A 487,587-nucleotide genomic window follows, 5' to 3' on the forward strand; every position below is an offset into this window, starting at 1 on the left:
TTAGATGCAGAAGTACCTCTCACTGATGAATACAATCAGGAGAACGTAAAACAAATCAATCTGCAACTAGGAGTGTATTTCCCTACTGTTGTCAAATGGAATAAAATTTTCTCCATAAGACAAAAGGAAGGTGAAATGGCATCCTAATATTTCCATCGAGCACTGCAGGAAATGGCTAGATAGACTGGGATCGAGGACATAAAAGATAATGCACATCACAGGGAGGTAGCTGTTACTGTATTAATGGACGGGTTAAAGGAGGCATTAAGAACAAGAGTGCAAACCTCTCTACCTAACTGGAGAGGTATCTCGGTGGCTGCATTGAGAGAGTCCGCTATTGAGCACGACCGGAATATCAGTAAGCACAGGGAGTCTCAGGGGGATAAGCTGATGACAGTAAGTATAAATGCTCTTACAACAAAACCACATCAGCTAAAACTCCAGACCCCTGATGGTAAGTCACAGTCAATAATATGCTTCTATTGTAAAAAGGAAGGACATTTTGCAAGGGACTGTAGGAATAAAGGTACACATAACGATTACCGACCCCCTAGACCAGAATACGAACCACACTACAATTTACATAATTGGGATCAGGGGCCATATAGAAGAGATTATGAGCCACATAGAGGGGAAACAAGGAGGTACCCACCAGGGAGAGATTGGCAGACCTCCAGTAGTAGTAGTACAAGTAAAAGATGGTATGATAGCTCCAAAAATCCCTCAGTATCCTCTGAAGCCAGAGGTAGAATTAGGAGTGTACCCCGTCATAGAGCGGCTGCTACAGCAGGGCATCCTAGTCAGGACGTCCAGCACCGCCAATAGTCCCATCTTCCCTGTGAAAAAGAGTGGGGGGAGGGGTTACAGGCTAGTGCAGGATCTAAGGGTGATAAACAAGATAGTTGAGAGCCAATTCCCCGAAGTGCCCAATCCAGCTGTCATCCTCATGCAAATTCCCTCTACTGCAAAATTATTCACTGTCATTGACCTCTGTTCTGCTTTCTTTTCTGTCCCTCGTCACCCTGACAGCCAATACCTTTTTGCTTTTACATACAGGGGAGTACAGTACACCTGGACTCATCTCCCCCAAGGTTTCATTGACAGCCCAAGTATTTTCTCCCAGGCTTTGCATGACTGTTTACAATCCTTTCAACCTGAGAGTGGATCAATACTAATACAGTATGTTGATGACTTATTGTTGTGTTCTGACTCACTCAAATCGTCCTTGAAAGACACGAAACAGCTTCTGTTTCATCTTTCCCAAACAGGACACAAGGGGGTAAATTTACTAAAATTCGTATTAGTACCGATTTGGAGGGAGATTCATCACGAATGACATCAAATGTGTGAATTTGCAACTTTTTGAAAATTTTACGCCTCATTTACTAAGCTGTCGTATTTGTATTTTTCGTGTTTTCCGATGTTGATGTCATTCGTGGTTTTGTAAGGTAGAATGCGGCCGATTTAGTGGTTTTGCGGCCGTGTTATGAGGTTTTTTACGACTGCGTCACATTTCTGTTACGGCAGTGTTTAACCGTTCCCTGACACGTTTTTTTTCTAAGTTTCGTTTTTGTCACTCGTCCGTGATTGGTTTGATTCGTGATGGAGGAGTGTCTGTGCACATTACTATAAAAACGCCCCAAACCGTCCGAACCTCGTGGGTTTAGCTAGTGGAGAGTTGAGAGGAAGGTGTGTTAGGAGTTGGTGAGTTTTTTGGCGTTTGTGGAGGATTTGCGGAGGTTATATTCGATTGTTGAGTGCTGTACTGTGTGTGTAAGTAGTCTTGTCATACTTGTTGTGTAGTTATTTAAAAGTCTGTCTAGTTTTTTGTCATTGGTTTTTTTTAACGTCTATTGTCATTGTTTGTGAGTGAGTGTGTGTGTGTGTGTGTGTGTGTGTGTGTGTGTGTGTGTGTGTGTGTGTGTGTGTGTGTGTTTGGTGTGTGGTGTGTAGTGGTAGTGGAGGAGTGTGTTTACTGTTTTTTTCTCTCAGTGTTATTTGTTGTTTGTCCTGATTATGTCCCAGTCAGAGGTGAGTGTGGTGGAGGAGGTGAGTGAGAGGGAGGAGGTGAGTGAGAGGGAGGAGGTGAGTGAGGTGGAGGAGGTGAGTGAGGTGGAGGAGGTTAGTGAGGTGGAGGAGGCTAGTGAGGAGGAGGGGGAGGTTGCTGCTGCGGCCTCCAGTAATAGTGATAGTGATGGTGCTGTGGCTCCGCAGCCACGCACCACTACAAAGACGGGCCGCAATGTTAAATTCAGCTACGCTGAGAATATGGCTTTGGTGCGGGAGCTGATAAGGGATCATCAGCAGTTGTTTGGCCATGATGCTGCAAAGGTGTCATCACGCAGGAAGACTGTTCTGTGGGGGAAGGTCGTTGCGGCTGCTAATAGTGAGGGTGTGGTGAGGCGGACCGAGGACACGTGTCGTAAGCGTTTCTACGACATAAAGCGCCATGTCAAGGCGAAGATGGCCAAGGAGGCTAAATCAGCCCGCCAAACCGGGGGTGGACACCCCTTCCGAGCGTCTTATCGGGATTGGGAGGAGCCTGTGCGTACTCTGATTCCGCCAGAAGTGGTTGGTGCGACTCATGTCCGGGATTCGGATCGGCCAAGGCAGGATGGTGAGTTATTTGTCTTGTTGTTTAAAATGTATACATCTGTGCTTTGTCCTTAGTTGTCTGAAATGTCTTCTAGCTAATTGTGATTGTAAGTTGGTTCATTCTTCTAATATGTTGGTGATGTAGTGCAGGCCTGGCCAACCTGTGGCTCTCCAGCTGTTGTAAAACTACAAGTCCCATCATGCCTTGCCACAGTTTTGCTATTAGGTAATGCTAAAACTGTGGCAGGGCATGCTGGGATGTGTAGTTTCACTACATCTGGAGAGCCACAGGTTGGGCAGGCCTGATGTAGTGTTATTCTCAATTATGTATGTTTTTATCCTTTGTATAGTTTTTTTTCTGGTTGCCTTGGCCTTTTTCTGGTGTTTTATGTCAAAAGTAAATGTTTGTTGGTGTATTTTAAAGAAGTGTGATGAATCTGTTTTATGCAAAAACATTTTTTTTTTACAATTTCATAGGATTTTATGTTTATTGTGTGTTATTCTGGGTTGTCCTTTGTGTGCTTGATGTGATTTTTCATGTATCTTTGGTTTTGATGTTTACATTTTTTTGCAGATATTTGTGGCTAGTGTTTTCTTGTTAGCATCAAAAATTGGTACCTTAGCGTGCAGTATTGTGGTTTTGTCAAGCTACAACGTTTGGGTTTTAAGTAGTATAATATTGTGCATTATGCGCCTTTGTGTATGGATTATTTTGGGAAATTGTTTCTTATTTAAAGTATACACACCCAATGAATTCAGGCAGAAAAGCATAAGCATCGTTTAGTTTACTTCTCATCAGGTTCCACATATGTTTACATCACAATAAGGATTTTGCATAAACATATCAACAAAATAGTATGTTCATAAGGACATTCTTCATATTTATACAGTACGAAAGAGAAGCAGCACAGCCAGGCCACATCCCACACTGCCAAGAGATGCAGATGGTGGCAATGAAGGTAAGATTTTACTGTAAACACATATTCTGCAAACACATAGAAATACAAAATGTTAATGTTTATCTTATCACATAGGTTCTTCTTCAGCAAACCCCCCTCCACTAAGGCGCCCATCACAGGGCTCGGTTACTGTGGCTAGTAGGCCAACCAAGAGACGCCGGCTTGAGGCTGAATCTCCAGCACCAGCCTCACCACCCCAACGGCGCATCTCTGCAGTGTCGGCCCTGCCACCACTAGCTCTTTTGGCCAGCCCACAAAGTGAGGATCCACAATCACCTCTTTGGTGAGTAAACATAACAATTACCTGTAAATAAGTTAAAAAACAGTGCGGTAGATTTATTAACCTGGAGAAGGCATAAGGAAGTGAAAAAGCAGTGATATGTGCAAGGTGATAAAGGCAGCAGCACAAAATAAACACAACTGTTAATTTACATATTGGAGCTGTTTGCCTTGTGCCTTTATCACCTAGCACATATCACTGGTTTTTCACTTCCTTATGCCTTCTCCAGGTTTATACATCTGCACCACTGTTTGTGCACAGCATAAAAAAACAAAACAAATGACCAGTCATCCTTGTAATAATCACCAACAACAAGCACATGGTGGTAAGGTTTTTTTAGATGGTTAATTGACAGATGTGATGTTGGCCATATCAACAAATATTTATATTTTTAATTTTTGCTAAAAACACCTACATAAATGTTCAGTCTCATCCAATTGTTTTGCATGGCCAACATCACATGTTCGAAACATAGGGCACCTTAATACTTTTTCACCCATTGTTAATGTGTACATTTTAGACCACTATATTTGTTAACATTTGGGAAGACCACTGACTACCTTGAACAATGTATGAGTGTATTGGTCAACACATTTATTGTATTGTGTGTGTTATTCCAAAGGAAGCTTCATACCCAATATGTAAATGTAGTAATTTGTATTTGTTAGAGTTCTTCGTGTTCACACATTAATTATGGCTCAGAGTCCAAAAATTCTCTCAAACTTATTACAACTGAGTAGTGAACGTTAGAAGCCACATACTTATACAATAAGGTGAACAACATAGTTAAGTTTAGGCCACAATCTATTTATCAATTCCAACATGAATATTAAGAAGTAATGCATGTTGACGTAAAGCTATAGTAAAACCAATGCTAAATAATTACTAAATAGTGGCTGTCTTCAACCCCATACAGAACTAGCCATCATGACCGAGGATGCCCAGCAGGAAAGTGACCAGCAGGAAACCTACACACTACACCTGCAGCCCATCGGTCCTACCCAGCCAACCACGCCGCAGGACATACCCCAACCACCCCAAACATCCCACAGCCCCCAATTGAGCACAACACCACCCCAGACACAAATGGGCCCTGAGTTTTGGAGCCGTTGGGCCTCACAACAGGACCAAAACTATGCGTGCCTCAACACCCACAGCCAATACCTGGCAAGTCTGCCCCATCATCTGCCTAGACTGAGTCGAAACTCAGGCAGACTTATAGTTCAGGTGGGCAGAATTGCCAATTCAATGGAGCAGATGAGGGCAGACAACTCCCAAATGCAAGCCAATCTCCAACGCATCATGGATGAACAACAGCGGCAGCACCAATCCCTAATTCAGCTAATCCAACACAACCAAATTGTAAACGACAACCTGTCCAGAATAATAGCAAGCAACACTGCCGCTAATACGCAACTGACTGCAAGCCTCAATATACTAAGTCAAAGCCTTAATGTGTTGGCATCACACCAAGTCAGCTCTAGCTCGGGAACAACTACACCAAGCCAGACCCCAGTTCAATCCCCAGTTAGTTGCTCCAGTAGATCCCGGACCAACGAGCCAGCCCAATCCTCGGCACCCAGCACACACAAAAAAGTAAAATAATCATGCCTGCTGATAATAGTTTGTACATTAAAAAATTATGTTTATTTGTTTGAACAAAAATGCCTGTCTCAACTTAATAAATTGTTAACACGGAATATGTATATTGTTTAATTAGCTACATAAACCACCTGCACATTAGTGTCTTGGGCCAGATGTCTATTGGTATAAATATATTGCCTGCCCCTAGGTGGCCTCAGCTCAACGTGTGTGTAATCTATGGCACCCAGCACATTGGGCATGGCCGCAAAATCAGATAAAGCTACCCTGACTGCATGCCACTGCGACTCCTGGGTAGGGAAGCAGAGAGAGGCATCTATGTGGCCATCCAAGACATCCAAAACCTGAGTGGACATTCCTAAATTAAAGGTGAGTGTCATGACCTGTAATCAATACAATACTGTGTTATATTACATTACAGAAGCAACACTTAGACATAGACGTGTATGTATGTTTTAACTCACCTGAATTAAATATTTAGAAAAGGTGGCCTGTGAGATACTAATGACATCGCCAGTCACAGGCTGGAAGCTGCCAGTAGACATAAAGTGCAACACAGCCAGGAGTTTGTGCAGGCCTGAGACAGAGCGAGAGCGTGCTGTCTCAGGGTCTAGGTTCAGTTTGTCAAGGTCATATAGACGGAAAATGTTATTTACATTTAGTCAGACCATCTGTATAACATGGTCATCAGCCAATTTGTTATCATTTAAACGCCCACTAAAAAAACAAGCCATGTCCAGCCTACGCGGAACCTGTACAACCTGCTGACCATGTTGATTTTCCTGGCCTGGGTTTATTGTAGCCTCATGGAGCAGTGTCAGGTATCCCCCAGCAAACAAGACAGCAGTAATACACACAGTAGCAGCCATTTCAGAGTGAGAGAGGAGAAAAATGTGTTTGGGCCCCTTTTAAAGGTCCAAAAAGTCAGGTGTGAGTAATGTAGAATTGGCAACACATGTAAACACGCTTCTCAAAAGCAGGTCTATTTTTTTTTAGGCTTTTTGTACGATTAGTATTTTTTCATGGCCGCACATGCATTTTCACGGTAGAGATTTCAAATACGAATGGTTAGTAAATGACCGTGTTCAATACCTAAACAGCCGCGTTTGACCGATGGTGTATTCATTCGTATTTTTACTACACAGCCGTAATAAAAATACAAATGCCCTCATCACTGCCGTGATTTGAGTTTAGTAAATTCCCGAAATGACACTTTGAAGAAAAAACACCATCTCGGTCAAAATCGGGAGCTTAGAAAATATACCCCAAGGTTTCAAAGGATAAGTTGCAGTTGTGCCGGACCAGGGTCAAATATTTGGGACATTGCTTGACTCAAGGATTTAGACACCTCACTGCTGATAGAATACAGGCGATTCGCGACATGACTCTGCCACAAACGAAACAACAGATCCGTACTTTCCTTGGAATGTGTGGTTACTGTCGGAACTGGATTCCAGGGTTCTCTATACTGGCTTTACCCTTGCAAGAAATGGTCTCTTCGAACAAACCAGAACGGATCTCACACACAGATGAGTCCGAACTGGCATTTGAGAGACTCAAACAGTGCCAATCACAGGCACCTGCATTAGTTATGCCAGATTATGAGAAGCCCTCTGAATTGTACGGTACAGAAAGTGCAGGGTGCGCGGCAGGGGTTTTAACTCAGAGACATGGTGATGCCAGCAGACCGGTAGCTTACTACAGTGCACAGTTGGACACTGTAGCACGGTCTCTCCCCACTTGCTTGCGAAGTGTTGCAGCGATAGCTTTGCTAGTAAGTAAAAGTGAGGACATAGTGTTAGGACATGACCTGACCATTCATACACCTCATGCAGTATCAGCCTTACTAAACTCAGCCCAAACCAGACATGTCTCATCTGCTCGGTTTACAAAGTGGGAATTATCACTGATGGCCCCAGTAAACATCACCATTAAGAGATGCAGCTCACTAAATCCTGCAACTTACTTGCCAAGTGTGCCTGGACAGGCACAAAGGGTGGAGGATGAGAATGTTGGTGAAGGAGGATTTAGCGCAGATACTGATACGCATGATTGTATGGAATACCTGAATCAGACTTTCACAGCGAGACCTGACATCAGTAACAACCCACTGGAAGGAGTAGACTTCACCTTCTACACTGACGGTAGTTGCCACAGACAGACAGAATCGGGAGACTTGTGCACTGGATATGCAGTTGTAGATAATGAAGGTATCATAGAAGCTGAACCCCTGGGCCCACCGCACTCAGCACAAGTTGCTGAGCTGGTCGCCCTAACCAGAGCATGTGAATTGGCCAAGGGTAAGTCAGCTAATATATACACAGATTCTAGGTATGCCTTTGGAGTGGTGCATGATTTCGGGGCCCTATGGCGCCTCAGAAATTTCATGACGGCAGCTGGCACACCTGTAGCGCATGCTTCCCACATCAAAAGGCTTTTGACAGCAATACAGGAACCAGACAGAGTGGCTGTTATCAAGTGCAAAGCACACACTTACAACCAAGACCCAATTTCACTTGGTAACAGCCGGGCAGATGAAGCTGCTAAATCAGCAGCAAGCACCCCCATACAAACGAACATCACATCACTGATGACATTTAACACGATCAACACACAACAATTAATTGAAATGCAAAATTTGTGTTCCCTACAGGAAAAGGCAGTCTGGAGGGCAAAGGGGTATGGCCAGGAGTCCTCAGGACTGTGGACAGGTGGACATGGTAAGCCAGTGGCCCCCAGAGCATATCTTCCAAGCCTAGCTGAGGCGGCACACGGTCTGACTCATCTGGGCAAAGAGGGTTTGTGCAAGTTGGTAAAAGCCTACTGGTGTGCGCCAGGATTCTCTTCTCATGCAGGTAAGAGAGCAATGACATGCTTTACTTGCTTGAGGAAGATTATTGGAAAGACAATACCAACAGAGCCATCCCATATCCCTCCTACAGACGGACCTTTCCAGGTAATACAAATCGACTTCATACAGTTACCACCCTGTAGGAATTTGAAATATGTGTTAGTTTGTATTGATGTATTTTCCAACTGGGTAGAAGCGTTCCCTGCTGCCACAAATACTGCTACGTTCACTGCAAAGAAAATTGTGCAGGAATTTGTGTGTAGTTATGGTATCCCTAGAATAATTGAAAGTGACAGGGGTACCCATTTTACAGGTGAAGTCTTTCAGGTCATGTGCAAACTGATGGGAATTAATAGCAAGCTGCATACTACGTACCGTCCACAGGCAAGTGCAAAGGTAGAAAGAGTGAACAGCACTATTAAGAACAAGCTGAGCAAATTAATGGCTGAGACTGGATTGCTGTGGCCAGAAGCTTTACCACTAGTGTTGTACAGCATCAGAACCACTCCCAGGTCTCTACTTAACTTATCACCCTTTGAAATTATTTTTGGCCGACAACCGCATGTAATGATAGATCCCCAGGATGATTTTAAATGCAATAATGAAGTGACTGTGAAATATTTGGTTGGGATGAGCCAGCAGCTGAAAAATCAACAAAGAAATTTAAAGCTGGTGATCCCTGACCTACCGAACAGTAATTGTCATGACATTGAGCCTGGGGATTATGTGATGATTTGAAATTTCTTACAGTCAGGTTGCCTCATAGGCAGGTGGGAAGGACCATACCAAGTCTTGTTAACCAGTACGACAGCATTAAAGGTCGCCGAAAGAGAGACTTGGGTCCACTCATCCCACTGCAAGAAGGTCGCTGACCCGGAGAGAACTCGTGACAAAAAGCAGAGTACAGAGAATCTCGTATCACTGGAGTGTTTGTTCCGGGAAAGTTGAGAGGCAGGACTATTGAAGGGCATCTGAGCACAGAGAGTAACAAGATCTAGAACGGTTGTCGCACCATTTTTCTTTTTTCACCTCCCCCTGCATTTTCCTTTCTTTTCTCCTTCTTATTTTCCTCCTTTCCCTTAACGAAATGGATCGATCACAAGAGACTGCGTTTCGGGTTCTGTTACTAATTGTGGTTTTGATCAGGACAGGTTGTTTTGGTGAGGGTCCCAGAGAGGTCGAGCAGGGATCTGGAATGGGTTCTGATGGCGAGTATGAATTTGTAGGATCTCAGGAGCAGCACATCACTTTAGTAAAGGCTGGCATCAGTAAGCGCTCTGGTAGTCAGGGAGCTCGGAAGCACTGTGAGGGGTTATTGTCTGATGAATATTGTATTTGTAGGAATTGTGAGAATATAGTACAGAGTTGTCAGTCCAACCTTAATATCAACATGGACCGGCATCCGTTGAGTGATTACCACTCACTAGTGGGTAAGGTCTTAAACCAGACAGAATGTTGGGTGTGCTCACAAGTACCTCAAGGTCAGAGAAAGTCAGGATTAGTACCATACCCTTTATCAATAGATGAGGTACTCGAATTGCGGGGTGGGAGACCGGTGGACAAGATATTCAATATCTCTAGGCCCCCTAGTTTGAGGCTCCACCAGTATCATGTAGACAGGTCCTTATTGTGTTTTAATATTTCCAATTACCGAAAACCGGGAAATTGGGAAGTGACGTGGAATAACCAGACAATGACCTTTTCATACAGAGCTGATAGGATACCCATAGACTCTGAACTTGTACGCCAAATAGCCAACAGTGGGAGGTATTTCCGGTATAGGTATACTTGTGGAAGCAAGACCATGTGGGTTAGAAAAGTATTGTCAGGGTATTGTGCTCATATCATCCAGTCCGATACTTGTACTGAGCAGATGGGAGAACTAGGGATTGGTTTCTTTACTTGGAAAATTTGTAATATGGTGATGTTATATTTTGTCCCCTATGTTCTCCCAGATGATGGCGATTTCATATGTGGGAGGAAGGCGTACAAGTGGCTTGCCCCGAGCTCAGAGGGATTGTGTTATATTGGGAGAGTACTACCAGAGGTCATGATCATAACCCGTGATAAAATGAAAGACGTTCACCGCAGTGCTCAGGCTCCTTATACTCATACTCACTATGAACACATCATCAAGAGACACCTCATAGATAGGGCAGAGCACGCAGCCTCTGATTTGATCCACGAATCCATCGGGATTCAGTTCCTTCTCGCATTAGACATTACCCGTACTGCCAGAGGAACTATAAATTATAGGTATATCCATGCGCTAGCGAACTTGATAGATAATATCACTGAGATGTATGACGACACCTTCAGGTATACAGGAAGGGAGTTACAAGCTTACAAGGAACTGATTCAGCACAGGATGGTCCTTAATTATGTCACAGCCGTGACAGGTGGGTACTCTGGCAACTCAATATGGTGACGACCCAACGGAGATTATCGATCAAAAGATGGACGATATCTTGCAGTTGAAGTGGGAGTTCAGGAGGAAGCACAACCTTACCTTAGCGACTGTGAGTAATGAACTGACCGGCTGGGTCTCATGGTTGAACCCACGCAAATGGTTCTCAGGTTTAGGAGAGTGGGCTCAGAATGTCATTATGAGTGTGGGGAAGTTTCTCCTTTGTATCCTGGGAGTCGTCATAATTATTGGTTCGATATTTAGGTGTGTTCAAATTCTAACGTGTCACAAACACGTCACAAATTTGATGAGTCTAAGGAGCGAGGGCGCTGTTATAGCAGCATATTTAATTTATGACCGATCCATAGACACAGTGTAATGATAAGGATTGCAAATGAATTTCATGGCCTGTTTCTTTCACCCGTTTTTCTTTTGTCTCCCCCTCTGCCCAGATACATCCATCCGGAAAAGACGTCAGCCCTACCCAAAATGTTTATGTGAATGTATTTTTATATATGTGTCTTATCTTCATCTCTGCAACCTCCAGCTAATGGCACACATAGTCGACAGGTGATATCCACATATACTAGCACTAGCATATGTTTCCCCCTCCATGTATCATCAACTAAATGTGCACCCCATTTGTTGGAACAAGAAGCCGAAAAGAGCTCGGTAGTGTTTGTTGGCCCATTTACAGACCCTTAATACGGGATGAGAAGGATTTAATGTATACTTCGCAATACCTCGAAGCTTATGTAGAACATATACGGCACGATGATACATGCCCCTCAGACATGGATTCATACATACATGCTTTTACTATACCACTAGGTCATATATTTCCCTCCTACAACTCTCCCCCGACCATCCAAGCTTCTGTAGATATTGTATAGATATTTTTCTGTTTATTGATTTAGGTAGTGACAGTTATTGGTGACTGCCAAAGAGTGGACTGTCGAAGTTGAAAAATATTGCAGTACACACATCACGTACAAACTACACACAGATGGCCTCCGTGCATGTACTTGTTCTGCCGTGTGTGCGCATATTCGCAATTTGCGTATGGTTGCTCCAGCGGTCCTGCGCATTAGCACGTGGTATGAGTATTTACGGTAGGGTTTGTGGACGCATGGAAAAGCTACCAAAACACATTACATATTTAATCCAAATAATGCACAACGTACACATAGTCTCCCTGCATCACACCAGCAAGTTACAACAGTTTAAATGGTATCAGAACAAAGGGATTCACCTTTAAAGGATAGGAGGGGACAGAACAAGGTTATAAGGTGGTGTTTGGTATCCAGCTGTAGGGTATTTTAAGGGTAATATTCCGGTGTTGGTTTGCAGAAGATCGCACGTTCCTGCGAATAGTTATGTGCAGGAGCAGAATATAGATATAAACTGTATTTACTGTACATTAGGTATGCGGTGGGAACCCAGAGGAGACCACCCACAAGTGCATCTTGAACAGACATCGCCCACCTATTCAAACCAACCTATGACCTCTCCTGTACTGTAAATGACACTCCCTGTGTCTAATGGACAAAGAGATTACAGTATCCACTGTGTTAAGTTTTGGAAGATTGTATAAAAGGAGCCAGCTGCAGGCCTGGTCTCTCTCTCTCTCTCTCTCAAGACTCACAAAGTTATCTATCTAGATGACCGAGGACCAGACTGGGTAGCGCGGCAAAATTCAAACAAGTATGTACCATTGACTGTAGCAATTATTCTTTTGTATTGTATTGCTTTGTGATTGTAACCCCCTTTCAGTAATAATATGCTGTGGTGTCGGAACCCAGCAGTTTAAATACAAATCTGGTGTCGTGTTTTCCTTTCCCTGCTAAGGTTTAAAGTGTATTACTATCGCATGCATATCTGTTAAGGGTTCACTGTGTAACTTTGGGTGTGTACGTGCTGTGTGTACTGTGTACAGCCAGCGCGGCATGTGTACGCAAAGTCCGTACACGGTACGGGACTCTATACGCTAATGGTGTAATAAGTACGTAGGTTCTGGATTAAGTATAGCGGCCGCAGCGGCTTCATTTAAAGTGTATGAAATGTCTTTTTAAAGTGTTGCTTTTAGTCCTGTATGTAAATCAGCATTTACACCCTGCTCTCCAGCTTCAGGCTGCCTCTGCCCGTTTGCTCAGCCGCTCATCCGCTCATCTGCTCAAAACAGCTGCGCTCGCTGAGGGTCCACCGTTTTGTCTGTTTAACTGCCAGTGGAGCTGCTTCTTATATCCCCCCCTCCTGTGCCTCGCGGTCTCCTGCTCTCTCCACTCACCACGCGTGGTGGCTCTTTTCCATCACACGGGGACTCTCTCAAAATTTCTGTGGTCCCCCTCTGGTGCCTTGTTACCTCTATGCCACCACACAAATTACATTATATACTAAATACAAATATTACATCTATATTATATATATATTTAAATATCCATCTATACATCTGATAAAGACTAAGCAGGGATACACTCTCCCCCTGGTGATCAGAGCAAATTAATTTGAGCCGATCACCAAAAATAAATGCAATCTCTATATCTCTACCTAGCATCATTGACCCAATAACTTTCAAAGTAGGGCCAGGTGAGTATAGCATTGGGGTGCACAGTCCTAGGGACTGTCTGTGGTGATCCCAAATGGTCATATGTAAGTATTAAAGGGGGACGACCCTGTCTCTGAGGTCTACCCACAGATTCCCCCCGTATACTTTCTTCCCAACAGGGAAGGTAGAGACCAGAATCCTCCTGCAGACTACTGTTCCCATTACTCAAAATACTACTATCACTGCCCGCAGGATCCATATAGGTACAGTAGCTCCTTGAAAAGACTCGAACTCTGACTGAAACCCCGGGGGCTCCCCGGTATCCCCAGTATCTCTCATTCCATTTCCTCTAAGCTCTGTATCTTGATCTTTATAATAATATCCCCAACTTTCATCTTCCTCAGCATATCTTTCTGCGCAGTCAGACACCAACTGTCTAGTTGTTTCATCAGCTAGTCCTCTTTCGACTGTCCTGACCCCTCCTTCCTCTACAGGACTCTCCAAATGTACCTCTCTATCTATTGGGAGCAAGTTCTGTCTATGATGCATTAAAATGTCCATTTTCTAATTTTATCCTATACACAGGCAAATTTTTCAATTATCACATACGGTTCTTCTCTCCGAGTAGCAAGCTTGAATTAATTAGGTGTTCCCAATCGCTTTAGTAGCACTCTATCTCTGGGAGATAACACTCGATCACGTACTTTCTGATCATAATAAACTTTGTTCTTTATTCCTGATTTAAAATCGGCCTGCTCAGCTAGAGTATAAGCCTCTTCCAGCTCCTTCCTCAATCTTTCTACATATTTTATATGCGTACTAAAAGGACATCCATCAGAAGAGGTTCCCATGCATACATATATAGGGAGTTTAGCCTCTCTCCCGAACATCAGATAGTAGGGTGAAAATCTCGTTGACTCATTACGGGTGCAATTGTAAGCATGTACCAGGCGGTTAATGTGCCTCTTCCAGTGTTGCTTGTCCAATGGGTTTAGAGTTCCCAACATGTCCAACAAGGTCCGGTTAAATCTTTCAGGTTGTGGGTCACCCTGTGGGTGGTAGGGAGTAGTCCTGGATTTAGTCATTCCACAACTCCGACATAGCTCTTTTATCAACCGGCTTTTAAAGTCTCTCCCTTGATCTGTATGTAACCTATTAGGTAAGCCGTAGTGGATAAAAAATGTATCCCACAGGGTGTTCGCAACAGTGGATGATTTCTGGTTCGGGGTGACATACGCTTGTGCGTATCTCGTAAAGTGGTCAGTTACTATTAATATATTGCATTTTCTCCCTGGTTCTACTTCCATCATGAGATAATCCATGCAAACTAAATCCATGGGTCCGTCACGTTTAAACATCTCTAAAGGGGCAGTTCTGGTGGATAATGTCTTCCGTACAACGCAACTCCCACATGTTTGACAATATTTCTGTATCTCTCTCCTCATACTGGGCAAGTAAAATCTATCAACTATCAAATTCAGAGTCTTCTCAAACCCCAAATGACCATGTTCGCCGTGTAACGCATGCATCACAGAGGAGCGATATTTCCTTGGCAACACCAATTGGTATCATTGTTGTCCATTCCTCTGCTTTGTACAGCGGTACAAGATTCCCTTTTTGAAGATCAAATTTCTCTCTTGCCTTTTCAATAGTGTAACTTCCTACTGCAACTCAGGCGCAATGGTTTGCTTCACGTTTCCCTGAATCACATATTTTATCTCAGGGTCATGTTGTTGCTCTTGCCAAAGTTGGCTCCATTTTACCTTGGGAAGACCTTCCAATTCCACGTGGCTGATCCAACAGTAGGACAAAGGTAATGCAGTGGATGTCATTCCCAATGCACCAACCTGTTTACTCCCAGTAATAACATCTGCAAATACGTTATGACACATACTCTTAACTTCTCCAGCCGGCACTTCGATCCATGCATCTTCATCTTCACCTTCTCCTGTTCGTTGTTGACTAGAAATCCTGGAGAGTGAGTCGGCATCTATGTTATTAACACCCGGTCGATACTTTAAGAAGAAATTGTACAATGCTAGAGCGGCTAACCAGCGATGTCCAGTTGCGTCTAGCTTGGCCGTTGTTTGTACATATGTTATCGGATTGTTATCCGTATGTACTTCGAAAGTCGTCCCATACAGGTAGTCGTGGAATTTATCAACTACACTCCATTTTAGAGCGAGAAATTCCAATTTATGAGTTGGATATCGTCTCTCGCTACTAGTGAATCCTCGGCTGATAAATGATACTGGCTTCAACTCTGGTGCATTTGGTATAAAACTCCACAGAGCCCATCTAGTGAAGCATCTATGTGTAGGAAGTAAGGCAATTCCGGATTGATGTAAGCTAAAACAGGAGCAGTAGTCAGTTTCTGCTTCAATGCCACAAAAGCGGTCTCACACTCAGGGGTCCATCACTCTCCAAAGGGTTCACTAGGTTTATATTTCGGCCCTTCTTGCCTCTGTTCTGTACTTCTCTTCCTGTTTGTAAGAGGATATCCTTTCATTAGGTCTGTCAAAGGTTTGGCAATATTAGAATAATTTGGGGCAAATCGGCGGTAATACCCACAAAATCCCAAGAAAGATCTCAAATCCTTGAGTTTAACCGGACGAGGCCAATTCTTAACTGCCTCCACTTTATCAGGATCAGTAGCCACTCCTTAGCTACTAACTATATGACCAAGATACTTCACCGTAGACTGGCATAAATGACACTTTTCCAGAGACAGTTTCAACCCTGCTTCCATCAACCTCTCCAGGACTTTGAGGAGTCGATCATTGTGTTCTTGTAACGTGGCCCCGAAAACAATGATATCGTCTAAGTACATGATGACCTCACGATAATTCATGTCCCCTACGGTTTTTTCAATTGCCCTCTGGAAAGTAGCAGAGGCTCCTTTTACCCACTGTGGCATCTGCATGAACTCGAAAAATCCAAGATAAAAGCAGTTTTTTCTCGATCCACTGGTCTCATAGGTATCTGATAAAATCCACTTCTTAGGTCCAGCACTGAGAACCACGAGCTCCCTTGCAAACAATCCAGCGCTTCGTCCACTTTTGGCACCGTGTACTGGTCCGACACAGTCCTCTGGTTTAATGTCCGATAGTCTACACACATTCTTCTAGTTCCATTTTTCTTTCGAGCAACCACTATAGGGGAGGCATAAGGGCTTCTAGATTCTATAGTTACTTGGTTCTCGAGCAGACCCTTAAGGTGTTGCCTCACATCCTCAAAGTCAGCTGGAGCAATTCTTCGGGATCGCTCGCGGAAAGGCGTCTCATCTGTCAATCTAATGCTATGCTCTACCCCCTTTGCCATTCCAAGGTCCCACTCTCCACTGGATAAAGCCCGGCTTCTAGATTCCAACTCTGCAATGAGTATAGACCTCTCCTCTCAGGCGATATCACTCCCTTGGAAACACGAATCAAATTTGCTAGTCGACCCAACTGAACTCCTTTCTGTTCCTTCAGATGATACGTGGTAAGTCGCAGCTGAATGTCCATCTTCTTCCTTGTGCCATTCAGTGAGGATGTGATAAATCCTGGTGTTTGTCCCAATTATCACAGGGGGTTCATCTCTCCCTTCAGGAATCTCGGGACACACTAAAGCAAGGATGTGATAAATCCTGGTGTTTGTCCCAATTATCACAGGGGGTTCATCTCTCCCTTCAGGAATCTCGGGACACACTAAAGCAAGGAGAGGCACTTGTAATCTTGCTCCATCATGGGCATATTTATTAACCTCAAGGGTAACCTGTACATATCCTAAATATGGGTATTTTTCCACACTTAAACCCCATATTACTAGACCGCTCAACGGTTAAATGGGTACATCAGAGATGTTTTCATTGTACCAATTCTCGAATATGATAGAGACTTGAGAACCGCTGTCTACTAAAATTTTGCAGTGACACCCATTTATATTTGCTATTAATAACGGAGCAGGTCCTATCAATCCTTCAGGTAATCTACCATTCCACCAGAATTCCCCATGGCACAACAACTGACTTCTAGGGGGCCTGTGCGGGGTCCACAGACCGCCCCCAACTGTTTCCTGGCCCTTGACTCTCTCTGTCTTGACTGTCATTCGGGGTTCTGGGATTACTCCGGTTCGTATTCCTTGCTGCGTTACACTCAAAAGCCCGGTGTCCGGTTCTTCTGCATCTAAAACATCCTCGTCCATAGTTACTATTCCTTCGACCTAAACCCCTCACTAGGGTGCTATCACTAGACATTTGTGAGGAAGCAGTAGCACTGGCATTTTGTGCTGCGATAAACTGTTCGATTTTTTTATTCTGTTCATCCATCATCTTCAGTATTTAATCTTCAAAAGTGTTACTTTCTGCCACCGGTTGGACCACTTTGACCTTTCTCACGACTTTCTCTCTCATGTCTATTAACACTTCATCCTGTTTTATCTCTTTCAGTAATTCATTAAAAGTGGGAGGGGTCTCTCTAGCTCCTGAACATCTCAATTTCTGGGCAACCGAATCCATGGTGGAAGCACCCCACAGTAGTTGTTTCATCCTGCTTTTATCGACATCTTCCTTGGTTATACCCCCTTTATCTACTGTTTTATATAGTAATTTATCCAGCCTAAATAAAAATGTACTTAATCTCTCCCCTGGTTCTTGAAATGTATGATGTAGTCTAGAGGTAAGATCTCCTACATCTTCAAGCGTCCCATAAGCATAGTCTAATGACTCAAAGTAGGTCTCCAAGGTGGCATTGGGATTACTACGCCTAGCTGCCTGTATGATTCCCATAGCAGGTCCTCTCAGGCTTTCCACTACCCTTTGCCTTTTAATGCAATCTGGGCACTGCCATTCTTCTGTTTGCTGAACCATGGCTTCCTTCCAAGCCTCATACGTCTCTTCTCCCAATGGTACGGGGGTAATTCCAGAGAATATCCGCAACCGTCGGTAACTTCCCTCGAAATGCCACCTTTCTAGTTGGGTGAACACCCTATCCATGACGGCTTCAAACTGGTTGTCGCTTGTATTGGTACTACTATTATGAGTATCACCTTCTTCACCACCCCCCTTTGCCTCTATCAGGGTTGCTTGAAGCAGAGACTGATATAGGTGCACTAGTCACTTCCTTATCCTGCGTATTGGGCCACATAATACTCCATCTTCTTCCCATCTCCTCATTAGCTACTACTACTGAAGGTATCACCTCGACATCCAATTCTCTGTCTGTTTCTATTAATACCGCTGCTATCCTTCCTAGCCCCCCTATCCACTTGTCTACAGTCCGGGGTCTAATTATATACCATACAATCTTGCCAATTTCTCTATTATCTCATCAGAAAAATCTGTAAAATTTCCTCCTACACTCAAACATTTTTTGGGATCTCTCCCTTTCCTACGACACCAAGCACTTATATCTACCTCAGTAAATCTCTCCATGTTATTTCCCGAGTAGTGAGATCTCAGGATCTCAGCAGTGCCTCCAAATGTAACCCTTCTTTGGCTACTATAGTATGATGCTACAATGTCGCTTTACATGCCTCCACCCAAGTTACAGTACTTTACTTTATTGGCTTGCTTGGGACAAGCCGTTACCAATTAACTAGAGATGAGCGGGTTCGGTTCCTCGAGATCCGAACCCCCCCGAACTTCATGTGGTTTACACGGGTCCGAGCCAGCCTCGGATCTTCCCGCCTTGCTCGGTTAACACGAACGCGCCCGAAAGTCATCATCCCGCTGTCGTATTCTTGCGAGATTTGTATTGCATATAAAGAGCCACGCGTCGCTGCCATTTTCACTCGTGCATTGGAGATGATAGCGAGAGGAAGTGGCTGCGTTCTCTCAGTTTCTGTGTTCAGTGTGCTGCAAATATCTGTGCTCAGTGTGCTGCAAATATCTACGTTCTCTGCCTGAAAACGCTCCATATCTGTGCTGCATTGTAGTTGTGCGCAGTATATAGTAGGAGGACAGTGCAGAATTTTGCTGACCACCAGTATATATATAGCAGTACGGTACAGTAGTCCATTGCTCTACCTCTGTGTCGTCAAGTATACTATCCATATCTGTGCTGCATTGTAGTTGTGCGCAGTATATAGTAGGGGGACAGTGTAGAATTTTGCTGACCACCAGTATATATATATATATATAGCAGTACGGTACAGTAGTCCATTGCTCTACCTCTGTGTCGTCAAGTATACTATCCATATCTGTGCTGCATTGTAGTTGTGCGCAGTATATAGGAGGACAGTGCAGAATTTTGCTGACCACCAGTATATATATATATATATATATATATATATAGCAGTACGGTAAAGTAGTCCATTGCTCTACCTCTGTGTTGTCAAGTATACTATCCATATCTGTGCTGCATTGTAGTTGTGCGCAGTATATAGTAGGAGGACAGTGCAGAATTTTGCTGACCACCAGTATATATATAGCAGTACGGTACAGTAGTCCATTGCTCTACCTCTGTGTCGTCAAGTATACTATCCATATCTGTGCTGCATTGTAGTTGTGCGCAGTATATAGTAGGAGGACAGTGCAGAATTTTGCTGCACACCAGTATATATATATATATATATATATATATATAGGTATTGTTTGCAGGCGGCACTCACGGACTTAACTCAAATGAATGACCCGGACACTCCTGGGTATGATACAACGTTTCGGTTTTTATAAACCTTCGTCATACCTGACGAAGGTTTAAAAAACCGAAACGTTGTATCATACCCAGGAGTGTCCGGGTCATACATTTGAGTTAAGTCCGTGAGTGCCGCCTGCAAACAATACCTATACTTCACACAGAAGGAGGGCACCGGGCAAGATGCTGCAATTGTAATAGCGGAGTGCCGAGTATATCTGCTACTTTATATATATATATATATATATATATATAGCAGTACGGTACAGTAGGCCATTGCTATTGATATATTACTGGCATATAATTCCACACATTAAAGGATGGAGAACAAAAATGTGGAGGGTAAAATAGGGAAAGATCAAGATCCACTTCCACCTCGTGCTGAAGCTGCTGCCACTAGTCATGGCCGAGACGATGAAATGCCATCAACGTCGTCTGCCAAGGCCGATGCCCAATGTCATAGTAGAGAGCATGTAAAATCCAAAAAACAAAAGTTCAGTAAAATGACCCAAAAATCTAAATTAAAAGCGTCTGAGGAGAAGCGTAAACTTGCCAATATGCCATTTACGACACGGAGTGGCAAGAAACGGCTGAGGCCCTGGCCTATGTTCATGGCTAGTGGTTCAGCTTCACATGAGGATGGAAGCACTCATCCTCACGCTAGAAAAATGAAAAGACTTAAGCTGGCAAAAGCACAGCAAAGAACTGTGCGTTCTTCTAAATCACAAATCCCCAAGGAGAGTCCAATTGTGTCGGTTGCGATGCCTGACCTTTCCAACACTGGACGGGGAGAGGTGGCGCCTTCCACCACTTGCATGCCCCCTGCAAGTGCTGGAAGGAGCACCCACAGTCCAGTTCCTGATATTGAAATTGAAGATGTCACTGTTGAAGTACATCAGGATGAGGATATGGGTGTTGCTGGCGCTGAGGAGGAAACTGACAAGGAGGAATCTGATGGTGAGGTGGTTTGTTTAAGTCAGGCACCCGGGGAGACACCTGTTATCCATGGGATGAATATGGCCATTGACATGCCTGGTCAAATTACAAAAAAAATCACCTCTTCGGTGTGGAATTATTTTAACAGAAATGCGGACAACAGGTGTCAAGCCATGTGTTGCCTTTGTCACGCTGTAATAAGTAGGGGTAAGGACGTTAACTACCTAGGAACATCCTCCCTTAAACGTCACCTGGAGCGCATTCATCAGAAGTCATTGACAGGTTTAAAAACTTTGGTTGACAGCGGAAGCAGTCCACTGACAACTAAATCCCTTCTTCCTCTTGTACCCAAGCTCCTGCAAACCACACCACCAACTCCCTCAATGTCAATTTCCCCCTTAGACAGGAACGCCAATAGTCCTGCAGGCCATGTCACTGGCAAGTCTGACGAGTCCTCTCCTGACTGGGATTCCTCTGATGGATCCTTGAGTGTAACGCCTACTGCTGCTGGCGCTGCTGTTGTTGCTGCTGGGAGTCGATCGTCATCCCAGAGGGGAAGTCGGAAGACCACTTGTACTACTTCCAGTAAGCAATTGACTGTCCAACAGTCCTTTGCGAGGAAGATGAAATATCACAGCAGTCATCCTGTTGCAAAGCGGATAACTCAGGCCTTGGCAGCTGTGTTGGTGTTAGACGTGCGTCCGGTATCTGCCGTTAGTTCACAGGCAATTAGAGAATTTCTTAAAGTAGTGTGTCCCCGGTACCAAATACCATCTAGGTTCCACTTCTCTAGGCAGGCGATACCGAGAATGTACACAGACGTCAGAAAAAGACTCACCAGTGTCCTAAAACATGCAGTTGTACCCACTGTCCACTTAACCACGGACATGTGGACAAGTGGAGCAGGGCAGACTCAGGACTATATGACTGTGACAGCCCACTTGGTAGATGTATTGCCTCCCGCAGCAAGAACAGCAGCAGCGGCACCAGTAGCAGCATCTTGCAAACGCCAACTCGTTCCTAGGCAGGCTACGCTTTGTATCACCGCTTTCCATAAGAGGCACACAGCTGACAACCTCTTACCGAAACTGATGAACATCATCGCAGATTGGCTTACCCCAATTGGACTCTCCTGGGGATTTGTGACATCGGACAACGCCACTAATATTGTGCGTGCATTACAATTGGTCAAATTCCAGCACGTCCCATGTTTAGCACATACATTGAATTTGGTGGTGCAGAATTATTTAAAAAACGACAGGGGTTATGCAAGAGATGCTATCGGTGGCCAGGAGAATTGTGGGCCACTTTCGGTATTCAGCCACTGCGTGCCGAAGACTGGAGCAGCAGTAAAAACTCCTGAACCTGCCCCGCCATCAGCAGAAGCAAGAGGTGGTAACGAGGTGGAATTCAACCCTCTATATGCTTCAGAGGATGGAGGAGCAGCAAAAGGCCTTTCAAGCCTATACATCTGACTCAAGCGCAGTGGAGAATGATTTCAACGTTGTGCAAGGTTCTGCAACCCTTTGAACTTGCCATACGTGAAGTCAGTTCAGACACTGCCAGCCTGAGTCAGGTCATTCCCCTCATCAGGCTTTTGCAGAAGCAGCTGGAGAGATTGAAGGAGGAGCTAAAACGGAGCGATTCCGCTAGGCATGTGGGACTTGTGGATGGAGCCCTTCATTCGCTTAACCAGGATTCATAGGTGGTCAATCTGTTGAAATCAGAGCACTACATTTTGGCCACCGTGCTCGATCCTAGGTTTAAAGCCTACATTGTATCTCTCTTTCCTGCAGACACAAGTCTGCAGATGTTCAAAGACCTGCTGGTGAGACACTTGTTAAGTCAAGCGGAACGTGACCCGCCAACAGCTCCTCCTTCATTTTCTCCCGCCACTGGAGCTGCCAGGAAAAGGATCAGATTTCCAAAATCACCCGCTGGCGGTGATGCAGGGCAGTCAGGAGCAAGTGCTGACATCTGGTCCGGACTGAAAGACCTGCCAACGATTACTGACATGTCGTCTGCTGTCACTGCATATGATTCTGTCACCATTGAAAGAATGGTGGAGGATTATGTGAGTGACAGCATCCAAGTAGGCACGTCAGACAGTCCGTACGTATACTGGCAGGAAAAAGAGGCAATTTGGAGGCCCTTGCACATACTGGCTTTATTTTACCTAAGTTGCCGCCCCCCCCCCCCCTCCAGTGTGTACTCCGAAAGAGTGTTTAGTGCAGCCGGTAACCTTGTCAGCGATCGGTATACGAGTTTACTTCCACAAAATGTGGAGAAGTTGATGTTCATCAAAATGAATTATAATCAATTCCTCCGTGGATACATTCACCAGCAATTGCCTCCAGAAAGTACACAGGGACCTGAGATGGTGGATTCCAGTGGGGACGAATTAATACTCTGTGAGGAGGGGGATGTACACAGTGAAAAGGGTGATGAATCGGAGGATGAGGAGGAGATGGACATCTTGCCTCTGTAGAGCCAGTTTGTGCAAGGAGAGATTGATTGCTTCTTTTTTGGTGGGGGCCCAAACCAACCAGTCATTTCAGCCACAGTCGTGTGGCAGACCCTGTCGCTGAAATGATGGGTTTGTTAAAGTGTGCATGTCCTGTTTATACAACATAAGGGTGGGTGGGAGGGCCCAAGGACAATTCCATCTTGCACCTCTTTTTTTTATTTATTTATCTTTGCATCATGTGATGTTTGGGGCTAATGTTTTTAAGTGCCATCCTGTCTGACACTGCAGTGCCACTCCTAGATGGGCCAGGTGTTTGTGCCGGCCACTTGGGTCGCTTAGCTTAGTCATCCAGCGTCCTTGGTGCAAATTTTAGGACTAAAAATAATATTGTGAGGTGTGAGGTGTTCAGAATAGACTGGAAATGAGTGGAAATTGTGGTTATTGAGGTTAATAATACTATGGGATCAAAATTACCCCCAAATTTTATGATTTAAGCTGTTTTTGAGGGTGTTTTGTAAAAAAAACACCTGAATCCAAAACACACCCGAATCCGACAAAAAATTTTTAGGGAGGTTTTGCCAAAACGTGTCCGAATCCAAAACACGGCCGCGTAACCGAATCCAAAACCAAAACACAAAACCAGAAAAATTTCCAGTGCACAGCTATACAATTAACCTTAATATATTTTCCTAGGGTTAACAATGTTATCAATATTTACATAACACCCCTCATCAACTGTTATTTACCTTTCTCTTTCTCCAGGGTGCCAAAGTCCAGATTAAGACAAGACCACAACAGGTAAGTTATATTTTTTTATATATACGTTAGAATTATAACTCTTATCAGTTCTTACATTTAATAATTTCCTATATTTCAACTTTAAGACCCAAACCTCCCTTCCCGGTCAATATCTATACAATTTCCCTTGCATGCAATACAAAAAAGCTCTTGTCCGAGAAAATAATTTCTTGTAACAACCTTATAGAATAACCCGGGTTCTCATATAGTTCATAGTTCTCATATATTTTATACGTGCACAGTTGGGGCCCTTGATGACGTGACAACTAGCAGTTATTTGGCAATCTCCCGATGTCGCTATTAAGACTATTGCAGCAGTTATGAATATACGCTATCTCTACCGTCACTCCTTTAAACTATAGACAGTATCCTGTATCCTTGTAAATAAGCTCTCCTTTTGGTCTGATAGGATTTTAAAAGTTATAAGTCTCCACTTTATATTCCCTGTCTGCGCTGCTTCTTAATATGAGCTGATATTTGTCTTTGTCACATATTATTAGCTCGGCATAACTGTATGAACTGTATGCCTTTACAGATCACCTGGTCATCTAACCGGTTGGGGTTTTAGCATAAGCTACAAACCCAATTTGCCATAAATACTGAGCGTAGCAGTCATCATGGCATAAAACACTATCAGATACCTCCCAACTGTCCCGATTTTCGCGGGACAGTCACGGTTTTTGAGGACTGTCCCGCTGTCCCACCCGTGGGCCGCGGTGGGGGGGGGGGGGGGGGGCAGTCGGGAGGCTCCTGTCATCGCTGCCCTGCTTAGCAGAGCAGCGGTGAATAGACGCTGTGCGAGTGCGGCGCGCACAGCGTCTATTCACTGGAGACAGGAGGAGAGGAGGCATGCCAGCAGCTCACGGAGCGCTGGGCATGCCCCCTCAGTGACCAAAACGGGCGCGTGTCTCACGATCGCAGGTCCTCCCGCGAAGCCACGCCCTATTTCCAATAAGCCACGCCCCTTTTCGGGAGCGCCAACTTCCTGATTTTCGCGGGACAGTCCCGGTTTTTGAGGACTGTCCCGCTGTCCCACCCGCGGGCCGCAGTGTCCCGCTATGGGGGGGCAGTCGGGAGGCTCCTGTCATCGCTGCCCTGCTTAGCAGAGCAGCGGGGAATAGACGCTGTGCGTGTGCGCATAGCGTCTATTCACTGGAGACAGGAGGAAAGGGGGCATGCCAGCAGCTCACGGAGCGCTGGGCATGCCCCCTCAGTGACCAAAACGGGCGCGTGGCTCGCGATCGCGGGTCCTCCGCGAAGCCACACCCCCTTTTCAATAAACCACGCCCCTTTCCGGGAGCGCCAACTGTCCTGATTTTCGCGGGACAGTCCCGGTTTTTGAGGACTGTCCCGCTGTCCCACCCGCGGGCCGCAGTGTTCCGCTATGGGGGGGGGCAGTCGGGAGGCTCCTGTCATCGCTGCCCTGCTGCTGCACAGCGTCTATTCACTGGAGACAGGAGGAGAGGGGGCATGCCAGCAGCTCACGGAGCGCTGGGCATGCCCCCTCAGTGACCAAAACGGGCGCATGGCTCGCGGGTCCCCTGTGAAGCCACGCCCCCTTTTCAATAAGCCATGCCCCTTTTCGGGAGCGCGTGCCGCTTTGCCGCGCATGCGTCACTCTTTCAATATTTAGAAAGTTGGGAGGTATGCTATCATACTGATGAGTATCGGCTATTCCTGTGGTTTGTTTGTGAGATTAGCTTACTTTATACAGACTCAGTGGCGGATTTAGGGGGGGGCACAAAGGCACGTGCCCCCCCCCCCCTGTCATTTTTAATAGATTTTTGCTTCTTTTTTTTTTTCGTGTGGCGCGGCCACTCACCCGACATGATGAGGTTGCTCCTGCTCAAGGTCCAGGATTGGCTGGCTCCCTTGAGAAACGTGACATGCATTCAGTCAGTGCGTGCATGTCACGTTTCTGTCTGTGCAGAGGAGCCGAGCAGGAGGAGGAACCAGCTTCAGCCCGCCGCCGCAGCCGCTGACCCAGCCAGAGCCAGTCACACAGCGCTGTGCACCGGACAGCAGCCAGCTCACCGTTCGAGGGGAAGACACCTGCCCAGTGCCTGGCCCTGTTTTCTTGTAAGTAATTTTTCTGAATGGATGCGGGGTGGGGGTGGGGAGGTGGGGGGGCAGCGTGAGCTTCCCAGTGCCTGGCCCTGCTTATTTATTTCTTTGTCCTGGGGGTGCGGGGGGGGGGGGGAGGTTAGAGAGGGCTGCCCAGTGCCTGGCCCTGCTTCTTTGTTTCTTTGTCCTGGGGTGCGGGGGGGGGGGGAGAGAGAGCTGCCCAGTGCCTGCCTGGCCCTGCTTCTTTATTTCTTTGACCTGGGAGTGCGGGGGTAGGGGGGGAGAGAGAGCTGCCCAGTGCCTGGCCCTGCTTTTTTATTTCCTTGTCCCTGGGGGGGGGGGGGGAGCTGCCCAGTGCCTGGCCCTACTTTATTTTTTCCTTTGTCCTGAAGTAGATGCTAGAATCAAGTGGGCTAAGGGACCTTTTCCGTCTGGGGGAGGAGCCACGACACAAGGGGGAGGAGCTAGGCCAGCGGGATAGTTCCTCTACTATCCACGCCACCAACTATTACCTTTACTAGTCAGGTGGCAAGCGGAGCGGAGCGAGCCACCGAGCCCAAAGCGTGGCGAGCGAAGCGAGCCCGCGAGGGTATTTTCGGGTACCCTGTTCGCCCGTAGCTCCTCCCCCTGGTGACGTGTCTCCTCCCCTAGATACGTCAGAAGGTCCCTTCTCCCACTCCGATATAGAATCAACCTTTGTCCTGAGGGGGGGGGGAGGGGGAGAGCTGTCCAGTGCCTGGCCCTGCTTTCTGCTGGTGAGTCTTTTCTTGGTGCTGAGGGGGGAGTGGACAGAGCAGAGGCCTGGGGGTCACATGTGGTGCAGTGGACAGAGCGGAGGCATGGGTGGGTCACATGTGGTGGAGTGGACAGAGCAGAGGCCTGGGTGGGGGGTTGCATGTGGTGGAGTGGACAGAGCGGAGGCCTGGGGGGGTCGCATGTGGTGGAGTGGACAGAGCAGAGGCCTGGGTGGGGGGTTGCATGTGGTGGAGTGGACAGAGCGGAGGCCTGGGGGGGGTCGCATGTGGTGGAGTGGACAGAGCAGAGGCATGGGGGGGTCGCATGTGGTGGAGTGGACAGAGCGGAGGCCTGGGGGGGTCGCATGTGGTGGAGTGGACAGAGCAGAGGCCTGGGTGGGGGGTTGCATGTGATGGAGTGGACAGAGCGGAGGCCTGGGGGGGGGTCGCATGTGGTGGAGTGGACAGAGCAGAGGCATGGGGGGTCGCATGTGGTGGAGTGGACAGAGCGGAGGCCTGGGGGGTCGCATGTGGTGGAGTGGACAGAGCAGAGGCATGGGGGGGGGGTCGCAGAGAGAGAGGGGTGAGCAGAGACCACTGGATTGTTTCTAAGTATAACTTATATATATATATTTTTTTTACAGGTACTATTGGATTCTACATGGACAAGTGGACGATCGTCGTGGAATGTAGGTAAGTAATCTCTCTCTCTTGTTTTTTCCCCCTTTGTAAGTATTTATTTTAATTTTTGCAGGTGCCGGGTGCCCCTATTGGATTCTACTGGACAAGTGGACGTGATCGGCATGGGATGTAGGTAAGTAATCTCTCTCTCATTTTTACAGGTGCCCCTATTGGATTCTACTGGACAAGTGGACGTGATTCTCAGCGTGGGATGTAGGTAAGTATGTGTGAGTGTGTAAGTGTGTTTTAATAAAGTTTTACTTTCACGGTGTGTGTGTTGTGTTTTTATTTGGGTATTTTTGTTGTTGTAGAACTACAGGTACCAGCGGGCCCGTTATTTCCCTACATGCTGGTACTTGAGGTTCACCAAGTACCAGCAAGTGGGGGAGGCTTGCTGAGCCTTGTAGTTCCACAACAAAAAACAATATTCTTTTTTTACACACTTATGGCTATCAGCCCGGCACCCACCGCCCAGGGGTGCTGGGGACAGCCTCGGGCTTAACCTCTGGCCCTTGGGTGCCTGGAGGGGGGACCCCTTGATTTAAGGGTCCCCACTCCTCCAGGGAACCCCGGCCAGTGGTGACTAGTTGGGGGGGTAATGCCACGGCCACAGGGACCTCCATAAATGTGTCCCCCGGCTGTGGCATAATGTCCCTGGCTAGTGGAGCCCGGTGCTGGTTTTAAAAATACGTGGGACCCCTACATTGTCCCCCGTAATTATGGAACCAGGACTGGACTAAGAGCCCGATGCTGGTTGTCTAAATACGGGGAACCCCTGTCCAATTTTTTTCCCAGTATTTAAACAACCAGGACCGGCTCAAAGAGCCCAAGGCTGGTTACACTTAGGAGGGGGGACCTCACGCATTTTTTTTTTAACCCATTCAGACCCTTTTCCATTAAGTTAATGGAAGCCCTGGACAACAAAATTGCATTCATGTCCTCCTCCCACTCCCTTCCCAGTCCCAAACACTATTTTTTTTTTCTATACAAATGTACAATATATCACAAGTATGATGAGCAGGCAGCGGGCATTGGCGGCATCGGACTGAGATGCAAATTAGTGATGGAGGGCTGGGTCAGTTGATGGTGGGCGAGTTTGTAAGCCAGTGGCAGCGGACATCGGCTCAGGGGCAGTAGCGGGCATTGGCTCAGGGTTTGGATCATCGCCAGGATTCGGTGGACATTATGGCTATAGTGCTTCACCAGCCACTGACCTCACCACACGCCACTGGTGTACATCAGAGCCGTAACTACATGTGTGCCAGGTGTGCCTGGCACACAGCGCAGTCGCCCTGAGGGCGCAACGGCCAGCATTCTATGTCAGCAGCTTGTAATGAGTCAAATTGACTCATTACAAGCCGCCTGTGTTGTGTGCGCCGCCGGAGGAGAAGAGCAGCATCAGGGGAGGACCCAGAGGAGGAGGAGGGAGGGGGACTGGAGCCGCAGCAGTGCTATGTAATTGGTAGCGGCGCCACTGCAGCAGTCCCTCTCCTTCCGCATTGGCTGGCCAGCACTGCTGTGAATGCTGGGATGCGCTTCCCTCATCCCAGCATTCACAGCGGCGGCGGGCAGCCAATGTGGAAGCAGAGGGACAGCTGCAGCGGCGCCTCTACCAATTACATAGCGCTGCTGCGGCTCCAGTCCCCCTCCCTCCTCCTCCTTCTCCCCTGCCCGGGATCTGCCAGCACAGAGGAGCCTGACTGCCTGAGCCAGCGGGGAGAGATGGTAAGTATCTATCTATTTGTCTGTCTATCTATTCTGTCTGCCGTAATGTGTAAAAAGGGGGACGCTGTCTGCCATAATGTGTAAAACGGCCTCTACCTGGTGTAGTGGCGCTACTGTGTGGCGTAATTTGAATAATGAATACTGTGCACCGTAGTATGAATTGGTATTATTTTGTGGCCACACCACTTCCCATGAAGCCACGCCCCTAAATAAATTGCGCTCGCCTATGGCGCGCACTGCCCATATTTTACATAAGGGGGGGGCGCCAATGCCATTTCTTGCACACAGCGCTAAAATGCCTAATTACGGCACTGGTGTACATGTTCTTGTATGTTTTTCCTTTATTTTTTTCCACAGTGGATGTTAATTTGTTATCTCTTTTCCAGACACATCTGCCAGTTTCCTGCACTTACATATCCGCCAGCTTCCTGCGTTTAGGCAAGCACTGATGGTACATAGAAAAAAAGCTGCAGCAAGTTAGAAAGACACCAAAATCAGATAGGACATAATGGGATTTCACCATGTTTATTTGATGTACCTGTTCTTGTATCTTTTATGTTTTTCTTTTTTTTTTTCCTTTTTTTTTTTTTTTTCCTCGCTGCTGTATGGATTTGTGGGAAGGAGAAACTAGTATGTACACTTCTCCACGTGGGTGCCGTACGGTATGCCGGCGCTCGGGCTCCCGGCGACCAGCATACCGGCGCCGGGAGCCCGACTGCCGGCATACCGACAGTGTGGCGAGCGCAAAGGAGCCCCTTGCGGGCACGGTGGCCCGCTGCGCGCGCCACACTATTTTATTCTCCCTCCAGGGGGGTCGTGGACCCCCACGAGGGAGAATAGCTGTTGGTATGCCGGGTGTCGGGATTCCGGCGACGGTATACTGTGCGCCGGGATCCCAACATTCGGCATACTGAAGACCACCCCTCCACGTATTGCTTATCAAACCCACTGTAGTCTATGTAATGCACCCATGATGGCTGCCATGTCTGTTCATTGTTCAGTGGGTTTGATTGACAATACGTGGACATGCTGCTGGGTATCTTGTTGACCAGGCCATGTATTTAGAATTGTGTATGTGTCAAAAATGTCTGCCTCCCTTTCAAATATGCTGTTTTGCAATCGGAAAGATTTTTTTTTTTAATCTTTTGTGTGCATTGTTTACTTGCAAGTAAATTAGAGGGATGCCCAACTGCTATATTTTAGAGTAAGGTAAAAAAAAATATTTTTAACATTGCAGATAGGCAGTTATGGACAAAAGGCGACCAGACAAACAGCCTACTCTCATGAAGTTTTTTAAGAAACTTAAAAGTAATGAGAGCACCGCCAAAAGCACTGAAAACGAAAGCACGTGTGATGATCTGGAAAATACAGCATGTGCTTCGACACCAAACCCTATAGAAGAAAGTTCACCTTCAAATGTTTTTCAGTATTCTAGAGACATTGGCTGCTATGTTAGTTGTACGCAGACAATAGTTGATGAAGAACGTTATAAAGTATTGCGTGATTCTTAGTGTCCAGAAGAAAATTACCAATTTCCTTCTGTTGCACAGGGTAAAAAAAATAGATCTTTTAAATTGCACTGGATAAAGGAGTTTCCTTGGTTGTCTTACAGTCATAAATTTAATGGATGTTTTTGCAGAATATGTGTCTTATTTGAAGGAGAGGAAGGAGGTCGTAGTCATGTAAAGCTAGGAAAGCTGGTATTAGAACCTTTATGTTCGTATAAAGATGCCAAGAATGATTTTAGAGTTCATGAGAAAAATGAATATCATAAGAACAACTTGTTGAGGTCTCAGAATTTTATTGACATCATGGATGGTAAAATATCAAGTATTGAGGCTTTAGCTGACAGTGCGATTAGACGTAGAATCGAAAGCAATAGACAAAAATTAATTCCAATCATTAAAACTATACTATTTTGTGGCATGAACAATATCCCTTTAAGGGGTCACAGAGATGATGGATCTATCTTCACAGAAGACAGTGACGATAAATCGGTAACAAAAGGTAATTTTAAAGCATTGTTAAGATTTCGGATTGATGCTGGTGACAAGATCCTTGAAAGCCATTTGCAGACTGCTGGAAAAAATTCAACTTTTATTAGCAAAACTACGCAGAATGATTTAATCACATGCTGTGGTGAAATTTTGCAAACTAAAATTGTTGACAAAATGAAGATGTCAAAATTTTACAGTATATTAGCTGATGAAACAACATATATTAGCATTTCAGAACAGCTTCCATTCTGTGTTCGGTACCTTGACACAGGTAACTGCTGTGTAGAAGAAAGATTTCTTGGTTTTACCAAAGTAGTAAATATGACTGGTGAAGCTTTGAGTGACTCTATCATTGAGTCTTTGAAAAGTGCAAATCTGGATATTGCATACCTCCGTGGACAAGGCTACGATGGTGGTGCAAACATGAGTGGATTGCTGAAAGGAGTACAAGCACAAATTTTGAGAATGCAGCCTCTTGCTATTTACACTAATTGTGCTAATCACAGGTTAAATTTAGCTTTAAATAAGGCAAGTACTGTTACAAGTATTCGCATTACGGTTGGCATAATAGCAAACATTAACAATTTTCTACGAGATTCTGCATTTAGAATGCATTTGTTGAGTGACAAAATTAATGAAATGTTGCCTTCTCAGAAAGCTGTAAAGGCCAAGAAGCTTTGTGAAACTCGCTGGGTTGAGAGGCATGATGGTATTTTACATTTTTTAGAAATACTACCTGCAGTTGTTGGTGTACTAGAAGATATTGGTAACAGTACAAGTACAAATGCAGCAAGCAATGCCCAGTCACTGTTGGCAGTAATTTGCAAATTTGAGTTTTTGGTAAGCTTAAAAATTTTGAGTAAAATTTTAGCCATAACTCTACCACTTTCTGTCCAACTGCAAACTGTGAACGTAGACTTTGGAAAGTCTGTTGAAATGGTAGAATTTGTGAAATCTGCATTACGTAGAATCAGACAACATTCAGAGGATGAATTTAAAATTCTATTTGGGCAGACAAAGGTTGTTGCAGACAATCTAGATGTGGAAGTAAAACTTCCAAAAGTCAGAAATGTGCACCAACACCGAGCTAATTTGACAGAAATGGAAGACTATTTTCGTGTTAACACATTCTTGCCTTATCTGGACTATCTGATTTCTGAGTTAGAATCCAGATTTTCACAAGATAACACCTCACATATGGCAAAACTCCAAAAAATAATTGCAAAATATTATTTTGAGTCAGACACATCAGATGCAGACATACTGGAGGCAGCCAAAAAATATGAGTCAGATTTACCATCCACTGTACAGGTACTTGAAGGAGAACTGAAATTATGGAGGGAGTTTTGGGCAATGAAGTCTGAAAAAGTTGATACAGCAATGGAAGCTTATAAATTAGCATCTATGTTTCCTAACATCAGGACCCTATTGATAATTCTGTGTGTGATACCTGTTACCACTGCAACAGCTGAACGATCTTTTAGCTCATTGAAAAGAATTAAAACATACTTAATATCAACAATGGGTCAGGAAAGACTCAATGGTTTGGCCATGCTAAATATACATAACGATATTGAATTAGCCCCAGAAGAGGTTCTAGATGTATTTGCTGTAAAACATTCACGAAAACTTCAATTGCAGTTCATTTAAGAAAAATAAACCAGCGACTGTGAACCTAGGAAAAATCCTAAAAACGAAAGAGACCACTTAAGTTTCCCTGAACTGCATTGAACATAAGCACGCTGTGTCTATAAATACTTTGCATCATTAATAAAAGTTGCATTTTTTTCAGTCAGTCTGCACCACATGGTAGTATATGTTATTTTATTACTATACAACAACAAAAGGTTGTCTTTGGTTATATCAAAGCTGGTTACTGGCTTGTTACATGTATGTATATTGTTCATCAGTGAATTCAGTGATACGGTTATCACTTTCCTAGATTCACGTGAACACTGTAATCTGTTTTTTTTTAATTGTATGTTCTGCTGCTGTGTTTATAAATACTGTTCTTGAAGTAGCATTTTTTATATACAATCAGCATATGTTGGAATTTTCTGTTTTTTTTGTCATAATGTATAAAACTATTGTTCTTTTGCAAAAAAAATTATATATATTTTTTTTTATAAACTGTTTAAAAGCAAATGTTTCTCATTTGTATTCATTATAAATCCAAAATATATTATTGGGTAAACATAAAAAACATTCATTTTCATGTTCTTTGAAATGTAAACTTAGAGTAAGTCTTACAATTTCCTTTTTATAAGCTAGAGCTTATACTTTTTTTTTTTCAATTAGTTTTTTTAGATTTGTTCATAGGCCCATATAGAAATAAACAAATGTTAACAGATATACGGGGGTCATTCCGAGTTGATCGCATGTACAACGTTTTGCTGCCCGTGCGATCAACTAGACACCGCCTATGGGGGAGTGTATTTTTGCATAGCAAGGCTGCGAACGCTTGTGCAGCCATGCTATGCAAAAACATTTTGTGTAGTTTCTAAGTAGGTCTGCCGGTATTCACCCGCTGCGATGTCTTCAGCGTGTCTTGTCCCGGAATTGATGTCAGACACCCGCCCTGCAAACGCCTGGACACGCCTGCGTTGGACTCACCGAAAACGGTGAGTTGCCGCCCCAGAACGCCATCCTGCTGTCAATCTTCATGCGATCGCTGCTGCGATCGCTTTCTTTGGTGTTCTTGTCGTTGCCCAGCAACGGCCGTCGCTGGGCAATAACGCGCCTGCACATTGCGTCCGCCGCATATGCGCAGTTCTGACCCATTCGCATGGCTGCGAAAACCAGCAGCGTGCGAACGGGTTGGGATGACCTCCATAAGGTATAAGAACTAACTGTGGACCTGTACCCCCTCCAGCAGTGCATTTCGACCACAGACACACTCGATACTCACATTGAGCACTTGACCACACCCCTCACACAATTGGTCACACCCACTGAAACTTGATCACGCCCACTCCACTTCTAACTCCACCCCTCCTTGATAGCGCAACCACTTATGGTGCCCCCCCTGTAATTTTTTTCTGGATCCGCCCCTGTACTGACTAATCACTTTAATCGCTTGAAATAAATGAACAGATGTAGGATGCAGTCTCTCTCTCACTCTCTCTCTCTCTCTAATAGTTTGCCTGCTCTACTTTACTTTCTGGGTAGTATCAGGGAAGATTGATCTATGCATGAAAGAATATATCACTCTCTTAAGCTTACTTTCATCTATGTTTCATACTCAGTCTAGTAGAAATAAGTAGGGTGCCTGAGATCAATGCAATGGTCTGTATGAATGATGGCTTTGTCACGCCTCCTCCTCTGACCTCGCCCCTATAGCGCGTAACGACAGGTTTCCACTCCCCTGACTCCTCCTTACTGTAGTTTTAATTGGTCAGGCTGCTGTGTCCCTGCCTCTCCACCACACCACTTCAGTACAGAAAGAGTGACTCCCAGATGCGCACACTGCAGGTTATTTTACTTGCCCCTTAGCGCTGCTAGCGGGATCCAGTCGCCTCCTGAATCCAGCACCGTTAGGACGACAGGTGAGGCGCCGCTCCAGCCCCTCTTCACTGCAGCACAGCCTCGGGCCTCTCCGGTCGTCTCTCTCGCCGTCCTCTTTACTGGCGGTAGGAAGCTTCCGCCACTAGCCGCACCTCTCTCTCCGGCGGGCGCTTCAGACTGCGGCTCTGCTCGCCGGTCTCAGGCTGTACCCCTGCTCTCCGGCTTCAGGCTGCCTCTGCCCGTTCGCTCAGCCGCACATCTGCTCAAAACAGCTGCGCTTGCTGAGGGTCCACCGTTTTGTCTGTTTAACTGCCGGTGGAGCTGCTTCTTATATCTCCCCCTCCTGTGCCTCGCGGTCTCCTGCTCTCTCCACTCACCACACGCGGCGGCTCTTTTCCATCACACGGGGACTCCCTCGAAATTTCTGTGGTCCCCCTCTGGTGCCTTGTTACCTCTATGCCACCACACAATTGACATTATATACTAAATACAAATATTACATTTATATTATATATATATTTAAATATACATCTGATAAAGACTAAGCAGAGCTACACATGGAACTACAGGCTCCAGCCATCCAGCTCTGTTACAACTATTTCCACAGTCAGCTTCCACCTCTGCATGTAATAAAAGACTCTCTCCAGGTGCTACTTACCATTCTCACCTGTGTGTTGTTTATCTGCGTTCAGCACTGTGCTATTCCATCTTGCTCTTAAAACAACCAGCTTGCAATTTACAAACAGTATCCTGCACTTTGGCCTTGCTTGGCTTTGTGGACTTGTGCTTATATACACACTGGGGTATATTTACTAAGCTCCCGATTTTGACCGAGATGGTGTTTTTTCTTCAAAGTGTCATCTCGGGAATTTACTAAACTCAAATCACGGCAGTGATGAGGGCATTCGTATTTTTATTACGGCTGTGTAGTAAAAATACGAATGAATACACCATCGGTCAAACGCGGCTGTTTAGGTATTGAACTCGTCATTTACTAAGCATTCGTATTTGAAATCTCTACCGTGAAAATGCATGTGCGGCCGTGATAAAATACTAATCGTACAAAAAGCCTAAAAAAAAATAGACCTGCTTTTGAGAAGCGTGTTTACATGTGTTGCCAATTCTACATTACTCACACCTGACTTTTTGGACCTTTAAAAGGGGCCCAAACACATTTTTCTCCTCTCTCACTCTGAAATGGCTGCTACCGTGTGTATTACTGCTTTCTTGTTTGCTGGGGGATACCTGACACTGCTCCATGAGGCTACAATAAACCAAGGCCAGGAAAATGAACGGTCCGACTAAATGTAAATAACATTTTCCGTCTGTATGACCTTGACAAACTGAACCTAGACCCTGAGACAGCACGCTCTCGCTTTGTCTCAGGCCTGCACAAACTCCTGGCTGTGTTGCACTTTATGTCTACTGGCAGCTTCCAGCCTGTGACTGGCGATGTCATTAGTATCTCACAGGTCACCTTTTCTAAATATTTAATTCAGGTGAGTTAAAACATACATACACATCTATGTCTAATTGGTGCTTCTGTAATGTAATATAACACAGTATTGTATTGATTACAGGTCATGACACTCACCTTAAATTTAGGAATGTCCACTCAGGTTTTGGATGTCTTGGATGACCACATAGATGCCTCTCTCTGCTTCACTACCCAGGAGTCGCAGTGGCATGCAGTCAGGGTAGCTTTCTCTGAGCTTGCGGCCATGCCCAATGTGCTGGGTGCCATAGATTACACACACGTTGAGCTGAGGCCACCTAGGGGCAGGCAAAATATTTATACCAATAGACATCTGGGCCAAGACACTAATGTGCTGGTGGTTTCTGTAGCTAATGAAACAATACACATATTCCGTGTGAACAATTTATTACCTTGAACACAGGCATTTTTGCTGTAACATATCAACATAATTTTTAAATTAACAAACTATTAGCTGCAGGCCTGATTATTTTATTTTTTTGGTGTGTTCTGGGTGCCGAGGATTGGGATGGCTCGTTGGTCCGGGTTCTACTGGAGCGTCTAACTGGGGATTGAACTGGGGTCTGGCTTGGTGTAGTTGTCCCCGAGCTAGAGCTGACTTGGTGTGATGCCAACACATTAAGGCTTTGACTTAGTATATTGAGGCTTGCAGTCAGTTGCGTATTAGCGGCAGTGTTGCTTGCTATTATTCTGGACAGGTTGTCGTTTACAATTTGGTTGTGTTGGATTAGCTGAATTAGGGATTGGTGCTGCCGCTGTTGTTCATTCATGATGCGTTGGAGATTGGCTTGCATTTGGGAGTTGTCTGCCCTCATCTGCTCCATTGAACTGACAATTCTGCCCACCTGAACTATAAGTCTGCCTGAGTTTTGACTCAGTCTCGGCAGATGATGGGGCAGACTTGCCAGGTATTGGCTGTGGGTGTTGAGGCACGCATAGTTTTGATCCTGTTGTGTGGCCCAATGGCTCCAAAACTCAGGGCCCATTTGTGTCTGGGGTGGTGTTGTGCTCAATTGGGGGCTGTGGGATGTTTGGGGTGGTTGGGGTATGTCCTGCGGCGTGGTTGTCTGGGTAGGATCGATGGGCTGCAGGTGTAGTGTGTAGGTATCCTGCTGGTCACTTTCCTGCTGGGCATCCTCGGTCATGATGGCTGGTTCTGTATGGGGTTGAAGACAGCCACTATTTAGTAAATATTTAGCATTGGTCTTACTATAGCTTTACGTCAACATGCATTACTTCTTAATATTCATGTTGGAATTGATAAATAGATTGTGGCCTAAACTTAACTATGTTGTTCACCTTTTTGTATAAATATGTGGCTTCTAACGTTCACTACTCAGTTGTAATAAGTTTGAGGGAATTGTTGGACTCTGAGCCATAATTAATGTGCGAACACGAAGAACTCTAACAAATACAAATTACTACATTTACATATTGTGTATGAAGCTTCCTTTGGAACAACACACACAATACAATAAATGTGTTGACCAATACACTCATACATTGTTCAAGGCAGTCAGTGGTCTTCCCAAACGTTAACAAATATAGTGGTCAAAAATGTAAACATTTACAATGGGTGAAAAAGTCTTAAGGTGCCCTATGTTTAGAACTGGTGATGTTGGCCATGCAAAACAATTGGATGGACTTAACATTTATGTAGGTGTTTTTAGCAAAGATTAAAAGTATAAATATTTGTTGATATGGCCAACATCACATCTGACAATTAACCATCTAAAAAAACCTTACCACCATGTGCTTGCTGTTGGTGATTATTACAAGGATGACTGTTCATGTGTTTTTATTTTTATGCTGTGCACAAACAGTGGTGCAGATGTATAAACCTGGAGAAGGCATAAGGAAGTGATAAACCAGTGATATGTGCAAGGTGATAAAGGCACAAGGCAAACAGCTCGAATATGTAAATTAACAGGGGTTTTTTTGTGCTGCTGCCTTTATCACCTTGCACATATCACTGGTTTTTCACTTCCTTATGCCTTCTCCAGGTTAATACATCTAACCCACTGTTATTTTACCTGCTTTACAGGTAATTATGTTTACTCACCAGACAACTGCGGGGATTGTGGATCCTCACTTTGTGGGCTAGCCAAAATAGCTTGTGGTGGCAGGGCCGACACTGCGGAGATGCGCCGTTGGGGTGGTGATGATGGTGCTGGTGATTCAGCCTCAAGACGGCGTCTCTTGGTTGGCCTACTAGCCACAGTAACCGAGCCCTGTTATGGGTGCCTTAGTGGAGGGGGGTTTGCTGAAGAAGAACCTATGTGATAAGATAAACATTAACATTTTGTTTTTTTATGTGTTTGCAGAATACGTGTTTACAATAAAATCTTACCTGCATTGCCACCATCTGCATCTCTTGGCAGTGTTGGATGTGGCCTGGCTGTGCTGCTTCTCTTTCGTACTGTAGAAATATGAAGAATTTCCTCATGAACATACTATTTTGTTGATATGTTTATGCAAAATCCTTATTGTGATGTAAACATATGTGGTACCTGATGAGAAGTAAACTATACGATGCTTATGCTTTTCTGCCTGACTTCATTGGGTGTGTATACTTTAAATAAGAAACAATTTCACCAAACAATACATACACAAAGGCGCATAATGAACAATATTATACTACTTAAAACCCAAACGTCGTAGCTTGACACAACCACAATATTGCACGCTAAGTTACCAATTTTTGATGCTAACAAGAAAACACTACACACAAATATCTGCACAAAATTGAAAACATCAAAACCAAATATGCATGAAAAATCACATCAAGCACACAAAGGACAACCCAGAATAAAACACAATAAACATAAATCCTATGAAATTGTAAAAAAAAAAAATTTGCATAAAACAGATTCATCACACTTCTTTAAAATACACCTACAAACATTTACTTTTGAAATAAAACACCAGAAAAAGGCCAAGGCAACCAGAAAAATTGACAATACAAAGGATAAAAACATACATAATTGATATTAACACTACATCAGGCCTGGCCAACCTGTGGCTCTCCAGATGTAGTGAAACTACACATCCCAGCATGCCCTGCGACAGTTTTAGCATTCCCTAATAGCAAAACTGTGGCAAGGCATGATGGGACTTGTAGTTTTACAACAGCTGGAGAGCCACAGGTTGGCCAGGCCTGCACTACATCACCAACACATTAGAAGAATGAACCAACTTACAATCACAATTAGCTAGAAGACATTTCAGACAACTAAGGACAAAGCACAGATGTTTAAATAAAAAAAAAATAAAAAAACTCACCATCCTGCCTTGGCCGATCCGAATCCCGGACATGAGTCGCACCAACCACTTCTGGCGGAATCAGAGTACGCACAGGCTCCTCCCAATCCCGATAAGATGCTCGGAAGGGGTATCCACCCCCGGTTTGGCGGGCTGATTTAGCCTCATTCGACATCTTAGCCTTGACACGGCGCTTGATGTCGTAGAATCGCTTACGACACATGTCCTCGGTCCGCCTCACCACACCCTCACTATTAACAGCCGCAACGACCTTCCCTCACAGAACAGTCTTCCTGCGTGACGACACCTTTGCAGCATTATGGCCAAACAACTGTCGATGATGCCTCATCAGCTCCCGCACCAATGCCATATTCTCAGCGTAGCTGAATTTAACATTGCGGCCCGTCTTTGTAGTGGTGCGTGGCTGCGGAGCCACAACACCATCACGATCACTATTACTGGAGGCCGCAGCAGCAACCTCCCCCTCCTCCTCACTAACCTCCTCCACCTCACTCACCTCCTCGATCTCACTCACCTCCTCCACCACACTCACCTCTGACTGGGACATAATCAGGACAAACCACAAATAACACTGAGAAAAAAAACAGTAAACACACTCCTCCACTACCACTACACACCACACACCAAACACACACACACTCACTCACTCACTCACTCACTCACAAACAATGACAAGAGATGTTAAAGAAAAAAACAATGACAAAAAACTCGACAGACTTTTAAATAACTACACAACAAGTATGACAAGACTACTTACACACACAGTACAGCACTCAACAATCGAAAATAACCTCCGCAAATCCTCCACAAACTCCAAAAAACTCACCAACTCCTAACACACCTTCCTCTCACCTCTCCACTAGCTAAACCCACGAGGTGCGGCCGATTTGGGGCGTTTTTATAGTAATGAGCACAGACACTCCTCCATCACGAATCAAACCAATCACGGACGAGTGACAAAAACGAAACTTAGAAAAAAAACGCGGCCGGGAACGGATAAACACTGTCGTAACAGAAATGTGACGCAGTCGTAAAAAAATAATCAAAACACGGCCGCAAAACCACTAAATCGGCCGCATTCTACCTTACAAAGCCACGAATAACATTGACATCGGAAAACACGAAAAATACAAATACGACAGCTTAGTAAATGAGGCGTAACATTTTCAAAAAGTTGCAAATACACACATTCTATGTCATTCGTGATGAATCTCCCTCCAAATCGGTACAAATACGAATTTTAGTAAATTTACCCCACTGTGTGAATTTATTGCTGTTGGTTTCCAGACCAATCACCGGAGTTACTATTGCCTATGTTTACTGTCATTAGTTACATTACCATCATCTGCATATTTGATCCAGTTACCATCGACTTCCAAGTCGACCATCGATGTTTGCCATCGGCTTCCAGGCCGGTCATCACTTTTGTTTATCCCACTAGTTTACAGATCATCACCTGTGACTGTTGATATACCCCTGTCAGCTTCCTTGCTTAAACCATCAGTATTGTTATTGTGCTTCAGTGACTGTCATAAGTGTCGGACTGGGGCATGTAGGGCCCACCGGGGAAATGCAGTGTTAGGGGCTCATGTTTAGGGGTGTGGCTAGTCCACAGAGGGGGTGTGGCCTGCCACATCATTGGTTTGACTAACCATTAGAGAGTGCAACATCTGGGCCCCTTCATAAATATATACTGAAAATTCAGCTGCTGCATGCATGATAATGTACCAGATTAATAACAGATTAATAACAGCAAAGCACTGTAGAAAATACACCATAGTCCAGTATAAGGTAACATATGTATGATGTATAATTCAAGTGCACAGTCTGGAACCTGATCCTTAGAGCAGGAGGTGGGCCCCCAGGCAGGGCAGCCATCAGATATTGTGGGGCCCAGGACTGACAAAATAGACAGGACCCCTCCTTCCCCCCAAAAAAATTCTGCTGCTCTGCTCCACCCCTATGTGATGTCATACATTGTGATGTTACATATAGGTGGAGTGTCTTGTGGACCTACAGGAACGGATCACAGAGAGCTGATGCGCAAATAAGGCTTGTTTTAAGAAGTCCTCCCTGTGCATCAGCCTGCTGCTGATTCACAGACTGGTGCAGCTGTACAGGTATTGGCGGTAGGAGCCAGGGGTGTGCCTCCTCTCTGTATGGGCCAGGGACACCAGTCCCCTGATGGCTGCCCTGACCCCAGGCAGTGGGGCCTACCGGTGGTTTCCCCTGTACCCCTGTGGGCCAGTCCAAGCCTGTGTATATCTGCAGATATAGGGTTAAGCCCCCAGGCCGAACGGCAAGGTGTCACTGGGGTCCCTAATACTAGGTGTCGGTCCAGGGTGCGGGGCCCCATCATGTCGGCACAGGTCGGCTACCCCAAGGCAGCACACAGGTGAAAATTAGTAAGGGTTAATAAGAAGCACATAAGTGCTATGTAAGTGAGGTGTGATTAAAATAATACAATGTGACAGGGAAAAACATAAGTGTTAATAAAGTGTTAGGGTGTACCAACCTGAAGCAGCCTAGCCATACCGACACAGGGGCCACCGTACCCCATACCCACCCCATAAATAATTACACATGTCTGGGTCTAATAGCCCAGTGTAAGGCCACATGATAATGGCTCCTACAGCATCTGAGAGCCAGCTTACCTGGAGACACCCCTAGCTTCTCCAATGGCAGTCTGGAGTCAGCAATCCCTCCTAATGCTGACCCATCCATGCCTCTCTAAAATACAATGCACATTTATTGGCAAGCTGCTCAATCAGATTGTGATGTCACTCAGGTGCTAAAAGGGAGGGGTAATACTAGGTAAGAGAAAAACATTGGTGCTAAAAGGGAGGGGTAATACTAGGTAAGAGAAAAACATTTTGCTATCCTTAATGCACACTTAGTGAGAAATAACACCCCCAGTGACAGAGACGCCTTGCCGTTCGGCCTGGGGGCTTAACCCTATATCTGCAGATATACGCAACTAAGATCTCTGTATTATCTGATTATTATGTAGTGTTATTTCTCACTCAGTGTGCTTTAGGGAAAGCAAAATGTTTTTCTCTTACCCAGTATTACCCCTCCCTTTTAGCCATGCCGTAACTAGACATTTTAGCGCTGCCCCCCGCCCCTTCCCATATACAAAACAGGGTTAGTGCGCACCCTCAAAAATATCGGAGAGTGGCACAGTAGCGCCCAATAGTCGCATTACACCGCACTGTAGCACCCGATAGTCACATTACACAGCACAGTAGCGTCTGCTAGTCACATTACACTGCACAGTAGCACCCGATAGTCACATTACACAGCACAGTAGCGTCTGCTAGTCACATTACACTGCACAGTAGCACCCGATAGTCACATTACACAGCACAGTAGCACCCGATAGTCACATTACACAGCACAGTAGCGACCATCAGTTACATTACACCGCATAGTAGCGCCCGATAGTCACATTACACCGCACAGTAGCGCCCGATAGTCAAATTACACTGCACAGTAGCGACCATCAGTCACATTACACAGCATAGTAGCGCCCGATAGTCACATTACACAGCACAGTAGCATCTGCTAGTCACATTACACAGCATAGTAGCGCCCGATAGTCACATTACACAGCATAGTAGCGACCATCAGTCACATTACACAGCATAGTAGCGACCATCAGTCACATTACACAGCATAGTAGCGCCCGATAGTCACATTACACCGCACAGTAGCGCCCGATAGTCACATTACACTGCACAGTAGCCTCCGCTAGTGACATTACACTGCACAGTAGCGCCCGATAGTCACATTACACCGCACAGTAGTAATATATATATATACATATATATATATATATGTACACGCACACACAGAATATTTACAAACAATAATAAATAAGTATTACGTTTTCAATCTCAGTGGATATTGGGTTAAGGTGCAGGTTGATGGGTTTTTTTTCTTAACAAACTCTCTACACACAGTAAGTTATCTAAAATGTTACTGAGAGAGACAGTTTAAAATTACCAACCACAAGGCTAGTCAAATTATTCACAGCCTGGTACTACATACCACCATAAGCAGCCTTTTCATGTGAGTATGGATGAGGGAGGGGAGGGAGGGAGAAACTTCACTCGTGCTGAGAGCAGCAGCCGTCTCCTCTCCAGGACCCGGAAGGTACAGTGCAGAGAGAGCAGGAGGAGGGGGGGCAGATCAGAGCACGGGGAAGAGATAGAGACTTGTCTCACAGTCCCAGACTGTACAGCCACAGCGCTGCCTGCGGTGCATGTAATGTATATTAGCAGCGCTGCCTCCGGCAGAGAAGGAGCCGGGTGCGGCGCTACTAATATATATTAGATGCACAGCAGGCAGCACTGCAGCTTAAGTGGCCAATCAGTGTGGATGCGGATGGGGCGACCACATAGACACTGCGCTGTGTGCAATGCCCCATCCGCCTACACCTAGTTACGGCTCTGCCTTTTAGCATCTGAGTGTCATCACAATCTGATTGAGCAGCTTACCAATAAATGTGCATTGTATTTCAGAGAGGCATGGATGGGTCAGCATTAGGAGGGATTGCTAACTCCAGAGTGCCATTGGAGAAGTTAGGGGTATCTCCAGGTAAGCTGGCTCTCAGATGCTGTAGGAGCCATTATCATGTGGCCTTACACTGGGCTATTACACCCAGACATATTTGTCATTATTTATGGGGTGGGTGTGGGGTGCGATTTTCCCTGTGTTGGTATGGCTAGGCTGCTTCAGGTTGGTACACCCTTACCCTTTATTAACACTTATGTTTCTCTTACGTCCTAGATGATGCTGGGGTCCACATTAGTACCATGGGGTATAGACGGGTCACCCCTCCCTTTTGTCACTCAGGTGCTAAAAGGGAGGGATAATACTGGCTAAGAGAAAAAAAATTTGCTATCCCTATTGCACACTGAGTGAGAAATAACACTACATAATAATCAGATAATACAGAGATCTTCGTTACGTATATCTGCAGATATAGGGTTAAACCCCCTGGCCGAACGGCAAGGCGTCTCTGTCACAGGGGGTCCCTAATACTAGGTGTGGGTCCGGTGTGCGGTACCCCATCGTGTCGGCACAGGTCGGCTACCCCAGGGCAGCACATAGGTGAAAATTAGTAAGGGTTAATAAGAAGCACATAAGTGCTATGTAAGTGAGGTGTGATTAAAATAATACAATATACACAATATGACAGGGGAAAAAATAGGATTTTGGTTACCTACCGGTAAATCCTTTTCTCGTAGTCCGTACAGGATGCTGGGGTCCACATTAGTACCATGGGGTATAGACGGGTCCACCAGGAGCCATTGGCACTTTAAGAGTTTGAGAGTGTGGGCTGGCTCCTCCCTCTATGCCCCTCCTACCAGACTCAGTTTAGAAAATGTGCCCGGAGGAGCCGGTCACAGCTAGGGGAGCTCTACAGAGCTTCTTTAGTAAAGTTTTTATTTTTAGCGTTTATTATTTTACAGGGAGGCTGCTGGCAACAGCCTCCCTGCTTCGTGTGACTAAGGGGGGGAGTAGTGTCCACCCTGCGGGGTCTGAGCCACTATCTCCGCTGACAGGACACTGAGCTCCTGAGGGGATAGATCGTTCCCCGCCACAGGGGATCGCTCATCCCAGCAGCATGCCACCACCCCCTTACCCCCTTACAGAGCTGAAGATCAGTGGTGAGTGAGTCACCGACCCCCCTAGCAAGCCGTGTGAAGATGGCGGCAACAGGGTAGGAGTGCAGTACTAACTGCGCTCCGCAGGCTCAGCGGTACTTAGTGCGGCGCCGTGAGAGGCGTCCTGAGCCAGCGCCTGAACCCTGCACTGGTCAGCAAGCCTGTTGGGGTCCATGGATCTCAGCCAGCATTTTATCTCAGGCCAGTATAATCCTTGTGAAGAGCGGGAAGACAGCGCCATTTTGGGGGCGGAGCTTCTCCTCAGAGCAGACCCAGCAGCGTTCAGCGACATTTTCCTGCCTGCACAGTGCTGTCCAGGAAGAGCAAGTCCCTCCACAGCAACTCCAGGGGCTTGCGAAGGGGGAGAGGCTGCATTAAGACTGTGTAACCTATTAAGGTGCACAGTCAGGGCTAGTAGGGGCCTCCCTTTACATTAAAAGCGCTGTGTGTGGGTTGGCTCCAATCTCTGTGTCTCTCTTGCCATTCTTGGGGGTGAAACTCTGTGTGTGTGTGTGTGTGTGTGTGTGTGTGTGTGTGTGTGTGTGTGTGTGTGTGTGTGTGTGTGTGTGTGTGTGTGTGTGTCCAGGGACTCTTTGTCATATGCTGCAGAGGATATGTCCTCTCAGGATGATCCCATTCCATGTAATCAGGATTGCGCTGGTTTAGCACAGATACCAGCAAGGGAGCCTGAGTGGTTATCCTCTATCAAATCTAGGATTTCTCAGATTTCAAATAGGGTTGCACAAAATGAATCTGCACCTCAGGCTTCACAGAACTCTATGGCAATCTGGCCCAGTTCCGGTACTTCAGGGCTCCCCGCTGTATATTCACATAAACGTGCTCTTGCGCAGATCATGCAGGATGATATGGATACTGATTCTGACACTGCAGACAGTGACAGGGATGTGTTGCGGGGGGCAGCATCTCTTGCTAAAGGGGTGCAGTTGAGGCTATTAGAGATGTGTTGAATATTGCTGATACAACACCTGAGCAGGTTGAGGAGGCTTACTTCACTGAAAATAAGAAAGCCTCGCTAATCTTCCCTGCGTCAAAGGAATTAAATGCTATTTTTGAAAAGGCTTGGGAAAACCCGGATAAAAAATTCCAGATACCTAAAAGGGTTCTGGTAGAGGATAGGAAAAAATGGGAAAACCTGCCTATTGTTGACGTGTCAGTATCCAGACTCTCAAAAAAGGTGGTTTTACCTGTTCCAGGATCTACGCTCAAATCCATGTACACGGCTTCTGGGGCAATACTACATCCAACTATTGCCAGTGCTTGGATTGCCAAAGCTATAGTAAAGTGGTTAGGCACATTACTTGAAGACTTGGATACTATGGAGAAATGTTACGTTGAAATGTTTTAACGTAACATTCAGGATTTGGCAGGATTTCTGGTAGAATCCATTAAAGACCTGGGTTCCATGGCTGTGGGAATTTCTTCCATGTCTGTATCAGCTCGTCGAGGACTGTGGTTGCGCCAATGGTCTGCCGACGCGGAATCCAGGAGAAGTGTGGAGACCCTACCCTACACAGGTCAGGCTCTCTTTGGGGAAGCGTTAGATGCAGGAATTTCCACGGCTACGGCTGGTAAGTCACCTTTTCTTCCCTCGGCTACACCTGCTCCGAAGAAACCCTTTTCTTCAGCTACATCACAGCCCTTTCGGTCTACCAAGCCCAGAAAAGCCAAGCCGTCCAACACCTTCTTTCGGGGAGGTCGGCCCAAGTCCAAGAAACCTGCGGCTGCAGGTTCCCAGGAACAGTAACCTGCTTCAGTTACACCAAAGTCCTCCGCATGGCGGAGGACTGCACACCTTGGAGGTGGGGTCGGTGGGAGCGAGACTCAGGCATTTCAGTCACGTCTGGGTGTCATCTGGCGTGGACCCCTGGGTGCAAGATATTGTGTCTCAGGGGTACAGGCTGGAGTTTCAAAATCTCCCTCACCGATTTTTCAAATCAGGCTTGCCAGCTCTGCTGGCAGACAAGACTGTCCTGCAAGAAGCTGTCCAAAAGTTGGTGGAGGCACAGGTCATTGTGCCAGTACCACCTCATATGCAAAACAAAGGTTACTATTCAAACCTTTTCGTGGTACCGAAACCGGATGGTTCGGTCAGGCCCATTCTGAACTTAAGTTCACTAAACCCCTTTCTGAGGGAGTTCAAGTTCAAAATGGAGTCTCTAAGGGCAGTGATATCAGGTCTGGAGGAGGGGGAATTCCTGGTATCCCTGGATATCAAGGATGCGTATCTCCACATTCCGATTTGGCTGCCGCCTCAAGCTTATCTTCGATTCGCACTGTTGGACTGTCATTTTCAGTTCCAGGCCCTGCCATTCGGCCTCTCCACAGCACCAAGGGTATTCACCAAGGTGATGGCAGAAATGATGATTCTCCTCCACAGACAGGGGGTGAACATAATTCCATATCTGGACGATCTGCTGATAAAAGCATCATCCAAGGAGAAGCTGTTACGGTCCATAACTCTCACGACCCAGCTTCTCAGGGAACATGGCTGGATACTGAATCTTCCAAAATCACATTTGGAACCAACCAAGAGGTTGTCATTTCTGGGAATGATCCTCGACAGGGAAGTGCAGAGGGTGTTTCTTCCAGAGGGAAAAGCATTGGTGCTACAAACAATGGTCCGGGATGTCCTGAAACCAACCCGGGTGTCGGTTCATCAGTGCATTCATCTTCTGGGAAAGATGGTGGCCTCTGACGAGGCCCTGCAGTACGGGAGGTTTCACGCTTGGTCCTTCCAACTGTATCTCCTAGACAAGTGGTCGGGATCTCATCTACACATGCACCAGACCATCTCTCACCAAAGGCCAGGATTTCACTCCCCTGATGGCTGCAACTACCTCATCTTCTAGATGGCCGCAGGTTCAGGATTCAGGACTGGATCCTTCTAACCACGGATGCAAGTATCCGGGGCTGGGGCACAGTCACTCAAAGGGAAACCTTCCAAGGAAGGTGGTCAAGTCTGGACGCTGGCCTGCCGATAAACATTCTGGAACTAAGAGCCGTCTACAACGGTCTTCTTCAAGCGGCCTATCTTCTGAGAAATCGGGCCGTTCAAGTGCAGTCAGACAATGTGACAACAGCGGCTTACATAAACCAACAGGGCGGAACGAAGAGCAGAGCTGCAATGTCAGAGGTAACAAGAATCATCCTCTGGGCAGAAAAACACGCGTTGGCGCTGTCGGAAATCTTCATTCCAGGAGTAGACAACTGGGAAGCAGACTTCCTCAGCAGACACAATCTCCATCCAGGGGAGTGGGGTCTCCATCCGGAGGTGTTCAAGGAGGTAACAGATCTTTGGGGCATACCCCAGATCGACATGATGGCCTCTCGTCTCAACAAGAAGCTTTGGCTGTATTGTTCCAGGTCAAGGGACCCGCAAGCAGTGGCGGTGGATGCCCTAATAACTCCATGGGTGTTCCAGTTGGTGTACATGTTTCCTTCACTTCCACTCATCCCAAGAGTTCTAAAGCTCATAAGGAGAACAAGGGTTCAAGCGATCCTCATTGCTCCAGACTGGCCAAGAAGGGCTTGGTACTTGGATCTTCTGGATTTACTGCAAGAAGAGCCGAGGACTCTACCTCTTCGGGAGGACCTGCTGCAACAGGGGGCGTTCGCTTATCAAGACTTACAGCGGGTACGTTAGACGGCATGGAGGTTGAACGCCTGACACTAGCTCGGAAGAGCATTCCGAACAAGGTTATTCCTACCCTGATACAGGCTAGGAAAGGAGTAACGTCTAAACATTACCATCGAATTTGGACAAAATATGTATCTTGGTGTGAGTCCAAGAAATTTCCTGCAGTGGAGTTTCAACTGGGATGGTTTCTCCTCTTCCTACAAGCCGGTGTAGATATGGGCATGAGGTTGGGATCTGTGAAGGTCCAGATTTCGGCCCTATCCATTTTCTTCCCGAAACAATTGGCTGACCTCCCTGAGGTTCAGACCTTTTTGAAGGGAGTTCTGCACATCCAACCTCCCTTTGTACCGCCTACGGCGCCTTGGGACCTTAATGTGGTGTTGCAGTTCCTCCAATCGGACTGGTTCGAGCCTCTACAGGAGATTGAGGTCAAATTTCTTACATGGAAGGCTGTCACGTTGTTGGCCTTAGCTTCTGTTAGATGTGTATCGGAGTTGGCGGCTTTGTCCTGTAAAAGCCCATACTTGATCTTCCATGAAAATAGAGCTGCGCTCCGGATATGTCAGCAGTTTCTTCCGAAGGTTGTGTCGGCATTTCATATCAACCAACCTATTGTGGTGCCAGCGGCTACTGACTCCTCAATTTCCTCAAAGTCCTTGGCTGTTGTAAGGGCTCTGAAAATCTATGTGACGAGGACAGCTCATCACAGAAAATCTGACTCTCTGTTTGTCCTGTATGATCCCAAGAAAATTATGTGTCCTGCTTCTAAGCAGACGATCTCTCACTGGTTCAGGTTTCACTATCCAGCATGCGTATTCTACGGCAGGATTTCCGTGTCCTACGACTGTCAAGGCCCACTCTACTCGTAAGGTGGGATCTTCCTGGGCGGCTGCCTGGGGTGTCTCGGCTTTACAACTTTGCCGAGCTGCAACTTGGTCTGGATTGAACACGTTTGTAAAGTTCTACAAGTTCAATACTTTGGTATTTGATGATCTGAAGTTCAGTCAATCAGTTCTGCAGGAGCCTCCGTGCTCTCCCTCCCATTCTGGGAGCTTTGGTACATCCCCATGGTACTAATGTGGACCCTCTAGGACGTAAGAGAAAAAAGGATTTTGGTTACCTACCGGTAAATCCTTTTCTTGTAGTCCGTAGAGGATGCTGGGCGCCCGCCCAGCGCTTCGTTTTCCTGCTATCGCTATTTGGTTCAGTACAACTTCATTTTAGTTAAGTACTGCATTGTTACTTGGTAAGCAATGTTTGCTGAGTTTTCAAGCTAAGCTAGCTTGATGTGCCTTGTATGTGTGAGCTGGTATGAATCTCGCCACTGTGTTAAATCCTTCTGTCGAAGATGTTCGTCTCCTCGGGCACAGTTTCTAGACTGAGTCTGGTAGGAGGGGCATAGAGGGAGGAGCCAGCCCACGCTCTCAAACTCTTAAAGTGCCAATGGCTCCTGGTGGACCCGTCTATACCCCATGGTACTAATGTGGACCCCAGCATCCTCTACGGACTACGAGAAAAGGATTTACCGGTAGGTAACCAAAATCCTATTTTTTTCCCCTGTCACATTGTGTATATATTGTATTATTTTAATCACACCTCACTTACATAGCACTTATGTGCTTCTTATTAACCCTTACTAATTTTCACCTGTGTGCTGCCCTGGGGTAGCCGTCCTGTGCTGACATGATGGGGTACCGCACCTCGGACCCACACCTAGTATTAGGGACCCCCAGTGACAGAGACGCCTTGCCGTTCGGCCAGGGGGTTTAACCCTATATCTGCAGATATACGTAACGAAGATCTCTGTATTATCTGATTATTATATGGTGTTATTTCTCACTCAGTGTGCATTAGGGATAGCAAAATGATTTTCTCTTAGCCAGTATTACCCCTCCCTTTTAGCACCTGAGTGACATCACAATCTGATTGAGCAACTTACCAATAAATGTGCATAATATGAGCTGCAGAGAGAAAATGAGCTGCTGGATCCCTGCATAGTGAAGCCCCGCCCCTTGTAATGGCGCGTGGCTTTCTGCATTTTTTATACTGGTCCTGAGGTAAAAAGTGTGCCTAACCAGGTGAACAAACTCCTGTTAGGTTGTGCACATACTTGCCTACTTTTGAAAACTAGTTTGAGGGAGATTTTAGCTAGTAGTAGAATGCACCGCACGGATGAGAGGGTGTGGAATGCTCCGCCCAAAGGGCGTATATAGCTCCACCCATGGGCGTATCTAGTGCCACTAAGGGGTGTGTCCTGCAGTGGCAGGTGAAATCTAAAGTACTAAATGCAGTGCAGCATGCTGCCCGAGGGGGTTTGTGTATGGGTGTCTCTCCAGACATGAGATTCAGACATCAGACAAATTGATGTAGCTGAGGTCCGGAACACTCTGGGCCTGATTTGAAGGTGGACCTTCCCAGTGCAATCCTTTTTGTTTAGGACCCCACACACTGTATGCAAATTAAGCATTCATTTTATTTTAACAATGTATTTCTTAGCAGGAGGTCCAGAGCCCAACATTTACCTTTCTTCCTGTAGCACTAAACGTTTCAAAGATAATTCTTCTGCCTCTCATGCTGCCCATTCTCCTGTGACCAGTGGTGGAAGTGGACATTTTTAAGTGAGGGTGCGGAAAAGTAAAGGCCGCATTGGAAAAGGGGATGTGGCCTCTCAAACGGGAGCATGTCCTTAAGTGTACCGTACCACGCCGTATACCCATACTAGTAGGACCCCTTATACTATCTAGTACTGGTGCCACTTTCACATTACGTAACACAGTATGAGCTAAACTTCACATTACGCCACACAGAATGAGCCAAAATTCAAATTACGCCACACATGAGCCAAAATTCACATTACGCCACACAGTATGAGCCAAAAATAAGATTTTAAACCTACCGGTAAATCTTTTTCTCCTAGTCCGTAGAGGATGCTGGGGACTCCATAAGGACCATGGGGTATAGACGGGCTCCGCAGGAGACATGGGCACTATAAAGAACTTTTAGTATGGGTGTGCACTGGCTCCTCCCTCTATGCCCCTCCTCCAGACCTCAGTTAGAGAACTGTGCCCAGAGAAGATGGACAATGGCCCTCATTCCGAGTTGTTCGCTCGCAAGCTGCTTTTAGCAGCTTTGCACACGCTAAGCCGCCGCCTACTGGGAGTGAATCTTAGCTTATCAAAATTGCGAACGAAAGATTAGCAGAATTGCGAATAGACACTTCTTAGCAGTTTCTGAGTAGCTCCACACTTACTCGGCATCTGCGATCAGTTCAGGGCTTGTCGTTCCTGGTTTGACGTCACAAACACACCCAGCGTTCACCCAGACACTCCTCCGTTTCTTCAGCCACTACCGCGTTTTTCCCAGAAACGGTAGCGTTTTTTCGCACACACCCATAAAACGGCCTGTTTCCGACCAGAAACACCCACTTCCTGTCAATCACATTACGATCACCAGAACGAAGAAAAAACCTTGTAATGCCGTGAGTAAAATACCTAACTGCATAGCAAATTTACTTGGCGCAGTCGCACTGCGGACATTGCGCACGCGCATTAGCGACTAATCGCTCCGTTGCGAGAAAAAAATACAGAGCGAACAACTCGGAATGACCACCAATATGAGGAAAGGATTTTGTTAATCTAAGGGCAAGATTCATACCAGCCCTCACCAATCATACCATATAACCTGGAATATACACAACCAGTCAACAGTATGAACAAAAAAAAACAGCATCAGTCAAAGACCGATTCCAACTGCAACATAACCCTTATGAAAGCAACAACTATATACAAGTCTTGCAAATTTAGTCCGCACTGGGACGGGCGCCCAGCATCCTCTACGGACTAGGAGAAAAAGATTTACCGGTAGGTTTAAAATCTTTTTTTCTCTTACGTCCTAGAGGATGCTGGGGACTCCGTAAGGACCTAGGGGATCATACCAAAGCTCCAGACCGGGCGGGAGAGTGCGGATGACTCTGCAGCACCAACTGAGCAAACGCAAGGTCCTCCTCAGCCAGGGTATCAAACTTGTAGAATTTAGCAAAAGTGTTTGAACCCGACCAAGTTGCTGCTCGGCAAAGCTGTAATGCCGAGATGCCTTGGCCCGCCGCCCAAGAAAAGCCAACCTTCCTAGTGGAATGGGCCTTTACCGAATTTGGTAATGGCAATCCAGCGGTAGAATGAGCCTGCTGAATCGTGTTACAGATCCAGCGAGCAATAGTCTGCTTAGAAGCAGGAGCGCCAACCTTGTTGGCCGCATACAGGACAAACAGAGCCTCTGTTTTCCTAATCATAGCCGTCCTGGCTACATAAATCTTTAAGGCTCTGACCACATCCAGGGACTTGGAGTCCTCCCAGTCCCCCGTAGCCACAGGCACCACAATAGGTTGGTTCATGTGAAAAGAAGAAACCACCTTAGGCAAAAATTGAGGACGTGTCCTCAACTCAGCTCTATCCACATGGAAAATCAAATAGGGGCTCTTGTGGGACAAAGCCGCCAATTCAGGCACCCGCCTTGCAGATTCCAAGGCCAATAACATGACCACCTTCCACATGAGAAATTTTAATTCAACTGTTTGAAGAGGTTCAAACCAGTGAGACTTCAGAAAGTTTAAGACCACGTTAAGGTCCCACGGTGCCACTGGGGGCACAAAGGGGGGCTGGATGTGCAGCACTCCCTTCACAAACGTTTGGACTTCTGGGAGAGAAGCTAATTCCCTCTGAAAGAAGATAGATAAGGCCGAAATCTGTACCTTAATGGAGCCTAACTTCAGGCCCATATCCACTCCTGTCTGTAAAAAGTGGAGAAATTGGCCCAGATGGAAATCTTCCGTAGGAGCATTCTTGGCTTCACACCAAGAAACATATTTCCTCCAAATACGGTGATAATGCTTTGCCGTCACCTCTTTTCTTGCCTTTAGTAGAGTAGGGATGACTTCCTCCGGAATAACTTTTTCAGCTAGGATTCGGTGCTCAACCGCCATGTCGTCAAACGTAACCGCGGTAAGTCTTGGAACACACATGGCCCCTGCTGTAACAGGTCCTCTCTGAGAGGAAGAGGCCACGGATCTTCTGTGAGCATTTCTTGAAGATCTGAGTACAAGGCCCTTCGAGGCCAATCTGGAACAATGAATATTGCCTGCACTCTCCTTTGCCTTATGAGTCTCAACATTTTTTAGATGAGAGGAAGAGGAGGAAACACATAGACCGACCAAAACACCCATGGTGTCACTAGGGCGTCTACTGCTACTGCCTGAGGGTCCTGTGACCTGGCGCAATACCGTTGAAGTTTCTTGTTGAGGCGTGATGCCATCATGTCTATTTGAGGAATTCCCCAAAAACTTGTTATCTCTGCAAAAACTTCTTGATGAAGTCCCCACTCTCCTGGATGGAGATCGTGTCTGCTGAGGAAATCTGCTTCCCAGTTGTCCACTCCCGGAATGAAGACAGCTGACAGAGCGCTTACGTGATTTTCCGCCCAGCGAAGAATCCTGGTGGCTTCCGCCATTGCCACTCTGCTCCTTGTCCCGCCTTGGTGGTTTACATGAGCCACGGCTGTGACGTTGTCTGATTGAATCAGAAACGGGAGGCCCCGAAGAAGATTCTCCGCTTGTCGTAGGCCGTTGTATATGGCCCTCAACTCCAGAATGTTGATGTGTAGACAAGCCTCCTGGTTTGACCATAGTCCCTGAAAATGTCTTCCTTGTGTGACTGCTCCCCATCCTCGGAGGCTCGCGTCCGTGGTCACCAGGACCCAGTCTTCAATTCCGAACCTGTGGCCCTCTAGGAGGTGAGCACTCTGCAGCCACCACAGAAGAGACACCCTGGCCCTGGGGGACAGGCTTATTTTCTGATGAATTTGAAGATGGGACCCGGACCACTTGTCCAGAAGGTCCCACTGAAATGTCCTCGCATGAAACCTGCCGAAGGGGATGGCCTCGTAGGTTGCCACCATTTTTCCCAGTACTCGAGTGCATTGATGGACTGACACTCTTTTCGGTTTTAACAGGTCTCTGACCATGTTCTGGAGTTCCTGGGCTTTTGCCATTGGGAGAAAAACCCTCTTTTGTTCCGTGTCCAGAATCATGCCTAGGAACGATAGCCGAGTCGTTGGAACCAATTGTGACTTTGGCAGATTGAGAATCCAACCGTGCTGTTGGAGCACTTTCAAGGAGAGCGACACACTCTCCAGCAGTTTGTCTCTCAATCTCGCCTTTATCAGGAGATCGTCCAAGTATGGGATAATTGTGACTCCCTGCCTGCGCAGGAGCACCATCATCTCTGCCATTACCTTGGTGAAAATCCTCGGGGCCGTGGAAAGCCCAAACGGCAACGTCTGAAACTGGTAATGACAGTCCTGTACAGCGAATCTCAGGTACTCCTGATGAGGAGGGTATATGGGGACATGAAGGTATGCATCCTTTATGTCTAGTGACACCATAAAATCCCCCCCTTCCAGGCTGGATATGACCGCTCGGAGCGATTCCATCTTGAATTTGAACTTTTTTAAGAACAGGTTTAGGGATTTTAGATTTAAAATGGGTCTGACCGAACCATCCGGCTTTGGGACCACAAACAGGGTTGAATAATACCCTCTTCCCTGTTGAACCAGGGGAACCTTGACCACCACTTGCTGTTGACACAGCTTTTGAATTGCAGCTAACACTACCTCCCTTTCCGGTGGCGAAGCTGGCAAGGCAGACTTGAAAAATCGGCGGGGGGGGGGGCACCTCTTCGAATTCTAGCTTGTAGCCCTGGGAAACAATTTCAATTGCCCAAGGATCCACTTCTGAAAGAACCCAGATTCGGCTGAAAAGTCGAAGACGTGCCCCCGCCGGTGCGGACTCCCTTAGGGGAGCCCCAGTGTCATGCGGTGGATTTTGTAGAAGCCGAGGAGGACTTTTGCTCCTGGGAGCAAGCCAACGCAGGTGTTCTTTTTCCTTTACCCTTACCTCTGGCAAGGAAAGAGGATCCCCGACCTCTTCTGGCCTTATGCGACCGAAAGGAATGCTTCTGATACTGTGGAGTTTTCTTTTGCTGTTGGGGAACAAAAGGTAAAAAGGTAGATTTACCCGCGGTAGCTGTGGCTACCAGGTCTGCGAGCCGCTCCCCAAACAACACTTCACCCTTGTAAGGTAAAACCTCCATATGTTTCTTGGAGTCTGCGTCACCCGTCCATTGGCGGGTCCATAGAGCTCATCTCGCAGAAATAGCCATGGCATTGGCTCTGGAACCCAGCAGCCCAACGTCTCTTTGAGCGTCCCTCATAAATAAGACTGCGCATTTAATGTGAGCTAATGTTAATAAAATGGTATCCCTGTCTAGGGTATCAAGGCCATCTGACAAGGTATCCGTCCATGCTACAACTGCGCTACATACCCATGCCGATGCTATTGCCGGTCTGAGCAAAACACCTGTATGCGCATAAATAGACTTTAAAGTAGTTTCCTGTCTGCGATCAGCAGGATCCTTGAGGGCTGCCGTGTCCGGAGACTGTAGCGCCACCTTCTTGGACAGGCGCGTCAACGCCTTGTCCACCCTGGGAGAGGATTCCCAACGCACCCTGTCCTGAGCAGGGAAAGGATACACCATAAGAATCCTTTTGAGAATCTGCAGTTTTTAATCTGGAGTTTCCCAAGCTTTTTCTAACAACTCGTTCAGCTCATGAGAAGTGGGAAAGGTGACCTCAGGTTTCTTCTCCTTATACATGCGCACCCTCGTGTCAGGGACAGAGGGGTCATCTGTGATATGCAAAACCTCTTTCATTGCAATAATCATACACTGAATACCTTTAGCCACCCTTGGGTGCAATCTTGCATCATCGTAGTCGACACTGGAATCAGAATCCGTGTCGGTATCAGTGTCAGCTATTTGGGATAGGGGACGTTTTTGAGACCCAGACGGGCTCTGTGATCTAGACCAATCCGTGTATTGACTCCCAGCTTTTTCCCTGGACTCTGCCAGGTCCAGTCTCTTATGTAATGAGGCCACACTTGCATTTAACATATTTCACATGTCCATCCATTCATGTGTCGGCGTTGCCGACGGAGACACACCACTCATTCGCTCCACCTCCTCCTTGGACGAGCCTTCCGCCTCAGACATGCCGACACGCACGCACCGACACCCCCACACACACAGGGATATATCTTTAAGGGGACAATTCCCCAACGCGGCCCTTTGGAGAGACAGAGAGAGAGTATGCCAGCACACACCCAGCGCCTAGTAAATACTGGAAAATCACCCAGATAGCGCTTTTTATTCACCAACAATGTGTAAAACAATCACTGCACCTAGAAAATGCCCCTCCCCTCTTTTTAAGCCCTCTGTCACCGAGTTCAGCAGGGGAGAGTCCGGGGAGCCAGCTTCTCTGCAGCGTTCTGTGTAGAAAATGGTGCTGTTAGTGCTGAGGGATCAAGCTCCGCCCCCTCCAGCGGCGGGCTTCGGTCCCGCTTCAATATGTAAAAAATGGCAGGGGATCTTTACATTTACTGACTCCGCAGCCTAATGTACCCAGAAAAGCCATACCCAAGGTTTATTGCTGCCCAGGGCGCCCCCCCTGCGCCCTGCACCCATCAGTGCCTGTTCCGTGTGTGTCTTGTGTGGGAGCAATGGCACGCAGCATTACCGCTGCGCGCTTACCTCAGTGAAGATCTGAAGTCTTCTGCCGCCTTGAAGTCTTCTTTTCTTCTTATACTCACCCGGCTTCTATCTTCTGGCTCTGCGAGGAGGACGGCGGCGCGGCTCTGGGACGAACTGCGGGGTGAGACCAGCGTTCCGACTCCCTCTGGAGCTAATGGTGTCCAGTAGCCTAAGAAGCAGAGCCTATCATCTAAGTAGGTCTGCTTCTCTCTCCTCAGTCCCACGATGCAGGGAGCCTGTTGCCAGCAGTGCTCCCTGAAAATAAAAAACCTAACAAAATTCTTTATTTAGAGAAACTCTGGAGAGCTCCTCTGTGATGCACCCTATCTCCTCTGGGCACAAAATCTGAGGTCTGGAGGAGGGGCATAGAGGGAGGAGCCAGTGCACACCCATACTAAAAGTTCTTTATAGTGCCCATGTCTCCTGCGGAGCCCGTCTATACCCCATGTTCCTTACGGAGTCCCCAGCATCCTCAGGGACGTAAGAGAAATTCACATTACCCCACACAGTATGATCCAAAATTCATATTAGGCCACACAGAATGAGCCACAATTCACATTACGCCACATGGAATGAGCCAAAATTCACATTAGGCCACACGGAATGAGCCAAAATTCACATTACGCCACACAGTATGAGCCAAAATTGAGTGAGAGCAGGGACAGGGAGAGTGACAGCAGGAACAGTGAGAGTGACAGAGAGAGGGACAGGAAGGACATACAGTAGGGAGAGAGAAAGGCAGCAGGTTAAGATGACCTAATGGGCAGTGGTGTGGAGAAGAAGGAGGCTGTGATCGTCGGTGGCGGAACCAAGGAGGAGGCTGTGGTCAGCTGCAGTGGCGGTGTGGAGGAGGAGGCGGTTGTGGTTGTCGTCGGTGGCAGCGGTACAGAGGAGGAGGCTGTGGTCGGCGGCGACGGCTGCTGTGGCCTTTAGTGTGACTCTGGTGCCTCCCTCTGCGTCCAGTCCGCCTATTATTTCAAATCAGTTGCTGACCAGCAGCCAATCAGGAGCTCCTCATTGGCTGCCGGTTCGAGAGTTCCAACTGGCTCTTGAATAGCGCTAAATTTGAAATGATAGCGGCGGCAGGGGTCTTCAGCGGTCAGTGCTCGAAGTGTCGGTATGCCTTACCAGTGTATACCGGCCCACTTCAAGCATTGCCTGTGACTGTGTGTGCTGCTGTCATGGGGTGGGGACACAGAGTCACAGAGAGGGGCACCCAGGAATGGAGACAGCTGCTGCACAGACCAATAACCAGGGCAGTGCATATGGGGATTCTGTCTATGATCTGTTTTTTTAGAACTAAGTAAAGAAACTGCCAGCAGAAAGTAGCAGCAATAGGAGGAGGGAAAGCACCTCTCAAAGAGGGGGCACCACAGAACATGCCCATGAGCTCCCCTCCTCAAGCCAGCTCAGCCTTACAAGTGTTATTCAGTGAGCTTCAGACTCACATTGCAGACTGACAGCTGTGCAGTGAAAGGAGGTGGGGCTTCAGGTGGGCACATGAAAACACAGAGGACTCAGTTACAGGAGTTTAAAGTGAAAGACAGCAGCAGCAGCATGAAGTAAGAGGAGGGGGGGGGAGGAGGGAGGTCCACAGCTCTGCTGGGTCCCGACTCCCTAGACCGAGTCCCTGCACCTAGTTACCCATGCCACCACATAAATCAGGTGCCCATAGCTGTCCTCACTCCTCAGCTTCCTGTGCACATCTGGGCAACCACACACACACACATACCTCTAACCGTTTTCCCTGTAAGAGTTTCTCTGCTCCTCCACCAGTCACGGCTGGGCTCCATCGCTGCTGTGCCTGATCCACCTAAGGTACCGCACCCCCCAGCCTCAGCTCTCTCATCCCAAGACCAGCTGCTGCCGGCGTCAGCTCCAGCCCGCCTCCTCTCGTTGTACAGAATACAGGGAGGAGCTTGAAGTACAGGCACAGCGTTAAAGCAGGGGAGTACGACTTCCAGCAAAGCCACAGCAAACCTTAACTCCGCGGTGGCTAGACCCGACCGACGTCAGGAGAATGCGGACTGCACATGTGTAAGTCCGGAATGACTGGGGCGGGACCTGCACGGGCGGCGTCTGATGTGGGCGTCATGTTATTTAAATGAGAGCCACCGCATGGTTGTGGGTATGGGCGGCCGGCATTTAAATAATGACTTCCACTTCATGATGTTGCCGCGCAGGTCCGCCCCCTGGCAATCCGGACTCGCGCATGCGCAGTCCGCACTTACAGCGAGTAGGATGAAAAACCGGGAGGAGCCGGAGCTTTTGCGGGGCAGCGGGAGGCTCATGTTAAAAACGGGAGCCTCCCGCTGAATGCGGGAGGGTAGGCAACCCTGGTTGTGCAGCCAGTGTGGGTATCATAGGTGGCTCAGCGCGCGCCCCTCACAGCGTGACCCGCCGCTGCGTGTGTCCATCTGAGCCTCCCCAGAGCGCAGCCCGCACTCAGAGCTGTGCTCCTATCCTAGTGCTGCCATTTCCGCCGGTGACCTGCTATCCGGGATGCCAGCGCCATGCTCACCACTCTTCTGTCTTCAGGCTCTGTTAGGGGGCGGCGGCTTGCTGCTGGTGGGTACACTGCAACATGGTGTGGCTTGCGAATGGCTCCATCAGGAGCTCAGTGTCCTGTCAGCAGAGAAATGGGACCATTAACTCTAAGGAAGTTGGGCCGTTCTCCCCCCTAAGTCCCACGAAGCAGTCAGGCTGTTGCCTAAACAGTCCTGACTGAAAATAAACATTTAAAATAAAAATAGAAAACTCTTCAGGAGCTCTCCAAAGCGTGACCGGCTCCTCCAGGCACATTTTCTAAACTGAGTCTGGTAGGAGGGGCACAGAGGGAGGAGCCAACCCACACTATTGATTTCTTAAAGTGCCGATGACTCCTAGTGGACCCATCTATACCCCATGGTACTAATGTGGACCCGAGTATCCTCTAGGATAGGGGTGGGCAAAATACGGCCCGCGGGCCGGATGCGGGCCGCAAACCGATCCTGCCTCCCACCAGCGAGCAATGACAAGCGGCCCGACTGGCTGAACTGCTTGTCATTGCTCTGCACTGCAGTACCTCCAAGCTGCCGATGGCGCCTCTTTCCCCTGCTGCTGCTGCTGCGTTGTAGCAGCCTCCTTCTCCCGCCTCCAGAGTCCCCAGTGACAACGGCTGTGTTCAGCCAAAAGGGGGGCGGGGCTACATGACGGTGAGGGGCGTGGCTACACTGGACCTCAGGGGGTGGAGCTACACGGGACAAGAGCCAGACTGCTACAGATCCATCCTTCCTGCCACTGCCAGCCAGATCAGTAAATAAATGGGAAAAGTGAGAGAAAGAAAGTGTGTGTGTGAGAGAGTGTGTGTGATAGTGTCCGTATATTTGTGTGTGCGGGCAGTGGCGTCAGACTGTCTTTAGGTTTGGGGGAGAGATCTTTAGCTCTCGCTGTACCAACCGCTCCCGTGTTATGTCACCATATCACCCCCGTGTTCTGTCACGTGTAACCCCCCCCCCCCCGTGTTCTGTCACTGTCACCCCCCCGTGTTCTGTCACTGTCACCCCCCCCGTGTTGTCACTATGTCACCCCCCCCCCCCCCGTGTTCTGTCACTGTGTCACCCCCACGTGTTCTGTCACCGTGTCACTCACCCGTGTTCTGTCACCGTGTCATCCCCACCGTGTTCTGTCACTGTGTCACACACCCCGTGTTCTGTCACGTGTAACCCCCCGTGTTCTGTCACCATGTCACCCCCACCGTGTTCTGTCACTGTGTCACACCCACCGTGTTCTGTCACTGTGTCACACACCCCGTGTTCTGTCATGTGTAACCCCCCGTGTTCTGTCACCATGTCACCCCCACCGTGTTCTGTCACTGTGTCACACCCCCGTGTTCTGTCACCGTGTCACCCCCACCGTGTTCTGTCACTGTGTCACCCCCCCGTGTTCTGTCACTGTCACCCCCCTGTGTTGTCACTATGTCACACCCCCCGTGCTCTGTCACCGCCGTGTCACACCCCCCGTGTTCTGTCACTGTGTCACACACCCCGTGTTCTGTCATGTGTAACCCCCCGTGTTCTGTCACCATGTCACCCCCACCGTGTTCTGTCACTGTGTCACACCCCCGTGTTCTGTCACCGTGTCACCCCCACCGTGTTCTGTCACTGTGTCACCCCCCCGTGTTCTGTCACTGTCACCCCCCTGTGTTGTCACTATGTCACACCCCCCGTGCTCTGTCACCGCCGTGTCACACCCCCCGTGTTCTGTCACTGTGTCACCCCCACCGTGTTCTGTCACTGTGTCACACACCCAGTGTTCTGTCACTGTGTCACACACCCCGTGTTCTGTCACGTGTAACCCCCCGTGTTCTGTCACCGTGTCACCCCCACCGTGTTCTGTCACCGTGTCACCCCCACCGCGTTCTGTCACCGTGTCACACCCCCCGTGTACTGTTACCGTGTCACCCCCCCCCGTGTTCTGTCACCGTGTCACCCCCACCGTGTTCTGTCACCATGTCACCCCCACCGTGTTCTGTCACTGTGTCACACCCACCGTGTTCTGTCACTGTGTCACACACCCTGTGTTCTGTCACGTGTAACTCCCCATGTTCTGTCACCATGTCACCCCCACCGTGTTCTGTCACTGTGTCACACCCCCGTGTTCTGTCACTGTGTCACACCCCCGTGTTCTGTCACTGTGTCACACCCCCGTGTTCTGTCACCGTGTCACCCCCACCGTGTTCTGTCACTGTGTCACACCCCCCGTGTTCTGTCACTGTCACCCCCCTGTGTTGTGACTATGTCACACCCCCCGTGTTCTGTCACCGTGTCACCCCCCCATGTTCTGTCACTGTGTCACCCTCAATGTGTTCTGTCTAGTGATGAGCGGGTTCGGTTTCGCGGAAACCGAACCCCCCGAACTTCACCCATTTTACACGGGTCCGAGGCATACTCGGATTCTCCCGTATGGCTCGGCTAACCCGAGCGCGCCCGAACGTCATCATCCCGCTGTCGGATTCTCGCGAGATTCGGATTCTATATAAGCAGCCGCGCGTCGCCGCCATTTTCACTCGTGCATTGGAGATGATAGGGAGAGGACGTGGCTGGCGTCCTCTCCGTTTATATATAGAAGACACTGACAGTTGATTTGATTGGTTGTTTATTGCTAATTGTGGGGAGGATTTGGGAGCAGCTGTTAGGAGTACAGTGCAGAGTTTTGCTGATAATATAATAAGTGACCACCAGTTTATCCGTTCTCTGCCTGAAAAAAACGCTCCATACCATATCTGTGCTCAGTGTGCTGCATGATATATCTGTTTCTGAGTGCTCACACTGCTTAATTGTGGGGACTGGGGAGCAGCTATAGCAGGAGTACAGTGCAGAGTTTTGCTGACAGTGACCACCAGTATACGTTTGTCTGCCTGAAAAACACTCCATATCTGTGCTCACACTGCCTCACAGTGTGCTGCTTTATTGTGGGGACTGGGGACCACCAGTATAATTAATATTATATAGGAGGAGTACAGTGCAGAGTGCACTGCTGTACCTACCTCTGTGTCATCATCCATTAAGTATACTATCCATCTACATTCCTATACCTGTGGTGCATTTTAGTTTAGCAGTTTGCTGACAGTGTCCACCAGGTCCAGTATACTATATATAGCAGTACGGTAGGCCACTGCTGTACCTACCTCTGTGTCGTCACTCGTCATCCATTAAGTATACTATCCATCCATCTACATTGTATACCTGTGGTGCCTTTTTTTAGACTAGTTTAGCAGTTTGCTGACAGTGTCCACCAGGTCCAATATACTATATATAGCAGTACGGTAGGCCACTGCTGTACCTACCTCTGTGTCGTCACTCGTCATCCATTAAGTATACTATCCATCCATCTACATTGTATACCTGTGGTGCCTTTTTTTTAGACTAGTTTAGCAGTTTGCTGACAGTGTCCACCAGGTCCAGTATACTATATATAGCAGTACGGTAGGCCACTGCTGTACCTACCTCTGTGTCGTCACTCGTCATCCATTAAGTATACTATCCATCCATCTACATTGTATACCTGTGGTGCCTTTTTTTTTTAGACTAGTTTAGCAGTTTGCTGACAGTGTCCACCAAGGTCCAGTATAATATATATAGCAGTACGGTAGGCCATTGCTGTACCTACCTCTGTGTCGTCACTCGTCATCCATTAAGTATACTATCCATCCATCTACATTGTATACCTGTGGTGCCTTTTTTTAGACTAGTTTAGCAGTTTGCTGACAGTGTCCACCAGGTCCAGTATACTATATATAGCAGAACGGTAGGCCACTGCTGTACCTACCTCTGTGTCGTCACTCGTCATCCATTAAGTATACTATCCATCCATCTACATTGTATACCTGTGGTGCCTTTTTTTTAGACTAGTTTAGCAGTTTGCTGACAGTGTCCACCAGGTCCAGTATACTATATATAGCAGTACGGTAGGCCACTGCTGTACCTACCTCTGTGTCGTCACTCGTCATCCATTAAGTATACTATCCATCCATCTACATTGTATACCTGTGGTGCCTTTTTTTAGACTAGTTTAGCAGTTTGCTGACAGTGTCCGCCAGGTCCAATATACTATATATAGCAGTACGGTAGGCCACTGCTGTACCTACCTCTGTGTCGTCACTCGTCATCCATTAAGTATACTATCCATCCATCTACATTGTATACCTGTGGTGCCTTTTTTTTAGACTAGTTTAGCAGTTTGCTGACAGTGTCCACCAGGTCCAGTATACTATATATAGCAGTACGGTAGGCCACTGCTGTACCTACCTCTGTGTCGTCACTCGTCATCCATTAAGTATACTATCCATCCATCTACATTGTATACCTGTGGTGCCTTTTTTTTTTAGACTAGTTTAGCAGTTTGCTGACAGTGTCCACCAAGGTCCAGTATAATATATATAGCAGTACGGTAGGCCATTGCTGTACCTACCTCTGTGTCGTCACTCGTCATCCATTAAGTATACTATCCATCCATCTACATTGTATACCTGTGGTGCCTTTTTTTTAGACTAGTTTAGCAGTTTGCTGACAGTGTCCACCAGGTCCAGTATACTATATATAGCAGTACGGTAGGCCACTGCTGTACCTACCTCTGTGTCGTCACTCGTCATCCATTAAGTATACTATCCATCCATCTACATTGTATACCTGTGGTGCCTTTTTTTTAGACTAGTTTAGCAGTTTGCTGACAGTGTCCACCAGGTCCAGTATACTATATATAGCAGTACGGTAGGCCACTGCTGTACCTACCTCTGTGTCGTCACTTGTCATCCATTAAGTATACTATCCATCCATCTACATTGTATACCTGTGGTGCCTTTTTTTAGACTAGTTTAGCAGTTTGCTGACAGTGTCCACCAGGTCCAGTATACTATATATAGCAGTACGGTAGGCCACTGCTGTACCTACCTCTGTGTCGTCACTCGTCATCCATTAAGTATACTATCCATCCATCTACATTGTATACCTGTGGTGCATTTTAGTTGTGCGCAGTATATATAGTAGTAGGCCATTGCTATTGATACTGGCATATAATTCCACACATTAAAATATGGAGAACAAAAATGTGGAGGTTAAAAAAATAGGGAAAGATCAAGATCCAATTCCACCTCGTGCTGAAGCTGCTGCCACTAGTCATGGCCGAGACGATAAAATGCCATCAACGTCGTCTGCCAAGGCCGATGCCCAATGTCATAGTAGAGAGCATGTAAAATCCAAAACACAAAAGTTCAGTAAAATGACCCAAAAATCAAAATTAAAAGCGTCTGAGGAGAAGCGTAAACTTGCCAATATGCCATTTACGACACGGAGTGGCAAGGAACGGCTGAGGCCCTGGCCTATGTTCATGGCTAGTGGTTCAGCTTCACATGAGGATGGAAGCACTCATCCTCTCGCTAGAAAAAAGAAAAGACTTAAGCTTGCAAAAGCACAGCAAAGAACTGTGCATTCTTCGAAATCACAAATCCCCAAGGAGAGTCCAATTGTGTCGGTTGCGATGCCTGACCTTCCCAACACTGGACGGGAAGAGCTTGCGCCTTCCACCATTTGCACGCCCCCTGCAAGTGCTGGAAGGAGCACCCGCAGTCCAGTTCCTGATAGTCAAATTGAAGATGTCAGTGTTGAAGTACACCAGGATGAGGATATGGGTGTTGCTGGCGCTGGGGAGGAAATTGACAAGGAGGATTCTGATGGTGAGGTGGTTTGTTTAAGTCAGGCACCCGGGGAGACACCTGTTGTCCGTGGGAGGAATATGGCCATTGACATGCCTGGTCAAAATACAAAAAAAAATCAGCTCTTCGGTGTGGAATTATTTCAACACAAATGCGGACAACAGGTGTCAAGCCGTGTGTTGCCTTTGTCAAGCTGTAATAAGTAGGGGTAAGGACGTTAACCACCTTGGAACATCCTCCCTTATACGTCACCTGCAGCGCATTCATCATAAGTCAGTGACAAGTTCAAAAACTTTGGGTGACAGCGGAAGCAGTACACTGACCACTAAATCCCTTCCTCTTGTAAAAGCTCCTGCAAACCACACCACCAACTCCCTCAGTGTCAATTTCCTCCTTACCCAGGAAAGCCAATAGTCCTGCAGGCCATGTCACTGGCAAGTCTGACGAGTCCTCTCCTGCCTGGGATTCCTCCGATGCATCCTTGAGTGTAACACCTACTGCTGCTGGCGCTGCTGTTGTTGCTGCTGGGAGTCGATCGTCATCCCAGAGGGGAAGTCGGAAGACCACTTGTACTACTTCCAGTAAGCAATTGACTGTCCAACAGTCCTTTGCGAGGAAGATGAAATATCACAGCAGTCATCCTGCTGCAAAGCGGATAACTGAGGCCTTGGCAGCCTGGGCGGTAAGAAACGTGGTTCCGGTATCCATCGTTAATTCAGAGCCAACTATAGACTTGATTGAGGTACTGTGTCCCCGGTACCAAATACCATCTAGGTTCCATTTCTCTAGGCAGGCGATACCGAAAATGTACACAGACCTCAGAAAAAGAGTCACCAGTGTCCTAAAAAATGCAGTTGTACCCAATGTCCACTTAACCACGGACATGTGGACAAGTGGAGCAGGGCAGACTCAGGACTATATGACTGTGACAGCCCACTGGGTAGATGTATTGCCTCCCGCTGCAAGAAAAGCAGCGGCGGCACCAGTAGCAGCATCTCGCAAACGCCAACTCGTTCCTAGGCAGGCTACGCTTTGTATCACCGCTTTCCAGAATAGGCACACAGCTGAAAACCTCTTACGGCAACTGAGGAAGATCATCGCAGAATGGCTTACCCCAATTGGGCTCTTCTGGGGATTTGTGACATCGGACAACGCCAGCAATATTGTGCGTGCATTATTCCAGCACGTCCCATGTTTTGCACATACCTTGAATTTGGTGGTGCAGAATTATTTAAAAAACGACAGGGGCGTGCAAGAGATGCTGTCGGTGGCCCGAAGAATTGCGGCCCACTTTCGGCGTTCAGGCACCGCGTACAGAAGACTGGAGCACCACCAAACATCCCTGAACCTGCCCTGCCATCATCTGAAGCAAGAGGTGGTAACGAGGTGGAATTCAACCCTCTATATGCTTCAGAGGATGGAGGAGCAGCAAAAGGCCATTCAAGCCTATACATCTGGCCACGATATAGGCAAAGGAGGTGGAATGCACCTGACTCAAGCGCAGTGGAGAATGATTTCAACGTTGTGCAAGGTTCTTCAACCCTTTGAACTTGCCACACGTGAAGTCAGTTCAGACACTGCCAGCCTGAGTCAGGTCATTCCCCTCATCAGGCTTTTGCAGAAGAAGCTGGAGACATTGAAGGAGGAGCTAAAATAGAGCGATTCCGCTAGGCATGTGGGACTTGTGGATGGAGCCCTTAATTCGCTTAACCAGGATTCACGGGTGGTCAATCTGTTGAAATCAGAGCACTACATTTTGGCCACCGTGCTCGATCCTAGATTTAAAACCTACGTTGGATCTCTCTTTCCGGCAGACACAAGTCTGCAGAGGTTCAAAGACCTGCTGGTGAGAAAATTGTCAAGTCAAGCGGAACGTGACCTGTCAACAGCTCCTCCTTCACATTCTCCCGCAACTGGAGGTGCGAGGAAAAGGCTAAGAATTCCGAGCCCACCCGCTGGCGGTGATGCAGGGCAGTCTGGAGCGAGTGCTGACATCTGGTCCGGACTGAAGGACCTGCCAACGATTACTGACATGTCGTCTACTGTCACTGCATATGATTCTCTCACCATTGAAAGAATGGTGGAGGATTATATGAGTGACCGTATCCAAGTAGGCACGTCAGACAGTCCGTACGTATACTGGCAGGAAAAAGAGGCAATTTGGAGGCCCTTGCACAAACTGGCTTTATTCTACCTAAGTTGCCCTCCCTCCTTGTCAGCAATCGGCGTACGAGGTTACTTCCAGAAAATGTGGAGAAGATGATGTTCATTAAAATTAATTATAATCAATTCCTCCGTGGAGACATTCACCAGCAGCAATTGCCTCCAGAAAGTACACGGGGACCTGAGATGGTGGATTCCAGTGGGGACGAATTAATAATCTGTGAGGAGGGGGATGTACACAGTGAAAGGGGTGAGGAATCGGACGATGAGGAGGAGGTGGACATCTTGCCTCTGTAGAGCCAGTTTGTGCAAGGAGAGATTGATTGCTTCTTTTTTGGTGGGGGCCCAAACCAACCAGTCATTTCAGTCACAGTCGTGTGGCAGACCCTGTCACTGAAATGATGGGTTCGTTAAAGTGTGCATGTCCTGTTTATACAACATAAGGGTGGGTGGGAGGGCCCAAGGACAATTCCATCTTGCACCTCTTTTTTCTTTCATTTTTCTTTGCATCATGTGCTGTTTGGGGACTATTTTTTTCAAGTGCCATCCTGTCTGACACTGCAGTGCCACTCCTAGATGGGCCAGGTGTTTGTGTCGGCCACTTGGGTCGCTTAGCTTAGTCACACAGCTACCTCATTGCGCCTCTTTTTTTCTTTGCATCATGTGCTGTTTGGGGACTATTTTTTTGAAGTGCCATCCTGCCTGACACTGCAGTGCCACTCCTAGATGGGCCAGGTGTTTGTGTCGGCCACTTGGGTCGCTTAGCTTAGTCACACAGCTACCTCATTGCGCTTTTTTTTTTTCTTTGCATCATGTGCTGTTTGGGGACTATTTTTTTGAAGTGCCATCCTGCCTGACACTGCAGTGCCACTCCTAGCTGGGCCAGGTGTTTGTGTCGGCCACTTGGGTCGCTTAGCTTAGTCACACAGCTACCTCATTGCGCCTCTTTTTTTCTTTGCATCATGTGCTGTTTGGGGACTATTTTTTTGAAGTGCCATCCTGCCTGACACTGCAGTGCCACTCCTAAATGGGCCAGGTGTTTGTGTCGGCCACATGGGTCGCTTAGCTTAGTCACACAGCTACCTCATTGCGCCTCTTTTTTTCTTTGCATCATGTGCTGTTTGGGGACTATTATTTTGAAGTGCCATCCTGCCTGACACTGCAGTGCCACTCCTAGATGGGCCAGGTGTTTGTGTCGGCAACTTGGGTCGCTTAGCTTAGTCACACAGCTACCTCATTGCGCCTCTTTTTTTCTTTGCATCATGTGCTGTTTGGGGACTATTTTTTTGAAGTGCCATCCTGCCTGACACTGCAGTGCCACTCCTAGATGGGCCAGGTGTTTGTGTCGGCCACTTGTGTCGCTTAGCTTAGCCATCCAGCGACCTCGGTGCAAATTTTAGGACTAAAAATAATATTGTGAGGTGTGAGGTGTTCAGAATAGACTGAAAATAAGTGGAAATTATGGTTATTGAGGTTAATAATACTTTGGGATCAAAATGACCCCCAAATTCTATGATTTAAGCTGTTTTTTAGGGTTTTTTGAAAAAAAACACCCGAATCCAAAACACACCCGAATCCGACAAAAATTTTTCGGTGAGGTTTTGCCAAAACGCGTCCGAATCCAAAACACGGCCGCGGAACCGAACCCAAAACCAAAACACAAAACCCGAAAAATTTCCGGTGCACATCACTAGTTCTGTCACTGTGTCACACACCCCGTGTTCTGTCACTGTGTCACCCCCCCGTGTTCTGTCACCGTGTCACATCCCCCGTGTTCTGTCACCGTGTCACCCCCACCGTGTTCTGTCACCGTGTCACCCCCCACCAAGTTCTGTCACTGTGTCACACGCTCCCCGTGTTCTGTCACTGTCACCCCCACTCCCCATGTTCTGTCACTGTGTCACACCCCCCGTGTTCTGTCACTGTGTCACCCCCCCCCCCCGTGTTCTGTCACTGTCACCCCCCCTACCCGTGTTCTGTCGCTGTGTCACACCTTTCCCCAGGGGCCATAAGACACTGGATAATTTGCTTGCTGCACAATAATTATTCTAAATAAAATGTGAATGTGTAAAAGTGGACTCTACCTGCCGTAAGGTGTAAAAGGGGGCTCTACCTTCCATACTGTGTAAAAGGGGGCTCTACCTGCCGTAATGTGTGTAAAAGAGGCTCTACCTGGTGTAATGTGTGTAAGTGGCGCTGTGTGGCGCAATTTGAATAATGGAGACTATTGTGCAGCCTAATATGAATTATGTATTATTTTTTGCCCACACTACTTCCACATGAAGCCACGTCCCTATATTTTTGGCAAGTGGGTGGGAGCTGCTATTTTGTATGTGGCCCTCGGATACTGACAGGAAATGTCAAGAGGCCCCTCAGCTGAAATAATTGCCCTCTCCTGCTCTAGGACGTAAGAGAAAAATATATGTACATCATTCATTCTCATAGAACATTTAGCATTGAACAAGGGGCGGTCATTCCGAGTTGATCGCACACTGCAATTTTTTGCTGCCCGTGCAATCAGATAGTCACCGCCTATAGGGGAGTGTATTTTAGCTTATCAAGTGCGCGAATGCATGTGCAGGGGAGCTGTCTCAAAAAGTTTTGTGCAGTTTCTGAGTAGCTCTGAAATTACTCAGCCAATGCGATCACGATCTTTGTTAGTTTCATCGCTGCCCGGCCTCCCCTGTCGCCGGGCAGCGACGCACCTGTGCATTGCGGCCGCAGCGCATGTGCAGTTCGGACCCGATTGCACAGCTGCGAAAGACTGCAGTATGCGATCGGATCGGAATGACCCGCAATATGCAATATATTCACAGGGACATGGCAGGCTACTTGAAGTAGAGGAGAGGGGGTGAAGGGGACCTATCCCCTATTATGACCTTTTCCACCCTTGTAACATCTGGGAGAGCCTACCTCCTCTACTGCTGTGTTCTGGACTGCAGTGTGGCCAGGGAGGCACTTAAATATTCTGTTCTGTATTTTATTCTAAGAGGGAAAACCACGCCTCCTGAAAAGTACCTGGGCCCAGCCAGGCACTCTACTGCCCTGGATCTATAAATCCAGGGGCCCACTAAGGATTTTCCTGACACCCCAGCATCCCAGCCTGAGCCTGACCTCAGGGCGGAACCACACATTACTCAGTCTAATGCTGTAGCAGTTATAGCCATAATATAGATACTGACAAATGGGGAGATGTACTTAGCCTTGGAGAGAGATAACACATCAGCCATTCAGCTGGATCCTTATTTTTGTATTCTCATTCTAGGGCGGGATGTAGTAATGTACATCGCTGCCCATCGCCGCCCTGCGCCACGATGCTGATCGCATATGTACTAACATATGCGATCAGCATTGCGGAGGACAGCTCTTCCGATAAGAGCTGCCCTCCGCGATGCACAGCGGCAGCCTGACTTCCGGGATTCAGCCCCAGAAGTCAGTCTGCGCATGCGCGGGGCGACGGGGGCGGCCGCAGGGCATGCTGGGAGGGATTTGATCGGATCCCTCACACAGCGCCGCGGAGAGAAGCCCATAGGCTTCTATGGACTATCGCCAGCTAAAGCTGGCGAACCCCGCCGCGGCGCTGACCTGGCGGCCGGGGGATAGTACATCAGGAAAATGCGGTAAACAGGGGGTTTACCGCATTTTCCGCTTAGTACATCTCGCCCTCTAGTACCCTATTATCTGTGTCCCCATAAAGTCCTCTATGCTGTTTTTAACATAAATGTGTGTGTATAGGGATGGACTGGGGCCACAAATTAATCCTGCCATGTGACTGTGTTCACACATGTAACAAAGGGGGCATAGCTCTCAGCGACATGCCACAAGTCAGGGGGGCTTGGCACACCCCCATCTATCTATATCCAGACAAAGGTGGGCGAGATAGAGTGATAGGTTGATCCAGCTGCCCCAGGGGTATCGACACGCAGCGATTTAGGGACACCAAAATAAAATGTAATTTGCCCCCCCACAAGCCCAGGTGTGTGTGTGTATGTGTGTGTGTGTGTGTATGTATGTATTAGTGATGAGCGCCGGAAATTTTTCGGGTTTTGTGTTTTGGTTTTGGGTTCGGTTCCGCGGCCGTGTTTTGGGTTCGACCGCGTTTTGGCAAAACCTCACCGGGTTTTTTTTGTCGGATTCGGGTGTGTTTTGGATTCGGGTGTTTTTTTCAAAAAACACTAAAAAACAGCTTAAATCATAGAATTTGGGGGTAATTTTAATCCCAAAGTATTATTAACCTCAAAAAACATAATTTCCACTCATTTTCAGCCTATTCTGAACACCTCACACCTCACAATATTATTTTTAGTCCTAAAATTTGCACCGAGGTCGCTGTGTGAGTAAGATAAGCGACCCTAGTGGCCGACACAAACACCGTGCCCATCTAGGAGTGGCACTGCAGTGTCACGCAGGATGTCCCTTCCAAAAAACCCTCCCCAAACAGCACATGACGCAAAGAAAAAAAGAGGCACAATGAGGTAGCTGACTGTGTGTGTGAGAAAGATAAGCGACCCTAGTGGCCGACACAAACACCGTGCCCATCTAGGAGTGGCACTGCAGTGTCACGCAGGATGTCCCTTCCAAAAAACCCTCCCCAAACAGCACATGACGCAAAGAAAAAAAGAGGCGCAATGAGGTAGCTGACTGTGTGAGAAAGATAAGCGACCCTAGTGGCCGACACAAACACCGGGCCCATCTAGGAGTGGCACTGCAGTGTCACGCAGGATGTCCCTTCCAAAAAACCCTCCCCAAACAGCACATGACGCAAAGAAAAAAAGAGGCACAATGAGGTAGCTGACTGTGTGTGTGAGAAAGATAAGCGACCCTAGTGGCCGACACAAACACCGGGCCCATCTAGGAGTGGCACTGCAGTGTCACGCAGGATGTCCCTTCCAAAAAACCCTCCCCAAACAGCACATGACGCAAAGAAAAAAAGAGGCGCAATGAGGTAGCTGACTGTGTGAGAAAGATAAGCGACCCTAGTGGCCGACACAAACACCGGGCCCATCTAGGAGTGGCACTGCAGTGTCACGCAGGATGTCCCTTCCAAAAAACCCTCCCCAAACAGCACATGACGCAAAGAAAAAAAGAGGCACAATGAGGTAGCTGACTGTGTGTGTGAGAAAGATAAGCGACCCTAGTGGCCGACACAAACACCGGGCCCATCTAGGAGTGGCACTGCAGTGTCACGCAGGATGTCCCTTCCAAAAAACCCTCCCCAAACAGCACATGACGCAAAGAAAAAAAGAGGCACAATGAGGTAGCTGACTGTGTGTGTGAGAAAGATAAGCGACCCTAGTGGCCGACACAAACACCGGGCCCATCTAGGAGTGGCACTGCAGTGTCACGCAGGATGTCCCTTCCAAAAAACCCTCCCCAAACAGCACATGACGCAAAGAAAAAAAGAGGCGCAATGAGGTAGCTGACTGTGTGAGAAAGATAAGCGACCCTAGTGGCCGACACAAACACCGGGCCCATCTAGGAGTGGCACTGCAGTGTCACGCAGGATGTCCCTTCCAAAAAACCCTCCCCAAACAGCACATGACGCAAAGAAAAAAAGAGGCACAATGAGGTAGCTGACTGTGTGTGTGAGAAAGATAAGCGACCCTAGTGGCCGACACAAACACCGGGCCCATCTAGGAGTGGCACTGCAGTGTCACGCAGGATGTCCCTTCCAAAAAACCCTCCCCAAACAGCACATGACGCAAAGAAAAAAAGAGGCGCAATGAGGTAGCTGACTGTGTGAGAAAGATAAGCGACCCTAGTGGCCGACACAAACACCGGGCCCATCTAGGAGTGGCACTGCAGTGTCACGCAGGATGTCCCTTCCAAAAAACCCTCCCCAAACAGCACATGACGCAAAGAAAAAAAGAGGCACAATGAGGTAGCTGACTGTGTGTGTGAGAAAGATAAGCGACCCTAGTGGCCGACACAAACACCGGGCCCATCTAGGAGTGGCACTGCAGTGTCACGCAGGATGTCCCTTCCAAAAAACCCTCCCCAAACAGCACATGACGCAAAGAAAAAAAGAGGCACAATGAGGTAGCTGACTGTGTGTGTGAGAAAGATAAGCGACCCTAGTGGCCGACACAAACACCGTGCCCATCTAGGAGTGGCACTGCAGTGTCACGCAGGATGTCCCTTCCAAAAAACCCTCCCCAAACAGCACATGACGCAAAGAAAAAAAGAGGCACAATGAGGTAGCTGACTGTGTGTGTGAGAAAGATAAGCGACCCTAGTGGCCGACACAAACACCGGGCCCATCTAGGAGTGGCACTGCAGTGTCACGCAGGATGTCCCTTCCAAAAAACCCTCCCCAAACAGCACATGACGCAAAGAAAAAAAGAGGCGCAATGAGGTAGCTGACTGTGTGAGAAAGATAAGCGACCCTAGTGGCCGACACAAACACCGGGCCCATCTAGGAGTGGCACTGCAGTGTCACGCAGGATGTCCCTTCCAAAAAACCCTCCCCAAACAGCACATGACGCAAAGAAAAATAAAAGAAAAAAGAGGTGCAAGATGGAATTGTCCTTGGGCCCTTCCCACCCACCCTTATGTTGTAACTATAAACAAAACAGGACATGCACACTTTAACCAACCCATCATTTCAGTGACAGGGTCTGCCACACGACTGTGACTGAAATGACGGGTTGGTTTGGACCCCCACCCAAAAAGAAGCAATTAATCTCTCCTTGCACAAACTGGCTCTACAGAGGCAAGATGTCCACCTCATCATCATCCTCCGATATATCACCGTGTACATCCCCCTCCTCACAGATTATCAATTCGTCCCCACTGGAATCCACCATGTCAGCTCCCTGTGTACTTTGTGGAGGCAATTGCTGCTGGTCAATGTCTCCGCGGAGGAATTGATTATAATTCATTTTAATGAACATCATCTTCTCCACATTTTCTGGATGTAACCTCGTACGCCGATTGCTGACAAGGTGAGCGGCGGCACTAAACACTCTTTCGGAGTACACACTTGTGGGAGGGCAACTTAGGTAGAATAAAGCCAGTTTGTGCAAGGGCCTCCAAATTGCCTCTTTTTCCTGCCAGTATAAGTACGGACTGTGTGACGTGCCTACTTGGATGCGGTCACTCATATAATCCTCCACCATTCTATCAATGGTGATAGAATCATATGCAGTGACAGTAGACGACATGTCCGTAATGGTTGTCAGGTCCTTCAGTCCGGACCAGATGTCAGCATCAGCAGTCGCTCCAGACTGCCCTGCATCACCGCCAGCGGGTGGGCTCGGAATTCTGAGCCTTTTCCTCGCACCCCCAGTTGCGGGAGAATGTGAAGGAGGAGATGTTGACAGGTCGCGTTCCGCTTGACTTGACAATTTTCTCACCAGCAGGTCTTTTAAACCCAGCAGACTTGTGTGCGCCGGAAAGAGAGATCCAAGGTAGGTTTTAAATCTAGGATCGAGCACGGTGGCCAAAATGTAGTGCTCTGATTTCAACAGATTGACCACCCGTGAATCCTTGTTAAGCGAATTAAGGGCTCCATCCACAAGTCCCACATGCCTAGCGGAATCGCTCTGTCTTAGCTCCTCCTTCAATGTCTCCAGCTTCTTCTGCAAAAGCCTGATGAGGGGAATGACCTGACTCAGGCTGGCAGTGTCTGAACTGACTTCACGTGTGGCAAGTTCAAAGGGCATCAGAACTTTGCACAACGTTGAAATCATTCTCCACTGCGCTTGAGACAGGTGCATTCCACCTCCTATATCGTGGTCAGTTGTATAGGCTTGAATGGCCTTTTGCTGCTCCTCCAACCTCTGAAGCATATAGAGGGTTGAATTCCACCTCGTTACCACCTCCTGCTTCAGATGATGGCAGGGCAGGTTCAGGCGTTTTTGGTGGTGCTCCAGTCTTCTGTACGTGCTGCCTGTACGCCGAAAGTGTCCCGCAATTTTTCTGGCCACCGCCAGCATCTCTTGCACGCCCCTGTCGTTTTTTAAAAAATTCTGCACCACCAAATTCAAGGTATGTGCAAAACATGGGACGTGCTGGAATTTGCCCAGATGTAATGCACGCACAATATTGCTGGCGTTGTCCGATGCCACAAATCCACAGGAGAGTCCAATTGGGGTAAGCCATTCCGCGATGATCTTCCTCAGTTGCCGTAAGAGGTTTTCAGCTGTGTGCGTATTCTGGAAACCGGTGATACAAAGCGTAGCCTGCCTAGGAACGAGTTGGCGTTTGCGAGATGCTGCTACTGGTGCCGCCGCTGCTGTTCTTGCGGCGGGAGTCCATACATCTACCCAGTGGGCTGTCACAGTCATATAGTCCTGACCCTGCCCTGCTCCACTTGTCCACATGTCCGTGGTTAAGTGGACATTGGGTACAGCTGCATTTTTTAGGACACTGGTGACTCTTTTTCTGAGGTCTGTGTACATTTTCGGTATCGCAACCCTAGAGAAATGGAACCTAGATGGTATTTGGTACCGGGGACACAGTACCTCCAACAAGTCTCTAGTTGGCTCTGCAGTAATGATGGATACCGGAACCACGTTTCTCACCACCCAGGATGTCAAGGCCTCAGTTATCCGCTTTGCAGTAGGATGACTGCTGTGATATTTAATCTTCCTCGCAAATGACTGTTGGACAGTCAATTGCTTGGTGGAAGTAGTAAAAGTGGTCTTACGACTTCCCCTCTGGGATGACCATCGACTCCCAGCAGCAACAACAGCAGCGCCAGCAGCAGTAGGCGTTACACGCAAGGATGCATCGGAGGAATCCCAGGCAGGAGAGGACTCGTCAGAATTGCCAGTGACATGGCCTGCAGGACTATTGGCATTCCTGGGGAAGGAGGAAATTGACACTGAGGGAGTTGGTGGGGTGGTTTGCGTGAGCTTGGTTACAAGAGGAAGGGATTTACTGGTCAGTGGAGTGCTTCCGCTGTCACCCAAAGTTTTTGAACTTGTCACTGACTTATTATGAATGCGCTGCAGGTGACGTATAAGGGAGGATGTTCCGAGGTGGTTAACGTCCTTACCCCTACTTATTACAGCTTGACAAAGGGAGCACACGGCTTGACACCTGTTGTCCGCATTTCTGGTGAAATACCTCCACACCGAAGAGCTGATTTTTTTGGTATTTTCTCCTGGCATGTCAACGGCCATATTCCTCCCACGGACAACAGGTGTCTCCCCGGGTGCCTGACTTAAACAAACCACCTCACCATCAGAATCCTCCTGGTCAATTTCCTCCCCAGCGCCAGCAACACCCATATCCTCCGCATCCTGGTGGACTTCAACACTGACATCTTCAATCTCACTATCAGGAACTGGACTGCGGGTGCTCCTTCCAGCACTTGCAGGGGGCGTGCAAATGGTGGAAGGCGCATGCTCTTCACATCCAGTGTTGGGAAGGTCAGGCATCGCAACCGACACAATTGGACTCTCCTTGTGGATTTGGGATTTCGAAGAACGCACAGTTCTTTGCTGTGCTTTTGCCAGCTTGAGTCGTTTCATTTTTCTAGCGAGAGGCTGAGTGCTTCCATCCTCATGTGAAGCTGAACCACTAGCCATGAACATAGGCCAGGGCCTCAGCCGTTCCTTGCCACTCCGTGTGGTAAATGGCATATTGGCAAGTTTACGCTTCTCCTCCGACAATTTTATTTTAGGTTTTGGAGTCTTTTTTTTTCTGATATTTGGTGTTTTGGATTTGACATGCTCTGTACTATGACATTGGGCATCGGCCTTGGCAGACGACGTTGCTGGCATTTCATCGTCTCGGCCATGACTAGTGGCAGCAGCTTCAGCACGAGGTGGAAGTGGATCTTGATCTTTCCCTAATTTTGGAACCTCAACTTTTTTGTTCTCCATATTTTATAGGCAGAACTAAAAGGCACCTCAGGTAAACAATGGAGATGGATGGATTGGATACTAGTATACTATATATACAATTATGGACGGACTGCCACGGTTAGGTGGTATAAAAAAACCACGGTATAAAAAAACCACGGCATAAAAAAACCACGGTATAAAAACCACGGTATAAAAAAACCACGGTATAAAAAAACCACGGTATAAAAAAACCACGGTATAAAAAAACCACGGTATAAAAAAACCGCACTGTACACTGGTTGATAAAGAGATAGTAGTATACTCGTAACAATTAGGATGACACTATGACGGTATAAAGAATGAAAAAAAAACCACGGTTAGGTGGTAGGTATATAATAATAAATAATACAATTCTGGTCGGACGGACTGCCTGCCGTGTGCCGACACAGAGGTAGCCACAGCCGTGAACTACCGCACTGTACACTGGTTGATAAAGAGATAGTAGTATACTCGTAACAATTAGGATGACACTATGACGGTATAAAGAATGAAAAAAAAACCACGGTTAGGTGGTAGGTATATAATAATAAATAATACAATTCTGGTCGGACGGACTGCCTGCCGTGTGCCGACACAGAGGTAGCCACAGCCGTGAACTACCGCACTGTACACTGGTTGATAAAGAGATAGTAGTATACTCGTAACAATTAGGATGACACTATGACGGTATAAAGAATGAAAAAAAAACCACGGTTAGGTGGTAGGTATATAATAATAAATAATACAATTCTGGTCGGACGGACTGCCTGCCGTGTGCCGACACAGAGGTAGCCACAGCCGTGAACTACCGCACTGTACTGTGTCTGCTGCTAATATAGACTGGTTGATATTTAAAGAGATATTAGTAGTATACAACAATACTATACTGGTGGTCAGGCACTGGTCACCACTCCTGCAGCAAAAGTGTGCACTGTTAATTAATATAATTGTACTCCTGGCTCCTGCTAACAACCTGCAGTGCTCCCCAGTCTCCCCCACAATTAATTATAAGCTTTTAATTTATACATTGATGACTGTGCAGCACACTGGGCTGAGCTGAGTGCACACAGACTGAGTCACACTGTGTGACTGACTGTGCTGTGTATCGTTTTTTTTTTCAGGCAGAGAACGGATATAGCAGAGAGAAGTGAACGGATATATTATATTAAATAAAAGTTAACTAGCAACTGCACTGGTCACTGACTGTGGTAAACTAACTCTGTCTGCGACTCTGCACAATCTCTCTCTATCTAATCTATCTATCTCTATTCTAATGGAGAGGACGCCAGACACGTCCTCTCCCTATCAATCTCAATGCACGAGTGAAAATGGCGGCGACGCGCGGCTCCTTATATAGAATCCGAGTCTCGCGAGAATCCGACAGCGTCATGATGACGTTCGGGCGCGCTCGGGTTAACCGAGCAAGGCGGGAAGATCCGAGTCGCTCGGACCCGTGGAAAAAAAAGTGAAGTTCGTGCGGGTTCGGATTCAAAGAAACCGAACCCGCTCATCTCTAGTATGTATATATATATATATATATATATATATATATATATACAGAACACAGTCATCTGAAATTTTGAGGCCCTTTGCAAGACAGAGGCGTAAAAATTTCCCCCTAGACCCCTCTCTAGTAGGGCCAGCCTGTCATCCCCCCCCCTTCCCAAACTAAAAACATTGTGGTGCCCCCGACAAGTACACAACAAAAAACACATGCAGGAAAGGTGGAGCAGGCAGGTACCTCCAGGGGCGGATTGACCATAGGGCTCACCAGGAAGATTGCTGGCAGGGTGACGTGTTTGTGGGGCCTGTTTTGTGTGTTGTCCTGTGGCCCCACCCCCCATATGACAGGGAGCCCACTGCACGCAGGGGGTGATTCAGAGGTGATTGTAGATGTGCTAAAAATAGCACATCTACAATCACAATCTCTGACATGCGTGGGGACGCCTAGCAGAGGCGGAGGCAGGCGGCTACCCATCATGTTTTGGGTCGCAGCAGCTGCATGTGACATGACGCAGCCATCGCGGCCTGCCCCAGCAACAATGTCCAGACCACCCCCTCCCCCAACGGCATTCACATGCCGCTGGCAAGCCCCCACCCGCCCCGCCACCGCCTCTGCCTGTCAATCAGGCAGAGGCGATCGCACCAGTGAGATGCTCTTGCATCTCACAGTGTGCGCATGTGCAGTGCGGCCGCTGCATGTGTGCACACCACATAAGGTTTCAGGCTGCAATTGCTGCCGTTGCAGCGATCAGGTCTGAATTAGGCCCTCAGTACACTGCATTGTCCCCATTCATTCTATTATTCCATTTCTGCAGTACAGCAACTCTGGCATCCAGTGATCCTGCCAAGGCTACACAGAATGTTATACCTCAGAGCCACTCTTAGATCCCAATCCGTCCTTGGTCTCAAATACAACAGCAGCAAAATATACAAGGAAGGCTGCAATTGTGAACAATCAGGCCTTATGAGGAGGGATCCCACCCCCTGAACAAACTCCACCCCCTCAATAGAACACCCCCCCCATTAGGGCTGCATTCATACTAGTGATGAGCGGGTTCGGTTCGTCGGAATCCGAACCCCCCCGAACTTCACCCATTTTACACGGGTCCGAGGCAGACTCGGATCCTCCCGCCTTGCTCGGTTAACCCGAGCGCGCCCGAACATCATCATCCCGCGGTCGGATTCTCACGAGATTTGGATTCTATATAAGGAGCCGCGCGTCGCCGCCATTTTTCACTCGTGCATTGGAAATGATAGTGAGAGGACGTGGCTGGCGTCCTCTCAGTTTTGTTCAGGGGGCTGCAAATATCTGTGCTCACACTGCTTTATTGTGGGGACTGGGGACCAGCAGTATTATATAGGAGGAGTACAGTGCAGAGTTTTGCTGACCAGTGACCACCAGTATTATACGTTCTCTGCCTGAAAAACGCTCCATATCTGTGCTCAGTGTGCTGCATATATCTGTGCTCACACTGCTTTATTGTGGGGACTGGGGACCAGCAGTATTATATAGGAGGAGTACAGTGCAGAGTTTTGCTGACCAGTGACCACCAGTATTATACGTTCTCTGCCTGAAAAACGCTCCATATCTGTGCTCAGTGTGCTGCATATATCTGTGCTCACACTGCTTTATTGTGGGGATGGGGGACCAGCAGTATTATATAGGAGGAGTACAGTGCAGAGTTTTGCTGACCAGTGACCACCAGTATTATACGTTCTCTGCCTGAAAAACGCTCCATATCTATGCTGCATTGTAGTATATAGTAGGAGTACAGTGCATAATTTTGCTGACCACCAGTATATAATATATAGCAGTACGGTACAGAAGGCCACTGCTCTACCTACCTCTGTGTCATCAATTATACTATCCATCCATACCTGTGGTGCATTTCAGTTTTGCACAGTTTGCTGACCACCAGTATATAATATATAGCAGTATGGTACAGAAGGCCACTGCTCTACCTACCTCTGTGTCATCAATTATACTATCCATCCATACCTGTGGTGCATTTCAGTTTTGCACAGTTTGCTGACCACCAGTATATAATATATAGCAGTACGGTACAGAAGGCCACTGCTCTACCTACCTCTGTGTCATCAATTATACTATCCATCCATACCTGTGGTGCATTTCAGTTTTGCACAGTTTGCTGACCACCAGTATATAATATATAGCAGTACGGTACAGTAGGCCACTGCTCTACCTACCTCTGCGTTGTCAATTATACTATCCATCCATACCTGTGGTGCATTTCAGTTTTGCATAGTTTGCTGACCACCAGTATATAATATATAGCAGTACGGTACAGAAGGCCACTGCTCTACCTACCTCTGTGTAGTCAAGTATACTATCCATCCATACCTGTAGTGCATTTAAGTTGTGCGCAGTATATATATAGTAGGAGGACAGTGCATAATTTTGCTGACCACCAGTATATAATATATAGCAGTAAGGTACAGTAGTCCACTGCTCTACCTACCTCTGTGTCGTCAAGTATACTATTCATCCATACCTGTGGTGCATTTAAGTTGTGCGCAGTATATATAGTAGTAGGTCATTGCTATTGATATATTACTGGCATATAATTCCACACATTAAAATATGGAGAACAAAAATGTGGAGGGTAAAATAGGGAAAGATCAAGATCCACTTCCACCTCGTGCTGAAGCTGCTGCCACTAGTCATGGCCGAGACGATGAAATGCCATCAACGTCGTCTGCCAAGGCCGATGCCCAATGTCATAGTAGAGAGCATGTAAAATCCAAAAAACAAAAGTTAAGTAAAATGACCCAAAAATCAAAATGGAAAGCGTCTGATGAGAAGCGTAAACTTGCCAATATGCCATTTACGACACGGAGTGACAAGGAACGGCTGAGGCCCTGGCCTATGTTCATGGCTAGTGGTTCAGATTCACATGAGAATGGAAGCACTCATCCTCTCGCTAGAAAAGTGCAGTGCCACTCGGAGGCGTATCTAGGGTAGGGCGGTTGGGGCACGTGCCCTGGGTGCCCTGGCAGGCCCAGGAGAGGGGGGCGCCGCCGGCGTCCAGGGCATCATGCCCCACTCGCCCCCGTTAACCCTAAATGTGAGGGGAGGAGAGAGCACAGCGTCTCTCCCTCCCCTTACCGCCGCTGCGAGCACTAGCAGCGCTGCCAGCAGCGCTGCCTTGTCCGGTCTCCGGCGCTAGCCAATCAGAGCTTGCGGACCGGCTCCTGATTGGCTGCTGGTCCGCGAGCTCTGATTGGCTAGCGAACCGGCGCCAGACAGCCGCCGGAGACCTGGAGCGGTGAGGGGAAGGAGAGGAGAGGCGCTGCGCTGCGCTCTCCTCCCCTCACAACAAGAAGCCAGCGGCCGGTGAGTGACGGGGGGGAGGGGGTCCGGCGGCACAGTGGGGCATGTAACTGGCACTGTGGGGCATGTAACTGGCACTGTGGGGCAATGTAACTGGCACTGTGGGGCAATGTAACTGGCACTGTGGGGCAATGTATCTGGCACTGTGGGGCAATGTATCTGGCACTGTGGGGCATTGTATCCGGCACTGTGGGGCATTGTATCCGGCACTGTGGGGCAATGTAACTGGCACTGTGGGTGGCATGTATCTGGCACTGTGGGGCAATGTATCTGGCACTGTGGGGCATGTATCCGGCACTGTGGGGCATGTATCCGGCACTGTGGGGCATGTATCCGGCACTGTGGGGCATGTATCTGGCACTGTGGGGCATGGACACGGCACTGTGGGGCAATGTAACTGGCACTGTGGGGCAATGTAACTGGCACTGTGGGGCAATGTATCTGGCACTGAGTGGGGCATGTATCTGGCACTGTGGGGCAATGTATCCGGCACTGTGGGGCAATGTAACTGGCACTGTGGGGAATGTAACGGGCACTGTGGGGCAATGTATCTGGCACTGAGTGGGGCAATGTATCTGGCACTGAGTGGGGCAATGTATCTGGCACTGAGTGGGGCAATGTATCTGGCACTGAGTGGGGCATGTATCTGGCACCGTGGGGCATGTATCTGGCACTGTGGGGCAATGTATCCGGCACCGTGGGGCATGTATCCGGCACTGTGGGGCATGTATCCGGCACTGTGGGGCAATGTAACTGGCACTGTGGGCCATTTTCCGTGGCCACACCCATTCTGGAGCGTAGCCACACCCCTTCTGGTGTGTGGCCACGCCCATTTTTCGGAGGCGCGCGCACATGCTTCTTTTGGTGTGTTTTTTTTTTGTTGGGGGGCGCCATTTTCCATCTTGCCCTGGGCTCCGAAAACCGTAGTTACACCTCTGGTGCCACTCCTGGATGGGCCAGGTGTTTGTGTCAGCCATTTACAGTAGGTCGCTTAGCTTAGCAATCCAGCGACCTTGGTGCACCTATTTTTTTTTTCTTTGCATCATGTGCTGTTAGGGGACTATTTTTTAAATCTGCCATCCTGTCTGACACTGCAGTGCCACTCCTAGATGGGCCAGGTGTTGGGTGTCGGCCACTTGGGTCGCTTAGCTTAGTCACACAGCGACCTGCAAATTTTAGGACTAAAAATAATATTGTGAGGTGTGAGGTATTCAGAATAGACTGGAAATGAGTGGAAATTATGGTTATTGAGGTTAATAATACTATGGGATCAAAATGACCCCCAAATTCTATGATTTAAGCTGTTTTTGAGGGTTTTTTATAAAAAACACCCGAATCCAAAACGCACCCGAATCCGACAAAAAAATTTCAAGGAGGTTTTGCCAAAACGCGTCCGAACCCAAAACACGTCCGCGGAACCGAATCCAAAACCAAAACACAAAACCCGAAAAATGTCCGGTGCACATCACTAATTCATACATTTCCTGGGCTGGTTTTCCATCCCAATCCACCCCTGGATATCTCTACTGTACAGGATGGACATCAATAGTCAATGGTATACTGTACATCTGGGATCAGTACGAGATCCCGGCGGTCAGAAGACTGACGCCTGGAGCCCGACAGCCAGGATTCCAGCGGCAGCGCAGCTGTGCTCTCCATGCTTCGGGCCCAGTGGTGATCTTTGCCACAGGTTCTATTACTCTCCGGGTGGTGGCGTGGACCACCACCCAAGAGGGGTAACTAGCAGGCGGTGGGGACTCAGCTAGTGTCAGGATTGTGGCGTTGGTATCCTGACCGCCGGGGGACTGAGAGGCGGTAAATTGACTGCCTCCCATACATCTACAGTACTGTGTGTTTTATTTATGATGTTAGTGTTTTTCCTACCATGATTTATATATTTATCTGATATTTTCAAGTTTTAATTTACTTGCTAATATTTCCATAAAAATATTAATAAAGTAGCATTTTTACGGTTAAACATTTTCAAGATTTCAATGTATACTTATTTACAAGTAACCTTTCAAATCTTTTAAAATGCATATGCTGCTCTGTCCCTTTAATAGGGGAGGAGGAAAGGAGAGGAGACTGTAACCAGTATAACCATAGGTGTACCTTTACCCTACTGTAGCTCTGCAGAGACTGCAGTCTGTGTGGTGATCACATTGTAACGCTCACCATGGCAGACATGAAGATTTGCAGTGTCCTTGTAACTGGATCTAACCGTGGCATCGGGCTGGAGCTGATTAAGAAATTCACAAGCCAGTCAAAACCTCCAGAGAAAATCTTTGCAACATGCAGAGACCCAGATAGTTCCCGGGCAGAGGTAAAGAGAGTTGTCAGTGTATTAGATTCAGCGTGTGTAAAACTGTGAGCACATCATCATCTTGGCAAGCAGTGAATTGTATAATAAATGTGGCTTTTATTTTCCACCTTATCGTGTTATAGTTCGTTACCAGGTAGAGTGACTGATTCCCAGATCTAGAACTTTAAACTTTGGGTCATATATTATAGAAGAGACAGTTTTATAACATTAGTTATGGGAGGGGTTTAACTGAGAGCTTGCTTGACTGCTGCTTGCTGGAACTCTGTAGGATTTCTCTCAGCCAGGTGCATGCTTGCCGACTTTTCAAAATGCATTTCAGGGAGATTGTGAAAGTAACACCTATCAGTGCGGACGTGTACTGCTACATCTGAGAGGCGTGTCATGAAAATGACTTACATCCAAATGTAAATGAGCCCCAAAGTTAGTAAGATCTACTTGTTGAAGAAAAGACACTGATATTTTGCAGAATTTGTTTGTGTATTGTGTTTTACAAGAGCTTCCATATACTGTAAATGGCCACGAGAAACTTTATTTAAAATCCATGTAGCCATAGGGATCATTGTGTCTTATACCCAGTACAGGGAAATGGCACTGATGTTTAGAGATGGCTACTGACTCACTGTCTCAACACAGTGACTCGAATCATCAGGAAGTGTGAATGATTCGAGTCACTCACTGTTTAATGAGTTGAGACAGCTGCAGCAGTAGCCTCTCTCAGCCAGAGGGAGGAAACTCAGTGTGTCCTTCAGTCAGTGTCTTCTGCTGTGTGTCTTTAGCTGTGATTGGCCAGAGGCAGCCTGGAGGGTGTTATACCAAGTGACACCCAGTAGGAGGGGGGAGGGAGCAGTCACGACTCACCAGTCAGTGAGTGCTGTGCTGCTGTGCCTGAGTCATGTCATGAATCATGATTCATCCTGAGTCTGCCAGTGAGTTGAGACAGTTGTACACTGTGTAGACTCAGTGACTCAGTGGATGGATCTGATTCATGCAGCATAAGCCTGCAGGAGGTGGAGCCCCTGTGGTACAGTGTTCTCAGCTCAGTGTTGTCAACTCACTATTCCTGCTCAATGTGATTGTGGGGGGCAAACTCCCTGGAGGCTAGATAGTGGATAATATAATAAATCCAAGCCCACCTAAAAAAAAGCCCACCTAAAATCATCCAATTAGCAAAGTATGCAAAGTTAAAAAAAAATGTTTTTATTTGGTTTAGTGACAGACGGAATGATGTGTTTCATGGCTGTTAAGCTTTCTCTCCTCAGCCAGAAGTAATGTGCATATTCTGTAACTAGTATGCAATAAGTGCTTATTAATAATATATCAACATAACAGTGAATCTATGTTAATATATTATTAACAATTAGTGCATAAGCAGCTGCCTCCCCCAGATACACTGCACAATCACTGCAGCTGAATAACTCCGAGTCCAGCACTGATCTGCCAGCACTGGCAACTCACTGATTCATGTGCAGTCTCTGCAATACATTCCAATACAAATGAGTCATGACTCATGTGCCGAGACACTGACTCGAGACACTTTACTGAACTGAGTCATGTGTCTCAGCTCAGTTCAGTGAATCACTTTGCCCATGACTACTGATGTTCCCATTTGAATGTATGTATCTGTGATTTATTTCCCCCCAAGAATGTAACAACTGCACAATGGGGTTAAGGTGCAATCAAGATAGATTGCTGGACTATTCAGGGAGTCAGGGAGATTTGTTTCTATTTCAGGGAGTCTCCTGCAGAATGAGAGAGCGTAGGCAAGTATGCTGGGCCAGGTGTGATGATCTATACTTGCAGGTGTAAGCACACTGTGGCACCTCAGTTGCTTGTAGAACTATGCATCTCAGCATGCCCTGCAACAGTTTTTCTGTGAGGGCATGTTATAAAACTGTGGCAGAGCATGGTGGATGTTTTATTCAACAGCAGTTGGAGTGCCACCAGGGCCGCAACTAGGATTTTCGGCACCCAGGGCAAGGCAATAATTTAGCCCCCCCCCCCCCACACACACACACCAAAAAGAAATAAAAATAAAATAGATAATAAAATAAATAAAAAATAACAATAATCAAAAAAATTCAAACTACGCCACACAGTGGTGCAAGTTTATTCTCATTACGCTGCACAGTAGTCATACTTGCCTACCTGACCCTCTCCATGAGGAAGAAAATGCTCTGTTCCTGGACTTTTCTGGTAATTTATGATTGCCATCACCTGTGGTGAGCTAGTTAATTGATAAGAAAGGTGTTTCACCACAGGTGATGGCAATCATACATTACCAGGAAAGTCCAGGAACAGAGCATTTTCTCCCTCATGGAGAGGGTCAGGTAGGCAAGTATGACAGTAGTACCCCCCACAGGGGAGAGAGGGGGAGGGGTGACAGAAATGGGAGAGAGGAAAGAAATGGATGAGGGCAAAGAGACAGAAAATATTACAAACATCCTTCAGACTGCCAGTAATATACACACAGTATATATATATATATATATATATATAACACATATTGCCCACTTGCCTCAGCCCCACAGTGAGAGATAAGATGATTTTGTTGCCGGCTGTCTTCTCCCTCTTCTCTACAGATGCTGCATGCCACTGGCTGTCTGCTGTACAGGAAGGCGCTGGAAAGGCAGCCAGGCAGGTGGATTGACAGTAGAGGTTGCCGGACTGTCAGGCAGGGGGAGGCTTTGCCGGGTGGACAGGGAGAGAGAGGCTCAGGCGGGCAGTCAGGGAAAGGGAGGCTCTGGCGGGCGGTCAGGGAGAGAGAAGCTTTGCCACGTGGACAGTGAGATGGAGGCTCTGGTGGGAGGTCAAACAGATGGAGGCGCTGGAGGTGACAGGTGCTGATGTGCAGCGGCGCGGGACTGTGACGGCGCTGTTAACATGACTGCCCAACGCGCGGCTCCATAACTATTTAATAGGCCAGTTGCCTTGACTACGAGAGATCGCGGCGGGAGTAGTAGAGTAGCAGCTGGTCGAGGGAGCTGGACACGGTTCTCGGCGCCCCCTCAAACCCAGCGCCTGGGGCACGTGACCCCTTAGCGCCCCCCCCCCTAGTTACGGCCATGGTGCCACATGGTTGACACTCCCGGCCCCCCGGAAGAGCAGGCAAGTCTCCCGATTTCAGGGGTCCCCCCTGCCCGTCCCCCCACTTAGTGTGTAAAGTGGGCGGCCCGGGCAGTCGATGACGCAATTCTTGCTGAATCGCGTAATCATAGCCACTCCCCCTGCAGTGTAATGCCGGTGATCGTGGCATTACAGAGCGGGGGGCATGGCTTAAAGTATGTGACACTATAACCCTGTCCCGCCCCCATCCCGCCTCCGGTCCACCCCCTCCTCACGTCACAGCCCTCCCCTGCCCCCCTGCTGAGTCGACCTGGCTGCTCTCTCCCGCAGAGAGCAGCCAGAATGTCGGTAAGTATGCTCTATCATAGCATGGAGGTTGTAATATTTGCTCATGTAATTATGAAAACAGCATATCTCCCAACATGACCCTCTCCAGGAGGGACAAAATGCTCTGCTCCTGGACTTTTCTCTTAATCTGTGATTGCCGGCACCTGTGTTGAACAGGTTAATGGATAAGAAAGGTGTTTCAGCACAGGTGATGGCAATCATAAATTAAGAGGGAAGTCCGGGAGCAGAGCATTCTGGCCATCCTGGAGAGGGTCATGTTGAGAGATACTGTATGAAAAAGCTGTTTTTAACAATTAAATGTATATAGATGTAAGTGCAATAGTAATGACTAAACCTCAACCTGTGGAATAGCTGGTTGCTTCCAAATTAAGCACTGACTCTTTGTTGAGAGTTCAAATAATGAATCTGAAACATGCCTTGTTGTGTTCTGGAGCAAATTATTAACTTTATAGGTGACAACCTAATGGGTTGCCTATGGAACAAACCGCATTTTTTTTCTCTCTACTACTTTTTTTCTCTGTTTGTGCAATTGCAGTGGCTTAACTCTAGGTAAGCACTACCTGCAAAATAATACGCTCTTAAACTACTAGGAATCTTGAAATTCCAAAATATGAATTCAAGAACATACATGTTTTTTTTCAGGGCTGAGTGGGTTTGATTCCCAAGGAAACTACCCCCCCCAGCTCAGGATTTCCCGCTTACTGGGATCCCAAAACAAGGCAAAGTCCTCATCCCACTGTCGGATTCTCGTGGATTTTGGATTCTATATAAGTCCCCGATCAGCGCCATCTTCGTGTGCATCTCCAGTACTGTGTCTGGCATGGCGTGGGGCGGGTGCTCTGTCTGCTATATCTGAAAGGGATGCTTCTGTATCTGAAAGGTGTGCTCTCTCTGTGCTGTATCTGAAAAAGGGGTGTGCTGTCTGCCTGCTGTATCTGAAAGGGGTGATCTGTCTGTCCATCCAGGGGCTCTGCCCCAGTGTAAAATTAAAATAAAAGCTAAAAAGAAAAAGCCTATAATTATAAGAAGAAAAAAAAAATCTGTTTGTACTGTACCCCAGTGTACTATACAATTTTTATTTTATTTTAATAAGTACTGTGACACTGCCAGGCAGACCACAGTATATTATTTCCTGTTCATAAACATATTGTGCAATGCTGTCTGTGAAGTCACCCGCAGTGTGTAATTATTAGAGATGTGCGGTGGGCACTTTTCGTGTTATTGTTTTGGTTCTGGTTCTATGCTTGTGTTTTGGATCTGGATTGGTTTTGCCAAAACCACCCTTTCGTGTTTTGTTTTTGGATTTGGATATGGATGATTTTTGAAAAAAACATAAAAACAGCTAAAATCACGGATTTGGGGGTAATTTTGATCCTACGGTATTATCAGAGGCGTCGCCGGGTGTGGGGTGACACCCGGTGCGCACCCCTGATCTCCTGCCAAGATCGCAGCAACAAGGGGGCGTGGTCCTACACTTAGGGAGCGTGGCTTCACGGGGATCCTGAAATCGTCACTCTGGGGGCGTGCCCAGCATTTCCGGAGACGCTGGGCTTCCCTCAAAGACAGTCTCCGTGCGCTGTCGGCTCCTCTTCTATGACAGGAGCCGGGTGCTGTAGGAGACTTTCTCACTGCAGCACCTGGTTCCTGTCACTGCGGAGGAGCTGACATTTGGTGTCACCACCTCCAGGTGTCACGACCGGGTGCGGGCCGCACCCGCCTTGTGATGCCACTGAGTATTATTAACCTCAATAACATTCATTTCCAGTCTATTCTGGACACCTCACAATATTGTTTTTAGGCCAAAAGGTTGCACTGAGGTGGCTGGATGATTAAGCTAAGCAACACAAGTGTTCGGCACAAACACCTGGCCCGGCACAAACACCTGGCCCATCTAGGAGTGGAACTGCAGTGGCAGATAGGGGGGCAGATTTAAAAGATAGGCCCCAGGCAGCACATCATGCAAAGAAGATAAAGAGGTGCAATGAGGTAGCTGTATGACTAAGCTAAGCGACACAAGTGTGCGGCACAAACAACAAGGGGCGTGCTGGAATTTGCCCAGATGTAATACACGTACAATATTGGTGGCACAGGAGAGCATACCACTAAACCACACACACACACGGCAAAGCCTGTAAAGTTAACTTGGATAATAATAACTCTTTTATTTGGCGCTATTATAATAATATGCAGCACAGGCGAGCGTACCCCAAATTACAGTATTTGCAGCTGCGTTTAGCCCTTATTCCAGTGGTTTAAACCTTTGTACAGCACGTGGTGCATATTTAACCACCATTGTCTCCACAAGTAGCACCATGGTATCTTAATCTGGTCCTATCATGTCATCCCCATATTTTTTAAACCAAGGGGTATATTTACTAAAGGTTGATTTTGGTCAATGTTGGTAGATTTCAGATCAATTTTAAGATCGATTTTAATCGATGTTAAAACACACATATACTAGAAGATGATTTTTGACATTAATTTTGAAATGGTAGTAAATTTGTGTTTTAACACTGGAGGTCTACAATTGATTAAGATCGATCATAAAATGATCTAAAATCCATCAAAATTAATCAAAATCAATGTTTAGTAAATTTACCCCAGGGCCAGTCCAAGAGCCCAGAGCTGGTTCTTAGAATACAGGGGGACCTCAAACATGTTTTTTCCCGTGTACATTTTTAACCAGGACTGGCTTAAAGAGCACAGGACTGGTTATGCTTGTGGGTGGAGGGGACCCCATGCCTCTTTTTTTTTTTTTTTCTATTTTCTTTTATACTTTAAACACATTTTAACAGAGAAACACTGCACTGATCTCACTGATCTGTGCATGCTTCTCTGAATTTGCTACTGAGGGGGATGTTTATTTGAAAAGTGCATTTTGATCCAAATTTTAACAATTTTCAGGTACAGTATGTTTGCAGAAATGAGTATAGGTAAATTCCCATGTTTCATTGTTGCCTATGGAAATTTACATCCAAATTTGGCTGATGGTGTATTTGATGGTAGTTCCATTTCCACCTGTGTTTTAGATTTCTATTTGAACTACTCCCATGTTTGTTCTTTAGTAAATTTCTGTGATTGAATAAATTCCCAAACACTCCTGCGTTTGCCAACTCGGCAGACACGGACTTTAGTAAATGTTCCCCCTACACAGCATTTATTAATAAAATAAAGACAACTTGAAGCAAAATATATTTTAAAAATGTATTAAGTTTCTATCAAGTAAAATTTAGCTCTGCATAACCCAGTCACCCTTTTTGTCACCCTAAATCTGGGAAATTACATTTTTCCCAGCCGGTGAAGAACGTACTTGTACTTTGATGCTGTGTGTACATTCATGATAAGAGACAGAAAAAACGGAAGACAGAAAAAGAGTGGGCGTTAGCAACAGGAAGACAGGGAGAGAATAGAGTGAAACAAAAGGAAAGGAGGGTTAAAGACAAATGGAACAATATATAACAACAAGCAGCAGCGCTGCACACCAAGCCAAAGGATATCAAAAAATCAATGATTAAAACATCCAGTGACCAATGTCAGTATAAAATTATATGTTTTAATCATAGTTGCCGTCATTCTGGCTGCTCTCCCTGGGAGAGAGCGTCAAGGTCGGATCAGCGCGCGGGGGTGGGGGGGTGGGGGTGGACGACTGCAGAGCTATGACGTGTCAAGGGGGTGGAGTGGAGGTGGAATGGGGGCATGGTTACCACAAACGCATCATTATAGCAACGCCCTCCATTCTGTAATGCAGATATTACCTCAGATTTTCGGGAGCCTCCCTGCAATTCCGGGAGAGTAGGCAAGTATGATTTTAATTATCCCTGTAGGCCGAGTTATTCAGTAAAAACAATTGTACAAAATATAAAGTAATAAGCAAAAAAATATTCATGCATATAAAATCTGTGAAACTGCACAATAGTAATTACAAAAAGAAATGTTATCATTTCACACTAACCATAAATTGTAATAAAAAGTCCCACACTTGGGCAACAATAATATGATGTAGGTAAGCCAACAAATCTGCTAGTCACTAATGAAGACCAAATAATTAGAGTTGATGAATTTGCCGTATAGAAAGTGCCCATACTGCAACAGTTCCAATTAGTGATGAGCGGGTTCGGTTCCTCGGAAACCGAACTCCCCCGAACTTCACACTTTTTACACGGGTCCGAGGCATACTCGGATTCTCCCGTATGGCTCGGTTAACCCGAGCGCGCACGAACTTCATCATCCCGCTGTCGGATTCTCGCGAGATTCGGATTCTATATAAGCAGCCGCGCGTCGCCGCCATTTTCACTCGTGCATTGGAAATGTTAGGGAGAGGACGTGGCTGGCGTCCTCTCCGTTTATTCATTGTTGATGCAAATATTTGTGCTTGCTTAAGTTATATCTTAATTGTGGGGACTGGGGAGCAGCTGTATATTAATATAGGAGGAGTACAGTGCAGAGTTTTGCTGACAGTGACCACCAGTTTTATCCGTTCTCTGCCTGAAAAAAATGCTCCTTATCTGTGCTCAGTGTGCTGCATATATCTTTGCTCACACTGCTTAATTGTGGGGACTGGGGAGCAGCTGTATTATATAGCAGGAGTACAGTGCAGAGTTTTGCTGACAGTGACCACCAGTATACGTTGTCTGCCTGAAAAACACTCCATATCTGTGCTCAGTGTGCTGCTTTATTGTGGGGACTGGGGACCACCAGTATAATATTGTATAGGAGGAGTACAGTGCAGAGTTATGCTGACCAGTGACCACCAGTATACGTTGTCTGCCTGAAAAACACTCCATATCTGTGCTGCATTGTAGACAGTATATAGTAGGAGTACAGTGCATAATTTTGCTGACCACCAGTATATAATATATAGGAGTACGGTACAGAAGGCCACTGCTGTACCTACCTCTGTGTCGTCAAGTATACTATCCATCCATACCTGTGGTGCATTTAAGTTTTGCCCAGTTTGCTGACCACCAGTATATAATATATAGCAGTACGGTACAGTAGGCCACTGCTGTACCTACCTCTGTGTCGTCAAGTATACTATCCATCCATACCTGTGGTGCATTTAAGTTTTGCACAGTTTGCTGACCACCAGTATATAATATATAGCAGTACGGTACAGTAGGCCACTGCTGTACCTACTTCTGTGTCGTCAAGTATACTATCCATCCATACCTGCGGTGCATTTAAGTTTTGCCCAGTTTGCTGACCACCAGTATATAATATATAGCAGTACGGTACAGTAGGCCACTGCTGTACCTACCTCTGTGTCGTCAAGTATACTATCCATCCATACCTGTGGTGCATTTAAGTTTTGCACAGTTTGCTGACCACCAGTATATAATATATAGCAGTACGGTACAGTAGGCCACTGCTGTACCTACCTCTGTGTCGTCAAGTATACTATCCATCCATACCTGTGGTGCATTTAAGTTTTGCACAGTTTGCTGACCACCAGTATATAATATATAGCAGTACGGTACAGTAGGCCACTGCTGTACCTACCTCTGTGTCATCAAGTATACTATCCATCCATACCTGTGGTGCATTTCAGTTTTGCACAGTTTGCTGACCACCAGTATATAATATATAGCATTACGGTACAGTAGGCCACTGCTGTACCTACCTCTGTGTCTTCAAGTATACTATCCATCCATACCTGTGGTGCATTTCAGTTTTGCATAGTTTGCTGACCACCAGTATATAATATATAGCATTACGGTACAGTAGGCCACTGCTGTACCTACCTCTGTGTCGTCAAGTATACTATCCATCCATACCTGTGGTGCATTTCAGTTTTGCACAGTTTGCTGACCACCAGTATATAATATATAGCATTACGGTACAGTAGGCCACTGCTGTACCTCCCTCTGTGTCGTCAAGTATACTATCCATCCATACCTGTGGTGCATTTCAGTTGTGCGCAGTATATATAGTAGTAGGCCATTGCTATTGATACTGGCATATAATTCCACACATTAAGAAATGGGAAAGATCAAGATCCACTTCCACCTCGTGCTGAAGCTGCTGCCACTAGTCATGGCCGAGACTATGAAATGCCATCAACGTCGTCTGCCAAGGCCGATGCCCAATGTCATAGTAGAGAGCATGTAAAATCCAAAAAACAAAAGTTCAGTAAAATGACCCAAAAATCAAAATTGAAAGCGTCTGATGAGAAGCGTAAACTTGCCAATATGCCATTTACGACACGGAGTGGCAAGGAACGACTGAGGCCCTGGCCTATGTTCATGGCTAGTGGTTCAGATTCACATGAGGATGGAAGCACTCATCCTCTCGCTAAAAAAAATGAAAAGACTTAAGCTGGCAAAAGCACAGCAAAGAACTGTGCGTTCTTCTAAATCACAAATCCCCAAGGAGAGTCCAATTGTGTCGGTTGCGATGCCTGACCTTCCCAACACTGGATGGGAAGAGCTTGCGCCTTCCACCATTTGCACGCCCCCTGCAAGTGCTGGAAGGAGCACCCGCAGTCCAGTTCCTGGTAGTCAAATTGAAGATGTCACTGTTGAAGTACACCAGGTTGAGGATATGGGTGTTGCTGGCGCTGAGGAGGAAATTGACAAGGAGGATTCTGATGGTGAGGTGGTTTGTTTAAGTCAGGCACCCGGGGAGACACCTGTTGTCCGTGGGAGGAATATGGCCATTGACATGCCTGGTCAAAATACAAAAAAAAATCAGCTCTTCGGTGTGGAATTATTTCAACACAAATGCGGACAACAGGTGTCATCTCCAGAGAAGAACGTAAATTCCTACTCCCCACATTCCCAGTCACACCCACTTTTTACTTTCTTCCCAAGATTCACAAATCCCTCACTTCACCCCCAGGGAGACCTATTATTTCAGGAATTAATTCACTTACCTCTAATCTTTCATACTACATAGATCATTTTTTGCAACCACGGGTTTCCACACTGAGGTCGCATCTGAGGGACACGACGGATTTTCTTAATAAAATCCAAAAGATACCTTGGAAACAAAGCTATGCTTTCCTGACACTGGATGTCAAAGCACTTTATACACACATCCCACATTGCAAGGGTGTTGAAACCATTTGTCGATCTTTATCCTTGGATGAAGACCTCAGTGTGGAACATAAACAATTTTTACTGGATTGTATCTCCTTCATTCTTCATCACAATTATTTTTTATTTATGGACACTTATTATTTACAGACCATGGGGACGGCCATGGGGACCAGGTTCGCGCCCAGTTACGCAAATCTCTACATGGGCGATTTTGAGGATCGCCACTTGTGGAGTGGCGGATGGGGCGGGAGCCTGGTCTTCTATGGCCGTTATATAGACGACCTTTTTATTATTTGGGATGGGGATTTATCTTCAGCACAAGATTTAGTATCATCACTAAATTCTAATTCTTATAATTTATCATTCACTTTCACATATAGTCAGGAACACGTTGATTTTCTGGACGTGACCCTCAGAGCAGTGGAGGACAAAATAATTACCTCAAATTATGTCAAATTGGTCAATACCAATTCTTATCTACATTACAAAAGTGCCCATTATGCACCCTGGAAAAGGAACATACCCAAGGGGCAGCTAATGAGGCTACGACGTAACTGCACGGAGATAGAGACTTTCCGTGCACAAGCAACTGATATGATGGATTCCTTTAGATCAAGAGAGTACCCTGATAATATTTTAGAACAAGCTTTAGAAGAAGTATTAAATATGGATAGAAGAGACCTTTTAGAAAAAAATGTTCATCTTAAAGCCTCTAAAGATTCTGCTCAAAAAATAGAAGAAAGACAGTGTGCCTTTATCAGTAAATTCAATAGATGCTCGGGTCAAATTAAAACAATTATTTCTCGTAATTATAAAGTATTGAAACAAGATACAATCCTTGGAAAACTACTACCTAATAAAATTCAAGTAATCTACAAGAAAAATAGGACTCTTAAAACTATTTTAGCACCAAGCCACCTTAAAGCGAATAAAATGAATACCAAACCTACTGGCCAAGGGTGGTTAGTACAAAAACCATGTGGCTTCTTTAGATGTGGCAAGACAAGATGCACTATGTGTTCCTATATACCTAGAAAAATAACATCAATACAATTACCCCAGAATAATGAAGAGTTCATTTTAAAATCCTTTATGAACTGCGACTCCAAATTTGTTGTATATCTCTTGAGCTGTGGGTGTGGTTTACGTTACGTAGGAAGGACTACGAGATCTCTCCATACCCGATTTATGGAACATCGACGAAATATTATAAAAAATTGTACCACACACAGCGTATCACGTCATTTCAATGAAATACATTCTAATGATCCAAGTAGTCTAACCATAGTCTCATTAGAATCAATTGCCCCCACAGCCAGAGGTGGTGATCGTTACAACAAACTGTGCACAAGAGAGGTATATTGGATGTTAAAATGCAATTCACTATACCCTGATGGCCTAAATGAGGCGATTGAATTGAACTCAGTAATTTAGATGAAACTACCTCTGTCTAACTAAATGCGATGTATTCCTTCTCAATTCCTCTTCCCTCCCCCTTCCTCTACATTATACCTTTATCTATGTGGTATTTCATAAATATTATTATTCCAAGATATTTATCCTGTTTTTATTGCTTATTATTATTTTTTATTACTTATACTTTTTATTATATTCTATTTATTCTCTAATATAAAATTTCTCCTTTTAATATAGACTATACTATTCTCAACATATAAAGGAGGAAATATGTCTGTATTAATTTGTTTTTTAATACCTTCCTTTAGTGTATTAACCTGATTGAATGTACCTCTGTGAAAATACACTATGTAGATGGGACCACTTAGATGATCTCTTCTATCGTGGGCTCTGGGGCTGAGGCGCATGCGCCGACCGGAGCTCAACCGCGCCGTTGCTATGCCACAAGCCGCGTTGCCATGGTGTGACGTCCACGGGCCGATCACGTGATATACACATATCGGCGCCGCAGGTGGAGTGCACGTCACATCAGGACGCCGGTCATGCGTCAAATGACGCGGATCGACGCCACACACCACGTGTCAAGGGGCGCGGCTGTGGGTGTATGCATATGACGCTGTCTTTGCCTGGTGCTGGCGCCGGCGCTTCCGCCCTACCTACCCAGACTCCAAATCGAATGGTCATCTGACCTATCTATCCCAATGAGCTGTAGGAACACGGTCATGTGATAAATAGAAATCACATGATCGGATATATGCGGTTTATATCAGAATAAATATAGTAGATTATTACATCTCTCAGTTCTCGTTTTTGACTAAATATGTAAGCATCCACATGTGAGACCAAACCATAGGCTAATGTGCTATAGATTTTTATATTTCTTTTGGACGGTTAGGTAGTTGGATTAATTAATTCACAGATGTCTGTAATTTTACTAATTGTCTAAGGTATATAAAGAGCCTTGGGTCAGGCTCTATCATTCACTCCTGAGGAAGCTGGCAGTTAACACCAGCGAAACGCGTTGAGACGACATTATTGACATTTTCACTAAACTTCCCCTTTCCAAAAATTGGTGAACTTTTCTTTACAACTTACCCGGACGGCACTAATTGGACTCTCCACCTTGGACCCTAACATCTATGGTGAGACTGGAAAAATCCCTATCTGCACGAGAAAGCTTGCACGGTGTGCTTAAAAAAGGGACTTAGCAAAGCTGCTACTCACCTACAACTATATCTGTGGACCATAATTGGAGAGAATCCTAGCCTGGGGTATGATATACTTCTCCTAAGGGGACTAGTGAATGTCTTGTGACCCATAAATTAAGATGATGATTTTTTATACCAGACAACTTATATGTTTTTAGATAAAAATTCTATTAAATTTGTATATTAATTCAACCTAAAACCTACCGTCCTTTTATATTTATTTATTTATTAATATTTTCTAACTCTTAGATTATTACTGGAGGGATATACCCTTGTTTACAACAGAGCGCAGGTGTTTTTCTGTTTTTTTCTGTGACCCGGGGAGACACCTGTTGTCCGTGGGACGAATATGGCCATTGACATGCCTGGTCAAAATACAAAAAAAATCAGCTCTTCGGTGTGGAATGATTTCAACACAAATGCGGACAACAGGTGTCAATCCGTGTGTTGCCTTTGTCAAGCAGTAATAAGTAGGGGTAAGGACGTTAACCACCTAGGAACATCCTCCCTTGTACGTCACCTGGACCGCATTCATCAGAAGTCAGTGACAAGTTCAAAAACTTTGGGTGACAGTGGAAGGAGTACATTGACAACTAAATCCCTTCCTCTTGTAACCAAGCTCCTGCAAACCACACCTCCAACTTCCTCAGTGTCAATTTCCTCCTTACCCAGGAAAGCCAATAGTCCTGCAGGCCATGTCACTGGCAAGTCTGACGAGTCCTCTCCTGCCTGGGATTCCTCCGATGCATCCTTGAGTGTAACGCCTACTGCTGCTGGCGCTGCTGTTGTTGCTGCTGGGAGTCGATCGGCATCCGAGAGGGGAAGTCGGAAGACCACTTGTACTACTTCCAGTAAGCAATTGACTGTCCAACAGTCCTTTGTGAGGAAGATGAAATATCACAGCAGTCATCCTGCTGCAAAGCGGATAACTCAGGCCTTGACAGCCTGGGCGGTGAGAAACGTGGTTCCGGTATCCACCGTTAATTCAGAGGCAACTAGAGACTGGATTGAGGTACTGTGTCCCCGGTACCAAATACCATCTAGGTTCCTTTTCTCTAGGCAGGCGATACCGAAAATGTACACAGACCTCAGAAAAAGAGTCACCAGTGTCCTAAAAAATGCAGTTGTACCCAATGTCCACTTAACCACGGACATGTGGACAAGTGGAGCAGGGCAGACTCAGGACTATATGACTGTGACAGCCCACTGGGTAGATGTATTGCCTCCTGCAGCAAGAACAGCAGCGGCAGCACCAGTAGCAGCATCTCGCAAACGCCAACTCGTTCCTAGGCAGGCTACGCTTTGTATCACCGCTTTCCAGAAGAGGCACACAGCTGACAACCTCTTACGGAAACTGAGGAACATCATCGCAGAATGGCTTACCCCAATTGGACTCTCCTGGGGATTTGTGACATCGGACAATGCCACCAATATTGTGCGTGCATTACATCTGGGCAAATTCCAGCACGTCCCATGTTTTGCACATACATTGAATTTGGTGGTGCAGAATTATTTAAAAAACGACAGGAGCGTGCAAGAGATGCTGTTGGTGGCCCGAAGAATTGCGGGCCACTTTCGGCATTCAGCCACCGCGTGCCGAAGACTGGAGCACCACCAAACATTCCTGAACCTGCCCTGCCATCATCTGAAGCAAGAGGTGGTAACGAGGTGGAATTCAACCCTCTATATGCTTCAGAGGATGGAGGAGCAGCAAAAGGCCATTCAAGCCTATACATCTGCCCACGATATAGGCAAAGGAGGGGGAATGCACCTGACTCAAGCGCAGTGGAGAATGATTTCAACGTTGTGCAAGGTTCTGCAACCCTTTGAACTTGCCACACGTGAAGTCAGTTCAGACACAGCAAACCTGAGTCAGGTCATTCCCCTCATCAGGCTTTTGCAGAAGAAGCTGGATACATTGAAGGAGGAGCTAAAACAGCGATTCCGCTAGGCGTGTGGGACTTGTGGATGGAACCCTTAATTCGCTTAACCAGGATTCACGGGTGGTCAATCTGTTGAAATCAGAGCACTACATTTTGGCCACCGTGCTCGATCCTAGATTTAAAACCGCTGGCGGTGATGCAGGGCAGTCTGGAGCGAGTGCTGACATCTGTTCTGGACTGAAGGACCTGCCAACGATTACTGACATGTCGTCTACTGTCACTGCATATGATTCTCTCACCATTGAAAGAATGGTGGAAGATTATAGGAGTGACCGCATCCAAGTAGGCACGTCAGACAGTCCGTACGTATACTGGCAGGAAAAAGAGGCAATTTGGAGGCCCTTGCACAAACTGGCTTTATTCTACCTAAGTTGCCCTCCCTCAAGTGTGTACTCCGAAAGAGTGTTTAGTGCAGCCGCTCACCTTGTCAGCAATCGGCGTACGAGGTTACTTCCAGAAAATGGGGAGAAGATGATGTTCATCAAAATGAATTATAATCAATTCCTCCGTGGAGACATTTACCAGCAGCAATTTCCTCCAGAAAGTACACAGGGACCTGAGATGGTGGATTTCAGTGGGGACGAATTAATAATCTGTGAGGAGGGGGATGTACACAGTGAAAGGGGTGAGGAATCGGAGGATGATGATGAGGTGGACATCTTGCCTCTAGAGCCAGTTTGTGCAAGGAGAGATTGATTGCTTTTTTTGGTGGGGGCCCAAACCAACCAGTCATTTCAGTCACAGTCGTGTGGCAGACCCTGTCGCTGAAATGATGGGTTCGTTAAAGTGTGCATGTCCTGTTTACACAACATAAGGGTGGGTGGGAGGGCCCAAGGACAATTCCATCTTGCACCTCTTTTTTCTTTCATTTTTCTTTGCATCATGTGCTGTTTGGGGACAATTTTTTTGAAGTGCCATCCTGCCTGACACTACAGTGCCACTCCTAGATGGGCCAGGTGTTTGTGTCGGCCACTTGTGTCGCTTAGCTTAGTCACACAGCGACCTTGGTGCGCCTCTTTTTTTCTGTGCATCATGTGCTGTTTGGGGACTATTTTTTTGAAGTGCCATCCTGCCAGACACTGCAGTGCCACTCCTAGATGGGCCAGGTGTTTGTGTCGGCCACTTGTGTCGCTTAGCTTAGTCACACAGCGACCTTGGTGCGCCTCTTTTTTTCTTTGCATCATGTGCTGTTTGGGGACTTTTTTTGAAGTGCCATCCTGCCTGACACTGCAGTGCCACTCCTAGATGGGCCAGGTGTTTGTGTCGGCCACTTGTGTCGCTTAGCTCAGCCATCCAGCGACCTCTGTGCAAATTTTAGGACTAAAAATAATATTGTGAGGTGTTCAGAATAGACTGAAAATGAGTGTAAATTATGGTTATTGAGGTTAATAATACTATGGGATCAAAATTACCCCCAAATTCTTTGATTTAAGCTGTTTTTGAGGGTTTTTTGTAAAAAAAAACACCCGAATCCAAAACACACCCGAATCCGACAAAAAAATTTCAGGGAGGTTTTGCCAAAACGCGTCCGAATCCAAAACACGTCCGCGGAACCGAATCCAAAACCAAAACACAAAACCCGAAAAATGTCCGGTACACATCACTAGTTCCAATCAATTGTGCATAAGGGTGAGTACTCACATCTCCAGATCGGTAGTGCATAGGAGTGTTCCTATAAGTGGTAATTTTGAGGATGCTGTTAGTTATACAATAAAGGATATGTCTTAATATCATGCTTGCCTGCACTAGATATAGACTCCGAAAACAGCCTTGAAATAAACCCCTTCAGCTACTTGGTGGAACACACCCCTGATGAAATTTGAATGTGTGAAGAAACATGTTAGGAGTCCCCCCTACCTGAGTGCTGGGGATCCATTAACTGCGAATCACCATACCATTCATTTATTTACACTGCCAGCCCGGTGAATTCTGTTATCTAGTCCTTAAGCACTCCTTAGCCACAACTATCGACCCTCACCTGAGTTGTCCACTGTGTGGTCTACTTTCAGAAGTGTGAATGTGGATCTGCTGTCCAATGGCTAACCTACACTGTATAATTTAACTGTTTCGAGGAGCAGCTTCTTCGGGGATGGTAGCAGGTCTGTCGTATACAGAAGAAATTTGCATTTGAACAGCTTGACCTGGAACAAGATGTGGAAGATGACATGCTGATCGGTCATTACGTCATTTGTTAGACAGCTGTTTTGAGGTAAGTACAGTACTGTTTGTACTTGTGTATGTACTTGCTATTGCAGTTGTTGCTTTGTGACAAGAATGAAAGTCTTGGTGTGGTGAGACTATACCGCTGGACAGGTAAATCATCATATGGTGTGTTTCCTAAGTTAAGCAATGTTACAAAGATCTGTGATTTCATTAGTGATGTGCACCGGAAATCTTTCGGGTTTTGGTTTTGGATTCGGTTCCGCAGCCGTGTTTTGGATTCGGACGCGTTTTGTCAAAACCTCCCTGAAATTTTTTTGTCGGATTCGGGTGTGTTTTGGATTCAGGTGTTTTTTTTTACAAAAAACCCTCAAAAACAGCTTAAATCATAGAATTTGGGGGTCATTTTGATCCCATAGTATTATTAACCTCAATAACCATAATTTACACTCATTTTCAGTCTATTCTGAACACCTCACAATATTATTTTTAGTCCTAAAATTTGCACCGAGGTCGCTGGATGGCTAAGCTAAGCGACACAAGTGTCCGACACAAACACCTGGCCCATCTAGGAGTGGGAAAAGCTTTTTTTGGGACCGCACTAGTCTGCAGTAAATTATTAATGCCCTCTGAAAAACTGATTTATGACGCTAAATTGCTTATGGATACAGCAACCTTGTGCATGTGGATGGATAATCCTTTTGCAAATATACGTTGCTATCAGTGGTGCTCCCAAGAGTCAGAGAGGTATCAACTAAGAAAAACCAACAATAGAAAGTTGGAAAGTAGACTATTGTGTGGGAGCACTCTAGTTCAGAGGAATAGGTGTATATTAATCAATTCTGATAAAATATAACTTTATTTATTCAAAAAAGTGATTATAGGAGTGAATTGTACGTGAATAGTATAGCTACGCGAAAATATAACACTATGTTAAGAATAATTCATGTGGTTTTCAATACCACAATAAGAACTGGAAATCCAAATCTTAGGGCTAGTGGATTTACTATAATCACAGTAACGCCTTTGTGTAATATATGACCATTATTTATTCTACAGCAATCCTATTCAGGATTATTTTGACGTAGAGGATTAAATCATAGGTCATACAGAACCGAATGCCAATTGGTATTATTGGGGATCACTCTAGATCGGGCAGAAGAATTTTATGCAGTACCAGGGTGTTCCAAGGTGCTCTCCCATCCGAGTACTGACCCGGCCCTCCACTGCTTGGCTTCCAAGATCAGACGAGATTGGGCATCGCCAGCGGGGTATGTCCGCAATTATTTAATCTGCCCGTTCAGTCAATCCCAATACCCGTATCGCCCAAATTATATATCCAAAGCGATCTGGATCAATTGTGTGTTCAGTATCTATATTTATCTTATGCCCATGAAAAAGGAGTGAAATTATAGAAAAATCCAAATAATGATAATGGGACAATTATCATGTGCAATAATTATATGCAGGGATGTCCACTGTGCAATTTAACAAAATTACGATAAGGACAATTATCATATGCAAAAAATCCTATGCAAGGGCGTCCACTTGCATAGCCAGGATAAAGTGGTGATATATAGTGAGGCAACAATTATAGCAATCCCGTTGCTGTCATAATTGTGGTGTACTGGTTTATGTGTTCAGCATCAGTAATGCAGTACATATAGCCTCTAATAATTTATATCACACACACCGATCCAAATTCTCACTATATATGAGCCTCTAAAGCCTGAACATACATTTGCAAGAAAATTCTTACAATGTGTCAGAGAGGCTATAATGAGAGAGAGAGCAGATAAACAGCTGAGAGTGTTATTCAATAACCATAGCAGACAGTAATGTACATAAGGATAATCAAATAGCAATCTGCTGCAAAAATGAAAGCTATACCACAGCTTGAGAATTCTTTGTACAATAATCTGCCATTGGGCCTTTGATGCCACTTATGAATATACCAATTTACTCCCAAAACCTGTTGGGTACCACACAGCTCTAGCACCTCTTGGAGCAACCAGAATATGCACATGCACTATACTATTCAGATAGTTATAGGACTTAACCTATCCGTGATAAGCACATAGAGGCATTGTGTGAAAAAAATTACTCACATAATATCAATTTCTCCAGCGAAAAACTGTTAGATGTCTATGTATATATCCCCACACACAGGCAACATCTCAGTGCATTAAATTTAAAGCGGATTAATACCCTAGTATGGCTGTAATAAATATGCTGAGAAGTTTTTAGATGTAAGGTATGTGTTCATACGATACCAATACCAATCCTGCTGTAGGAGCTGTCTGTAGCCGATTACCGCTGGTAAATCCTACTGGTAAATGGCTCCGGAGGTGCAATGGAAATGAAGCCGTATACTGACTTCAGTGTGGAGGGTGTGGAGAAGTTGTCAGCTGTTTCCTTAACGCTGCTGACTCTGATCCGCGTGCAGCCGCTGCTCTCCAAGATAGTGCAGCGTGTAGTCACGGTGTGTCTCCCGGCTCTCGACGGCTTACCGCCGTTGCCTGGGTAACCGTCCCTGAGTTCCGGTTGTTGTGATCACGTGTGCGCACCACGTGACCGCAGGGTAGAGTGACGTACGTTTCGCAGTGTAGCTTGATCACAGAACGTAGTGTGAGCAGTAGGAGTTTCTTATTTATGGACGGTACTGAATGCTCATTGGATGTTGAGTTGTGATGGACACTTTACTGTGCCTATCATTGGATCTATTGAAACATTGGTTGACGTAAAGGGAAAACATAATAATCTGCACGCTAATATGTATCCATTTGATGGCGCATTATTAATACAATGATATTGTTCTTGTATAAGCCTGTTAGATAGTTAATAGGGATTTGAGATTGTTGTAATATTAATTGTAGTAATAAAACCTGGTACACAAATCTCAGTATCCAAAATGAATAAATAAATAAGTAAATAAGTAAATAAATCAGGCCTGGCCAACCTGTGGCTCTCCAGCTGTTGTAAAACTACAAGTGCCATCATGCTTTGCCACAGTTTTGCTATTAAGGAATGCTAAAACCATGGCAGGGCATGCTGGGATGTGTAGTTTTACAACATCTGGAGAGCCACAGGTTGGCCAGGCCTGAAATAAATAAATGGTAGGATTACATTTTAATTAGCATAAGGGTGATATAGAAATAACTATGTGCGTGTCAGTGTGCATATCTATATAATAAAGTGAATGGCAGCGTGGTATATCCTCAACGTGCTTAAATACGAATTAAATAGTTTTTATGGTAATTCTATTAATGGGGAGTGTGATAATGAGATATGAGATTTATGTATTTTTAATAGAACAGTGAGAGGGAAGAAACAATAATAGAAAAGGTGCCTATAGGAATATATGTTTTTTTAGGAAAAAGAGAAAGGAAAAAACATATTATGATGGGGGGGGGGGGGGGGGGTTTGGGGGAGGGGGGGAAAGGAAAGGGGTTATTTTGTTGTTGTTTTTTTTGTGTTTTTTGGAGGGAAAATGGAAAGATAAAAAGAGGGGGGGGGGAAGCGGGAAAAGAAAGGGGGATGGGGTTTGGGGGGGGGGAAAGGAGGATAATAAAAAAAGGGGGTGGGGGGGGGGGTTTGGGGGGGGGAGTGGCACTGCAGTGTCAGACAGGGTGGCACTTCAAAAAAATTGTCCCCAAACAGCACATGATGCAAAGAAAAAAAGAGGCGCACCAAGGTCGCTGTGTGACTAAGCTAAGCGACACAAGTGGCCGACACAAACACCTGGCCCATCTAGGAGTGGCACTGCAGTGTCAGGCAGGATGGTACTTCAAAAAAATAGTCCCCAAACAGCACATGATGCAAAGAAAAAAAGAGGCGCACCAAGGTCGCTGTGTGACTAAGCTAAGCGACACAAGTGGCCGACACAAACACCTGGCCCATCTAGGAGTGGCACTGCAGTTTTCTAGTGAGAGGATGAGTGCTTCCATCCTCATGTGAATCTGAACCACTAGCCATGAACATAGGCCAGGGCCTCAGCCGTTCCTTGCCACTCCGTGTCGTAAATGGCATATTGGCAAGTTTACGCTTCTCATCAGACGCTTTCAATTTTGATTTTTGGGTCATTTTACTGAACTTTTGTTTTTTGGATTTTACATGCTCTCTACTATGACATTGGGCATCGGCCTTGGCAGACGACGTTGATGGCATTTCATCGTCTCGGCCATGACTAGTGGCAGCAGCTTCAGCACGAGGTGGAAGTGGATCTTGATCTTTCCCTATTTTAACCTCCACATTTCTCTGACGTCCTAGTGGATGCTGGGACTCCGTAAGGACCATGGGGATATAGCGGCTCCGCAGGAGACAGGGCACAAAATAAAAGCTTAAGGATCAGGTGGTGTGCACTGGCTCCTCCCCCTATGACCCTCCTCCAAGCCTCAGTTAGATTTTTGTGCCCGGCCGAGAAGGGTGCAATCTAGGTGGCTCTCCTGAGCTGCTTAGAATAAAAGTTTAGTTAGGTTTTTTTATTTTCAGTGAGTCCTGCTGGCAACAGGCTCACTGCATCGTGGGACTAAGGGGAGAAGAAACGGACTCACCTGAGTGCAGAGTGGATCGGGTTTCTTAGGCTACTGGACACTAGCTCCAGAGGGACGATCACAGGTTCAGCCTGGATGGGTCACCGGAGCCGCGCCGCCGTCCCCCTTACAGAGCCAGAAGAGACGAAGAGGTCCGGTGAAATCGGCGGCAGAAGACATCCTGTCTTCAGACTAAGGTAGCGCACAGCACCGCAGCTGTGCGCCATTGCTCTCAGCACACTTCACACTCCGGTCACTGAGGGTGCAGGGCGCTGGGGGGGAGCGCCCTGAGACGCAATATAACAGAATACCTTAGGTGGCAAAACAGAATACATCACATATAGCTCCTGGGCTATATGGATGTATTTTAATCCCCTGCCATTTTACACAAAAAAGCGGGAGATAAGGACGTCGTGAAGGGGCGGAGCCTATCTCCTCAGCACACAAGCGCCATTTTCCCTCACAGCTCCGCTGGAAGGACGGCTCCCTGACTCTCCCTTGCAGTCCTGCTTCAGAATCAGGGTAAAAAAGAGAAGGGGGGGCATTGTTGGCAGCAAATAACAATAATTAACAGCAGCTATAAGGGAATAACACTTATATAAGGTTATCCCTGTATATATATATAGCGCTGGGTGTGTGCTGGCAGACTCTCCCTCTGTCTCTCCAAAGGGCTAAGTGGGGTCCTGTCCTCTATCAGAGCATTCCCGGTGTGTGTGTGCTGTGTGTCGGTACGCGTGTGTCGACATGTATGAGGAGGAAAATTATGTGGAGGCGGAGCAGTTGCCTGCGTTGGTGATGTCACCCCCTAGGGAGTCGACACCTGACTGGATGATTGTATTTAAACAATTAAGTGATAATGTCAGCAATTTGCAAAAAACTGTTGACGACATGAGACAGCCGGCAAATCAGTTAGTGCCTGTCCAGGCGTCTCAGACACCGTCAGGGGCGCTAAAACGCCCGTTACCTCAGTGGGTCGACACAGACCCTGACACAGATACTGAGTCTAGTGTCGACGGTGACGAGACAAACGTAATGTCCAGTAGGGCCACACGTTACATGATCACGGCAATGAAAGAGGCATTGAACCTTTCTGACACTACAAGTACCACAAAGAAGGGTATTATGTGGGGTGAGAAAAAACTACCAATATTTTTTCCTGAGTCAGAGGAAATAAATGAGGTGTGTGAAAAAGCGTGGGTTTCTCCCGATAAAAAACAGCTAATTTCTAAAAAATTATTAGCATTATATCCTTTCCCGCCAGAGGTTAGGGCGCGTTGGGAAACACCCCCTAGGGTAGATAAGGCGCTCACACGTTTATCTAAACAAGTAGCGTTACCGTCTCCTGATACGGCTACCCTCAAAGAACCAGCTGATAGAAGGCTGGAAAATATCCTAAAAAGTATATACACACATACTGGTGTTATACTGCGACCAGCAATCGCCTCAGCCTGGATGTGCAGTGCTGGAGTCGCATGGTCGGATTCCCTGACTGAGAATATTGATACCCTGGATAGGGACAATATTTTGTTAACTATAGAACATTTAAAGGATGCATTATTATATATGCGTGATGCACAGAGGGATATTTCCACCCTGGCATCAAGAGTAAGTGCTATGTCCATCTCTGCCAGAAGAGCGTTGTGGACGCGACAGTGGTCAGGGGATGCGGATTCCAAACGGCACATGGAAGTATTGCCGTATAAAGGGGAGGAGTTATTTGGGGCTGGTCTATCGGACCTGGTGGCCACGGCAACGGCTGGAAAATCCACCTTTTTACCCCAGGTCACTCCACATCAGCAGAAAAAGACACCGTCTTTTCAATCTCAGTCCTTTCGTTCCCATAAGTACAAGCGAGCAAAAGGCCACTCCTTTCTGCCCCGGGGCAGAGGAAGAGGAAAAAGACTGCACCATGCAGCCGCTTCCCAAGAGCAGAAGCCCTCCCCTGCTTCTGCCAAGTCTTCAGCATGACGCTGGGGCTTTACAAGCAGACTCAGATATGGTGGGGGCCCGTCTCAAAAATTTCAACGCGCAGTGGGCTCACTCGCAAGTGGATCCCTGGATTCTACAGGTAGTATCGCAGGGGTACAAACAGGAATTCGAGGCGTTTCCCCCTCATCGTTTCCAGAAGTCTGCTTTACCAAAGTCTCCCTCCGACAGGGAGGCAGTTCTAGAAGCCATTCACAAGCTGTATTCCCAGCAGGTGATAATCAAGGTACCCCTCCTGCAACAAGGAAAGGGGTATTATTCCACGCTGTTTGTGGTACCGAAGCCGGACGGCTCGGTGAGACCAATTTTAAATCTGAAATCCTTGAACACTTACATAAAAAGGTTCAAATTCAAGATGGAGTCACTCAGAGCAGTGATAGCGAACCTGGAAGAAGGGGACTATATGGTGTCTCTGGACATCAAAGATGCTTATCTCCACGTCCCGATATACCCTTCTCACCAAGGGTACCTCAGGTTTGTAGTACTAAACTGTCATTATCAGTTTCAGACGCTGCCGTTTGGATTGTCCACGGCACCTCGGGTCTTTACCAAGGTAATGGCCGAAATGATGATTCTTCTACGAAGAAAAGGCATTTCAATTATCCCTTACTTAGACGATCTCCTGATAAGGGCAAGATCCAGGGAACAGTAAGAAGTCGGAGTAGCACTATCTCAGGTAGTGTTACGTCAGCACGGGTGGATTCTAAATATTCCAAAATCGCAGCTGATTCCAACGACACGTCTACTGTTCCTAGGAATGATTCTGGACACAGTCCAGAAGAAGGTGTTTCTCCCGGAGGAGAAGGCCAGGGAGTTATCCGAGCTAGTCAGGAACCTCCTAAAACCAGGACAGGTCTCAGTGCATCAGTGCACGAGGGTCCTGGGGAAAATGGTGGCTTCTTACGAAGCGATTCCATTCGGAAGATTCCATGCAAGAACATTTCAGTGGGATCTACTGGACAAATGGTCCGGATCGCATCTGCAGATGCATCAGCGGATAACCCTGTCGCCAAGGACAAGGGTGTCTCTCCTGTGGTGGCTGCAGAGTGCTCATCTACTAGAGGGCCGCAGATTTGGCATTCAGGATTGGATCCTGGTAACCACGGATGCCAGCCTGAGAGGCTGGGGAGCAGTCACACAGGGAAGGAATTTCCAGGGCCTGTGGTCAAGCTTGGAAACGTCTCTTCATATAAACATTCTGGAACTAAGGGCCATTTACAATGCCCTAAGTCAAGCAAAACCTCTGCTTCAGGGTCAGGCGGTGTTGATCCAATCGGACAACATCACGTCAGTCGCCCACGTAAACAGACAGGGCGGCACGAGAAGCAGGAGGGCAATGGCAGAAGCTGCAAGGATTCTTCGCTGGGCGGAAAATCATGTGATAGCACTGTCAGCAGTATTCATTCCGGGAGTGGACAACTGGGAAGCAGACTTCCTCAGCAGACACGACCTTCACCCGGGAGAGTGGGGACTTCACCCAGAAGTCTTCCACCTGATTGTAAACCGTTGGGAAAAACCAAAGGTGGACATGATGGCGTCACGTCTAAACAAAAAACTGGACAGATATTGCGCCAGGTCAAGGGACCCTCAGGCAATAGCAGTGGACGCTCTGGTAACGCCGTGGGTGTACCAGTCAGTGTATGTGTTCCCTCCTCTGCCTCTCATACCAAAAGTACTGAGAATCATAAGAAGGAGAGGAGTAAGAACTATACTCGTGGTTCCGGATTGGCCAAGACGGACTTGGTACCCGGAACTTCAAGAGATGCTCACGGACGAACCGTGGCCTCTACCTCTAAGAAAGGACCTGCTACTGCAGGGGCCTTGTCTGTTCCAAGACTTACCGCGGCTGCGTTTGACGGCATGGCGGTTGAACGCCGGATCCTGAGGGAAAAAGGCATTCCAGAAGAAGTCATCCCTACTCTGGTCAAAGCCAGGAAGGACGTAACCGCAAAACATTATCACCGCATTTGGCGTAAATATGTTGCGTGGTGTGAGGCCAAGAAGGCCCCTACAGAGGAATTTCAACTGGGTCGTTTCCTTCATTTCCTGCAAACAGGACTGTCTATGGGCCTAAAATTAGGGTCCATTAAGGTTCAAATTTCGGCCCTGTCGATTTTCTTCCAGAAAGAACTGGCTTCAGTACCTGAAGTTCAGACATTTGTAAAAGGGGTGCTGCACATACAGCCTCCTTTTGTGCCTCCAGTGGCACCTTGGGATCTCAATGTGGTGTTGAGTTTTTCTAAAGTCACATTGGTTTGAACCACTTTCCACTGTGGACTTAAAATATCTCACATGGAAGGTGTCGATGCTGTTAGCCTTGGCTTCAGCCAGGCGTGTGTCAGAATTGGCGGCTTTATCATATAAAAGCCCTTACTTGATATTTCATTCTGACAGGGCGGAATTGAGGACTCGTCCTCAATTTCTACCTAAGGTGGTTTCTGCATTTCACATGAACCAACCTATTGTGGTACCTGCGGCTACCAGGGACTTAGAGGACTCTAAGTTGCTTGACGTTGTCAGGGCCTTGAAAATATATGTTTCCAGGACGGCTGGAGTCAGAAAATCTGACTCGCTGTTTATCCTGTATGCACCCAACAAGCTGGGTGCTCCTGCTTCTAAGCAGACGATTGCTCGTTGGATTTGTAGTACAATTCAGCTTGCACATTCTGTGGCAGGATTGCCACAGCCAAAATCAGTAAAAGCCCATTCCACAAGGAAGGTGGGCTCATCTTGGGCGGCTGCCCGAGGGGTCTCGGCTTTACAACTTTGCCGAGCAGCTACTTGGTCAGGGGCAAACACGTTTGCTAAATTCTACAAATTTGATACCCTGGCTGAGGAGGACCTGGAGTTCTCTCATTCGGTGCTGCAGAGTCATCCGCACTCTCCCGCCCGTTTGGGAGCTTTGGTATAATCCCCATGGTCCTTACGGAGTCCCAGCATCCACTAGGACGTCAGAGAAAATAAGATTTTACTTACCGATAAATCTATTTCTCGTAGTCCGTAGTGGATGCTGGGCGCCCATCCCTAGTGCGGATTGTCTGCAATACTTGTATATAGTTATTGTTACAAAAATTCGGGTTATTATTGTTGTGAGCCATCTTTTCAGAGGCTCCTTTGCGTTTATCATACTGTTAACTGGGTTCAGATCACAAGTTGTACGGTGTGATTGGTGTGGCTGGTATGAGTCTTACCCGGGATTCAATATCCTTCCTTGTTGTGTACGCTCGTCCGGGCACAGTGTCCTAACTGAGGCTTGGAGGAGGGTCATAGGGGGAGGAGCCAGTGCACACCACCTGATCCTTAAGCTTTTATTTTGTGCCCTGTCTCCTGCGGAGCCGCTATATCCCCATGGTCCTTACGGAGTCCCAGCATCCACTACGGACTACGAGAAATAGATTTATCGGTAAGTAAAATCTTATTTTTTGTTCTCCATTTTTTAATATGTGGAATTATATGCCAGTATCAATAGCAATGGCCTACTACTATATATACTGCGCACAACTGAAATGCACCACAGGTATGGATGGATAGTATACTTGATGACCCAGAGGTAGGTAGAGCAGTGGCATTCCGTACCGTACTGCTATATATACTGGTGGTCACTGTCAGCAAACTGCAAAACTAAAATGCACCACAGGTATAGAATCTAGATGGATAGTATACTTGACGACACAGAGGTAGGTAGAGCAGTGGCCTTCCGTACCGTACTGCTATATATACTGGTGGTCACTGTCAGCAAAACTCTGCACTGTACTCCTCCTATATAATACTGCTGGTCCCCAGTCCACACAATAAAGCAGTGTGAGCACAGATATATGCAGCACACTGAGCACAGATATGGAGCGTTTTTCAGGCAGAGAACGGATAAACTGGTGGTCACTGGTCAGCAAAACTCTGCACTATACTCCTCCTATATAATACAGCTGCTCCCCAGTCCCCACAATTAAGCAATAAGCACAAATATTTGCATCAACATTAATAAACGGAGAGGACGCCAGCCACGTCCTCTCCCTAACATTTCCAATGCACGAGTGAAAATGGCGGCGACGCGCGGCTCCTTATATAGAATCCGAATCTCGCGAGAATCCGACAGCGTGATGATGACGTTCGGGCGCGCTCGGGTTAACCGAGCCATACGGGAGAATCCGAGTATGCCTCGGACCCGTGTAAAATGGGTGAAGTTCGGGGAGGTTCGGTTTCCGAGGAACCGAACCCGCTCATCACTAGTTTTCATGTGTGCATTTTTGCAACAGGTGTTTGGTTGAGCAGATAGCTCTTTCTGCTAGCCCATTGGATTGCATATTGCTGGTGGTGTGTGTGAAGTACCATGTCCCAAACTCTTTGAACTCTCTACTTTGAGTTGCATGGCATTGTCCATGATGATTTGTTGTGGGATGCCATGTGAAGAAAAGTGTCTCTCGAGTTTGGCGACAACAGTAGCACTAGTGAGATTAGGCATTTAATCAATCTCAAACCACCCTAAATAGTTGTCCACCAAGATAAAATGTTCCTTTCCTCTCCATGTACTTCATGGTTCCCTGATACCCAGAACAAAGATGTGGAGTCTAAGCAGGGACTTCTGCTAGGATGTTTGGGCTTTGTGGTGCCCAACATGCATTTCATGGCCGTCTGTCTGGGTTCCTATGCACTGGGCTGTTATGCACTGTAGTTGGAACTGATAAGTTGCCAGGAGGTGTATAAACATGGAATCATTAGAATTAATTGGGACTCGAACTGAACAGAGAGGTGGCAAGAACTGGAAACAATACACAGGAGTAACAGGAACCAGGAACAGCACATAGGGTTGACTGGAACTTGGAACAGAACACAGGAGAGTGGCAGGAATCAGGAACAATACACAGGAATGGCAGGAATTGGCAACAGAACAAGAATATAATTAGCACGGGAAAGCACAAGGCTTTAACACTGGAGTTACTTTACAGTAGGCGCAAGAGACTGTACTCTGGCAATGATCAGTGCTCAGGGACTCCCTCTTATATGGAGAAGCTTCAAATTCCTCATCAAATGTGATGTAACTTTTGGCGTACATACCCCTTTAAATTTTAAACAGGACCGCACACACGTCCCTAAAGGAGCAGCAACCACCTGACACACAAAGGAGAAGACAGCCAGAAGGAACATCATCCACCACCGAGTCACCATGGCAGGCACTGACAGATCCCTGACATCAGCAGCCCCAGGAAACCAGTACCGCTGGACTTGGTAAGGGAGCTCTGGATTCTGGCATGCTGTGTCAGGGCATCAGCCACAAACAGTTCTTTGCCACACTTGTGGACAACATTTAGGTGTTATCTCTGCAACTTGAGCCTTATTTTTTGTATGCTGGCAGAAGCATTATGCAGAGGTTTTTCCAAATAGTGATGAGTGGACGTTGGTCAATCTCAACCATAATGTGATGCTTATATTATATATAATGTAATGGAACTTGTAATAGGCAAAAACCAATGCTAAAAGTCCTTTTTCAATCTGTGCATATCGTGATTTAGTCTCGGTCAGTGCCCTACAGTGGAAAGCAATGGGCCTATTCTTCTGGAGGCATACTGCAGCCAGATAATGTTGTGAGTAATCTGCAGAGATCACCACTGATAAATGCACATTAGACTATGAGGGGTGTGCAATAAGTTTCCAGATGGGCAGAGTGCATAGGTATGAGTAGACACAATCTGAATGTCAGAGGATCTGCGCACTAGTAGCGGCTATAGTGCAGTAGGTGCGCGACCCTTCACCACACAATCACATCTCGGAAGGATGTGATCGCATGGTGATTGACAGGCGATGAGCATCCAGTGGCAACGATGCGGCGTTGGGGGGGAGGAGAGCAGGAAATGCAGATGCGTCATGGCAATTTTTACAGGGTCTCGCTTGACCCCCTGATCAGTGAGGTGACCCACGTATGGAACTTCCGACACCTGGAACCTGCATTTGTCTGGGTTGAGCCTTATCTTAAAGCAGGGTTAGGGAACCTTTTTTCTACCAAGGGCCATTTGGATATTTATAATATCCTTCGGGGGCCATACAAAAATTCTCAACTTAAAAATTACCCTGCCCCCCAGTAGGTCTGCCCCTTAGAGGTACTGAGTGCGCGCACAGGAGGCGCGCACGCCAAAAAATGGGTGTGGCCAATTAAAATGGGACGTGATACACATATGCCCCCAATAGTGCAGTGCCAGATCCACAATTTCCCCACAGTGCCAGATCCACAATTGCCCCCACAGTGCCAAATCCACAATTGCCCCCACAGTGCCAGGTATACAAATGCCCCACAGTGCCAGGTATACAAATGCCCTCACAGTGCCAGGTATACAAATGCCCTCACAGTGCCAGGTATACAAATGTCCCCATAGTGTCAGGTATACAAATGCCCCCACAGCGCCAGGTATACAAATGCCCCCACAGTGCCAGGTATACAAATGCCCCTACAGCGCCAGGTATACAAATGCCCCCACAGTGCCAGGTATGCAAATGCCCCCACAGTGCCAGGTATACAAATGCCCCCACAGTGCCCCCCCACCCCACTGTGCCTTAACTCTGTGCCTCCGCAGCTTGTTCTGTGCATCTCCAGTTAATTGGTCCTCTCCGAGTCCTCTGCTGACTCTTGCTGTACGACGCCTGCCAGCGCTTCCGTGTGCAGTCACAGTCGCCCACTCTCCCACCGGTGCCTTCGGATTCCGCAGGATCCTCGTGGTGATTCGCCAGCCTCCAGTTTTCACAGTTCTTCATCCACGTCTTCAAATCATCTAGCACCCAGTTTTCACAGTTCTTTATCCACGTCTTCAAATCATCCAGCATCCAGTTTTCACAGTTCTTCATCCACAGCTTCAAATCATCCAGCATCCAGTTTTCACAGTTCTTCATCCATGTCTTCAAATCATCCAGCATACAGTTTTCACAGTTCTTCATCCACGTCTTCAAATCATCCAGCATCAAGTTTTCACAGTTCTTCATCCACGTCTTCAAATCTTCCAGCATCCATTTTCCACAGTTGTTCATCCACGTCTCAAATCATCCAGCATCCAATTTTCACAGTTCTTCATCCACATCTTCATATCATCCAGCATCCAGTGTTCATCATTCTTCATCCTCGTCTTCATACCCTCCAGCAACCAGTCTTCACAGTTCTTCAGCCTTGCCACCGCATCATTCTACAAACTCGACTTCACAATTCTTCAGTCTCGTCCTTATTTCAACCTACGAACATTCTTCACAGTTATCCAACCTCGGCCTCATATCATTCAGTGACTTGCTTCCCAGCAGTTTTCCAGTCCTGAACTAATTAGCCCCAGCTCCCTGCAGTCTCATTCATATCTGCTGTCCTCAATAAATATATGAAAAGGAATTTCCTTCGTCCTCCTTGTTTCCAGCACTCGGGGGCATCTGCTCCTTCAGTGGGACAGATCCACAAACACCACCTGTCCTGACACAGTGGTATTACAGTCTAACAGATCTTTGAATTTCTTGAGCTCTGGAGTTTCTTGCTGTACCATATGGACTTCAACTCCCAGGAGTATCAAGTATCATGTGTGTCATCTTTACCAGAGTTGAAGGATGAAGAAGACACGGCAACTGCAGCACATGGATGATATTTATCTTTTGGTGAAGGTGGGAGCTATCTCAAGTTGCGCAGTTTTTCTGCCACAATTCCCTTATCCTCCCCATCTCCAAAAGAGTTCATTGGTTGATATTTCTCTAACGTCCTATTGGATACTGGGGAATAGTAGACCATGGGTTATAGATCAGGTTTACTGGAGCCTGGCACTTTAAGAAATTAATAGTTTGTGCTGGCTCCTCCCCTCTGTACTCCTCCTAGCAGACTCAGTTTAGAAAATGTGTCCTAGGAGCCAGGTGCATCATGTTGCTCTCCAGAGTTTTTTTCAGAAATTTCTTTCAGTTTATTTTCAGGCAGTACTGGTTGGCAACATGTCTGCCTGCATCATGGGACTTAGGAGGGGAACCAAACCAACTTCCTTAGAGTTAATGCTTTGTATCCCCGCTGACAGGACACTGAGCTCCTGAGGTGATGTTTCTCATACCCCTCGGGTGTGAGCCCAAGCTGGCAGCATGCCACCAACCCTGACAGATGCCGAAGAGACGCGGTGCGGTGAGTGATACATCGGAGTCCCAGTTAGTGGGTCCCCGGTGTAAATAGCGGCATGAAGGGACAGTGATCACTCGGCTATGGCACGCGGTGCCCACTGAGTACCCACACTGGCATTATGGAAAAAGGGGGTTGCGCACTCTCTTTTTACACAAAAAAATGGAGTAAGCCATTATAAATAAACTGTTGGGACCGAGTGCCATTATGGAGGCAGGGCTTCCCGGAGAGCGGGACCAGAGGCTGCTGCTGATCTGACTAGGCTTCATGCGGTGACTGCTCCTCCACGGGACCCACTGAATCACCACTGTAACTGGTACCAGGGGGTTATAGTGAAGGGGGAGCACATAGTCCAGCGGTTGTACCGCTGAGTGGAAATGTACACATAAGAGACACCCAGTGGGGCACTGCTTGGTCTGTGGTGTAGCATGCTGGTCCCAATCCTCTCTGTGTCACTCCATTCAGGGTAGTCTGGAATAAGTGTGCTATCTCACTAATGCTGCACGATATGTGTGTTTTCTGCTCAAGCATGTCTGCAAATAAGTCTGTGTACTTTATGCAAGCCTAGGTTTATACCTTCCTCACAGGGGTTCCTAATGTGTACCCAATGCTCACTACTTTCACAGGGCAGTAATGTGCAAGAACCTGAGTGGATGGAATCATTTAAAACTATGATTACCAGTATTAATTCAGAGTTAGCTACAACTAAACAAGAAAGACAGACCCTGAAACAAACTATGGACACGTTCATGTTAGCTGCTGCCGACCACAGGCAGGCTCCTCAGCCCCCCCCCCCCCCCCCCTGTTGGTCTCTCATAAATGCTCTCTACCACAATTATTGCAATTTGACTCTGATTCTGAACTACCAGAGTTTGATAAATGAGGTGCTGAGATGGACGAGGATAATTCCCTGTTCCCAGGACTTGAGGCCATCATTTATGCTATTAGAGAGGTACTCAATATCCCAGATAAGGAGGAAGAACAGACAGAGGAGTTGTTTTTTAATGTGAAACCAAAGTCCTCTGCAACCTTCCTGGTTTCTAAAGAATTAGGTTCCCTGGCTAAGGCAGCTTGGATAAATCCTGACAAGAAATTTATTACCCCTAAACGGGTGCTAAATTCATTTCTTTTTCCCTACGGAGTATAGAAAAATCTGGGAAATCCCACTGACAGAGGATACATCTGTGTCCAGTGGATACATTCTTTTCCACGTAAGATTGTTTTACCTGTACCTGGGGCTGTTTCTCTTAAAGACCCAGCTGATCGCAAGATTGAAACCAGTCTTAAATCAATTTACACTGCAGCAGGTGTAGCCCAACGCCCTACCATAGTATGCGGCTGGATTTTTAGAGCCATGGTAAAATGGTCTGATGAGATTCTGAAGAGGCTGCTTACATGTGGTCTTCAGTATGCCGACTGTCGGGATCCCAGCGCACAGTATACCGGCGCCGGAATCCCGACAGCTGACATACCGACACTTTTTCCCCCTCGTAGGGGTCCACAACCCCTCTGGAGGGAGAATAAAATAGCGTGGCGAGCGCAGCAAGCCCACAAGGGGCTCATTTGTGCTCGCCATGCTGTCGGTATGCCGGAGATCAGTCTCCCGGCGCCGGTATGCTGGTCGCCGGGAGCCCGGCCGCCAGCATACCATACTACACTCCTGCTTACACTACCTCAGGAAGAGATAGTTACATTACTACAACATATCCCAGATGCTGCAAACTTTGAGCAAGGCATTTAAGGAACTTAGTATCATTAACGGCCGTACCACTGCTATGGCAGTATCGGCTTGTAGAGCCCTGTGGCTGCAACAATGGTCAGCAGATGCTGATTCTAAAAAAAGTGGTTGAGAACCTTCCTTTTAAAGGTGATGCCTTGTTTGGAGAAGAACTGAAAAAGTGGATATCGCAGGCAACTGCAGGTAAATCTACATATCTGCCGTCTGCCCCGCCGCCTGCTAGACGTCCCTATCCTGGGCCCTCCCTGCAGTCCTTTCGGGTGGCCAGATTCAGAGACAAAAAGCCAAAGGTGCCTTTAATGCTGCTAGAGAAACACGCGGTAAGTCCTGTAAACCAGCGGCTGCTGGACCTGTGGACCACACCTCAGGATCCTTTTCCACGAAGCCCTTCGCAGGATGGTTGGCCCCAGCAGCAAGGCAACTTTCAGGTAGGTGCTCGCCTTCAACACTTTGCCCACATATGGGCAGAGTTTTGCCGGGATCCTTGGGTGAGGACTCCCAAGGATACTGGCTGGAATTCCAGGAACTCCCTCCTCTCAGATTCTTCAGGTCAGTCTTACCAACTTCACCAGTAGCAAGATTTTCCATACAGGAGGCAGTGCAAAAGCTGCTTTCTACAGGAGTTACTGTTCCAGTACTTCCTTAGCTGCACCCAAAGGGGTTTTACTCAAGTTTCTTTGTTGTTCCGAAGCCAGATGGCTCTGTATGACCTATCTTGAACTTCAAATTCCTGAACCCTTATCTTCGAGTGTTCAAATTCAAGATGGGATCTCTAAGAGCAGTGATAGCAAATCTGGAGGAGGGGGAGTTTCTGGTGTCCCTGGATATCAAGGACGCATACCTGCATATCCCAATTTGGCCCCCTCATCAAGCATTCCTCAGGTTCACGGTACTTGACCAGCATTTCCAGTTTCAGGACTTGCCCTTTGGTCTCTCCACAGTCCCAAGGGTATTCACAAAGGTCATGGTGGAAATTATGGCCCTCATTCCGAGTTGATCGGTCGCAAGGCGAATTTAGCAGAGTTACACACGCTAAGCCGCCGCCTACTGGGAGTGTATCTTAGCATCTTAAAATTGCGACCGATGTATTCGCAATATTGCGCTCACAAACTACTTAGCAGTTTTAGAGTAGCTCCAGACTTACTCTGCCTGTGCGATCAGTTCAGTGCTTGTCGTTCCTGGTTTGACGTCACAAACACACCCAGCGTTCGCCCAACCACTCCCCCGTTTCTCCGGCCACTCCTGCGTTTTTTCCGGAAACGGTAGCGTTTTCAGCCACACTCCCATAAAACGGCCTGTTTCCGCCCAGTAACACCCATTTCCTGTCAATCACATTACGATCGCCGGAGCGATGAAAAAGCCGTGAGTAAAAATACTATCTTCATAGCAAAGATACTTGGCGCAGTCGCAGTGCGAATATTGCGCATGCGCACTAAGCGGAATTTCACTGCGATGCGATGAAAAATACCGAGCGAACGACTCGGAATGAGGGCCTATGCTACAATCGCGCATGATGGGTGTCAATATAATCCCGTACCTGGATGATCTCCTGGTAAAGGTGGTGTCCAGGAAACAGCTGCTGCACAGTATCGACTTGACTACTTGTCTGCTTACGGATAACGGATGGATACTGCATTTCCAGAAATCTCACTTGGAACCGTCTCAGAGAATTAATTTCCTGGGGATGATCCTGGATACGGTGTCTCAGAAGGTTTACCTTCCAATGGACAAGGCTTTGGCAGTCTATGGTCCATTTGATGCTGAAACCTTGCGTGGTCTCAATTAATCTTTGCATTTGCTTGCTAGGCAAGATGGTGGCCTCTTACGAGGCGATCCAGTATGGCAGGTTCCATGCATGACCATTTCAACTGGATTTGCTGGACAAATGGTCAGGATCTCACTTACACATGCATCAGCAGATAACCCTGTCACCGAAAGCACGGATATCCCTGCTATGGTGGCTACAAGTCTCCCATCTGGTGGAGGGTCGGTATTTCAACACCCAGTCGTGGACGATGTTGACAACGGATACCAGCCTCCGTGGTTGGGGGCTGGGACTCAGGGGGCACAGTTCCAGGGGACATGGTAGATTCCGGAATCTGCTCTTCCAATCAACATCCTGGAACTCAGAGCAATTTACAATGCTCTAGTACGGCCTTATACCTCCTTCGGAATCAGGCCATTCAAGTGCAGTCGGACAACGCCAAGGCAGTAGCATACATCAATGACAGGGAGGAACAAGAAGCAGGGCTGCAAAGCTAGAAGTGTCAAGAATACTCCTCTGGGCGGATGCCAACACAAGGGCCATCTCAGCCGTTTACATTCCAGGAGTGGACAACTGGGAAGCGGACTTCCTAAGCAGGCATGACCTCCATCTGGGGGAATGGGGCCTCCACCCACAGATGTTTCAACAACTTGTTCACCGGTGGGGTTGTCCACAGATACAGTAGACCTGATGGCTTCTCGTCTCAACAAGAAGCTCCGTTGTTACTGTTCCAGAACGAGGGACCCGCAGGCAGTTGCGGTAGACGCTCTGATGATTCCATGGACTTACCAGTTTGTTTACCTTTTTCCCCCATTTCCTCTCATCTCAAGAGTTCTCAAATAACTCCAAAAAGGAAAGAGTTCAGGCAGTTCTCATTGCCCCGGATTGGCCTCGACGGGCCTGGTATGCAGACTCCTGACCTTGTTGCTGGAGGAACCCTGGCCTCTGCCACTTCTCAAGGACCTTCTTCAACAAGGACCATTCGTCTATCCAGTTTGATGGCCTGGAAGTTGAGAGGGAGATTTTAACCAGAAAGGGTCTTCCATCCAAGGTGGTTTCCACTATGATCTAGGCCCGTCAGATGGTTACTTCCAAACATTACCACCGTATTTGGAAGAAATATGTTTCTTGGTGTGGGGGTAGAAAACGTTCCCCTGTGGAATTTCATCTGCGCCATTTTCTACTGTTCCTGCAAGCAGGCGTGGAGAAGGGCCTACATTTAGGCTCCATCAAGGTTCAGATTTCGGGTCTCTCTATCTTCTTCCAGAAACAACTGGCGATACTTTCTGAAGTACAGACCTTTCTATAGGGGGTTTTACACATTCAATCACCCTTTGTTACTCCCATGGCTCCGTGGGACCTCAATGTTGTCTTTACCTTTCTGCAGTTCGATTGGTTTGAACCCTTACTTAGGGTAGACTTAAAATACCTAACGTGGAAGACTGTTATGTCACTGGCTTTGGCTTCTGCTCGACGGGTGTCAGAATTGGAGGCCTTGTCCTGTAAGAGCCCATACTTGGTATTTCATGAGGTGTTGGCCTTTCATGTAAATCAAACAATTGTGGTTCCAGTTTTATCCAATACTTCCGTTTCTCCAAAGTCCCTGGATGTAGTGAGGGCTTTGAGAATATACATCAAAAGGACTGCTCGACACAAGGAGTCTGACTCGTTTTTCGTCCGTTATGATGCTATAAAAATTGGTTGCCCTGCCTCCAAGCAGTCCATTGCTCATTGGCTCAAATTGACTATTCAACAAGCCTATACTACAACAGCTCTACCACTGCCGAGTTCTGTTTAGGCCTACTCCACAAGGTCGTGGGTTTTTCCTAGGTGGCTGCACTGGGTTTCTCGGCCTTAAAGTTGTGCCAGGCAGCTACATGGTCTGGTTCGAACACGTTCATTAAGTTCTATAGGTTTGACACCTTGGCCAAAAATAACCTTCAGTTTGGTCAGGTGGTTTTGCAGGGGTCTCGGCACTCTTCCACCCATTCTGGGAGCTTTGGGACGTCCCCATGGTAATCTACTTATTCCCCAGTATCCACTAGGATGTTAGAGAAAATAGGAATTTAATACCTACTGGTAATTCCTTTTTTAATAGGTACAGTACCTTTTTTTTTTTTTATGGTCTGTACTAATTGTTGTCTCTCCCAAACTTCCACTGAAAGTATAGGAAAATGTTTACCCATGGCCACACCCCCTTTTCTAATTTGTACCGATTTTTATGTGTAAAATGTTGGAGGGTATGTTATCTCCGTCCACTTTATCTCCATCCAAGGCTTAGTAAATAGACCCCTTAGACCTGATTGCAGCAGCAAATTTGTTCTCTAATGGGCATATCCATGTGCACTGCAGGGGAAGCAGATATAACATGTGCAGAGAGAGTTAGATTTGGGATATTTTGTTTCTGTGCAGGGTAAATACTGGCTGCTTTATTTTTACACTGCAATTTAGATTTCAGTTTGAACACACCCCACCCAAATCTAACTCTCTCTACACATATTATACCTGCCCCCCCAGCAGTGCACATGGTTTTGCACAATGGAGAACAAATTTGCTGCTGCGATCAGGTCTGGATTAGGCCCACAGGCAGAGGTCATACTTGCCTACTTTTGAATACTAGTATACACACACACACACACACACACACACACACACACACACACACACACACGGTCAGTGCAAGACTATATATATATATAGGTATATATATATATATATATATATATTTGTATATATAATATACATGGGTCAGTGCCAGGCTACACACACACACATATACAGGGGTCAGTACCACCCTACACCCACACACACACACAGCAGTCAGTGCCACCCTACACACACACCGGGGTCAGTACCAGCCTACATACACGCAGGGGTGAGTGCCAACCTACAAACACACAAACATAGTGCCCTCCTACTCACACACAGGGAACAGCGGGGGTGGAATTAGGGTGCAGAACACCACATACCTAGATGAGCATCACGTGTCGGGCATCACATCAGCAGTGCAGATTTCAGAGGCCAGTGGGAGAAACATTGATGCACGCATATGTACACAACTCACTGTGCCCTGCTCCATAAATAGTACAGAGCATTGCTGTAGTAGCAATGCTGCCTCATCTCAGTTTACAGTAATAGGCAGCAGAAAAGAGTGACTGCTACTGAGAACCGCTATCATACAGCATGCAGCAGCAGCTCCCATGTGGTACACAAAGGATGAGCTCAGCTCGGCTGCATGTTACATATTTTATGGGCACAGACCAGAACTACATGAGCCCTGGACCAGCGTCACTGAGAGCAGTACAGCCCACTGAAATGATAGGCAGCACAACAGTGTTCTCAGTGTGTGCGGTAATGCAGCAGGAGGCATCTATTACAAGCAGACACCTATGTGTCCTATGATATACTGTAGCATGGAATCACTCACTAACCATTGGGTGGTTTGCGGCACCCATGGTGGCACGCAAGACACCCGTCACAGAGGTCAGGAAATCTCTGTGCAACAACAAACCATTTTTTTTCATGTTGACTTTTTGTATCAGCCTAATCTACAGTATGTTGACCATATGGTGTTGATGGTTTCAGTATGATATGCCAGCTGTCGGGATCCAGGCAGTCAGGAGACCAACACTGGAATACCAACAGCAGGAAATCCGACGGAGAGCGCAGCGTGTCCCCACGCAGGCTTAGTGCCGACCAAAGGGTTATATTCCCCCTAGAGTGGTGGCGTGGACCACCACCCGAGTGGGTATTCCAGCCGGCGGTCAAGATTCAGTCCGCCAATATGTCACCGGGTTCCGGGATTCCAGCATCGGTATCCTGACAGCCTGCAAACTGAATGCCTCCTGGAGTTGATCTATACACTGTCTATCATCCAGATATCATTAGAAATTATTTTATAAAGCAACTAGGAAAGTTTCATAGTTCCCACTACCTCAAAATGACTGCCCTACCCTATAGCCCTTTTGAATTAAGGCTCTGATTCAGCATGGAACGCTGCTGCGGAGGCGTTCGCATGCTGATGCAGTGTGCGCACGTGCAGAAGCCACACTATGTGTGCACAGCTGTGTTGGGGGGGGGGGGGGCGCGGTCCGGACAACGCAGATGTCACACGCAGCCACTGCAAAACAAAAGATAACGGGTTGCTGTCTGCCTTGGCAGCTAGGTCTTTCTGCAATCCGCTCGCATGTTTGCGGAAGGACGGGGGCAGGACCCAGCATGCTTTGCCCTCTGCTGGGCGTCCACCTGCATGTCGGTGTAATAGGTTGTAGGTGTGCGATTTAATGGGTTGTAGATGTGCGAATGTAGGGGACAGAAGGGCTCCATGGGAATGTAGGTAAGTATATGTAAGTGTGAGTGTGCATGTATGTTTTATTAAAGTTATACAGGTTGAGTCTCCCTTATCCAAAATGCTTGGGACCAGAAGTATTTTGGATATCGGATTTTTCCGTATTTTGGAATAATTGCATACCATAATGAGATATCATGGCAATGGGACCCAAGTATAAGCACAGAATGCATTTATGTTTCATATACACCTTATACACACAGCCTGAAGATAATTTTAGCAAATATTTTTAATAACTTTGTGCATTAGACAAAGTGTGTGTACATTCACACAATTTATGTTTAATATACACCTTATACCAGGGACGGCTCCAGGCATGTTCGACTCGAGCGCCCATGCAGGGCGCCACCCTTAAAGGGCGCCGCACACTGGCGCCGCATGTCGGAGCTTGGAGCCGGCCATGTCCTGTAGCTTGCAGCTGCTGTCCGTCCCGTGCCGCCTCCTGTCTGTAAAGTGAACTGTGCGCGCTATGCGGCGCCGGCGTCTGATGTCAAACACCGGCGCCGCACAGCGCGCACAGTTCACTTTCAGGTACTGGCGTGCACAGATCTACAGCAGCACTCCCCCTCCCTCATAGTCGGGACAGCAGGTACTCTGGGGGCATATTTGGCACTGTGGGGGGCATTAATGCATCTGGCACTGTGGGGGCATTTATGCATCTGGCACTGTGGGGGCATTTATGTATCTGGCACTGTGGTGGCATTTATGTATCTGGCACTGTGGGGGCATTTATGTATCTGGCACTGTAGGGGGCATTAATGTATTTGTCACTGTGGGGGCATTAATGTATCTGGCACTGTGGGGGCATTAATGTATCTGGCTCTGGGGGCAGATCTGTCACTGTGGGGTCATTTATCTATCTGGGACTGTGGGGGCATATCTGGCACTGTGGGGGGCATTAATGTATCTGGCACTGTGGGGGCATATCTGGCACTGTGGGGGCATTATTGTATCTGACACTGTGGGTGCATATCTGGCACTGTGGGGGGGCATTTATCTATCTGGCACTATGGGGGGCATTTTTCTATCTGGCACTGTGGGGGGCACTTATCTATCTGGCACTGTGGTTGCATATCTGGCACTGTGGGGGCATATCTGGCATTGTGGGGTCATTTATCTATCTGCGACTGTGGGGGCATATCTGGCACTGTGGGGTGCATTAATGTATCTGGCATTGTGGGGGGCATTATTGTATCTGGCACTGTGGGGGCATATCTGGCACTGTGGGGGGCATTTATCTATCTGGCACTATGGGGGCATTTATCTATCTGGCACTATGGGGGCATTTATCTATCTGGCACTGTAGGGGCATATCTGGCACTGTTGGGGCATATCTGGCACTGTTGGGGCATATCTGGCACTGTTGGGGCATATCTGGCACTGTGGGGACATATCTGGCACTGTGGGGACATATCTGTATCTGGCACTATGGGGGCATTTATGTATCTGGCACTGTGGGGGCATTTATGTATCTGGCACTGTGGAGGGCATTTATGTATCTGGCACTGTGTGGGGCATTTATGTATCTGGCACTGTGGGGGCATGTATCTGGCACTGTGGGGGCATGTATCTGGCACTGTGGGGGCATGTATCTGGCACTGTGGGGGCATGTATCTGGCACTGTGGGGGCATTTATGTATCTGGCACTGTGGGGGCATTTATGTATCTGGCACTGTGGGGGCATGTATCTGGCACTGTGGGGGCATGTATCTGGCACTGTGGGGGCATGTATCTGGCACTGTGGGGGCATGTATCTGGCACTGTGGGGGCATGTATCTGGCACTGTGGGGGCATTTATGTATCTGGCACTGTGGGGGCATTTATGTATCTGGCACTGTGGGGGCATTTATCTGGCACTGTGGGGGCATTTATCTGGCACTGTGGGGGCATTTATGTATCTGGCACTGTGGGGGCATTTATGTATCTGGCACTGTGGGGGCATTTATGTATCTGGCACTGTGGGGGCATTTATGTATCTGGCACTGTGGGGGGCATTTATGTATCTGGCACTGTGGGGGGCATTTATGTATCTGGCACTGTGGGGGCATGTATCTGGCACTGTGGGGGCATTTATCTGGCACTGTGGGGGCATTTATGTATCTGGCACTGTGGGGGCATTTATGTATCTGGCACTGTGGGGGCATTTATGTATCTGGCACTGTGGGGGCATTTATGTATCTGGCACTGTGGGGGCATTTATGTATCTGGCACTGTGGGGGCATTTATGTATCTGGCACTGTGGGGGCATTTATGTATCTGGCACTGTGGGGGCATTTATGTATCTGGCACTGTGGGGGCATTTATGTATCTGGCACTGTGGGGGCATTTATGTATCTGGCACTGTATCTGGCACTGTGGGGGGCATTTATGTATCTGGCACTGTGGGGGGCATTAATGTATCTGGCACTGTGAGGGCATATCTGGCACTGTGGGGGCATTAATGTATCTGGCACTGTGGTGGCATATCTGGCACTGTGGGGGGCATTTATCTATCTGGCACTGTGTGGGCATATCTGGCACTGTGGGGGGCATTAATGTATCTGTCACTGTGGGGGGCATTAATGTATCTGGCACTGTGGGGGCATTTATCTGGCACTGTGGGGGGGCACTAATGTATCTGGCACTGTGGGGGCATATCTGGAACTGTGGGGCGGCATTAATGTATCTGGCACTGTGGGGTCATTTATCTGGCACTGTGGGGGCATTTATCTGGCACTGTGGGGGCATTTATGTATCTGGCACTGTGGGGGCATATCTAGCACTGTGGGGGGCATTAATGTATCTGGCACTGTAGGGGCATTTATCTGGAACTGTGGGGGCATATCTGGCACTGTGGGGGGCATTAATGTATCTGGCACTGTGGTGGCATATCTGGCACTGCGGGGGGCATTTATCTATCTGGCACTGTGGGGGCATATCTGGTACTGTGGGGGCATTAATGTATCTGGCACTGTGGGGGCATATTTGGCACTGTGGGGGGCATTAATGTATCTGGCACTGTGGGGGGCATTAATGTATCTGGCACTGTGGGGGCATTAATGTATCTGGCACTGTGGGGTCATTTATCTATCTGGGACTGTGGGGGCATATCTAGCACTGTGGGGGGCATTAATGTATCTGGCACTGTGGGGGAATATCTGGCACTGTGGGGGCATTAATGTATCTGGCACTGTGGGGGCATATCTGGCACTGTGGGGGGCATTTATCTATCTGGCACTATGGGGGGGCATTTTTCTATCTGGCACTGTGGGGGCATATCTGGCACTGTGGGGCATATCTGGCACTATGTGGGCATATCTGGCACTGTGGGGGCATTTATGTGTCTGGCACTGCTGGGGGGCATGTCATGTGCATCTGGCACTGCTGGGGGGCATGTCATGTGCATCTGGCACTTCTGGGGGGCTTGTCATGTGCATCTGGCACTGCTGGGGGGCATGTCATGTAGTGTTCCCGTGTCTCAGTGCAATACCTGGTGCAATGTGTCGCAGTGCTCTACCTGGCGCAAAGTGTATAATGTGCTCTACCTGGTGCAATGTGTATTAGCTGCACTACTGTGTGGTATAATGCGAATTGCCACTATTATGTGGCCACGCCCCTTCCCCACGAAGCAACGCCCCTAAATTTTTGATGCGCACCTTCGGCGCACATTGTCCATGATTTCGCCTGCGGAGCTCCAAGCATTACGGTATGTACATAATTTTGCCCTTCTAACTTAAAAATGTGCCCTCGCGAATGCAAAATGTGCCCTCCCTGTGATCAGCACCCTGCCCTAAAAAAATCCTACAGTGTACACTATCATGTGTAGCTGGCACTGCTGGGTGGCATGACATGTGTAGCTGGCACTGCTGGGGGGCATGTCATGTCTAGCTGGCACTGCTGGGGGGCATGTCATGTGTAGCTGGCACTACTGCGGGGCATGTCATGTCTATCTGGCACTGCTGGGGGGCATATCATGTCTATCTGACACTGCACTACTGTAGACATTATGTGTATCTGACACTATACTCGAGACATTGTGTATAAGGAACACTACTGTGGCTGTTATGTGTAAGGCTGCTAATTGTGTGCATAGAGGGGGTGTGAAAATATGTTTATTTACAGTTTGATAATATGAAGTTGTAAGGCCCTGCCCACTTTGCCAGAGGCCACGCCCACTTTGCCAGGAGCGTATGGGAGGGGGCGCTTTGAAATTTTCTCGCTTAGGGTGCTAGTAGGCCTGGAGCCGGCCCTGCCTTATATACACAGCCTGAAGGTCATTTAATACAATATTTTTAATAACTTTGTGTATTAAACAAAGTTTGATTACATTGAGCCATCAGAAAACAAAGGTTTCACTATCTCACTCTCACTCAAAAAATTCTGTATTTCGGAATATTCCGTATTTCGGAATATTTGGATATGGGATACTCAACCTGTACAATGTGCAATGTGTATTTCTCTAACGTCCTAGTGGATGCTGGGGACTCCGTAAGGACCATGGGGAATAGACTGGCTCCGCAGGAGACTGGGCACTCTAAAGAAAGATTAGGTACTATCTGGTGTGCACTGGCTCCTCCCTCTATGCCCCTCCTCCAGACCTCAGTTAGAATCTGTGCCCGGCCAGAGCTGGGTGCTCCTAGTAGTTAAAGAAAGTATTTGTTAGGTTTTTTATTTTCAGTGAGCTTCTGCTGGCAACAGACTCACTGCTACGAGGGACCGAGGGGAGAGAAGCAAACGTACCTGTTCACAGCTAGGTTGCGCTTCTTAGGCTACTGGACACCATTAGCTCCAGAGGGTTCGAACACAGGCAGCTGTCCTCGATCGTCCGTTCCCGGAGCCGCGCCGCCGTCCCCCTCGCAGAGCCAGAAGAACAGAAGCTTGAAGACGGCGAAATCGGCGGCTGAAGACTCCTGTCTTCATTTAAGGTAGCGCACAGCACCGCAGCTGTGCGCCATTGCTCCCACAGCACACCACACACTCCGGTCACTGTAGGGTGCAGGGCGCTGGGGGGGGGGGGGGGGGGCGCCCTGGGCAGCAATTGAAGTACCTTTTGGCATAAACTACATATATACAGTCAGGCACCCCGCCATTTTTTCTCACACAGAAGCGGGACAGAAGCCCGCCGCTGAGGGGGCGGGGGCCTTCTTCCTCAGCACACCAGCGCCATTTTCTCTTCACAGCTCAGCTGGAAGGACGCTCCCCAGGCTCTCCCCTGCAGTATCCTGATACAAGAAGGGTAAAAAGAGAGGGGGGGCACATAAATTTAGGCGCAAAAGTCATATAATCGGCAGCTATTGGGTAATCACTTTTTATAGTGTGTATCCCTGGGTTATATAGCGCTGTGGTGTGTGCTGGCATACTCTCTCTCTGTCTCCCCAAAAGCCTTTGTGGGGTCCTGTCCTCAGTCAGAGCATTCCCTGTGTGTGTGCTGTGTGTCGGTACGGCTGTGTCGACATGTTTGATGAGGAGAGTTACGTGGAGGCGGAGCAAGTGCAGATAAATGTGGTGTCGCCGCCGTCGGGGCCGACACCTGATTGGGTGGATATGTGGAAGGTCTTAAATGATAATGTAAACTCATTACATAAAAGGTTTGATGATGTTGCAGCCGGGGGACAGCCGGGCTCTCAACCCGGGCCTGCCCAGGCAGCTTAGAGGCCGTCAGGGTCTCATAAACGCCCACTGTCTCAGATGGTTGACACGGATGCCGACATGGAGTCCGACTCCAGTGTCGACGATGATGAGGCACAATTGCTGCCTAAAATGACCAAGGCCATCCGCTATATGATTATTGCAATGAAAGATGTTTTACACATTTCAGAGGTTAACCCTGTCCCTGACAAGAGGGTACATATGTTTGGGGAGAAAAAGCAGGCAGTGACTTTTCCCCCGTCACATGAATTAAATGAGTTATGTGAAGAAGCGTGGATCTCCCCTGATAAGACACGGTCTTGCTAACCCTGGGCCATATAAAAGACGCCGTCTTATATATGCGGGATGCCCAGAGGGACATTTGCCTGCTAGGTTCTAGAATTAATGCAATTTCCGTTTCTGCCAGGAGGGTCTTATGGACTCGGCAATGGACAGGGGATGCCGACTCTAAAAAACACATGGAGGTGTTGCCTTATAAGGGTGAGGATTTGTTTGGGGACGGTCTCTCGGACCTCGTATCCACAGCGACAACTGGAAAGTCGACTTTCCTGCCTCAGGTTTCCTCACAGACCAAGAAAGCACCGTATTATCAAATGCAGTCCTTTCGTTCTCAGAAAAGCAAGAAGGTCAGAGGTGCTTCCTTTCTTGCCAGAGGCAGGGGGAGAGGAAAGAAGCTGCACCATGCAGCCAGTTCCCAGGAACAAAAGTCCTCCCAGGCTTCCACTAAGTCCACCGCATGACGCTGGGGCTCCACAGGCGGAGCCAGGAGCGGTGGGGGCGCGTCTCCGACATTTCGGCAACCAGTGGGTTCGCTCACGGGTGGATCCTTGGGTTATACAAATTGTATCTAAGGGATACAAGCTGAAATTCGAGGTGACGCCCCCTCACCGTTACCTAAAATTGGCCTTGCCAGCTTCCCCCATGGAAAGGGAGGTGGTACTGGCGGCAATTCACAAGCTATTCCTCCAGCAGGTGATAGTAAAGGTTCCCCTCCTTCAACAAGGAAAGGGTTACTATTCCACTATGTTTGTGGTACCGAAACCGGACGGTTCGGTAAGACCCATTCTGAATTTAAAATCCCTGAACATTTATCTCAAGAGATTCAAGTTCAAAATGGAATCGCTCAGGGCGGTCATTGCAAGCCTGGAAGAGGGGGATTTTATGGTATCTCTGGACATCAAGGATGCGTACTTGCATGTCCCCATTTATCCACCTCACCAGGAGTACCTCAGGTTTGTGGTACAGGACTGTCATTACCAATTCCAGACGTTGCCGTTTGGTCTGTCCACGGCACCGAGAGTATTTACCAAGGTAATGGCGGAAATGATGGTACTCCTTCGGAAGCGAGGAGTTACAGTTATCCCGTACTTGGACGATCTCCTTATAAAGGCGAGGTCCAGGGAGCATTTGTTGATCAGCGTAGCACACTCTCAGGAAGTGTTGCAACAGCACGGCTGGATTCTGAATATTCCAAAGTGGCAGCTGATTCCTACGACGCGTCTGCCCTTCCTGGACACAGACCAGAAGAAGGACACAGACCAGAAGAAGGTGTTTCTCCCGGAGGAGAAGGCTCAGGAGCTCGTGACTCTGGTCAGAGACCTCCTCAAACCAAAACAGGTGTCGGTGCATCACTGCACGCGAGTCCTGGGAAAGATGGTGGCCTCATACGAAGCCATTCCCTTCGGCAGGTTCCATGCAAGGATCTTTCAGTGGGATCTGTTGGACAAGTGGTCCGGATTGCATCTTCAGATGCATCGGCTGATCACCCTTTCCCCGAGGGCCAGGGTGTCTCTTATGTGGTGGCTGCAGAGTGCTCACCTTCTCGAGGGCCGCAGGTTCGGCATACAGGACTGGGTCCTGGTGACCACGGATGCAAGCCTCCGCGGATGGGGGGTAGTCACTCAGGGAAGAAACTTCCAAGGGCTGTGGTCAAGTCAGGAGACTTGTCTGCACATAAATATACTGGAACTAAGGGCCATATACAATGCCCTGAGTCAAGCGGAGCCCCTGCTTCGAGACCAACCAGTGCTGATTCAGTCAGACAACATCACGGCGGTCGCCCATGTAAACCGCCAGGGCGGCACAAGAAGTAGGGTGGCAATGGCGGAAGCCACAAAGATTCTTCGTTGGGCGGAGAATCACGTGCAAGCACTGTCAGCAGTGTTCATTCCGGGAGTGGACAACTGGGAAGCAGACTTCCTCAGCAGACACGACCTCCACCCGGGAGAGTGGGGACTTCATCAAGAAGTCTTCACACAGATAGCAAATCGATGGGAACGGCCACAGGTGGACATGATGGCATCCTGCCTCAACAAAAAGCTAAAAAAAATATTGCGCCAGGTCAAGGGACCCTCAGGCGATAGCTGTGGACGCACTAGTGACACCGTGGGTGTTCCAGTCGGTTTATGTGTTTCCTCCTCTTCCTCTCATACCCAAGGTACTGAGAATAGTAAGAAAGAGAGGAGTGAGAACAATACTCATCGTTTCGGATTGGCCAAGAAGGACTTGGTACCCAGAACTACAAGAGATGATCACAGAGGACCCATGGCCTCTGCCTCTCAGACAGGACCTGTTGCAACAGGGGCCCTGTCTGTTCCAAGACTTACCGCGGCTGCGTTTGACGGCATGGCGGTTGAACTCCGGATCCTAATGGAAAAGGGCATTCCGGATGAAGTGATTCCTACGCTGATAGGAGCTAGGAAGGATGTGACAGCAAAGCATTATCACCGTATATGGCGAAAATATGTTGCTTGGTGTGAGGCCAGGAAGGCCCCTACAGAGGAATTCCAGCTGGGTCGATTTCTGCACTTCCTACGGTCAGGTGTGACTATGGGCCTAAAATTAGGGTACATAAAGGTCCAGATTTCATCCCTATCTATTTTCTTTCAAAAAGAACTTGCTTCACTGCCTGAGGTTCAGACGTTTGTAAAGGGAGTGCTGCATATTCATCCCCCTTTTGTGTCACCAGTGGCACCTTGGGATCTTAACGTTGTGTTGGATTTCCCGAAATCCCACTGGTTTGAGCCACTTAAAACCGTGGAACTAAAGTATCTCACATGGAAAGTGGTCATGCTGTTGGCCTTAGCATCGGCTAGGCGTGTGTCAGAATTGGCGGCTTTGTCATGTAAAAGCTCCTATCTGATCTTCCATATGGACAGGGCAGAATTGCGGACTCGTCCCCAATTTCTCCCAAAGGTGGTATCATCGTTTCATTTGAACCAACCTATTGTGGTGCCTGCGGCTACTCGGGACTTGGAGGACTCCAAGTTGCTGGACGTAGTCCGGGCTTTGAAAATATATGTTTCCAGAATGGCTGGAGTCAGGAAGACTGACTCGCTGTTTATTCTGTATGCACCCAATAAGCTGTGTGCTCCGGCTTCAAAGCAAACTATTGCTCGCTGGATCTGTAGCACGATTCAGCTGGCTCATTCTGCGGCTGGATTGCCGCATCCTAAATCAGTGAAAGCCCATTCCACAAGGAAGGTGGGCTCTTCTTGGGCGGCTGCCCGAGGGGTCTCGGCTTTACAGCTTTGCCGAGCAGCTACTTGGTCGGGGTCAAACACTTTCGCAAAGTTCTACAGGTTTGATACCCTGCCTGAGGAGGACCTTGTGTTTGCTCATTCGGTGCTGCAGAGTCATCCGCACTCTCCCGCCCGTTTGGGAGCTTTGGTATAATCCCCATGGTCCTTACGGAGTCCCCAGCATCCACTAGGACGTTAGAGAAAATAAGAATTTACTCACCGGTAATTCTATTTCTCGTAGTCCGTAGTGGATGCTGGGCGCCCGTCCCTAGTGCGGACTTTCTGCAATACGTGTATATAGTTATTGCTTAATAAGGGTTATTGTTATGAGCCATCCGTTGAGTGAGGCTCAGTTGTTGTTCATACTGTTAACTGGGTAAGGTTATCACAAGTTGTACGGTGTGATTGGTGTGGCTGGTATGAGTCTTACCCTGGATTCCAAAATCCTTTCCTTGTAATGTCCGCTCTTCCGGGCACAGTTTCCTTAACTGAGGTCTGGAGGAGGGGCATAGAGGGAGGAGCCAGTGTACACCAGATAGTACCTAATCTTTCTTTAGAGTGCCCAGTCTCCTGCGGAGCCCGTCTATTCCCCATGGTCCTTACGGAGTCCCCAGCATCCACTACGGACTACGAGAAATAGAATTACCGGTGAGTAAATTCTTATTTTTATTGCAATATTTAGTTTACTGTGGAAACTACAGGTACCAGTGGGACATAGAGAATACAAATCCTTAGTAAATTCTCGTGTTCTATGAGGTGTAGGTGAAAATCCAAGTGTTTGACGGACGGACTATTGATTCGTATTTGTGTGGATGGCTATATATCTCAGTATGAATTGGTTAAAGTCTGGCGTGATTTATGTTTAGTAAATTATGAAAATGCCATCTCGAATTAAATCGGGAGCTTAGTAAATTTCCTTTAATGTGTGTACATGCATCAATTATTATGAATATGGAAACATGGTGGTGAATGTCTATAGTATGCTGTGCAGGTACATCTGCTGTAACACTACACTTGCCAAAGTAACATGACCAGGGTAAATACTGGCTGCTTTATTTTTACACTGCAATTTAGATTTCAATTTGAACACACCCCACCCATATCTCTCCCTGCACATGTTATATCTGCCACCTCTGCAGTGCACATGGTTTTACCCAACTGCTAACAAATGTGCTGCTGCGATCAACTCTGAATTACCCCCCCCCCCCCCCCCCCCCATGTGCACTGCAGGTGTGGCAGATATAGCATTTGCAGAGAGGGTTAGATTTGGGTGGGTTATTTTGTTAGGGTGCAGAGTAAATACTGGCTGCTTTATTTTTACATTGCAATTTAGTTTCAGTTTGAACTAGTGATGAGCGGGTTCGGTTCCTCGGAAACCGAACCCCCCCCGAACTTCACCCATTTTGCACGGGTCCGAGGCATACTCGGATTCTCCCGTATGGCTCGGTTAACCCGAGTGCGCCGATCGTCATCATCCCGCTGTCGGATTCTCGCGAGATTCGGATTCTATATAAGGAGCCGCGCGTCGCCGCTATTTTCACTCGTGCATTGGAAATGTTAGGAGAGGACGTGGCTGGCGTCCTCTCTGTTTATTAATGTTGATGCAAATATTTGTGCTTATTGCTTAATTGTGGGGACTGGGGAGCAGCTGTATTATATAGGAGGAGTACAGTGCAGAGTTTTGCTGATCAGTGACCACCAGTTTTATCCGTTCTCTGCCTGAAAAACGCTCCTTATCTGTGCTCAGTGTGCTGCATATATCTGTGCTCACACTGCTTTATTGTGGGGACTGGGGACCAGCAGTATTATATAGGAGGAGTACAGTGCAGAGTTTTGCTGACAGTGACCACCAGTATATATAACAGTACGGTACGGAAGGCCACTGCTCTACCTACCTCTGTGTCGTCAAGTATACTATCCATCTAGATTCTATACCTGTGGTGCATTTTAGTTTTGCAGTTTGCTGACAGTGACCACCAGTATATATAGCAGTATGGTACGGAAGGCCACTGCTCTACCTACCTCTGTATTGTCAAGTATACTATCCATCTAGATTCTATACCTGTGGTGCATTTTAGTTTTGCAGTTTGCTGACAGTGACCACCAGTTTATATAGCAGTACGGTACGGAAGGCCACTGCCCTACCTACTTCTGTGTCGTCAAGTATACTATCCATCTAGATTCTATACCTGTGGTGCATTTTAGTTTTGCAGTTTGCTGACAGTGACCACCAGTATATATAGCAGTACGGTACGGAAGGCCACTGCTCTACTTACCTCTGTGTCGTCAAGTATACTATCCATCTAGATTCTATACCTGTGGTGCATTTTAGTTTCTCTAACGTCCTAGTGGATGCTGGGGACTCCATAAGGACCATGGGGAATAGACGGGCTCCGCAGGAGACATGGGCACTTTAAGAAAGAATTTAGATTCTGGTGTGCTCTGGCTCCTCCCTCTATGTCCCTCCTCCAGACCCCAGTTTGAATCTGTGCCCGGACAAGCTGGGTGCTGTTCAGTGAGCTCTCCTGAGCTTGCTGTAAGAAAGTATTTTGTTAGGTTTTTTATTTTCAGGGAGCTCTGCTGGCAACAGACTCCCTGCATCGTGGGACAGAGGGGAGAGAAGCAGCCCTACTCTCTGAAGCTAGGTCCTGCTTCTTAGGCTACTGGACACCATTAGCTCCAGAGGGATCGTACACTGGATCTCACCCTCGTCGTCCGATCCCCAGAGTCGCGCCGCCGTCCCCCTCGCAGAGCCGGAAGACAGAAGCCGGGTGAGCATAAGAAGCAAGAAGACTTCGTAATCGGCGGCAGAAGACTCCAGTCTTCACTGAGGTAGCGCACAGCACTGCAGCTGTGCGCCATTGCTCCCACACACACTTCACATACTCCAGTCACTGTAAGGGTGCAGGGCGCAGGGGGAGGGGGGGGCGCCCTAGGCAGCAATTGGAACCTCTTTGGCAAAAGTTTAGCATATATACAGTTGGGCACTGTATATATGTATGAGCCCCCGCCAAGAAAATGTATATTTAAGCGGGACAGAAGCCCGCCGTCGAGGGGGCGGGGCTTCTTTCTCAGCACTCACCAGCGCCATGTTTTTTCTCCACAGCACCGCTGAGAGGAAGCTCCCCAGCCTCTCCCCTGCAGATACACGGTAGAAGAGGGTAAACAGGTGAGGGGGGGGGGGGGCACATAATTAGGCGCAAAATCATTATAAACAGCAGCTACTGGGTGAACATTAAGTTACTGTGTTATTCCTGGGTTAATAGCGCTGGGGTGTGTGCTGGCATACTCTCTCTCTGTCTCTCCAAAGGGCCTTGTGGGGGTATTGTCTTCAGATGAGCATTCCCTGAGTGTGTGGTGTGTCGGTACGTGTGTGTCGACATGTTTGTGGTAAAAGGCTCCCCTAAGGAGGAGATGGAGCAAATATGTGTGTGAGGGGTGTCTCCGTCGACAACGCCGACACCTGTTTGGATATGTGTAATTAAGTGCTAAGGTGAATTTATTGCACAAAAGATTAGAGAACAGACAGGGAATCTACCCATGTCTGTCCCTATGTCGCAGAGACCTTCAGAGTCTCTCAATGCTCACTATCCAAAATAATAGACACTGATATCGACACGGAGTCTGACTCCAGTGTCGACTACGATAATGCAAAGTTACAGCCAAAATGGCAGGAAAGTATTCAATATATGATTATTGTAATAAAAGATGATTTGCATATCACTGATGACTCATCTGTCCCTGACACAAGGGTACACATATTTAAGGGGAAGAAAGCTGAGGTAAATTTCCCTCCTCTCATGATGAAAAAGAGCGGGAATCTCCAGACAAGAGACTGCAGTTTCCCACAAAGAATTCTCAGGGAATATCCTTCCCCTACTAGGGCCAGGATACGATGGGAATCTTCCCCTAGGGTGTCACGTTTGCCCAAAAGGTAGCCCTGACTTAACAGCTATCCTCAGGGATCCTGCGGATAGAGTACAGCTTCTGGTACACTACTCAGACCTGCGATTGTGTCGGCATGGGTTTATAGCGCTGTAGCAGCGTGGACAGGTACCTTATCAGCAGAGATTGAGACCCTAGTATGCATGTGTGTATATATATATATATATATATATATATACAGGATTTGGTAGCGGCACTCAGGACACAGGCACGGTGACAACGAAGTGTAAATCAACGTTTCAAACCTTTATTGGTTTGTCATCAGGATACAGAGATAGATATATATATATATATATATATATATATATATATATTAAAGATGCTGTCTTAAGATATATATATATAAAACATGCCCAAAGAGGCATTAGTCTACTGGGTTCTAGAGTCAATGCTATGTCGATTTCTGCTTGACGTGTCCTGTAGATATGCAATGGACAGGTGATGCCGACTTAAGAGGCATATAGAAGGCTGAGGATTTTGTGGAGAAGGGATCTCGGACCTGGTCTCCACAGCTATGGCTGGTAATTCTGATCTTTTGCCTTATATTCCTGCACAGCCTAGGAAAGCACGACATTATCAAATGCAGCCTTTCGATCACAAAGAAACAAGAAAGTCCGAGGTACGTCCTTTCTTGCCAGAGGCAGGGGCAGAGGAAAGAAGCTGCACAACACAGCTAGTTCCCAGGAACAGAAGTCCTCCCCGGCCTCTACAAAATCCACCGCACGTCGCTGGGGTTTCACAGGCAGAGCTAGGCCCGGTGGGGGCACGTCTTCGTAATTTCAGTCACAAGTGGGTTCACTCCCTGTTGGATCCCTGGGCAATAGATATTGTGTCTCAGGGATACTAGCTGGAATTTGAGGAGATGCCCCCTCACCGACGGCCCTGCCGGCTTCCCCCCACGAGAGGAAAATAGTGTTAACTGCAATTCACAAATTGTATTTTCAACAGGTGGTGGTCAAGGTTCCCCTCCTTCAACAAGTTTACCAATTTCAGACATTGCCGTTTGGTCTCTCCACGGCCCCGAGAATCTTCACCAAGGTAATGGCGGAAATGATGGTGCTCCTGCAGAAGCAAGGTGTCACAATTATCCCGTACTGGGACGATCTCCTCATAAAAGCGAGATCAAAAGAGCAGTTGCTGAACAGTGTATCACTTTCTCTTGAAATGTAACGGTAACACGGCTGGATTCTAAATAATATTCCAAAGTCGCAGTTGGTTCCTACGGCTCATCTGCCTTTCCTAGGCAAGTTTCTAGACACAGACCAGAAATGGGTTTATCTCCCGATAGAGAGAGCTCAGGAGCTCATGACACTGGTCAGGAACCTGTTAAAACCAAAACAGGTGTCAGTGCATCACTGCACTCGAGTCCTGGGAAGGATGGGGGCATCATACGAGGCCATTCCCTTCGGCAGGTTCCATGCGAGGAACTTTTCAATGGGACTTACTGGACAAGTGGTCCGGATCACATCTTCAGATGCATCGGTTAATCACCCTATCCCCCAGGGCCAGGGTGTCTCTCCTGTGGTGGCTGCAGAGTACTCACCTTCTCGAGGGCCGCAGATTCGGCATTCAGGACTGGATCCTGGTGACCACGGATGCAAGTCTCCGAGGGTGGGGAGCATCACACAGGGAAAAAAAGTTCCAAGGTCTGTGGGCAAGTCAGGAGACTTGCCTTCACATCAACATCCTGGAACTAAGGGCCGTATACAACGCCCTACGTCAAGCGGAGACCCTGCTTCGCGACTAACCGGTTCTGATTCAGTCAGAAGCCACCAGAATTCATCGCTGGGCGGAGAATCACGTAAGCGCACTGTCAGCAGTGTTCATCCCGGGAGTGGACAACTGGGAAACAGACTTCCTCAGCACGCACGACCTCCACCCGGGAGAGTGGGGACTTCATCAAGAAGTCTTCACGCAGATTGCAAGTCGGTGGGAACTGCCACAGGTGGACATGATGGCATCCTGCCTCAACAAAAAGCTACATAGGTATTGCGCCAGGTCATGAGACCCTCAGGCGATAGCTGTGGACGCACTGGTGACACCGTGGGTGTTCCAGTCGGTCTATGTATTTCCTCCTCTTCCTCTTGATAATGCTGATATTATCTTAGATCGCAAAGCTATACCCCTTTGTACACTATTACCGTTGAGCCGCTATGGCCGCTAGATTACGTGCACGTGCTACGCACTTTGTACGCTATTTGCGTACAGAGTCCTGCACGTGGTACGCACTTGGCGTACGCACGCTGCGCTGAGTGTGCGGAGTACACACAGCGAGCGAACACACAATTGATAACCTTTAAACCTTGTTGATGATACAATGTAATGATATACTTATACTTTAAACCTTTAACAGCAAAAATACTGTAACGATGTTATACCTTTAAACCTTAAGTAGCACTAGCGATACGAAGTATCCGCAGTGCATACACCTTAACAATGCTTATACACCTTAAACAGGTTAAACCACTTTAAAAGCCCAGGCAGGAAAGTGAAAACACAACACTGATTTGTATTTGAAACCACAGGGTTCTAAGGCCTCCGTGGATTGATTCCAATAAAAGGTAAAAATAGTACACTTTATACACTACAGGCTAACAAGTAAATCTAAACGGAATAATGGCTACAGAGAATGTACGTACGTGAGAATGTTCGCAAGTGCAACCTGGATCCAGTTCTCCGCTCGTCAAGTAGATAGCGTTCAGAGTCTGAGAGCTGGCCAGGCATGACGGTCTTTTTATACACAACATGCATACACAATACAATGGTCACTGTAACCTCATTGTTCATTGGACACAGAGATGTGTCTCTACATTACAGTAAAGGTCATAGGTGGATTTGAAAAGGTGGGCTGTGTCTTTCCCCAACTGCTCTTGTGGGTGGTATCCTCTGGATTCCCGCCGCATACTTAATTTACAGTAAATACAATAAATATCTATATTATACTTTTGTACATAACTATACGCAGGAACATGCGATCCTTCTCTAACCAACACCGGAATGTTACCCTCAAAATACCCTACAGCTGGATACTAGACATCACCTTTCAACCTTTATCTGACCCTTCCTATCATGCAAAGAGGAATCTCTCTGTCCAGGAACTGTTTAAACTAATAATACTCGCTGACATGGTCTAGGGGGAACTATATCTACAGTATACGCTATTTGGGTTAAATATGCTATGTTCTATTAACACACTACACGCTTACAAACTCTACCGTAAATGCTCATACCACGCACGTGATCGCCGGAGCGATCTTACGCAAATTGCGGATATGTGCATGCACGGCAGACTGAGTGCACGAGCAGCGGGCATGTGCATGGGGTTAGTACAAGGCATATGTATTACGATATTTTTCGACTTTGACAGTCCACCCTTTGGCAGTCAACAATAACTGCCACTATCTAAACATTAAACAGAAAAAATAAGAATTTACTTACCGATAATTCTATTTCTCGGAGTCCGTAGTGGATGCTGGGGTTCCTGAAAGGACCATGGGGAATAGCGGCTCCGCAGGAGACAGGGCACAAAAAGTAAAGCTTTAGGATCAGGTGGTGTGCACTGGCTCCTCCCCCTATGACCCTCCTCCAAGCCTCAGTTAGGATACTGTGCCCGGACGAGCGTACACAATAAGGAAGGATTTATGAATCCCGGGTAAGACTCATACCAGCCACACCAATCACACTGTACAACCTGTGATCTGAACCCAGTTAACAGTATGATAACAGCGGAGCCTCTGAAAGATGGCTCACAACAATAATAACCCGATTTTTGTAACTAAGTACAAGTATTGCAGATAATCCGCACTTGGGATGGGCGCCCAGCATCCACTACGGACTCCGAGAAATAGAATTATCGGTAAGTAAATTCTTATTTTCTCTATCGTCCTAGTGGATGCTGGGGTTCCTGAAAGGACCATGGGGATTATACCAAAGCTCCCAAACGGGCGGGAGAGTGCGGATGACTCTGCAGCACCGAATGAGAGAACTCCAGGTCCTCCTTAGCCAGGTTTTCAAATTTGTAGGATTTTACAAACGTGTTTGCCCCTGACTAAATAGCCGCTCTGCAAAGTTGTAAAGCCGAGACCCCTCGGGCAGCCGCCCAAGATGAGCCCACCTTCCTTGTGGAATGGGCATTTACATATTTTGGCTGTGGCAGGCCTGCCACAGAATGTGCAAGCTGAATTGTATTACACATCCAACTAGCAAAAGTCTGCTTAGAAGCAAGAGCACCCAGTTTGTTGGGTGCATACAGGATAACAGCAAGTCAGTTTTCCTGACTCCAGCCGTCCTGGAACCTATATTTTCAGGGCCCTGACCACATCTAGCAACTTGGAGTCCTCCAAGTCCCTAGTAGGCGCAAGACACCACAATAAGCTGGTTCAGGTGAAACACTGACACCACCTTAGGGAGAGAACTGGGGACGAGTCCGCAGCTCTGCCCTGTCCGAATGGACAAACAGATATGGGCTTTTTTGAGAAAAAAAAAACCACCAATTTGACACTCGCCTGGTCCAGGCCAGGTCCAAGAGCATGTTCACTTTTCATGTGAGATGCTTCAAATCCACAGATTTGACTGGTTTTAAACCAATGTGTTTTGAGGAATCCCAGAACTACGTTGAGATCCCACAGTGCCACTGGAGGCACAAAAGGGGGTTGTATATGCAATACTCCCTTGACAAACTTCTGGACTTCAGGAACTGAAGCCAATTCTTTCTGGAAGAAAAATCGACAGGGCCGAAATTTGAACCTTAATGGACCCCAATTTGAGGCCCATAGACACTCCTGTTTGCAGGAAATGCAGGAATCGACCGAGTTGAAATTTCTTCGTGGGGCCTTCCTGGCCTCACACCACGCAACATATTTTCGCCACATGTGGTGATAATGTTGTGCGGTCACCTCCTTTCTGGCTTTGACCAGGGTAGGAATGACCTCTTCCTGAATGCCTTTTCCCTTAGGATCCGGCGTTCCACCGCCATGCCGTCAAACGCAGCTGCGGTAAGTCTTGGAACAGACATGGTACTTGCTGAAACAAGTCCCTTCTTAGCGGCAGAGGCCATAAGTCCTCTGTGAGCATCTCTTGAAGTTCCGGGTACCAAGTCCTTCTTGGCCAATCCGGAGCCATGAGTATAGTTCTTACTCCTCTACGTCTTATAATTCTCAGTACCTTAGGTATGAAAAGCAGAGGATGGAACACATACACCGACTGGTACACCCACGGTGTTACCAGAACGTCCACAGCTATTGCCTGAGGGTCTCTTAACCTGGCGCAATACCTGTCCCGTTTTTTGTTCAGACGGGACGCCATCATGTCCACCTTTGGTAATTCCCAACGGTTTACAATCATGTGGAAAACTTCCCCATGAAGTTCCCACTCTGCCGGGTGGAGGTCGTGCCTACTGAGGAAGTCTGCTTCCCAGTTTCCATTCCCGGAATGAAACACTGCTGACAGTGCTATCACATGATTTTCCGCCCAGAAAGTCCTTGCAGTTTTTGCCACTGCCCTCCTGCTTCTTGTGCCGCCCTGTCTATTTACGTGGGCGACTGCCGTGATGTTTTACTCCCACTGGATCAATACCGGCTGACCTTGAAGCAGAGGTCTTGCTAAGCTTAGAGCATTATAAATTTACCTTAGCTATATTTATGTGGAGAAAAGTCTCCAGACTTGATCACACTCCCTGGAAATTTTTTCCTTGTGTGACTGCTCCCCAGCCTCTCGGGCTGGCCTCCGTGGTCACCAACATCCAAAACTGAATGTCGAATCTGCGGCCCTCTAGAAGATGAGCACTCTGTAACCACCACAGGAGAGACACCCTTGTCCTTGGATATAGGGTTATCCGCTGATGCATCTGAAGATGCGATCCGGACCATTTGTCCAGCAGATCCCACTGAAAAGTTCTTGCATGAAATCTGCCGACTGGAATTGCTTCGAAGGAAGTCACCATTTTTTTTACCATGGCCCTTGTGCAATGATGCACTGATTTTAGGAGGTTCCTGAACTCCCTGGCTTTCTCTCCCGGGAGAAACACATTTTTCTGGACTGTGTCCAGAATCATCCCTAAGCACAGGAGACTTGTTGTCGGGATCAGCTGCGATTTTGGAATATTTAGAATCCACCCCTGCTGTTGTAACAGTATCCGAGATAGTGCTACTCCGACCTCCAACTGTTCCCTGGACTTTGCCCTTATCAGGAGATCGTCCAAGTAAGGGATAATTAAGACGCCTTTTCTTCGAAGAAGAACCATCATTTCGGCCATTACCTTGGTAAAGACCCGGGGTGCCGTGGACAATCCAAACGGCAGCGTCTGAAACTGATAGTGACAGTTCTGTACCACGAACCTGAGGTACCTTAGTGATAAGGGCAAATTTGGGACATGGAGGTAAGCATCCCTGATGTCTCGGGACACCATATAGTCCCCTTCTTCCCGGTTCGTTATCACTGCTCTGAGTGACTCCATCTTGATTTGAACCTTTGTAAGTGTTCAAAATTTTTTTAGATTTAGAATAGGTCTCACCTAGCCTTCTGGCTTCAGTACCACAATATAGTGTGGAATAATACCCCTTTTCTTGTTGTAGGAGGGGTAATTTAATTATCACCTGCTGGGAATACAGCTCGTGGAATTTTTTTTTTTTCCATACTGCCTCCTTGTCGGAGGGAGACCTTGGTAAAGCAGACTTCAGGAGCCTGCGCAGGGGAAACGTCTCGACATTCCAATCTGTACCCCTGGGATCCTACTTGTAGGATCCAGGGTCCTGTACGGTCTCAGCGTCATGCTGAGAGCTTGTCAGAAGCGGTGAGGAACGCTTCTGTTCCTGGAATGGGCTGCCTGCTGCAGTCTTCTTCCCTTTCCTCTATCCCTGGGCAGATATGACTCTTATAGGGACGAAAGGACTGAAGCTGAAAAGACGGTGTCTTTTTCTGCAGAGATGTGACTTAGGGTAAAAAACGGTGGATTTTCCAGCAGTTGCCGTGGCCACCAGGTCCGATGGACCGACCCCAAATAACTCCTATTCCTTTATACGGCAATACACCTTTGTGCCGTTTGGAATCTGCATCACCTGACCACTGTCGTGTCCATAAACATCTTCTGGCAGATATGGACATCGCACTTACTCTTGATGCCAGAGTGCAAATATCCCTCTGTGCATCTCGCATATATAGAAATGCATCCTTTAAATGCTCTATAGTCAATAAAATACTGTCCCTGTCAAGGGTATCAATATTTTTAGTCAGGGAATCCGACCAAGCCACCCCAGCTCTGCACATCCAGGCTGAGGCGATCGCTGGTCGCAGTATAACACCAGTATGTGTGTATATACTTTTTATGATATTTTTCCAGCCTCCTGTCAGCTGGCTCCTTGAGGACGGCCCTATCTATAGACGGTACCGCCACTTGTTCTGATAAGCGTGTGAGCGCCTTATCCACCCTAAGGGGTGTTTCCCAACGCGCCCTAACTTCTGGCGGGAAAGGGTATACCGCCCATGTTTTCTATCGGGGGGAACCCACGCATCATCACACACTTCATTTAATTTATCTGATTCAGGAAAAACTACGGTAGTTTTTTCACATCCCACATAATACCCTCTTTTGTGGTACTTGTAGTATCAGAAATATGTAACACCTCCTTCATTGCCCTTAACGTGTGGCCCTAATAAGGAATAGGTTTGTTTATTCACCGTCGACACTGGATTCAGTGTCCCTGTCTGTGTCTGTGTCGACCGACTAAAGTAAACGGGCGTTTTAAAACCCCTGACGGTGTTCTTGAGACGTCTGGACCGGTACTAATTGTTTGTCGGCCGTCTCATGTCGTCAACCGACCTTGCCGCGTGTTGACATTATCACGTAATTCCCTAAATGAGCCATCCATTCCGGTGTCGACTCCCTAGAGAGTGACATCACCATTACAGGCAATTGCTCCGCCTCCTCACCAACATCGTCCTCATACATGTCGACACACACGTACCGACACACAGCACACACACAGGGAATGCTCTGATAGAGGACAGGACCTACTAGCCCTTTGGAGAGACAGAGGGAGAGTTTGCCAGCACACACCAAAAACGCTATAATTATATAGGGACAACCTTATATAAGTGTTTTCCCTTATAGCATCTTTTTTATATATTTCTAACGCCAAATTAGTGCCCCCCCTCTCTGTTTTAACCCTGTTTCTGTAGTGCAGTGCAGGGGAGAGCCTGGGAGCCTTCCCTCCAGCCTTTCTGTGAGGGAAAATGGCGCTGTGTGCTGAGGAGATAGGCCCCGCCCCTTTTTCGGCGGCCTCGTCTCCCGCTCTTAACGGATTCTGGCAGGGGTTAAATATCTCCATATAGCCCCCGGAGGCTATATGTGAGGTATTTTTAGCCAAATTAGGTTTTCATTTGCCTCCCAGGGCGCCCCCCTCCCAGCGCCCTGCACCCTCAGTGACTGCCGTGTGAAGTGTGCTGAGAGGAAAATGGCGCACAGCTGCAGTGCTGTGCGCTACCTTTAGAAGACTGAGGAGTCTTCTGCCGCCGATTCTGGACCTCTTCTCGTTTCAGCATCTGCAAGGGGGCCGGCGGCGAGGCTCCGGTGACCATCCAGGCTGTACCTGTGATCGTCCCTCTGGAGCTAATGTCCAGTAGCCAAGAAGCCAATCCATCCTGCACGCAGGTGAGTTCACTTCTTCTCCCCTAAGTCCCTCGTTGCAGTGATCCTGTTGCCAGCAGGACTCACTGTAAAATAAAAAACCTAAGCTAAACTTTTCTAAGCAGCTCTTTAGGAGAGCCACCTAGATTGCACCCTTCTCGGCCGGGCACAAAAATCTAACTGAGGCTTGGAGGAGGGTCATAGGGGGAGGAGCCAGTGCACACCACCTGATCCTAAAGCTTTACTTTTTGTGCCCTGTCTCCTGCGGAGCCGCTATTCCCCATGGTCCTTTCAGGAACCCCAGCATCCACTAGGACGATAGAGAAATATACAATACAATACCTAAAAATTATTGGGTGATGGGAGGAGAGGAGTAGGCAGGAAATGTATAACCTAGTGGGATAGTAACAGCATGTATGTATGAACTTCATGTCTGAGGGGCATGTATCATCGTGCCGTACATGTTCTAGATAAGCTTCGAGGTATTGCGAAGTATACATTAAATCCTTCTTATCCCGTATTAAGGGTCTGTAAGTGGGCCAACAAACACTACCGAGCTCTTTTCGGCTTCTTGTTCCAACAAATGGGGTGCACATTTAGTTGATGATACATGGAGGGGGAAAAACATGTGAATGCTAATAAGTGGATATATCATCTGTCGACTATGTGTGTCACTACCTAAAGGTTGTAGAGATGAAGATAAGAAACATATCACAAAAACATTCTCATAATAATGTGTGCAATCGTCCTTGGGTGTTGAATGAAGTCTTGTCCGGATGGGTGTATCCTTGCTGTGGGTGGTAATCAAAGTCTTTCAAGTGTCCATAAAAAGTCTTTAAAAGTCTTTAAAGTGTCTATCAAAGTCTTTAGAATGTCCATCAAAGTCTGTAGAAATGTCCATCAAAGTCTTCTTCCGAATGGATGTATTTTTGCTTGGGTGAAAGAAACGGACCGTGGAATCACGTCTTATCACAACATTATCTCAATTGATGGGTCATAAATTAAACCAGTTTGTGTAACAATGCCCCCCACTCCTCAAACTCATCACTTTAGTACTGCGCTTGCACTGCATTAAAACTGCATTAAAACTCGAACACACCTAAATATCAAACCAATCATTATGACAACTCCCAGGATACAATTTCGGGGATTGGAAATGTTGAAACATACTAAGGATCTATCCACATGATATTGGTGGAGCTTCAAACTAGGGGGCCTAGAAATATTAAATTTCTTGTCCACCGGTCTCCCACCCCTTAATTCAAGTACCTCATCTATTGTTAAGGGATACGGTACTAGTCCTGACTTGCTCTGACCTTGAGGTACTTGTGAGCACACCCAGCATTCTGTTTGGTTTAAAACCTTACCCACTAATGAGTGATAGTCACTCAATGGATGACGGTCCATGTTGATATTAAGGCTGGACTGACATCTCTGGATGCACCCGTCCTCAACTATGTTTTCACAATTTCTACAGATACAATTTTCTTCAGCCAATAACCCTTCACAGTGTCTCCTAGTTTCATGACTACCAGATCGTTTTCTGATACTCGCCTTTGCTCGGTGAATGTGTTGCTCTTGGAATTCTACAAATCCGTCCTTGTCATCAGAACCCGTTCCAGATCCTTTCTCCACCTCTCTGGTACTCTCACCGAAATAGACTGCTCTGGTCAACAACAGGGTCAACAGGAAAACCCGGAATGCAGTCTCTTGGGGTAAGTCCATTTTGCTTGGGGGAGAGAAAAAGGAGCAAGGAAGGGGGGGAAGGAGGGTAATGGGAGATGGAGAAAATAATAAAAAGGAAAAAGAAATTTGGTGCGACAACCGCCTCTGGTCTTGTCGTTCTCTGTGCTCAGGTGCCGTGACAACAGTCCTGCCTCTCAACCTTCCCGGAACAAGCACTCCAGTGATACGATTTCCTCCACACTCTGCTCTTTGTCACGGGCTTTCTCTGGGTCAGCGACCTTCTTACAGTGGGATAAGTGGACCCAAGTCTCTCTCTCGGCAACCTTCAATGCTGTCGTGCTGGTTAGTAAGACTTGGTACGGTCCTTCCCACCGGTCAATAAGGCAACCTGAGCATAGAAAATTTCGAATCATTACATAATCCCCAGGTTCAATGTCATGACAATTACTGTCTGGCAGGTCAGGAATCATCAGCTTTAGATTGCTGTTTTGATTCCTCAACTGCTTGCTCATCTTAACCAAGTACTTTACAGTCACTTCATTATTGCATTTCAAATCATCCTGGGGGTCAATCATTACATGGGGTTGTCGACCAAAGAGAATCTCAAAGGGTGATAGGTTCAGGGGGGACCTGGGAGTGGTTCTGATGCTGTACAATACAAGTGGCAAAGCTTCTGGCCACAACAATCCAGTTTCAGCCATCACTTTGCTCAGCTTGTTCTTAATAGTGCTGTTTACTCTTTCCACTTTCGCACTCGCCTGTGGGCGGTACGGAGTATGCAGCTTACTATTAATTCCCATCAATTTGCACATTACCTGAAAGACTTCACCTGTAAAATGGGTACCCCTATCACTTTCAATTATCATAGGGATACCATATCTGCACACAAATTCCTGCACGATCTTCTTTGCAGTGAACGTAGCAGTATTTGTGGCAGTGGGGAACGCTTCTACCCAATTTTAAAACACATCAATACAAACCAACACATACTTTAAATTTCTGCAGGGTGGCAACTGTATGAAATTAATTTGTATTACCTGAAAAGGGCCGTCTGTTGGCGGGATATGGGATGGTTCTGTTGGTATTGACTTTCCAATGTTCTTCCTCAAGCAGGTAAGGCATGTCATTGCCCTTTTTCCCGCATGAGAAGAGAATCCTGGCGCACACCAGTAGGCTCTTACCAACTTACACATTCCCTCTTTGCCCAGATAAGTCAGACCATGTGCCGCCTCAGCTAAACTTGAAAGATATGCTCTGGGGGCTACTGGCTTACCCTGTCCATCTGTCCAGAGTCATGAGGACTCCTGGCCATACCCTTTTGACCTCCAGACTGCCTTTTCCTGTGGGGAACACAAATTTTGCATTTCACTTAATTTTTGTGTGTTGATGGTATTGAATACCATCAGTTGTGTGATGTTTGTCTGTCTGTCTGGGGGTGCTGGCTGCTGATTTAGCAGCTTCGTCTGCCCGGCTGTTACCAAGTGACACTGGGTCTTGGCTGTAAGTGTGGGCTTTGCACTTGACAACAGCCACTCTGTCAGGTTCCTGTATCGCTGCTAGAAGTCTTTTGATGTGGGTCGCATGCGCCACGGGTGTGCCAGCTGCCGTCATGAAATTTCTGAGGCGCCATAGGGCCCCGAAATCATGCACTACTCCAAAGGCATACCTAGAATCCGTGTAGATATTGGCTGACTTACCCTTGGCCAATTCACACGCTCTGGTTAGGGCTACCAGCTCAGCAACTTGTGCTGAGTGAGGTGGGCCCAGGGGTTCCGCTTCTATGGTACCTTTGTCATCTACGACTGCGTATCCAGTACACAAGTCTCCCGAGTCCGTCTGTCTGTGGCAACTACCGTCAGTGTAAAAAGTAAAATCTACACCTTCCAGTGGGTTGTCACTGATGTCGGGCCTTGCAGTGAAATTTTGGTTCAAATATTCCATACAATCACGTGTGTCAGTGTCTGTACTAAATCCTCCTTCACCATCACTCTCATCCCCCACCCTTTGTGCCTGTCCAGGCACACCTGGGAGATACGTTGCAGGATTTAGTGCGCTGCATCTCCTTATGGTGATGTTTAAGGGGGCCATTAGTGCTAATTCCCACCTTGTAAACCGTGCTGATGAGACGTGTCTGGTTTGGGCAGAATTCAGTAAGGCTGACACTGCATGAGGTGTATGGATGGTCAGGTTGTGTCCTAACACTACATCTTCGCTTTTACTCACTAGCAATGCTATCGCTGCAACACTGCGCAAGCATGTGGGGAGAGATCGTGCTAGGATGTCTAGCTGAGCGCTGTAGTAGGCTACCGTCCTGCTGGCATCACCATGTCTCTGGGTTAAGACACCTGCCGCACACCCAGCACTCTCCGTACCGTATAATTCAAAGGGTTTCCCATAATCTGGCATACCTAATGCAGGTGCCTGTGATAGGCACTGTTTAAGTCTCTCAAATGCCAGTTCGGACTCATCTGTGTACGAGATCCGGTCTGGTTTGTTTGACGAGACCATCTCTTGCAAAGGTAAAGCTAGTATGGAGAACCCTGGGATCCAGTTTCGGCAGTACCCACACATTCCTAGGAAAGTGCTGTTGCTGGGTTTGTGGCAGAGTCATGTCGCGAATCGCCTGTATTCTATCAGCGGTGAGGTGTCTCAGCAATGTCCCAAATATTTTACCTTGGTCTGGCACAACTGTAACTTATCCTTTGAAACCTTGTGTCCCGTATTGGAAAGATTAATCAGAAGCTGTTTCGTGTTTTTCAAGGACGATTCGAGTGAATCAGAACACAGCAGTAAGTCATCTACATACTGTATTAATACCGATCCGCTCTCAGGTTGAAAGGATTGTAAACAGTCATGCAAAGCCTGGGAGAAAATACTTGGGCTGTCAATGAAACCTTGGGGTAAGCGAGTCCAGGTGTACTGTACTCCTCTGTATGTAAATGCAAACAAGTATTGGCTGTCAGGGTGCAAAGGGACCGAAAAGAAAGCGGAGCAGAGGTCAATGACAGTGAAAAACTTTGCAGTAGGAGGAATTTGCATGAGGATGACAGCTGGATTTGGCACTACGGGGAATTGGCTCTCAACTATCTTGTTTATCCCCCTTAGATCCTGCACTAGCCTGTAACCCCTCCCCCCACTCTTTTTCACAGGGAAGATGGGACTATTGGCAGTGCTGGACATCCTAACCAGGATGCCCTGTTGTAGCAAGCGCTCTATGACTGGGAACACTCCTAATTCCACCTCTGGCTTCAGAGGATACTGTGGGATTTTTGGAGCTATCCTACCATCTTTTACTTGAACTACTACAGGAGCTACATTTGCCATCAATCCAGTGTCTTGTCCATCTTTGGTCCAGAGGGATTCCGGTATCTGGGAGATCACCTCCTCTACCTTGGATGGACACCTGTCTATAACAGCAGAGTGTGACATTAACCTTTTGTGGGGTGTCTAATATATCCTGAACTTCCTGAACTTGATTCTCGGGTATATTTAAGAAGACACCCTCAGGAGTACAATATAAGACACACCTCATCTTGCACAATAAATCTCTCCCAAGTAGATTAGTCGGAGCCGATGCAGCTAGCAAAAAGGAATGCTTGGTTTGCAAAGGCCCTATCGTAATCTCTGCTGGTTTACTTAAAGGATAGTGTTGCACTACTCCTGTTACCCCCATTGCTGAAATTGTTTTACCCGTGGTCTTCATACCTACGGTTGAGTTTAACACTGACCTGGCCGCCCCTGTATCTACAAGGAAAGGTAGTGATCTACCAGCTACATCAACTGTAACCTCGGGTTCATTTCCAAGGCTAGCAATTAACTTCACTGGCTGCAAACTACAGGTGTGGCCTGACCCCTATTGTAAGTTGTGACCCTCCCGCAGCACGCTGGCAGCTACAATATGTGAGGGGGCAGCTGAGAATTTCCAGAGGTCTGCCAGTCCTTCTTTGGTGGGTACCTCCTGGTTTCCCCTGCATGTGGCTCATAACTCCTCCTATGTGGTCCCTGATCCCAATTACGTGTGTCATACTGTGAGTCATGTTCTGGTCTAGGGGGTCGATATACCTTATGTGGGTCTCTAAAATTACAGTTTCGTGCGTAATGTCCTTCCCTCTGACATTTAAAACATTTTACCACATACGACTTACCATCAGGGGTCTGGGGTTTAGGCTGATGTGGCTTCGTTGTCAGGGCTTTTATACTTACTGTCATCAGCTTATCCCCCTGTGACTCCCTGTGTCTAATGATGTTCCGATCATGCTCAATAGCGGACTCTCTTAATGCAGCCACCGAGATACCTCTCCAGCTAGGTTGAGTGGTCTGTACCCTTGTTCTCAACGTTTCTTTTAAACCGTCCATTAATACGGACACCGCTACCTCCCTATGATGTACACTTTCCTTAATGTCTTCGACCCCAGTGTATCTAGCCATTTCCTGCAGTGCTCGATGGAAATAGTCAGAAGCAGTTTCACCTTCTTTTTGTCTAATGGAGAAGATTTTATTCCATTTGACAACAGTTGGGAAATATACTCCTAACTGCAGATTGATCTGTTTAACATTCTCCTGATTGTATTCATCAGTGAGAGCCACCTCTGCATCCAATTTACAGTCAGCAATGAATTTCACAGGGTCAATATTAGAGGGCAAACACGCCCGTAGCACTGTCCGCCAATCTTTGTTATTGGGTTCGGCGGCGTTACCTAGTTCTCTAATAAACTTCTGACATGCGGCTAGATCTTTCCTGGGATCGGGAAATTCAGACATAATTGTCCTCAATTCTGTCCGGGACCAGGGGCAATGCATAGCAATGTTCCTGACGGGAGTGACTCCCAGAGCGTCAGTCTTCCCATTGGGGACTGCGATCACCCTGACAGGATTAAGTTCAATTACATCACTCTGGGTTGACTCTACAATGTGAGGTGCAATTGTCTCTGCATAATGTACTGTACCGTACTTACCTGTGGACACGACCTCACCTGTCCCTCCGCTAGGGGCCTTTGCTACTGCTCTTGCTGGTTGGGCCGTGCCCACTTGTGTATCTTGTATGGTGGCTGCTAGAGAGAGTGCCGATATCGTGGTGGGCTCATCTTCTTGGTCGCAGTCCTGAGGGAAGTTTAAGATGGGATACAACTTGCACGGGTTAGTATTAATACATTTATTAAGTGCACTATTATCATATATTAGTACGCCATTCTCTATAGCCACTTTCTCTCCTGTAATGTACGGTGGTGGTGGTGCAGTTGCTATCAGTTTCCTGCTAGGGTTGGAACCAGCTATTTGAGCTAATCCCATCTGCATATCACCCTCATGTTGCCATAAATGTAAACAATCATAATGTCTAATCCTTTGTTTTCTGGATTTTATTAGACATATCCTTCTCCTTAAATTTTGCAACACCTCAGGACTAAAACTGCCTACCTTAGGGAACGGTTCCCTATCTTCCACAGTCATACGTTCCCATTCATTGCATAAAACCTCTGCGTGTGATCCATATTTCTCACACATTATGTACCTCGCCGACCCTTTGGGCCGCGGAATATCAACCTGAACCCTGGTTGATCGTCCCTTACTTGAGCAACTGGCCCCCATTCTTTACAGGTATTGCCTTCTCAGCTAATTCCTACAAAAACCAAATTACTCAGAGGTTAAGGCGACGGTGAAAGTTCTCCGAGCGCTCTCACCCACTCATGCCCACGTCGGCCAATACACCTACACACTGTTCCCAATGCTGGTCGTACCCAACCTAGGGCCCTGCGTAACCTCTATTTACTGAGAGTGTGTGGGAGTGATTTACCCTTCCCAGTAAATATTGGTCGTTGGAGACTTCCTGAGTGACCAGCGAAACTCCCTTAAAATAAAAAAAACTGTTACACAAATCACGTTGCGTGTACAATTAGCGTCTATGATCCCGCGATTTTACGCAAATGGCGTAATGGGTATCAAGTTGAACTAACTATTGCACACACTAACGCGCGGTACAATCGCACGGCGTATAAGTAACTATTACTTATCCGCTATACGACCAATGGAATTGTTTTTCAGGCTGTGAAACCTCAGCCGGAGCTTATCTGAATGGGCCTATATGGGTACTACGCAAACCCCCGGGGCTGCACACTCACCGCTGACCTTTTTTAGGCCACTGTATTCAGAGTTTCGCTTGACTTAGTCAGCGGATTTCTGACTTCGCTGACCTCTTGGTCTGCTGTTATACTAATTGCTCCTTTATACCTTAATCAATGTTAACGTGAGAAAGCCACTCCCACGCCACCAAGTGTCCACTCACCTGATGTGGTCTCCTACGGGATCCCGAATTCTGGGTTCACAAAACCTTTATTTGCACACTCACGCTCGTTCACTCATATACACTTTGATTTTTCTGTACAGAAAATTAACTTTCATTCAGGTAAAACAGCCTAGTCCCAGAGGTGATACAGTAAGAGAAGGTTTCTTTTAAACTAAATATTGGAAACTGAACAAATTTGTGCTATTATCGCGTGGATACCGTATCGCCTAAACTGAAACAATACTATTGTGTGATTTGTATTTAGTGGGCGTATCTGTATGCACGTTGCGTAAACACGCCACGTGTGTAGGTCTTTACGTTGCGTACGCAGTCCCGAACGATGTCTGAGACACGTGTACAAAGGCCGTACGACCACAGTACTACAAATCCCACACTTCTATAAATGTAAGCGATATTTAACTATAATCACTTACTTAACACACACACAGTTTCTACTGTATAAACCTTTACAACTAGGCCAGGCTGCGCGTGTGTCTTACACTTACTCCCTTAAATATCAACTCTATATGTTAACTAAATAGCAACAAATTTTCCAGTACAGGTCAAAATAAACCTAGTAATTATGGCAATGGTGTGAGCAGATATGCAGAGTACAAAATACAGATGTGTGCGAGTGATATGTGCGCAATTGGCGCCAAAACAGAAATTTCACAGATTTTAAAAGAAAAAAATAGATTTTGCGTTCTTACCTTACGGATCCCTCCAGCATCCCTTCAAACCATGCAGGGCAGACGCTTATCTGATCAGCACTTATATCCCCGACCAAGAAAAGGCTACAGGGGATACTCCGCCCTTTGCTGATAGATAAAGTCTGCAAAAACTTTGCTAGGCTGCGGGTATGAGGAAGAACCGGACGATGCCCCCAATTGATAATGTTGATATTATCTTAGACCGCAAAGCTATACCCCTTTGTACACTATTACCGTTGAGCCGCTATGGCGCTAGATTACGTGCACGTGCTACGCACTTTGTACGCTATTTGCGTACAGAGTCCTGCACGTGGTACGCACTTGGCGTACGCACGCTGCGCTGAGTGTACGGAGTACACACAGCGAGCGCACACACAATTGATAACCTTTAAACCTTGTTGATGATGCAATGTAATGATATACTTATACTTTAAACCTTTAACAGCAAAAATACTGTAACGATGTTATACCTTTAAACCTTAAGTAGCACTAGCGATATGAAGTATCCGCAGTACATACACCTTAACAATGCTTATACACCTTAAACAGGTTAAACCACTTTAAAAGCCCAGGCAGGAAAGTGAAAACACAACACTGATTTGTATTTGAAACCACAGGGTTCTAAGGCCTCTGTGGATTGATTCCAATAAAAGGTAAAAACAGTACACTTTATACACTACAGGCTAACAAGTAAATCTAAACAGAATAATGGCTACAGAGAATGTACGTACGTGAGAATGTTCGCAAGCGCAACCTGGATCCAGTTCTCCGCTCGTCAAGTAGATAGCGTTCAAAGTCTGAGAGCTGGCCAGGCCATGACTGTCTTTTTATACACAACATGCATACACAATACAATGGTCACTGTAACCTCATTGTTCATTGGACACAGAGATGTGTCTCTACATTACAGTAAAGGTCATAGGTGGATTTGAAAAGGTGGGCTGTCTTTCCCCAACTGCTCTTGTGGGTGGTATCCTCTGGATTCCCGCCGCATACTTAATTTACAGTAAATACAATAAATATCTATATTATACTTTTGTACATAACTATACGCAGGAACATGCGATCCTTCTCTAACCAACACCGGAATGTTACCCTCAAAATACCATACAGCTGGATACTAGACATCACCTTTCAACCTTTATCTGACCCTTCCTATCATGCAAAGAGGAATCTCTCTGTCCAGGAACTGTTTAAACTAATAATACTCGCTGACATGGTCTAGGGGAACTATATCTACAATATACGCTATTTGGGTTAAATATGCTATGTTCTAATAACACGCTACACGCTCACAAACTCTACCATAAATGCTCATACCACGCACGTGATCGCCGGAGCGATCTTACGCAAATTGCGGATATGTGCACGCACGGCAGACTGAGTGCACGAGCAGCGGGCATGTGCATGGGATTAGTACAAGGCATATGTATTACGATATTTTTTTACTTTGACACTCTCATACCCAAGGTGCTGAGGATAATAAGAAAAAGAGGAGTGAGAACAATCCTCATTGTTCCAGATTTGCCACGAAGGACATGGTATCCAGATCTGCAAGAAATGCTCACAGAGGACCCGTGGCCTCTTCCTCTAAGACAGGACCTGTTGCAACAGTGGCCCTGTCTGTTCCAAGACTTACCGTGGCTGCGTTTGACGGCATGGCGGTTGAACGCCGGATCCTAGCAGAAAAGGGCATTCCGGATGAGGTCATTCCTACGCGGATAAAGGCTAAGAAGGACGTGACCGCTAAACATTATCACCGTATATGGCGAAAATAAGTTTCTTGGTGTGAGGCCAGGAATGCTCCTACAGAGGAATTCCAGCTAGGCCGTTTCCTTCACTTCCTACAGTCAGGAGTGAATTTGGGCCTAAAATTGGGTTCCATTAAGGTCCAGATTTCGGTCCTATCCATTTTCTTTCAAAAAGAGTTGGCTTCTCTACCAGAAGTTCAGACGTTGGTAAAGGGGAGTGCTGCATATTCAACCTCCTTTTGTGCCTCCAGTGGCACCTTGGGATCTTAACGTGATGTTAAGTTTCCTGAAATCACACTGGTTTGAACCACTTAAAGCGGTGGAGTTAAAATATCTCACGTTGAAAGTGGTCGTGCTATTAGCCTTGGCTTCGGCTAGGCGTGTGTCAGAATTAGCGGCTTTGTCACATAAAAGCCCCTATCTGGTTTTCCACATGTATAGAGCAGAATTGCGGACCCGTCTACAAGTTCTGTCAAAAGTGGTGTCATCTTTTCATATGAACCAACCTATTGTGGTGCCTGTGGCTACTCGTGACTTGGAGGATTCCGAGTTACTGGATGTGGTCAGGGCTTTGAAGGTTTATGTAGCCAGAACGGCTAGAGTCAGGAAAACGGAGTCACTGTTTATCCTGTATGCAACCAACAAGCTGGGTGCTCCTGTTTCAAAGCAAACTATTGCTCGCTGGATCTGTAACACGATTCAGCAGGCTCATTCTGCGGCTGGTTTGCCGCTGCCAAAATCAGTTAAAGCCCATTCCACAAGGAAGGTGGGCTCTTCTTGGGCGGCTGCCCGAGGGGTCTCTGCATTACAACTATGCCGAGCTGCTACTTGGTCAGGTTCAAACACTTTTGCAAAGTTCTACAAGTTTGATACCCTGGCTGAGGAGGACCTATTGTTTACTCAATCGGTGCTGCAGAGTCATCCGCACTCTCCCGACCGTTTGAGAGCTTTGGTATAATCCCCATGGTCCTTACGGAGTCCCCAGCATCCACTAGGACGTTAGAGAAAATAAGATGTCATGACTGTGGTTTTTTTGTGAACCCGGCGTGTTAGTGAAGTCTGTGCGGGCGACTGGAGGACTATGTGTATATTAGGCTGGTCTGTATGAATCAGTGAGGAGAAGGAGCAATCCCTGACCGGGGATCAAACCCAGGCCTCGGCAGAGGGAGCCGTATCCTGACCACTGGATCACCAGGGACTTGGTGTTGATAGCAGGATGGTGAGTGTATTGGTGAGATAGAATTGGATCTAATGTCACAGGAGTAGGTGCTTGTGTACTCAAGGTTACTATGAAATAGGTTCTCTGGAGTTGCACAGAACTGGGTGGAGAGCTGAAGATGTTAAACCGGACTGGTTACCGGTGAGACTGGGAAGCTCACTGTGAATTGGGCTGTGTACCGGTATCCTGGAATGCATCTGTAATCCGGGCTGGTACCAGATATAACTTGTAACGCATCTGTAAGTAGAACAATGACTGTGGCTGTGGCTTTAAGATGAGGCTGAAGAATAATGCGGCTGTGGCTTTAAGACGAGACTGTAGAATACTGCAGCTGTGCCTTTAAGACGAGACTGTAGAATACTGCAGCTGTGGCTTTAAGATGAGACTGTAGAATACTGCAGCTGTGGCTTTAAGACGAGACTGTAGAATACTGCAGCTGTGCCTTTAAGACGAGACTGTAGAATACTGCAGCTGTGGCTTTAAGATGAGACTGTAGAATACTGCAGCTGTGGTTTTAAGATGAGACTGTAGAATACTGCAGCTGTGTCTTTAAGACAAGACTTTGAAATACTGCGGCTATGGCTTTAAGAGGAGACAAATACTGGATGTCAATGGTAACACAACTGTGGGGGTAATTCCAAGTTGATCGCAGCAGGATTTTTTATAGCAATTGGGCAAAACCATGTGCACTGCAGGGGAGGCAGATATAACATGTGCAGAGAGAGTTAGATTTGGTTGTGGTGTGTTCAGTCTGCAATCTAAATTGCAGTGTAAAAATAAAGCAGCCAGTATTTACCCTGCACAGAAATAAAATAAACCACCCAAATCTAACTCTCTCTGCAAATGTTATTTCTGCCCCCCCCCCCCTGCAGTGCACATGGTTTTGCCCAATTGCTATCAAAAATCCTGCTGCAATCAACTTGGAATTACCCCCTGTAATCCAGACTGGGTAGCAAAAGAGCAAAGTTTTACAGGAACCAACGTACAAGTGTTACCTTTAGGGAGCTCAGCTTCTAAGCTCACACATTGCAGAGTGTGTGACACAAGGAACTGGCTGAGTCTGCTACTCAAGTCTCCTGACTTATACTTCCTGGTCCTTGGTGATTGGTGAGCAGAGCCAGGTGATTCAGGCTGGCACAGGATTGGACAGCTCCGGGTCAGGTGATCAGACACTGTCATGTGAGTACTCCAGATTAGGCTCTGATGAGGCCTAGCAGGCTGAAAGAACACTGAAGCATGAACTTCTACAAATGAACAGAGGATGCTGGCTTTTAGGCCTAAACTTCAGATTGCTGAATTCAGATTCACACAGAAGGTTAATCACCACAGGAGGAGCTCGGTAACTCTTACCTTCCTGGCAAAGAAACTAGAACTTGGGAAACTCATGGTATTGGCAAGCTGTTTATCCCAGTGAGCAGAAAGACGCAGTATCCAGGACAGAGATGGCAGAGGTAAGTCACCAAATATGAGAACTACAGTGAGGATCGTGACAATATGATTCTGTCACCATTGAAAGAATGGTGGAGGATTATATCGGTGACAGCATCCAAGTAGGCATGTCAGACAGTCCGTATGTATACTGGCAGGATAAAGAGGCAATTTGGAGGCCCTTGCACAAACTGGCTTTATTTTACCTAAGTTGCCCCCTCCTCCAGTGTGTACTCCGAAACAGTGTTTAGTGCAGCCGGTAACCTTGTCAGCGATTGGCGTAGGAGGTTACTTCCACAAAATGTGTAGCAGATGATGTTCATCAAAATGAATAATAAATTCCTCCAGGAAGACCTTTACCAGCAAATGCCTCCAGAAAGTACACAGGGACCTGTGATGGTGGATTCCAGTGAGAACAAATGAATACTCTGTGAGGAGGAGGATGTAGGGATGTTTCTTGCGGCGGGCGAGCCGTGCAACCGCATGGGGCGGCCGCTGCGGCACTTCTTGTGCTCTTTGATTCCCTCCTCCCGAGTACCCAGCTCGGGGGTGGAGTTTTGCGGAATGGAGAGGGTGCGTCGTGACATCATGACGCAATTGCATCATTCCGCGAAACTCAGCCCTCCGAGCTGGGTACTCGGGAGGAGGGGGAGCCAAGCTGCATTAAGGGCCAGCGCCATAAAGACGAGGGAGAGGCGGCCGAAGAGCGGGGAAAAACGCTTCAAACATAAGTCAGCCTCTCTCTCTCCCCCACCCCTCTCTGCCACCTGCCAGAATATGTAAAATGGGGACTTTTGCCTGCCATCATGTGTAAAATGAGGACTCTTGCCTGCCATCATGTGTAAAATGGGGACTCTTGCCTGCCATCATGTGTAAAATGGGGACTCTTGCCTGCCATCATGTGTAAAATAGGAGCTCTTGCCTGCCGTATTGTGTAAAATGGGGACTCTTGCCTGCCGTAATGTGTAAAATAGGGACACTTGCCTGCCGTATTGTGGAAAATGGGGACTCTTGCCTGCCGTAATGTGGAAAATGGGGACACTTGCCTGCCGTAATGTGGAAAATGGGGACACTTGCCTGCCGTGATGTGGAAAATGGGGACACTTGCCTGCCGTAATGTGGAAAGTGGGGACACTTGCCTGCCGTAATGTGGAAAGTGGGGACACTTGTCTGCCTTGATGTGGAAAATGGGGACACTTGCCTGCCGTGATGTGGAAAATGGGGACTCTTGCCTGCCGTATTGTGGAAAATGGGGACACTTGTCTGCCGTGATGTGGAAAATGGGGACACTTGCCTGCCGTGATGTGGAAAATGGAGACTCTTGCCTGCCGTATTGTGGAAAATGGGGACACTTGCCTGCCGTATTGTGGGAAATGGGGACACTTGCCTGCCGTATTGTGGAAAATGGGGACACTTGCCTGCCGTAATGTGGAAAATGGGGACACTTGCCTGCCGTATTGTGGAAAATGGGATTTAATGTATCAAGGACATTGCGGTGTATGGCATAATATATATATTTTAATTTTTTTCCTGCGCTCGCCTTCGGCGCGCGCATAGCCTTTACATTTTTATATCTATGGGGGGGAGCATGTTTTTGTTATGGGGGGAGGGGGGTGCATTTTTAAATCTTGCACTGGGAGCCAAATTGGCTAGAAACAGCACTGGGTGGATGTACACATTGAAAGGGGTGAGGAATCGAAGGATGAGGATGACATCTTTCCTCTGTGGAGTCAGTTTGTGCAAGGAGAGATGAATTGCTTCTTTTTTGGTGGGGGGATTAATTGCTTCTTTTTTTGTGGGGGCCCAAACAAACCAATAATTTTAGCCACACTCATGTGGCAGATCCTGTCACTGAAATGATTGGTTTCTTAAAGTGTGCATGTCCTGTTTATACAACATAAGGGTGGGTGGAGGGCCCAAGGACAATTCCATCTTGCACCTCTATTTCTTCTTTTCATTATGTGCTCTTTGGGGCCTAGTTTTTAAAACTGCCATCCTGTCTGCCACTGCAGTGCCACTCCTAGATGCGCCAGGTGTTTGTGCCTCCCACTTGTGTCGCTTAGCTTAGTCATCCAGCGACCGCGGTGCAACCGTTTCGCCTAAAAACAATATTGTGAGGTGTTCAGAATAGACTGGAAATTACTTTTATTGAGGTTAATAATACCGTAGGATCAAAATTATCTCCAAATTCTGTGATTTTAGCTGTTTTTGTGTTTTTTTTTTTTCAAAAATCCAGATCCAAAACCCGCAAGGGTGGTTTTGGCAAAACCAATCCAAATCCAAAACACGAGTGAGGATCCTGATCCAAGATTAAAACACAAAACACGAAAAAAAAGTGCCCGCCGCACATCTCTAGTTTAAAGGTAGTACATATGTGTTACTGGCGAGATGCCGGCTGTCAGTATCCCAGTAGCGGCATCCTGCCTGCCAGAATGCCGTCAGCATGGCGAGCGCAAAGATTCCCCTTGCATGCTCGCTGTGCTCGCCACAAGTTCTATTCTTACTCTATGGTTGTCATGGACGGAGTGGGAATAGCTCCTGTGAGCCTGGATTCCAGCTGTCTGTATTGTTGGCTCTCGGGATTCCAGCGTCGGTATCCTGAACACCAGGATCCTGACAGCCAGCAAACTGATTGCCTCCAGTTGAAAGGCATATTTCACTATTTACCTCTGGTATTTTCCCCATGCAAGGTTCAATAGACTTTCAGAAAATGTATGGTCGCTAGCACCACCACACAATCTGACTCCCATGTTAGTACAGTAACAACATTTTTACATTATGCCACATACTTGAGCGCATCACACATGCATTCACCTCATCCGCTCTGGCACCCCTTGTGATCACTGGCAGCGTCTGTCGCCTGAAAAAACGAATTGTGACTCAAACTTGAGGAAGTAGCAAACTCAATGGCACTCAATCTCTGCATGCTTCTGACTGTAAAAGTAAAGAAAGAGTTCAATTAAAAAAAAGACTTGAAGGTCCCCCCAAAAGCATAACTAGCCCCGGGCTCTTTGAGCCGGTCCTGGTTGCAAAAATACGGGGGGAAATTGGCTAGGGTTCCCCCATATTTTAACAATCAGCACCGGACTCTCGGACCATTCCTGGTTCCAAAAATTTTTGGGGAAAAAGAAGTAGGAGTTCCCCATATTTTTAAAACCAGCACTGGGCTCCATTAGCCAGGGAGGTACCAAAGAAGACCGATCTACACCGAATATTAGGTGAGTATTTTTTTTCCCACAGGTACCCTGATGGATTCTACTGGAGAAGGGGACGTGAATGGCAGCGTGGGATGCAGGTAAGTATGTGTAAGTGTGTGTTAATAAAATGTTACGGTCACTGTGTGTGTCTGTTTGTTTATTTGAATATTTCTTTTGTTCTGGAACTACAGGTACCAGCAGGCCCTTAAATGCCCCGCATGCTAGTACTTGTGGTTCTCCAAGTACCAGCATGCAGGGAGGCTTGCTGGGACCGGTGGTTCAACAGCAAAAGACAATATATATATATTTTTCAACACATTTTATGCCTATCAGCCTGGCACACACCGCCCATGGGTGCCAGGGACAGCTTTGTGCACCATCCCTAGCCTGTGGGTGCCTGGAGGGGGAGACCTCTTTATTGTAGGGGCCCCCACTCCCCCAGGGGTGACTAGTTGTGGGGGGTGATGCTGCGACCACAGGGACCTATATAAAAGTGCCCTCCCGCTGCGGCATTACCTCCCCAGCTAGTGGAGCGCGGTACTGGTTTCAACAATGCGGGGACCCCTATTTCTTTTCCCCCCTTGTGTTTTTGGAACCAGGACCAGTCCAAGAGCCCGGTGCTGATTGTTAAAATACGGGGTAACCCTAGCCAATTTTTTCCCTGTATCTTTGAAACCAGGACCGGCTCAAAGAGCCCGGGCTGGTTATGCCTTTGGGGGGGGCATTTTTTTTTAAGTCTTTCTTTACTTTTACAGTCAGAAGCATACACAGATCTCTCTAATCTGTGCATGCTTCTGTCAAAATTTGCACCTTGTAATGCAACTCGAATTAAAAGGTGCAAATTTAACCACTAGGTTTCAGGTCTGTGTTTTCGCCAGACCTCGCATGCAGGGTAGAGTTTTTTTTTACTAAAAACTAGCACAGCATTACATTTGCGAGTTGTGCCGCGAACTTGCACCTTCTCAAAGTGCGAGAAGGCGCGAGTTGGAATGTGTCTACAAACTTGCACTGCTTTACATCCTGCCCCATGAGTGAATTCAAGTTTGGAATAAGGAACATTCTAGTTTGACTCTGTTGTAAATAAATCTGCATTTACGTGTTTTGAAGGAATTTGGGAGTATCGTTGATTGTTGGTTGCAAAGATGGAATATTTACCCCTTGATTTTATAGGTAGGCAAAAAGTTCCCTCAGATACAGATATGTCCACAGTCATCTGACTCCCAATTATTCACAATCACAGATCATTTCCACAACCAGTTTCCGTACGCATCCACTTCCTTAGGGAATACATTAGTGCGTACGCACCCATGACCAGGGCTGTTTCTAGCCAATTTGGCTCCCAGTGCGAGATTTCAAAATGCCCCCCCCCCCCCAGCTATAAAAAAAAACAAAAAGCATGAGTGTGCGCTCCCGGCAAGGGGGCATGGCCTCATTAAAATGGGTGTGGTTTCATTAAAGTGGGCGTGGCCTCATCTGATTTCATCACGGACACCACAAGGAAAAATTAAAAAATCAAAAGTCCCCATTTTACACAGTACATCAGGCAGGTGTCCCCATCTTACACATCACAGCAGGCAGGTGTCCCCATTTTACACATTACGGCAGGCAAGTGTCCCCATTTTACACATTACGGCAGGCACATGTCCCCATTTTACACAGTACGGCAGGCAAGTGTCCCCATTTTACACATTACGTCAGGCAGGTGTACCCATTTTGCACAGTACGCCAGGCAAGTGTCCAAATCACACAGTACGCAGGCAGGTGTCCCCTTTTTACACAGTACGCAGGCAGGTGTCCCCGTTTTACACAGTACGCAGGCAGGTGTCCCCATTTTACACAGTACACAGGCAGGTGTCCCCATTTTACACATTACGGCAGGCAAGTGTCCCCATTTTACACATTACGGCAGGCACATGTCCCCATTTTACACATTACGGCAGGCAAGTGTCCCCATTTTACACATTACGGCAGGCAAGTGTCCCCATTTTACACAGTACGGCAGGCAAGTGTCCCCATTTTACACATTACGGCAGGCAGGTGTCCCCATTTTACACAGTACGGCAGGCAGGTGTCCCCATTTTACACAGTACACAGGCAGGTGTCCCCATTTTATACAGTGCGGCAGGCAGGTGTCCCCATTTTACACAGTACACAGGCAGGTGTCCCCATTTTATACAGTGCGGCAGGCAGGTGTCCCCATTTTACACAGTACACAGGCAGGTGTCCCCATTTTATACAGTGCGGCAGGCAGGTGTCAAGTGGGGGGGAAGGAAGGGAGAGGGAGGGGGGAGAGAGAAAGAGAGACTACTCATATATAGAGAACCTTCCCCCTCTTCGGGTCGGGCCGCCTCACCTCCCTCGCGCCGGCCGCCTCTTCCTTCCAGCTTGTCTGCTCCTCCTCCATCATCCCGAATACTCCTGCTCGGGGGGCGTGGTTTCGCGGAATGACTCGATTGCGTCGTGACGTCACGACGCAATCGCGTCATTCCGCAAAACTCCGCCCCCGAGCAGGAGTGCTCAGGAAGAGCTAGGAGCAGCAGACAAGGACACGCAAAGTGCAGCGGCGGGCGCCCCGTGCGGTTGCACAGCTCACCCGCCGCAAGAAACGGCACTGCCCATGACTGTACTTGAATAAGTGTGAATAGCCGCTACCACGATGAGTGCACATTTGCAAATGCATCACAGCAAGAAGGGACCCACCTGTATCTCGTTTGCACCAAATTATGTAAACTGAAACCCAGACTGTATGCTCGTATCGCACAAAGAAAATCTTTAGCTAGTGGATGCTCCCCATTCAACAGTGATTGTAAGGGTTCCCCCGGTGGTGAGTTTGTGGGATGTAGCCAGACTATCTGAGAAACAGTATATTCCCTGTGACTCTCCTTTCCACTGCAGAACATTACAGAATATGCAGACATCATTCATTTCTCCAGTATCTGACTGGCATAATCACTGAGTGGGTTGTAGTTGAAAACACAATCCCTTTTTAGGTTCCAACAATTTTTTTTTATCTGGGATGTTCTGTATCTAAAAGCCCATATAGACGGGCCGATGCAGGAGAGATGTGTGCTGAGCGAACCGCTCAGCACACATCTCTCTCGCCGCTCATGCAGGCCAATCTAGCAGCAGCGATAGCGAATGTCGCTCGGTGAGTACCCCCCTTAAGGCAAATTGTTCCTTTTGCACAGTCTCTAATTCTGAAGATCTTATCAAAACGTGATACTCATTGTCTGGAAGTGGACACATTTCTCGCTTTTCTTCAATTTCTGTAGCTCTTACATTACTCTGCCGAAGACGCAGAATTTCTTCTCTTTTGTTGCTGCCTTTTGGATTATCTGGCTAGTCTTGCTTTTTTCGCCTTCACTGATGTTTTTCCCAAGCTAGTACGTTTATGGGAGGATTGGGGGGGTCATTTCCTATCTCTTGCATTGATGTTGTTAATACATTTTGTAGTTGTTATTGCTCAGCTTCAACTTGACGGATCGATATAAAACAAAGTACAGGTTATTTCTAGGGTTTTCCACTACAAATGCAATTTTCATGAAAATCAGTTCATTAATTTTTGCACCACCTTGGAAAAAACAGACAAAAACATAATTTCTCTGACGTCCTAGTGGATGCTGGGTACTCCGTAAGGACCATGGGGAAGAGACGGGCTCCGCAGGAGACTGGGCACTCTTAAAAGAAAGATTAGGTACTATATCTGGTATGCACTGGCTCCTCCCTCCATGCCCCTCCTCCAGACCTCAGTTAGAATCTGTGCCCGGCCAGAGCTGGATGCACCCTAGGGGCTCTCCTGAGCTTCCTAGAAAAGAAAGTATTTGTTAGGTTTTTTATTTTCAGTGAGATCTGCTGGCAACAGACTCACTACTACGTGGGACTGAGGGGAGAGAAGCGAACCTACCTGCTTGCAGCTAGCTTGGGCTTCTAAGGCTACTGGACACCATTAGCTCCAGAGGGATCGAACACAGGCCCAGTCCTCGGTCGTCCGGTCCTGGAGCCGCGCCGCCGTCCCCCTTGCAGAGCCAGAAGAACCGAAGAGAAGTTGAAAATCGGCGGCTGAAGACTCCGGTCTTCATTAAGGTAGCGCACAGCACTGCAGCTGTGCGCCATTGCTCCCTTAGCACACCACACACTCCGGTCACTGATGGGTGCAGGGCGCTGGGGGGGGGGGCGCCCTGGGCAGCAAATAGATTACCTTACTTGGCGAAAAGCACATAATACAGTCTGATAAACTGTATATATGCATTAACCCCCGCCATTAAAGTACATAAAAGGACAGAAGCCCGCCGCTGAGGGGGCCGGGCCTTCTTCCTCAGCACACCGGCGCCATTTTCTCTTCACAGCTCAGCTGGAAGGAAACTCCCCAGGCTCTCCCCTGCAGTATCCTGGTACACAAAGGGTAAAAAAGAGAGGGGGGGGGCACATAAATTTAGGCGCAAAACTGTGTATATAAGCTGCTATAGGGGAAAAATCACTGAGTATAGTGTACATCCCTGTATTATATAGCGCTGTGGTGTGTGCTGGCATACTCTCTCTCTGTCTCTCCAAAGGGCCTGGTGGGGGAACTGTCTTCAAATAGAGCATCCCCTGTGTGTGTGGTGTGTCGGCACGCGTTTGTCGACATGTCTGAGGTAAAAGGCTCCTCTAAGGAGGTGATAGAGCGGATATGTGTGTGGGAGGGTGTCTCCGTCGACAACGCCGACACCTGTTTGGATATGTGTAAGTGCTGAGGTAAAATTATTGCACAAAAGGTTAGGGAACAGAAAGAAATCTACCCTGGTCTGTCCCTATGTCACAGAGTCCTTCAGAGTCTCTCTATGCTCACTATCCAAAATAACAAACACTGGTATCGACACGGAGTTTAACTCCACTGTCGACTACGATAATGCAAAGTTACAGCCAAGAGGGCTAAAAGATATTCAATATATGATTATTGGAATAAAAGATGATTTGCATATCACTGATGACTCATCTGTCCCTGACACAAGAGTACACATGTTAAGGGGAAGAATGCTGAGATAAATTTCCCTCCTCTCATGAGGAAAAAGAGCGGGAATCTCCAGACAAGAGACGGCAGCTTCCCACAAGAGAATTCTCAGGCTGTATCCTTTCCCCACTAGGGCCAGGATGTGTTGAGAATCTTCCCCTAGGGTGTCCTGTTTGCACTAGCTATTCTCAGGGATCCTGCAGATAGTGTGCACATTCTAGTATACTACCCAGACCGGCGATTGGTGCGGCATGGGTTTATAGCGCTGTGGCAGCGTGGACAGGTTCCTTATCAGCAGAAATTGAGACCCTAGTATGCATATAAATATTTTAAGATGCTGTCTTAAGTGATAGATATATAATTATAAAGCATGCCCAAAGGGACATGAGTATACTGGGTCCTAGAGTCAAAGCTATGTCGATTTCTGCTTGACGTGTCCTGTAGAATATACATTGGACAGATGATGCCGACTTAAGAGGCATATGGAAGGCTGAGGATTGTGTGGAGAAAGGTTCTCGGACCTGGTCTCCACAGCTATAGTTGGTAATTCTGCTAGTTTGCCCTATATTCCTGCACAGCCTAGGAAAGCACGACATTATTAAATGCAGCTTTTCGAATAAAGAAACAAGAAAGTCTGAGGTGCGTCCTTTCTTGTCAGAGCCGGGGGCAGAGGAAAGAAGCTGTACAACACAGCTAGTCCCCAGGAACAGAAGTCCTCCCCGGCCTCTACAAAAATCCACCGCTTGTCGCTGGGGCTCCACAGGCGGAGCTAGGCCCGGTGGGGACATGCCTTCGTAGGTTCAGCCACAAGTGGGTTCACTCCCTGTTAGATCCCTGGGCAATAGAAATTGTGTCACAGGTATACAGGCTGGACTGTGAGAAGATGCCCCATCACCGAGGACCCGGCGGGCTTCCCCCCAAGAGAGGGAGCCAGTGTTAACTGCAATTCGTAAATTGTATCTTCAACAGGTGGTGGTCAAGGGTCTCCTCCTTCAACAAGAGGGTGTTATTATTCGACCATGTTATAATCCCGAAACCAGACGGTTCGGTTAGACCCATATTGAATTAAAATCCCTGAACATATACCTGAAAAGGTTCAGGTTCAAGATGGAATCGCTAAGAGCGGTCATTGCAAGCCTGAAATGAATCGGGACATAAGGGATGCATACCTTCATGTCCCCATTTATCCACCTCATCAGGCGTACCTCAGAATTGCGGTACGGGATTGTCATTACCAATTTCACCAAGGTAATGGCGGATATGATGGTGCTCCTGCGGAAGCAAGGTGTCACTATTATCACATACTTGGATGATCTCCTCATAAAAGCGAGATCAAGAGAGCAGTTGCTGGACAGCGTATCACCTTCTCTGGAAGTGAAACGGCAACACGACTGGATTCTATATATTCCGAAGTCGCAGTTGGTTCCTACAGCTCATCTGCCTCGCCTAGGCATGATCCTAGACACAGACCAGAAAAGGGTTTATGTCCCGATAGAGAGAGCTCAGGAGCTCATGACACTGGTCAGGATTCTATTGAAAACCAAAACAGGTGTCAGTGCATCACTGCACTCGAGTCCTGGGAAGGATGGTGGCATCATACGAGGCCATCCCCTTCGGCTGGTTCCATGCAAGGACAATGGAACTTACTGGACAAGTGGTCCGGATCACATCTTCAGATGCATCGGTTAATCACCCTATCCCCCAGGGCCAGGGTGTCTCTCCTGTGGTGGCTGCGGAGTGCTCACCTTCTCGAGGGCCGCAGATTCGGCATTCAGGACTGGGTCCTGGTGACCACGGATGCAAGCCTCCGAGGGTGGGGGGCAGTTACACAGGGAAGAAAATTCCAAGGTTTATAGTCAAGCCAACAGACTTGCCTTCACATCAATATCCTGGAACTAAGGGCCATATACAACGCCCTAAGTCAAGCGGAGTTCCTGCTTCGCGACCAACCGGTTCTGATCCAGTCAGACCGCAGGGGCTCATGTAAACCGCCAGGGCGGCACAAGGAGCAGGGTGGCGAGATTAGAAGCCACCAGAATTCTTCGCTGGGCGGAGAATCAAGTAAGCGCACTATCAGCAGTGTTCATTCCGGGAGTGGACAACTGGGAAGCAGACTTCCTCAGCAGGCACGACCTCCACCCGGGAAAGTGGTGACTTCATCAGGAAGTCTTCACGCAGTTTTGCAAATTGATGGGAACTGCCTCAGGTGGACTACATGGCGTCCCACCTCAATAAAAAGATAAAAAAGGTTTTACACTGGGTCAAGGGACTCTCAGGCGATAGGTGTGGTCGCACTAGTAACACCGTGGGTGTTCCAGTCGGTCTATATATTCCCTCCTCTTCCTCTCAGACCCAAGGGCTGAGAATTGTAATAAAAGGAGGAGTGTGAACAATATTCTTTGCTCCGGATTGGCCAAGAAGGACTCGGTACCCGGAACTGCAAGAAATGCTCTGAGGACCCATGGCCTCTGCCTCTCAGTCAGGACATGTTGCAACAGGGGCCCTGTCTGTTCCAAGACTTACCGCGGCTGCGTTGGACGGCATGGCGGTTGAACGCCGAATCCTAGCGGAAAAGGGCATTCCGGATGCAGTTATTCCTACGCTGATAAAGGCTAGGAAAGACGTGACAGCAATACTTTTTCACTGTATATGGCGAAAATAGGTTGCTTGGTGTGTGGCCGGGAAGGCCCTACAGAGGAATTCCAGCGGGGTCGATTCCTGCACTTCCTACAGTCAGGAGTGACTATGGGCCTAAAATTAGGATCCATAAAGGCCAAGATTTCGGCCCTATCCCTTTTTCTCTCAAAAAGAACTGGCTTCACTGCCTGAAGTTCGGACGTTGTTACAGGGGTGCTGCATATTCAGCCCCTTTTGTGCCTCCAGTGGCACCTTGGGATCTTAACGTTGTGTTGGATTCCTAAAATCCCACTGGTTTGAGCCACTTAAGACCGTGGAGCTAAAATATCTCACGTGGAAAGTGGTCATGCTTTTGGCCTTAGCTTGGACTAGGCGTGTGTCAGAATTGGCGGCTTTGTCATGTAAAAGCCCATATCTGATCTTCCATATGGAAAGGGCAGAATTGAGGACTCGTCCCCAATTTCTCCCTAAGGTGGTATCATCGTTTCATTTGAACCAACCTATTGTGGTGCCTGCGGCTACTAGGGACTTGGAGGATTCCAAGTTGCTGGACGTAGTCCGGGCCCTGAAACTCTATGTTTCCAGGACGGCTAGAGTCAGAAAAACTGACTCGCTGTTTATCCTGCATGCACCCAACAAGCTGGGTGCTCCTGCTTCAAAGCAGACTATTGCTCGCTGGATCTGTAGCACGATTCAGCTTGCGCATTCTGCAGCTGGACTGCCGCATCCTAAATCAGTGAAAGCCCATTCCACAAGGAAGGTGGGCTCTTCTTGGGCGGCTGCCCGAGGGGTCTCGGCTTTACAACTTTGCCGAGCTGCTACTTGGTCGGGTTCAAACACTTTTGCAAAATTCTACAAGTTTGATACCCTGGCTGAGGAGGACCTTGAGTTTGCTCATTCGGTGCTGCAGAGTCATCCGCACTCTTCCGCCCGTTTGGGAGCTTTGGTATAATCCCCATGGTCCTTACGGAGTACCCAGCATCCACTAGGACGTCAGAGAAAATAAGAATTTACTCACCGGTAATTCTGTTTCTCGTAGTCCGTAGTGGATGCTGGGAGCCCGTCCCAAGTGCGGACTTTCTGCAATACGTGTATATAGTTATTGCTTAACTAAAGGGTTATTGTTATGAGCCATCTATTACATGAGGCTCAGTTGTTATTCATACTGTTAACTGGGTATAGTTATCACAAGTTGTACGGTGTGATTGGTGTGGCTGGTATGAGTCTTACCCTGGATTCCAAATCCTTTCCTAGTAATGTCAGCTCTTCTGGGCACAGTTTCCTTAACTGAGGTCTGGAGGAGGGGCACAGAGGGAGGAGCCAGTGCACACCAGATATAGTACCTAATCTTTCTTTTAAGAGTGCCCAGTCTCCTGTGGAGCCCGTCTATTCCCCATGGCCCTTACGGAGTACCCAGCATCCACTACGGACTACGAGAAATAAAATTACCGGTGAGTAAATTCTTATTTTTTTAGTTTATTAGTGTAAATTAAGTGCAATAATTAACTATTGCTGTTTAGACGAAAAACTATCCAGCATCCTCAATACAAATGCGTATAAGGCCTAATTCAGACCCAATCGCTGCAATGGTAGCGATCGCAGCCTGAAGCCCTTTTGATTGTGTGCTCGTGCAGCGGGCGCAATACGCGTGTGCATCCATTGACAGGCAGACACGGTCACAGGGCGGGAGGAGGCATGCCAATGGCGGTAGAACGAAGTTGGGGGGGGCGCAGTCCGGACAATGCAGGCGTGCCCGGACCATTGCTGATGTCACACGCAGCCACTGCGGCCCAGAATGTGGCGGGTAACTGCCTGCCAGCGCAACTAAGCTGCACAAGCAGGGAGCTACTTGGCGGGTGCGACAGCATCGCCGCCGTGCAATGCATTTGTACATGTGCGGAGGAGGAAGGGTGATAGGGCCTGACATGCGGGGTGGACTAGCCCTGTACTGGGCATCCCCCCGCATGTCGGAGAAACTGATTGCAGATGTGCTAATTGTAGCATATCTAAGATCTGGTCTGAATCACCCCTCATAGGTCTATAGGTAAATGCATTGACTTGCAGGTTTTTTCAAACCATTTAAGCAGTTTTATTAAAGGGAACATTCTCCAGGTGTTGCCTTTTATGCCGTTGCCATATTAAAAACAGATGGCAACATTGCCAAAAATCTGTGATTTTGAAAACCTCCAGCTGAAAATATTTAGCCCTTATTATTGCCACTATATTATATGCCAAGGTACTGCTCATTTAGGTGCATATATAGAAATATATTTGTGGGATGAAAACAGGTGATTTCCAGTGGGGACTAGCAAATATTAAAGATCCCCTGGATGTAAGCAGGAGGGATTGTAGCAATGATCTCCGATAACTGCCATGGTCCCTTCATTTCCAACTGCAACAACAGCTTCCAAAGGTTACTATAGTGGGCTACTTAGTTGTCGGATTAACCTAGCTCCAGAGTGCGAAGCATTCCTGAGGTTGGCACTGGCAGCTAACGCCATCTAAAGATGACGTTAGCTGCCAGTAGCCTATGGACTATTCTATCAGCGATATGATATAGTTATCACTGTTTGCACATGCGCCAATGGACATCGCCTCATACACAGTTCCATAACTCAGGTCCGAAGCACATGTGTGATCACGTTACTTCATGCTGTCACCGGGACCGGCTCTTATTGGAACCCCTGTCTCAGCAACTCAATGGTACATTTAAGCAATTAAAGATTTCTTATTGCCATGAATTGCATTAATAAGGAATCTTTAACTTCACGGGCACACCAAACATATTAATAAATATGCCCTTTTAGCCTTTTTTGTTTGCACAAAACAGGCATTCCGGTTACTGGAACTCCTTTTATAGTATATTAGAGGCACACCACTGGTCGCTTTTTATTGAAAGTTCATATTTATAATCAGGTTTTAGACCTGGTAATTACATTTTCTTATTGCGGTTGAATGTAACAAAATACGCAATCAGGGACAGGGGCTCCAAAATGTTAGAACCCTTCACTTCTTGTACTACTCATGCCGGAAGTGGTTTGTCTAAAACGGTATCTGCTGCAGTTCTTCCATGAAACATTGTGGAGTTATTTAATATTTACATTACTCCCTGAAAATAGGCCATTTAATGAGTGAAAATTACATTTTAAATTGTCTGCTAACAATACCTAGGTACAGATGTAGCCGCGCTCATTGTGGCTACATCTAGGCGTGAATATGCCTTGTCTGCCGCAACCACGTGCATGTCTAGCGTTCCGCATGTGTCTTAGTCACGCGCTTGCCCCATTGAGAATGTATTGAGCAGCTATTGCCGCAGCTAGGCTCGGGTGCGACAAGGTGTTCCCAGTGTGCACTTATTGCCACAGTGAAGCCATGATGAGCGCGGCTGCATCTGTACCTTCTCTAGAAAACAAATAAATGTGTGTATCTGTAAATACAGAAATATATTGTAAATGCAGTCGGAACGATCTGGATTTCAAGAAAAGGATATATTATAAAAAGAAGACACCAAGCATTTTATATTATATCCTTTCATGCAATCCAGACAGTGCCAATCATGACTAAAGTTACATGCGCCAGTTTATTACACATTTACATGTAATAAATGTTGCCCCCCCCCCCAGCGCACGTGGGAGGGGTTCTGAGTACCCAGAAATCCCCCTTGACAGACCAAATGTATTTTTCAGAGACAGCCTTGTCTCCATCTCTGCACCAGCCGCAGCACCCCGCCGGCACGGTCGGAGCTCCTGCAGCCAGACTCAGAGCTCCTCTGATCGACAAAGCTCTCTTCAATACACACAGATGTTCGAGGGAGATGCTGTGCATGTACAGCAGCAGCTCCGCTCACATGGACTCCGGTTCGGCGCCACACTCATCAACAGTAAGTAAATGCCATTTCCATAACAGGCTGCCCATCACGCCCGACCGTCAGTCCAAGCCTCTGCTGTGTGTGAGTGCCCTGCTTTCTGCTCTGCCAGGCTCCTCGTCTTGTTCTGGGACGCAGCAGCCCGCACAGTGTAGTATGTGGTTGGGGATGGGTGTTGCTGGTGGTGCTATTGCATGCGTCTCCTCTCCTCTAGCTATGGGGGTAATTCCAAGTTGATCGCAGCAGGATTTTTGTTAGCAATTGGGCAAAACCATGTGCACTGCAGGGGAGGCAGATATAACATGTGCAGAGAGAGTTAGATTTGGGTGGGGTGTGTTCAATCTGCAATCTAATTTGCAGTGTAAAAATAAAGCAGCCAGTATTTACCCTGCACAGAAATAAAATAACCCACCCAAATCTAACTCTTTCTGCACATGTTATATCTGCCTCCCCTGCTGTGCACGTGGCTTTGCCCAATTGCTATCAAAAATCCTGCTGCGATCAACTTGGAATTACCCCCTATGTGCGGGCTTCTGGGCACTATATATCACTCCATCAGCAGCAGCACCGGGTACACTACCCCAACCCCCAGCCCCTGTGTGTCTGCATCCATTCCAAATACTTGTTGTTTATCTATACTAGCAAGAATCCAGTATATCTACTACAGGTTCTCTGTATGATCTTGAAACTCTCACTGTGTAGCAACTGTAAATGAAAATAACCCAATTTGTCTGGAAATGTGGATTTTAACATACAGATTCATTTTGTAGAAAACACAAGTGATGTTAATATACAGTATGTTTAATTGTCTATCCAGTATCTGTTTAATTAGTATTCTGAGGAATAACGCAACCCCTGCTGTAAAATATTATGACGATTTAGAAGATCTGTGACATGTACAAAACTAATATTTCTACTATCCATATATTTTGGTGGATGGATAGTGTAATGGTTAGCATTACTGTCTCAGTGCTGAGATCATTGATTTGATTTCATGAAATGGCCCCAACTGTGTGTAGTTTGTATAGTCTCCCCGTGCTTGCGCGAGTTTCCTCCCACAATCCAAAAATATAGTGGTAGGTTAATTGGCTCGCAACAAAAAATGATCCCTAGTGTGTATGTGTGTGCATGTATATGTGTTTAGGGCAGACTAGGTGGAACAAGTGGTTATTATCTCCCATCACATTCTATATAAATATATGCTTGATGGCCAGAGCCATGTAAGGGGCATGAGGGACATCTGATGAGCTTATAATGAGGAATGTGGGGGACGGCTTATGGGCATATAAAGGGCATTCCGGTTATATAATGACCATATAAAGAGCATAGTGGGGATATATAATTGGCATATAAGTGGCATATGGTGGACCTCTCATGGTATAATAGAGGTAGGGTGGAAATCTGTGACGTGCATAGATAGATGTAAAACATGTATGGATACCCCCCTCTAAAAATCCTGCGTTTGCCCCGGCCCCCACTCCTTCCCTTATATATCTTATTAACGATTTTGTGTCCCCTCCCTTACCTCTTCCATGATAAATATTTTGTTTTTTGTGCTCAAAGATCCTCCCACCCATTCCTGTGTAGCCATTCACTGTATATTTAGGGACTTGTGCCCCGTTTACTCCATCACTAGTATATTATTTTTAGAATTTTTTTGTATCCCCCCATATAGTTGACATTTATCACCCCACCCTTCTATATTTCACGCTCTTTATCCCCATCATTTACATATTTAATATCCATCACTCCCTCACCTATTATATATTTTATGCCCTTTACCACCCACCCTATCATTTATGCCACCACACTTAAGTTACCTTTATCTTGCTGGGTACAGGTCCCCCAGGATGGCAGTTTTCTTACTTCAGGCAATCCTGGGCAGGAACCACTATGATATCCAGTATATTATCAGTGGTTGTCCAGCAATTCAGCTTTCCGGCGGTGGTGGCAGCTGACCATGGTTGGCGGTCTGACTCTGGGGCATCGGCCACACTGCCCTCCAGTCACTACGGCCCTCCCCATCTGTCCCTACAACCTGAGCAGCTAGTGTTAGACACTCTGCCTGTGTTGGCATTCATGCACTTCTTATAAAAAATATCAGTGTACTTGAATGAAATACCCAATATCAACTATTTATTTTCACACTAGAAACTTTCTCTTATGGTGTGTGGGCAGCAAAGCAGTTGGCCAAACAAATGCAGTGACCACACATGCTGAATTGCATTGTTTCAGTATTCTTATCAAATGGCAGCATCTATGAACAAGTTGGTCACACATGCTTCCATCAAAATTTTCACAGATCAGCTGTTTGGTGGGAGAGTTGAATGATCATTAGCAGTAAACTGAATTCTCACAAATGAAGTGTTATCTTTGATTATACTTAGGCCCTTAAAACTGGATACAGTTATGTGACCGCCGACCCTTGGATTCCACCCGCTCACGATCCCGCCGGTAGGCATGCCGACCAACAGGGACTATTCCCACTCATGGGTGTCCACGACACCGAGCCTGCAGGGTGGCAAGCGCAGTGAGCCCTCAAGGGGCTTGCATTCACCCCCCCCCATCGGCATTCCGCCATCAGGATGTTGACCGGCGGACTCCTGACCACCGGTCACGCAATCCCAAACCCTTTAAACTGGGACACTCATAAATGACAAAGATTCTGTGGCTGAATAAACCAGGTGAAATGCAGGCTTGAAGTCAGCCACCCACAGAACTCGTGTAATCCATGAGTATCCCAGTTTAAAGGGATAGTATGGTAAGCCTAATTATATTTTGTATGTATTGAGTGGTTAAAGGATGTCATGTCATTCTTAAAAAAACATTTTTTTTTCTGTGTTTCCAGGAGCTAAGGAATTTGGCTTTGAAACACAGCAATGTTGTGCTGCTCCAGCTAGGTAAGTACATAGACACCAACCATGCCTTGTACTTGTACCAGTCTTAAAAATATTATAGATTACTTAGTCATGTCCTAAAGTGGTTCACCAGACTATAACGACAACAGTCTAACTACAGTATTTCATATACAACATTCACAATGCTACCACAACCTAATTCTAACATAAACTGTCAACATTGTTCCTGCCGACATTTGAAATATGCAGGTAAAGAGTCTTTACAGAGAGGTAAAGGGCAATAAACTATAGGTCTGTTGTGGGGCACACTTTATAAATTTGCTAAAAAAAAAAAACTTTTAATAGATCATATTAAAATATTAGGCATTATGCAACACACATAGGTTATTACTGATCAATATTGAAAATACAGCAAATATTGATTGCTTCCAGAAGTAGCGAAAATATAAGGTATCCAAAACCTCTCAAAATGTATATTTCTTAATAGATTAGGATAGAGAGCGATGGCTAATCCACTCCGCACCCCATGGTAGGAGTAAGTGTATAGGTTATCACCAGTATATTGTATCAGAATCCATTTGGCACATGCACACAAAACATTAGTTACCTTAGTGTGTGGAGTTTGTATGTTCTCCCCTGTGCAATTATATATACTGTATTAGCACTCAAATTGGCATTTGAGAAAGGCAATGTATATAGAGTAGAGTTCTCATAGGTGTGTCATCCTTTGGTTGTTGACCTAGACTTAAAATAAATTTAGTCTCATGAATAACCATCATATCTGTAGAGACCAGGTTAGGATTGTATGTCTCCACTTTCAATTGGCAACCGAGAAGTAATACAAACTGGTCCTAAATACCAGTTTATCAGAGGCCTCTCTGATAGTATTGTATGATGGATTGGACTTTGGGTCATTAACCCGAAAGTCCTATCATCTCAAAGGACAGCTCTTACCACAAGAGCTGTCCTTTGTGATTTTCTTCAAGCATACACCGTTAGTAAACGCTGTTATGCTTGCGAAGAGTGGCTGGATGCATCGCAAGCAAATAATTTGACACTTGATGCATCCCACTTAAAGCGATATAAAATCTAATAAAACAAAATTTTGGTGGAAAGGTTTATCAGCTAGAAGCGTCAGATTCATTTACGCTGAACTGTAAAGGATCCAATTTAGACAGTTTGAAAAGAAATGCAGCACCTTCCCCATTACTCACGTACAGGTATTCACACAGCCATCCACTTGATTATTGGAGAGGAGGCTGAGGCAGAATGGGGCATTGGGTATATCTCCAGTAAGAAAATAAAGTGAACCTTATGGAATACCTTAAGTAAGGGAGGAGGGAGATGTTGTTTCCAGCATTGAGCCAAAGCAGCTCAAGCTGTGACACAAATATGCTCAAACACATATCTCTGGTGAGGTTGAACTGAAGCTGGAAAAATATGTAGCAAAGCCAGAGAAGGGGACAAAGATGCACCAAACACTTTATAAATTAAAGATAACACTTCAAACCAATAAGTATAGTAAAAGAGGGCAAGACCAAAAAATATGAAGAATATGGCCCACCTCACCACAATTCCTCCAGTAAATTCTAGAGCATGAAGGCCAATAGGTGTGTAATCTATCAGGTGTAAGCATAATCTATTTATTAATTTGACCTGCATTTCTAAATGGTTAAACAGCGGTACATATAAAAACACACAGAATAAAACATCTCCCTTTGGGAGATAGAAATGGGGTGACCCAAGTCCAACTCAGCTGAGCAGCTCATTTAATATAAGGGCAGAACCCAAAAATAAATATATACAAGTAATAAATACTACCTCTGGTCCCATCCGCCGTTACATGAAACAGAAGATCAGTTGAAGTAATCTGCAAGGGTCTACTGACCCGAGTCACACTCTGAGACCAATGGCGTACCTGAATGTAATTAAATATTTCTTTAGAAGGTAGCGAATATCGAACTTCTAAGACTGTATGAAGGTGAAGCAGTGAAGTCAGAGGTTTCGTAACAAAAAGAACATGGTCTGTGAAGAGACATGTTTATGAGTAGTGTTCCCAACCACAGCCCAAGAAAAGTTATCATCTGCTCGCAGTTTAGCAGCCTGGGGCTCAATAGCCAAAACAAATATTAAAGGAGATAGGGGGCACCCCTTGCGTGTATTATTATTCATAGGAAGTGCATCCAACAAAAAGCCATTAATAAACACTTTTGCAGAAGGAGTACTATATATAGCTAAAATTGAGGACAGTATGCAGTCACTAAAATCAAGGGCAGGATGTAATGCCGCCTGAGTTCAGCGGCTGTGCGGTATGCCTGCTGAACCTGGATGTTTTTATAAAAGGGAAATCACATACAAGTCAAAACCATGCCTTGTAAGTGATTGCCCCTTTAAAAAATGTCCGAGTTTGGCCGGCATCCCACACGGCCGCTGAACTCGAGCAGCATTACAGTTCGCCCCTTATCTGGAAAGAACCATTTTGCAGCTGTGCAAACGTGTAGTCGCCGTCCACGGGGGAGTGTATTTTCGCTTTGCAAGTGTGCGATATCATGTGCAGCTGAGCAGTACAAAAACATTTTGTTGAAAACATGACCAGCCCTGTAGTTACTTATCGTGTGTGATAATCCTCGGACAGGGGACCCAGAATTAACGTCAGATATCCACCCTGGAAACGCCTGGACACGCCTGCATTTGCCCTACCACTCCCAGTAAACGGTCAGTTGACAACCATAAACGCCCTCATCCTGTCAATCTCCTTGCGATCGGCTGTGCAAATGGAATCGTCACTAGAAGCATTGCATAGTTACGATGCACTATGTACCCGTACGATGAGCATGCGCATTGCAGTTCATACGCATGCACAGTTTTGCCGTTTATTTACCTGATCGCTGTGCTGCGACAATCTGCAGCGAGCGATCAACTCGGAATGACTCCCCATGTGCATATACAACCAATTCAGCCGGTCGAGAAATCAGAAGCAGCCTAGAATTGGAGGAAGTAACAGAATCAATGAGATCAAACACCCTGCGAGTATTATCTGATGCCTGTCTGATGGACATGAATTTCACCTGATCAGGATGGACTAGAGAAGGAAATAGATGGGAAAGACGAGTCGCAATTAACTTAGCATATAATTTAACAGCTCCAGTCAGCAGTACAATAGGCTGGTCATTTTGATAATAGGCAGGATCTTGCCCTGGTTTATTGAGGGTCATAACTTTTGGCCTCTAGCATCCCTGTAGAAAATAACCCCAAGTCGGCCACCCCATTAAACAGAGATGCCAACGTAGGAACCAAGTGACAAATAAAAAGAGATTGCATAGCACCTCTGCCTCTCGTGTGGTCCACATAGCATTCAGGTCCATCATTTAAGCTACAGTCAGTGAAGGTAAACCAGTATCCAATAGAAAAGATTCAATAGAAGGAATAGAAGGTTGAGGAGTAGAAGAGTTTGAAGACAAATTATTGTTGAGATTAATAATAATAATTTATTACTTTCTTTCAAGTTCTTTAAGCTTAGCATCTAAAATCACCTGCACCTGAATATTCTGTTATTTCAGACTAGTACACGCTTGAATAGCAAAATCCCGAACAACAGCCTTCAGAGCACACCAAAAGTTAAAATAGATGTGAGTAGATATAGTACAACTTTTTATCAAGTTAATTGATTTTGACAGGACCACACGCCCCCCTTTGATAACATTTTGATGGGGTCAAGGGGTCAGTTTCCTGGGTTAGGACTTGAGGCTTTAAGAGCATTTTAAAATATAGACGGACAGCTACTGTAATTAGCAAAGTAATCTATTTGTCTTTGTGAGTGTAGAGGTCAAGATATGAAATTGATACCATAAAGCTCTCATTGTGTGAAACCACATGTAGATTTTTTTTTTAGAAGTATGTGCTATATTGCAAGATTTTGATAAAATGTGTAATTTGATTTAAACATGGGGGTAAATTTACTATGGTGGGAGATTTTTAGAACTGGTGATGTTGCCCATGGCAACCAATCAGATTCTACTTACCATTTATCTAGCTGCTTCTAGCAGATAATAGATATAATCTGATTGGTTGCCATGGGCAACATCACCAGTTCTAAAAATCTCCCACCTTAGTAAATTTACCCCATGGTTCCTATATTTTTTTTTTTTAGTTCATACAAATACATGCGGTGCAATACAAAACTGTTTTTTTACATTTTCATGTCTAATATGTGTTTGTTTTTTGCTATTATTCTGTGTGTACAATTAATTTATTAACAGTTTTTTTTTATATAGCGCAGTAAATTCCATTGCGCCTTACAACTGGACACAATTAGATAACAAAACTGAGTAAAAACAAACAGTCATAGAGCTAGGAGGGCCCTGCTCACAAGCTTGCAATCTATGGGAAAATAGGCATTGATACACAAGGATAGGTGATATTTATTGTATAGTTGTCCACCAGATTATAAAGGTTCTTGGTGGGCTGAGTGATATCACATCACAGCAGTGATAAACCAGGGTCTGGAGGGAGGGAGAGTGAAAAAAGAAAATATGTGGGGGATGTGTTGACTGTAATGTTGGGATATTATTGGATAGGAAAACTATGAAGGTAATGTGAGCGGTTCTGGAATTTGATAAGCTTGTCTGTATAGGTGGGTTTTCAGTGAACGCTTAAAGGTTTGAAGACTATAGGAGAGTCTTATTGTACATGGTAGGGCATTCCACAGAGTGGGTGCAGCCCGAAAAAGTTCTGTAATCGTGCATGGGAGCGAGTAATGAGTGTGAATGAGAGACGTAGATCTTGTGAAGAGCGAAGGGGTCGGGTTGGGAGATATTTTGAGATAAGCAAAGAGATGTATGTTGGTGTAGTATGGTTAATAGCATTGTGTGTAAGTAACAGTATTTTAGATTTAATACGGTAGAATACAGGTAGCCAGTGGAGGGACTGACATAGCGGGTCTGCAGATGATGAACATCTAGCGAGGAATATTAGCCTTGCAGCTGCATTCAGAATAGATTGTAAAGGTGAGAATCTCTTCTTAGTAAGACCAGTAAGAAGACTATTGCAATAATCAATGCGGGAGATAATGAGAGCATGTATTAGGGTTTTAGCAGTGTCTTGTGTAAGATATGATCGTATTTTGGATATGTTTCTTAGATGCATGTAACATGATTTTGAGACAGATTGAATGTGTGGAGCAAAGGACAGTTCTGAGTCAAGTATGACACCTAGGCAGCGAGCTTGTGGTGTAGGGTTGATTGTAGAGTTCTCAACAGTGATAAAAATATCAGGTTGGTAACTGCTATTGGCCAGCAGAAATATAATTAACGCTATTTTGGAAATATTAAGTTTCAGATGGCGATATGACATCCAAGATGAAATGGCAGAGAGGCATTCAGCGACCGGCCCAATAAAGATAGAGACAAATCAGGAGAGGATAGGTAGATTTGAGTATCATCTGCGTACAGGTGATACTGGAATCCAAGAGGGCTGATTAGTTTTCCAAGAGATGAGGTATAGATTGAGAAAAGCAGAGGACCTAGGACTGAGCCCTGCGGTACTCCAACTGAAAGAGGTAGCGAAGAGGAGGTGGATTCACAGAAATGGAATACTGAGAGAGTCATTAGATAGGATAGTAACCAAGAGAGTGCCGTGTCCTGAAGACCTAGGGATTGCAGTGTTTGTATGAGAAGAGAGTGGTCAACAGTGTTAAAAGCAGCAGAAAGATCTAAAAGAATAAGTAGTGAGTAATGGCCTTTAGACTTCACAGTGATCAGATCATTCACTACTTTAGTCAGTGCTGTCTCTGTGGAGTGTTGGGAGCAAAAGCCTGTTTGATGTGGGTCCAATAAGTTGCATGAGGTGAGTGTAGGCAAGTTTCTTAAGTAGATTGGAGAGACATGGGAGCCGAGTTATGGGACAGTAGTTTGAGAGAGAGTTAGGGTCAGAATTTTGTTTTTTCAGAATGGGAGTAATCACTGCTTGCTTGTACATGGAAAGAAAGATACCAGTAGAGAGAGAGAGAGATTACAGATGTTAGTTAAGGTTGGGATGAGCACAGGAGACAAAACTTTACTTATTTGTGAGGGTAAATGATCAAGAGGAGATGTAGTAGAGTAGCAGGATGAGAAGAGTGTTGATACTTCATCTTCATTTCTGGGATCAAATGAAGAGAAAGTGCCAGAGGGTTCAGGTAGGGAATTGAGTAGGTCACTGGTTGAGGAAGAACATAGCATTTCATCTTGGATCTTGACAATCTTGTCCTTGAAGTAGGAAGCAAGATCTTGAGTCTTGATAGTGGCTGATGGGTTGGGTGAAGGAGGGTTAAGAAGTGATTTAAATGTATTAAAAAGTCGTTTGGGGTTAGAGGCTTGAGCAGAAATGAGAGTTTGGAAATATGTTTGTTTGGCAGTGTCCAGAGCATTAATATAAGAGTGGTAGACAGTCTTATATGTGAGAAAGTCACTTGGAATACAAGATTTACGCCACTAGTGTTCAACTTTACGTGACAGTCTTTGTAGGTGTCTTGTAACTTTAGAGTGCCACGGTTGACATCTAGGCCTATGTGGAGTGTGATTGGGGCTGGAGCCACTTCATCAAGGGCTATCTCTAGAGTCTGGTTCAGGTGTAATACAGCCATCTCAGCAGAAGTGAATGCAGAAATAGGTGAAAACAATTGATGCAGTGAGGTGGAAAGTTCTTGAAGATTAATTGCATTAATATTTCTTTGGGTTTGAGGAGGATTGGATGCTGTCAGTGACACTGAGTTTAAAATATTAGAGGAGAGAATGCAGGTGATAAGGTTGTGATCTGAGAGAGGGAAAGGCATGTTAGTGAATTCAGAAACTGAGCATAATCTGGTGAATACTAGACAAAGGCAGTGGCCCTCCTGATGAGTAGAGGAGTCAGTCCATTGTGAGAGGCCAAGAGAGGAGGTTAGAGAGGGTAGATTGGAGGCATGAGCAGCAGATTTTGGACTATCAATAGCAATATTGAAATCTCCCATGATAATAGTGGAGATGTCAGAGGATAAGAAGTGAGGGAGCCAGGCAGAAAAATCATCTAGAATTTGTTTGGGTTGCTCAGGTGGGCAATAGATAGCTGCAACACTCAGAGAAAAAGGATTGTAAATTCTGATAGAATGCACTTCAAATTATGGAAATGTGAGTGATGGAACCTGTTGTAGAACTGTGTACAGTATGTGAAGAATTGGGATAGAAATAATCCAACCCCACTCCCTTTACAGTTACTTTGCCTGGGGGGGGGGGGGGGGGGGGGGGGTGAAATGTAGACCACCACCACCATGTGACAGTGAAAAATTAAAAATATAATGTATATATTATGAAAATGACAAAATTTTTGTTTGACTACTCTACCAAAGTTTACCCAACAGATACAAATGATGTCTTCAACAGCCATGAGGCACTACATACCTCTGTGGCATATCTAGTTAACAAATTGATGGGGTTAATATTAGTTACTGTTTATTACGATTAAAATATATCATTTAGAAGGTTTCTCTGCTGTAACCCTTTTGGTAAATTGGTTTGAACTGGGTTATTCCAGCACAGGGTTATCCCACCTTAATGAATATACATCAAAATGCTTACAGCACTGCACAACCCTCTCAGGATTTCAGTAAGTGTAGAAAAACCTTTAAAACATGCTACATTTTAGAATAAAGCATTATTTAATACATTGATTGTTTCAATTAAATGTTATTTATTCTTGATTTTAATTTTCTTTCCCACTAAACAGAAATGTTGGCTTTTAGCTCCACTGTCAATGCAAGTGGCTAGTATCACTGCGCTGCTTTGGCAAAATGTTTTGGTTAAATTGCATCTCCCCCCATGATTGGGGCAATTTTTTTACAAGTTTTAAAGACCGCAGTTCAGAGTCTTGTCAAGATATTTTCTTGCAAACTTGGTGTTTTATAAAATCTTATTACATTTTCTTTATTATTAAATTGTACCTTTTGGCTGCTTGCAGTATCGGCCATTATCTCTGCTTTGCTAATATTGATAAGAATTCTGCCTTTCTGTTATCTAGGAACTAATGACCTCAATGAGCCATGAGGCACTGCATGCCTCAGTGGCATAACTAGTTAACAAATTGATGGGCCAAATATTAATTTTTATTTATAACAATTAAAACATCATTTAGAGGGTTTCTTAACTTTGGTAAATTGGGTTGAATAGGGGTATTCCTGCTTAGTAAATATATAGCAAAATGCTTACACCAACAATGAAGCAAAACTGTTGCAGGGTATGCTGGTATGTGTAGTTCAATAAGAGGTGGAGGTCTGAAGGTTCCCCACCCCATGTTTTAAAGTTATTTCAATGTATATTGGCAGACACACTGTGTATACACATACATAATATCACTCTCAATATGACAGTTGCTCCGCCCACTTTATATAAACTTTATATTAAGTTTGTATAACGTTAATATAAAGTTTATATAAATGTAATACATTTAATATAAACTTTATATAAACTTAATATAAAGTTTAGATTTTTTTCATTTTGCCTGTTTTTTAATTAGCCAATATAAATGTAATACATTTAATTTAAACTTTATATATACTTAATTTACAGTTTATATATATTTTTTGTGTTTTGTTTTGTTTTTAATTAGCCATGTATGATCTAACAAAAACTGCTTACAAGACATTTGTTGCTTCAGATAAGGACTTTCAGCACCATGGGGGTAATTCCAAGTTGATTGCAGCAGGATTTTTTTTAGCAGTTGGGCAAAACCATGTGCACTGCAGGGGAGGCAGATATAACATGTGCAGAGAGAGTTAGATTTGGGTGGGTTATTTTGTTTCTGTGCAGGGTAAATACTGGCTGCTTTATTTTTACACTGCAATTTAGATTGCAGATTGAACACACCCCACCCAAATCTAAGGGGCCCTACTCATTTGACGATGCGCTGCCGAGGTGCCCGACGGCCGAAACGGCCGACGAGCGACCCGGCGGCGGGGGGCAGGGGGGGCAGTGACGAGATCGTCCATATTGGCCTGCATGCACAGCCGACGGGAGACCAGCGATGAACGAGCGCGGGGCCGCGCATCGTTCATCGCTGGAGTCTCCACACTGAAAGATATGAACGAGTTCTCGTTCATTTATGAACGAGATCGTTCATATCTTTCAGAAAATCGGCCAGTGTGTAGGGCCTATAACTCTCTCTGCACATGTTTAATCTGCCTCCCCTGCAGTGCACATGGTTTTGCCCAACTGCTAAAAAATTTCCTGCTGCGATCAACTTGGAATTACCCCCTATGTTTGATATCAAAATTAATACTAAAACAGTCCAGGAGTCCTTGTGTATATTGTTTTCAAGTTCTGTCACAGGTTTTTAAAAGTACATTGACTGCTAACACAAAAGAATCTTACAAGACAAAGAAGGCATATCTTTTTCAGTTACTTCAACCATTGTGATTAGCAACATTCTTTGAACTTCAAAAGGTAAATTGTCAGAATAAAGTATTCCCACTATATTAGGGATTGGAGTAAAGCTGATTTCAGCAACTATATGATTCTCAAGAATACAATGTACTGCAAAGTCCTATGACAACTTTCCCAGTTACTAAAACACATTTAGTTTAAATAGAAGAACTGGAGTATAGAATGAAATAATCTCATTAGCTAAAGTTTGTATTTAACATATGTTATCTGCAAGCAATAAACATACCTGTCAGCACTTGAAAACCAGATTGTCTTTTCCCTTATATCAATCCTCTAAAATATTGTTTGTGTAAACCACAAGGGAATGTAATATTAACAATGAAACAATGTAAATAGTAGTACAAAAGTAGCCAGCTGCAGCAGAAACTTTTCTGTGTACCAGCAATTCATATACTTGGTTTGAAAAGTCCCAGTATGTTTCAGAGCGCAGTATGAATGAAAGTGGTTTCACAGGGGATGGGGGTGGGGGAGCAAATATAATGTAAATAGCTATTATCATAGTAGGGTACTCAGAAATAGGACTCTTGCACATTCCCAGTTGGTAAAGTACACGGTAGGCTATTAGAATGAATAGATGTATTCACATGCGAGGCAACACAAGTAATGCAATGGTGAAAATTTCACAATAGCCACATGTTATTTGTCTAAAAACAGATGTTAGCTATTCTCTTGCAAACGTTTATAAGTTTTTCAAGCCCATGCAGAATATTTGACAGCAATACTACATAGCCTTTTCTTTTTTTATTACAAATTCAACAGCATTTAGAAAATTCTAATTTATATTATACAACAGTGCATAGTGAATATGTTTAGAAATGGCTCTGGATTTTTTATTGTCTTTGCATTGGCTTAATTTAAACTTCGTCACTGTAAAAGCCAAAACAAATTTCATGTTTAAAATAAGGGCACATTTTTGATTTGTATATGCATACATATACAGTTTGTGCAAAACAAGCTGTACTTTTACATTCTTGCGTGTTTTTTCTTTTGCAAACATGTAGAAACATAGCGTATCTGGTTTTATATTGAACTAAAAAATTTACTGTTGCTGATGGCACTAAAAATAATAATAAAAGAACATGCATCAGAAAAGTATTCATAGTTTCAGAAATAAAGCAAAATTCTGCACAGAGAAAAAAAGAATGTTTTTGTTTTTTTCCCTTACACATCCACAGTTGTTAAAACACATGGCAGTGCTACGTAAAAAAAAATTCACTTTTTCTTGCAAACTTGGTGTTTTTTAATGCTCACTGCAGCAGCTATTTTCTCTGATCTGCCAATATTGATAAGAATTCAGCCTTTCCATTATCTAGGAACTAATTACCTCAATGAGCCATGTGGTATAACTAGTTAACAAATTGATGGGCCGAATATTAGTTCACACACTATAGCTACCACCACGGTGCAAGTGACCAGTGTACATAATGTTTGCTTTGATTATATTTATAGTTTGTCTTGTACTTTTGGGAGACACCTAAATGACCATGTTATTAGGTCTTAAAAAATAAACAGAAGGACCAAATTATGGTAATTAAATAACTTGTTATGCAGTGGTGCAAGTAGAAATATTTTCTTATGGGTACTGAGTGATGGAAAGTGGGCGTGGTCATGTGTTGTGATGGGGCGTGGTCACATGCTGCTAGTGGGGGTGGCTACATGACACTAGCAACATGGCTACATGACACAGACCCTTTTTGGAGGGATTCTGGAGGCACGGCTAAAAATATATAGTAATGTCTCCAGTATAATAGAAATATATAGTAATGCTCCCAACTAAATATATAGTAATGCCTCCATTATAACAGGAAAATACAGCCACTGTCGCACTTCAAGTAGCCCTGACAAAGTGGGAGGAGCAGTCATGCTGCCAAGCACCATGGTCTTGTTGCTTTGTGGCACATTATAATTGTGGCAATGGCAAAGTGTGTGGCAGGTGGTACTGCGTACACACTGCCAAATTCTTATGGGTGCGCCATACCCGCATACTTGCACCACTGTTGTTATTTGAATATTTATACTTTGGCTTGGCCATACTTTCAGTGGCATGTAAAAGTGGAAGGTGGGAGTGATGGGGAACCTGTCAGGGAAATATCAACAGTTGTATTGTTTTGTGAAGCTGATTGCTCCCAGGATATTTAAAGGATTAATAAATGAAGCTTTATGTGCATGTGCAGTATTTCACATGTTATACAGCTATATTAAGTATGTCTGAGGTTTACATTATACCAATATGATATATTAATATCCAATTCCAATGCTCCCCAGCTTGCCTTTATTATTGAATAGATGTTGCCATAATTAAAGACTTTCTGCCATGTTTGTACATCTTCATGTTTGTTTCCCGTAGCAATAGAACATGTGATGTTATGGGCAGGAGCCCATACTATTCCCGAGAAGGGGGGTAGGGCAGGTTGGATAAAGAGGGGTAATGGCTTTGGTCTGCATGCTGGTGCTAATAATAATAATAATAATTTCTCTAACGTCCTAAGTGGATGCTGGGGACTCCGTAAGGACCATGGGGAATAGCGGCTCCGCAGGAGACTGGGCACAAAAGTAAAAGCTTTAGGACTACCTGGTGTGCACTGGCTCCTCCCCCCATGACCCTCCTCCAAGCCTCAGTTAGATTTTTGTGCCCGAACGAGAAGGGTGCACACTAGGTGGCTCTCCTGAGCTGCTTAGTGAAAAGTTTAGTTTTAGGTTTTTTATTTTCAGTGAGACCTGCTGGCAACAGGCTCACTGCACGAGGGACTAAGGGGAGAAGAAGCGAACTCACCTGCGTGCAGAGTGGATTGGGCTTCTTAGGCTACTGGACATTAGCTCCAGAGGGACGATCACAGGCCCAGCCATGGATGGGTCCCAGAGCCGCGCCGCCGGCCCCCTTACAGAGCCAGAAGACTGAAGAGGTCCGGGAAATCGGCGGCAGAAGACGTCCTGTCTTCAATAAGGTAGCGCACAGCACCGCAGCTGTGCGCCATTGCTCTCAGCACACTTCACACTCCGGTCACTGAGGGTGCAGGGCGCTGGGGGGGGGCGCCCTGAGACGCAATAAAAACACCTTAGATGGCTAAAAATACATCACATATAGCTCCTGGGCTATATGGATGCATTTAACCCCTGCCAGTTTTTTCCTTAAAAAAGCGGGAGAAAGGCCGCCGAGAAGGGGGCGGAGCCTATCTCCTCAGCACACAAGCGCCATTTTCCCTCACAGCTCCGTTGGAGGGAAGCTCCCTGGCTCTCCCCTGCAGTCCTGCACTACAGAAACAGGGTAAAACAAGAGAGGGGGGGCACTAAATTTGGCAGATTAATAATACAGCAGCTATATAAGGGAAAAACACTTATATAAGGTTATCCCTGTATATATATAGCGCTCTGGTGTGTGCTGGCAAACTCTCCCTCTGTCTCCCCAAAGGGCTAGTGGGGTCCTGTCCTCTATCAGAGCATTCCCTGTGTGTGTGCTGTGTGTCGGTACGTTGTGTCGACATGTATGAGGAGGAAAATGGTATGGAGGCGGAGCAATTGCCTGTAATAGTGATGTCACCCCCTAGGGAGTCGACACCTGACTGGATGGTCGTATGGAAAGAATTACGTGATAGCGTCAGCACTTTACAAAAGACTGTTGACGACATGAGACAGCCGGAAAAACAGTTAATACCTGTCCAGGCGTCTCAAACACCGTCAGGGGCTCTAAAGCGCCCGTTACCTCAGATGGTCGACACAGACCCAGACACGGACACTGACTCCAGTGTCGACGGTGAGGAAACAAACGTATTTTCCAGTAGGGCCACACGTTACATGATCACGGCAATGAAGAAGGTTTTGAACATTTCTGATACTACAAGTACCACAAAAAAGGGTATTATGTGGGGTGTGAAAAAACTACCCGTAGTTTTTCCTGAATCAGATGAATTAAATGAGGTGTGTGATGAAGCGTGGGTTTCCCCCGATAAAAAACTGCTAATTTCTAAAAAATTATTGGCATTATACCCTTTCCCGCCAGAGGTTAGGGCGCGTTGGGAAACACCCCCTAGGGTAGATAAGGCGCTCACACGCTTATCAAAACAAGTGGCGTTACCGTCTCCGGATACGGCCGCCCTCAAGGAGCCAGCTGATAGGAAGCTGGAAAATATCCTAAAAAGTATATACACACATACTGGTGTTATACTGAGACCAGCAATCGCCTCAGCCTGGATGTGCAGTGCTGGGGTAGCTTGGTCGGATTCCCTGACTGAAAATATTGATACCCTGGACAGGGACAGTATATTATTGACTATAGAGCATTTAAAGGATGCATTTCTATATATGCGAGATGCACAGAGGGATATTTGCACTCTGGCATCAAGAGTAAGTGCGCTGTCCATTTCTGCCAGAAGAGGGTTATGGACGCGACAGTGGTCAGGTGATGCGGATTCCAAACGGCATATGGAAGTATTGCCGTATAAAGGGGAGGAGTTATTTGGGGTCGGTCTATCGGACCTGGTGGCCACGGCAACGGCTGGGAAATCCACCTTTTTACCCCAGGTCACCTCTCAGCAGAAAAAGACACCGTCTTTTCAGGCTCAATCCTTTCGTCCCCATAAGGGCAAGCGGGCAAAAGGCCACTCATATCTGCCCCGGGGCAGAGGAAGGGGAAAAAGACTGCAGCAGGCAGCCTCTTCCCAGGAACAGAAGCCCTCCCCCGCTTCTGCCAAGTCCTCAGCATGACGCTGGGGCCTTACAAGCGGACTCGGGTACGGTGGGGGGTCGTCTCAAGAATTTCAGCGCGCAGTGGGCTCACTCGCAAGTGGACCCCTGGATCCTGCAGGTAGTATCTCAGGGGTACAAATTGGAATTCGAGACGTCTCCCCCTCGCCGGTTCCTGAAGTCTGCTTTACCAACGTCTCCCTCCGACAGGGAGGCGGTATTGGAAGCCATTCACAAGCTGTATTCCCAGCAGGTGATAATCAAGGTACCCCTCCTACAACAGGGAAACGGGTATTATTCCACGCTGTTTGTGGTACCGAAGCCGGACGGCTCGGTGAGACCTATTTTAAATCTGAAATCCTTGAACACTTACATACAAAGGTTCAAATTCAAGATGGAGTCACTCAGAGCAGTGATAGCGAACCTGGAAGAAGGGGACTATATGGTGTCTCTGGACATCAAGGATGCTTACCTCCATGTCCCAATTTGCCCTTCTCACCAAGGGTACCTCAGGTTTGTGGTACAGAACTGTCACTATCAGTTTCAGACGCTGCCGTTTGGATTGTCCACGGCACCCCGGGTCTTTACCAAGGTAATGGCCGAAATGATGATTCTTCTTCGAAGAAAAGGCGTCTTAATTATCCCTTACTTGGACGATCTCCTGATAAGGGCAAGGTCCAGGGAACAGTTAGAGGCCGGAGTAGCACTATCTCAAGTAGTGCTACGACAGCACGGGTGGATTCTAAATATTCCAAAATCGCAGCTGATTCCGACGACACGTCTGCTGTTCCTAGGGATGATTCTGGACACAGTCCAGAAAAAGGTGTTTCTCCCGGAGGAGAAAGCCAGGGAGTTATCCGAGCTAGTCAGGAACCTCCTAAAACCAGGCCAAGTGTCAGTGCATCAATGCACAAGGGTCCTGGGAAAAATGGTGGCTTCTTACGAAGCGATTCCATTCGGCAGATTCCACGCAAGAACTTTTCAGTGGGATCTGCTGGACAAATGGTCCGGATCGCATCTTCAGATGCATCAGCGGATAACCCTGTCTCCAAGGACAAGGGTGTCTCTCCTGTGGTGGTTGCAGAGTGCTCATCTTCTAGAGGGCCGCAGATTCGGCATTCAGGACTGGGTCCTGGTGACCACGGATGCCAGCCTGAGAGGCTGGGGAGCAGTCACACAGGGAAGAAATTTCCAGGGCTTGTGGTCAAGCCTGGAGACATCACTTCACATAAATATCCTGGAGCTAAGAGCCATCTACAATGCTCTGAGCCTAGCAAGACCTCTGCTTCAAGGTCAGCCGGTGCTGATCCAGTCGGACAACATCACGGCAGTCGCCCACGTAAACAGACAGGGCGGCACAAGAAGCAGGAGGGCAATGACAGAAGTTGCAAGGATTCTTCGCTGGGCAGAAAATCATGTGATAGCACTGTCAGCAGTGTTCATTCCGGGTGTGGACAACTGGGAAGCAGACTTCCTCAGCAGACACGACCTCCACCCGGGGGAGTGGGGACTTCACCCAGAAGTCTTCCACATGATTGTGAACCGTTGGGAAAAACCAAAGGTGGACATGATGGCGTCCCGCCTCAACAAAAAACTAGACAGATATTGCGCCAGGTCAAGGGACCCTCAGGCAATAGCTGTGGACGCTCTGGTAACACCATGGGTGTACCAGTCAGTGTATGTGTTCCCTCCTCTGCCTCTCATACCCAAGGTACTGAGGATCATAAGAAGGAGAGGAGTAAGGACTATACTCGTGGCTCCGGATTGGCCAAGAAGGACTTGGTACCCGGAACTTCAAGAGATGCTCACAGAGGACCCGTGGCCTCTACCTCTAAGAAAGGACCTGCTCCAGCAGGGACCCTGTCTCTTCCAAGACTTACCGCGGCTGCGTTTGCCGGCATGGGGGTTGAACGCCGGATCCTGAAGGAAAAAGGCATTCCGGATGAAGTCATCCCTACCCTGATCAAAGCCAGGAAGGATGTAACCGTACAACATTATCACCGTATTTGGCGTAAATATGTTGCGTGGTGCGAGGCCAGTAAGGCCCCTACAGAGGAATTTCAACTGGGTCGTTTCCTGCATTTCCTACAAACAGGACTGTCTATGGGCCTAAAATTAGGGTCCATTAAGGTTCAGATTTCGTCCCTGTCGATTTTCTTCCAAAAAGAACTGGCTTCAGTTCCTGAAGTACAGACGTTTGTCAAGGGGGTACTGCATATACAACCTCCTTTTGTGCCTCCAGTGGCACCTGGGGATCTAAATGTAGTTTTGGGATTCCTAAAATCACATTGGTTTGAACCACTTTCCACTGTGGACTTAAAATATCTCACATGGAAGGTGGTAATGCTGTTAGCCCTGGCTTCAGCCAGGCGTGTCTCAGAATTGGCGGCTTTATCCTATAAAAGCCCTTACCTAATTTTTCATACGGACAGGGCAGAATTGAGGACTCGTCCTCAATTTCTCCCTAAGGTGGTTTCAGCATTTCACTTGAACCAGCCTATTGTGGTGCCTGCGGCTACTAGGGACTTGGAGGACTCCAAGTTGCTGGACGTAGTCAGGGCCCTGAAAATATATGTTTCCAGGACGGCTGGAGTCAGAAAATCTGACTCGCTATTTATCCTGTATGCACCCAACAAGCTGGGTGCTCCTGCTTCTAAGCAGACTATTGCTCGCTGGATTTGTAGTACAATTCAGCTTGCACATTCTGTGGCAGGCCTGCCACAGCCAAAATCTGTAAATGCCCATTCCACAAGGAAGGTGGGCTCATCTTGGGCGGCTGCCCGAGGGGTCTCGGCTTTACAACTTTGCCGAGCAGCTACTTGGTCAGGGGCAAACACGTTTGCTAAATTCTACAAATTTGATACCCTGGCTGAGGAGGACCTTGAGTTCTCTCATTCGGTGCTGCCGAGTCATCCGCACTCTCCCGCCCGTTTGGGAGCTTTAATATAATCCCCATGGTCCTTACGGAGTCCCCAGCATCCACTTAGGACGTTAGAGAAAATAAGAATTTACTTACCGATAATTCTATTTCTCATAGTCCGTAGTGGATGCTGGGCGCCCATCCCAAGTGCGGATTGTCTGCAATACTTGTACATAGTTATTGTTACAAAAATCGGGTTATTATTGTTGTGAGCCATCTTTTCAGAGGCTCCTCTGTTATCATGCTGTTAACTGGGTTCAGATCACAGGTTGTACGGTGTGATTGGTGTGGCTGGTATGAGTCTTACCCGGGATTCAATATCCTTCCTTATTGTGTACGCTCGTCCGGGCACAGTATCCTAACTGAGGCTTGGAGGAGGGTCATGGGGGGAGGAGCCAGTGCACACCAGGTAGTCCTAAAGCTTTTACTTTTGTGCCCAGTCTCCTGCGGAGCCGCTATTCCCCATGGTCCTTACGGAGTCCCCAGCATCCACTACGGACTATGAGAAATAGAATTATCGGTAAGTAAATTCTTATTATTCCATTTCATGCATTGATAAATGCACCACTCTGCATTTGTCAGGAAGGATAAACTGTTCCCTTACCCAGAGGTTTGGTGTCCCCGTCCTACTCTAGGCTGGAGAATAGGCTGCTGGTAGAACATGCCTATTATTGAGTGTCTCAATGCAGGGGAATGGCACAGTCTAGGTATTATTCATGCATCTTAGCATTCCTCTATATACTTTCAAAACACTTAATAAAAATAATAAAGAATTAGGTGTAAAATGAAATATTTGTTGTCTACACAGGGCCGTGGTTTAGCTTTCTGGGATATCAACCAGACATCAACAATTACAATGGATAACATGCAGATATAATTCACAGGAGTTTATAGGTTAACTTAACTTGTGTATTATAATAGTGATAAAAACTCATCTATTTCTCTTTGTATATTTATCTATATTCCCAGAAAGGACCATTGTAGAATAACTTAATTATATGCTGACAAGGCTGACAGATTACACTATTTCATTAAAAGCATTTGTTAATAATAAAAATGTAAAAAAGAAAAATTCCTCAGCAAAGCTCTGCATAACTGAACGCCTGAAATAAAAAAGGAAAAACATTTACACTCTTTAGAAAGTAAAAACTGAACTTTCAGCATCTGCTATAACATTTTCATGAGGCATTGTGTATTCAGGAGGCAATTGCAAAGCTTGTCCCTGCAAAACTCTTCCCCTTTCCCAGCAACCTCATCAGGGAGGTATTATATCATTAAACAGTCCCACTGCATTGTATAACAAGAAGTAATTTTCTGCCCATTCAGATAAACCACTAATGCCGTATGAATTCTGAAAAGGTAGGATTAGAATACAACCCCTATGAACTACATGTCACCAGCTATACCTTTCCAATGCCAGATTTATAGGTAAGCCCGTTACTGCGACAACTGTTATTTTTTTCAATATGGGGTTAGGTGCGCCAGGTGGACAAACTTATAATATTTGAAGGGATGATGTTTGAAATGATACTCAGACTAGTTGTTAAATCTCTCAATGGTGTTTTTTATTTTGATCAGAAAATAGAGGGGAAGGGGTGGTTTTGAATATGGAGGAAAGGGGAGTGAAAGAGCTGGGGGGGGGGGGAAGGAAAAATACAATAAATATGTTGTATATATAGCGATATCCGTATTAGCGGATATGTTGATGTTTTAGTTACTATAGTGTATTGGGGGCACTCAGGTCAGTGGCGTCCCACTTCTGCAGTGCCTAGAGTCTTGTAATGCTGTCCAGAGCCTGTATGTAGTAATTATGTTTGGTCAGAAAAAAGTGGAAGAATTGCAACAAAAATGGTGGGGGTCCCCCCGGAGGGTCGGTGCGGCAAGGGGTCCTGGTGATCGCTAAGGGTTAGGTAGTGAGGGCTCCGGACATACCGTCCGCTCCTGGGCTCTGTCAATACACAGTGTCGCTCTTTTGAGAACACTGTGACTAACTGTGCCAATTGGGGAAGCGGTCACCGTCTTGGAGAGGGAGAAGGACAGCTGCTTCTAGCCCTGCTGGGCTGTCTGCCGTGTCCTTTCCTCTCCTTCAGAGTCCCTTACCTTGTCCTCGTAGCTCCGTCTCGTTCCCTCTTGCCGGCGGCCTTCTCCGTTCTTCTTCGTCGGCGTTGTCCTCTTCCTTCCGGGTTGCTCCGATCACGTGATCAGGGTGCGAGGTCGCAATGTGTTCGGTCCGTGAAGCGGCGGCTCTCTCTCTTCCGTTTTCGTTGTTCTTTTATCTTACGGCTCTGTCTGTCTGGAGGTTAGATTGAATATTTAAGTCGTGGATAAAAGCAAGGTGCTATGTTTCCAACGCGTATCGGCCCTTTCTGGCCTTCGTCAGGGAGTCTTGTTCGGCCATGTTTGTTGTGGGCTATTTAGCCTATCTTGGAAAAAAGTCTCTCTTTTTCATTGGTCCTGATTTGGGGGCGGTCTGGGGAGCAGGTTCAATTAGTTTGAGGACATGTGAATGAAAATATAGGCTGCAGGGGAAGGGTAATTGGGGATACCGGTGTGCATAGGAGTTTGGCAGGAGCATGGAGATAAAAATAAAAATAAAAATAGATATAAGGATAAAAATAAATATAAAAAATGCAAGTGGTCTTATTGGTAAAAGTTTATGATAATTATAGACAATAATATTGAGGGATGAGGAAAGGATTAATAGGATATATTCAATTTGTACATAAATATACATACTATTAGTCATATGTATTGTGGATTACGGAGAACAAATCACTTTGATCTGCAGTTTAAGGGGATTGGGTGCCTAACATGCTCTCTCATTGGTTAGATATTGTTGGTGTTTGTTTACCATCTTATGAGTGGATTGGTTGGATAGATCAAAGATGAAATGGCGATTAATGTGAACATAGATAAAAAACTATAATTGAATCACCTAGTACGTTTGAAGTAAAAATTCAAAATGTTCCAAAAAGTGTTAGTTTATTTCACGGTCAAACCCCCATGATCACAGATCTTACTTCATTATCTATGTTGAGCCCATGTGGTTTCAGTGTTCTCAGTGTGAATATCCATTTAATTTCTTCTTTGTTTATTTTCTTAATGAAGTCTCCTCCCCGCCAGTTCTTTGTTAATGTTTTTATTCCTAGTATTCTCATCCCAGCGGGGTCTTGTTTGTGTTTCTCCCGAAAATGATCCGAGAGACTGTGTGTCTCTACCCCCTTTCTTATATTTCTTATATGTTCAGATATTCTGGTCTTTAGGGGTCTTATTGTTCTTCCTATATACTGTAAACGGCAGGGGCATTCTATTAGATAGATTACACCCTTAGTATGGCATGTAATATGATCCTGAATGGTAAGTGATTCCTGTGTGTTGTTTGATTGGAATTTATATGTGCCTTTTGTCGTGGTATGTATGGACTTGCAGTATTTGCAGCAGTTGCAGTGGAAAAAGCCTTTGTTTAGTTTGTTTCCTGTTAAGGTGGTTTGTGTTATTCCTTTTCTTTCTAGATGGCTATGGGTCACCTTGGATTTTATGTCTGGTGCCTTCCTATATATCATTTTAGGTTGTCTGGGTAATAGGGTCCCTAGTATGTCATCTTCTAGGAGGATGTGCCAATGGTCGCGTATGATCTTCTCTATTTTTCGGTTTTTGCAACTGTACTGAGTTTGGAATGTGATCTTCCAGTCTTTTGGGTCTTTTGTCTGTTCTTTTTTGTTCTTATATGTCAGGAGTGTTTTCCTTTCTATCTCTGCAATCTCTTGTAAATCTTTATCTAAACTCTCCTCTTTATATCCCCTATCCATGAATAATTTTTTCATTACGTTTGCTTGTGAGTGATAGTCTTCTATTCTCGTGCAGTTTCTTCTGACTCTTTTGAATTGGCCTGCTGGTACGTTTTTCAACCAGTTAGGGTGGTGTCCACTATTCGATAGGATATAGCTATTGACATCCACACTTTTCTGGTATATTTTTGTGCAGATTTTGGTCTCCTCTGTAAAGATGGTAATGTCCAAAAAATTGACTGTGGTTCTACTGTAATTTGTGGTAAACACTAAATTATTTTTGTTCAAATTAATGTGTTCAAGGAAACTAAGGAGCTGATCCTCAGTTCCTTTCCATATGAAAATTACGTCATCTATGTAACGCCGCCAGAGGACTAGGTTCTCCCCAAAATGATGTCCATCCCAAATATGGGTGTCCTCCCATCTACTCATGAATAAATTAGCATAACTTGGGGCGAACCTAGTCCCCATGGCGGTGCCGGTGGTTTGTCTGTAATATGCGTCCTGAAACCAGAAATAGTTGTGCTGTAAGATGAAGTTTACACAGTCTAGAATGAAGTCGGTTTGTGTATTTGTCATTGTCAAGTCCTGTTCCAAAAAATATCGTAATGAGTCTAGCCCTTGGGATTGGTCTATGATTGTGTATAATGAGGTCACATCGCTAGTGCCTATCCAGTATTCATCTAGCCATGTGATGTCATCCAGTGTCTTTATGATGTCGGTTGTGTCCTTAATGTAAGATTTCTGTATCTGTACATAGGGTTGTAGAAAGCTGTCGATATACTGGGATAAGTTCGCTGTGAGTGATCCTATCCCAGATATTATGGGGCGTCCTGGTGGGTTGGTTTGGCTTTTGTGTATCTTTGGCAGATAATAAAAGACTGGTGTGATGGGATGTGTATTGTCTAGGTAGGAGTGTTCTTTCTTGGTTAGGATTCCTTGTCCTAAGCCTTGTTTGAGTAAATTTTCTAACTTCTTTTTGTACTTTGTAGTGGGGTCTTCTTTTATAATTTCGTATGTGTTGGTATCGCCTAATATTCTCAGTGATTCTTTTACATAGTCACTTTTGTCTAAGATTACTATCCCCCCTCCCTTATCTGCTGGTTTTACCACTAGGTCCTTGTTCTCTATTAGGTCCTTGAGTGCCTCCTTTTCTTTAAGGCTCAGGTTGAATTTGGTGGTTTTGTTGTCTAGTTTTTCAAGATCTCGTGTCACTAGTTGTTCAAATGTGCCTATTAATGGTCCTCTCATGTGTTGGGGATAGAATGTGGACATCGGTCTTAGGTCTGAATGTTTGAAGCGGTCTCCCGTCTGGTTCTGTACTATTTCCCTCCCGGTGTTGCTGTAATATTTAGCGAGTATGAGTTTGCGAGTGAATTTGTGTAGATTCAGATAGGTTTCGAATTTGTTTAGTTTTTTAGTGGGGGCAAACTTCATACCCTTGTTCAGTAATGCCTCATGTTCTGGTTTTAGAATTGTATGGCTAAGGTTGAAAATCCCTGTCTGACTTACTTCTGTGGGTGGTGCCGTTTTTGTCTGCCTGCCTCCTCTTCCTCTTCCTCCTCGTCTAGTTTTCGTTTGTTGGGTGTTTTTGAGGTCTGGTTGCAGGTTCTCAGTCCTGCTCCCTCTTCTAAAAAAACCCCTGCACATGGTGTTTGTCTTTCTCCTAAATCAAGAGATGGTGTGGCTTCCTCTAGGTTAGTGGAGACCTGAAAACCTTTCTCAAGGGAAACACGAGCTAGGTTTTCATATATGAAATCTTCATCAATACTATAAGTTGAGAAACTGGTTTCTTGTGTCGTGTAGCTGTCACCTACAGATGCTATGTTCCTAGATTCTGTTCCCTCTTCAGACTTTCTTACTTCTTTCTTCTTCTTCCCTTTGTTATGTAATTGTGTCATGTATTGCTGATACGTTAGGTTCAATTTCTTGTATATGGGTATGTTGCTATTTTCTGTACGGTGTGGGGTGTTTTTTAGCAGTGTTTTCTTGTTTGTTCTGGGTTTATTTATGGCCGTTAGTGTCTTTTTCCTATCTTTCCTGTATTTTCCCTCCTTTCCTATCTTGTCTCTCAGTATTTTTGATTTTTTGGTTGCTACAATTTCCTCTTCGATCTTCTGTAGTCTATTTTGTGATATGTTCTCTAGTTGTTGGAATTCTTTATCACCTTTGTATGTCTCCAGTGATGTGTATGCTGTCCTTATCTCTGTCTCTAAGGATTCTAGTTCCTGTTCATGAGTTTCCAGAATTACCTTTATTAGGTTTCTGGAACAGTCATGTAGAACGGAGTCCCATTTTGTCATGAAATTTGTGTTTTCCCTGTTCTGTGTGGGTATTTTCTTGATCTTTAGTCCTCTTGGTACTAAGTTATGTTCTAAATACCACTCCAAAGCTTTCTTGTCCCACCATACTTTTGATTCCCTCGTTATCAATTTTTCTAAATTTAGAAATAAGTCACAAAAACGGTTGATTGTTTCATGTGTTTCTGTAGTGTGAGTGAGTTGTGAAAATATTGCATTGGCCCTCAGGTCCCTATCTGTCCTGTGATCTAAAATACCCATATACAGAGCAAACTGAATGCTAATACTGGTAGCAAATTCAAATGGCTCTATTAACATGGAAGATCCCAGAAGGCTAAACCACAGCGGTGTGTGGGAGCTGCAGATACCACGGCCCTGTGTAGACAACAAATATTTCATTTTACACCTAATTCTTTATTATTTTTATTAAGTGTTTTGAAAATAAATAGGGGAATGCTAAGATGCATGAATAATACCTAGACTGTGCCATTCCCCTGCATTGAGACACTCAATAATAGGCATGTTCTACCAGCAGCCTATTCTCCAGCCTAGAGGAGGACGGGGACACCAACCCTCTGGGAATGAAACAGTTTATCCTTCCTGACAAATGCAGAGTGGTGCATTTATCAATGTATGAAATGGAATATTATTATTATTATTATTATTAGCACCTGCATGCAGAACAAAGCCATTACCCCTCCTTATCCAACCTGCCCTACCCCCCTTCCCGGGAATAGTATGGGCTCCTGCCCATTACATCACATGTTCTATTGCTACAGGAAACAAAAATAAAGATGTACAAACATGGCAGGAAGTCTTTAATTATGGCAACATCTATTCAGTAATAAAGGCAAGCTGGGGAGTATTGGAATTGGATATTACTATATCATATTGGTATAATGTAAGCCTCAGACATACTTAATATAGCTGTATAACATGTGAAATACTGCACATGCAAATAAAGCTTCATTTATTAATCCTTTAAATATCCTGGGAGCAATCAGCTTCACAAAACAATACAACTGTTGATATTTCACTGACAGGTTCCCCATCACTCCCACCTTCCACTTTTACATGCCACTGAATGTATGGCCAAGCCAAAGTCTAAATATTCACATAACAACAGTGGTGCAAGTATGCGAGTACGCTCGGGTACGGAGCACCCTTAAGAATTTGGCAGTGTGTACGCAGTACCACCTGCCACACACTTTGCCATTACCACAATTATAATGTGCCACAAAGCAACAAGACCATGGTGCTTGGCAGCATGACTGCTCCTCCCACTTTGTCAGGGCTACTGGGAGTGTGACAGTGGCTGTATTTTCCTGTTATAATGGAGGCATTACTATATATTGTTATTAAGTTGGGGGCATTACTATATATTTCTATTATACTGGAGGTATCACTATATTTTTCTATTATACTGGAGGCATTACTATATATTTTTAGCCGTGCCTCCAGAATCCCCCCAAAAAGGGGCTGTGTCATATGGCCACGCTGCTAGTGTCATGTAGCCACTCCCAATAGCAGCATGTGGCCACGCCCCATCACAACACATGACCACGCTTACTTTTCATCACTCAGTACCCATAAGAAAATATTTCTACTTGCACCACTGCATAACAAGTTATTTAATTACCATAATTTGGTCCTTCAGTTCATTTTTTAAGGACTAATAACATGGCCCTTTAGGTGTCTCAAAGTACAAGACAAACTCTAAATATAATTAGAGCAAACATTATGTACACTTGGCACTTGCACCATGGTGGTAGCTACAGTGTGTGTTGAACAAATATTCGGCACATCAATTTGTTCACTAGTTATACCATATATGCCTGTAGTGCCTCATGGCTCATTGAGGTCATTAGTTCCTAGATAATGGAAAGGCTGAATTCTTATCAATATTGGCAGATCAGAGAAAATAGCTGCTGCAGTGAGCATTAAAAAACACCAAGTTTGCAAGAAAAAGTGAATTTTTTTTACGTAGCACTGCCATGTCTTTTAACAACTGTGGATGTGTAAGGGAAAAAAACAAAAACATTCTTTTTTTCTCTGTGCAGAATTTTGCTTTATTTCTGAAACTATGAATACTTTTCTGATGCATGTTCTTTTATTATTATTTTTATTGCTATCAGCAACAGCAATTTTTTTTACTTCAATTTAATACCAGATACGCTATGTTTCTACATATGTTTGGAAAAAAAAAAAAAAAAACACAAGCAGACAAACAATTTGGAAGCTGCTCAATCATACCTGGAGATAATTATATATCAGGTGCTGGAGGGGGGAGGGGTCACAGACAAACAACAGACAAAGAGGAAGGGGGGGTGCAAATCCCCACCCCTAAATTCCCTTCCGCACACTGAAAATTACCTGTAACCATCCCTGAACCTATCTGGTAATAAAATTCAGAGAAAGCACGCAAGAATGTAAAAGTACAGCTTGTTTTGCACATACTGTATACTGTATATGTATGTATATTCGAATCATGTCTGAACATGTCCCAATTTGTTTTTACAGCAACAAAGCAAGAATGTGCCCTTATTTTAAACATGTAATTTGTTTTGGCTTTTACAGTGACAAAGTTTAAATTAAGCCAATGCAAAGACATTAAAAAATCCAGAGCCATTTCTAAACATATTCACTATGCACTGTTGTATAATATAAGTAGAATTTTCTAAATGCTGTTTAATTTGTAATAAAAAAAGAAAAGGCTATGTAGTATTGCTGTCAAATATTCTGCATGGGCTTGAAAAACTTATGAACTTTTGCAAGATAATAGTTAACATCTGTTTTTAGACAAATAACATGTGGCTATTGTGAAATTTTCACCATTGCATTACTTGTATTGCCTCACATGTGAAGACATCCATTCATTCTAAAAGCCTACCATGTACTTTACCAACTGGGAATGTGCAAGAGTCCTATTTCTGAGTACCCTACTATGATAATAGTTATTTACATTATATTTGCTCCCCCACCCCCATCCCCTGTGAAACCACTTTCATTCATACTGCGCTCTGAAACATACTGTACTGGGACTTTTCAAACCAAGTATGAATTGCTGGTACACAGAAAAGTTTATGCATGCAGCTGGCTACTTTTGTACTACTATTTACATTGTTTCATTGTTAATATTACATTCCCTTGTGGTTTACACAAACAATATTTTAGAGGATTGATATAAGGGAAAAGACAATCTGGTTTTCAAGTGCTGACAGGTATGTTTATTGCTTGCAGATAACATATGTTAAATACAAACTTTAGCTAATGAGATTATTTCATTCTATACTCCAGTTCTTCTATTTAAACTAAATGTGTTTTAGTAACTGGGAAAGCTGTCAAAGGACTTTGCAGTACATTGTATTCTTGAGAATCACATAGTGGCTGAAATCAGCTTTACTCCAATCCCTAATATAGTGGGAATACTTTATTCTGACAATTTACCTTTTGAAGTTCAAAGAATGTTGCTAATCAGAATGGTTGAAGCAACAGAAAAAGAGATGCCATCTTTGTCTTGTAAGATTCTTTTGTGTCAGCAGTCAATGTACTTTTAAAAACCTGTGACATAACTTGAAAACAATATACACAAGGACTCCTGGACTGTCTAAGGATTAATTTTAATATCAAACTTGGTGCTGAAAGTCCTTATCTGAAGCAACACATGTCTTGTAAGCAGTTTTTGTTTGTTAGATCATACATGGCTAATTAAAAACAAAACAAAACACAAAAAATATATATATAAACTGTAGATTAAGTATATATAAAGTTTAAATTAAATGTATTACATTTATATTGGCTAATTACAAAACAGGCAAAATGAAAAAAATCTAAACTTTATATTAAGTTTAAATAAAGTTTATATTAAATATATTACATTTATATAAACTTTATATTAACTTTATGTAAACTTAGTATAAAGTTTATTTAAAGTGGGCGGAGCAACTGTCATATTGAGAATGATATATATGTGTATACATAGGGGTATATGCAATTGCGGTCGAATTCCCGAAATTGTCGAAAAACTGGCCTTTTTTGCCAAAAATAAATAAATCGACAATGCAATTCAGTACTTTCCGTCAAAAAAACGGACTTTCAAAATTCGACTTTTTGAAATTCGACTTTTGTCAAATTCGACTTTTCTGCAATGGTACAAATGCTGCAATTCGACAAAAGTATATTCAATTGAAGTTTGGAAATTCGACAACAGTGCTTTTAGACAGTAAATTCGTCATTTTCAATCCGCCACACTTTGGTGGGTGAAACTAATAAAAAAAATTAAAACATGTTTTTTTTGGTGTTTTTTTTTTTGGTAATAGCATATCTATTTATATTAGAAGGGATTAGGTACTTGGTTTGTCTGTTTTGGAGGCACAAGTATTATTTATATATTTTTTTAAAATACATTTTTTTTTTTTTTTTTTAGATGGAATGGTAAAATCCCGGAAAAAAATGGCGTGGGGTCCCCCCTCCAAAGCATAACCAGCCTCGGGCTCTTCGAGCTGGTCCTGGTTCTAAAAATCCGGGGGGAAAATGGACAGGGGATCCCCCATATTTTTAAAACCAGCACCGGGCTCTGCGCCTGGTGCAAAAAGCCACCCAAGGGCCAGGGGTGAAGCCCGAGGATGGCCCCCCCATCCAAGGGCTGCGGATGGGGGGCTGATAGCCTTGAGAAAAATGACAGAATATTGTTTTTTCCAGTAGTACTACAAGTCCCAGCAAGCCTCCCCCGCAAGCTGGTACTTGGAGATCCACAAGTACCAGCATGCGGGAGAAAAACGGGCCCGCTGGTACCTGTAGTACTACTGGAAAAAAATACCCCAATAAAAACAGGAGACACACACCTTGATAGTAAAACTTTATTACACAACTGCCGACACACACATACTTACCTATGTTGACCCGCCGACTGCCACAGTCTCCGTCGATCCGGGGTACCTGTGAAAAAAATTAGACTCACCTGATCCAGTGTCCAGAGATAAATCCACGTACTTGGCAAAAAAATAAAACAACAAACCCGGACCAGCGCTGAAAGGGGTCCCATGTTTACACATGGGACCCCTTTCCCCGAATGCAGAGAGACCCCTTCGTGACTGCTGTCACTGAAAGGTCTCTTAAGCCAATCAGCGAGTGCAACATCCTTGCACTCTGCTGATTGGCTGCGCTTCTGAGCTGTCAGACAGCGCATCGCAAAGCCTCTCCATTATATTCAATGGTGGGAACTTTGCGGTTAGCGGTGAGGTCACCCGCGGTCAGCGGCTGACCGCGGGTAACCCCACCGCTGACGGCAAAGTTCCCACCATTGAAAGTAATGGAGGGAGCTGTGCGATGCGCTGTCTGAGCTCAGACGCGCACAGCCAATCAGGTGAGCGCCACGAAGTAGCGCTTCCTGATTGGCTGAAGGGACCTCAGTGACAGGAGTCACGTGGGGTCCCGGCACATTCGGGGAAAGGGATCCCATGTGTAAACATGGGACCCCTTTCAGTCCGGCTTGGTCGGGTGTTCGTGTTATTTTTTTGCCAAGTACGTGGATTTATCTCTGGACACTGGATCAGGTGAGTCTAATTTTTTCACAGGTACCCCGGATCGACGGAGACTGTGGCAGTCGGCGGATCAACATAGGTAAAGTATGTGTGTGTCGGCAGTTGTGTAATAAAGTTTTACTATCAAGGTGTGTGTCTCCTGTTTTTATTTGGGTATTTTTTTCCAGTAGTACTACAGGTACCAGCGGGCCCGTTTATCTCCCGCATGCTGGTACTTGTGGTTCTCCAAGTACCAGCTTGCGGGGGAGGCTTGCTGGGACTTGTAGTACTACTGGAAAAAACAATATTCCGTCATTTTTCTCAAGGCTATCAGCCCCCCATCCGCAGCCCTTGGATGGGGGGGGACAGCCTCTGGCTTCACCCCTGGCCCTTGGGAGGCTGGGGGGGGACCCCTTGATTGAAGGGGTCCCCACTCCCCCAGGGTACCCCGGCCAGGGGTGACTAGTTGGATATTTAATGCCACGGCCGCAGGGCACTGTATAAAAGTGACCCCCGGCTGTGGCATTATCTGTCCAGCTAGTGGAGCCCGATGCTGGTGTAAAAAATACGGGGGACCCCTACTCTTTTTGTCCCCCGTATTTTTTGCACCAGGCGCAGAGCCCGGTGCTGGTTTTAAAAATATGGGGGATCCCCTGTCCATTTTCCCCCCGGATTTTTAGAACCAGGACCAGCTCGAAGAGCCCGAGGCTGGTTATGCTTTGGAGGGGGGACCCCACGCCATTTTTTTCCGGGTTTTTCCCGTTTTTAAAAAAACGGATCAAAATCCGTCAAATCGGCCGTTTTTCGGCCGCGGGACTGTCGAATCCGTTTTTTATTGAATATGGTCCATTTCGGCACCCACTTGCCGAAATTGGACGGTCGAATTGTGTCGAATTTAAAAACGGACGATAATTTGCCGCGATTCGCCGCTAATTGCATATACCCCATAGTGTGTCTGTCAATATACATTGAAATAACTTTAAAATATGGGGTGGGGAAACTTCAGACCTCCACCTCTTGTTGAACTACACATACCAGCATGCCCTGCAAGAGTTTTGCTTCATTGTTGGTGTAAGCATGTTGCTATACATTCACTAAGCAGGAATAACCCTATTCAACCCAATTTACCAAAAGGTAAGAAACCCTCTAAATTATATGTTTTATTCATTATAAACAGAAATTAATATTCGGCCCATCAATTTGTTAACTAGTTATGCCACAAAGGCACGTAGTGCCTCATGGCTCATTGAGGTCATTAGTTCCTAGATAACAGAAAGGCAGAATTGTTATCAATATTGGCAATGCAGAGATAATGGCCGATACAGTGAGCAGCCAAAAGATTCAATTTAATAATAAAGAAAATTTAATAAGCTTTTATAAAACACCAAGTTTACAAGAAAATATCTTAACAAGACTCTAAACTGCAGTCTTTAAAACTTATAACAAAATGGCCCCAATCATGGGGGGAAGATGCAATTTAACCAAAACATTTTGCCAAAGCGGCACAGCGACTCTAGCCTCCTGCATTGAGAGTGGAGCTAAAAGCCAACGTTTATGTTTAGTGGGGAAAAAATTTAAAATAAAGAATAAATAACATTTAATTGAAACAATCAATGAGTTAAACAATGCTTTATTCTAAAATGTTGCATGTTTTTAAGGTTTTTCTACACTTTCTGAAATCCTGAGAGGGTTGCGCGGTGCTACAATCATTTTGATGTATATTCGCTAAGGTGGGATAACCCTGTGCCGGGTTAACACAGTTCAAACCAATTTACCAAAAGGGTTACAGCAGAGAAACCTTCTAAATGATATGTTTTAATCGTAATAAACAGTAACTAATAATCTCCCCATCAATTTGTTATAAACAGTAACTAATATTATCAATTTGTTGTTGTTTTTCAAACATTTCTTTTATTAAAGCAGAAAGATAACATTTGACATATTTTCTCATTTCATACCACAAAGTATTGCGGAAACATTGTATACTGTAATCGCTTCTTTGGTAGGAATGGGTAAAGTGTCAATAAAACTTTCCCAAGTGCCAAAGAACTTTTCCGTATCGGAGTCTTTTTGAAGAGAGGCTTCCAGTCAAACCATGGGGCAGATGAAAAATAATTTTTCCCTAAACATTTCTAGAGTTGGGGTTGTGCTTTGTATCCATAGTTGTAGGATTGATTTCCGGGCTGCCGAGGAAATAGCTAATAAAAGTTTTTTAACTGCTTTGGGGGCTCTAATACCCATGGGCAGTATGCTCAAAATTGCCCATTCAGGTGTAAGAAGAGCATAATTGACTAAATGTTCTATAGAAAACCTCCAGATTTGTAACCAAAACCTCCTGAGCAGTTGACAAGCACATAGACAATGATATAAGTCAACGGAGGGATGACCTAATTTAGGGCAAGAGGAATCTGCTAATATACCAATTGTGTACCCTCTATGAGGAGATATGTATGATCGATGGAATATATTATAATACATTTCGGTATATTTTGCTGCAGGAAATGTAGTGACCAAGATAAGTATTTTCAAGAGGTCTTCTATTGTTAAAGAGGGGAAGTATTCCAACCGATTTTATCAAAGAATAGTCAATGTTTTGGTGCAGAAATTTATAATAGGCAGAGATAGCTCTCTTAGACAAAGGAGGTTTTAATAAGAAATTATCCAGGGTATTATCCCAGTTTGTTATTGGAATCGATTTTTTCTCTATCGTCCTAGTGGATGCTGGGGTTCCTGAAAGGACCATGGGGAATAGCGGCTCCGCAGGAGACAGGGCACAAAAGTAAAGCTTTCCGATCAGGTGGTGTGCACTGGCTCCTCCCCCTATGACCCTCCTCCAAGCCAGTTAGATTTTTGTGCCCGGCCGAGAAGGGTGCAATCTAGGTGGCTCTCCTAAAGAGCTGCTTAGAAAAGTTTAGCTTAGGTTTTTTATTTTACAGTGAGTCCTGCTGGCAACAGGATCACTGCAACGAGGGACTTAGGGGAGAAGAAGTGAACTCACCTGCGTGCAGGATGGATTGGCTTCTTGGCTACTGGACATTAGCTCCAGAGGGACGATCACAGGTACAGCCTGGATGGTCACCGGAGCCTTGCCGCCGGCCCCCTTGCAGATGCTGAAGTAAGAAGAGGTCCAGAATCGGCGGCAGAAGACTCCTCAGTCTTCTAAAGGTAGCGCACAGCACTGCAGCTGTGCGCCATTTTCCTCTCAGCACACTTCACACGGCAGTCACTGAGGGTGCAGGGCGCTGGGAGGGGGGCGCCCTGGGAGGCAAATGAATACCTATTTTGGCTAAAAATACCTCACATATAGCCTCCGGAGGCTATATGGAGATATTTAACCCCTGCCAGAATCCGTTAAGAGCGGGAGACGAGGCCGCCGAAAAAGGGGCGGGGCCTATCTCCTCAGCACACAGCGCCATTTTCCCTCACAGAAAGGCTGGAGGGAAGGCTCCCAGGCTCTCCCCTGCACTGCAGTACAGAAACAGGGTTAAAACAGAGAGGGGGGGCACTAATTTGGCGATATGCTTATATATTAAGATGCTATAAGGGAAAACACTTATATAAGGTTGTCCCTATATAATTATAGCGTTTTTGGTGTGTGCTGGCAAACTCTCCCTCTGTCTCTCCAAAGGGCTAGTGGGTCCTGTCCTCTATCAGAGCATTCCCTGTGTGTGTGCTGTGTGTCGGTACGTGTGTGTCGACATGTAGGAGGACGATGTTGGTGAGGAGGCGGAGCAATTGCCTGTAATGGTGATGTCACTCTCTAGGGAGTCGACACCGGAATGGATGGCTTATTTAGGAAATTACGTGATAATGTCAACACGCTGCAAGGTCGGTTGACGACATGAGACGGCCGACAAACAATTAGTACCGGTCCAGACGTCTCAAAAACACCGTCAGGGGTTTTAAAACGCCCGTTTACTTTAGTCGGTCGACACAGACACAGACAGGGACACTGAATCCAGTGTCGACGGTGAATAAACAAACGTATTCCTTATTAGGGCCACACGTTAAAGGCAATGAAGGAGGTGTTACATATTTCTGATACTACAAGTACCACAAAAGAGGGTATTATGTGGGATGTGAAAAAACTACCATAGTTTTTCCTGAATCAGATAAATTAAATAAAGTGTGTGATGATGCGTGGGTTCCCCCCGATAGAAAATTATGGGCGGTATACCCTTTCCCGCCAGAAGTTAGGGCGCGTTGGGAAACACCCCTTAAGGTGGATAAGGCGCTCACACGCTTATCAAAACAAGTGGCGGTACCGTCTATAGATAGGGCCGTCCTCAAGGACCAGCTGACAGGAGGCTGGAAAATATCATAAAAAGTATATACACACATACTGGTGTTATACTGCGACCAGCGATCGCCTCAGCCTGGATGTGCAGAGCTGGGTTGGCTTGGTCAGATTCCCTGACTAAAAATATTGATACCCTTGACAGGGACAGTGTTTTATTGACTATAGAGCATTTAAAGGATGCATTTCTATATATGCGAGATGCACAGAGGGATATTTGCACTCTGGCATCATGAGTAAATGCGATGTCCATAACTGCCAGAAGATGTTATGGACACGACAGTGGTCAGGTGATGCAGATTCCAAACGGCACAAAGGTGTATTGCCGTATAAAGGAAGAGGAGTTATTTGGGGTCGGTCCATCGGACCTGGTGGCCACGGCAACTGCTGGAAAATCCACCGTTTTTTACCCTAAGTCACATCTCTGCAGAAAAAGACACCGTCTTTTCAGCCTCAGTCCTCTCGTCCCTATAAGATCATATCTGCCCAGGGATAGAGGAAAGGGAAGAAGACTGCAGCAGGCAGCCCATTCCCAGGAACAGAAGCGTTCCACCGCTTCTGACAAGTTCTCAGCATGGCGCTGAGACCGTACAGGACCCCTGGATCCTACAAGTCGTATCCCGGGGGTACAGATTGGAATGTCGAGACGTTTCCCCTTCGCAGGCTCCTGAAGTCTGCTTTACCAAGGTCTCCCTCCGACAAGGAGGCAGTATGGGAAAAAATTCACAAGCTGTATTCCCAGCAGGTGATAATTAAATTACCCCTCCTACTACAAGAAAAGGGGTATTATTCCACACTATATTGTGGTACTGAAGCCAGAAGGCTAGGTGAGACTTATTCTAAAAAAAAAAAAAAATTTTTTTTGAACACTTACAAAGGTTCAAATCAAGATGGAGTCACTCAGAGCAGTGATAACGAACCAGGAAGAAGGGGACTATATAGTGTCCCGGGACATCAGGGATGCTTACCTCTATGTCCCAAATTTGCCCTTCTCACTAAGGGTACCTCAGGTTCGTGGTGCAGAACTGTCACTATCAGTTTCAGACGCTGCCGTTTGGATTGTCCACGGCACCCCGGGTCTTTACCAAGGTAATGGCCGAAATGATGATTCTTCTTCGAAGAAAAGGCGTCTTAATTATCCCTTACTTGGACGATCTCCTGATAAGGGCATAGTCCAGGGAACAGTTGGAGGTCGGAGTAGCACTATCTCGGATACTGCTACAACAGCACGGGTGGATTCTAAATATTCCAAAATCGCAGCTGATCCCGACGACACGTCTGCTGTGCCTAGGGATGATTCTGGACACAGTCCAGAAAAAGGTGTTTCTCCCGGAAGAGAAAGCCAGGGAGTTATCCGAGCTAGTCAGGAACCTCCTAAAAACAGTGCATCATTGCACAAGGGTCCTGGTAAAAATGGTGGCTTCCTACGAAGCAATTCCATTCGGCAGATTTCACGCAAGAACTTTTCAGTGGGATCTGCTGGACAAATGGTCCGGATCGCATCTTCAGATGCATCAGCGGATAACCCTATATCCAAGGACAAGGGTGTCTCTCCTGTGGTGGTTATAGAGTGCTCATCTTCTAGAGGGCCGCAGATTCGGCATTCAGGATTGGATGCTGGTGACCACGGAGCCCAGCCCGAGAGGCTGGGGAGCAGTCACACAAGGAAAAAATTTCCAGGGAGTGTGATCAAGTCTGGAGACATTTCTCCACATAAATATACTGGAGCTAAGGGTAAATTTATAATGCTCTAAGCTTAACAAGACCTCTGCTTCAAGGTCAGCCGGTATTGATCCAGTGGGAAAAACATCACGGCAGTCGCCCACGTAAACAGACAGGGCGACATAAGAAGCAGGAGGGCAATGGCAAAAACTGCAAGGACTTTTCGCTGGGCGGAAAATCATGTGATAGCACTGTCAGCAGTGTTTCATCCCGGGAATGGAAACTGGGAAGCAGACTTCCTCAGCAGGCACGACCTCCACCCGGGAGAGTGGAAACTTCATCGGGAAGTTTTTTCCACATGATTGTAAACCGTTGGGAAATACCAAAGGTGGACATGATGGCGTCCCGTCTGAACAAAAAAACGGGACAGGTATTGCGCCAGGTCAAGAGACCCTCAGGCAATAGCTGTGGACGTTATGGTAACACCGTGGGTGTACCAGTCGGTGTATGTGTTCCCTCCTCTGCTTCTCATACCTAAGGTGCTGAGAATTATAAGACGTAGAGGAGTAAGAACTATACTCATGGCTCCGGATTGGCCAAGAAGGACTTGGTACCCGGAACTTCAAGAGATGCTTACAGAGGTCTTATGGCCTCTGCCGCTAAGAAGGAACTTGCTTCAGCAAGTACCATGTCTGTTCCAAGACTTACCGCAGCTGCGTTTGTCGGCATGGCGGTGGAAAGCCGGATCCTAAGGGAAAAAGGCATTCCGGAAGAGGTCATTCCTACCCTGGTCAAAGCCAGAAAGGAGGTGACCGCACAACATTATCACCAAATGTGGCGAAAATATGTTGCGTGGTGTGAGGCCAGGAAGGCCCCACAAAGAAATTTCAACTCGGTCGTTTCCTGCATTTCCTGCAAACAGGAGTGTCTATGGGCCTCAAATTGGGGTCCATTAAGGTTCAAATTTCGGCCCTGTCGATTTTCTTCCAGAAAGAATTGGCTTCAGTTCCTGAAGTCCAGAAGTTTGTCAAGGGAGTATTGCATATACAACCCTCTTTTGTGCCTCCAGTGGCACTGTGGGATCTCAACGTAGTTCTGGGATTCCTCAAATCACATTGGTTTACAACCAGTCAAATCTGTGGATTTGAAGCATCTCACATGAAAAGTGACCATGCTCTTGGCCCTGGCCTGGACCAGGCGAGTGTCAAATTGGTGTTTTTTTCTCAAAAAAGCCCATATCTGTTTGTCCATTCGGACAGGGCAGAGCTGCGGACTCGTCCCCAGTTCTCTCCCTAAGGTGGTGTCAGTGTTTCACCTGAACCAGCTTATTGTGGTGCCTTGCACCTACTAGGGACTTGGAGGACTCCAAGTTGCTAGATGTTGTCAGGGCCCTGAAAATATGTTCCAGGACGGCTGGAGTCAGGAAAACTGACTTGCTGTTATCCTGTATGCACCCAACAAACTGGGTGCTCTTGCTTCTAAGCAGACTATTGCTAGTTGGATGTGTAATACAATTCAGCTTGCACATTCTGTGGCAGGCCTGCCACAGCCAAAATATGTAAAGGCCCATTCCACAAGGAAGGTGGGCTCATCTTGGGCGGCTGCCCGAGGGGTCTCGGCTTTACAACTTTGCCGAGCAGCTACTTGGTCAGGGGCAAACACGTTTGCTAAATTCTACAAATTTGATACCCTGGCTAAGGAGGACCTGGAGTTCTCTCATTCGGTGCTGCAGAGTCATCCGCACTCTCCCGCCCGTTTGGGAGCTTTGGTATAATCCCCATGGTTCTTTCAGGAACCCCAGCATCCACTAGGACGATAGAGAAAATAAGAATTTACTTACCGATAATTCTATTTCTCGGAGTCCGTAGTGGATGCTGGGCGCCCATCCCAAGTGCGGATTATCTGCAATACTTGTACATAGTTACAAAAATCGGGTTATTATTGTTGTGAGCCATCTTTTCAGAGGCTCCGCTGTTATCATACTGTTAACTGGGTTTAGATCACAAGTTGTACGGTGTGATTGGTGTGGCTGGTATGAGTCTTACCCGGGATTCAAAATTCCTCCCTTATTGTGTACGCTCGTCCGGGCACAGTACCTAACTGGCTTGGAGGAGGGTCATAGGGGGAGGAGCCAGTGCACACCACCTGATCGGAAAGCTTTACTTTTGTGCCCTGTCTCCTGCGGAGCCGCTATTCCCCATGGTCCTTTCAGGAACCCCAGCATCCACTACGGACTCCGAGAAATAGAATTATCGGTAAGTAAATTCTTATTATTACCGTGTTCACAAAATGTTGCGCTTGTAAAAACGCCATCCTGTGGGGAACTATACTCTTAAACTTTGAGGAAGCTTCCGAGTATAAGAGAGGTTTATCGGAATCTGGATTGATCAATTGACCAATATAAAATAGCCCTTTCGAGACCCATCAAGTAAACGGTTGGGCAGCCTTACCAGTGTGGAATTGTGGATTTTTCAAAAGAGGTAGATGGATGGTGTAATGTTGGTGAACCCTATATTTATGTCTAAGTATCAGCCATACTTTGCGTGTGGCCGTTAAAAGAGGGTTGTTTAACAGTTCTGTAGGAACATCAGTGTCTGCTAAGTGTAGAAATGCCACAAGGGATATTGTCGGCGTAAAACCTTGTTCTAAAAATGAGTTGGCATAAATTTGGCTGTTGGTTAACCAATCTTTAAGATACCGAATATGTGCAGCATGGATATATAATAAGACATCTGGAAAGCCAATTCCACCATTAAGTTTTCTTTGGCAAAGTTTAAACAATCCAATTCTAGCGCGTCCATTATTCTAGATAAATTTACGAAAGGTTGATGTGATTTCTTTAAGATCTTTTTGAGACAGTAATACTGGGAGAACTTGTAGGGGATATAAAAGTTTGGGGAAGTGTAACATGTGTAACAGATTCGCCCTACCCAAGTAGGATAAGTGGAGACAGCTTATTCTCTCCACATTGATGTCATATAAATTATTGATATATTTAGGGAGAAGTATGCCTAAATAAGAGATTTGTTTTTTGGCCCATTTCACAGCTAAATGTACTGCCCATGTAGGGTGATAAAATTCTTTTTTTTTAAATAGAATGTCTGTGTTTTATCAAGATTGACCGTGAAGCCAGACACAGAACCCATTTTTGTCGATCAACTCCAAAAGAGGAATCAACGATGATCTTGGGTTGGACAGGTATATTAAAACGTCATCAGAAAACGCTGTGAGTTTTATTTCAGTTGGCCTACGGAAATGCCCTTTAACAGAGGCTAGGCTTCAATTATCCGCAACAAGGGGTCTAAGGATAGATTAAATAAAATAGAAGAAAGGGGACATCCTTGTCAAGTGCCGCGACACATAATTATCGGTTCACTCTTGGTGCCATTGATCAAGAGAGGTGGTCGGAGATTCATAAAATAATTAAATTAAATTAATAAAGTTTAGGCCAAATGCTCGGTGAGATAATATGTTAAATAAAAAGGGCCATGATATTGTGTCGAAGGCTTTTTCGGCATCGAGACTCAAAAGCAAGTTTGGAGTCATCGGGTGATTATTGGCAGCTACAATTGCTGCAATCGCTGTACGAATACCTTTCACCAATTGTCGTCCGTTAATAAATCCTAGTTGATGTGAAGAGAAGATGGGAGTAGATAATGATTACAGTCTAGTGGAAATAATTTTTTATAGAATTTTAAAATCCACATTAAGTACAGTTATAGGATGGTAAGAGCTTAGTAAAATTTGGTCACGGTAAGGTTTTGGAATTAGAGTAGTGAAAGTGTCATTGAATGAAGAGTAAGTAGGATTCCTTTTGTGTATTGAGCGATTGAGTTCTAATAGTGTGGGAAGAATATCAGTCTTTAGTATTTTAAAATATTCCCTTGAGAACCCATCAGGTCCAGGAGTTTTGCAAGTATGTAAAGATGCTATTGCCGAACTTATTTCCAATTCAGTGATGTCTACATCTAATTATTCAATTTGTTCAGATGTTAGTTTAGGCAACTTGGCTTCTTTAAGTAGGGAATCAATGGATAATTGATTCGAGGGCATTGCTGAATATAAATCATTATAGTATCTACAAAATGCCGACGCGATATCTGAAGTTCTTGTCAGGGAAGGGGAATTGTAATCTACCTTAACAGAGACTATGTGATTTCTTCGTCTAGAAGTTTTAATTAGGCCAATAGGCGACCAGTACGTGCTCCCCATCTATAATATCTGTTTTTCGTAAAATCCAAACGCAACTGAGCCTGAGATAATAGAAAATTTTCCAATAAAGATTTCGCTTGTTTATATATGACGAAATTCTCTTCCGAGGGATTAGTTAGATAGGTGGAGAATGAGATTTGTAAGCTAATTTGAAGAGTCATACTGTTTCCTTTGGGTTTTGTTGCAATTGGAGATATATACGAAATTATGTGACCATGCATTACAGACTTAGAGGCCTCCCAAAAAAGGACAGGATTATCTCAGTTGGAGATATTATTGTCTGTATAGTCTTGCCAGTGGTGCTGCAGATATTTACGGAAATGTTCCGACTGGAACAAGTATGTCGGGAATTTCCAGGTGCGATGCTGAAAGCTTGAGACAGGTAATTTAAAAGAGAGCTCAATGGGGGCATGGTCAGATATGATAATATCTCTGATATTAGCTGAGTCTACTTCCGTAACTAAGCTATCGGCCACTAGAAAAAGTCTATTCGTGATTGTGAATGGTGAACTCCTGAGAAAAAGGTAAAGGTCTTCTCTGTTGGATGAAAAAGCCTCCATATGTCAGTGACATGTGAGTGCAACATAAATTTGGTTAGTGCAATCCAGGAAGGGGAATTAAGATTAGATAGGGTCTGGGATTCCCCATCAATTTGTTAACTAGTTATGCCACAGAGCTATGTCGTGCATCATGGCTGTTGAAGCCATCATTTTTATCTGTTGAGTAAACTTTGGTAGAATAGTCAAAATAATTTTGTCATTTTCATAATATGTACATTAAGATTTTTCATTGTACACACACAATAATAGCAAAAAACAAAACACATATTAGACATGAAAATGTAAAAACACAGTTTTGTTTTGCACCGCATGTATTTGTATGAACTAGAAAAAAATATAGGAACCATGTTTTAATCAAATTAACTGTCAATATACTACATACTTCTAAAAAAAAAAAAAATCTATATGTGGTTTCACACAATGAGAGCTTTATGGTATCAATTTCATATATTGACCTCTACACTCACAAAGACGGATAGATTACTTTGCTAATTAGGTGTCCATCTATTTTAAAATGCTCAGATAGCCTCACGTCCTAACCCAGGAAACTGACCCCCTGACCCCATCAAAGTGTTATCAAAGGGAGGGTGTCGACCTGTTAAAATCAATTAACTTGATAAAAGTTGTACTATATCTACTGATGTGTCAGAATGGGAATTAGTGTCTATATATAACATTATACAATAAGCTATGAAATGTTTACTGATGGATTCTATCAAAAGGTGAGGAGATAATCTCCAAGAGCGAGGGAGCATAGTGTTGAGACTCCTCTTAAAACAATAACAGTGGGGTGTGGTCAGACCACGTAATAGGCAAGATATCCAACATTATATAAATCATATTCTGCCAGTAGGGTGCGGAATGCAAGATGTTGGCCAGTATGGTTGGTGGTACTGGAGGGTGGTCGTGATTTATCTAGTTTACGGTCTAGACTCAAATTAAAATCACCCAATAATACAATGGAACCCTGTCAAATTTTCTGAGTAGCTAAGCACACTTTCCAAAGAAACTGGACCTGATTGGAGGGGTTGGGTACAGGATCCCAACGGTCAAAATACCAACGTGGGGATCCCGACCATCAGAATGCTGGCAGGGGGAGGGGGGAGCGGAACGAAGCCCCTTGCGGGCTCGGTGGCTTAACTCACACTCCATGGGTGTTGTGGACATCCAAGAGTGGGAATAGCTGTGGTGGCGCGGTTGGAATCCCAGCATCGGGATTTTGACCACCTGGACTCCGACCACCGGGATCCCGACTACATCCCAATTGGAATTAGTGGCATACAGGTTATAGAGATTAGAGTCACCAATCTATTCTCCAAACGACCCATAAGAATAATATACCACCCAATTTTATCTGCCACTTGTGAATGTAATACAAAAAAGAGCGAATTATACTCACCGATAATTCCATTTCTTCATAGTGACCTCATGGTAGCCCTTACAATGGGATATGCCAAAAGGGTTGGGTCAACAACAACAATAAAAAACATATAATGCAATGATCATTTATTCTGAAATAGCTTCTTGCAAAACATGACCCCCAAAGTGGGCGGCAGAAATAATCAAGGCATAGTTCCTGGGAAAAATGTGAATAAACGACCATGTGGCTGCTTCACATAACTCCTTCACTGAAGCTTGAGCCTTCCTTGCCCATGACGTTGCTATTGCCCTTGTCGAGTGTGCCTTAATTATAGCTTGAACATCTCAGTCTTCATTCTTGTAAATGAACACCATAAATTCCCTGATACACCTGGAAATTGTTTGTTTTGTAGGAGTACATCCCTTCTTAGCTCCTTCAAGAATGACAAATTGCTGCTTGGTTGCTCTTATTTCCTTCATTCTGTCCAGATAAATGGAAATCCCTCTAACAAGATCAAGGGTATACAACTTCTCCTCATCTTTCGGATTAGGAAAAAATCAAGGCAAAATGATGTTCTGATTCATATGAAAATATGTCCTCAAGATGACTTTATCTGGCATAATATTCAAATAGGGCTCCTCTGCCCACAAGGCAGTTGCTCTCTTCACCAGGTACTTGCCACAAGATAAACTATTTTCCAAGACTGAAACTTCAAAGAGGTCTCCTGTAAGGGTTCAAATGGTGTTTCTGTCAATGCATTCAAGACCAGATTCAGATCCCAGGGAACCACCAGAGACCGGATGGATGGATGAATTCTCTTAATTACCTGGCAAAATCTCCTTATTAAGCTTTCATGTGCCAGCTTCCTTGTCCAACAGAACACTTAAGGCTCCAATTTGACTCTTGATTGTCGCAACTGCAAGCCCTTGGGAAGATCAAGTTTGCAAAAATTCAAAACTTGTACCATATTGGACTCCACAATACTTTGATCCGATCCCCTCTAAGAAATGAATGTTATCCACACTGTACTGTATAGTACACCTCTAAAGAAAGTTTCTTCCTTGCCTGCATCAGGATTTCAATTACTTGATCTGACAACCCCTTACACTTCAGTCTATTCCACTCAATCTCCACGCCCTCAAATGCAATGCTTGAGGGTCTGGATGTCATACTGGACCTTGGAGTAACAGATTTAGCTTCACTGGTAAGACCCATGGCTCCTGCACCATCAGCTTTTTGAAGAATCGCGATCACTTATACTTGATCCTCCATTATTTTCTTTAGAACCCTTGTTATCATCAAGAATGGAGGGGAAAAAATACCCCAACCTGCATCTACATTGAACTGACAGTGCATCTAGGGCCTTGGCCTCGGGATGATAGTATCTGAAAAAGAGCTCTTCATCTTTCTGTTGATGCCACCAGATCTATATCGGGTTGCCTGAACTTGTCCACCAGTTGATGAAAAACATAGTTGTTTTATTCCCATTCTCCGGGAAGAATCTCTTTCCGGCTCAAGTAGTCTGCTACTATGTTCTCCTTCCCGGGCACATACAATGCTGTTAAAGATTTTAAGTTCTTTTCAGCCCAACTCATAATCCTTGCTGTTATCCACATTAAGGAGCTGCTACTCGTGCCTCCCTGATGGTTCAAGTGAGCCACTACTATCACATTGTCGGAAAAGAGTCTGAGATGCATTCCACCTACCTGATCTTGGAAATTAACTATCGCTTTCAAAACTGCCATTGCTTCCCTTAAATTTGTAGATATCAGACCTTCTCTTTTAGACCAGCTCTCTTGTTTGACTTCTCCTGCAATATGAGCTCCCCATCTATCGACATCACTATAAACTAGGGTTGATCGAGACATGTTGCTCTGTTTCGCAAATCTTTGCTTGCCCACCAGGCCAAAGAATTTCCTGTCTTTCAATTTAATGTCACTAAGCTTCCCAACTGGGTAGCCTTGCTGGGTATAGCTCAACATGTTCCATTGAAGATCCCTCATTCGCCACTGGGCCTAAGGAACTATATCTATTGTAGATGCCATCATACCCAAAAGACGAAGTCCCTTTCTTAAATGAAACCTTTTCCTTTTCACAGAAGATGCTGATAAACTCTGAATCTTTGTACATCTTTCTTCTGAAATGGAGACATTGTGTTCCTGCATATCTACTGTATCTCCACTCCCAAGAAATTTAATTTTGTTACGGAAATTAGACGAATTTTCTGCCAATTCAGGATCCACCCATGGCTTTGTAGGAACTGAATCATATATTCCAAGCTTGCCTTCACGATCTCTTCTATTTATCCAGAAATCAGAATGTCATCCAAATATGGGCAGATTTCTATGCCCCGTTGTCTTATGCATGCTATCAATGTTACTAGCACCTTGGTACAGTAAATACCCTTGGAGATGATGTCAGTCCGAATGGGAGGCAAGTAAATTGGAAATGACTGCTCTGGATGCAGAATCTTAGATATTTTCTGCTTCCCTGGCTTATAGGAACATGGATCGATCTATTGAAGCCATAAAATCTGCTTTCTTAAGTCCTACCAGGATTGACTTTAATGTCTCCATCCAAAATTTCTTTACCCTGATATGGCTGCTTAAATCCCTGAGGTCCAGGACAGTCCTGAATCCCCATGAACTTTTTTCCACCATGAACAGATGTGGATAAAATCCTTTTCCTGCTCCACAGGCACCGACTCACCTTAACAGTTGCTCCAAACTGGCATCCAGTGCATCAATCTGGTCTTTGGTAGACTTGGCGCCACAAACCTGCTCCTTTCTGGGACTGTCAGAAACTCGAAATGATATCCGTTGTGTATTAAATCCAGCACCCATCTGTCTTTGACCGAAACATTCCATTCTTCGAGTCCGCCTTGCTCCCACCGTGGGAGGGCTGTCGTAGTCATTGCCTTTTATTCTTCTTTTATAACTGGCAAAAGGACTGTCTAGACGTGTATCTCCTGTTATACTGCCTGCCAGGCCTATACGCTTTGGTCTCTCTGTACTGTTGTCCGGAAGAAGGACGTGCAAAGAATCTCTTTTTTGTCTATCATGTGGTAGCCTAACTGAATTTCCACCAGTTAATCTGTGTACCATGCCTTCTAATTTAGCTCCAAACAATAGAGGCCCCTCAAAGGGTAATGATGCTAGCTTGTTCTTAGAGTGCGCGTCTGCTGCCCACGGTCATAGCCACAATGACCTCCTTGCTGTGACTCCTGACGCCATTGACCTGGCTGAAAAAGATACAACAGCCAATGAAGACTCGCACAAAAATTCAGTCGCCTTCTGCACAGGAGTGCAGAAGGAGTGGCTCCGTATTTAAGAGGATTACAGCTCCTGCTCTGGAGAATCCTAACCCTGTCATTGCCATACACCTGGACCTCATACGAAACGACAGGTGAGGGGTAAAAACTATATGGAGCCTTTGAAGTAAAAATTCTATTTAACAACTTGTAGGGAAGTGCTTGCTACACTCGGAATAATTAACTTACCATATTCAATTGAAAGGCGTCCACTGTATTAAGCCTTAATTATCATCGCATTCTAGGTGCAGTGTCGTTTGATATTAACTTTGGAAAAATCTATATCTATTTTTATTAAGAACGTTTTTTATCAACCGCTGTTGAGAGAATTTTTGTCTACCATCAACCAAAGACATTTACCAACAAATCGATTGATTGGTTTATATGGACTTTATCTATCTATCTATCTATCTATCTATCTATCTATCTATCTATCTATCTATCTATCTATCTATCTATCTATCTGTATATGTATGTGTGTGTGTATATATATATATATATATATATATATAATTCCAGCTGAGGGTTGTCCATGTACATTGTGAATGTTTTTATTGTGAACATTTACATATTGGCATACATGCTATATGATTATTAAAATAACTTTTAGTTAATTGCACTTTTGCTCTGTGGAAGGCGCTTCTTTAAATTTCCTCCTGCCTTCTGCATGATCTCAAGATTCCTCATCAAATACTGTTTATAAATGTTTTCCTCCAAATCAGTATGAATAACATTTTCCCATATCCTCAGGGTTCTTGACACTGAAGTAATGGCAACCCCCGCTTTCAGAGATACGGCAGCTGACACATGTACAGTAAGCATTTAAGAGAATTCTCAATTCTTTTATCCATGGTGTCACAGAGAAAAACCCATCCTCCAAAGGTATAGGAACTCTCAGCCACAGCTGCATCAACTCTAAGTAATGTGCACCAATTCAGGAACTGATCATCTCTGATTGGATACATGCGGTCTATGCAAGATAGTTTCCAGTGACGCTTATCCAAATTTTGCCACTCTTTGGTAATCAATTCTTTCATTACCTTATGTATCGGAAAAACTCCCTTTTTTCACTTTGTTTTCAAATAACAGATCCCGTTCTTCTGCTGGCTCTACAGATTCTTTATACTTCATAGTTTTATAAATGTTTTTCACCATACTCTCTACTACTGTAAGTCCGTATTAAATATCATGATTCTTCCTTTATCTCACCAGACTCCTCACTAGAGATATCATACAATTCATCCTGAGATAATTCATCAGATGAAATAGCTTCATCAAGCAAACTTGAGATCTTGCTCTTTTAAACCCCAGCATTTCCAAAAAGTCCTCTTTAGAGACGGACTCCTTCATCCATTCCATCAATTCAGAAAATTGATTAGACTGTTTACATGCAGATGATTGATCCTCTTCACAATTCTTACAGACATTATCATGAGCACCAAAAAATCCTTTATCACATATTGCACATATCAAGCTAAGATGCTTCTTTGTCAGTCTCTTCCTAGATGTTGTAGTACAGTATCTGATTGTACACTGAAAATAACAATAACCGCCTATAACTATCTAAACTCAGAAACTAATAAATAAGTCCATCATAACTAAAGGACTTACCTCCCTAGGGCATTTGTAGGCTTATAGGGGGGAGGTTCCTTCTCCATTTTCAGCAAATTGCTGAAACTGCTGTCATTGCATGCTGCTGACTGGCGGTGCCATGTTTAAATAGGCTTCCTGCTTCAAAAGTGCCTCTGCACATGCGCAAACGTACCAGCACAGCCTCCAGGGCCCATGTGACCTGCTGTGCATCATGGGTCCTCCCTGATCCCAGAAGCGTTATGTAATGACCGGCGGTGCCATGCTTGCAGTTGCTCATTCCAGCTGGCGGGGGCTCCAGGCACACACAGCTGCTGCTATCTTCCGGAAACCGGAAGTGTGGCGCCACATCCCGCTGCCAAACACTTGATCCGGTATGTAGCAGAACAAGGGCAGGATTCCACTAAAGGGCCACACTCCCCATATGACACTAGCATACTTGGGCAGAATTTTTATACAAGGCCACACTCCCATAAGCAGTTAGTTTCCCCCGGCTCCTGTCCTGGAAGCAAGTCCTATAAAAAAACAAACGTCCCTACTCTGTCTAAGCTATGATAGACAGAAGAAAGACCGAGAGGAAGAGGAGGAGTGAGGTAATGTACCCTCAGGTGGGCGGTCCCTGAAAAAATGTCCTGTATAAATTAGGGGGAGGGGATGTAATCCCATTGTTAGGGCTGTCATTGGGGAGTGTATAAGAAGAAACAGTTACCAAATAAAATGGCCACCACTGTCAGGGCTTGGCTTGATGTGTGTACTTGGTATAGGGGCTGATTCAGAGATGGACGCAGCGGGCGCATCCATCTGGTCTGTGCACGTGCACTGGCCGAAGTGCGCGTGCGTGACCTTTTATATTGTGGTCACATCTAGGAAGGATACAGCCGCAGTGTGATTGACAGCGGCGTGCGTTTGCTGGGGTTTGCTGGGTGGCGATGCAACGTTGCATGGGCGGGCCAAATGTGGCCATGCCGTGACCATTTTTGGGGCTGCTACGTGACCTCATGCAAAGCCGATCTGATTAAGAAAATGGCAGCCAAGCGCCTGGCTGCGCTGCCAGGGTCAACCTTAGTTTGATGCGTCTGCAATTAGATTGCAGACGCATTGAGAGGCGGCCTATCACACATGCTGGCGGCTTGCCCTGTGCTTGGCAGACCCCAGCATCTGAGAAGATGGACGCAGATCTGGCTGCATATGTAGCTACCTGCGTACATCTCTGAATCAGGTCCATAGTGTCTAGATCAGGGGACAATTGCTACAGCTGAATGTAACAGGCATGGAGGTTTGCTGTAGTTCCTTTGCATGGGCAAAATGAAGGATGGATAACAATCAGGGGCGCTTTAAGAGAGGATGAGGCCCGTGTTTAGCCTCCTCCATTCAGGCCCCCTCCTCTCTGCCCAGACACTGTAGAGTCTGAGCACTAGAGGGCTCAGATTCTACTGCGCATGCACAGATCTGGCATGGCGCCCATTTTCCCTGAGATTTCTCTACTGCGCATGCGCAGAACTCCGTGAAAATGGCCGCTGTTCTAATAGCGCTGTCGATGCCGGCGCTGGACTTCGGAGGGATGAGTATTTTAAAAATGGATGCAGTTTGTGCGGTGGGGGCCCCCTCTGGACTCAGGGGCCCGTGTGCACCGCACACACTGCACCCATTATAGAAACGCCAATGATAACAATGATATACTGTACTATAACCGATGACTAATAGGCTGAAGACAACATAAGCACAATAACATGCGGCTCTTTGTACAGAGACTATAGGGCCTAATTCAGCAGTTGTAGTTTTGCTAAAAGTAGCAGAACTACAACTCTTTTCGCTAGAATGCGGGGGACACCGAGCCCAGGGCAAGGCCGCCCTGCATGCCTAATCATATACAGCGGGTGCATCACTATATATGATTAGGGTTGCACCCTGCCTACGCACCTTTTGGGTCGCAGCGGTTGTGTGTGATATCACGCAGTGGCTGCAGCCCGCCCCTGTAAACGGTCCAGAAATATTTAGACATTCAGCTCGAGGACCATTCAGGTCTAGGTGAGGGTTGTTTCCCGAGTTGTATTAGGCAGTTTGACAGGAATGTCCCACTCTGAGAGAAGCTTAGCACCAGCTTCCAAATTGGAGGCAACGTAGCATTATCCTTCGTGGCTAATAATCAATTTCACTGGAAATCCCCAACGCACCCCCCCCCCCACACACACACACAAAATGCAGCATCGTTGCCCCCCCCCCCCACTGACTCCTTATAAACAGCGATCACAGTTTAAGATCTCGCGAATGTGCACATTGCCACTCACACATGCGCAGAAGTGTGGAAATCTGCAAGTACCAATTTCCGCACTTCTGCAGGGCTTGCTGAATTAGCCCTATAGTTGGAAGTGATGCTGAGGACAGACTGAGATGAGTTTCTAGCTGAATGTAGTGGAAACACAGGCAGACACTGGCCCTCATTCCGAGTTGATCGCTCGCTAGCTGCTTTTAGTAGCAGTGCAAACGCTAAGCCGCCGCCCTCTGGGAGTGTATCTTAGCTTAGCAGAAGTGCGACCGAAAGGTTAGCAGAACTGCTCGTGAAATTTTTCATGCAGTTTCTGAGCAGCTCCAGACCTACTCCTACCTTGCGATCACTTCAGTCAGTTTAGTTCCTGCTTGGACGTCACAAACACGCCCTGCGTTCGGCCAGCCACTCCCCCGTTTCCCCAGGCACGCCTGCATTTTCACCTGTCACGCCTGCGTTTTTTAGCAAACTCCCAGAAAACGGTCCGTTACCACCCAGAAACACCCCATTCCTGTCAATCATTCACCGATCAGCAGAGCGACAGAAAAGCGTTGCTCGCCCTTGTGTAAAACTGCATAGTTTTATGTGAAAGTACTTTGCGCGTGCGTACTGCGGCCCGTACGCATGCGCAGAATTGCCGATTTTTAGACTGATCGCTGTGCTGCGAACAACGTCAGCTAGCGATCAACTCGGAATGGGGGTCATTGTTGTTTGCAGGAAGGCACAAACTGGACACTGACTGGCTGCAGTAATAACACAGGCTGAATACTGCTGGCTGCAGTGGAAACCCAAACTGGACACTGGCTTGCTGTAGTGATTATCATGCTGAATGCTGCCGGCTGCAGTGAAGGCATGAACTGAACACTGGCTGGCTGCAAGTAGATTGCAGTCTGGCAGTGGCTGAAAATGCTGATTGATTACAGGCTGGCAGTGGCTGAGAATGCAGGCTGAGCACAGGCTCCCTGTGGCTGAGAATGCAGGCTGAAAAAAACCTGGATATGGACCGTAGTAGCAAGTTTCTTACTCACTGTTTTCTGCTAAACCCTTCTCATTGGAGCTGAAGGTAACGGATTGGCCCGAATTGCAGGAAGAGCCTGAGATGCTCCTCACTGACCACTTTCAACATTACGGCACCCACAGTCCCGGCCTGGCGGGGACGCCAGCATGTGGAACGCCAACCCCATCAGCATGGAACAGGAGAGGAGCCTGAACAGAGACAAGTCTCACATAGCATCTTATATATAAAGAAGAAGAAAAGTACAGGCTCCGGCTGAAATTCAAAACACAATATATAAAAAATATAAAATATATCTTTAATACATTTGACTAGGAGATTTTCTATCTCTCAAGGGTAAAACAACAATAAAAATGAACACTGTAGGATACTACAAAGAATTAACCCTTTCAATTTGAATGTCCACAGTTCCTGGCTAGGACACTAATCCACATTTGCCCACAAGTTATTTCGTGTAAAGCTTTTTACCAGACTTGCTTCCGGATAGAGTCCCCTAGGAATCCCATGCAAATGGAGTCCAGATGGCAATTGGGGATAAGTCCGGGTCTATAGAGAAACTTGTGCCGGAATTTAATCCAGTGGATGCTGATTGGTCCAGATAACGCCAGGAGGTGGATATGGGTGCTGGTACTTGTGGTCCTACAAGGAAAATCCCAACGCGTTTCGCTGGTCTAATGGATGCCAGCTTCCTCAGGATGTTATGCTCCTGAGGAAGCTGGCACCCATTAGACCAGCGAAACTTTGGATTTTGGATAATAAGAAAGAATTGGCCTTCATATCCAGATTTAATAATCGATCTAATCAGATTAAAAATACGATTAAACAAAATTACCATATGCTTCTAAATGATCCAATTTTGAATGGTATCCTTCCAGCTAAGCCAGAGTTTATTTTTAAGAAAAACAAATCCCTAAAGAACATACTGGCACCCAGCCAATTAAAGAACCCCATAAGAAATCATTTATCAGATATAGGAACAAAATCTGAAGGGGGGTGGCTATCTACGAAACCTAAGGGTTTCTACAAATGTGGAGCCAACAAATGTACAACATGTTTACATGCATCTAATAAAATCAAAAAGATTAATATGGCTTTGGAGGAGAAATTTATAAATATCTCTACTTTCATTAATTGCAATACGTCATGGGTTATATATCTATTGAAATGTGGATGCAATTTAAAATATGTCGGCAGAACAACTAGAGCGCTGAAATTAAGATTTATGGAACATCGCAGAAATGTCATAAATGGGCTAATGAAACATAGCCTATCGAGACATTTCGTGTACCATCATAATAAAGATCCCAGCTCCTTAAAAGTTATTGGACTGGAATATATTCCACCGACATGTCGATAAGGGGATAGATATACTCGACTTTGTTGACGAGATATTTTGGACACTCTAGTTGAATTCCCTATATCCTTGTGGCTTGAATGAAGCTTTGGAATTAAATGCAGTACTTTAGGTTTCCGGTTTTATTAACTACAACATTCTAAAACCATGGTAGTAATAGCTTGGTCATGGTTTATAATATAGGGAATGTTATTCACATTAGGTATGGTATTTAGAATAGCTATTTATTATGAGAATGTCAGTATTAAATAATTCCACAAGATGACACTATAGAGCTGAGATATTGGAAGATTGCTAATTTTCCAACATGGATAAATATACAATTGGGACCATATAGATTTATATCAAATTAAGTCTGTGTGGGTATTTACAGATAAGATATTTCTAATACAATCTGTTATATATAGGATTGTTGGATATGTTATGTACATATATCTATATTAATGTCTGAGATTTAAAAAGAATCTATTTTAATTTAAAGTTTTTTGTTGTAAACAAAGTTGTTCTATTATATTAGTTTATTATGTTTCTACTAAAGAGATCAATAATCTGGGGTTTTCCTTCTCTAAACATATTACTATTGACTGTTCCCAACTGAGGGCAACTAAGCCCATTGTGGATGCTGGCCGGCGTGTCCGGACTGCCAGTACGTGACGTACTTCCGGGAGTCGCGTCGCGCAAGCGGGTCCGGTCACGTGACCGGGACCTCGATGTGCTTCTTGCGGCTCTCGCGAGTATTGGAGCCGGTCACGTGTACGCAAACAGCATCATGTGATCGGCGTCTCTGATTCTGACAACCTATTACAGTCTGGTATGCGTTCCAGATACAGGAAGCATACACATGCGGTCACATGATCGCGATACTGGAATCGGGAAATGCTTCTATTATTCTATATATTGAATACAAATAATAATAAATAAAAGTGGTTTTTAAGTATATATACACTTGTCTCCATATATTAACAATAAATTAAACTGGATATAGTTTTATTTTTCATGATATTTGATGATTGTAAAATAAGTACAGCTGTTAACAATGGGCAATCAGCACAGCCTTTATAAAGGGCAATTTCACAATGGACACACACACACCTTGACAAAGCTGTTGACACAGCGAAACACGTCGGTTTGCAGAGGCCTCCACTACAGCTAAACATCCTGATCCTGGAATACGCCTAGAAGTCCTTTACGCCCTAAACGGGGAACTTGTTGGTGTCCGAGAGAGGAGTACGAGACCATGCTTTCAATAGGACTACAACTGTCCAAAATCAAGCTCTGAAGGTTCTCCATTCACTCCGTATGGACTACACAATCTCTACAAGTGCTAAATATACCCCCTGGACTGTGGCATCTTTTTTCCAAGGATTCTATACAGGAGACTGTGTTTGGCCTCTATAAGTGGTAATATATCCAATGAAGTGTTGTGCTGTGTTTGCCCTATTTTACAATTTTTATATATATATATATATATTTTAATTTTGTTGTTGCTGCAACTAAATGCTAATTTTGTATAAATAAAAAGCTATATTGTCTATATCCAGTTTTTAGCGCTGTATATCCTTTCCTACAATTATTCTTCAGGGATTAACTATCCCTGTAAACAGCTGCTTTGGGTTAAACATCACATTTTGAAGCGCCGGGCCCATTACTTCGGTAATTTTCCTTTGCAATAAATATCACAATTTTTATATTCAAACAGTTCCCGAAGTTTTAGAAAGGGTCGAAAAATAAAAAATATAAGGGAAAAAAAAACAGGGAAGAAAAAAAAAGCCACAAACGACCCGGTATATTGGGTCAGCATAGTTACTGCAGGGGAAAAAGGATGCAGTAACTGTAAATTGAGGAGAGCAGCCTTAACGCCATCACCCATGTTCTGTAAATAACAGAGTAATACTAATCATTATATTGAAACTAGCAAGTACACTTATATGGAGTAAAAATATACAGGAAATTGTAGAAATGAAACAAACAACTGAATTGCATATTAGCAACACAGCAACTTGCGTATATCAGAGGAAGTCCATAGGTACAGTACCTACAGGGTTCTACCCAAGGGAGAACGTGAAGTCCAGCACTTTACAAGAGAATAGTGTCAAAAAGTGGCAGAAATATTTAGACATTCAGCTAGAGGACCATTCAGGTCTAGGTGAGGGTTGTTTCCCGAGTTGTATTAGGCAGTTTGACAGGAATGTCCCACTCTGAGAGAAGCTTAGCACCAGCTTCCAAATTGGAGGCAACGTAGCATGATCCTTCGTGGCTAATAATCAATTTCACTGGAAATCCCCAACGATATTGAACCTTTTGGGAATGGAGGGCCGAGGTGACGGGTGCCAAGAATTTTTGCTTATAAATAGTCAATGCCCAGAAATCTGGGTGAGCCCTCTTAGGATATCAGATTTCCCGGCTGACCTAGTGGCCTAAAGGATAAGTTGTTTGATTGATTGATTGATTGATTGATTTACAATCTATCTATCAATCAATCCAAGAAGAGTATATCTAGGCAAGGATCCAGAAACCAATCTGAATTCAGTCGTGAGGGTCTTTATCATCCACTTTAGGGAAAAGTTTACAAACGAGTGACTTAGCATAGTCTTCCTATTTAGAGTAGGAGTTCGGTATGCCCTGAATTTTAATATTATTTGTCCTGGAGCGATCCTTCATATCTGCCATTTTATCCTTGAATGCTTCCAACTCAGACTGCTATTGGTCATGTGCAGCGATAAGATCATTATGTGAACCACCAATTCTTCCAGATTGCATTCCAAATGATCATTTTGGGTAACAATGGATGAAAGTTCTGATTTTACCTGTTGAATAGCTATTGTGAGATTTTGGGAAAGATCGCTGTTTAAAGACTATCAACACTTGACAGTCAATGGAGCATTGGAGTCCGGGTCCTCTCAAGAATCCAGCAATATACTACAAAAACCTTTAAAACCAGGGATGGCAGATGAGCTCAGCAATGAGTCACTGGCTTAATGGTCAGAAAAGGCTACTGGAGGAGGGAAAGCAATTTTAGCTTTTTTTCTGAGATTTTTGGGGTATGCACAGAAAACACTTCAATATAAATACAAAATCTAAGGCACTCTGTCATCCCAGACAATCAATGAGAATGACAAGCTGTGTCAGCTAGAAAGGCATGCTTTGACTAGATGATAAAAACATGGGTGTGGAGAGGAAAAGAGAATACAGGTCATACTGTATCTTCCATAGCAAAATCAAGGCCTTGTCACAGTAGGAGTTGTCATCAGGCACAACTCAGGTAAGTGGGAAGCCAGAACTAGCTGACCTCCAGGAAATTGTACTGAGAAGAGGGTAAGACCATCCATTGTAAACCTCCCCAGGCAGCTCCACGATTTGTGATGGAGTACCAAGATGGCCACTGTCTTGCAGGATTATCAACAGGGTTATCAACTGGAGACAGTCTAAATGGCCACTTTGAATGTGAAAGGTCAGGAGGTGACACAATCCCAGACAGGATGGCCAAACACCAGGGAGGTCAGCAACCCTACTGCACCCAAGCTAAAATCTCCTAGAGAAGACAGACTAACTGTCAAACTGCAGCAGTACCAGAGACACCCAGAAGTAATCAGCAGTTAATGAGACTCTTTTGGTAAGCACAAAGGTGAGAGCAGGCACCATCAGGGAAGCAAATATTGGAGTAATGCATGGAGCTCCTTTGAGATGCGACCATTCACTATAGTGGTCAAGCCATGCGCATACTTGTTTGTTCTTTACTTTGTTAGAAATGTGTTTACATTCAGTGGTGTTGCAGAGTAGTGTACACACCAGTGGAATGGTCATGACCCAAAGACCAGACCAGTAACTTAAGCAGTAGTGTGGTTTACTGATAGTTGTAGGTACAATCATATTACTGTGATCACACTGGTTAAGGGCATAAAGCAGAGCTTGTAGCGGAGCAGGGTTGTTTCAGTTTACCAGCTGTTGACTGTATATCAGTTGCAAGTAACAGTGCAGAATGCTGGAACAGTGGTAAATGCTTGTAGCAGGGCAGGTTTCATGGAGCTAAAGGATAGACATCCATTTTTGATTATGCAGCTCTATACAGTAACAAGACAATGCCACTCATGCGCGGTATCTTGTCTGTAAATCTACACTAAAAAAGGTTTACAGTCAATAGGCCAACTACTAATGGTACAGCATACATGTATTAGGTCGACAGGGTCAAAAGCTTGACCAGAGGTTCCCAAACGTGGTCCTCAAGGCACCCCAACAGTCCAGGATTTAGGTATATCCATGGCTCAGCACAGATGGTTAAATCAAATTGACTGTGGCCAAGCATGGATATATTTAAAACCTTGACCGTTGGGGTGCCTTGAGGACCGCATTTGGGAACCTCTGAGCTAGACAATTCAAAAGGTCGATAGGGTCAAAATTTCGACATGACAATGTTCGACAAACAAATAGTTTTCCAAAAGTTTGTTTTTTTCCATCTTTTTTACTTTTTCATATTTTACTATCCACGTGGACAACTATTGGGAATTATTTTTGGTAACTATTGCCCGAAGCTGAGAGGGCACACATAACACTAATGAGGATTATTTGTGGTAGAAAAGTAACAAAACACCCCCAAAACATAGTGTCTACCTTTTTTGTGTCAACCATTTCCATGTTGACTTTTTAACCCTGTCAACCTTTTCTACTGCCTACCTATTCCATGTCAACCTTTTGACACTGTTGACTTGATGCATGTCACCATTAGTGGTCGACCTATTGACTGTAGTCCTTATTAGTGTAGATCTAATATTTCACACCTGCATGCGCAATAATAACTCCGAAGACCATCTTGGTGAAGGTATGAAGCATTGGAGGAGTATGTACAGTAGTTCTCTCTATTCTAAACTCCCCCCTTTCACTTTAAGCTTCTCCATGTTACACAAACACTTAAATGAAGCTCTCATAACAACCTAAGAAAAGGTTAGATTCATATAAGAACATCAACATATAAAGCAACTTGGGCCCTCATTCCGAGTTGTTCGCTCGCAAGGCGAATGTAGCAGAGTTACACACGCTAAGCCGCCGCCTACTGGGAGTGAATCTTAGCTTCTTAAAATTGCGACCGACGTACGCGCAATATTGCGATTACAAACGAGTTAGCAGTTTCTGAGTAGCTTCAGACTTACTCTGCCTGTGCGATCAGTTCAGTGCTTTTCGTTCCTGGCTGACGTCATAAACACACCCAGCGTTCGCCCAGGCACTCCCACCGTTTCTCCGGCCACTCCTGCGTTTTTTCCGGAAACGGTAGCGTTTCCAGCCACACGCCCCTAAAACGCCGTGCATCCGCCCAGTAACACCCATTTCCTGTCAATCACAATGCGAACGTCGGAGCGATGAAAATGCCGTGAGTAAACTTACTTTCATCATAGTAAAGTTACTTGGCGCAGTCGCAGTGCGAACATTGCGCATGCGCACTAAGAGAATTCTCACTGCGATGCGATGAAAATCTCCGAGCGAACAACTCGGAATGAGGGCCTTGGTTTGGTATTCTTGATTAGCAAGACTCCTTTACTGGCAGCATAGGCCATGGCAACAGTCTCTCGACTCATAAAATTTGGACTGCGGTTACTGTCACAACTATTGATGCCTTTTGTACTTTTGATTCCCAAATCTTGCAAAGTCTCTCTTCCTATTTTTTTTACACAAATCAGCCTTTGACTTTAGTTCTCGAATATTTAGAGGTTCACTATATGTAAATGTTTTGTTTCCCATGATGAACATTTCTTTGGCAAAATTAACTCTGTGGCCTCTCTGCTCTAGGACATTGATGGTGATAAGATTTGTTACTATCTCTGGGGAACAAAACAAATTTAATATTTCTGACTTTTGTTCTTGACCCAATTTTCAAACTAGCTTAATTTGTCCCAACTTTTTTGGGTGCTAGCATTTGATTGCAAAATCCTTTGATTGTCATAGGGTTACACTCCGTCAATGTCTTTGTGACCTGTCTTGTCACAATTATAAGAATTGATATCAAACTTTCTGAATGTCTCACTCTTTGTAATGCAGTTACTGTAGCTCAGCATTTGATTCACCAGGTACATGCTCCTGAAAAGGTAGTATCTTTATTCTTACTGTGTCTGTTGTCAATTGTTTGTTTTTAATGCCACAACTGTGAAGTCAAACTCTGGTGTTTTCGGTTTTGCAGCATGGCTGTTGCTACAGTATTTCTTTATAATCTATGAGCTCTCCAAAAGACATTAACTGCTGAGAGACAGACATCACCCTGTCCATATTATCACTCATACTTCCGCATTCATGTAACTTTGGGGCTAATTCAGACATGATCGCTAGGCTGCGTTTTCGTACAGCGGGCGATCAGGTCTAAACTGCACATGCGTATGCACCGCAATGCGCAGGCGCGTCGCACGGATACAAAGCGGATCACCTTTCAGCGATGGGTATGTGCAAAGGATCCATTCGCACAGGCGTTCGCAAGGAGATTGACAGGAAGAAGCCGTTTCTGGGTGTCAACAGACCGTTTTCTGGGAGTGTTTGGGAAAAACGCAGGCGTGTCCAAGCATTTTCAGGGAGGGTTCATGACGTCAATTACACTCCCGGACAGGCTGAAGTGTTCGCAACGGCTGAGTAAGTCCTGGGCTACTCAGAGACTGCACAAAATCTGTTCATACAGCTCTGCTACACATGTGTTCGCACACTTGCAATGCGAAAATACACTCCCTATGGGCGGCGACTATGCGAACACAGGTCTGCAAAAAAACCCTAGCGAGCGAACGGGTCTGAATTAGGCCCTTTGTATTATACAATACACATCTCAAATGTATTCTTATGAGAATCCCAATTTGATAGTCTACTTGCAATGCCATCCAATACCTGTAGCTGACATTTCCCAATTAATTATGGACTATACATGTTGCTCCACACTTAAGCCTATGGGGCCCATGGCCCGCTCTACACCAGGATCTACTGTTACTTTTTCACAGTCTTTCCCGCTACAGTTGCATTTCCATAACAAATTTCCATATTTAGTTTTTAGCACCTTTTATTTTAATAAACCTAATTATATGTGTAGCGCCCCTGAATTGCACTTCTTACAAACATTATCTTGCAGCTTCAGTATTAGAATTTGTCTCTGCTGTGACACCTTTTAGCTTCAAACGCTCTCAGAAGGCTTTACTCTGTGAGCCTGATTCAGAGAAGTATGCTAATGCAGCTGCAAGTGTGATTTTCTCCACAACGTAACTGCAAATATCAGCAAGTGAAGCTGCCAGACAGAAAAGAAAAGAGTCACCCACCGGAGCTACCACAACTCATTCGCAATTGTGTTCACATATGCATCCTATACACAAGAACATCGGGCTGAAGGGTTTACTTATGTGTACATGTGGTGTTGCAGAGTAGTGTAAATACCAGGGGAATGTCCCTAACCCAAAGACCAATTCAGTAACTTAACTAGTAGTGTGGTTTATTGATAGTTTAGTTCATACTTGCCGACTTTTGAAAAAGCATTTCAGGGAGATTGTGAAAGTAACACCTATCAGTGCGGGCGTGTACTGCTACATCTGAGAGGCGTGTCATGAAAATGACTTACATCCAAATGTAAATGAGCCCCAAAGTTAGTAAGATCTACTTGTTGAAGAAAAGACACTGGTATTTTGCAGGATTTGTTTGTGTATTGTGGTTTACAAGAGCTTCCATATACTGTAAGTGGCCATAGGGATCATTGTGCCTTATAACCAATGCAAGGAAATGGCACTAATGATCCCATTTGAATGTATGTAGCTCTGATTTTCTTTTTCTCTCAAGAATGTAATACAGGTAGCTACATATTGGGAGGAGACTACCAAACAGTAGCTGGCGCGCCGCCACCACGGGTGCTCCAGTGCTAGGCCTTAGGGATCATAAGGCACCAGGAATAGTATGAGGCTGTGATCCCTAGGGTTGATGTCAGCGGTGGGGAGTCAGACGCTCTCTTGGTCGCCCCTCCCCCCAGATCATGGCCAGTTTCTGTCGGTCTCCTGCCATGAACTGATTGCCTCACTTCCATTTCAGACGCTACCATGAGGGGCCTCGGTCGCAGCATAGGTCGCTGCGTCTGTGTACACGAGGCGCTACCGCAAGTAGACCGGGTCGCAGTACAGGCGTCTGTATGACCGGTGCGTCTGCATGCATAGTGCGTCTGTGTTCACTAAAAGTTCCCGGAGCGGCAGTGTACACTAGTAGCGTCTGGATCCACTCAGCGTTCGCTAACGTATTGATCGATCCTGGAAGTGGGGTGAGTCTCCCTGTATCCCACTCTACTGAGTACGGGTTATACAGCACTAAATTTCTATCTACTTTTTGTCAGTATTAATAGTTAACTTTAGTGCCTATTGCATATGAGTCTGTGTACATTACTGTGGTTTTCTTCGCAATGCGTCTGAATACATTAAAGAACTGTATAGAACAGAATTCAGTAATATGTACTCCTACATACTTTGAAATGTGTGTGTAGTTGATAATATGCTCATATGACTAATATATAACATGTGACTGACTGCTAGTCTGATTGCTGATTTTATATATATATATATATATATATATATAAAACTTCCAGCAGATCGGCACTTAAAAAATATAAAAAGCAAATACCTCGGTGCACTCAGTCCAAACACGAATCCACATGACAGTGGTTTCAAAGAAAGAGGAAGGCACTCACAGGATTTTGATTATGACGTTTTGTAATCCAAAAAAGTGTCAAAGCATCATCGACGTTTCGGTGTCACAGCACTGTCTTCAGGATGTATAACCATAAATACATGTGACCAAGACAAGTACAAAGAGCCACTTACCAGAGTGACGCGGCACCGCTACCAAGGCAACAGGACGCCTCCACCCCTGTTGCTGAGACACACCACGCATCGCAGCCCAGAGGGGATAGCTAATCCTGCCGTCTATAGCAAGACAGAGACGGAATCCCAAAGTATGAAAACAATGAGAAAAATACATGTAATGAGAATACATGTAGGGAGAGGTTAAAAACGCAATGTGTGTCACACTGCGTACATGATAGGCTGCTGAGCAGACAGTAAAGATTACATATACAACACATGATTACTGCACAAAAGAACAAAATCGAAGAAACAACCAAATACTAATTAACTACTAATCAGCACAAACTGTTCCAACAGATCTTTTCATTTAGCCCACGGGGAGCCACAGTGTCCACACGGACTATCCACCGGGCCTCCATGATCAATAACTTCTGATTCCTATCCCCCCCTCATTTCAATTCGGGGAGGTGATCTATGATCATATATTTCAAACTGGCCAGACTGTGATTCCTGTTGGCAAAGTGTTGGGCTACCGGCTGTTCACTTTTGCCGGAATTTAGAGCAGCCCGGATTTCTGAACGATGTTGGTTGGCATGTTCTTTAAAGGGGCGAATGGTTTTGCCCACGTAGTAAAAGCCGCAAGGGCATCTGATGATATAGACCACATAAGCTGTAGTACATGTAACTGCATGTTTGATGGGTATGTACTTCCCACTATGAGGGTGTCTAAATGATGCCCCTGTGTCCATATGATTACAAGTAGCACAATTAATACAGCGATGGCAACCTGCCTTGCGGGTGATTGTCCCCCTGGAACTGTGACGTCTAAAATTAGAAATGTCCGTACGGACTACCCAGTCTCTGATGTTTCTCCCTCGGCGATAACAAGCCATAGGTGTCCCAGACTGCACTCCACGTAACTCGCTGTCTGTGCTGACAATTGGCCATAATGCCTTGGTTGCCTGTTTGGTAATAGTGCTGCTAGTAGTGTAATCAGTTGTCCACATAATCCTATCAGCATGTTTGTTCTTATTTTTGCGAGATTCAGAATTGAATAGAGTCTCTCTAGGGATCGACAGAACTTTATTTTTGTGCTGTAATAATAATTGTTCTGGATAACCACGACTCAAAATCTTTAATATCATGGCGTCCAACTGTGTTTCCAACATCTTTCTGTCGTTGTTGATCCTAGCGACCCTCAACATTTGAGAATACGGTAACCCGGATTTCAAAGCAGTGGGGTGGTGACTTGAGAATCTCAATAAGGTGTTGCGATCAGTAGGTTTGGAATACACCGAGGAAGTAAGTCGTCCATCCTGGTTAATGAGCTTGACATCTAAATATTCAATTTCATTGAAACTAGTATTGTATGTAAATTTAATTGGACCAGGTAATGTATTGATATGCTCAATGGCATTACTAAATTCTTCTTCAGTGCCTGACCAAAAAATTATGAGATCATCTATATACCGCAAAAACAACTTAACATGCCGAAAAAACTCTGCATTACTGTAAAATAATTTATTTTCCTGAATAAACATAAAAATGTTTGCATATGTAGGTGAAACGTTGGAACCCATTGAACAACCGGCTTTTTGGATGTAATACCGACCATCAAACAAAAAATAATTGCGATGTAAAACTAGTGAAAGCAGACCGAGAGTGAATGATATGCTAGGTCCCTTATAAATGGTACTAAGTTGTAAAAACGTTTCCATAGCCGCAAGGCCTTCATCATGAGGGATAGATGTATATAAGCTTTGTACGTCTAACGTACACATCAAGAGATTAAATGATTTCTCCACAAACAGTTGGATGGCTTTGAGGAATGCAGAAGTATCCTTCAGATATGAACTCTCCTCTACGATGCAAGGCTGTAGCAGAGCATCAAGATATTGTGAAATAGGTTGATACAATGATCCCCGAGCTGACACAATTGGACGTCCCGGAGGACGAACCGGATCTTTGTGGATCTTTGGAATTGAATACAGAACAGGAGTGATAGGATGCTTCTGAATCAAGGCTGTACATACACGGTCAGAGATGGTACCTTCTTGTTTAGCTGTTAATAAGATGGCATCCAATTCCTTCTTGAATTCTGAAGTGGGATCTCTGGGTAATTTTCGATACACCTCAGTATCCCCAAGTTGGCTCATCATTTCGGTACGGTAGTCAAAAGTGTTCATAATGACAATGCCCCCGCCCTTATCCGCTGGGCGGATTACAATGTCGTCTGATTTTCCCAGACCTGTGAGTGCCAATCTCTCTCCCCTGGTAAGATTAAATCTAGTTGTTTTATTCTCTGAATTATATTTCTGTATGGAGTCATCGAGTAACCGCGTGAAACACTTTAACGAGGGATTGTGTATCGGGGGATCAAAGGTGGACTTGATCTTACCCCTGCAGAATTTTTCAACAGCATCAACTTCTCCCGAAGATGCAGTGTTTGCTGCAAAGTACTCGCGTAGTCTAAGGTTTCTGCCAAACCTATGTAAATCCCAACTCCAATCAAAATCAGAATGACTATTGGTGGGAACAAAAGTCAAACCCTTACTCAATACAGAAAGTTCATCAGGAGTGAGGACTCGGTCTGATAAATTGAAAATTACTTGTTCTACTTCCACGGCGGTCTGCCTACCCCTTTTCTTTTGGCCACCTCTCCTCGTGCGCTGTCGCTTGGATCTCCAATGCGTGTGCGTATGCCTAAAGGGACCGGTTGTGATGGTCCAGCTTCTTCTCCCTCCGAGATGACAAAGTCACTATCACTTTGTGACGTAATGGCTTCACTGGGTTGTTTCCACCTGCTTTGTGGTTTGTAATTACGTGTGTATTGTTTCTGATTTCTAAACTGACCACCGTTTGTCCAGTGGTACACACGATTATCTTCATAATCTTGTATCACCTTCAAACGTTTCATTTTTTTAAATTTGATCAAATCTTGTCGGTACTTATTACATTGGGTTTGTAATCTGGTAAGCCACTCATTAGAAGTATCTGTTTGAAGCAAGTTCAGCTTTAAACTCTCAAATTCAGTAATTTTACTTTTCACATTCTTGAGTTCTTTAGACGCCTCCTCAACCACTAAGATCATTAGGTCGAAGGAACATTTGTTAAGGATAGCCACCCACCTACGGCAGAAATCTGGATTTTGTCTGCCGATATCCCCGTGGGATATATTTATCCCGATAATAATCAGAAAGTGTGAGGCCATGTAAGGAATAGTCAATTTCACGTTTTTTCATTCTAAATAAAGCCTGAAAAATCTCCTTACATGAGTCCACCGGGTTGGCATATTGAGGGTCATCAAGAAACAAAATTTTATCAATTTGTTCAGTGGTAAAACTCAGCGTTTCCCCCAATGGTAGTACAGGTGTATGTGGTACATCATGTGACATGGTGACCCAATGTCACAGAAAAAAATATATATAATGAAACGTTTAGAAGACTACTGAAAGCTGCAGCAGCCTAGCAAAAAATGGTGTAGTAAGTCACAGTTCTAAAGTACATGGTGCCATAACATTGATGGTTAAAAAACCAACTTCATAACTTCCAGCAGATCGGCACTCAAAAAATATAAAAAGCAAATACCTCGGTGCACTCAGTCCAAACACGAATCCACGTGACAGTAGTTTCAAAGAAAGAGGACGGCACTCACAGGATTTTGATTATGACGTTTTGTAATCCAAAAAAGTGTCAAAGCATCATCGACGTTTCGGTGTCACAGCACCGTCTTCAGGATGTATAACCATAAATACAAAAAGCACAAAAATAAAGTTCTGTCGATCCATAGAGAGACTCTATTCAATTCTGAATCTCGCAAAAATAAGAACAAACATGCTGATAGGATTATGTGGACAACTGATTACACTACTAGCAGCACTATTACCAAACAGGCAACCAAGGCATTATGGCCAATTGTCAACACAGACAGCGGGTTACGTGGAGTGCAGTCTGGGACACCTATGGCTTGTTATCGCCGAGGGAGAAACATCAGAGACTGGGCAGTCCGTACGGACATTTCTAATTTTAGACGTCACAGTTCCAGGGGGACAATCACCCGCAAGGCAGGTTGCCATCGCTGTATTAATTGTGCTACTTGTAATCATATTGACACAGGGGCATCATTTAGACACCCTCATAGTGGGAAGTACATACCCATCAAACATGCAGTTACATGTACTACAGCTTATGTGGTCTATATCATCAGATGCCCTTGCGGCTTTTACTACGTGGGCAAAACCATTCGCCCCTTTAAAGAACGTGCCAACCAACATCGTTCAGCAATCCGGGCTGCTCTAAATTCCGGCAAAAGTGAACAGCCGGTAGCCCAACACTTTGCCAACAGGAATCACAGTCTGGCCAGTTTGAAATATATGATCATAGATCACCTCCCCGAATTGAAACGAGGGGGGGATAGGAATCAGAAGTTATTGATCATGGAGGCCCTGTGTATAGTCCGTTTGGACACTGTGGCTCCCCGTGGGCTAAATGAAAAGATCTGTTGGAATAGTTTGTGCTGATTAGTAGTTAATTAGTATTTGGTTGTTTCTTCGATTTTGTTCTTTTGTGCAGTAATCATGTGTTGTATATGTAATCTTTACTGTCTGCTCAGCAGCCTATCATGTACGCAGTGTGACACACATTGCGTTTTTAACCTCTCCCTACATGTATTCTCATTACATGTATTTTTCTCATTGTTTTCATACTTTGGGATTCCGTCTCTGTCTTGCTATAGACGGCAGGATTAGCTATCCCCTCTGGGCTGCGATGCGTGGTGTGTCTCAGCAACAGGGGTGGAGGCGTCCTGTTGCCTTGGTAGCGGTGCCGCGTCACTCTGGCGCACCAGTAGGTGACGTCATTGCGGTGCGTCTCACCGCTCCAGCGGACGTGACGGACTCCTGCACAGGTGAGGGTGGTTTCTGGTATTTTGGTCCCTTTATAAGTGTGGTAAGTGGCTCTTTGTACTTGTCTTGGTCACATGTATTTATGGTTATACATCCTGAAGACGGTGCTGTGACACCGAAACGTCGATGATGCTTTGACACTTTTTTGGATTACAAAACGTCATAATCAAAATCCTGTGAATGCCGTCCTCTTTCTTTGAAACTATATATATATATATATATATATATATATGTTTATATATGTTTGTCAGTGGTTTCTTCTGAGCCTCAATGCTCATGGGATGGGGTCAGATTGATATCACTTTAAATATAGTAAAGTGATTGCAGTCACAAATTGTGTAGTACACTGTGAAAAGCTGATTATTTATCATGTCTAAGAGCGCCAAAAGTTACATTAACAGTAACACCAACACCCAATAAAAAATATAGAATTCCAAAAAAATGGGATTCCTATTACTCTTTTCCAGCCGGGGACTGTTTAAAAAGAGAAGGTAGATACGCACGTCATTAGATTAGTGCGAAAATCTATATTGCCTTTACCATCAACATCATTAAATTATGTCACAGACAGAAGAGTGGATGGGTTTTTGAAAACCATATTTTCTCTGTCAGGGGCAGTCATAAGGCCAGCTATAGCTTCAGCTTGGATGGCAAGGGCGGTAGCTGAATGGGCTGACGTACTGGAAGACGGGCTTTCGGCACCTACTAGGGAGCAGGAATCTCATATAGCTCACATGAAGCAGGCTGCGGTATTCTTAGAAGAAGCGGCAATAGATATGGGTACCACTGCTTCCAAAGCGTCAGCCTTAACGGTAGCTGCTCGCAGAGCAATTTGGCTACGTACATGGAAAGCTGATTCAGAATCTAAAAAGGTTCTGGACTCTTTGCCTTTTGTTGGGAATATTCTGTTTGGTAAGGAATTGACAGATATTCTGGAGTCAGAAGCAGAATCCAAGAAGGTCAGGTTTCCTGCCAATTATAACCCCAGGCCTAGGGGTTCGGTTTTTCGGCCATTTCAGTTGCAAGGAAAAACAAAAGGAAAATTGATTCTAAGCAGCCCCAATGCAATAGGTTTGGTAAGGCAAAGAAGCAATGGGCCACCAGAGGGCCAGCTTCCAAACCAGAACATAAGCCATCAGCCTGATGGTGCGGGCCTCTGTCGACAACAGATGTTTGGGTGCAAGAAGCGGTATCTCTGGGTTATGTTTTCCCTTTCAAGAAGCAGCCTCCTCGAAGGTTCTTCTGCACCAGTCTGTCTCGTATAGAGGCGAAGGCCAGAGCCCTACAAGAAGCAGTTCAGAAATTGCTTCAGTCAGGAGTAATTATTCCAGTACCCCCTGCACAACGGGGACAGGGTTTTTACTCCAACCTGTTTTTGGTTCAGAAGCCAAATGGGTCATTTCGGCCAATTCTCAATCTCAAAATGTTAAACAAATATATTTGGGTACCACGGTTCCACATGGAGACGTTACGCTCCATTGTTTTGGCCATGGAACCAGGGGATTACATGGCATCTCTGGATATACAGGATGCTTACCTGCATGTTCCTATAGCATTGTCTCATCGGTGTTACCTCAGGTTCGCCATCCTCCAACAACATTTTCAGTTTCAGGCCTTACCCTTTGGGTTAGCCACAGCCCCCAGAGTATTTACCAACATTATGGTGGTTATAGCAGCTTATTTCTGCAAACAGAGTATAAGAATCTTTCCATACCTCGACGATCTTTTAATCCTGGCACAATCCCAGGAATTGCTCTTGAACCATCTCCAACGGACAATAACTTGTCTGCAGAAGCACGGGTGGCTCATAAATTGGGCAAAGTCATCTCTGATTCCGTCCCAATGGATGATTCACTTGGGGGCTATATTGGATTCAAGTCTGCAGAAAATATTTTTACCTTAGAACAAGATATCCAAGGTGCAGTTAATGACTCAGGAGTTGATACACAGTCAAACAATATCAATTAACGCAGCAATGCAAGTGATAGGTTTGATGGTGTCAACATTCGACATGGTGGAGTATGCACAATTCCACTCAAGACCTCTGCAGTATCTGATTCTGGCCAGATGGAATGGAGTACATCAGACAATAAAGAAACAGATGATGGTACTTCCAGTAAAAGTAAAAAGGTCATTAGCCTGGTGGATGCAGACACCCCATCTAGACAAGGGGAGACCCTTTTGGATATCAGATTGGGAGATCCTGACAATGGATGCCAGTCTTCAGGGATGGGGAGCAGTGTCCGGAAAATGATGGTTCCAAGTACAGTGGACCATAGAAGAAGTTGCCTGCCAATAAACCTGTTGGAACTTCGGACCATATACATGGCACTGATTCAGGCAAAGGTCACTCTGCAAGAAAAACCAGTCCAGATCCACTCGGACAATGCAACGGCAGTAGCGTACCTCAACCATCAGGGAGGAACTCACAGCCAAAAAGCAATGAAGGAGGTAAGTCACATACTAAAGTGGGCAGAACTCCAACTTCCAGCATTGTCCGCAGTGTTCATTCCAGGAGTCCTAAACTGTGAAGCGGATTTTCTCAGTCGACACACCATTCAAGCAAGAGAATGGGCTCTACACCCGGAAGTGGGGGTTGCCGGAGGTAGATCTCATGGCGTCCGGTCTGAACAACAAAGTACCAGCATACGGGTCAAGAACAAAGGATCCTGGAGCGATCCTTGTGGACGCACTGTCAGTGAAATGGGACTTTCATCTGGTGTATCTGTTTCCTCCGATCACCCTGTTACCCAGCGTGGTGAGGAAAATAAAGCAAGCAAGGGGTGCCGTGATTCTAATAGCTCAGACTTGGCCCAGAAGGCATTGGTACATAGATCTGCAGAGGATGTCAATGGATGCTCCAATTCTGCTCCCTCAATGTCCAGATCTACTGATGCAGGGTCCTTGTTATCACAAGCATCTGGATAGACTGTTTTTGACGGCATGGCTACTGAAACCTCTATCCTGAAGTCAAGAGGATTCTCACAACAGGTAATTCAAACTATGCTCAGAGCAAGGAAAACCTCCTCAGCTCGCATTTATCACCGAATATGGCAAACCTATTTTCATTGGTGTTGTGAAAGAGGTATGGACCCAAAATCTTTCAGAGTATCCAGAGTCTTAGATTTCCTTCAGGCAGGAATGGATAAGGTTTGAAGGTGGCCTTCTTGAGAGTACAAGTATCAGCATTGACTGTATGGTTCCAAAAGAAAATTACCAATTTACAGGATGTGCGTACTTTTTTCCAGGGAATGCTGCATATTCAACCGCCTTTTGTTCCTCCTGCAGTGCCTTGGGATTTAAGTCTGTTTCTCAAAGCTCTTCAAGTTGCTCTGTTTGAACCACTTAATAAAGTGGATCTTAAATGGTTGACCGCTAAAGTTCTCTTTCTACTGACTGGCATTACCTAGAAGAGTATCAGATTTAGGAGCGCTTTCATGTAAATCTCCTTTTCTGATTTTTTATCCAGATAAAGCAGTTCTCAGAACTAGGTCTGGTTATCTTCCTAAGGTGGTATCTAAGTTTCACCTTAACGAAGAAATTGTAGTCCCGACTTTTCAGGTATCGGTACTTTCTTTGGGAGAAGCGTCGCTGGACGTAGTCCGTGCATTAAGAATCTACGTGGATCGTTCCAGTGCCATCAGAAAGATAGATTCTCTCTTCATTCTCTATGGATTTCACAAGAGGGGATGGCCTGCTACTAAACAGACGCTAGCAAGATGGCTTTGAATGATGATTTCAGAAGCATATTCTCAAGCTGATCTCCCTGTTCCGGCTAATGTCTCTGCTCACTCTACACGTAAGGTAGGTCCTTCATGGGCAGCACAGCATGGTGCTTCAGCAGAACAGATATGTAAGGCAGCCACATGGTCTTCTATTAACACATTCATTAGACATTATGACTTGGATACTTTTGCCTCTCATGATGCTGAATTCGGGCGTAAGGTTCTCATGTATAATCAGGAGCGTCCCCACCACTAAAAATTGCTTTGGGAAATCCCATTGTTATCCTGTGGATAACCTGTGGACTCTCCCGGAGAAATATACATTATGGTAAGAACTTACCGTTGATAACGATATTTCTCCTATGTCCACAGGTTTCCACAGGGATCTCACCCTGACGCACCTGATTTGAGGATCTTTATACTCACTAAACTCTTCCCTCTTGCATGGAAGGGTGTGCATGTGTGTTCTTCTCGCGTGAATAGGGTTCTACATAATGGTCCTGCCTAAATGCTTTGGAATCCAACTGATTTTCCTGAGCCAGTGGGCGGGGATATATATGGACGGGCCCGTTGCATCCTGGGAGGACTAAAAGCTTGTGATCGTTTGGTGCCAATCCGCTGTCACTCCATCATATCCCATTGTTATCCTGTGGAAACCTGTGGCCATAGGAGAAATACCGTTATCAACTGTAAGTTCTTACCATAATGTATATTTTACCATCGATGTTGGAAATTCAGATGGTTTCCTTCCATCAATAGTAGCAGCGGGCCCAAAGTTTTAATTTTACACTGGAAATACAGACAGTGCTCTGTTGCCAAAAGAAATGCTAAGCTCTGGTGCTGAATACAGGAAAAACATCCAAAGAATTGAAATAATAAATTAAAATACAATACACAAACAATAGCCACAATAATAATAATGTTGAGTTGCCAGGAGTAAAAAATACCTAAATTAAATAATCTACTTAACTATATATATCTTGAACAAGATATATGCGAAAGCTCAAGACAATCCTAGTTAAGATTACCTGTATGTGTTAGGGCAATACATATAGGGGTAAATTTACTAAGGTGGGAGTTTTTTTTAGAACTGGTGATGTTGCCCATAGCAACCAATCAGATTCTATCTATTATCTTCTAGAAGCAGCTAGATAAATGTTAAGTAGAATCTGATAGGTTTCTATAACCAGTTCTAAAAAACTCACACCTTAGTAAATTTACGCCATAAAGAGATAATATACCTCCTAAAACCTCTTCACATTGTCTTCAGATATTGAACAAGATTTATCAAATCGTGGAGAGAAATAAAGTAGCAACCAATTAGCTCCAAACTGTCATTTTACAGACTGTGTTGAAGGGGGAGATGTACTAAACAGTAAAAAGAGTGAAGTGAGCAAGTTGAGAAGTTGCCCATGGCAACCAATCAGCATTGATGTAACATTTATAATTAACATACTACAAAAGTATACAGAGCAGCTGATTGGTTGCCATGGACAACTTCTCCACTGGCCAACTTCTCCACTCTTGTCACGGCTTAGTACATCTCCCCCTAAAAAATTACAGGAACGGATTATCTCTCACCAAGCTTTGATAACTCTCCCCCATAGTAAGCTACCTTTCTTATAGAGTCAACATGATCATTAGCACTAAGATGCATAGCCGTAACCAACACTTCACTAAATCTTTTCTTACCATCCTTCTCTACTTTGCTTACACATTAATTACAACTCTGTACTAGTTATACAGTGTTTACATATACTGTAGATGAAACATGACCGTCTCTGCTGATGGTAAATGTTGATAAAATGACACTCAGATCAACTGATTCAAATAGTATAATACTGTTCTGCTTTCCACATGATTATACATGTGTGGCTATGCGAGAGAGACTTCTGTAAATGTGCATGTGGAGTTTCTAATCAGTTACAGTCGGTTATGAAGTATGATGCAGGATGGCTTGACAATGGAGGCTAAATGCATGTTCAATGTTAAAACATCTTTCTGACCTCTTATCAGTGGTGCAAGTAGAAATATTTTCTTAGTGGTACTGAGTGCCAAAAAATAGGCGTGGTCATGTGTTGTGAGGGGGTATGGCCACATGCTGCTAGTGGCAGTGGCTACATGACACTAGTGGCGTGGCCACATGACAGCCCCCTTTTTATTTAAATCTGGAGGCAAGGCTAAACATATCTAGTAATGCCTCCAGTATAATACAAATATATAGTGATACCTCCAGTATAATAGAAATATATAGTAATGCCCCCGATTTAATAACAATATATATTAATAGTAATGCCTCCATTATACCAGGACAATACAGCCACTATTGCACTCCCAGTAACACTGACAGAGTGGGAGGAGCGTCATGCTGCCAAGCACCGTGGTCTTGTTGCTTTGTGGTGCATTATAATTGTGGTAATGGCAAAGTGTATGGCAGGTGGTACTGAGTACCCGCTGCCAAATTCTTATGGGTACGCCGTACCTGAGCGTACCCGCATACTTGCACCGCTGCCTCTTATGCACTCAGGGTATAAGGGAAGTGCAGCTTTTCTGCAGCCTGATAACCACTTAATAGCCAGATAATTGCTGTATCCTACCTCTTCCAGGACTCTACTCACTTTTCAGTCAGGGATGGGTGTGTCTTTTCTCCTGTGTTTAAAATTGCTGAGGACTGGAGATACAGGAAATTTTTCATTATTGAATAAGAGATCGTCCAGATTCTGATCCTTCACTTGACCCACGCGATATAAAAAGCGGATATGTCCACTTGAAAGGGTACTTGCTCATTTCAAAGGTGTGATTCATTGGTGAAGGTCCTTATTGTTTAGATTAATGCTTACTACACTAGAAGGCGTTGTTTCTCATCCCTATTTTTCAGACTGAACTGTTTGGTACACCGGTTATTCGGAGCATAGCTGCCACCCTTCAACTGGGGAGTGTTGAATGATTCTGTAAAGTTGGACGATATCTAAGTCTAAAGACTCTGAATATTTACTTATAGTTGGTGTAGCGCTCAATACCACCACCATCACAATATATATATATATATATATATATATATATAAAACCGGAAGAATAGGCGGCACTCCAGAGACTTTGTTACCAGTGCTTCTTTTTAATGAAGATGCGTCTTCATTAAAAAGAAGCACTGGTAACAAAGTCTCTGGAGTGCCGCCTATTCTTCCGGTTATTATTGGATCCTGTATCCTAAGGAGGGCACCGGAGCAGATGCTATGATAGCAAGGGGAGTGCCGGCTACGTTGCTGTTTTATATATATATATATATATATATATATATATATATATAAAACAGAAGGAGGTGCGGCACTCAGCTCCAAATGAACATGACTCCGCACTGTCGTTAGGTTTATTAAGAAAGAAAATACAAGCATACCTTTATACCATAGTATCACCCCAGTGAAGAACGCCGATTCCGGAAGCGGGACCACGCACCCGTCCAGTGATAGACATTATGTACACCCCCCCACCACATGACTGTATTGCCATGGCAACTGAAAACAAAGAAGAAACCGGAGATTATGACACATGAGTAGGAACAAATAGCAATGCATCCATGCCTACCTATATCAAATGTATACATAAACCAAAATAATAACAATAACGGTACTGACTATACACTGTGAATAAACGGCAGGTGTACATTACAAAAAACAAGCATAATTAATAGCATCATTAAGGCCTTTGGTGTAATAACATCTAGGCATATTATCCAGCGAGTTTCGCATTGTAACAATTTACGGGCCCTGTCCCCCCCTCTTTTAGACAATGGAACATGATCTATCATGCGGTAACGGAGGCTGTTAAGGGGATATTTATACTCAAAAAAGTGACGTGCCACAGGCTGGTCATTTTTCCCTGATTCTAGGGCATGACGTATAGCGGAGCCGCCATACGTTCTTTGAATTTCCGCTCCGTCTTCCCCACATAACTTAATCCACATGGACATACCAATTGGTATATCACATGTGTGGAGTTACATGTAAGTAAATGGTGGATCTTCATTTTTTTTTTACCAGTAAGGGGATAAGGAACTGGCAGGTCACACACGTACAACAAATACATCCAGTTTTTTGGGGAGCAAGAGATGACTTCATTAAGGGCGCAATGTCAGTTTTAACTAAAAAATCCCTCAGATTACGGCCTCTGGCATAACAAAGCATAAGACTATGATTTTGTTAAGGTAATGATTTATCAAATTCGATGATCGGCCATAATTTCTTAGATATATGATTTATGGTTGGGGATGCTGCATTAAATTTACTAACCCAAGGTAGTTTTAGTCTGTTATTATTATTACTAGTATGTTGCGGATTCAGCAGAAAATCCCGATCCATCCTAAGTACTTTGTCCTTGGTGGACAATAGTTCACTGCGAGAATATCCTCTAACGCCAAATTTCTCAATTAGAGCATCAATCTAAGAAATGGATGCTTCAATCTGATTATTGATCCGATGTATGCGGATCATTTGTGAGTATGGCAAACCCCTAGTTAGAGTTTTGGGGTGACAACTATGCGCTTGCAAAAATTTATTACGGTCCGTGGGTTTATTATAGGCCGTGGTATTCATTTTATTATCTTTAAGAATGATTAAGACATCAAGAAAAGCAACTTGCTCTTGACTATAAGAGTACGAGAATTTAATGGGACATGAACCGCCATTGTGAGATTCAATCACATTGATCAAATCAGTAATGTCACCCCGCCAGATCATCAAAAGGTCGTCTATATAGCGTGTAAATAAGACCAAGTTGGAAGTGACCACAGGATCTTTAAAAAATAAATCGTGTTCAATGGGGAACATTACGATATTAGCGTACACTGGAGCTGCGCAAGAGCCCATCGCGCAGCCCATCACCTGTAAGAAAAATTGATCGTTATATAGAAAGTCATTTTTAGACAAAATCAATTCAAAGAGTGTAAGGAAAAAATTAATTAAATCTGCAAAAAAGCAATCAGAAAATTCTTCAGTAATGTTAAACCAAATTGATGAGGAATGGATGTATAGAAGTTGACTACATCAATGCTAACAAGCCAATAATTCTCGGGAATACTCAAATTAGACAATTTTTGCAGCAAAGTGATGGTGTCAAGCAGAAAAGTGGGTTCTGATTGTACTAAGGGTTGCAAGACCGCATCCAAGTAAGTGGCTACAGGCTGAAACAATGATCCTAAAATGCCCGGTTGCCATTAACTGCTCGAGCACGCACAGGACGGGACCTGCGCGTATGCAGTGCCGCCACTGCCGGGGATATTGCGATTGCATTGATTAACGATATGACCTCAATAGCCCCCAATGTTATGAGACTCCTGCTCCTAATGAAGAAGTATAGCTGCACCTGAGAGACAACCCCCAGGGGGAGTAAAGGTGTTGCCTGTGTTACCTAGGTATTTAAGGTATTTAACTTAACACTATGTAGTCTTTAAGTCATGTCCTGCATAGCTTTGTGTGAGAAGTTCTATTTGAGTTTGGTTTTTATTGCTTAAGAGTGTTATGTTTATGCCTGTTCATCAACTTCAGTGTTACCTCATACAATCCTACCTTCTACCATCCATACATTTCTCCTAGACTCTTACACCCCTTTCAGGATTAAACAGCTTGGCTAAACGTTGGGTTTCTTTGTTAGCCTCCCCAGACTCATGGTTCTTTCTTGGCAGCCACAAGCACCATAACAATAGGTCAGTGGACTAGGTCAGTTTACATGTAATTTTATTTTACATATTTGTTTACTGTTCAATATATTATACTAAATAGTAACAGTACAAACTGTAATTATATTATATAAGTGTAATAGTATAGTGAGACTATGGAAGAAAATAATGTACTCTAAGACAATTTGCTTTTATCTCGTATGCAGAGGTGGATTTAGACCTCATGGGGCCCTAAGCAAGATACAGATCCCCCCCCCCCCCAGCCCAACAATCCACAGCAATATATTTTCCTTCCTGATTATATGCCTCATAAATTATTTGTATTTGTTGTTTTTTATAGCTCTATTACAGTATATTACTTCCCCCTTCACTGAGTGCACCATGTCCACTCACTGACTGCATTTATATCAGCATTTTATAATACCCATTATTACCCTCTTCAGTCAGTGTGACTGTATTGATTATATATCAGTGCCTCAATGATTGTAGCAGGCAGGCCCCCATCGTCAATACACAGTAGTACTTAAAATAGAGTATAATGGCTAGTGCTGTTACTACGTGGGTGCCAGCGTTGCCTGGCACACAGCGCAGTCACCCTGAGGGCGCAACTGCCTGCATCCCCGTTCCAAGGGGCCTAAAGTCAGCGGCATTGTAATGAGTCAAACTGAGCGGGAGCGAGGACAGGAGCAGGAGAGGATGGTGGGGGACTCGGGAGCCGCAGCAGCACACTGTAATTGGTGGTGGCGCCACTTCAACTGTCCCTCTTCTTTCACATTGGCTGGCCGCTGCCGCTGTGAATGCTGAGATGCTCTGGGGGACTCTACCTCCCGTAATGTGTAAAAAGGGGACTCTACGTGCCGCAATGTGTAATAGGAGACTTTGCCTGCCGTAATGTGTAAAAGGGGACTTTGCCTGCCGTAATGTGTAAAAGGGGACTCTACCTGGTGTAGTGGCGCTACTGTGCATCATAAGTTGAATACTGGAGACTACTGTGCACCATAATATGAATTTGTATTGTTTTGTGGCCACACTCCTTCCACGTGAAGCTACGCCCCTATATTTTTGGCATGGCTGGCCCTATTTTAAATAAGGGGGGGCACCGATGTCGTTTCTTGCACACAGCGCTAAAATGTCTAGTTACAGCACTGATAATGGCATATTGATATATCATCAGTCAGTGGAGGTCTTGGTCCACTGGAAATGTCCTCCATACAGCCATTTCAGCGAGCCCTCATAGGAGCCACAGGGCCCTAAGCAGCCACCTTGGTTGCCTTGTGGTAAATCCTCCTCTTCTCTTATGTATTTGGTTTATTGTAAGAGACATATTTATAATATTATATAATATAGATACAGGAATTTCCTAACTTAAAGGTGTTATGATTGTTTTGGACAGAGTTTAGTTTGCCTTTAGAACTACTGATTTAACCCTTTTTAATACTGTCTTATCAGTATTATTAGTGTGTGGCAATGTACGACAATACAAAAGCTTGAGGATGAGTACTTAATCATACATGCCAATTTTACCAAGTCGTGGAGGGCATGGCTGGCATTTTCATAAATGTGACCCAAACCCCTACTATAAAATGCAGTAAATCCTGGTTCTAAACAGCAGGCGTGTGACCACAATTACAAGAATGTCAGCCATGCCCAGCCCCCGCCTGACATGTTATCATGGCTCTGAATCCTGCTGTTTAAAACCGCATATTGTAGTATTGTACAGTAGGAGTCAGAGTTATGATGACATATCCAATGCAAATAGAGTCATCCAACATTCTGGTTGCAAGCTGGCAGCACCTGAAGATTGGCCAACTCTTTCAGGAGGCCAGGAGAGGGCCCCAATTAAAGATTCTCATGGACCTTTCGGGTAGGTTGGCAAGTGTGACCTGACAACAAGAGGTTTAGGTATGGACCGTTATGGTTATATATATCATGGTAGTCTAACCATATTTTCTCTAACGTCCTAGTGGATGCTGGGGACTCCGAAAGGACCATGGGGAATAGCGGCTCCGCAGGAGACTGGGCACAAAAGTAAAAGCTTTAGGACTACCTGGTGTGCACTGGCTCCTCCCCCTATGACCCTCCTCCAAGCCTCAGTTAGATTTTTGTGCCCGAACGAGAAGGGTGCATACTAAGGGGCTCTCCTGAGCTGCTTAGAGTAAAAGTTTAAAGTAGGTTTTTTATTTTCAGTGAGACCTGCTGGCAACAGGCTCACTGCACCGAGGGACTAAGGGGAGAAGAAGCGAACTCACCTGCGTGCAGAGTGGATTGGGCTTCTTAGGCTACTGGACATTAGCTCCAGAGGGACGATCACAGGCCCAGCCATGGATGGGTCCCAGAGCCGCGCCGCCGGCCCCCTTACAGAGCCAGAAGACAGAAGAGGTCCGGAAAATCGGCGGCAGAAGACGTCCTGTCTTCAATAAGGTAGCGCACAGCACCGCAGCTGTGCGCCATTGCTCTCAGCACACTTCACACTCCGGTCACTGAGGGTGCAGGGCGCTGGGGGGGGCGCCCTGAGACGCAATAAAAATACCTTTTTTGGCAAAAAATACATCACATATAGCTCCTGGGCTATATGGATGCATTTAACCCCTGCCAATTTTTCCATAAAAAAGCGGGAGAAAGGCCGCCGAGAAGGGGGCGGAGCCTATCTCCTCAGCACACTGGCGCCATTTTTTCCTCACAGCTCCGTTGGAGGAAGGCTCCCTGACTCTCCCCTGCAGTCCTGCACTACAGAAACAGGGTAAAACAAGAGAGGGGGGGCACTAATTTGGCAGATAAATATATACAGCAGCTATATCAGGGAAAAACACTTATATAAGGTTATCCCTATATATATATAGCGCTCTGGTGTGTGCTGGCAAACTCTCCCTCTGTCTCCCCAAAGGGCTAGTGGGGTCCTGTCCTCTATCAGAGCATTCCCTGTGTGTGTGCTGTGTGTCGGTACGTTGTGTCGACATGTATGAGGAGGAAAATGGTGTGGAGGCGGAGCAATTGCCTGTGTTAGTGATGTCACCCCCTAGGGAGTCGACACCTGACTGGATGGTCTTATGGAAAGAATTACGTGATAGTGTCAGCACTTTACAAAAGACTGTTGAAGACATGAGACAGCCGGCAAATCAGTTAATACCTGTACAGGCGTCTCAAACACCGTCAGGGGCTATAAAACGCCCGTTACCTCAGGTCGATACAGACACTGACACGGACACTGACTCCAGTGTCGACGGTGAGGAAACAAACGTATTTTCCAGTAGGGCCACACGTTACATGATCACGGCAATGAAGGAGGTTTTGAACATTTCTGATACTACAAGTACCACAAAAAAGGGTATTATGTGGGGTGTGAAAAAACTACCTGTAGTTTTTCCTGAATCAGATGAATTAAATGAGGTGTGTGATGAAGCGTGGGTTTCCCCCGATAAAAAACTGCTAATTTCTAAAAAATTATTGGCATTATACCCTTTCCCGCCAGAGGTTAGGGCACGTTGGGAAACACCCCCTAGGGTAGATAAGGCGCTCACACGCTTATCAAAACAAGTGGCGTTACCGTCTCCTGATACGGCCGCTCTCAAGGAACCAGCTGATAGGAAGCTGGAAAATATCCTAAAAAGTATATACACACATACTGGTATTATACTGCGACCAGCAATCGCTTCAGCCTGGATGTGCAGTGCTGGGGTGGCTTGGTCGGATTCCCTGACTGAAAATATTGATACCCTGGACAGGGACAATATATTATTGACTATAGAGCATTTAAAGGATGCATTTCTATATATGCGAGATGCACAGAGGGATATTTGCACTCTGGCATCAAGAGTAAGTGCGATGTCCATTTCTGCCAGAAGAGGGTTATGGACGCGACAGTGGTCAGGTGATGCGGATTCCAAACGGCATATGGAAGTATTGCCGTATAAAGGGGAGGAGTTATTTGGGGTCGGTCTATCGGACCTGGTGGCCACGGCAACGGCTGGGAAATCCACCTTTTTACCCCAGGTCACCTCTCAGCAGAAAAAGATACCGTCTTTTCAGGCTCAGTCCTTTCGTCCCCATAAGGGCAAGCGGGCAAAAGGCCACTCATATCTGCCCCGGGGCAGAGGAAGGGGAAAAAGACTGCAGCAGACAGCCTCTTCCCACGAACAGAAGCCCTCCCCCGCTTCTGCCAAGTCCTCAGCATGACGCTGGGGCCTTACAAGCGGACTCAGGCACGGTGGGGGCCCGTCTCAAGAATTTCAGCGCGCAGTGGGCTCACTCGCAAGTGGACCCCTGGATCCTGCAGGTAGTATCTCAGGGGTACAAATTGGAATTTGAGACGTCTCCCCCTCGCCGGTTCCTGAAGCCTGCTTTACCAACGTCTCCCCCCGACAGGGAGGCGGTATTGGAAGCCATTCACAAGCTGTATTCCCAGCAGGTGATAATCAAGGTACCCCTCCTACAACAGGGAAAGGGGTATTATTCCACGCTGTTTGTGGTACCGAAGCCGGACGGCTCGGTGAGACCCATTTTAAATCTGAAATCCTTGAACACTTACATAAAAAGGTTCAAGTTCAAGATGGAGTCACTCAGAGCAGTGATAGCGAACCTGGAAGAAGGGGACTATATGGTGTCTCTGGACATCAAGGATGCTTACCTCCATGTCCCAATTTGCCCTTCTCACCAAGGGTACCTCAGGTTTGTGGTACAGAACTGTCACTATCAGTTTCAGACGCTGCCGTTTGGATTGTCCACGGCACCCCGGGTCTTTACCAAGGTAATGGCCGAAATGATGATTCTTCTTCGAAGAAAAGGCGTCTTAATTATCCCTTACTTGGACGATCTCCTGATAAGGGCAAGGTCCAGAGAACAGTTAGAGGTCGGAGTAGCACTATCTCAAGTAGTACTACGACAGCACGGATGGATTCTAAATATTCCAAAATCGCAGCTGATTCCGACGACACGTCTGCTGTTCCTAGGGATGATTCTGGACACAGTACAGAAAAAGGTGTTTCTCCCGGAGGAGAAAGCCAGGGAGTTATCCGACCTAGTCAGGAACCTCCTAAGACCAGGCCAAGTGTCAGTGCATCAATGCACAAGGGTCCTGGGAAAGATGGTGGCTTCTTACGAAGCGATTCCATTTGGCAGATTCCACGCAAGAACTTTTCAGTGGGATCTGCTGGACAAATGGTCCGGATCGCATCTTCAAATGCATCAGCGGATAACCCTGTCTCCAAGGACAAGGGTGTCTCTCCTGTGGTGGTTACAGAGTGCTCATCTCCTAGAGGGCCGCAGATTCGGCATTCAGGATTGGGTCCTGGTGACCACGGATGCCAGCCTGAGAGGCTGGGGAGCAGTCACACAGGGAAAAAATTTCCAGGGCTTGTGGTCAAGCATGGAAACGTCACTTCACATAAATATCCTGGAACTAAGGGCCATTTACAATGCCCTAAGTCAGGCAAGGCCTCTGCTTCAGGGTCAGCCGGTGTTGATCCAGTCGGACAACATCACGGCAGTCGCCCACGTAAACAGACAGGGCGGCACAAGAAGCAGGAGGGCAATGACGGAAGTTGCAAGGATTCTTCGCTGGGCGGAAAATCATGTGATAGCACTGTCAGCAGTGTTCATTCCGGGAGTGGACAACTGGGAAGCAGACTTCCTCAGCAGACACGATCTTCACCCGGGGGAGTGGGGACTTCACCCAGAAGTCTTCCACATGATTGTGAACCGTTGGGAAAAACCAAAGGTGGACATGATGGCGTCCCGCCTCAACAAAAAACTGGACAGATATTGCGCCAGGTCAAGGGACCCTCAGGCAATAGCTGTGGACGCTCTGGTAACACCGTGGGTGTACCAGTCAGTATATGTGTTCCCTCCTCTGCCTCTCATACCCAAGGTACTGAGAATCATAAGAAGGAGAGGTGTAAAGACTATACTCGTGGCTCCGGATTGGCCAAGAAGGACTTGGTACCCGGAAATTCAAGAGATGCTCACGGAAGACCCGTGGCCTCTACCTCTAAGAAAGGACCTGCTCCAGCAGGGACCATGTCTGTTCCAAGACTTACCGCGGCTGCGTTTGACGGCATGGCGGTTGAACGCCGGATTCTGAAGGAAAAAGGCATTCCAGATGAAGTCATCCCTACCCTGATCAAAGCCAGGAAGGATGTAACTGTGCAACATTATCACCGTATTTTGCGTAAATATGTTGCGTGGTGTGAGGCCAGGAAGGCCCCTACAGAGGAATTTCAACTGGGTCGATTCCTGCATTTCCTGCAAACAGGACTGTCTATGGGCCTCAAATTAGGGTCCATTAAGGTTCAAATTTCGGCCCTGTCAATATTCTTCCAAAAAGAACTAGCTTCAGTTCCTGAAGTTCAGACGTTTGTCAAGGGGGTACTGCATATACAGCCTCCTTTTGTGCCTCCAGTGGCACCTTGGGATCTCAATGTAGTTTTGGGATTCCTAAAATCACATTGGTTTGAACCACTCACCACTGTGGACTTAAAATATCTCACATGGAAAGTGGTAATGCTGTTAGCCCTGGCTTCAGCCAGGCGTGTATCAGAATTGGCGGCTTTATCCTATAAAAGCCCTTACCTAATTTTTCATACGGACAGGGCAGAATTGAGGACTCGTCCTCAATTTCTCCCGAAGGTGGTTTCAGCATTTCACTTAAACCAGCCTATTGTGGTGCCTGCGGCTACTAGGGACTTGGAGGATTCCAAGTTGCTGGACGTAGTCAGGGCCCTGAAAATATATGTTTCCAGGACGGCTGGAGTCAGAAAATCTGACTCGCTGTTTATCCTGTATGCACCCAACAAGCTGGGTGCTCCTGCTTCTAAGCAGACGATTGCTCGTTGGATTTGTAGTACAATTCAGCTTGCACATTCTGTGGCAGGCCTGCCACAGCCAAAATCTGTAAAAGCCCATTCCACACGGAAAGTGGGTTCATCTTGGGCGGCTGCCCGAGGGGTCTCGGCTTTACAACTTTGCCGAGCAGCTACTTGGTCAGGGGCAAATACGTTTGCAAAATTCTACAAATTTGATACCCTGGCTGAGGAGGACCTGGAGTTCTCTCATTCGGTGCTGCAGAGTCATCCGCACTCTCCCGCCCGTTTGGGAGCTTTGGTATAATCCCCATGGTCCTTTCGGAGTCCCCAGCATCCACTAGGACGTTAGAGAAAATAAGAATTTACTTACCGATAATTCTATTTCTCATAGTCCGTAGTGGATGCTGGGCGCCCATCCCAAGTGCGGATTGTCTGCAATACTTGTACATAGTTATTGTTACAAAAATCGGGTTATTATTGTTGTGAGCCATCTTTTCAGAGGCTCCTCTGTTATCATGCTGTTAACTGGGTTCAAATCACAAGTTGTACGGTGTGATTGGTGTGGCTGGTATGAGTCTTACCCGGGATTCCAAATCCTTCCTTATTGTGTACGCTCGTCCGGGCACAGTATCCTAACTGAGGCTTGGAGGAGGGTCATAGGGGGAGGAGCCAGTGCACACCAGGTAGTCCTAAAGCTTTTACTTTTGTGCCCAGTCTCCTGCGGAGCCGCTATTCCCCATGGTCCTTTCGGAGTCCCCAGCATCCACTACGGACTATGAGAAATAGAATTATCGGTAAGTAAATTCTTATTTTGAGGTCCAAAAAAGACAGAACAGAAAAGAGAAGGCAACACCCTATGTTTGTTCAGTGCCTGCAAATAGGGATAGTATAAAACTATGTCTAGCTTATACTTTAACCTGATTCTAAACATGCAGAAATGATGAAAGTTAGAATCCAGTTGTAGTTATTTTAATATATTGTTTAACTCGATCTTGCAAACGTTTTAATGTATTTATTTACAGATGCCACTAATGCTGACAGTGTAAAAGGAACCGTAACCCAAGTTGAAAAACACCTGAATGGCTCCGGGCTAAATCTGCTAATTAACAATGCTGGAATTATGTCACGTGTAGACCTACAAAACGTGGATTGTGATGACATGATCAATGTTTTCAAAACAAATGTGGTTGGGCCGCTGCAAGTAAGCCAGGTACTAATCTAAATCATAATTGCCTATTATTTTAATGGTGACTCAGAGTGGGAGGTTTAGGGGGGGGTAGGGGGAAAAAAGGGGTAAGGTGTCGCAAATTACGTCAGTGCTGCCTAGCGCTCTGCAATGTATTCCCCTGATAAAGCTATATGTATATCACAGCATATCATTCTTTTTATTATTTTATGTAATATATGTAGGGGTTAATCTTTTTAAAAATAGTACGAAAATAGGCTATATGATCCCATATTTACTTTCACACAGTTTGGTGCTTCAGACCTACTCCCTAAAACATTGTAGGTTGCTTCTCTCAATTATGGCAATAGTAAAATATCCATTAAAAATGATGTGACACTGAACACTTTACCACAAGGGTTGTCACAGCACTTCAAATTATATAAAAATGACAAATCAAAAAGCTACGATTGATATTGAAACAGCGTAATATAGTGTTTGTTGAAATAAAATGAATTTACCATCCAGATATTTTTCAGCATTAGCAGAGAATTGCCAGCTATATGATGTAGTAAGTCCGTGCAGTCTATTTAGCAATGAGAGCCTTGCAATTGTTTGTAGCTGATGGTTGCTTCTTGTACGTATAATACCCCGCTAAAAGGTGAAAGTTTTGTGTGATGTACTCCTCTTTAACCTGAAAAATGCAATGGCGCCCTTATTCTGGTGGAAGCCACCGCTTATTAAAATAATCATAAAATATATATTGAAAACACATTGGGCGCTACCAGTGTTGTATAGAACCAAGAACTCCGTAACTTGTAGAAGTCTTAAAAAAGTACCTTGTATCTTCAATCAGGTAAGTATATCTCTGTATCTCCTAAAATGTGTCTGTTCTCCTACAAAGTACCAACATGCAGAAAATAGACATGTAAAGTCCTAAAAGTCACCTGATTCATCTAAATTCCTTAGGTGTTTCTTTGCTTCTTCAAAGTGTTCATACTGTATGTAATGAGGGCAAATATCTATTGCAGTCATTAATATGAAAAAGAATAAAAAGTACACTATACAATATTTAGTGCAGAGTATAAAATATAACAATTTATTAAAGTCCATAAGTCTTCATAAATGATCAATTTATGAGGTTCCCTGTGCTCGGACGGTAAAAACGAAACAAAGAAAAGTTGTGTTGACCTTTTTGTGTCGACCATTTCCCGTGTCAACCTTTTCACATGTTAACATTTTGTACATGTCGACATTTTCCTGTGTCAACCTCTTGTCAGTGCCTACATTACGACATTTTGTCAGTATCAACCTAATGACTGTCGACCTAAACATTGTAGATCTTCTAAACCACACCCGCCTTAAGGTACCTGAGGCTCAGTTAGGAGTGGGAGATCTGCCTAACAGGAGGCACTTGTGAAATTAGTCTTTTTCCTCAGCAAGTTATTATCCTCCTGGGACTTCAAACAATACACACTTGAAGAAGAATCAATCCTGGGTCTCAGCTATATTATCTGCGTAACACATGGCAGTTGGCCAGTAATTTTGCAGACTATTATCATGGACGGTCTATGGGGGTTATGGTTAGCAAACCAAAAAAGTTAGCAATTGGGCAAAACAATGTTGTACTGCAGGTGGGGCAGATGTAACATGCAGAGAGCATTAGATTTGGGTGGGATGTGCTCAAACTGAAATCTAAATTGCGGTGTAAAAATAAATCAGTGAGTATTTACCATGCAAAGAAACAATATAACCCACCCAAATCTAAATCTCTTTGCACGTTACATCTGCACCACCTGCAGTGCAACAAGGTTTTGCCCAATTGCTAACTTTTTTGGTTTGCTAACAACTCTTAGTGCAAGTTCCTCTTCTATTCACTGAGCAAAGTTTATAACTTTTAATCTGCCCTAATACTGTAGGCTGTGGAAATGGTAATAGCGTAGATAGGTGGTTATTAATTAGAGGGGATTCCTGTACCTCTCCATGTCCCCAGTGCAGCCCACACAAAGGTGTAACTGTGGGAGGCAATGGAGTTGGCTGCTGCTGGGTTCCTGCTCTTTAAGAGGCATTTCTACTCCCATACCATATTTAGCGACACCATTCAATTAAGTTAATTGACAGCCCTAGCTATCTCTTCTGTGGCCAACTCCCCTCCCCTGCACCTTCAAGTCATACCCTCTTTATTATTGATACATATTTTAAAAGTGTCATACCCAGGATTAGAACCTATGACCTATTACACTGGAAGCATGCACCTTACTAATTGATCTATTTTCTCACGTATAGGAAGCATGAGAATTCTAACTATATGAAGTTACTGTACTTCTCTGACAATTACACGTAACTTCATATAGTGAGAATTCTCATGTTTCCCACACAGTATCAAATAGCTCCATCAGTAAGGTGCATGCTTCCAGTGTAATAGGTCATTGGGTTCTAATCCTGGGTATGATACTTGTAAAATAATTGTTAGAGAAATAATCAGCATTGTGAGTTACTGAGCAGCTCTATGTAGTGTGTGGCTGCACACTACATAGATCTGCCTAGTTGCAATGGTTTTGAATAGAAAATTCTAAGTAGCTTCAAATAACTAGAATCTGCAGACTTCCCACGAATGAGCAAACAGCTTGATTAGTAAGGTGTCAGCTCTCCGTAACAGGTCATCAGCTCTAACCCTGTGTATGATTGCTAAGAAATGTGTGATGTAAAATAAATGTAAATCTATATATAATTTTTTTTAAATTATAAATATATATATATATCACCAATACAATAACCCTTTCTGCGCTAATTCAGAGATATTATAATAGGCAGCCTAAAACCACTTTGATCCCCTGTTGGTGCGAATCGTAAGGTAAAATATGGAAACAAAAGCGGTATGACACTCCAATCAGGGTCACAATGTTAGTAGCCCACTCTTTAGTCTTCATATGATAATACAAATACACAATTAAAAGTCCAACATAATTTATTAAAATATTCTTAAAATTTCAAAGGTACAATGATTGTTCTTCCCCTTTGGGGTCACAGTGGACATCACAGAAAAAAACCTGATGCGTTTCGTCTCCTGGGAGACTTCATTAGGGGGGTGTGTCTACAATTCCAGAAATACATACAATAAGTACTTTATATACAAAGACATACATTAAAATGGGCACTTCTAATTACAAATCGTCATATTCCCAAATAGAACAAAAAAGAAGAAAATAGAAGAGCTGGTAATGGAAAATCAATAAGAACGACAATATTCTTATCACAAAATTCATGATGGGAATTGAGCCCCAATCCAGAAACCATATGATCCTTTAGATTTTTTGCATACCTTAATAAACCCTATATGGGTATATGGTAGATGTAGGTAAAATCTGGATAGAGAAATGAAATCACATAACTTTATTCAATATCGTCATCTAATCAGGAGAATGTTCGATCAGAAGGGTACTTGATCAATGTTCAATCCAGAATTTTTTTTTACATAAATTTAGGAAAACATTTTTTTATATAAATATATAGGCCATACAATTCGGTCAAACATTACCCAAAAATTATACATTATTCAAAGATAGAAAAGGGATGACCAGTATAGGTATAATGGAGATCAAAATATTCCACCCAAAGTCACCAACTAATAGGAGGGCCTTTAGCTTTCACCTCTTTTTTAGAATATGAACGTATATACATACCTCAATTAGGGATTTACAACGCATATTCCAGTATTAAATACAGTGCATAAATAATACCTATAAAAACAGGTTTGGAGCAGTCACTATCAGGGAACAAATCACTGATCATATATTTTTAAGAATTACATCAACTATAAGAGAATACATTCCATCCAGGTGAAAACTTCCATTACATTAACTTATTTATTTGGTCAATTGTGGACTATACAAGAGTGTATTCTCAATGGTGAATGTGAAAAATAAAATGCAAAAATACACAACTCCTCAGAGTGCTCACCTCCTCACTGTTGTTCACGTGGATGTCAAACTGGAACGGAGACACTACTCTCAGACTGAGACTATATAGGGGACCAGCGATTACCTCACTTCCTCCAATAATCCTATTGATCTGTTAAAATTAAACTTTATAACATAGTGTAGAGCTCATAAACAGAGATCACACAACCCCAGATGTTTATAAAGGGTCATACCCAAGCTGACTTCATATTAATCACACCATAGGACCAATCAGATCGTAAGGGACATTGTTTTTCCATCTGTGATGATGATAAGATTCATACAAGATTCATACAAGAACTCATTTCAAAGAAACTGATGCAAATAGCTACATCCCCTCAGAGAGATGTCATCATCCCAGATGGAAAACAACGTCCCTTACGCTCAACTGTTACGAATAAGGAAGATTTGTAGCACCATGGAGGCATATAGGGATCAGTCATCCCTACTAACAGAGAAGTTTAGAGAAAGGTTATGCTTTGAAAAAACTGGAAGAGGACCAATTGAGGGCAGCTGAAGTTGAAAGGACCAATCTACTTCAAGTCAAACAAGATTACAAAAACGTAGATAGAAGACCGACTAGACCTTTTATAACCAGATATAATCAGGAAAATTGAAAAATTGTGAAATGCCTGAGGACCAACTGGCATCTTTTATTGAAGGATCCGATTTTGGGACCTCAATTACCCAACAAACCATATGTAGTGTTCAGAAGAGCATAAAACCTTAAGAACATTATAGCTCCAAGTAAACTGAAACAACCAAAAGTTATTAAAACCCAGAATAGCTTTCTATCCATGAGATCAGGTCTTACAACGTGCATTAGGTGCATTTGCTGTAAGTTTATAGATAAAAGTTTTAAAAATTCAGTTAGACCGCATATAGATGGTGTCGTTACGTGCAACACCACGTACGTGATTTATCAAATAAGCTGTGGTTGTAATCTACGATACATAGGGAAGACCAGAAGGTGTATAAAATTGAGGATACAGGAACATCTACGAAATATTAAAAACAAAGTGAAAAATCATAGTCTCCCCAGACGCTATCAGGAACAAACCAAACTCAGATACAACGCTGTATTTTAAATTTGCCGTATTAGAACATGTCAAACTAGATGATAGGGGTGGAGATAGAGATCTGGTTCTCTCTAGAAGAGAGTCATATTGGATCTTTACTTACAACACCCTTATTCCACATGGCCTGAATGAAACCATTGATATGGTGGCTTTTCTATGATGGTACTGATACACTGTATGGTATAAATTAATTGTAAATTAATTGTATTTATGTGAAAGAAGTAATGTAAAAATATTTACATTGTTATTTTCCCTGTATCTATGATAGTAAAGTTATGGACAGTACGGTACTACTTTGTGGTTGTGATTGTAATATTGTGGACTATATTAGAGGCATATATATACATATTTGATAAGGTCTACTTAAAGAGTTGATTATATATTATATTTTTCCTATACTATATTTTCTCTAACGTGCTTGAGGATGCTGGGACTCCGTAAGGACCATGGGGAATAGATGGGCTCTGCAGGAGATAGGGCACTTTAAGAAAGCTTTGGACTCTGGGTGTGCACTGGCTCCTCCCTCTATGCCCCTCCTCCAGACCTCAGTTTTACACTGTGCCCAGAGCAGGATGGGTGCACTGCAGAGAGCTCTCCTGAGTTCTCTGCCTAGAAGCATTTTTGTTTGGATTTTTTTCTACTTTTTTACAGGGAGCACTGCTGGCAACAGGCTCCCTGCATCGAGGGACTGAGGAGAGAGGGGGCAGACCTTCTTGTCTAAGATAGGCTCTGCTTCCTCGGCTACTGGACACCATCAGCTCCAGAGGGGGTGAACACAGGTTCTTACTGGGCGTCCACCCCCAGAGCCGCGCCGCCGTTCTCCTCACAGAGACAGAAGAACCGAAATTCAGAAGACGTCAGGCGGCAGAAGCCTTCAGCTTCACTGAGGTAACGCACAGCACTGCAGCTGTGCGTCATTGCTCCCATACACCTCACATACTCCGGTCACTGTAAGGGTGCATGGCGCGCGGGGGGGGGCGGCGCCCTGGGCAGCAATATAACGCCTCTATTATGGAAAAAGACAATATACATGTACAGGTGGGCACTGTACATGTATATAAAAGAGCCCCCGCCATATTTTAGTAAGTTTGAGCGGGACAGAAGGGGGGGCGGGGCTTCTCCCTCAGCACTCACCAGCGCCATTTTCTCTCCACAGCACCGCTGAGAGGAAGCTCCCCGGACTCTCCCCTGCTTACACACGGTGAAGGGGTGTTTAAAAGAGAGGGTGGGGGGGGTACATAATTGGCGAATAACATATTATACAGCGCGGCTGGGGAAAAACATTTTGTGTTGGTCTCCAGGGTCATTACGCTGGGGTGTGTGCTGGCATACTCTCTCTCTGTCTCTCCAAAGGGCCTTGAAGGGGATACTGTCTTCAGAAAAGAGGTTCCCTGTGTGTGTGAAGTGTGTCGGTACACGTGTGTCGACATGTTTGACGAGGAAGGCTCGCTTAATGTGGAGGGGGAGTGCTTGAATGTCATGTCGCCGTCGGCAACGCCGACACCAGAATGGGTGGATATGCTGAATGTCTTGAATGCAAATGTCAATCTATTGCATAAAAGGTAGACAAGGCTGAAGCTAGGGATCAGTCAGGTAGCCAGTCCATGCCTGTCACTGTGGCGCCAGGCCCTTTGGGGTCTCAGAAGCGCACCATATCCCAGATCGATGACACAGATACCGACACGGATACTGACTCTAGTGTCTACTATGAAGATGCAAAATTACAGCCAAGGGTGGCAAAAGGTATTCGGTACATGATTATTGCCATTAAAGAGGTTTTGCATATTACTGAGAAACCCCCTGTCCCTGACACGAGGGTACACATGTATAAAGGGAAAAAGCCTGAAGTCACCTTTCCGTCCTCATTTGAACTGAGTGAATTGTGCGAGAAGGCTTGGGAATCTCCGGATAGGAGACCACAAGTTCCCAAAAGGATTCTTATGGCGTATCCTTTTCCACAAACGGATAGGATACGATGGGAATCTTCACCTAAAGTAGACAAGGCGCTGACACGCTTGTCCAAAAAGGTGGCACTGCCTTCTCAGGATATGGCTTCCCTCAAGGATCCTGCTGATCGCAGGCAGGAAATTACCATGAAGCACATTTACACTCATTCAGGTACTATTGTTAGACCGGCTATGGCGTCGGCCTGGGTTTGTAGTGCGGTTGTGGCATGGGCAGATTCCTTATCTACGGAGATTGACACCTTAGATAGGGATGCCATTCAAATGACCATAGAGCATATCAGAGATGCTGCCTTGTATATGAGAGATGCTCAGAGAGACATTTGTTTATTAAGCTCCAGAATAAATGCTGTGTCTATTTCTGCTAGGCGGCTCTTGTGGACCCGACAGTGGACAGGAGACGCCGATTCAAAGCGGCATATGGAGTCCTTGCCTTACAAAGGGGAGGAGTTGTTTGGAGACGGCCTCTCGGACCTTGTCTCTACTGCTACGGCTGATAAGTCGAATGTCTTACCTTATGTCTCCCCGCAGCATACAAAAAAGGCACCTCATTATCAAATGCAGTCTTTCTCTGAAGTCCTAGTGGATGCTGGGAACTCCGTAAGGACCATGGGGAATAGCGAACTCCGAAGGAGGCTGGGCACTCTAGAAAGATTTATGACTACCTGGTGTGCACTGGCTCCTCCCACCATGACCCTCCTCCAAGCCTCAGTTAGATTTTGTGCCCGGCCGAGGTTGGATGCACACTAGGGGCTCTCCTGAGCTCTTAGAAAGAAAGATAGACTTAGGTTTTTTATTTTCAGTGAGACCTGCTGGCAACAGGCTCACTGCAGCGAGGGACTAAGGGGAGAAGAAGCGAACTCGCCTGCTTGCAGCCGGATTGGGCTTCTTAGGCTACTGGACACCATTAGCTCCAGAGGGATCGACCGCAGGCCCAGTCCTTGGTGTTCGGTCCCGGAGCCGCGCCGCCGTCCCCCTTACAGAGCCAGAAGCAAGAAGAGGTCCGGAAAATCGGCGGCAGAAGACATCAGTCTTCTCCAAGGTAGCGCACAGCACTGCAGCTGTGCGCCATTGCTCCTCACACACACTTCACACTCCGGTCACTGAGGGTGCAGGGCGCTGGGGGGGGGGCGCCCCGAGAAGCAATTATAACACCTTGGCTGGCAAAAATACCACAATATATAGCCCTAGAGGCTATATATGTGGAAAATACCCCTGCCAGAATCCAGAAAAAAGCGGGAGAATAGGCCGCGGAAAAGGGGCGGAGCTATCTCCTGCAGCACACTGGCGCCATTTCTCCTTCACAGATCCACTGGAAGGAAGCTCCCTGGCTCTCCCCTGCAGTCTACACTACAGAAAAGGGTAAAAAAAAAGAGAGGGGGGGCACTAAATTTAGGTGCTGTATAAAATGTATATAAAAAAGCAGCTATAGGGGACATAACTCAGTTAGTCCCTGCATTATATAGCGCTCTGGTGTGTGCTGGCATACTCTCACTCTGTCCCCCCAAAGGGCTTTTGTGGGTCCTGTCCTCTGTTGGAGCATTCCTTGTGTGTGTGCGGTGTGTCGGTACGGCTGTGTCGACATGTTTGATGAGGATAATGATGTGGAGACGGAGCAGATGCCTTTAGAAGGGATGTCACCCCCTGCGGGGCAGACACCTGAGTGGTTGAGCTTATGGAAAGAAATGAGTGCACGTATAGACTCCTTACATAAGAAATTTGACGACATGCCAAATGTGGGACAGCCGACTTCTCAGCTCGTGCCTGCCCAGGCGTCGCACAGGTCATCAGGGGCTCTAAAACGCCCGCTACCTCAGACCGCAGACCCAGATGTCGACACTGATACTGACACCAGTGTCGACGACGATGAGTCTAATCTGATGCCCACTAAGGCCATTCACTGCATGATTGAGGCAATGAAAGAGGTGTTACACATTTCTGATATAAATACAGGTACCACAAAAAAGGGTATTATGTTTGGGGAGAAAAAACTACCCGTAGTTTTTCCCCCATCAGATGAATTAAATGAAGTGTGTGAAGAAGCGTGGGCTTTCCCTGATAAAAAATTGGTAATTCCTAAGAAGGTACTAATGGCGTTCCCTTTCCCGCCAAAGGATAGGTCACGTTGGGAAACACCTCCTAGGGTGGATAAAGCGCTCACACGTTTGTCAAAAAAGGTGGCACTACCGTCTCCGGATACGGCCGCCCTCAAGGAACCTGCTGATAGAAAGCAGGAGGCGATCCTGAAGTCTGTATATACACACTCAGGCATTATACTTAGGCCAGCTATTGCGTCAGCTTGGATGTGCAGTGCTGCCGCTGCGTGGTCAGATAAACTGTCAGAAAATATTGACACATTAGACAGAGACACGATCCTGTTAACCATAGACCATATAAAAGACTCAGTCTTATATATGAGAGATGCACAGAGGGAAATCTGCCGACTGGCATCTAAAGTTAGTGCATTGTCCATTTCTGCTAGGAGAGGCTTATGGACTCGCCAGTGGACAGGAGATGCAGATTCTAAAAGGCACATGGAAGTGTTGCCATATAAGGGTGAGGAATTATTTGGGGATGGTCTCTCGGACCTAGTTTCCACAGCAACGTCTGGGAAGTCAGCATTTTTACCCCATGTACCCTCACAGCCTAAGAAGGCGCCGTTTTATCAGGTTCAGTCCTTTCTGACCCAGAAAAACAGGTGTGGAAAAGGCGGGTCTTTTCTATCCAGAGGCAGAGGTAGGGGAAAAAGGCTGCAACAAACAGCAGGTTCCCAGGAGCAAAAGTCCTCCCCCGCTTCTTCTGCCAAGTCCGCCGCATGACGGTGGGGCTCCACAGGCGGAGCCTGGTACGGTGGGGGGCCGCCTCAAAAATTTCAGCGATCAGTGGGCTCGCTCACAGGTGGATCCCTGGATCCTTCAAATAGTATCTCAGGGGTACAAACTGGAATTTGAGGCGTCACCACCCCACCGGTTCCTAAAATCTGCCTTGCCGATTGCTCCCTCAGACAGGGAGGCGGTGCTAGCGGCAATTCACAAGCTGTATTCCCAGCAGGTGATAATCAAGGTACCCCTACTTCAACAAGGCCGGGGTTACTATTCCACACTATTTGTGGTACCGAAACCGGACGGTTCGGTGAGACCCATTTTAAATTTGAAATCCTTGAACACATACATAAAAAAATTCAAGTTCAAGATGGAATCGCTCAGGGCGGTTATTGCAAGCCTGGATGAGGGGGATTACATGGTATCCCTGGACATCAAGGATGCTTACCTGCATGTCCCCATTTACCATCCTCACCAGGAGTACCTCAGATTTTTGGTACAGGATTGCCATTACCAATTCCAGATGCTGCCATTTGGACTGTCCACGGCACCGAGGGTATTTACCAAGGTTATGGCGGAAATGATGATACTCCTTCGAAAAAAAGGGAGTTTTAATTATCCCGTACTTGGACGATCTCCTAATAAAAGCGAGGTCCAAGGAACAGTTGTTGGTGGGAGTAGCACTATCTCAGGAGGTGCTGCACCAGCACGGCTGGATTCTGAATATCCCGAAGTCACAGCTGGTTCCGACGACACGACTACTGTTCCTGGGTATGATTCTGGATACAGTCCAGAAAAAAGTGTTTCTCCCGGAGGAGAAAGCCAGGGAGTTGTCATCTCTAGTCAGAGACCTCCTGAAACCAAAACAAGTATCAGTGCATCGCTGCACGCGGGTCCTGGGAAAGATGGTGGCTTCTTACGAAGCAATTCCCTTCGGCAGGTTCCATGCCAGAATCTTTCAGTGGGACCTGTTGGACCAGTGGTCCGGATCGCATCTTCAGATGCATCGCTTGATAACCCTGTCTCCAAGAACCAGGGTGTCTCTACTGTGGTGGCTGCAGAGTGCCCATCTTCTAGAGGGCTGCAGGTTCGGCATACAGGACTGGGTCCTGGTGACCACGGATGCCAGCCTTCGAGGCTGGGGGCAGTCACACAGGGAAGAAACTTCCAAGGACTATGGTCGAGTCAGGAGACTTCCCTTCACATAAATATTCTGGAACTAAGGACCATCTACAATGCCCTAAGTCAAGCAAAATCCCTGCTCCTACACCAGCCGGTGCTGATCCAGTCAGACAACATCACGGCGGTCGCCCATGTAAATCGACAGGGCGGCACAAGAAGCAGGATGGCGATGGCAGAAGCCACAAGAATTCTCCGATGGGCGGAGAATCATGTACTAGCACTGTCACCAGTGTTCATTCCGGGAGTGGACAACTGAGAAGCAGACTTCCTCAGCAGACACGACCTCCACCCGGGAGAGTGGGGACTTCATCCAGAAGTCTTCCAGATGCTGGTAAACCGTTGGGAAAAACCACAGGTGGACATGATGGCGTCCCGCCTCAACAAAAAGTTAAAAAGATATTGCGCCAGGTCAAGGGACCCTCAGGCGGTAGCTGTGGACGCTCTAGTGACACCGTGGGTGTACCAGTCGGTTTATGTGTTCCCTCCTCTGCCTCTCATACCAAAGGTATTGAGAATAATAAGAAAGAGAGGAGTAAACACCATTCTCGTGGTTCCGGATTGGCCAAGACGAGCGTGGTACCCGGAACTTCAAGAGATGCTCTCAGAGGACCCGTGGCCTCTACCGCTCAGACAGGACCTGCTACAGCAGGGGCCCTGTCTGTTCCAAGACTTACCGCGGCTGCGTTTGACGGCATGGCGGTTGAACACCGAATCCTAAAGGAAAAGGGTATTCCGGAAGAAGTCATTCCTACGCTTATTAAGGCCAGGAAAGATGTTACGGCAAAGCATTATCACCGCATATGGCGGAAATATGTTGCATGGTGCGAGGCCAAAAAGGCCCCAACAGAGGAATTTCAACTAGGTCGATTTCTGCATTTCCTGCAAGCAGGAGTGAATATGGGCCTAAAACTAGGTTCCATTAAAGTACAGATCTCGGCTCTGTCGATTTTCTTTCAAAAAGAACTAGCTTCAGTACCTGAAGTTCAGACATTTGTGAAAGGAGTGCTGCATATTCAGCCCCCATTTGTGCCTCCTGTGGCACCTTGGGATCTCAACGTGATGTTGAGCTTCTTAAAATCACATTGGTTTGAGCCACTAAAAACCGTGGATCTGAAATATCTCACGTGGAAAGTGGTCATGTTATTGGCCTTGGCTTCAGCCAGGCGAGTGTCAGAATTGGCGGCTTTATCATGTAAAAGCCCTTATCTGATTTTCCATATGGATAGGGCAGAATTGAGGACTCGTCCCCAATTTCTCCCTAAGGTGGTGTCAGCGTTTCACCTGAACCAGCCTATTGTGGTGCCTGCGACTACTAAGGATTTGGAGGACTCCAAGTTGCTAGACGTTGTCAGGGCCCTGAAAATATATGTTTCCAGGACGGCTGGAGTCAGAAAATCTGACTCGCTGTTTATCCTGTATGCACCCAACAAGCTGGGTGCTCCTGCTTCTAAGCAGTCTATTGCTCGCTGGATTTGTAGTACAATTCAGCTTGCACATTCTGTGGCAGGCCTGCCACAGCCTAAATCTGTAAAGGCCCATTCCACAAGGAAGGTGGGCTCATCTTGGGCGGCTGCCCGAGGGGTCTCGGCTTTGCAACTTTGCCGAGCAGCTACTTGGTCAGGGGCAAACACGTTTGCAAAATTCTACAAATTTGATACCCTGGCTGAGGAGGACCTGGAGTTCTCTCATTCGGTGCTGCAGAGTCATCCGCACTCTCCCGCCCGTTTGGGAGCTTTGGTATAATCCCCATGGTCCTTACGGAGTTACCAGCATCCACTAGGACGTCAGAGAAAATAAGAATTTACTCACCGGTAATTCTATTTCTCGTAGTCCGTAGTGGATGCTGGGCGCCCATCCCAAGTGCGGATTGTCTGCAATACTTGTAAATAGTTATTGTTAACTAAAGGGTTATTGTTGAGCCATCTGTTGAGAGGCTCAGTTGTTTTCATACTGTCAAACTGGATATAGTATCACGAGTTGTACGGTGTGATTGGTGTGGCTGGTAAGAGTCTTACCCGGGATTCTAAATCCTTCCTTATTATGTCAGCTCGTCCGGGCACAGTGTCCTAACTGAGGCTTGGAGGAGGGTCATAGTGGGAGGAGCCAGTGCACACCAGGTAGTCATAAATCTTTCTAGAGTGCCCAGCCTCCTTCGGAGCCCGCTATTCCCCATGGTCCTTACGGAGTTCCCAGCATCCACTACGGACTACGAGAAATAGAATTACCGGTAAGTAAATTCTTATTTTTCGTTCCAATAAAAACAAAAAGGTACGGGGATCGTCCTTTTGCCATAGGGAAAGGCAGGGGAAAGAAGCTGCACACAGCTAGTTCCCAAGAGCAGAAGTCCTCCCCTGCGTCTGCAAAGTCCACCGCATGACGCTGGGGCTTCCCGGGGGGAGGCAGATCTAGTGGGGGCTCGTCTTCGGTTTTTCAGCCACGTCTGGGTTCACTCGCAGGTGGATCCCTGGGCATTAGATATTGTTTCTCAGGGATACAGGCTGGAATTCGAAGACTTTCCTCCTCGCCATTTTTTCAAATCGGCTCTGCCGGCTTCCCCGTCAGAGAGGGAGTTAGTGTTGGTAGCAATCCAAAAATTGTATATTCAACAGGTGATTGTCACAGTTCCACATCTCCAGCAAGGAGAGGGATATTACTCAACCCTGTTTGTGGTCCCGAAATCGGACGGTTTGGTCAGACCCATTTTAAACCTAAAATTCCTGAACCTGTACTTGAAGAGGTTCAAGTTCAAAATTGACTCACTCAGGGCGCTCATCGCCAGCCTGAAGGGGGGGGGATTGGATGGTGTCCCTGGACATAAAGGATGCTTACCTTCATGTTCCGGTCAAAAAACCAAAATCTTAGGGATTCACACAGTGCTGTTTCTTGAATGATTTTGTATACAGGTAGTTCTTATTACCCTGTGCAAATACCCCTTTCCGTTTCCAAAGAGTGCGTTGTCCAGAATATGAATAAAAAGTGTATATTTATTTAAAAGTCATTTAAAAAAGAATCAATCCTTTGCTCATGGACAGAACGACTTTCAGCAGGTATGACGGTTCAGCATAAAGTTTCAACAAATAAGGGTTATCTCACCGGACCTCCCGGACACTGAAATTAAAGCACGGCCTTCCCCCTACTCCGAGAATATAGCTTTTACTCAGAGCTGTGCACTCGGGGGCTTTCCTGCCGCTAATCATCCTCCGGCTTCCCGTGTCGAGACCAAACCCCGTATGTCGCGCTGAATCTCCTGCCCTGCGTCTCGTCCGAAAATTGCACGCTCCTGGCTTCTTCCTTGTGCATCAAAGTGACCAAAACCACCTATTACCGCCGACGCGTTTCTACCCTATCCGGGTCTTTGTCAAGGCATAGGTGGGTTTGGTCTGGTCACTGAATTTATACTGTGTCCGGGAAATCAGGTGTACTAACACCTATACTGTACTTCATTATACAGCTTCCATCCACTATTATACATATGCCGGGGGTTTTTAAAGGTATACCCTCTTTCAATTCCTTAAACGGATCCTTCCTCTTCACAAACATTAAAAACATTTCATTTATATTATTATATCAACATGTAATAAACATTTAAATAGAATCAAACATATTATATGCTTCTATATTGCACTGATCTTAATTTCGTGTTAAATTCAAAGGAATAAACTCCAATATTACGGGAAACATTTCCAGCATCCATAATCTGATTGCCTTTGCCCGGCACAAACTAATTTGTGCCTGAGTACGTAGAATAAGATACTCCAACATTCATGTATTCAGAGGGATAAAGTTTAATGCTAAAGAAAAGGTTATTGGTGTCCATAATGTATGCCAAAAAGACAAATGGAGATTTAGAGAAACCATTTTGTCTCAAAATCTCCATTAAGACCATCTTGCTGTAAGGTTTTTAGCTCATATATCCACCACATCTCCCTTCTCGCTAAACAAGTGGCTACATCTTTCTTCCTCCAGTTACTTTTTACTTGTTCAATAGCTTTAAAATTCACTATGCTATTAGCCGAACAATTATGTTTCTCTTTGCAGTGTGCAGACAGACAATGATTTTCGAATCCCTTTTTTATATTATTTAAATGCTCTCATTCTGACTTTAAACGATCGACTAGTCCTCCCCACATATTGTTTATTACATATGCACTGTATTAAATAAACAATATTGCTACTGTCACATGTCATAAAATGATTGATTTTATATTGTTTCTTAGTTGCGGTTGACACAAATGTTTCCATTTTACTTCCCTCATTCATTTTGATAGACCGGCATGCCATACACAACCCGCACCTGTAAAAACCCTTTGATCTTACTCGTGTTGTCATTGTGGGGACGAGAGTTACGGCACTCTTCACCAAAAAAATCTTCAGGTTAGGGGCTTTTTATATATCACCCTGGGTTTTTCTGGCAAAACTTTCTCTAATATAGAGCCACTCCTAAGGATTCCCCAATGTTTTCGCAGAACTTTCTCTATATTCTGAGTTGTATGTTGTAACAAAAGAGACAGCATAATCTTCCTTTTTCTCTCTACTTTTGGGTTGTAGCAGTGAATCTCTACTAATTTGATCCACACTATCAAGGCTATTTTGTAAACTATCCATGTCATAACCTTTTTGTACAAACTGATTTTTCATTGTCTGAGCCTGCTGTCTGTAGACAGAATCCTCCGTTTTACTCGTCTGAACTGGCTTTCTGGTACACCTTTCAGCCAATTAGGATGATGGCTGCTGTCTTTTCTAATAAAAGAATTACTGTCTGTGGGTTTCGTGTAGTTTTGTGTGCAAATAGTCTGATTTTTAATGTAAACGGTCAAATCCAAACAGTTGATGTTGTGACAACTTTGCATATAGGTAAGTACCACTCCAAATGTGTTATTATTTAATTTCTTCTGAAATTCCAAAAGGGTTTCTTCCCCTCCTCTCCACACAAATATGATGTCATCTATATATCTATAGTAGAGTACGAGACCCGCCCCCATCTCGCCCCACACATGGAACTCCTCCCACGAGTCCATAAATATGTTAGCGAAGCTAGGGGCGAATCTCGTACCCATCGCTGTGCCAAGGCGTTGCATATAGTGGGCATCTTTGAAGAAAAAGTGATTATTAGTCAAAATAAATCTTATAGACTCCAAGATGAAATCTTTCAAATGATCGTCTGTTTTCTCCCTCACAAGGACATTTTCTATAGCTTGAATGCCTCTATTGTGTTCTATTATTGAGTAAAGTGACCCAACATCCGCGGTTACTAAGATGTCCCCTGGCTGCCACTGTACTTCCTTCAATTTATTAATGATGTCAGTAGAGTCCTTTAAATAAGCCCTCCCTTTAAATGCCAAAGGTTGTAAGTATGAATCTGTTAGATGGGAGAGATTTGAGGTGACTGAACCCACCCCTGCCACTATGGGACGCAGTGGAGGATCCTCTACATTTTTGTGGACTTTTGGAAGTCCGTAGATTACTGGAAGGGTGGGGTCGTCCACCAACAGGTAATCTCTTTCCTGTTCCGTAATCACTCCCATCTCATAGTACCTTTTCACCATCTCATTGAGATCCGATAGTATTAACTCCATCGGATTCTTTTTCAGATGTTGATAGGTGTTCCTATCAGACAACATCGCACAAATCTTCTCCTCATACTTCTCTGTGTCCATCACCACCACCCCACCTCCCTTATCCGCTGGTTTGATGGTGATGGACTTTCTTTCCTGGAGGTTCTTTAACACCTCTCTTTCTTTTTTAGAGAAATTATTTCTCTTGTTGCCCTTTTTCTTAGACACACCCACATCACATAATTTTTCTAGATCGTGCATAACCATCTTCCCAAACGTATTTACTGCAGCACCTCTACTTTGTACAGGATTGAATGTGGATTTTTTCTTGAATTTCGACTTCTCTACTTGTTCATTATTTGCCATAGTACCAGAAAAAAAAAAACGTTTCGAAGAAAGTTTTCTCAGAAATGTTTGCATGTCAACAAATAAATCATAGGACTTGGCTGTATTGGTAGGTGCAAATTTTAACCCACGTTGTAACACGTTTTCTTCTAACGGTGCCGTAACTCTCGTCCCCACAATGACAACACGAGTAAGATCAAAGGGTTTTTACAGGTCCGGGTTGTGTATGGCATGCCGGTCTATCAAAATGATTGAGGGAAGTAAAATGGAAACATTTGTGTCAACCGCAACTAAGAAACAATATAAAATCAATCATTTTATGACATGTGACAGTAGCAATATTGTTTATTTAATACAGTGCATATGTAATAAACAATATGTGGGGAAGACTAGTCGATCGTTTAAAGTCAGAATGAGAGAGCATTTAAATAATATAAAAAAGGGATTCGAAAATCATTGTCTGTCTGCACACTGCAAAGAGAAACATAATTGTTCGGCTAATAGCATAGTGAATTTTAAAGCTATTGAACAAGTAAAAAGTAACTGGAGGAAGAAAGATGTAGCCACTTGTTTAGCGAGAAGGGAGATGTGGTGGATATATGAGCTAAAAACCTTACAGCAAGATGGTCTTAATGGAGATTTTGAGACAAAATGGTTTCTCTAAATCTCCATTTGTCTTTTTGGCATACATTATGGACACCAATAACCTTTTCTTTAGCATTAAACTTTATCCCTCTGAATACATGAATGTTGGAGTATCTTATTCTCCGTACTCAGGCACAAATTAGTTTGTGTCGGGCAAAGGCAATCAGATTATGGATGCTGGAAATGTTTCCCGTAATATTGGAGTTTATTCCTTTGAATTTAACACGAAATTAAGATTCTATTTAAATGTATATTACATGTTGATATAATAATATAAATGAAATGTTTTTAATGTTTGTGAAGAGGAAGGATCCGTTTAAGGAATTGAAAGAGGGTATACCTTTTAAAAACTAGAGATGAGCGCCTGAAATTTTTCGGGTTTTGTGTTTTGGTTTTGGGTTCGGTTCCGCGGCCGTGTTTTGGGTTCGACCGCGTTTTGGCAAAACCTCACCGAATTTTTTTTGTCGGATTCGGGTGTGTTTTGGATTCGGGTGTTTTTTTCAAAAAACCCTAAAAAACAGCTTAAATCATAGAATTTGGGGGTCATTTTGATCCCATATTATTATTAACCTCAAAAACCATAATTTCCACTCATTTTCAGTCTATTCTGAATACCTCACACCTCACAATATTATTTTTAGTCCTAAAATTTGCACCGAGGTCGCTGGATGACTAAGCTAAGCGACCCTAGTGGCCGACACAAACACCTGGCCCATCTAGGAGTGGCACTGCAGTGTCACGCAGGATGTCCCTTCCAAAAAACCCTCCCCAAACAGCACATGACGCAAAGAAAAAAAGAGGCGCAATGAGGTAGCTGACTGTGTGAGTAAGATAAGCGACCCTAGTGGCCGACACAAACACCGGGCCCATCTAGGAGTGGCACTGCAGTGTCACGCAGGATGGCCCTTCCAAAAAACCCTCCCCAAACAGCACATGACGCAAAGAAAAAAAGAGGCGCAATGAGGTAGCTGACTGTGTGAGTAAGATAAGCGACCCTAGTGGCCGACACAAACACCGGGCCCATTTAGGAGTGTCACTGCAGTGTCACGCAGGATGTCCCTTCCAAAAAACCCTCCCCAAACAGCACATGACGCAAAGAAAATAAGAGGCGCAATGAGGTAGCTGTGTGAGTAAGATTAGCGACCCTAGTGGCCGACACAAACACCGGGCCCATCTAGGAGTGGCACTGCAGTGTCACGCAGGATGTCCCTTCCAAAAAACCCTCCCCAAACAGCACATGACGCAAAGAAAAAAAGAGGCGCAATGAGGTAGCTGTGTGAGTAAGATTAGCGACCCTAGTGGCCGACACAAACACCGGGCCCATTTAGGAGTGTCACTGCAGTGTCACGCAGGATGTCCCTTCCAAAAAACCCTCCCCAAACAGCACAGGACGAAAAGAAAATAAGAGGCGCAATGAGGTAACTGTGTGAGTAAGATTAGCGACCCTAGTGGCCGACACAAACACCGGGCCCATCTAGGAGTGGCACTGCAGTGTCACGCAGGATGTCCCTTCCAAAAAACCCTCCCCAAACAGCACATGACGCAAAGAAAAAAAGAGGCGCAATGAGGTAGCTGTGTGAGTAAGATTAGCGACCCTAGTGGCCGACACAAACACCGGGCCCATTTAGGAGTGTCACTGCAGTGTCACGCAGGATGTCCCTTCCAAAAAACCCTCCCCAAACAGCACATGACGCAAAGAAAATAAGAGGCGCAATGAGGTAGCTGTGTGAGTAAGATTAGCGACCCTAGTGGCCGACACAAACACCGGGCCCATTTAGGAGTGTCACTGCAGTGTCACGCAGGATGTCCCTTCCAAAAAACCCTCCCCAAACAGCACATGACGCAAAGAAAATAAGAGGCGCAATGAGGTAGCTGTGTGAGTAAGATTAGCGACCCTAGTGGCCGACACAAACACCGGGCCCATTTAGGAGTGGCACTGCAGTGTCACGCAGGATGTCCCTTCCAAAAAACCCTCCCCAAACAGCACATGACGCAAAGAAAATAAGAGGCGCAATGAGGTAGCTGTGTGAGTAAGATTAGCGACCCTAGTGGCCGACACAAACACCGGGCCCATTTAGGAGTGGCACTGCAGTGTCACGCAGGATGTCCCTTCCAAAAAACCCTCCCCAAACAGCACATGACGCAAAGAAAAAAAGAGGCGCAATGAGGTAGCTGTGTGAGTAAGATTAGCGACCCTAGTGGCCAACACAAACACCGGGCCCATCTAGGAGTGGCACTGCAGTGTCACGCAGGATGGCCCTTCCAAAAAACACTCCCCAAACAGCACATGACGCAAAGAAAAAAAGAGGCGCAATGAGGTAGCTGTGTGAGTAAGATTAGCGACCCTAGTGGCCGACACAAACACCGGGCCCATCTAGGAGTGGCACTGCAGTGTTACGCAGGATGGCCCTTCCAAAAAACACTCCCCAAACAGCACATGACGCAAAGAAAAAAAGAGGCGCAATGAGGTAGCTGACTGTGTGAGTAAGATAAGCGACCCTAGTGGCCGACACAAACACCGGGCCCATTTAGGAGTGGCACTGCAGTGTCACGCAGGATGTCCCTTCCAAAAAACCCTCCCCAAACAGCACATGACGCAAAGAAAAATAAAAGAAAAAAGAGGTGCAAGATGGAATTGTCCTTGGGCCCTCCCACCCACCCTTATGTTGTATAAACAAAACAGGACATGCACACTTTAACCAACCCATCATTTCAGTGACAGGGTCTGCCACACGACTGTGACTGATATGACGGGTTGGTTTGGACCCCCCCCAAAAAAGAAGCAATTAATCTCTCCTTGCACAAACTGGCTCTACAGAGGCAAGATGTCCACCTCATCATCATCCTCCGATATATCACCGTGTACATCCCCCTCCTCACAGATTATCAATTCGTCCCCACTGGAATCCACCATCTCAGCTCCCTGTGTACTTTGTGGAGGCAATTGCTGCTGGTCAATGTCTCCGCGGAGGAATTGATTATAATTCATTTTAATGAACATCATCTTCTCCACATTTTCTGGATGTAACCTCGTACGCCGATTGCTGACAAGGTGAGCGGCGGCACTAAACACTCTTTCGGAGTACACACTTGTGGGAGGGCAACTTAGGTAGAATAAAGCCAGTTTGTGCAATGGCCTCCAAATTGCCTCTTTTTCCTGCCAGTATAAGTATGGACTGTGTGACGTGCCTACTTGGATGCGGTCACTCATATAATCCTCCACCATTCTTTCAATGGGGAGAGAATCATATGCAGTGACAGTAGACGACATGTCCGTAATCGTTGTCAGGTCCTTCAGTCCGGACCAGATGTCAGCATCAGCAGTCGCTCCAGACTGCCCTGCATCACCGCCAGCGGGTGGGCTCGGAATTCTGAGCCTTTTCCTCGCACCCCCAGTTGCGGGAGAATGTGAAGGAGGAGATGTTGACAGGTCGCGTTCCGCTTGACTTGACAATTTTCTCACCAGCAGGTCTTTCAACCCCAGCAGACTTGTGTCTGCCGGAAAGAGAGATCCAAGGTAGGCTTTAAATCTAGGATCGAGCACGGTGGCCAAAATGTAGTGCTCTGATTTCAACAGATTGACCACCCGTGAATCCTTGTTAAGCGAATTAAGGGCTCCATCCACAAGTCCCACATGCCTAGCGGAATCGCTCCGTGTTAGCTCCTCCTTCAATGTCTCCAGCTTCTTCTGCAAAAGCCTGATGAGGGGAATGACCTGACTCAGGCTGGCAGTGTCTGAACTGACTTCACGTGTGGCAAGTTCAAAGGGCAGCAGAACCTTGCACAACGTTGAAATCATTCTCCACTGCGCTTGAGACAGGTGCATTCCACCTCCTATATCGTGCTCAATTGTATAGGCTTGAATGGCCTTTTGCTGCTCCTCCAACCTCTGAAGCATATAGAGGGTTGAATTCCACCTCGTTACCACTTCTTGCTTCAGATGATGGCAGGGCAGGTTCAGTAGTTTTTGGTGGTGCTCCAGTCTTCTGTACGTGGTGCCTGTACGCCGAAAGTGTCCCGCAATTCTTCTGGCCACCGACAGCATCTCTTGCACGCCCCTGTCGTTTTTTAAATAATTCTGCACCACCAAATTCAAGGTATGTGCAAAACATGGGACGTGCTGGAATTTGCCCATATTTAATGCACACACAATATTGCTGGCGTTGTCCGATGCCACAAATCCACAGGAGAGTCCAATTGGGGTAAGCCATTCCGCGATAATCTTCCTCAGTTGCCGTAAGAGGTTTTCAGCTGTGTGCGTATTCTGGAAACCGGTGATACAAAGCGTAGCCTGCCTAGGAAAGAGTTGGCGTTTGCGAGATGCTGCTACTGGTGCCGCCGCTGCTGTTCTTGCGGCGGGAGTCCATACATCTACCCAGTGGGCTGTCACAGTCATATAGTCCTGACCCTGCCCTGCTCCACTTGTCCACATGTCCGTGGTTAAGTGGACATTGGGTACAGCTGCATTTTTTAGGACACTGGTGACTCTTTTTCTGAGGTCTGTGTAAATTTTCGGTATCGCCTGCCTAGAGAAATGGAACCTAGATGGTATTTGGTACCGGGGACACAGTACCTCCAACAAGTCTCTAGTTGGCTCTGCAGTAATGATGGATACCGGAACCACGGTTCTCACCACCCAGGATGCCAAGGCCTCAGTTATCCGCTTTGCAGTAGGATGACTGCTGTGATATTTCATCTTCCTCGCAAAGGACTGTTGGACAGTCAATTGCTTGGTGGAAGTAGTAAAAGTGGTCTTACGACTTCCCCTCTGGGATGACCATCGACTCCCAGCAGCAACAACAGCAGCGCCAGCAGCAGTAGGCGTTACACGCAAGGATGCATCGGAGGAATCCCAGGCAGGAGAGGAATCGTCAGAATTGCCAGTGACATGGCCTGCAGGACTATTGGCATTCCTGGGGAAGGAGGAAATTGACACTGAGGGAGTTGGTGGGGTGGTTTGCGTGAGCTTGGTTACAAGAGGAAGGGATTTACTGGTCAGTGGACTGCTTCCGCTGTCACCCAAAGTTTTTGAACTTGTCACTGACTTATTATGAATGCGCTGCAGGTGACGTATAAGGGAGGATGTTCCGAGGTGGTTAACGTCCTTACCCCTACTTATTACAGCTTGACAAAGGGAACACACGGCTTGACACCTGTTGTCCGCATTTCTGTTGAAATACCTCCACACCGAAGAGCTGATTTTTTTGGTATTTTCACCAGGCATGTCAACGGCCATATTCCTCCCACGGACAACAGGTGTCTCCCCGGGTGCCTGACTTAAACAAACCACCTCACCATCAGAATCCTCATGGTCAATTTCCTCCCCAGCGCCAGCAACACCCATATCCTCCTCATCCTGGTGTACTTCAACACTGACATCTTCAATCTGACTATCAGGAACTGGACTGCGGGTGCTCCTTCCAGCACTTGCAGGGGGCGTGCAAATGGTGGAAGGCGCATGCTCTTCACGTCCAGTGTTGGGAAGGTCAGGCATCGCAACCGACACAATTGGACTCTCCTTGTGGATTTGGGATTTCGAAGAACGCACAGTTCTTTGCGGTGCTACTGCTTTTGCCAGCTTGAGTCTTTTCATTTTTCTAGCGAGAGGCTGAGTGCCTCCATCCTCATGTGAAGCTGAACCACTAGCCATGAACATAGGCCAGGGCCTCAGCCGTTCCTTGCCACTCCGTGTGGTAAATGGCATATTGGCAAGTTTACGCTTCTCCTCCGACAATTTTATTTTAGGTTTTGGAGTCCTTTTTTTACTGATATTTGGTGTTTTGGATTTGACATGCTCTGTACTATGACATTGGGCATCGGCCTTGGCAGACGACGTTGCTGGCATTTCATCGTCTCGGCCATGACTAGTGGCAGCAGCTTCAGCACGAGGTGGAAGTGGATCTTGATCTTTCCCTAATTTTGGAACCTCAACATTTTTGTTCTCCATATTTTAATAGGCACAACTAAAAGGCACCTCAGGTAAACAATGGAGATGGATGGATACTAGTATACAATTATGGACGGACTGCCGAGTGCCGACACAGAGGTAGCTACAGCCGTGAACTACCGTACTGTACTGTGTCTGCTGCTAATATAGACTGGTTGATAAAGAGATGTAGTAGTATGTATGTATAAAGAAGAAAGAAAAAAAAAACACGGGTAGGTGGTATACAATTATGGACGGACTGCCGAGTGCCGACACAGAGGTAGCTACAGCCGTGAACTACCGTATTGTACTGTGTCTGCTGCTAATATAGACTGGTTGATAAAGAGATGTAGTAGTATGTATGTATAAAGAAGAAAGAAAAAAAAACCTCGGGTAGGTGGTATACAATTATGGACGGACTGCCGAGTGCCGACACAGAGGTAGCTACAGCCGTGGACTACCGTACTGTACTGTGTCTGCTGCTAATATAGACTGGTTGATAAAGAGATGTAGTAGTATGTATGTATAAAGAAGAAAGAAAAAAAAACCACGGGTAGGTGGTATACAATTATGGACGGACTGCCGAGTGCCGACACAGAGGTAGCTACAGCCGTGAACTACCGTACTGTGTCTGCTGCTAATATAGACTGGTTGATAAAGAGATGTAGTAGTATGTATGTATAAAGAAGAAAGAAAAAAAAACCACGGGTAGGTGGTATACAATTATGGACGGACTGCCGAGTGCCGACACAGAGGTAGCTACAGCCGTGAACTACCGTACTGTGTCTGCTGCTAATATAGACTGGTTGATAAAGAGATGTAGTAGTATGTATGTATAAAGAAGAAAGAAAAAAAAAACACGGGTAGGTGGTATACAATTATGGACGGACTGCCGAGTGCCGACACAGAGGTAGCTACAGCCGTGAACTACCGTACTGTACTGTGTCTGCTGCTAATATAGACTGGTTGATAAAGAGATGTAGTAGTATGTATGTATAAAGAAGAAAGAAAAAAAAACCACGGGTAGGTGGTATACAATTATGGATGGACTGCCGAGTGCCGACACAGAGGTAGCTACAGCCGTGAACTACCGTACTGTACTGTGTCTGCTGCTAATATAGACTGGTTGATAAAGAGATGTAGTAGTATGTATGTATAAAGAAGAAAGAAAAAAAAACCACGGGTAGGTGGTATACAATTATGGACGGACTGCCGAGTGCCGACACAGAGGTAGCTACAGCCGTGAACTACCGTACTGTGTCTGCTGCTAATATAGACTGGTTGATAAAGAGATGTAGTAGTATGTATGTATAAAGAAGAAAGAAAAAAAAACCACGGGTAGGTGGTATACAATTATGGACGGACTGCCGAGTGCCGACACAGAGGTAGCTACAGCCGTGAACTACCGTACTGTACTGTGTCTGCTGCTAATATAGACTGGTTGATAAAGAGATGTAGTAGTATGTATGTATAAAGAAGAAAAAAAAACCACGGGTAGGTGGTATACAATTATGGACGGACTGCCGAGTGCCGACACAGAGGTAGCTACAGCCGTGAACTACCGTACTGTGTCTGCTGCTAATATAGACTGGTTGATAAAGAGATGTAGTAGTATGTATGTATAAAGAAGAAAGAAAAAAAAACCTCGGGTAGGTGGTATACAATTATGGACGGACTGCCGAGTGCCGACACAGAGGTAGCTACAGCCGTGAACTACCGTACTGTGTCTGCTGCGACTGGATGATAAATAATGATATAAAAAATATATATATATCACTACTGCAGCCGGACAGGTATATATTATATAATGACGGACCTGCTGGACACTGTCAGCAGAATGAGTTTTTTATAGAATAAAAAAAAAAAACACCACACAAGTGAAGTCACACGACGAGTGTTTAACTTTTTCAGGCAATCACACAATATAGTATACTACTAACTATACTGGTGGTCAGTGTGGTCAGGTCACTGGTCAGTCACACTGGCAGTGGCACTCCTGCAGCAAAAGTGTGCACTGTTTAATTTTAATATAATATGTACTCCTGGCTCCTGCTATAACCTATAACTATTAACTGGCACTGCAGTGCTCCCCAGTCTCCCCCACAATTATAAGCTGTGTGAGCTGAGCACAGTCAGATATATATACATAGATGATGCAGCACACTGGGCTGAGCAGTGCACACAGATATGGTATGTGACTGAGTCACTGTGTGTATCGTTTTTTTCAGGCAGAGAACGGATATATTAAATAAAACTGCACTGTCTGGTGGTCACTGTGGTCAGTCACTAGTAAACTCTGCACTCTCTACACTTCTACAGTACTCCTAAGCTCCAGTAAATCAGGTCAATCTCTCTCTCTCTCTCTTCTAATCTAAATGGAGAGGACGCCAGCCACGTCCTCTCCCTATCAATCTCAATGCACGTGTGAAAATGGCGGCGACGCGCGGCTCCTTATATAGAATCCGAGTCTCGCGAGAATCCGACAGCGTCATGATGACGTTCGGGCGCGCTCGGGTTAACCGAGCAAGGCGGGAAGATCCGAGTCGCTCGGACCCGTGAAAAAAAACATGAAGTTCGTGCGGGTTCGGATTCAGAGAAACCGAACCCGCTCATCTCTATTAAAAACCCCGGCATACAGTATGTATAATAGTGGATGGAAGCTGTATAATGAAGTATAGGTGTTAGTACACCTGATTTCCCGGACACAGTATAAATTCGGTGACCAGACCAAACCCAGCTATGCCTTGACAAAGACCCGGATAGGGTAGAAATGCGTCGGCGGTAATAGGTGGTTTTGGTCACTTTGATGCACAAGGAAGAAGCCAGGAGCGTGCACTTTTCGGACGAGACGCAGGGCAGGAGATTCAGCGGCATACAGGGTTTGGTCTCGACACGGGAAGCCGGAGGACGATTAGCGGCAGGAAAGCCCCCGAGTGCACAGCTCTGAGTAAAAGCTATATTCTCGGAGTAGGGGGAAGGCCGTGCTTTAATTTCAGTGTCCGGGAGGTCCGGTGAGATAACCCTTATTTGTTGAAACTTTATGCTGAACTGTCATACCTGCTAAAAGTCGTTCTGTCCATGAGCAAAGGATTGATTCTTTTTTAAATTACTTTTAAATAAATATACACTTTTTATTCATATTCTGGACAACGCATTCTTTGGAAACGGAAAAGGGTATTTGCACAGGGTTATAAGAACTACCTGTATACAAAATCATTCAAGTAACAACGCTGTTTAAATCCCTAAGATTTTGTTTTTTTGTCTGCTATATTTATGCTGATTAGCTGATCAGCATCCTTTGGGGAACAACAGCTGCAGTTGATTCTAGAGCGCTCCAAAGGGATCCCTGTTGTTTGTGACTTTCATGATCCGGTATTCCCCCCTCATCAGGCGTTCCTGAGATTTGCAGTGCAGGACTGTCACTGCCAATTTCAGACGTTGCCGTTTGGGCTTTCCACGGCTCCGAGAATTTTCACCAAGGTAATGGCGGAAATGATGGTGCTCCTGCGCAGGCAGGGTGTCACAATTATCCCATACTTGGACGATCTCCTCATAAAGGCGAGATCTCGGGAGAAGTTGCTGGACAGCGTGTCTCTGTCCATGAAGACGTTGCAGTTACACGGCTGGATTCTCAATATACCGAAGTCCCAGCTAGTCCCTACAACGCGTCTGACTTTTTTGGGCCTGATTCTAGACACAGACCAGAAAAAGGTTTTTCTTCCGATCGAAAAGGTTCAGGAGCTCATAGCCCTGGTCAGGAACCTATTAAAACCAAAACAGGTTTCAGTGCATCATTGCACGCGGGTCCTGGGGAAGATGGTGGCTTCATACGAGGCCATCCCTTTCGGCAGGTCCCATGCGAGGACTTTTCAATAGGACCTCTTGGACAAGTGGTCCGGGTCCCATTTACAAATGCATTGAAGGATCACCCTGTCTCCCAGGACCAGGGTATCTCTCCTGTGGTGGCTGCACAGTGCTCACCTACTAGACGGTCGCAGGTTCGGCATTCAGGACTGGGTCCTGGTGACCACGGACACAAGCCTCCGAGGCTGGGGAGCAGTCACACTGGGAAGAAATTTCCAAGGTCTCTGGTCAAATCTAGAGACTTGTCTCCACATCAACGTCCTGGCGTTGAGGGCCATTTACAACGCCCTGCGTCAAGCGGAGGAATTGCTTCGGGAAAAACCGGTTCTGATTCAGTCAGACAATGTCACGGCAGTGGCTCATATAAACCGCCAAGGCGGAACAAGGAGCAGAGTGGTCATGGCAAAAGCGACCAGGATTCTACGCTGGGCGGAAGGCCATGTAAGTACGCTATCAGCAGTGTTCATCCCGGGGGTGGACAAGTGGGAGGCGGACTTCCTCAGCAGGCACGACCTGCATCCGGGAGAGTGGGGACTTCATCAAGAAGTCTTCGCACAGATCACGGGTCGGTAGGGACCGCCTCAAATAGACATGATGGCATCCCGTCTCAACAAAAAGCTAAAGCGGTATTGCGCCAGGTCAAGGGACCCTCAGGCGGTAGCGGTAGACGCTCTGGTGACACTTTGGGTGTTCAGATCGGTCTATGTGTTTCCTCCTCTTCCTCTCATACCCAAAGTGTTGAGAATAATAAGAATAAGCAGGGTCAGAACAATCCTCATTGTTCCAGATTGGCCAAGGAGGACTTGGTATCCGGAGCTGCAAGAGTTGCTCACAGAAGATCCGTGGCCTCTTCCTCTAAGGCAGGACCTGCTGCGGCAGGGGCCCTGTCTGTTCCAAGACTTACCGCGGCTGCGTTTGACGGCATGGCGGTTGAACGCCGGATCCTAGCGGAAAAAGGGATGCCGGAGGAGGTCATTCCTACCCTGATCAAGGCTAGGAAAGACGTGACGTTAAAACATTATCACCGTATATGGCGAAAATATGTTTCTTGGTGTGAGGCCAGAGCTGCTCCTACGGAGGAGTTCCATTTGGGCCGTCTACTTCACTTCCTTCAAACAGGAGTGACTTTGGGCCTAAAATTAGGGTCCATAAAGGTCCAAATTTCGGCCTTATCCATTTTCTTTCAAAGAGAATTAGCCTCTCTTCCTGAAGTACAGACTTTTGTGAAGGGTGTGCTGCATATTCAGCCTCCCTTTGTGCCTCCGGTGGCGCCTTGGGATCTTAACGTGGTGTTACGTTTCCTCAAGTCACCTTGGTTTGAACCACTCAAAACTGTGAAGTTGAAATACCTCACGTGGAAAGTGGTCATGTTGTTGGCATTAGCTTCAGCAAGACGTGTTTCAGAATTGGCGGCTTTATCACATAAAAGCCCATACTTGCTTTTTCACGTGGATAGGGCAGAGGTGAGTACTCGTTCTCACTTTCTGCCAAAAGTGGTCTCATCTTTTCATGTGAACCAACCTATTGTCGTGCCTGTGGCTACACGGGACTTGGAGGATTCCGAGTCCCTGGATGTGGTCAGGGCTTTCAAGATTTATGTGACCAGAACGGCTAGAATCAGGAAGACTGAAGCTCTGTTTGTTCTGTATGCGGCCAACAAGGTTGGCGCTCCTGCTTCAAAGCAGACTATTGCTCGCTGGATCTGTAACACGATTCAGCAGGCTCATTCTATGGCAGGTTTGCCATTGCCTAAATCGGTTAAGGCCCATTCCACTAGGAAAGTGGGCTCTTCTTAGGCGGCTGCCGAGGGGGTCTCGGCATTACAGTTGTGCCGAGCAGCTACTTGGTCAGGGTCTAACACCTTTGCAAAGTTCTATAAGTTTGATACCCTGGCTGAGGAGGACCTCCTGTTTGCTCAATCGGTGCTGCAGAGTCATCCGCACTCTCCCGCCCGTTTGGGAGCCTTGGTATAATCCCCATGGTCCTTACGGAGTCCCAGCATCCTCAAGGACGTTAGAGAAAATAAGATTTTACTTACCGGTAAATCTATTTCTCGTAGTCCGTAGGGGATGCTGGGCGCCCGTCCCAAGTGCGGACTTCTTCTGCAAGACTTGTATATAGTTATTGCTTACATAAGGGTTATGTTATAGTTTATCGGTTGAACTGAGTCTATGTTGTTGTTCATACTGTTGACTGGGTAGTGTATCACAAGTTATACGGTGTGATTGGTGTGGCTGGTATGGATCTCGCCCTTAGATTTACAAAAATCCTTCCTTGTACTGTCCATCTCCTCTGGGCACAGTTTCCCTAACTGAGGTCTGGAGGAGGGGCATAGAGGGAGGAGCCAGTGCACACCCAGAGTCCAAAGCTTTCTTAAAGTGCCCTATCTCCTGCGGAGCCCGTCTATTCCCCATGGTCCTTACGGAGTCCCAGCATCCTCTACGGACTACGAGAAATAGATTTACCGGTAAGTAAAATCTTATTTTTTATATTTATATCCCTTATTTTAATTTATTAATTTATTATTAGGTTCTCACTTGGGACACATTATCAATTTAGTCAATATTTAGTTAATTAAGTTTTGTGTATGCACGAATTAAATGTAAATCGAGTATTTATAATAACATAAAGATTAGTACCAGGTAATTTTAGATACACACATTCAATGTGAAGGGCTTCCGGGTATTTCCAGCGTGGTGGAACGCAGGCCGGAAGTCGTGAGCCCGGACCGCATGGTGAGGGATGGAGGCTTCCCCAAGGGTAATGGGATTGTTGTTCACCAAAGGGGATATTGTTGAGGCTCCTTACTGGGCCAGCGAGCGGAGTTTGATTACAACTCGGGTCCTTCTTAGGCCGGCTACGAGCGGCCATTTCCAGATGTTGGAACGTCCTTCCGCCGGTGGTGGAACGCAAGCCGGAAGAGCGCCAGATAGCGGACTCGTCATCTATTAACAGTTGATCATACATTAAGAAGGGCAATCTAACCCTTCTCCCTGTCTCTATTGAGGATAGACTAGTAATGGTTTATAGTTTGGTTCCTACTGCTTTGGTCAGACCATGGTAACTGAGACACTGTTACCACTGTTACCAGACAGCTATGCATTCTGGGTAGATATCATAATGCCCGGGATATGATCTATCTGATTGGTCCTATGGGGTTATTAATATGAAGTCAGCTTGGGTATGACCCTTTATAAACATCTGGGGTTGTGTGATCTCTGTTTATGAGCTCTATACTATGTTATAAAGTTTAATTTTAACAGACCAATAGGATTATTGGAGGAAGTGAGGTAATTGCTGGTCCCCTATATAATCTCAGACTGTGAGTAGTCTCTCCGTTTCAGATCGACATCCAAGTGAACAACAGTGAGGAGGTAAGCACTCTGAGGAGTTGTGTATTTTTGTATTTTATTTTTCACATTCACCATTGAGAAAATCATTACTTGAACTCTTGTATAGTCCACAATTGACCAAATAAGTAAGTTAATGTAATGGAAGTTTTCACCTGGATGGAATGTATTCTCTTATAGTTGATGTAATTTTTAAAAATATATGATCAGTGATTTGTTCCCTGATAGTGACTGCCCCATACCTGTTTTTATAGGTATTATATATATGCACTGTATTTAATACTGGGATATACTGTAATATGCGTTGTTAATCATATTCTAAAAAAAGAGGTGAAAGCCTTTACATTTTTAAACACTGATGATTGGTGTTCTTTTTGTACACTTTAAAACTAAAGGCTATTGTTTCTAAACTAGTAGTTGGTGACTTTGGGTGGAATATTTTGATCTCCATTATACCTACACTGGTCATCCCTTTTCTATTTTTGAATAATGTATAAATTTTGTGTAATGTTTGACCGAATTGCATGGCCTATATATTTATATAAAAAATGTTTTCCTATAGTTATATAATTTTTTTAAAATCTGGATTGAACATTGATCAAGTACCCTTCTGATTGAACATTCTCCTGATTAGGTGACGATATTGAATGAAGTTGTGTGATTTAATTTCTCTATCGAGATTTTACCTACATCTACCATATACCCGTATAGGGTTTATTAAGGTATGCAAAAAATCTAAAGGATCATATGGTTTCAGGATTGGGGCTCAATTCCCATCATGAATTTTGTGATAAGAATATTGTCGTTCTTATTGATTCCATTACCAGCTCTTCTATTTTCTTCTTTTTTGTTCTATTTGGGAATATGTCGATTTATAATTAGAAGTGCCCATTTTAATGTATGGTCTTTTTATATAATGTACTTATTGTATGTATTTTTGGAATTGTAGACACACATCCCTGATGAAGTCTCCCAGGAGATGAAACGCATTGGATTTTTCTCTGTGATGTCCACTGTGACCCCAAAGGGGAAGAACAATCATTGTACCTACGAAATTTTGAGAAGAACATTTTAATAAATTATGTTGGACTTTTGATTGTGTATTTGTATTATCATATGAAGACCAAAAAGAGGGCTACTAACATTGTGACCCTGAATGGAGTGCCATACCGCTATTGTTTCTATATACTATGTATGTATCTATGTATGTATGTATATATATATATATATATATGTGTGTATAATTATTTTCCCCATTCTATAGTGCCTGTCGGTGTGGTAGCAAGTAAGTAGGTGTTCGTCACACATCAGGTTACTGCTAATATAGTGTTGACACCATTTTATGTTTAGATAGTCTCATGCTGAATAGGTCTTAGCATCCCTAGGGGGGGAATTTATCAAAGCTTGGAGAGATATAAGTACTAATCAATCAGCTCCTAGTTGTCATTTTACATATGTTTGAAAAATGACATTTAGAAGCTGATTTATTGGTACTTTATCTGTCTCCAAGCCTTGCTAAATCTGCCCTTTAATATTAGAGGTATGTTAAGCACATATCACGGATATCTAATTGAATAGGCTTGGCACTTGAAATGAGCCTTGCCTAACAGTTTTCCAGGCTTCACTGTCTATTCTAATGTACTTTTTAAAAAAGGGCTTACATCAGTCATTTCTGTTTCTTTAACATTAGTGCAATAGGACATTTGCCTTCGTAAAATAAAGAATGAGCTGCCTAAATTATATTTTTTATTTCATTTTAGGCTTTTTATCCATTGCTGAAAAAATCTGCAGCAGATCATGCACATGAAGCATTAGGTTGCAGGAGGGCTGCTCTGGTAAACATGTCTTCTGTGCTGGGTTCGATTGACAAAACCTCAATAACCTTTGATGTATCCAAACAAGTAATATCCTACAGAGTCAGCAAGGTACAGTCATCTATAAACTATCCTAAGAAACTTCTGAAGGGAAAAGTTACATATTATTTTATTATGTCCATAATTTGTTTGAAGATTTAATGTACCGTAAACCATATTCACAGGTTCATAATGTTGAATAGAAGAAAAGATAGATATACACACTCCAGCGCTAAGGAGAATACCACATTCACAATTTATATTCAAAAAACTCCATGCGGAAACACTTATCACCAGTGTGAATAATAAAACAATTGGTAGTACTTAACGTTTAGGGAAGTAAGCAACATAAGAGCAGATTGTTCTTAATCCGTAGATTTCCACAGTTTACCATGTGAAAAGAAAAAATGTATAATAGTGCAGATTATTTAAAAAGGATGAAAAAAGGGTTTATGGAGGGAACCGCACAGATTGAAAACAAATATTATAAGCGAAAAATAGTAATTGTCTGAAAAAACTGAGTACTGTTAATGAAATAACTTCATAGTGAGGTAACCAAACACCTTGGGGCTTTTCTTTGCCTATATGGTGTATATGTACGTTAACCCTCAGTGGTGCTCCCCAGAGTCAGAAATTGGTATCAAATAAATACAAAAGAAGCAGAAAAACAGTTGACTCCTGTTGGGGAGCACTCAATTTCAGACAGTCTGAAATTGAGTGCTCCCCAACAGGAGTTAACGGTTTTTCTGCTTCTTTTGTATTTATTTAAAAAGGATTTCAGATTTTATTAAAGAGATCCACTTACAAACACAAATTTTGGATTGAGCCTGATATAATTCCCAAAATGGCAAATACAGCATCTAGCGGGTGCATCAATTCCAGGGTTGTAATAGGTCTTTCATGCAGACTCCATGGTGAAGTACACGGCACCATAAAAAAGAAATATAGATAGTGCAAGTATGTAAAGACAACCAAAGTTTTAATACAAATATGCACTTACAAACACTTGACAAAAATACAGCATAACGGGTTCCCCACTGGCAAAACCGCATAGGTAAGTTCCTGATGTCCGAGGAATTTTCCAACACTCACTTCCGGAATGCGAGTGCTGTATCAAACCCAAGATCTAAAGCCACGCAGGGTATCCCTCCTAAAGCCACGCTAGACGCGTTTCAGACCAAAGTCCTTCCTCAGTAGCGTGGCTTATGCTCTTCTAAATATCCTTATATTAAGAGGAAACAGGTGCTTCCAATTCCCGCTGATCTGCGCCGTCCTCGCGCCCAGCATACGCGTCACGACCGGAACCGGAAGTGACGTCACGGTTTGCGTTCCATACAGACAGGAAGTGCTCCGCATGCTTTCCACAGTCCGTTTCTATGCGCCGAGCATGTGCGTCACAACCGGAACCGGAAGTGCTGTCACATTTTACGTTCCACTCGGTCGGAGGTAGTTCACATGCGTTCCACAATCCATTTCTGTGACAAGAGTCACTAACAGAAGTCCATATACATGTTCCTCATCGTAAAACTGGAGTTCTCAGCAGATTAAATAGTACGTGCCACCTCTCTGAGACCATCACACTTCACAGGACATTACTGCCGGGTGCAGTAATGTACCGTAAACCATATTCACAGGTTCATAATGTTGACATCAGACTGTCAATATGGTTTAAACTGTCAACAGGTTCACAATATCGCCATGTGAAATATCGACATTCTAAGGCAGGGGTCAGGGAACTTTTTTACCTTTTACCCCAAAATATATTTAGATACGCCGACGTTGCCCTCTTGATTTGAAAGGAAGGAAATCCTATATTATTGTGCATATATACTGGTTATCACTGTTTATAGACATTTCTGAGATACTGTGTGTGTGTGTGTGTGTGTGTGTGTGTGTGTGTGTGTGTGTGTGTGTGTGTGTGTGTGTGTGTGTGTGTATTTGGTTTCTTTTTTCCCCCCGCCAATTATTTTTTTGCAATGAATGGGTTTTCTGCCCAAAGCACCAGAATGAATGTAAGAAAGATGGATGGGGGGGGGGGACATGACTTTTAGGAGGCAGATGGTCACACCCTCACTTCAGTAATGTCAGTGGGAATTTCCCACTGGTATATGGGCCACTGTCTGATCCTGCGGAACTCCGTCAGCGTTCAGCCACAGAACACTTCAAGTTCTGTGTGTGGGTTGGCGGGCCGCGGGTGGTAGGACAGTGCAGGATGGACGGGTGTGAGGGAGCGTGGTGTGATGTCAGCACGTCACACCACGGCCAAGAACACAGTGCAGGGCGGCCAGGAGCACAGTGCAGGGTGGGCAGGAGGGAGCGCGGTGTGAAGTCAGCACGTCACATCGCGAGCTGGACGGGGCTGTTTCTCGGCAACGCAATCGTCCATTAACCCAGGAATTAAATTTTTACCCCATTTGGGGTAATTTACCCCTGTTCCCTGACCACTGTTCTGAGGATACCAATAGTTAGGCACCACCTGAAGGGTTAAGGTTAGATAGTACTGGGCCACCAGGGAATGTTTTGACAGTTCATTATATCATCCTTGTAGACATGATGAAAGTTGACGTGGTCACTGTCAACATATTGAGCATGTAAACAAGGTGAATGTTGACAGAACATGTCTACATTCTCATGTTGACACAATAACTGTCGATCATTTGTATCCAACCCAACGGGATGCAATAATACCAGCTGTCGGAATCCCGGCGATCAGGATACTTACACCGGAATCCCAACAGCCGACAATACCGACAGCCAAAATCCCGGCACGCAGGGACTATTCTCACTTGGGAGTGTCCACGACACCAACAGAGTTAGAATAGAACCTGTGGCGAGCGTAGTGAGCCACCGAGCCTGCAGCGTGGCGAGCGCAGTGAGCCCGCACGTAGACTGGTACCGCTCGCCACCGCTGGCAGCATTCTGGTGGGCAGGTTGGGATCTTGAATAGTATGTATTCCAACCCAACAAAAGCATAAGCTCTCATTATTGCTGCACATTTGCTCCTTTTGGCAGTGAAACTAAAAAAACATTCATACATTTACACTTTTCAGTTCTCTGACATTTTAAAAACTGTGTGTTGTATTGCACCAGCTTCATATGTGTTGTATTGCACCAGCTTCATATTAACAGAGGAGGAGGCCTGTGTGCAACCTCCTACATCTGGACCCCATCCTCTGTAGCCAGCGCCTGTCAGCATAGAGTCTGAGCACTAAAAAGACACAGGGCCTAATTCAGACCTGATCGCTCGCTAGGATTTTTTTGCACTGCTGCGAACAGATAGTCGCCTCCCATAGGGGAGTGTATTTTAAGTTTGCAAGTGTGCGAAAAGCATGTGTAGCAGAGCTGTGCGAACAGATCTTGTGCAGTCTCTGAGTAGCCCAGGACTTACTCAGTCGCTGCGATCACTTCAGCCTGTCCAGGACCAGAATTGATGTCAGGAACCCTTCCTGCAAACGCTTGGACACGCCTGTGTTTTTCCAACCACTCCCAGAAAACGGTCAGTTGCCACCCATAAACAGCTTCTTCCTGTCAATCTCCTTGCAATCGCCCATGCGAATGGATTCTTCGCACAAACCCATCGCTGAGCGGCGATCTGCTTTGTACCTGTATGATGCACCTGCGCCTTGCGTGCATACGCATGTGCAGTTCTGATCTGATCGCAGCACTGCAAAAAAACACTAGTGAGCGATCAGGTCTGAATTACCCCCCACCCCAACCCCCCCACCCTTCCCCAGACTCTACTGCGTATGTGCAAATCTCAGGGAAAATGGTGCGGTAACCATTTTCCCAGATTCCTTACTGCGCATTGTTAAGGTCAAATTTAATTTCTAATAAATATTTAAAATGCCAGCGCTAATATATGTTGTTGACGCAAGGCGCATCTTATTACCATATACGATAAAAGTGCGCTGTACGTTGCAAACACTACATCCCTTAAGAGAAAAAAAGTACACGCACACATTTCTGAGTTCCAAAGCTCATTGATGTATATATTTGATATTAAAAGGATATGTATACAATATATCACATGTACAGTATATATATATATATATAGTTACATGGTTACAATTTACACAGGAAGCAGTTATTACAAACTAATTCATTACAGCCAGCAATACATCACCATATTTTCTCAATGCACACATCGCTCCATATCTCTCTCTCTCTCAGCAAAAACAAACAGGAACTGTGCAGACTGCATCTCGAACAGCACCCAGGAAAAACAAGACTTCTTGTGTGTGGGATCAGCTATACACTGTCTATGTTGGGGGAGTATAGGTCTGGGACTGGGTCTTCTGTTATTGGTCCAGGGGAGGGAAATATCTCATTCATGATGAGTCATTGGTCAGTTCATGTGCAAGCAATGTCCAGCCTTGAAGACACAGGATGTCTTTTGTTCCCAGTTGAATTGTGGCTTCATATTCATACATTTAATCATAACTAATTGTTGCAATGTGCTACAACCTAACCACAGGCACCAAATTAACATACACATTCCTCCGATCATTTTGACACCAAGCACGACATATCCATCTTGCTCCGCTCCAACAATACACATACTGTACATGACGTTATACTCCATTATATAATCTAAAACCTTATAATGTCTAGTACTTGATATGTTCAGTTTATGTGCTGTATGAAATATGTGTTGAATATATCTTTGTGGCATGTCTGTGTAAATGCGTATGTTACCATATTTTGCTGTGCACGCTGTGCGCATTCGCAAGCATAGCGACTCATCAGTGTGGAGTTTGGATGTTCTCTATGTAATATTTTTGACTTCGACAGCATATGCAAATCTCCGTAGAAATGGCCGCCGCACCATTTACCGAAGAGATGCTGCCACCTGTGGGGGACTTTGGAGGGGTGACTATTTAAAAAATGGGTGCAGGGTGTACGTTGTGGGCCCTCCTGGACCCCAGGGACCTGTGTGCACCGCACACACTGCACCCATTATAGATATGCCACTGTATTGCACTTTACATACCACATTTTGCTACCTACTGTATCTACTTAAATGTGGTAGAGGTTAACATATAAAAGAGCCACACATTTTTAAGTAGAGATGAGCAGGTTTTGTTCTCAGAGAACCGAACCCTACCGGACTTCAGTCACGAGCCCGGAACCAAGTCAAGCTCGGGTTTTCCCGCCTGACTCGGAAACCATAACGAGGCAAAACGTCATCATCCCGCTGTCAGATTCTCTTTGGCTTTGGATTCCATATAAGGAGCCGCGCGTCACCACCATTTTCACTCCGGCATTGGAGAGTGTAGAGAGAGGACGTGTCTCCATCCTCTCAGTGTCCTCAGTGTCCGTGTCTTGTGCTGCATCTGTCCAGTCACAGTGATTGTGTCCTCTGCTGCCATATGTCCAGTGCTGCTGTATAATAAGTCCCTTACAGTGTTGCTGTGCTGCATCAGTTCAGTGGTGGTGTATTGTGCTGCATCAGTCCAGTCACAGTGGTGGTGTCCTGCTGCCATATGTCCAGTGCTGCTGCATAAGTCCAGTCCAGTGGTGCTGTGTTGTGCTGCATCAGTCCAGTCACAGTGGTGGTGTTCTCTGCTGCCATATGTCCAGTGCTGCCGTATAAGTTCAGTCCAGTGGTGCTGTGTTGTGCTGCATCAGTCCAGTGGTGGTGTGTTGTACTGCATCAGTCCAGTCACAGTGGTTGTGTCCTCTGCTGCCATATGTCCAGTGCTGCTGTATAAGTCCAGTCCATTGCAGTGGTGCTGTGTTGTCCTGCATCAGTCCAGTGGTGGTGTCCCTGTGCTGCCGTATATGTCCAGTGGTACTGCCGTATAATTCCAGTGGTACTGCCGTATAATTCCAGTGATCCTGCCGTATAATTCCAGTGATCCTGCCATAAAATTCCACAGATCCTGCCGTATAATACCAGTGATACTGCCGTATATGTCCAGTAGTACAGCCATATAATTCCAGTGATACTGCCAAATATATATATACCCTGTTGCAAAGCAGATTACTGAGGCCATAACTATGCTGGTATTAGACGTGCATCCGGTATCCGCCATTAGTGCAGTGGGACTGCAGTGACAACCCTAGATGGGCCAGGTGTTGTGCCGCACACTTGTGTCGCTTAGCTTAGTCATACAGCTACCTCATTGCCCTCTTTTACTTCTTGGCATGATGTGCTGTTTGGGTACTATTTTTTTTTTTAAGTGCCATCCTGTCTGACACTGCAATGCCACTCCTAGATGGGACAATTGTTTGTGTGGCTTAGCTTAGTCATACAGCTACCTCAATGCACCTCTTTTTTCATCTTTGCATGATGTGCTGTTTGGGTCCTTTTTTATATATCTGCCCTCCTTTGCGACACTGTAGTGCACTCCTAGATGGGCCAATAGTTAGTTTCGCTTAGCTTAGTCATACAGCTACCTCATTGCACCTCTTTTACATCTATGCATGATGTGCTGTTTGGGGCCTTCTTTTTATATCTGCCATCCTGTCTGACACTGCAGTGCCACTCCTAGATGGGCCAGGTGTTTGTGCCGCACACTTGTGTTGCTTAGCTTAGTCATACAGCTACCTCGTTGCACCTCTTTTTCATCTTTGCATCATGTACTGTTTGGGGCATGGCTTTTTAAAGTGCCATCCTGTCTGACACTGTCATATGTGTCCAGAGGTACTTCTGTATTAGTCCAGAGGTACTGCCCTATAAGTCCACCAATTGCAAAATTTTTGAAAAATGACAGGGGGGTGCAGAAGATGCTGTCAGTGGACTGAAAAATTGTTGACCACTTTCAACATTCAGCCACTGCATGCCACTACTAGATGGGCCAGGTGGTTGTTTCGCTTAGCTTAGTCATACAGCAACCTTGGTGTACTTATTTTTCTTCTTTACATCATGTGCTGTTTGGGGACTAGTTTTTTAAAGTGCCATTTTGTCTGACACTGCAGTGCCACTCCTAGATGGGCCAGGTGTTTGTGCCGCACACTTGTTTCACTTAGCTTAGTCATACAGCAACCTCGGTGCACCTCTGTCTTATTTGCATCATGTGCTGTTTGGGGCCTAGTTTTTTAAAGTGCCATCCTGTCTGACACTGTAGTGCCACTCCTAGATGGGCCAATTGTTTGTGTCGCTTGGCTTAGTCATAGAGCTACCTCTTTGCACCTCTTTTACATCTTTGCATGATGTGCTGTTTGGGGCCTTTTTTTTATATCTGCCATCCTGTCTGACACTGCAGTGCCACTCCTAGATGGGCCAGGTGTTTGTGCCGCACACTTGGGTTGCTTAGCTTAGTCATACAACAACCTCAGTGCACCTCTTTTTCTTCTTTGGATCATGTGCTGTTTCGGGACTAGTTTTTGTAAGTGCCATCCTGTCTGCAACTGCAGTGCCACTCCTAGATGGGCCAGGTGTTTGTGCCGCACACTTGTGTCGCTTAGCTTAGTCATACAGCCACCTTTGTGCAACCTTTTGGCTTAAAAATAATATTGTGAGTTGTGAGGTCTTCAGAATAGACTGGAAATGAATGTTATTGAGGTTAATAATACTGTAGTATCAAAATTACCCCCAAACTCTGTGATTTTAGCCGTTTTTATGTTTTTTCAAAAATTATCCAGATCCAAAACCAAAACACGAAAGGGTGGTTTTGGCAAAACCAATCCAGATCCAAAACACGAGCCGGGAATTAGAACCAAAACACAAATCACGAAAAGTGCCCGCCGCACATCTCTATTTTTAAGTAATTTTGATGTGAATACACATTAGAATGTTGATTATTATTATCCTTTATTTATATGGCACCACAAGGGTTCTGCTGTGCTTAACAAAGTACATAAACAAATGTGCAGAACAAGAAAACAGTGACTTAGGGCCTTATTCAGGTTGCATTGCAAACAACAGTTTTTGAGAAAGGCGCGCTCTGCACACACATAGGTCCTGTCCTGCGTGAGCAGTTAATGCGTTTTGGATCGAATTAACTGAGAACGCTTCTGCCTAATTGACAGGCAGAGGCATTCGTGGGGCGGGCGACCAAGCATTTTTGGGGCGGTGGCGAGGAGACAGGGGCAAGCCGGCGGCATTGTAGGAGTGGCTGCGTGTGTTCCGATTGAGAAAATGGCGGAGGGATTGTTGCCATCGTAGCCAGGCTGTGCTGGCAGGAGGCATCCATAATTTATGTGACCACACTATAATTGCAGTGCGATCGGAATTACAACGTGATCGCAGTGGTGGGTGGCGGGTCACATGCTAAGCTCGCGACTGCAAGGATGGCATATTCTGCTAAAAAGCAGAATCTGCAATCCTTACTGAATAAGGTCCTTTGAGTATAAGACAATGCAGGATAAGGACATGGCTTATAAACATTTTTGCATCATTGGTCATAACACTCCAATAAGCAGCATTGCGGCAGCAACCAAGGGTTAGGTGCCAAAATAGGGAGTATGGAGTATAATAATATAAGGAAAAGCACTTGAGGAGAGAGAGTCCTGCTCTTGAGAGCTTACATTCTAATGGGCAGTATGGATGGTGTAATGGTTAGCATTACTGCCACAATCCAAAAATACTGTATACTGGTAGGTTAATTGGCACCAAACAAAATTGACCCCGGATGTGTCTGTGTGTACATGTGATAGGGAGTATACAGTGCATTCAGAAAGTATTCACAGCGCTTCACTTTTTCTACATTTTGTTATGTTACAGCCTTATTCCAAAATGGAATAAATTATTTTTTTTATAAATTATTTTTTTCCCTCAAAATTGTACACACATAATACACATTACAAAGTGAAAAAAGTGTTTTTGAGATTTTTGCAAATTTATTCAAAATAAAAAACTAAGAAACCACATGTACATAAGTATTCACAGCATTTGCTCAATACTTTGTTGATGCACCTTTGGCAGCAATTACAGCCTCAAGTCTTTTGAATTTGATACCACAAGCTTGGCACACCTACAGTATCTTTGGCCATTCCTCTTTGCAGCACCTCTCAAGCTCCATCAGATTTGATGGGAAGCATTGGTGCACAGCCATTTTCTCTGACGTCCTAGTGGATGCTGGGAACTCCGTAAGGACCATGGGGAATAGCGGCTCCGCAGGAGACTGGGCACAAAAAGAAAGCTTTAGGACTACCTGGTGTGCACTGGCTCCTCCCCCTATGACCCTCCTCCAAGCCTCAGTTAGATTTTTGTGCCCGACCGAGCAGGGTGCAATCTAGGGGGCTCTCCTGAGCTTCTTAGATAAAAGTTAGTTTTAGGTTTTTTATTTTCAGTGAGACCTGCTGGCAACAGGCTCACTGCATCGAGGGACTAAGGCAGGGGTGTCAAACTCAAATTCATCGGGGGCCGCATCAGCAGTTTGGTCCCCATCAAAGGGCCGGTTGTATCTGTAGGTCTATGTGTCCACTCTTTATTATCATAAATTAATGTCACTGCATTCAATTATTACTGTTTTTTGTAATAATGTAAGTAATAACTAGCTCTGAAAGCAGAAACATAGTCAGAATAATGACAAGTAGATATTCAAATGTACAATTATTGTACAATGTATTGAAAAATGTTTTTTGGTAACAAACATTAATTTTTTTTTAAACATACAAATATTGCCAAACACTGTTTATTAAACATATGGAAAACACAAGGCCATGTGCCCCCTTTTATAGTGCCCAGCCATCTGCCCCCTTTTATAGTGCCCAGCCATCTGCCCCCTTTTATAGTGCCCAGCCATCTGCCCCCTTTTATAGTGCCCAGCTATCTGCCCCCTTTTATAGTGCCCAGCCATGTGCCCCCTTTTATAGTGCCCAGCCATCTGCCCCCTTTTATAGTGCCCAGCCATCTGCCCCCTTTTATAGTGCCCAGCCATCTGCCCCCTCCATTTACTTTACTTACCTTTTACTTCTTTCTTTCTTTTACTTCTTTCTTCTTGCTCCTCTCCGCGGCGTCCGCGCGCTCCTCTGATCCCTGGAGATGTCGGGCGGACGTCACGTGATGACGTCACGTCCGACACCCAGGGAGCAGTGCGGGGCAGGAAGAAGTCGGGCCAGGTCCCGGAAGGTAAGGCACGGAGTAAATTCATTGAAAAAAAAAAAGGGGAGGCTGCAAGGCTGGCGGCGGCACCGCGGGCCATCAGACGAGGTCTGGCGGGCCGGATTTGGCCCGCGGGCCTTGTGTTTGACACCCCTGGACTAAGGGGAGAAGAAGCGAACCTGCCTGCTTGCAGCCTGCTCGGGCTTCTTAGGCTACTGGACACTATTAGCTCCAGAGGGATCGAACACAGGCCCAGCCTCGGAGTCCGGTCCCAGAGCCGCGCCGCCGGCCCCCTTACAGAGCCAGAAGCAAGAAGAGGTCCGGAAAATCGGTGGCAGAAGACATCAGTCTTCATCAAGGTAGCGCACAGCACTGCAGCTGTGCGCCATTGCTCCTCATGCACACCTCACACTGCGGTCACTGATGGGTGCAGGGCGCTGGGGGGGGCGCCCTGAGCAGCAATATTAACACCTTGGCTGGCATAAATACATCACATATAACCCCCAGGGCTATATGGATGTACATTAACCCCTGCCAGAATCCATAAAAATGCGGGAGAAAAGTCAGCGAAAAAGGGGCGGAGCTATCTCCTCAGCACACTGGCGCCATTTTTCCCTCACAGCTCCGTTGGAGGGAAGCTCCCTGGCTCTCCCCTGCAGTTAATACACTACAGAAAGGGTTAAAAAGAGAGGGGGGGCACATTTTAGGCGCAGTATACATATATATATGCAGCTATAAGGGAAAACACTTTTTATAGGTGCTATCCCTGTGATATATAGCGCCCTGGTGTGTGCTGGCATACTCTCCCTCTGTCTCCCCAAAGGGCTTTGTGGGGTCCTGTCCTCTATCAGAGCATTCCCTGTGTGTGTGCTGTGTGTCGGTACGGCTATGTCGACAGGTATGTGGAGGATAATGAGGTGGAGGCGGAGCGAATGCCTGTAAATATGTTGTCACCCCCTGCGGGGTCGACACCGGTGTGGTTGAACTTATGGAAAGATTACGTGAAAGTGTCAACTCCTTACATAAAAGGTCGACGACACAGAACAGCCGGCTACTCAGCTTGTGCCTGTTCCAGCGTCTCAAATGTCATGGGGGGCTCTAAAATCGCCCGCTACCTCAGATAACAGACACAGATGTCGACACGGATACTGACTCCAGTGTCGACGTCGATGAGACTGGTGTACCCTCCAAATAGGTCCACCCGTTACAGGATTGAGGCAATGAAAAATGTATTACACATTTATGATTATACCCCAGGTACCACATAAAAGGGTATTGTGTTTGGTGAGAGAAAACTATTAGTAGTTTTTCCTGCATCTGAGAAATTAAATGAGGTGTGTGAGGAAGAGTAGTCTTCCCCCGGTAAGAAATTGATAATTTCTAAAACGGTTATTGGCAGCGTACCCTTTCCTGCCAGAGGATAGGTCACGCGGGGAAACACCCCATAGGGTAGATACAGCGCTTACACGCTTATCAGAAAAGGTGGCACTACCGTCTCCGGATACGGCCGCCCTGAAGGGACCTGCTGATAGAAAGCAGGAGGTTACCCTATAAGATATAGTCACACACTAGGGCATTATATTGCGACCAGCCGTTGCTTCGACATGGATGTGCAGTGCTCCCGCTGCGTGGTCAGATTCCCTGTCGGAAAATAACTATGGATAGGGACAATATTTTGCTGAAAATAGAGCATATAAAAGACGTGGTCTTATACATACGTGATGCACAGAGGGATATTTGCCGGCTGGCATCAAAAATAAGCGCTAGGTCCATTGCCGCCAGACGGGGGTTATGGACTTGACAATGGTCAGGCGATGCCGACTCGAATCGGCACATGGAAGTTGCCCTATAAGGGGGTAAAACTGTTTGGGGATGGTTTTTCAGACCTCGTTTCCGCAGCTACTGTTGGGAAATCGATTTTTTTGCCACTGGCTACCCCACAACAAAAGAAAGCACCGTATCATCAAGTACAGTCCTTTCGGCCCCAGAAAAGCAAGAGGGCTAGAGGCTCATCCTTTCTGCCGAGAGGCAACACACAGCTAGTTCCCAAGAGCAGAAATCCTCCCTGCGTCCGGTAGGTCCACAGCATGGTGCGGGGGCTGCTCAGGCGGACCCGGGTACGGTGGGGGCCCGTCTCAGAAATTTCAGCGGACAGTGGGCTCTCTCACATGGATCCCTGGGTCCTTCAAGTTGTATCTCAGGGGTACAGGCTGGAGTTCGAGACGTTCTTTCCCCCGCCGTTTCCTAAAATCTGCCTTACCGGCACCTCCCTCTGCCAGGGAGACGGTGTTGGTGGATATTCAACACTATAATCACAACAAGTGATTGTCAAGGTGCCCCTCCTTCAGCAAGGAAGGGGTTACTATTCCACAGTGGTTGTGGTACCGAAACGTTTCGGTGAGACCCATCTTGAAATTAAAATACTTGAACTTTTATATCAGAAGATTCAAGTTCAAGATGGAATCGCTCAGGGCGGATATTACGAGCCTGGACGAGGGGGATTACAGGGTCTCCCTGGACATCAAGGATGCGTACCTGCATGTCCCCATTTACCCTCCTCACCAGGAGTACCTCAGATATGTGGTACAGAACTGTCACTATCAGTTCCAGACGCGGCCGGGGGAGTTGTCCACGGCACCGAAGGTCTTTACCTAGGTAATGGCAGAAGTGATGATACTCCTTCGCAAGAAGGAAGTTTTTATTATCCCGTACTTGGACGATCTCCTGATAAAGGCGAGGTCCAAAGAACAGTTGGTAGTGGGGGTAGCACTCTCTCGGCAAGTGATACAACAGCACGACTGGATTCTCAATATTCCAAAGTCACAGCTGGTCCCGACGACACGTCTTCTGTTCCTGGAAATGTTTCTGAACGCAGACCAGAAAAGAGTGTTTCTTCCAGTGGAAAGCCGAGGAGTTGTCATCTCTAGTCAGAGACATCCTATAACCAGGACAGGTGTCGGTACATCAATGCACACGAGTCCTGGGAAAAATGGTAGCTTCGTACGAAGCATAATTCCATTCGGAAGACTCCACGCAAGGACGTTCCAGTGGGACCTGTGGGACTAATGGTCCGGGTCCCATCTACAGATACAACAGCGGATAACCCTGTCAGCAAGAAACAGGGTGTCACTGCTGTGGTGGCTGCAGAGGGCTCATCTACTAGAGGGCCGCAGATTCGGAATACAGGACTGGGTCCTGGTGACCACGGATGCCAGCCTTCGGGGCTGGGGTGCAGTCACACAGGGAAGAAATTTCCAAGGAGATTTCGCTTCACATAAATATTCTGCAGCGAAGGGCCATTTACAATGCCCTAAGCCAAGCAAGGCCCCTGCTTCAGAACCAGCCGGTACTGATCCAATCAGACGACATCACGGCGGTCGCCCATGTAAACAGACAGGGCGACACAAGAAGCAGGATGGCGATGGCAGAAGCCACATGGATTCTCCGATGGGCGACCTACACCCAGGAGAATGGGGACTTCATTCAGAAGTTTTTCCAAATGCGGGTAAACCGTTGGGAATGACCACGGGTGGACATGATGGCGTCCCGCCTCAACAAGAAGTTGAAAAGATATTGCGCCAGGTCAAGGGACCCTCAGGCGATCGCTGGGGACGCTCTAGTGACACCGTGGGTGTACCAGTCAGTTTATGTGTCTCCTCCTCTACCTCTCATACCCAAGGTACTGAGAATAATAAGAAGGCGAGGAGTGAAAACCATACTCGGGGTTCCGGATTGGCCATGAAGAGCTTGGTACCCGGAACTTCAAGAGATGCTGGCAGAGGACCCTTGGCCTCTGCCGCTTAGACAAGACCTGCTGCAGCAGGGACCCTGTCTGTTCCAAGACTTACCGCGGCTGCGTTTGACGGCATGGCGGTAAAACACCGGATCCTAAAGGAAAAGGGTATTCCGAAGGAAGTCATCCCTACCCTGATCATAGCCAGGAAGGATGTCACCGAAAGACATTATCGCCGCGTTTGGCGAAAATTTATTGCTTGGTGGGAGGCCATGAAGGCCCCGACGGAGGAATTTCAACTATGTCGATTCCTGCACTTCCTGCAAGCAGGGGTGACGTTTGGGCCTCAAATTGGGGTCCATCAAGGTCCAGATTTCGGCTCTGTCGATTTTCTTCCAGAAAGAACTGGCTTCACTGCCTGAAGTTCAGACTTTGGTTAAAGGAGTACTACATATTCAGCCTCCTTTTGTGCCTCCTGTGGCACTTTTTGGATCTCAACGTGGTGTTGGATTTCCTAAAGTCGCATTGGTTAAGCCACTTAAAACCATGGAGCTAAAGTATCTCGCGTGGAAAGTGGTCATGCTGTTGGCCTTGGCCTTGGCCAGGCGTGTGTCAGAATTGGCGGCTTTGTCATGTAAAAGCCTTATCTGATTTTCTATATGGATAGGGCAGAGTTGAGGACTCGTCCTCAGTTTCTCCCAAAGGTGGTCTCAGGTTTTCACTTGAACCAACCTATTGTGGTGCCTGTGGCTACTAGGGACTTGGAGGATTCCAAGTTGCTGGACGTAGTCAGGGCCCTGAAAATTTTATTTTTCCAGGACGGCTGGAGTCAGGAAAACTGACTCGCTGTTTATCCTGATGGCACCCAACAAGCTGGGTGCTCCTGCTTCTAAGCAGTCTATTGCGCGCTGGATTTGTAGCACTATTCAGCTGGCGCATTCTGCGGTAGGATGACCGCAGCCTAAATCAATAAAAGCCCATTCCACAAGGAAGGTGGGCTCATCTTGGGCGGCTGCCCGAGGGGTCTCGGCTTTACAACTTTGCCGAGCAGCTACTTGGTCAGGGGCAAACACGTTTGCAAAATTCTATGAATTTGATACCCTGGCTGAGGAGGACCTGGAGTTCTCTCATTCGGTGCTGCAGAGTCATCCGCACTCTCCTGCCCGTTTGGGAGCTTTGGTATAATACCCATGGTCCTTACGGAGTTCCCAGCATCCACTAGGACGTCAGAGAAAATAAGAATTTACTTACCGATAATTCTATTTCTCGTAGTCCGTAGTGGATGCTGGGCGCCCATCCCAAGTGCGGATTGTCTGCAATACTTGTACATAGTTATTGTTAACTAATCGGTTCTTGTTGTGAGCCATCTATTCAGAGGCTCCTCTGTTATCATGCTGTTAACTGGGTTTCATATCACAAGTTGTACGGTGTGATTGGTGTGGCTGGTATGAGTCTTACCCGGGATTCAAAATCCTTCCTTATTGTGTACGCTCGTCCGGGCACAGTATCCTAACTGAGGCTTGGAGGAGGGTCATAGGGGGAGGAGCCAGTGCACACCAGGTAGTCCTAAAGCTTTCTTTTTGTGCCCAGTCTCCTGCGGAGCCGCTATTCCCCATGGTCCTTACGGAGTTCCCAGCATCCACTACGGACTACGAGAAATAAAATTATCGGTAAGTAAATTCTTATTTTCAGATCTCTCCAGAGATGTTCAGTTGGATTCAAGTCTGGGCTCTGGCTGGGCCACTCAAGGACATTCACAGAGTTGTCCATATTAGTACCATGGGGTATAGACGGGTCCACCAGGAGCCATTGGCACTTTAACAGTGTGGGCTGGCTCCTCCCTCTATGCCCCTCCCACCAGACTCAGTCTAGAAACTGTGCCCGAGGAGACGACATACTTCGAGAGAAGGAAATACAGAGATAGTGGCGAGATTCATACCAGCTCACACAACAAGGCAAATCCGGCCAACATGCCGGATAAACTCAGCAACAGCTGAAACAGTACTGAAACAGTAAAAACACAGAACTTACCGGTAGGTAACCAAAATCATATTTTCTCTTACATCCTAGAGGATGCTGGGGTCCATATTAGTACCATGGGGATGTACCAAAGCTTACAGAATGGAAGGGAAAGTGTGTAGGCTCCTGCAAAACTGCTTGACCAAACCTGAGATCATCAGAGGCCAAAGTATCAAACTTGTAAAACTTAGCAAACGTGTTTGATCCAGACCAAGTAACCGCTAGTGATGTGCACCGGAAATTTTTCGGGTTTTGTGTTTTGGTTTTGGGTTCGGTTCCGCGGCCGTGTTTTAGGTTCGAACGCGTTTTGGCAAAACCTCACCGAATTTTTTTTTGTCGGATTCGGGTGTTTTTTTCAAAAAACCCTAAAAAACAGCTTAAATCATTGAATTTGGGGGTCATTTTGATCCCATAGTATTATTCACATCAATTACCATAATTTCCACTCATTTCCAGTCTATTCTGAACACCTCACACCTCACAATATTATTTTTAGTCCTAAAATTTGCACCGAGGTCGCTGGATGGCTAAGCTAAGCGACACAAGTGGCCGACACAAACACCTGGCCCATCTAGGAGTGGCACTGCAGTGTCAGGCAGGATGGCCCTTCCAAAAAATACTCCCCAAACAGCACATGACGCAAAGAAAAAAAGATGCGCAATGAGGTAGCTGTGTGAGTAAGCTAAGCGACCCTAGTGGCCGACACAAACACCTGGCCCATCTAGGAGTGGCACTGCAATGTCACGCAGGATGGCCCTTCCAAAAAATACTCCCCAAACAGCACATGACGCAAAGAAAAAAAGAGGCGCACTTGCAGGGGGCGTGCAAATGGTGGAAGGCGCAAGCTCTTCCCGTCCAGTGTTGGGAAGATCAGGCATCGCAACCGACACAATTGGACTCTCCTTTGGGATTGGGGATTTCGAAGAACGCACAGTTCTTTGCTGTGCTTTTGCCGCAAGTATTTTCTTTTTTCTAGCGAGAGGATGAGTGCTTCCATCCTCATGTGAAGCTGAACCACTAGCCATGAACATAGGCCAGGGCCTCAGCCGTTCCTTGCCACTCCGTGTCGTAAATGGCATATTGGCAAGTTTACGCTTCTCCTCAGACGCTTTTAATTTTGATTTTTGGGTAATTTTTTTACTGATCTTTTGTGTTTTGGATTTTACATGCTCTCTACTATGACATTGGGCATCGGCCTTGGCAGACAACGTTGATGGCATTTCATCGTCTCGGCCATGACTAGTGGCAGCAGCTTCAGCACGAGGTGGAAGTGGATCTTGATCTTTCCCTACTTTTTTTAACCTCCACATTTTTGTTCTCCATATTTTGCGCACAACTAAAAGCCACCACAGGTATACAATGTAGATGGATGGATAGTATAGTATTACTTATACTTATGGACGACGAGTGCACTGACGACACAGAGGTAGGTACAGCCGTGGCCTACCGTACTGCTGCTTATATATATATATATAATATACTGTATAACGGACCTGGTGGACACTGTCAGCAGACTGCTAAACTAGTATGAAGAAAGAAAAAAAAAAACACCACAGGTATACAATGTAGATGGATGGATAGTATAGTATTACTTATACTTATGGACGACGAGTGCACTGACGACACAGAGGTAGGTACAGCCGTGGCCTACCGTACTGCTGCTTATATATATATAATATACTGTATAACGGACCTGGTGGACACTGTCAGCAGACTGCTAAACTAGTATGAAGAAAGAAAAAAAAAACACCACAGGTATACAATGTAGATGGATGGATAGTATACTATTACTTATACTTATGGACGACGAGTGCACTGACGACACAGAGGTAGGTACAGCCATGGCCTACCGTACTGCTGCTTATATATATATATAATATACTGTATAACGGACCTGGTGGACACTGTCAGCAGACTGCTAAACTAGTATGAAGAAAGAAAAAAAAAACACCACAGGTATACAATGTAGATGGATGGATAGTATAGTATTACTTATACTTATGGACGACGAGTGCACTGACGACACAGAGGTAGGTACAGCCGTGGCCTACCGTACTGCTGCTTATATATATATAATATACTGTATAACGGACCTGGTGGACACTGTCAGCAGACTGCTAAACTAGTATGAAGAAAGAAAGAAAAAAACACCACAGGTATACAATGTAGATGGATGGATAGTATAGTATTACTTATACTTATGGACGACGAGTGCACTGACGACACAGAGGTAGGTACAGCCGTGGCCTACCGTACTGCTGCTTATATATATATAATATACTGTATAACGGACCTGGTGGACACTGTCAGCAGACTGCTAAACTAGTATGAAGAAAGAAAAAAAAAAACACCACAGGTATACAATGTAGATGGATGGATAGTATAGTATTACTTATACTTATGGACGACGAGTGCACTGACGACACAGAGGTAGGTACAGCCGTTGCCTACCGTACTGCTGCTTATATATATATAATATACTGTATAACGGACCTGGTGGACACTGTCAGCAGACTGCTAAACTAGTATGAAGAAAGAAAAAAAAAACACCACAGGTATACAATGTAGATGGATGGATAGTATAGTATTACTTATACTTATGGATGACGAGTGCACTGACGACACAGAGGTAGGTACAGCCGTGGCCTACCGTACTGCTGCTTATATATATATAATATACTGTATAACGGACCTGGTGGACACTGTCAGCAGACTGCTAAACTAGTATGAAGAAAGAAAAAAAAAAACACCACAGGTATACAATGTAGATGGATGGATAGTATAGTATTACTTATACTTATGGACGACGAGTGCACTGACGACACAGAGGTAGGTACAGCCGTGGCCTACCGTACTGCTGCTTATATATATATAATATACTGTATAACGGACCTGGTGGACACTGTCAGCAGACTGCTAAACTAGTATGAAGAAAGAAAAAAAAACACCACAGGTATACAATGTAGATGGATGGATGGTATAGTATTACTTATACTTATGGACGACGAGTGCACTGACGACACAGAGGTAGGTACAGCCGTGGCCTACCGTACTGCTGCTTATATATATATAATATACTGTATAACGGACCTGGTGGACACTGTCAGCAGACTGCTAAACAAACTAGCATGAAGAAAGAAAAAAAAAACACCACAGTGTTTTTCAGGCAGACAAACGTATACTGGACTGGTGGTCACTGTCAGCAAAACTGTGCACTGTACTCCTGCTATAACTGCTCCCCAGTCCCCACAATTAGGCAGTGTGAGCAGAGCAGTGCACTCAGCACAGATATATCATGCAGCAGTGCAGCACACTGAGTGAGCACAGCCACAGATATGGTGGATCGTTTTTTTCAGGCAGAGAAACAAAGGATTAAAATCACTGGTGGTATAATCAAAACCCTGCACTGTACTCCCTAACAGCTGCTCCCCGTCCCCAATCCTCCCCACAATTATATCAATGTCACTCTTAGACTTAGTCTTTTCTATTACGGAGAGGACGCCAGCCACGTCCTCTCCCTATCAATCTCAATGCACGTGTGAAAATGGCGGCGACGCGCGGCTCCTTATATAGAATCCGAGTCTCGCGAGAATCCGACAGCGGGATGATGACGTTCGGGCGCGCTCGGGTTAACCGAGCAAGGCGGGAGGATCCGAGTCGCTCGGACCCGTGTAAAAAAAAGGTGAAGTTGGGGCGGGTCGGATTCCGAGGATCCGAACCCGCTCATCACTAGTAACCGCTAGGCAAAGCTGAACAGCTGAGACACCCCGGGCAGCCACCCAGGAAGAACCCACCTTACGAGTAGAGTGGGCCTTAACAGATTTTGGACCCGGCAATCCTGCCGTAGAATATGCATGCTGGATGGTGAACCTAATCCAGCGTGAAATCGACTGCTTCAAAGCAGGACACCCAATTTTCTTGGGATCATAGAGGACACACAGAGAGTCAGATTTTCTATGATGGGCCATCCTCTTCACATAAATCTTCAAAGCCCGCACAACATGCAAGGCCTTTGAAGCAATTGAGGAGTCAGTAGCCACTGGCACCACAATAGGTTGGTTTATATGAAAAGCTGACACAACCTTAGGAAGGAACTGCGGACAAGTCCTGAGTTCCTCCCTATCTTCATGGAAGACCAGATAGGGACTTTTACAGGACAAAGGTGGTCATTCCTAGTTGTTCGCTCAGTAATTTTCTTTGCATCGCAGCGATTTTCCGCTAATTGCGCATGCGCAATGTTCGCACTGCGACTGCGCCAAGTAAATTTGCTAAGAAGTTTGGTATTTTACTCACGGCATTACAAGGTTTTTTCTTCGTTCTGGTGATCGTAATGTGATTGACAGGAAGTGGGTGTTTCTGGGCGGAAACTGGCCGTTTTATGGGAGTGTGTGAAAAAACGCTACCGTTTCTGGGAAAAATGCGGGAGTGGCTGGAGAAACGGAGGAGTGTCTAAGCGAACGCTGGGTGTGTTTGTGACGTCAAACCAGGAACAAAACTGACTGAACTGATCGCAGTGGCAGAGTAAGTCCCGAGCTACTCAGAAACTGCAAAGAAATTTCTATTCGCAATTTTGAGAATCTTTCGTTTGCAATTTTGCTAAGCTAAGATTCACTCCCAGTAGGCGGCGGCTTAGCATGTGCAATGCTGCTAAAAGCAGCTTGCGAGCGAACAACTCGGAATGAGGGCCAAAGCCCCCAATTCCGACACGCGTCGAGCAGAAGCCAAGGCCAACAAAGTGACTGCCTTCCACGTGAGAAATCTGAATTCAGCCTCCTGTAGAGGCTTAAACCAATCCGATTGCAGGAACTGTAATACCACATCAAGATCCCAGGGAGTCTTTGGCGCCACAAAAGGAGGCTGGATGTGTAGAACCCCTTTCAAGAAGGTCTGAACCTCAGGGAGGACAGCCAATTGTTATTGGAAGAAAATGGATAAAGCTGAGATCTGGACCTTGATGGAGCCCAATCTCAGGCCCATATCCACACCTGCTTGCAGGAAAGGAGAAAACGTCCAAGTTGAAACTCCACCGCAGGAAATTTCTTGGATTCACACAAGGCACATATTTTTTCCAAATTTGATGTTAATGTTTAGACGTTACCCCCTTCCTAGCCTGTATCAGGGTAGGAATAACCTCGCTCGGCATACCATTCAGAGCTAAAATCTGGCGCTCAAATGCCATGCCGTCAAACGTAGCCGTGGTAAGTCTTGATAAGCGAACGGCCCTGCAATAGAAGATCCTCTCGAAGAGGCAGGGGCCTTGGATCTTCCAGCAGTAGATTCAGCAGATCCGCGTACCAAGCCCTCCTTGACCGGTCCAGAGCAATGAGGATTGCCAGAACCTTTGTTCTTTTTATAAGTTGAAGAACTTTTGGAATTAGAGGAAGTGGAGGGATCACATACACTGACGTGAACTCCCACGGTGTTACCAGTGCGTCCACCGCCACTGCCTGCGGGTCTCTCGACCTGGAACAGTACCTCCACAGCTTCTTGTTCAGGTGGGAGGCCATCATGTCTATGTGAGGAACCCCCCACCAACTGGTTACCTCCTCGAACACCTCCGGTTGGAGGCCCCATTCTCCTGGATGGAGATCGTGTCTGCTGAGGAAGTCCGCTTCCCAGTTGTCTACTCCCGGAATGAAGATTGCTCACATCGCCACCGCATGCCTTTCTGCCCAGAGGAAGATTCTTGTCACCTCTGACATTGCAGTCCTGCTCTTCATTCCGTCTTGTCGGTTTGTGTAGGCTACTGTGGTCACGTTGTCCAACTGCACCTGAACAGCCCGATCCTGCAGAAGGTATGCAGTTTGAAGAAGGCCGTTGTTTACGGCTCTTAGCTACAGGATGTTTATTGGGAGAAGGGATTCTTGACTCGACCACCTTCCTTGGAAGGTTTCCCCCTGAGCGACTGCTCCCAACCTCTTAGACTTGCATCCGTGGTTAGAAGGATCCAGTCCTGAACTCCGAACCTTTGGCCTTCCAGAAGGTGTGATAGTTGTAGCCACCAGAGGAGCGAAATCCTGGCTTTTGGTGACAGACGTATCCTCTGGAGCATATGTAGGTGAGATCCCGACCACTGGTTCAAGAGATCCAGCTAAAAGGATCGAGCATGAAACCTTCTGTACTGCAGAGCCTCGTAGGAGGCAACCATCTTCCCCAGAAGGCGGATGCACTGATGAACTGATACCCGGGCAGGCTTCAAGACATCCCGGACCATTGTTTGAATCACCAACGCTTTCTCCACCGGTAGAAACACCCTCTGCACTTCCATGTCGAGGATCATCCCCAGGAAAGACAGCCTCCTTGTCAGCTCCAGATGAAACTTTGGAAGGTTCAGGATCCAACTGTGCTCTTTGAGCAGATGTGTCGTGAGAGCAATGGATCTTAACAACTTCTCTCTGGACGATGCCTTGATCAGCAGATCGTCCAGATATGGAATTATGTTCACCCCCTGCTTGCGGAGGAGAACCATCATCTCTGCCATCACCTTAGTGAAGACCCTCGGTGCCGTGGAGAGACCAAACGGCAATGTCTGAAACTGATAGTGATCGTCTAACAGTGCAAACCTGAGATAGGCCTGATGCGGCGACCAAATGGGAATGTGGAGGTATGCATCCTTGATGTCCTGGGACACCAGGAACTCCCCCTCCATCAGTCCTGAGATAACTGCTCTCAGAGACTCCATCTTGAATCTGAAGTCCCTGAGATAAGGGTTCAAAGATTTCAAGTTCAGAATTGGCCTTACCGAACCATCCGGCTTCGGTACCACAAAAAGATTTGAATAGTAACCTTTGTTCCACTGATAAGGCGGAACTGGAACAATGACCTCGGACACTACCAATTTCCGGATAGTGTCCAGAAGAATCGCTCTGTCTGCCGGCAGAGCTGGCAAGCCTGATTTGAAGAATCGGTTAGGTGGGAGAGTTTTAAACTCCAGCCTGTACCTCCTGGACACTATATCTTGTATCCAAGGGTCCAGGCCAGACGACACCCAGACGTGGCTGAAATGCCGGAGTCTTGCTCCCACCTGACCTTCCTCCAGGTTGTGTGGTCCACCGTCATGCTGAGGACTTTTAGGCACCAGAAGCAGGCTTCTGGTCCTGGGAACCTGCAGGAGCAGGCTTTTTGGCTTTAGCACGACCACCTCTGAAGAAGGTGTGAGAAGGCTTGTTCTATCTAGGCCTCGCGGGCCGAAAGGACTGTGACGTGGCGGGAGTAAAAGGCTTCTTCGTAACCGGTGCAGCTGAGGGGAGAAAAGGAGACCTACCCGCGGTAGCCGTGGCAATACACGCATCCATTGCCTCCCCATACAGAGCCTGATCTGTATAGGGTAGGCCCTCCAAACTTTTCCTGGATTCAGTGTCCACAGACCATTGGCACAGCCAGAGACCCCTGCGAGCCGAAACAGACATGGAGGAGATCCCCGCAGCCATGGAACCCATATCCTTCATGGATTCTACCAGGAACCCTGCAGAATCCTGTATGTTACGTAAAAAACAAATCAACGTCACCTTTATTCATCGTAGTCAAGTCCTCCTGTAGAGTGATTGACCACTTTGCTATAGCTTTTGAAATCCATGCACAGGCAATAGTAGGCCGCAATATAGCCCCTGAAGCCGTGTATATGGATTTGAGCTTAGCATCCACCTTGCGATCCGCCGGGTCCTTCAACGCGATAGATCCCGGGACTGGTAATACCACCTGTTTTGACAGCTTGGAGCCAGAGGCGTCAACTATAGGTGGAGACTCCCATTTTTTCTATCGTCTTCGGGGAAGGGAAAAGCAACTAGAACCCTTTTAGGCTTTTTCAAATATCGCATTTAATTCCTTAGATGCTGGGAAGGTGAGAGGGGCCTTCTTATTATCCGTAAAAAAGGCCTCCTCAACCTGCTCAGGAGTTGTGTCAGAAATATGCAACACATCTCGCATGGCCTCAATCATCAACTGCACCCCCTTAGCAAGTGATGTCGTCCCCCTTGACACATCACGATCACCGTCTGCTGTGTCAGAATCGGTATCCACGTCATCCTGCATAATTTGGGCAAGAGCACGTTTGTGAGAATGTACCGCAGGGGGCCCCGAGGGAGCAGTATCAGACCATACTGCCATAGAGGATTGCAGTACCTGAGTTGATGCTCAGTCCTTGCAACCCTATCGGAAATTTGAGAAATAGCCCCCCTAAGAGAGGCTAACCACTCCGGTTCTCTAGCTGTGATCTGCGCTACAATAGTGCAATCCTGATTACATGGGATGGGATCTTCCTGTGAAGATAAATCCTCTGCAGCATATGAGACAGAGTCTCTAGACATGTTTGCTTGTACACCCCACATACACACAGGGTACAGGGCAGACAGTTTCCCCCCCAAGAATGGCAGAGAGACAGAGATTGGAGCCAACCCACACACAGCGCTATTACAGGTATAGGTAGACCCTAAACCAGTGCTGACTGTGTCCCTTAATAGGTGACACAGTCTTACACAGCCTCCCCTCCCTTCTACTACCCCCTGGTACCGGTTTTGCCCAACTGCTAAAAAAATTCCTGCTGCGATCAACTTGGAATTACCCCCCATGTGCACTGCAGGTGGGGCAGATATAACATTTGCAGAGAGTTAAATTTGGGTGGGTTATATTGTTTCTGTGCAGGGTAAATTCTGGCTGCTTTATTTTTACACTGCAATTTAGATTTCAGTTTGAACACACCCCACCCAAATCTAACTCTCTGCACATGTTATATCTGCCCCCCCCCCCCAGCAATGCACATGGTTTTGCCCATTAGCTAATAAATTTGCTGCTGCAAGCACATCTGAATGAGGCCCTAGGTTTGATGTAGAAGTGGGTCTTGAAAGTTCATTTGACATTTTGTACAGAGCTGGAGCGTATGATAGGGAGAGGTAGAGAATTCCAGAGATAGTGAGCAGCACATACAAAATCTTGGAGGCGGGAGTGGGAGGAATTAATCAGTAGGCAAGAGAGGCACCATTAATTTGTAGAGACATCTCAAAAATTAGACATACAGATGGTCCACGGTTATCTTGACTAGTTTTCTGCGCCTAGGTACAACATGACTTATTAGCATAAACCCTTATCTATTGTTCTCAGCTGCAATACAATACAGAGAACAATACAGCAGGGGATTAAGTCATTACAGCAGGGGATTAAGTCCGATTGACCAGTCTCAGTTAATCGTATTAAGGTGGTCATTCCGAGTTGTTCGCTCGCAAGCTGCTTTTAGCAGCTTTGCACACGCTAAGCCGCCGCCTACTGGGAGTGAATCTTAGCTTATCAAATTTGCGAATGAAAGATTCGCAATATTGCGAAAAGACTTCTCTGTGCAGTTTCTGAGTAGCTCGAGACTTACTCTTCCAGTGTTCGCCCAGACACTCCTCCGTTTCTCCAGCCACTCCCGCGTTTTTCCCAGAAACTGTAGCGTTTTTTCAAACACTCTCATAAAACGGCCAGTTTCCGCCCAGAAACACCCACTTCCTGTCAATCACACTCCGATCTCCAGAACGAAGAAAAAACCTCGTAATGCCGTGAGTAAAATACCAATCTTCATAGCAAATTTACTTGGCGCAGTGCAAACATTGCGCATGCGCAATTAGCGGAAAATCGCTGCGATGCGAAGAAAATTACCGAGCGAACAACTCGGAATGACCACCTAAAGGTCAAGATAAATGTGGATCCATCTGTAGTACGCGTAGAGAGGAAGATGAGTGTAGAGAGATATTAGCCAAGGAGGAAAAGATTACAGTAGTCCAATCTTGAGATGACCAGAAAGTCGATGAAGGTCTAAGTAGCATCCAGGGTGAGAGAGGGCCTGATCCTGGAAATTTGTTTGCAATGGAAATGGAAGGACTGCGAAAAGTGCTGAATGTGTGGTTTAAAGGAGTTGGAGGAGTCAAGGATATCTCCAATACAGCACACCTGAGGGTTAGAGGAGATAGTTGTGCCATCAGTAGATAATTAAATTGTGGGAGGTGAAGTTATGTGGAAGGATGATCACTCAGCTCAGTGTTAGACATGTTAAGTTTCAGATATTGTTGGGGCATCCAGGGTGTGATAACAGAGAGACAGTTTGAGATACATGTGAGAAGAAAGGGGGAGAGCTAATGAGCTTACCTAAAGATAAAGTATAGAAGGAGAATAGAACCTAATAAAGCAAGAACAGAACCTAATAAAGCACCTACTGTTACTGAAAATGGGATGGGGGGAATGGACTGATGAGACTCCTCTCATGATTCGATGGGTTATAAAGGTAGGACAGCTAGGAGAGAGTAGTATCATACAGACCAAAGAAGTGAAATATATGCAGGGGAAGAGGGAGGTCCACAGTGTCAAAAACAGCAGATATGTAATGGAGAATGAGCAAAGAGTAGTGGCCCTTTGATATGGCAGCAAGGAGGTCCGGCTTTTGCAGCATGCGGCGTTAGCTATGGGAGAGACATCATGGCGTCTCTCCCATAGTACCGGGGAGCGGACGGCAAGGAAGGACGCCAGCGGTCGGAAGCAGGAACAGGTCTTAAGGTGAGTATATTGTGTTTGGTTTTGTATTTTGTGTGTAAGCGACACACTAGAGGGGTCAAAACTAAAGGGAGCATAACTAAAGGGGCAAAACTAAAGGGGGGCATATCTACAGGGGGCATATCTACCGGGGCCATATCTACAGGGGGCAAAACTAAAGGGGCCATATCTGTGGGGGCAAAACTAAAGGGGCCATATCTGTGGGGGAAAAACTAAAGGAGCCATATCTACAGGGATTCAATCTACAGGGGCATATCTACAGGAGCCATATCTATTGGGGGCATATCTACAGGGGGCATACCTACTGGGGGCATAACTTAAGGGAGCATATATACTGGGGGCATATATACTGGGGGGGCATATCTACTGGGGGCATAACTAAAGGGGGTATATCTACTGAGGGCAATACTGCATGGGAGCATTACTACTGGGGGCACTACTAATAAGGGCATTGCATAGGGGGCATCACTTCTGGGGACATATGGGGCACTACTACTGAGGGCACTGCATAAGGGGCACCAATACTATGGGCATTACATAAGGGGCACTACCACTGTGGGCATTACCACTACAGTGAGCATTGCATAAGAGGCACTACTACTGTGGGCATTATATGTATTTGGGGAGCTACTACTGTGTGGGCTTTGTGTATAAGGGGCACTAATGTGTGCCATAACATGAATAAGGGACACTACTATGTGGTGTAATGTGAATAGGATTGTGCTACTGTGCGGCATCATTTGAATTGGGGATACTATTGGTTAACCATGCCCCTTTCTTTTTGAGACATGCCCTTTCTTTGTGCACGTGCCGCAGGCGCATGGGCGGTGGGGGGGAGGTGAGTTCCACCACCTCTCTAGGACCACTTTAAGCACTGCTAGCAGGTATCATAAATATCACCAGACACTGTACCCTATTAACAAGGATACAATAACTGGCAGCCAATGTTCCACAGAAACAAATTTCATTTTTTTGCGATGTTCACAGGACCTGTACTTTCAAAATAAATGGAAGAAGGTTTCATTAATTCAAGATCTCGTCTCCTGATCTAATTCTACTATCTTCTTATTATGTATGGTAAACCGTCCTTGAAGTCTTCTTAGACCGGGGATAGTTCTACCAGTATTTAATAGTGGTAGTGAGGCGGACTTATTTGCAGCCAAACGTACCCAGGAACTCTACAATTGGAATCTTAACTTTGGGATAGAATGATTCAAGGACAGTTTACCTTACATACATGTATTTAGGACAGAACAACAGCTGCACAATATATAGAGCGGCAGTACCTGCTGAGTATTTATGTTATCACCAATAATGAGGAACTGTAGGGTCAAATCCCCATAGAGAGGGGAAAGAAAAGAGAAACTAGTTATTACTAGGGTGCACACAACCCAAAATGTACTTTCATTTAAAAAAATATATAATCTTTATTATGAATTGATTAAAACCCCTAATATATTATCGAATGATGGCTTAAATGCCAAGGTAAATTGCTTATTTGTCTCTGAATAAATAAGAATTTACTTACCGATAATTCTATTTCTCGGAGTCCGTAGTGGATGCTGGGGTTCCTGAAAGGACCATGGGGAATAGCGGCTCCGCAGGAGACAGGGCACAAAAAAGTAAAGCTTTACTAGGTCAGGTGGTGTGCACTGGCTCCTCCCCCTATGACCCTCCTCCAGACTCCAGTTAGGTACTGTGCCCGGACGAGCATACACAATAAGGGAGGCATTTTGAATCCCGGGTAAGACTCATACCAGCCACACCAATCACACCGTACAACTTGTGATCTAAACCCAGTTAACAGTATGACAACAGAAAGGGCCTCTTAAAGATGGCTCCTTAACAATAACCCGAATTAGTTAACAATAACTATGTACAAGTATTGCAGATAATCCGCACTTGGGATGGGCGCCCAGCATCCACTACGGACTCCGAGAAATAGAATTATCGGTAAGTAAATTCTTATTTTCTCTATCGTCCTAAGTGGATGCTGGGGTTCCTGAAAGGACCATGGGGATTATACCAAAGCTCCCAAACGGGCGGGAGAGTGCGGATGACTCTGCAGCACCGAATGAGAGAACTCCAGGTCCTCCTTTGCCAGGGTATCAAATTTGTAAAATTTTACAAACGTGTTCTCCCCCGACCACGTAGCTGCTCGGCAGAGTTGTAATGCCGAGACCCCTCGGGCAGCCGCCCAAGATGAGCCCACCTTCCTTGTGGAGTGGGCTTTTACAGTTTTAGGCTGTGGCAGGCCTGCCACAGAATGTGCAAGTTGAATTGTGTTACAAATCCAACGAGCAATCGACTGCTTAGAAGCAGGTGCGCCCAACTTGTTGGGTGCATACAATATAAACAGCGAGTCAGATTTTCTGACTCCAGCCGTCCTTGCAATGTATATTTTTAAGGCTCTGACAACGTCCAACAACTTGGAGTCCTCCAAGTCGCTAGTGGCCGCAGGCACCACAATAGGTTGGTTCAGATGAAATGCTGATACCACTTTAGGGAGAAAATGCGGACGAGTCCGCAGTTCTGCCCTATCCGAATGGAAGATTAGATAAGGACTTTTATAAGATAAAGCCGCCAATTCAGATACTCTCCTGGCAGAGGCCAGGGCTAGTAACATAGTCACTTTCAATGTGAGATATTTCAAATCCACCTTTTTCAATGGTTCAAACCAATGGGATTTGAGGAAATCTAAAACTACATTTAGATCCCACGGTGCCACCGGAGGCACCACAGGAGGCTGTATATGCAGTACTCCCTTGACAAAAGTCTGGACCTCAGGGACAGAGGCCAATTCTTTTTGGAAGAATATTGACAGGGCCGAAATTTGAACCTTAATGGATCCCAATTTGAGACCCATAGATAATCCTGATTGCAGGAAATGTAGGAAACGACCCAGTTGGAATTCCTCCGTCGGAACCCTCCGATCCTCGCACCACGCTACATATTTTCGCCAAATGCGGTGATAATGTTTCACGGTGACTTCCTTCCGTGCCTTAATCAAGGTAGGAATGACTTCTTCTGGAATGCCTTTCCCTTTTAGGATCTGGCGTTCAACCGCCATGCCGTCAAACGCAGCCGCGGTAAGTCTTGAAAAAGACAGGGACCCTGCTGTAGCAGGTCCCTTCTCAGAGGTAGAGGCCACGGTTCGTCCGTGAGCATCTCTTGAAGTTCCGGATACCAAGTCCTTCTCGGCCAATCCGGAACCACTAGTATTGTTCTTACTCTTCTTTGCCGTATGATCTTCAATACCTTTGGTATGAGCGGCAGAGGAGGAAACACATACACTGACTGGTACACCCAAGGAGTTACCAGTGCGTCCACAGCTATTGTCTGTGGATCTCTTGACCTGGCGCAATATTTGTCCAGTTTCTTGTTGAGGCGAGACGCCATCATGTCTACAATTGGTCTTTCCCAACGGTCTATTAACATGTTGAAGACTTCTGGATGTAGACCCCACTCTCCCGGATGAAGATCGTGTCTGCTGAGGAAGTCTGCTTCCCAGTTGTCCACGCCCGGGATGAACACTGCTGACAGTGCTATCACGTGATTCTCCGCCCAGCGAAGAATCTTGGCAGCTTCTGCCATTGCACTCCTGCTTCTTGTGCCGCCCTGCCTGTTTACATGGGCGACCGCCGTGATGTTGTCCGACTGAATCAAAACCGGCTTTCCTTGCAGGAGAAGTTCCGCCTGGCTTAGAGCATTGTAGATTGCTCTTAGTTCCAGAATGTTTATGTGAAGAGACTTTTCCAGACTCGTCCATACTCCCTGGAAGTTTCTTCCTTGTGTGACTGCTCCCCAGCCTCTCAGGCTGGCGTCCGTGGTCACCAGGATCCAATCCTGAATGCCGAATCTGCGGCCTTCTAATAGGTGAGCCTTCTGCAACCACCACAGAAGTGACACCCTTGTCTTTGGTGACAGGGTTATTCGCAGGTGCATCTGCAGATGCGACCCTGACCATTTGTCCAACAGATCCCTTTGGAATATTCTTGCATGGAATCTGCCGAATGGAATTGCTTCGTAAGAAGCCACCATTTTTCCCAGGACTCTTGTGCATTGATGTACTGACACTTTTCCTGGTTTTAGGAGGTTCCTGACCAGATCGGATAACTCCTTGGCTTTTTCCTCTGGAAGGAAAACCTTTTTCTGAACCGTGTCCAGAATCATTCCTAGGAACAGCAGACGAGTTGTCGGGATTAAATGGGATTTTGGAATATTCAGAATCCACCCGTGTTGTCTTAGCACCTCTTGAGATAGTGCTAAAGCTGTCTCCAGCTGTTCTCTGGACCTTGCCCTTATTAGGAGATCGTCCAAGTATGGGATAACTAATACGCCTTTTCTTCGAAGAAGAATCATCATCTCGGCCATTACCTTGGTAAAGACCCGAGGCGCCGTGGACAATCCGAACGGCAGCGTCTGAAACTGATAGTGACAGTTTTGAACAATGAACCTGAGGTACCCCTGGTGTGCGGGGTAAATCGGAACGTGTAGATACGCATCCTTGATGTCCAAGGATACCATAAAGTCCCCTTCTTCCAGGTTCGCTATCACTGCTCTGAGTGACTCCATCTTGAACTTGAACTTTTTTATGTAGAGGTTCAAGGACTTCAGATTTAGAATAGGCCTTACCGAGCCATCCGGCTTCGGTACCACAAATAGAGTGGAATAATACCCCTTTCCTTGTTGTAATAGGGGTACTTTGACTATCACCTGCTGAGCGTACAGCTTGTGAATGGCTTCCAACACCCTCTCCCTTTCGGAAGAGACGGTTGGTAAGGCAGACTTCAGGAAACGATGAGGAGGATCCGTCTCTAATTCCAACCTGTACCCCTGAGATATTATCTGCAGGATCCAGGGGTCTACCTGCGAGTGAGCCCACTGCGCGCTGTAATTTTTGAGACGGCCCCCCACTGTCCCCGAGTCCGCTTGAGAGGCCCCAGCGTCATGCTGAGGTTTTTGCAGGAGCCGGGGAGGGCTTCTGTTCCTGGGAAGGAGCTGCCTGTTGGTGTCTCTTCCCTCTTCCTCTGCCTCGTGGCAGGTACGACAAGCCCTTTGCTCTCTTATTTTTGTAGGAGCGAAAAGGCTGCGGTTGAAAGGTCGGTGCCTTTCTCTGTTGGGGAGTGACTTGAGGTAAAAAAGTGGATTTCCCGGCAGTAGCCGTGGCCACCAAGTCTGATAGACCAACTCCAAATAACTCCTCCCCTTTATACGGCAAAACCTCCATGTGACGTTTTGAATCCGCATCGCCTGTCCACTGTCGTGTCCATAAGGCTCTTCTGGCTGAAATGGACATAGCACTCACCCGAGATGCCAGTGTGCAAATATCCCTCTGTGCATCGCGCATATAGATAAATGCATCCTTTATTTGTTCTAACGACAGTAAAACATTGTCCCTATCTAGGGTATCAATATTTTCAATCAGGGATTCTGACCAAACTACTCCAGCACTGCACATCCAGGCAGTTGCTATAGCTGGTCGTAGTATAACACCTGCATGTGTGTATATATTCTTTTGAATAACTTCCATCTTTCTATCTGATGGATCCTTAAGTGCGGCCGTCTCAGGAGAGGGTAACGCCACTTGTTTGGATAAGCGTGTGAGCGCCTTGTCCACCTTAGGGGGTGTTTCCCAGCGCGCCCTAACCTCTGGCGGGAAAGGGTATAATGCCAATAACTTTTTTGAAATTATCAACTTTTTATCGGGAGCAACCCACGCTTCATCACACACGTCATTTAATTCTTCTGATTCAGGAAAAACTGTTTGTAGTTTTTTCACACCATACATAATACCCTGTTTTACGGTATCTGTAGTATCAGCTAAATGTAACGTCTCCTTCATTGCCAAAATCATATAACGTGTGGCCCTACTGGAAAATACGTTTGAATTTCTACCGTCGTCACTGGAATCAGTGCCCGTGTCTGGGTCTGTGTCGACCGACTGAGGCAAAGGGCGTTTTACAGCCCCTGACGGTGTTTGAGGCGCCTGGACAGGCATTAATTGATTGTCCGGCCGCCTCATGTCCTCAACTGACTGTTTAAGGGAAGATAAACCATCACGTAATTCCACAAATAAAGGCATCCATTCTGGTGTCGACCCCCTGGGGGGTGACATCTGCATATTTGGCAATTGCTCCGCCTCCACACCAATATCGTCCTCATACATGTCGACACCACGTACCGACACACACCGCAAACTCACAGGGAATGCTCTAATGAAGACAGGACCCACTAGCCCTTTTGGGGAGACAGAGGGAGAGTCTGCCAGCACACACCACAAAGCGCTATATATACAAGGGATATCCTAATATTAAGTGCTCCCTTATAGCTGCTTTAATATATATATATATAGCCATTAATGTGCCCCCCCTCTCTGTTTTACCCTGTTTCTGTAGTGCAGTGCAGGGGAGAGACCTGGGAGCCGTTCTGACCAGCGGAGCTGTGACAGAAAATGGCGCCGTGTGCTGAGGAGATAGGCCCCGCCCCTTTTTCGGCGGGTTCTTCTCCCGCTATTTTTCCAGTCAGGCAGGGGTTAAATATCTCCATATAGCCCCTATGGGCTATATGTGAGGTATTTTTAGCCTTGTATAAGGTTTATATTTGCCTCTCAGAGCGCCCCCCCCCAGCGCTCTGCACCCTCAGTGACTGCCCAGTGAAGTGTGCTGAGAGGAAAATGGCGCACAGCTGCAGTGCTGTGCGCTACCTTATGAAGACTGAGGAGTCTTCAGCCGCCGGTTTCCGGACCTCTTCACGCTTCAGCATCTGCAAGGGGGTCGGCGGCGCGGCTCCGGGACCGGACTCCACGGCTGGGCCTGTGTTCGATCCCTCTGGAGCTAATGGTGTCCAGTAGCCAAGCAGCAAATCCACTCTGCATGCAGGTGAGTTTACTACTTTCCCCCTAAGTCCCACGTTGCAGTGATCCTGTTGCCAGCAGGACTCACTGTAAAGAAAAAAAAAACCTAAACTAAACTTTCTCTAAGCAGCTCTTTAGGAGAGCCACCTAGATTGCACCCTTCTCGTTCGGGCACAAAATCTAACTGGAGTCTGGAGGAGGGTCATAGGGGGAGGAGCCAGTGCACACCACCTGACCTAGTAAAGCTTTACTTTTTTGTGCCCTGTCTCCTGCGGAGCCGCTATTCCCCATGGTCCTTTCAGGAACCCCAGCATCCACTTAGGACGATAGAGAAAAGTATTTAATAATATAACAGACTGAAATTGTCCTGTATTTCTTGTCGAGCGAAGTATTAAAATTCAGAGAGAATGTGAGTGAAGATGAAAACAAAGTGAATAAATATTAAAAACAAGGCAAATGTGTCCTGTTCATTGTATGTTATTAGTATTAAAGTCCTCATATACATGAACCACTCCTTAATATTTATGGAATGCTGTACCAGTACTATTATTAGGAGGGACCTATGAACAATCTGCCAGCAAATCTTTAGTGGAAAATTCTGTGTGTCACTCTTGACCCAAACGTTGCTAATCACTGTGTTTATATAGAAAGGGCTGCCATCAGAAATTCTGGGTCTCGGGACTCGCACAAGAGGCAGGCACCCCCCCGGGAAATTTTTTTTTATATATACCATACAAAATACACTGGGGTCTGATCGCTACGAGCTTGGCACCTCGCCAGCCTTTAGATGAGTGTTTTTACTTTCGTCTGCTTTGTTTACTATTGTACGTCACCTGGAGCGCCGGCGTCACCCGGTCTCCATGGCTCCGACGGACGCCGCTTGATGACGTCAGTGGAAGACGCCGGGAACAGCCGGGAGGAACGAGCGGCTCCGGACGCACCAGCATTTGGGGACTTCTTTTCTGTGGGTATAAAGGTAGGTTTTTTTCTATCCCTCACTTGTTACTCACCTTGACAAAGGGACCTACGCATCCCGAAACGTTGGATTTTATGGAGTGAATTCAATACACTTGATTTCTTAAGACCCTGAGTGCCGCTGATTGCTTCACCGCCATCTGCTTTACCATACAAAATAAATATATATATACATACATATATACACACACTTTCTCTCTCCCACTCACTCTCCCTCAACTTACCTATCACAGGTTGGCCGGAGCTGTAGCAGCCTGGTCCTGTGTAGCTCCACCTCCTCCATTTCATGTAGCTCCGCCCCCTTTTCATGACGAGATCTGGCATTGTCACAGGAGAGGGGAGAGGACGCTGCAAGCTTCTATTGAAAAGTCTCTGCCAAAATGGCCACCGCCTCAGAAGAGACAGTTATTAAAGATACTAGAGGAGCCTTCTCTAGTATCTTTAATAACTGTCTTCTCTGAGGCGGCGGCCATTTTGGGAGGGACGTTTACAATAGAAGCTTGCAGTGTCCTCTCCCCCTCCTTTGACAGTGCAAGAACTCTGTAATGAAAAGTGGGCGGAGCATCACGGCGGCATGAGCGGCCCGGGCCCTCTCCTCCTATCAGAGAGGCCGGGCCTGGGACATCTGTGCCCGCAGCACCCCCCTGATGGCGGGCCTGTATATACATATGTTGTTATAAAAGTATCTAAATAATATTACAGTGATTGGCCACCAAATAGGATTCTGGAGGTGTGCGATTAATATATGGTAGGATTCATAAACCTATATGTAAAGCGAACACATAAATGCTTGAATGGTGTAAAATCACCAGTTGATAATTTTTTAGTGTGTCCTAGGAGTATGATATTAGTTCACTAATATGATTGTAAAGTTGAAAAAGTAAATTATTTTACAATTCTGCATATAAAACGAGTTGGTCCTCCAGTTATGCGTATGTAGGGGTAAATTAATACTGAATGTTATAGACACCTTTAATAGGTATGCAGCTTAGTCAGCACGAGAAGAGGTCAGAGTAGTATTAGATACCAAATATATGTGTGTTAATCACCTGAAGGGCTCGTTGCACTTAGATATTATGAAGGATATAAATTATTCAAAATACCAGTATTGTTTATTGTCCTTCAAATAGATTTTTTAAAAGGATATTTTCTGTATTCTAAAGTGCTGCCCTGTATCACAGGTAATATCACCCATTAAGTGTCACGTATTCATATATATCCTCTTAGCTGCTGTCAATACTGCAGCCTTTCATCAGCATACAACACTGTGTGTTTGTTTGATAATGATATTGAATACTGTTACACCTGCTACGGCGTACTAAGGTTTTCTGCAGCAAACATACACGTCTTGATATTGCAGAGTGTCCACAAGCGGTACAAACAGTCTGACCACTAAGTGTGTATTCACGGGGCCACTTGCATTTGAGTGTTGTGGCAATTATGAATAGGACACGCTGCCCTAAATTGCAGGTGATGCCAGTTATGCAGTCTTGAATAGTGACATATGCTCTTATTTCTATATTTGGGGCCGCAGTCATTCATGCACGTATAACACTGAATGTATATTAGTAACCTTATTGTGTATTGCTGCGGCTGCTATCGCATCCTATAATGTGCCGCAGCGAACACATGTATCTAAGTATCACAGAGTAACCTTTAACGGCACGGGCAGCCTAATAAGATTATCAGCCGTCACACATCCTAATCATATACTAAAACTGTGCACCATTCATATGTATTCATAGGTCAGGGGTTCTTGATATAAATAATTCAGACATTTAGATATACATTAAACAGGAGACACATTTTGCTATTAACCAATGCGCATTTCGCTCATAGGCTTCCTCAGGGCACTATAGTAAACGGTGCCCGTCGTATATAACAGTTATATAGGGAGCCGGTACCAATGGCGTGAGGTGTGGACAAAGGTGAACCAATACCTGTCGAATAAAGTTCTTTTGAATGTAAGGACCATTACCTCTAATTAAGCATCTACGCTGCTGTTTAGAATATTAAGGAGCCACCGCGTCTGCTTTCCATTTTATTGGAGTGGAATAATATTCAGACAATTCCTATGCTGGCAATGCATTTTGTTATAGGATTAATTAAAAGTGAGATCCCCAACAAAAACCCCATACCTAAGGGTATACATATCCATTCTAATGTAACTAATAAATGTGAAGTGTAAAAAATAATAAACTAATGAATCTACTCCTTTGCCGTGGTATAATGATTCTAAAACTGATAAATTCCAGTATGTGTATGTAATATGATATCCAATGTATGTATGGATCATGTTGTAAATAATTTGTAATGCAATCTGTGTTCAAGTCACTATAATCACATATCTATCAAATAAAAATGTAATATAATAGTCACGCAGTGTTGATACATGTGTATTGACTTATAAACAGTATTTTTAAATATATCTGTGTAACTTGGATAGAAGAACTAAGATATCAAACACCATATCTATATAAACACAGTGAATAGTAATGTTTGTGTCAAGAGTGACACAAGAGTTTTCCACTAAAGCTTTTGCTGGAATATTATTCATAGGTCCCTCCTAATAATAGTACTGTTATAGCACTTCATATATATTGAGGAGTGGTTCATGTATACGAGGACTTTAAATACTAATAACATACAATGAACATGACACATTTGCCTTGTTTTTAATCTTTATTCACTTTCTGTTTTCATCTTCACTCACATTCTCTCTGTATTTGAATTATATTTTTTAAAATTAAAGTACATTTTGGGTTATGTGCACCCTAGTAATAACTGGTTTCTCTTTTCTTTCCCCTCTCTATTGGGATTTGACCCTACATTCTAATTTAAATTAGTTGGTAGCACCTTTAAGCCTTAGTCCTTATGTGTCTTACCCACTTTTCTCAGAAAGTGGAAGTCATATCTGAAAAGGTATCCCAATCTCAGAAGACATTCAAGTTATATCTTAGTGCAGGCCTCTCTCCAACAAAGGTGATAATAGTATCCTCTCCATTGTTGGGATTTTTTGTGAATCACTTTAGAGTCGGTCTTTGTACCTCTCTGCTCTTACTCAGCACAAGATCCTATTGAACTTAATTATAAGGGCACGGTTGTGCCCTTATATTAAGGTGAATCAAACAGAACTCTCCCATAGGGAATTTCTGAGATGAGGGCATATTGTTTGAGGGGCTACACCTCATAAGTGATTGGATGTACTGAGTTGAAATATGGCACGGACACGTAGAATCGTCACCGGGTGCTGCATGCCAAATTTCAGGGTAAAATAATTAAATGTGAGTAATTGGGAGCAATCTAAAGTTTAAACTGTCAGGTTTTTTTCTGCCACTTCCTGTTTGGCTTTTTGTCAGTTTTTCCAATGTAGTCTATGAGGGGATTTTTGGGAAGGTATAACTCAGGGTAGAGGACTAATTTAGACTAGGGGTTTGTTTTACTAGATAGAGCTTGTCCCAGTGTAGTGGCTTTTGAGGTTAAGGTTTTTAATAAAATTAAAGTTTTTTTAATTTAGTAAAATATGTCCCATTCTAAAGATAGGGAATTTAAATTTGTTGCGCCTGCGCAGTGGCCGCCAGCAGAGGGTGTACTGAGTATAGCTTCACTTGGGTGTACAAACATGGCCGACGTGCCTGCATAGCCGATTTGAGCTGTGATAATTTAAGTATTTAGCCCCGTTTATGTCAACCAAAATTAGTGGGGAGTGTTTTGGGGCTGGGTGTGGGCTCCCTGGCAGGTTTATTAAGTCTGGCACAGGTTAAATATAAAGTTATTTAGTCCATGTCCGGGGACGGCTTTTGCAGTGACGTCAGTTAATGTATTCATTTATTCAGCGCACTCCCAGATGGGACTGGGAGGCGGGAGCGGGAAATACATGTTATATCATTGGCAAGAACATGCCATACAGTACAGCTGGACACAGTGTGGCTTATAGCAGACCAGTGGCGTAACTAGCACGGGGTAAGGGTGCCTGGCAGACCCGGTAGAGGAGGGCACCGCCAACCACACTACCAGAGTGATCCACCACTACCCTGCAGCAAGCCACCCCCAATCTCCTCCGGCTGATGAGATTACTACATGACGCTGACTGTAGAAGTGTGTCCCCGCTGCTGGGTGCTGTGCCCTCACCCGGCTCTTAGGCTTGCTGCTCTGGACAGCTGGGCATGGGCGGAAGGAGGCGGTGGGGCTGGGGCTGACAGCTCTTTCTGCCCAACGTGGTCTCTGTTCTGGGAGTGTCAGCTGGAGAGTGCTGACGGGGGCAGCAGCAGGGCTCTAGCCACAGGGCTGGTATGTGTGGCCAGTGACCTCCCTCCCCATGTGCAGGCCTGCGGAGTGTACGGCGCAGGATGGGGCAGGTGGCGCTCTCCCTCCCCGGGGCTCTTCCAGATGTAGCTCCTCAGGCGTCTTTCTTCTGGAGCAGAAACTGACATACGGCTGCTGGACTCCCGTGCTGCGGCAGAGCTCTCCCCAACTTGCCTCAGCCCTGGAACACTGTGGCCATACTGCTGGGTAATGAACCCCTCTTTCTGGAGGCCTGTTTCCGGCTGGCCAAGCTGGAGCTGGTCACTGCCTTCCTCAACGCCATGGGGCCCGGGCCTCATCACCAGCCCAGGTCTGTCTCATGTGTGCCTCATGTATGTATCGTGTGTGTGTGATATTTGTATGTATCATATATGTGTGATATATGTATGTAGGTATTATGTATGTGTGTGTATGATATATATACACTGCTCAAACAAATAAAGGGAACACTAAAACAACACAATGTAACTCCAAGTCAATCACACTTCTGTGAAATCAAACTGTCCACTTAGGAAGCAACACTGATTGACAAGCAATTTCACATGCTGTTGTGCAAATGGAATAGACAACAGGTGGAAATTATAGGCAATTAGCAAGACACCCCCAATAAAGGAGTTGTTCTGCAGGTGGTGACCACAGACCACTTCTCAGCTCCTATGCTTTCTGGCTGATGTTTTGGTCACTTTTGAAAGCTGGTGGTGCTTTCACTCTAGTGGTAGCATGAGACGGAGTCTACAACCCACACCAGTGGCTCAGGTAGTGCAGCTCATCCAGGATGGCACATCAATGCGAGCTGTGGCAAGAAGGTTTGCTGTGTCTGTCAGCGTAGTGTCCAGAGCATGGAGACGCTACCAGGAGACATGCCAGTACATCAGGAGACGTAGAGGAGGCCGTAGGAGGGCAACAACCCAGCAGCAGGACCGCTACCTCCGCCTTTGTGCAAGGAGGAACAGGAGGAGCACTGCCAGAGCCCTGCAGAATGACCTCCAGCAAGCCACAAATGTGCATGTGTCTACTCAAACGATTAGAAACAGACTCCATGAGGGTGGTATGAGGGCCCAACGTCCACAGGTGGGGGTTGTGCTTACAGCCCAACACCGTGCAGGACGTTTGGCATTTGCCAGAGAACACCAAGATTGGCAAATTCGCCACTGGCGCCCTGTGCTCTTCACAGATGAAAGCAGGTTCTCACTGAGCACATGTGACAGACATGACAGAGTCTGGAGATGCCAAGGAGAACGTTATGCTGCCTGCAACATCCAGCATGACTGGTTTGGCAGTGGGTCAGTAATGGTGTGGGGTGGCATTTCTTTGGGGGGCCGCACAGCCCTCCATGTGCTTGCCAGAGGTAACCTGACTGCCATTAGGTACCGAGATGAGATCCTCAGACCCCTTGTGAGACCATATGCTGGTGCAGTTGGCCCTGGGTTCCTCCTAATGCAAGACAATGCTAGACCTCATGTGGCTGGAGTGTGTCAGCAGTTCCTGCAAGACGAAGGCATTGATGCTATGGACTGGCCCGCCTGTTCCCCAGACCTGAATCCAATTGAGCACATCTGGGATATCATGTCTCGCTCCATCCACCAACTGTCTAGCAGCTCATCCAGGATGGCACATCAATGCGAGCTGTGGCAAGAAGGTTGCACCACAGACTGTCTAGCAGTTGGCGGATGCTTTAGTCCAGGTCTGGGAGGAGATCCCTCAGGAGACCAACCGCCACCTCATCAGGAGCATGCCCAGGCATTGTAGGGAGGTCATACAGGCACGTGGAGGCCACACACACACTACTGAGCCTCATTTTGACTTGTTTTAAGGACATTACATCAAAGTTGGATCAGCCTGTAGTGTGTTTTTCCACTTTAATTTTGAGTGTGACTCCAAATCCAGACCTCCATGGGTTAATAAATTTGATTTCCATTGATAAATTTTTGTGTGATTTTTTTGTCAGCACATTCAACTATGTAAAAAACAAAGTATTTAATAAGAATTTTTCATTCATTCAGATCTAGGATGTGTTATTTTAGTGTTCCCTTTATTTTTTTGAGCAGTGTATATGTATCATGTATGTATGTTGTCGAAGTCGAAAAATATTGCAGTACACACATCACGTACAAACTACACACAGATGGCCTCCTGCGCGTACTTATTCTGCCGTGCATGCACATATTCGCAATTTGCGTATGGTCACTCCCGCGGTCCTGTGTATTAGAGCGTGGTATGAGTATTTACGGTAGTGTTTATAGTCGCATTGAAAAGCCATAAAAACACATTACATATTTAATCCAAATAGTGCACAATGTACACATAGTCTCCCTGCATCACACCAGCAAGTTACAATAGTTTAAATGGTATCAGAACAAAGGGATTCACCTTTACAGGATAGGAGGGGATAGAACAAGGTTATAAGGTGGTGTTTGGTATCCAGCTGTAGGGTATTTTAAGGGCAAAATTCCGGTGTTGGTTTGCAGAAAATCGCACGCTCCTGCGAATAGTTATGCGCAGGAGCAGAATATAAATATTAACTGTGTTTACTGTACATTTGGTATGCGGCGGGAACCCAGAGGAGACCACCTACAAGTGCACCTGGAATAGACATTGCCTACCTATTCAAACCAACCTATGACCTCTCCTGTACTGTAAATGACCATCCCTGTGTCCAATGGACAAAGAGATTACAGTATCCATTGTGTTAGGTTTTAGAATATTGTATAAAAGAGCCAGCTGCATGCCCGGCCACACGCAGACTCTGAAGGTCATCTACCTTGATGACTGAGGACCAGACTGGGTAGCGCAGGCGAAACCAAACACGAATGTACCATTGATTGTAGCCAGTCTTCTATTGTATTGTATTGTATTGTATTGTATTGTTTATATTGTAACCCCCTGCAAGTAAAGAACCGTTGGTGGGTTAGACCCCAACCTAGTTTTGATTACAATTGGTGTCGTGTCCCATTTCCTTGCTAAAGGTTTAAAGTGTATTTACAGCCACTCGGGCTGCTGCATTGTGCTAACAGCGTATAGGCCTGTGTACGCAAACTGTGTAGTCACTATGCCCTTTCGGCATATGTACGCAGAGTGCGTACACTGTACGATCTTGTGTACATAAGGTTTGTGAACAATATAAGGGTGAAAGGTTAATTACAGCGGCCGCAGCGGCTCAATATTAAAGTGTATCAAGTTTGTTTAAAGTATAAGCTTTTTAGTCCTGTAAGTAAATCAACATTTATAATGTGTGATATATGTATGTATCTATCTATCATGTATGTGTTATATGTATGTACCATGTATGTGTGACATACATACACCTACCTCTATACATATATATACACACACCTTATCTCTACGTACACTGACATTCACACACCAACATCCACATGCTGACATACACATACTGACACCTGTACGTACACTGATATATACACACACCTGCATCTATACATACACGCGCTGACATCTGTACACACACCTGCATCTATACATACACGTGCTGACACCTGGACGTACACCAATGTACACACACCTGCATGTATACATACACGCGCTGACACCTGTACGTACACCAATGTACACACACCTGCATCTATACATACATATGCTGACACATGTACGTATACCGACGTACACACACATGCACGCGCACCGACGTACACACACATGCACGCGCTGAAACCTGTATGTACGCTGACATCTATATGGGCACAGACATACACACACCTATACATACACCAACATACATGCACTGATATTTGCATGCAGAAACCGATATATACACTGAAACCTATACTGACATACACTGACATAAGTTGACGCCTATATGTACACTGACGTATGCACGCGGACACCTATACATACACACCGACGTGCATCCGCTAACACCTATACGTACACACCGACGTGCATTTGCTAACACCTATACGTACACACCGACGTGCATCCGCTAAGATCTATACGTATACACCGACGTGCATCCGCTAACACCTATACATACGCACCAATGTGCACCCGCGAACACCTATACGTATACAGACATACACATACTGTACCTACACCTATACATACACACCAACATACATGCACTGACATTTGCACGCAGACACCTATACATACACTGACCTATACTGACATACACACACTGACACCTATACATACACTGACAGAAGTTGACACCTATACGTACACTGACGTATGCATGCTGACACCTATACGTACAGGCTGACACCTATACGTACCCACCGATGTACACCAACTGACACCTATATGTACACACCGACGTACACCAACTGACACCTATACATACATACCGACATACAGCAGCTGACACCTATACGTGTACACCAGCTGACACCTATACGTACACACCAATGTACACCAGCTGACGTGTAGAAATTAGAGATGTGCGGCAGGCACTTTTCGTGTTTTGGTTCTAATTCCCCGCTTGTGTTTTGGTTTTGGCTTGGTTTTGCCAAAACCACCCTTTCGTGTTTTGGTTTTGGTTTTGGACCTGGATGATTTTTGAAGAAAAAAACATAAAAACAGCTAAAATCAGAGAATTTGGGGGTAATTTTGCTCCTACGGTATTATTAACCTCAATAACATTCATTTCCACTCATTTCCAGTCTATTCTGAACACCTCACACCTCATAATATTGCTTTTAGGGCAAAAGGTTGCACCGAGGTGGCTGGATGACTAAGCTAAGCGACCCAAGTGTCCGGCACAAACACCTGGCCCATCTAGGAGTGGCACTGCAGTGTCAGACAGGATGGCAGATTTAAAAAATAGGCCCCAAACAGCACATGATGCAAAAACGAAAGAGGTGCTCCAAGGTTGCTGTATGACTAAGCTAAGCGACACAAGTGTGCGGCACAAATACCTGGCCCATCTCTAGGAGTGGCACTGCAGTGTCAGACAGGATAGCAGATTTGAAAAATTGGCCCCAAACAGCACATGATGCAAAGAAGAAAAAGAAGTGCACGAGGTTGCTGTATGACTAAGCTAAGCGACACAACCACCTGGCCCATCTAGTAGTGGCATGCAGTGGCTGAATGTCGAAAATGGCCTGCAATTTTTCAGGTCACTGACAGCATTTCCTGCACGCCCCTGTTATTTTTCAAAAATTCTGCAATTGGTGGACTTATACGGCAGTACCCCTGGACTAATACGGGAGTACCCCATGGCTTATACGGCAGTGTCAGACAGGATGGCACTTTAAAAAACCATGCCCCAAACAGCACATGATGCAAAGATGAAAAAGAGCTTCACCAAGGTTGCTGTATGACTAAGCTAAGCAACACGGGTGTGTGGCACAAACACCTGGCCCATCTAGGAGTGGCACTGCAGTGTCAGACAGGAGGGCAGATATAAAACAAGGCCCCAAACAGCACATCATGAAAATGTAAAAGAGGTGCACTGAGGTAGCTGTATGACTAAGCTAAGCGACACAAACAATTGGCCCATCTAGGAGTGGCACTGCAGAGTCAGACAGGATGGCACTTTAAAAAAAATTGTACCCAAACAGCACATCATGCCAAGAAGTAAAAGAGGGCAATGAGGTAGCTGTATGACTAAACTAAGTGACACAAGAGTGCGGCACAAACACCTGGCCCATCTAGGGTTGGCACTGCAGTTCCACTGCACTAATGCCAGACGCACGTCTAACACCAGCATAATTGATATGGCCTCAGTAATATATATATATAATACAGCAGTATCACTGGACTGGACTTATACGCCAGTACCACTGGAATTATACGGCAGGATCACTGGACTTATATGGCAGGATCACTGGATTTATACATCACTGTAATTGTACGGCAGGATCACTGGAATTATACGGCAGGATCACTGGACTTATATGGCAGGATCACTGGATTTATACATCACTGTAATTGTACGGCAGGATCACTGGAATTATACGGCAGGATCACTGGACTTATATGGCAGGATCACTGGATTTATACATCACTGTAATTATACGGCAGGATCACTGGATTTATACGGCAGGATCACTGGATTTAATTTATATGGCAGGATCACTGGATTTATATATCACTGTAATTATACGGCAGGATCACTGGATTTATACGGCAGGATCACTGGATTTATACGGCAGGATCACTGTAATTATACGGCAGGATCACTGTAATTATACGGCAGGATCACTGGATTTATATGGCAGGATCACTAGAATTATACGGCAGTATCACTGGACTGGGCTTACATGCCAGTACCACTGTAATTATACGGCAAGATCACTGGAATTATACGCCATTACCACTGGACATATACGGCAGTACCACTGGACATATATGACAGTACTGCTGGACATATACGGCAGTATCACTGGACATATGCTAGTATCACTGGACGGGTTCACTACGATATGCCGGCGGTCGGGCTCCCGGCGACCAGCATACTGGCGCCGGGAGCCCGACCGCCAGCTTACCGACAGTGTGGTGAGCGCAAATGAGCCCCTTGCTGCGCTCGCCACGCTACGCGCACCACACTATTTTATTCTCCCTCCAGGGGGGTCGTGGACCCCCACAAGGGAGAATAAGTGTCGGTATGCCGGGTGTCGGGATCCCGGCACCGGTATACTGTGTGCTGGGATCCCGTCAGTCGGCATACTAAAGACCACCCTCACTGGACATATACGACAGTATCAATGGACATATATGGCAGTATCACATGCCAGAAGGGCCGATGGGCAGGTGGACCGAATTGGTCACTCAGAGAGCCGGGAAGGCCGCGCGCAGCGCAGCCTCCGGCTCTCTGGTTCCATGGTCTCCATGGAAATGAGGGCGTGCAGAGAGTTCATGCCCCCGGACCTGTGGTGCACCCCGCCCCCCAGCAACCATTGCCATGGTAACGGGGGCGTGCAGCGAGTCCACACCCCCATGACTCACGGCACACCCCCATACATCATACGGCATGCCCCACCGTGATGCGCTCGCGTTCACAAATGCCAGGGCCAAATCGAGGCCCCAGTCCGTTGGTGTACGGCAGTATCAATGGACATAAACGGCAGTATCACTGGACATATACGGCAGTATCACTGGACTGTATTTATATGCCAGTACCACTGGAATTATACGGCAGGATCACTGGAATTATATGGCAATATCACTGGAATTATACGGCAGTATCACAGGAATTATACGGCAATATCACTGGAATTATACACCAGAATCACGGGAACTATATGGGAATATACTGTAATTATCCGGAAATATCACAGGAATTATACGCCAGTATCCCAAGAATTATACAGCAATATCACTGTAATTATACGCCAGTATCACAGGAATTATATGGCAATATCACTGTAATTATGCAGCAATATCACTGGTATTATATGCCAGTAACACTGGATATATGGCAGCAGAGGACACCACCACTGTGACTGGTCACTGGACTGATGCTGCACAAGAGAGACACTACCCCTGGTCTGATGCAAGATAACACGGCAAAACTGCAAGGGACTTATACAGCAGCCAGCAGCACTGGGGACATATAGCAGCAGAGGACACCAACACTGTGACTGGCTGGACTGATGCAGCATAAGACACTGACTACACTGGACTGAGCAGCACAAGACAGCACTTGAGTCGCCATCCCACTTTCCCGCCCACACAGACACTAAAGACAGAGACACGTCCTCTCACTACCCTCTCCGAGACTGGAGTGAAAATAGCAGCGACACACGGCTCCTTATATGGAATCCAAATCCCGCGAGAATCCGACAGTGGGATGATGACGTTTTGCCTCGTTCTGGTTTCCGAGTCAGGCGGGAAAACCTGAGCCTGACTCGAATCCGAGCTCGTGACGTGAAGTCTGGTAGGGTTCGGTTCTCGGAGAACCAAACCCGCTCATCTGTAGTAGAAATACAGAGATTGGGCGCTTCTATGTAGGCTCATTAGAATGTGTGTACTTGAGTGCAGCTTGAACTTTTGCAGGGGTGTACAATAGTAGTGTGTACAATAGTAGTTTAAATGGGGGGGTGGATTCTACCGCGCTTCAAGGATGAGCTATAAGTAGGTAATTGTCTATTTATTAAAGCAGAGTGCACAACATGATACAGTGTAACTGAGTTATCACCATACTAGTAACAACTTTCATGCATGAAACAAAGGTGGTTATTCCGAGTTGTTCGCTCGCTAGCAGTTTTAAGCAGCCGTGTAAACGCTATGCCGCCTCCCACTGGGAGTGTATTTTAGCTTAGCAGAAGTGCGAACGAATGGATCGCAGAGCGGCAACAAAATAATTTTGTGCAGTTTCAGATTAGCTCCAGACATACTCAGCTCTTGCGATCACTTCAGACAATTCAGTTCCTGTTTTGACGTCACGAACACGCCCTGCAGTCGGCCAGCCACGCCTGCATTTTTCCTGGCACGCCTGCGTTTTTTCGAACACTCCCTGAAAACTGTCAGTTGACACCCAGAAACGCCCTCTTCCTTTCAATCAATCTGCGGCCAGCAATGCGACTGAAAAGCTTTGCTAGAACTTGTGTGAAACTACATCGTTCTTTGTAATAGTACGACGCACGTGCGCATTGTGCCGCATACGCATGCGCAGAAGTGCCATTTTTTTGCCTTATCGCTGCGCAGCGAACGAAAGCAGTTAGCGATCAACTCGGAATGACCCCCAAAGTAACAAGTGATTAGCAGCAGTAAAAACAAATGGTGGTTATTCAGATGGGAAATGTCCTTATATTTTGCACTTCACTCCAGCTCTAGGTAAAATGTGGTAGGAGTGACATTCTGTAAATGATTATCCCAGGAGGGGGATTTGTGTCTATAGTAATGGAGATTACTTTCACCTACCAGGTAGTTAACCAGTGGAATCTGCAGTACATGTGGGATGTTATAAATGAAGCAAAACAATCCAGAAAAAAACCCAACACAATTGGTGTGTTCTGGGGGGACGCTTACAGGTCTGGCGGTGCAGCAGTCCACTTTCTGGTCTGAGGTAGTAATGTATGTTAAATGGGCTCAGGAGGAGAAAGGATATATGTGAGATGTGGTCAGTGAGGAAAATTAATGGATGTGAGAGGGGTCTATCTCCACCTTCTATACTAACCCTTAGCGTACGATGTGATGTATAGTTGCATGTTATACACCTATTCTTCCAGGGCCGGTTCTGCACCTTGTGGCGCCCAGTGCGAAAGTTTCCACTGGCACCTCCCGCGGCAAAACAGTTTGTGCGCGCAAAAAAAATAGGGGCGTGGCCACAGTTATGCTCCCAGTAGCTGTGCCCCCAGATTTGCCCCAAGTAGTTGTGCCCCCCAGTTCATTTGCCCCCAGTAGTTGTACCCCCTGTCGCTGTGCCCCCTGTTGCTTTGCCCCAGTAGTTGTGCACCCTGTTGCTTTGCACCCAGTAGTTGTGCCCCGTTTCTTTGCCCCCAGTAGTTGTGCCCCATTTCTTTGCCCCCAGTAGTTGTGTCCCGTTTCTTTGCCCCCAGCAGTTGCGCCCCCTCATTCCTTGCCCCCAGGAGTTGTGCCCCATTTCTTTGCCCCCAGCAGTTGTGCCCCCTCTTTCTTTGCCCCCAGTAGTTGTGCCCCGTTTCTTCCCCCCCCTGGTTGTGCACACACACACACACACACACACACAAAAATAAAAAAAAACAATACTTACCACTGCCCCGCTCCTGCTTCCCGATCGCTGCTGCTGCTCCATCTGGCCGCTGGCTCCTCTCTATGGGAGAGACGTCATGACGTCTCTCCCATAGCAGCACCGCACAGACACTAGAGGTCAATACTGACCTCTAGTGTCTGTCCCTGGAGCCGGCTGCAGCGGACGCCCACACAGCCCATGGCGTCTGCTGCAGCCGGGGAGCGGGGTGCAGGCAGGTGGTGGTGCTTGCGGGGTGACTGCGGCCGCGCCCCCAGGCCGCAGCGCCCCGGGCGAAGGCACTGCTTGCCCGCACCAAGATCCGCTCCTGTATTCTTCCCACATTTAAAGAACCCCTTTATTCTTGTGCTTTGTTGTGTGAACCAATTTGCTTTTCTTGTTGTATTATCCAAATTTTCTGCAATTCTCTTAAGATGGCTTGGTGCTGATAAGTTTTTAAAAGACTTATTTCTGCGGAAAATGAAGCAAGGTTCCTTAGGAAGGATACTAGACAACAAGCTATCCTGTTTAAGGATATTTTAGTTTTTGGATACAATTTCTCTAATATTAGAATGACAACTATTGTATGTTGAAATTAAAGACACGTCGTTATCAGGATCTCTATTCGGGATCCGGTCTCTAGGTCGACAGTAACTAGGTCAACCACTATTGGTCGACAGTAACTAGGTCGACAGGGTTTCTATGTTGACAGGGTCTCTGGGTCGACATGTTCTAGGTCGACAGGTCAAAATGTCGACATGAGTTTTTCACAAGTTTTTTTCTTTTTTTTAACCTTTTTATACTTCACGACCCACGTGGACTACGATTGGAATGGTAATCTGTGCCGAGCGAAGCAAGGCACCTTGCCCGAAGCATGGCGATCGAAGCGAGCCATGCGAGGGGACACGGTGCACTAATTGGGGTTCCCAGTTACTCTACGAAGAAAACGACACCAAAAAGACATTAAAAAACTCATATCGACCTTTGGACCTGTTGACCTAAAGACCCTGTCGACCTAGTTACTGTAAACCAATAGTAGTCGACCTAAACACTGTCGACCTAGTTACTATCTACCTTCCATACCACACCCCTCTATTCTGACGTTTTTTATTGGATGAAGCTAAAAGTTGATCTCTTTTTTTTTTTACTAAATGGCTGGCATAATCTCTAGCTAGTAAAGAATCAACCATGACTTCTGTCTGTTTATTGAATGAAACTGAATCAGAATTCCAAGGTAAATGATGTGCGCCGTTAAAATGTAAATATGCATTAGTGCCCGTTTCTTTTACAAAGTTACAAGTAGAGATCTTATTATCTTTGATTAATACAGTGACATCCAAAAATTTAATAAAAGTGTTGAATAAATAAGTGAATGTAAGGTTGTAGGGATTAGTGTTGAGCTAAGTCACAAAAAAGTGAGCAGATGTGCTGTCCCCGTCCCGAATAATAATTTTGTTTTACTGCACATTTGTTGTCCACTATTTTGCTTTGTAGGTAGAGGTTGTCACAGTGTAGGGCCTTTTGAGGTTAAGGTTTTTCAGAAAGTTACAGGTTTTTTTAATTGAGTAAAATATGCCCATTTTAAAGATAGGGCATTTCAGTTTGTTGTGCCTGCGCAGTGGCCGCCAGCAGGGGGTGTACTCAGAGTAGCTTCACTTGGGTGCACTAACATGGCGGACTTTCCCTATATAATTTTTATTTTGTACGGTGGAGGTGAGCTATGTATGTCTCAGTTATACAGTGAGGAAGGGGGTGTGTTGGGGCTGGTGGGGCATGGTGTGATAGTAATTAGCCCTGGTACCGCTTACATTAATGAGTTTTCATCGTCCGGTTTGAGCGGTGCCAGAGGCTGCTGTTAGACCACGTGATCAAGGTACAACCAGTAACTTGTCATGTTGCTGCTGTACATCTCTCTCGCCTCTCCCTCCGTAGTCTGCTTCTGTGCTGTCAGCAGCCTCGGACAGCTCCCTCTCTCTCCCTCCCAGTATCAGCCACAGCGGCTTCCTCTCCCCCTTGCCTGCATCAGCCGCTGTCAGCTCTCTATTCGCCGCTCCCAGCACCAGGAACACAGACTGTCTTTCCCCCGCTTCCGGATAGTGGTCACAGCCTGGTCCCCTCTCCCTGCATCAGCCGCCGGCTTTCTCTCCCCTCCCTGCACACTGGCTGTCTTTACCCCGCCTCCAGCCTGTCATAGGCTGCTGCCGCCTCCCCACTCCCTGCATCAGCCCCCTCTGGATTTCTTTTTTCCGCTCCCAGCACCAGGCACACTGGCGGTTCTCCCCCTCCTCCTCCTGCCACAGTCAGAGGCTGCTGCCGCCTCACCCCTCCCTCCATCAGCCGCAAAGGCAGCAAAGTATTTTGACCAAAGTTAAAAGTATAAACAATTCTGTTTGGTAAATACAATTATTTTTGCATTTTGCACAAAACAGCGCAAAATGCAAAATTTTAATTTTCATTAAGCATTTAAAAAATAACATTTTTATTCTTACAGTGAAATATTACATTTCTCTAGCATCCATAAGGGATATTGGGGAATTAGTACGATGGGGTATAGATGGGGTCCAAAGGAGCCGGTGCACTTTAAATTTCTTCAACAGGGTGTGCTGGCTCCTCCCCTCTATGCCCCCTCCCACAGGCAGTTTAAAAAAAAAGTGCCCTCAGGAGAGGATGCACACTCTGGAGCTCCAGAGAGTTTTCTTCAGTTTCATTTAAAACTGTATTATTTTTGGTATGCTGTTTGGGCAACAGCATACCTGCACCGTGGGAGTTGGGGGGGGGGGGGGGTGTCACCGGCCTCTTTAAGGTGTCTGAGACACTTTCCCGGTGCAGGCCCACCGTCCTGAGAGGTTGTTGTACAGCGGGGCACTGCGCCTTAGAGGTCACAATCGCAGCACGCCGCACAGCCCTAACATTGCCTAAAGGTGACGACAGTGGTAAGTACAAACCGGGGACCCCGCTAGGGGGGTCCCCTGGTTCTTAGTTTGTGAAAAGCGCAGGGGTGGCATACGGGACCCTCCCGAGGGGGACCCGCTATTGCCCCCCTGTGTACACTGGCAGTGGTAGTGAAAACTAACCCTTGCTGTGATGCTTTCCAATTATATGGGGACTTTGCTAGTATAAATATCACTGAAGCTCCGGCGCCCTTACAGGGGGCAGATCTTCCTCATCTTGCCGCCTTCCTCTGCTTACAGCTGCAGCAGCAGGCACACACAGCTCCTCCAGACACTCAGGATACACAGGAAAATTGGTACAGGGGTGTAGCAAAGGGGAAGAGCCGCTATTGTATGCAATCTGTGTCCTGAAAAGGACTAATACTCCGGTGTTACACCGTGATATAACAGCTTGCAGCCTCACTTGGGCTGTTTAGCTTGGGTGTGCTGTTCCCTTCTCTCTGTCTCCCTCTCACATGCAGTAAGGGCAGGCTTGCTATTGTATTACTTGTCTGTGTGTATGTGTATATAAGTGTTGTTGTTTACTGTGAACACGGTAAAACACCAATTATGCAGTGTATGTCACACCAGATTCTCTACCTCTACATCTGGTTCCATATCATGTGAACAATGCAGCCAGTCCTCACAACTCAGTGAGGGGGCTGGGGGGGGAGGGTCAAGAGCCTTCCTGGCTAAGTGCCATAAAATCTATGGTGTCAGATGTGTCATCTCAGCTCACTGCCAATACTCAAAAGACTCAACAACTGCAGCAGGCTGTTGCAGACCTAGCTGCAAGGACAGATGTTCCACAGCCCCCCTCTCTAGATCAGGACCACACAAACGTGGGTTACCTGCTTTACTCTCAGACTCTGATGAGGAGACACAGAAGGAGGGGCAGGAATTGGATCCTGCTACTGGGGATTCCCCTTCAACACAGGGTATTGAACCCCTCATTCTAGCTGTACGGGACGTGTTAAAACTCCCTCTAGATGACACAGCAGTCATTTTTCTTAAACATAAATTCAGTGTCACTTTCCCTGATTCTGCAGAGTTAGATGACCTGTTTAGGTTAGCCTGGAAAAATCCAGAAAAGAAATACCAAGTGTCAAGACGATTTTTGAACACTTTCCCATTTGCTCCTGAAGGCAGGAAAATCTGTGAAGAACCCCCGGCTGTTGACATATCAGTCTCTTGCCTATCTAAAAAGGCGGTGCTACCAGGTCCAGGCTCCTTTACCATAAAGGACCCTGGGGATAGAAAAATAGAGACTACACTGAAGTCTATCTACACAGCAGCAGGTATACAGTATCACAAGAGCAGTCATAGCAGGTTGCTCAATGACTCATGCCATTCATACGTGGGCTACTCAAATTCAGGAGGTCCTCTCAGGGGATATGTCCCTGGTCGCTACAGTGACTCTCCTAAAACACATTCAGGAGACTGCACGCATCCTGTGTGACTCTCTCAAGGAGATAGGCTATATTAATGCTAGGACCACTGCTATGGCAGGGTCAGCGCGCAGCTTTGTGGTTGCGTCAGTGGATAGCGGATGCAGAGTCCAAGCGCAGTGTAGAGTCTCTCCCTTTTTTTAGGGGACTGGCTCTTTGGGGTGGAATTGGATACGTGGATTTCTAAAGTTACTGCGGGGAAATCCATGTTTCTTCCATCTGGGGCCCCACCGGCTAGGCGTTCCTACCTGGGGCCGTCTACCCAGTCCTTTTGGTCTAACAGATTTAGACCTAATGTGACTAGAAGCACCATAGGTAAGACAAAGAAACCTGCAATCGCAGGTTCTCAGGTGAGCACCAGATCAGCTTCCATTAAGGCCTCAGCATGACGGTGCCCTCCCACCCCGAGGGGATCTCGAGGTGGGAGTTTGGCTGTGTCATTTCAGCCGCATCTGGGAAAGCTCCTGCCAGGATATCTGGGTAAAGGACCTCATCTCTCAGGGCTACAAGCTGGAGTTCGACGGCGCTCCTCCCCAAAGATTTCTCTAGCATCCATAAGGGATATTGGGGACAGAATTAACACGATGGGTATAGACGAGTCCAAAGGAGCCAGTGCACTTTACATTTCTTCAACTGGGTGTGCTGGCATCTCCCTTCTGTGCTCCCTCCCACAGGCAATTTAGAAAAAAGTGTCCTCAGGAGAGGATGCACACTCTGTAGCTCCAGAGTTTTTTTTTCTTCAATTTCATTTAAAACTTTTGTTTTATTTCAGTATGCTGTTTGGGCAACAGCATACCTGCGCCGTGAGAGTTAGGGGGGGAGATGGTCACCGGTCTCATGAGGTGCAGAGCCGCTTCTCCGCTGCAGGACCACCGTCCTGAGAGGCTGTTTGTTCAGCGGGGCACTGAGCCTTAACTGTCGCAGCTGCAGCTTGCCGCATACCGCTAACAGAGCCTGAAGGTGATCATTGTGGTGAGTACAAACCGGGGGCCCCGCTAGGTCATTGTGTGGCAGACGCGTGGGGGAGGCGTACGGGTCCCTCCTGGGGGGGACCCGTGGCTGCCCCTGCATGAGACTGGCAGGAGGTATGTTGTACCAAGCATTTCTGTGAGGCTACACAGCCTGTGGAGACATTGCCAGTATAAAAATCTTATAGTAGCTCCGGTGCCATAGTGGGGGGGTGGAGCTACATCGGAGCGGGCTCAGCGGCATTTTGGCACCTTCCTCTGCATAAGCAAGCTGCATCATCCTCATACAGCTCCTCAAAACAGTCACAGGAACGCTGGTACCGGGTGTAGAGGGGAAGAGCCGCTATTAGTGCACAGTTTACAAATTATCTGTACAGCAGTATCACTGTTTTATTGTACTACATAAAACGCTGACAGTCTCACTGGGGCTGTGCAGCGTTGGGTGCGCTGGAGTCCTCTCTTCTATGTCTCCTCACATGCAATAGGGCAGGCTTGTATTGTATTCAGTCTGTGTTGTATGAGTATATTGTCTGTATTTCATTATGGTGAAACATAAGTTATGCAGTGTATGTAATGACAGTTTCTACCCTATTTCATCTGGCTCCATATCATGTGAGCAGCGTAGTCAGTCATCACAAAATGCTGATAAGAACAGGGGGGAGATTCCAGAGCCTTCATGGCTGGGGGCTATAAAAACTATGATGTCAGATATGTCATCTCAGCTCACTGCCAATGCCAATAAAACACAAGAACTGCAACAAGCAGTGGTTAACCTAACTGCTAAGGCTGATGCTTCCCATCCCTTGCTGTCTACAGGTGCACAAAGACGTGCTTTCCCTGCAATCCTATCAGATTCTGATGATGATGTACAGGTGGATGGGGATGATGGGGACCCCATTAGTGGGGATTCCACCCCTGCACAGGGTATCGAACCCCTCATATTGGCTATACCAGATGTGTTAAAGCTCCCCCTGGAGGATGCTACTAATCAGCAGTCATTTTTCCTCCCACAAGACAAACTGACTGTCATCTTTCCTGATTCCAAAGAATTGGATGATTTATGTAAATTAGCCTGGAAAAATCCAGATCAAAAATATCAGGTGTCCAAAAGGTTTTTAAATACTTTCCCATTTGCCCCTGAAGGCAGGAAATTCTGGGAAGAATCTCCAGCAGTAGACGTCTGTGTCTCTCGCCTTCCTAAAAAGGTGGTGCTCCCTGCTCCGGGCTCTTTTACAGTAAAGGACCCGGCTTTATAGAAAAATAGAGACCACGTTAAAATGTATCTACACTGCTGAAGGTGTAGCTCAAAGACCGGTCATTGCTGTTTGCTGGATGACACATGCCATTCATACATGGGCTACTCAGATTCAGGAGGGTCTTTCGGGTGTTATGACTTTGGTTACTACTGTGACTTTCCTGAAACACATTCAGGACACTGCAAGAGTCCTCTTTGACTCCCTTAAAGAGATTGGCAATATAAATGCTAGAACCACTGCTATGGCTGTGTCTGCATCAATAGATTGCAGACGCTGATTCCAAACGTAATGTGGAATCTCTTACCTTCACAGGTGAATGGCTCATCGAAGGTGAATTGGATGCATGGATCTCCAAAGCTACTGCTGGGAAATCCACGTTTATCCCTTCAGAGGCTCCGCCTGCTAGGCGTACCTACCCGGGACTGTCTACCCAGTCCTTTCGCTCCTCCAGATTTCGATCTAGGGCCCGGGGTGCCTCCAATGCAGCTAGAGGCTCAAGAGGTAAGCCTAAGAAACCAGCCGTTGCCAGCTCTCATGAACAGTGCACCAGTTAGCTGCCACAAAGACTTCGGCATGACGGTGCCCACCCCGAGAGAATCTCATAGTGGGAGCTCGGTTACGTCACTACAGCTACATCTTGGATGGTTCCTGACAAGATGCCTGGGTAAGAGACCTTATCTCTCATGGTTACAAGCTGGAGTTCGACAGTGCTCCTCCTGAACGATTTTTCAAATCAGGCTTGCCAGTTTTGGAAAATATGCGTGTTACGCTATTACTGGCCATTGACAAATTGGTCCAGTCCCAGGTCATTGTTCCAGTACCCCTGCTACAATGAGGACAATGTTACTACTCCAGTCTGTTTGTAGTGCCAAAACCAGACGGGTCTGTGAGACCTATTTTGAATCTGAAGTCCTTGAATCCTTACCTGAAGGTTTTCAAATTCAAGATGGAATCTTTGAGAGCGGTGATCCACGGGTCTGGTACAACAGGAATTCCTTGTGTCCCTGGATATCAAGGAAGCCTACCTACATATCCCGATTTGGCCTCCTCATCAGGCCTATCTACGGTTCGCCCTACTGAACGATCACTACCAGTTTCTGGCGTTGCTTTTGGCCTGTCTACAGCTCCGAGGGTGTTCACAAAGGTGATGGCGGAAATGATGTTCCAGAGTCGAGGGGGTCAACATTGTCCCTTACCTGGATATCCTGATAAAAGCAAGTTCCAGGGAGCTTCTACTGCTCCACTATCCAACTTCTGTCTCACCACAGGTGGATCCTCAATCTACAGAAGTCTCAACTGGAACCGTCTCAAAGGCTCCTGTTTATGGGTATGATACTGGATACTGTAGCTCAGAGAGTGTTCCTCCCAGAGGACAAGGTGAGAACACTTCAAGAGATGGTTCGCATGGTTCTCCGACCTGCTCGAGTTTCTAATCTTTGCATAAAATTGTGGGGGAAAATGGTGGCCTCGTATGCGGCGATACAGTCCGGCAGGTTCCATGCCAGACCCTTTCAATTGGACATCCTGAACAAGTGGTCCGGTTCACATCTTGAGATGCACTGAATGATTCAGCTGTCACCCCAGGCCAGGATTTCACTCCTGTGGTGATTACAGCCATCCAACCTGCTGTAAGGTCGACATTTTGGGATTCAGGATTGGATCCTCCTCACGACGTATGCGAGCCTGAGAGGATAGGGAGCTGTCACCAGTTCCAGGGCAGGTGGTCTGCCCAAGAGGCCCTACTTCCGATCAACATTATGGAACTTCGGGCTATCTACAATGCTCTGACTCAGGCCTCTCCTCTACTCAGGGATCAGGCGATCCAGGTTCAGTCGGACAACGCCACGGCAGTGGCATACATCAATCGACAAAGAGGGACAAAAAGCAGGGCCTGCATGCGAGAAGTGTCAAAAATACTTCTCTGGGTGGAATGAAATGCAAGAGCTCTGTCTGCAATTTTCATTCCAGGAGTGGACAACTGGGAAGCGGACTTCTTGAGTCGCTACGACCTCCACCCGGGTATACCTATTTCCTCCGATTCCATTGATCCCAAGGATGCTCCAACAGATCAGACATCACAGAGTCCAAGCAATCCCGATTGCGCTGGATTGGCCCCGAAGGGCGTGGCACGCAACTCTTCTGGACATGTCCATAGAAGACCCTTGGCCTCTGCCGCTAAGAAAGGATCTTCTCCAGCAAGGATCGTTCATCTACCCGGACTTACGGCGGCTTCGTTTGATAGCATGGAAGTTGAGCGGAATATCCTAGCTCACAAAGGGCTTTTTAAAAAGGTAATTGTCTCTATGGTGCAAACTGTGACGTCAAAACATTATCATCATATCTGGAGGAGATATGTCTCTTGGTGCGAGGAATGCATGTATCCACCTGCAGAGTTTCACTTGGGACGTTTCCTACGTTTCCTGCAGGCTGGTGTGGATAAAGGCTTTCGTCTGGGTTCCGTTAAGGTCCAGATTCAGCTCTCTCAATTTTCTCCAGTAGAAATTGTCTGTGTTGCCAGAAGTTCAGACCTTCTTAGAAGGGGTACTCCACATACAACCTCCCTTTGTACCACCTACGGCACCCTGGGCTTTGGATGTAATGTTGAAATTTCTACAGTCCTCCTGGTTTGAGCCTCTGATGATGGTAAAAGACAAGTACCTCGCCACGCCTGCGTTTTTCCTGGCATGCCTGCATTTTTTCGAACACTCCCTGAAAACGGTCAGTTGACACCCAGAAACGCCCTCTTCCTGTCAATCACTCTGCGGCCAGCAATGCGACTGAAAAGCTTCGCTAGACCTTGTGTGAAACTACATCGTTCTTTGTAATAGTACGACGCGCGTGCGCATTGTGCCGCATACGCATGCGCAGAAGTGCCATTTTTTTGCCTGATCGCTGCGCAGCGAACGAAAGCAGTTAGCGATCAACTCGGAATGACCCCCAAAGTAACAAGTGATTAGCAGCAGTAAAAACAAATGGTGGTTATTCAGATGGGAAATGTCCTTATATTTTGCAGTTCACTCCAGCTCTAGGTAAAATGTGGTAGGAGTGACATTCTGTAAATGATTATCCCAGGAGGGGGATTTGTGTCTATAGTAATGGAGATTACTTTCACCTACCAGGTAGTTAACCAGTGGAATCTGCAGTACATGTGGGATGTTATAAATGAAACAAAACAATCCAGAAAAAAACCCAACACAATTGGTGGGGTTGCTGTGTTCTGGGGGGGACGCTTACAGGTCTGGCGGTGCAGCAGTCCACTTTCTGGTCTGAGGTAGTAATGTATGTTAAATGGGGTCAGGAGGAGAAAGGATATATGTGAGATGTGGTCAGTGAGGAAAATTAATGGATGTGAGAGGGGTCTATCTCCACCTTCTATACTAACCCTTAGCGTACGATGTGATGTATAGTTGCATGTTATACACCTATTCTTCCAGGGCCGGTTCTGCACCTTGTGGCGCCCAGTGCGAAAGTTTCCACTGGCATCTCCCGCGGCAAAACAGTTTGTGCGCGCAAAAAAAATAGGGGCGTGGCCACAGTTATGCTCCCAGTAGCTGTGCCCCCAGATTTGCCCCAAGTAATTGTGCCCCCCAGTTCATTTGCCCCCAGTAGTTGTACCCCCTCTCGCTGTGCCCCCTTTTGCTTGCCCCCAGTAGTTGTGCACCCTGTTGCTTTGCACCCAGTAGTTGTGCCCCGTTTCTTTGCCCCCAGTAGTTGTGCCCCATTTCTTTGCCCCCAGTAGTTGTGTCCCGTTTCTTTGCCCCCAGTAGTTGTGCCCCCTCTTTCCTTGCCCCCAGGAGTTGTGCCCCGTTTCTTTGCCCCCAGCAGTTGTGCCCCCTCTTTCTTTGCCCCCAGTAGTTGTGCCCCGTTTCTTTGCCCCCCCCCTAGTTGTGCACACACACACACACACACAAATAAAAAAAAACAATACTTACCACTGCCCCGCTCCTGCTTCCCGATCGCTGCTGCTGCTCCATCTGGCCGCTGGCTCCTCTCTATGGGAGAGACGTCATGACGTCTCTCCCATAGCAGCGCCGCACAGACACTAGAGGTCAATACTGACCTCTAGTGTCTGTCCCTGGAGCCGGCTGCAGCGGACGCCCACACAGCCCATGGCGTCTGCTGCAGCCGGGGAGCGGGGTGCAGGCAGGCGGTGGTGCTTGCGGGGTGACTGCGGCCGCGCCCCCAGGCCGCAGCGCCCCGGGCGAAGGCACTGCTTGCCCGCACCAAGATCCGCTCCTGTATTCTTCCCACATTTAAAGAACCCCTTTATTCTTGTGCTTTGTTGTGTGAACCAATTTGCTTTTCTTGTTGTATTATCCAAATTTTCTGCAATTCTCTTAAGATGTCTTGGTGCTGATAAGTTTTTAAAAGACTTATTTCTGCGGAAAATGAAGCAAGGTTCCTTAGGAAGGATACTAGACAACATGCTATCCTGTTTAAGGATATTTTAGTTTTTGGATACAATTTCTCTAATATTAGAATGACAACTATTGTATGTTGAAATTAAAGACACGTCGATATCAGGATCTCTATTCGGGATCCGGTCTCGAGGTCGACAGTAACTAGGTCAACCACTATTGGTCGACAGTAACTAGGTCGACAGGGTTTCTATGTCGACAGGGTCTCTGGGTCGACATGTTCTAGGTCGACAGGTCAAAAGGTCGACATGAGCTTTTCACAAGTTTTTTTCTTTTTTTTAACCTTTTTATACTTCACGACCCACGTGGACAATGATTGGAATGGTAATCTGTGCCGAGCGAAGCAAGGCACCTTGCCCGAAGCATGGCGATCGAAGCGAGCCATGCAAGGGGACACGGTGCACTAATTGGGGTTCCCGCCTAGTTACTATCTACCTTCCATACCACACCCCTCTATTCTTACGTTTTTTATTGGATGAAGTTAAAAGTTGATCTTTCTATACTTTTCACATATTTAATGCCTTTTTTACTAAATGGCTGGCATAATCTCTAGCTAGTAAAGAATCAACGATGACTTCTGTCTGTTTATTGAATGAAACTGAATCAGAATTCCAAGGTAAATGATGTGCGCCGTTAAAATGTAAATATGCATTAGTGCCCGTTTCTTTTACAAAGTTACAAGTAGAGATCTTATTATCTTTGATTAATACAGTGACATCCAAAAATTTTATAGAAGTGTTGAATAAATAAGTGAATGTAAGGTTGTAGGGATTAGTGTTGAGCTAAGTCACAAAAAAGTGAGCAGATGTGCTGTCCCCGTCCCGAATAATAATTTTGTTTTACTACACATTTGTTGTCCACTATTTTGCTTTGTAGGTAGAGGTTGTCACAGTGTAGGGCCTTTTGAGGTTAAGGTTTTTCAAAAAGTTACAGGTTTTTTTAATTGAGTAAAATATGCCCATTTTAAAGATAGGGCATTTCAGTTTGTTGTGCCTGCGCAGTGGCCGCCAGCAGGGGGTGTACTCAGAGTAGCTTCACTTGGGTGCACTAACATGGCGGACTTTCCCTATATAATTTTTATTTTGTACAGTGGAGGTGAGCTACGTGTGTCTCAGTTATACAGTGAGGAAGGGGGGGTGTTGGGGCTGGTGGGGCATGGTGTGATAGTAATTAGCCCTGGTATCGCTTACATTAATGAGTTTTCATCGTCCGGTTTGAGCGGTGCCAGAGGCTGCTGTTAGACCACGTGATCAAGGTACAACCAGTAACTTGTCATGTTGCTGCTGTACATCTCTCTCGCCTCTCCCTCCGTAGTCTGCTTCTGTGCTGTCAGCAGCCTCGGACAGCTCCCTCTCTCTCCCTCCCAGTATCAGCCACAGCGGCTTCCTCTCCCCCTTGCCTGCATCAGCCGCTGTCAGCTCTCTATTCGCCGCTCCCAGCACCAGGAACACAGACTGTCTTTCCCCCGCCTCCGGATAGTGGTCACAGCCTGGTCCCCTCTCCCTGCATCAGCCGCCGGCTTTCTCTCCCCTCCCAGCACACTGGCTGTCTTTACCCCGCCTCCAGCCTGTCACAGGCTGCTGCCGCCTCCCCACTCCCTGCATCAGCCCCCTCTGGATTTCTTTTTTCCGCTCCCAGCACCAGGCACACTGGCGGTTCTCCCCCTCCTCCTCCTGCCACAGTCAGAGGCTGCTGCCGCCTCACCCCTCCCTCCATCAGCCGCAAAGGCAGCAAAGTATTTTGACCAAAGTTAAAAGTATAAACAATTCTGTTTGGTAAATACAATTATTTTTGCATTTTGCACAGAACAGCGCAAAATGCAAAATTTTAATTTTCATTAAGCATTTAAAAAATACTATTTTTATTCTTACAGTGAAATATTACATTTCTCTAGCATTCATAAGGGATATTGGGGAATTAGTACGATGGGGTATAGATGGGGTCCAAAGGAGCCGGTGCACTTTAAATTTCTTCAACAGGGTGTGCTGGCTCCTCCCCTCTATGCCCCCTCCCACAGGCAGTTTTAAAAAAAAGTGCCCTCAGGAGAGGATGCACACTCTAGAGCTCCAGAGAGTTTTCTTCAGTTTCATTTAAATCTTTATTATTTTTGGTATGCTGTTTGGGCAGCAGCATACCTGCACCGTCGGAGTTGGGGGGGGGGGGGGGGGTGTCACCGGCCTCTTTAAGGTGACAGAGCCACTTTCCCGGTGCAGGCCCACCGTCCTGAGAGGTTGTTGTACAGCGGGGCACTGCGCCTTAGAGGTCACAATCGCAGCACGCCGCACACCCCTAACATTGCCTAAAGGTGACGACAGTGGTAAGTACAAACCGGGGACCCCGCTAGGGGGGTCCCCTGGTTCTTAGTTTGGCAAAAGCGCAGGGGTGGCATACGGGACCCTCCCGAGGGGGACCCGCTATTGCCCCCCTGTGTACACTGGCAGCGGTAGTGAAAACTAACCCTTGCTGTGATGCTTTCCAATTATATGGGGACTTTGCTAGTATAAATATCACAAGCTCCGGCGCCCTTACAGGGGGCAGATCTTCCTCATCTTGCCGCCTTCCTCTGCTTACAGCTGCAGCAGCAAGCACACACAGCTCCTCCAGACACTCAGGATACACAGGAAAATTGGTACAGGGGTGTAGCAAAGGGGAAGAGCCGCTATTGTATGCAATCTGTGTCCTGAAAAGGACTAATACTCCGGTGTTACACCGTGATATAACAGCTTGCAGCCTCACTGGGGCTGTTTAGCTTGGGTGTGCTGTTCCCTTCTCTCTGTCTCCCTCTCACATGCAGTAAGGGCAGGCTTGCTATTGTATTACTTGTCTGTGTGTATGTGTATATAAGTGTTGTTGTTTACTGTGAACACGGTAAAACACCAATTATGCAGTGTATGTCACACCAGATTCTCTACCTCTACATCTGGTTCCATATCATGTGAACAATGCAGCCAGTCCTCACAACTCAGTGAGGGGGCTGGGGGGGAGGGTCAAGAGCCATCCTGGCTAAGTGCCATAAAATCTATGGTGTCTCAGCTCACTGCTAATACTCAAAAGACTCAACAACTGCAGCAGGCTGTTGCAGACCTAGCAGCAAGGAAAGATGTTCCACAGCCCCCCTCTCTAGATCAGGACCACACAAACGTGGGTTACCTGCTTTACTCTCAGACTTTGATGAGGAGACACAGAAGGAGGGGCAGGAATTGGATCCTGCTACTGGGGATTCCCCTTCAACACAGGGTATTGAACCCCTCATTCTAGCTGTACGGGACGTGTTAAAACTCCCTCTAGATGACACAGCAGTAATTTTTCTTAAACATAACAAATTCAGTGTCACTTTCCCTGATTCTGCAGAGTTAGATGACCTGTTTAGGTTAGCCTGGAAAAATCCAGAAAAGAAATACCAAGTGTCAAGACGATTTTTGAACACTTTCCCATTTGCTCCTGAAGGCAGGAAAATCTGGGAAGAACCCCCGGCTGTTGACATATCAGTCTCTTGCCTATCTAAAAAGGCGATACTACCATGTCCGGGCTCCTTTACCATAAAGGACCCTGGGGATAGAAAAATAGAGACTACACTGAAGTCTATCTACATAGCAGCAGGTATACAGTATCACAAGAGCAGTCATAGCAGGTTGCTCAATGACTCATGCCATTCATACGTGGGCTACTCAAATTCAGGAGGGCCTCTCAGGGGATATGTCCCTGGTCGCTACAGTGACTCTCCTAAAATACATTCAGGAGACTGCACGCATCCTGTGTGACTCTCTCAAGGAGATAGGCTATATTAATGCTAGGACCACTGCTATGGCAGGGTCAGCGCGCAGCTTTGTGGTTGCGTCAGTGGATAGCGGATGCAGAGTCCAAGCGCAGTGTAGAGTCTCTCCCTTTTTTTTAGGGGACTGGCTCTTTGGGGTGGAATTGGATACGTGGATTTCTAAAGTTACTGCGGGGAAATCCATGTTTCTTCCATCTGGGGCCCCACCGGCTAGGCGTTCCTACCTGGGGCCGTCTACCCAGTCCTTTTGGTCTAACAGATTTAGACCTAATGTGACTAGAAGCACCATAGGTAAGACAAAGAAACCTGCAATCGCAGGTTCTCAGGTGAGCACCAGATCAGCTTCCATTAAGGTCTCAGCATGACGGTGCCCTCCCACCCCGAGGGGATCTCGAGGTGGGAGTTTGGCTGTGTCATTTCAGCCGTTTCTGGAAAAGCTCCTGCCAGGATATCTGGGTAAAGGACCTCATCTCTCAGGGCTACAAGCTGGAGTTCGACGGAGCTCCTCCCCAAAGATTTCTCTAGCATCCATAAGGGATATTGGGGACAGAATTAACACGATGGGTATAGACGAGTCCAAAGGAGCCAGTGCACTTTACATTTCTTCAACTGGGTGTGCTGGCATCTCCCTTCTGTGCTCCCTCCCACAGGCAATTTAGAAAAAAGTGTCCTCAGGAGAGGATGCACACTCTGTAGCTCCAGAGTTTTTTTTTCTTCAATTTCATTTAAAACTTTTGTTTTATTTCAGTATGCTGTTTGGGCAACAGCATACCTGCGCCGTGAGAGTTAGGGGGGGAGATGGTCACCGGCCTCATGAGGTGCAGAGCCACTTCTCCGCTGCAGGACCACCGTCCTGAGGGGCTGTTTGTTCAGCGGGGCACTGAGCCTTAACTGTCGCAGCTGCAGCTTGCCGCATACCGCTAACAGAGCCTGAAGGTGATCATTGTGGTGAGTACAAACCGGGGGCCCCGCTAGGTCATTGTGTGGCAGACGCATGGGGGAGGCGTACGGGTCCCTCCTGTGGGGGACCCGTGGCTGCCCCTGCATGAGACTGGCAGAAGGTATGTTGTATAAAGCATTTATGTGAGGCTACACAGCCTGTGGAGACATTGCCAGTATAAAAATCTTATAGTAGCTCCGGTGCCATAGCCGGGGTGGGGTGGGGGGTGGAGCTACATCGGAGCGGGCTCAGCGGCATTTTGGCACCTTCCTCTGCATAAGCGAGCTGCATCATCCTCATACAGCTCCTCAAAACAGTCACAGGAACGCTGGTACCGGGTGTAGAGGGGAAGAGCCGCTATTAGTGCACAGTTTACAAATTATCTGTACAGCAGTATCACTGTTTTATTGTACTACATAAAACGCTGACAGTCTCACTGGGGCTGTGTAGCGTTGGGTGCGCTGGAGTCCTCTCTTCTATGTCTCCTCTCACATGCAATAGGGCAGGCTTGTATTGTATTCAGTCTGTGTTGTATGAGTATATTGTCTGTATTTCATTATGGTGAAACATAAGTTATGCAGTGTATGTAATGACAGATTCTACCCTATTTCATCTGGCTCCATATCATGTGAGCAGTGTAGTCAGTCATCACAAAATGCTGATAAGAACAGGGGGGAGATCCAGAGCCTTCCTGGCTGGGGGCTATAAAAACTATGATGTCAGATATGTCATCTCAGCTCACTGCCAATGCCAATAAAACACAAGAACTGCAACAAGCAGTGGCTAACCTAACTGCTAAGGCTGATGCTTCCCATCCCTTGCTGTCTACAGGTGCACAAAAACATGCTTTACCTGAAATCCTATCAGATTCTGATGATGTTGATGATGATGATGTACAGGCAGATGGGGATGATGGGGAGCCCATTAGTGGGGATTCCACCCCTGCACAGGGTATCGAACCCCTCATATTGGCTATACGAGATGTGTTAAAGCTCCCCCTGGAGGATGCTACTAATCAGCAGTCATTTTTCCTCCCACAAGACAAACTGACTGTCATCTTTCCTGATTCCAAAGAATTGGATGATTTATGTAAATTAGCCTGGAAAAATCCAGATCAAAAATATCAGGTGTCCAAAAGGTTTTTAAATACTTTCCCATTTGCCCCTGAAGGCAAGAAATTCTGGGAAGAATCTCCAGCAGTAGACGTCTGTGTCTCTCGCCTTCCTAAAAAGGCGGTGCTCCCTGCTCCGGGCTCTTTTACAGTAAAGGACTCGGCTTTATAGAAAAATAGAGACCACGCTAAAATGTATCTACACTGCTGCAGGTGTAGCTCAAAGACCGGTCATTGCTGGTTGCTGGATGACACATGCCATTCATACATGGGCTACTCAGATTCAGGAGGGTCTTTCGGGTGTTATGACTTTGGTTACTACTGTGACTTTCCTGAAACACATTCAGGACACTGCAAGAGTCCTCTTTGACTCCCTTAAAGAGATTGGCAATATAAATGCTAAAACCACTGCTATGGCTGTGTCTGCATGCAGAGCCATATGGTTGCATCAATGGATTGCAGACGCTGATTCCAAACGTAAAGTGGAATCTCTTACCTTCACAGGTGAATGGCTCATCGAAGGTGAATTGGATGCATGGATCTCCAAAGCTACTGCTGGGAAATCCACGTTTATCCCTTCAGAGGCTCCGCCTGCTAGGCGTACCTACCCGGGACTGTCTACCCAGTCCTTTCGGTCCTCCAGATTTCGATCTAGGGCCCGGGGTGCCTCCAATGCAGCTAGAGGCTCAAGAGGTAAGCCTAAGAAACCAGCCGTTGCCAGCTCTCATGAACAGTGCACCAGTTAGCTGCCACAAAGATTTCGGCATGACGGTGCCCACCCCGAGAGAATCTCATAGTGGGAGCTCGGTTACGTCACTACAGCTACATCTTGGATGGTTCCTGCCAAGATGCCTGGGTAAGATACCTTATCTCTCATGGTCACAAGCTGGAGTTCGACAGTGCTCCTCCTGAACGATTTTTCAAATCAGGCTTGCCAGTTTTGGAAAATATGCGTGTTATGCTACTACTGGCCATTGACAAATTGGTCCAGTCCCAGGTCATTGTTCCAGTACCCCTGCTACAATGAGGACAATGTTACTACTCCAGTCTGTTTGTAGTGCCAAAACCAGACGGGTCTGTGAGACCTATTTTGAATCTGAAGTCCTTGAATCCTTACCTGAAGGTTTTCAAATTCAAGATGGAATCTTTGAGAGCGGTGATCCACGGGTCTGGTACAACAGGAATTCCTTGTGTCCCTGGATATCAAGGAAGCCTACCTACATATCCAGATTTGGCCTCCTCATCAGGCCTATCTACGGTTCGCCCTACTGAACGATCACTACCAGTTTCTAGCGTTGCCTTTGGCCTGTCTACAGCTCCGAGGGTGTTCACAAAGGTGATGGCGTAAATGATGTTCCAGCTCAGAGTCGAGGGGGTCAACATTGTCCCTTACCTGGATGATATCCTGATAAAAGCAAGTTCCAGGGAGCTTCTACTGCTCCACTATCCAACTTCTGTCTCACCACAGGTGGATCCTCAATCTACAGAAGTCTCAACTGGAACCGTCTCAAAGGCTCCTGTTTATGGGTATGATACTGGATACTGTAGCTCAGAGAGTGTTCCTCCCAGAGGACAAGGTGAGAACACTTCAAGAGATGGTTCGCATGGTTCTCCGACCTGCTCGAGTTTCCAATCTTTGCATAAAATTGTTGGGGAAAATGGTGGCCTCGTATGAGGCGATACAGTTCGGCAGGTTCCATGCCAGACCCTTTCAATTGGACATCCTGAACAAGTGGTCCGGTTCACATCTTGAGATGCACTGAATGATTCAGCTGTCACCCCAGGCCAGGATTTCACTCCTGTGGTGATTACAGCCATCCAACCTGCTGTAAGGTCGACATTTTGGGATTCAGGATTGGATCCTCCTCACGACGTATGCGAGCCTGAGAGAATGGGGAGCTGTCACCAGTTCCAGGGCAGGTGGTCTGCCCAAGAGGCCCTACTTCCGATCAACATTATGGAACTTCAGGGCTATCTACAATGCTCTGACTCAGGCCTCTCATCTACTCAGGGATCAGGCGATCCAGGTTCAGTCGGACAATGCCACGGGAGTGGCATACATCAATCGACAAAGAGGGACAAAAAGCAGGGCCTGCATGCGAGAAGTGTCAAAAATACTTCTCTGGGTGGAAAGAAATGCAAGAGCTCTGTCCGCAATTTTCATTCCAGGAGTGGACAACTGGGAAGCGGACTTCTTGAGTCGCTACGACCTCCACCCGGGTATACCTATTTCCTCCGATTCCATTGATCCCAAGGGTGCTCCAACAGATCAGACATCAGAGTCCAAGCAATCCCGATTGCGCTGGATTGGCCCCGAAGTGCGTGGTACGCAACTCTTCTGGACATGTCCATAGAAGACCCTTGGCCTCTGCCGCTAAGAAAGGATCTTCTCCAGCAAGGATCGTTCATCTACCCGGACTTACGGCGGCTTCGTTTGATAGCATGGAAGTTGAGCGGAATATCCTAGCTCACAAAGGGCTTTTTAAAAAGGTCATTGCCTCTATGGTGCAAGCCAGAAAACCTGTGACGTCAAAACATTGTCATCATATCTGGAGGAGATATGTCTCTTGGTGCGAGGAATGCATGTATCCACCTGCAGAGTTTCACTTGGGACGTTTCCTGCAGGCTGGTGTGGATAAAGGCTTTCGTCTGGGTTCCGTTAAGGTCCAGATTCAGCTCTCTCAATTTTCTCCAGTAGAAATTGGCTGTGTTGCCAGAAGTTCAGACCTTCTTAGAAGGGGTACTCCACATACAACCTCCCTTTGTACCACCTACGGCACCCTGGGCTTTGGATGTAATGTAGAAATTTCTACAGTCCTCCTGGTTTGAGCCTCTGATGATGGTAAAAGACAAGTACCTCACGTAGAAGACAGTGATGTTATTGGCCCTGGCTTCTGCTAGATGCGTCTCAGAAATTGGGGGCCTTATCGTGTAAAAGTCATTACTTGATCTGTTACTAGGACAGAGGATTAGACAGCAGTTCCTGCCGAAGGTTGTCTCCGCATTCCACCTGAATCAATCTATTGTGGTTCCGTCCTGTTCTGACGCTTCAGCTCCTCTGGAGTCTTTGGATGTTGTGCGTGCTTTAAAAATCTATGTCAGGTGCATTGCTCGGGTCAAGAAGACTGATTCCTTGTTCATGCTTTATGATGCGCAGAAAAAGGGTTGTCCTGCTTCAAAGCAGACCATTGCTCGCTGGATTAGGCTTACTATCCAACAGGCCTATGTGTCGGCAGCCTTACCTGTTTCTCAGTCTCTGAAGGCCCACTCTACGCTGCCCATGGAGTCTCGGCCTTGCAACAATGCCGAATGGCTACCTGGTCGGGGAAGAACACTTTTGTGAAATTCTACAAATTTGATACCCTGACCAAAGAGGATACCCAGTTTGGGCAGGTGGTGCTACAAGAGTCTTTGCCCATTCCTGACCATTCTGGAAGCTTTGGGACATCCCCATCGTACTAATTCTGTCACCAATATCCCTTATGGATACTAGAGAAAATAGGATTTTAATTACCTACCGGTAAATCCTTTTCTCCTAGTCGATAAGGGATATTGGGCGCCCACCTCTGTACAGTGACTTCTGCAGGTTATCTGTTCTGTGTTTCCTCTTCAGCTGTTGCTGTTTTTCTGTTGTCAGCCGTTGCTGTGCAGGTTATGTTATGGTGTGCTGGTGTGAAAATCTCATCACACTTCTTGTTGTCATGTTTCCTACTCTCAAGTATGTCCTTTCTCCTTCGGGCACTATTTTACCTATAACTGCCTTTGGGAGGGGGCATAGAGGGGAGGAGCCAGCACACCCAGATGAAGAAATTTAAAGCTCCTTTGGACCCGTCTATACTCATCATACTAATTCTGTCCCCAATATCCCTTATGGACTATGAGAAAAGGATTTACCGGTAGGTATTTAAAATCCTATTTTTCAAATCAAGCTTACCAGTTTTGGAGGATACACGTGTTACGCTGCAACAGGCCATCCTAAAATTGCTCCTGTCCCAAGTCATTGTTCTAGTGCCACTGCAACAACAGGGAAACGGTTATTATATCCAACCTGTTTGTGGTACCGAAACCGGATGGTTTGGTAAGGCCCATTTTTAATCTAAAATCCTTGAACCCTTACCTAAGGGTTTTCAAGTTCAAGATGGAATCCTTGTGAGCAGTGATTGTGGGCCTGGAAGAATGGGAGTTCATGGTCTCCCTGGATATAAGGGATGCCTATCTCGTATCCTGATTTGGCCACCTCACCAGGCTTACCTGAGGATTGCCCTGCTGAACGATCACTACCAGTTCCAGGCACTACCCTTTGGCCTGTCCACAGCTCCGAGGGTGTTCACAAAGGTGATGTGGAGATGATGTTCCAACTCCGGGTCCAGGGGGTCAATATTGTCCCTTATCTGGATGATATCTTGATAAAAGCGAGATCCAGGGAGCTTTTATTGCTCCATATAGACCGCACTATCCAACTTCTGTCACACCATGGGTGGATCCTCAATTTACAGAAGTCCCACCTGGGCCCAACTCAGTTGCTCCTGTTCCTGGGAATGTTGCTGGATACTGTGGCCCAGAGAGTGTTCCTCCAAGAGGACAAAGCGAGAACACTTTAGGAGATGGTCCGAATGGTTCTCCAGCCTACTCGAATATCCATCCGTCTTTGCATAAAATTGTTGGGGAAGATGATAGCCTCAAATGAGGCGATCCAGTATAGAAGGTTCCATGCCAGAACATTTCAATTGGATCTCCTGAACAAGTGGTCCGGTTCACATCTTCAGATGCACCGGATAATACGGCTGTCACCTCCAATCTACTGGAAGGTCGAAGTTTCGGGATTCAGGTTTGGATCCTCCTCACGATGGATGAAAGTCTGAGAGGATGGGGAGCTGTCACCCAGGGGGCTCAGTTCCAGGGCAGGTGGTCAGCCCACGAAGCCCTACTTCCGATTAACATTCTGGAACTTCGGCGATCTACAATGCTCTGATTCAGGCCTCTCCTCTACTCAGGGATCACGCATTCCAAGTTCATTCGGACAATGCCACGGCGTTAAGCGGAACATCCTAGCTCACAAGGGCCTTTCCAAAAATGTTATTGCAACCATGGTTCAGGCCAGGAAATCTGTGACGTCAAAACACTATCATCATATCTGGAGAAAATATGTCTCATGGTGCTAAGAACGCACGTATTCGCCTGCAGAGTTCCACTTGGGACGTTTTCTCCATTTTCTGCAGGCGGGTGTGGATAAGGGCTTACGTCTGGGTCCCATTAAGGTCCAGATTTCAGCTCTATCAATTTTCTTCCAGAAGACATTGGCAGTGTTGCCAGAAGTTCAGACCCTCTTGCAAGGGGTACTTCACATTCAGTACCCTTTTGTGCTGCGCACAGCACCCTGGGATTTGAATGTAGTGTTGGAATTTCTGCAGTCCTCCTGGTTTGAATCTCTGATGATGGTAAAAGACAAGTACCTCACGTGGAAGATGGTGATGTTATTGGCCATGGATTCTGCTAGGCGTGTCTCAGAATTGGGGGCCTTATCGTGTAAAAGCCCCTACTTGGTCTTTTATGAGGACACCGTGGAGCTCCGGACTAGGCAGCAGTTCCTGCCGAAGGTCGTCTCTGCGTTCCACTTAAATCAACATACTATGGTTCCGTCAAGTTCTGGCAGTTCTGCTCCTCTGGTGGCATTGGATGCTGTGCGAGCCTTGAAGGTATATGCCAAGAGGACGGCTCGGATCAGAAAGACGGATTCCTTGTTCGTGCTATATGATGTGCAGAAAAGGGGTTGCCCTGATTCAAAGCAGTCCATTGCTTGTTGGCTTAGACTTACTACCCAACAGGCCTGTGTGTTGGCAGCCTTACCTTTTCCACAGTCTCTGAAGCCCACTCTACAAGATCGGTGGGGTCTTCCTGGGCAGCTGCCCGTGGAGTCTCAGCCTTTCAACTATGCCAAGCTGCTACCTGGTCGGGTAAGAACACCTTTGTGAAGTTCTACAGGTTTGATACCCTAGCCAAAGAGTATACCCAGTTTGGGCAGGCGTTGCTGCAGATGTCTCTGCACATTCCTGCCCGTTCTGGAAGCTTTGGGACGTCCCCAATGTACTAATTCCCCAATATCCTGTATGGATGCTAGAAGAAATAGGATTTTAATTACCTACCGGTAAATTATTTTCTCGTAGTCCATAAGGGATATGACTTTTTTGCAGGTTGTCTCCTATATGGTTATCTGTTCAGCTGTTGCTGAATTGTTACCAGCCGTTGCTGGTTGTTTTTTGTTGTGGTGTGCTGGTGTGTGAATCTCACCACTCATTGTTATGTTCCTACTCTCAAGTATGTCCTTTCACCTTTGGGCACTATTTTACCTATAACTGCCTGTGGGAGGAGGCATAGAGGGGAGGAGCCAGCACACACAGTTGAAGAAATGTAAAGTGCACCAGCTCCTTTGAACCCCATCTAAACCCCATCGTACTAATTCCCCAATATCCCTTATAGACTACGAGAAAAGGATTTATCAGTAGGTAATTAAAATCCTATTTTCTGAAATAAAAAAATAAATTGAAAAAAAAGCTATAAAATTCCATAGACAAAAAACCTTTACGGTTTCACATGTACCATTAAGGCTTCTTACACATGATCTGGCATTTACGAAACCTGTTGTAACTCTTCCACTCAAACTCCAAAAAGCAATGAAATTCCAATCAGTAAGGCTGACGCCTTAATGGTCGTGTTCCTTGCGCAATACAGATATGGTATGCCATCACAACCTGTGGGTAAGTGCAGATTCAGCACTCTCACAGAGTGAGATTGCTGTCACTCAAACAATAGGGGAGCTGCTAATTCACAGATTTGTGTGCTCAGTGGAATACACACATGCAGTCTATGCAACTGAAGGTCTCAGCAGAAGACAAAGCTGCTTGGATGAGGTAAGAGTGGTATTGATTGGAGGGAGGAAACAGAGCAGTGTGGATGGGGGACATAATTGTATGGATAGGGGGAAGACTAAGCAGCACTGATAGGGGGACAAAGCAAAACAGATGGCTGGAAACAGTGGTGCAGACGTGGGGAGGTAAGACAGAGTGATGCAGTTGCAATGTAGACAGAGTGCAAAAGATGGGGAAAGTGTGGTGCGGATGATGGGGAGACAGAGTGGTGTGAATGGGTGGACAGAGCAGCACAGATGAGGGGTGATAGTACAGATGAAAAGAAACAGGGGCATGGATTAGGGGTCATAACCCTAACAGTGACCACGATACTTACCTTCGGGATGTCGATGATGTCAGCTACATGAATGGGGTAAGAGAGGTGTGGATAGGGGGAGTTTAAGCAGCACATATGGGAAGGGAGGCAGAGTGGTGTGGATTGGGGGAAATGATGCAGATGGGCTGAAAACACTGACACAGATGGGTAGAAAACTGGTGCCGATGGGAGAGAAGACAGTGTGGCATGTATGGGAGGAAGCAAAGTGACGTTGAAGAGGGACCAGTGCAGAGAGAAGGAAACGGTGGTATGGATGAGGCACAGATGGGGAAAGACAGATGGTGCAGATAAGTGAATACAGACTAGCACAGATGGGAGAACACCGCAGTGGGGATTGATGAAGACAAAACAGCATAGGGGCATATAGGGGAAGTAAGTGTAGATGCATAGACCGTAGATGGGGTATTATAGTTTTAGCAATTAACCAAGATGTTTGAGGGAGCTAAATGTGTAGACTAAATAAGATGGATGTATGGAGTGAGAAGGATGTTGGAACAATGTGGGATTGTTGTGGTGACCGAATGGGATAGTTGTGGGCACTGAGTGGGATGGGTGCACCACATAACTGCTCAGACCTTCAGTTGCATAGACTGCATGTGTGTATTCCAATGAGCACACAAATCTGTGAATTAGCAGCTCCACCATTGTGTGAGTGATGTCAATCTCACTCTATCAGAGTGCTGAATCTGCACTTACCCCACAGGCTGTTGTGGCCCTAATTGGGGGTTGAACATATATATGTGAACAGAGATGGGTAGAAGTGAGGTAACTTTATGTGTATGATTTAGGTATATACACTTTGTATTGTTCTCTGTTGTAGTGCAGGGTGGACAATGTGAAGCGGAGAAATGATTCATGTATGTGCCCCAGTCATATGTATTTTAATTGATGTGTTTTCATATACATGCTAAAATATGTTACATGTGTGGACCTATTGGTGTGCACATTGGTGGCCAGTGACTGACAGAGGATTTCAAGCGGATCCTTCTGCTCCTGGCTGTTGATCATCCAGTGGGGTGATTGCCAGTGGGTGGGGCATCACCTCAGGAGGGGTCATGTGACCTCTTGGAGAGGGAGATATAAGAGCGGTCAGTCACAGCTGACCACAGTCTCCTGATCTCTCCCTCCAGGGCTCACACCTCCCCCTGTGTGCCAAGCATGTCACATCTGAGGAATCCTGTGGATCCGGTTTTGGGGCAGATGACTCTTGTGCACCTGGATCTCTAAATAACAGACAAGCGGGACGGATGAAGGTCTTGCGCACGGATTTATTGCTTCGGAGTAGTTTAACAGGTTTGTCAGAGACAGTTGTTAGAGACACGAAACTGAAGGTCGACAGGTGGCTGGGTGATACCGGTTACCTTGACCCTGGACTAGTGGAGAAATACCGGGAGGGCTGGTTACTGTGGCATCAGGGAACAGGTAGCCAGGTAGATAGCTGGGACTGAGATGGCTGACAGAGTAGAGCTGTAACAGGAGTCACTGGCAGTCTGCAGCTAACAGGAGCCTGACACTGGAGATGCTGCGGGAGCACAGAGAACTTGTTTCACAGTAACCGTGAAAGACGTTGCACTGGCAAATTCCCTCCTCCAGGCCTTCCTGTCTTATAGCAGCTGCCCAAAGCTAATTGGCCACAGGAATGTGATAAAAAGGATGAAGTGTGGGCAAGACAGGCTTTTTGACCACATCCAAGATGGCGCTGCCAGAACTCAGATGGTGCCGCACAGTTCAGCCTGGTCACCGGGGCCGCCGTCCAGTGCCGCTGACAGACTTCCCGGCGTTACTCACCCGGCGCCAGCAGCCCGCACCTCCGCCCGATTAACCCCTCCAGAGTGACCGGACGGGTAAGAGCCGGCTCGCCCACACATACCCACGCCGGACTGTGACAAAGCAGTGGAGCTGTAACATTTTGCTGTAAACTGGTTGCTGGGCATAGGGGGAGGGGGAGTGATGCCGGAGAGGTTGCTGGGAACACAGCTGGAGGTGTGATGTCCATATTATAAAGTGGAGCTCATTGGCGGCTGTGCCTGCTCAATGGCCGCCCCACTGGAGATCACAGCAGCCGGGGAGCTGTGATATCTGGTGATGCCAGCGGTGGAAGTGGGCGAAGCCAGCATCACAAGTGGACTGATTCAGGGCCAGCAGCCAGCCTCCGTAGTGTGCAGCCTGCAGTCCTGGTCAGCTACTGTGACATGTGAAGCAGTGTCCCAGCATCAGCGGTGGTGTGGCAGAGGCGGAGCTCAGGGCTGTTGGTGCAGGACTATGGAGGTGAGAGAAATACTCCCTGCACACACACCCAGCCTGGGGTGGAGCTGGAAAGGAGGCCAGCCGCAGCAAGCTAAAGGTGTAGGAGCAGCTGGAGGCAGAGCAGCAGATTTATTGGCAGCTAAAGGGTGAATCCAGGAGGCAGTGTTCCCAGTGACAGGCATTCAGGAGGCTGCAGCAGAAATAGGGCTTCCCAGCGCCAGTCAGCAGAGCAGGGAGTTGGGAGAGTAATACTGTTGAATGGCACCCCTCACTATCTTGTAACAGATGTCCAGCTTATTATTCTACTAACAGTGCAGCTCACAGCAAGGAGGCTCAGTTGTGGGTGAGAGATGAGGAAGCCTTTAATATACAGTCATGGGCCTTCAGTCACGTTATATGGGTTAGGAGTCCCAGGTTGTAGCCAAGGTGGTATATAACTGACTGTCTACATTTAGCAGCAGCTCCTGGGATCTTAACATAAGAGAGGCACGCTAAAGGAAACTCCTCCGATAGGAAGATACATTAAACACTTCGTATATTCAGAGGAGAGGGGCTATAGTTACCGTGACTTAATTTCCTTTCTGCTGAGAGACTGTGTAAGGATAAAAAAGTCTACATTAAATGGTATATTATTGTAACATCCCTGGAACATTTTCTAGTAACCCTAGATACGGGAAAGTTACATATTTCTTCAGCTAAAGTCGTCTGACAATTGGTCATGAGCCACATCTATATTGGATTTTCAAAAAAGAAGTGCCCCAACGAGTGCACTAAAGTACCTAAAGAGACTAAATTAAACCAGGGTTTAATTGCAACATTATATTTTCAGAGGCTCATTGTGTTGTAATGTAATCTTTATACCTATAGAAGTGCATTCTACTATATACTGAATACATAACAAATATGAATAGTAAGCAGTTTATGATTTACTCAGAATACATCAACCCATTATAAATCTCTGTATGTCATGTTAATGTGATTCTCACATGAACGTTAGAGGTTACTGAGAAAAGGTCAGCTAAAGTGGCCAATGGAAAATAAACACAACTATTGTTTTCTTTAACTGTGTACTCTTGTTGTACAAAATTTTTATTGCACCATTACATTCCAATGGTACCATTTACACATGGGTTTTCCCAAGTAGGCCCATAAATACTTCCCAATACTTGGGTGGAGGCACATTGGTAGTATTGTAGGTAGCCCATATACCCCTGAGATTAAAGGGGGGGGTTACACTGTAATGGCATACCATATCTGTATTGCGCAAGGAACACGTCCATTAAGGCGTTGGAGTTTGAGTGGAAGAGTTACAACAGGTTTCTGAAATGCCAGATCATGTGTAAGAAGCCTTAATGGGACATGTGAAACCATAAGGTTTTTTGTCTATGGAATATTCATATAGTGATTATACTAATCAGTTCATTGAACTATCTCCGTGTATTATTGCACTAAACGGTGTCATGGTTGGATTCAGCCTAAGTAAGGACCTAGGCAATAGGCGTGACAAATAGATTAATGAACAGAAAAATATATTTGGAGAAGAAAATCTCAGTACCAAATCCTGTGGATGGATGGAGGATCTGATTGATCTTAAAAATTTGATGTACAAACAAACTAAGGTTTATTGGAATAAAACAACCTTCGACAACATCAAGTTTGATATGACCCCAAAGGGTCTTAGACCCAAGCTATTCCCATCCTTTGACTTGGAAGATGACCTTAAAAAAGAATGCAAAACAGAACTACTTAAATGCTCCAAAAGCCTAAATGAAATACTTATCAAACACAACACAAGACTTCTGAATCAATACACAAATTAAATTGATGCACTAGGGGAGAAACTAAAGTCCTATGAAAAAGAGGAAGATTTTCAACAAACATATGAGAAATATGTATCGATCTTGATAAATTCAGGAAGGACCTATTGAAACATAAATGTGGGAAGTTTATTAGGGACAAGAACGATTATATCCACAACACAGTATACAAATGGATTAGTAGACCAAAAAGAAGGGAACCAATTACAGTTCCTCCGAACTTGAGTCCTCTGAGGGTGAAGGGACTAGTGACAACACCCTTTCTAGATGGCAAAGGGCACATTTTTTAGGACTTGGCCCAAAAACAAGGGAAAACAATATAGAGCATCCCGATTCAAGAAGATCAGAAGAGGAGGAAAGAAGTGAAAAAAGAACAAAGGAGAATGGGAGAAAAGACCTCAGAGAACCAAGCGGCCATACAAGAGAGAGGAATTCAGGAAGATGTACAGGTCATTAATCTCCCCTGATAAAAAAAACATGGTTAGGTTTGAGATCCAGAAGGATTTACAATTATTTGCCAGAAAAATTCTTCTGAAGAAGTTCCATGGTAATCAAGATAAAGGGCAATTCCATAAGGACCAACCAAAAAATAGATATGATGTGGAGTGATGAGGAAAAAGATGCTCTCAATATGTTACAGGAATTAGCAGAGGAATATGAAGAACTGAACACAGATATTACTGACCCTTATAGACCTGTTTTACGAAAAAAATCTACCCTTTTTCCCAACCCACAAATATGTCCGCAGGTACAAATCTTCACTGAATTTGTATCCAAAGAATTGGACATGATATACACCAAAAGAAACATCAGTAAGAGTAATCTCAGTGAATTGGAGTGGAAAATTCTGAAAAAGATTAATATGTGGAAGGACACTGTAATTAAGCCCTCTGATAAGGGGGGCAACTTTGTCCTATGGGACAAGGAAATGTACTTGAGGGAAGCATATCGTCAGCTAGCGGACACGACCACATATAAAAGGCTGTGGTTTAATCCCACTGCAAATTTCCTGAATTTTTATGAAAATCTCATCTAGGGAGCCTTAAAAGATGGTGTGATTAATAAAACAGACTATGACTTTCTTCGAGTAACTCACCCAAAAATCTCTATGCTTTACTTATTACTGAAGGTACATAAGAACCGCACTTGCCCACCTGGAAGACTTATTGTCTTGGGCGATGGAAGAATAACTGAAAAAGCCAGTATCTTTGTGGATAAAAATCTACAAAGATTTGTATTGGAACTTCCATCATATGTACGTGTCACTGTGGATATTCTGAACAAATTTGATGGTATTACTCTCTCTTTTCCGATACTTGGTTGTGTACCTGTGATGGGGAGTCCTTGAACACTAGTATTGGTCATAGCAATGGATTAAAGGCTGTACAATACTTCTTTAATATGAGCACATACCAGGATTTCAATTCCTTCTTAATGCAACTATTGGAATTTATATTAACCAACAACTTTTTCACCTTTGATGACAAATACTTCCTCCAAGTACAGGGTACGGCTATAGGCAGTACCTGTGCACCCACGTATGCTGATCTGTACTTGGGGTGGTGGGAGAGGAAATTTGTCTTTAATACCTGCAATGATAAATATACAGAACACATCCTGGGATGGCACAGGTACATTGATGACATCCTGATCCTATGGGAAGGTGCACGTGAGCTGCTGGAGGATTTTATTCAACATCTTAATAACAACATCCTAGGCCTTTGTTATGCACACCAGTGCCTGCAGGAAAGTACTGGTGTCAGGACTGTTATGCACTCCAGTGCCTGCAGGAATGTACTGGTGTTTGAACTGTTATGCAAAACAAATGGACTTACAGACAGACTGGGGAATATGACATAACGTACACAGAAGGTGATAGGGTAACAAAATACACACAAAGTGAACAGAGAAGCCCAGAGGCTAAGGAACTGGGTATCTCCCTTGTATTAGAACTGCTCAGATGAGAAAAGCAAGATGTTGTGTTTTAATACGTAGAGAACCCGAAATGCTGTTGCTAAGGGCAACAGCAAAACCCTAAAGGGTTACAAACGGGTGTGGCAGTAAACTCATTGGTCAGAGATGGAATGATAGACACAAGGAGAGTCTCCACAATCCTAATTCTCACTTGCAGTGCACAGGTTCAGCTTACTGCCACTAAACTGACCCCTGACACCTAGCAAAGTGAGACAGGATTAGACAGGCAAGTCTTAGAATACAGCCGCAAACTTGCTAAGTTCACAGAGTAGTAACAGAACCCCAGCAAGCTAAACGACTGACTCCAGTCTTACTGCTAGGTCTGGATTGGCAGAGTGTAATACCAAATCCCCAGGCCTATTTGCAGTAAGCAACAAACAAATACAAAGCTACACAGTACTGGCTAACTTTCAGAAACTGACTAACCAACAAAGATTCAGCAGCATCTGCTTGCCCTGAGAAGAGGCCTTATAAAGCAGGTGCTGTCCACGCCCCACTCAGACCTCACAGACTGTGAGCACAAAAACCAGCACCGGATCCCCTGCCATGCACAGAGCCTATAACCACTGCACAGCAAAAGACCCGAACCGGAGTATCAGCTGCGCTCAGGTCACTCCGCTAGCACTTGTCTCCCGGTTGCCATGACGACGTGGCAGCACAGGGCAGGAGACCCTAACAGCCTTAGACTAACATCAGATATAAGCCAAAATGATGTCAACTTTTTGGACTTGAAAATCTCCAAGACTATTAATGGTGAAATTAATACAGATGTCTTTTGTAAGGTCACAGCCACCAATAGCATCTTACACCACAGCAGCTCCCACAACCCCTCTACCTTAAAAGTTATTCCAAAAGGTGAATATATTCGCACAAGAAGGAACTGTTCTGATGATTAAACCTCTAGCAAGAAAGCTAAGGAAGTTAAGGAAAGACTCGAAAAGAGGGGCTACAAAAAACAAACCCTGCAAAAAGCCTAATACTACCATTAAAATGTCCAGGAGCTCATTATTAATTCCCAAGACAAAAAAATCAGATACAGGTCAGATAAGGTTTGTCAGCACTTATTGTAAGGAGTGGAGATATATTAGTGCAGCACTTCAGAAATACTGATATGTATTGAATACGGATGAAGATCTACAAATAGAATTTGACAATAACATCAAAATCAGTTGGAGAAAATCACGAACTTACAGGACAAGTTAGTCGAGTCATTTCATCAGACACCAGAAGCAAAGTCCATCCACATCTGACTGTTTTCCTGTGGAAAATGTCAAGCATGTCAACATATTGACATTACTCAGGAGTTATGTGACAAGTATCATATCAAGACTAAAATAAAAAGCTATATAAACTGCTCTACACAAGGAGTAATTTATTGTCTCACATGTCCATGTGGCTACAGGTACATTGGAATGATAAAAATAATGTTTAAAAAATGCATTTTGGAGCATGCATATAACATAAGAAATGCACAAAGAGATTTGAACAACATGAAAAAAAATTACCAGTGTAGCAAGACATTTCTTGCGATGTCACTAGAGTGACCATAAAAAGATAAAGATATATGCTATAGACGCTTATTTTACCCACTTTTATAGTCCGGTGACTCAGTTTTCAAAAATGGGAGGGTCCCCGGGGACGCGCTCCGCAGCAGCAAATCAGAGTGATTGCTGTTTCCTGGATTTAAATAGGAGGTGGAGCCTTACCGCTCCTCTCATGTTAACGTGCAGTGGCTTCGTTCACAGGGTCCCGCCATGATCGCGCGGCTCCCTGGAACATTATGCAAGACTCCCAGTGAGGCTGGCAGGTATGTGCATGTGCGGCGGGGGGAGCGCTAGTGACTGACTGTGCTGCGGCGGGGGAGCGCTAGTGACTGACTGTGCTGCGGGGTGGACGGGCACTAGTGATTGTATGTGCGGCGGGGATAGCGCTGGTGATTGACTGTGCTGCGGCGGGGGGAGTGCTGGTGACTTACTGTGCTGCGGGGTGAACGGGCACTATTGATTGTATGTGCGGCAGGGGGAGCGCTGGTGATTGACTGTGCTGCGGCGGGGGGAGCGCTGGTGACTTACTGTGCTGCGGGGTGAATGGGCACTATTGATTGTATGTGCTGCGGGGGAGCGCTGGTGATAATGTGCTGGGGGGGGGGGGGAGGGAGGTGCGCCGGAGACTATATGTGCTCTTCCAGCAGGGGATGTCAGAGCTGGTGTCCATGTATGTGCTGCGGGGAAGGGGGGGAGTGAGTGCCGGTGACTGTTTGTGTGTTGTGTGGGGGGAGAGGAGAGCTGGCTGCTTTATATGTGCGGGGTGGGGGTTTAGAGCGGGCTCCTACATCTGCCACACTGGGCTCAGTGGCCATCGCTGCAGCACCAGAGCAGGAAAATGACCACAGCTGCTGCACTACATGTCAGTCATCACTCCTCCCCTCGGCACCCCCACTGACACCTGTGATGACTGTGGGCACCCCCTTCCCTCACTGACACCCATGATCACCCCCTCCACTGACACCTGAGATGACTCTGGGCACCCCCTTCCCTCGCTGACACCCAAGATCACCCCCTCCACTGACACCTGAGATGACTGTGGGCACCCCCTTCCCTCGCTGACACCCAAGATCACCCCCTCCACTGACACCTGAGATGACTGTGGGCACCCCCTTCCCTCGCTGACACCCACGATCACCCCCCTACACTGACACCTGTGATGACTATGGACACCCCCTTCCCGCGCAATCACTGTGGACACCACCCTCCCCCACTGACACCCGCGATCACTGTAGACACCGCCTCCACTGACACCCGCAATCACTATGTCTGGGGACGACAACTGGGAGTCCGAGATGGTGGCTACAATGTGTGTAACGTGCTCTACCTGGCGCATCGTGTGTAACGTGCTTTACCTGGCGCATTGTGTGTAACGTGCTCTACCTGGCGCATTGTGTGTAACGTGCTCTACCTGGCGCATTGTGTGTAACGTGCTCTTCCTGGCGCATTGTGTGTAACGTGCTCTACCTGGCGCAATGTGTGTAACGTTCTCTACCTGGTGCATTGTGTATAACGTGCTCTACCCGGCGCATTGTGTGTAACGTGCTCCACCCGGCGCATTGTGTGTAACGTGCTCTACCTGGTGCAATGTGTATAATGTGCTCTACCTGGCACAATGTGTATAACGTGCTCTACCTGGTGCATTGTGTATAACGTGCTCTCTCTACCTGGAGCAATGTGTGTAACGTGCGCTACCTGGCGCAATGTGTGTAACGTGCGCTACCTGGCGCAATGTGTGTAACGTGCTCTACCTGGCGCAATGTGTATAACGTGCTCTACCTGGTGCAATGTGTGTAATTGTTCTACATGGTGCAATGTTTAAAATGTGCTCTACCTGGTGCAATTTGTATAAGTGCTCTACCTGGAGCAAAGTGTATAACGTGCTGTACCTGGAGCAAAGTGTATAACGTGCTCTCTGGCGCAATATGTATAAAGTGCTATACCTGGCGCAGTGTGCATAGGAGGTTCTACCTGGTGCAATGTGTATAAGCGGCACTACTGTGTGGTGTAATGTGAATTGGCACTATTATGTGGTCACGCCCCTTCCCCATGAAGCCACGCCTCTAAAATTTTGCAACTCGCCTTCGGCACGCACTGCCTGTGCTTCCCAGTCTAGGAGGTGGAACACCAATTCACTTTCCTAAGGGCACCAAAATGCCTAGTTACACATCTGGTGCAGGGTGTCCTGCATGCTACACAGCCCAGCAGCATTGTCACCGCATCCCCTCACCTTGCAACACTTTTGTAGTGTCCAAACAAGCTTAAGATTAATATGAACCTTCATTCCAATGGGACCCAGAAAAAGACCGGTAGTACCCCAATTTTTAAAAGTGAGGGGTCCCTGGGACCCACTTTTTTTTTGGCTCAGCGCGATCACTGGGTTTGGAACGTACTGAGTTAGGGATAAGAGGAGGTAATATCACAAAAGAATTACTCAAAAAAGAGTCAAAGTATATCTTTTTATTAGATACTCCATTCGGACTAAATGAGGAGATACATTACTCAGTGTTTATATAATGTTCCCTTTAAACTTTTAATGTCACGGTTTCTACAATAAAGGGCGTAGATACCTTGTTGTAGTTGAAGTGTAAGATCTTCAGACTATAGTAATATTGTACTACAATAACATCTATAATATGTAAGCACCAGTGGCGTGCGGTGAGGTCAGTGGCTGGTGAGGCACTGCAGCCATAATCTCTGTCGGGTCCCGACGATGTCATCTACCGCCGCCGAGCCAATGCCCGCTACTGCCACCACTAATGGGCGCTGCCCTGCCAATGGCCTACAAAATCGCCGCCATCAATTGCCCGACCCCCAGCTGCTAACCTGCATCTCAGTCTGATGCCGCCAGTGCCTGCAGCCTTCCTGCTCATCAAACTTGTGATGAGCAGGCGGCTAATATATTGTCAATTTTTATAAATTTATGTAAGAGAGAACAGAGAAATATGGTGATATGGGAGAGAGAGCAGAAATATGGAGACAGGAGGAATAGGGATAGACGAGTAGGAATAGGGGAAGATGGCAGAAAGACAGAGGAGGAATAGGTGGGAGACAACGCAGAGGGAGAGAGAAGGAATGGGGGAGATGGTAGACAGAGAGGAATAGGGTGAGAATGAAGAGAGAGACGGAATAGGGGCAGAAGAAAGAGATAGAAGGACTAGAGGGAGATGGGAGAGGAGGAATAGAGGAGATGGCAAAGAGAGAGGAGAAATAGGGGTGTACGGGAAAGAGGAGTAGCAAGGAAACAGGAGAGAGAGGAATAGAGGGAGATGGCAGAGAGAGAGGAGGAATGGGGGAGACTGGAGAGAGGGAGGAGGAGCAGGCGGGCAGACTGGGAGTAGTAGTGGAGAGCAGGGGGTGGGATGGAAGTTGTGGTTGAGAGAGGGGGACAGGATTGGAGTAACAGTAGTGCAGAATAGGGGAACAGGCAGAGCGTAATAGAAGGGGGGGCAGGATGGGAGTAGTGGTGGGAAAAAGTGGTCAGTATGGGATCTCACCTCCTCTTAGGCAGCTCCCGGGTCCTGGCTACCATTGCTCCTTCCATGCAAGCTCACACAGGACGGACAGCCTGAGTGGAAGTAATGGGTTCTGCTCCTCCGGTAGCTCGCACCAGTCTGTTCTCTGCGTAGTCCAGGGGAGCGTAGACGTGGCCTGCGATTGGGTTAGGTGTGGGGCCGGGGGCCGCACCTCCGCACCAGCTGAGCTGTACATAAGGCTGTTCATGTTTCCTGGCTGCCCTCCTCATCACTGGTGACGGGCAAAGTTTGCAGGCTGCAGCCCACAGACATTCCCCTGAGCATGCTGACGCTGTCTGTCCCAATTCCCTGTGTGACAGTCAGCGGCGGTGTGCAGCCCTGGGAAGGGGCTTGATCTCTGCTGCAGTCCTGCCGCCGCTAGCGTTTAGAGCCGCAGCGTAGAGAGAGACTCTATGCCGCGGCTGTAAACTCCAGCGGCGGCGACAGGGGGTAAGGGGAGGGGGGGGAGGCTTCACTATCGGCCACCACTAGTGTATGCTCGGCGGGGTGGGAAGGTGGCTATTGTTCCCTGCCCACTGCCCAATCATAATGAGCCTGAGGATCTGGAATACACATTTTCAGAAATATACTATTTGACTGTCATTTAATACAAAAAAAAAAACAGAGGAGGAACTTGAAGTAAAAGAATACCTTGCAGGCTTTGTACTATCAGCTAAGTCAACAGCCCAGTAGGAACACAGCAAATGCCCTGCATATAGTAAGTAACAATATAAATTAACCTCTGGCAGGTACCTGTTCCATTACCCCCACTGCACGACAAACACCTACACTACCCTGCCCCGGCAGTGACCTGTACTGTACACCCCACTGGTAGGTCCTACCGCAGAGAGTTATCATCCCCACCCCAGCTGCACTATTATTGTCTCCTGATAGGTGGCATGCTGGTACTTGTAGTACTTACCACACACAGTGAGGTTGTGCAGCAGCTGGGAGTCCAACACCTGGTTCCAGCTATTGAGCAGCACTAGGAGGCAGGTTACCATTTTTCCTCCACCTGCAGACCATGTCAGCTGTGTCTGCCGGGCTCGCCAGCCACCACCCCAACATCCACAGCAATAGCAGGTGTGAATTTGGTGCCTGGTCCGACAGGCGCTCATGGAGAGACAGCGACACAGCGCTGTCATCATTTGCAGTCTGGCGCTGCCCACAGCGGTGGCTCCTAATTGGTGCCAGATTTGAAATGACAGTGGTGCCGTAATTCTGTCTGTCCATGTATGCCTGCGGTGCACCAAATGTAATGAGCATGCAGCCCGGCCTCAACTACTGTATGGTACCCTTCGATGTCCCTGGCCGGACCAGCCAGTAATTAAACCGGGTGGCTGGCCAGTAATGCTGTCCTCACTGGGCGCCGCTGGAGGGGATTGGCCACTCAGCAATTATTACAGGTGTGTGTGGGGAGGGTGCCGTCAGCCGGACATAAGGCACCCCCGTGTGTACGATGAGCGGCGGCGACGGGGGTAAGGGGCACCACTGGTGTATGCTCGGCGGGGTGGGGAGGTTCGCGGCAGTCAGTGCCCTGCACATTGCCCAATCATAGTGCACCTCAGTGACAGGGGCGTGCTTTCAAGAGCTGAAAGCACGCCCCTTGTCAAAGAGGCACTTCTATTAGGTGCCGCTTTCAAGGCTTTTTCTAATGGGCTTTTACAGCCCGCTGCCTGGCCCCGCCCCCTGCTTCCGGCCCTTTCACATACACAGCGGGAGGCACCGGGAGCGGTGCCTCCGAAACACATGTAGACTGGTTTTTTTTACAAACTAAAAATGATTAACATATAAAGTCTAAAGTACATACTTGACACATAATATGTGTCATAAGTATGTGCTTTATATTATTATAATCATTGATGACAGGGGAGGCACTGCCTCCCCTGACTGCACGTCCCTGGCAAGTACTACGCTAGGATGAAAGATCTGGTCCATTATTCCTCCCTGGATGTTAGAAACCCTATAGTAATGCAATTTATGTTGTTTAACATCTGTATTTTCCAATATTGGCTATAGAGATAGGAATAAGAAATAGAGGGGCAGATGTATTAACCTGGAGAAGGCATAAGGAAGTGATAAACCAGTGATATGTGCAAGGTGATAAAGGCAGCAGCCAATCAACTCCAATATGTAGATGAACAGTTAGGATCTGATTGGCTGGTTCCTTTATCACCTTGCACATATCACTGGTTTATCACTTCCTTATGCCTTCTCCAGGTTAATACATCTGCCCCATAATTTCCATGATGGCCGGCTGTGATCACTTACCTTGGACCTTTTTTGGACCCATCTATACACTCTGATTAGTTTAAAGCACAAAGATGTATACACAGTGACATGTCCCTTTTGACATTCATAGTAGGTTACGATATTTATAATTGAAGAATCAGGTCCTTCTAATATGATGTATAACTTCATATGTCAACTGTTTGACTTTACTGTATGTTTTGAACTTTAATCCGTTATTATACCTCTTAGAAAAATTTGGCTGGGTGTTTTGAAGATATTAATTGATAACATTGATTCATACTTACCTTAAAAAATCACTACCATGGTTTAGGTCATTCTTGATCTAGTATAGGGTTGTACGCTATTAGAAATATTTGACATCTTGTACTACTTAGTATATAAAAATGTGTACATTCATTATAGGTTCTGATATGTTTCAGGTGGTTCTAAATACTTACCATAGAATTTGGAATACAGTAGAGAACTTATTGGACCATGTATATTCATGATGTGATTTGTAACATAATGCATGGTTTTAATCTTGACGATGCAATAATTAAAACAGACACAATTATACTTACCGTAACTCTATATACTTACCAGACAACATCCTATTTAATACCATTATACTCGCCAGTATATTATGACCTACTACATTATTATACTTACCAGTATCCTATTAGACTCATTGGGTGCAACCTTTAATATTTACGCTATAATTTATAAATGATAGATCTACTAGAGACATATACCCCTTTTCCACTAGCTTTAAAAACACGGGTAAATGCGCGGGGGCGCGCATTTACCCGTGTTTTTTCCTAGTGGAAAAGGGTCCCCCTGCAAACTCCCGGATCAAGTGATCCGGGAATCCTACCCGGGTAGCTTGCCGAGTTGAACACGTGTTCAACCCGGTAAGTTGTATAGTGTGAACGGGAGCCGTGTTGATGTGACATGGCTCCCGTTCACAGTGAATGGAAGGGCGCCGCCCATGCCGCGTCAGCAACAGCGTCACCAACCCGGCAACGTGCCAGGTTGGTGAGCGCTGCGGGAAAGGGGGTTTAGCATGGGTTGCAGCCGTGCCAGGCTCCCGGCTGCGACCCATGCTACAGATGGAAAAGGGGTAATACTTACCTTATAAGGACCATACTGGGATATACTATCTAAGGGGTACGTTAACCAGTGGCGGAACTAGCGAGCGGTGGGCCCATGTGCGACAAAATGCTTTGCCCCCCCTCCCTCATCCCATCCAAGTCCACACCCTCACCCCTGGAGAGGATCTGGTGAGGGGGACCTAATTAGTTCCGTAATTAGACATTTTAGCACTGTGTGCAAGAAACGGCATCGGAGCCCCCACGCTCTATGTAAAACAGGGTTGTGGCTTCATGGGGAAGGGGTGTGGTCACAAAATAATAAAATAATACCAAAATTCACAGTAGTCTTCATTATTCAAATTACGCCGCACGGTAGCACAACTACACCAGGTAGAGCCCCTTTTACACCTTACGGCGAACAGATTCCCCTTTTTACACATTACAGCAGACAGTGTCAACCTTTTACACATTACAGCAGACAGAATCCCCTTTTCTCTGACGTCCTAGTGGATGCTGGGTACTCCGTAAGGACCATGGGGAATAGATGGGCTCCGCAGGAGACTGGGCACTCTTTAAAGAAAGATTAGGTACTATATCTGGTGTGCACTGGCTCCTCCCTCTATGCCCCTCCTCCAGACCTCAGTTAGAATCTGTGCCCGGCTCGAACTGGTTGCACACTAGGGGCTCTCCTGAGCTTCTAGAAAAGAAAGTATTTGTTAGGTTTTTTATTTTCAGTGAGATCTGCTGGCATCAGACTCACTGCTACGAGGGACTTAGGGGAGAGAAGCGAACCTACCTGCTTGCAGCTAGCTTGGGCTTCTAGGCTACTGGACACCATTAGCTCCAGAGGGATCGAACACAGGCCCAGCCTCGGTCCTCCGGTCCCGGAGCCGCGCCGCCGCCCCCCTTGCAGAGCCAGAAGCAAGAAGAACATCCTGGAAATCGGCGGCTGAAGACTCCGGTCTTCATTAAGGTAGCGCACAGCACTGCAGCTGTGCGCCATTGCTCCCTATGCACACCACATACTCCGGTCACTGATGGGTGCAGGGCGCTGGGGGGGGCGCCCTGGGCTGCAATTAGAGTACCTTACATGGCGAACAGCACATAATATAGTCTAATAAACTATATATGTGCAAAAATCCCCCGCCATAATATAAATATAAGAGCGGGAGAAGTCCGCCGAGAAGGGGGCGGGGCTATCTCCCTCAGCACACTGGCGCCATTTCCTCTTCACAGCTCCGCTGGAAGACAGCTCCCCAGGCTCTCCCGTTCAGTTTCCAGGCTCAAAGGGTAAAAAAGAGAGGGGGGCACTAAATTTAGGCGCAAACTGTATTTGTAAAGCAGCTATAGGGAAAATCACTTTGTGTTAGTGTAAATCCCTGATTATATAGCGCTGTGGTGTGTGCTGGCATACTCTCTCTCTGTCTCCCCAAAGGACTTTGTGGGGTCCTTTCCTCAGTCAGAGCATTCCGTGTGTGTGTGTGTGTGTGTGTGTGTGTGTGTGTGTGTGTGTGTGTGTGCGGTGTGTCGGTACGGCTGTGTCGACATGTTTGATGAGGAGGCTTATGTGGAGGCGGAGCAGGTGCCGATAAATGTGATGTCACCCCCTGCGGGGTCGACACCAGAGTGGATGGATATGTGGAAGGTTTTACACGACAGTGTCAACTCCTTGCATAAAAGGTTCGATGACATAACAGCTGTGGGACAGCCGGCTTCTCAGCCAGTGCCTGCCCAGGCGTCTCAAAGGCCATCAGGGGCTCAAAAACGCCCGCTACCTCAGATGGCAGACACAGATGTCGACACAGAGTCTGACTCCAGTGTCGACGAGGACGAGACTAATGTACATTCCACTAGGGCCATCCGTTGCATGATTACGGCAATAAAAAATGTGTTGCACATTTCTGACATTAACCCAGGTACCACTAAAAAGGGTATTATGTTTGGGGAGAAAAAGCAACCAGTGGTTTTTCCCCCATCAGATGAGTTGAATGAAGTGTGTGAAGAAGTGTGGGCTTCCCACAATAAGAAACTAGTGATTTCTAAAAAGTTACTGATGGCATACCCTTTTCCGCCAGAGGACAGGTTACGTTGGGAGACATCCCCGAGGGTGGATAAGGCGCTCACACGCTTGTCAAAAAAGGTGGCACTGCTGTCTCAGGATACGGCCGCCTTAAAGGAGCCTGCGGATAGAAAGCAGGAGGCTATCCTGAAGTCTGTATATACACACTCAGGTACTATACTGAGACCTGCAATTGCTTCAGCTTGGATGTGTAGTGCTGCAGCAGCTTGGTCCGATACCCTGTCTGAAAATATTGATACCCTCGACAGGGATACGATTTTGCTAACCATAGAGCATATTAGTTTTAAAACTAATCAAATCAATACAAAAATTTTTCCAGTGCGCCCAACTAGGCAACTACTTTTGGTTCTCCTTTGTTCTGTATTAATCCGAGTTGCACACGGGCCGCACCCCCATACTAATGTCCCTACTATCAGAGCGAGACACTTCAATGGGGTCTACAGTTTATATAATCTAACTGGTATTTGATTGCATAGAGTGCAGATACATCTCTCTTTTCTACTTAGTACTAGCCAGCTGGTTTCCAGCCTTCCTCAGTATCTAGCACCTTAACGTAAGCACCAATTGGTAATAGATTACGTGCATTATTTTATTTTTATCCCTTAATTATAATAACATAGGACCCAGTTTGTCCTTCCGTGACGATAAAAATGTCCGCTTTCAGTCCTACTAAAGATCTTGAGAATAGGAGAGATAAATTGCGAAATGATATGGAATCCGCCTTTAATGACACATCTGCATCACACACTAATTTGCAAGCTGATTGGACTGACGACTTATTTGGATTAAAACTAGCCCTAATGAAACAGAGAAGAATTTGCTGGAATCGAACAACCTCTGAGAAATATCTGAAAAATTATTTGGTACCGAGGGGTCTCAGACCCAAACTCTTTCCAGCCTATGAATTGGCTAATGATGAATTGAAAAAAGAATGGGAGAACACACTGTTACATTGCTCAAGAGAGCTAATTAAAATACTCATCAAACATGATGATATCATTCTTACACAATTGACACAAGAGATCTCCAAATTAGGAGACAGAGGCGTTTTGGCGGCACATCACACTCCTAATTATAGCAATGTTGTAGATTGAAATAGAAAGTATTTCTGAACAGGCCTCCACCGGCACCCCCGTACATTGGAGTTAATAGAATTGAGCTCACAGCCAGTGTTGGTCATTAGGGAGCAATAGAGAGTAATGGAGAATTGCAGATGAATTTATTCAGCCAGCATTGAGAATAATTGATGCTTATGTGGCGCTGTTATTAGCAACAGCAGTGTCAACAGTCAATGTGTCGGATTCAGTGCATAATTTGCTGATTGCACAGCAGTATCATAGTATAACTGCTCTGCTTAGTAAAATTTATATGACTGTGGTGTCCTGGTCATTGGTTTATCCGCGACCAGTAATATTTCTGCCAGCTCTCTAGCACAAGTTTGTTACAATTAAAGGAAGGGAACTGGCCAGTAAGATTCTGACACATTGTATCTGAGTACACCTGTAGCTTAAAGGATACTAAAGTAGCGAATACTAATCCTGCAGGATAAAATATTAAATGCAGGCTGCTACAGTATCCTAGCTACAAATTAGTGACATGCACATTACTTCAGAGCAGTAGGCCATTTCTCCTTATTCTGCTCGATACATACCAGTGATACTGAATATGTGATGAATGTGTGTATTATATTCAAGCATTAAACAAATAATAAAGGTTTACAGTATTGTGAATATACAGTAAAACACACACCATATTCACAACAGCAGTTTATTGTGACAAATGAATTTGTGCATTTGATAAAGCCACAACATATTGCAAAATTGTGTCAGTGAACACACCCCAGACTCTCAGAAGCTCCAATAATAATCACATTCCTACACATTGCTGGAGTAATAGTGGAATACCGCCTTTTTAAATCTATTTACACTTATTCATTTCTTTTTCACTATATGTTTGTATGTAATGAATTTTTAACCTCTATGTTTTGCTGTGTATTCCCCATATAAAGGGGGCATTTTAGAAGGTATAGCATTAAAAGCTAAGTTTTAAAACTAATCAAATCAATACAAAAATGTTTCCAGTGCGCCCAACTAGGCAACTACTTTTGGTTCTCCTTTGTTCCATATTAAAGACGTAGTCTTATATATGAGAGATGCACAGAGGGATATTTGCCGGCTGGCATCTAGAATTAATGCAATGTCCATTTCTGCCAGGAGAGTATTATGGACTCGGCAGTGGACAGGTGATGCGGATTCTAAAAGGCACATGGAGGTTTTGCCTTACAAGGGTGAGGAATTGTTTGGGGATGGTCTCTCGGACCTCGTTTCCACAGCAACAGCTGAGAAGTCGACATTTTTACCTCAGGTTCCCTCACAGCCTAAGAAAGCACCGTATTATCAGGTACAGTCCTTTCGGCCCCAGAAAGGCAAGCGGGTTAAAGGCGCGTCCTTTCTGCCCAGAGGCAGGGGTAGAGGGAAAAAGCTGCACCATACAGCCAGTTCCCAAGAACAAAAATTCTCCCCTGCTTCCACTAAATCCACCGCATGACGCTGGGGCTCCACTGGTGGAGCCAGGTGCGGTGGGGGCCCGTCTCCGGAACTTCAGCGACCGGTGGGTTCGCTCACAGGTGGATCCCTGGGTTCTACAAGTGGTATCTCAGGGATACAAGCTGGAATTCGAGACGTCTCCCCCTCGCCGTTACATCAAATCAGCCTTCCCAGCTACTCCCCAGGACAGGGAGATAGTGCTAGCGGCAATTCACAAGCTGTACCTCCAGCAGGTGATAATAAAAGTTCCCCTCCTTCAACAGGGACGGGGTTACTATTCCACAATGTTTGTGGTACCGAAACCAGACGGTTCGGTGAGACCCATTCTAAATTTGAAATCCTTGAACACTTATATAAGGAAGTTCAAGTTAAAAATGGAATCGCTCAGGGCGGTTATTGCAAGCCTGGAAGAGGGGGATTACATGGTATCACTGGACATCAAGGATGCTTACCTACATGTCCCCATTTACCCACCTCACCAGGTGTACCTCCGTTTTGTGGTACAGGACTGCCATTACCAATTCCAGACGTTGCCGTTTGGTCTGTCCACGGCACCGAGGGTATTTACCAAAGTAATGGCCGAAATGATGATACTCCTTCGAAAGAAGGGAGTTATAATTATCCCGTACTTGGACGATCTCCTTATAAAGGCGAGGTCCAGAGAGCAGTTGTTGGTCGGAGTAGCACTATCTCAGGAAGTGCTACAACAGCACGGCTGGATTCTGAATATTCCAAAGTCGCAGCTGGTTCCTACGACGCGTCTGCTGTTCCTGGGTATAATTCTGGACACAGAACAGAAGAAGGTTTTTCTCCCGGAGGAGAAGGCCAAGGAGTTGTAATCTCTGGTCAGAGACCTCCTAAAACCTAAACAGGTGTCGGTGCATCACTGCACGCGAGTCCTGGGAAAGATGGTAGCTTCTTACGAGGCAATTCCATTCGGCAGGTTCCATGCAAGGATCTTTCAGTGGGATCTGTTAGACAAGTGGTCTGGATCGCATCTTCAGATGCATCGGCTGATCACCCTGTCCCCGAGGGCCAGGGTGTCTCTGCTGTGGTGGCTGCAGAGTGCTTATCTTCTCGAGGTCCGCAGATTCGGCATACAGGACTGGGTCCTGGTGACCACGGAAGCAAGCCTCCGAGGTTGGGGGGCAGTCACTCAGGGAAGAAACTTCCAAGGACAATGGTCGAGTCAGGAGGCTTCCCTACACATAAATATTCTGGAACCAAGGGCCATTTACAATGCCCTAAGTCAGGCAAAACCCCTGCTTCAAAACCAGCCAGTGCTGATTCAGTCAGACAACATCACAGCGTTCGCCCATGTAAACCGACAGGGCGGCACAAGAAGCAGGATGGCGATGGCAGAAGCCACAAGGATTCTCCGATGGGCGGAAAATCACGTGATAGCACTGTCAGCAGTGTTCATTCCGGGAGTGGACAACTGGGAAGCAGACTTCCTCAGCAGGCACGACCTCCACCCGGGAGAGTGGGGACTTCATCCAGAAGTCTTCCAGCTGATTGTAAATCGTTGGGAAAGGCCACAGGTGGATATGATGGCGTCCCGCCTCAACAAAAAGCTAAAAAGATATTGCGCCAGGTCAAGGGACCCTCAGGCGATAGCTGTGGACACTCTAGTGACACCGTGGGTGTACCAGTCGGTTTATGTGTTCCCTCCTCTTCCTCTCATACCAAAGGTACTGAGGATAATAAGAAAGAGAGGAGTAAGAACTATACTCATCGTTCCGGATTGGCCAAGAAGGACTTGGTACCCGGAACTACAAGAAATGATCTCAGAGGACCCTTGGCCTCTGCCTCTCAGACAGGACCTGCTACAGCAGGGGCCCTGTCTGTTCCAAGACTTACCGCGGCTGCGTTTGACGGCATGGCAGTTGAACGCCGGATCCTGATGGAAAAGGGCATTCCGGTTGAAGTCATTCCTACGCTGATAAAAGCTAGGAAGGATGTGACAGCAAAACATTATCACCACATATGGCGATAATATGTTGCTTGGTGTGAGGCTATGAAGGCCCCAACAGAAGAATTTCAGCTGGGTCGATTTCTGCACTTCCTACAGTCAGGAGTGACTATGGGCCTAAAATTGAGATCCATTAAAGTCCAGATTTCGGCCCTGTATTTTCTTTCAAAAAGAACTGGCTTCACTGCCTGAAGTTCAGACGTTTGTTAAGGGAGTGCTGCATATTCAGCCCCCTTTTGTGCCCCCAGTGGCACCTTGGGATCTCAACGTGGTGTTGGATTTCCTAAAATCACATTGGTTTGAGCCACTTCAGACAGTGGAGTTGAAATATCTCACGTGGAAAGTGGTCATGCTTTTGGCCTTGGCTTCGGCTAAGCGGGTGTCAGAATTGGCGGCTTTGTCCTGTAAAAGCCCCTATCTGATCTTCCATATGGACAGGGCAGAATTGAGGACTCGTCCCCAATTTCTCCCTAAGGTGGTATCAGCGGTTCATTTGAACCAACCTATTGTGGTGCCTGCGGCTACTCGGGACTTGGAGGCTTCCAAGTTGCTGGACGTAGTCCGGGCCCTGAAAATCTATGTTTCCAGGACGGCTAGAATCAGAAAGACTGACTCGCTGTTTATCCTGCATGCACCCAACAAGCTGGGTGCTCCTGCTTCTAAGCAGACTATTGCTCGCTGGATCTGTTGCACGATTCAACTTGCACATTCTGCGGCTGGACTGCCGCATCCTAAATCAGTCAAAGCCCATTCCACGAGGAAGGTGGGCTCTTCTTGGGCGGCTGCCCGAGGGGTCTCGGCTTTACAACTTTGCCGAGCTGCTACCTGGTCGGGATCAAACACGTTTGCAAAATTCTACAAGTTTGATACCCTGGCTGAGGAGGACCTTGAGTTTGCTCATTCGGTGCTGCAGAGTCATCCGCACTCTCCCGCCCGTTTGGGAGCTTTGGTATAATCCCCATGGTCCTTACGGAGTACCCAGCATCCACTAGGACGTCAGAGAAAATAAGAATTTACTCACCGGTAATTCTATTTCTCGTAGTCCGTAGTGGATGCTGGGAGCCCGTCCCAAGTGCGGATTGTCTGCAATACTTGTATATAGTTATTGCTTAACTAAAGGGTTATTGTTATGAGCCATCTGTTCAGTGAGGCTCAGTTGTTATTCATACTGTTAAACTGGGTATAGTTATCACGAGTTGTACGGTGTGATTGGTGTGGCTGGTATGAGTCTTACCCTGGATTCCAAATCCTTTCCTTGTAGTGTCAGCTCTTCCGGGCACAGTTTCCCTAACTGAGGTCTGGAGGAGGGGCATAGAGGGAGGAGCCAGTGCACACCAGATATAGTACCTAATCTTTCTTTAAAGAGTGCCCAGTCTCCTGCGGAGCCCGTCTATTCCCCATGGTCCTTACGGAGTACCCAGCATCCACTACGGACTACGAGAAATAAAATTACCGGTGAGTAAATTCTTATTTTTACACATTATGGCAGACAGCGTCCCATTTTTACACATTACGGCAGACCGGGTCTCATTTTTACACATTACGGCAGACAGCGTCCTCTTTTTACACATTACGCCAGACAGCATCCCCTTTTTACACATTACGGCAGACAGCGTCCCCTTTTTCTACACATTACAGCAGACAGCATCCCCTTTTCACACATTACGGCAGACAGCGTCCCCCTCTTTACACATTACGGCAGACAGCGTCCCCCTTTTTTACACATTACGGCAGACAGCGTCCCCTTTTTACACATTACGGCAGACAGCGTCCCCTTTTTACACATTACGGCAGACAGCGTCCCCTTTTTACACATTACGGCAGACAGCGTCCCCTTTTTACACATTACACCAGACTGGATCCCCTTTTTACACATTACGGCAGACAGCGTCCCCTTTTTCTACACATTACAGCAGACAGCATCCCCTTTTTACACATTACGGCAGACAGCGTCCCCTTTTTACACATTACGGCAGACAGCGTCCCCTTTTTTACACATTACGGCAGACAGCGTCCCCTTTTTTACACATTACGGCAGACAGCGTCCCCTTTTTTACACATTACGGCAGACAGCGTCCCCTTTTTTACACATTACAGCAGACAGCGTCCCCCTTTTCACACATTAAGGCAGACAGAATAGATAGGAAAGACAGATAGATTAGATATACATACTGTTTCCGCTGGCTCAGGCTCCTGGTGGGAAGCACACCCCAGCATTCACAGCAGCGAAGGGCAGCCTATGGTGAAGGAGAGGGACAGCAGCAGCAGCGACTCCACCAATTACATAGCGCTGCTGCGGCTCCCTCATCCACCACCCTCCTTCCCCCCCTTCCCGTAGCCGGTGCCCTCCTCTCTTCGGTGACGGTGGCGGCACACAGCGGCAGCCAGGTGGCATGTAATGAGTCAGTTTGACTCATTACATGCCGCTCTGGCTTTAGGCCCCTTGACAGTGGCGGGCCCCAGTGCAAGGCACTGCTTGCACTGGCGGTAGTTCAGCCACTGCGTTAACCTGAGAACGGGGCTATGCCAGATATATTGTAGGGAATCCATTGATATGGTCCAGAATAGGCAGATTTAGACAAATAGGGGTAAATTTACTAACATGGGAGTTCTATTTAAAATGGGATGTTGCCAATAGCAACCAATCAGATTCTACTTCTCATTTATCTAGCACCTTCTAGAAGATAATACCTGGAATCTGATTGGTTGCTATGGGCAACATCCCATCTTAATTAGAATTCCCATCTTAGTAAATTTACCCCATAGTGTGTAGACACTACCATACGTTTTACACAATAATCTAGGGAAAATATTTGCCAACCTATATTTGGGTGGTTTACATTACATTTTAGAACCACCTATTTGACCTGCAAAATACTCACCTTCATGGCATGATCTATTAGAACCATTCCTGTTTGATCTCACTTAAGTGAGACAAGTGATATGGCACACTGGTTCTATTATATCTAACTACTTTTTCTTGCTGGAAGATGGTCTAGTGCTACATTTATGTAATATTATGATGCATTTGGGACACTAGCTGGGATACTCTATATTTCTCTAACGTCCTAGTGGATGCTGGGGACTCCGTAAGGACCATGGGGAATAGACGGGCTCCGCAGGAGACTGGGCACTCTAAAGAATGATTAGGTACTATCTGGTGTGCACTGGCTCCTCCCTCTATGCCCCTCCTCCAGACCCCAGTTAGAATCTGTGCCCGGCCAGAGCTGGGTGCTCCTAGTGGGCTCTCCTGAGCCTGCTAGTAAAAGAAAGTATTTGTTAGGTTTTTTATTTTCAGTGAGCTAATGCTGGCAACAGACTCACTGCTACGAGGGACTGAGGGGAGAGAAGCAAACCTGCCTGTCTACAGCTAGGTTGCGCTTCTTAGGCTACTGGACACCATTAGCTCCAGAGGGTTCGAACACAGGCATCTGTCCTCGATCGTCCGTTCCCGGAGCCGCGCCGCCGTCCCCCTCGCAGAGCCAGAAGAACAGAAGCTTGAAGACGGCGAAAACGGCGGCTGAAGACTCCTGTCTTCATTTAAGGTAGCGCACAGCACCGCAGCTGTGCGCCATTGCTCCCAGCACACTTTCACACTCCGGTCACTGTAGGGTGCAGGGCGCTGGGGGGGGCGCCCTGGGCAGCAATTGAAGTACCTTTTCGGCATAACATACATACATACAGTCAGGCACTGTATATATGTAAAAAACCCCGCCATTTTTTTCACACAGAAGCGGGACAGAAGCCCGCCGCTGAGGGGGCGGAGCCTTCTTCCTCAGCACACCAGCGCCATTTTCTCTTCACAGCTCCGCTGGAAGGACGCTCCCCAGGCTCTCCCCTGCAGTATCCAGGTACAAGAAGGGTAAAAAAAGAGAGGGGGGGGCACATAAATTTAGGCGCAAAAGACATAAAATCGGCAGCTATTGGGTAATCACTTATTATAGTGAATATCCCTGGGTTATATAGCGCTGTGCTGTGTGCTGGCATACTCTCTCTCTGTCTCCCCAAAGGCCTTTGTGGGGTCCTGTCCTCAGTCAGAGCATTCCCTGTGTGTGTGCTGTGTGTCGGTACGGCTGTGTCGACATGTTTGATGAGGAGGGTTACGTGGAGGCGGAGCAAGTGCGGATAAATGTGGTGTCGCCGCCGTCGGGGCCGACACCTGATTGGATGGATATGTGGAAGGTCTTAAATGATAATGTGAGCTCCTTGCATAAAAGGTTTGATGATGCTGCAGCCTTGGGACAGCCGGGGTCTCAACCCGGGCCTGCCCAGGCGACTCAGAGGCCGTCAGGGTCTCATAAACGCCCACTATCTCAGATGGTTGACACAGATGCCGACACGGAGTCCGACTCCAGTGTCGACGATGATGAGGCACAATTACAGCCTAAGATGACCAAGGCCATCCGCTACATGATTATTGCAATGAAAGATGTATTGCACATTTCAGAGGTTAACCCTGTCCCTGACAAGAGGGTGTATATGTTTGAGGAGAAAAAGCAGGCAGTGACTTTTCCCCGTCACATGAATTAAATGAGTTATGTGAAGAAGCGTGGAGTTCCCCTGATAAGAAAGTGGTGATTTCCAAAAAATTACTGCTGGCGTACCCTTTCCCGCCAACGGACAGGTTACATTGGGAATCCTCCCCTAGGGTAGACAAGGCGCTGACACGCTTATCTAAGAAGGTGGCCCTGCCGTCTCAGGATACGGCCGCCATAAAGGATCCTGCGGATAGGAAGCAGGAAGCTATCTTGAAGTCAGTGTATATACACTCTGGTACTTTACTGAGACCAGCTATTGCTTCAGCCTGGATGTGTAGCGCTGTAGCAGCATGGACAGATACTCTGTCAGAGGACATAGATGCCCTGGACAGGGATACTGTCTTGCTAACCCTGGGCCATATAAAAGACGCCGTCTTATATATGCGGGATGCCCAGAGGGACATTTGCCTGCTGGGCTCTAGAATTAATGCAATGTCCATTTCTGCCAGGAGGGTCTTATGGACTCGGCAATGGACAGGGGATGCCGATTCTAAAAAACACATGGAGGTTTTGCCTTATAAGGGTGAGGAATTGCTTGGGGACGGCCTCTCGGCCCTTGTGTCCACAGCGACAGCTGGAAAGTCGACTTTCTTGCCTCAGGTTTCCTCACAGCCTAAGAAAGCACCGTATTATCAAATGCAGTCCTTTCGTTCTCAGAGAAGCAAGAAGGTCAGAGGTGCATCCTTTCTTGCCAGAGGCAGGGGTAGAGGAAAGAAGCTGCACCATGCAGCTAGTTCCCAGGAACAAAAGTCCTCCCCGGCTTCCACTAAGTCCACTGCATGACGCTGGGGCTCCACAGGCGGAGCCAGGAGCGGTGGGGGCGCGTCTCCGAAAAATCAGCAACCAGTGGGTTCGCTCACAGGTGGATCCTTGGGCTATACAAATTGTATCTCAGGGATACAAGCTGGAGTTCGAAGTGACTCCCCCTCACCGTTACCTAAAATCAGCCTTGCCAGCTTCCCCTACGGAAAGGGAGGTAGTCCTGGTGGCAATTCACAAGCTATTCCTCCAGCAAGTAATAATAATGGTCCCCCTCCTTCAACAGGGAAGGGGTTACTATTCCACACTGTTTGTGGTACCGAAACCGGACGGTTCGGTAAGACCCATTCCGAATTTAAAATCCTTGAACGTTTATATGAAAAAATTCAAGTTCAAAATGGAATCGCTCAGAGCGGTCATGGCAAGCCTGGAAGAGGGGGATTTTATGGTATCTCTGGACATCAAGGATGCTTACTTGCATGTCCCCATTTATCCACCTCACCAGGAGTACCTCAGGTTTGTGGTACAGGACTGTCATTACCAATTCCAGACGTTGCCGTTTGGTCTGTCCACGGCACCGAGAGTATTTACCAAGGTAATGGCCGAAATGATGGTACTCCTTCGGAAGCAAGGAGTTACAGTTATCCCATACTTGGACGATCTCCTCATAAGGGCGAGGTCCAGGGAGCAGTTGTTGATCAGCGTGGCACACTCTCAGGAAGTGTTGCAACAGCACGGCTGGATTCTGAATATTCCAAAGTCGCAGCTGATTCCTACGACGCGTCTGCCCTTCCTGGGTATGATTCTGGACACAGAACAGAAGAAGGTGTTTCTCCCGGAGGAAAAGGCCCAGGAGTTAGTGACTCTGGTCAGGGACCTCCTAAAACCAAAACAGGTGTCGGTGCATCACTGCACGCGAGTCCTGGGAAAGATGGTGGCCTCATACGAAGCCATTCCCTTCGGCAGGTTCCATGCGAGGATCTTTCAGTGGGATCTGTTGGACAAGTGGTCCGGATCGCATCTTCAGATGCACCGGCTGATCACCCTTTCCCCGAGGGCCAGGGTGTCTCTTCTGTGGTGGCTGCAGAGTGCTCATCTTCTCGAGGGCCGCAGGTTCGGCATACAGGACTGGGTCCTGGTGACCACGGATGCAAGCCTCCGCGGATGGGGGGCAGTCACTCAGGGAAGAAACTTCCAAGGGCTGTGGTCAAGTCAGGAGACTTGTCTGCACATAAATATACTGGAACTAAGGGCCATATACAACGCCCTGAGTCAAGCGGAGCCCCTGCTTCGAGACTAACCAGTGCTGATTCAGTCAGACAACATCACGGCGGTCGCCCATGTAATCCGCCAGGGCGGCGCAAGAAGCAGGGTGGCGATGGCAGAAGCCACAAAGATTCTTCGTTGGGCGGAGATTCACGTAGAAGCACTGTCAGCAGTGTTCATTCCGGGAGTGGACAACTGGGAAGCAGACTTCCTCAGCAGACACGACCTCCACCCGGGAGAGTGGGAACTTCATCAAGAAGTCTTCACACAGATTGCAAATCGATGGGAACTGCCACAGGTGGACATGATGGCGTCCCGCCTCAACAAAAAGCTAAAAAGATATTGCGCCAGGTCAAGGGACCCTCAGGCGATAGCTGTGGACGCACTAGTGACACCCTGGGTGTTCCAGTCGGTATATGTGTTCCCTCCTCTTCCTCTCATACCCAAGGTACTGAGAATAGTAAGAAAAAGAGGAGTGAGAACAATGCTCATCGTTCCGGATTGGCCAAGAAGGACTTGGTACCCAAAACTACAAGAGATGATCACAGAGGACCCATGGCCTCTGCCTCTCAGACAGGACCTGTTGCAACAGGGGCCCTGTCTGTTCCAAGACTTACCGCGGCTGCGTTTGACGGCATGGCGGTTAAACGCCGGATCCTAACGGAAAAGGGCATCCCGGATGAAGTGATTCCTACGCTGATAAAGGCTAGGAAGGATGTAACAGCTAAGCATTATCACCGTATATGGCGAAGATATGTTGCTTGGTGTGAGGCCAGGATGGCCCCTACAGAGGAATTCCAGCTGGGTCGATTTCTGCACTTCCTACAGTCAGGTGTGACTATGGGCCTGAAATTAGGGTCCATAAAGGTCCAGATATCGGCCCTATCCATTTTCTTTTAAAAAGAACTGGCTTCACTGCCTGAGGTTCAGATGTTTGTAAAGGGAGTGCTGCATATTCAGCCCCCTTTTGTGCCACCAGTGGCACCTTGGGATCTTAACGTGTTGGATTTCCTGAAATCCCACTGGTTTGAACCACTTAAGACCGTGGAACTAAAGTATCTCACGTGGAAAGTGGTCATGCTGTTGGCCTTAGCATCGGCGAGGCGTGTATCAGAATTGGCGGCTTTGTCATGTAAAAGCCTTATTTGATCTTCCATATGGACAGGGCAGAATTGCGGACTCGTCCCCAATTTCTCCCAAAGGTGGTATCATCGTTTCATTTGAACCAACCTATTGTGGTCCCTGCGGCTACTCGGGACTTGGAGGACTCCAAGTTGCTGGACGTAGTCCGGGCTTTGAAAATATATGTTTCCAGAACGGCTGGAGTCAGGAAGACTGACTCGCTGTTTATTCTGTATGCACCCAATAAGCTGGGTGCTCCTGCTTCAAAGCAAACTATTGCTCGCTGGATCTGTAGCACGATTCAGCTGGCTCATTCTGCGGCTGGATTGCCGCATCCAAAATCAGTGAAAGCCCATTCCACAAGGAAGGTGGGCTCTTCTTTGGCGGCTGCCCGAGGGGTCTCGGCTTTACAGCTTTGCCGAGCGGCTACTTGGTCGGGTTCAAACACTTTTGCAAAGTTCTACAAGTTTGATACCCTGGCTGAGGAGGACCTTGTGTTTGCTCATTCGGTGCTGCAGAGTCATCCGCACTCTCCCGCCCGTTTGGGAGCTTTGGTATAATCCCCATGGTACTTACGGAGTCCCCAGCATCCACTAGGACGTTAGAGAAAATAAGAATTTACTCACCGGTAATTCTATTTCTCGTAGTCCGTAGTGGATGCTGGGCGCCCGTCCCAAGTGCGGACTTTCTGCAATACGTGTATATAGTTATTGCTTAATAAAGGGTTATTGTTATGAGCCATCCGTTGAGTGATGCTCAGTTGTTGTTCATACTGTTAACTGGGTAAGGTTATCACGAGTTGTACGGTGTGATTGGTGTGGCTGGTATGAGTCTTACCCTGGATTACAAAATCCTTTCCTTGTAATGTCGGCTCTTCCGGGCACAGTTTCCCTAACTGAGGTCTGGAGGAGGGGCATAGAGGGAGGAGCCAGTGCACACCAGATAGTACCTAATCTTTCTTTAGAGTGCCCAGTCTCCTGCGGAGCCCGTCTATTCCCCATGGTCCTTACGGAGTCCCCAGCATCCACTACGGACTACGAGAAATAGAATTGCCGGTGAGTAAATTCTTATTATCTTTCACATTTCAGTCCCCCCATTTTTCTTTTCTCACTATATTATCACTATATTGTATTCTTATGTTTTATTATAACATATGATTATCATCTAAGTCACTAATAAGGTTTTGTATTCCTTTCCATACACATCATTTAGAGTGATTCACTTTTGCTTAGGTGCTTTCACTTTTTTTATATTTTGTTTAGATTTGAGTTCATGCACGTTTTTTTATTTTTTTTTATTTTGCACTTCACAATGACACATGAAATATCGATTGAGTTGAGAAGTGCGCTCCGAACGATTTTCATGTACTTAATATGCACGCATGTTCGCTTAATGACCAAACTAATTTTATTACGTTATAGTATTAATTTAATATTATGTATGTAATATGTACAGATTGCTCACTGTAGGGTTCACATAAGTATTTGATATCTTAGTTCTTCTATCCAAGTTACACATATATATATACAGGTTGAGTATCCATATCCATATATTCCGAAATACGGAATATTCCGAAATACTGACTTTTTTGAGTGAGAGTGAGATAGTGAAACCTTTGTTTTCTGATGGCTCAGTGTACACAAACTTTGTTTAATACACAAAGTTATTAATAATATTGTATTAAATGACCTTCAGGCTGTGTGTATAAGGTGTATATGAAACATAAATGAATTGTGTGTATGTACACACACTTTGTTTAATGCACAAAGTTATAAAAAATATTGGCTAAAATTACCTTCAGGCTGTTTGTATAAGGTGTATATGAAACATAAATGCATTCTGTGCTTAGATTTAGGTCCCATTACCATGATATCTCATTATGGTATCTAATTATTCCAAAATACGGAAAAATCCGATATCCAAAATACCTCTGGTCCCAAGCATTTTGGATAAGGGATACTCAACCTGTATATATATATATATATATATGTAATATATATATATATATATATATATAGGATGAAAGAACGAGGCGGCACTCTGGAGACTTTGGTGAAGCAGTGAACTTTGTCAGGTGAGACTTTATCAACGTTTCGGGGTACAAGCCCCCGTCATCAGGACACTGTGTGTCCTGATGACGGGGGCTTGTACCCCGAAACGTTGATAAAGTCTCACCTGACAAAGTTCACCGCTTCAACAAAGTCTCCAGAGTGCCGCCTCGTTCTTTCATCCTATATATACAGACCATCGGGTCTGCTTGGGAGGGCACCCGGAGCGTGAGCCTTGCTCTATTAGCCCATGGGAGAGTGCCAGACATATTTTTTCTATATATATATATATATATATGTAATATATATATATTAAAATACTGTTTATAAGTCAATACACATGTATCAACACTGCATGACTAATTTATTATATTTTTATTTGATAGATATGTGATTATAGTGATTTGAACACAGATTGCATTACAGATTATATACAACATGATCCATACATACATTGGATATCATATTACATACACATACTGGTATTTATCAGTTTTAGAATCATTATACCATGGCAAATTAGTAGATTCATTAGTTCATTATTTTTCACACTTCACATTTATTAGTTACATTGGGATGGATATGTATATGGGGTTTTTGTTGGGGATCTCACTTTTAATTAATCCTATAACAAAATGCATTGCCAGCATAGGAATTGTCAGAATATTATACCACTCTGGTAAAATGGAAAGCAGACGCGGTGGCTCCTTAGAATTCTAAACAGCAGCGTAGATGTTTAATTAGAGGTAACGGTCCTTACATTCAAAAGCACTTTATTCGACAGGTATTGGTTCACCTATGTCCACACCTCACGCCATTGGTACCGGCTCCCTATATAACTGTTATATACGGCGGGCGCCATTTACTATAGTGCCCTGAGGAAGCCTATGATCGAAATGCGCATTGGTTAATAGCAAATGTGTCTCCTGTTTAATGTATATCTAAGTGTCTGAATTACTTATATCATGAACCCTGACCTATGAATACATACAGTATGAATGGTGCACAGTTTTAGTATATGATTAGAATGTATGACGGCTGATAATCTTATTAGGCTGCCCGTGCCGTTAAAGGTTACGCCGTGATACTTAGATACATGTGTCTACTGCGGCACATTATAGGACACCGCTGCAGCAATACACAATAAGGTTACTAATATACATTCAGTGTTATACGTGCATGAACGGCTGGCCCATAAATAGAAATAAGAGCATATGTCACTATTCAAGACTGCATAACTGGCATCACCTGCAATTTAGGGCAGCGTGTCCTATTCATAATTGCCACAACACTCAAATGCAAGTGGCCCCGTGAATACACACTTAGCGGTCAGACTGTTTGTACCGCTTGTGGACACTCTGCAATATCAAGACGTGTATGTTTGCTGCAGAAAACCTTAGTACGCCGTAGCAGGTGTAACAGTATTCAATATCATTATCAAAAAAACACACAGTGTTGTATGCTGATGAAAGGCTGCAGTAGTGACAGCAGCTAAGAGGATATATATGAATACGTGACACTTAATGGGTGATTTTACCTGTGATACAGGGCAGCACTTTAGAATACAGAAAATATCCTTTCAAAAATCTATTTGAAGGAATGATATACAATACTGGTATTTTTAATAATTTATATCCTTCATAATATCTAAGTGCAACGAGCCCTTCAGGTGATTAACACACATATATTTGGTATCTAATACTACTCTGACCTCTTCTCGTGCTGACTAAGCTGCATAACTATTAAAGGTGTCTATAATATTCAGTATTAATTTACCCCTACATACGCATAACTGGAGGACCAACTCGTTTTATGTGCAGCATTGTAAAATAATATATTTTTTCAACTTTATGATCATATTAGTGAACTAATATCATACTCCTAGGACACACTAATAATTATCAACTGGTGATTTTACACCATTCAAGCATTTATGTGTCCGATTTACATATAGGTTTATGAATCCTACCATATATTAATCGCACACCTCCAGAATCCTATTTGGGGTGGCCAATCACTGTAATATTATTTAGACACTTTAATAACAATATATCTATATAAACAGTGATTAGCAACGTTTGTGTCAAGAGTGACACACAGAGTTTTCCACTAAAGCTTTTGCTGGCAGATTGTTCATAGGTCCCTCCAAATAATAGTACTGTTACAGCATTCCATATATATTGAGGAGTGGTTCATGTATACGAGGACTTTAAATACTAATAACATACAATGAACATGACACATTTGCCTTGTTTTCAATCTTTATTCACTTTCTGTTTTCATCTTCACTCACATTCTCTCTGTATTTTAATTATATTTTTTAAAATGAAAGTACATTTTGGGTTGTGTGCACCCTAGTAATAACTAGTTCCCCTCTCTATGGGGATTTGACCCTACATTCTAATTTAAATCAGTTGGCAGCACCTTTTAAGCCTTAGTCCTTATGTGACTTACCCACTTTTCTCAGAAAGTGGAAGTTATATCTGAAAAGGTAAAAAAAAAAATTTTAATAATGAGGAACTGGCTGACTAGTGATATTATTGTGAGATATCGAGGAGTTGTCAGCCATTAAAGCATTTATAATAAGTAGTGCGGCAATATTTAACAGAATAATTGGACCCTGGGAGAAACACCCACTGCAGAGAGGTGAACACCCCTAACCCTGGACAGCAGGTGCTACAAAACATCAGATTAGACTTCTTGAAATTTAGGATCCAGAAGGAGCTGCACCAAACAATCCAGGTGTACTTGCAACATGGAAGCTGAATTGTCCTGCACTAGCACTGGTTATGCGGCAGCTCTTAAAAGAGCCTTTAATCTGTGTGATAAGAGATATAATTACTTTGTAGATTAGCACTTAACTGTCACCATTATACTGCTCTGATAAATATATACAGCCTGACTGCTGTTTCAATCTAGAGTTAGCCATGTATAATTAGGCAGCTCTAAGTTAAGAGTCTAAGCACTGTCTGATAAATAACATATAGACAATATACTGCCTGTTTCAGTTATTGCAATTACAGCATCAGAATGGCGCAATTAATTCCGGTATTTATGAATATGACACCTGAAATAAAGTATTAAACAATTTGTGTCATTTGAGCATACTAAACAGACAACATATTGATAGTGCGCTATTTGGAACCAATTGTCTGTGTAGACTGAATAACTGGGTTTTAATGATACTCACACATAATCAAACAGTGTATAATATATATCTCTGCCACAGGAGTAATGCCTAACAAACAGTATAATAAATGATTTAATAAAAGCTGCAGTAACTGTCTGTACTCAAGTGGCATATACAGACTAAACACTGTTTATATAGGTGTGACCAATAAACATCCAGCCTACCAATGCAACACTTTGGTGTATAATAAACAGACAGTACAACAATTGGTCTATTTAGAAGCTAAGCTAAGAAGTGTAAGTACCCAAGCGGCACATAGTAAGGAAACACCATATATGTTAGGCGCCGCGGTCCGTGGCGTCGCTCGGTCCATCTCCGAGCGACGACCGCGGCCACTGCACCCTCCTCCTTGCCCGCCCGGCGCCTAGCAACTAGGGACGCCGTGCGTGCTGAGCCGCCGGGTCCCTAGCAACGCTAGGACGCTGGGCGCGCCGAGCCGCTGGGACCTTAGCAACGGGGACGCCACAGGCGGACCGCGTTCCCCGTTGCAGGGATTGATTAATTAAGTGTTCACACATGTTCTTTGGTCGTGCAGCACGGCAGCTGCACGACATGTTTTGTAATTAGGCTCTGTGCTCTTATTGGAGGGTTCCCTGTTAAATGCCTCCTCAGTGCCTCACACAGACGCCGGTGATAGCTTCCTGCATGCTGCTCATGTTTGGTGAACGTCTGTTCCTGGTCTGCTGTGTCCGGTCTCTCCTGTTCTCTGAGTCCCTGAATCTTGGAGTTTGTCATCTGGTCCCAAGGAGTTCTCCTGGTCCTCATTTACCTGTGGCAGTCGATTTAGGTTCCCGCTTGGTTTCGTGAGTGGCGGCCCTGCCGCGTGTTACGGCCTAGGCCGCTTTAATATTATTTTCTTGCATTGGAGCATTTGCGGAGGTTTCCGCTTCCATAGTCCTCTCCGGTACTCGGCGGTGCCGTGTAGGAGAGTGGACAAGTGGATTATTTTGGTTGTTCTTTTCCCTGGCGGTAAGCCGCGCATACTTTTAGTTTCAGGTTAGCCAGTAGTCCCTGGCCTTGTTGTTTAGTTAGAGGGCCCCTTGTTATTACCCTGCCTCGGTTCACTCTTTGTCTCTCCTTAAGACCTGAGGGGGCATCGGAGTTGGGCAGACGTAATCCGCCCTTCAAACGCGGCTGCCATGGGCCCAAGAAACCATAGTCTCGCAAGAGTGAACTGACAGCACGGGTAAGACAACGGAGGTAGGGCGCCAGGGGCTATTCCCATTCCGTTTCCCCTTTCCAGCATTACATCCTGGTACTCAGGTCTCACAGTATAAGATCTCCCCTGACCTGAGTGTCTGGATCATAACATTATCACCGGCCCAAAACATAAAAAAAAAAAAAAGGGGTTTATTTTTTCCATTTTTTGTTTTGGTGAGAGTAAAATTTGGCCTCATGAATCCTGCAGGGTTAGGGCCAAATCCCGGTCAGCTTTTGGTTAACCAAATTCATGAACTAACTCAGATGGTTCAGGACCTTACTCTTTGGGTGAAATCGCAGGAAGATCTTTTACGAGCCTCCCCGAGTGTGGTCCCAGAGCCAAAGATGCATTTACCCGACCGTTTTTTGGGTAACCGAAAAGATTTTTTTAATTTTAAGGAAGCTTGTAAGCTTTATTTTCGTTTAAGGCCTCGTCCCTCTGGTACTGAGTCTCAGCGGGTTGGGATAGTTATGTCGTTGCTCCAGGGTGATCCACAGACCTGGGCGTTTGGGTTAAGAACAGATGATCCTGCTTTGTTATCTGTAGACGCCTTTTTTAAATCATTAGGCCTGTTATATGATGACCCAGATAGAGAGGCATCAGCTGAGAGTCACCTGCGTGCCCTTAAACAAGGTAAAAATCCAGCAGAGGTGTATTGTACCGAATTTCGCCGTTGGTCGAACGACTGTGGCTGGAATGACCCAGCCCTGTGCAGTCAGTTTCGCCTCGGTTTGTCTGAACTTATTAAAGACAGTCTCCTTCAGTACCCCGCTCCTGAGACTCTCGACAGACTCATGGAGCTTGCTATTAAAATAGATCGTCGTCTCCGAGAGCGGAGGGCTGAAAGAGGAACAACTTTTAGGCCTAATCCTTGTGTTTATACCTTTCCTGAGGACGTCGAGGAGCCCATGCAGATGGGTCTCTCCCGGCTGTCTCCAGAGGAAAGAACCAGAAGATTAAGTTCTGGTCTTTGTTTGTATTGTGGTGGTAAGGGACATATTGCTCGCAACTGCCCGAACAAGTCGGGAAACGCTCTGACCAAGTGAATTGTGAGGGGGTTCACTTGGGTCTGCAGCTAATCTCCTCAAATGATTCTCTATTAGTTCCTATTAAGATTTCCTTTGGCAGCCCCAGTTCATTGGTGTCGGCCTTCGTCGACAGTGGAGCTGCAGGAAATTTTATGGACTTGGCTTGGGCTAAGGCTTTAGGCATTCCACAGATACCACTAGACAAACGTATCACCATGCACGGCTTGGATGGGGGTCCGCTTTCCAATGGGATAATTACTCACCGCACACCTCCAGTATTACTGACAGTGGGGGCCTTACATTCTGAAGACATAGAATTTTACCTTACACATTCTCCGGCAGGTCCTGTAGTTTTGGGTCACCCCTGGCTTGCCTTTCATAATCCCACCATAGATTGGCGGTCTGGGGAGATTTCCCAATGGGGTCCTTTTTGTGTTAAGGAATGTATTTCCCATCCAGTCCGGGTTGCGGCAGTCGTCCCAGAACTTATTCCTGTAGAATATCAAGAATTTGCCGATGTGTTCTCCAAAGGCAATGCGGACATTCTGCCTCCCCATCGGTCCTATGACTGTGCGATAGAGTTAGTACCAGGTGCCACTTTGCCTAAGGGGAGATTATATGCCCTGTCTGGGCCAGAAACCACAGCCATGAATAATTACATTCAGGAAAGCCTGAAAAAAGGCTTTATTAGGCCTTCGAAATCTCAGTTGAGTACAGGTTTTTTCTTTGTCGAGAAAAAAGATGGGTCACTCAGACCATGTATTTATTTTTCGGGCTTTGAATAAGATTTCGGTTAAAAACACCTATCCTTTGCCATTGATTTCTGTGCTTTTTGATCAGTTACGCTCCGCCATGATCTTTTCAAAAATCGATCTTAGGGGAGCTTATAACCTCATCCGAATAAGATCTGGGGATGAGTGGAAGACTGCTTTCAGCACTCAGTCGGGTCACTATGAATACCTGGTGATGCCGTTTGGCCTGTCAAATGCTCCTTCGGTGTTTCAGGACCTCATCAACGATGTTCTCCGTGACTTCCTTGGGAAGTTCGTGGTCGTTTATTTAGACGACATTTTGATTTACTCTGAGTCTATGGAACAACATGTTACCCAGGTGCATCTGGTTCTTCAAAAACTACGAGAGAATCATTTATACGCTAAGCTTGAGAAGTGTGATTTTCACATCGCAGAAGTGTCCTTCTTGGGGTACATTATTTCTCCCCAGGGATTTTTTATGGAACCGAAAAAACTTCAGGCCATCCTTAATTGGGCGCAACCCACTAATTTAAAAGCAATTCAGCGCTTTTTAGGGTTTGCAAATTATTACAGGCGGTTCATTCATACCTTTTCTGACCTGGTCGCTCCCATAGTAGCCTTGACTAAAAAAGGAGCGGATCCAATTGGTCGCCTGAAGCTGAGTCTACCTTTCGGGCCTTGAAGCAGGCCTTTGTCTCGGCTCCTGTCCTCAGACACCCTAATCCGGAGCTCCCCTTTATTGTTGAGGTTGATGCCTCAGAGGTTGGAGTGGGGGCTATCCTTTCTCAGGAAGATCCGGAGTCTCAGGAATGACATCCTTGTGCCTTCATGTCCAGGAAATTCTCTTTCGCAGAATCCAACTATGACGTTGGTAATCGGGAATTACTGGCAGTAAAATGGGCTTTCGAGGAGTGGAGGCATTGGCTGGAGGGAGCTAGGCATACTATTACAGTATTTACTGACCATAAGAACCTGCAAAATATTGAGTCAGCTAAACGGCTTAATGCTCGGCAGGCACGTTGGGCACTGTTTTTTACTCGTTTCAGGTTTATTATCACCTTCAGGCTTGGTTCCAAGCATACGAAAGCTGATGCCCTGTCACGTTGCTTTCTTCCGGTTCACAATAGCAATCCTGTTACTACCCCCATAGTTCCATCTTCAGTTATCCGGGCAGGTCTCACACAGGATTTATTTACTCAGTTAAACCAGCTTCAACACCAGGCTCCTAGACTTACTCCTGCTGGTCGTCTTTTTGTCCCTGAATTTTTGAGAGGCACTGTTTTGGCTGAGTTTCATGACAACAAGGTCTCTGGTCATCCAGGTATCACTAAGACCTTGGAACTGGTCTCTCGCTCGGTGTGGTGGCCTAGTCTTTCTAAAGACGTAAAATAATTTGTCCACTCCTGTCAGGTTTGTGCACAGCATAAGGTCCCTCGTTCGTTGCCGATCGGGCAACTCATACCTTTAGCCGTTCCTCTCAGGCCATGGTCTCGTATATCCATGGATTTCGTGGTGGACCTTCCCCTTTCAGCCGGATGTCGAGTCATTTGGGTGGTAGTGGACCGTTTTAGTAAAATGGCTCATTTCATTGCTCTTCCCCGATTACCCTCTGCTCATGGGTTGGCAGTTTTGTTCCTCCGCCATGTGTTCAGGCTCCATGGTTTGCCCACTGATATTGTCTCTGATCGGGGTCCGCAATTTATCGCACGATTCTGGAAATGTTTTTGTGCCTCATTGAATATGAAACTGTCTTTAACATCTGGTTACCATCCACAGTCTAACGGGCAAGCCGAACGAGTCAACCAGTCATTAAAACAATATTTACGCTTGTATTCGGCCAAACTCCAGAATGATTGGTCTGAATTTCTTCCTTTAGCCGAATTTGCTTATAATAACTCCTGTCATTCCTCCACCAAGGAGTCCCCATTCTTTTCAGTCTTCGGTTTTCATCCTAGAGCCAATTCTTTTTTCCATCATTCTCCAGTCTCCTCGTTGACCTTAACCTCCCATCTTAGAGCAATTTGGAGAAAAGTGCACCTTGCCCTGAGAAAAGCTGCCTTCCGAGAAAAGACATTTTCTGATAGGCTCCGACGTCCTTGCACTTTTAAGGTGGGAGATAAGGTGTGGTTGTCAACTCGCAACATCAAGCTCCGACAACCTTCGGCTAGATTGGGACCCAAATTTATTGGACCATTCCTTATCATTAAAAAGGTCAACCCAGTTGCTTTTCGGCTACGCTTGCCAAGATCTCTCAGAATTGGAAATACTTTCCACTGTTCCCTTTTTAAACAGTATTTTTCTTCCAGGAGATTTCCTCGGAGGACTTCCCAGGGTAGATCTCCGGTGGATGTTTAGGGGCAACAGGAGTTCTTGGTAGAGAGGGTTTTAGATTCAAAATCTTCATGCCCCTAAACTCAAGAGATTATTTTTTCAGGAGTTTCCTCAGAAGCCGGGCTTTAGGGGTTCTTTGACCCCTCCTCAAGGGGGGGTACTGTTAGGCGCCGCGTTCCGTGGCGTCGCTCGGTCCATCTCCGAGCGACGACCGCGGCCGCTGCACCCTCCTCCTTGCCCGCCGGGTCCCTAGCAACGGGGACGCCACAGGCGGACCGCGTTCCCCGTTGCAGGGATTGATTAATTAAGTGTTCACACATGTTCTCTGGTCGTGCAGCAAGGCAGCTGCACGACATGTTTTGTAATTAGGCTCTGTGCTCTTCTTGGAGGGTTCCCTGTTAAATGCCTCCTCAGTGCCTCACACAGACGCCGGTGATAGCTTCCTGCATGCTGCTCATGTTTGGTGAACGTCTGTTCCTGGTCTGCTGTGTCCAGTCTCTCCTGTTCTCTGAGTCCCTGAATCTTGGAGTTTGTCATCTGGTCCCAAGGAGTTCTCCTGGTCCTCATTTACCTGTGGACTCATTTAGTCGATTTAGGTTCCCACTTGGTTTCGTGAGTGGCGGCCCTGCCGCGTGTTACGGCCTAGGCCGCTTTAATATTATTTTCTTGCATTGGAGCATTTGCGGAGGTTTCCGCTTCCATAGTCCTCTCCGGTACTCGGCGGTGCCGTGTAGGAGAGTGGACAAGTGGATTATTTTGGTTGTTCTTTTCCCTGGCGGTAAGCCGCGCATACTTTTAGTTTCAGGTTAGCCAGTAGTCCCTGGCCTTGTTGTTTAGTTAGAGGGCCCCTTGTTATTACCCTGCCTCGGTTCACTCTTTGTCTCTCCTTAAGACCTGAGGGGGCATCGGAGTTGGGCAGACGTAATCCGCCCTTCAAACGCGGCTGCCATGGGCCCAAGAAACCATAGTCTCGCAAGAGTGAACTGACAGCACGGGTAAGACAACGGAGGTAGGGCGCCAGGGGCTATTCCCATTCCGTTTCCCCTTTCCAGCATTACATCCTGGTACTCAGGTCTCACAGTATAAGATCTCCCCTGACCTGAGTGTCTGGATCATAACAATATATACTAAAACACTTTTACTAGTCTCAATGTACAACTATGAAATGTATAATAAGGATGCCGGATGAATATTATAGTATCATTCAGAGCTGACTATTTAAATCTAAACAGTACAGATCAAACAATTAGTTGATAATATATTACTATTAGTCAATTCATAGTAAAGAACCATTCCTCAATACAGATTTATTATAGCAACAAATGTAACATTTATGTTATGTTAAATGTAGCATATCAGTGCATGGTTGAAATAAATGAATACCATATTGCAATGCACACAGCAATAATAATACACACACATGATTTACTGTGAAAGTTTCACACTCAAATCAAGGAAATCTAAAACCTGCAAAGGAATAATATAAAAAGACTGCAAAAAAAGAGTCAAACTACAAGTCACTGTTAAGTGTATTGAACCTACTACTCAAGAGATAATAGTATATAAACTGAATTAAAATTGTTTATTGTTTAAATACCTCATGAGAGCAACACAGCTCAGAAATTAGGGGTACTTATATGTACTGTTGTTGAATTTGAATATTGAACCTGGAATTTTACGGTGTATACTTTCCTATAAACCAAATACTTACCAGTGTTACACTTAGAATATTGCACATTGAATCGTATTGTGTATACTCATCCATAATAAAGTAAATACTTACCAGTGTTATACTCAACTATACTCCACAAGTGTATCAATACAGCAATATTGGCTGCTTGGTCAATCAAATAAGCCAGACAGAAACAATCAGTTTACATTGCTCTATCCTTTTTAATCTTTTTTTACATTCTACTGTATATTTCTAAGCACATATCTGTATGTTATTGTGAGTTCTATTTTAACCTCTAATTTTCACTGTAGTGTTCACATATACTGTGAACAATTGTCACAAGTTTTTACCTTTATTCAATATTAAATGTTATGTTTTAATTAAATTACTCCAATAAGTGCGCCCAATACGACAGTACTTTTTCCCTTTTTTTTTAAAAAGAAAATAATCCACCCAAAGCCTGGTGTGTAAGGCACAATGATTCAGAAGTGGGCGGAAGGAGCAATATCCCCTTTTGAAAGCCGAGAATAGATATCCTAGTGTAAAGCCATCCTGTTCTCCGCTAGAAAGAGAGGTGCGAAAAAACGACGAGGTAGAGGACCCCTGAGGTCGAGTACGGAACCAGTGGAAACAATGTCCAGTATCCAGGCATTGTAAGATGACTCCACCCACCAGTTCCTGAACTGGAGTAGGCGACAGCCTACCTCCGACCAGACAGAGTGGGTAAAGACCCCCTTAAGCGCTAGGCTTCTCAGGCGCCTTGGCTTCCAAGCACATGTTGGACTCGGAAAAAAGACTCCATAATGCAGAACCCCTGCCAGGGGAAAAAGCTGGTGGAATGTCCTCTAGAGGGCGTTCCCCTACAAAAATAGCAAAATGCACCATTTATACGACCTCTCTGCTTTGGGCTAGCCACAGGAAGGAAAGAGCTCTTCCCACTGGTGGCTTGGGCAATAATAGCATCTAATTGGGGTCCAAAAGGAACACCCCCACCAAAAGGAAATGCTTCCAAGGAGTACGAAAAGGTCCACCAAGCAGAGACAGCCGCAGCCAAGACTAGTTGTACTATTTAAGCCGTGACCTGCATCACCTCACAAACATATTCCACTGCTCACCAGAGCTGCTTTGCCGAGTTGAGCAAGAAATTCTTCTGGAGTACCACCATAAGCTGGTCGGCCTGAGACTCCATGGCTCAAGCTACAGTATTCATGCCAACGTCAGCGAAAAGCGGATAACAGCCCTAAAACCAGAGACATGAGCACCTCAAACTACATGTTTGATCTGATCTCCTAAGATGCCCTTAACTAGAAGCACACTGTGAATCGCGCCACTGGGCATCCACTTTGGGAGACTGTTGCCACTGAGCCACATGGATGGCTGAAAGAGGATAAAGAGAAGTAAACCTCTGAGGTATAGAAAGATTTCAATCAACATTATTTAGGCTTTCTGAAGAAGACAACGCTTGAAAGGCCCCCTACTTTTGCCTGGGTATCAAGCAGTCAAGAGACTGGCAAACTGCAACAATGAGATCCACATTGTCCTGACCCGAGGACGAATCCCAATCCTCGCCTTCCAGAAGAACTACTGTACATCATTCGGAATCTTGCCCTCCTTTTTTGCACCTGGACCTCTAACGGGAAGATGGAAGACATTTGCGGCCTGCACAAAGCTGAGGATCCTCAAGGAAATGTTCCATATATGAGAGAACCTTTGCAAACCTTAAAGCCTTGCACTGCATGGTTCTAGACCAGGTCGGATCAGATGCTGGCTGAGTGAATTTTAATTCAGAAGCCAGTGTACTTGAGTATAATGGGAGAACCCCTGCAAAAGTTAAGGGATAATATACAGCTAGGGCTGTGGTAGAACCAAACCCAAGACCTCAGTGCTGTTAGGCATAATTGCAAACCATTACGGTATCCACACTGTTCTTGGATTAGGGTAAACTAGACCCGGCAGTGAGGAAAATAGTACAGCAGTGGCCTTAGCCTGTTACTCCCGCTGAAGCAGCAGCAGTTGCCTAAGTGAGACACTGACTGGTTGAAAGTTCAAGTCCATGTCGGCTCTTATGAAATTGACTCATCGCTCCTGACGTCTGGGCTCTACCAGTCAACTCGTTCACATGGCAACTGGACATTGCATTAACATCCTTTACAGTGCCATTATTCCTTGGAGGACTAGAATTTGAATGTTAAGCAGTGAAATAGACCCTAATGAAAATGAAAAGTGGCACAATGAGCAAATACATGGCCACTGAATCACTATAAGAAATAAATAATTACACAGTTCATATTAAGTGACAGGCAGGTACTTATTGTAGCTGTCCAGCAGACTACCAGTAACCTCCATATAGGAGAGTAGTTTAAGGAGACCATCAGGCACCTTCCAGACAGCAGCACTGAAGGAACCCAGTGCAGATTAGATTTGTGATTGCAGCTGCAGGTATCCTTGTAGATCCATTGACCAGACTACAGTCAGGCAGACCAGCAGGTGGAGTCTAACCACTATAGGCCATGCCCCTGTCAAAGTGTCACTCTCTGTCAACAGGGTAGAGCAGCATACCTCCCAACATGACCCTCTTCGGGAGGGAAAAAATGCTCTGGTCCTGGACTTTCCTCTTAATTTATGATTGTCATCACCTGTGGTGAAACACCTTTCTTATCCATTGACCTGTTCAAAACAGGAGCAGACAATCATAAATAAAGAGAAAAGTCCAGAAACAGAGCATTCTGTCGCTCCTGGAGAGGGTCATGTTGGGAGGTATAGAGCAGCGTTTTTCAACTAGCGTTCCATGAGCAGTTCTGAAATGTGCCACCAGAGATGCCCACTGCCACTGCTCTCACTTTATTTTATCATTTTGAGCTTGGGCAGTGCTGGTCTCTTCTGGCCCAGGTGGGCCAGACATGGACCTGCCGGTGACCTATGGAGACACACCATGTCACCTGCCTGTCCAGCTGGATCTATCATCTACCTAGCACTGCTCCTTGCTCCTTTCTCTGCAGGTAATCTACACTCATCATTTGGAGTTTGGGTCTGCTTAGAATAAACATGCTGCAGAGATATTTTTTGTATATTAGGTAATCTACACTGTCAATTTTTATATCACAAGCTATATTGTATTCTAGGATGATACTTTATTTCAACTTTAAAATAGTTGGTAAACTCCTATCTCAGTGTTTGTTTTAGTTGAGTTTTATGGCATGCACTGTAACTGGGGGTGGGTGTTAGGCCTTGATTGCAATTATCAGACACACATGTATACTTACCATTCATAAGGAAAGATGCTAGGCTGAACCCTGTTTTAGAAAGGTTGTTTTAAAACGATTAAGAAAATATTACAATATAAACTTACCCAGGACAAAAACAGACGGAAACATCCAACCAACGTTGCAACAAAACAACCACCCTTCCATCCAATCAAAATAATCTATGCATTTAAGCGTATGTATATATCTTTCCATCTATAATCCTCATGACCTCTAAGCACAGAATGCAACCAATTTTGTATAAAACCAGTTACATTGTGATTTGCATGTGACTGTACATACCTGTTTGTCATTTTGCTCTGTCATGGTCAGTTAACATACAACGGAACAACACCAGTGAATAGGCACCTGAACTTTTAATTCTAATAAGTGAAACCTTACACTCTCAGCCTAGATAACTCTGGTTTAATCTCAAACGAACTATGTACCACAAATTGATTTTGTGCACTGCTCTTCATGGAGCAACTCACCTCTCTGTACATGTTGCCCCCTCAATTATTCACTCCCCTCTTATTAACACTCATGCATTCCTATGCTCATTGGGCCTAATTCAGAGTTAATCACAGCAGATAATTTGTTAGCAGTTGGGCAAAACCATGTGCACTGCAGGGGGGAAATATAACATTTGCAGATAGAGTTAAATTTGGGTGGGGTGTGTAGGCTGGTAGGCGCCTGCAGTGCGCTGAGCCCCGAGAGCCGGACTTCATCCTCCAAAGCCAAAAGGTGTGTGTATCACTTCTGTGAGGCTGACAAGCGGGAGACGGAGGACGTCACATGCGGTGACTGATAAACGGGAGCCTAATCAGCAACCAGACGCCTGTGTTGCGCCGAGCCCCGGGTTCTTGATTTCATCCTCCGGGACTTGAAAGACATTTCTCCCTAGTGAAAACTTACCTGTGAGCACACGGATATTTCCCTGCATTGGTAAAAAAACTCCATCTACGCTTTACTGTATGTTATCCAATCTAGGTGACAACATATAGCACACCGTATGGGATTGTCCTATTTAGGAATAAAATAAGCACACTAACTTTTCTGTTACTATCAGATTAGTTCACTGCCGTCAATTATAGAAATATAGATTTCTCGGACGTCCTAAGTGGATGCTGGGGACTCCGTCAGGACCATGGGGAATAGCGGCTCCGCAGGAGACAGGGCACAAAAGTAAAAGCTTTAGGCTCAGGTGGTGTGCACTGGCTCCTCCCCCTATGACCCTCCTCCAAGCCTCAGTTAGATTTTTGTGCCCGGCCGAGAAGGGTGCAATCTAGGTGGCTCTCCTAAAGAGCTGCTTAGAGTAAAAGTTTTGTTAGGTTTTTTTATTTTCAGTGAGTCCTGCTGGCAACAGGCTCACTGCATCGAGGGACTTAGGGGAGAGAAGTGAACTCACCTGCGTGCAGGATGGATTGGCTTCTTAGGCTACTGGACACCATTAGCTCCAGAGGGAGTCGGAACACAGGTCTCACCCTGGGGTTCGTCCCGGAGCCGCGCCGCCGACCCCCTTGCAGATGCCGAAAAGTGAAGAGGTCCAGAAACCGGCGGCAGAAGACTTTTCAGTCTTCATAAGGTAGCGCACAGCACTGCAGCTGTGCGCCATTGTTGTCAGCACACTTCATAGCAGCGGTCACTGAGGGTGCAGGGCGCTGGGGGGGGGGGGCGCCCTGGGCAGCAATGATAGTACCTTATTCTGGCTAAAAATACATCACATATAGCCCCTGGGGGCTATATGGATGTATTTAACCCCTGCCAGGTCTCAGAAAAACGGGAGAAGAAGCCCGCCGAAAAGGGGGCGGGGCCTATTCTCCTCAGCACACAGCGCCATTTTCCCTCACAGAAATGCTGGTGGGAAGGCTCCCAGGCTCTCCCCTGCACTGCACTACAGAAACAGGGTTAAAACAGAGAGGGGGGGCACTTATTTGGCGATATGTATATATATAATAAAATGCTATAAGGGAAAAACACTTATATAAAGGTTGTCCCTGTATAATTATAGCGTTTTTGGTGTGTGCTGGCAAACTCTCCCTCTGTCTCCCCAAAGGGCTAGTGGGGTCCTGTCCTCTATCAGAGCATTCCCTGTGTGTGTGCTGTGTGTCGGTACGTGTGTGTCGACATGTATGAGGACAATGTTGGTGAGGAGGCGGAGCAATTGCCTGTAATGGTGATGTCACTCTCTAGGGAGTCGACACCGGAATGGATGGCTTATTTAAGGAATTACGTGATAATGTCAACACGCTGCAAGGTCGGTTGACGACATGAGACGGCCGGCAAACCAATTAGTACCTGTCCAGGCGTCTCAAACACCGTCAGGGGCGTTAAAACGTCCTTTTACCTCAGTCGGTCGACACAGACACTGACTCCAGTGTCGACGGTGAAGAAACAAACGTATTTTCCTTTAGGGCCACACGTTACTTGTTAAGGGCAATGAAGGAGATGTTACATATTTCTGATACTACAAGTACCACAAAAAAGGGTATTATGTGGAGTGTGAAAAAACTACATGTGGTTTTTCCTGAATCAGATAAATTAAATGAAGTGTGTGATGATGCGTGGGTTTCCCCCGATAGAAAATTATTGGCGGTATACCCTTTCCCGCCAGAAGTTATGGCGCGTTGGGAAACACCCCTTAGGGTGGATAAGGCGCTCACACGCTTATCAAAACAAGTGGCGTTACCGTCTCCAGATACGGCCGCCCTCAAGGAGCCAACTGATAGGAGGCTGGAAAATATCCTAAAAAGTATATACACACATACTGGTGTTATACTGCGACCAGCGATCGCCTCAGCCTGGATGGGCAGCGCTGGGGTGGCTTGGTCGGATTCCCTGACTGGAAATATTGATACCCTTGACAGGGACAGTATTTTATTGACTATAGAGCATTTAAAGGATGCATTTCTATATATGCGAGATGCACAGAGGGATATTTGCACTCTGGCATCAAGAGTAAGTGCGATGGGGGGGCGTGGCTATGCTGGGCATGGAGTAGCACGTACTGTGCTGAGCTCTCCTGCCTGATTATCCTCAAAACCATCCTGAAGTCTCCCCCCCGGGGTTAAGAGGTGCCCTGGACCTGCCTTATCGTCTGGTGCACCCATAGGAGAGTTTCTGGCCTGCTCCGTTGTCCTGCCGTGTGCCTGGCCAGCGGGACGACTCCGACCTGGCTGCTATCGCGCCACGTGGGACGCGGTGTCCGTGGTGGCGGGGATCGGCGCGCTATATCTGCACTGCCTGTCGGGCCTCCCGGGGAGAGATCTACGGCGGTAAGCGCTCCCTGCTCTCCTCCTTGTTGCCGCCTGAGTCCGCTGCCGTAAGTGCGGTCTCCCCTGCTCCGGCCGCGGCTGGCCCTGCTACTTCCGGTCGGCGGCTGGGAGACGCGCACAGAGTCTGCTGCAGTCCGCTCCCCCACTCGTCCTTGCCTGACACACTCTGGGCCGTGCTGCTGCTGCCACTGCTCTCCTGCTCCACAGGATAGTTCACTGTGGGGGGAAATAAAAAATAAATAAAAAAAAAAACGAACTGTATCATAAGCTTCCGGCTGCAGTATCTGAGAACCCCTGCTGGGGCTAATATATGACATTCCAGTGTGGGGCTTGGGAGATGAGGAATTAGGCTCCCGCCCATTGTCCTTATAACTGCTCAGTGCTCCTGGATCTCGGCCCCCTCTGCTGCTTATTCCCTGACAGGAATATATTACTGTGACTTTTTCTCTTTTCATTATATATATCCAGCTGGAGGCTGCTGGTCTACCACTGTGTGATTCCTGATTTGTTGATGTAGCACTGACTGGAGGCTTACCTGCTTGGTTTACCATAACTCTCTCATATAGTGCTGCAACTCCCTGTAGGGGTGACTATAACGAATACTATGGGGAAGACTTCTCAGGCTGCGGCCAAGCTTGAAAAATACGCCAGAAATCCTCCTGCGCAAAATAAGAGAATGGGGGGGTCGCAGGATGGATCCTCTCCCCCCTCCCCGGCTACAAGTGCGGGCTCCAGCCCTCCAGAGGCCTCAGAGGATGCTATCCAAAGGGTACTGGACGCAGTTAATGCCAGCGAAGGCAGGCTGGCCGAAAAGATCACTCAGGTGCAATCAGATCTTTCCTTAATTCATCAGGATCTACAACGAGTTAGAGAGAGAGTGGGGGAGGCGGAAACCCGCATTTCTACTGTCGAGGACACTGTGGCCCCGCTTGGCCGACGCACCACTGCCCTTGAATCCCAGATGTCGGAGGTGCAGAAAAAATTGACCGATATGGAGGGGCGTCTGAGACGGAATAACATTCGGTTTGTAGGCTTGCCGGAAAAGGAGGAGGGTGATGCACCTGAGCAGTTTTTGGAGAAGTGGCTTACAGATTTCTTTGGGACGGATGCTTTTACATCACACTACGCGGTGGAACGAGCACATAGAATCCCTATGCGGCCATTACCGCCGGGGGCTCCTCCCCGTACATTTATAGCTAAATTCCTCCACTTCAAGGATCGGGACAAGGTACTCACCCTGGCACGCACCAAAGGCCCACTTAAGTGGAATGGTACCCGGATCTCTGTGTTTCCTGATTTTGCGGTTGATGTCCAGAAGGAGAGAGCCCAGTTCCTTCCAATTAAGAGACGTCTCCGGGAGCTCAATCTCCCTTATGCTATGCTCTTTCCCTCAAAGTTGCGGGTGGTCGCAGGAGGAGAGACTAAATTTTTTTTGACCCCGCGGGAGGCGGCGACGTGGCTTGACCGGCAGTTCCCGGCAGGGCGCGCTCTGGCAAATGACTGAATGTCGCAGCTGCCCGCTGGCTGGACTGCGATTTATGTCATTAAGTATTTGTGTATACAGCTATTGCATTAATGTTTGTTGATTTTTTCCTACTAGGTCATCGATACAGCCTTTATTGGTAATATACTGAATGTTGCACTTGATATCGGGTCCCTGCATGTTCGGGGGTCGGGTGCTTATTTGGCCCTGGGGGGGGTTAGGTTATGGCGGGGGAGCAATGCCTGCTTGCGACCGCTGTATTTTTTGTCCTCTTTACTAGTCGTTTAGTTGTTGGGAGGGTTTTTTGGGATTAGGTATGCCACAGTTCGGGCCGGTATACAGGGTGGGGGGTTGTATGGGGGGGAAGGGAGGATTTAATGGGTGGTTGTTTTATAAGCATTGCTGTGGCGACATGTTTAGAGAAATTTTTCGCAGGCGGTTACTTTTCTGTCTCTTTTAAATACCTTCAATGTTGTGGACACATCTAGCACTTGGTGCTATTATGTATTATGGCATCACTTAGTCTAAAAATTTTATCCTGGAATGTGCGGGGCCTTAATGACAAAATTAAAAGGACCCTGGTGCTTCGGCAGATTAGGCAGTATTCCGCAGATGTTGTTTGTCTTATGGAGACGCACCTGGAGGGAGCCAAAGTTCTATCTCTTAAAAAGCCATGGATTGGGTGGCTATACCACTCCACTCATACCTCCCATTCCAGAGGCGTCTCCATTCTGATCCGCAGATCTGTCCCGTTTGTTTTGGACCAGGCCCAGGTAGATCAATGGGGACGATATATTTTTCTTAAATGTCAAATAAACTCCATGTCTTTATTATTGTTAGCTATTTACATACCTCCACCGTACTCCCCGGAGGTTCTACGCAAGGCTGCTGATTTTATGTCCCTTTACCCCAATATTCCCACTGTCTGCACTGGGGACTATAATAATGTCATGGATCTTAGAGTGGATAGATTCAGCACCAATGCTACTGTGCCTCGCCCACGTTCGGGTAACTTTGCTCTGTTAGTGGAGGGTATGGGTTTGGTGGACGTCTGGAGGGTGCGGCATCCAGCTGCTCGACAGTTCTCCTGCTTCTCCCCTACTTACTCCTCCTTTTCTAGGATTGATATGGCCCTGGTCTCCCCCTGTTTAGTTCCCAAGATTGTTGATATCCAGTATGCAACTAGAGGTATCTCTGACCACTCACCAGTACTGTTGAATCTGGATACTGGGGGTACCCGGGGACAGTCGTTTTGGAAATTTAACTCATTCTGGCTTTCACAGATGGGCACTGGAGCGGAGCTTGAGCTTGCTTGGCGGGAGTTCTTGGAGCTGAATGGGGGTACTGCTGGACCAGCAATCCTCTGGGACGCATTTAAAGCATTTATACGTGGTTCCCTAATTAGACGGGTTGCTACTTTAAAAAATGGCTACAAACGCCAAGAAGTGGAACTTGAGGCTTCCTGTAGGTCCCTAGAAATCCAATATTTGCAAGATGGATTGGTTGCCTCCAAGGACGCATGGTTGCTTGCGCAGTCCAAATGGAGGAGCTGTCTATCTGATAAAGCCAAATACCGTTTGCTGTATGCCCAACACTCTTATTATGCTACAGGCGATAGACCTGGTACTTATCTAGCACATTTAGCGGCGGCAGATAAATTCTCTAATACTGTCCTTGCGATAGGCGGGGATGATGGTGTAACTTATGTAAAAACCCCGGAAATAGCGGACCAATTTGTTGCTTATTATAAAAGTCTGTATAGTACGAGACTATCGGCTGATTCAACGGAAATAAATGATTATCTTGTTGGTTTACCATTGCCCTCGCTCTCTAATGTGGCGGTTGAATTCCTGGACTCCCCTTTGTCATTGACGGAGATTGAAACAGCCATCAAATCATTTCCTGGAGGCAAGGCACCAGGGCTAGATGGAATTCCTATTGAGCTATATAAGAAGCATATTGACTTTTATGGCCCTAGATTACTTGCTCTGTTCAATGACTTGTTGGAGTTGGGGTCGCTGCCAGATTCCATGACTGAGGCTTTGATAATAGTGCTATTGAAACCGGATAAGAACCCAGAGCGGGTAGATTCATATAGACCTATCTCGCTACTTACAACTGATATCAAGGTGTTAGCAAAGATCCTGGCACTTAGACTCAACTCCGTTGTTACCCAAATTATACACACAGATCAGACTGGTTTCGTGCCGGGGCGGTCCACTCTAACTAACCTTAGGCGCTTGTTCACGCACTTACAGGGCCCTCGCGGGGACGCCGACACTTCTGTTGTAGTGTCTCTCGACGCTGCTAAAGCTTTTGATTCAGTGGAGTGGGCGTTCTTGTGGGGGTCTATGGCCCGCTTCGGTATTGGACCACGCTTTATACGGTGGGTCAAGTTACTTTACTCCGCACCATCAGCCAGGGTCTCGATAAATGGTTTCATTTCCTCTGCATTCCCTCTGGCTAGGGGTACAAGACAGGGCTGCCCGCTATCCCCTATCCTTTTTGCTCTAGCAGTGGAGCCCTTGGCGTGCTTGCTGCGTTCTGACTTGCGGGTGGGGGGGTTCCGGGTGGGCCCCACCACGGACAAGATTGCTCTATACGCGGATGATATTCTGCTGTTTATATCAGACTACTGCAATACCATGCCGCACGTGTTGCGTATTATAGACACCTATGGCGCGTATTCTGGCTTGTCCATAAATTGGGATAAGTCCTGCATATTGCCCTTTCGGGGTGCTTGTCCTGGGGCTCCGCTCGTGGCCTTACCTCTTCGCTGGGTGGACTCATTCAAGTACTTAGGAATCTGGGTCACAAATAATCCTTCTCAATACTTTTCCCTAAACATAAAACCTCACATGGATTATTTGCACTCCCGTATTGCGGTGTGGGGGACTCTACCTCTAACTATAACGGGTAGAATTAATTTAGTGAAAATGGTGGCCCTGCCTAAGTTGCTGTATGCGTTACAGCACTCCCCCGTTTATCTCCCATTAAAAACCTTTAGGAGAATAGATAGTCTTCTGTCCTCTATCGTATGGTCTAAACGCCGGGTCAGAATAAAATTAGACACCCTCACACGCCCACGTGACTCTGGGGGCCTGAGCCTCCCTAAATTCAGATTATATTATCTAGCGGCACAAATGGTACATATTAGTAAGTGGTTACATGATCCTGGTAGAGATGAATTGATCTCCCGAATTCTCTATATAACCGATCGGAACTGCACCCCATTACAACTACTGTTGAGTGACAATGTATCGCTACTTAACCTTCCCGTTGTCAAGCAAGCAATTATGGTATGGAGACAGACGCATAGATTGCTCCATATAGGGATTGTAATATTGTGGGAAAAAGGAGTGAGAATTTGGCTGTGTTTGTCTCTGTGCTTTCACTTGTGCTGTCTTAGAGTGTGAAGAGAAACTAGGAGGAGGAGTGGCTGAATCTAGGTGTGAAGTGATTAGGAGGAGGGGCTGAATAGAACAGCTACCTGAGGAGAAACTATATAAACAGTGACCAGACTCTGTGAGCTGTGCTCTTGTGAGAGGCGTGCATTATAAAGTGAGGCTTGGCTTATTAAGTGAGTTTGTAACAGCAGCAGGTGAGTTAGAATACAGCAACAGGTGAGTTTTAAAATACACCAAGTAACACACAAATTTGAAATACCATTCACATCTGATACAATGTTTGGCCTTGTGCAGTGCAATGGATGTAAAGCATTTGTTTGGAAAGAGGCAGCGTGGAGACTCAGCTGCTGTCCAATCTGTGAGCAATTTTCTCTGCTGAAGGAGGAGATAGCAAAACTGCATGCTGAGATTTGTAAGATGTCTGTGTCTTTGAAGCCTCCACTGCCTCAGAGAGCCACCAGAAGACATTCTGCCTGGACTACTGTGGGCTCTCAAGGGCAGAGGTTTCCAGAGGGACACAGACACCTCCCGCAAGCGGTGACACTGCAAAACTCGTATGCTACTCTTGCAGGGCTGGAAGATACAACTAATAGAGGCACTACAGAACAGGAGGATATGGGGACATCTACCAACCATAGGAACAGGAAATGGAACAGGAAAATTGAATCTCCAAAAAGGACTGCACTTCTTTTGGGAGATTCCATTATTAGAGGAATACATCTGGGAAATGCAAATGAAGTAGAGAAACAAGTAAGGTGCTTACCTGGAGCCACAGCTCCAAGGGATAAAGAGCGCATGCTAAGAATTGTGAAGGCAGCAAGAAAAGATGGGGAGGTGGATGTCATTGTCCACCTAGGGACAAATGACCTGGCAAATGCAGAACTCATTGCTGTAAAAGATGAATTTAGGAAGTTAGGGACTGCTCTGAAGCAGGTGGCAACCACTGTATCTTTTTCAGAAGTATTGCCAGTACACAGAGGGGAAGACAGAACTCATTGCATCAGAAACTTCAATGTTTGGCTAAGGACATGGTGCAATGAGGAGAGATTTGGATTTATAGGCCATAGTCACACCATCTGGCAAGATAGGAGCTTATACAAAAGTGACGGCCTGCACCCATCTTCAACGGGAACGAAAATACTAACTGAACAGTTTGGATGCTTCATCAAGAGCTATTTAAACTAACAAAGGGGGGCAGTGAACCAAATAGGAATAAAGAAATCTGCTCCCCCAACACAGAGGTATTGTTTCTGCAGGCAAAGGGAATAGGAAGCATATCCACAGCAACAGAAGATAATTCAGAACAAAACCAAATAAAAATAGGCAGAGAGAAGAACATAGCTAGGAACAGAAAAAGCACAAACAAAACTCTAAAAGCTATGTGTGCAAATGCTAGGAGCTTAGGAAATAAAATCCCAGAACTAACTGCAATAATGACAAGGGATGATCTAGACATTGTGGCAATTACAGAGTCATGGTACAATGAAAATCATGACTGGGACATAGCTATACCGGGATATACTTTGTTTAGGAAGGACAGAATTGGAAAAATCGGGGGAGGGGTAGCAATGTATGTAAAAAATGCCATAAATACTACATTAATACAAAGTATTGAAGAAAAAACTGAGGCCCTTTGGGTGACCATAGAAACAGGGGAAAAGTTGATTATTCGTATTGGCGTGATATACAGGCCACCAGGTCAGGAAGAGGAACTTGACAAGAACCTATTGCAGGACATAACTAAAATGGCATTAAAAGGAGAGGTAATAATCATGGGAGACTTTAATCTTCCTGATGTAAACTGGGAGGTGTCTGTTGCTAGTTCCACTAGAAGTAGGAACATTTTAAATTCCCTTCAGGGAGCATCCCTCCACCAATTGGTGAGGGAGCCCACTCGGAAAGACGCAATATTAGACTTAATACTTACAAATGGAGACAGATTATCAGACGTAAAAGTGGGTGAAAACCTCGGATCCAGTGATCATCAAGCAGTATGGTTCAGCATTAAGACAGAGACTGACTCGTCCCATACAAAAACAAAGGTGTTGGATTTTAGGAAGGCTGATTTTGTAGGGATGGGAAAATGTGTAAGCGATTCTTTGGCAGAGTGGAGGAACTTGGAAACAGTGCAGGAGAGGTGGAAAACATTCAAATGTGCAATATTGAAGGCAACAGACCTTTGTATCAAAACTGTTAGGAAAAACACAAGGAAAAGGAAGCCAGTGTGGTTTGCAAAAGAAGTAGCAAATATTGTGAGAGCAAAAAAGATGGCTTTTAGGAAATATAAGCAGACACAAAATAATGAAGACAAAAAGATATATCTTGTTAGACAGAAGGAGACAAAGAAGGTAATCAGATGTGCAAAGGCACAAGCTGAGGAGAAAATGGCCCAGTCAGTGGGTAAAGGAGGCAAAACTTTTTTTAGGTATATAAGCGAAAAAAGAAAAACAAAAGGCGGAATTATAAAACTAAAGACGGACACTGGGAATCTTGTTGAGGGAGACAATTTAATAGCAGATCATCTTAATGATTATTTTTGCTCAGTATTTACTACTGAAAGAGAGGGGAAGGGGCCACAGTTAAGTTGCAGGGATATTCAGGAAAATGAAACAAGTACATTTACAGAGGAGAAGGTCCTAACAGAACTCTCAAAGCTGAAAGTGGACAAATCTATGGGGCCAGATGGGATACATCCAAGGATACTAAAAGAACTTAAAGAGGTGCTGGTAGCACCATTGACAGAATTATTCAACCAGTCATTAGCTACAGGAGAAATTCCAGGGGACTGGAAAAGAGCAAACGTAGTCCCACTGCACAAAAGTGGAAGCAAGGAAGAGGCAAACAACTACAGACCAGTGAGTCTTACATCAGTAGTAGGGAAATTGATGGAAACACTCTTAAAAGAAAGAGTTGTAGATCATCTCAAATCCGGCAATTTACTGGATCCCAAACAGCATGGATTCACTGGGGGAAGATCATGTCAAACAAATCTTATTGACTTTTTTGATTGTGTGACTAAAGTGATGGATAAAGGTGGAGCCATGGATATAGCTTATCTTGACTTTAGTAAGGCTTTTGACACAGTTCCACATCGCAGACTGCTAAATAAACTTGAAAGTTTGGGATTGGATATTAGGATTATTGAATGGATAAGATCTTGGTTGAAGGATAGAAAACAGAGAGTTGTGGTAAATGGAGTGCATTCACAGGAGGGAAATGTTACCAGTGGAGTACCCCAGGGATCTGTACTTGGACCAGTGCTTTTCAATATCTTTATTGGTGACATTGCAAATGGGATTAAAGGGAAAGTATGCCTTTTTGCAGATGACACAAAGGTATGCAACAGGGTAGACACACCAGGTGGGGTAAAACAAATGATTGAGGATCTAGGTAGACTAGAGGAATGGTCAAGAGTCTGGCAATTACAGTTTAATGCCAAAAAATGCAAAATCATGCACTTGGGTCTCAAAAATCCTAAAGCTAAATACAGTATTAATGGCACTATACTGGAAACTACTGAGGAGGAAAGGGATCTAGGAGTCACTATTTCAGATGACTTAAAGGCAGGTAAGCAATGTAACAAGGCAATGAGGAAGGCTAGTCAGATGCTTGGCTGCATTGGGAGAGGAATCAGCAGCAGAAAGAAAGAAGTAATAATGCCACTGTATAGGTCATTGGTACGGCCTCATCTAGAATACTGTATTCAGTTCTGGAGGCCATATCTTCAAAAGGATATTAATACATTAGAAACTGTACAAAGGAGGGCAACTAAAATGGTGCATGGCCTACATCACAAAACATACCCAGAAAGACTAAGAAATCTCAATATGTATAGTTTGGAGCAGAGAAGAGAAAGGGGCGACATGATAGAAACTTTCAAATATATGAAGGGTTTTAACAAAGTCCAGGAGGGAAACATTCTCCAAATGAAGAGAAGCAATAGGACACGAGGACATGCACTGAGACTGGAGGGGGGGAGGTTCAGGGGAAATTTGCGGAAAAATTATTTCACAGAAAGGGTAGTGGACAAGTGGAATAGCCTCCCATCAGAGGTGGTAGAGGCTAAGACAGTAGAGCAATTTAAACATGCATGGGATAGACATAAGGATATCCTTACAAAGAAATAAGGATCAAATAAGGTTAGTGATAAAAAAAAATAATATATAAAAAAAAAAAAAGGGGCAGACTAGATGGGCCAAGTGGTTCTTATCTGCAGACAAATTCTATGAGAGGGTTGGGATCCGGAAACGCCTCTAGCCTATGCACATTCTTTTAACGAGCTTACATCGTTGCAGATGAGGGAGGTCTGGAGCAGCCGGGGAGTGCAGTCTCTTGGGCAATTGTATCATATGGGTGTATTTAAGTCTTTCCAACAATTGCAGGAGGATTATAATATTCCTACCTTCTATTTTTATCGATATCTACAACTCCGCCATGCTTGTCAAACTCAATTTACAAATGCTCCCCTGATGCTCCGGGACACACCAGTAAGGGAACTATTTGTTAAGCTTCAAAATTGCACTATTTCCATATTTTATTCGGCTCTACTACGTGCTTATCATTGTGAGACCCTTCTTTCTCTTAAATCTAGATGGGAAAGTGATTTGGGGCCCATATCTAATGATACCTGGGAGAATGCACTGGGTGCCTCTAGACTGGCGACCACAGCGGTCCGTTACCAACAGGTGCATCTGTTTGTTTTACATAGAGTCTATATTACTCCTGAGAGGTTAATGAGATTCGGAGGAAGAGTGGATTCTAAATGCCCCAAGTGTACTCTAGATGGAGGCACCTTTTGGCACATGATTTGGTCCTGTAGGATAGTTAATACCTTCTGGCAGGATGTACTCAAGATTATGGTTTCCACTGGTATACCTGCTGATGTGCTGACCCCCCCTGTATGTGTGCTGGCGGTGGTGGATGAGGAGTTGCTGGATGCCCCCTCCAGGCGTTACGTTATCAACTTGTGTGCTCTTGCACAGGTTTCTATAGCCCGATCGTGGATGGCACCTGATGGCCCAGATATTGACTCATGGATTGCTTTAGTGAATACTACAGTGGCGCATGAAAGATTTGTCTATGTGTCCAGGAAAGCCATTACTAAATATTATGCGATATGGGATAGATGGTTGTCATCACCATATGTTGGGGGTGCCTGCATTACAATATCTGCGGATGCAAGTTTAGCTTCAACATAATCACCCCGAAGCTACCTGATGAGGCTAGGAAATAGTACTGCTTGCACAATATTGGTATTTACTATATAGCTCACCCGAGGCACCGCTTCCTCTATTTTGATATGGTTGTATTCAGCGGCTCTGGAAAGCTGTACTTTTTTTATATTTTTTTGTATGTGTATGTGTATGTGTATGTATATGTATATATATATATGTGTAGGTGTATGTATGCGTATAGATATATATATGGGTGAAGTGGCGTGTCTGCCGGGTTTAATATCAGATGCCAATCGATTATAACTATATGTTTGTGTATGATACCCTATATGATGCTTGATACTACTGTCGACAGCAATGCTTTAGGTTTAAGTTGTATTTTTGTTTTGTAACCTGAACAAAAAAGAAAACATTTCAATAAAAAATTGTTGAATTTAAAAAAAAAAAAAAGAGTAAGTGCGATGTCCATATCTGCCAGAAGATGTTTATGGACACGACAGTGGTAAGGTGATGCAGATTCCAAACGGCACATGGAAGTACTGTATAAAGGGGAGGAGTTATTTGGGGTCGGTCCATCGGATCTGGTGGCCACGGCAACAGCTGGAAAATCCACCTTTTTTACCCCAAGTCACATCTCAGCAGAAAAAGACATCGTCTTTTCAGCCTCAGTCCTTTCGTCCCCATAAGGGAAGAAGACTGCAGCAGGCAGCCCATTCCCAGGAACAGAAGCCTTCCACCGCTTCTGCCAAATCCTCAGCTGGACGCTGGGGCCGTACAAACAGGTGCGGTGGGGGGTCGTCTCAGGAGTTTCAGCACGCAGTGGGCTTACTCGCAAGTGGACCCCTGGATCCTACAAGTAGTATCCCAGGGCTACAGATTGGAAATTCGAGACGTCTCCCCCTCGCAGGTTCCTGAGGTTTGCTTTACCAACGTCTCCCTCCGACAGGGAGGCAGTATTGGAAACAATTCACAAGCTGTATTCCCAGCAGGTGATAATCAAAGTACCCCTCCTACAACAAGGAAAGGGGTATTATTCCACACTATATTGTGGTACTGAAGCCAGACGGCTCGGTGAGACCTATTCTAAATCTGAAATATTTGAACACTTACATACAAAGGTTCAAATCAAGATGGAGTCACTCAGAGCAGTGATAGCGAACCAGAAAGAAGGGGACTATATGTGTCCCTGGACATCAAGGATGCTTACCTCCATGTCCCAATTTGCCCTTCTCACCAAGGGTACCTCAGGTTCGTGGTACAAAACTGTCACTATCAGTTTCAGACGCTGCCGTTTGGATTGTCCACGGCACCCCGGGTCTTTACCAAGGTAATGGCCGAAATGATGATTCTTCTTCAAAGAAAAGGCGTCTTAATTATCCCTTACTTGGACGATCTCCTGATAAGGGCAAGGTCCAGAGAACAGTTGGAGGTCGGAGTAGCACTATCTCAAGTAGTTCTACGACAGCACGGGTGGATTCTAAATATTCCAAAATCGCAGCTGTCTCCGACGACACGTCTGCTGTTCCTAGGGATGATTCTGGACACAGTCCAGAAAAAGGTGTTTCTCCCTGAGGAGAAAGCCAGGGAGTTATCCGAGCTAGTCAGGAACCTCCTAAAACCAGGCCAAGTGTCAGTGCATCAATGCACAAGGGTCCTGGGAAAAATGGTGGCTTCTTACGAAGCGATTCCATTCGGCAGATTCCACGCAAGAACTTTTCAGTGGGATCTGCTGGGGAAAATGGTCCGGATCGCATCTTCAGATGCATCAGCGGATAACCCTGTCTCCAAGGACAAGGGTGTCTCTTCTGTGGTGGCTGCAGAGTGCTCATCTACTAAAGGGCCACAGATTCGGCATTCAGGACTGGGTCCTGGTGACCACGGATGCCAGCCTGAAAGGCTGGGGAGCAGTCACACAAGGAAAAAAATTCCAGGGAGTGTGATCAAGTCTGGAGACTTCTCTCCACATAAATATACTGGAGCTAAGAACAATTTACAATGCTCTAAGCTTAGCAAGACCTCTGCTTCAAGGTCAGCCGGTATTGATCCAGTGGGACAACATCACGGCAGTCGCCCACGTAAACAGACAGGGCGGCACAAGAAGCAGGAGGGCAATGGCAGAAACTGCAAGGATTCTTCGCTGGGCGGAAAATCATGTGATAGCACTGTCAGCAGTGTTCATTCCGGGAGTGGACAACTGGGAAGCAGACTTCCTCAGCACGACCTCCACCCGGGAGAGTGGGGACTTCATCGGGAAGTCTTCCACATGATTGTGAACCGTTGGGAAAGACCAAAGGTGGACATGATGGCGTCCCGCCTGAACAAAAAACTGGACAGGTATTGCGCCAGGTCAAGAGACTCTCAGGCAATAGCTGTGGACGTTCTGGTAACACCGTGGGTGTACCAGTCGGTGTATGTGTTCCCTCCTCTGCTTCTCATACCTAAGGTACTGAGAATTATAAGACGTAGAGGAGTAAGAACTATACTCGTGGCTCCGGATTGGCCAAGAAGGACTTGGTACCCGGAACTTCAAGAGATGCTCACAGAGGACTCATGGCCTCTGCCGCTAAGAAGGGACTTGCTTCAGCAAGTACCATGTCTGTTCCAAGACTTACCGCGGCTGCGTTTGACGGCATGGCGGTTGAACGCCGGATCCTAAGGGAAAAAGGCATTCCGGAAGAGGTCATTCCTGCCCTGGTCAAAGCCAGGAAGGAGGTGACCGCACAACATTATCACCACATGTGGCGAAAATATGTTGCGTGGTGTAAGGCCAGAAAGGCCCCACGAAGAAATTTCAACTCGGTCGATTCCTGCATTTCCTGCAAACAGGAGTGTCTATGGGCCTCAAATTGGGGTCCATTAAGGTTCAAATTTCGGCCCTGTCGATTTTCTTCCAGAAAGAATTGGCTTCAGTTCCTGAAATCCAGAAGTTTGTCAAGGGAGTACTGCATATACAACCCCCTTTTGTGCCTCCAGTGGCACTGTGGGATCTCAACGTAGTTCTGGGATTCCTCAAATCACATTGGTTTAAACCGCTCAAATCTGTGGATTTGAAATATCTCACATGGAAAGTGACCATGATGTTGGCCCTGGCCTCGGCCAGGCGAGTGTCAGAATTGGCGGCTTTGTCTCACAAAAGCCCATATCTGATTGTCCATTCGGACAGGGCAGAGCTGCGGACTCGTCCCCAGTTTTCTCCCTAAGGTGGTGTCAGCGTTTCACCTGAACCAGCTTATTGTGGTACCTGTGGCTACTAGGGACTTGGAGGACTCCAAGTTGCTAGATGTTGTCAGGGCCCTGAAAATATAGGTTTCCAGGACGGCTGGAGTCAGGAAAACTGACTTGCTGTTATCCTGTATGCACCCAACAAACTGGGTGCTCTTGCTTCTAAGCAGACGATTGCTAGTTGGATGTGTAGTACAATTCAGCTTGCACATTCTGTGGCAGGCCTGCCACAGCCAAAATATGTAAATGCCCATTCCACAAGGAAGGTGGGCTCATCTTGGGCGGCTGCCCGAGGGGTCTCGGCTTTACAACTTTGCCGAGCTGCTACTTGGTCAGGGGCACACCCTGGCTGAGGAGGACCTGGAGTTCTCTCACTCGGTGCTGCAGAGTCATCCGCACTCTCCCGCCCGTTTGGGAGCTTTGGTATAATCCCCATGGTCCTGACGGAGTCCCCAGCATCCACTTAGGACGTCAGAGAAAATAAGAATTTACTTACCGATAATTCTATTTCTCGTAGTCCGTAGTGGATGCTGGGCGCCCATCCCAAGTGCGGATTGTCTGCAATACTTGTACATAGTTATTGTTACAAAAATCGGGTTATTATTGTTGTGAGCCATCTTTTCAGATGCTCCGCTGTTATCATGCTGTTAACTGGGTTCAGATCACAGGTTGTACAGTGTGATTGGTGTGGCTGGTATGAGTCTTACCCGGAATTCAAAATCCTTCCTTATTGTGTACGCTCGTCCGGGCACAGTATCTTAACTGAGGCTTGGAGGAGGGTCATAGGGGGAGGAGCCAGTGCACACCACCTGATCCTAAAGCTTTTACTTTTGTGCCCTGTCTCCTGCGGAGCCGCTATTCCCCATGGTCCTGACGGAGTCCCCAGCATCCACTACGGACTACGAGAAATAGAATTATCGGTAAGTAAATTCTTATTTTATGATCCACCTCTTATGCTTAAGTACTTAAGTAAATATTGGGGTCTAGTTATATTATATTCTTTGTCCACCGGTCCCCTCCCCCTTCCGTGTAATTCAAGTACCTCAGCTAACTCTAAAAAAAAATATGGCACTAATCCTGCATCTTTTCGTCTTAGAGGTACCTGTGAGCACATCCAACATTCCGTTTGGTTTAAGACCTTACCCACTAGTGAGTGGTCATCACTCAAGGGATGTCTGTCACCTTATTGCTAGACTGACATCTCTGGATGCTCTCATCTTCAAATATGGGGTCACAATAACTACAAAATACAGTATTCCTCAGACAATAGCCTATCATGTTACCTCCGAACTCCGTAACTACTAGACCTTTGATTTTCTCTGGCTTTAACAAACGGACAGGCTAATCCTGGGATCCTATAAGGAAATCACTCCTTCCTCCAGAACCAGTTCCAGTCTCACACTTGACTCCACATGAAAAACCTCACAAAAATAGAATGTCCTGAAAAAAATGTTTGTCAGCGGGAAAGAGAGAAAAGAGAAATAGAGCATAACAAATCTTGTCCTTAGCAAATCAATTACAACAACTTGTCTTTCTGTAATCCTTTAGTACGCTCAGGTAGTGTTCAACAGTGCCGCCTCTCAGTCTTCACGGAACAGACTCTCTGGTGATACTTTTGCGATCTCACTCCATTTACGAGTTCCTTCCAGATTACCGACTTTCCTGCAATGGGAATCGTGGACCCAAGTCTCTCGGCTACTTTCACTGGGATAGTGCTGTCAACAAAACTTGGTATGGTCCTTCCTACCTGTCTATTAGGCAACCTGAGCGTAAGAACAATCACACAGTCTCTTGGTTCACAATCAAGACAGTTAGTATTTGTCATACCAGGAATCAACAGTTTCAAGTTCTTTTGTCAAGTTCTCAAATGCTGGCTCATCTCGATAAGGTAATGTACTGTCACCTCATTGGTGTATTTCTGATAATTGTGCGGATCAATCATGACATGAGGTTGTCTTCCAAAAACAACACAAACACAAAAACAAAAATTTCGAAGAGGGTGATTCGTTAAGTGAAGATCTGGGAGTGGTTCCGATGCTACATAATACTAGTGGCAGTGTCTATGACCACAATAGTCCAATTTCAAGCTTTGCTCCTACTCCTAGGTGTACCATATCTATACACAAATTTCTGCACAATTTTCATTGCGGTAAACACAGCATCATCCGTGGCGGCAGGAAATGCCTCTACCCACTTTGAGAAAACATCAGTGCACACCAATACATAACAATAATTCCTAAAGGGTGTTAACTGTATGAAGTCGATTTGTATTACCTGAAAAGGTCCGTCTGCAGGAGGGATATGGGATGGCTCTGTTAGTACTACCTTACCAAATGTTCTTCCTCATGCAAGTAAGACAGGTCATTGCTTTCCTGCTTGCCAGAGAAGAGAATCCTGGTACACGCCAGTTAGCTCTTACCAATTTGCACATACCTACCTTACCCCAGGTGAGTCAGACCATATGCCGCCTCAGCTAGGCTGGGGAGATACGTCCTGGGGGCCACTGGCTTACCTTGTCCATCTCTCCAGAGTCCTGGGGACTCCTAACCATACCCCTTTGACTTCCAGACCTCCTTTTCCTATAGGGAACAAACTTGTATCTTAATTTAACTGTTGTGTGTTTGCAATGTAGAGTACCATGAGCATAACGCAAAAAAAAAAATCTCTAGAGGAGAGAAAAAAGAAGAAAATATCAGGTCTGCGTTCACCAATGGGCATCTCAGTGTCTATACAAAAATTTCCCTTCACCAGTATTCTCATCCTTCCTCCACCCTTTGTGCATGACAAGGCACACTGCAGTAATACTAGTGTCATCGTGCTGGTGAGATATACTGGGTTCGGGCAGGACTCTGAAGGACCAATTAGGCATGTAATGTTTGAACTGTAATCTGGTCCATGTATTGTACCACCCTGTGTGAACGCAAAAGATGAAGAGGAAACAGTGGAGAAACAGAATAGAGGTTGGTGACAGATAAGTTTGTAGAGGTGGAGAGGATTTTTATTAAAATGACAATTGGATTGGGCAATACGGGGAATTGACTCTCAACTATCTTGTTTATCCCCCTTAGATCCTGCACTAGCCTGTAACCCCTCCCCCACTCTTTTTCCCAGGGAAGATGGGACTATTGGCTGTGCTGGACATCCTGACTAGGATGCCCTGCTGTAGCAGCCACTCTATGACGGGGTACACTCCTAATTCTACCTCTGGCTTCAGAGGATACTGGGGAATTTTTGGAGCTATCCTACCATCTTTTACTTGTACTGCTACCTTGGCTACATTCGCCATCAATCCAGAGTCCTGTCCATCTTTGGTCGAAAGGGAACCCGGTATCTGTGAGATAATTTCCTCTACCTGTGATGGACATGAATCTAGAACAGTGTAATGCAAAATTAGTCTTTGAGGGTATCTAACATACCTTGTACTTCCTGAGCGGGAGTACAATATATGTATTTCACATTTAACAAAGTTTCTGTTACGTTAGTCACGGGCCATTTCTGTTAGGAAAAAGAAAGAAAGGAAAGGGTTTAGCATTGTAGGTGCCCAATCGTAACTTCAGCAGGTTTTTTTGTCAGAGGGTAATGTTGCACTTCTTTCATTCCTCCCATTTGCCGAATTAGTGTTTAACAGTGATCTTATCCAGACGGAGAATTTTCTATTACTGTAAAAGACAAAAAAAATTAACAAGCTTCTAGGTCATGCGAAGTATTCATTCGATCCTTCTCATCCCGTATTAAGGGTCTGTACATGGTCCAACAAACATTTCCGAGCTCATCTTGACTAGGGGCATTACTAGGAATGAATATTTCTTATATGGTAACTAAAAGAAATGCCCGGGGGTTACCCTATTTCTGTGCGCTTGCCTACTGGCAAATACTAATGTGCGGACAGGATTTTTCTCCATTTCTGATGTTACTTTCTTGATTTTTATTTTATTTTTGGGTTTTACTATATATGTACACGAATGACACCATACTTACCAGTTCCACTGGTCTCAGCCACTTCCCCCGCAGGCTACTGCTCTTCTTTTACCGGAAGGATACTCCTCTGAGTGCACGAGAAATGGCTGAAACCAGTCAGGTCGCCTTCTCCTCCTAGATAAAACTTCGACATTCATTAGTACATATATAGGTTACATTCATATTTTTATTTTTATTATTTTCTATAGTTTGTATGCTGGCTGTAACTGCTTCCACATCTACATATGGCGGTGTACTTGCTTTCTCTTTTTCTTCCTACTTGTTTATTGTTGCTACAAGTTCAAACAGTTCTTGTATTTCCGTTCTTGTCTTATATGACTTTGGTTAGACATACTACCTGTAATACCTCAGGATCAAACTCACCAACCCCAGGAAATGATGCCCTATATCCTCCGCAGTCATACATACCCATTCATTGCAAAAAAAAAACCTCCGTGTGTGGACCATACTTCTAACTTCTACTTGGAACACCCAGTTCACTTGGAACACACAGTTCACTTTGAACATACAGTTCACTTAAACCTTGCTGACCCTCTGGGCCGCACCTCTTCTGCCTGAACCCTGGCTTATCGTCTCTCGCTTGAGCAACTGGCTCCCATATTTGTGGGCCCTTTCCCACAAACACCAAAATACACAATACAAGCAGACGGTGAAAGTTCTCAGAGCGCTCTTCACCCGCTCTCGCCCACGTTGGCCAGTACTACGATACACTGTCGATAGTGGATTGCGATGTACCCAACTTAGGGCCCCTATCAGACCTTACAGCACCGCAATTTCTTTCGGTGGAAGTTCTGTTGGAATATTTTCCTGAGAGAGGCAGCGAAAAATTCCTTTTCGGTATCTTTCCACTGGAATTTTTGTAGGGTGAAAAATAGAAAACTTCAATAACTATTGCTCACCCTTTCCAGTGGAAGCCCACAAGGAAGATTTCCTGACGTTATTAAAAAAAAAAAACCCTTGTTTACACAATCACACCTGCGTATGCTTTCCACAGTGCATATGACACAATAGTATCACGTTGTGCTGTGTAAAACACATGGGCGTGCGGTTCAATCGTACAGCCTATAGATACTAGTTATCTATCCGCCCTACGATCGCTGTTACCTGAAACACCTAGACCACTCTAGACCACCTAGATTTGGGACACCTAGATCACCTAGACCACTTCAGACCACCTAGACAATACATAGGGTTGCAAACCCTTACGCCACTGAGCCTCTACTAACCCAGTGTTTCCACGGGATCCCGATTTCTCCTCTGGGTTCAATACATCCACTCCTGCTTTCACTCACTCAGATACACCTTGTTTTTCTTTTCTGTACAGAAAATACCACTCCCTTCGATTGATGTTTTTAACCCAAAGGCAGTACCGTTTAAACAAAGTCTTACACTAATCTGCTTTTGAAATCGGATAGTTATGTGCTATTGCATTAAATGTATATTACCCCGCTTTTTACTTGAACAACTATCGTGTGATTTGTACTTAGCATCCGCAATCCTACGCAACCTTGTGTAAACACGCGACCAAGCGTGCCTTTTATGCCACGTGTGCGACCCTGTACTTTGTCCATACCACGTGTACAAACATGCGTCCGCAACTCATCAAACCACACAGTCTCTATAAATGTGAACAATAAAACTACTATTACTCACTTAACACAACACACAATTTTTCCGTATAAATCTAAGTGACCAGGCCGGAACTGCGTTTTGTGTTTTACGAATACACCCTTAATATACTATTTCAAATATATTCTATATAGCAAATAAATGTATCCAATTTAGCACAGATCTATAATCACCTCCATAATCTATAATTTGATATGATTCAGATTGGATAGCTATCTTGCAGAACATACACTGATATAAATATACACATAATTATAATAATATTATATATATATATATATATATATATACCATTTACCGCACTCCTATGAGACACCTCACCTTTTCACTGCCTCTAATTTGCATATCAAAGATATTTTCCGTGCACTACTACAAGAAAGTTGTTACACAGGTTAATTTGCATTTCAATGCCTATCCTAGTAAACAGACTCCACAAGTCTTGGAAAAAAGAAAGAGAAAAAATAACAAAACCTCTCTTTCCTTTTTCTATCTGTGTGCAACCCCCCACTTGATGTAAGGTAATTACACACAGACAAGAAAAAAAAACATTCACTTATCTCACCATTTACTCTCATTAGGCCCAATTGAAACTATTTGTAATTGATTATGGCATGGGTTAAATAAATTCATTGGTAACTCATAAATGGTGCTGGATTTGTAGATATGTGGAAACTTTGTGACAAAGGAAACTGATTGTCCTAACCAGACTGAAAATCAGCTATTTAGAAAGTGACCTTCCTAAAATGGCCACTGCTCCTCCCCTTTCCACATCCATGAGGCTTACACAAAATGGTGGACAGGCCAAGTGGCTAGGCCAAAATGGAGGACAGACCAAGCGGCTCCTTTGTCACAAAGAAATCACGCTCTATACAGGCACCAAGAGTTACTTTAGGCCTGAGTTTAAAAAGTATACAAATTTTCTCAGCATGCTAACACAGCTATATTATGGCTATGCAGCAACTTTTAAATGTACTTTAAATCTACTTATCAGATAAACAATCCAATCTGAATCAAACACAATATGACTTATTTGAACTTTGTTTTGCAACAATAAAAATACGTTTTAGCATTTTAAATATTGTGAGAAACACACTGTCCCTTGAATTTCATATCAGCGCCTTACTGGTAACACAACAGAACACATGGATGTGATTCGTCAGCATCACGATGTGTCCACCGTTAGCTGGTCGACCACAGCATCGCGTTTGTAATGTACAGTGCATCATCAAGAACGTGATATCGCGGACGCGCCCCCATCTGTAAAAGTCAAATTGCTTTCTAACAAATATTTAAAATGCCAGCTGTTACTAGTCTAGGGGAGGGAACTTTCTCATTCATGATGAGTCATTGGTCAGTTCATATGCAAGCAACGTCCAGCCTTGATGGTCTAATTGCAGGGTTTAGCTACTGGATCCTTTCTGCACACATGCTGTCTTCCAGGAAGTTCTTTGTTGTCATTCGAATTGTGGCTTCATATTTCTATATTTAATCATATCTATTCATGGCAATGTGCTACAACTTAATAACAGGCATCAAATGAATCTACACATTAATCTGGTTACTGTGACACCAAGCACGACATGTCCATCTTGCTCCGCTCCAATAATACACATACATGACGTTACTCCATTATATAATTTAGAACATTGTCTGGCGCTTGATATGTTCAAATTATGTGCTATATGAAATATGTGTTGAATCTATCTTTGTGGCATGTCTGTGTAAATGCGTATGTTACCATATATTGCTGTGCTCGCTGCTCGTATTTGCAAGTATAGCGACTCATAATGTGTGGAGTCTGTATGTTCTCTCTATGTAATATTTTTGACTTCGACACATCCCTTGCAGCACTGGCACATGGTGATCTTCACTTTACACACACCTCCAGGTCTGGTAACCATAAAGGAGGAGGAGTTGGACTATTACTTTCCCAATCTTTCGCATACACTGTTCTACCACAGGTTCCATCACTCACATTTACATAATTTGAAGTACATCAGGGTTGACTCTCCTTTCTCTCTGCGTGTTGCAGCTATCTATCGCCCACCTGGGTATCCCAGACAATTTCTGGAAGATTTTTCTGCCTGGCTTTCTCACTTCCTATCCTCTGACATCGCCACCATCATCACGGGTGATTCAATATTGCTGTTGATTGTCCAAAATCTGCTACTCACACTTCCAAACTACTCTCTCTAACCTCTTGTCTCAGCTTCTCCCAACGGACTGACTCCTCTACTCATCAGGAGGGCCACTGCCTTGATATAGTATTCACCAGACTATGCTCCATTTCTGAACTCACTAACACTCCTTTCCCCCTCTGAGATCACAACCTTATCACCTGCATGCTCTCCTCCATTAATTCAACCTCTGTGTTGCTGAAGTCCTCCAATCCTCCTCAAACCCGCAGAAATATTAACACAATAAATCTTCAAGAACTTTCCACCTCACTCAAACAAATGCTTTCACCTATTTCTGCATTCATCTCTCCTGAGATGGCTGTATCACCTGAACGAGACTCTAGATCTAGCCCTTGATGAAGTGGCTCCAAGCTACCCATCACACTCCACGTAGGCATAGATGTCAACCATGGCACTCTAAATTTACAAGACAACTACAAAAACTCATAAGTAAACTTGAATGTCAGTGGCGTAAATCTTGTATTTCAAGTGACTTCTTCATATATAAGACTGTCCTGGACACTGCCAAACAAACATATTTCCAAACTCTTATCTCTGCTCAAGCCTCTAACCCCAAAAGACTCTTTAAAACATTTAAATCACTTCTGAATACTCCCTCACCTACCCCACCAGCCACTATCAAGGCACAAGATCTTGCTTCCTACTTCAAGGAAAAGATTGATAAGATCTGAGATAAAATTATATGCTCTTCGGCAGCCAGTGACCTGCTCAGTTCTTTACATAAACCCTCTGCACTCTCTCTTCATTTGATCCCACAAATGAAGATGAAGTATCATCACTCTTCTCATCCTTCTCTCTACTACCTTTCCTCTTGATCCTTTACCCTCACAAATGAGTAAAGCTCTGTCTCCGGTGCTCATCTCTACCCTAACGAACATCTGTAATTTCTCTCTCTCTCTACTGGTATTTTTCCTTCACTCTTCAAGCATGCAGTGATTATTCCCATTTTGAAAAAACAAAATTCTGACCCTAACTCTCTCTCAAACTACCGCCCTATCTCTCAGCTCCCTTGTCTCTCTAAGCTACTTGAGAGACTTGCTTACACTCAACTCACAGTTTCTCAACTCACACAATTTATTGGACCCACTTCAGTCAGGCTTCCGTTCCCAACACTCCACAGAGACAGCACTGACTAAAGTGGTTAATGATTTGGTTACTATGAAGTCTAAAGGCCATTACTCACTACTTATTCTTCTAGATCTATCTTCTGCCTTTGACACTGTTGACCACCCTCTTCTCATACAAAAACTACAATCCCTAGGTTTTAGACATAGCCCTTTCTTGGTTCCTATCCTACTTATCTAATTGCTCCTTCAGTGTTCGCTTCTCTGTATCTACCTCCTCTTCGCTACCTCTTTCAGTTGGAGTACCGCAAGGGTCAGTCTTGGGTCCTCTGCTTTTCTCTATCTATACCTCATCTCTTGGTAAACTAATCAACTCTTTTGGATTTCAGTATCATCTGTACGCAGATGATACTTAAATCTACCTATCCTCCCCTGATTTGTCCCTATCTGTACTGGGCCGTATCACTGAATGCCTTTCTGCCATTTCATCTTGGATGATATCTCGCCACCTCAAATGTAATATTTCAAAAACAGAGTTAATTACCGTATATACTCGAGTATAAGTCGACCTGAATATAAGCCGAGGCACCTAATTTTACCACAAAAAACTGGGAAAACTTATTGACTCGAGTATAAGCCTAGGGTGGGAAATGCAGATCTAGCCGTACACATCCATTCGCACAGCGAGCACGTTGATGCGCAAGAAAAGATTTATATATATACACGTACACACACAAACATATAATATGCACACACACACACATGTAACTGCATGTATGCAGTATTTGGCGGCTCCAGCATCTGATACAACACTACATACACATGTACAATTGCAGCCCTGTTTGAGGAGTAACTTGCCGCCCACTGTGCCCCAGGCATGGAGGGGTCTAACATACATGCCAGCAGCCCCCGGCCAGGGCACATCAACTCTTTGCTGCTTGTACATTATTCAGGACACTACCAAATTGCATAGATAAACTAGTGGTACCTGAAACACAGCACAGGATCCCAAACGACACTCAGCATGGTCCTAACATCCAGGAGTCGGGAGGACGTTCTTTTTACTTCTAGTGGTTGTTCAGCCTCAGCGGTGCCAGCCGCTGATTGGATGGTTCCGCCATCAGCCATCAAAAAGTGAGAGGGCTGTATCTGGGGCGGCTGTTTGGCTGCAGCTGCTGTCATTCAGGCCAGCTGGGAGGGAGGAACGACTATTGGTGCTGCTGTCCTGCAGAGCTATCAGCCATCACTGGGAAGTTAAGCAGCTGGGCCATGAGATACTGCACTGCCGCTGCTGATGCTCACCGCAGCCGCACTTTACATGCACAGATCGGGAAAGGCTGAGCTGTGTGCCTTTGAAGCTGTGTGTGTTAGCAGCAACGGAGGTGAGGTCCGGCCGGGTGACTGTTCAGCAAGAGCAGCAGCGGCGGCAGTGCAGCGCGTATCTCACTTGCTGAACAGTCACCCGGCCGGACCTCACCGCCATTGCCGCTAACACACACAGCTTCAAAGTCACACAGCTCAGCCTTTCCTGATCTGTGCATGTAAAGTGCGGCTGCGGTGATGTCACTGAGAACGGGCCGTGGCTGCTAATAAGAAAGGGGTCCTGTCCAGCAAGACTCCAGCCCAATACACCGCTGGCGGGTGGCATGCGACCCGGGCCCTCCACTCGCTGTCAGAGAGGCCGGGCCCGGGACAGTTGTGGCCCCAGCACCCCCTTGATGGCGGCCCTGGCCGCTCACCCGGGAGCAGGTACTTTTCATTGTGGTCCTGGAGCATCACTCGAGTATAAGCCGAGGGGGGGCTTTTTCAGCACAAAAAATGTGCTGAAAAACTCGGCTTATACTCGAGTATATACGGTATATTTCCACCAGTCAATAGTAGGTAGCAACCTGATATCTCTATCACTGTTGAAAACGCGATAATCTACCCTACCCCACAAGCTTGCTGCCTAGGTGTCATATTTGACTCTGATCTGTCCTTTGTTCCCCACATTCAATCTGTCTCAAGATCATGTTACATGCATCTCACCTCTTCAGGCAAGCGTATCAAATTCCAGAACCGCCCACATAACTTTCATAAACCTTCCTATCAAATTGCATCCACTCTGCACAGACCACACATATCCTCACATGTCTTCTCATCTTTCCTCTCAACCCCGGTTCATCATTGCTGTTTGACCATATCATACAGCCCACCAAGAACCTTTGCAATCTGGTGGACAACTATGCAATAGATAGCACCTATCCTTGTGTATCCATGCCTATTTCCCTATAGATTGTAAGCTTGCGAGTAGGGCCTTCCTATCTCTATCACTGTTTGTTATTACCCAGTTTTGTTATATCATTGTTATTTCCAACTGTAAAGTGCAATGGAATTTGCTGCGCTATATAAGAAACTGTTAATAATAAATAATAATAAATATGACAGTGAACTGGAATGCACAGAGGTTTGCTACCTATAAAATTGTATGGGGAAATATACTGTACATGCCACTCATTTTGGAATACTGATTATATATTGCTACTGTATACTATATTTTTTTTAAAATCAATTCAAAAATGTAAAAAAAAAATAAGATTCGTTCCTTATTACAGTTCCACAAACCTTTACCATCTGTTTTTTTATAGGCTGCACTTAATATGCTTACTCGTTGTCAAGCTGAAGGATATAAAAATGATGGCATTCTGTGCACAGCCATTCATCCAGGCTGGGTCAAAACAGATATGGGAACGCAGAGGGTAAGTTACATATTTGCATATATTATGGTTGTAGGGCCTGAACAGATCATGCCGATTATGAGTCTCATGCAACTTTGAATGCAGCCACATCTAGTTTTTTTTTGCATACTGTGCATGCGTTGGGTGCTACGTGTGCATTTTTGCAAATAAGTCCTATGCACCTCAGCCATTTCTGTGCAGATACAAAATGGACATCTCACTGGCAACTGGGTGTTAACAATGCAAACGTGTGCAAGCGAACAGTTTTGTGGTTGTGTAGCAAGAGTTATTTGATATTCTTAGTTGTGCATATTCATTGTGGATAACAAATTCAATTGCATTTCCTGCTCCTACCATGAGGAGGTGTAAGAGCTTATGATAATGATGACAGCAGATTTTCGTATATGGAAAAGCAGGATGGCGCAGTTGCATAGATGGTACACTTTAGAAAATTTGTATTTAGTAATAAACACTAAAACAATTCGTACGTGACAATAAAAACGACATTTCATATATAATTAGTGGAAAGCAATATAGGGGTGTATATCCGCTGATCCTCTGAGGTATTGCAAATAAGATAAAAGGTAACAAGTTCCATATAATATAAGCTGGTCAGCGTAATGGGTTGTAACAATAAGAAGCTTCTCAATAGTTACCAGAGGCAGTGTTATCTGCTGGGCTATCCGCGCTGTACTCTACCTCACACCGTGGCTGAGTGTTCAGTGCTCCCTTGTGCTCAGACCGCGCTGCAGTGGCGGGTGCCGCAGTTTTGCCAGGATGTAGTGATCTTACCGTTGCATAAGCATTACCAGATTCACAATGCATACGCAAAAAAAGAACACCATCGACATATGCAGCTGACTCCAGCATACTCAAATCAATGAGAATGCAGTCGCACCAGACGCCATGTTTTTGAACGCAGAGATCGCAGATGACATCAGATACATGTCCCAAAAAGGATCATGACACGCCTGCGTTTTCCAAACCACTCCCCACAAACACTGTGTTACCACTAACATAGTCACTTCCTGTCAATCAAAATGCGTTCACTCTACAATAAGGCAATTGTATTTCTCATACGTCCTAGAGGATGCTGGGGTCACCATTAGAACCATGGGGTATAGACGGGATCCGCAGGAGACATGGGCACTTTAAGACTTTCAAAGGGTGTGAACTGGATTCTCCCTCTATGCCCCTCCTCCAGACTCCAGTTTTAGAATTGTGCCCAGTGAGACTGGACGCACTACAGGGGAGCTCTATTGAGTTTCTCTGAAAAATACTTTCGTTAGGTTTTTTTATGTTCAGGGAGGCTGCTGGCAACAGTCTTCCTGCTTCGTGGGACTTAGGGAAGAGAAGTATGACCAACTTCTAGTGAGTTCAATGTCTCTGCTTTTGGCTACAGGACACCATTAGCTCCTGAGGGTGCTGATCGCAGGGTTTGCCTAGATGCTCACTCCCGCAGCCGGCCGTCACCCCCTTTCAGAGCCAGAAGACAGGTGAGTAACAGAAGAAAAGAAGACTTCTTCTTCAGTGACGCCATTTTCTGAGGTGCAATATCCGTTATAGTTAAAGCGCTACAGGTCTGAGGCAATTTCTTAGTGGTTTCAGACCGGTTGATTTGGCGCTGGGTTGTGAGCTGGCAAATCCCCTCTGTGTCTCTCTGACAGACTTTACTGTGGGTCTGTCCCCTATATGCCCGGTGTGTCTGTGGGTGATTGAGAGGTTGGATAAGTCTGAGTCTCAGACCCAGGCATGGAAGAAATCTGTGGAAGATATGTTATTGCAAGTTCAGGTCCCCTCAAGGTCACACAAATGTACGTTGGCCCAGTTGGCAGACACTGATACCGACACGGACTCTGATTCCAGTGTCGACTACAGCGATTCCAGATTAGATCCAAAATTGGCAAAGAGCATTCAGTACATGATTGTGGCGGTTAAAGAGGTAATACATATCACTGAGGACCCAGCTGTCCCTGATAAAAGGGTCTGTATGTATAAGGAAAGGAAACCTGAGATAACGTTTCCTCCCTCTCATGAACTGAACACACTATTTGAAAAAGTCTGGGAAAGTCCTGACAGAAAGTTTCAGATTCCCAAAAGAATTACGGTAGCTTATCCGTTTCCCCCTGCAGATAGGAAAAAGTGGGGGTCACCCCACACTGTAGACAAGGCCCTGTCACGTTTGTCTAAAAAGGTACGATACTCAGGCCTGTCATTGCATCTGCGTGGGTAAGTAGTGCTATCAAAAAGTGGGCAGACAACTTGTCTTCTGATGTAGATACCCTAGATAGGGATAGCATCCTCTTGACGCTGGGTTATATCAAGGACACTGCAGCATACCTAAAGGAAGCTGCGAGAGATATATCAAGGACACATGTTGTATTACGGTTTTGATCAGCCTGTTGCTGAAATTGTTCATGCCGTTGGCTTGTGTTCTGTTGAATGCCACGTGATGCGGCATGCTTGTGGTGTGAGCTGGTATGAATCTCACCTTAGTTTAACAATAAGTCCTTTCATCGAAATGTCTGTCTCCCTGGGCACAGTTCCTATAACTGGAGTTTGGAGGAGGGGCATAGAGGGAGGAGCCAGTTCACACCCTTTGAAAATCTTAAAGTGCCCATGTCTCCTGCGGAACCCGTCTATACCCCATGGTTCTAATAGTGACCCCAGCATCCTCTATGGACTAAGAGAAAAGGATTTAACGGTAGGTATTAAAATCCTATTTTTGCCTTCATGGATGCACAATGTGTTCGCAGTTTATGCACAATTTGCCAATAATCGCTCATTGCGTGCAATCTCACATCTGCAATTGGTAATGAATCAGGCCCTCAGTCACACACAATATACAAGTTTCATATCAACTTAATCAGCACAGTCTCCTTGTGCATCCTAGTCGCATTGCATTATGAATAAGATGCATTTTCGGCAAAAAAAAAATTAGAGTTGTACAGAACCTGACTGCTCATCATGCCAGGCATCTCGTGTTACATGGCGTATTGAGGCTGGATGTATGAGGACACAGCTGTAAAGCATATACTGAGTATACAGCACACACAAAAAATTAAGCTTGGTCTAATAACGGTAGGAATAGTCTATGTAATATGGTACACAGTGATGCATCCACAGGAGTGGATCATGCCCTGTTCAGTTGAAGCCCTTTCTTCTGTCTCAATGCAGTAGTAATTCCATCCAGCATATAGTGGTTAGAGACTATAAAGAACAACAAGAAAAGACGTCAAGCGCTCATGGGTTCATACTAATATTCCAATAAACATATTCAGAGCCGGTAAATATATATTAAAAATAATTTGTTTTTATTTATAAAACATCTATAGTTAGTGATCTTAAAATATAGAAAATACTTTATACAATAAATAATATTACTTGCTGGCCAGCAGTTGTATCATTGGCATAAATAAAATCAGTTTCCCTCTGCGGAGAGTATTGTATTACGGAGGCTGTGTTGTAACACTGTCAATATTGGCAACTTAGTATCAGTTCATATAGTAACTGTTGCACGTGAATAGTATAGCGCAGTGGTTCCCAAACTGTGTGCCGTGGCACCCTGGGGTGCCACAGGACATTTACAGGGGTGCCCTGGGTTGTTACTCCAGGACCAATTCAAATTATTTATGGGCAATGTAATTAGCAAAACCAGTGTTGGTGACTGCCAATCATAACATATGTGGGCAAACAGAAGCAAATCCTGTCCCTCACCACACAACTGAACCTAAGGATGACATATAAACACAATTTACTTAATTTAATATTTCTTTCTAAATTTCTCAATAAGACACTTTTGGCCTAGGGGTGTCGTGAAATAAATTCTGATACTCTAGGGCGCCGTAACTTAAAAAAGATTGGGAACCACTGGTATAGCGGCTACAGACGGAGTTAGAATGTATCCAATTACCTCCTTTGTAGGTCCAGCGGTGTGGTCCTACCCCTTGTGCCGAGCGTCCTCGGCAATGTTTGATATGTCTGTGGGGGTTTGCCTTTTATTTTCACCAGCTGTAAATTCAGATTGATCCACGGGAGGGTGGATGTAGAGCCGTTCTGCTAGTAGAGCCGCTTGACCCAGTAGAAAGTGACAGAGCTCGTGGCGGGATGGACTGATGGCAAAAATCGCACATTTCGAAACGCGTCAGTCTCCGCCCACCAGTTGGTTGCTGCAGCAGTGTCTTTGGCAAGTACGGAGGCGTACGGCTCAGCAGAGCGGGATTAATACAGGACTTTGCCATCAGTCCATCCCGCCACGAGCTCTGTCACTTTCTACTGGGTCAAGCGGCTCTACTAGCAGAACGGCTCTACATCCACCCTCCCGTGGATCAATCTGAATTTACAGCTGGTGAAAATAAAAGGCAAACCCCCACAGACATATCAAACATTGCCGAGGACGCTCGGCACAAGTGGTAGGACCACACCGCTGGACCTACAAAGGAGGTAATTGGATACATTCTAACTCCGTCTGTAGCCGCTATACTATTCACGTGCAACAGTTACTATATGAACTGATACTAAGTTGCCAATATTGACAGTGTTACAACACAGCCTCCGTAATACAATACTCTCCGCAGAGGGAAACTGATTTTATTTATGCCAATGATACAACTGCTAGCCAGCAAGTAATATTATTTATTGTATAAAGTATTTTCTATATTTTAAGATCACTAACTATAGATGCTATTATAAGTATAAATAAAAACACATTATTTTTAATATATATTTACCGGCTCTGAATATGTTTATTGGAATATTAGTATGAACCCATGAGCGCTTGACGTCTTTTCTTGTTGTTCTTTATTGTTTAAAATAGGGGTGTATACAGCCCCTTTAGTCAAGCGAACGTGGGCTCAACAATTATTATTTAAAGAATATTAACTCATTCAATACTGACACAGGCGCTTCATTTAATCTCCTCTTTTTTGTGGTTAGAGACTATGTTTGAGAAGACCAGTAAGGGGACTATTACAATAATCAATGCGGGAGATAATGAGAGTATGGATTAGAGTTTTTGCTGTGTCTTCTATAAAATGTGTTTGTATTTTGGATTAGTTTCTTAGTTTTATAGTTTTATGTAACATGATTTTGAGACAGATTGAATGTGGGAAACAAAGAACAGTTCAGAGTCAAGAATGACTCGTAGGCAGCAAGCTTGCAGGGTAGGGATGATTGCTAAGTTACAGATAGTTATAGTGATAGAGATATCAGGTTGCTGAGTTATATATAGTTATAGAGATATCAGGTTAGTAACTATTATTAGCCAGTGGAAATATAATTAATTCTGTTTTGGAAATATTAAGTTTGAGGTGGCGAGATGTAATCCAAGATGAAATGGCAGAAAGGCATTCAGTGACACGGACCAATACAGATGATAACAAATCTGGGGAGGATAGGTAGATTTGAGTATCATCTGCATACAGATGATACTGAAATCCGAAAGAGCTGATTAGTTTGCCAAGAAATGTGGTTTAGATAGAGAAGAGCAGAGGACCAAAGACTGGGCCTTGCGGTACTCCGAGAGAGGTAGCGAAGAGGAGGTGGAATCAGAGAAATGAACACTGATGGAGCGATTAGATAAGTAGGATGAGAACCAAGAAAGGGCTGTGTCCTGAAGACCTTGGGGTTGTAGTGTTTGTATGAGAAGAGAGTGGTCAACAGTGTCAAATACAGCAGGGAGATCAAGGAGAATAAGTAGTGAGTAATGGCCTTTAGATTTAGCAGTGACCAAATCATTCACTACCTTAGTCCCTGCTGTCTCTGTGGAGTGTTGGGCACAACATCCTGTGTTAGAGGGTTCAGAAAGGGAATTTAGTAGGTCACTGGCTGTGGCAGAGCATACCATTTCATTTCAGATCTTATCAATCTTCAAATAGGAAGCAAGATCTTGCTCACTGATTGTGCCTGGTGGGTTGGGTGAGGGAGGGATAAGAAGTGATTTAAATGTATTAAAAAGTCGCTTGGGGTTAGAGGCTTGAGCAGAGATGAAATATTGGAAATATGTTTGTTTGGCAGTGTCCAGAGCATTACGATAAGAGTGGTACATGGTCTTATATGTGAGAAAGTCACTTGAACTACGAGAATTACGCCACTGACGTTTTACTTTATGTGACAGTTTTTCTAGGTGTCTTGTGAATTTAGAGTGCCACGGTTGACATCTAAGTCTACATCGAGTGCTGTTTCTAGAGTTTTGGTAAGGTGTGATTCAGCAGTCTCAGGATGGATCAATGTCGAAATTGGTGAAAACAGTGGTTGCAGAGAGGTAGATAGTTGTTGAAAATGAATAGCGTTAATATTTATGTGAATTATAGGAGGCTTGGTAGACTTTAGGGACTTGAGTTTGAAGAAACGGAGGAAAGCATGCAGGTGATAAGGTTGTGATCTGAGATAGGGAAAGGAGTATTAGTGAGTTCAGAAACAGAACATAGTCTGTTGAATACAAGATCAAGGCAGTGGCCATTCTGATGAGTAGGGGAGTCAGTCCATTGGGAGAGTCCAAGAGAGGAGGTTAGATAGAGTAGTTTGCAGGCATGGGGAGATTGTGGACTGTCAATTGAGATATTGAAATCACCCATAATGATGGTGGAGATATGAAAAAGTGAGGGAGCCAAGCAGAAAAATCTTCCAGAAACTTTTTGGGTTGCCAGTTGGGCGATAGCTGCAACACGCAGAGAGAAAGGGGTGAAAATCCTAATAGAATGTACTTCAAATCATGTAAATGCGAGTGAAGGAACAGGTAGTAAAACTGTGCATGTGTAAGATTTGGACAGTAATATTTCAACCCTACCTCCTTTACTGTTACCAGGCCTGAGGGGGGGTGTGAAGTGGAAGCCACCATGTGACACTGCTGCATGGGAGGCCATGTCTGATTGTGTGAGCCATGTTTCTGTTATAGCTAGCATATTGAGTTTTTTTAAATGAAAAGGTCATGAATAGATGTTAATTTGTTGCAAACAGAGCGTGCATTCCATAAAGCACATTTTAGTGACTTGTAGGGAGATGGGAGACGTGATGTTTATAAGGTTTGTTAGATGTTGTGATTCAGCTGCATGTAAGGGAGATATTTGGATGGAATATATAATTCATATATAGAATAAAAATCTGTGGAGGATAAACTTGGACTCTCACCATATGGTATAGTCTACTATCACAAAGAGTAGACAATAGCACAGTATTAACACCAGGCGTTCCCAGTTTGCAAAATCCACTGGCAGATTTAAAAAAGTACAAAAATGTACTTATTCTGCCTCCTTTCCAGCGCTTTTTGATATGGTCAGTGTGTATCTTCCTCAAAGCATAGACATGGAAGTGACCTGGGAAGGTATTTAAACCCCTTACAGGATACCAAAAAGTAAATCCTAATGGCAGACATGGAGGATAGTCCATAAAGTAGAGATGAGCGGATTCGGTTTTACTCGGTTTTACTCGGTTCTCAAAACCGAATCTTATTGGCTCACGGATGTCACGTGTTTTGGATAGCCAATAAGATTCGGTTTTGAGAACCGAGTAAAACCGAGTAAAACCGAATCCGCTCATCTCTACCATAAAGTCCATTCAATGTACATCCCACTTTATCCCAATTTCCCACTTTTAACATACATCCCCCAGTGTTTTTATTGGCTCATGGACCAGTCAGCACCTGCCAGCAGTGGTCATCGTGTAGTGAAAACCAACAATGGTTCACCATAGATGGTTGAAGTGCCATCAATGGTTATCACTGATGGCACCCTTAATGGCAACCATCGATGGGCAGTTTCTTTTTGGTAAGACCAGTAAGAAGACTATTGCAATAATCAATGCGGGAGATAATGAGAGCATGGATTAGCGTTTTTGCAGTGTCTTGTGTAAGGTATGGTCGTATTTGGATATGTTTTTTACATGCATGTAACATCATTTTGAGACAGATTGAATGTGGGGAGCAAAGGAAAGTTCTGAGGGATGCGGTCAAGATCCCGCAGAACGGAATCCCGGCAGTCGAAATACCGGGATCCCGACTGGCACAATCCCGACATATTCTCCCTCTGTGGGTGTCCACGACACCCATAGAGGGAGAATAAATTATGCGAGGCACCGTGCCCGTAGCGTGGCGAGTGCAGCGAGCCCACAAGGGGCTGCGTTGTGCTCGCCCCCTTGTCGGGATTGTGCCAGTCGGGATCCCAGTGTCGGTACTCCGACCACCGGGATCCCGTCCGGCGGGATTTCGTACTGATCCCAGTTTCGAGTCAAGTATGACACCTAGGCAGCGAGCTTGTGGGGTAGGATTTATTGTTGAGTTCTCAGCATTGATAGAGATATCAGGTTGGTAACTACTGTTGGCTCGTGGAAATATAATTAACTCTGTTTTTGAAATATTAAGTTTGAGGTGGCGAGATAACATCCAAGATGAAACAGCATTCAGTGACACAGACCAATACAGATGGTGACAAATCTGGGGAGGATAGGTAGATTTGAGTATCATCTGTGTACAGATGATACTGAAATCCAAAAGAGCTGATTAGTTTACCAAGAGATGAGGTATAGATTGAGAAAAGCAGAGGAACTAAGTCTGAGCCTTGCGGTACTCCAACTGAAACAGGTAGCGAAGAGTAGGTGGATTCAGAAAAGCGGACACTGAAGATTAGATACACAGTTAGATAGGTAAGATGGGAACCAAGAGAGTCTTGAAGACCCAGGTATTGAAGTGTCTGTATGAGAAGAGGGTGGTCAACAGTGTCAAAAGCAGCTGAAAGATCTAGAAAAATAAGTGTAGTACCCTGGTGATTAGCGAAATAAGTTAATATGTAGTACTATATATCTAGGTGTGTGATGTTAAAATAAAATTATAGAAACACTTTAAGTTCATGGGTTTGCTGTAAAATTTAATGCCACGTAATGGTAACTGGCATTGAGAATTTATAATGCATGGTACCCTCATAGAGGGCAAACACTTATATAATATGTATAACACCCCCACGGAAGGTAAATACGCTGGGCAGGACAATTGGTAGCCCAGGAGTTGTATGAGCTCGTGGCCCCAGGACTTAACCACTGGCAGGGGTTAGGGGTGCTTGGAGCGAGACTGGAAGAGGAGAGGCTGGCGCGTGCAGTGAGAGAGAGCGGGACTGATCCGGGAACCTAGAACAGAGGAGATATAAGGGAGCATGAAAAGGACCATTGGGGGTTCTGAGGTGAGGAGTGAAGGAGGAAGGACTGCGCTGCGGACACAACGGGACGAGTAGAGAGAGGACCGCGGCTGACTCCCGGGACCCGGAGCGGACAGAAGAGATTTACCTGATCTCGTCTCCGTTGACAGCCGCGTAGCTCCGGTGGTCGTGGTGGGAGCGCAGTGACCCGTGAGCGCAGGAAGAGACTGGCTGCGGCTGCAGTGTAAGACGGGACCTTCCTCCGTGACGTCCGCCGGGCGGCGGCAGAGAACGGCTCCACCAACCCGAACAGAGCAAGGAGGATCCTGTATTCGTGAGTGACATCTAATAAGGCGGTAGGCGGCTCCCAAGCATCCCATACATGGTGAGGGTAGGGCCCGCATGAACACTGACACAGATAAGGGCCTCAGGGTGAAGGGAAAATCAACTCAGCGCCCTGTCAGATAGTCATTAACTGCGACCTCACGCTGAAGGGGATTTAGGGCTACACTGTATTATATATTAAGATAGCTGGACATCATCTGAAGGGGATATATAAAGAAAGTTATTATTCTAGTTACGCTCTGAGCTAGACTTACCTCTGATACCACGCAGAACCAGAGCATAGAAACAGGCAGATCAGCCATTCACCTCGTCATTTGTATATCTCAAATAGGATTCCAGAGAAAAGCTTCTCCGTCAGCTCTAGTCAGATAACCCAAAGAAGGAGATAATTTCCATTAATTAGCTTAAAATACCTAAGTAACATCTTCATGATATTTTTGATCAAACTTTACCTTATCTTGAGATTTATCCAACATTATCTGACATTTAGCGGAAACAAAACGGCTTACGTTATATCCAGTGACTAAGCTTGAGGATAGAAAAGGGAGCTAACTAACTGTGCTACACCTGTAAGGAACTTATCTACAAAAGAGACTTCATGTGCACCAACATAACGGCCATTAACTATTGCGCAGTATAGAAGTTAAAGTGGAATTGATATACATGGTTAACATTACCAGTTTAAGTATACCAGTAATTAGTAAGAGTGTTTTAATATATAACTTTGCTTATGGTACTAGTACAGAGTATTGATATAATAGTCATGCTTATTAGTGATTGATAAGATTGTACTTTCACACTAACTCATTTCAACCCCAGTGAAGATTTGCGGAGATCGTCGGTTGCTGTACAATAAAATATATTTATTCTGTGTGTTGTAACATACTATGGCGTTGTTCCTAATTGCATTAATGTTGGTATTAGCAATACTAAATGCCAATTAAGGGGTCGCTGTAAATCCTATTGATAAAATAGTCGCAGGTAATTGTCATATTCCACTGATTCGCAGCATACTCTTCAAACTACTCTCTCTGCGAAGATTAGAAAGAGTGAAGAAAAGATTGCATACAAACTGTGTGTTTGGTACATTTAATTGGCGTCTACAGAACAGGATACGGATACGAAGAGAACATGTCAACGGAAGAACAACCAACAACAAGTTCACAAAGTTCTCAAACAAGGACGGACGGGCCACAATCATTACAATCAACTATGGCTAGTGTAAATCCGATCACTATGCCATATTATTTTGGGGCCCCGTGCTTGCCCACATATTCGGGAGAGGAAAGACACAAGAATGCTAACACATTTATTCAGTTTAAAACTAAGATGCAATCAATGTTTAGACTATATCCTGTAGGCAATCAGCAACAAGTGGAAATCTTAATAGGGCAGCTAAAAGATTCGGCATTGCGGGAAGTGCTACCTTGGCCCTTAGAGGAGCGACAGACAGCAGAACAGGTGTTCCAAAGGTTAGCAACCACTTTTGACATTAGTACATTGTCAGAGCTTAAGTCACGGTTCTATTCTAGGAAACAACAACCAGGAGAGTCGTTAAGAGACTTTGCATTAAGTTTACAAGAAGCATTGAGAGACCTTAAAGAGGTAGATGAGACCGAAGTAAGAGAAGTGGATGAGGTACTGATAAATCAATTCATAGATGGAACCAGCTGTGAGAATAGTAAATCCCAATTGAAACTTTTGAGGTTACAAAAAAAAGGTGACTCCTTTTTAGACTTTAAGGAGGCAATGATTAAATTGGTTGGTTCAAGTCAACCAAAAGAGGTTTCCTTTCCTAAAATGCCAGGATATAAAGAATCATCAGAGAATAGGGCTGATCTGTATAATATATCAGGTGAAAAGGTCAAACCGGAAAAATTCGTTCAGCATGGTGCGCAGGCTCCTATTACTGACCCTGTACGATTGTTAAAGGGGCAAATGGAAGAACTGACGGTAGGAATGGCAGCAATGTACCGAGAGTTACAAAAACTCAGTAAACAAGCCCCATTTGAAAGAATAGAATCAAGTTGGCGTACGGATCGGAGAAGACCACGGAATGAGTGGTGGGAGTCACCATCAGGAAGAGGTCGAAGGCCCACTGATCGATTTGATTCACAGAGACGTCCTATCTGTAGACGATGCAATATCAGTGGACACATTGAGCGAGTCTGCCGTCAAGAGGAGCCTTTAAACGACAACACCCCGAGGCCAGAGACCAACCCTCAGGGGGAAGCAACACAATAGGTCCTACGCCAGAAGAATGGTGCCCGCAATATGTGGGACAATGTCCTATAGTTAACATCCAGATTAATGGAATACATGTATCGGCTATATTAGATACCATCTCTCAAGTAACTACCATACAGATGGGAGTCTTCCAGCAACATTGGCAATTGACGGAAATAATGCCACCTCCACCACCTTGGCTCAGGCTTCTGGCCAGCAATGGACTAAATATATCTTGTCAGGTGTCAGGATTCTGTAACTTTGTCTGTCCCCGGAGGGGGCACTAGTGGGTCAGTGTAGGTGTGATAGAGGAAACGGGGAGACTGAAGGACAGTCCTGCGCATGAGCGCTTGATATTTATTATCACACAGGGATAACACAGCAACTGAACAACTGATATAACGGATGACAGGAATAATGAATAATAACTTAGCCCGATTAAACGAATGTTGCAAAAGTCACTGGTAACACATGAACAATGAAGATGAACTTGTAACTTGATATAAATGATAAGGCAATAATGAAATCAGGTGCAGCTAACAAACTCTGGTATATAACGAATAGCAATCAAAGCACAGTCTCTGTAGAAGCATACGTCTTTAAGCCAAGCAAGGCCCTAGCAGGAGACAGTCCTAACACAGCAAGATGTTAAGTGCTAAAGGCAATGCACAGAGTGGAATGCTGGTAATTAGGTGCACAGGCTGAGAACTGAAAAACACCTGAGGAGAGTCTCTTACTGCAAATTGGTGTGCGGACTGTACTGGAGTTTACAGCAAACTGGAACAATGAAGACTGGAGACTGGAACACAGGAACTTGCACACTGAATGTGTCTCGCAGGAGAGCTAGAGTGGTTGCTGGTACTTGTAGTTCCACAGGAACACTGGAACAGGGAAACAACTTGGAGATGCCAGAAATAGGAGATTGCTGGAAACAAAGGATTGAATACTGGAACCTGGAACTGGAAACTGGAACGGAACTGGAATGGCTGGGACCTGTAGTTCCACAGGTCCAATACACAGGGGTATCTCTGCAGACAGAGGACTGCAAACAGGAGACGCCTGTTCACAGAATGTGACGTGTTGTCCAAGGCGATTAGACTGAGCCAGGAACTGGAGTTTATACCCCTTGGTCTGTGATGATTGGATGTTGCATCTCTGTGAGAACACACCCCGCTGGATTGGGTGTTCAGATCAGCTGTGAGTTAGCTGAAGCACTGTGTACTCCAGGCTGCAGTAGACTGAAAACTGGAACTTAACTGAACTGCTGGAACCTGTAGTTCCACAGTAGTGATGCGACGGAGAATGCAGATTCCTGACATCAGGGATATTATAAATTTGACGTTAAGATGGACAGGCTGTTTTCCTGAGACAAGGATGTCTTATCACCAATGTAGATGATCCAATGGTTCCCGCTATTATTGTAGGGATGGATGTATTACAAAACTGTCCAGAAGAATTAATTGCTGCCTTAAGGAATGAATTGTCGAGTATACCACCAACTTGTCAACAAGCGTTACAGAGAACTATTAGGACTCTTCAAGGACAACAAAGATTTATAAATGCCTCGGGAGAAATCGGAAAAGTGAAAGTAGCCGATCGGCGACCCATAGTTTTAAAACCCAATACGGAAACCGTGGTATGGGGAAAAGCTCGATGCGGACCCCGAGGAAGGGATTCTGATTCCATTGTAGAACCTTATCATACAGTCCAGGGTGGTAATATTGTTGTGGCACGAGTACTAGTTACTGTAAAAGGAGGACGAGTGCCTTTACGAATTCTTAACCCTCATGACTACCCCGTGAGATTATGTCGGAAGCAAACCATGGCTAAACTGGTATGGACCGATTTCCAGGACATTGTTGATGTCATCTCTTCCCCTAACCAGATAGACATCAGCTCGGACACCAGTGACAAAGATGAACAAGTGTCGTCATGGTGGGAAGAAATCCAAATAGGGGAAGCAGATACTGCGGAGGAGCTCAAACAAGGAGTACTCAAGGTAGTCAAAGAAAATTCCGTTACTTTTAGTACACATTCAGCAGATTTTGGACTAGTTGCGCAGGTTCAACATTATATTCCACAGGGAATGCACCACCTATTAAAGAGAGATATAGACCCCTGGCTCCAGCCTTATATCAACCCGTAAAGCAAATGTTAGAAGAAATGAAGACATCCGGGGTCATAAGAGAAAGTCATAGTCCATGGGCGGCACCAATAGTATTGATTCGAAAAAAAGACGGAAATTTACGTTTTTGTATTGATTACAGAAAACTTAATCAAGTAACACATAAAGACGCGTATCCTTTGCCGAGGATCGAAGAATCTTTACGCTTGACCTAACTAGTGGTTATTGGCAGATTCGGATAGCACCAACGGATCAAGAAAAGACGGCCTTTACCACTCCTATGGGATTATATGAGTTTGAGAGAATGCCGTTCGGACTTTGTAATGCTCCAGGGACGTTCCAATGAGTCATGGAGCATTGTCTAGGGTCTAGGAATTTTGATATGGTGTTGCTGTATTTAGACGACATAATAGTCTTTTCCCGCGATTACCAAGAACATCTCACGCATCTCCATGAGGTCTTTCAACGGTTAGCGGAGTATGGTCTCAAGGTGAAACCTTTTAAATGTCATCTTCAGAAGACCCGAGTACAATATTTGGGACATATTGTAAGTGCAGAAGGAGTAACTCCTGATCCAGAGAAAATAGCTGCCGTACTGGACTGGCCTACACCCACCACTTTAAGGGAAGTGAGAAAGTTCTTAGGCTTTGTCGGATACTATCGTCGATTCGTGAAGAACTTTGCGCACGTTGCGGCTCCATTGCATGAGTTACTGCGAGGGACTCCCAGAATCCAGCAACATTGGAATACACTGATAGTATGGACAGACACGCAACAAAATGCATTTGACCAGCTGAAGGCATTCTTTACTAAAACGCCTATACTAGCATATCTTGATTACAGCCAACCATTCCAACTCTATACTGATGCTAGTTATCAAGGGTTGGGAGCTGTCCTGTCACAAAACCAACAAGGGAAAGAAAGATTAATTGCCTATGCAAGTCGAAGTTTGCAGAAAACTGAACGAAATGACACAAATTATAGCGCCTTCAAATTAGAGTTATTGGCATTAGTGTGGGCCGTTACGGAAAAATTTAAAAACTACCTGGCTGCCACTCCATTCATAGCATTTACTGACAATAATCCCCTTTCTCATTTGGCAACAGCTCACCTGGGAGCCTTGGAACAGCGATGGTGCTCCCGATTAGCCAATTACCAGTTCACTGTTAAGTATAGGAGTGGAAAAAATAACGCTAATGCGGACGCCCTGTCCCGATTACCTGGCCCAAGTGAAAGTACCAATGAAGAGGATGAGTGGGAAGACGTCGAAATGCCAAAATTTCATGATCTGCTCGTTCAACAACGGTTTGTGATTACCAATATACAGTCAATACAGGCGCAAGATAACTCCAGTGTGGACAAATTAGAACCGGAGGAGAAATGGCATCAAATCCAACAAGAGAGTGTTATTTTAAACAAATTGAAAACTCTGTTATTATCCGGAAAAGTGTTAAATTAACTAGAACGACAATTAACCGAACCAGAGCTGCTAAAACTTTGGCGTCAACGAGATCGGCTAAGGATACAAAAGGGACTATTAGTTCGTTGTGGAATCAGCCCGAGAACGCATCGCCCAATCACGCAAATTGTGTTGCCACATCAGGATAAAGACTCCCTGCTCCAAGAGTATCATAACCAATCGGGACATTTCGGGGCCCAAAAGTTAGAAGCTCAACTACGGAAAAGATTCTTTTGGATTGGAATGCGAGAAGATATAACAAATTGATGTGCCAACTGTTCAACTTGTATCCTTCGCAAACCAGCTCCCGCGAATCAGAAAGCCCCTCTTCATCCTATAACGACTACTCATCCATTAGAACTAGTGTCTCTGGATCATATCAAATTAGAGTCTAGTCGAACCGGGTATCAATATGCTCTTACCATGATAGATCACTATTTAAAATATGCTGTGGCTCTTCCAGTGCGAGATCTGTCCGCAAGAACCACTGCAGAACTGCTATGGAGAGCTTTTGTTCATCCTTACGGGTATCCGGAAAATACATTAACTGACCAAGGACCCGCTTTCGAATCGCACTTGTTCCAGGAACTCTGCACTTTATACGGGTGTAAGAAATTAAGAACTACTGCATATCACCCCCAATGCAATGGATTATGTGAAAGGATGAATCAATCATTGATCGGTATGTTAAGGGCGATTCCCGCCTCGGAGCGTCAAGATTGTCCGGTATTATTACCAGAGATTACCTTCTTATACAATAACACAGAACATAGCTCTACTGGATATACCCCATTCTATTTACTATTCGGTCGGGAGGGAAATTGCCCGCAGACCTTACGTCTGCGGGCAATTTGCCCTCCTGACCGAATAGTAAATAGAATGAGTGCCTACAGAAATTGCTCAAGAAACAATTCCCCGTACAGGTTGGGTGAAAGAACATCAACGATGCCAAAAAACTGCACAAACTATCGTCAATCAAAGAATGGATCAGGTACGAAAGCAACAGGCCGAACGCTACAATGTAAAAGCTTTAGCTGAGTCTCTGAATATAGGTGATTGGGTCTTGAAGAAAAATCATCATCGACATAGCAAACTGGATAGTTATTGGGAAGCAACACCTTACCGAATAACAGAGATTCCACAGCCTGAGGTGGCCGTCTATCGTATCACCAAAGATGATGGACGTTACTCCTTAGTCGTACATCGCAACCAATTTAAAAAATACAAGACTTCAGGAGTTCAGAATGAAAACGCCAAAAATAAAGAGACAGAGGGAGTGAGTTCAGGTACTGAATCCTTGGTCAATGACTCTGTAGAAGATTTAATGGGGCTGTTCTGGCCAGTACTAGTCCCTACACCTCCAGCATTTACCCCGGCAAATGAAGAAATCTTATTAAATGATAGTGAAACAGAAAGTTGTCACCTACACGATTGTAGGTTAATATTGCCTCATGTAACGGAATGTAACAAATCTGAGGCAAATGGTGTAGAGTTCATTCCTTTGCTGAGAAGGTCGGAGAGAAGTACACAAGGCATACTACCTTCAAGGTATATGTGTTAAAGGATTCATGTTAATGTTATAGTCTTATTTTCTAGCTAACTAGTTCTTCTGTTTAAAGAAATATGGTTAATAAGAATTAGAAGTTATGCGTGAGGATACGCATAGTTAAAGCCGGGATGTATGTAGTACCCTGGTGATTAGCTAAATAAGTTAATATGTAGTACTATATATCTAGGTGTGTGATGTTAAAATAAAATTATAGAAACACTTTAAGTTCATGGGTTTGCTGTAAAATTTAATGCCACATAATGGTAACTGGCATTGAGAATTTATAATGCATGGTACCCTCATAGAGGGCAAACACTTATATAATATGTATAACACCCCCACGGAAGGTAAATACGCTGGGCAGGACAATTGGTAGCCCAGGAGTTGTATGAGCTCGTGGCCCCAGGACTTAACCACTGGCAGGGGTTAGGGGTGCTTGGAGCGAGACTGGAAGAGTAGAGGCCAGCGCGTGCAGTGACAGAGAGCGGGACTGATCCGGGAACCTAGAACAGAGGAGATATAAGGGAGCGTGAAAAGGACCGTTGGGGGTTCTGAGGCGAGGAGTGAAGGAGGAAGGACTGCGCTGCAGACACAACGGGACGAGTAGAGAGAGGACCGCGGCTGACTCCCGGGACCCGGAGCGGACAGAAGAGATTTACCTGATCTCGTCTCCGGTGACAGCCGCGTAGCTCCGGTGGTCGTGGTGGGAGTGCAGTGACCCGTGAGCGCAGGAAGAGACTGGCTGCAGTGTAAGACGGGACCTTCCTCCGTGACGTCCGCCGGGCGGCGGCAGAGAACGGCTCCACCAACCCGAACAGAGCAAGGAGGATCCTGTATTCGTGAGTGACATCTAATAAGGTGGTAGGCGGCTCCCAAGCATCCCATACATGGTGAGGGGAGGGCCCGCATGAACACTGAAACAGATAAGGGCCTCAGGGTGAAGGGAAAATCAACTCAGCGCCCTGTCAGATAGTCATTAACTGCGACCTCACGCTGAAGGGGATTTAAGGCTACACTGTATTATATAATAAGATAGCTGGACATCATCTGAAGGGGATATATAAAGAAAGTTATTATTCTAGTTACGCTCTGAGCTAGACTTACCTCAGATACCACGCAGAACCAGAGCATAGAAACAGGCAGATCAGCCATTCACCTCGTCATTTGTATATCTCAAATAGGATTCCAGAGAAAAGCTTCTCCGTCAGCTCTAGTCAGATAACCCAAAGAAGGAGATAATTTCCATTAATTAACTTAAAATACCTAAGTAACATCTTCATGATATTTTTGATCAAGCTTTACCTTATCTTGAGATTTATCCAACATTATCTGACATTTAGCGGAAACAAAACGGCTTACGTTATATCCAGTGACCAAGCTTGAGGATAGAAAAGGGAGCTAACTAACTGTGCTACACCTGTAAGGAACTTATCTACAAAAGAGACTTCATGTGCACCAACATAACGGCCATTAACTATTGCGCAGTATAGAAGTTAAAGTGGAATTGATATACATGGTTAACATTACCAGTTTAAGTATACCAGTAATTAGTAAGAGTGTTTTAATATATAACTTTGCTTATGGTACTAGTACAGAGTATTGATATAATAGTCATGCTTAGTAGTGATTGATAAGATTGTACTTTCACATTAACTCATTTCAACCCCAGTGAAGATTTGCGGAGATCGTCGGTTGCTGTACAATAAAATATATTTATTCTGTGTGTTGTAACATACTATGGTGTTGTTCCTAATTGCATTAATGTTGGCATTAGCAATACTAAATGCCAATTAAGGGGTCGCTGTAAATCCTATTGATAAAATAGTTGCAGGTAATTGTCATATTCCACTGATTCGCAGCATACTCTTCAAACTACTCTCTCTGCGAAGATTAGAAAGAGTGAAGAAAAGACTGAATACAAACTGTGTGTTTGGTACATAAGTAGTGAGTAATAGTCTGAATAAGACTGAATAAGACTCTGATCACCGGTTTTACATCATTCACGGGGACGCTCCACGTGTATACCCGAGGATTCTACTATTATTCACGGCAGCACTAACAGACATCATTGCACCGGTACCCAAATATAACTCTCTCTGCACATGTTATATCTGCCCTCCATGCAGTGCACATGGTTTTGCCCAACTGCTAACAAAAATCCTGCTGCGATCAACTTGGAATTACCCCCTATATGTAATTCAACTGCTATACCAGCCCATTGTCGGGACCCTTTCAATTATTCTGAAGTGCTTGTTGCCTTGTACATATACAAAGTTTCAATTTCCCCTGGTATCCATGTGGAGTGAAAACTCTGGAGATACATATTGCAACTAATCAGTTACACTAGTGTTATACTTTCAATTAGTATTTTCTCTGCATACTGAATTGAATTAACATCTTTATTAGACAAGTTAAATGTGCAAACTGCTCAGCACACATCTCTCCCCCCGCTCAGCACAGCGCGATGTGTGCTGAGCGTGCGGGGGGAGACGGGTGAAATGAGCGACCTGCTAGATTGAGCCTGCAGGCCAATCTAGCACCAGCGATCGCTGTGGGGGTACACACGGAGTCAGATTGCTTAGATTTTAAGCAGCGATCGCTCCGTGAGTACCCCCCTTTACTCTCTCTGCACGTTATATCTGCCCCCCCCCCCCATGCAGTGCATATGGTTTTGCCCATTAGCTAACAAATTAGGGGCTGCTTTCAGATCTGAATTAGGCCCCATAGTGTGAGCTGTGAGGTGTTCAGATTAGTCTGCAAATGAATGTTATTGAGGTTAATAATACTGTAGGAACAAACACCCCCCCAAATTTTGTTATTTCAGCTGTTTTTATGATTTTTCCCCCCAAAAAAATACAGATCCAAAACCAAAACCCGCAAAGGCGGTTTTGGTAAAACCAATACAGATTCAAAACACGAATGAGATACAGATCCAAAACACAAAGCCTGAAAAATGGCCCGGCGCACACCCCTAATCTATATATATCAGGAAGAAGACGTGGCACTCATAGCAGAACACAATCGAAGCACACTAAATGTGGTTAACAACGTTTCAGTGGACACCCCACTGTCAGGCTTTATTAACATTAAAAAATACAACTTACCTTTATAGACCACCCACATACATTCCCTAAGCAGGTCCGGACCCGAACATCCGTCCGGAAGCTGCGGAAGTGATGTAGTAGTGCTATCAGTGCACTATCCAAGGAAACCAGACCCCACCGAAAGATATAAAAGACTGTAGAGCAGATCAGCAGCGATTAGACACAATCACTAAGAGATAAAATATAGCCATTAAATGCAATGTCTCAGAGATACAATATTCATCCTACAGTATATAGAAGCAATCTTTAACAGTGTCGCCACATTATCATTGTTACTTTATATAGTTGCTGCTAAGACATGATTATACTACACAAATCACTTCAAAAAGCAGGCATATGAGAACTGTTCGTTCAAGCCTCTCGGATGCATTACATCAAGCTTCGCTATCCACCTGGCTTCTAGTTGTAATAGTTTAGAGCCACGATCACCGCCCGTGATACTCAAGGGGACATGATCAATCATCCTGTAACGGATGCTGCTGACTGGATGCTTGAATGCCATAAAGTACCTGGCGATGGGTTGCTCACTATTCCCCGTCTCTAAAGCACACCTAATTGCTGACCGGTGACATGTCATTCTTTCTTTAAACTTCCTTTCACTTTTTCCAATATAGCTAAGCCCACATGGGCATACAATTTGGTGAACTGTATGGGTGAAATTACAAGTTAAACAATGTTTAATCATGATTTTTTTTTTGCCCGTATGTGGGTGATTAAATGAATCACCGGCCAATAAATATTGGCAGGTTACACATGTACACTTGATGCATTCTAATTTGGTATTCTGGTTTGACAGAAAATGTGTAGCCGGCTGTGTAATACCCAAATCCATCTCAGAAATATCTGTTTTTACAAGATAATCTCTGAGATTCTTCCCCCTGGAATATCGTGGCATTAAACTAGAACCCGACAGATGTAATTGTTTGTCGGTTTCAACCAGGGGCCAATTTTTCTTAGCAATTTTAGAAATAACATCAGACTTGGTGTTAAATTTGTTTACTCAGGGGAGCTTCACCTGTTGTTGTTGAGTGTCAGTTTTTTTTCTTTAACAATTTAGATCTATCAATGGCCATAACTTTAGTTTTCGCTGACTGCAACAATTCTTGTGTATAACCTCTAAGCAAGAGTTTTCCAATCAACACGTCAATTTGTTGTGAAGCCGTTACCGCATCACTATACACTCTCCTTATGCGTATCATTTGAGAGTAAGGAAGCCCTCTTTTAAGAGACGATGGATGACAGCTTCGTGCATGTAATAATTGACTGCTATGAGTCGGCTTCACATAAATCGAAGTAACTAATTCATTATTTTGAATCTGAGTAGCTCCAGACCTACTCACAGATTACGATCAGCTCAGTCCGTTTAGTTCCTGGTTTGACATCACAAACACTCCCTGCGTTCGGCCAGCCACTCCCCCGTTTCTCCAGACACTCCCTTGTTTTTCCCTGACATGCCTGTGTTTTTTAGCACACTCCCGGAAAACGACCAGTTACCACCCAGAAACGCCCCTTTCCTGTCAATCATTCACCGATCAGCAGTGCGACTGAAAAGCGCCGCAGGATCCACAGCAAAACTGCCAAGTTTTTAGTTAAATAACTAAGCGCATGCGCCCTGCGTGCCTTGCGCATGCGCAATTTGCAACAAATTGCAGCATAGCGAAAATCAGCAATGAGCGAACAACTCGGAATGACTCCCAATGTTCGCATACGTCGGGGATACAGCCGATCTCATCGCACATCCTTGAACTTGCAGGAAAAATTGTTTACCATACAGGAAAAAAATTATTGGTTAAGCTTTTTGGAGTGCCTTACCTCTCCCAGTTTATATATTTACCGGTATATATATATATATATATATATATATATATATATATAGAATAGCAGAGACCTAGGCGCTTCAGTACAGATGTGCTGTGTTATTTATTATAAGTGACACTCCTTAGCTCTTTTAAGAGTAGCTGCTCATAATACAGAATAAGTGTAAGGTGTACACTTAAAAACAAAGATACGTAGTGAAGAAAATAAGCGCTTGGGAGTGCAATAGCAGAATTTAGAGAGGTGGACAAAAACAGGTGGGTATAGTTAAAACCAAGAACACTTATCTGGTTTTACAAGTATTTCCAATGATTGTTGATCAATTGAGATTCACATGTAAAGAAAAAACATAACAAAACATAGTGTGTACCGTTTTCACAAAACAATGTCATTAAATGATAAAGGGCAATAAATTAGGGAACGTGCTTATTCCCAATTGTATATATTTGACAGCCCAGACATGTTTAAGGTAAACAAATTAACAATTTAATAATTTAATACAAAAGACATACAGGTGGCTACACTAAAAACGTACAAGATAAAAAAGTATATTGAGGCTTATCTGTCCGTCTAAAAAGGACTCAGCAGCAGACTGTCCCGATACATATAAAATAGCCAAAATACATGCGTACAAGAATTTTAAAATTCAATCGCTTATCTGTCCATTAGAGGAATTACAGCAGCAGAATAGTCCCAACGCGTTTCGTCCGTTCAAAAGCCTGGACTTCTTCAAGGGGATATGACCAGTATGTCCATGATGCTCCATTTATACCAAACAAGTGGAAGTAGCACATGGTTAGTCTCTGACATCACTTCCTATTGTGATGTGTGCCATGGTCAGTGTTTGAGACAAAAATAATTTTATTTACTAAGTGACTATAAGCTTAATTATTCATACAGAGAGAAGTATGGTGTAGACAAGTGCAGAGTAACGTGTAAATGGTTAAACGAGAGTTGCAGAGCGTGTCTAGATGGTCCGGCGGCGGTGGAACGCAATTTGGAACGCACCGCCGTCTAAATGACGTGTGGAACGCACCGCCATCTTAAGTACATCACTTCCGCCGCTGGAGTTAATGGGTGGAACGCACCTCCATTTTGTGTGCGGAAGTGTCCGAGATTATGTCCGCTGATCGAATTGTCGCCAGCGGGGGGACCATTAATAATTAAGAGGAGTGCAAAATAATAACATGATTAAGTGTTGGAATGTGAAGATGTGAATAATATTTAATTCAAGTGGAACACATTGTCATTAGAATTCCGAAGTGTGAAGCACCACCATTTTGACTAAGAGATTGAAGTGTGAAGCACCACCATTTTGACTAAGGGAATAAAGTGCTGATTAAGGGAAACAGAATTAGTAGTGACCCTCTTGATAATAGATAAAGGTGAAAAAGTCCAGTGGAACGCATAGTCACTTAAAGTTCCGGAAGTGTGATGCACCACCATTTTGACTAAGGGAATGATGATTAAGGGAAAACAAAATTAATAGTGACCCGATTAAGTATTAATAAAGGAATGAATATAATAAAGGTGGAAAAAATGAGGCAGCAGTTAGAAGGTGTCGCCAGTGGTTAGTGATAGACTAGCTGTGTCTATGGGATCATATAAAGAGGGAAAAAATGGATACAAAAATATTTTATATTTAAAGCCAAAATAATTCGGATGTCATAAGAGATAGTAACTTCTTTTCGATAAAAATGGGGCAACTGAAAAAAAGAGAGAGAGAGAGAAGGGGGAAGGGGGGGGGAGGGAAGAAAAACACAGAACACTGTATATTAATCCAATGGTAACAGCATAAACCATATAAATATAAAGATAAATAAGAATAAATAAGAATCTGAAGAAGTGATTAAGTGATTGTACTTTCTATTATGAGTATAGAGTCAGGAAATAGAACCAGCATTAAAGGAATGGAGCAATTTCAAAGGCTTCATTAAGTCCCTGTGGTGACAGTGTTTGCAGTTCATAAATCCAAAACATCTCTCTTTTTGAGAGTTTATTAAGTATATCTCCACCTCTGTCGTTGAGTTTGACACATTCGATCGCTTTAAAGTTAATTTCTTCAGGATTAGATTTGTGTTTTTCTGTGAAGTGTCTGGATATTGTATGGTTGTCAACTTTGTTTTTTATATTTCGGATGTGTTCCTGTATTCGTAACTTAAGGATCCGCTTCGTTTTGCCTACATATTTCAAACCACAGGTACATTCAAGTAAATAGATGATCATAGTGGAGTTGCAATTCAAAAAATCTTTTATTAGATATTCCTATATTATGATTAAAGAACTTTTTCCTGTTTGGATTAAGGAATTTACAGATATTGCAATTACCACATTTGTAACACCCCTTACAACTTCCAATAGTGTTTCTGGTGTGTATTGTTTTAATTGGCAGATGACTAGGAGCCAGAATGTCCTTCAAATTATTGGTTTTGCGGAACACTATATCTGGTTTTGGTGGAAGAATTTCTTTGAGAATTGGATCAAGTAGCAGAATGTCCCAATGTTTCCTGATTGATTGTTTAATTTTCTGTTCTTGATTGCAGAAAGTGGTGATAAATGGAATGAAATTTTGGTCTTTTTCTTTGCTCTTTTTGGTGAAAAGTTCTTGTCGTGTTGTAGTTGCTGTTTTTACCAGTGCTTTTTCTATTACAGCTTCAGGGTATTTTCTTTCCTTAAATCTGCCAGCGTAGGTAGCTAGCTGCTTATCACAATCTTGTTTATCGCTACAGTTCCGTTTGATGCGATAAAATTGTGAATAAGGTATATTAGTTTTCCAGTTTTTCGCGTGGCAGCTTTTAAAATGGAGATAGCTGTTAGTATCAACATTTTTAATGTGGTTACTGGTAATGATCTGTGATCCGTTGTTTGACAGTGTTAGATCAAGAAAGTTGATTTTTTTCACCATTAACTTCATGTGTAAACTTTAGATTGTAATTATTACATTCCAATTTACCTAAGAATTCTTTAAACAGGTCAATGCCTCCTTCCTAGATGATTAATATATCGTCTATATATCTTTTATAGACTATGATATTTTTAAGGTATTCATTGTTGTTGTAGATAGCTTCTTCCTCCCATGATCCCATCAGCAGATTGGCAAAGCTGGGTGCGAAGGTAGTCCCCATTGCGGTTCCGCAGATTTGAAGAAAATATGATTTCTGGAAGATGAAATAATTATGGCTGAGTGTGAAGTTCATCAAGTCACAGATTGCACTTTTATGGAGAGTTGAAATTTCAGGATCTCTATCCATAAATCTTCTGCATGCTTCTATGCCTTTGTCATGTTTAATGCAAGTGTACATGCTTTGTACATCGATAGTGATCCATACTTAAGATTCTTTCCATTCGATGTTCGATACGATGTTAATTACACTGCTAGTATCCTTCAGAAATGAAGGTAATGTGATGACATATTTTTGTAAAAAAATATCTATATATTCAGAGATGTGACTTGTGAGTGAATCGATACCTGATATTATCGGTCTTCCTGGTGGTTTGGTTAATGATTTGTGTATCTTTGGTAGATAGTAAAACGTGGGTATCACAGGAGTTGTCATTAGGAGGAACTGATATTCATTCTTATCCAGAGTGTTATTGTGAAAGTAGTGAAGTAGGATTGGTCTTAATTCCTCAATAAAGGTATTCGTGGGGTCCTTTGTAAGCTTCTTATATGAGGACGTGTCATTCAAAAGGCGATATGCTTCTTGTTCATAGGCTTCCCTATCCAGGATAACGATGCCTCCTCCTTTATCTGCTTGCTTTATGACTATATTGGGATTTTCTTGTAATGCTTTCAAGGCTTCTGTTTCTTTATTTCTTAAATTGGAGTAGTGGTGTGGTGTTGGGTCCATATCACATAGGTCCTTTTTCACAAGTTCCTGAAAAACATTAATGTGGTTGCCCTTTGACTCTAGAGGGTAAAATTTGGACTTTCTTTTAAGACCTGATTTTGAAGGTTCTAGGTGATCTAGGTCCAGTTCTTTTTTGGCAAAATGTCTCTTTAAGGTTAATGATCTTGCGAATTTATTCAAATCGATAAAAGTTTCGAATTTGTTCATCTGTTTTGATGGTGCAAATTTGAGGCCTTTACTCAAAAGCGAAATTTCCTCATTACCCAATTCATGATTGGATAAATTAAATATGCCTTGTTTGGCTATGTCTTCCACTAGAGGAACCGTCTTTTGTGCAGTCTTCCTGCTTCCGCCCTGAGTGCCTCTTCTTCTTGTAGACCTCTTTTTAGGGTGGATCTTCCTTTGAATCTCTCTCTGAAGAAAGTTTTCCTTGATAAAGAGGGATTTTCTATAGCAGGGTCCGGAGATAAAAAATCGGAGTCGCTATTTGATTCACATCTTTGGAGTGCTGAAAATCTATTGTTGGTATTCACATAAGTAAGGTACGGGGAATTCACCTTGTCTCTAGCTTGTTGTCCCTGTTGTTCGTATTGGTTCAAGCGTGGATTCCTTTTTTGATAATGAGTAGTTTTCCATTTTTTCTTTCTTGAATCTTGAAAAACTGGAATAGTAGGGTATTTTCTCTCTTTGAATCTGCTCCAATTTTGGATACGGTTGTTGAGATAGTCTTGTTTGTCTCTGAAGATTTTTTTCTGCTTGCCTTTAATAACTTCTTCCTCTATATGTTCAAGTTTCTTAGTCAAAGTAGTGTCGTTAGCTCTGAAGTCGTCTTTGTCTTTATGGATTATTAATTGTTGTTCTTTAAGAGTGAGGTCTTCTTCGATCTTAGTCATGGTTTTCTTTTTTTCAGTAATAATGAGTTTCATAAGATTGATGGAACAATTATGAAGTATCTCATCCCAGTTTTTTATAAATTCCTGATTTTCTAAGCCAAAGGTAGGTCTTTTTAAAAGTCTTAGGCCCCTAGGGATCCTATTCACATTAATGTACTGTTCAAGACCTTTTATCTCCCACCATGTTTTTATTTCCCTGGTTAATAATCTTTCTGCTTCCCAAAAAAGGGAATCAATATCAGAGGTGCTAGATGTATCATTTTCGTTATTGGAGTTTCCCTCATCAAAAATTTGATGACAGAGGTCATTTCTTTTCTCATGACCCCTATTTTTAAACATTATCAATATGGCACAAGTACTAGCTGCCTTTGGAAAATTACCAGAGTAAAGACAGAATAGCAGAGACCTAGGCGCTTCAGTACAGATGTGCTGTGTTATTTATTATAAGTGACACTCCTTAGCTCTTTTAAGAGTAGCTGCTCATAATACAGAATAAGTGTAAGGTGTACACTTAAAAACAAAGATACGTAGTGAAGAAAATAAGCGCTTGGGAGTGCAATAGCAGAATTTAGAGAGGTGGACAAAAACATGTGGGTATAGTTAAAACCAAGAACACTTATCTGGTTTTACAAGTATTTCCAATGATTGTTGATCAATTGAGATTCACATGTAAAGAAAAAACATAACAAAACATAGTGTGTACCGTTTTCACAAAACAATGTCATTAAATGATAAAGGGCAATAAATTAGGGAACGTGCTTATTCCCAATTGTATATATTTGACAGCCCAGACATGTTTAAGGTAAACAAATTAACAATTTAATAATTTAATACAAAAGACATACAGGTGGCTACACTAAAAACGTACAAGATAAAAAAGTATATTGAGGCTTATCTGTCCGTCTAAAAAGGACTCAGCAGCAGACTGTCCCGATACATATAAAATAGCCAAAATACATGCGTACAAGAATTTTAAAATTCAATCGCTTATCTGTCCATTAGAGGAATTACAGCAGCAGAATAGTCCCAACGCGTTTCGTCCGTTCAAAAGCCTGGACTTCTTCAAGGGGGGATATGACCAGTATGTCCATGATGCTCCATTTATACCAAACAAGTGGAAGTAGCACATGGTTAGTCTCTGACATCACTTCCTATTGTGATGTGTGCCATGGTCTGTGTTTGAGACAAAAATAATTTTATTTACTAAGTGACTATAAGCTTAATTATTCATACAGAGAGAAGTATGGTGTAGACAAGTGCAGAGTAACGTGTAAATGGTTAAACGAGAGTTGCAGAGCGTGTCTAGATGGTCCGGCGGCGGTGGAACGCAATTTGGAACGCACCGCCGTCTAAATGACGTGTGGAACGCACCGCCATCTTAAGTACATCACTTCCGCCGCTGGAGTTAATGGGTGGAACGCACCTCCATTTTGTGTGCGGAAGTGTCCGATTATGTCCGCTGATCGAATTGTCGCCAGCGGGGGGACCATTAATAATTAAGAGGAGTGCAAAATAATAACATGATTAAGTGTTGGAATGTGAAGATGTGAATAATATTTAATTCAAGTGGAACACATTGTCATTAGAGTTCCGAAGTGTGAAGCACCACCATTTTGACTAAGAGATTGAAGTGTGAAGCACCACCATTTTGACAAAGGGAATAAAGTGCTGATTAAGGGAAACCGAATTAGTAGTGACCCTCTTGATAATAGATAAAGGTGAAAAAGTCCAGTGGAACGCATAGTCACTTAAAGTTCCGGAAGTGTGATGCACCACCATTTTGACTAAGGGAATGATGATTAAGGGAAAACAAAATTAATAGTGACCCGATTAAGTATTAATAAAGGAATGAATATAATAAAGGTGGAAAAAATGAGGCAGCAGTTAGAAGGTGTCGCCAGTGGTTAGTGATAGACTAGCTGTGTCTATGGGATCATATAAAGAGGGGAAAAATGGATACAAAAATATTTTATATTTAAAGCCAAAATAATTCGGATGTCATAAGAGATAGTAACTCCTTTTCGATAAAAATGGGGCAACTGAAAAAAAGAGAGAGAGAGAGAAGGGGGAAGGGGGGGGGGGGGAAGGGAAGAAAAACACAGAACACTGTATATTAATCCAATGGTAACAGCATAAACCATATAAATATAAAGATAAATAAGAATCTGAAGAAGTGATTAAGTGATTGTACTTTCTATTATGAGTATAGAGTCAGGAAATAGAACCAGCATTAAAGGAATGGAGCAATTTCAAAGGCTTCATTAAGTCCCTGTGGTGACAGTGTTTGCAGTTCATAAATCCAAAACATCTCTCTTTTTGAGAGTTTATTAAGTATATCTCCACCTCTGTCGTTGAGTTTGACACATTCGATCGCTTTAAAGTTAATTTCTTCAGGATTAGATTTGTGTTTTTCTGTGAAGTGTCTGGATATTGTATGGTTGTCAACTTTGTTTTTTATATTTCGGATGTGTTCCTGTATTCGTAACTTAAGGATCCGCTTCGTTTTCCCTACATATTTCAAACCACAGGTACATTCAAGTAAATAGATGATCATAGTGGAGTTGCAATTCAAAAAATCTTTTATTAGATATTCCTTTGTGTTATTATGATTAAAGAACTTTTTCCTGTTTGGATTAAGGAATTTACAGATATTGCAATTACCACATTTGTAACACCCCTTACAACTTCCAAAAGTGTTTCTGGTGTGTATTGTTTTAATTGGCAGATGACTAGGAGCCAGAATGTCCTTCAAATTATTGGTTTTGCGGAACACTATATCTGGTTTTGGTGGAAGAATTTCTTTGAGAATTGGATCAAGTAGCAGAATGTCCCAATGTTTCCTGATTGATTGTTTAATTTTCTGTTCTTGATTGCAGAAAGTGGTGATAAATGGAATGAAATTTTGGTCTTTTTCTTTGCTCTTTTTGGTGAACTTGGAGAACTACCTTCGCACCCAGCTTTGCCAATCTGCTGATGGGATCATGGGAGGAAGAAGCTATCTACAACAACAATGAATACCTTAAAAATATCATAGTCTATAAAAGATATATAGACGATATATTAATCATCTGGGAAGGAGGCATTGACCTGTTTAAAGAATTCTTAGGTAAATTGGAATGTAATAATTACAATCTAAAATTTACACATGAAGTTAATGGTGAAAAAATCAACTTTCTTGATCTAACACTGTCAAACAACGGATCACAGATCATTACCAGTAACCACATTAAAAATGTTGATACTAACAGCTATCTCCATTTTAAAAGCTGCCACGCGAAAAACTGGAAAACTAATATACCTTATTCACAATTTTATCGCATCAAACAGAACTGTAGCGATAAACAAGATTGTGATAAGCAGCTAGCGACCTACGCTGGCAGATTTAAGGAAAGAAAATACCCTGAAGCTGTAATAGAAAAAGCACTGGTAAAAATAGCAACTACAACACGACAAGAACTTTTCACCAAAAAGAGCAAAGAAAAAGACCAAAATTTCATTCCATTTATCACCACTTTCTGCAATCAAGAACAGAAAATTAAACAATCAATCAGGAAACATTGGGACATTCTGCTACTTGATCCAATTCTCAAAGAAATTCTTCCACCAAAACCAGATATAGTGTTCCGCAAAACCAATAATTTGAAGGACATTCTGGCTCCTAGTCATCTGCCAATTAAAACAATACACACCAGAAACACTATTGGAAGTTGTAAGGGGTGTTACAAATGTGGTAATTGCAATATCTGTAAATTCCTTAATCCAAACAGGAAAAAGTTTTTTAATCATAATAACACAAAGGAATATCTAATAAAAGATTTTTTGAATTGCAACTCCACTATGATCATCTATTTACTTGAATGTACCTGTGGTTTGAAATATGTAGGCAAAACGAAGCGGATCCTTAAATTACGAATACAGGAACACATCCGAAATATAAAAAACAAAGTTGACAACCATACAATATCCAGACACTTCACAGAAAAACACAAATCTAATCCTGAAGAAATTAACTTTAAAGCGATCGAATGTGTCAAACTCAACGACAGAGGTGGAGATATACTTAATAAACTCTCAAAAAGAGAGATGTTTTGGATTTATGAACTGCAAACACCGTCACCACAGGGACTTAATGAAGCCTTTGAAATTGCTCCATTCCTTTAATGCTGGTTCTATTTCCTGACTCTATACTCATAATAGAAAGTACAATCACTTAATCACTTCTTCAGATTCTTATTTATTCTTATTTATCTTTATATTTATATGGTTTATGCTGTTACCATTGGATTAATATACAGTGTTCTGTGTTTTTCTTCCCTTCCCCCCCCCCCTTCCCCCTTCTCTCTCTCTCTCTTTTTTTCAGTTGCCCCATTTTTATCGAAAAGGAGTTACTATCTCTTATGACATCCGAATTATTTTGGCTTTAAATATAAAATATTTTTGTATCCATTTTTCCCCTCTTTATATGATTCCATAGACACAGCTAGTCTATCACTAACCACTGGCGACACCTTCTAACTGCTGCCTCATTTTTTCCACCTTTATTATATTCATTCCTTTATTAATACTTAATCGGGTCACTATTAATTTTGCTTTCCCTTAATCATCATTCCCTTAGTCAAAATGGTGGTGCATCACACTTCCGGAACTTTAAGTGACTATGCGTTCCACTGGACTTTTTCACCTTTATCTATTATCAAGAGGGTCACTACTAATTCAGTTTCCCTTAATCAGCACTTTATTCCCTTTGTCAAAATGGTGGTGCTTCACACTTCAATCTCTTAGTCAAAATGGTGGTGCTTCACACTTCGGAACTCTAATGACAATGTGTTCCACTTGAATTAAATATTATTCACATCTTCACATTCCAACACTTAATCATGTTATTATTTTGCACTCCTCTTAATTATTAATGGTCCCCCCGCTGGCGACAATTCGATCAGCGGACATAATCGGACACTTCCGCACACAAAATGGAGGTGCGTTCCACCCATTAACTCCAGCGGCGGAAGTGATGTACTTAAGATGGCGGTGCGTTCCACACGTCATTTAGACGGCGGTGCGTTCCAAATTGCGTTCCACCGCCGCCGGACCATCTAGACACGCTCTGCAACTCTCGGTTAACCATTTACACGTTACTCTGCACTTGTCTACACCATACTTCTCTCTGTATGAATAATTAAGCTTATAGTCACTTAGTAAATAAAATTATTTTTGTCTCAAACACTGACCATGGCACACATCACAATAGGAAGTGATGTCAGAGACTAACCATGTGCTACTTCCACTTGTTTGGTATAAATGGAGCATCATGGACATACTGGTCATATCCCCTTGAAGAAGTCCAGGCTTTTGAACGGACGAAACGCGTTGGGACTATTCTGCTGCTGTAATTCCTCTAATGGACAGATAAGCGATTGAATTTTAAAATTCTTGTACGCATGTATTTTGGCTATTTTATATGTATCGGGACAGTCTGCTGCTGAGTCCTTTTTAGACGGACAGATAAGCCTCAATATACTTTTTTATCTTGTACGTTTTTAGTGTAGCCACCTGTATGTCTTTTGTATTAAATTATTAAATTGTTAATTTGTTTACCTTAAACATGTCTGGGCTGTCAAATATATACAATTGGGAATAAGCACGTTCCCTAATTTATTGCCCTTTATCATTTAATGACATTGTTTTGTGAAAACGGTACACACTATGTTTTGTTATGTTTTTTCTTTACATGTGAATCTCAATTGATCAACAATCATTGGAAATACTTGTAAAACCAGATAAGTGTTCTTGGTTTTAACTATACCCACCTGTTTTTGTCCACCTCTCTAAATTCTGCTATTGCACTCCCAAGCGCTTATTTTCTTCACTACGTATCTTTGTTTTTAAGTGTACACCTTACACTTATTCTGTATTATGAGCAGCTACTCTTAAAAGAGCTAAGGAGTGTCACTTATAATAAATAACACAGCACATCTGTACTGAAGCGCCTAGGTCTCTGCTATTCTGTCTTTACTCTGGTAATTTTCCAAAGGCAGCTAGTACTTGTGCCATATTGATAATGTTTAAAAATAGGGGTCATGAGAAAAGAAATGACCTCTGTCATCAAATTTTTGATGAGGGAAACTCCAATAACGAAAATGATACATCTAGCACCTCTGATATTGATTCCCTTTTTTGGGAAGCAGAAAGATTATTAACCAGGGAAATAAAAACATGGTGGGAGATAAAAGGTCTTGAACAGTACATTAATGTGAATAGGATCCCTAGGGGCCTAAGACTTTTAAAAAGACCTACCTTTGGCTTAGAAAATCAGGAATTTATAAAAAACTGGGATGAGATACTTCATAATTGTTCCATCAATCTTATGAAACTCATTATTACTGAAAAAAAGAAAACCATGACTAAGATCGAAGAAGACCTCACTCTTAAAGAACAACAATTAATAATCCATAAAGACAAAGACGACTTCAGAGCTAACGACACTACTTTGACTAAGAAACTTGAACATATAGAGGAAGAAGTTATTAAAGGCAAGCAGAAAAAAATCTTCAGAGACAAACAAGACTATCTCAACAACCGTATCCAAAATTGGAGCAGATTCAAAGAGAGAAAATACCCTACTATTCCAGTTTTTCAAGATTCAAGAAAGAAAAAATGGAAAACTACTCCTTATTATCAAAAAAGGAATCCACGCTTGAACCAATACGAACAACAGGGACAACAAGCTAGAGACAAGGTGAATTCCCCGTACCTTACTTATGTGAATACCAACAATAGATTTTCAGCACTCCAAAGATGTGAATCAAATAGCGACTCCGATTTTTTATCTCCGGACCCTGCTATAGAAAATCCCTCTTCATCAAGGAAAACTTTCTTCAGAGAGAGATTCAAGGGAAGATCCACCCTAAAAAGAGGTCTACAAGAAGAAGAGGCACTCGGGGCGGACGCAGGAAGACTGCACAAAAGACGGTTCCTCTAGTGGAAGACATAGCCAAACAAGGCATATTTAATTTATCCAATCATGAATTGGGTAATGAGGAAATTTCGCTTTTGAGTAAAGGCCTCAAATTTGCACCATCAAAACAGATGAACAAATTCGAAACTTTTATCGATTTGAATAAATTCGCAAGATCATTAACCTTAAAGAGACATTTTGCCAAAAAAGAACTGGACCTAGATCACCTAGAACAGGGCTGGCCAAACCGGTCCTCGAGATCTACCAACGGTTCATGTTTTCCAGGCCTCCTGGAGATCTGTAGAATTGTCAGTTAGGAATGAATGCAGCACATCTTAATTAGTAATGACTACACCTGTGCTCCAGCTAGGTAGTCTGGAAAATGTGAACTGTTGGTAGATCTCGAGGACTGGTTTGGCCAGCTCTGACCTAGAACCTTCAAAATCAGGTCTTAAAAGAAAGTCCAAATTTTACCCTCTAGAGTCAAAGGGCAACCACATTAATGTTTTTCAGGAACTTGTGAAAAAGGACCTATGTGATATGGACCCAACACCACACCACTACTCCAATTTAAGAAATAAAGAAAAAGAAGCCTTGAAAGCATTACAAGAAAATCCCAATATAGTCATAAAGCAAGCAGATAAAGGAGGAGGCATCGTTATCCTGGATAGGGAAGCCTATGAACAAGAAGCATATCGCCTTTTGAATGACACGTCCTCATATAAGAAGCTTACAAAGGACCCCACGAATACCTTTATCGAGGAATTAAGACCAATCCTACTTCACTACTTTCACAATAACACTCTGGATAAGAATGAATATCAGTTCCTCCTAATGACAACTCCTGTGATACCCACGTTTTACTATCTACCAAAGATACACAAATCATTAACCAAACCACCAGGAAGACCGATAATATCAGGTATCGATTCACTCACAAGTCACATCTCTGAATATATAGATATTTTTTTACAAAAATATGTCATCACATTACCTTCATTTCTGAAGGATACTAGCAGTGTAATTAACATCGTATCGAAAATCGAATGGAAAGAATCTTACGTATGGATCACTATCGATGTACAAAGCCTGTACACTTGCATTAAACATGACAAAGGCATAGAAGCATGCAGAAGATTTATGGATAGAGATCCTGAAATTTCAACTCTCCATAAAAATGCAATCTGTGACTTGATGAACTTCACACTCAGCCATAATTATTTCATCTTCCAGAAATCATATTTTCTTCAAATCTGCGGAACCGCAATGGGGACTACCTTCGCACCCAGCTTTGCCAATCTGCTGATGGGATCATGGGAGGAAGAAGCTATCTACAACAACAATGAATACCTTAAAAATATCATAGTCTATAAAAGATATATAGACGATATATTAATCATCTGGGAAGGAGACATTGACCTGTTTAAAGAATTCTTAGGTAAATTGGAATGTAATAATTACAATCTAAAGTTTACACATGAAGTTAATGGTGAAAAAATCAACTTTCTTGATCTAACACTGTCAAACAACGGATCACAGATCATTACCAGTAACCACATTAAAAATGTTGATACTAACAGCTATCTCCATTTTAAAAGCTGCCACGCGAAAAACTGGAAAACTAATATACCTTATTCACAATTTTATCGCATCAAACGGAACTGTAGCGATAAACAAGATTGTGATAAGCAGCTAGCTACCTACGCTGGCAGATTTAAGGAAAGAAAATACCCTGAAGCTGTAATAGAAAAAGCACTGGTAAAAACAGCAACTACAACACGACAAGAACTTTTCACCAAAAAGAGCAAAGAAAAAGACCAAAATTTCATTCCATTTATCACCACTTTCTGCAATCAAGAACAGACAATTAAACAATCAATCAGGAAACATTGGGACATTCTGCTACTTGATCCAATTCTCAAAGAAATTCTTCCACCAAAACCAGATATAGTGTTCCGCAAAACCAATAATTTGAAGGACATTCTGGCTCCTAGTCATCTGCCAATTAAAACAATACACACCAGAAACACTATTGGAAGTTGTAAGGGGTGTTACAAATGTGGTAATTGCAATATCTGTAAATTCCTTAATCCAAACAGGAAAAAGTTCTTTAATCATAATAACACAAAGGAATATCTAATAAAAGATTTTTTGAATTGCAACTCCACTATGATCATCTATTTACTTGAATGTACCTGTGGTTTGAAATATGTAGGCAAAACGAAGCGGATCCTTAAGTTACGAATACAGGAACACATCCGAAATATAAAAAACAAAGTTGACAACCATACAATATCCAGACACTTCACAGAAAAACACAAATCTAATCCTGAAGAAATTAACTTTAAAGCGATCGAATGTGTCAAACTCAACGACAGAGGTGGAGATATACTTAATAAACTCTCAAAAAGAGAGATGTTTTGGATTTATGAACTGCAAACACTGTCACCACAGGGACTTAATGAAGCCTTTGAAATTGCTCCATTCCTTTAATGCTGGTTCTATTTCCTGACTCTATACTCATAATAGAAAGTACAATCACTTAATCACTTCTTCAGAATCTTATTTATTCTTATTTATCTTTATATTTATATGGTTTATGCTGTTACCATTGGATTAATATACAGTGTTCTGTGTTTTTCTTCCCTTCCCCCCCCCCCCTTCCCCCTTCTCTCTCTCTCTCTTTTTTTCAGTTGCCCCATTTTTAGTGAAAAGGAGTTACTATCTCTTATGACATCCAAATTATTTTGGCTTTAAATATAAAATATTTTTGTATCCATTTTTCCCCTCTTTATATGATCCCATAGACACAGCTAGTCTATCACTAACCACTGGCGACACCTTCTAACTGCTGCCTCATTTTTTCCACCTTTATTATATTCATTCCTTTATTAATACTTAATCGGGTCACTATTAATTTTGTTTTCCCTTAATCATCATTCCCTTAGTCAAAATGGTGGTGCATCACACTTCCGGAACTTTAAGTGACTATGCGTTCCACTGGACTTTTTCACCTTTATCTATTATCAAGAGGGTCACTACTAATTCTGTTTCCCTTAATCAGCACTTTATTCCCTTAGTCAAAATGGTGGTGCTTCACACTTCGGAACTCTAATGACAATGTGTTCCACTTGAATTAAATATTATTCACATCTTCACATTCCAACACTTAATCATGTTATTATTTTGCACTCCTCTTAATTATTAATGGTCCCCCCGCTGGCGACAATTCGATCAGCGGACATAATCGGACACTTCCGCACACAAAATGGAGGTGCGTTCCACCCATTAACTCCAGCGGCGGAAGTGATGTACTTAAGATGGCGGTGCGTTCCACACGTCATTTAGACGGCGGTGCGTTCCAAATTGCGTTCCACCGCCGCCGGACCATCTAGACACGCTCTGCAACTCTCGGTTAACCATTTACACGTTACTCTGCCCTTGTCTACACCATACTTCTCTCTGTATGAATAATTAAGCTTATAGTCACTTAGTAAATAAAATTATTTTTGTCTCAAACACTGACCATGGCACACATCACAATAGGAAGTGATGTCAGAGACTAACCATGTGCTACTTCCACTTGTTTGGTATAAATGGAGCATCATGGACATACTGGTCATATCCCCTTGAAGAAGTCCAGGCTTTTGAACGGACGAAACGCGTTGGGACTATTCTGCTGCTGTAATTCCTCTAATGGACAGATAAGCGATTGAATTTTAAAATTCTTGTACGCATGTATTTTGGCTATTTTATATGTATCGGGACAGTCTGCTGCTGAGTCCTTTTTAGACGGACAGATAAGCCTCAATATACTTTTTTATCTTGTACGTTTTTAGTGTAGCCACCTGTATGTCTTTTGTATTAAATTATTAAATTGTTAATTTGTTTACCTTAAACATGTCTGGGCTGTCAAATATATACAATTGGGAATAAGCACGTTCCCTAATTTATTGCCCTTTATCATTTAATGACATTGTTTTGTGAAAACGGTACACACTATGTTTGTTATGTTTTTTCTTTACATGTGAATCTCAATTGATCAACAATCATTGGAAATACTTGTAAAACCAGATAAGTGTTCTTGGTTTTAACTATACCCACCTGTTTTTGTCCACCTCTCTAAATTCTGCTATTGCACTCCCAAGCGCTTATTTTCTTCACTACGTATATATATATATATATATATATATGGAAAAAGTGGGGGATAGGGGTACCGGCGACCTGTGTTGTTTTAAAAAAGTATGTACTAAAAAAACTTTGGATTTATGAGCCAAAAAAATATATATATAAAAATAAACCAATTTTAATAAAATATAAAAGTTATTTGATACAAAATTAAAATTTTCAAGAGATAATAGTATATAAATATATAAATATAAGATAGATTTGACTTAGCTTTAAAAATAGGCAGGGGGTCAGTGCAGGGAACCCAACGCGTTTCGTCACATATGACTTCTTTTAATTTTGTATCAAATAACTTTTATATTTTATTAAAATTGGTTTATTTTTATATATATTTTTTTTTGGCTCATAAATCCAAAGTTTTTTTAGTACATACTTTTTTAAAACAACACAGGTCGCCGGTACCCCTATCCCCCACTTTTTCCATACATTCTAGCAATACTCTACCAGCATTGCATTTTTAGGGGGTGGCAGACACCTATAACAAGGTAGAGTGTGTGTTTTTAAAGATTTTCTCTTTTAGAAACGGTTTGACATTACTTTGGAATCCATCCCACAAGTGGCGCTGTATATATATTTTTTCTATATATATATATATATATATATATATATTAGAGATGAGCGGGTTCGGTTCTCAGAGAACTGAACCGTACCGAACTTAATGCTCTGAACCCAGATCCGAGACTGGCTCTGGTTTTCCCGCCTGACTCGGAAACCCGAACGAGACAAAACGTCATCATCCCGCTGTCGGATTCTCGCGGGATCTGTATTCCATATAAGGAGCCACGCGTACCCCCCATTTTCACTCCAGCATTGGAGAGTGTACAGAGAGGACATGTCTCCGTTCTCTCAGTGTCCGTGGCTTGTGCTGAATCTGTGCAGTCACAGTGCTTGTGTCCTCTGCTGCCATATGTCCAGTGCTGCTGTTTAATAAGTCCCTTACAGTGTTGCTGTGTTGTCCTGCATCAGACCAGTGGTAGTGTCCTGGGCATCAGTCATTCCAGTGACCATTCACAGTGGTGGTGTCATCTGCTGCCATATGCCCAGTTCTGCTGTATAATTATCTGTGTTGCCCTGCATCAGACCAGTGCTAGTGTCCTGTGCATCAGTCAGTCCAGTGACCATTCAAAGTGGTGGTCTCCTCTGCTATCATATGTCCACTGCTGCTGTATAATAAGTCCCTTACAGTGTTGCTGTGTAGTGCTGCATCAGACCAGTGGTAGTGTCCTGGCCATCAGTCATTCCAGTGACCAGGCAGTCACAGTGGTATACGCTGCTGCTATATGTCCACTGGTACAGTATTATAATAATAATAATAACAACCACAAGTCCCTCACAGTGTTGATGTATTGTGCTGCAACAGATCAGTGGTAGTGTCCTGGCCATCAGCCATCAGTCATTCCTGTGCCACATATTGTGTTATATAATGCCAGAAAAATAATGGAGAACAAACATTTGGAGGATAAAATAGGGAAAGATCAAGAACCACTTCCTCCTAGTACTGAAGCTGCTGCCACTAGCCATGACATAGACAATGAAATGCCATCAACGTCGTCTGCCAAGGCCGATGCCCAGTGTGATAGTAGAGGGCATGTAAAATCCAAAAAACCAAAGTTCAGTAAAAAGACCCAAAAAAAGAAATTTAAATGGTGTGAGGAGAAACGTAACCTTGCCAATATGCCATTTACGACACGGAGTGGCAAGGAACGGCTGAGGCCCTGGCCTATGTTCATGACTAGTGGTTCAGCTTCACATGACGATGGAAGCCCTCATCCTCCCGCTAGAAAAATTAAAAGAGTTAAGCTGGAAAAAGCACAGAAAAGAACTGTGCGTTCTGAGATGGTATCACAAATCCCCAAGTAGAGTCCAAGTGTGTCGGCGGTTGCGATGCCTGACCTTGCCAACACTGGACGGGAAGAGGTGGCTCCTTCCACCATTTGCACGCCCCCTGCAAGTGCTGGAAGGAGCACCCACAGCCCAGTTCCTGATATTGAAATTGAAGATGTCACTATTGACGTGCACCAGGATGAGGATATGGGTGTTGCTGGCGCTGAGGAGGAAGTTGACGATAAGGATTTAGATGGTGATGTGGTTTGTTTAAGTCAAGCATCGGGGGAGACACCTGTTGTCCGTGGGATGAATAAGCACATTGTGATACCTGGGCAAACTGCCAAAAAAGCCACCTCTTCGGTGTGGAATTATTTCTCCACAAATCCGGACAACAGGTGTCAAGCCATCTGTTGCCTCTGTCACAAGTGTGCAGAGGTGCAAAGACCTGCTGGTGAGTAAATTGTCAATGTGACCCATCAATAGCTCATCCTTCAATTTCTCCCGCACACTGGGCTGCAAGGAAAAGGATAAGATTTCCTAGCCCACCCGCTGGCGGTGATGCAGGGCAGTCAGAGGCGAAAGCTGACATCTGGTCCGGACTGAAGGACCTGCCAACGATTACTGACATGTCTACTATCACTGCATATGATTTGGTCACCATTGAAAGAATGGTGGAGGATTTTATGAGTGACAGCATCCAAGTAGGCATGTCAGACAGTCCGTATGTATACTGGCAGGAAAAAGAGGCAATTTGGAGGCCCTTGCACAAACTGGCTTTATTTTACCTAAGTTGTCTCCCCTCCAGTGTGTACACCAAAAGAGTGTTTAGTGCAGCCGGTAACCTTGTCAGCGATCGGTGTAGGAGGTTACTTCCACTAAATGTGGAGAAGATGTTCATCAAAATGAATTATAAATTCCTCCGGAAAGACCTTTACCAGCAATTGCCTCCAGAAAGTACACAGGGACCTGTGATGGTGGATTCCAGTGGGGACGAATTAATACTCTGTGAGGAGGAGGATGTACAGAGTGAAAGGGGTGAGGAATCGGAGGATGAGGATAAGGTCGACATCTTACCTCTGTAGAGCCAGTTTGTGCAAGGAGAGACTGATTGCTTTTTTTTTTTGGTGGGGGCCCAAACAAACCAGTAATTTCAGCCACAGTCGTGTGGCAGACCCTGTCGCTGAAATGATTGGTTTGTTAAAGTGTGCATGTCCTGTTTATACAACATAAGGGTGGTGGGAGGTACCAAGGACAATTCCATCTTGCACCTCTATTTCTTTGCATCATGTGCTGTTTAGGGACTACTTTTTTTAAGTGCCATCCTGTCTGTAACTCAAGTGCCACTCTTAGATGGGCCAGGTGTTTGTGCCGCACACTTGTGTCGCTTAGCTCAGTCATCCAGCTACCTCATTGCACCTCTTTCCTGTTTGCATCATGTGCTGTTTGGGGCCTATTTTTTAAATCTGCCATCCTGTCTGCCACTGCAGTGCCACTCCTAGATGGGCCAGGTGTTTGTGCCGCACACTTGTGTCGCTTAGCTTAGTCATCCAACTACCTCATTGCACCTTTTTTTCTTCTTTGCATCATGTGCTATTTGGGGCCTATTTTTAAATCTGCCATCCTGTCTGGGCCAGGTGTTTGTGCTGCACACTTGTGTTGCTTAGCTTAGTCATACAGCCACCTCGGTGCAACCTTTTGGCCTAAAAACAATATTGTGAGGTGTGAGGTGTTCAGAATAGACTGGAAATGAGTGGAAATTAATGTTATTGAGGTTTGCTCATTGTAAGGGCTTGTATTTTAAAGTGTTGCTTGGATTTGTAAGTGTATGTGAGTTGGTAACAGCAAAAGCAGGATCTGTAAGCCGAGTGAAAAGGAGGTGCAGTGAGCTGGAACAACTGCAACTGCTAAGTGGAGTATCGGTGCCGCAGGAGAGGTCCCACTCAGAGGGGGCACTGGATATTGAATGGGAAGGTTTGTTTTTAGGAAAAAATACTACGGAGAAATGGGAGGTACTAAAATTCCTGCTAGCTAAAAATACTCTCAAATTTATTCCTACGAGCAGCAAAAAATGAATAAAAATCATAAACCGATGTGGCTTAACAAAAAGATAAAGGAACTTATGGGCAAGAAAAGGCGAGCATTTAAAAAATACAAATCTGACGAGGAAGCAGAGTCATTTCAGCACTATAAGGAATGTAACAAAATATGCAAAAAGGAAATAAGAGCGGCTAAAGTAGAAACTGAAAAACTAGTAGCAAAGGAAAGCAAAGCGAATCCCCAAAAAATCTTTAAATACATTAATAGCAAAAGATTAAAGAAGGAGAGTATAGGCCCTTTAAAAGACAAGTTGGGAGTCTTAAGCAAAAATGATAATGACATAGCGGACACACTAAATGAGTTTTTTTCAACAGTATTTACTAGAGAGGACCCAATTCAGGGACTACCACATAATCTCAATAATGAGAATATCCCACTGATAGGTACTTATTTAAGCGAGGATGTAGTCTGTGACCGATTAAAACATTTAAAGATTAATAAGTCACCAGGTCCCGATGGTATTCACCCAAGGGTTCTAATGGAGCTTCACTCTGAACTTGCAAAACCGCTATTTTTGATCTTTAAGGATTCAGTAATATCAGGTATGGTTCCCAAAGACTGGCGTATAGCGGAAGTAGTGCCTATGTTCAAAAAGGGAAGTCCAGCTGAACCAGGTAATTATAGACCAGTTAGTCTTACATCTATAGTGGGGAAAGTATTGGAAGGTATTCTAAGAGATAGTTATCAGAAGTTCCTTGAAATCAATAAGGTCATTAAAAGGAATCAACATGGGTTTATGAAGGACAGATCCTGTCAAACCAACTTACTTGGCTTTTATGAAACAGTAAGCGCAAACCTAGATCAGGGTAAAGAGGTGGATGTAATCTTTTTAGATTTTGCCAAAGCATTCGACACTGTACCATACATGAGACTTATCTACAAGCTTCAAGAATCAGGGCTAGGAAGCACAATATGCACTTGGGTCAAAAACTGGTTAGATAATAGGGAGCAGCGCGTTGTGGTTAATGGATCTTTTTCAACTTGGATTGAAGTGCTAAGTGGTGTGCCGCTAAGGCTCAGTATTAGGACCGCTATTGTTCAATATTTTCATTAATGACCTAACAGAAGGTCTAGAGAGCATGGTGTCAATTTTTGAGGATGATACCAAATTGTGTAAAGTTATAAATGCGGAGGGGGATGCTGAGTCGCTTCAGAACTACTTAGTTAAATTAGAAGCTTGGGCAGCAAAATGGAGAATGTGCTTCAATACAGACAAGTGTAAGGTAATGCACTGTGGTAACAAGAACAAAAAGAACACCTACCTACTAAATGTGGTAAAATTAGGGGATTCTCTTCTGGAAAAGGACTTAGGTGTCCTCATAGATAGCAAACTAAGCAGTAGTACCCAAAGTAGGACTGCAGCAAAGAAGGCTAATAAGATATTAGCATGCATAAAATGGGGAATTGATGCTAGGGACGAGAGTATTATACATCCGTTATATAATACACTTGTGAGGCCACACCCTGAATACTGTGTACAATTCTGGGCACCTTGCTACAAAAAGGATATCCTGGAGCTAGAAAAGGTTCAAAGGCGGGCGACCACACTAATTAAGGGTATGGAGACGCTGGAATACGAAGAAAGGCTTGCAAGACTAGGCATGTTTACACTGGAAAAGAGGAGATTAAGAGGGGACATGATCAACATTTACAAATATATAAGGGGACAATATACAGATCTTGCGCAGGACCTGTTTTTGGTTAGATCAACACAGAGAACTCGTGGACACTCGCTCAGGTTAGAGGAGAGGAGATTCCGCACAATACGGCGTAAAGGCTTTTTTACGGTAAGGACGATACGTGTTTGGAATTCCCTGCCTGAGGGACTTGTAATGGCCAACTCAGTCAACACCTTTAAGAATGGGTTAGATAAATTCCTAATGGATAAGGATATCCAGGGTTACGGGGCATAGTCATGCACTATGGTTATTATAATAAAGAGGGGTAAAATGTAACGGCAGTCATCAACTTCAGTCAAAATTTTATGCAAAATAATCGTGCATAGGAGACCACAAATAGGTTGAACTCGATGGACAATTGTCTTTTTTCAACCTTAGATACTATGTTACTATGTTAATAATACCGTAGGAGCAAAATTACCCCCAAATTCTGTGATTTTAGCTGTTTTTATGTTTGTTTTTTTCAAAAATCATCCAGATCCAAAACCAAAACACGAAAGCGTGGTTTTGGCAAAACCAATCCAAAACCAAAACACGAAAGTGGGATTAGAACCAAAACACAAAAGTGACAGCCGCACATCTCTAAATATTTTATATATATATTGAAAGAAGAGATTTCCCCAGGGAGCTGATGTCGTACTTTGGTATGTACAAGTTTTGTATAATAAAATAATCTTAAAAAAGAGAGATTGTTTATTTTTTTTTAAAACAATACATAAAACTGTTTACAATTTGCCAAGAATAACAATAAACAATGTTTGTACAGACGATAGTTGTGTTGGTAATTCAAACAACATCAAAATGATCTTCTTTGTAGAGATGTCAGAGAACAATGTGCTAACCCAACGCGTTTCGTCCTACAGACTTCATCAGGGGTGTATTAATCAAAGAATCACAATATGGACATACATCTTATCATGTCTTCAAAAAGGCAATTTGACAATGCTTAAAATAGTATCGGACCAAATTTCACCATATGGGGTATCAATTGAAATTGAATTGGAAGTAACCCTTCCTCAATGTTAACAAAGAACAGATGTGACGATGTTGCACAATAATGAGCAAAGTCATGTGAAAAAACATTCCATCACATACACTGTCCAGTGTATCAGGTACCTATTCAAGAAGCCATGGGTGCAGGCACATCATCTCCAAAAAAGAACTACTAGGTTTTGATAACAGTGCCTGCGTAGCACCGAAACGTCAACCAGTAATGTAGTTTTCTGGCAGCTTTTCCAGCTTATGCTTTATCATCACTAAAAAAACTTTTTCAACCAGTGGAGTGCCGCAGTACTTGCCTGTCTCTCTCTCTCTCTCTCTCTCTCTCTCTCTATATATATATATATATATATATATATAAAAATAGGGTGCGGGAGCGCACCCGTGAATTAAGTAATAGTCAAATTTTATAAAGTAATGCAATATCCACGTACATACTGTATAAGTTTAAAATCTTGAGTAAAGCAATACAAATGCCAAGAGTAAGACTGACAGTTCTGTGATCTGTGCATCTGAATCTCTCACGTTGGCTCCGGACCAAGCGGATGATGTCACAGTGTCCACATAGTTTAGCAACGCCCAACGTTTTTCGTCCAATCAGGGACTTTGTCAGGGCATTGTGTGTGTGTGTGCGCTGTCTGTGTGTGTGTGCTGCTGTAATCACCACCCCCGGCTCCCTGTGTGTGATTGTGTGTTTCCTGCTGCCACCATGTGTATTGTGTGCTGTATGTAGTGTACCCCCTGCTTCCGCCATGTTTGTAGTTTTCTGTATGTAGTGTGTGCCCTCTGCTGCCGCCATGTGTGTAGTGTGCTCTGTGTGATTTGTATTTTCCTGTGTTGGCCATTTTGTATAATTTTCTACTTATTGAGGCCAATGTGTTTTTGTTGTATTTTCCTGCAGGGGCCAACATGTTTTTTTTTGTCTTGTGCAATGTGGGTAATTCCAAGTTGATCGCAGTAGGATTATTGTTAGCAATTGGGCAAAACCATGTGCACTGCAGGGGGGGCAGATATAACATGTGCAGAGAGAGTTAGATTTGGGTGGGGTGTGTTCAATCTGCAATCTAATTTGCAGTGTAAAAATAAAGCATCCAGTATTTACCCTGCACAGAAATAAAATAACCCACCCAAATCTAACTCTTTCTGCACATGTTATATCTGCCTTCCCTGCAGTGCACATGGTTTTGCCCAATTGCTATCAAAAATCCTGCTGCGATCAACTTGGAATTACCCCCAATGTGTTTAGTCTGCGAGTTGCACCGTACATGTGTCCCATGTGGTATTTGAACAGAGTTGCAGTACAGAGTCAGACACATGCCCCAAGTAGTGTATTAGATGGGTTGCACGTTCCTGGGCTTTAACAGGAGGTTGGCTACTCAGATGCAAATGTAGCATAGTACTGAACGTGTTGCTGATAGTGGCTGGGTACAGAGATGCTGCATTGTTAACATTGGAGGCCATTCTCAGATGGATGAGTTGCACCTAGCATAGTGCTGGTGAAAATCTCAAGGGTGTGACTGATGGTGGCGTCTAAAGACACACAAAGCCTGATTGCAGCACCCTGTATACACTGACTGTGGGCGTCTCAGTCCTTGTCAGATGCATTGATGTAGATCAGGGAGAGCTATGTAGCAATATTAGCATGCAGAGGCAACAGCAGCAAAAGATGCAAGGAGCCAGCAACTGCGTCCAGCTCAGAATCAGGCCTTATGAGTGATCCCACCCTCTGGACAGACTCCACCCCCTCAATAGACCTCACTCCCTTTAAGGCTGCTTCCATAAATTTCCCCGGCTGGTTTTTGATCCAAATCCACCCCTGGCAGCTGGTATGATAAAAGATCAGAACCTATTTCCTTGGTCAGATTTTCTGAGTATGTACAGTAAGTGTAATTCTGACACTTTAGAATACTAATCTTTGCATTGTAGACTTATGTACGAATAATCATACTGTACACAGTGCGAAAATTTGACAGATACGCTCCATGAATGTACGTTCATCTCTGTATCAGGCCCTTCATTTCTATACACTTATTTTTAATGTTTTTATTTAACTGGTTTTAATACAATGATCAAGTAATAATTGTAATATTGCTAATAAAAGCTAATGTAAGTTTTATTATCGGTATCTCAGCAGTGCAGCACATAAGCCAAGTTCTTTCTGCAAATTATTGGAGTCTACTGCTAATCATGACAGCACTTAGGAACACAATTATTGACCTCCTAATTAGATTTACCCTATCTAAGGATTATAGAAGTTATCTTTGTACAAATAAGACATCTGAAAATAGAGTATTACTGATGAAGTTACAGTATTTTTTTTTATTTCTTGTTGCATTGTAAGAGGTTTATTTACTAAGCATTGGGTTCTAAAACCTGGTGCTTCAGATCATGTTTATGCCCAATATTTAAGAGTAATGCTGTTATTAGCCGTGTTTTGCTAGTAAAATTGTTGCCCTTTTAAAATTGTATGCATCTGTGCTGTAGGAAGAAATTGGAGTACCTGATGGAAACAAACACATGAGCACATACAAACTCTACACAGATAATGGGGATCAAACCCAACCCCAGTTCTGTGATGTAACAATGCAGAATATAGAATGGGATGCAGTCCTTTTACCTGCAGTCAATATCCTGACGGTCAAAATACCGACAACCATTGATCAATGGTCAAAATAACGACATGGTCAAAATGCCGATATTAAAAATGTCGGCACGGTCAAAATGCCGACATTTAAAATGCAGGCAGGTCAAAAAATCGACATGAGTTTTTCATGATTTTTTTTTAATTGAAACAGACATTTTTCATACTTTGCGTGGAGGGGGAATATAATAGTGTGCCCGAAGCATGGCGAGCGCAGCAGTACACTTATACGGTGTCCATATCAAAGTATGTCGACATACACAGCAAAAAACTATGACAAACTCATATTGACTTTTCAACCTGTCCACATTTTAAATGTCGGTATTATGACCGTGTCGACATTTTAAATGTCTGTACTTTGACCATGTAGGTATTTTGAGCCTGTTGGTATTTTGAACATTGCTCAACTGTTGTCGCATACATCCCAACTTTCATCCTAGGCAAAGAGGGACACACGCGCAGCTTCGTCGCACGCTCCCGAAAAGCGGGCGTGGCCTATGAAAAGGGGCCGTGGCTTAGCGGGAAGACCCGCGATCGCGAGCCGCGCCCCCATTTTCGTCACTGAGGGGGCATGTCCAGCGCTCGGTGAGCTGCTGGCATGCCCTCTCTCCCACTGTCTGCACTGAATAGACGCTGTGCTCGTGCGCACAGCGTCTATTCACCGCTGCTCTGCTTAGCAGAGCAGAGAGTGCAGGACCCTCCCAACTGCCCCCCCCCCCCCCCCCCACCGCGGGACACTATGGCCCGTGGGTGGGACAGCGGGACAGTCCCCCAAAAACGGGACTGTCCCGCGAAAATCGGGACAGTTGGGAGGTATGGTTGTCGGTATTTTGACTGTCGGGATTTTGATTCATACTGATCCCTGCAGAATCATGCAAGCACATTTGCATGTCTGAATATTTATTTGAAAAAATGGATAAGTGAAACCAAACTCTACTAATGAATACAGCATTTGTTTTTCTTACAGGCATTACTGACTACAGATGAAAGTGTGACTGGAATTATAAATGTTTTAAGTTCCCTTTCTGAGAAACAGAACGGCAATCTAGTGAGCTGGGATGGAAATGTTATTCCTTGGTGACACTCTTGATTCTGCTGTGACCTAAATCTAAGCACATGGTAGACAACTGTTTTTATCTACACAAACCGTCTGTGGCTTGTTATGCCTCAGTAATGTAAACCAATCAGATTTTTGTGAAATGCTATTTTCTGTACCTCAGTAAATAAAAGCACATTAATAATTTTTGATGGTTTGGTAGCAAGTTTTCTTGTGATGAAGTTACTATTTATTACATGTTCATTAATGTATGCAAAACCTTTCCCAAACCACATAAATAAAATGGCCATATTATTGCAAAACATTTATTTTATAGATGAGCGGGTTCGGTTCTCAGAGAACCGAACCCTACCGTACTCCATCATCCGAGCCCGTATCCAAGTCAGGCTCGGGTTTTCCCACTTGACTCAGAAACCAGAACTAGGCAAAACGTCATCATCCCGCTGTCGGATTCTCGCGGGGTTTGGATTCCATATAAGGAGCCGCGCGTCACCGCCATTTTCACTCTGGCATTGGAGAGTGTAGAGAGAGGACGTGTCTCCATCCTCTCAGTGTCCTCAGTGTCCGTGTCTTGTGCTGCAGCTGTCCAGTCACAGTGGTGGTGTCCTCTGCTGCCATATGTCCAGTGCTGCTGTACAAGTCCAGTCCATTACAGAGGTGCTGTGTTCTCCTGCATCAGTCCAGTGGTGGTGTCCCTGTGCTGCCGTATATGTCCAGTGATCCTGCCGTATATGTCCAGTGATCCTGCCGTATAAGTCCAGTGATCCTGCCGTACATGTCCAGTGATCCTACCATATAAATCCAGTGATCCTGCCGTATAATTACAGTGGTACTGTCCTATAAGTCCAGTCCAGTGATACTATCATATATGTCCAGTAATACTGCTGTATACGTACAGCAGTACTGCCATATATGTCCAGCGGTACTGCCATATATGTCCAGCGGTACTGCCGTATAAATCCAGTGATCCTGCCATATAATTCCAGTGGTACTGGCATATAAGTCCAGTGATCCTACCGTATAAATACAGTGGTACTGGCGTATAAATCCAGTGATCCTGCCGTATAATTACAGTGGTACTGGCGTATAAGTCCAGTGATACTGCCGTATATGACCAGTGATACTGCCGTATATGTCCAGCGGTACAGGTGTATAAATCCAGTGATCCTGCCGTAAAATTCCAGTGGTACTGGCGTATAAGTCCAGTGATCCTGCCGTATATGTCCATTGATACTGCCTTATATGTCCAGTGGTACTGCCGTATAAATCCAGTGATCCTGCCGTATAATTCCAGTGATCCTGCCGTATAATTCAAGTGATCTTGCCGTATAATTCCAGTGATCCTGCCGTATAAATCCAGTGATCCTGCCGTATAATCACAGTGGTACTGGTGTATAAATCCAGTCCAGTGATACTGCCGTATATGTCCAGTGATACTGCTGTATATGTCCATTCATACTGCCATATATGTCCAGCGGTACTGCCGTTTAAATCCAGTGATCCTGCTGTATAATTTTAGTAATCCTGCCATATAATTGCAATGATAATGCCGTATAATTCCAGTGGTACTGGCATATAAATCCAGTGATCATGCCGTATAATTGCAGTGATCCTGCCATAAAAGTCCAGTGATCCTGCCGTATAATTCCAGTAATTCTGCCATATAATTTGGTACTGACGTATACTGTAAGTCCATATAATTCCGTATAAGTCCAGTCCAGTGGTGCTGCCATATAAGTTCAGTGGTGCTGTCCTGTCCTGTATATTATTTACTCCAAATAAGGGGTTTATTAATATTTAATCCCAATAATTTTCACAGGGTTTGCCCTGTGTAGTGTTGAGGTATGCTCTCCTGTACAGCATATTGTTATATAACTCCAGAAAAATAATGGAGAACAAAAATTTGGAGGATAAAATAAGGGAAAGATCATGAACCACTTCCTCCTATTGCTGAAGCTGCTGCCACTTGTCATGACATAGACGATGAAATCCAGTCAACGTCGTCTGCCAAGGCTGATGCCCAATGTGATAGTAGAGGGCACGTAAAATCTAAAAAGCCAAAGTTTAGTAAAAAGACCCAAGAAAAGAAGTTTAAACGGTCTGAGGAGAAATGTAAACTTGCCAATATGCCATTTACAACATGGAGTGGCAAGGAATGGCTAAGTTCATGACTAGTAATTGAGCTTCACATGATGATGGAAGCCCTCATCCTCCCACTAGAAAAATAATAAGAGTTAAGCTGGAAAAAGCACAGCAAAGAGCTGTGCATTCTAAGATGGTATCACAAATCCCCAAGGAGAGTCCAAGTGTGTCGGCGGATGCGATGCCTGACCTTCCCAACACTGGACGGGAAGAGGTGGCTCCTTCCACCATTTGCACACCCTCTGCAAGTGCTGGAAGTAGCACCCACAGTCCAGTTTCTGATATTTAAATTGAAGATGTCACTGTTGAAGTACACCAAGATCGGGATATGGATGTTGCTGGCGCTGAGGAGTAGGAAGTTGACGAGGAGGATTCTGATGGTGATGTGGTTAAGTCAGGCACTGGGGGAGAAACTTGTTGTCAGTGGGATGAATAAGTCCATTGTGATGCCTGGGCAAAATACCAAAAATGCCACCTCCACAAATCCGGACAACAGGTGTCAAGCCATGTGTTGCCTCTGTCAATCTGTAATAAGTAGGGGTAAGGACGTTAACCACCTAGGAACATCCTCCCTTATGCGTCATCTGCAGCGCATTCATCAGAAGTACGTGTCAAGTTGTGAAGCTTTGGGTAAGAGCGTAAGCAGTCCACTGACACCTAAATCCCTTCTTCCTCTTGTACCTAAGCTCCTGCAAGCTACACCACCAACTCCCTCAATGTCAACTTCCTCCTCAGTCAGGAATGTCAGTAGTCCTGCAGGCCATGTCACTGGCAGGAAAAACAAGGTTGAGGCTGCGCTAGAATGGATCATTGTGACAATCGTAACAGTGTATCTGGTATTAAAATATCACAATTTATTATATAAAAAGATATATGTATTAAATGCTGTAATTACTTCAAATTAAAAGTTGGATACACCATTAAATAATATGCATATTTTTGTTAAAAACGATATATTACATACAATAACAAAGGTTGTTTGTTACCCAATCGGCCAGGAACTTATCGGAGTGATAATGTATGGGAGTCCGTTCCAAAGTATTCCCCTGTATTTGTAAAGTCCAGTATTTAGTAAGTCTCTGGAGGTTAAGCAATTTCCGTTGGAATACCTATGTTACCGTTAGAGGATTGCGTGCTCCAGGATCTTTGAATGATGAGCTCCTCATGCAATACGGTATTGATGCATTTCCTTGGTGCAGTTTGCTAAATGGAAAACCTCCTAGGGCTGATGAATTGGTCTGGACAAAGTCATGGGATGGTCCGGTTGTTAGGGTCTCCTGCCCTGTGCTGCCACGTCGTCATGGCAACCGGGAGACAAGTGCTAGTGGAGTAACCTGAGCGCAGCTGATACTCCGGTTCGGGTCTTTTGCTGTGCAGTGGTTATAGGCTCTGTGCACGGCAGGGGATCCGGTGCTGGTTTTTGTGCTCACAGTCTGTGAGGTCTGAGTGGGGCGTGGACAGCACCTGCTTTATAAGGCCTCTTTTCAGGGTAAGCAGATGCTGCTGAATCTTTGTTGGTTAGTCAGTTCATGAACGTTAGCCAGTACTGTGTAGCTTTGTATTTGTTTGTTGCTTACTGCAAATAGGCCTGGGAATTTGGTATTACACTCTGCCAATCCAGACCTAGCAGTAAGACTGGAGTCAGTCGTTTAGCTTGCTGGGGTTCTGTTACTACTCTGTGAACTTAGCAAGTTTGCGGCTGTATTCTAAGACTTGCCTGTCTAATCCTGTCTCACTGTGCTAGGTGTCAGGGGTCAGTTTAGTGGCAGTAAGCTAAAACCTGTGCACTGCAAGTGAGAATTTGGATTGTGGAGATTCTCCTTGTGTCTATCATTCCATCTCTGACCAAGGAGTTTACTGCCACACCCGTTGGTAACCCTTTAGGGTTTTGCTGTTGCCCTTAGCAACAGCATTTCGGGTACTCTACGTATTAAAACACAACATCTTGCTTTTTCCATCTTAGCAGTTCTAATACAAGGGAGATACCCAGTTCCTTAGCCTCTGGGCTTCTCTGTTCACTTTGTGTGTATTTTGTTACCCTATCACCTTCTGTGTACGTTATGTCATATCCCCCAGTTTGTCTGTGAGTCCATCTGTTTTGCATAACAGTTCAAACACCAGTACATTCCTGCAGACACTGGAGTGCATAACAGTTCTGACACCAGTACTTTCCTGCTGGCACTGGTGTGCATAACACCGGTCCTTCACACCTTTGTTCCTGGCTTGGATATCTGTACATCTGACGCGTTCCGCTGCGTTCAGCTAGCAGCTTTTACAAATGTATTATTGCATGAGGAGCTTATAATTATTATTGCAAAGGTATAACGTATTGCAATGCTTTATGGTGGGGGCCCAA

General features: G+C 45.3%; 2 protein-coding genes across 2 annotated transcripts; both read left to right on the plus strand.

Moving 5' to 3' along the window:
• The first annotated feature begins 30,508 nt into the window (after positions 1–30,508).
• LOC134968713 (52 kDa repressor of the inhibitor of the protein kinase-like) lies at positions 30,509–32,908 on the plus strand. Its single transcript, XM_063944217.1, has 2 exons — positions 30,509–30,761; positions 30,921–32,908. The coding sequence occupies exons 1-2, from the start codon at positions 30,509–30,511 to the stop codon at positions 32,906–32,908; spliced, it is 2,241 nt and encodes a 746-aa protein (XP_063800287.1).
• Positions 32,909–84,643: 51,735 nt separating this feature from the next.
• Positions 84,644–483,275, plus strand: LOC134969333 (C-signal-like). Its single transcript, XM_063945239.1, has 6 exons — positions 84,644–84,870; positions 176,856–176,907; positions 258,065–258,252; positions 290,659–290,823; positions 435,068–435,178; positions 483,000–483,275. The coding sequence occupies exons 1-6, from the start codon at positions 84,724–84,726 to the stop codon at positions 483,111–483,113; spliced, it is 777 nt and encodes a 258-aa protein (XP_063801309.1). The 5' UTR covers positions 84,644–84,723; the 3' UTR covers positions 483,114–483,275.
• The last annotated feature ends 4,312 nt before the right edge of the window (positions 483,276–487,587 follow it).

The sequence above is a fragment of the Pseudophryne corroboree genome, chromosome 11 (assembly GCF_028390025.1).
Source record: "Pseudophryne corroboree isolate aPseCor3 chromosome 11, aPseCor3.hap2, whole genome shotgun sequence".
Lineage (NCBI taxonomy): Eukaryota > Metazoa > Chordata > Amphibia > Anura > Myobatrachidae > Pseudophryne > Pseudophryne corroboree.

Coding starts and splice junctions, on each gene's coding strand:
- LOC134968713 (XM_063944217.1), top strand. CDS start 30,509: ATGGACAAAAGGCGACCAGACAAACAGCCTACTCTCATGAAGTTTTTT. Junction 30,762..30,920: donor AGAACGTTATAAAGTATTGC/GTGATTCTTAGT, acceptor TCTTATTTGAAG/GAGAGGAAGGAGGTCGTAGT.
- LOC134969333 (XM_063945239.1), top strand. CDS start 84,724: ATGGCAGACATGAAGATTTGCAGTGTCCTTGTAACTGGATCTAACCGT. Junction 290,824..435,067: donor TATCCTACAGAGTCAGCAAG/GTACAGTCATCT, acceptor GTTTTTTTATAG/GCTGCACTTAATATGCTTAC. Junction 435,179..482,999: donor CAGATATGGGAACGCAGAGG/GTAAGTTACATA, acceptor TTTTTCTTACAG/GCATTACTGACTACAGATGA.